At 44.0% G+C, this 546,917-nt stretch overlaps 9 protein-coding genes across 21 annotated transcripts; 4 read left to right on the forward strand and 5 right to left on the reverse strand.

Moving 5' to 3' along the window:
- Positions 1-51,812: 51,812 nt before the first annotated feature.
- On the forward strand, positions 51,813-310,187 carry SGCD (sarcoglycan delta). 2 transcript variants are annotated; one of them, XR_012675910.1, is made up of 10 exons: positions 51,813-52,243; positions 90,625-90,810; positions 169,678-169,863; positions 226,758-226,859; positions 249,674-249,761; positions 252,039-252,158; positions 267,214-267,286; positions 298,301-298,424; positions 300,100-304,200; positions 306,309-310,187. XR_012675910.1 is itself a non-coding variant. In XM_075164266.1 (9 exons), the coding sequence occupies exons 3-9, from the start codon at positions 169,678-169,680 to the stop codon at positions 300,271-300,273; spliced, it is 867 nt and encodes a 288-aa protein (XP_075020367.1). In that variant the 5' UTR covers positions 51,813-52,243; positions 90,625-90,810; the 3' UTR covers positions 300,274-310,187. The 2 variants fall into 2 exon arrangements, 1 of the variants encoding a protein (XP_075020367.1); XM_075164266.1 differs by having other exon boundaries at positions 300,100-310,187.
- A 44,268-nt stretch (positions 310,188-354,455) lies between these two features.
- LOC142088687 (uncharacterized) lies at positions 354,456-367,984 on the reverse strand. 3 transcript variants are annotated; one of them, XM_075164268.1, is made up of 10 exons: positions 367,754-367,984; positions 363,390-363,734; positions 361,853-362,263; positions 360,853-360,942; positions 359,326-359,385; positions 357,626-357,681; positions 356,902-356,986; positions 356,657-356,751; positions 356,395-356,425; positions 354,456-354,911 (listed from the first exon to the last, which is right to left on the reverse strand). In XM_075164268.1, the coding sequence occupies exons 1-9, from the start codon at positions 367,800-367,802 to the stop codon at positions 356,402-356,404; spliced, it is 1,215 nt and encodes a 404-aa protein (XP_075020369.1). In that variant the 5' UTR covers positions 367,803-367,984; the 3' UTR covers positions 354,456-354,911; positions 356,395-356,401. The 3 variants fall into 3 exon arrangements, with proteins under 3 accessions (XP_075020369.1, XP_075020370.1, XP_075020368.1); XM_075164267.1 differs by lacking the exon at positions 354,456-354,911 and adding an exon at positions 355,260-355,317; XM_075164269.1 differs by lacking the exon at positions 356,657-356,751 and having other exon boundaries at positions 354,456-355,317.
- Positions 367,985-373,068: 5,084 nt separating this feature from the next.
- On the reverse strand, positions 373,069-384,694 carry LOC142088688 (hepatitis A virus cellular receptor 1 homolog). Of its 8 annotated transcripts, XR_012675911.1 has the most exons (11): positions 383,844-384,694; positions 382,207-382,287; positions 382,067-382,132; positions 378,167-378,441; positions 377,511-377,561; positions 375,549-375,628; positions 375,233-375,289; positions 374,967-375,100; positions 374,358-374,472; positions 373,699-373,738; positions 373,231-373,301 (listed from the first exon to the last, which is right to left on the reverse strand). XR_012675911.1 is itself a non-coding variant. In XM_075164270.1 (10 exons), exons 1-10 carry the CDS (start codon positions 383,849-383,851, stop codon positions 373,208-373,210), a joined length of 867 nt encoding a protein of 288 aa, XP_075020371.1. In that variant the 5' UTR covers positions 383,852-384,694; the 3' UTR covers positions 373,069-373,207. The 8 variants fall into 8 exon arrangements, 7 of the variants coding, with proteins under 7 accessions (XP_075020371.1, XP_075020376.1, XP_075020375.1 ...); XM_075164270.1 differs by lacking the exon at positions 374,967-375,100 and having other exon boundaries at positions 373,069-373,301; XM_075164275.1 differs by lacking the exons at positions 374,967-375,100; positions 383,844-384,694 and adding an exon at positions 380,517-380,853 and having other exon boundaries at positions 373,069-373,301; positions 378,167-378,511; positions 381,717-382,132; positions 382,207-382,239.
- Positions 384,695-384,896: 202 nt separating this feature from the next.
- Positions 384,897-386,613, reverse strand: MED7 (mediator complex subunit 7). 2 transcript variants are annotated; one of them, XM_075164279.1, is made up of 2 exons: positions 386,509-386,613; positions 384,897-385,864 (listed from the first exon to the last, which is right to left on the reverse strand). In XM_075164279.1, exon 2 carries the CDS (start codon positions 385,843-385,845, stop codon positions 385,153-385,155), a length of 693 nt encoding a protein of 230 aa, XP_075020380.1. In that variant the 5' UTR covers positions 385,846-385,864; positions 386,509-386,613; the 3' UTR covers positions 384,897-385,152. The 2 variants fall into 2 exon arrangements, with proteins under 2 accessions (XP_075020380.1, XP_075020381.1); XM_075164280.1 differs by having other exon boundaries at positions 386,450-386,610.
- Positions 386,614-396,688: 10,075 nt separating this feature from the next.
- On the forward strand, positions 396,689-430,651 carry ITK (IL2 inducible T cell kinase). Its single transcript, XM_075164281.1, has 17 exons — positions 396,689-397,163; positions 411,846-411,950; positions 414,884-414,965; positions 416,380-416,508; positions 417,176-417,216; positions 418,027-418,178; positions 418,625-418,690; positions 418,862-418,916; positions 421,203-421,282; positions 421,933-422,069; positions 422,847-422,921; positions 423,626-423,797; positions 424,527-424,743; positions 425,484-425,548; positions 425,638-425,756; positions 428,440-428,597; positions 429,145-430,651. The coding sequence occupies exons 1-17, from the start codon at positions 396,993-396,995 to the stop codon at positions 429,214-429,216; spliced, it is 1,896 nt and encodes a 631-aa protein (XP_075020382.1). The 5' UTR covers positions 396,689-396,992; the 3' UTR covers positions 429,217-430,651.
- A 10,799-nt stretch (positions 430,652-441,450) lies between these two features.
- On the forward strand, positions 441,451-491,509 carry CYFIP2 (cytoplasmic FMR1 interacting protein 2). The gene is made up of 30 exons (XM_075164282.1): positions 441,451-441,787; positions 443,829-443,918; positions 443,998-444,075; positions 446,896-446,997; positions 448,021-448,202; positions 448,525-448,621; positions 449,297-449,425; positions 450,806-450,910; positions 454,085-454,176; positions 457,013-457,130; positions 457,997-458,116; positions 459,292-459,417; positions 460,406-460,572; positions 460,861-461,008; positions 461,323-461,476; positions 462,023-462,179; positions 462,917-463,013; positions 463,582-463,658; positions 464,645-464,753; positions 465,098-465,217; positions 465,902-466,101; positions 466,620-466,707; positions 475,487-475,630; positions 477,202-477,292; positions 477,981-478,111; positions 481,221-481,293; positions 481,805-481,899; positions 485,862-486,100; positions 486,619-486,766; positions 487,331-491,509. Exons 1-30 carry the CDS (start codon positions 441,671-441,673, stop codon positions 487,496-487,498), a joined length of 3,762 nt encoding a protein of 1,253 aa, XP_075020383.1. The 5' UTR covers positions 441,451-441,670; the 3' UTR covers positions 487,499-491,509.
- Positions 466,730-469,312, reverse strand: FNDC9 (fibronectin type III domain containing 9). Its single transcript, XM_075164284.1, has 2 exons — positions 469,213-469,312; positions 466,730-468,213 (listed from the first exon to the last, which is right to left on the reverse strand). The coding sequence occupies exon 2, from the start codon at positions 468,204-468,206 to the stop codon at positions 467,544-467,546; it is 663 nt and encodes a 220-aa protein (XP_075020385.1). The 5' UTR covers positions 468,207-468,213; positions 469,213-469,312; the 3' UTR covers positions 466,730-467,543.
- A 5,537-nt stretch (positions 491,510-497,046) lies between the features above and the next one.
- On the forward strand, positions 497,047-507,140 carry NIPAL4 (NIPA like domain containing 4). 2 transcript variants are annotated; one of them, XM_075164287.1, is made up of 8 exons: positions 497,047-497,083; positions 498,822-499,070; positions 501,822-501,878; positions 502,958-503,048; positions 504,168-504,328; positions 504,432-505,015; positions 505,457-505,501; positions 506,939-507,140. In XM_075164287.1, the coding sequence occupies exons 1-7, from the start codon at positions 497,047-497,049 to the stop codon at positions 505,466-505,468; spliced, it is 1,191 nt and encodes a 396-aa protein (XP_075020388.1). In that variant the 3' UTR covers positions 505,469-505,501; positions 506,939-507,140. The 2 variants fall into 2 exon arrangements, with proteins under 2 accessions (XP_075020388.1, XP_075020387.1); XM_075164286.1 differs by lacking the exons at positions 505,457-505,501; positions 506,939-507,140 and having other exon boundaries at positions 504,432-505,231.
- ADAM19 (ADAM metallopeptidase domain 19) lies at positions 506,340-542,413 on the reverse strand. Its single transcript, XM_075164285.1, has 23 exons — positions 542,164-542,413; positions 541,838-541,923; positions 539,004-539,074; positions 529,288-529,366; positions 528,178-528,254; positions 526,350-526,542; positions 525,820-525,885; positions 524,360-524,431; positions 523,370-523,536; positions 522,141-522,225; positions 521,760-521,899; positions 519,968-520,145; positions 519,191-519,280; positions 517,785-517,980; positions 517,404-517,512; positions 516,678-516,882; positions 516,046-516,126; positions 514,827-514,935; positions 514,589-514,724; positions 514,293-514,359; positions 513,519-513,734; positions 510,351-510,497; positions 506,340-509,587 (listed from the first exon to the last, which is right to left on the reverse strand). The coding sequence occupies exons 1-23, from the start codon at positions 542,222-542,224 to the stop codon at positions 509,516-509,518; spliced, it is 2,703 nt and encodes a 900-aa protein (XP_075020386.1). The 5' UTR covers positions 542,225-542,413; the 3' UTR covers positions 506,340-509,515.
- Positions 542,414-546,917: the final 4,504 nt, after the last annotated feature.

A 546,917-nucleotide genomic window follows, 5' to 3' on the forward strand; every position in this document is an offset into this window, starting at 1 on the left:
TAAAGTAGCAGAGAAGTTAGAGTGGAATTGGAAAGCCAAGCCACGTATTTGCATCAGATAGGAGGAGGAGGATGCTGGGAGTAAGTTCTTTCCATCTTCAGGCAGAGAAAATGCATCCAAAATCTACTTTTCAGGAGGTGGATTTACCACAGCTGCCTTCTCAGAAGAAGAATTAATGACTGTTCTCCTTCATTTTTACTGATAAATCCGTGTGCCAGTGGAGAAACCAGTCACACAGATGATACCATTAAACTCCCCATACTAATTGGCTTAATTTGACAAAATAGTTTCTGATGTCCCTGCTTCACTTTCAAGGCAGTCTAGAAGTTCACAGCGCTGAAAGTTATTTATTTTTGTGCCTTCTATTTGCCTGTCATTTCTTGCTCAGGAAAGAAGAGAAAATGAGGACAGGTTTGAGGAGGATGAGCACGAGGAGGTAAGAGTAAAAGCGAGGGAAGCCATAAGTTGGAGTGACTAGTTTAAGGACTTTGAGATTTGGCATAATTTAGAAGAAAAAGTGCTCTGACCCGAGCAAGTGGCATTGATTTCTTTGAAAGAAAGTGTCGTGGTCCTGGGCTGGAAGGAGGGAAGGCAGGGAAGCGGCCAGCAGAGAGTCCTGCTGATGGGCAAGAGCGATTCCTCCTGCAGGACTTAATGAGCAGAAAAATTGTTGTTTAGCCTAGTAGTGGGCAGCACTGGAGAGGAAAAGCTCTTGAAATAAGACTTAGAGCAAACTGTTTGCGAAGATGCCATTAAAGTCTGTCTGGTCTTCAATCCCAAATTTGAGGAAAGAAGAGGAAGGGGATAGTTTGAAGCAGTGGTCTGATGCCTTTAAGGATTTAAATTCAAGGGGGGGGCAAAGAGAGGGAGGTTCACAAATTCTATTCATGACATTTCATCTCAAAATGTCAAGTGCTAAAGCTCTGGAAATACTGCTTACATGGTGGATGCAGTACTGCATAATTGAAGCCACTGGAGAATTAAGGAGATCTGTACTTTCTGGCCTTTATTTATTTAAAAATAAAAACTTCGGCAATACTGTATGTACTGCTGAGTACATATGGCACTAAATCTCAGTGCAAAGTGCTGAGATTTCAGGGACTGAGCAGAAACACTCCCTATGGCACCATTCCTTCTGATCTCAGAGGTTAACCTTTGGCGGCCTTTGCTCTTACTTTTCATCCATTCTGTCCTTAGCTGAATTCCTGGGGATAAAGACTGTTGCAATTTTGTTCTGAAACCAGGGAATAATATGTGTTTAGATGGTACATGTAAAAAATGGTGAAAATGCTTATCTCTATTTCTACCACTGAGGAAATGTGCATTGCTGTAAATGTTGAAATGTTTAAACTAAGAAGTCTGGAAGGGTCCTAGCTCAGCAAACTTTGAGCTCTTACATTCATCCTTGGGTTGTTTTGGGGTAAGTTTTGGGCTAGGACAATTAGTCGACCCCAGGCTGGCTTTGTTCTTCATGCTGTACATCTCCACACGAGAGCAGCAGTGTCAACGAGTTAGGCTGGGCACTGCCGACATTGCCTTGCTTTCCCTGCACCGCTAACAGATGTAGCAGGAGCAAACGTGTTCCTGCACGACAGTCACAGCCGTGATGGTAGCACAGACAAACCCCTCTGAGAACCATTCCTATGGATGAAGGAGTTTCCTATGGGAACCAGAGTTTCCATACTAATTATTTTCTCACCTTTACGGCTGTGGCGTCACAACGCAGTGCCATCATCAATATAATTTTTGTAGATGAAGATGCCCAAAAGTTCCTCCACTAAGGTAATCTGATTTTTATGAGTGATCCCTTTGTCCATGGTTATGGCCAGTATTTCTCTCTTCTGATTTTAAACTCTGACCCAGAGACAAATGAGTCTTTTGCTTCCTCAGCTCTTTGGGACCCCATAGAAATGCGCCCACGTTTCTATAGGATCGCATCTGAGAGTCTGGTCTGGAAGTTGGTGCTGGAGGCTCCCCACCCACCCATCTTTCCCCAAGACGTAACTGACCCCTGCACCGCTATTAGAGAGAAACTCCCCTCCAGAAATGTCGCTGCGTTGTCTGCAGGAATATTATTCAAAAGAAACAAACATGTGGGACATGCTTTCCTAGTGTTGGAGGAAAGCCTATTTGCGTCTCCTACATTAGAAAGATTGTTCAAGAACAGTTCATCCGTGTGTGAAGTTGCCCCCTTTAATTCTGCCAAGGCTGAGGCGCTCAGGGAGGTCGGCTGGCAAGGGTACCAGGGGCTCTTCCATGCACCCAATTCTTCGAGATGCTGGAGGTCAGAGGGGAGCGGATACGTAATCTGCTCGTCTGAACCAGTTCTTCTGCCTTGTTTTGTATAACTAGTGAGTTTTCACACCGCATACCAAACTTTGAGACAAAATACCGATACTGCGTAATTTAAATGGGAGAACTGAGCCTCCCCGCTCTGCAATTTGCATTACGTGAAAGTCGGAGGTAAGGAGGGTGAGAGCACATGTTGCAGGCTCTCGCCTTTGGAAGCTCCTCAGCGTGACAAACCACCCGGCGTACCGTACAGTTTACAATGAGCCTTCCTAGTTGTTTACCTTTATATAGTTATACAGAGTGGGCTTTTTTTTTTTCTTTTAAGGAAAGTATTGTGTGAGACAGTTTTGTTTCTTTGAATTCTAACTTTACCAGCATTTTTTTTCAGTGCATATGCTGGAGGGAAAAAATGCACATTTTCTCTCGGTCAAAGTAAAGTAGGTGTATTCGTTATCACAACTCAGAGGATTGTGCACAATTCAGTTTAATTTTTTCTTAAGGTAAATATTTAATTGCTTTGATTTTGTTTTGTTCATATCCCAGGAAAAAAACGATGACAGTACAAGCAAGTTCCTTTAACCATTCTTTTCCATATAGCATATGCTCCTATATACTATATACCTTGCGCAACTTGCCTTACGCTAACCTTGTCCTTACAGGCCAGCGCTCTCCTTAGAGATTTCACTTCCTAAAGTTTTAAGGGGTGGGTGTGTGTGTATATATATGTGTGTGTGTGTATATATGTATATACACACACACACACACATATAAAAAAAAAGATACTGGCTTTCACTTCAACTTTGATGAAAGCGCTTTGTTTCCTTTCAGCTCCAGCAAACTGGATTGAATTGTAACTGTGTTGAATGCACTTCTGTAGCACCTTCCCTCAGAGATCTAAAACAATTTTCTCACCACTGCTAAATGCTGAACTTTCCCTATATACTCGCAAAGTAAGTAGGATGCTGCTATCTGTGCTTAGGGTAGAAAAATTAAGAAAAATGTTGAATGCAACATATCGTTTGGAAGAGAAATGGGTAAGATTTTTAGCTCTTGGTTTTGAATATTGTTGTGTATTCACACAACCATACTTTTCTGGGAGAAAGGAATCTTTTCTCGTTACAGCATGTAACTGCAGTGTGCCAAAATGAAGTGCAATATTGACACGTATAGCAGCATAACTGCACTTTCGGTCAGTATTGAGCATGGCTTTTTGATAGTGCAGGAACAAATGGGTAAAATAAGGAATAGTAATAGGTATTTTTGAGCAAACATGGAGCGTGTTCCCTACTTGACCTGTGATCTGTTGTAGCTTAACCAGTCACAGTGTGGACTCCAGCTTCTGAAAAAAATGTGTTTAAAAGTCAATCCAGCAAGGAAAGGGGGAGAAAATCGCTCCAGCTGGCAGGTGCTTGCCCCCTGTTCGGAGGCAGAACCTCCGGCCGAGGCAAACGGAGGTGCTGCCGTGCAGAAAATGAGTGAAGTCGTCTCACCCCTCATCTCTAGTGCGAAGGTTGGAATATATGATGGCAAGGACAGAAGATTTGCTCCCCAGAATTTGTTTTTGTTCAATTTCTAGTATGAACTTTCTGTGTGTTTAACAAACAAAGGGAGGGTGCTATGATGTTAACCGTTGTTTGGCAATTCCATGGTGGTTGTGTTCCTAATAATCTGTAAAAAGAAAGCCGACTACAGGAAGGTTGATGGCTAGGTTAATATACACTGTAGTGGAGTCATTTTAAAATAATCCAAGCAAAGAAAGGAGATTTATATAAAAGTACATTTCCATTACTTGTGCCTCTGGCAGACTGATGCTTCATCCAACATAGCAAAAACCCAGCAACGTTATTCTTGTTTCTTTTTTTGTAACATCCGTAGTCTTTAGTATTGCTTTCCTTTGTTAATTTTCGAAAGATTACTTGTTAATTAAGAGACAGAATTGTCTCAAATGCGAGTCTTGACTGAAAAGAGCTTGAACAACATAGCAGGAGTCTTGTGATTTTTTAAAAAAACGTCTAATTTTTGTGCGTGTCAATATTCAGTTAAAATTTTGATACTCAAGTAGAGTGGAATGCAAGCTTCTATAGATGTCTTCATGGCAACTGCATCTTCTTTCTGTTTTTCTTAGCTGGAAACAGTGGAAGACTGGGGCAAGTCTAATTTTTGGATCAGTGAAAGAAATCCACTTTGAAGCAAGGAAATCAGACTACAAGTTCAGTTAGGCTTTTTTTTTTCCTTTTTTTTTTTTTCCCCCAAAACACTGAAGATCAGTCTTTATACACCACAGGTATGGCTGCACATTTTAAACCCACTTTTTGTTACACTTTTTGTAAGAGCTTAGCACCTGGTGAGCTTGTAAGTGGAGTTGCTACTTAGAAAGTCTGGCTACTTGCTTTGGTACTGAAATAGAAGCAGCTTTCTTCTAAAAATCTATCCCAAAGGGCCAAGACTTAAGTATTTTGTATTCCCATTACTTTGAATGGGAATTTTTCCTTATTGAGGAGTTTGGCCTTTGGCTTGCTTATAGAGCCAGGCACTTCTTTTATGTAGGTCCATTAATTTCGATCTTGCTAAATGTGTATTCCTAATTGCACTAAGTCAATGTATGTAAAGAGATCGGAGGAGGGAACTGATCCAGAAGGAGGGATACTCGGCATTGTGTGCTTTGAAGCTGTGGGATTGAATGACTGTATCCTCTTGCGTGTGACCTTCAGGTTGGTGAAGTGAATGTATAGCTTTTAAGAGATATGTGGTATAATTAATGATTAATCGGGGTGCTTTATTTTGCCTATTTTTGTTCTGCCGTCAAGACTTGTGTGTATAATGGATGTTTTTTATTTTCTTTCTTCTGCGACTCATCTTTGCTGACTGCATCCGTTTGCTCCCTGATGTCTGTAGGCTCTAATAAATCGAGGAGTTTAGGCAGACAGCTCCTTAGGCAAGAGCTCTCCCTCGGCTAGCAATGCTGTAGAGATCTGCCTAGACTATAAAAGGCTCAGAAAAGGGGACAAGCTTTTGGCTGTGAGGCATAAGAGAAGCGTAACAATGTTGATGTCCCCCCTTCTTCCCTTTTCTTGGGTGTTTAATTGGCAGTAGGAAACAGAGCAGGTCATTGATTCATAAGCAAAAAAAGGACTGTTTGAGTCAGAAATACTCCTAGGAAGCCTCCTGTTGGTAGTGTTTGCACTGGAGTCATGAATTCCAAGATATTTAGCGGTTTTCATAAATACCTTGGCTGTCAGAGTGATGTGATAAAGCAAAAATCAAATCACTTATTTCTTATCATAGAAAAGATGTTTGTCCATGCACTTGGGGAGAACAGCTTGAAGATGTGACAGCTTTGGATTTGAATGCACAAAAAATCCCCACCGAACAAATAAAAAGACCCCCACAGCTTTCATTCGCATGATGTTGCTGTCTTGTATAAATATCCAGAGGGAACTGGTTTATAATTTCATGTTTATTAAGAGAATATATATCGTTCAGCAGCTCCTGCTTCCTTGCTCTCAGAAGCCTGCTTGACCCACTCTTAATGCCATAACATTACAGGTCAAAGAAGAGATCCTATATAATAAAATCCATAATAATTTGCCTAGCAGTATCTGCATCAAGCTAACGTCTTTCAGTTGACTGGAGTACTTGGCTTGTTTCCTGTCGTTACCTAGAGACTTGTCACTTGAAATCGTGGTGGACAGCTGCTTTTTTTTTTTTCTCCCTCCCATGTTTGAATATTGTCTGCTGGCAAGAGCCCGTGGCTTGAAAGGGGAAGGTTCAGAGAGATGAGAATTGCTGGACACAATAGCCCTACTATCCTCACAGAAATACAAGCACTGTGGTCGTGGGAGGAAGAATTGTGATTCTCCCTTCATCTTTAGGGAGAAGAGAGGATCTTCTTCAAGATGAACCATTTGTAGACAGGACAGATCCGTTAAAATTTGTTCTGATGCTACCTTCAGTATCCCTTCCAAAAAAACAGTATTACAAACTAAATAGCGTAATGGGAGCAGCAGTGGCAAGAATTAAAACACTGCCGAGGTTGGGTCACTCGGGACGCTGCTGCGTTTTTCTCCTGCGCAGGGAAGGGGAACAACCTTCTCCTTGTCCATGGGGGATGAGATGAGAAATAATGGGCTTCAGTTGCAGCAAGTGAGATTTACTTTCGTGACAAAAACTTTCTAGGATGAAATACTGCATTAGATTGCTTATGGGGGTTGTGGCTCTTCCATCATTGTGGGTCTTTAAGAATAGGTTAGAAAAACATCTGTCAGGAATGATATCTGTAGAGCTGCTCCTGCCTTGGGGCATGGAGATGGACTAGATGACCTCGTGAAGTCCCTTCCAGCCCTGTTTTCTATGATCCCTAGTTCAGGACTTTTCATTACTCATTCCTCGAAGCCCCAGAGGTGACAGGACTATCACACTTCATTTTTACCCTTACACAGTCGTTTTTGCTGGATGGTTTTTACTCATTCTGAGAGACTGGCTTCAATTACATTTATCATATGATTCTCCTTTCTTATAGCCTCTATTTTTTTTTAATTTATTTTTTCAGTCCGTCCCCTCTAGGCCTTTTCTCTCTTGTTTTTAAATGGATCCTACTCACTTCCAAACTTTCTGAAAGCAAAACACGCTCAAAACTTAAATCTATTTTGTGGATTTGAAATTTCGAATTAGACAAAATGAGTTGGAGCAGTACCAATGTCATGTACAGTGCTGCAACAGACACAGGAATAGGAACTGCTTTTGCCTTGTTGAAGTAAGATAAATGTGGATAGAAGCAGATGATGAGATGGGGAGTTGCCCAGGACAGAGGCTATTTTGCTTGTTTATACAGGACTTGGTACAGTGTGGCCCTGAACCTTGGCTGCTCTACTAACCCCACTTAGGGTCAGAAGCACGGGAGATACCAGATGCATGTGTACATTCTGCAGGTGGGGTTGCTGAAAGGTATAAAAGAACTAAGGTTTGTGCTCTAAAGTGATAACGTGGTGATTTCAGGGCGATTAAAAAACACAGTAAATTAAAAGATAGCCAAAACAGTGCGATCCTGCGTTTTTATTCATGTATCATGGTGGCAATAAGTACCCTACACAGCTGCGCAGTTCTCTTCCTGACACAGCTGGATGTTTCACAAGCTGGTGTGAAACAGTAGGTTCCCGTTATATTTGCCCCTTTTCATCTCTTCCCGAAATGGAATTAAATTTGTTCTGTTAGTGGCATGTGACGGTTTTTAAGTGGTTTCCTTGCAGGTTCGCTTTAGGGCCTCCCCAGCTCTCAGTTTGGGTTAGTAAAGTGGAAGATGGCGCAATAAAAGCAAGGTGTCAGACTCGAGCTAAACAAATGTCCCGCTTTATTGCACAGTAGTTTTCCAGTTCAGCTCTGGGATGCCTTGGTCTGTGAAATAGCTGTGTTAATTCTCCACGTGTCTGAGCGTAATCGCTACAATCAAAGTCGGAGAGAGGAAGGTGCTTGGAGCAATCCCTGCCGCGGTGCCGGCCCCGCTCCTGCGCTCTGTGCTTGGAGAGGAGCACCACGCTCGGGACATCGTGCTCATTTCCACAAGTGTCCCAGGCTTTGCTGACCTTCTTCCTCTTGTTGGCCTTCTTCCTCTTCTTCCAGGTTTGAACTAGCAGTCAGAAGATGAAAAATCCCTGAAAGTGTTCTGCACAGGGCTGCACAATGTAGTGAGTCACTGAAATGTTTTATGTTCCCCTGAATATTTTACGTTCAGTGAATGAATGCACATTTGCAGCAGTGGAGCAGAGGTGGGGTGCCATGTGGGGGTCCGACGATGTGAAACCCGTACTGGTCACTGCTTGTCTGCTACACGGGACAATTATTTGCAGGGTTTTCAAGTTTAACTTGGGTAATAATATTTAAATCATGAAGTTATCAACCCTCCCTCCTCCTGACGTTTTTAAAAAAATTGACTAACCCCATTGTGTTATTTTTCTGAGGAGCTGACTTTTTTGTAACTGGTTATTGTACGTAAACACTCAGCTATACATTCCGAGTGCTGCTTGCTCCGTAGCTGAATTTGATGCGTTCTATTTAATTATGCAGTTTAAAAATAAAAAATAAAAAAGGAGGGAAAACTAATTTTGGTAGCTCCAGGCTGCAGCAGTTGCCATGTCTGCTTCAATCCATCTGCTCCTTCTAACGTGCCTGGTTGCTGGAACCCACGGACCCCTTCAGCAAAGTTATGAAGGCGGAATTGGAAAAGCATGTCTTTATGGAAACTTTGATTAATTTTTCAAGGGGTGACCAGAGCTGCTGCGTTACAGAGCTGTCAAATACCGTATGTCCAGAAGCCCTGTCATCTGGATTTCAAAGTCAGAGCCGTATTTTAAGAGACTTGCCCTTTTCATCCTATCTGGTCTGTGGGGGAGAGTCGCTGGGACTGAACCCTGTTTGGCCGCGTGAAAGAAGCGTGCCAGGCTTCCTTTGCCAGGGACTTTGAGTTTAAATCTATTTCAGGCCTCTAAAAAGGTCAGGCAAGGCTGCCAGCCAGAACCTGTGTCTAATTCAACACTATTAGAATGACAGAAAAATAAAATCCCCAATCTGAGGCTGGAGGGCAGGGAGCGAGGGAAGTATCAGACGCTTTATAAACTGCGGAATGTGCTCTCATAGCAAACCGCTTCTGCAGTCGGAAGCGAGCAGACGTGTCCCTGCGCAGGAGGAAGGTCGCTCGGGCTCTGCTGTAGTCTTTGGGCTCCAGCAGCGGGGATCTGGTTGCTGGTCTGGGCCCTGAAGAAGCTGCTCTCCTTTGTTTGCCAAGAGAGGTCAGGAAGGTGTTCCTTCATTTGTCTTAGCTGTTAGGTGGCGCATCTTTCCGCGGGGGGCTGTATCGGGCGGTTTAGGCTCCCCACATCCGTGGTACCTGGGCTGTTGCTCTGCTGTGAGGCAGCGGGGAAGCAGCCGTCGCGGGGGGTGGTTGGGTCTGGGTGGGGGTTTGTGGTGGTGGGCAGGGGAGAAGCTGCTCCTGATGCCGCGGTGGCTCGTTCCCGTCCTGGTCTGGGTCTTCTGAGATACTTAATTGCCCTAGTCAAAATATTTGTGTGGATTCCTGCTAGAGCGATAGAGCTTTATGTCTCCTTTACTTTATTCCCACTTTGCTGTAATCCTTCAGCTTGTGCTCTTATTTGTAATCTAACATGCGCTCTTTTAAAATTGGAAGGAGCTGACATCAGTGGTTTGAAGAGCCAAGGGAAAGATTTCTTGTAACGGTAATCAGCCTGGCTCATTTCCCAGAAGCATCCAGACCTGCCGAGATACAGAGGAGCCCGTGTACGGGACAGAGTCTCTTGTTCCGTAGTTGGGTCTAATTTAGTAATATTTTGTTGATTTGCAGTGCAAGTTTGATTCTGGGTTTTGACTGGTATCTTGGAATGCAGTTTTTTGTGATCTGGAAAATACTGTATTTGTTTCAAATTACCGTATCAGAAGGGTTTAAATTTTCTTGGCTTCTTTACTGAATAATCTGATGAATGTGAAAAGCAGCTTTAATGTGATTTCTCATTGATTATTTTCATATTAAAGCCCTGTGATCTGAGGAGTAATAAGTTTGTATTCACTTGCCATCTTATAAGTAGGTCTTAATTTTAATCTTGCAGGTTTTTAAAATTGAATCATCAGAAATTGCAGAAATTATGTTTATATTCACTTGCCATCTTACTAATGGATCTCAGTTTTAATCTTTCTGATTTTCCAAATTGATTCAGAAAAAATTATGTCACTAGGATTTAATTAAAACATGCAGTTTCAGCTTAATTCTTTCCTAATGTGTTAAATTTTCATATGCCAGTGTGAAAACTTTTAGCAACGTTAGCCTCTTATTTCAAAGTATTGTGAGAGTTTGGTGTTAAGTTTATATTTTTTTATTAATATCTTGACTGCTAGTAAAATGTACGTGTCAGTTTTGTAGTTAACTGCTGTATTAATTTTGAAGTTAAAAATAAAATTGGAAAGTAAATTTGGTATCTCGGTATTACACGGCAAAAAAAGGTTGTTGCAGTAGGGACCCTGTCTGCCAATACACTTATCTGCTGTTAGCTAATTGCTGCTTTTATTCATCTTGTGCTTTTTGGCTGGATGATACCCCGCTTGCTATGATAATGGCAGGAAAGAAGTAGGGATCTGAGTGCTGGTGGGTCTGTGAAAGGCACGGGAGGTTTGCGCAGCAGAACATCCGCCTGCGCTGCCGTCGTGGGCTGCCCTCCCCTGCGCGGGGCAGCGTGGCCTGGGGGTGCCGCACCCCGCTGCGCCCGTGCTGGAGGTCGGCGCGTAGGGATCGAAGTGAGGCGGTCAGCTTGCCGGCGCTGGTGTCCGCTCCTGCGCTTCTCCCAGCCTTTCACAGATACGAACGCCCTCCGTCGTCTTCCACCTCCTCCTTTTCCACAGCTCTGAGTACCTTCTGGAAATAGGTTACGCAGTGTAGCTGGCACGTGTGGTTGTTGTCTCAAGTTTTTTTCTTCCTCCCTAGAATAGCTTTGAGAGTTTTTTTTAAATTTAGTTTATCCTTATTGTTGTATGTGCTTGCTGCTGAGGGCAGGCCAAAAAAAAATGCACAAGACAGAAAATGAGGGGGGTGGGTTTTTTTTCCCAAGCAATTCTGAGGTGTGCCCAGCTAGCAAGGGTGCCAGATGAGCCACTGCGGTGTTTTACTCGTCAGCTCTGTTTATCACTGCCTACGTTCTTATTGCAAAGGGGTAATTTTGAGGGTAATTTTTAGCTCCTGTGCATTGTCAGGGAGCACAAGAAGTTCTTCCTTTTTTACAGGTCTGCAGGAGCAAGGAGACCCCTCCTGAGGTGCGGGAGGGCGAGGGCCATGCGGATGTGCGCGGTGGTTGGCGCTGGCCTCTGCAGATGCAGAGAAATGGAGGATCTCTTCCAGGCCCCTGGGGCGCGGGGGGAAATCACCTGCAAGCCGCTCCTCTGCGAGCCCTTCCCCGGTGTGGTGGTGCAGCATCCCCGTGCTGCGGAGGGGCCATCACGGACCTGCGCATCCCACCCCGGCCTCTGCAGCCACAGCCTGTCCCAACCTAAATCTTGCTCTGTGCTTTAGCCTTTGAAACTTGGGTACCTGCTGACAACAAGTCCTTTTCCCCTTTCTGAAGGCTGGTTTCTGCCGAACAGGTATTTGTCCTAAATAAGAGGCAGATGAGTAAATAAACCTTTAGGAAAAGGAGCTAGGACTATGAATTTCTTTCTCTTTGTTGTTTATCTCTGTAATAATGCAGGGAGCATTAATAAGAAAAAGTGGACTGGGATGTGATGTTTTCTCAATACTGTTACACAACCCCAGATTTAAAGCATGGTCTCAGAGGAGGTAGTGGGTCAGGATCAGTATAGCTGACCGCTATTTTGACTGAACACCAAGGAAAAAACATTATTACATCTCAAGCCAGAGTGAGCTACCACACCAGGGCAGCTGCGAGCCCCCTCTCCTGCTGTACATGTACAGGGCTCCCAAAACCACCTCCTTAAATCCTTCATCCTGAAATTGCACCTCTGCGGTGGCTCCTGCGCTGTCCGTGGGCTCTGAGCACCGGTGCCAGGGTCCCCCCACTTGGAGGGGATTATAGGGTCAAGGTTGGATAGTATTGCGGTATAACGTGATGTGGTATTGTATCCTATTTTAGGGACATCTCAGTTTTTCACAGAGGGAAAACCAGTGGTAGGTTGGCTGCCCGGATTTTGTATGCAGCTGAGGCTGAAAAAAAGTCTGAGAATTTCTGGAAGAAATACGAGTTGTGTCTTGCATGCAGGGAGCACAACTGTCCCTAACATTGTAAAGTTCTGAAGTCCAATGCTTACCACTGCCCAGATGTGCCTTCAGTTTGCTTTACTGTTATCAAAGTAGAAACTAATAAAACCGTGCCAAATCCCAAGAGAGACTTGAGGAGATTTCTAGGAGCACTTGCCACATTTCATGTCTCCCACACAGTCACTTTGGCTGAATGGTGCAGGCTAATAAGTGAGCATCGCTGCTGCTGCTGGGTTGATGCATGGCTGGCGACCGTGCTTCTTGGTCACCTTCTGCGCACCGACTTGTTTAGCCTTAACTTCAGCAGCCTCAGTGTTGCCCTGTAACTATGTTTTTGCTTTCTTCATCACCTTGTGTTGCCTATTAGCAAGTTGAATGAAGAGGATAGCAATATAATTGGACAAAATGTTTCTAAATTAGTATTGCAGTTCTTGTAACAGGCTTGTAAGGGAAGAGCGGGCACTGACACCCGCCGTAGCCTGTGGTACAGGAGCACAGTAAGGTCAGGTTATGCTGAAATGATTTAAGGGCATGCAATCAAAAGCAAATGATCATTTTATCGGTAAAATCTACCACTTAGGCTAAAGGTTTATGTCAGTTCTTGCAAGCTGTAACAATATCCTGCCCGTTATGAAGCCTGCCACCGCTTACCGAAGCGAGATGCTTAAACCATCCCGTGAGTGACTGCTAGCGAAGTCAGTGCAGTAAACACCAGCGAGGTCAGGCCGCTGACCTTCGAAAAGAGTTTGCCTTACTGGAGGAGTAACTCCTGAAAAGGCAGACTGCTAAATTGATTTTTGGTGTTTTATAGTGTGCAATGTCCATGGTTTTATAAATGGTGTCTCCCTGCTGCAGGCACAATATCAACTGTTTCCACCGAGTGTATGTGTAGGAGTGTTGGACCAGAACGTTTTAAAATATATTAGTTTGGAAATTAAGTATCAATGGTGTAAAAAGTCTATGAAAATATTAAAGAGGAATTATTTTGTGTCCAAAAAGCATATGTGACTTGCTAATACTGTGAACAGAGCGTGAGGCTGTACAGGTAATCAGTTTTGGGAAGGTTTTCTAAAATGGCACAACTCGCTACATGGCTGAGCTTAATTTAGTAATAGATCAGTGTCCTTTCTGTTAGGCAGCGACACTATTTAAGTAGAACATTCACTATATCATGATAACAGAGATCCTCCAAAAGCTAAATAATTGAAGACAGGCGCTGGAGAAACAGTGAATACACATTACAGTTTCAAAGACTGCTATTGCTGAAAGCCACCTAATTGTATTCTGCTGCAATTAATAATCATCTTAAAGGCTTTGCATATTCATGAATATATAAAAATAAATAAGACAATACGCAGGCTAGGATAAAATGTTGGTTCATAAACTTTTATTGCTGAACAGTAATTAAGCATGTCTCTAATCACAGCATCATTTTTCATTGTGGATAGGTTTGGGTGGGATGGGAAAGTTTGAAAGAAAATGTGACTATTTAGAAAATTACCTTGCATGAAAGATTTCAAATCACAGATATTTAAAATGAAGCATATGTTTGCTTCTCATTTGCCTGCCCATTACCTGTAGTGTGTTTTTTTGACTTGGTACACCCAAGCATGTGGAAGGGCATCGGTTCTTATCCCTCTCTCCCCTGCGAGATGGCTGGTGAGGGTTTTGGCTGCCGCCTTTTAGTCTATATTGAACAGGAGGTCATACTGAAAGATTAGAGACACCCCTCCTGGCCTTTAAACAAGTACTAATGATCTCTGAGGTTTTGAGATCAAAATTTGTCTCGCGAGTATGCAAATATAAATTCAGAATAAGGCCACAGAGAGTATTGCTTGAAGTTTTGGCCCAAGTGGAATTACTCTCCGCTTACATCCGTGCAACTGAGAGATGAACTTGACTGGCTGAGGTTTCTCTTCAGTCTGCACGGTAACTGCTTACTCTCATTAGGATTTTTTTTTCCCTTTACAGCCCCGTGCATTACAAAATGTTCCTGCTTTGTTTTGACTTGACCTTTCATAGTCACTAAAAATCAATAGACTTTAATGCATTTATTAAATAAGGAGGATTCTAGGGATTAACATGCAAGATTCGCTGCTCTAGCAAGAGGAGAAGGTAAAGAGCGGAATATTACTGCACAGCCAAGACAGGCTGCTGTGGTTGCAAGAGTCCTCTGCTCCTTTTCTGGTAGGAGCTGGTGACTGCCTGCTGATCAGGCAGACCAAGACACCGCTGCTATCTTCTCCTTCACTCTTAAACATCCTTCAAAGGAGGGAGCTTCCTTACATCTTTTTCCTTTTTCTTCTCTCTTTTCTCCTATGAAGGGAAATTACTTTTTCTCCTGCTTCGGTTGGACTATACTTGACACCCTACAGATAGGGAGTGATGGGACTTCAAACACAGCTGGATACCATTTAAGCCTCAAAGGAATTGAAGTATTTATTATGAAACATGCTTTATGGATGCCACACTGACCTTTACACTCTCCAGGTCCTGGCAGTTATGGAGAATAAGATGCAGCAGATAAGAGGATGCCGGATTTCTGATGCTTGTAGGGGTCTTACAAATGGAAGCTCTGATTTAAAAGCATTGCTTCAGTGACAGATTATAATAGGAGAAAGTTGTTCTCTTTTTAAAGTTGTCCTTTGAGGTAGGACTTATCATCCACAGTGCTGAGGAGGGAGATTATGCCTTGCACCCTAGATGAACGCTTATTAGATAAAACAAAAGCTTGAAAACTCTTTTCCGGTTGCAGGTCTTGAATCTTTTCAGCATTCATATCAGCAATTTCTGCATTCAGCTTTTCTTTAGCCTTAATGTCTAGTGCCACCTGTGATCTAAATTTGCATGCGCATCCCCTTTCAGATTCATGGTGTTGGCTCCTTACGGTTGTGTTGCGTTACACTGATGTCGCACTGACTGGCCTGGTGTGAGAAACATAATTTACTTGGGAGGAGCAGCAGCTTGGACATAGTACAGTACTTTTCTTCTCATTTTGCAGCTTTTCTTCTGACCTGCATGTAATGACCATTTTTCTTTGAGATGAGCAAATAAATGAGTTTAGTAAAAGCTCAAGGTGCCACGCTGAATAACTTCAGCAGGAGAAGAAAGATGACTTTGCCTGTGTTGTTGACACTTGGACAGAAGTTCCTAAATCCCTAAAGTGTTCAGCTGTGGGGACGTCGGTGGCTGTATTTACAGCTTCGTAAGGAGGGTGGAAGTAACTTGGATTCCTGAAGATTCATTGACTGTTGAAAAGTGTTTTGTTTGACCAAGCTAAGTCAAAAGATTTTAGCACAAGCAGAGCACTCTCTCCCATCTTGTGTAACCCTGAATTGCCTATCAGCTTATGCTGTAGTTTTTGTTTCCAAGAACACACTGACTTTTGTGACCTGATTTTTTTTTTTAAGTAATAAGATTTGTGCAACTTTTGTGCTCAATTTAGTGTCCATAGGATGTATGTACTTATACATCCTTTCTGTTTCAAAGTTTAGCTACCCATATTTGTGCAAATCTCTGGCTTGCATGTAAATAAAGGATTGGTGTTCTTTAGCATGCCATCAAAGGCGTGCGTGCATATGATTACAGAAAGCCAATCCTGTACATTTTTTAGGTCCTTTGGAGAAGGAGTAAGAAGCAGCTGAGCTTATTCTTACTATGTTTTAGTCTCTAGCTCCACATGTACACATATTAGCTAATATCCTTTCTGAGTGGCCAGTGTAAATGCTATTGATTTCAGCAGGAGGTTGGCTGACCTCAACGTACCTGATAAACCAACTTACCTAATGCATGCGTGCCCACCTATGCACCCATGTTAAGGATTTTGAATGCAAATTTAAGGTAGGCTTTTGTTTAGCATTTTATCAACCTATCCCTTATGAACTAATAGTAGAGAACATGGATGTCCTGGCACATCTCTTCTCTAAATGCCTGTAACAAGGCTTTTTATGCCTCTTGTTTATGTGTGTCAGTAAGGGAAACATTGTCCTTGCCTGTTTAAAGCTAGTAATTCTCTTTTGTAGCTGACACTTGGTAATGTGTCTTTGAAAAGATTACAGGTTGACCCCCACCGCTGACCAAACGAAAAGAAATACCCAAACCCAAAGTCTGGGAATGACAAGCTACTTATGGCATGATCTGCTACAACATATTAAAACCAGAGTACATATATGAACAGTTTTCTTCCAGTACGTGACAACTCTCACACAATGGTATCTTGATGTGTCAACATGCATTCAGATCTCAGCATATTAAGAATGATTTAGAAGGAAGCAGTGTCAAACCATATTGATCAAATTTTGGTGTTTCAAGATTAAATTATTTTTTTTTCCCCTCAGCTGCTTTATAGGGAACAATGCTTTGGGTAGATTTTAAAAGATAACATCTATCATCATAAGTAAGAACCTAAATAAATTCTTACACTAAACGTATCAGAAGCAGGATTTTATAGCATTTTTGCTTTCTTGGGACATAATCATGTCTAATCTGCGATAAGAGAAGAGTGATAGATATGCACGCAGAGGTGGTTAGATGATCAGTAATTGATTGTTTTCTTCTTAAAGAGCAAACTTCTTGTATTCCAAAATGTGAGAATGCTTTCCTTTTATGGGGTCAGCATTGATTGTACATGTAACATGTGATAGAGGGTGTCTGGGAATGGTAATTAAAATTGTAGAGTTTCAAAAGTGAGCATTGATTATATTTCAGGGCCATACCTCTCAGTTGAAAGTTAAAGAGTAAACAACAGTCATTCAGCTAGAATGCTCTGAGGCTTTTGCATCAGGACAAGGAGCGGGCTTGAAATGGCAGTTCGAGTCCTGCCTTTGTAATTGTTCTAGTGAAAAGTAGGATGTTACAGGTTAATTACATTTAAGAGAGGAACTTACCTGGTTTCCTCCTTTTCAACTTCCACTAGCAATTTTTAGTGATTAAAGCCCTTAATGAAGTACTGACTACTCCTGTGAAACATAGCTTAGGTGCCCAAAGGGAACCCTCACGTGCTAGACTTGTCTGGTCGGCAGGGAAAGGGGACCTTGAGCGGCCACGGCGCTTAAATGACAACAGTTGGCCTCAGCTGTTATACAAGTGGGGTATATCAATGCACTGAAGGTCAGAAGAAAAGCGTATCTTCTAGACTATTTTCTTAAAGAAGAAATTTTAGGGTTTTTTCAATGTCACTAAGCCAGTAAAAGGTAAGGCTTATAGAGGAGAAATGCATGAAGTCCTACTTGCAGCGTAGCTCCGCAGTCTCCATTGCAAGGTTGTTGGCTTCCTGTAATTTCATCCAGGTTGGGATGTCATCCTGACACCTCCCTCCTGACACGGGCGGTGCAGAGTCAACACATCTCACATAGCAGCCACGTCGGCTTGAAGCACGCGCAATTGCTCGGTGCAGGTTGAGAGACACATCTGGGCTGCACCTTTGGCTCGTCTCAATGTGCCATTATTGTGGCAGCTTGTGGTGGTAATGCCAATTAGCCTAACACGGCAATTCAAAGGAGGTTGAAAGCCACTATATTCAAGGCAGCCTGACTGTGTTGGAAATAACTCTCGGTTATGACGGTGCCCTGCTCTTTTAAAGGCAAAAGAGCAGTCCCTAGGGACCTGGTGTGGCACTTCTCTTTCTGCATGCAAAAGTTGTTCCTGAAGCACTTTTCTACGTCGTACGCCGTACGCACAAATGTGTCAAAATAACTTTCCCTGGAGCTGCTAGGGTACTGCTAGAAGTTTCCACAACAGTTGGCATAAAACTAAATGAATCCAAAGCCCTTCCAGCGTGATGTGCAGTGTGTGGAAGCAGGTTTCTTCTGCAAGCCTTCATCCTTCAAGACACGAACCAGACAGTAACTAACAGGGGTTAGAAAGAACTTTTACCGAAGGGTAGGTTGTTCCATGGTTTGCCATCATGGATTTTTTTTTTTAATGCTTCCTTAAAAAGCACTTTGTATTAGCTCTTCTTAGAAGCAGAGGATAAGGTATTTGATTTACGGCCTCAAGTTGCGCCAAGGGAGGTTTAGATTGAACATTAGGAAAAATTTCTTTACTGAAAGAGTGGTCAGGCCTTGGAACAGGCTGCCCAGGGAAGTGGTGGAGTCACCATCCCTGGAGGTATTTAAAAGAAGTGTAGATGAGGCCCTTAGGGACATGGTGTAGTGGGCATGGTGGTGTTGGGTTGACGGTTGGACACGATGATCTTAGAGGTCTTTTCCAACCTGTATGATTCTATGATTGGCTCATTGCTGAGCTTGCATGTCTCCTCTATACAAATTGAAGCCGCAGATCCTCTGTTCCAGTTATGGTGCGTTCTTCTAGCTTGCTCCCGTCGTTGGATGAAATGCTCTAGTCAGTTGAATAAAGCACAGTTTGGTTCACAGCAGAAGTACAGACCATGCTTTCTGTCTAGACTTTTTAACAGGAGTTTACATGGCCTGCCTGAGGCAGGAGAGCACAGAGACCAAGGTGCCACCAAAACCCTGTCACTTAGCAAAGGCAGGGAATTAATGGGGTGGAACGCGACCAGACGATTGCTGTAGGATTGTATGCCCTGCTAGCTGTTAAGATGTACGCACTTACTCTGTAACAAATATGAGAGCGTACAAGTAACAGCAATAAATTAAGTCAAATTATCCTCCCTCTACTCTAGGTGCGTGGGAGGTTAATGCAGTTCAACAAACTGGGAGCTGTGGCCTGGCCTTGGGCTCGTCTGTCTGCAAGGTACCAGCCCAGCCAGCTGACCCGCGCTGCCTGCACGGCTGGGGACGTGCTGCAGAGGTGGGATCAAACATCTGCTTAAGATGTTGTCCAGTCTGGTTTTAAAGAAGACCACATGAGGGAAAGCTTGTCATGTTCTCCAGTAATCCCTCCGAGTCTGTCATAACAATTAGGAAGTTTGCATCTTATTTGAAGGTTGAATTCATGTAACTTCACTTTCCGGACACTAGATCTTATTTCGTCAGCATGGCTGAAAAACCCCTTACTTCCAAAACCTCCATTTGTGAGTAGCTATGGATAGCGATTAAATCATCTTGTAGCCTTCAGATTGCTAATCTGAGCAACTCTGGGGACCTAAATGCTTTGGGTTTGGTCTTTGGACACCCTACTACTTGACATCCACCCTGAAGAAGCGTAGATGCAAAAACTGGAGTACAGTGTTATAGCAAATGTTATGTCAGCGCCAGGTGGAAAGCTCAAACCATGGTCTCTTTTCACTGAATGTTCCCCTTTTTGTATGTTCAGGGTTGCAGTATTTTTTGCCACCTCGTTGTGTAAAGAGCTCGTGTTGTGGACGTTAGCTGCAGGAAAGAAGGAATTGTCTGTCTTATGGCTGTACATACTGTTCAATGCAGGCAAAATATTTTTTGTGTCTCATTTTGAAAGCTTGAAATTAAATGGATCAGCCAGCCACAAAACCTGCTGGTGTAAATCAACAGGACTTCAGCAGAATTATGCCAATTTACACCATGTCAGAAAGTAGCGTGGGATGATGCAGTAATTCTTATTATTACAACTGCACACTGCTAGAAGCAACACAAATTGTTTTAAAGAGGTCTTATGTTTTGTTATTAGTAGATTATGTTTAATTATATAAAAGTGCATGTTAGCTTTGCTTATTATGCATTTGTATAGAAGGTAAAAAATAAATTGTCCTTGGGAGATGATCCAGTTCATTCATTGTGAGAATTAAAGGGAAGTGACAAGCCTGTAAGTAGGTGAAAATTGAGAGTTTAAGTGTTTTCTAGGAAACTGTACGCTTACATGATTTAACTGCTAGAGTGTTGTTGATTGCAGGGCACAGCACTTTTGCTGCCTAAATCACACATGCTGTCAAAAAGTCCCAAAGTGTTTTTTTGGCTTTTGACAGCATATAGGCAGAAATAATGTCCGATTGTTGATCTTGAATCACTGGATATCTGCCCTACAAAGGTCGCATCAGTAACTTAGAAGCACAAATGGGGTTGTATCTAATTTCTAGCCTACTACAGACAAGCTCGTTCTATTTTTACAGAACAGTGTACAAAGAAACTAAATTTTCACCACAAATGAAAATACTGACTGCCTTTGGAAATAAAGGTATTAATGGTTCTCATATTTATGTGTCGGCTGCTAGTAGTCCCTGCCTTGCCTAGCAAGACTTGCACGTTAGACTATCTCACATCCATAATAAAGGATCAGATTAGCATTGTGATCAGAATTAAATGATCGGATAGGAGTAACAGGCTCTGTAGGGCTTATTTCCCCTCCATATGGTTCTGCTTGTCCAACAGTGGCACTTGCATTGTTTGGAATGACCTTGGCTGTGAGGTATTTTCAAGTGCTGAGAGTTTGCTGCAGAAGAGCTGAATGAGCCCTGTTGGTATTACTGTAGCAACAAAGATGAGCGTGGGGAACATGTGGTACTTGAGGTATTTGACCTGATTGCTCACAAACTGTGTGTTTGATCACTGGACTAGAAGACATTGTCATCCATGGAAAGGGAACGTGAGGCCTTTAATGCAAGATGCCCTTCCTGTAACAGCAGCTGTGTGAGGAAAAAGTTTTTATCACCTCCATGTTTACATCAAGAGGGCAAAATCCTGTTCTCTAGGACTCAGTGACTGCGAGCAAGCTTCTCAAAACCTGTCTTGCTGCAGTCAGGGTTTTATTTATTACTAGAGGAACTCTAACATCTCAAATACAACTGCTATGTTTCATTATTAAACAGCAGAGTTTTCAGCTTGGGTTTTAAACCTGGTGTTTTTAAGTCTGCAACCTCTAGTCTGAAGGACGTGGCTTTCTGAATGAGTGTTTAATGAATGAGTGTGGAAAGTGTACATCCCAATTGAAGTTTGTCTTCAGAAGCTCCTAATTAGGACAGAGTGATTTGATTTTTCAGGAGGTGTCTTTGGGTTTTCTGAAATAACAAGACAACCACAAGGGTGATGCAGAGCAGGTATCGCAGGTTACTGTCATCTTTGCAACTGTCAGAAGTGTTTTGGTGGTAAGTGAACCTGTGTGTTTGAATAAATAAATGTTTTTTACTTAATTTATGGTTTTCATGCCGAAAAAATCTGTCAAGTTTGAGGTATAATGACTGATGTTTTTTTTTTTGTTTGCAGTGGCATGAAAATTTTCAGAAAACCTGAGTGATGTTTTAAGCAACTTCCCCGCAGGATGCGGAGCCACTTAGGTATTATTTTCCATGTAACTTTATACAACAAAGCAGGACAAGGAGGCAGGAGAGCAAAGTGTGAAGTGGCCTCTTGGGGTGTAATGATACAGTATGCATTGCAGAGAAAAGCAGGCAAGCCTTTGAAATCACTGCAGTCAGTCTAGGGGGTGTGAATAAAGGCAAGAATTGCCCTGAATCTGGTTTTCTGCCACAGCTGAAAGGCTGCTCGTGTTAGCTCAGAGAGCGCGTTTTATTTCATAACTAAGCTTTTGTGATCCTGAATTCTGGGTGCAGAGGCGAGACCTTACAATTGATGGTTAAATTTCAGAGGGAGCTCCTGAGCAGCGCTGTGGAGAAGGATAGGCTCTCCACTGGAGAGGTTGGTGCTTGGTTCTGTGAAGCAATGACCACGGCTGAAACACGTTTCTGCCACAAACTTCTGGACAGACTCACATAGGCAACGCTTTTGTCTTTTAATCTCCTTTCCAATGAGAAAAGCAGCATGTTTGTGGATTGGGGAAGCATCCATCTTCCTATTTGCCTGATTAATATTTGGAGGCACCTTGAATCCTCTTATCCCAGCAGATATGCACCAACAAAAGAGATTTCTGGAGACTCAGGTCTTGAATCAGCAACGTATCGTGTACTGGATGCAGCGCTTCAAAACCTAAAGCTCTTGACTGATGCAAGTCTCCAGGCTTGTGCTGTGTGACCACAGCGTGGTTAGTGGGTCCTATACATGGCACTGGGCTCTGGCTCCCTTTGGAGTTAGTCTATAAAAGTAAGGAAGGATTTTAAATCAAAGCAGCAGATGTGAGCCTTTGCTCTCGTGAATTCATTGTTCTTCCCTGGCGCCGAGATCCTCTGTGTCAGAAGAAGGGAATTATTAGTGCAAGATGTAGTAGGTAGAAACACAGAGACTTTTTGTTTCTGTCTGAAGTCACCTTGTCGAGCTTTCGGGCTGGTATGTTGGCAGCTGAGCAAAAGGCTGTTTATTCTACATGACTCTTGGAACAGTTTGGAATAGCTTCCAAATACAAATCAGTGGCTTGTTCTTCAAAAAGCTAGTCAGAAACCTTTATCGCTTCTGTCAGTCATTGCTTTTGCTTTTATGGGTCAGCTCTGACGAGCCAGTGTAATTAGAGCATCATGTGTAGTCTCCAGGCGAGCTTTACGGCTCAGCCAGTGGAATGCAGATTGCTTATGAAGTTTTAAATTATTATCTGTATACTTGTGAAGACCTTGTTTATTTTATTTGAGACCACTTGCCTGGTCTCAAAACTGGCAGAAGAGAATCCTCCTTCCTTCCCTTCTTGCTTTCCTCCAAAATGACATAAATCGCATCCTTTCTCCGCGCTCTCCCAAAAATGTAGGTTTCATTTCAATGAGAACTAAAACACTTCAGGTAGCCTCTTTTCCTCATCTTTCCTTTTCCAAAACAATTTCATGTAATTACAATAAAGTCTGTTTGTGGGATTTGTTGATCCTTGCAGGATGAAATGTGTGCAATTCCTTCTGCTTGTCCTCCCCTGGAAATCCCCTTGCACGTTGTCTTTGTGCGTAGCAGATGCTCTCTCCCTGTTGGTGTTGGTAGCTCTCTTCAGCAGTCTGTTACCATTGAAAGCTATAAAATTATAGAAGAGGAGGATGAGGAATAACAAACTGCTTTAACATTTCTTGCAGGGATGAAGTCATACACGTTAGGTGTGTTGTGGGGAACATGCTCTGGAAAGTGTAATGTGTTATTGCTGCTGTTTTAATGGAGCTGCAGGGAGCCTCATGCAGAACTGAGGAAGTTCCTTCTTAGTGCTGGCCCCTTCCGATAATCACGCTCCCCAAGATCTGCATTTTCCAAAGTCTCCAACTTCCATTGCCTTTAAAGAAGTAGTCCCCAGCTTTGGGGGGGAAGGGGATGACTGTGGTTGTAAGACGAAAGTACCGAAATTGTGGTGCTCATCCAAAACTTTTTTTCTCTTTGGCTTTTGTTTATGGAAATACTTCTTCCTTGTAGTCCGCTTTTTTTTCCGGAAGATAAAACTGCCGATTAAGTAACGTTACCCACGGGAGCTCTCGTGGTGGTTATCGTCTTCCTTTGAAATACTGAATTGTTCTCTGTTTCACAAACGGTAACACTGGCAAATAGGGATGTGGGGATATAAATTTTTGCAATAGTGTCTGTTCAACCACTGTTTGAGAGAGACTTTTTTTTTTAATTCCTTACTCTTGGGCCTTCCGAAAAATGGTGAAATCTTTTCAGTTTGAAAGGGACCGTGAACAAATAGATGGTATTGGAGAGCTGCAAAATGTGAAGTGACTCTTCTGCTATAGTTACTCCTGTGCAGTCTTCACAGCAGCTTTGTAACACAGGTCAGATCTGCTATTTCTTTTCAGCGATGAATATCCATCTGGGAGCAAAAGTAATGTGTAAGAATCTTCACATATGTAGCTTTAAGTCAGAATTTAAAATCACTTTTAGGTTAACTTATGAATATCTTTATTAGCTTAATAAGTGGGACCTGCAAGAGCAAAGCAGGTCATAAAAGAACTTGTTTTTTCTAACTTAGTTAAAAGGAATTTATGTGAAAATAACCTGCAAGAAAAAAAATAAATTACATGCATGATTTAGTAATTGACAGTGACTGTGAACTTGTCTACTAGCACAGGTTTCATCTTGGGGGAAAAGAAAATTGCAGCTAATTTGTGACAGAAATATGAATGTCAAGAAGGAATGAATAAAATGGACAAGCAGGAATTCTTCATTCCAGGAATGTGTTTTGCTCTTTTCAAAGACATTTTTGGTTTAGTTGTTTTTCTGCTGCTTTACCTTTTTCAAAATCCCTTTCAAAAAAGCATTTGGGCTTTAGCTCCTGGAAGAGATTAACAACTCTTCTGCATAACAAATGCATCTAACTGATGGGGGTTTCTCATGGTAAGGGTTCCTTCTACCAAACAGGCTCTTGACAAGTTTTTCTCCCATGGGATAAATCATTCATAAAGTCTGGACTATTGTTGACTTAAGGTTGAAAATTCTTTCATTGTTCTGGTCCATTTGCTTTTGTCTCAGTTATGGTCTTTCTGCTGTGCAGTTGTAAATTAGCACATTGCATCACGTTTGCAGATAAAATTTTAATGAAAATTCTTATGTCAGTGTGGCTGTCCAACAGGAAAAAAATGGATTGCTCTGAGATAGCTCAAGGGAGAGAAGAACACTTCATGGAACCTGGGATCCCAAGTTACTTTTAAGTATCTTGAATCAGGTACTTAAAAAAGCAGTTAGGAGAAAAAATTTTTCGAATTACCTGTTTCACAGAAATCTTTATTTTGAATTATGGATCACCTGCTCTAAGCTTCCATGGTCTAAATGTGTTTAACACACATGCGGTATTTTATCTCCCCCCCCCAAATTATGGGTGAGGGGGAGAATCAAAGAAGAAAATCTGCTTTACTCAAGCCTGGGTAAGAGAATGCTTGTACGATCCCCCCGCCTGCCTTCGGAAGGCTTTGTATTCGTGTGGGTTTGAAGGAGAGAGAAACCAATGACTTAACCTTGGGAAGAAAACACTTGCCCTGAAAGAAAACTCAGTAGATGTTATCGGCTGTATTCCACTTATAATCTCTCCAGATACTTGTGGAAACGTAAGTGGATTTAAGTATTCTTAAGAATCGTGTGGTTGATGAAATCAGCTAGATTCAGGGATGGACATGCATCTTTCTACAGCCTGTTTTAGAACTTGATTAATACATAGCTTTCTTGCCTCCTGCATTTGCGCTCATTAAAACGTCTGAAATTGTTGGCAAGAAAGTGGCAAGTTTTGTTTGAACTTTATTCCTTCGATGCCGCATATGAACAGTTTTAAATTTACTACATTTCAGCCGTACGGTGTCGTGTACAGGTTGGTCAACAAGGATTCTGAACTTGTCAGAAACAAATGTGAATTAAATCTATTTATTTTCCGTGAATCTTACAGTTTTGTTTCTGCTGATGGGGGCTCTGTCATATCAATTGCTGTGTAGTAAATTATTACTAAATCTTGGGTGGTAGTGGTGATTATTTCAAAGATAGGGTGATCTAGAAGAGACAGCTTGCACAGGAAAAGCAGTCAGTCATATTAACAAAACTGGCAATAAATGCCTCAAAACGTCATCATCATTTTATACCCCTTTTGGTTGTGCTGTTGAGCTAGGTGAACTATGTCCTTGTTTGTGTTTCAGAGAAGAAATCTGAAATATAGTCACTTCAGGGGAAATGCAAGTGCCTTGATTTATTGATGTTATTTTATCAATTTTGCACAGGTTTTGCGGGGAGGAGGGAAGGAAGGAAGATTAGCAATTTCAGATGAAGACAGGCAGAAATGTTCACAAATGCCTGTCACACCCCAAAAGCAGTAATCAAATTACTGCTGCGAAGCAAAATGATATAATTGATTATGAAACTTGAAATCAGTGCCTGGAGCGTTAGGAAAGCTGACAGTGCGAGCCAGTGTATTTAAAAAGAAGAGTGGGTGCAAATCTATTAAATGTTTTTAAGGAGAAGGAATCTTCTGCAGAAGGATACGGTATCAGTAATTCATGGGCACGAACAAAATGCTGCATCAGTGATTTACAGTGTCAGGCGGGGCTATTAAACATGATTAGAGTTCAGAGTTTAATTCACTTCCCTCTTTAAAAGAGGAGAATTATCTCCTGTAAAGGCTCATACGAGTTGTTTCAAATGGTGTGTGAGGACCCTTCTGGGTTAAGCTGGAGGAACCGTTTTAAAGTAGTCAGAGAGGCGGTGGGCATTGCATGTTCCTATTTATTAGACATGGTACCATGGTCAAGTCTTCCCCCCCCCCCCCCGGAAGAAACTATCTAACAGAAGTACTAAGTAACTAGGTGACTTCTATTTCCAATACTATCAATCTATTGCCGGCTCTCCTTTTACGTGCACCCCAATAGCAAAACCAGATTTGTGTGGGACAACAGCACTTTTCTATAAACCCTAAGCAGGTGGGAGAAACTGTGGTCGGAGTAGGGTTTCTAGTGTCATTGGTATGCTGGAGAGCATCCCTCTCATTTCAGTTGCTGTAGAAGAGACCGGTTTTAAGTTGAGTATCACTAGTTAAGGTACCAGTTTCTGTATCAGTAGGCTTTTGCTTTAGGCCTGTTTCCATGAATCTCTGAGTTCACATGCCCCTGCAGTCTCTGAAAGTAATTGATGTTACCGCAATATTTTATCAACATCTATCAGTAGAGAAACCAAGCTCAGCAAAACCTAGATGGGAACAATTCATAAAGTTCATGGAAGACAGGTAAGGTTGGGGTTAGCAACTGAGAAGACGATTCAGGTGCAAGCCACGATCCTGCCGCTGCAGTCCGTCACAGGAACAGGAGGACAAGGTCGCTGGTCGCACTGGGTGAAGCGGCGTTGACTTGCGGTCCCCGTAGGTCGCATCCCTCTGCGCAGAGCAAGCAGGAGCGGGTCTGGTTCTGTCTGGGCTGGACCCAGCGCATGCCTCCGGGGAGTGAGAGGAGGCAGAATGCGGCTGTGGCGAGAGGTGCAGGAGTTTCTGACTGAAAAACCACCCTGGGAGCTTCTCCCTGACTGCAGAGCCGGCTCTGGCTGCTGCACAGGAGGGTCCCTGCAGGGCTGCAGTTGGCTTGCTGGGACCCAGCTCGGTCGCCCACCTCCTGGTACGGGACCTGACACAGCTGATGTGTCTCATGACCTGTGCTGGAAAACAAGATACTTGAGAAGTAGGATGAAAATTTTGTCAGTTAAGGGTATTTAAGTATTTTCTTCCTAATCTATGAGAACTGTTCTGTTGGCACAGATTTGAAGCCATTTGACTTCCTTAGTCAGAAGAAAAAAGAAGTGCTCCCTTCTCACTATCAAATGACTTAATTTCTTCTGAAGATCCTAAAACCAGAACTGCCTCCTGGAAGTCTTGTTGTGACTGTCTTGGTATCCTCTGTGCTTATGCGAATGATATTTGCATAGTTTGTCACAACTTTTAAGGTACTTCTTGAATGAAGACCCCATGAGTTAAGCATGGCATCATTACCCTCATTTTATGGATGAGAAATGAAGCCCAGAGACACCAGGGGAAAGGAACTAATCTCCCCAGAAGCAAGATTAGTGTAGGTGAAAAATGAGAGTCTCATTGCCTCCTTCATTAGGGAAATCTGTTTGCAGTCCCAAGCCCCAGTGACTTTAGACGTTTGCCACCTAATTCTCTAAATCTGCTTTTTGAACACAGTTTGTCGTCCCTGTTTGCCCTGCAGAGCTGCTGCTTGCTACCTTGAGCATCCTCCTCTTTCTCAGTTTTCAGTTAATCCCTCCCCACTCATCTCGGTCTGTTCCTCTCTGGCTGGCGCGGAGCTCTCCCGACAGCTCTCATCTGTGGGAGGGAAATGTGATTTAATGGGGAGGAAAGAGCAGCTGAGTGCTCGTAGCTGTGAGTGATATTTGAGCTGTAGGTTTATTGACATATATATCTCATCTTGCTTAAAGCCTGCTCCAGTATCTCAGGAGATCTCTTCCATCTCTTGCAGCTTGCTTTAGACTTTTCTGGACTAACTTCTTGGCTTCATCTTCCATTGTTATGGGTAAAACATAGGCAGATGCAGTGCTCTTGCTCTGACCTTCAGTATTGCTCCCACAGCTAATATGAACTGCCATACAAACCTTGATGCAATTTTCCATGGCTGCTGTAGGCAAAGTGTCTTATTAACGGAGGAACCACAGGGGATTCTGATGGTGCTGTTGCTTCTGATTGTCACACTGGCTTAAAGATAAGTTATGCTTGGGGTAGTCTGGCCATCTCCCCATGCGTTTCACTTGGGTATAAAATAATCCGCACCTAGATGCTTATCTATTATCAAAGCGTTTTAGGTGAGTTTGGAATTAAAAGCTCTCTGTGTAAGATTGGTCTCCTAGGGGAGTGATTGGTGAGGCAGTTTGGGAGCTGGAGGGGGAATTGAGGCTGTAGAGGGGAGGGGCTTTCAGAAGGACATGGGGAGCTGGAGCGGGAACTGGGTGTTGAACAGGGAATTCTTGCTGAGAGTCTGGGAGGGAAGGTATTTCAAGAACAAAGTTTGGATGGAAGTCAAGGTATTGGTCTGGGTAAGAACTGTGTATACTGGGTGGGCTGGACATTTGCTGGCAAATGGAGAGGTGGAACCCTTGTATTTGTAGCAAGCAAATAGATGGGCTTTGTGTAAACGGGGCGGGGGGAAAAGAAACTAAAAATATTCTTCTGGTCTAAATGCTTGATTTCAACGCAGCTGGAGTGATTGCAACTTTCAAAGAGCATTTTCCCCAAGACGAAGTTTCAGCTGGCATAAAAGCTAGCATTTGACATCTTTTTCGTGTAATGACTATATTAACAAAAGAACGCCTCGCTGTTGGCTGCCTTTGTAAAACAACTCCAGTGCAGTTCTTCATTCTCTTAACTCATGTGTGTGACTTAAAGTCAGCTCAAAACTCCCACTGGAATGCAAGCAGGTCAGCTTGTGCGCACACACAGTTAGAGTGTTAGAAAGTTCTCCACGTGACTTGACAAAGGCTCTTTGCAATCGTTCATTTCTGTTACAGAGGGCAGTTATAATACACGGATGTTTGCTGCACCGCAGCATTTAACGTTCCTGTCCCATAAGCAGAGAGAAGTATCGCGTTCAGCTCCAACTGCTCAGGCATCCAACCTGAGGTGCTGCAGATGGTCTGTAAAGTCTACAGTTATTAGGAGTTCCTTCGTAATTAGCGATAAGTTTTAATAGTTGTTGCAAACACTGACTTCAGCTACTTGCTGAAGGCTAAATATTCTTACAGCACTGAAAATTAACCTCACTGGCTGGAAGGTGCTGGCCAGAGTCTGTGTGTTGAATTGTCCTAATGTTTCTGGTTTCCCTGACCTGTGGATGGCTTTCCTTAGATGGCTGTTTGATTTCAAAGTTGTAGTACAGTTCTAATTTTTTCTAAAGTGCCAAAACACAGACTTATCTGTGCTCTCCCTTTTCCCCGTGGGATGCACCCACAGTTAGTTAAACCTCCCACCTTTACGGGAAGTCTGTATCTCCTCTTAAAAGCTAAAGTTCACAGCTTTTCTCCAGTACTCAGAGCATCTGATGGGAAGGCTGGTTTAAAAAAAAAAATGTCTAGGGAGTGTTTTATGTGCTGGGTAATTTAAATAGCCATCCTGATTTCTTCTGTCTCTAAAAAAAGTGCAAGGGATAGGGCAGGACCGCATAGAGAAGGAGCCAACCTGGTGGGGTGTGTATGTGGGAGGAGATTTCTAAATAGGAAACTGTGATGTTAGGAATCCTAGGAGCCATGAGGATCTTGTAAATGTTTTCTCTTTAAAGCAGAAATAGTCTGCTTTCTGTACTGAGAAAACTCACTTTGCTTATGAGAGAGAACAGTTTATAAACTGTGATGACTGGAGATGAAGCAAAGGGATGGCACTGTCATTCTGTAGACTAAAGAAACCCCAAAAGAACGTTTCTGTACTGTTTTGATTTACTTTATAATAATTTTATCTTCATCTTGTTGCCATCATTCAGTTACAGCTGGCTACAGGTGTAGGGAAGCACAGAGATTTTGAACAGAACATGCATAGGAGAACTGGCATTTGTTTCATTACTGTGAACATAGTCTGGATAGGTGAGAAAAAGGAATGTGAGATAAGTGCTAGACATCGGCTTCATTATAATTTACATTTTATTAATAAATATTCTTGGAAATGACATTTTCCTTAGCACCTTATTGTAAACCGCTGCTGAGGCTATGTGGGTCATATTTCCTACTGGTATAAATTGGCGTAGCTGAATTAAAAGCATGATGATTTTCCACCAGCTTTGGAAGGTGCTCCAGTTGGACGAGGAAAAGTTATCTCTCTTTGTCAGACTGAATTGCAGAACTGGGCTTTGCTCTTCTCTGCATATCGCTGTGACAGATAACAGGTCTTTAATTTAGTGGAGAAAGGCATATGAATAACCAACAGCTCAAAATTAAGGCTAGGCAAATAAAACTTAAAAGTTTTTGACACTTTCCTGGATAGTGCAAGACGATGTAAGACCAAACTACCAGGTCAATGGTACGTTTCTTTCTTTTGATGTTTTCAGGTCATGACAGAATGCCTTTCTGGGAGACACTTAGTTGGACTGAAGCTATGGGCTTAATACAGAGTAGCTGTGGGAAACTGGCTTGTGTGACATGATCAGATTAAATAGCTAATGGTTTGTTCAGGTCTTAAAAACCTCTGCTGTCCAGTGCTAGTTACCTTGCTAATGATGGTGTAATATTCCAATCGCTTTGAAAAGCAGTGAGGTGAATGTCTTTCTGAGATGGTTTACGCAGTCCTTTAAAAATGTAATTCCACATTATAAGAGAAATCTTGGTTTTGTGAAAATGATGCCGTGTTGGTATTAAAGCTAAATTGAGGTTTATTCATTAAAACCTTTTTTTTTTTGGTATGATGGATGGAAAATACAAAAGCAAAGCATCCACTGGTTGCAAAATGGGGACTTTTCTGAGTGATTCCTCAGCAGATTTCAACAGATGAGATTTTGTAAACTCATCACAACACAGTACATGGGAAAAGTATGACTGAGAAACTATCTAGGTTAAAAAAGCAAGAAAGAGCTGGGTTAATATGAATGCGATGGTGAGTTGTGTCCCAGTGTCCTATTCCACCTCTGGATAAAGACTGCTGAAGACCTGGGAAAGTCATGTTGACATCTGCCTCCTCTGACGTGGATGAGTGAATGTTCTTTGCCATAGCTGATGGTTGTTTGAGATGGCCAGAAGCGCCCACGACAAATGCGTCTGCAGGAGACTGGAGGCATTGCAGGGTGTGTGCTCCACATATGGTTTGCTTGGAGACATCATCTTGGATAATTGCTCTTGGTTTGTTTCTGAAGAATTCTAAATTTTCCTCCAGAGAAGCTCGGTAACAGTGTGTCCCTGATCAGCTGCTGAGCACCAGGCTCCAGGAGGGTTAGTAGAAGCTTAAAGGGGCAAAATAGTGTTTATTGAAGATTAGTGCTGAAGACTGCTGTCTCTTTCCCGCACTTCAGTAGGAAACCAAATTTTGAAGGGAGCTGTGTTTCCTGGCTCCTAAGTCATTAGCTCTGTTGTTTTTTTTTTTTTTTTTTGTATTTTTGTGCTTTTCAGCTGTGCTGAATTGATCCTTTTCATATGGTGTAGAAAAGAGTATCTTGGTGGTTTTTTGTTTTTTATAAAGCTGTAGCAGCCCTGCTTGTGCACATGGACTGAAAATCTGGCTCTCCTGCAGTCCTGGGCAAAACTCACCAGAATGTCACACAGGGTCTACTATTACCTGTTCCTTCTACTCATTGTGCAGGCAGACCCCTCACCAGGAGGATATATGTCTGGAACGGGACCTCCTGGGTCATTGGGTCCATTTTCCTGCCATCATAAGCAATCACATCATACGAGCCCTTTCATTAACTGATCAAACTCTATTTTAGAAGTACAAACACTTCTTGCCCCCACTACTCCCACTGGAAAACTGATATAGAACCTCATCTTCTGATTTCTAGCATGTATTTATTCACAGCTGGTTTGCACCCCCGTGTTTTTATGCCAACACTGTCCTTGAGTGTACAAGGCTTTTGCCTCCCGAGTGTTTAGTTATCTGGTGTATCCATAAGCAGAAGTTTAAACCCCTTCCCAGCCTTCTTTCGCTTCCTTTGGTCAGGCCAGCAGTGATCATCCTCTTAGTCCTTTCCACCCACTCCAGAGATAAAACTGAAATTACCCACATGAGAAATTCTTCTCAGCGGTTGCTAATGCTTGGAAGAGAATAAGCTAGAGGAAACTTTAAAGGACGGCTAAACGGCCCATCTTTTTAAATTTAACTTCTGTTTCATGGTCTTTGTAAAGAATGTCGTCAGCTTTTTGTTTTGTGGAAGCCGTGGCTGCTGATAACTTTCAAGCTCAGCAGTATGAGGGCCATGAGGCTTTTTCATCGTAGAGGTTCTTTGAGGAAAAAGTCAGAGGAGAGAATTGGAAATGTATTTCTCATGTCGTAGAAGTAATTTGTGGGGGGTATTCCGGAAAATACTGATGGGTATGCTGATGGGTGAGATGTCATTGTAGTCCTTGTGGCAGAGTTGCTCCTTGTGAATTGGGTTTTTGGTATTTTGGTGTGATCTGGAAGAATCTGTGCTGTCTCTTTATCACCTCTGTTCAAGAATTTATCACTTTAAAGAAGCAAGCTGTCCTACAGATAGCTGTAGCTGCATATTTCTTTCTTCTGGTCAATGAGATGTCAGATTTCAGACCACTCTTTGGCAGGCAGGTGATAATAGCTTTAAGTTTAAAGAAAAGGATGAAATGACTGAACAATCTAGGACATGGAAAAACAGACGTAAAAGAGATGTCTGAGTGAGGGGATAATGGTCTGCTAATCGTGAGAAGGAAAAAACTAGTAGAGGATATTGTTTATTGTCTTTTATAATAGAAGAATCAGGAAACATCATATTAAAACTTAAGGTGACTTCAAAAATGTACAGAAGGAGATTATTCTTCACACAGAACCTGGTTGTGGAAGTCTCTGTGCGGGATAATCTGATCGCTGAAAGTTTCTGTGGGTTCAAGACGTGGATGTGGGAAAATGCATTGGTGGTTGTCACGTGCAAAGACAACCTCTGCTGGCTCACGAAGCCCTTGGGCCACAAGTTGGGATTATTTTGGGAAAGTGTCGTGGTATTTGTGTCCTGTTATATTTATCCCAGGTCAAACAGTATTTGTGACTGTCCGGAATGTTTAGTTCAATGAACCTTGGGGCTTGTCAGGTCCAGCTGTTCTTAATGTGGTTTTGTACGTATTGTATGTTCTTGTATGTCTTGTAAAGTTTCCATCTTTACAAGTGGTAAATATTAGGGTGATTATGATTAATATGTCCATTTAAATGCTGTTATATGTTGTCTAACATGCAAGTTGACCCTCCAGCTGAAATCTTTATTACTGAAGAAATCCAAACCTCTCTTGCTGAGAAGTCACAACAGGTTTTATGGGAAAAACTGCTGGAAGAATTAGATAAAGAGCCCTAAAAACATGGAGAGGGGAAGAAGTATTACATTTTGTATTTAAGCTCAAGCCTCTATGTTTGATTGCAGGAAGACATTTGGAAACAGCTATACCAGAGCTCTGAAGGATTCTTCAACCTACTGATACGAGCTCTGGGAACCGGGCTGTAAACTCCTTGAAACCCGAACAGATGTTTTGGTATATAGCTTCAAAGCTTTGAAAGACTGTTTTCCCCACATGCCTTTCTATGTGAGCAGACTTTTAAGAGCTGCTGAATAAATTTTATTATCTTTTCTACAAAAGCACTGTCCACATGGAAGAGGCAGGCTTTGAACAGTCACGGGCTCAGAAGTGAAACAATAACAACAAAATGCCGGCCCAATTGAACAAAAATGGAATAGAAATGGGAAAGACACGTATCAGCCTGTTTAGGACCCAGAGGGGTGAGAGTTTTGAGATGCTTCAATAGCTTCTTCATGAAGGTAGTAAACACAAGGGAGCTGTATTGGCTTCTGCTACATTAGATAGAAGAATCTTAATGTGGGGGAAGAATATAGATGAATAACAATCCAGATGTTAGTCATTTTGTTTTATGTGCATTTAGAAATGCATCTGACAGTGATGAGAGTAAGTTGAGAACCTACAGAGTTTTGAATGGGGAAAAAATGTCAGGAAAAGGGAATAGATTTAAGTTATCCTCTATCCTTTCATCCCCTTCCCACACACTAACGGGGTGTGTTTTGGTACTGGAGGCTCCGCTGCGCTGGTGCTGTACGAATGCCCAGGAAATTATAATCCCCGCGGTAGGAATTTATCAGACTTTAAAAAGAGAAGACAAAGGAAACTTCTATAAGTAAGAGACAGACGTAAGAAATGAGATCCAACTCAGTTGAATTACCACCTTTTCAACCTGGAAGTCTAGGGTGCTTTTCAACACCTATCGCCTTCTGTTACTAGAACGAGCAAAACGCCACTATTGCACTGTGATATTATCACAGGTTCATTAACAATTCTGCTTTGTTTTATAGTTTCTGGGGAGAAAAAACACAAACTTAAAATTCAGGTGGTTCTTTTATTAAAAATGTGATGGATGACATTTTTTAATTTTTTTTTAATGTTTTTAATTTTTTAAAAAATTTTTTAAAATTCTGATCTTCAGAATACACAAAAGACTTCAAATGCCTAATTTCTTCCCCACTGCATTTATTTATTTATACCTCCTCTCCAATTCAAAGCCTCGTTGAGCATAGCTTAAGTGGAAGAAACCAGCATCATGTCTGCATGTGCTTTTCTATTTCACTCAGCCATCCCATAAAGCTTCTTTTCCACCAGTCGCCAACGCCCAGCAGTGCACCGAGTGAACCTCAGAGACAGCGACGTGTCTTTGGTGAGAACTGTGGCCTTTTTTTCTGTAACCAGAAGGGGTAAGCCAAACCATTTTAGAAGGGCTCCATGCAAGAGCCTCCTTACACTTTCCATGTTGCAATTTGGAATGTTCTCCTCTATTTAGGCTTTTGTTTGCCTTGTCTCATTGCAGTGAGTTGAGAGCGCAAAAAAAGGGAAATATTTTTATCATAGAGATTTTTCAGTTTGAAGGTCTGAACCAGTTGTGGAATTGCTTTGATTTTTTTTTTTTTTTTTCCCCCCAAAGGGGAATGCACCCTTCAATCACAGGACTGCCAGAAACTCGGGCCCATATTTAAACTATCAAAGGCAGGATGGAGTTTATTTGTAAGGTCAAGATCTACTTGACCTTAATAATAGCAGTTATTAATAGTAATAAGCACTTCCCATAGGGAAGAACACTAACACATTTTGTGAAAGTTATTTGATGGTCAAATAAACTCTGTAGCACATCAAGAACAGGGTATCTGACACACGCAGCAGCATTTAGGCAGAAGGCTTTGTTTTTCTTACAAATGTATTGATGGATTTTCATGTGGATGTTTGACTTTTGAAATCATAGCTTCAGTATTCTAAAAGACAAGGAAATGAAATTGTAGGGTGAGAGAACAAACCCAAACCAGCTCCAAAAATATAGGAAACATGGCAGCGGGAGTGTCCGCTCAGGGAAGATTATAACCCTTCAGATTGCCAGAGCCTCTTTAGCAGCTACTTCTCATTGCGGGTTTATCTGGCAGAAGAGAGATGACAGGGTTGCCAGCCTGCCTAATGATCTTCGTCTAACATTTACCTTATTGAGAGGGGAATAATTCTGTTAAATTAACATCCTAGCATATTTGCTGTCCAGCTAGTTGATGAATTAAATAGCCTGAAGAAAATGTTTTATGACTCGTTTATCCATAAAAATTGCTGAATTTTTCATGCAAAAGGGAATGAGTTTTCAGTAGTTGTGTGCTGCAGTGCCCTACGCCCCTTGTCCGTAAAAATATATTTATGTATACATATTTCTGTATAAAAATAACAACTTTAATAAAAGCTGTGTGTCTTTGGGAAGTAGGAGAGCGCACGGGCAGATACTGCTCTTGGAGCGACCCGGCCCGTGCAAGCCCCGGTGCTTTGCCGCATGGCGTGTGCCTCCTGCTCGGAGGAAGCGCGGGCCGTTAATGACAGCCTACGAGTCTGTGACACTTGGATCACTCGATCCATCAAACGTGCCAGCCCAGCCAGCTGTCCTCTTCCATCAGCGTCCAAAAGTGCCTCGCCGAAGGCCACGGGTGCCAGCTGCCTCCTCAGGTAACCACTGGACCTGCCCTGGGATAACTGTATTTAGGGAACCTGTTTAGATTGAATTTTCTGTCTTGACAGGCCCTTTTCAGTTCCAGTTTAGAAAAGGAGAATAAACAAATTATAGGCTAATAAACAAAGCAGCGCGTCTGTAACAAGGAATCCAAGGCTGGGGCTTTGCGCTTGTCTGTGGAGGACCCGCTGTGGGCGTCACCGTGCGTGCCTGGGACGGCAGGAGATGGTGCTGAGGCTGCAGTCGACTTGTGCTTGGTTCGACTGAAACTTGTAACGTCACAGTGCCGGCTGTGGTTCACGGATCCACCAACCCCTCGAAATTTTACGTTGCTTCCATTACTGTGTTTTAGGTCAAGAAGAGGAAGAGTCAATTTTATGAAAAATATATTGTGAACATGCTCATTAGAATGATGTTCCATAAGAAAATTTGCTTTCTTTTGGTCATTTCCAGTGTGAAAGAGAAACATACACTATGCAGATGTGGAGAGCCTGTCTGTCAGTCCTAGCTGAGGTTCTGATGCTGCCGCACCACCTGAAAGCCTCCATGTTTGAGAAGCCCACTATATAGGGCTGCACCAGTGGTTTTCAGATCTGTGGGCAGGGACACTTCTGCATCCTTAAGGCCTGAGGGCTCCAAAGCTTCAGAGCTTGAGCACATCAGGCTGAGGAGCTTGAATGTACAAGAGGCTGAGGCAGGAGGAAGATACGGGCAGTCAGGCTTTTACAGTGGAAACCTGTGTTTCAAGGCAAAAAAAGTTTCTTCTGCTGCTGTAGCCCCCAAAATGACGTGTGGTAGGCGATACAAACTGTCTTCACAAAGAGGGTCTGCTGCTGTTCTGGGTTGCGGTGGTTCTGAGTGCAGCAGGTTGCCCTCGTACATCTATATCAAGTTTTTCTCTGCGATTATCATCACTAGATCCTTGTCCTCACTTGATGCTTTCTAGGCTGCTCATTCTTATTCTCCAGCATGTATGAGTTTGCTATTATTTGCTTGCTGAACGCAATTGCTTGCAATTTTCCAGGTTGAAAAAATGAAGCTCCTTTGAAAAAAATGTAATGGAACATCCCCAGGTTGAAACAGGCCCTGAGCACAGCTGATGGCATAAGGCCTTTAATTTACTGAACGTCAGTGGTTTGATGGCAATTCAACATGACTGGTGATTGCCTGCATCGTGTTACTGCTGTGGCTGAAAAGGCTGTTTACCTTTGGAAGGCAGAAAGCTCAGCTGAGCAACACACAGAGCAATCTCCTGTGACCTGCTAATAATTCTTTTCCAAAAGACTCCCCAACTGCTGAGAAGCATAAACCCCTGGAAAAAAACTTCTCTTTGTGCATATGCTAGTTTATATATCTGTTACAAATAGGTCAAACCAGAAAAACGGTGTTTGGGGCTAAATTTGCAAAAGAACACTTTATATCAGGAGTTTTCTTTGCTGTGCAGTGATTCTTACTTTGACCGGTGGAAGACATTTGTTTTTCGAGAGATTTCTCTCACGTTTATCGTCCCAGCTCATGCCAGCACGCAAATCTTTCTCTGTATTTCTGATGTTTGTTGTGGGACTACTTAGAAGTGTGAGTGGCCCTGGTCGAGTTGGAGAGCAATGGTTCAAAAAGGAAAAAAGCCATCTGGTTCTCATTAATTTGCTGAAATGATCAGAACATTTTCTAAGAGAAGCCATGCTGTGTGTAGGGAAAGTAGAGGCAGGGGCTCTTCCATTTATGCTAACAGCTCGGTGAGGTGGATGCAAACTCACCTGCCAAAGAACGATCGTGTTTCTAAAAATGAATTTGGGGTCCAAGGTCCTTAGATAACATCAGGCTTGATGGTCTTTTATCATTAGACTGCATTGCGGGCAGTGGCGGTGTTAGCTTCTTCCCACTGCCATGCGAGTGATTATGGAGGGAATAATTTTTTTGTGTTAAAAAGACAGCTAGGATCTTGCATACTCTTTGAAGAAAGAAGTTAAAAATTTAAAAAAACCCAACAACATTTTTCGAGGTGCACATCTACACGTAGTACAGCTTAAACTGAGACGCACATACACATCCAGTAAGTTTTGGTTGCTGCTGGAGCAGCAGCCCCTAAATGGCAGGCTTTGTAGCTTCTCACGAATGGCTGTATTTCTGATGTGCTGCCTTCCTTTTAACATTTGGCTTTTAGGCCTTGTCGTCTGGGCTTTTGTGGGTACAGAGCAAAATTTGTTGAAACACTCGCGTGTCGGCTCTCGTTCGCAGCCTGCGCGGTTTGCAGGCTCCTGCGGTCCTGCCGGCCCATCTGTGGCTGGTGCGAGCATTAATGCACATGACTTGCATTGCACTCGCTGCTGCTGGTGAATCTATCAAAGAGATTACTAGCTTGCTAAAGATGATTTTATAGACTTTGCAGCTGGTTTGTTTAAAACTAGATTACTGTCACATTTAGAAACATTTAGCACCGCTGGACCAATGAGGAATGATAATTTAAAGAGGCTGACTAGATTTAATCAGTTTTTAGGAGATGAGACTTAATCAAACGTAAGAGGTTGAGAAGGCTGATAGAGCTAATGAATTTGAATATGTAATACAGGGCCTGCCTGAACTGTAGCATGCTTTTTTGGGTCGCTGTTGGTTCATAATAATGAAGCGTTTGCAAAAGTTGTCAAGTCAATAGCTATAAAATCCTTTCAGCAAGGAACCTCGGCAGTGGGGGGAGGAAATTACTTGAACTGAAACTCAAAGATGATGTTGCATGAGATTTCTTTCAATATAAGAATTCAAAGAGTTAATTTTCCAGCCATTTTCATAATATGTAAGAGAAGAGAATTGGGAAGTTACCTTGAAGAAGAAAGATACCCCGGTGAGCTACTCTTGGTGTGGATCTCCAGCACATACTTACCCAATCGCCCTGGGCAGATGTTTTAACTTCGCTGGCTCTCGGTTCCCATCTGTAAAATGGTTGTGCTAAACCTTTCCTACTCTTTTTTGTCTATTTTGTGTGTTAATATTATAGCTGGAGAAGTGTTGACTTTATAAAGTCAGCTGAGGTAGATGCTGTGCAAATGCATGCTACAACAATGTCTGCCCTGATACTACCAGTCTAAATAAACTGCATTATATTGCTTCCACCTTTAACTCCCCTCAAGCCCAAAAAACACACACGCACTCCACACCCCCCATTTTTTAATCTTACTCAAGGACGGGGGTAGCACTAAGATCAGAGTTTGCGTGATGAGTAATCTCTTTTGTAATTTCTAAATTGGGGCAATGCTTTAAGTGAACAAAAAAAAACCCTGTATAAGCTCATCACTTGAAATCCATGCTTGTGTAGTAGGAGCCTGACCCTCTCTTAGTGTTTTCAGTGGGAGCAGAATTCTGCCTGAGTTTTCTTCAGCAAGGCAGCAGTTGTAAATATTTTTCTGTTTCTACTGAATTAATTGTGAGCGATGCTGCTTTTTGCCCACCTCCTTCTGGCAGTGCTGGCAGAGCTTTGCTGGGCTTTGGGGGGAGTTTTGTCTCACACCTCTCTCTAAAAGAGAAGCTGATGTGACAACTGAAGGACCAAACCCTGACAGGGGTTTTAAAAAATTCAAAATTTGGGGTGCCTGAGATGTTTTTGCCCCCTGTAAACACTCTTTCAGCTGAAGCAGCTGGTGTGGAAATAAAAGGTAGCTCCGTTCTCTTGCCTCATTCAGGTCAGGTCCTTCGCTCTGCTAGGAGAAGGGATAAACTCTATTAACTGTTGACACCAAGGTCTGCTATAAAAGACAAATATGCCATAGGAGCATGATGAGGGGATCTGAGTTGGGATAAGGATTTTTAATCAGCATCAGGCCTGACAGTGAACTAACACCGCAACCAGCTGAATGATTGAGAGTCCTGAAAAGGTGAAATATTCAGTAAGTGCCGTATTTTGTGTAATGCTGTATCAGTTGCTGAAGCTGGGGCTTCGCTCCTTTTTCTTAACCAAGATCAGAAATGCCTTGTTCTGTTCTGGCTTTTTGATATGCTTTTGTCATAGTGCTCAGTAATGATGGGGCTGCATGGTGACTTTCTTTAAATTATTGTGCTTACATGACAGGCTTGGTTGCCAAAAACAACATCGGGTGTTCTAGAGCGTTATTTTTCTTGTTATTGCATCAATAATGTGAAGCTCTACTTGAAATTAAATCTTTATTATGCCATACACTGTTGAAGACTGTCCCTTCTGCATATTTCAACCCAAGTTGATCATGGTCATTGTGAATCATGAAGGGAGATGTGGCATCCCTGCCTTCTACCTGCAGATTTGAGATGCAGAGAGATCCGTGGCCAGCTTAGGTTCACTGAGGTGTTTGCAGTAAAACCAAACTTAGCTTAGCTTTAGCCAACAAAAGCTGCCTAGTCTTTTTTTTTTTTTTTTGCATTCCCTCTGTAGATGTTGGAAATAAAGGCACCTCCAGCTGCAATTGAATCTCTTTATCTTAGACTTCTGTCTTAGGATATAATGAAATGCACACTAGACATGGTGGTCTTTCTCCACTGACTCCAGAAGGAGCCTCAATAATCACTTTGAATAGATGACTGTCCTGTGGGTCGGGAAGGGTGAGTGTGATGAGCCCCGTCTCAAGTAGAATGGAGCGACCCCAGTTTCCTTGTGGTGAACTTCTGTGCTCTGACAATATAACATGCACATTTTACTAGCAAAATTACTTAAACACCAGGGGTGTTGTTGGAACTCCCAAAGTCTTACCTCTTTGAAGTCATATTTTCCTCCCTAAAACGCCCAGTTTTAGCCCTAGTTAGTATTTTGCATCTGCAGCGTAGGAAGGTGCCAGTTGTGTCAGTCTCATTTTGTTAGAAGCAGTGCACAGTCCTGTTCATTTGTAGTTTTCTTCATGTTTCTAATAGTGGGTAGCATGCTGAGCTAATTAATGGGCTATGGGAAGAAGTCACTGATGAGTACAGACTGAATATCTTCACATGAAAAAGCTACGAGTTTCCTGTTGAGTTTAAAGAACAGCCCTACTGAAGCTTTGATGCGCAACCAGATGCAGCGTGTGGAAGCAACCAAAGCAAGGGTTAGAGGGGGATGAAATTAGTTCGGTTGACTCTTATTTTCTATGTATACACTTCTAGAAATTATTATTACCTTGTGGGTAGCTAATCTAAATACAGAGTGCTTAATTTTTGCTCCCTAATTATACAGGCTGGTACCACAACTTTCATTAGCTCATTCAAGGTTTTTTCCCAGCATACCAGCTTGCTTTGATGCCTAGCAATGTAGAAATAAAGCAGGGAGAATTGAAGAGCCATTCTCAAATAGGGTTCTTAATAGTAACACACTTAGACTTCAGACATTTTTAGCTGTTTTCCTTTCATATGGGGAATATCAATGTAGGTGGAATGGCTGTTGACGAAGAATCTCAGAATTGGATTGTTGATGCTCAAGGCGTTAGCTTTTCTGTTTAAAATGACATAAAATATAAGTATAAACAGATATGAAATGCAGGAAGGAGCTACTAACCCATTTCTGGTTATACTGGTTTTCTGCTTTGGGGGTAGAGTGAGTAGCATAGAATGGGACTTGAGGTCACTTGCTTGTCCTGCTGATTTGGGGTTCAAGCAGAGCTGGTTGAACAGGAGTGGTTTATGACCAGACACACATTTCATCAGTAGGAATATTTCTTCTTACCCTGGGTAGAGGGGCATTTCTCCAACCTACACTCATTGAGATACGACGTGTCCCTCTTGCACATCCATTTCATGAAAGTTAGAGGTGGGTGCCCTTGATCTTTTCCACCAGATCTAGCCCATGACAAGTGTCTGCCTTTTCTTCATAGGGAATCCCAGGCTGTTCTGCGTTGGCGACTTTCATTGTACAGGCATTTCAGCCTGGCACAGTTCCTCCATCCAGATCTCTGCCCAAATCCTTGCCCTGGTGCAGGGGAAGGAGGCCTATGAGGAACAGAAAGCTGAGGAGAAGAGATGGAAAGGTTTTCATCATCAGGGCTAGTCTATATCGTTGCAAAGACTTCCTGAAACTATTGCTTTGGTATTTATTCCAGTCATCAAACCTGGAAGGAGATCCCTAATTGAGTGTACAGTTTCTTCCTAATTTCAGTATGTAAAGTGGACATGGTAGCATGGTTCAGTACTGAACGAAGGAGAACGTCAATGTTACTCTTTACGAACCTCAATTTTGGTATCTGCATGAATTTGTACTCTAAAAAACTCTCCACCAAGATAGCAAGTGGCCTCATCATTTGCCATGTAGCATGAGAAAGATTCACTGTTGGATGCAGTTCAGCTGCGGCGTTTTGACCTAATACTAGATTTCTCCTTTTGCGAGAATGTTTTTGCTGGACTTCCTGCATTGAACTAGTCATTATTGATATCTCCATCTTCCCCCTACTCCCTCCTTGACTTTTTGGGAAGGTCATATGCCTGGGATTTACAGCTTTTTTTGTATGGGGTGACTGTTGTAGCAAAGATGGATGGGAAGGGAAGCTCTTGGATGTTCCTCTGCCTGGAAACTTACTCAAGGTTAGAGATCTCACGTGACTTTTATTGTTACCTTTTCTGACAACAGCCTCTCAGTATGAAATATAAACTAAAATATAAACCCTCGGAAGAGTGGTAACTAACTGGAGATAGAACCGAAAGGACTGGCATGGAGATACAAATTGCTTATTGTTTATAGTATTTGTCTACTTAAAGCCCAGTTCTTTCCTGAGAGCTTGGCTTACTTAAAGAAGAATTGCTACACTCTGAGAGAAGTTTCCTATATCATAACAGTGTTATAGAAACATGTTGTGAAACCAGCTGCCATGAAATTGAATTACAGGTGTTGTATTCTTCACTGCTTAAATTGCTCTATTATATCACAGGCCTCATCGTTTTGTTTTGAACAAATAACTGCAATTTAGTAGGAGCCTAAGAGATGATGCTCTAAGCAGTCAGGGGTTGTTTAAGGCTTCCCTAATGATGGAAAATTGTTCTTACCCATCTAGAGTGTGTTGTCTTTGTCAAAGTGCATGTGCAGTGAATGGAAAAGGAAAACTGTTTCCTCATGGCATCTTTTTCCTAAGTTTGTTTTTATATTTTTCAGTGTGTGAAACAATCCCCTGCAGGTTTTTTTAGACTAGTCAAAGCAATATGGTCATTCATATTTAACTTTGACACAGCTCCGATACATCAAATTATGGCACTGGATGTAGTCAGGTATTTCCCTTCCTTCACTTTCAATTTGCTGGAATTAAGTAGATCGTCACTCAACCTAAAATTTCGCAGGTTTTCATGGAATAAGGTTTTAAAAGATCCTTCAGGAAAGATTAAAAATAACTCTCACCGCAGAAAACTATTATTGTTTTAGGCCAGAATTTAAAACTATTTTGTCTAGGTTTAGACTCATAATTGCTGCTGTGTGTGTGCCCACCCTGTGCTCGGTTTTCCCCATCCCACTGCTGCCCACCTTGCGGAGAAGCGTTTTCTCTGATGTACTTAGCAGTTTACCCTGGAGCTTAATGTATGTGAGTTGCCGCAACTCTGTTGGCTTGGCAACAGCGTAATTCCCACAGAAAAGGGATGTTTGCAAGAATCTTAGACTTGAAAATTAACCTTGCTTCCCCTACTACCTATCCAGGTCTATATTTTGCTGCGAAAGACACTATATACTGAAATTCAGAAAGAGAACTACTGTGTCATAGGACTCAGAACAAGCTTTATTAGTAACCTATACTCCAACCTGTTACTAGTCTGAAGATGATACGGTGTTATATATGTGTATTCCTCCAATTTTCACAGAAAAAATGAGGCTAGGAAGGATAGCAAGAGGTCAGCTTGTCCATCCTCTTGCCTGAAGGCAGGACCTGTTCTTCCATGCCCTGCTTTATTCTTGACAGATGGCTATCTAACTTGTTCTTAAAATTCCTCAGTGATCGAGATTTGCTTACTTGCTTCAAAGTGTCATTTGTGGAAAGGCAATTAAATCTGCTTGAATGAGCTTACTTTGCCCGTGTTCCATTAGCAATTAGGATCAGTTTTCTTGCTTGTTTCAGGTTTTTTGTGTGCAGGCTTTTTGCTTGTGACTTTTTGGATTAGCAATAGGTGTTTGACTCCTCTTTTTTTTTCTCCCCCGCCCCCCCCCCCCCCGCTCCTCTCCTGATTTGAAACGTGATTTTTCAACATCTGCTTTTAGCCAGTGTATGTGTCTGGCCTCTGATGCTCTGCCCGCTTCATTGGAAGTAGTATGCAAGTCCCCTTATATTTAAGAAATTTCAATTTCATGGCAATGCTTAAAAAGGAAAAAAAATGGAGGGGGCAATTTTTGGAGTGAATTCTTTTGAATGCATATTTTTGCTGATAAACCTTACATAGGTACTTTTACAAAATCCTTTCTTCTTGTCACTTGAAGTGAGATGTGAGTAGATAAAACTGCTTCACAAAGTTCCGTGAAAAATTAATGTGTACTGTAATTTAGAAGATGTATTGCTGAAGGGCATTTAAATGTTACGTTTCTGTTTTCTGCAAATTCTATTTTAAGAGAAACCAAATATCTAGTAAGGACTATTTCAGAAATTCAATGAAGTGCTGCTGATACTAAAAGAAAGAAGAGAGGAGAAACGAGGGGCATAGACTGCACAGCCTAATGAGGGTACCTAAGCTTAACGATGCAAAATTACAAATTGCACAAATTACAAAGCAGTGTCCCTTGCATTCAGACCTGCTTTTAGCACTCTCAGGGCAGCTCCAGAGCTGCAATGTCAGATCGGGATTCAGATGTGCTGGCAATGTCGTGTGGCTGTTGCCAGTCACAGCGTCTGCAAAGCCTCTGCCTGACTCCAGCCAGCGCTGGCACACCATGAGTTGGTACCATGTGCTGATAGAAACCTTTTCAGACTCCAAACTGTGCTGCTGGATTAAGTTGCTGTGGGGCAAGCTAGGGAATAAACTTGTGGGATATTGGGTAAAGAACTAATGTTGCGGTGTAGTACCACAGACACAGGTTCCCTTCCCTAGCGCACCCGTGGCTGTCCACTGTTGGAGGCAAACTGGTCCCTAGGTGACGATACAGCTTCAGCTTCCCCAGTACGCCAGGGAGATGCTGTCTGGGCTCCTGCGTGCAGCCAGGGAAGGGCTTGGAGCAGCTGCTGCGCTGCAGGGTAAGTGTCCTAACCTGGGTAAAGGGGCGTTTGATGGGATCGAAAAATCAGACAGGGTTGGAGGTAATAGAAAGTTAAGAAGGCCGTTTTACAAAGGGGTGTTTACTTTCTCACTGCCTGCTCTTCCTGACCCATAGAAGCCGCCAACTGCGGTGTCATATCTATAAAGTGTTAATGCAGCTCTAGCCAGAGGAATGAACTATAACCAAAAATTTGAGGGATGTTTGGGTTTTTTCCTTGGCTTTTGCTAAGAATTCAAGCAGAAGTGTAAAAATGTATTTTTCTCACCGGTGTCACTTCTACTCCTAAAATCCATCCATATGAGCATGTCTGTCTTACCTTTGGGTTGTTGGTTGTTCCTCCTCCTTTAGCTTGTACAGGTCAAGGATGAGATGGCAGCTTTAGCCTTGGTTCTATCTGTTTTGCTAATAGTAAGACACCCGATAGTTCGGTGCAGCTTGCGTACCTTGGAGATGTGATAACCAGATATTTCTTCTGTTGATGGCTGACTATTCATCTTAGTAAACAGGGATAATTCAGGGGAAGTGTTAGGTTTCCTTTTCCTTTAGAAAAGAATAAAGCATTTTGCATTGAATGCAAAATCATTTGAGATAAGTGATGAGGTTACTCAGTCAAAGCAGAATAAAAACTGGGAGAGATGTGATTCATTGTTTTATTTTCTTCAAGCTGCTGACATGACGCAAGCGTTGCTAATGCAGTATGAAGTACAAATGATATGCAAAATTCCCTGATAACTACCTGGGAATTCTCATTCCATCAGCAACTTTTGTGTTATCATAAATGAGACAGCTTGCAAGGCACTTGTTGCGTTTTGTATTGCATGCATAAGTCATTTGCACTTCAAATGAACTGGCCTAGATTATTTTTGATGTTTTTTTCTGCATGGCTTTCCTAAGCAATGGAACAATGCTGAATTACTACTCTCTTTCACATTTAACAATTCAAGAATCGCAGAGTGAGGAGACATGACAAATGAGCACCTTGGTGCAAGCTGCCTAGCAAGTGGGATTGTAAAAACTAGGCTTCAGAGAGTCCGATCAGGATGTCGGATCCTTTGAACATTGTGGAATGTCTAGATTTTAATTGTAATATGTTTTTATGTTCCGATTACAGCTGGTACTTGAGAGCTCAGAGTGCGAACGTCTGTGAAATGTGTTTATTTGTCTCTGGGGACCCTCAGGCTGAACCCCAGTGGCCAGTTTCTATCTGTGGGGCTTGGGGGAGGATCAGGGGAGGCAGGAGGAGGACAGGGTTTCCTCCACGGGCTCCAGAGAGCACTGCAGTCGCTCACACACACGGGAGGTACAGATGCAATCCCATCCAGCGTCCCGCCGTCACGAGTGGTGGTAGGTTGCTGGATCCATGCTGTCCTTTCCCTGGCCCCGCTGTGCTGTGCAGGGGTGTCCCCTGCCCGTTCCCTGGCAGCGGGCAGGGGTGGCTGGCCGGTGCACCGGCCGGGGGCCTGGCCATGCCGATGTTGTCTGGTACGGGTTGCATAAACCTCACCTCCTGGGTCGTTGCATACAGCCTGGTTTTCTTCCGTATTTCTTGAGGCTAGCACTCTCTGTGGAAGCTTGGGCACATTCGTGGTGACCTTCACTCAGGTCTACTTTGGACCCCATATAATGGTCCTGAGATTATATGACTTAATATTCTCAGATCAGATTGCCTGAAGCAATGAGGGGGCTGTGTTGCAGTCCATCACGGTGGTACTTTCTGTAGCAGGAGCTGAAGGGCAAGTGTTGGATGGCATGAGGTGTGCAGGCCCTCCCCAGATCGCTGTGGTCTTTATCATAGTCTTCCTCCATAGTCTGCTGCAGGGTCTGTTTCAGACAAGCACTGTCACAGCAACATCCAGCCAGAGTTTTCTGGAAGTAAGTTGTTCCCCCCAGAACCTACTGGGAGGAAGCTACCGTGCATTCAGCATGAACGGTCAGAGGCCATGAGCTCGGGAGCGAAGCAGAGGGTGAATCGTATTGATGAGCGCAGAGTTTGGTCTTCATCCAGGAGGTGAAATAAAGCTAATGGAGTCTCTCCAAAGCTTTGGGGCTCAATTCTCAGTTGTTGTAAATCAGCACAGTTCAGTATAACTTAAGGTTGAGGATCTGACCATATGACTTTATCTTTGCAGTGTACAACAGATGATTAAGTGCAAATGCATGTTGAGGTGATGTGGGCAGTATGTAAGGATGAAGCAGGAATGTGCCTAAAAGCCTCCTAATCTACACTTTGTTCAATCCATGCCATTTATCTCTCCATCGCTGTTCCAGTATCTCTGTATTAATCTGGAAGGCTCTCCTTGCCGAATATGATGAATGTATAGAAGTCCAGAAAGGCTGGGAATGCTCAGGGTTGCTGTGTTAAAAATAATTATCCAGTGTTTCTAGCCCAGATGCAATCCTGGAAAGCAGGAAAACAGCCTGGGATCTATGCTCATGGCGCTAGGAGAGGTCAGCGGGAGGTAGATGCTCACGAACTAATTGGACTTCTGGGATTCTGTTTTAAGGAGTGCCTTCATATAAAACAACGTACATACCCAGGACACAGTTGCTGCTCAGTCAGTTGTTTCCTAAACTGACAGTTGTTTTAAGATAAGAGATGTTTTTATTTCACTTGAAGCCGTTTTTCTCCAAGTGCAAAAGAGCCTGAAAAATATTATCTCATGGAAAAATACCTTTGGGTATGCATGTGAAAAAGGTGAGTGTGTTCTGCAGCGCTAGCAGGGTTGCTATGCATGCCTCAGTCTCCTTTCTGAATGCTCTTTATGAAGGAGAAAAACTGGCTTGAAATGCAAAGGATGCAAGCGGCTGCGGGTTTTATCTGACATGGTACAAAGTGGCCCATCGTGAACTGAGTGAGGTGTTGCTACCTGGGGGGAGGCACTTCATCCTCCCTGTGTGGCTGGAATGATATAAATGTTATGTGTAGACTTTTAATGAGTATTCATCAGTTGTGTGTATGTGGAGGGCTTTATAGCCTGTCACTGCAGCCTTATCTTACACATTAGGGAGAGAAGGCGGCTCCCACATTGGGTGTCTGGTGTTAGGCAGGGCAAAATACCTTAGCCTGCGAGCCTGGAAGGGCTAAGACTTGCTGGGTGCTGAAAGAGAGCTCTGCCCTGCTCAGAGAATACCAAGCAGGGAGTGTCCAAGGTCAAGCAAACATAGGAAAATAAAAAAGAATACTGAGTAGGCAGTAAATATTGTACTTAGGAGGCTTCTCTTCTCATCCTGTAAATTTATGGCCTCAGTGCCTGCACTTTCTGTCTCACATCACTGTTGTTCTGGACCTGCCTAGGTGGTTCTGTCCTGACTTTTTAAAATTGTTTATAATACTTGTATGCCAGCATAGTACAAATATCATTGTGTGGCACCTTTTAAAGCCCCTCCCAGAGTTGCTTCTTTTTGTCTCTGGTGGGGTTACACAGTCCTGGTACTCTGGCCCTTGATGCTTCCCAGTGCCCTTCCACAAACACCTGGAGCTTCTGTCCTTGCGACTTCCAGAGACACTTGGGTCCTGCCGTCTTAGGCAATGCTCTCCTTTTTGGCAGCCAAGGGGTGAGCGATACAGCGTAGATCCTGCTGCTGACTCCTTTACTGGGATTCATTTTCTCTGGACTTAGCTGTGTAGGACTTAGAGGCCAGCTGAAACTGCCTGTCTAGGTGTCCTGTACCATGAGCGGGTGGAGATGGTTATGGATGCTGCGTATGTTGAACACGGTCTCTCTTCTCTCTTTTTTTTTGGGTAGGACTAATGTACTGGTTGCAGTACTGCAATAGAGTCAGAGTCTTTTTATCCCCCTGACTTGAATGGAAGTAAGCTGTTCTACTGCACTAAAAATCTGAATTTGCTTCAGAGCTATGGATAATGAAGACCTTTTCACTGTGGCAAATTTACAGGGTAGAGCACTTGTGAAAACCAAATATTGTCCTTTTCTGGGTATTGGGCTGAGATCTTCAGAGTCCTTTGTGGTGTGAGCCCATCAGTGCTCCTTTGGAAAGGAGGGGTTGGTTCCTCGGGCTTGCAGGGCTTCCACAGCGGAGTCTTGAGGCTGGTGCCCCGGTGCCAGACGGCTGCGGTGAGCTCCCGGCATGCCGGAATGAAACCTGGCTCCACCGCGGCTGGGCTGAGCCCATGGGGAAATGACTCCAACACCAAGGGGTCCCTACCCTGCCCTCCCAGGTGAAGCAGCATTTAATTGGCTTCACCTTCTCTAATGCAAAATACAGAGCAAAATTTAAACCAAAAAGTCCATCTTGAAACAAGATCGTTCCACAGAATATTCCCATAGCCTTGCTCAGTGCAGCATTACAGTGTTCTTGTTAGGGTGAGGGGAGGTGCTGTAGTGAAGAACGGAAGAATATAAAGCAAATTGCCTCCATAAAGCAGTTACTGAGGTGGATGAGCCAGATTTGTCTTGTCATGCTTGGCCTGTTTATTGCAATAGGTTTTGCCTGTGATATTGTTTGCAGGGTAACTTTACATCCCAGCTGATTACTCTCTTTCTTTTTCTAATACCTTGTGTTTGGATAAAAATGCTCTTTTTTCTTTTTTCTTCTTTTGATTAACAGCGAATCACTGTTTCTTTGTTGGGTGATAGAGAAGGTTTTAATTTTCCATGCTGAAAATCACCCAGCAGCTGTTTAAATGAAAAATCTGTTTTGTAAGAAAAACAGAACAAAACAAAAATTACCGATAGTTAAAAAGTACTCACAGCATCTGTTGTTTAACTGTATCCATGTTGCAATTAACAACAAACCGTAAAAACATATCAGCATTCAACTCCATTAATTTTATTTCTTTTTTCATGATACTACTTTATTATTCTTTCAAGTGGGTTTTGCAAAAGTACAAAATGACACTAATAATACTTAATAAATGAGTAGTCAAATTATAATCCTCTGCGAAGTCTATCAGAGATGTATAATTTTTCTTAAAGTAAACAAAGAAATGGATAAAAAATTATAGCACTTCCAGGAAAAATGTATATGAGCATTGATTAGACTCCCACCTGTTCAGCCATGTAAAGCTTAGTTGCTCATGGTTTTGTGTTCAAGAGTGCTTCATACCTCCCGTCATGCTGTTCAGTTTGGGATCTGTGTAGTATTGTTTTCATATTTCTTGCTCACATGTTGCTAGAGAGGTCCGGAGGTATTGCCCAATATGCAGACATATGCTCTTTGAGTTACTACGGTGCAGTATCATATCAGCCCCTGAGTTTGGTTTTAAACCTGTTTCAACTTAGTGTAAGCTGGCCTAAGGTTGGCTTCAACGGGTGCGCGAGGCAGCCCCTCGAGCGCGCTCCCAGCCTGCTTGCCCTGCCGTGTGCGAGCACGGCTGCAAGCACCCGGGTCTGCCTGGTCTCTGAAGTGCCCACACAGCCTCTGGCAGTCATGTAGCTAATTAGCTTAAATGTAACACCTGAACTCAGATGAACTCCTGAGTGCAGGTGAAGTCTGGGGCTCCCAGTTTCTTACACTGCCTGCCAACATCAGCGTCTGCAAGGTCTGTCTGATGGTAATTCTTCTAATTTGTAAAGCAAAGATGGGAAGATGACTCGTAACATATACACGTCTCTGGCTTCCACAGTATTAAGTGTAAGGTCTGTATATAAACGCAGCTAATGAAATTGGGGACCGTGTGGCCTCAAACCATTTAAAATAATGGCATGAGCAATCTCACTCCATTACATTTGAGTGGAAGCTAAAGTGCTGGTTCCCTGAGGAGCCAGGGAGCCCTGATTGAATCTTACTCGCAAAATGGACAGTGAAGATAAGTTTGTTGCAGGCAGATGACAGCTCTGACTCAACAGAAACCGCAGAGCTCGAGGAGGGTTGCCTTGAGCCTGTAAGTACATTTTCCTTTCTTTTTCTTTCACTGCTGTCTTGCGAGCTGTGCAGCAAAGGCATCTGCCCCGAGTTCGTGTTTCCCAAAGGCGCTGAGGTTCAGCACCCGTCTGTGGTGCCAGCAGGGTCGTGCTGGGTGATGCTGGTCTGCTCGGCTCTTTGGTGCAAAGTCTTTGGGTTTTCGTCCTTCCAGCTGTATGGTTCGGAGCAAACAGTTTCATCAGGAGGGTGGTTCTCCAGCACTAAAAGCCCTGTCCTGACTTCTGGCATACTTTTATCAGAAGACTAATTTAAATATGTGGGGATTTTCTTGACTACCGTGAAGCACCAAGAGGTCCTTCTAGCAAGGGGATGGCCAGGCCCTGGCCTGGGTGCTTTAAGCGAGTGAACCTCCTTTTTATCCTACTGTAATGTGTTTCAAAATACAGAAGTTGTGGGGAGACATTTGACAAATTAGTTTTGACACAGGTTGATGAGCTGATGTGTGTTTTGCTGCAATCTGTCCATCTGGAGCGGCGCCCATCACTGGCGGGTGTGTTATTTCTCGAGGAGGCCATCCCCTCGTGACTGCTTGGCAAGCAAGGCTTATTTTCTCACCACCACTGGTCAGTTAGTATCTGGATGAGAAGCCTGAAAATATGAGGTGCTCCTGTGCTCGGTTCAAGATACACTGCGGATTTTAAGCCTGCTTTCTGTTCCTGCAGAAAAAGCACTTGGGCAGTATTACTGCACTCCGTGTTGCTGAAACCAGCAACGTAATGTGTCCCAGTTCTTGCAGAGGAAAAAATAAAATTGCTCCCAACAAAGACCTGTAATATTTGAATATAAATACATCTGACAAAAGTGTAACTGCATGCATATCAGGACAGGACAGTACTTGGCTATAATCATGAAGACTGACTAGAAGAAACAAGACTCACAATTAAGTAGAACGCTACAGAAATTGGCTTGCAGGCTACCGGCCTGTATCGAGAGGAAACAGGACCTCTGCAAGACAAATAGCAGTTCCCATGTGCTTATCTAGCAAAAACACATTGAACAAAATAAACTTGACTCTTTCCAGTGAACGTTTCGTGCTGATGAGAAAACTCGGTGACGTCTTCAGTGATGGAAAATAACAGGAGAGAGAGAAATTTGGGAGGGAGAGAGGGGTAGAGCTGGAGATGCAAATCTGGAAGAGACACAAAGCACCGTGCAGCAGTGAGACTGCAGCTTCACTGTGAATCCCTTCACCCCTCATCCATCCCAGCGTTGACGTGGGATCGTGGACGAGGACTCGTGTGACGTGGGAAGCAGCCGAATGGAGCAGCAAGGTGCGTCCTGCTGGACCTCTGTCCCCCTGGACACAGTGGATCATCCTGCTCTGTCTCATCATCGTTGTTGCTAACTTTGTATTTTCTGTAGCGACATAGGAAAGGCAGGCTCAGCCTTCAGAGGAGCTGTGGCTGTTGTTATATATAGTCTCCAGAAAAAACCCTGTGCTCCTCCAAGCTCAGTCTGAGTGCCTTTTACGTGCAGCTTTTCCCAGCCTTCCCATGGCTTTACAGGCATATAATAATTTTACCAAAAGAAACACTGCACATCCAAGGAATTCAGATTTAAACTTAAGTACAACATAAACCTCAGTGAGAGGTTATTTTGCTGTACGGTTCTCTCATATTGGGGAATTAATTTATCAGAAGTGCAAGAGGAGGTAGGTGCTTCTCTCTCCCACGTAGCTTAGAAATGTATGGGTGAACTTCTATACAAATGTAGTGGTACTTCTGAATTTCCTGGAATTGGAGTGTGATGGCATTTTTGGGGAATACTGAAGGCCTCCCACTTCTCTGTGTTTTATTGGAAGTGGCATATGAACAGCGTCCCACAAACATGGGTTGCAGAGCCTCTTGTTTCGTTGCCAAGCTTGAAGCTTTCAGCGTTGAGATTCATTTTGCAAGTTTGGGGAGGGAGAAGGAAGGAGAAGGAACACTTGGAAAAACTTTGATATTCTGAATGTAGGTGATGTAGTTTATAGGTTCAGGGTTCAGTTAGCCTGGCACGCTCACTGGGGTAAACCCAAAAATCCTGGGATGGCACGTGTTGTGTGTCGGTGTATGGACACTGTTAAATTTGTATGCCGTTTGAAAGATGTGATGTTTTTAGTGCGTAATTGCAAATTATGCTTTTATAATCAGCTTTGCCAGGGTAAAATGCAGTTAAATCCAGTGAAGTACAATATTTGTCCTAGCGTTAGACGGTTCATTTAATCACAGCTGCAATGAAGAGCTCATTTCTCTTCTCAGTTTGTTTCCAGTTTAGTTTCTTTTGCCTTTGAAGATGTGATGGCTGCTGGTTTGAGGGATCACTTAGTATTCCCTTCTTGCGAGAGGCATGGCGAAATACTGGGTAATGCAAAGACACTTGAAGCTGTGGTTCACCCGCTCAGATCGTATTAGGATTTGGATTTCAGTTGCGTTAAGGACAAGAATTATGCGTAAAATACATTTCTGAACTGTTTGTAAGTTTGGTGTGGCTTGGATCTGAGCTCCTGGTTCAGAACTAATCAAACTGCAGGCTAACAACTTTTAAAGGATGGAGATATAATCCGTTATCCATATAAGCTGCTACTGTCAGTTTGAACATCTGTAATATTTAGCACACCGTGACGCCGAATGCACTTTGGCATTAAGACTGAAAAATTTAGTATTTCTGTGTTTGTGGGCAACTCCTTCTCTTGGCTGGGCAGGTAATCTTGATTTAAAAAACAACCAACCAACCAACCCCGCCCCCCCCCCCCCCCCCCCCCCCCAAAAAAAACCAAACCCCAAAACCCCCCAAAACCAAGGGGGGGTAAAAAAACCCAACCCCATGAATTTAAATATTAAGCCTAGATCAAATCCTGAGGCTTTCCCCTTTTCTATTCGTGTGTTAGGGTTTCATTTTGACCCGATGGAATTGGCATAAATCAGGGCAGCAGTTTCCCGTCGCGGTCTTTTCAGGCTGTCCATCTGGTTTCCTCCCGTTTTCCTCCCATTTCACACTGCTTGGTTTCCAGTATTCCCTCCGTCCTTCTACTGTGAGCATCTACTTTATTTTAATCTTCCTGACAGGACCCTCTTACCTGTTCTTAACAAGCTCCATTTAACCCGGTCTGCCTTGAGCAGATTTGTATTTCTGCCTTCTGATTTCTCCGCAGGGCACGCAGCGAGCAGGCCCCTCTCGCCCATCGACACGTAGTATTTTGATAATTTTACACTCTTGCATTTAGGGTTTCTGTTCTCCTTGAAATATGCAGCCTGGAGCTGGCCGCGGGTGGGAAGCTCTGTTGTTTCTCAATCCTCCGCTCTTCCTCCAAATCCAGTCCTGGCCTCCACAGCCTGAGACCTCCTCCTTTGCCCTTCTTCTAGTGGAAAAAAAAACCACCCTGTTTGTTTGTTTGTTTATTTTTAAGTCACAGGAAGAGGACCTGAATGATCTGTTGTTGCTGAAAGTTGCCGGGCAAGAAATTTCCCTGCGTAATAGAGCATCTGCCCCAGGGACTAAGGACTGTCCCTCTGATGGACAGTTTAATCCCGGAGGGATTAGACTCCTTGCTATGTGCAGCAGAGAACAAGATGTATCCTGCTAATCCTGAGTTTGGTCTCTCAGAGATTATGGTGCACGTGAAGGTGGGTGACGGCAGGTGGCTTCTGCGGGAGGAGGCATTTTCCAATGTGCCGTGGAGGTGTTCGGGAGACGGCCTGGCACCCCGGGGCAGCAGCAGCCCCCGGAGCGGAGCAGGGCTCGCTTGCAAATTCTCTCATCAGTTTAGAGGGTTTGTTTGTAAAATCGTTCGAGGACTGAAATATTTCCACTTAGTTGGAAGAGAAGAGCCTTTGTCGCACCTCAGGCATTTTCTTTTCCAAAGCCGCTTTTGTCAAAGCGTGACTTGGCTCTTATATTGGTGAGTCTTTTTTTTTTTTTAATATTTTATTTCATAGACTCCTACCCATGTTGGCCGGAGCTTGCAGAGGGGCGAGGGGCAGAGGGCAGCGCAGGAGCTGCCCTGTGCGTTTGGCAGCGCGGTTGGGACCTCCTGCCTCCCACTGCGTTTCCCCTCTCGTTTCGAAGACCAGGCTGGCCACCGGCTCCGTGCGAGCGCTTGGAGCAAGTGGTAGAAGATTATTTTATAGAAGTGAATTATTGCAGGGCTGGTGGCCAGCCGGCTCTGTCTGAAGCCTCTCCTTTGGAGCATGTGAAGATTTATGGATAGCTCTAGCAAGTGCTGAAACACGTTGCTGAGTGGGGGTCCGGCTGACTTCACCGCACGTGTAAGCGTCTGGGTTTAAGATCTTTTTTAGCAACGGAATTGTATTCCTGGGGGAGCCTGAAGTGGTCAAAATGTCAGTTGCTTTTTTTTAAGCTTCCTAAAGTACCATGAACTGGAAAGGATATATGAAATTAGAGCATTCAAATTTTCTTTCTCTCATTATTTTTTCAACATATATTTAGGTAAGGAGGAGACTAATGTTTAGTTTCCGTTTCTCTTCTCCCTTGTGACTGAATCCTTCACAACAAAGAATTGCACTTTCTTTTCTAATTCTCCTCATTTGACATATGCCTTTGAATGATAATTTCCATCCTTTCTTGGTAAATACAGAATTTTCTTTTCAGAAAACATTTGAATGCTGTTTTAAAATAAAATTGAATTTCCATCTTTATGTAATTAAATTGTGTGAAGTCGGAAGGAAATTGGATAGGAATAGTGAACCTGGCATGTTATTTCCTCTTTTCTTCTGTGTAGGTACCTAAAAAACTAAAACAAAACCCCAAACAAAATACCCCTGGAAAGGAAGCTGTAGCGTCTGGTGCAGTAAGGGATAAAGACTTTGATCTCTAATATAAATGAAGGAGACTTATTTTTTCCTTTATCAACACAAAAAAGTCACTCTGAGACCCAGGCACTGGGGTTGCCTCGTGTGGTATAGATTTTGAAATTGCAGTGTGATTCTTCACTTTTTAATAAGTAGAAAATTGCACGAGAACTTTGACAAATTGACATCACTATCCAGTGACCTACCTAGGGGCGAAAAAGGAGGAAAACCCCATGAGAGTAGGATGATTAATTGGTTAAAACATTATATCGTGAACAAAACAATGTGGAGTCCTGTTTAAAGCATGTCTCAACTGGTAGCATCCATTTTTTTATTGTGTTTAATACCACTGTAATCCATCAAAAGGTATATAATGGTCTGCTTTTCAGTTCTAGGTGTATCCTAGTAGCTATCTTCCTTCTTTGTTAACATAAATATTAGCTATGAGGAAGCAAGCGTGGTTGAAATTTCTCTTTGTTCCAGACAAAGTATATAATTAGCTTAAGTTTATCCTTTCCTAAGGGAGAAATACTGCAGTTGGTCTTTTGTTTCCCTTCCTCATTACCCGGCGTTTGGCCAGAACAGCATGCTGTGGCCCAACAGCAGTGGGATGTTTTGCACGTGTGATATTCTGCGTATTCAGAGTTGGCTAGAAATAATACCAAACTTTTGCCCGAATGTGACTAGAATAACAGGCACATGCACTGTTTTAAAACATCCACGTTCATATTATGAACGTGAGCTTTCCATTTCTCCACTATCTTCCCCCCCCAAAACCCCAGTCTTTCTTTGTTCTTTAACACAGCAAGCCGGCTGAGGTGTGCTGGGTCAGTACGCAAGCATGTTCCTTTCCGTGCAGCACAGTGACTGACTGTCCTGACTTCGGGTGACTTCTAAGATACCTGTGTGTTTTGGGTTTCATTGCATCTTTTGTTTCCTTACCTAGCCCTTTCCTTGTTTTTCTAGCCTGAAAAATTGAGATTATTAAATAGAGTTTCAGTGCTCTGTTGTGTTTGCCTGCATAAGGTGTAAATTATATCAGGACCGGGCTCTGAGTTACTGTTAGATCTTGTTAGGCATGTGATTTGAACACGTTTTATGCACGTGAAAACATACAAAAAACCCTTGAACTTGTAGAAAAAAATGAGCTTCCTGCAATTCAAATAATAGCGGGTAATTACTGTATCATATCTGTTCCCAATTTTCTTCAAAGAACTGTTTCTCATGGCTGGTTTTTGTTGTTTTGGTGTCATAATGGCATAGCTGGGAGCTGTAATTTGCAGCATTTTCCTTCAGAGCAAAATATACAAAGATGTTTTCGATGTTTAGCTGTACTGTTTCAAGGTAGCTTTGACGATGAGTCGATGATTCGGGTATCCAGTGCGATGCCGGCGGGAGACTGGGTAGGAGCCTGGGACAGAAACGGAGAGGAGAGAGAGGGGTGGCTCGGAAGTGCTGTGGAGTACTTTGCAGCCTACGCGTATTCTCCCAGGGGATGCGGAGCTCTACGTGTTGCTCTGCTTCACCGAAAAATAAGCTACACTGTAAAATGTGAAAATTAGTTTAAAAGTGATTTGACAAATTAGAAAATGGATTCAAAAAAAGGGGGAAATTTGGGAAAAAAAGTGTTGATTGTGTTCAGTTCCTCATCAAAAGCATGAAACAAAACAAGTCGTGGCACATCTCCAGGTCTATAATGGTTCTTTTCCTTTTCAGTCCTCTTTAGGACCAAATCAAACAAACACTCATTGACTTGTTCTCCAGCTTTAGACCAAGTTGGCTATGCCTTTCAGTAGCCTCAAGAGAAAGTTAAAACATATTCCTGGGCCTTTATTCAACAGTTTGTTTAATGTGCTTTTTCTTTAATTTAATTTTATTTTTCCCGTTTGGTCCAGGGACAGACTTTTCCAGGCTATTCTGTCGTTCTCCATCAGTTTTTTGTTTTCTTAATATCCCGAAGTATATAGTACTAGGGAAGTGCTGTATCCCAGGGGTATGTGGATTCACTTTCCCAAATACAGCAGTGCCCAGCACCGGGAGAAGCCGTGCGTGGGCATGGAAGAAAGCTGCATGCATCTACTCCTGTTCTCTTCATGGCAACTTAGCTTTCTAGCCAAAACATTTCTGTATGCAGCATCCCTGCCTGCCTTGACCGTTACCAGCATATAATCCTGGGAGCATATAGCCACCTGTGGTCCACCAGCCCCAAACAACTGTGGATTTCCTCCTTCCCCTTAGTTGCCACATATCTCTGTATCAAATCACTTATTTTAATCCTTAAATAAATGTATTTAATGATGAAATAAATTAGTATAACCCATTTTCCTTTTTTGAGCATCCTGAGGTGCACAAGTGGACTCCAGGTAACACTGGGTAAAGCCACACATGTGCAAATTAAATACTTGGCTTGTGCATTAAAAACATTATCTGATTCTGTAAACACAGGACATTGAGGTCTGGTGTTGTAACTGAAATGAACCAAAGCAAAGTGAAACTCCAGTTTCCACCAGAGAGTGGAGGCATGTACTTCTGCAGCTTTATGCACTTTGGAACATGTCTTTGGTTTTTTTAGCTGAATTCAGCCCTGAGGGTGAATGAGTGGCAGCCAAATTAACATGATGGTCTCTAAAGGCTCTGAATGGATTTTGCATGATCTGTGCAGCAGAATTTGTTTGGAGTACAATGGTCATGATGGTTTTGGCAAGAAGAAAAAGCAAACTTTCAGTAGAAGAATTTTTAAAAAATACGTATTCTGGACTTAAATTACTGAATTTAAATAGTATTTTCTATAAGAACAGTAGTTAATATCTGACAAAACTCTGTCAAATAACACAGTAGTTCTTTTACTGGGGAGCTGGAGACAAGTGGAACATACTGCTCATAGCATCGTACCTTGTAGCTGAATGGCATAGAAAGGGAATTAAAGATCATCCCTTCCCTGTGCACCCGTCCTGAGCAGGGCAGGGAGCAAAGGTGGTTCTTGGAAGCTCTCGCTCTGGGCTTGTCTTTGGCCGATGTGTTGGCTGAAGGTCTGCCGTTTAACTCTGCTGGTTTAATTCTGGTTTAATACTGGTTGCTTATCAGTATGAGGCCAACAGCAACGCTGACTTCAGTCTGCAGAGTTGAGTACGGGCTGCTCTGAATCTGCTGCTTTCAGAAGTTCACTGCAATTAAACTCCCAAACGTTTAATGAGGTGTAGGTAGATAATATTGGCTGGTATTTTAGATAATAGTCAAGATGATGAAATGCTGCAGGAGCAATTCAGGGAAAGGACAGGTTATTGTGGCTGAGGACAGAGTGGTTGGTGAGGGGACGCGGCAGCGTCTCAGCGGGGTGGGTACCAGTCCTCGTTTCTTCCCCTGGCACTGCCGGGCACTGGTGTGTGGCTTGGGTCAAATGCCTGGGAAAACGTGTCACACAAAAGCTGCCTGCAAACCGTGATTCTCTGCCTTCAGGGATTTGTGAGAATAAATCTGTTAAGATGATGACGTGGCTACGGATACGATATTAACGGGGCTGAATAAAGCTCTTTGGATAGTGAGGTGGTGACATGCCGGGAGCGGGGGTGGAAGGTGACTTTTTTAGGTAGCTGAAATCTGCGTGTAGGAAGTTTGTACCCCCAGAGCGAGGTTAAAATCGCTGCCCATCTCACCTGCCGAAATTGTTCCTACGTAAGGCAAGCGAAGCAGAAGAAAACAGCTTCTTCAGCTCTGCCCTGTTTCTCTGTCTCAGGGTAAAATAAAGCACTGAGGTATGCTCGTGCAGCCGCTCATTCCTCCACCAGCACCTCGCGAGTGCAGAGGAGCCAATCTTTCTCTGTGAGAAATCTGAGTGTTAATAATTTCTGGCAGGTGTTGTGCTGAAGCAGACAATTCTGTAACGCCGGCCAGGCGTGTTGAGGAGTTACACTGGACAGGGCAAGGAAAACACTTCATTCATGTTTGAATTCCTTGCCTCTTCGCAGCCTCCCGGGGCAGCGGTGCGAGCCGGGGCAGATCCATTTCACGTGGAAAAGCCTCCAGCGATGGTCTGGTACGCGGCGGCAGCTGCTTATTTCTGGGAGAACACCTCCTGGGTTGTAGGTTTTTTTCTTTTTTTCTTTTTTTTTCCCTCCTTTTTTTAAAGTGAATGAAAATCGTAAAGATACTCCATCATGAGGCACGATTAAGGCTGATGATCTGGTCCCCTAATGTCATTAGGTGGATGTGAAGTACAGTATTCAATTGAACATGTTAAATGTAAGCCTAGTTAGTTATTCTTTTATTAGTTATATTTGAAATGAGACCTTCCCCCCTCATTTGAAATAAGACCCCTAATATTTCTAACTATTGGTTTTCTCCACGACATTTTTAAGCTGTTTTGCAAATGGGTGTTAGAAATTGGGTTGACTGGGGAAAAAAGTGAGTTGTTATAAAGGAAAAATATTGTGTTTTCAGTATTGTTGTATTTAAAAGTCATTGGGGAAAGGAAAAGCAAGGTGGACTAAAGGTTCCAGCATTTCCTTGTGATATTTTTCAGTTTAGAAAAAAATGAGTGTTTTATAACTGAGACTCACTTGAAATTACTGATTCTTGCCTGATCCCTTGCTGGATTTCTCAAGTATGGTTGCCCGTGCCACATTAGGATCACAGACATGAGATGTGTGAGAAATTAGTATCTGTGCCATGAGAATGTTATCAAATATATTGCTTGAATCTAGGAAGACCTTTTCCTGTTCTTTAGGGATGACATCATAGAGGTCTACCCTATTGATTCTCCTCTTAAGTCTAAGCCACTCTGGGGTGAGCATGTGTGAGGTCTGGGGTAACAAGCTGCTGTATCCCAGTCAATCCACAGTATCTCCCCATGGGTAAATACAAGATAATTCAAGGCTGCTTAATTTAGGGTTATGAAAATATTTGTAATCATAAATATATTTTTAATATCAATATAATTTTTCTAGGCCAGCTAGCTCCAAGGGTTTATGGAACTGGTTTAGGTCTCCGTTGCATTGCATAAGTAGGATATAAACACCCAATGAAGTGTCTTTTAGTCTTTATGTTCCCAATGCAAGGGATATTTTTGTAATAGATACTACAAAAATGTTGAAAGTAGTAGAACAGTTCTGTTTTTAAAATAGAGGGTATTCCACGCAAGAAGAGATCAACATAGTGCTGTTCAGTACTGTGTAAATATTTGTATATGAATAGAATAGTCTTTTTAAACAAATAACTCTGAGGAGAGAAGATTTTCTTTGTGCAAAGATTGTACGTATAATAGTTTTCACCTACCAGTTTAGCAATGCATTCACATTGTAATTTTATTTGCACGGCACTGTATTCGTACAAGGCAACAATGGCAGAGGAAGCAGTCAGCATTTCTCACTACATGAAAACAACAATTTAAACACTCAAAGGTATTTTGCTAGTGACACTCTTCTTGTCTTCCCTTTCTCTTTCTAATGCATCAGTGATTGATATTATTGTCCACTTTGCAGAAGGACAGCGTCTGGCAATTCACGCTTCACTAAGAGGTTTCTGATAAAGTTAGAAAAGCTGTGAAGTGAGATCAAATTTCACTAAGAAAATTAATATTCTTTCACAGCTAAATTAAAGTTTTTAAAATAATTAGATGTCTAGATGCACTGTACTCTAAAATAGATGCCCTTCAGAAATCTAGAATGAAATAGTATTTGTGTTTAATATGATACTTAATATTTATTTCCCTCTTTTTATTTAGAACAAAAGTGAAAGTGACACATTGCTGTAATATTTCCAGATTACTGCATTATTCTTACAAAGTGGTAGGGTGCTTCATATTTCCCTGGCAGTTCTGAATAACCGTTGTTAATGACTTAAATTAGAAATAATTTTTCCTTAAAGGCTGTAGAAGTAAATCTGTGCATCAAAGGCACTTTTTGAGAGCAGTATCCAGCTTTCTGCACAAAGTTTCCCCATGCCCAAGCAGGTTAATACAAATGATTGATGCCTGGGCTGAGTTGTTCGGCTTTTTTAATTCTCCTCCTCCCTATGATTTCCTTTTGCTCTCACCCTATGTCATATAAGGTGGTAGCGAAACAGCTGTCCTAGGATCTAATACGAGATATTTTGTCAGCATATGGTGGTAGCCTTAACTGGGGTACGATCTGAATACCGATGGCTTTTCCTGCTGCCGCTGCGGGTACAGGTGGGGTATGACTGGGACGACCGGGGACGACTGCCAGGCAAATGCCGAGCGCTGCTTGAGAGGGGCACAGCGGCACGTATCCCAAATGCAAAATCCAGTTGCTGGGATGTTTCTCCTACTCTAAACCAAGCTGGGTTTTTTAAAATTTTTTTTTTATTGGTATTAAAGAACAACTGTTAATACTGAAAATCAGGTCTGTAATAGAGACTTTGAAACAATTCACATCCTGAAAATAAAGTGTGAGCCTAAGCTGGCTGGTAGATCAAAGCCCGGTGGTGTCTGGGCATGTGAGCCGCTGACTTCGGTGAGCGGCTGCGAAGCCGGCGGGCAGAGCCGGCGGGACACGCACGGAGGCACGCAGCTCTTGTCGGCTGGTTGCAAATGAAGTGGGTTATTGTTTAGTTAGCGAGTCCCAGGATACTGCTGTGGTATTTCTTCTCAAATCCTGGTGCCCGGCATAATAATGCATCTGTTTGAGGTATGGAAACAATTTACATGAATATCCAAATGGATCAACTATTTGGAGAACATGTAAATGCGCAAAATAAAGAAGAGTATCTGAATTGAGACATGACTGAAAGTTAGTAAGGAAGGGACAAAGGGTCATTGAGGAGCTTAAGGGTGGGACACATGAAGATTCCAATAAAGCCCTGAATTCATTTTTTTGTTTTGCTATTATTCAAAGACCCCACTTTTTGACCAGTTATGAGCTTGTTTTTAGTTAACTGGAGGCAGCTATCGTTTTGCACACTCAGGAAATCACCGGTCTCTGAGGGGCAGAAGCACGTACGTGCGGTTGATTCTTCTCACGCAGCTTGAGCAGAGCAAACAGCTCCAGTAGTGCTCTTCTGGGACTTTGAAATGAAAGTTGCTTCTTTTCCTTACGAGATTTAAATGTTGCCTTCAGATACACATGCATGACTTCTTGCTGAAGTTCCTGCTCCTGCAGTTCCTAGGTAGTAGCAATCCATACGGATTCGTTACCTTCAGTGGGGTGACATAATTAACATGAGCTCAGATCTAGCCCTTAAGGGATTCTTAAAATTTCAAGCTAATTTGAGTATAACTTTCAAGCCAATTAAATGCCTGCTTTAGGAAGTGCAGAGTGGCTATTTTTGTTCTTTTTATTCCCTTATTCCTGTAATCCAGTTGTGCATAAGTAAGCATATCAGAATGAATCCCACAACGTTGATCGTTTCTGGAAAGGGATGCTGTAAGTTGGCTAACGGAAAATGCTGAATTATTAAGTAGTTTTCTAAATACATTGCATCTCAGGATAAAATTAATAGGATGGCAGACACAATTGTTACATTGAGGCTAAGCCCTAAGATTTGCAGATGGAATAGAAATTATTTTTATGTAGAAGAACAGCATGAGTCTATGAAGAGCTTCTGTTCTATAAAACCCTTGCTGAAGTCACCAGAATTGGTTTTCCTTTGTATGGGAATGCTTTGTTATCTTGCACCAACTGTTTTCACCAGAAAGAAACTAAATTTTATCTCAAGAATGATGTTCATAAAAGCTTTCTAAATTGTAAAGGCAAGCCCATGAAAGACACTTATATTTTTGTGTATTGTTTTAAAGATGGGGGTAAATGTCTTCTACAAAAGGCATGTGTGATAGGCTATGGATGATACTGGGGATGGAGGATTTTGACCTGTCTGTGTAATAAGATAGCTGGCTCTAATTAACTAAATCAAGCTTGTAATTGGCCATTAAGACTCTGGATGTCTTTTAGTGCCTACTGGAATTGCCATTTTGTTGGTCATATATTCTGTGGTGCCTCGGGACCGTTGCTGGTTTGCTCCCATTAATGCACAATTTCCACTCTGCCTGTCCTTTAACCTTATTTAGAAAGATCAAATTTTTAACGAGACCACCTGGCAAGGTGATAGGGTGTTTGGAACCGCTCCTGGTTCTACTGGAAATCTCGGCTGCCTGGCAAAGGTGCTGTTGTAAAAGAGATTAGCCAGAATTAATTTACTTGCAAGGTTTAAGGTGAAGAAGAAATTTTTCTCCAGATCAGAGTCAAGAACTGTTTTCAGGTTTCTTTTTGTTTTCCTTTTCTGCAGAGGACCTGCTGCCCTTCTGGGATCATCTGGGCATTTTCATCCAACTTCTTCTTTCCTTCTGCTTATGCCTGTTGTTTTCTTCATGCAACCCTTTCTGGTTCAGGCCCGGGTTGTTGGTACTAATTTGCAGGTCTCCGTTGGGAGTGTCATGTGGTTGGGAAACGGGGGAGATGTGGTGGCTGTTCTGTGTGATGTGACGGTGTGACTGAACGTTGCTGCTTTGCAGGGGCCAGACTTGGCCCGCTGCAGCTTTGTGTTCCTGCGATTACCCCTAAATGTGGAAGTCACAGCTGACAGCTACGTTATTTTAAAAGCATGACTCTCTCCTATCCCCTTGCTGTGAAATGGTGCTATTCAGAGTACTTTCTGTGCTGGTGTAATTATATCAAAGAGTAGAAATTTGATGGTAGGAATAGCATCTGTAAATTTTTATTTCCCTGATGACGGAAATATTGGAAAGGCTTGACAGTACCATGGTAATCATCATATACATTTAATAGAAGCAGTTGTATGCTAAGCGTCAACTGAATATTAAGATTGTATTATTAAATATGGATCTACGCGTGGCTGCTAACTGTGCTTTTGATCAATTCATATAAACATGATACATCACTCAATTGTGTTAAATTTAAGTTAACAGTTAATCTTCACTTAATTAAAACTGCAATTTTGGCAACCTCCCGTTTAGTGATTGCTGTAGACTCTTTGAAGCAGTCAAGCGAAATGCTTGTGGTTTATTTATTTTTTTATTTTATTTTTACTGCTTTTTGAGACAATATGGTTAAGGGAAGCACCTTGTAAGATAAAAGCTGGAAAAATCATTTGAAGTGTGTGTAGCTGAAGTATTGCTCTGACCAGCTGATCTGGCTTTGAGAGCGTTGTGCTGTGTTACAAATACGTAGGTATCTTTAGTTTCACTGTTTGAAACTTACTGTTCGCGGAGACTGTATGGCAAACAAGCCCCTTCATACTGCTTAGAGAGTAGGTGTGGAGCTACAGAGGTGAAGAAAGCTTTATTAATCCCACCTCTGGTCCTTCAGCCTAATTGATTTTTGACACAGCTGTTGGAAAACCCCTGGCTTTTTCTCAATTGAATGTTCCTTTTTCTGAAGTGCTACAGAGAGCACTGAAAGTGCAAGCTGCTTTTTTTTGTGAGAAACTAAGGCTGAAACTCTGCGGGAGGAATTTAGTGAACACTAAAGAAACAGTCATTTAAATTATGGAGAAAAGGCAATAAATCACTGTGCTTGGTACTCATTCTGAACTTCATCTCATTTAGAGACTTTTTTCCGTGTTGACAGAATTAAAATATTAATTTGGTTTTCAATGAATCTCTTTCAGCTGCACTTTATGTTTCTGCCTGAAGTTTTTATAGATTTTGTCACTTTAAAAAATGTATTACTAAGGGCAGGGTTCAGAAATTAGTATCTACTGATACTCGTTTTGAGTTATCCCATTCGGATGCAGTACAGCTCAGGCAAGCAAATCTGCTTTGGATGCACCACACCACCTGATATATATGTTTCATATATATATGAAAGTGGTCATGGAGCTGGGCTGGGAAAGGAGAGCGGCTTGAGGCCCAGAGAGTTGCAAAATTAACTCCACTAAAGGTGAAAAAAATTAAATAGGGTAAAATATTTCCAGATCTTAAATCTCCAAAAGTAAAAGCACATGCCAAAGTCATACTGCATTGTGCTAACGACTGGATGGCCTTAGGAAAGGAAGCAGGATTATCCTTCTTAGAGACCTTGCCCAAGCAGTTCCTCAGGCGATACACGGGGTGTATATATTTCCTTGTAAACTGTACAATCACTACATTTCCAGCATAGTCAAAAAAAAGTAACGAAGGAGCCTCTTTGATATGGTTTTGCTGTGCAGAGCATGGGCAACCCTTTGGTCTTGTACAGCCACCAGTAATCTCTTGCTGTGTAGAAACTGCGCATCTCTTCAGCTGGTGCCACTTCTTCTAGTCTTCCCAATAATTAAATTATTCCTTAAACATTTACTGTGGTAGAAGTCAGGTTCATCTCCGTGGCAGACAAATGTAATGTCTCCACAAAGGAAATGCACCTGCAGCATGCTACAGAAACGATTGCCGAGTGATGGACGGTTAATTGTCTTCAAGTTCTAGGCTTGCTCATGCTATTTTAATGGCCTGTGAGGCTTTTTATTCCAGCATATATGGAAAATGAGATATTGCCAGTTGCATGTGACCTAACAGTTGTTGGTGATCTTGCACAGTCCATGAAAATGGGAAATGGGGAGGAAGAGATGAGATGTAGAACAACGAAACTATTTTTAGCTTAATAAGATACACTAGCTATAAAGATTTCAATGACCTCTGGGCTGCTCTGCTTTGGAGGATCACGTGTGGCCTGGGTGCGCACCCAGGGTCTGAAATACAGGCTTGGCTTCTCTGTCCCTGACAGTAATGCCATACGGAGTGAGACCTCATTAATTAGGCCTGTTCCACAGGAGCACTTACTCTCCACTTATGTAATGAATTTTCTGTAAGTAAAAGTGTAGTACAATAATTGTGATGCATGATGGGCGTGTTTAGATAACCCTCCTATTATTTTAGGAAGTGCAGTTCTTCAAAGAAAACTTATCCCAAGGTGTCCCTTAAACTTTTCTTTTGTATTACCCTCTGGATTACTCTCCTATCTCCTTCCTTTGATATGTTAATTCAGTCATTTTCCCTATCAGGGCTCATTGCTCCTGCTTTTTTCTTCTTTTTTTTGAATGTAATTTAATTTTGTGGAGAGTTAATGCTTATCAGTCTTGTTTTACTATTTGAGAATTTCTGTGACCATTTTTCTTCTTTGAAATGAAAGTCTGCATACTTTCCTGACCTGACTTCTTTTGTGTTTACTAGTACATTATGTTACAATTTTTTAACAGTTCTTCCTTACTATTCTTTATTCTTCTATAAACAGCAGCACTGATTATCATAGAATCATAGAATGGTTTGAGTTGGAAGGGACCCTAAAGATCATCTAGTTCCAACCCCTCTGCCGTGGGCATGGACACCTTCCCCTAGACCAGGTTGCTCAGAGCCCCGTCCAGCCTGGCCTTTGACACTTCTGGGGATGGGGCATCCACAACTTCTCTGGGCAACCTGTTCCAGTGCCTCACCGCCCTCACAGTGAAGAATTTCTTCCATGTATCTAATCCAAATCTACCCTCTTTCTGTTTAAAGCCATTGCCCCTTGTCCTATCACTACATGCCTGTGCAAAAAGTCCCTCTCCAGCTTTGTTGCAGGCCCCATTCAGGTACTGGAAGGCTGCTGTAAGGTCTCCCTGGAGCCTTCTCTTCTCCAGGCTGAACAACCCCAACTCTCTGAGGCTGTCTTCACAGGAGAGGTGCTCCAGCCCTCTGATCATCCTTGTGGCCCTTCTCTGGACTTGCTCCAACAGGTCCATGTCCTCCTTATGTTGGGGGCCCCAGAGCTGAACACAGTACTCCAGGTGGGGTCTCATGATAGCTAGGGCTGCTTGGGTCTTAGAATGCTTTAGCATAATTAAGAAACATAATTAAGAAACCTTCCTGACCAGAAGGTTTTGTCAGGCTCTCTTCTAGGCACATACTTGTTAACTCTGAAACTTTAACCAAGATTAATCAAATTTACCCCCAGTTCATGAAGACTTTACTCTTGAATTCCAGTGCTTGTTAGCATTGAAGGATGGTCACAAATTAAGCCTCTGGCATTAGATGCTTCTGTCTCTTGGCCAAAAGCATCACCTGTCAGATTTCACCAAAACTTGTACAACATATGAGATCTGACTTGTTTTTCATCAGCTATATGACAAATGATAATGAATTCATATCTATCTACCGTTGTATCAAAAATTAGGTGTCTAGCTGTGCCACCCGCGCACAGCCTGGATGATGCTGATTCTGCAGGGCTGGGGTTGCCTCATACTGAATTGTAAAAATCTAATTCTCTATCCATTTCTTACTCAGCATAAAGCTGATAAAACAGTTTTGTCGTTTATTCTTCAAATTTAGCAAAAGTCATATGGTTTAGCAGGAGCTTAATTATATTTACTGTAGAGTTCAGCCAGCTCTTTCAGTTTTCTGGTTTTTTTTCGCCTTGCGGTACTGCAGAAACATGCTGGCAGTACAGCCGAAAACATCACTGCTCGATTCCTTCCCAGCAGATGGTGGTGCCCTTATAAATCTCATGGTGCCGATGCACTAATACAGGAGAGCTTCAGCGACCAAAGAAGAGGGGAGGAAGGAAAGCCCAGATTTAGCAGTTCATTGACATGCGGCCCTTCATGTCACTGCAATGGTCTCGGTGAGATGCCGCTATTAGGAGACTCGGAGGGTTTGTGTAGTCAGAGCGGTGAGTGAAGTGGAACATAAAGGTAGCAGATTTCAAATCAGCCTTAGCGGGTACAGTACCAGTCTGTCCATCAGCACGGAGTCACCTCCCTTTGGTTCTCTGTGGGCCTGCTTTCACAGTGTTGGAGGGTTTGCCTTCCTCTCTATAATACTAATGTATTTAACAATATTTTTCAGCTCGTTAGAAGTGTACCGTGTCTTTGCCTCTGGGTACTTGAATAGCGATTAACAGTATCAGTATGTAATGAGGTACTCTATATAGGTTGAAAGAGAAAGTCCTTCTTTTCCTCTTACGTGTCTAGCGAACATCAAATGAAATTCAAACCTTGTGGGTTACTGGTTTTTGTCATATCCTTGTGCTTTGTGTTGGTGTGAGTGAATCTTGGTGTCCGGGGATTATCACTCACGCTGATGGAATAGGGTGCCTGTGGTCCGTCGGCGCTGAAATTCTCCGCTGAGTATTTCTTTGTACGGCTGGCTCCCCGTCAGAAGCCAAAGTTGGAGAAGTCCTGAACTTTGGGGATATCTCGACCTTGCTGAACCACATCTTTTTGATGGGCTGCAGCTAGATCCACGAGCCAGCTGTACTCAAAGGCATGGGAAGTTTTCATCTGGAGATGGATTTCAGGTCTTATCTCTGCTTGATTTTTCCCTGACTCCTCCGTGAACTACCCTGTGCTACTGTGCGGTTGCTCTGACAGGCAAGACAGAGATTTTGTGATTAGGAGCCTTCCATCATATGGAAGTCCCTGCTGCGTTTCATCGCCAGCTGTCTTCCTGGGGCTGAGGAAGCTTTGCTTTTACCATGCTTCACACAGCATTAAACTGTGTAGAAAAGGCTAAATATTGTAGGCCAGATGCTGCTTTCCCTTTGCCTTTTATCAGCCTAGAGAGTAATTTCACTCCTGGGATGGCACTTTGCTCATGTTAACTGGTGCATGACTGCAAGAGGCTCCTGTTCGTCCTCAGTCCTCCCGGTCCCCTGGCACAGAGAGGACTCTTTGCAAAGGATTATTTCCATAGTGGGGTGATTGCATGGGACCACCTTTTCTTTTCCATTTTGGGGGTGTTTTCGTGGTTTTCCTTCCAGCTGCAGCCACAAAGGCAGGGAGAACGTGGAGTGGTTTTATTTTTTTTTTCTTCTTCTTTTTTTTTTTTTAAGGAATCCTTAAAATGGGAATGACAATGAGATCTTTTATCACCAACATGTGCTTTGACTGGAGCTAACCTCTCTAGATATTTATCTAATAAAACTGAAGTTTTCTGCAGTATCCACAAGACCAAGAGGTGTTCTTTGAAGGTGAACTCCTCCTACCCACTTACCTTCTCCGTTTCTGTTTGGAGATGCTCCTTACCCCGCTTTTATCCTGTGAGGGAGGAATTTTCTGAGCCTGAAATGAAGAAGCAGCCCCTGAGGGGACTTTAATACAGAGAGTTTACAACTCAGACAATAATTTGGGTCAATTGAAATGGCATGTGGGTGTGGGTTTAAATAAATAGCTTTAACCTTTAGCTTACTGATGGAACTGAAAATAGATACAGGGTTGGGCACATTGGAAGAAATGTGTACCATTGCTGCCAGCATTACTTTGAATAAATAGATTGCTCTTCAGGGCTGTCAAGCCAGCACCTTCGCCAGTAAGAGCAAATAAGATTTTTTTTTTTTTCTTTTTCAACCAGCAGCCGAGTCGAAAAGAAGCTCTTATCTTTTTTTGATGGCTTCACGTTCACAAGCCTGTACTTTGCAATTTGCCTATATCAACTGGAATTTAATAATATTCATAGATCTTTATGCTTATGGACTTGCCCAGTTACACCTGTATGTAGGCTCTGCCTAACCAGTTATATCCTAAAGGAAGAATTAGAGCATGTGTTGATCATTATTGGATGTTAATACCTTGTTTCAGCCAGGAACTCTGTGAACTGTTTTTTTTCCATTATTTGTGGCTCAGGAACTGGAGGAGAGCTCATGAAATTATTGGCTTAGTTTACAGGCCAAAAAGTGATGGAAGTGCTCTAGTAATAGTGCTCTCTAGTCGGAGCTCTATCACTGCTGTTGCCCAGACCCTAGATGTGGAGTAGTACGAGCTCCCGTAGCTTGCATCTGCAGGAGGAGAGCAGAAGGTAACACAGTACCAGCAGAACTCTTATGCTAGCATACAGACATGTATCCAGAGAAGAAATATGAAGTTCATCATTATTTTAAGCTCCTAACAACATGAAATTGTCGTCCAGAGTATTGTGATGAGAAGCAGCTATGTGGCAGCTACTCAAAATTGTCCACAAAGAGTTGATCTGAAGTCAAAATTTGCAGTTAGCTGGTGTGAGGGGAAGAGAAAGCCATTCCTTTCCTCAGAGGAGTGAAAAATCTGTTTAAAAATCAAACAAAACAAAGCAAAAGAACGACAAAACAGACGTAACGGGAACGTTTTGTTAAGGTTTCAAAGCGTAGCTGAACCCAAGCTTGGGGACTCCTGGTTGAGCGGTGTTTTCCCCTGCCCTGCAGCTCCAGGCCCCAGTCACCCCGTTGATGGTCGGCCCAAGCAGAGATCGGAAGCCCTGGGAGTCCATGTCGTACCAGAGACGGCCTGGAAATCGCAGCTCTTCGGTCGCTGTACCAGGGCTGCTGGGCCCGGCCGCCGTGGCCCCGAGCAGGAGAGCTGTGAGGAGTGCCGCACAAGGTGGGTCTCCAGGCTCACTGCTTCCGAAGAGGGGAGTTGCGACCCGCATGCCTCAGAAAACCTCTAAATCCTGGGCTGCTTGTCTGCCTCGCCAGGCCGCTTGGTGAGCGCGCTCAGAGCTGCAGGGAGCAGCCTGATGAGTAGCTTGGTGCCAGTGAACTTCTTGAGGAAAGAAAAAGCCAGTGTTGGGTGTCAAAGGCTTGAGGAAACACGGTTTCTGATTTATCTTCTCCCTGTACCAAGTGCCGCTCAGAGGCTGAAGGTCTGCCCGTGAGGAAGGAAGCTGCAGGCTTGGCCTGGTTTATGCTGATGGGTTGATATTTTGGCACTAAATCAGTGTTGTAAATGTTCATTGCATCCTACAGCACTAAACCAGTCAAGCGGCCGAGTGTCCTCGCTCTTCAAAGCTGGAGCTGCATTTCCTTTGCAAAGGCCAGTAGTATTAAACGGCAGCGTAGGCCGCCCACCCTTAGTAATGATGAAGTTCAGCAGCACGGGAATTGCCTAGATAAATAAGATGCTGATAAAGAGCTACCAACTTAAGATCTTGTAAAGGCAGTGAAATTTCTTGGAGGAGTACAAAGCTATTTTCAGCCACTGATTTGCTCCTGTAGCGTAAATGTAGGCATGATAAAATATGCAGATAATCTTTCATAGTAACCATCTTCTGATAGATAATAATGGCAAAGAAAAATAGAGTGGGCTGCAGTTTTAGTGCCATTTCCTTCTGCAGGTTGTTACTACTGGCTATACCTGCTGAGCAGCAGCGTAGTTACAAAGCATGCCAGGGACAAATAAATGCATTTTCACCTTTTATACTTGCATAGATCGCTACCCCATTACAAACGGGTTGCAGCCTTGTGTTCTGTAAAATGTACCGCAGTCTTGACCCTACGTAACTGCGTCATACTATGGCAGTATGAAGCTCTGTGGGAAGATGTTTTGGCATACATTTCCATAATGAAATACCTTAAATTTGCTTATGCAAAACAGCTTGGAAGTGATTCACTTAATGTGTGAGCAAATTTTGCAAGGAACCTCTTACAAGAGCAGCAGATTGGTCATGAGCTTGTGATTTCATATTTTGCGGGTGTAGGAGGAGCTGTTGAGTTGTCGAGGCTGGGGGACAAATTGCGACAAGGTGCCACCAAGGGCAAAAGCTCAAGAGCTGAAGTCCAAAGGGTTGGACCTCATTTCACAGCAGTGAGACCACTCCACGTACAATGGTAAGGACTGAAAGGGACATGCTTGAGAGAGGTAGAGAAATTCTTCCTTTTCAGGTTATCTACCAACTCTCTGGTTAATCAAGATGAGGAAGAAAATAGTGCAGGTGGTTTAGTTGTTCTATAACTGTTTGCAAGGGTTTCTCAAACCCTTCCCTGAAGCATCTGCTTTTGATACTGTCTGATTCAGGTTCCTGGTCTAAACAGAGTGCTTGTCTGATCTGCTATGGCAGATTCCAAATTCTAAATATCACATAGCATAATCCGTAAGGACACAGTGATATCCGCTGCAAGGTGTTTATCTTCTGTGCCCTCGGCATTTTTGCAACTTTACGTTCATCCTTTGGAGGCTTCTGCAGTGCTTATCAGTGGAGGATTCAAGGATCTGTACAACTAACGAATGCTGGCCACAGCGAGCGCTGAAGGCCGGTCGGTGTGTTATCTTCATCTGCAATTCTGTATTAAAAGTGGTTATGGTCAGTCTTCTCTTTGCTTGGTAACAGCAATATTAAACGTATCCCTACATCTGTGTGCATGCATACCTGTGTATACGTGCAAGGAACAGTCTGCCGTATGTGTGTATATATATGAACTCGTATGTGTGCCTGTGTATGGACCGATGGAGGGCAGTTTGGTATATAACATGGGCAGGTGTGGATTTTCAGTTATCTGTGGAGAATATAAATGCCTGTGTCTGTCTGTGTAGCTGTAATGAGTTAGCACAAATACCAGAAAGATGAATATTGCAGCATGCACTTGGGAGGAGTGATGCACCCTGCAGCTTCCAGAAATCCGCAGCCGACTTGCCCTCCGACACTGAGCGCTCAGGTTCGAGTGGGAAGGGTGCGTCTGGGGGGCAGATGTTGGTTATTCATGTAACAATTTGTATTAAGTAGACACTTTCTTGTTCGTTCCTTTTGATCTTTTTAGACACCCTAATTATGGATACAGTCTTAACAAGGATGACAAAGGGCCTCAGGGTTTTATAAACTAGGAGAAGAGGTTAAGAAAATTATGTTTATATTCGTTAGAATAGAAGAGATTAAGAGAGGTCATGACCAAGGTGTACAAAATCCAAAAGGTACTGAAGAAAAAGATGCCACCAGAATATTCAAGAGAGAGACTATGAAGAGAGGGTAGGTGGAGGGCAGGTGGCATTTTGATTAGAATTGGTTGTGGGACATTTTTACAAGGGTATTGCTCTCAGTGAGGAAGATAACTCAATGCTGATCAGTGGGCTATAGGAAGACAGCTTAGGACATAGGTATGTTGATGGCCAGAAGTATAGGCTATGTCACTGAGCTTCTTTTTGAAGTGTCTGAGCAGGCTGGTTTGGGGCAGAGGGTAATGAATTAAAAAAGTGATTGAGCTTTTGAGCTTGTGTGGAACATAAGCTGGGATGCAAAATGTTGGGAGGGGGAAAACCCCACACTTTCATATTGAAGATGCCTTTCTGCAAACTTGTTAATTAAAGCAGTGCTATAGAGCTGAGGTATTTGGGGGCTCTGCTGCACAAAGACTAGATAATTTGGGGGGAGCAGCACAGCAGAGAAACGAGACCTCTGATTAGTTCTTTCCCGTGTGCCCCTGTTTCCCACTGCCAGGACAGTGCAGCCTCTCTGTGAGCTCTTCCAGGTGAGGGTCCCATCTCTCTGCATCTTTCATCTGTAGCCCTTCATAGGGATGAATTCAAGATTCTCGATGCCTGTTGGGTACTGTGTTTTGCACAATGTATATGGCTACCTCAAGTGTGGGGCAGGTGTAGATTGGCCACTGAAATCTAAGGATGCTCTAGAAGATATTTAGACCTGCCAGTTTGTGACCTTTTTCTAATACCTTGCTTGGAGAATAAAAAAAATGGGGCACATTCAAACCTTTTACCCAGTCCTACTGCACTACTGCCTGTATATATTTTTTTCATGTCTGCATACAGTCCACTTCTCAAATTTCTTTTATTAAATGTTCTCTATGTGTTTCCCCAGAATTTCATTCAAGATTTAAAGCCAAAGCTTTGCTAATCAATGCAACTTAAAGCATTTCAGTCAGTTTAGATGAACGTGAAATAAGTTGTTAGTTCTTGGCTCTGTTAAGTAACTACAGTCCAAGAAGAGGAAGCAGTTATTTTTAGACTATTTTTGTTGAATTTGAAAATTTTTTGTGAGGGAGATTGCAGTGATGATTTGAGAAAATGCATTTAACTAAGACTAAGGAAGCTGGCAAGCACCTATAAAACTAATAGTTGTTCTTCAGATTCAGCCTAGAGTTAGCTAAAGCTGGTGTAGCTGAAGAGTTTAGTCTTCAGCAATGTTTGGGGGTAGGTTGTTGGCTGTGTGTAGAGGATATGGGGGCTGTGGGTCTAGGAGACCTCCATCCTATCCTCTGATTATTCGCACAGTAATTGCCTGGAAATGTGGACATGCAAGGTCAGGTTGGACGGGGCTCTGAGCAACCTGATGTAGTTGAAGATGTCCCTGCCCATGGAAGGGGGGTTGGACTAGATGACTTTTAAAGGTCCCTTCCAATCCAAACGATTCTATGATATTTGCGTGTCCCTTCTAATCGCTGCATATGGTGAGGAGGGCTAAGGAGTGAGAACGGAGAGGCTTTTTGTTCAACCCTTCCTGCCTGTGCTATTCAATCCAGCTGTGCATCGCTTGGTGGGAAGACAGACGTTGGCATAGTAGGGTACATCTTCTGTGCTGGAGCAGCGCGTACGGGAGGCATATGACTTCTGAAGTCAGTACATCTAAACCTAGTATCAGTCTTACTAAAGAAAATGTCATAAGGAACTAGCATGGCTACACCAGGAGCTTTTCACTAATGTGGAATGGTACAAACCTGGCAAGTAAAAGGTGCGTGGCTAAGAACACCACCAGTTGTGCAACCACATAGGCTAAAATCAGAAGGACCAAGAGGCAAAGTCAGTTACAGCTATAAAGTGTTATGAAATGACTTACAAAGGCACTGGAAGTAAGAGGAAGGCAAAAGTCCATCAGTAAGAAAGGGAAGCAAATAAATGGACTAGACAGAGAAGACAGAAATACCAAATGCCATTATTTTGCACTGCTCTTCACAGAAAGGTTAATAATTGTGTCAGATCTGTAACAGTGTTCCCCGTAACAAGGGGTTATGAGCAAAGGCAAGAACAAGATAAGGAGTATTTAGATAAATGTGATGTATTTGGCTCAGCGTGGTCTTCTGAAACATACCCACCCAATTATTTACAACAACTCTCAGAAGCTTATGGAGGACAGGGCAATTGTCAGAAGTCCAGAGGAAGGCAAACATAGTACCTGTCATCACAGAGGACGGTACAAGGGAAAGAGAGATTTGTAAATACCCAGAAAGATACAGAGCAAATTATTGAACTTGGACGTACCTGTGAGCAGCAAATGACATCTAACATGCTTTATTAAGCTCAAACTAATCTAATTTCCTTCTCTGATTGGGTGACTAATCCAAAACAGAGGAAAGCAGAAGCACTTTGTCTTTCGACAGGATTCTGATACTCACTTAAGCACCATCTTCTCATATCTGAGAAAGCTGAGTTCAAACTTGTGGCTTTCAAACTTCTTGATTAGTGGATCGGTAGAAGCTTTTAGCAGAGGTGCACGTTCCCAGGTAGGAAGGAATTCACTGGCCAATAACTACTAATGGCTACACACCTGACTTTAACAAAATCTTTAAGAGCAGTTTATTAATATTTAACTCAAATGTCCTTGGACATTTTGGCCATGGGGTGTGAGAAGGATCTGCCTTAACAATTTTCATTAGTTGCTTGGATGACGGACCAGAAAGTACATTTCCCAGCTGTGGATGAGCCTCAATCATTAAAAAAGAAAAGCCAATTACACACATGCAAAATAAGGAATTGCTGTATAGGGACCATTGCTTCAGGAAAGCTCAGGGGGTGTCACTGTGGACCCTCAAACTGATGGGCAGCCAACAGAAGTTGCTGTGACACGGTGTTCAGGAAGGATGTAGGCAATCCTAGAGGGAAGCAACAACACCAGTAGCAACTTGTGCTAGTACTACTAGTGCTAGTCTGTGGTCTGCTACACTCAGAAAATGCTGCAGCTTTATTGAAGAAGGGAGGTAACCTGGGGAAGCTGGAGGGAACAGTATTGGCACATTTTGGGACTACTTCAGAGCAGGTGCTTAAAACAGAGTTATGACCTCTTGTTACCAGACTCAAAGGTGTCCAAACAGGTAGAGAGTTACCTTGATAACGGAACCAAAATCTAAAAATCTGTATGCACAAATGCATGACATGGAGGGATTTATGCACTCATAAATCCAGTTATGGTCCTGATTTAGGAAAACACTGAAGCATCTGCCTAACTTGTTCTGTGAAGGTTTTAAGCAGGTGCTAAAAGTTCTTCTCCGAACGAATTGCTTTTCTGAATCGAGACCCAATCAAACATATGCTTGTGTTAGAATTTATGCTACTGCATATATTTTTTCTCTGAAGGGGGAGGGGAATATGCATTAAGATATTTTTAAATGTCTATTTTTATAAATACTTTCTCTTAATGGAAGTTGCTGTGTACAGCAGCATACTCCTCCTCTTTGCTCTCTCTCCCCCATCCCTTTCCCCAGTGTATTTACTATGAAAGAGTTTTGCCTTGGGCAATAGCCTGTGCTGCAGTGGAGTATCACATCCAGAAAACTTATCTAACATCGTACAAAACTATAATAGGTGGGCAGAGGATGGGAATCTAGAGGAAAGCCTTTAAAAAGTTGTCTTAAAGATAATACTTTTTAAGCATTTCTTGGGCTTTTGCATAAAGATTGCAGAGTAGGCATTCTAGCGTCTTATACGAACACTGGATTTATGCTCTGTAATAAATGTATCCATAGGGTGCTGCGTTGTTGTAATGATAGTGAATGATAGTAAAATTAGGAGAATTAATAATGACCCAGCTGGAATAATTTAGCACTGTGATAACTAAACTCTAACCTAATAGTCAGTGTATTCACAGAACTATTTATAAAGCACATAGAATGCGAGAGTCTTAGGGGAATCTTCTATAGAAAACAAAGCGAAACCCTAATCATAAACAAATGCCATAGCATATCATTAAGAGGATTAAGTGGCTTGAAATTGATGTCTAAGGCATTTTGGTTGATTGTTGCTAAAAATACCACATGCTTGACAATTATCTTCTATTTGCCATCCTCTCTTCTGCTAGTTGTCTGTCATGCAGTATTATCCTTGTTTACCAGGACTGCCTCGTACCAGGTCCCTATCTGCGAGGTTTGCTGCTTCATGCCAGACCTGATCTGGATTTTGCAGTCTGATGTGTTGGCACCGGTCAGTGCCAAACCATTAATACCTTAATATTAGTGAGGGAGAGGCCAGGTTCAGCAAACACTGGGCTGAAACCAAAACAGCACAAGACTTATGGCGTTTGTTAAAATGAGTTTCTTCTGTAGTGCTGGTTTTGTTTTTCTTTTTTTTTTAAACAAAAAGCTTGGTTTCTAGTTTGAAATAGCTTTTTTCTAAGAAATATATCTTATGTTACAGTTAATAAAGTTTTCAAAAAATACAAATGTGTTTTGTATTGACTTTAACTCATAATAGCTTTCTGAATAATTAATATTTCTGAGACTTTGACTTTTGGTCTAATTATGCGTTTTGTTTTGGTTTTTTTTTAAGTAACAGATTTTTACAACTAGAAAAATTTCCTCCTCTGCTCTACTTAGTGATTTCTTGCTATTATCTCTTTGGGCTGTGCTTTGTTGGGAGGAAGAAGCTGCGGATGTAATGTAGACAAGTCAAACAATTCTGAGGCAAAGCTTTAGAAGCAGTGTCATTGTATCTCAGTGGATGTCGCCACATAGATCGCTTTCTGATCTGTTCAGGCTATCACTAAAAGCCCACAGAAAAGTGGGTTGCACCAAGCTCCTAGATATATGATAACGCAAGGCAAGACATATGGTTGCTTCCATGATGTTTAATGTGTGCAAGTTTGATGTAGCCATGAGCACAATAGGCAGTAGGACAAACTCTGCAATGCTGATTTAAATCCAAAAATTACTGGGGAGTCTTGCAGTGATGACAGCAGCCTTTTGCTCAGGTCTTACTAGAAAGGATGCAAAGTACATGCTCTTGCAAGAGGATAAGGAGAAACTCTGTGCAAGTGGCCACATGGAAATCTGCACATGGAGGCTGAGGGCAAGACAGCCTTCACCCGCATCGCGTCCGGCTTGTAGGCGCCGGGCTGCCTGCAGCAACCTGCCGCGCAGCCCCCGTGCTGGTTTGGGTGTGTATATGGAATAGCTCTAGTTTCAACCTGATTTAACACACTCACCTGAAATATCACCCCGTGTCATTTTTGGGGGCATTGGATTAAACTGTCAACAAATGTGTGTCTTCAACATCACAGGTTGGATTTGGGTGTTAACAAGTTCTTCTGGCTCTTGCCAGTTCTGTGTCTTGTACCCGTACAGTGCTGTGTTAACTGAACTGTGTTTCTTTCGTATTTAGAAGACATTGGCACTGAGGGATAAGAGCATGTCTGCTCTGTTGGCATAAGGATCATGTCCTGCATAATTTTAGAAAAGGCAAATGTTGGATGAACTTGTGATCCTGGTTCAGGATTTATTGTGATGGGAGCTAATGCATGGACAAAGAAACCCCAGATTTTCAGTTAGTAGTTTGGGTGTGGGTTGTTTTTTTTTTTTCCCCCTTTATCAGTTTTATCATCAAAATAGCAACTGTATGTCCTGTGAATCCAGCCTCTCAGGCGGTGTGAGATATTGATAGTTAGTTTAAGTTTATTGATAGATAGTTTAAGCCAGATGATTTTTCCTTGAGACAGAGGTTCACATGTTCCACGTCGCTGGCTCCGCTGCTCAGGTGCAGACAGCAGCAGAGGAGTTGCAGGAAAAAATTAAGGGCAGCAAAGTTTTAAACTGTGATTCTCACATAAGATGAGATGCCACATCCACTGACCTATTGCCTCTCTTTCTTGGACACTTCTGTCTTTCCTTTGCAATACAATTACAGCATGGTTGGAAGTTTAGACTGTAATTTAGACCTAATCGTCCCGTTTTGAGGACACCCATAAATAAATATTGAACATACTAACAACTCTCTCTGCGAGTGCTGTCTCAGGGTTGGCTCTTTTATTCAGTTTATGTTGTGCATTCTGCAGACCAATTATTAGTAGGCCTCAGTCAAAGAGGACTTTCACAGAAACACGAGCAAAAATGAAGATCACAGCAGTCCGTTCTGCATCACGCTGGTGGCCATGCCGCTGCAGCTTTTTAGTAATCCGCTCACCCTCTGGGAAAGTCACATATTTAAGGAACATGAGCAGGAAGAGAAGGTATCTGCTTTGTGCCGGAGTTGAAAGACATTGCCAAATGGAATTAGAATTTCCATCTAGACAGCAATCAAAATTAGCCTTTCATCATACATTAAGGTAACACTCAAATTGTTCGGTAAGCATTAACAACTTAATTGTATTATTTTGAGAATGCATGCATAAATAAATATTGACTATATTAGTTATCTTGCATATGGAAATGAAGCTAAAATATTAGCGGGGATGGAGACTCCTCACTACTAGGTGGTGTTTCTTAACAGCCCTGCTATTCTGGCTGTGAGCTGGATTATTTTGAGCTACTGCGTTTCCGTTTTTGGTTGATTTAACCCAGTGTAGTCCTACATTCAGTGAGCATTTAAATGACCAGGCGAGATGCAATCTTCATAAATTATTACAGACCAGTGAAAGTCCATCATACTGCATAAAGGCTTTTGGGTACAGAACAGTAAAGGAGCTTGCTCTGAGTCACAACTGGCATCTTTATCAAGGGAAAAAAAAATCTTTAGAAAATACTATATGTAACAGACTATAAATAAAAAAAAATGTATATCAGAGCAATCCATTAAATACACAAAACCTACTGAGAGATACGGCAGTATCAGTCCTATATAAATCAGTTCATAAACTCGTTCTTAATTTTTTGGCAGAATTATGAAGCCAATTAGCTTGGTAATAAATATTCAGCTTTAATGGGCAAGTAAATAATTAATGTTATTGCCTTTGTAAATTTAGCTTTTCAGTTATAAATTAACATAATTAAAAGAGTAATGTTTCAGTACGCATTTTACCAGCCAAATCTAAATCAAGCAATTAAACTGTAGGTTTTCCACATCAAATGAGTTGAGTTTATAATGATACAAACTTGTAGGCATAAATTTGTTTTTCATGGTCAGATTCATTACAAAAACATGAAGGAAAATATTCTGCAGTAGATGTAATCAAGTATATTATTTGAAGAACCATTAATGTATACTTTAACTACTTTTTGTTGTCCTTCCACAGTGAAATACAAAGGGGAAAGCATACTTCCCATTAATCTCTGGCACTGGGATAATTGCCTGTGTGTAATTGTAATGCCACTGTAAAATGGTTATCACTGGATAGTGGCTGTCATATCCCTCCGTTGGATTGACTGCAAAAACACAATGCGTGATATGGATCTGAAAAGATAAAAATTGCTCTGTAGTCATTAACTTAAAAACCTCCAGGCTGACTTACACCAGCTGAGAATTTGATCATACGTTTTTCCCCCTCTACTTATTGCTTCATATTTTTTGTGATGTGCATGTGCCATCTTCCTATGTCATCCTTCAAGCTTAGTGAGCCATCAAAGCAGTAATGCTTCTCTTGAGAAGAACTCTTGAGAGTTAGTAGGAATATGTAACTATTTCTAATCCGAGTGCAGGTCAGAGCTGGCGAAATTCAGCCCTTTCAGTAGCTGTTCCAGAAAAGCAGACCATGTGGCTGTAACTTCAGGTTGGCTCAAGAGTTCAGGAGGTTACATCAAGATTTCTGAATTTGCTTGTGAGAGACAGTTAAGGGGCGTCTGAAACCATATGGCTTCTGAAAAAGCTTCAGGGACATCAGATTGTATGAACTTGGGGCTTTGGTTTTTTTTATTGGGAATTTCGCAGAGCATTTTAGTTTCTTTGAATGGTGTCAGTTTGTGACTTTTAAAAATACTGCTTTTCATTTGAAACAGGAAGAACCCAGAAGTGACTCTAACATGCACATATAGACACGCACACGCTCTCACACACATGAAAACTTGAAGTCTGAAAATTTGTCTCTAGTCAGAGAAATCCTGAAAGCCCCCACTAAAATCCCAGAGCTATAGACATTTCTAGTTTTGCAGCCTTCACAGATTGTAATTTATCATGGGCTAAGCAGTCTATTTATAGCTCTTCAAAATGTTTCGAAGAGCAGCATTTTGCAAACTGCCAAAGGTTTGCAGATTTGTAATGAGAAGAGTTTTTTGATGCACAGGATTGCCCACATCCAAACTTGTTCATTGACATTTCTACAAGCTGTGATTTCATGGTCGTTTCATGTCCCAGAACCCAGTAGGCAAATTTATCACTGGCAAAAGCCCACTGGAGTCAGTGAAGTTACACCAGAGATAAATTCAGGTCAATGAACTTTATTTTAGTGGTGTTCAAAACGTTTGCAGTGCTATTCAGATAGATAGCTGTAGACTTTTTTTGCAGTATCCAATTGTTTAAAGGTGAGTGGACTGAAAAAAACTTACCCTTGAGATGAATTTGTGCTAATTGACTTAAATACCTGGAAAACTGCAGTATGGTTTTAACGATATTGTTTTTGGGGGTTTTAGAAGGACTTTAAGAAGAGGCAAAGCACACTAAATTGTCATGCATGATTTCTATGGGATCATATTTACAAAGAGCTTTTAATTGAACACGGTTACTTGCTGGCATGATGAACTGTGTGTGGGAGAGAGGGATCCAACACCTGATGGCACAGGCAGTTGTCCTGTGAGCACTGCTAACTCTGTATGTCAATGTGCGTCTGTAGAAGATGAAAATTTTTATCAGTGATAAGGCCGATTTCTGTCTCAAATGCCGCTCTGTTATGAATAGTTTTAATCTGTATTTCATTATTATACTTTGGCCATGTCTAGATTTAGGTGGCGTTCAGATGCGTTGTGTGGCTTCTTTGCCGACGGTGGCTAAACGAGTCTTTTCATCTCATGCCAAGCTCTACCTGGACTTAGTGACATTTCTGGCTGGGGTCTGCTAATCATGGACTTCAAACGGAGTCAGCAGTCTTGAGCTGTGTCTGAAGAATTCAGCATATTTCATAACAAGGTTATTATAACTCCCTTACATTTGATAGTCTACTTTTAGCTGCTTTGGTTTTCAGCACAAATCGAAAGATTGCTCTGAGACTACGGAGCACCTAATGAGATTGAAGGCACTTCAGATACTTGCTGTTCAGGCTGGCTCTGCCGTGCAGCCTGCCGGGCGCTGTATTTCTGCTCCGTTCGTCAGGATTTACAGCACGCCAAGGAAGGCAGCCTTTACCGACTGCAGCAGCGTGACACTGCCCTATTTTATGGGTGGATGAGAGTATTTCAGGTGGTTTGGTGACTTGTTGGAAAAGTCCATTGAACCTTCTCTCTGTCAGAGCAGACAGCAGGAGGTGTTTTACACGGGCGAACTCAAGATCTTTCTCACGTGAAGTCCGTGGCAGGGATGCCTTCTGCATCAATACTGGTTTGCTCATTGCTTTGCACTCGTTATGGATGGTTTTCTGTAGTTCAGCGTGTAAGACTAAATGGCCTGGTCCAGAAAGCATAGACTGGAGCAGTGTGTGTGCTTGGAAAGGGGAGAAGACATTAAGGGAGTCTTGATTTGCAATTGCAAATATGTTGATGGCTGTGTACCAAAAGGCCAGCTTCTGGGGCTTGCAAGCGCTCCCGTTTCCTTGTGGTCCTTTTTAACTTGCGTCAGCTTTCTCCAAACTCCTGACACTTCTAGAAAGCTCTGGCATCTTCCTGCAGCCCCAGGTCTGCTCTGGCTTCTTCCCGGCTCTCCAGTGCCCTCACCCAGCCTGAGGGTTCTCACCCATTCACCCTCACGTCCTCCCTGGTGCTCCGCCAGACCTCTGCGTGCCCTCTTCTGCACCCTGCCGGCTCTGTCCTTTTTGTACCAGTGGCTGAAATTAAAGCACTTAAAAGCTCTATGCCAGGCTTTTATGCTGGTTTCCAGCTCAAGTTGAGTTTATTTTTCTTTAAATATACGATCCACATAGGAAAAGCTACATTACAGGAGTTAGGTTGGTGTTTTTCAAGTGTCAATGAATTTGATGCACTTTTCAGGCTAAGGTATCAGATCTGTGCACCGAGTGAGGCTGCCTTTGTGTGTCCTTTATGGACTTGGTTGACTCTTACCTTTCCCCTGGTTGTAACAGCGTAAAACTACAGCAGTGGGTGGGACTTCAGAGTGACAGCACATTGCATACTACTAATTTATCTGACAAAACTTTTCGAAGTTTCTAAAGTGATAAGAAACAATTGTTTTTACTAATATAACTAAACTTGGCTTAAAGCATCAAAGGAGAATCACATTTTAAACTCCCAGGAAATGCATCAGAATTTGATGCTATGTGTGGCTTTTAAAATCAAAACATTGAGAATAATAATCTGAATTTATAATGGAAAACCCTGCTCAGATTCTGGGTTGACAACTGACAGCCGTGTGTCCTCCAGGTGCCACAGTATCCAATATACGTGTACTTTCTCTAACATTTGGTATACCAGCTTATCCCAATATGTTCCAGAGAGATAAACAATAAAATTACAGAGTTAAATAAATAACTTTAGAGATAAGCAACTTTAGCAAAGGACGAAAGGTTTGCTTAGCAATGACATTTAACAGTAGATGGAGATATGCATTTACTTATTCATTTTCTGACAGAAAACGGGTTAGAAATGGCAGTAACACAAAGCAGAGTATCTCCGAAGAGTGACAGATTAGGGCAGCAAAGACAGTTGTTTCTTATGACTAATCTTAATGCAAGCCAGTAATAAATCTCACCGATTCCAGTGAGAGCAGAGTGAGGCCAGTGCCAGAACTGTTGGGAAATTTCATGTGAAGTATTCAAAAGAGAGAGTCCCTGAACCAAAATAAAATAAATTTAAAAAATTAAGAAAAAAAGAAAAGAAAAAAAGCAAACGTGAAAGTGTGTCTGAAGGAGATACAAAGAAGTCAGTTTTGGGTGGCAAAATACAAATGCACTGAGTTCAAATGAGATTAAAGTTAATAGTGGTCAAGCTAATACTTTTGATACAGAGAAAGAGAAGTACAGTATATGTATAAAAAGCTTATGCTTTCATGTCCTGATCCTGTAGTATGATCCACTTACGTGCTATCAGCTGTGGTAAAGAGATCAAAAAATATTTGAACCTTCTAGTAATAAACAGCATTCTTCATCCTAGAATGTACCTGAATTACAGAATATAGAAAATATATTCCAGAACAGTCTCAGTGCACTAACCTTGTGCGTGTTGAAGTTTATCTTGGCATGGGTCAAAAAATAATGTTTTTCCCCGGTTAACATAATTTATTCTGCATTGTTGCATATATTGACAAATTTTAAGGCTCACAGTTTAACTGTGATACTAAGATGAGTGACATGATTGTTTTCTAGTTACGTTCCCATTTGAAGTTAGAGTAAGAGGAAATCCAGTTAGATACTGTCATATCAGCAAAGGTTGTATCACACAGCTGCCTCTGATATAAACCTGTCAGCTCTTGTTGGAAGAACTGGGTTTATTTCATTACTCAATTATTTTGAAGGTCTGACCAGTTAAGTGCAAGCTGTTTGATACTCATTCTCTCCTAAATCCAGGAAATCAGTTAAGCATTGCTTTTTTCCCCACGAATGTGCTTCCAACCCTTTGAAAGCATTATTTGACAAGGACATATGCATTGCTATAACTTTATCATTGCTTTCAGTAGAACTGACAGAAGAAACAATAATCTCATGAAAGAGCTTCAGTACAAGGGCAGATGTAAACGTCTGAATCTAAGGAGCCCAAGAGATCTTATTTTATAGTGTAACCAGACTGTAGTAGTAGTAGGAGTAATAATAATAAAAAAACTTAATAGTATAATGGGGTGTTAGCAGCTAGACAGTTAGTAGCCTGCAACTTAATGCTTTTGAACTTGAGAAGCAGCAGTCATTAATGTAAGTGCCTTTCTTCAGCATGCATGTTTTATTTCAAATTGGAAGTATTTCCACTGAATTTCTTGAATTCCACTTTCAGAAATTATTTACTTGCATGCAGCAGCAGCAAGACTTGTGCAGCATCTTAGCATTTTCTAACCCAGCAGGATATTAATCATACTTTTGAACCTCGTAATGTAACATTAATGCTGTTATGATGGGAATAGTTCATACAACAAGCATGGTTAACCACGGCTCTTACTTCCTTTTCCTGGATACCCTTAGTTTGCACTGGGATGACAAAAACCAAAGCCGATGTTCAGCAACATCACAGTATTCCATTACATTGATCTCAGTCAATGTATTCTTCATTTTATTATTGCCTGCATTCTTTAACTGAGTTAATTTCCCAAGGAACTCTATCATACCACCACCCTCCACCAAATTTCCTACTAGCGGATGTTATCACTTGAATTGCAGTTCTGCTGTTTCACTATTTGTTTTGTTGGCAAGGAAGGAAAGAAAAAGCCTTAAAACAGCTGAGTGCCAGTAGTGCTGGCGACTTCTGTTTTATTTATGTTTTGTACTGAGCCATCTGAATGACAAAGTATGTCTGGGACACTGTCCTGGGCAATGCTCTAAGTGTTATAGTTGGAAAAGTGTCAAAGTTGCATTGCTACCAATTTTTTACCATTAGCTTTCTGGAAGGAGGGATTCAAAGTCTCATTTTATTCTCTTCTTCACCAGTGTCACCTTTACACTAAATTAATGTGAGATCTTTACCAGAGATGGAGCTGACAGGATGAGTTGTTGATCCTACAGTTCCTTGACATGGCAGGAGCAGAGGAACAAATCCTGTAAAACGCAGAAGCCGGCTGTGAGGAGTCAGGAGCATCCTTTGAGATAACGGACTACCCTTGCTTTCGGCTGAAGCTAGTGTGGTGGGATTGCATTAAGCCATGCTGTCCTGAAGCTCACTAGAAAACAGTGAGCTCGATCCTGAGGATATGGCAAAATGCAGCAGCTGTTGCCTACTCAGCTGCATGGGGACTTGTCCAAGGCTGTAATTAGAAAATATACCTGCTAATGAATTGGTATAATCCCCTGCTGTGTTCAGAGTCTGCTGTGGGATCTTTTTTCCTGCATTTACAGAGGAGGTTGACCTTGTTAAATACTTAGCAATAAAAATGTGTTTTCCCTTGCCTGTTTCACAGCCTTTCTTCCGGCTCTACCGATAGAGCTCATCTGTATTAGGCAAACATATTACCCATATTAGTTGTAGGGAAGGAGGGAAGTTATGAAACTATATATGAGCATGTTACATATACCTGCGTGTGGTATACATGTCTGCATGGGTGCACACATGGAATTCTGATTTCTTAATGGTCACACTAGCAGTAAAAATAAAAGAAATTTAATATTTAAGGAAGGAGATATGGTTTCAATTATATTTAAGTCACCGCACTCTTTAAATATTTAAGCTTTTCTATGCCCAACTAATTTCTTCAATTGCAGTTAGGTAGGTTATAATTAATTTTTGATGAGACAAGCTAATACTAATTTGAATATCTACTATACTCTAATATTTGCTTGCAAATATGTCGTTCAGCTTCTAGGTACCTCTTTTTGCCCTATCTAAAGTTGCAAATGCTCACCAATACTGTCATACCCAGCCACAAGGCCCAAGCTGCACCTTAAGCTGTATGACACCCAAATACAAGGATGGCCGTGCTGGGTCAGATAAGGGTCCCATTGGCTCGTGTCCTTGCCCTGGCAGTGATCAATAGCTGGTGCCTAAAGAAGTCTATGAGAACAGGGCAAGGGTATAGCAAGGCTTCCTGCGAGAGACTCTCCCAGCCTTAGTTGATTTGTGGTCTGGGAACATCTCAAGATAGAAGCGGTGTCTTCAGATTTAATATTTGATCTGATTTGTTACATCTAAAGTGTATAGTTATTTTGTATAATTCATGCTTTCTGTCAGTAAAGGACTGAGACTCCTCCAAGGAAAATACTCTCTTTTTCTGGAAAAATGTCTTGTCTGCCTTTTCTGATTAGTGAGAACATCTATATGCCTGCTTTTGTGACTTGAAGACTGATCTGATACCACTTAACTATGTTAATTTAGGAATGCACCTGAATATTCAGTCCAGGGCTCCAGAAACTGAACGTAAAAATCTGAAGTGGTGGAATAATGAAAGTAATTCGTAGTTTGTCGGCAGTTACCTCCACACGTCTGATCAAAAATGAATGGGGGGAGCACAAAATTTTAGAACCAAAACTAATTGAAATTGTGCGAATTGAGGCATTTCTGTAAATTCAGACTTGGTTTTGTTTCCGATAGGAGCAGCGCCAGCTCCTACAGCAGCCGCAGGCTGAAATGAATGGGTTTTTATCAGGGATGCTGGTGTCTGTCTCACTCCGCAGCCGTGGGATGGTCCTGGGGCTCCGGGCTTGGGCAGTGGCTCCGGCGGACCACCGACAGCCCGGGCTTTTCCAGCCCTCGTGGCGGCTGCTCACTAGAGCTGTCCAAAGTCGAGGAGGTCCGAGGAGCATCTCAGGAGCTGTGTGATGGCTCTCCAGGTTCCTGGAGTGTGAGAGGGAAACAGTTGCCTGCTAGGACACTGACCACCAAGTCAGTAGGAGCTTCCTGAATGTGAAGGGGGTTTTCTGCAAAATCATGCAGGTTTGGGCAACAGTACTGGCATACATTCTTTTTTCTTTTTTTTTTTTTTCTTTTTTCCGTGGAAGGTTCTGAGCCAACACAAATTATATCTCATGAGGGTTTCCTTGCATTATTTTTTAGTAACCTCTTACCTTACTGTATTGCTGACTAGGAATGGTCCCTGGCCTGCCTCCCTCCCTCTGTGTTTGTGTGATGCACGTCATCAGAGCGTGGAGGAAGCACATTGCATTCAGGCTGGAGCATCTGCACATTGCTGCTCGCAGGAATCCTTTCGTTATGTTGCACCATCTCTCGTGTATCAGAGAAATGGGAATGGTGCACAATCATTGCATTTTGTCATGACCAAAGTTGTTTTCCTCTCCATGTCCGTGTCCACACCTCCCGTTACTTCCCATCCTCCCGCATTACTGCATGTTCATAGTACTCTGCGCTTCCAGCTTGCTGCTGCTGTGCTCTCATTCCGATAATGGTAGTGGTGGGAGTGAGGGGAGCTTTTTTTTTTTTGTCTTCCCCAAGAGCTGGAAGTGCATGTTTCTGCCTGTACTGTAATTTATGATCCACCCAGCAGTGCAGGAATTCAGACAGTACAGAAACTCTATGCGCATGCACAGCAGCGTATTAAGGCAATGTGCCAACTTCGTACCAAAGAGATTTGCTTCCGATGAGTATTGGCAAGCCGTACTAAATAGGAGCTTTCAAAACCACATCTTTTCCAACCTGAGTCCAGGCTCCTGCACTCAGCTTGCAATGATGATCTAGTCCTATTATTGTTACTTCTACTCCTCAACTCAGCTGATGCTATAGCTAATGCACAAAAATGTAGCACTGCTTTTCTTCGTGACTATTTTGCGTTACAATTTACGAGCAAAAATGAAAAAGTAATTGTAACTGTGGTCTCCAGAGATAGAAATCCCTTAAAAGCAGTAGTATTAGATCTTGCTGCTACCTGCAGATCAAACTACTGCAGCATCAGCCATTTCTATACCCGAAGTCATTCAGCAGCCGTTTCAGTTGGCAGTCTGATTTTTCATGGTTAGCCTGGAAGAGGAGAAGAACTGTGAAGGTCCACTTTTGTCCTTCATGTCTTGAGTTCAGGAGAGGCAGAAGGTCTGTAAATGTGTGTCAAGAAATGCAAGGCTAGGCTCTGCTGTCCTGACTCCTCTTGTGGGTATCTCACAAGCTGCTCCACTTGTAGAGCCTTTAGGTATGGTATATACCATAAACCACTTATATAAGGTCCAGTGAAGTCATTAGTGCTAAATAAAGTGAATATATTTGTTTGTTCTGATCTGTGTGACCATGCTTGCTATGTGGACTTTTTGGTAAAAATAATTAAAAAAAGAAAGCAGTATGATGCTAGCTTTCAGTATGGACAGTTTTACACGCTGATTACCGAAATCTTCCTTCTTGCAAGCGCAAAAGTTAATAGGTTTTCCAGATAGCTGAAACCTCTTTATGGGTGCAGGATTTTTTGTGAAGATGTAATGGGATTTTGTGGTATTTTGAGCTGCCATAGGCTTTCTCCTGCATAGGAGACCTCTAAGGAATAAATATGTCTGCGTGTCTTTTTTTTTTTTCTTTTTTCTTTGCTCTTTTTGCATTTCTAGGCAAAGTTAGAATACGTTCACAGCTGCTGTGTTGAGTTAATGTTAGACAAAGCGTCTCTAAACCTGGTTGAAAGACGCAAACCACCTAGTGCGTATGTATCTGACCTAGAGAGGTTGGATCCTGCTCTTTGCTCAGTCCTCACAGATTTTGTGCTGCTCTGCCTGGTCTCGCTTTGCAGGCTGTGTCGTCTGGGTGGGGGAAGGATGGTCTTTTGAGTATTTTCCTATGTGTCAGGGATTAGGGATGATTCATGCAATGACAGCAATGATCGTTTGAACTTCTCGGTGCTTCTCTAAGGTTTTTGGTTGCTGGCAGGGTGGCTGCCAGGCGGTTGTCTCCATCACTCTCTTCTCACCTGGGTGTCCGCAGTGAGGCTCCCACGTCCACGTTCAGTGCCAGGGTCTGACCTCTCGGAAACACCGAGCACATCTAGCAGTGATAGTGAGCTAGAAAACGCAGTGATGCTGAGCCCCCACCCTCCTAGAAAAGCTCAGGCCATTTACCTGTCTCTGACAAGTGGTTTGGAGACTGAACTTCGGGAACCCGTTGCTGCGTGTTGGGCTGACAGTCACCGCTTCCCGTCAGCTGTAAGGTCCTAATGTGATTGCCTCTTTAGGAGCTTTGAATTCCTTGAATGAGAGCGATTTTAACAGTGCAAAGTATTAAGACTGATGTGATGGCTCTGCTTTTAATATGAAAGTCCTGTTATTCTGCAGAAATGCATAATGAATTAAAATATTGCCTATGGAGAAGTGTATTATTTACTTTCTTATTACGATATCAGATTGGAATAAAAAGCAGCCAGGCTGGCATTCATTTCCTAGTGTAGGGACACTATTAAAGTACTGTAAAGCAAGAACAGTCTTGCACCACAATTCTTGGATACAAAGATTGCTCTCCGAAGGTGCCAGGCATGATGGATTGTCACAGACTCTTTTGTCCTGCCTTGACATTTCATTCCTATCCGATGCTGTCTTATGTTCTGCTCTGAATCTGCCAAACAACTGACCCTAGAATTTAATGCCACACCTTCTTCTCTTTCCTTTTTCTGAACAGCATCTTTTGCAGCTGAGGCTCTGAAATTCTGGAGGACACTGCATCTTCCTCAGGGACACGGACAAGGGGGAGCTGGAGCCTCTGGGGAGCTCAGAAGGGAATTGCGGTTGGTGGTCGCCTGAGGAACTTACCTTCACACCAATGTTGCTCTGAAACGAGTTGTGTCCAACATTCAGGTTTGGTAAGGTATGTCATTTTTCCCCTGCTCTTGTCTTTTTGCCCTTTTCTGAATATCTACATATGGGGAAAATAGAAAATTAGCAGCCTTCGTGTTTATTACTGTATACGTGCCATGCTCATATGGCCTCCGTAAATAAGCTTTGCTCTCCCTGAATTTGGAGAGTGTTCATCATGAGTGAAGGTTTTTAAAGTCTTGGGCTTGAGGGGGTGCGTGTTTATATCAAGTGCTTTATGGAGCAAAATGCTCGCTGATGGTTGTGTTTTGCTGTTGGTGATAGGCATCCGCATTTTGAAAGTCCCACTTGCTGTGTTTTGCTAATGTCTGCAGTTCACAGGGTCAGAGACGAAAAAAATAAATGACGCTGAATTTGCCCGTTTGTAATACAGCCCTGTGCTTTCCTTTGTGCTTTGTATATTCTCGTTGTTTGCCAAGGACGGAAATAATACCAATATCTTGCATAATCGTATGTGCCCCCTTTGTTGTGTAGCACTTAAGTTTTGCATGTGTGGAGGTTCTCATATCCAAAGCATTGCCTTGGTTATGCTTTAGCTGTAGCAAGGCAATATGCAACATACCTTTTAACAAGAAATTGAGGGCCAGGACTTGAGGAACGTATTGTGGACAAAGCTTGCACTATAGAAGCATTTAGGGTAATATAGCCTCTGATAATACAGCTGCTTTTATCTAGGCCAAGTTATTTCTTGGGAGGCAAAGTTTGCTGATTAAAAAAACACAAAATTTGAAGTATTGGTTCCCAGATCGTGGTAGAATGTTATCAGATGATGCTGTATCCTTTTTCATTTAACACATGGATATTGACTTCTCTTTCATGACTGAACTAGAAGTATAATCTTGTTGAGAAAAGTACAGCAGCAATATAACATCTGCACTTGGTGTTGGGGGGGGGAGACAAGAAAAAAAAGTCAAGGCCTTCTTAAAAGTCTCTAAGAAAACATGAGGCATCCAGGTGAGTGATCATTCATTCTTCTGCTTTTGATATGGTTGCACCAGTAGTGTTACCTCTGGAAACTGTAGGCTCAAACTCTCACGCTTCAGCAGAGCTCTGCTGGTCTGGAGACTGCCAGTCTCCAGCGACTGCAGAAAAGGTTGGTGGGAATAGCTTAAATTAGGTGCTTAACTTTTAAATGTTGAGGGCCAAGGAAGGTCTGTTCCAAGCACAGCATCTGCTGTTAATTTGTACAGGCATTTCAAGAAAACCACCCTGATGTCAGGGAGGAGAGGTTCCCATCATTAAAGCCGCTGCAGCGCTTGCTCCGTTGGTCTGTCTGCTCCAGTGGCACCTGGTTTCTGGAAGAGGAGGTGGTTAAAAATTGCTCATGCTTTTGTAATCATCTTCTCTTTTGTTTATTTCCAAGCTGCTGCTCTTGTGATTATAATACCTAAAGGGGAAAGCTGTAGGAGAGGTATTTCATAATCAAGGGCTTCTTGACTCTTGCTGAGAAATATTTTGCACTGTTACAATGTAGAAATCACGGCAATTTGTTTATTCACTGTTTCTGTGTGAGATTTGTAGGTGAAAGCGTGTAAATCTTGGTTGCAATGAATGTGTGTGTTTTGCCGGGTACGCAGAGTGCCCCAGGGCGTGCGAGGACCCGCACCAGAGCGGTTGGTTGCTGGTGTGACCGTGGTGCTGACCCTGCCTTGGGCAGGACGGTGGTGAGATGAGCTCCCCGTGTCCTTCCCACCCGAGTCGGTCCAACTCTGTCTAAGGTTCACAACTCAGGCTGCAGCATGAGTATTACTCCAGTGCAGAGGTTGTGCAGGACTTTGCAGAACCTCGCAGTTTCAGAGGACAAAGAGCATTTTCCATACAATTGATTTATGCAAAACTATTATTTAGGCATTAAACTCTAGGTTGGACTTCGGTTATATTTTTGCATTTTACTTTGTGACTGTCAGATCTAAAAACTTGCTTCTTATTTAAGAAAAGGTCACGTATTTATGGAAACTTTAAGAACAACATTGCAGATTGAGAAGCTTGTGCTAAAGTTTAAAGAGTGGGCAACGCTGCTGTTTTTCGTTCAACTACCTGAGGTCCTTTTTTATCCTTTCTCTTCATCTTGGGGGCTCATGCAAAACTACTGGAATAATTGACTACCATCAACTTTATCTGTTCTCATGATAGAAGTGCTACTCATTCCCATTTTACAGATGGTGACTAAGGAACAGAGTTACTTCTAGGTCACTTTTAAGCAGTAAACATCTGTTGCTGATTTGCATGCAATCCCAAGTGCAAAAGATGCATCTGATACGCACAGCTGGAGGCGTGAAGATAGCCTTGGCTGAGCACCTGAGTCTATAGGGCAAAGCACGAGGTTTGGGTGTGGATCCGTTTGATGTCACTGCTCTGATCTAAGCCAGTTTCTTCCATGTATCCTGCTCTCCCAACTAGAGGGGTTTTTAATTAAGTGATTACAGTAACACCAAATGACATCAGGACCCACGTTTGCTCTGTATCTCTGCTGGAAATGGCAACATATGTCCAAGTAATGTTAGCTGGACTCATTCATCTTTGCAGCAGAATGTTGTTTGCTCGTGTGAGACAAGCAGATTCCCTTTTAGCAGCATTTACGCAATCGTGGTGATGGTAATCTTATTTGTAAGGAATTATTTTAAACGGATCTGTAGATAACATGCGGAGTAATATTTTTTTCTTAAATTGCTCATTTTTTACATTAGTAGAATCCGGTTAGTAAAATGCTCTGTTCTGCTGAAAAAGCACATTTAATAAATATGTAAGAGAAAAATTTTAAGTAGCCATTAAACATAGTTAATAAATTTTATCTTGCAAGTAGAATTGGAAAAAACCCTGTTCATTTAATGTGTTTTATGGATCTCGTAGCAATTAATTGTCTTCATTACATGGACATAAAACCTCAATGTAATTCACCTTTTTCAGATGAATTGCTTTGGAACTTTTCCCTTTGCTTCGTTTAGGCTGTAATATTATTTCTCTTTTTTAAAAGTTGAAGCTCAACATCACATTTTCTGCCATTCCCAAATGTTCTGTAAATCAGTTCAAATTAACAAAATCTCTTTGCTTTACAGGACAGTGCAGAGGTAGTGTTGCAGCTGTGACGGTCTCATACAGGTGAAGCAGAGAGCTTGCATATTCAAGTCCTTCTTGACCTATAGCAGAGCAGTGGGCCGGTGTTCTTTTCTCACTCCCTATATTATGTGGTCTGATAAAAAGTTATTATTTCTCTCTTCAAATCTGTCTTGCTTCTTATGTGATTTCATTTATGAAATCAGAAACAAACACTGATTTTTAGGTGCCTCTAGGTTTGGATGTCAAAATAAGACCTTACTGCAGCTTTCCAACAGCTTGATGAGGGGTGCAGGTCTACTGGCTGTGGGTGAAAATGTGTCAGTAAAATTGTCCTCGTACATTATTGAAGGACAAGTTCAGTTGGAGCGCCACGGGATGTCTGCTTGAATTCCCAAAGTTAAATTCAAAGCTTTATTTTGAATAAAGTCTTTATTCTTCTTGACTGAATTTTGCACACCAAATAGGAAAACAGGACAGCATGTAGGATCGCTTTTTACATATGTTTTGTATCAGTGAGCATGCTGAGCTTGTTTGTATGAGTAATATTTATGCAAATATTTTCTAGTGTTTCTCTGAACTACTTTGCCAGGATGAGGAAATAAAATGGCTATTATGTTTGCATGTCTTGTTGCAAGATCAGCAGACTGGCTGTTAACGTATCAATTCCCTTGATGACACCACTTCTGCAACCCTATTCACTCAACTTCTCCTGACATGGCTTTTATTGAATCCATCAACCTGACACATATCAAAGCACAATTTCTGATAACAAATATCTCGGTGTAAAATGAATTAGAAAGCTGGTATCAGCAGCAGAACTGAGTTGAATCTCTGAAAGAAAGTAAGAAACTCCAAAACTAACATGAGATTCTTAAGATATCAATCACAGAGCAGTAATATGATAGTCATTTACCTGTACTCTTGAAGTACTGAGAAGTCAGTGGGTCTGCCCAAAGTCATACAAATGGGCTTGCTCCTGGGCTGTCAGCCTGTGGCTCTGCCTTCTGGACTCTGGATTCTGTGCCGTTGCTCAGAGAGCATGATGAAGTAGTTGTTTATTTTCTTCTGCAGACCTTTCTCCTGTGAGGACCAATGACCTCCTTGTAATTACTTTGCACTCTGGTCTTTGAGAAATTTGGAGACTGAGTGGTGGAAAATGCTAACCAAGATCTGAATGGAATAAGGCTTCTTTCTCTCAGAAGGCGAAGCAGTTTGGAGCCCCTTGTCCTCTGCAGAGCTGCTGCTTGTCAGCCCATGGGCCATGTCTTAGGCAGAGTCCAGCTGGGGTGGAAAAGGGCACGTGTGTCTTTGGGCTTGATGTTTTGAAATTACCTGGCTCAAAGCCTTCTTCTGAGAGCATGCTTCCATATCCGCTTGCAGCCTTCTCCTGTCTGTCTTGCTCTCCCCATCCTGCTTTTCTATCCCCTTCATTTTTGCATCTCTTGGATGATAAGCAGCTTCAGGCAGGGCTGCCTTTGCACTGGTACTGCTCTCACTGTGCCCAGGCTCGCTTACCTCTTATTTTTGGCTAGCGCACACTATAAAGTATTAGCTAATAATAATCATGCTTTTTGCTCTGTGGCATGTCTGCTCTTTGGATAAGTATCCACTGGCAGTTTGCAGCCTAGCAGAGAGGAAGAGGAGGGCGGCCAACAGTTGATGTGGAAAATTAATTATGAAGTACCATCCTCCTGCCGTGTTAAGGCACTTCTGCTTTACAAGCTTTACATCCAACCTCGCAGAAAGGAGGAGAATACTGCATTTCCTTCCTCGGATAGTGGGAATGTTGCCAGAACAAAGCTTACTGGAGAATGTCACGTGTGGGACTGATCATTCAGGACGCTCTAGAGCCCTTACTGCTCTGCCTGCAGCTGTGACATCACCCAGGTAGTCACTTTTACCTTTTGTTGGACAAATGTTAGCTTAATTGCGCATCCGAGTTGATAAAGGCCTGTGTGCGTGATGGGAAGTCACCCATGTCCCATATGCAGTCAGGGTGCAACATTTTGTGTTTCTTTATAGTGGTGATTTGGCAACGTTCAGATTCAGATAAGCTACAGCTTGTTATATTTTCATCCTTCAGGATGACATATTTATTTCATAATGATGCACAAGAACTGGCCTGTGATGTAGAGGGGGGAGAGTTTGATGGGCATCGTGTAGCCCTGGGAATGTAATTACCTAAAGGAGCGGTTCTGTCCCTGAACAACCTCTGTCTTAAGGATCACAGAAATAATTGCCGGAAGCCCGGCACCGTGTGTACTTCAGGAGCCGTTCTGGTCTCATAATTGCATGCTGGGTCCTGCTGGCTCAAGTTGAGCACCGCAGAACCAGCACAGCACAATTTAAGTGCCAAAGATGCCCTTCCTTAGACAGTTCTGTAGGATGCATGAAAGAGCCTGAACGAGTTAGGATTTTGGAAAGCCCTGACAACTTTTCTAAGTGACTATTTGGGGCTTAGCTAAAGAAATGAGCATTTGTTGTACCTTTCCTCAATGAAGCCTTTGCTTAGTCTAAAGGATATTGAAGTGTGCAATGGAAACAGCCTTGCAAAGCCACAACGGTAACTGGTGTGAAGTGTTACGGAGATATTTTGCTGTATTGAGTGTCTCTTTAGACCAGAAGGCTGTTCAAGTTTTCAGTTAAGGTACGAGAAGTCTCCACTTTGCACATTTTTATCATGAAAAATGCTCACAGCTCCTGACTACTTTGATGGTTAACTGAGGGGTAGTGCTCTAAGAAAATACATAGGGTTTTGTGAAGGACCAAATTGCTGCCCGGTGGAAGTCACTGACTCAAATCATGATGGGGTGGCTTCCAGTTTCCTCTTCCTGAGCTCTACCTCCCGATTGACACAAACCTCTTTCTAGTGCTGTTGTGCTGAGTTTTTGCAGCCAGGAGCCTGTATCTGGAAGCACAAACCTGTTGTACAAGTTCTTTAGATGTGCTGCAAATAATTATGAGTATGTTTAATGAAGGGAAGCTGAAACATACTGAAAACATTTGGAAATGAGAGAGAATGTGTGCAGCCAAGCGTTAGCTGTGAATGGAGAGTTCTTGTTGGCATCGTTTAATGGGAGCTTTCCAGCTTGTAGTTTCTAGAGTGAATACACAGAAAACAGCAAAAACTAGAAAGGCAGGGTAGCTGGAGGTGAATGGGAGGAGAAATGGCTGCCTTTCGCCTCTGGGAGAAAAGGGACAGTGGAGCGAGCAGCATTTCTGTTGATGGGCTAAAGCCCCCGGCAGTCTCTGCCTGCCGGTTACTGGGAGGGGGCCAGCAGAGACCCTGCTGGCACTGGCAGCCTCTGAGCAGGGTAGCACCTTGTTCCTTCGCCACAGCAAATGCTCTCTGTTGCTTTCTCCGGACTAGCCAGCTGGTAACGCAGGTGTGTGGTGTTTCCCCCCCTTGCCCGTACTAGGTGGGGTTAGTAGCTCCATTTATATCTTACCAGACAAGCTTGGTGCCTTTTGACATTAGTTGCTGTATGCCTTTGCCCCCACCTCAGGAACTGGCCCCTGATCTTTTTGGAGACGTGGCCATCCCTGGGTGGCCAGGGATGTGGGAGGACATTTAGTCATACATGCACTGCAGTTTGCTCAGACTAATGTCTCTCTCCTCCTTTTAGGACCACTGAAAGTTTCCCCTGCAATGCTCTTAAAAGAAAAGGTGGTGAAACAACAACAAAACAAGTCTTTCTCGTTAGGAAGGCTTGTGGGCACCTCTCCTTGGCTCAGGAGCAAGGGGAAGGGGGGTGGGCAGCCCGGCGCTCTGCTCGCTTTCCGTCTGGGAGGAATTTCTAGTTGTTAATGATTAATTCAAACGTTTCTTGTCATGAGTACAGTGTTCACAGAGTGATAAATCTGTGGTGGGTTAGAGGTTGAGGTTGCTCAGTGCTGACAATTAGTTTGAGCCACAGGCGTTGCTTTCATTGGCATTTTCACAGCATTAACCCAGACCTTGTCAATTAAAATCCAGACACATTTTGATGAGGGACATCTTCTTCTAATGATAATTGTAATAATATCACTTTTATTCATTTAAAACCTGTCAGGCAGGCCATGTTTCCTGGAAAATAACTGCCCAAATTTCACATTGCCTAAATAACTAGGAAGTATCTTTCAGTTTTTTGAGCTGACATTTCATCAAAAATAACTAAAAGCAAATGAGGCCCTAGCTGTTCATCTTTGAACACTTACCAACTTCAATCGAGGTAATTTGACTTGATCTGCTGAAAAAAGCAGGTTTATTAGCCTTCACTTTGGAGGCTAATAAACATTTGGTAATTGCCTAAAGTTGGTGATGGGGATTTATACTATTTATTATTGGCTTTTTCTAACTATTTGACAGCATAGCTTCAGAGCATGTCCTGGAGTGATCCATTTGTGCAGCTCACCTGTTCATTAGATGGAGGAGGAAGCCTGGGTATAAGGGGTGATTAAGGAACTTGTCTGAGATGCAGAAGTCTGCAGCAGAATAAAACCCAGAAATCCTGTGTCTGTTCTAGTACATTAACTGCAGTGGCTTTTTATGTGTTTATGTGTCTGTAAATATTACATTTAGAATCTCTGTCAGGCCATAAAAATGAGTATTTAATAGTTGGAATGGGAGTGATATATCAGATATCAATTGAAAATCCATTGTGGTTTTATTTTAGCATGGCATGAAAAATAACAGTGAAAACCATGTTTAGTTTTACATGGAAAAATACTTTTCATTTTTCTGAGAGGTGGTTCATAAGTGAAATCCTTTATGAAAAGCTAGGGTAGGAAAGCAAAAAGCTGTATCAAGTAAGTCTGTATCTAGATCTTGCAAAGTGTTCGGTCTGTGCTTGTCCATACGGGTGGAAAGTGCTGCACTTCTTTTTAGTTAGGCGTTCCCTTGTTTCTCTGCTAACAAGTTGATCACTGGCCTTTAGCCAGATCACATATATTTATTTCCTTTATTTGTCATCTCATTCCCTTAAAATCTAGGTTCTTCAAATAGTCAGCACTTGTGTATTTAAAAACCTCATCAGTATTATAAATGGGCTGCTTCTCTGGTCCTTCTCTGAAAGGTGTAGAAGAAGGAACTCTGATTAATTGAAAGCACCTCTAGGTGATGCCATAATATAAATAACAATAAGCCTGCCTTATTTCTATAGCAACTGGAATAATGCCACCAGTTGTTAGTAGTCCAAATTCAGGGCATAGCATGGACTCTGAGTAGGAAATCCAGGCACAAAATATTGCATTGAAAAAAGGTTGAGGAATAATAACTGAGAAGTAAATGGACTTGTGCTGCTGTGACTGTATTCTGGCAGTTAATAGTTGTCCTTTTAGTAAATACAAATACTAATCCACCTCTGCTCTTTTTTTCCCTTTCCAGTATGAACTGGCAAGCCTGTAATCTGCATTCTGGTGCGTATAGAGGTGGCACTGACAGCAGCATAGCTTGAAGGCTGTAAATATTTTCACATATTTTTCCAGTGAGCCTTTAGCAACTGAGCTGTGTGTTTATGTGTCTCATTACTCTCTTTTTTTTTTAAGAGTGCATTTATAAGCATTAGACGTGATCAATAAAACCTGACCTACCTTTGCAAGTTAAATAGGCCTGATTTGAAACTACCAGGCCTAAAGAGATTCAGATTTGCTAGTGATTTAAGAGCAAGCAAGGTCCATTTACATGCTATTTCTTTTCCACTTTTGAGGTTTGAATTGCATTGGAAAATCTGTCACATTGCACATTTGAGCATGGAAGTTGCAGCTAACACTTCATTGAGCATGCCTTTCTGTAGCAGCTGCCTTCTTACCTTGCAATTCACTATATCTTGCTGAAAAAGTAATATAATTAATAGAGATGGAACACCCCTGACTGTGCAGAGTGAAGTCTCCATGAACTTTCACTCTAAGCAGTATTTTCTATTGGTTGCTTTTGGTTTTTGGGAGATGTCCAAGGGGAAAAAAGAATATACAATTTAAAAAAAAAGACACAAAATAATCATAAAAAATCCCAAGACTTTGAGAAGAACTGAATCCTAGCTATAAAGATACATGTTCATGATGTTCCTGGCACAAAGATATGAAATGCTCAATGACAGATTTTTTTTTTTTTGTTGTGCAGGTGGAGTTATTTTGAAGATTTATTCTGTAGAGACCTCACTGAAAATATTGGTATGTTAAACGGTGTTCAGTATAGGCTTTTGAAAGGAGACAACTCTTCACAGCACGCAACTGTTTAGCTGGTTGGGTCCCTGCTGCCACTGAGAGCAGCTTTGGAGGGCGGCTCAGTGCTGCGATTTCTCCTGCTCGTCTGTCCCACCTGGCTGTACGCACCGCGCTGGGGTGCTGCAAAGGCACCCTTTTACCATTCACTGCTAATTTTCTAATGGCTAAATTTTTGTTGTTTAACCCTTTGAGGACAGTATGGAAGTGCAGACGGGGAGGGCAGCGTTCCCGCGCAGTGCAGGTCTGGCTGGGCAGGAGGAAGAGATGGATTGATGCTGTACAACAGTCTTTTAAAAATTTTCCTATCTCGTGACTTTTGAGCATTTAATTTAAGAACCTGAAAGCCATGTGGAATGGTCATGTGTCATGAAAGACAGGTTTGGTGATACAAATTAAATATTTTATTGGCTTAAAATTAGTCTGAAAGTTGTAGCAATAAGTAGGTCATTGATGCAAATGTGCTGAAATAAAACCTTGCAGCAAGAATGTTGTATTCTGCAGATGTTGTCTCTGTTAGGCAAAACAGTTTTAGGATGTTTTAAGTATTTTTATGGGGCTTGTTTGTCATAACCGTCCAGCTATCTGTTGGACTAGTTTTTATTACTGTTGTACGTCATGTGGTGCCTCTGGAGGTTGCAGCTGAGATTGGACACAATACATGCGTTTACTGCGAGCGTGTCTCAGCTTCACAAGATAATTACGTGCCAGCCACTCCTCCTCTCCTCTGCATGGTTCAGATTTAGAGCAAGAGGTGTGTGGACTAAGTAGAAGCCATCAGAAGGCACTATTGCTCAAATATTGATGGATGCCTCTGTTGTTTTACATGGGTTTTGCGTGTGTTAATTTTGACTTTAGACTTGTGTGCATGCATGCTCATACTCTGTTGGAGTAGTTATTAATAAACATTGTTCTTAATGAGCCATTTTGTTCATAAATGGTTTTATCTGCCTCTGACCAGTTTGAGCCCTACTATGCTCGGTGCTGGAGAGCGAGGTCGTACGTGACAGTCCTTGGCCCAAAGAGGTTTTTGTGTTAAAAAACAAAGTATAGTGGGGGAACGAGACACATTTGCCAGCAAGCGTGGAGGCGACAGATGGAGCACAGCAGCGATGAAGGATGTGCAGAGCTCCGTGTGTTGCGGGGCATCGATGATCAAAACTCTTCTTTTTTGTGGTGCCTGTACGAGGCTCACGGCAATCCGGGATTTGGTTTGCTGAGACTGACTCCTGCCTTGTTAACTACTACTTCTTGATTATTTCTGTCTCTATCCATCTGCTGCCTCTTTTCTGTTAGAGCTGCAAATTCCTTAGGGTTCAGACAGCTTTTTATTTTTGTGTGTGCAGTACCGAATTCAGTGGAGTCCTGGCCCACGGTTAGCGCTAGTAGCTGTTAGCAGTGGCATTGACACGTGAAAATAAGACATTGGGAGAACAATTATTTTCACGTTCTGATTATCTTTATTTGCATTCCAACATCCGCTGAATCTTTGAAACTGAAAAATTATTTAAATAAATGATACATGATTAAAATGATTATTATAATGTTCTCTGCCACAAATAGTTCCATGCAGGAAATGCAATTTTTTTTATGTGGTTGTTTATATATACATCTGTATTTGTCTGGCAAATAGATTTTATCCTACAGCCTGCTGGCTGTCGCTTTCCTAGGTGCTTATTCATATTTAATATAGCTCTCCCATGTATTTGCATACATAAATACACACTTGTTTTTAACACCTGTTGGCATCCTTTAATTATATATTATATATTGACCCTGAGGCTGTTGGCTTTGAGGTCTGTGCAGCTGCAGATAGCTGTATGTTATATATTGTTCGTCTTTCCCAAGACCTGAGCCTGCTTTGCACTGACCTGCCAGCTGAAGCTTACCCTTCTGGCGCAACGCCACAGCTAAGTGCCTTTCAGCGAGTTCTCGGCTATAATCCTGAGCTGATTTCTGGGATGCAATTCACTGCTACGGTTATCATATCAAAAGGCGAGTGATTTACATTTCCTGCACGTCTCGGTGTTGCCAGCCTCGGAGGATGCTGCAGAGAGAAAGTTAACACAATTTGATAAAATAACGAAAATGAGCCTATTTACAGTGTTGCATCTTACGCTGTGGAGGAATTTGATGCAGACACAAAGTTGGCACTAAGTACAAATTTAGGCTGTGCACAGAGATTAATTTTGGGACTTCTTTTTTTTTTTTGACTCCTGGGAAGAAATAGGAGGATTGTCCCTAAAGGCTGAATGTGTGGAGAGCTGTATGCTTGCCTATGTGCGCTTTTCGTCTTTATCTTGATTTCTTATTGTGTTGCTCCTTAAAGTCTCTCTCTTCTCTACATATTCATCCAGAGTAGTGTCTGCATAACACATGCTCTTTGTTTTTATTTGACCCCTTCAGCCCTCTGCACTTCCCTCTCTGAAGAGGCATTGAGCAGTCACGCCAGCATCATTTGTACAAAGTGAAACACTTTACGTTGAAATATTTTAAGCACGTCCATACTGGAAATGCCATAGGAATGGCAGGGCTGCAGCATTTGCTGCTGATTCGCATTCAGCTGCCCGTATTTGTATGCAGAAGCAGACGTGGCGGCGGCCTCGCATTCGTTTCCTGTGTATCAATTACTTATCAGTACCACACAAGCCCAATTAAGGAACTGGAGGGAGGTTGTAGTGCTGAGAGCGTGGCCGTGCCTCCCCTGTCCGAAGGGGCAAAGTGCTGGGACGTCAGTTGAAAAGGTCCCTTTTCCGAGTTCGCATGGGTGAGGCTGCACACGGTTGAGTTTGGAGAGGCAGAGGATTTATTTCGTGTAGGGGACTGAACTGGTGATGTTACTCATCTCTGAGCCAGATTCCTGCAGTCTGGTCTAACTTCGGCTTTATTTCCTATTTGGGATGTATTCACTGTGCTGCAATGAGGGGTTGTGTGAAAGGGGCACTCTGAAAACATAGTGGGCAAAGTGCTCGCAAAGCTGTTGCACCATATCTTTCTCATTGGAGGTTTTGATCTTGTGTACTTGCAGCTGCAAATGTAAAAATATGTACCAGTCTTGTAAGCCTGCCAGGACTGACGACAGCTCCTCTGCAGGGTTTGTAGTCCCAGGTCAGGGGTTTTTTAGGCATTAGTGGTCACCAAAATTCACCTTCAGGCTGTTCTGGACAGGATATTCTTTCCCTCCCATTCCACTTTGCTTTTCTTCCCTGCATCTCAGTAAAGAAATATCTTTGTTCATGTCTACATTTTACCCAGCTTTAAAAGATTTGAAGCTTTGCTTAGTTCTTCCTTAACTTTAGCAAATCCTTTAAAAGCAGACCATAGAGGTTGACCGCATCAGGAAAATACCACCATGCCACCTTGATTGGTTTGTGTGCCTGACCTCCTCTTCCTCTTAGCTTTGACTACTGCTTCTTGTCATCTTGTATTTTATCTTTTTCTTCTCTGTTTTTCCCCCCTTTTCCTTTACTGTCTATGAAGATTTGCACTGCCTGATACTATCACCTCGCGATGCTGTTTGAATCTTAATGCAAGTGCCCTGGAATGAGATTACACTCACCCTTCAAACTGATACGTCTCTTTTAATGTATGATGTCCAAAGAGAAGACTATTTCTAATTCTGTATCCTGGAAGATAAAACCAACATGTGCACATGTTACTTTATCCAGATGCAATGTAAACTTCAGTGGAAGTAAAACCGCAGCGTGGGTACTTGGCTGGCATACAGCTAATCAGGGCACTTTTCTGCATACCTCATCCCTGATAAAAAGGGATGATCTGCATCTTTCTGTCCCCCTCGCTTTTTTTTTCCCCCCGTTCTATTTTTTTAAGAACTGATTTCCTTAGGGAGTTGTTAATGTTCAGGGCTTTTCTCCCTGACATTTTGGACAATGATGTGACAACACAAGTGCATCTATTACTCTTCCGCTGGAAGCTGACTAAAGCAAAGGATTTGATGGATAATGGCCACATTTTCCAGCAGCACCTGATGTACATGTGAGAAGAACGACTGAGTGACCTGCATATAAAACCAAATATATCGGGCACGAAGTCTGGGCGTGGAACTAGGTAGCCTTTCATCATGAATTCCTTATTTTGCTCCCCTTCTCTCTGTTGCTGGAAATCTGGTGCTTTCTGTGTTGCGGCAGTGCAGGTTGTGGTGTGGGAATCTATAATCTCCTTCATGGGAAGGGAAGGCAAAGGGCAGCAGGCTCGTATGGCGTGGGGAGCTTTGAGAAAAGGAGGTTGTACAATTGAAAACACAGCATCACTTCACCTTTGGCTGCTAAAGAAAGCTGATTCTCCTTTGCCTTGAGTAGTGAATTTACACCTGTGCAAATTGAATGTATACCAGCACTGGCTGGAGCTTGCATTTGGTGCTGCTGTGGGTGCCTAAAGCCTTCAGGGAGGAGAGAGCTGGAAGCTATTGGGGCTGGCCAGGGCTCTGGACCTGGGTGGCCGTTTGAGCAGCACGTCCCGCCAGGCTCCTTGCCTCTCTCCTGGCAGGTGAGACATGCTGGCTGGATGCCATGTGTGTGGTGCTTTGCTGGGTGCTGAACACCTTTTGCTGAAGCTGATACTGCTCTACTTTATATGTCGTGGTGTTGATTTTGAACTCACGTGGCTGGGAGGGTGTGCGGAGGAAGGGGGGTTACAGTGAGGAAGGGATGGCGTGCTTTCCCCTCCCTGTCCCCCAGCACATCGCTTAGGCACGATCCCCCTGACCGTTGACTCGCATCTCCTTCCACTTTCTCTCTCTGCAAGACCGCTGTAAGAAATGATCAAGGATTCAAATAGCTTTCATGGAACTAGAAGAGGAAAAGTGTAAGAATGCTTTTGCCAGAAGCGTAAGAAGGAGGGTGAGACCAGCTGCATCTTGCACCTGGAGCACCAGGGCACAGGGAGAGGATGGATGGCAGTTCTGCCCTCACTGTATCATCCTCACGAGCAGCATGCCAGGAGTCTGTGGCAGGGTGGGAATCCCCAAACCTTTGCTTTGCTGAACTGCTCTGAAATATAATGAAAAGACATATTTTTTTAATGACTGATTATTAGATGGGCTTTTAGCCTCAGGGAGTAACTTGCAGGTGAGATTTCTGTGATGTAGTGAAGTCCATTTCATTCTTGATGTTGTAGCAGCCCAAGCTACAATCTTTGCATCAGGAGAAGAAGGTGCTCCAAGCAGACCCTGAATGTTCAGTTTCCACAGAGGACACACTCATAAATGTTTGTGAACAAACGGGAAATTGCAGTATGCCAACAGAAGAAAATAACAGAATGCAAAAACAGAGCCCAGGTTGAGTACCCGTTTCTGGAACAAATTTTCTGTGAATAATTCAGCTAGCTTCGCTGTGCTTCAGATTTTCCATCTTGCCGGGGATGCTCCCTCACCCTTACCTGGGATTTTGGGAAAATGGGTAATTTGCCAGATGTGAGGTAGTCAGGGGCCACACCAGAGACACTGAAGAACATCCCTACATCAGGCATGGATGTACCAGAGAAATCAAAGTGCCCTCTGTAGCACTGCCTGCTGTCGTACTTGTTCTTCAGTTTGTATAAGGCAGCAATGTCTGCAAAACTTCCTTTCCTCTACCTAATGTAGATTGTAACTGTAATAATGCTTACTTCAAGCGAAATAGGGTGCTGTAGCTGTGATTGGCATCTGCAAATCTGCAAGCAATTCCTTGCACGGTTTCAACCAAAAAAAAAAAAAGTCATGAAAATATTCTGCAAAGAAATGATGATATCCCGTGTGCCTTATTATAGAACATTTTGCCGAGAAGCTTGTGGCTGTAACGAGGAGGTTGATATACTTCCCCACTGTCACAGCATTAAAACCTAATTGCCCCCGGGTTTCTTGATTATCTCCAACACAGCTGTCACGTTATCCCTTTGAAAAAAATGAACTGACATCCCATGCACAAACTTCAAAAGGTCTTTTTTCTGGAAACAGGCAAAATTATTATCAAGCAGTCTCTGGTGTGTTTACCGAACTTGTTGGAATATCGTGCTGAATTGGGCCCCTGTTGCTTCTATATCACAAGATAAGCGATTATTCAGGTTTCCCGTCACACTTGTGCATTACCACGCTCTGGCTCCTGCTAGTATTTTGTACTTGCTGCCTACATAAGTAAGAGTATTATTTAACAGTTGCGGCTGGAATAGGGGTTGTGTGTTCCCAGGATGTATTCCTCTCTCTCCCGGCAGGAAAGGTGTCCTCAGAGCCCTCGCTGCCTCCTGTTGTGTGGCCTGTAAAATGGGAGCGGTAATCCTGTCCTTTTCATCTTGCATGTGCTGAGTGCTTCATCCTGGAACAATGTGTTACTGCTTCAAAATGGGCCTGTTTTCCAAGAAAAAGAAAAAAGTAGTATAAGAATAGTGAAAATAGCTCATTTTCCAAGCTTCTAACAAGTGCGAACTCTCTTCCCAATAACTGAATATAGTTTTCCCTTTAATTGGAGATATTTCCAGTCTATCTTGTTCCTTAGAATAGCCCTTGATTGATAAGGAGGATTTTCAAAACAGTAATCACCCAGCTCCCTGTGGCTTTTGGTAGGAGTTTAGCAGCTGATTTCCCTTTGCTATTAATCTCTATGCTATTAATCCAAGCAGACACATGTGCTACACGTGCAGACCCCCCTGGTTCCAGCGCGGTGGCCATGTGAGCTCCTGTGTAGCCCTAACCATGGCACCACCACGGTTTTATGACTCGATGAACCATGCTGGGCTGAGCAGGAGCATTATGCTTGAGTTTTTTGAGTGGCTCGGGTGGAAAATGGCTCAACTTTAGGTTCCAGCTGTTATTCTGTGCTCCTGCGAGGGTTAAAAAGAGATTTTACAGTGGTCAAAATGGATGTGAAAGAGAAAGAACACTTTGGAACTTTGGAAAAGCTTCAAAAAGCCATGTATTTGGCCAAATGCTTTCTGGAGTATCTTGGTCCTTAGCATATAGGAGGTATGGCTGTCAGGAGTGAGGGCAGGGGTAGGGTTAGCGTTGTTGCAGGACTTCAGCCTGGGTCTGGTCCAGGGCTGGTGGAGACGAGGGGATGGACAGAGAGACCGAGGGTGCTTTCTCACCAGGACCTGTTCTTGCCCAGTTTCTGGAGCCTGCTGGACACAGCCCGAGCGCTGCTCTCTTACCCTGGTGCAGTGGGAGATCGCAGATGGCAAAGATTTGGAGAGTTTGGTTCAGTTTGAAAGCAAGTCCCTCCCTCTCCCCCAAATACTTTATTTTTGAAGGGGGAAAAGCAATCAGCCAGCTCAAAACAGCATAGCGATGACAAGTTAGTGATGCCTAGCCTGTTCCAGAAGGCTTCGTTGTGCATAGCACTACGTGTTTTTGTTTGTACAAATGGATTACTAAAAAAGAAAAAGAAAAAAGCTCATAGCCTTGTAGAAGCCATGCTGAGACTGAAACAGCCAAGGAAGGAAGGAGGAAAATACCCCAAAACCCATGAGCATGGAAATAGCAGTGAGGTAAAAAGTGAGAGAATAGTTTTGCAGGGCAGTAACTGTGAATTAGGGAGACTCGAGTGACTGGGTCGCTGGAACTGGCGACCTGAGTTGTGTAGGAAACGCGTTGTTCCTTGCCTTGCCTTAGGCCTGAGGTTTACAGCTGTGCAGTTTTGAGGGGAGCGGTTGCCATCTCCCTTCTCAAAAGCCCCGCGGGAATCCTCGTTGCTGGAAAATTTGCAAAGGGCCTGATTAGAGCTAGACATGCAACGTTCCGCACGAGATTCATTTTCCCTCTTTCTGTGGCAAGATTGCCGCGGGCTGAAACGGCGCGTGATATCACCGGGAGGGAATGAATCGCCTGCGTGGTCAGCGAGGAGCTGCAAGCTCCGTGCAGGAGAGGAGTTTGCTTGGGGGTCAGAGCTGGGATGAGGGCATGCGGTCGTCAACCATGCAGCATGCAGCTCGAAGGTGGACAGAGGTTTTTTTATCTTTTCTGAAGGTGGAGAGGGAATTGGTCACTGCTGGAATGAACTAGCACCCCCCTGCATGCGTCATGCAGGTGCATGTGCAGGGGGAGAGGGAGGCACCGCTGCGAGCGTAAAATGCAGCAGGGCGACAGCAGGCAGACGTGCATTAGCATGATGATAATCCTGTAAATGGAAATGCTTGCAAGTGAGAAAAGATGAAAGTGTGTATGCGCTTGAAGGATCCTTGTTACCATGTTATTTTGGATCTTGAGGGACAAAATAGCCACTCATGCATGGAGAGTAAACAGACACACAGTATGTATAAATAATGTGTGGAGGAGGAGCTTCTGAATGCAATTTCCATCTTTATTTAAAAACCTGCTACTTAGGCAAATTATTATCATTCCAGTGACACTAACTAATCCGTCAGTAATTAGGATGGGAAATGGGAATATATTCCATGGAAATGATCTTGATATTTCACCAGTCCAATTGTAGAGCAGTCTTGAAGAATAAGCTGTCATTTGCCCAGATTTTTTTGGAAGGCTATAATTTAGCTGATTAAAAAAAAAAAATTAGGAAAATTCCCCTGGAGAACTCCATGTTGGGCTGAGAACACTAAGTTTAGAGTAATATAATTAGAAGTGCTTTCACTGCTTTTACTGTATCTTGTCTTGCGTTGCTGATTATGTAAATAGTTATAATAATGCGATCTTTTCTCAGCATCAGTGGCGTCCTGTGAGTTCAGCCCTTCTCCAAGCTCAATGAAGCCACGTGGCCGCTGATTTACCGTAGATGCTTTTGCTGCTCCCTTTGGAGAGCTCTCCTCTAGCAAGGTGTAGGCACGCTCTTCCTGGATTTGAGAGAGAGACTATTTATCAGATGGTTTTCAAGAGTCTAAACTGCGGATGAACTTCTGTGGGCTTGTGGTTATAGCTTTGGTAGATGAAATGTTGGAGAAATGTACTGTTTTGAGAGGAAAAAAAAAATTGAATACGTTTCTACCTTGTCTAATAAGTGCTGGCAACACACCGTTGCTTAGGTAATTAAAAATGATACTTAAGTGGTAACCCCACTTACTTCTCATCAAAATAACCCTTTTGGCCTTACGCTCTTGAGCACGTTAGAACAACTTCGAGGAAATGCTTTAAATTGCACTTGTGAAAACATTGAGGAGCTGCAGCTTTGGTGTCAAGTCTGCTCTGGCATCCAGCACTGGATAGCCAGAAGCCTGGAATACCTGCCTTTAAGTATATACAATTTGCCAGAGTAACAGTGAAGGAGTGCTAGGAGAAACAGTTGAGAGAAGAACAGCACAACCACAAGAGATGAGGAGTTCCCGATGCTGGGAGCATTAAACCTTGCCCCTTCTGATCTGCCAGCCCTGTAGCTGTGACTGCTAATTTTTTATCTACTCCTAAACATATTGTAGGGATCAGCTCCTCTGTCCACGAAAACGTGCTTCGTAATGCCAGGTTCAGTATTTTGCACAGAACATGGTAATCAAGTGAGTTTGTTCCTTGGCTTTGCTCTCTATGGGGAGTAGATTAAGATCACCAGACATATTTCACTCGCAGCCCAAAACAGGTTTAAATATCTGTGTTGGAGGAGTAAGGCAAATACAATTCCTGCCTTACATCATGTGCCCCTATTGAAGCAGGTCATTGTCAATGAAAAATTCTCACACTAACCTTTAAAAATGGGTTTTTCTGTAGTTCTAGTTCTGCTGAAGGGTAAAGCTGTATACAGTAATTGAATCAGTGGTGCATGCAGACTGAAATTTTGCAGGATGAAATTATGGGACTATAATGGATTGTCTCTGTTTTCCTATCTCTGTTTCTTCTCTTGTATCTTCTTTCTCTTTGCTTTTCCTTCTTCTCTTATTTCTTGGTGTTGGAATTGGTATCTGAAAAGGTTGAGTGGTTTAGTGAGGAAATTGTGATTAAGGAAAACCCGGATTTTTAATCTGTTTTGAGCTCTTCGCCTCCTAGTGTCCTGGTCATCTCTGCTGGCTAAATTAGGATGAAGCAAGCATCTTGCTAAAAAAAAACCCAACAAAATTAAAAACAAATTTAAATCCTCAGTAGAGTAGGGCACTTTGTACAGGCGCTGCCAGGGAGCCCCTTAAACACATGGGGTGATCCTCGGATCCCGCTGTCACAGGAGGAGAAGGGAGCGCTGGGATGCCGGGGGCCGTTCAAATCCCTGGGACGACGGTGCTGAGCCGAAAGGGCTTCTTTTTCAGCAGGCGAGAAATACAGCGCGTTCAAACGGCAACACACCGTCACTGGGGTGTAAAGAGAAATCGTAAGTCTGTCCGCACATAAATCAGACGCCAGCGTGTGGCTGCGCTTGCGGTGCGCGCTGCAGCTCGGCGAACCCTCACGCGGGCCAGGGAGTCGTGAGCGGCCGTGTCTGCAGCAAGGACAAATTCCCCTGTTTGGAAATCGGGAGTGAGAATGTGCACAGCTGCTTCTTCCTCCTCGGATTTCAAAACCATGTTGTTTTTTCCTGCTGTAAAGTAGAGGTTGTTCAGTCTCTCGTTTCAGGAGATGATAAGATGCCTGATTACAACACATCTCTCAGGAGCCAAAATTGCTTGACAGTTTTAGCTTTAATTCGGGGAAGTTTGCTGGAGCATCCAAGTTGGGCCGGTAGCAGATGTTGTCTCAGTCAGGTTTCCCTTACCCCAGACTACAGGAATGTCTCCTACATCTTTTCAGCTTTAACATGAATTATTTCAAATGAGCTATTCCCCTTGCTAGGATATCGGGGAAATGCACCACTGAACAAAGCTGTTCTTTTCTTTTTATTTTGGTTGTTATCTTTCTAAAGTCACAAGCCAAAAGCAGTGCCATACTAGACCGAGGCTGACTAGTTTCCAGGCAGCCCAGAATTAAATCCCCATTTATTTAGCAACTGCTAAAACAACAGGAACCGCTTTCCAAATGCCACATCAATTGTGGATGTTGGAACAAGAAATTGAGTTTCATCAGGGTTTGTCTGGGTGAAATAGGAACCATGTCTCAGACAACGTGGTACCTCAAACAGAGCACAGCCCTGTGAGAAAGCCCCCAGGAGACTATTTTTGGCAGAGCTGTGGCCAGAGAGCACGGCTTAGGATTGCAAGGAGAACAGCAAGTTTCTGATGATTTTTTTTTTTTCCCTTATTTTTAGGAAAAAAATATGCTATGCTTCGGATTTGGGGCGAGGGAGCTGCACCAGAAAATAAAATGCTGTGATCAAATTCTCTTAGTACAGCAAATAGCCCAGAAAAGCTCTGAATACTGACTAGTCATGTGAAAGAAGAGGGAAAACAATCGCGATGGTTTGTTCCCTACTGATACTCGCTGAACTCGCTGAACATCTCCCCTGACACTTCGGCTTCTCAAAACCTTCTCTTTGCACCTCTCTGAAATCTCTCATCTCCGCACTCTGAGGGACGTCCTACATCAGTCCTTTCTGCCATCGGTCCGCTTGCCATTGCACTATGTTGAACCAACCTTTCCAGGGTTGTCCTTTGCTGCCGCTAGTAATAAAACCCAGAGTATTGACCAGAAAGGCTTACACAGGGCCTAAATTCAATTCTGTAACGAAAAGCAAATTCAACCATGAGATCTTTTTTCTCTCCAGTGCTAGGAGACTGCATTAGGATTTAGAAGTAGGGCTGAAAGTTTTAGATCCAGACGAGTGGCTCTCCTTTCATTAGCAAATGCCTTTTATTTAAAAATAAATAAATAAATAACAAATCCCTCCTTTTGGTGTTTCTGCCTCATATGCCTGTGTCACAGCCTTTTTTCCTTATAATTAATCAACCCATATCTCTCATGCAGCTCTGCTTGTCAGCAGGGATTAAAGCCTGACAGTATTTAATCATCTTGTATTTCATAGAAGGCTAGCAATCTCTCTCTGCTTTCTCTGCCCTCCTTTCATTTCCTTGTCTTTTCTGGGTATGTAGCAGAGTGTCTGCTCTGACTGTCTGAAGTTTTTATACAGGGAGTGACAGGTATAAAATTCTTTTCTTGGCTCTTTTCGTCTGCGACCCATGTAATTCCCTCATGAGATCATTTGCTGTGACGTTTTGGGTGTACCATGACCTACCCTGTTAGCACACAGGTCCACCAGACGCTGAGGATTTAGGAGCATGTATTGAATCACATTTTACCATGACTTTTTCCCCCCCAGCAAATACACTAAAGCTGGGAGCCAAGTGGGTTGAATAACTAGACGAATTATATGTGACCAACTTGGACACCGACTTGGATTCATTTTATTAATTTAGGTATCTCATGAAATTATGGATCTCAACACTTGACCTACTTGCAGAAATCCCCTCGTAATCAAGGGATGGAAACAGATCCTTCCTTTAGGCACAATGCTTCTATTTCAAGATACACATCTCAGTGGATCAGATGACTCATATCCTAGAGGGACTTCTTTGTCTCCATTGACTGTAAAGGCTATTTAAATAACTTTTCTATTTGGACAAGTTTTCATTGTACATGTAGAGTGAGATGAACCGCATGATGGGTCTTAAGTCATTGCCACCTCCGCGGGATGGCTGTCCGTTTCTGCCCTGCCGTGGTGTGGTGTGAGGGACCGAGGGATGAGCTGTGCATGGTCCCACGCTCCTGGGGTCGGAGGAGCTGCAGGGGAGCCCAGCTGAGTGCTGTGAAACAGGCAGGTATGAACCTGAGGGGTGGGCTCGCTGCGGGGGAAATGCTTCGTCTTCTTTCATTGCCATTCTCCCAGAGTATGGATTGCTAATTCTTCAGACTTCAGTCAAAACAATCACTATCTTAATTTAATTAGACACCCTTTTTAGCATGGGTGATGTCAGATACTATAAGGTCTGTAGATTGAGTGGATTGAATGTATTCCGTTTCATTTGAATTTGTAGGTTAAGTAGTGTTGACCCCGGCTAGCTTTTAAATGGGAGATTGCCAGGAACCATCCCAGGTACCATCGATGCAAACGGCGTTTTGCTCGCCCCCTACCAAATACCATGCCACTGAAATGTGTTTGCTTTCTCCTGCTTTGCTGCCATTGCTGTATTGATGGATGAAAATTGGAGGAGGAAAGGGAAAGGAGAGGGGAAGAGGCTTAAAACAACAAAAAAGCAAAATGTTTTCTTCCTGCAGAAGGTTTGCAGTGCTGCGAGAGGTCGTAGGAGGTAGCAGTGTAAAAACTTTGGTGGATGCTGTTGAACCCCAGATTATTGTTTTTCCCCGTTCAATTAAGATTTAACCTTCACTAACTTTTGCTGTGGGAGACAGCTTATTGCTTTTGGCCTCTTTTAAAATTAGATGGTGGATGACACGTTTGGTTACATTTTGGTAACAAAAGTAAAAAAAAAAATCACAATCATTGCTGAAAACTAGGTTTTTCTTGGTTGACTCTGAGAAGTAATATGGTAGTGCAGTGGTAACGAAAAGAACAAACAGATCAAAAGACAGTGAAGAACGTAATATTTGCTGGTTTCTTTTAATTCTAAATGGACAACTTCAGGTCAGCAGACTGAAAATCCATACCTGAAATCAACCAAGTAGCTCTTAAATGGAATTAGCACGTGCAGGAATCCCAGGGATAAATGTTCTGTGTTGTATGGGCTGTCAAACTAATGAATCAGAATAGCACTTTTTGGCCTCAAACCTTTTTGATCAGAACAGTATGCTTCATTTTCCTTCCAGAGCTGAACTGAATGTGTTTTTATATTTGATGGGAAATAACAAAACCATCAGGTTAAGGTAAAAGCTAACCACGGTATGAGAAGTTGGTGCTTTTTTAAGGGGAGGATTTATGATGTTTAAACCTCGGTTTATAAAATAAAGAGCACAAGCAGTGGTTTTTAAGCATATTTGCCAAGAAAAAAGAGCTAGAAAGATGTAAAATAAAAATTAGGAAATGATAAATGCAGACATCACTTAATTAAGAAAATGAATTCTACAAGCAGAGAGATACAGAAAGGAAGCATCCGTTACCGAGGAAGGGGCATTGAGGCAAAGGACATTTGTCATCTCAAGTGACAATTAGATGAGTTTCCAAACAGAACACAGCAAAGAAGGTAAAAATATGCGAGAGAAGAAAATGAGGCAAGAAGAATGGCAGGAATACAGAGCAGGCTTTTGCAGGTCTGTTGGCCTGATTTATGCTTTCATGCCCTTCTTAGCATACAAACATCCCTGAAATGAAGAGCCTGTTTTGCTCTCATTATTGTACAGTCCTGGGAGCACCATGTCGGGTAAATCTGCTCAGCAGCAGAACCTGAAACCAGCTGTGGGACTGGGCAGAAGGTGGTTCAGCGGCTGAAAGGTGAGCCGCATCGGATACGCTTGTTCCCTGCCCGCTTTCCAAAGAGCTGTGGAGAAGGCAGCAGCAGCCGAGCGAGCAGTTTGCTCTGCTCTGAGCTCAGGGTCACGCTCAAGTCCATGGTCTGCGGAGTGAAACTGTTTGCAAAGGCTCAAGAACGCAGCGGTCTCTCCCATAGCTCCCCCCGATCCATTTGCCGTGACTTGCCCTCAAAAGTCAGCCTCCATTTCCTTAGGTAGAGACCTGAACGCAGATAAGAAAACATTGCTTCTGCTAGGGGCCATTCCTCTTCCCAAGTTATTTTCTCTCTACGCTGAGTAATGTGTTTGGGTAACATGAGACCTGCCCCACACCCCACGGGTGTCATTTCCACAGGAGTCTCCCCACAGGGCATTGGGTGCCATAGTTTAGCTTCTGGCCAAATATTCATGTTTAGAGAAAAAGAGCTTTTTTTTGCTCTAATAGTCTACAGTGGGACTGTAAGGAATCGGCAGAGTGGTTTGAAATAGGAAGTTCTGACAAAATGTGTGAGTTCTCTGTTGTTCATGCAATTTGGATGGTCTTGCTGGCTGCTGTCATCGAAGGGCTCTTACGAGCCCCCGCTTCCCACGTGCCTCAGATAAGTGTCTCCTGTGTATAACTGCCAGGTCATTTCCATTTCCAGAGCCCTTTTGGACCCATTTCCCTATGGCTAGAGATAAGGAGTAGCCCACAGCAGAAACTTCCAGCAGTCCCTTTGCACAGAGCTCCTGTCCCGGGGATCTTCTCAGTTTTGTTCAGGAACGGTAATCCAAACCCAAGTTCGGTAGGAGGACGGGAGGTGTCAGCCAGGCTCATGTTTGAGCTCGGCTCAGCTCCCTTGAAAGAGCATCTGACCGGTCATCAAGCCTGAAACAGGTACTGGGACGTCGCGGTTAAGCTGTGTGTGTCACAAACGGGGACGGGGGACGTCAGTGCTCCCCAGGTGTGCACTCGCGCCTCGGGTCACCCCCACTCCTCAATAGGTACTTGAAAGTAAGTCTTCAGATACTCTGCAGAAAATCAGGCAGGGGCATCACCCCCTCAGGCTGTTTCAGCTTCTAGAAATTTAGTCTGTTTTGAAAATTTTACTGAGATCTGTAAGCAGAAGCAAATTCATTCAAGATTGATGTCAGCTGTTTGAGCATATTTGTTAGAGCTTGCTTCTTGTTCTTGGTGGTTCTGGGGTGGTTTTTTAAGTGTTGTATGAGTAAGCTGTTAATGGTGCATTTGTTTGTAACACGCTTTCAACTGGCAAAGTTTGGCAGAAATTGAATGCTCTGCAGGACAAGTGGCTGTTCAGTCACAGGTCAAGTAGGGTTTTAAGCTCCAAAAGCTGAGTGGTCTTGTATCAAGTACTGTGGCTGTGGTTTTGATCCAGCTTCTGGCAGCTCTGCACCTGTGATTAGTGCTATAAAAGAGATGGGAGAGTCAAAACTTTTGTAGATTTACAAAAAGTCAGATTTGGCCCAACTCAACACAGTTCAGTTACAGCCCTTGGGGCTGGACAACCTTACAAACTTTTCAGGACTGCAAGCCATGGACTTTCCCCTTCTTTTGAGATTAATATACTTAGATTTTTTGCTTGTGAAATGCTAGAAAACTTAAGTTATTTAATATTTAGTTCTTCATCCTTTTCTTTTATTCTCTCTATCTTATTAAAAAATAACAAAACAAAAAAAAACCCCACAAAAGTCCCACCAAAAATAGTTGCTTCAGGCATATGAAACAGTAGGATATGTTCATTCTTGAAGTCAGCAACTGCAAACTATGATCGCATTGTATAGAAGGGTTATAGGGAAGACCTGTCTGGTGATGTTAGGCAGGACAGCTTCCATTTTTCTGGCAAGTGACAACTTCAGGGTCTCTTCTGCTGTCTAACAAGTCTAATTAAAAAAAAAAAATCTTTTTGAGCTATTAGACTGGAGTTGGTCTCATCTCTGTGATACACACCATAGGTAAAGATTTTACGGTCTGCGGTTCTGCTGTTTCAATCATGTTTATACATCATTTATTTCAAATTAGTGAGACTTAGCAGGAGTCCAGAAATTCGCATCTGCTCCAGCATCAGGGCCAACACCGGCGAAAATGGAGCAAAAGCACAAGGACTACTAAGAATCCGGATAGTATTGGTTAAATGACATTACTGCGTTCAGGGAACACGTTTAACTCCTCTTTTCTGTTAACCATACCAACTAGATGGCAAGACATACAGTAAGAGTGTGTTGGCGTGGAAGCTACGTTAATTTGGGGCAGCAGGGAGAGTGTTTTCAGCTGCTGTGGGTTACTGCAGCTGCCTGGAGCTGTGCTGGGTTACACCGCCTATGCTCACTGGCATTCTGTGTCCTGCCAGGAGCTGCCCGAACAATACGTTAATTATACATTCCTGTGCATTTCTGATTCAGACCGACACGCTAACTTAATCTTTCAGTTTGGTTATGAAATTTGCTAGGTGAAATATCGCTTGCATTCTTTCTGTTAATGAAAACCTACACATAATCCCCGTGTCAGAAGTACCTGTCCTGATTATCCACTGCATTCATGAGCGCTACTTGCAGAATTATTTTGCCTAGTTAAAGTTTTATTTTGTATTTGTTCTAATTGCCAGTGTTGCTATTTTAAAAGTTGCTAACCCACTGGTGGATATTCTCTTCTAATCCTTTTTGCCATTCCCCAGCAAGTGCCGGGTTGCCTGTTTTACAAACCCATTACGAGTTTCTGTAGAGACACAACTGTTCGCTGGGGCTGGCCCGTGCTTCCATATGGTGCACATTAATCACAATTTAGCTATGTAAACAAGAACGTGTATTTTACGCTGCAGACGGTTGCCCAGCTTAGGTTGAATGAAAGATTTCATTTCACTAAGTCGTATAAACACACCTGAGACTCTGAAAACAATGTAACGTGACTCTCCGTTCTATAGGATACATTAGTTTGCTAATTAAAAGTCTGCTCTCATGGTTGATGATCATTACTTTTCATAAAGCCCTGGAATGCTATTAAGCAGCTCTGGAATGGCGGTGTGTGGTTTATTGTTTTTTTAAATTGTTTCCTGCCTATTTTGTCTGTGATTTCATTGTGCTGAAGAGTCACTCTTTGCTTTTCAGTTATGGTTTTCATAGAGTAAATCTGCAAGTATTGTTTACAGTTGAAATGTTCTCCATTGTATTTTTTTTTTGAACAGCTGGATTTAATAGCTGTTTTATGTTTGGAATAAACAAATAAAAAAAATAAGTAAAGGGCCATGAATCAACAAAAGGAAAATAAAAACAAAGTCCTTACAGAAATAAGTAACAAAACTGTATACCTTCTAACGCAGAAAATTCGTCACTCCTTTTGTCCATGGGTATGCTCCCGTTATTATTTTGCTTTGATTCACGTGTACTTCAAGGACTCTGTCATGCTTATCCTAGGTAGGAGCTATCAATAGAGCTATTACAACAAGACGGAAGAAACATAGCCTGTCTCAAGTATTCAACTCTCTTTTTTTTCTATGATATTGCAAATAGATAAGCTGTAGCATGTTACTTGGGCATAAAATCCAGGTTTAAGAAAAGCTGGGTATTAATATAGATTAAAAGAACATCTAGGGTTGCAAAAGCAAAGACTTAATACTTGTATAGCAACCAAGAAAATTGAAAAGGATAGAAATATTCTGTTTCTAGAGAATTACATAGTCTTTAACACTGGAAATTAGGAAGGGGCTTTCCCAGGGAATTGGTTACCTGATGCCTTCAGCATTTCCTTCTGCATCTTCTGCACCATGTGGCTTACATTGTTAGCCGAGATGGTAATGCCCTTGCTTGGTCAAGCACAACTGCAACCTTCAGTGTACAATCTGCTTTTGTTGAAACACATGTATTGGCCAAGCTCTTGGCTCTAAAGTCAGAGAAAAAATAGATTAAAGTCAGTGCTGTCCTTCTGGATTAATAAAGTTATGAGAGTGCAAGGCACCCTCAATTATTACTGATGCTGATGGTGCAGTGGTTGCACCTAGAGGTCCATCCTGTGACATGAGGCAGCAAGAAGAGTCCAAACACACCATGGGTAAAGGAACGTGTGGTTGCAAGGAAGGTAGAGTACCATGTGTCATTATATCTCTTACAGATAATGATGAATGAAGAACAGCTTAAGAATTCTACGTATATGAATACACAACAGCTGACGTGCTTTTCTATACTAGTATCTTTTATACAATTTGCTGTGGTGAAGGGACACTCCTTTCTACTGTATTCTCAACATTTCTTCCTCCCCTCCGCCCCAGTCACTTTTAGAAATTCTTAAGTCCAAGCACATGAAAAACATTGTTTTGATCAATAGTTTTTATGACAAAATCCATAAAACAAACCAGTCCCTTTATACAACTCAGAACAAATAATTTAGACTACAAGCACAACTGACACAACTTCTCTTTAAGCTTGGCTAGAGGATGGTGCTCTAACATGCAAAGTGGAGTCGTCTCACACTGACATTTAAATATAATCATAGGAGTAGATGGTTGAGAGCCCAAAATGAGACGAGAGCCACAAGCGACCGCGTAAGTTGCTGGCAGAAGAGCTGATGGGAAGGACTGCAGTGATTGCAAATGAGGCCTGTCCAGGAGGTAATGTGATTAGTATTTTATAAGAGCAAAGTACGTTGCAGAAATCAAATGAAGCCTGGAGTGAGGTGGAGGTGGGGGGGGAATCCCATAATTCCTCCAGTTTTATCTAATAAGAGCTTTATCATTTTCAGTTGTGGGGTTTTTTTCCAGTCTTGTGCTGGGGGTGTTTGAGAGTTATTATGAGATTTGAAAGAATGCCGAGTTTTTGATCTTGTCACGACTGAAAGTACTTTATAAATGTCAGAGTTGGTGTGTGAAAATCTGGGACACTGCTCGGCTGCTTTGCTTGCGAGAGCTGGGCTAATGAGGCCACGAGAGAGCAGGCTGCCGAGCAGCCCGGCGCGGTGGCCCTGCCTCGGCGAGCCCCTTCCAGAAAGGGAGGCGGCGCCTAATGTGCAATGGCGAACAAATTGCCAACCTTAAATAATCATAGTTTTTTGCAATCCTGTCATACTTGGGAATGTTTACGCAGGTGGAGGTTTTTGTGGTGTGCAGTGGAGTTGTGGTCACCCCTCTCTGTCCTGATTCTCGGGACGTGGGGCAGACGTGTTGAGGGCTTGTTGGACTAAGGCCCATGTGTTGGTGGTATGACCTATCTGCTGCATCCAGACTTCATCAGAGCAGGGCAAGATAACCGGAGCAAGGCATCTGGAAGGGCCATGTGGGGATTGCAGCTGTGGCAAAAGGTTTGTTAGCTTTGTGAAGGTTTTTAATCCAAGATAAGCCAAGTAAGCAATGTTACGTGGGGAACATCTCACATCAGCAGACACCGAAAAGGTCAAGTGTCTGGAGTTAGATGAGATGTGCTAAGTTTTTCTGGACAACTTCTTTGAAGTTTCATAAACGTGCAACTTTTTAAATGCTCACTAAGGAACGTGGTTTTTTAAGAACAGTGATTAAAAATTTCCACAGTCTGTTTAAGAGGAACAGGAGGCTTGTTACAGGAGATCCCACCAGCTACCATTCACGTGCCTGAATAACTGATTTGTACTGGAATCTGGCAAAACTATTCTGTTGAAGGTATTGAGCAAGGATAGTAACTTTTTCCTGGTATACCATAGGCATATATTGATGACTAGTTTCTTCCTTCCAACCTACAACTTTGGAAGTGATAAGCAGTGTCCTGGTTCAGCAGCATACAGAAGCCCAAGTCTTAACTTGGCAGACAAATAATTTCCCTGAGTTCAAGAAAACTTCACATGTGCTTTAATTCATCTGCCTGAAAGGTTTTGGACTGAGTTTTGATCAATGATGATGCCAATGTCATGCAGACAGGGTGCTACCCAAACTGCTGTGTTGCATTCCTCTGCCAGCATCTGTCTCTACTGATCTTGAGAAACTCAGAAGGAAAAGCCTGTGCTAGAAGGGAGAATAAAGGGACCTACAATAATGCAATTCAGATGTACCGATTAGGGTACAATTTTTCTAACGCACCCAGAATGCCACTTTTTCCTGCCTAGAAATTGGATGCTCAAGTTCCTGAGGGTTTTTGGAAATGGCAGGTGTCAAACAGAAACTGTACTGATGGTATAGTAGAAAACTCGGTTACTAAACTGCATTTTCCCCGAGAGAAAACAGGACTTTCCTAAGTGCTTGCAGCGCAAGGTGTAGGTGTGTTTTGGGCAGGAGGTTCACTCTAGGAAACAGCAACACAGGTGGTTTTGTGTCTCTCAAGCATGAGCTTGTGAACATGACAGTGGCCATGTAACTTTTTGGTAGATCCATTAAAATGTTTGCAAATCACACTGCAAGACAAGAATGTGTAAATACCAATGAACTGCATGTAAAATAGCAAGAATATTTTTAATAACTAAATAATCAGGCATTTGCCTCGCTTTGCCCTGGCTCAATCTGTACTCTCTTACTTCAGGAAAGTTAGCTTGATCTGAAATACATAAGAAGGACTCCTAGATTCTGTTTTATCTTCTAAAACTGAGTTTCTGGCTGGTTGATTAATTAAATGGTGGTGCATGGCTTTATTGAGGTCATCATTTCATGACAGTTGATTTGGAGCACTTCAACACAACATCCATTTTAGGTTTAATTTAACATAGTTTCTGCTGAGAGGTAATTCAGATGTCACCCGGGATCTTGTCTGCTGGTCTTTGTTGGGCAAATTTGTTGAGTTTGGTTTTTGATGACTGGAAATGAAAGCCATGGTAGTTAGACAACAGCAGCCCTATTAAACCATTGCAATCTGACATTGCTGCTCTGGAATCCCTAGAGGACCAGCAGTTTCGGGAGATGAATGGGATTCAATCACTCTGGCTCTGGCTCTTGTGTCCCTCATGGTAAAGGAGCATGCAAACAATGATTTGGAATTTATTTTCACTGCAAAACGCATCTTTGATCCCAAGGCAATAAACAGTAAAAGAGCAAGCAGTAAAGAATCGAACATTACAGGAGCTCATGTTAAAACAAAACCTGAGATTTCTGTTGGGAATTTTGTATGGCTTTTCAGAAGCAGAATCTCAGATGCATCAAACACTTGCAGTGTGATATTTTTAACAATTAGAAGTCCAAATATGTGCAATTACCGACAGTAGGACTTTGGTCAGGAATGACTGCACCAAGTTTAATTTAATGTACTCAGCCTTGTAATTGTTTTTTTTTCTAATCTTGCTGTGCCAATGACAGCATTTTTTTCTTCATAGGTTTTATGTTTTATATCCTCCACAAATCACACATTTAAGACAGTTTTGTTTTGCAACATCTCTGAAATGCTGGCTTATTAGCAAGCCAGTCCACGCCAGATTATTTTAATATTGATAGACTGTATCAACAGTTGAGATAAAGATGCGTTCCTCCTGCTGTTTTGTTAAGGTTTAGTGGGACTAAATCACAAAACATTGCTTTGCTTGGAAATTGAATCGAAAAGATCCATCTACGGTAAGATTACTTGTTTAGAGAAAGCTGCTCTTGCATTCTGAAGATTTTGCTGGTTTTCACTCGCGGTTTGGGTGCCTGAACAATACCAGGCAAACTTGAAGTGCCTCAGTGCTCCACTACTCTGCTGAACTGGGATCTTACTTTGAAATGATATTTTCATCTTTGCTTCCCACAGCTGTGTCTTTGTCCTAAATAGGAGATAGGAAAGCAAACTTGAATTTAGAGTTATATGTAACATTAATTTTCTGTGCAACATAACCAAGAGCTACTAGACCTGCTGGTGACAAATGATGCTGGTGCCTACTTGTTCTTACTCATTCTTTTCAGGCTGCACGTGATTGTAAGGGCTAGTCCCGCAGACAGGGTTTTTTGTTTCTTTTTCTTTTTTTTTACTTGCTTTGCACTGAAACACTTGCATGTGCATTCAGGATATTACTTATTTCATTCTGGCACTTTTAATATGAAATTTGCCAGATTTTTATCCTGGGCTTGATAAATGGTTACCTACGGGGTGTGAACAGAGAGTGTGCTATGTTGCTGTGTTTGCTGTTGAAAGTGCCTTTCAGCCTCTTGCACCTGGACCTCCAGCAGCTTATGCTCGCTTATAGGGGATTACAGAAAGTAAGCAGTAAACACAAGGCTTCTGTCAGGCTTTTTAAATACAATCCTGTGGTCTGCACTTTCTTTGGAAATTTTGTAGGGTTCTTCAGGCAAATCAGGTTGATCACTGCTGACTATGACTTCTTTTGTAGAACAGATTACTGGGTATTTCAGCGTGTAGCATGTTACGGTGCTTGAGGTTAGCTGACTAATGATCTGCATAATCTTATATATACGCCTTTAGCAGAGATACAACTATAGACCTTTAGCTTGAATTACTCAATATATAACTCTCTCTGTATTCTCAGTCTCTTAAAAACAAAAAGTTAAATTCACTGTGATAAAAAATTCAATAACTCCTTCTGGAATCTGGAATAAGAAGAAATATTGTTGGACATACCTTGCAGGCTGTGTTTCAGAATTTAGGAAAAGTTTGGCTCATTGTCTTTCATGCTATATGTCAGGCCTCTGACATTATTTCTTTATGGCTCCTGGCAAGTATTTCACATTCAAGAAGGCTTATATGCCTAGGGAAAAAAAAAGAATGAACAAGAAAAAAAGACAGTTGCAGTGACACAGATTAAACGAATAGCGGCTGTGGTTTAGAGAAGGTGTGGAAGTGTACTTACGCTTCCCGTGTGCTAGTGATTGTTGCCTGGACCACGGCCAGTTGGATCAATATTGCTGTTTTTCAGCGGGTTTCCCGGGTGCCCCCCTGGATGCGTGCCTGCGGTGAGCACGCCCAAGCGCTGGATTCCTGTGCACGCCACTTGTGACTGGGACAGGTCAAGAACTTTATGCTTCTGGATGGAAATAGAAAACCCAGTATACCTGCTGCTGCAAAACGATGGGCAAAAACATGCCTGTCCTTGTCTGCGAAGAACTTGAGCCTTGCCCCTCTGGTCTTCTTGCAGGTTCCTTTTTAAACACTCGGGGTTTTTATACTGTAACCCACTGGAGTAATTTTCTGTGCTCCTGATTTTTCCTTTACAGCAGACGGGGAAACGTGCTTCCTTGGAGCACAGACACTGAAGTTACCCACTCTCCTTGATCTAGTAACTGCTCACTGTGGGTCTTGCTTGTGGATGGACAGAGACGTCTGCACAGAGAAATACAAATTAATGTGTTTGATCCATGGCTGGAGATGTATTTGGAAGACTAATCTTGAACACCAGAACCTGTTACGTTTGGGTATGCCGACATGACAGTGGGAGAAGCTTTGCTGAATCTTTAGGAGATGGTTTGCCCACCTGGGCCTTTAAAAATGGTTTTCTTGTATTTTTGGCAAAAGAAAAATGCTTTTGTCAGAGAAAAATGAGTCTCATGGTCTCATTTTGAGTCCTAAACCACACATATTGGTTTCATAAATATAGGCAGTGTCCAACTTAAGTAATTTCTTCAATATATGTTGACTTTATTCCTCAGTTGTTAAAGGACAGAATTTTTTAAAGCAAAGTGACATTGTATGTTTTGACTGATTATATCCAGTAGTGGTATTTGTTTTCAGGAGGTAGGAAGAAATTCCCAAACCATTTGATATTCTGGTACCGGTTAGTATTGAGCTGGTACCAGTTAGTTACTGAGTGTCATTGGCAGAAGAGTGCAAGACTCTCAGTCTTTAACACCTGGATATAAAAGTCTCTAAGAAACACACTGCACTTTTTCTAAGCTGTAGGTCCATCCTCCCAGTGTGTATTTCTGTGTGAATTATAATCCAAGTCTAGGAGCTGCCCAGTGCTTTGCTACCTTCTGTTGACAGCTTTCGGCTTTTTTGGAAATAATTTAGCTTCATGCATACCGTAGCTGTCGGCGTGATTCAGAGCCTTCGGAAGGAGAGCTTCCTCTTGTATTTGTTATTTGCTTAGCAAAGCTTTGACTTTATGGCTATGTATTTCAGAATCTTTTATGCCAGGGAATCACTTATATTTCAGAGATATGAGAAGGCACCTTGAAGCTTGCTACATGTCTTGATTGTTTTTTAACCTTAGCCCAGTGTGATATTCTTGCTAAAGGATATTCTCACGTAATCCTGCAGGGAAGACTAAAGGTAACACAGTTGCCTGGCATTAAATACTGTAAATCAGAAGTACATAATGACAAGTCTGAGAAATGTACTAAAAATAATAACAAAACAGGCTTGTTTCTGAACAGTAAATGCTATTAAGCTTTGCTTTGAATTCTGACATCCATCTGAAATCTGTACCCACTACCCACAGTTATGTGTCGGGGGGCTGTTGCTTGCTTCGTACCTCAGAGAAACCAACTTAACTGTATGTACTAGTCCAGATGCAGTTCTCCCTGGAGGAATTCCTTGGCCAGGCTGTAGGAAGATGTTTCTGAGAACCCAGAGAGAAATAATGTGAAAAACCTGGCCAGCTCTGTCCCAGGGGCATTCCTCTCCCTGGGAGCAAAGCAAGGACAGGGAGGGAAGATGGCATTTTGTACAACTGCCAGCAGGAGGGTGACACGTTCACAAGCAGGAAAGCTTGAAGGAGCCTGAGCGCCTTCTCAAGCCCAGCTTATATGGGACAAGTGTGGTTGCGAAGTGATTACGGTGAGGATTTCTGGAGGAAAGCTTAGCAGTGGTGCTTTCTCAAGGATTTTGGAAGCCCTGTGTACAAGTTCCTCCTGCTGGTTTCCTCCTGGAGGTCTTTCTCAGTCTGTATCACCTTGGCAGGTACAAAGATATTTCAGGGGTACAGTCTGCCCTTCCCCATCCAGGTCAGGCTGCTCATCTGAGCCTACGCAGGGCAATTATGGTGGGAACTGGGTGTAGCCTTCTCCCCTGGGTGCTGGAGAGTGGGGCAGGGAGACTTCCCTGGGGACGAGGGCGACGCGGATGCCAGGTGTAGGGATTTGGACTGCACATTCTATTATATCTTAAGGTAGTGCCATTTGCCTAGTGGGAGGGGGCATAAATGCCTAATTTATGACTGCATTCGTGGTGCTTGATTCACATTTCCATTCACAGGCTCTGAGGAGAAAATGTTTGCATTTAAATCTTTTAAAAAAATTGGAATTGGAGATATGTGAAATTGCCTAAGAATCCCTTAAGATGTAAGGGGAAATCATACATTAAAATAGAGGTCCTGCAGTTGCTGAAATGGTGACTAGACGTTCGATTCAAGGCACTGTGGCTTTCTTCTCCTGACCCTGCTGTGCAATGCGAAAGCAATATATTCACTGGCAGCTCTGATCAAGACTACGCATGGTCCTGCTGTTTGCAGTGCCCCAAGAAAACATGAGGCACAAACAGATTCAGAACTTGGTTTGGGCAGTGGCTGGTGGTTGCCTCGGGGCTTCTGGCAGTCAGAAAGGTAGAGACGTGGGGACAACATCTGCTTCAAAACCCTGTAATAAATATGTCTACTTTGGATGAAGCTGTGTGGGCAGATCGAACATGATGAGGGATTTCAGTCTGAATAGATGTGGTTTGTATCTAGAAGGCTGCCTGGGAGTGATCACGTGAAGCATCTCAGTGTCAGATGGAAGTTACACCTATATAAATATTATATATAAATCATCTTGCTTTTTTCCTCTTTGACGTAAGTGTTGAAGTGTTGTAAGTCCATGGCCATTCTGAGACAAGAAAGCAAGAAAAGGATCAAAGCAGATGCTGGGAATGATAATAACATAATATGGTCCTGACAAATCAATGCTAAATAAAGTGATAAGCTTCAGACTGCTCTGGGAGGAGAGCTGCCCCAGCAAGCCTCAAAGGCAGGCTGGCCAATTTAACCATGAGCCTAACCAACTGGCTCTTTCTAATTACCATGCAAGGAGTGACTGTCTAAAAACTGCTTCTTAAGTACGTATCTATCTCTTTTGGCACTGGTCTCTGGGGCCTGGTGGACTAAAACCTGGAGGCAAGGTTGGCTCATTGGGACAGCCCAGGCAAACCTCTGACCTATATATGCTTAATTTCCACGCGAGCGTAATTAGGAGGTGGACGCGAACAATGGATTGCATGAATTCCACTAGGAAATTGGGTAGAAAATGCCAAGTGTTGAGCAGCTTCCACCCATGCTGCAGGAGAGGGGCTTGCGGACAGAGCAGCTCATGGCGTGGAGGTTTTAATTGCCATCCAGAGCTGATGATTTCTCTCTTTCCATTCCCTTTTCCTTGGCAGATCCTGGATGTCCTGTGACAGCTGAAGCCCAACAGCTCAAACCTCAAACTCTTTATCTGTCCTTCAAAATTCTTCCAGTCTCCTCCTCTTCCCGTTAATGTTGGCAGCCCCACCGCCGCCCCGTGTCCCACGGACTCACAACACTGGTGTCGCTTCTCACTCCTCCCCCATCTCCGAGGTTTTGTGAAACGCTTCTGCTTTTCTGCGCAGCATCTCTTGAATGTATCTTCTCTCCTTCGCTTCTGCCACTGACACGAACTACAGCATCCATCTCTGTGGCTTTTCTGACTTTTTGCATTGTCTCTCCGTATGTAAACTCGGGAGGATCTGCTACAGCCTGTGTTTCCCTCCCCTTTCCACGGTCTTGCCCACACCAGCATTCACCATGGACTGGTGCTGGGTGGGGGGAGAAAACCAGTAAGGAAATAGGGAACTGATTTTAATTTCAGAGGATCACCATACTCTTGTTCTTATGCCCAGAGGAACACAGGCTTTAGTATTAAGCCAAACATGAGATCTGGGTTCTTCAAGCTTTTGCTTCACTTCAGTGATAGATGCTGCTAAGTTGGTTTTTTTGTTTGGTTGGTTGGGTTTTTTTAGCAGAATTTTTAGTAGGAAATAGTGAAATGTGAGTTGCTCTTAGTTTGTCTGAACTTCACAAATGGACATTGCTGCCTGCTGGGGGGGCCTTGAAAGATTTGTGTAAATGAATCAATTAATCTTTGAGATATTTAAGTAAAAAAAAAAAAATCAACTGGGAGCATTTCTACTCTCAATTACACACATAAGGCATATTCAAATAGCCGTAGCATATTCAAATCCCACCTTATTCCTTCAGCCTTAGGCTACCATATTTATGTCAAGAATTTTCCGGAGAGAAATGGAGAGTTGTGCTCAGTGTAATGCATGCAGAGGAAATGCAGAGCTTCTGGGGTGCATTCACTTGCAACTCTTGGTCAACCATAATTTGCATAATGACAACCGTATTACACTCTTGCATGGGTTTTCATTATATAGCAGGTGTTGTTTATTTAGAAGTATCTAAATACTTTTTTTTTTCATATAAAAGAGAGGCACAGAACTAAGCTCTCTATGTTTCATAGGGTTGCCAGGGTAGCAGTAGCAAAATATAGCAAATCAACAGTGAGATCTGCAAGAATGAATACAGACTATGCCCAGAGGCTATGGAAGGCACCAAGACATATTTCAGGCTTTATCAGGAGTGAGGCAAACATTTGCACGGCCCTGAAAGAGCTTCTGGCTTTGCAATGAACTGCCATAAAATGGCATAATTAAAAGTTACATTCTGTTTGAGCCTTTTCTAACACTCAGTAATCAAACACCATAATCAGAACGAATTATTGCACTTGTATTCTGCCATCCACTGAAAAAGATGCATTGCTTGGCTTGGCATTATCTTGATTTATTAGGTCTAATTTCAGAGACTGGCACAAAAAGCGAGTCAGATTCCCGAGGGACCTGTGGCATGTACCATACCTTTAAGATGCATGTGCTTTTTTTTGTATGCTTCCCGTTGTTTAGAACAAACTTCCAGGCTGTTTTTTAAATCCGATTGGAGTGTGCAGACAAGATGAAGGTTAATCCGAGGAAGGGTTGATCGGGACATAGATATGCACACTTCACTGAGGTTGGCAGCTTCACCTCTGATGTGACCTCCGGGCGCTGTGAATGAAACCACAGGATTAGTAACAAGGCACACGCTGAGCTGCCAAGTCTCTTGTAACAGGACAGAGAAGCGAAAACAGCATTTCTATTCAGGGTATCAAAATCAACCCTGGAAGGATAGCATTGCTAGTTGATTGCAAATAATGGAGCTGCAAAATTATTTCTGCACAGGAACATACTGTTTGGCTGTGTTGCAAACTACTTTCCGTACCTGTTTCAACATACAGCTGGGATGTGATGACCATGAATTATTTAGTTTGGTATAGGTAGAAGTTTTCTGCCAAATAGGAAAACAGAAATAGAAATCCAAAGCCAATGTTTTGTTGTAAAAATTATGCTTATAAGAAAAAGTAAGTTATGCCTAGTCCAGTGGACTTCTAGGGTATCTGGTAAAGGGTATCAGTCCAACTCTGTCCTTTCTGAAGGACAGACCGTCGCATGCACTGGCATTCATCGGTATCCAGAAATTACCAGGAAGATGTAGACAGTAGTCTGTTTCCACATGCTTTTCAATAATCGTGTGACATTCAAATTAAAATAAACTGTTCAAAAAAGTGGAAAATGTGCTGCAACTCTTGGAAATGTATGGGAGTAATAGTCCACAGCAGGCAATACAAACAGTTGGCAAAATAAACTTAGCGTTGGGCTTTGGCTGATGATTTCGTGATTGACAGTTGCCGGTTGTTTGAACAAAGGTCACTTTTCCACCAAAGTCTGCCAGACCTGTGGGGAGGGTTTTCTTACTTGGTTCTGAATTTTCTATTCAGCCTGATTGCTATTCAAAGCAGTCTGGAAAGCTGAATTCATACGTCAAAACCTAAAACTGTAGGTCAGCTCCAAAGAGCTGGGACTCCAGGAGAGAAGAGGGAGTTTCTGAAGAGGATTGAGAGCTTTCTCTGGGTTGTCCTTCTCCATGATCCTCCCTCACACCAAACCACGACCTTCGTTTTCAGCTCCGTGCTGTGGCTTGAGCTCCACGAGTAGAGGTGTGCGTCTGCGGCTCCCTCTCCGATCAGATGAGCACAGGTTAATGATCTCCAGCATCTCAAAACAGGCAAGTGCCTGACTTTTGGTGATGCCAGCTGTTTAGCGGGTGCCACTCTTTTCTTTTCTTCTTTGTCACCTTACCCTGCCTGGTTTGGCAAGTTGAAGCCACGTGAGCCGTTCTGAGTAAACTTGTTGGATGCTCTGCCCCAGGGGCTGTGATTTATTTGCCCCCAAGTGTTTATTAAATGGAAGATAGCCTAGCTCTTCCCACAGTGTGCAATGCCCCTGTACTTAATCTCCTGCCAACAGTTCAAACGCTGGGACTTGGCAAGCACACCCGGCTTCTTAAAATGTGGGCCTTAGAGGCAAAAGTTTTTTGAAAGTTAACAGGTGCCTCTGAACTTTGATTTGAACTCGTAACTGTCACCTGGGCTTTGACAGATGGGTAATGAAAGATCAAGACAAATGCTGGTAGGAGTCTTTTGAGATGTGCTGCTATTAGCATTTGCTCTGAGCACATTTTAAAGAGAACATAAGACTAACAATTTAATGTCTGTTAGTCATCTCACACTGGAGAACTCCTGCCAGAGGAGGTGAAATGTCTAACTCAAAATTCATGAGACAGGGGATTGGTAATAAGGAAGAAGCAAAGGGAGGCACCAAGAAATGAGCTATAGCCCCGAATCAGGAAAAGAATAGAAATGAAGAGACAGATCAAGTCAGGGTTCTCAGGTACGGGGCTGTGTCAGTCAAAGCTGCGTTTCCCGGGGTATGGGCTAGGATAAAACACCCGTAATGAAGTCTCTGCTGGGTGTGGTATTAACTACAGATGCATGGGACGCGGTGGAGGAAATAAGATGCTTCTTAGAGTGACTGTTAAAGTTGTCAGTGGAGAGTGGTACAGAATAATGCAGATAAGCTGCTTAAATCACCCCCGGATGGTGGCTTAGTTGCACCTCTGCTTACCCTGGATCTGGCTTTTCCATATTCTTTAATATAATACTGTTACAAGGGCTCAGAGTGTGATATTTTAACATGCTTCAGTAGCCCCATACTCTGTAAGTAATGAAGTGCCAGTGAAGTTGGAGGGATTGTCTTTTGAGGAGGGAGTTGCTTCACAAAACCATCTCTTTTGTTGAATTTCATTGCGTTTACCATCCGTAGCACTGAGATGTCTCGCAAGCTGCTAAACTCTGGCCCTAAAGAAGCCAAGTAATTTTTCTTTTTCTGCCAATCTGTGTGTATCACCGATAACATAAATCTGCATGCACCACAGTGATCTGTGCCCAGGTGTGTGAGAGGGAAAGAGCTGAGAGATTTATACCGTTTTGTACTCTCCTTTTTCCCCTTGAAAAACCTGCACTGCCCCATTTCCGCAGAGAACGGAAAGGAAGAGGCTGCCTTGGACAGAGGGACTGTGCTAAATTGTGTGCTCCTCCTCTCCAAAACCTGCCAGAGACCTGTCGGAAAACCCTTAGGAAGAGAAGGCTGCTCAAAGCGACGCCGGCCACTGCTGCCGGCTGCGTGGGCGTCCTTCCCAGGCGGCTCCGCCGGCGGTGCCCGTCCTGCAGCGCCTGGAGCCCCCGTGCCTGCACCCGGGCTCCAGCGCAACGCAACTGGGAGTGGCTGGGGTCGGGAAGTACAGAAATCATGGGGTTTTTCTAGTTCCAGCTCTGATCCTGGGTGAGCGGCTGGGTCCTCAGTCCCCAGGAGAGCACACGTGCTCCTCCACTGAATCTCCTTTTTCCCTTCAACGAGCTTTTGTGCCTTTAAGAGGATCCAAAGCAAGAACAAGTTTAGCTACAATAATTTTGCGAAAGACATAGGCTTTTCAGTTCACTTCTCCCTCAGTGTTTCCTGACAGCTATCAGTGTATTTTCTAACAGTGTGTCTGTCATAAAATAATAGATCAGAGTGTGAAAACCTTCAGGCCCTGGGAGAAGTGTTGGAGGTCACAGGGTCACCTCTTTGGGGCTATCAGCATAACTCAGAGCCAGTGACGTCCACAGATTAATTGCCCTTTTATTGATTCTGAATTGACTTCCTTAATTAAGGAGAGTGCCACTTGGTTGCATGATTGGTTTTGCCATTTTCAAATTATTAAAACAAAAGCTTGGAATTGATATCCTTTGCCGTGTATAGACCCTTCCTTGGAAAATGTTCTGATGCATTTAACAGACTTTCCTGCCTACAGTTTAAATTTCCCTACACAGTTTAGATTAATTGGTATGATTATTTTGGTATAAAATGCAGTGAGGACCGAGGACCTGTTGCATCTGGGGCTATAGAGGCAGTGAGGGGCCCCGTCTGTATGTGATATTGTGATAGAGATGCTTTCCTTGGAGGAACCAAAATAACTGGCAATTTGGAAAAAAATGTTCCCTTTTCACGTGGCTTGTCAATATGTTAAGTGCTCTGGAGACAGTGCTTTTGTGCTTTTGCAGACAGTAAATCCTCTATGTTTCATGGGCTGTGACAGTCCTGTTTTCAAATGTTTTAAGCATTGATTGTACTCGGGATGCCGTTACACGGTGGTGGAAACGCTGCTGAAGGGATACTGCTGGTGCTAGAAAGAAGGGGGTGAAGCATTTTCCTGGAGTACCAGCCTTCAGTCCTTCCCTCAGGCTGTTCTTTGCACGGATGCTTAGACCACAGAGGGAACACAGAGATTTGGGAAGGGAAGATAAAATCCGTAGCTAAAAATTTAAAAATCCCCAGATAATTTCTCCCAATTCTTCCCACATTAAATTTGAGGTGGTGGCAGTTTGGGGTGATTCTCATAAGGGATTTTCCTCTCCTTTCCCACTTGACCAAGCGCACAAGGAGAGAGGTGATGTTGAAGTGAATGCTGTTAGTCCTCAGGCTGCAAGGCTGATGGGGATTTTGTTCCTTTGAAAGATTTTGACCAAACTAGAGGGGGAAAAGATGGCAATATTCTCCAGACGGCTCTCATTTACTGACTTTCCCCATGCGACAATAGCGATGTCAACAAAATTGCTGTTCTGGCAGGGTGAAGGGGCAGTTTCTTGGAGCGAAGTTGAGGTCTGGAGCAAATGTGGCGCTCTGCGAAGCTGTTCTTCAGGGAAGCAACAGTCTGATGGGAAACCAAGAAAAAAGGCTGTCGTTGCATATCCCCTCCTGGCATTTCTGAGCACGCAGTTCCTCCAGGACCTCCAACTCACGTGGAATAAGACTTTCTTTTGCTTCCCTTCCTTCTTCACTCTCCTGCTGTTGGGCATCCACCTGCCTCTTGTGTTGGATCTTGCATGTGCTCCAACTGCTCAGTAAAAATAATTGGTATTGGAAAAGCACCGTGCAGGATAAAGCTGTCCAGGGTCACCTTCCAATATACTGTAGTTGCCTTAGAGACTGTAACTAAGGCGAGTGAGTTGTGGTTTTGCGCTCGTCCTGAGGCGCTGCCTACGCTGAATGTAGGACAACATAGGGCAAGTCAGACATACTAGTTAACTGGAAAGTTTTAGGAGAGCCATCACAGCAGGTGATGTGAAATTGGGTGGTTTTTTGCTCTTTCCATCTGCATGGATTTGACATCAGAACAGTGATTTACTCTCTGGAGACAGATCAGGTACAATCCCTGCTGCTTACTCTTAGTCAGAAGCAAAGCACACCATTCCCACCACTGACCCTGCTTTTAAAATAAAAAGTATCCTGCAAATGTGTTAATCATTTTTAAGAGATAAATGTTGGAGCTAAAGAAACAATCATCCAGAGAGTTTCAAAAAAGTCCAAAGAATTTCAAATATATTTCCATACATAATAGCTTTCTGAGTGTGTGTGTGTATATATATTCCACAGTAAATACGTATTCCATTTAAAATTATTTTGTGTAGTTATAATGAGGCTACTGTGATAAAAGGTGGTTTGCTTCTTTAATGGTTTGAATTCTAGAAGGGTAAGAAAACCATGGGTTTGATCTCACTGGGTACAAATCAGTGTAGCCCTATTGAACCCCAACCTGAGGATCCAGTTCAGCTGGTTATTCTTTTTCTGTCTTGTATTATGTAGTTGAATGCAATTGTCTAGCCTTCTCTACCTAAAAACAGAACTTAAAACTACAAAGACGACAGTGGTCTGATGTCAACAGCTTAACTGTAGCTGTTGAGGTTGCCTTTTTTCCAGCTTCCTCCAGAAAATTTCATTTTATCAGCAGATATCCCAAAAATCCTCGCTGAAATGTTTTGTTCTCTGAAGATATCTTGGAGCAAACACAGTACAATCCACATGTGCTACAAAAATTCCTTGAGGTTGTAACTGCAGTGATGGCACGGTCCACCCCAGTGCAGCATCTTCCAGAGGAAACCCAGCAAGCCCAGCCTGAGATAGGTTTATGCAGAGAAAACCACAGGGAAATGCAACTGGACCAAGAATCCTCAAGAGGGAAACAAATCCCAGCTGAAGGCAGACAGCATAGCTGGCTGTGAAAAAGACTGTCTTCTCCATATTTATAACTTTTCACGAACTTATCTGTATCAAACACAGGTGAAGGTCATTACTTGGTTGAAGCTGTAAGGAAAGAAATTGTATGCACCTATCAGGTATAACACAATGAGAATGTGTCTTTTCCCTTCCCTGCTGGCTGAGCTATAAAAGACAATAAGCCTTGTACAGCTGCTAGCCAAAGATGACGCCTTTAGTTAAACAAGAGAAACTCTCGCTTTTAGGCTTCAGTTCCATAAATTATTGAGTTGCTTCGATAGATTCATGCGAATTCAGTAAGGCACTTAAGTACAACTTTGCCATTAGGCATGTTAATGAGCCTTAAGCATGCATCTCATAAAGCAGATGTGGATTTACGGGTCCAGGTTAAAGGGTCTTCTGCCTCTTCTCCTATTAGGACGGCGCCAAATGTCTCACAGGCAGATACCTCTTCTCAGACACTCGATGTAGATATGCTGGGTTGGCCATGCAGCGCTGTCCCCTGTCCCAGCTGCTGTTTGGCTCTGCAGAGCACCCACTAACTTGCTCTGCTCATGGAGGGGTTATTCCTGGAGGTCCTGGGTTATGAAATGTATAAGAACCATCGCGCCAGTCTGGATAAAGTACAAAACGTTTCTTCTTCATCTGTCACTGGTAGTGGATGCTGAAATAGGAGCGGTAAGCGGGATGGATGAGGTGACCATCCCAGGCCATATGCTCCTAGTTTCTGACAGTTTGTAGTTTGCCAGGACTTTCTTGAGCCAGCAATTGTATTTAGACCACCATGCACCTGCCCTCTAAGAATGTGTTTAACTCCCTTTGTAAACCATTTAAACTTTTCAATAGTTCATGAGCGTGGAAAATATCCACTGGGATGATGGTTTTGCGAATTACAATAGTTGCTGGTTATATATTTTAAACCGACGCAGGTTGCTTTTGTAGTCAGCCAGAGATTTGAGCCTGAAAGCAGGTAGGAAAAATGCAGGATTTTGCCATCTGCTCGCAATGACATCCATTGTTTTCAGTAAGTGGCAGTCCATTGCGTTAATTGTCTCTTCTTGTATGCACAATACCTAGCGGTATTGGCATACATTTTTTGCTAATAGAAAATGTCATAGTGTAAGTACCGTGTTCTAATTGCATTGGCCGATTTCCATCACAAGCATTAATTTATCGTAATACTGTTTGGAAATCTCAATGAATTGCTGACGTGAGATTTGCCAGCTGCTGGCGGAACTGCAATTTGCCTCGTGTCATGTACCGGTGTTACTTTGTTGTTCAAGTAGGAGCAGTACAAGGGCTGAATCGAAGCAGCGTGTCTAAGCATTTAAAAATAGCAAACAGATTATTTTTATAAGTGGAGCCAGGGCAGGAAGAAGCATTGCCAATTTGTATTGGGAGAGAGAGCGGAACAGGGTTTTTCGAACTTTCTTCTGAAGCTGCAACAGTTTTAGTGTAAGCTAACACTAGTTTTAGTGTAAGCCGTGCAAACTCCAGCAGCTCTGGTACGTTCCAGTCTATCATCAAATGTGGCAGAGCTGCATGAAAGGAGAGGATGATTTACATTCAAACAACAACAATTAAGCTAGGGGTACAAATAATTCTATAATGAGACTGAGCCAAGGCCGCATGTCAGTGCATTAGACTTCTAGTTCACGTGTAATCATAAATCTTAAGTATGAAGGTTATAAAACTCTTTTCACCAATATTTGTCTGCCTGAAAAATCTATGAAGCATTTCCAGCAGCTTGAAGCTATGAAGAGGAACCACTCAGCTTAATTTACATGTAAAATATATACACTACAAGCCGCAAAAAAGATCTTTTGATGTTTTCCCATCATATAAATATTTGATGTTGTTTAGATTTCTTTCCTGTTCTTTTATAGAGGGTTTTCTACTCAGAGTTGGGTGGAAACATATTTTCTGCCCAGTTTTGTACCAGAATCATGGAGACTGATCAAAATGAACAGATTTTGAAGTTAAATTTATTACTGAAAATGAGATTTATAGATAATTTCTCTTTGGGGAATGTGTTGCTTTATTGATTTTTTCAAAATAAAAAATACTGATATGGACTATTAGAAGCTGTAAGGTGGTGAATGCAATTCCTGGCAATTTTATTATTCCAACACTCTGAAAAGAATTTGTTCAGCTAATTCTTGTTCTTGCTGATGGGAAGTAAACATGAAAGCCTTTGTACACTGATGGGGAGAATTGACCTCTTTGTTCCTTATATCATAACAGTACAGACTGTACAAAATACTCTCTAGAGAAAATTTTTTACATGGAGAAGCAATCTTGGTCTCGCCCGATTCTTAGACACTGAAGAGCAGCCTTGCTGGGTCCAACAGTCTGGCTGTCCTTAAACTGCTGCAGAACCATAGTGGATGCAATGTTTCAGGGCCCAGTCCTGAGCTGTGCAGACGTATCTCCAATAAGACTATACCTGATTTTACTTCATCAGTCAAGAGAAATTTGCTGAGGGTAGATGTATGAAATTCATGTGAACTTGATCACGGTGTAGCTTACCATGACATTTGGTTGAAAAAGAACCAGAGAAATAGGGTTGCAGGGTGAAATCCTCCTCACGTGGCTCGTGAGGGAAATACAGAAGTATTTATATAACTTAAGTGAGTAAATTTGGCCTGCTTATTCCAATACGAAGTACTACCATTGAGCTGGAGTACTTGTAATTTGTATTTTTTAAGGGAGGTAGAATGACATAGTTACTGCCTGATGGATATCCTGCTTTCCCTGCTCATGGTCGTAACACAATGAATATTTTTCTATATAACATATTTATGCAATGCACAGAAGAGAGAAATTCCTGGGTGTGTGGTACAGTCAAAATCAGCTGTGCAACAATGCAATTCAAATTCATAAGTTTCTGCACGTTCTTGTAATATTCCAATAGACTCCAGAAAAAATCCCATTGCAATGAAACGCAAATAAAAACAAAAAGGCGTGGAAATTGCTGATATCTACCACTTACATCTAAATAATGATGATTCTAGTAACAAACATATAACTAAATTTCTGCCACCAGCATTTTCATTACAGCAAAGCAACATTTTAACAGCATTCCTAATCAGCATGTGCAACAAAACAGAAACTCAGCTCAGTGCTACTTAACTTGATGCTTTTTTTTGTCATACAGTGTTTCATAAATAACTTTAGGAAGTGAATCTGATGATAATAATTATACTAGTGCTGTATGCAGCTAAAGACTTCTTCCAGAATAACAAATAACCTGCTAGAAAATCTCTAAGAGCTCCCCATGCCTGCCTACACTAATAATACAGTAGTGCTTTGTGTGTACATAGCCTTTTTAAAGGCACTTTCATGTTAATTATCTAATTAAGCCTTACAATTCTCTTTGAAAGTAAGTAAGTATTATTATACCTATTTTATGGAGGTGGAAACTGAAAAATAAAGGCTTGATGTCATTTCATCTTATGTTATACATCTTTGCTGGAGGGTTTAGGTGGGAGCACAGGCACCCAAAATTCCCCCTTAGGTAGCAGAGAGAACCAGGACTCTCCGGAGGCTGATTTAACTCACCTGAGCTCTGCCTGACTTCTGCCGAGAGCTGCCCTGGGATCGGCTGGTGGGAGCACTGGTAAGTTAGGTCTGAGCTCACTGTCACTAGTGCTTTACCGCCTAAATTTTGGGGGGGTGTTGCAGTTTAACCCAGCAGGCAGCCGAACACCACACAGCCGCTCGCTCACTCGCCCCCTCGCACAGTGGGATGGGGGAGAGAATCAGAAAAAAAAAGTAAAATTTGTGGCTTGAGATAAAGACAGTTTAATTGAACAGAAAAAGGAAGGGAAAATGATAATAATAATAATAATAACAATAATGATAGAATATACAAAGTGAGTGATGCACAGTGCACTTGCTCAACACCCGCTGAGCAATGCCCAAAACAGCGATCACTACTTCCTGGACCACGCCTCCCATTCATGTACTAAGCATGACGTCACATGGTATGGAATACCCTGTTGGCCAGCTGGGTCAGCTGCCCCGGTTATGCTCCCTCACAGCCTCTTGTGCACCTGGCAGAGCATGGGAGGCTGAAAAGTCCTCAACTACTAGACTACTTAGCAACAACTGAAACATCAGTCTCTTATCAACGTTCTTCTCATACTAAATCTAAAACACAGCACTAGGAAGAAATTTAACTCTATCCCAGCCGAAACCAGGACAGGGGGAGAAAAAAACCCCAAAGCCAAATCAATAAAGCTCCCAAACTTGTTTATAGCAGCGGTCCACTGTCCAAGTTGTCTTTAGAATCTTTCTCAGTTGGAAAAGGTCCCAACACTTATAGAAGTCCACTCGCATTGCAGGTGGCCTACAGGGTCTTAGAAATGAAGCCATTAACACCCAAAGCTTTTTCAAAGCCCTGTGGCAGAGGTCTATATTTACCTACCATGTTATGCACTTTGAACCCTTATGTGTAGAGAGAATGAGGAGATGGGAAGAGAGGATTCTCTTGCTCTTTGCGAGAGGAGTGCCTAAATTTCCACGCCTGTCAGCAGGGATCTGGCTGTGAGCAGCAAAGGATCTCTATGGGAGCCACAGGGCTTGTCCATACTGCAGTCCCTAGGCTAGTTTCGGCACACGTGGAGCTAATTTTCAGCTAGCTATCTCAGGCAATGCTATGGTATGTATTTGGTGGCTCAAAATTTGGCAGGGAGAAGTATCTCTAACCTTCCTCCTCCTGCCCGGCAAGCAGCATCCGCCCTAGCTAGCTTGCTGCACTGTTTGCAGTGTTTTGAAACAACTTGTGTAATCATCTGTGAAAGTGTTACATGTATAGTCACTGATGAAGTTTCCAAATGAGTGAAAAAAACCCTAGGAACAGAGGTGCTTAACATAAGAAAGGAAATACGTTTCGTAGATGATAGTTTATAGTCATATGAACGGTCTGCAACCTCTCATGGACCACAGTTGCAGTACTGAAGGAGCAAGACACTATAGGCAGCGCCAGTCTTTGCCCTTCTTCTGTTTTGGTGGAAACGCTTGATTTCCCATGGCTGCGGGTAGCACTGGAAGATCCGACAGGCAAAGTAAAGCTCTTTAAGCCACAGGTTGTGGGCTACTGCCTTAATAGCTACATTTCCGCTGACTTTCCTGTGCAAATCCAATAAATAATTCATTCAGTGATTGTGGCTGATAGAGCTTTCTTCTGTGCTTGCAATGATTCAGACATCACTTTTATCTTTTCTAAGTCCTAATACGTAGTTAGTGAGTGACTTCACTTGTTCGTTCGAAGCCATAGCGCTGGAAATTTAAGGCTTGGATGCTTAAGCAAAAATTATAACCAACTTAATCAGGCTGTGGCTGGCCCAAGAACATGCAGTGATGGAGGAGATCCAGAGTGTCATGTCCATGCGTGACCGGGGAGAACCACTGTAACTGGGAGCAGTTTCCTTGGCATGGAGGGGTCAGGCTGTGAGCAGTGGAGACCACATCAGCAGAGATGCCCCGGACGGGGCGTCCGTCCCCTCTGGCAGGTGGGTTTGAGGCAGTAGTGATTTCAGCTGCAGCTGCTAACGTGGCGGTGAATCGGTGCCCTTCGTTACAGCCGCCGCCATCACGGCAGTGCCGCCAGGAGAAGCGTGCCGTTGTCGGCCGTGAGGAAAGTCGCCCATTAAAACTGCGCATTACATCAGGAAATGGGCCATTTAATGGCACCGCTTGAACCTGCCAAGAATCTTTTTTTTTAATCCACATTGAACTGTTTCCAATAAAGAATCAGAGAATATTGTAATGCTCTTATTTTTCAGAAAAGCAGGCGAGTCTTAGAGGAGGGGCCTCTTGCAGGGGTTATTAGTATTTGCCGCTCCCCTGAAGACTTCAAGGGAAGTGTGTGCAAAGCTGAAAAGGTAGCAGAGCTTTTTCTGTTTCCTTTCAAGTGCTTGCTGCAGGGGAAACCACAAGGACTTTCTTCTTGTGTTGACTGCTGTAATGATGTGCTGTACTATTGAGCTTCCAGGTCTAACTGACATGGATCAATTATTTGAGTTTGATGGGCCACCTGCTCGGGAAACTTCTCTTGTATTTATAAAAGACCTGGCAGTGCTCTCCTGGCAGGAGATACTTTTATATTCCCTCCTGTGGAAGAGCTGTCCAGGTTGAATTATAAAATGAATCATTGCCATGCTGGCAATGGGATGTTATTTGGGTTTTCAAGTACCGCAGTATGACTTCCTCAGTGTGTAGTACTGGATAGTTAATTAACCTAAAGTACGTGCCGAAACTTGAGACCAAAATTACACTTTGCAGAGAAAGGCTCCTTTGCATTAGGAACACTCATGTATGTATCAATACAGGATAACGTGTATAGATTATTGCAGGGTATCATCTAGAGTTTATAGGTGGTAGTGTCAGTTGTAACAGTTGTATTCTTGCAGCAACTCAGCCAGCTTTTATCAACGTGCTTCCCACGTGAAGTATCATCCCGGCTTCTCAGCAGCAGACCACTCCGCCGTTCACGTGCAACGGGGGAAGCCCCCTGCTCCTGCAGACACCTGGCTGCACGTGCTGCGCCTTTGCAGGTATTTCCTTACCAGCTGGGTGCGGAAAGGGAACGTGCAGCACCCTTCTTTCTTAGAAGAGGAGATGGTTTTGTTTCTGTTTAGTTACACTTTCTGTGTGGTCAGTGCGATCAGCAAGAGGATCAAGTGTGGAATTACGAATGGCAAATTGTTCTTAGCCGTGTTCTTGCAAGATTTTGTTTAATTGCTGGGGCAGTGTTTGTTACAGTTCCCCAACATATTAGACATCTACAGTTTCTCCCAGCACTGGAATTCTTCACCACTCTTCTTGCTATGACAAGGGTTTGATTGCCATCCCCTTCCCACAGAGTTTTACTGGCAGCAGTATGCGGATATTTTAAATATTTTGTTTGGAAAAATCTGGTTACTTTAACCAAAAGAGACATCCCTTTGGGATTCTTTTGATTAATTTAAATAACCTATATTAATTTTTTTTTCCTGGCTAAGAAAATAGTCTTAAAATATACAGCCATCTTTTCTGAATGTGCCTGCTCTGTGCTTTCTATCCTTTCAACATTCAATCATGTAAAAGATTATGTTTTGATTCCTCTGAGCAACCTTATGTCTGGAAGACTCCCTTTGCAGGGTATCTTCCTGTGCAAGGCATAGCGGCAGGTGTGGAAAAAAATCCCTGAGTACTTCAGTTGTCTCATTAAATGGGATATTTGTACTCCTGAAGTCGCAGCATGTGGAGATCAGACTCCTTTAAAACACAGAAGTGGAAATATTTATGGATTTAGGTGGTGGTTTAGCTTGTTTGGCTTCACTTCAAAGAAAGTGAGGAAGTGTATGTAATGTATATATTGCTGGTTACTTGTTATTTTCTTGGGGAAAACAACAGTGTGACCAGATTCCATTTTGGCTGCGCAACGTTAAATCAGTGCAAACCTGAAACCACGTCAGTATTCCTGACATTTCATCAAAGCACTGATTTGGCAGCTCTTGACATTTGGATCAGTGACTGAACTTGTTTTCCTGTTGATAGCAAGTCATCCGCAGTTAGAGCAAAACATGGCTCCTAGACCTGACAGATCTTCCTTTGCGTTGAAAATAAATCCTAACATTACAAGGTCATTTGAGAGCTGTCACTGGGAAAAAGATTTTGCTCTTAACCCTTATCTGGGTCAGTACTTCTTTACGTTTCTATGGTCTTTACTTGAGGATCTGAAAGTGCTTTATAAATATTAGCTAGCATTAGATGATCTCTCTGCTGAGTTTGGTAAAACAGTATTTCCTTCATTCTATACCTTAGACTCAGAGAAGTTGAGTAACTTGCCCAAAGCAGTCTATGGTAGAGCTCCGGATAAAATTTATGCCACTACTGGTTGGCCTTCTGTACTCTGGTATTTATTAAAAGGCTGTATTAACTGGTTCTACTGATTCCAAGGTGAAATAAGATATAATTATGCCTTATAAACAAGCTCAGGAACTGACAGGAGGGAGAGAGAATTATTATTTAAGTTAGAGGACAGTACGTAATTTTTTCCAGGATAAAGCAGAAAGGGTGAGACCGTCCAGCTGCTGCCCGTGCCACCCTAACGCTGGGGGCTGACTGCGGGTGTGAGCAGGGTCCAATTTAGTTCCGGCCATTAAGGGGTGTTATAATCCCTGTTTGCAACACCAAGTGGCCGTAGTCCTAACCGAGGGACCTCTCGGGCATTTTTGGAGAGGCTGAAGAATGACATTTCATGGTTACACTGCTAAACTCCTTTTTTCGTACAGCGGCAGGAGAAGATCCTGAAAAGGCTGACTTTATTAATCGTGTGATTCTAATCTCATGTACAATTGTCTGCATAATAGTTGTATTATATGTACTTTGTTCTTCTGGCTTCACCTTAATCAGCCTCCTTATTGATGCTTGATTGGCAATTTTGAGACGTGGGATGGAATTCAGCTCAGCACTGGATCGTGGACCTGGAGTGAATGGTTCCTCTCAGCATGAACGTATTTTTTCTGTAATATATCACTTCTGCATCAGCGATTCTCTACATGACCTCCTTGCTTTTGATTTCCTATTTGCAATATCAGCTTTTTCAGACAAAATCAATGATGAGCGGTATAATTAATTTTTACATGTTTTAGTTAAGTTTTCAGCTGCTCCAATACTTCTCATTATCTTAGCGTGATCTCTTGCTGCAACCGAACATTACAATGAAAAAACTGTTGCTTAAATAAAATATTATTTTAAAAGTCCCCTGCAAATTGTTAAACTAATTAAAGTTCAGTGATGCAAAGTGAAGATACCAGGTACTGCACAAAGAAATGTCAGGTAGCGCGAGGTATTTAGAAGGTCTCGGGAGCCTACAACAGCTTGGGGCAGATTCTGTCATTCCTACGTTCGTGTGTCATCTCATCATCCTTCTGATACCTGATGCCATTTTCAAATAGCTGTCAGGCAGCGCAGTGCATGCCTTGGTGAGATCTGCAGTCCCCAAGGTGCTTCTGCAGGGCTAAGGTGCCCTCCGAGCGTGTGCCGGAGGGACGGGAGGGCAGCCAGAGAGGAGGAGGAAGCTGAAGCTGATGGAATCTTTCTGGGACATTTCCTTGGGGCAATTCTGTTTCTGGGCTCCGGGAGCCGATGCTGGGCAGTGGGACGCGGCGCTGTTCCGTGTCCAGCATGACCAGTGCTGGTGGGTTCCCAGTGCAGGGCAGCAAATGTCATTTTCATGGGACACCAAACTGGAACTTGCCTGGTAGAAGATACTGTTATCCCGGTCATGAGGCTGAATGACACGTTAGTGTCTTCATGAGCTGAATTTGCAGGTTGAACTGAGATCACCAGTAATAATATGGGATAATACAGAAAGCTTTGAGTTCTTGGCAACTTTTGAAACTCTGCGTTGCAGAAAAATACAATATTTAACCTGCTGCTAGATAGGAAAAAAATTGATGGTGCCTTGATTCTGCCAGGATTTTTTTTTTTAGAGGAACTCATCTTACTCTATTTCACTGGTAAATTAATCTGTTCATTGGGTTCTTGGGTAGAAGACAGACATTGCTTAGCTGTTGCCTGCTTAATTATACACTGTGATTTTGATTGGCAGTGGAACGTGCATTGAAAAGCAGCTGGAAATGTCTGTCAACTAGTTTAAAAACTGGTGAGGAATCTCTGTCTCCTGCAGCAGCTGCTTGCTGTGCTGAACCTAGCCCAAGTGAGAGGTTGGTGGATGGGTGGAGGGGGAAAGCAAGCAGCCTTCACCCTCTTCTGAACGGTCAGAAGTGAAATGTCTGAAGCTACTTTCAGCAAACACTGGCTTCCCACTCCAAATCTGAGGGTTGAGCATGAAGAGCTTGTGTTTCTGCGGAAGGCATTAATTGGGATTCCTGTCTGCCGGAGTGCGTGTGAGGATGCGTTTATTGTGTTAACTCAAGATTCTTACAGTGCATTTGGCTTTTATGTGTGTTTTTTATAACTGATGCTCAGTACTTCAGTAAATTGTGCGAGACTCCAAATCATGAAGGTAAAGGCACTTCCAGTGACTTCTGCAGGGGAAAAAAAAATGTAACAATGAACACATTCAGTTGAAAGCTGTGAGCTATAAAAAGAAAAATATTGGACATTAATGACACTCTGTGAAGTTAGAAACCATTAAAAATGGCCAGAAGACAGTTTGTGCAGGGACAAGCTGGTGCTTTCAAGGCCACCAGCAGCACCATGGTATTTGCCTTTTCTTCATCCCCCATCATCTTTGTCCACGATGCTCTGCTGTTGCGTTGCTGTTCTTGCTCTGTCTCCGCTTGATCACACTGGTGTTGTGGGGGAGAAAGAGAACGAAAAGACCAGGTTCTGTCAAAACTACAATCTTTTTGCCAGCAGTTGCTTTTTCCTTGCTCTGGGATTTTCACCCCAGAAGAATCTTCCCAGTGGTGAAAACAGGACATTTTAAGAGTTTTCCATGTTTCCCAAGGAGTTGTGAGCCAGTGACTGGCGAGTGAATACCAGAGGCTGATGGGCATGAAAACTCGGGGAGAGGGTTAGTGGACATCACCAGCTCAGCAGACTTGCCCAGGCCAAGGTAATGCAAGTAATCATCCCTTCTCTGGACAGCATTACTCCAAGGTTTGTTGCCAAAAGGGAACAGAAGAGGGGGTGTATGTCCATTTGCTGGGATGCTGCCGTCAGGTCTGGTGCAGGAGGGAAAGGGGAATGTGAGCTACGGGGACAACACTGAGGCCAGTCCCATGATGTGCTGTTTGCAGCCAAATTACAGCTCTAGCTTTGACTGCAGCTCTTCTTTTCAAAACTTTTAAATGGGCATAAAGTGCCATACAAAATAAGCAGGATTCACCATTCAAAACAAGAGGTGTAGCTTACAAAGTGATTTAAATAACTGTGCTTTCAGAAATGCCTGTGCAACATGACTTTGGTGATTTACCTTATAATGGCTCAAAGCCAAGAGCGTAATGAAATTGTGAGCAGAAAAAATTACTCTACTGCTTTTTCCCTTTTGCTATCTGCTGATTTATTGGAAATGTCTTTCCTTCAAATAGTTGTCTCGTTAACCCACGTGCTGCCAGCATCCCGGGAAAGGAAAGATAGGCAAAAGGGTCAGTGAATGTTGTTCTGTACAAGCGAGGAGTTTTGCAATGGCATGTCTCCGCTCTTCTGACATGGGCTGTTTAAACCCTAGACTTATATTGCAATAATAATGAGATATTCATCCCCAATATTGATTCTCTTCCCAGTTTGGGACTGCATGTGCATCCTCTCTTTGCAGTTCAGGAACATGGATTTGGATCTTCATGACTAAATTTCACGAGTGGCTACATCCTTTTTAGTATGGCCTGCAGACTTTAGCAGGGCCTGTTGCGACAGGACAAGGGGTAATGGTTTTAAATTAAAAGAGGGTAGATTCAGATCAGATGTAAGGAAGAAATTTTTTACGATAAGGGTGGTGAAACACTGGCACAGGTTGCCCAGAGAGGTGGTAGATGCTCCATCCATGGGAACATTCAAGGCCAGGTTGGACGGGGCTCTGAGCAACCTGATCCAGCTGAAGATGTCCCTGCTCACTGCAGGGGGGGTGGACTAGATGGCCTTTAAAGGTCCCTTCCAACCCAAACTACTCTATGATTCTGCTAGTGCACTTGCAGTAGTAGAGATGAGACAAAATACAGGGAACTAGTACCGTATTAATATGGCCCTCGTGGTGCCGTATGGCTATTACCTCACAGACACCAAGGACAGAAGGAGGGAACTCAGACCTGGCAGGGAGGCTTTGCTGTAACACACTTGCTTCCAGCTCCCGATACAAAAGCCTGGCTGCCTGCAATCCTTTTTGTAAGAGACGGAAAATAAATTGCTGCTGTTGAACATTTTATTTGCACTTGCAGAATATTCATCCAAGGAGCAAAGAAAGCACCAGAGGAGTGTGATGAGGGCTCGTTTTTTTTTTAACAAGCCAGTAGGAAATAACGCCAGAATCAGACACAGCAGAGGATTTTTGACAACATGGAAATTCCTCTTTGTGCATTGCCAACTAACTCCAGCTCAGTGTGATTCCTCTCACCTTGAATCAACAGCAGCTCCTAGCACTGCTGCAATTTCTTAATCAGTGACTATTCAGTACAGCTTCATCATTTGAACCTTTCCATTGTAGAGACAGACTAAGTGTGGCGGCTAAATAGCTCTTGTTTCTGTCCTTCTGGAAGATCGGAAAGAGACAAATACTGGCAGAATTTCTGGATAGTGTCTTTGTTAGTTGGTGTGTGTAAATTCTTCAGGAATGCTTCCTTAAAGCAATTTTTTTCTTTTTTTTTTTGAGGGGGGGAAAAAAAAGGTAAAGTGGATGCAAAGAGGTGTCGATCTGAATAAATTTATACAGAAAATCAGATTCTTTCTAGCTGCCAGAGTTTCTGGAGTATTTTCCTAAAGAGATATTAGGGACTAAAAGTCTAACATATTTTGTTAGTTTTGGGTAAGTTTATGTACTGGAAGAAATGAGGTTGTGTCTGAAATAACAGGCACATAAATAGATGATGTTCCTTTTGAAATGGAAGTGTTCTCTGGTCTTTCAAAATGGTTCAGGTCCACGTCGTGCTCTGCTGGTTTCAGATATTGCTTTGTCCGTCTCCCACTTTCTGTGCATACACGTGTCTGCGTTAGCAGATGGAGACCGTGTCCATGGCACAGCAGTGGCAGATTTTGTAGCTGCATCTATTTCTCACTGTCTTGAGACTAAACAGGCATCTGCTATTTATTTCTGGTGGACATTGAAAGGAAAGTTGAAGGATACAAAAAACAATCTAGCTTCAGGTTTTGAAAAGTACATAGGCTAAAGGCAGGGTCATGGCCACTGTTTCTTGTCTCAGTTACACAAGTTTTAGGGTCCTGTGCTGCTTATAGACTTCTGTTGTAAAATTATATCTTCATTTTTTGTGTGTTTTGGCCTTTGTAATGCACAGGCTACAGCACAAATAGAATTTCATGCATGTGAAGTCCCACTGATTTCATATCTTTCTGCTCCCCTTTGAAGGGTGCGTGTTTGAGAATCAGTAAAAATCTACACAAAGCCAGTCCCAAAACATGAGCTGAAGCCTTCAAAAGTAAACTTAAAACAGTTTTCCAAGAGGGTGTAAACTTTGCAAAAGGAAATGAACCCTGAGACAAGAGCTGGTGATTGCAGGAAAGAATTCAGACCATGTCTAGAATTTTCCTGGTAGGAGTTAAGGAATGATCTGTAGGTAGATGAAAGATGAGAGTTGGATCGCAGTTGTAGAAGGTTTAGCCAAAGAAATGGTCCAGCTGCAACAGTCTTTGTAACTGCAAGACTAAGGCAGAGCGTGACGCGCAGCCTGGCTGCCTTGGGCTTGCTAACAAAGGTGAACTGCCAGGGGAAGGGCACAGAGAAAGAAGTCAAAGCCTCACTGGCCACGGAAGTCGGCTGTCTTGGTGTGACAGGATTCAGTAAAAGTTTTCTATCCCATCTACAGTCCCTAAAGATGAGAATGCACAGATGTTCCTGGTTCTCTAAAATAACACAGAAACACTCTTGAAAGTGATGCTGCCTTTGGGGCTCATTTGTTTAAGCTTTCTGTCTTGGCACAAAAGGCATGGCTGAGAAGGCAGAAGGGAGGAGGAGCTCTAGGAGGCAACTCAAGGAGCTCATCTTTAATGGTGGTGGAAGTCTTTCTCCTGGAAAAGCGATTGCATTGTTAAGGTATGGCACAAGTCCTTGAGGTGTGTTTTGAGGCTGACTATAAATCCGGGGCCGCTTGGGACAAGAAGAAAAGTAGCAAACTCTGTACAGTTACCAGACAATCCTTGGAAGCTGGTCTCCACATGCAGGTAAGGGCGGTGATTGAGTTGACAGTGTAGCTCCCTGAGCTTGGACTCACTGATCACGATAGTCAAGGCTGGTCGAAGAGGCCCTGAGACACATGGAATTTGACACTAACAGTTTTTTTTTTCCCCCGCATAAGAGAGTGGCAGCTTGTGGGAGAAGAATAATGATAGTTCAAAGTCTTGTAAATATATGTTATGCCTCAAAGTTGTGTTGGAAGGGGAATTTTTCCGCAACCTTGCCAATTAGAAGTGATAAATATTTGCATTCACAGGTGCCCTGAAATCCTTGCTCTGAGAAAAAAGGAAAGACAGAACAAGATTCTGAATTCGGTACTTGCTAAAAAAGAGACTTGGGGCTGTGTGCAAACTCTTACTTAATCTTTGTTGCATTTGCTGTTTCACTGGACTTTTTTCCTGCTACTTCCACTGATGTCTGGTAGATGGCATTAGCGTATAACAAATTTCTCAAGTCCTTTTCTTATAGGAGGGGTTTTATTTTTTATCCATTTTACAGATAATAATGCTGTCTTATTCAGGGTAAGCAGTTTTAAAGCATTTTTTTTTCTCAGGGTTTCAGTTATGTTTTGACTAAATGCTTATATCACTCAACATGCCTTTTTTCCTCCTCCTTGTGCCGTACAATTATTGTTTCTTCTAGAAGGTATCAATCATTGAGAAAGAAAACAAACTTGATATCTTCATCTGACTCTGAATTTAGAAGCTCTGTTACATTATGCATTGTTTATATGCAATACCATAATTATTTCACATTCTTCAGTCTTAGAAGTGGGGACAGCGCTCTGAAGGAAGAAGAAAAATTTCTCACACAGAGAGGAAAGAAGATCAGATACTCAGAGTAGACGTGCTTATGTATGGGGTGGAAGACATACCGGACTGCTTTGGAGAGACAGCGGAAAGGAGCTCCATAAATATATTTTATCTTTTTTAGTACACATACATTTGTAGATAATTTTGTACACTCCCAGGAAAATTAATAGGACTTTCATGAAACAAAGGCCATTTTGCATAGGAAAATGGGCAATTGTTTATCACCTCCTAGGGATTTTCTTTGTCTGGACCAGGTTTCATCCACAGGTGAACTATGGCAATAGGGTTTACGAGTCTATCCGTAGCTTTAGCTTCATCAATAGGTAAGACATCTTTTGTGCTGAGATGTACACATTCATCCTTGCTTTTAGCTTGAAGAAGCAGCTAACATTTTGAGCAAACATTTCAGTTAAATGCTGGTTGAAAGACATTTGGAGCAATGGGCCACAAGAGTACTGCTTTTTTTTCCACATTCTTCCCGCTATGGAAAAATGACTTCTTATTTTCTTCATAAATAACCAGGCTTCCAACAAAAATCACCAGTTTCATAATCAGTTTCTTCTCAGAACAAGCCAAAGCCTTTAATTCTCCAAGCTTTGCATAACAGTAGCAGAAGGGAAAACTGGAGTGCTAGGGAACTGTTCTGTGGGCAAAGTAATGATTTTAAATAATCCTCAAGAGATACCTGCTTATGAAGACCATCCTTGCCAGATCAGATGTGCTTGATAGCAAAGGACTAAAAAATGATAGAGATATCTTTGAGATTAATTTTGTATAAAGAGTATACAGATGCAAAATATGCTAAGCACCAGGTTTTATTGAATCTATCTAATTATGAGCAAATGATCTGCATAATTTTCTTGCATTTTCAACCACATTTTCTTGAGAGTGAAATATTTAAGATAATTATAAAGAAATGCCAGCACATAATTGTGACAAATTATATATTTAAGGAATCCTTGGGTTTGTCTTTACATAGAAATGCAAATAATTTAGGATAGGCAGGGCTAAACTCTTTCTGGGTGCTGGTGTAAGAGGCATTATTGTGGTGCAGACCTGCCAGCCCTTGCTCTCCAGGCGTGGTCCCAGCCTTCGTGCCCGGACTGACTGTTTGCACCTCTGCTCCCCTTTGCAGAGGGTGCTGTGTCCTCCAGCCAGAGAGTTTGGTCCTTACTGTCACAGGTGTAAGGTTGGAAGGGTTCAAATGGGCAACCTGGCTTGGTTTTCAAAGTAGATGAAAGACATGGAGAAAGCGCAAGGCGGATGGACTTCTGGTGCGCATTAAAAGAAGTCACTGGAGCAGGTGTTTTGTGAAGTATTTTATTCATGGGTTAATCCAGTTGTCTGTGGATAGAATGGCATGTAATTTGAGTTATGTCAAATGCTCATGTAAACATCTATTGCCGGAAGTACTTAAACCCCGACGTGGGCGGGGGCTGCAGCCTGCTGGGTGCATCCACCGGCCCAGGAGCCTGCGGCTACACCTTCTGCAGCGCAGGGCAGCCGTGGATCCCAGCCGGAGCCGCGCTGACCTTGCACGGGCTGATGTGGTCATCTGCTCCTTGGCAAGAGTCAAGTCTTACTCAACCTGTGCAAGACTGGTGTGGCAAATGCCTTTTCCCCAGCGCTGAAGCGAGTTCAGGGTTCGCTGCACCACCAGAGAATCGATGGGGCCCCATTTTGGCCGAGTGACAGTCTCCCATCATAAGGTGCTTAGAAATCCTTTACTGTGAGGCTTAAGCATCACTTAAAGATTTGCTGCCCACTGCATTGCAGTGGATGAAGAGATGCAACACGTGTATTCTGGTAGCCAGCTTTTTTTTTTTTTTTAAAATAGCTTCTAAAACATGTTGTGTGTCTGAGAGATGTCTCAGTGCCTGCAAGCATTCCTTGTTGCAGAATACATGGGCAGCTTGAGTGTACAGCAGCTGAGGAAAGCGTGTGGGTGTATTTCTGTCCTTTTGTCTGCGACAACCTGTAACTTTCAGCCTGAAGGTGTCATTCCTCTTCGGAAGACAGCAGCGGGGCCTTCTGAAACCTATCAAAGACAGATTGACTAGTTTCACGTGGGGATCACCATCTGTCTGGAATGTGTGCCGACCTGCCGTAGCACCACAACCTTTACTTGGTTTCTAAGGGTAGCAGAGGGAGGTGCCCTTGCTGGAGTCTCTCTGAACCTCCCCGGCTTGTTATTTCCCCTCCCTCTCCCCTTCCATCTTTATGGTGGCCTTCTATTATTATTTGCAGGTGGGTTGCCTTACAACTGTTATTGCACCTTTCCTTGGCCTCTGTCATATCTTACACAGTTACTGAAATAGTGCCGATTGTGGACTGCTATCCGGTGTAAAAATAGAATGTTGTTCTAATGTAGAGCATTAAAATTCATAGACTGTAGCCGGGCTGTTTCTTGCGCTTTCTGGGCAGGACTGTTAACCTTTGAGAGATTTGCTGTGGAGTTCCAGCTGTAGAATAATACAAACAGGTAAGTGGAAAGGAGCCCTACTGGGAGAAGGTTTATGTGTTGGGATGATAAACCCATAAAACTCTGGGACTGTTCCAGCCCATGCTCCCAGCAGCATCCCCTGCAAGCACACACATTCCCCCACCGGCTTGCCTTTAAAGCCTAACTACCTGGTGATGTAGGTTAAAAGAAATGCTCTGGCTTTGCTGTTGCGTTGCAGGGAGATTGCTTTAACCTCTGTGTGGCAGTAGGGATGGAGACTTCTGTAACGCCGCGCTAAGTTGCTCCCGATTTTCTTTGACGATGATAAATAGCTGAAGGGGGAAAGGAGGAGGCTTTGCTCAGCAGCACTAACGCGAATGCGGGGCAGCGCTGCTCCGTACAAGGGGCAGAGGCTCACTTGCTAGAGCAGCGTGTTGAGAAACACTTCACCTCTGGCCTTCTCAGGTAGGAGCTGTTGCTGCAGAATTCACACCTAACCCCACCGTAACAATACATTACTTGTTACTTAAATACCACTCTACTTAAATACACGTATATGTTTTCACACGCAATTGAGAGTAAATGCTCTCCGTTGATTTCTCACGCGGATCTTCTGTAAGGCAGGGGGTCACAAAAACACTAAGCCTTTTATTAGGTCATCTTTGCATTTGGAAACAGGTTTTGTGGGAAAGGGATTTTATTTTTCACTTTGCATATTTCCTGCCGCAGTGGAGGGAGAGTTCGCTCCAGCTGGAGTATGGCCCTAACCCACAGAAACTGAGGAGGCAGGACACTTCTGAACGATGAGAATAAGCCAGGTGGGCACTTGGAAAAAAGACAAAATCAAATAAGCTTTTTTTTTAATTACCAGTTAGTGATTTCATAAAGTTAAATTGTAATTGTAAATACATCTCTGAGTGAGGGATAGCTTGAAAACTGTGCTACTCTTTGAGAAGCATCCACATAAACTTTTGTCTGTCATTTTGGGCAGGTAAAGTCCCTCACAGTTTAGAAGGGATCAGCTCTCTTACCTTACTGACAGCTACTTTGCCCAAAAAGTAAGTCTGGGTGCAAGACACAAAGCCTCTCTCTCTCTTTTTCTCTCCTTGCCCTCACTCCCTTTGTGATTCTCATTGGACAATATCAGGATATCGAGGAGGGTATTTTTAGCCTGAAAGAATGGAGAATTTAGGGCAGAAATGATGTTAACATTAATCACAGCAGTGATGAAATTTCATTCCAAAATATACAAATGACACAAGATTTCCCCCGTGTCCTACTAATGCAAAAAAGATCCTGTTGCTGCCAAACTGTAGGGTGACTGCTCACAGGTAATCCAAGACCGTAATTATATGGTTTTAGGAGTAAAAGATGGGGCCAAGAACCGAGTTGTACGTTGGCTCTCAACTCCGCAGAGGAAGGGACAGAACATTTGTTTCTCTTCCATACTCTTATGGGACCAAACATTTTTACACTCATCCTTAGTATGAGTCTTTTAGCTCACACAGAGATTTGGAAGCAGCAGCCCTCTCTGACACTGGAGTGGGGGCTAAGTCTTACCAGCTGCTGAATTCGATAAATATTTGGAAGAGGACAGCAGACCAAGTGCAAATGGTCTCATCAATTTTCTTGAGTGCCGCAGCCCTTACGACTGCTGTTGAACACACAGGAAAAACCTCTAGCCCAGGCTCCAAGAAACTGGTTAGGTAAGGGAAAGCACAAGGAATCCTCTCAGAAATTGAGAGGCAACAGCTACAGCGATAAAGGGATTTCCCAATTAAATGGCTTTTTACCCTTTGCGACATCCTGCCAATAACTGAAGCAGAGATGCTGAGCTTGAGAGGCCATCGGGTAGATCGCTGTAGATAAATCTGAGTCTGGAATTTTTGCACAATGGCCTTTTCATGGTCCTTGGAGTAAATATCCTCACAGATATGCCTCTACCCTATTGAGTTCTCTGGCAAAGGTCAGATGTGATTACTGACATACAAACATGCATTTATTTCTCAGGCCATTACATCTTTTTTTCTTTCCCTCTGGCTCACACATTCTACACAATCTCAGTGTAGCTTAATGTTCCTATCAATTTGCTTTTTAAACCTTCCCCCTCATTCTCTGTTGAAACTCAAAATATGTGAGTATATGTGCATGCGTGCATTTGTTTATATATAAGCATAATCATTCTTTACTCTGCTACATCTCCAAGTGTCTGCATACTGTCATGAGCTGCTTTATGAACAGTATGTATCTTATCACCTCTTGCAGAATATAAGTGGAGAGAAAGAATTTGCAAAATTTGGCCGAAGACTGCTCATCATTTTGATTACCAGAACTGCTGTCTCCTTGCTTCTTATTCTAGAGTGGATGTTTTATATCAGGTTTTAGCCTGGTGGTGAGTGGCTAATGTTGTCATGGGAAGAGGAGGGCAAGAGTTCTCCTTTGGATCAGATATTATGTATGAAGGTCGCTGCTGCTCATCTCGGGAGGCTCACATGATCATGGCGAAGTCTTGGTGTCCAGAATGACACACCCCAGCTCATTAAAACAGATGGCAATGTCCAGGACTGCTCCTGGTCTGACAGTCTGCCTTGTTAGTGTTCTGCGAGAGTGCTGCTAATTGCTTTGTAAAAATACAGATACGCTGCCTACGAAAATTGTTCTGTAGAGCCAAATTTGGGTGCATTGGGTGGTGTTAAACTTTGTGATATAATAGGATATCTAAGTGTAAGAAGAAGCAGAGCTGCTTTCTTGACAGAATAAAAATAGACGGGAGTGCAAAGGGAAAGACTGTGATATGCAGAGACTGCTGAACAGCTCTGCTTGACCAGCAACGCGCTCTGCATTAAATGTAAGCAGCATGGCATGGCCATACTCCAAAAATCCCCACCAGAGTAGAGCTGGCAGAGAAGCTGAAGCTTTTCCCCCAGAAGACGATTATTGCAGGCTGAGGTGAAGATTTGCCTGCGTTGGGGCATATATCTAACCGAAGCTTAGAGAGCAGCTGTGTGCCTTGAACCTGATTTCTGAAAGAACGAAGGGTGAGACTGCTCAGGTAAGAGTCATGAATTTGGATACCATTAAGATTTTAATAGAAGAACAATTATTGGCCTGACCAACTGAATATTTGCTCTTATATCTGTATGAAATTAATCTTCACAGTTATTTTTTCTTTCTTGCTTTCTTATGCCAGGGGGGTAGAAGCTGTGGAAGTGGCACACCTTTGTGTGGTCTACCCATCCCGCTTCCTTGTCGTGCTGCAAATGAAGAGGCTCTGTTGTTTGTAAATGAAGACCTTTCCGATTATTGATAAATAACTTTGGATGGGGAGTATGACACATGCTGGCTGGAAGAACAGGGCTCTGTAATAGTAACATTACCTTGAACTTACTGCCCACGTAGTTTGAGAATGATTCAGGATAATTACATTAATGTTGCCGGAGAAATTAAAAGGAAAACTTTCTATTTTACCTATTAACAAGCTCTACTGGCCTTAAATTATTTCTGAGAAGAGCCTGCAAATGGCTGAAATCATCAGAATAATTACAAAGCAGTGGTTGGGCTGCGGGGGAGGGCTGGATGAGGTCCTGGCTGTGGCTCTTTGGTTGACGGGAAAACACTGCTTCTGCTTTTGCGGAAGAAGGAGCATGGCACAGAGCTTTCTGATTAGGCACGCTGCAGTCTGCAGATGAGCTCAGGGAGTCTGCAGGTCATGGACCCTAACAAGAAAATAGCCATTAGGAGTAGGTTGCTCTCAATGCAGGTGTTACACATCAACCTGTGCAGCGTTAAGCATGAGCCTGCTGCTGTTCTGGCACGCTGGATACTTGAATTTCCGTCCTCCGCCCTCCCTTTTCTACAGCTCTCCTGAGCCTGTGCAGTGGAAGATCTCTGCCTTTGGTGATGACTTTTTGCCACTTCAATCCTTGTCTCGTAGCAGCGACAGAGATGTTGATGTTTCCGAACTCCAGACCCTGAGCAGCAGCTGTCTGGGTCTGGCCTCTCATAAAAGCTCTGTCCTTCGCCTCCTTGGGCCCTTCACCTGAACTCATGTTGTGTTTTCAGCCTTGTGCAAGCAACGCCAACTGCTGCCCTGACCTCCTGTTCCCCAGCTCACCTGTAAAATTACTATGAAACCAGGACTTTTTGTTGAGTTTCCCTTGGTTGGTTTACGCTATCGTACTGTTTGCTAGCTCCAGATGAATAGAAGGGGCAAAATTTAGTAGTTAGATGTAAATAACTCGGTGTCGTGTGAAGCAAGGTCTCAACTTCAGGGTCACCTCTGCCGTTACTGGAGTTTCTCATCTGCATGAAGTTCTGAGCATCCTTGAATGCCTTCTGCAAGAGCAGGGCCACAGTGGCGTTAGCTCTGCCCCTCTTTGTCTTTAGTTTCCGAGAATTAGAAGATCTTGCATCTCATAACCAGTCCTGTATTTATAGCTTCTTACTAAAAGGTAGCCGTATTTATCTGCTCTGAAGAAACTAGAGCAGTGGGTGAGGATGTAGGCACTGCAAGTCTGGCTGCTTCCAGCGCACGGTTGCATGCACAGACAGTCGGTTGCTCTCCAGGCACAGTCGCAACAGGCTCCTTACAGCTGAACACACACACACAAGTGCTTTTTCATTTTCTCCCATTTCCTTTTCACTTGTCCAACAAGCCCATCTCAGCCCTGCGTGTGATTACCTGATGACCTGTGTGCCTTCATTCATTCGCAGCTGCAGCACTTAAATAGGATTTTGCTCCCTACCATCAAATCAGATCTTCGCTCCCTGCACACACACACACATTTTCTTCCTCCAGTGAAGCATTTCTCTCCAACAATTACTGCCATTAGCTAAACAAATTTGGGGAACCCCCTCCTCCCCTCCCTTGCTCATTACATTGCCCTCCATCCTCTCTGGATGCTCAGGGCTGGGCGAATCCGTCAGGAATGCCAATAGCTGCCTTTCTTGCTGTTCCTGACCCAAAATAGTTAACTTTCTAATCCATCTGCTACCTTAATTCTGCATTTAAGGAGATGGAGCTCAACTGAGTCTTGGCTTCTCCCTTTACACACACACGCACACGAGAGATCTGTTACAAGAGTCCAAGGCTGAGGGTGATTTAAAATAATAATAATTAGACAGATGATTTCTTTCAATTGAGAGTTTTAAAATATTTGAACATTTATATTTATTCTGTTGTGATATTTCAAGAGATTTAATGGATTAAAAAAAAGTAATTTGGAGGGAAAGCTCGAACAAGGGATTGCTTAATTATCTCATCCAGATATCAAAATGTCATTTTGACGTCTTCCTCCACTCCAGGTGCACACACACCTGCATTTACGTGCTGATTCTGCATATTTGTTTTCCCCTGATTTTCATAGGAAGGTTTTGGGAATGTTTCAGCGAATCCCTGGAAATCTGCACCATATGAAAAACCTGTGAGTTTTATTTTGTATGCAAATAGATATTATCAGTTAAACAGAATTAGCTATGATTATTGCTAAGTCAACAGTGAATACTAAATCATTTTCAGCTGCTTCTAGAAAATGCTGGATGCCAGAATGCAGGACAGGTATAAATGGTAGAGAAGGAACTTTCCTTCCTACCTTTTGTAGGTCTCATGTATTTCCTGGTGTAGAAATTCATGGATCCAGGTGGAGTGGATCTTCTGCACAAAATGGAAGTCCCCATGTGTTGCAATCTCCAGCTGCAAAGATATTGGAGCTTTGGGGGGGATTATTTGTTTTTATCTTCCCAAAGAGCTCTAGTAGGTTTTTTTAATCCTCATAACCCTGCCAGTACTGAGAAATAATAGCAGTTACGCAGATAGTTATGTCGCCATCAACTTAAGTTTTACGCTTGCAAGGTTCATATATTTTTGGTAGCACTGGCAGTAATACAAATGATAGCTCAATAACAGAAAAATAGAACAGTCCCTGAGCCACAGTTCCGATGCTTGAAGCATCTTTAAACCCCATACCCAAATGAGAAAGAGATAAAAACAACCTAGTCAAAGTGGCTTAGCTTGAAGGAGCATTTTATATGTTACTTGATGACAAAATAGTTAGGCATTAATGCAGTTTACAGCAAGATACCCTTAAGTGAGGTTGGTGTGATGCCTGACAGATTTAATGTAAATATTTATAGACTTGGCCTACTAATTATGCCAATGGAAGAAATGCGGTATTAATGCTGTCACCTCCCCATGTCTCTACCTGCCAGCACCCTGCCAGCTTGCATAAATATTCTGAAGATAGAAAGTATGGCACGTAAACAGAAGAGATCATTTACATTTTTAATAAGGGATTAAGTTATCTCCAGCAGTAGTTTCCAGCCTGTGGTCCACAGACGCATGGGAGGCCTGTGGACTATTCCCAAGGGAACTGTGAAAAATGACAGAAAAAGAGAGTTTTGTATAGGGTACATAATAATTTCACAGAGAGAGATTTCTAAAGGGGTATGCACCTCCTTTGGCAAATATTTAGGGGTCTACACACCAAGAAAAATTTGAGAACCACTGATTTAACATATTTGTGTAAAGAACTCAATAATTTCAAAGTACCATACTGCCATGTGGTAAATGATGTGACCGTTGGTCCTGCCGGAGCCAGGCTGCCATAAGAAGTCGTGGACCACAAAGCACTGAAGCATGTGCTTAACGCAAAACACACGTCGATCCATTGAAGTTACTGCCTGTCACCATACGTAACTGGTTTGCTGAATAAAGACCATGGGGAAATCTAAGACAGAAGGCAAGGACTGCTATCATCTTGCAAACAGCTCTGCAGATGCCTGATTGTCTCGTACAACTGAAAATCTAATTATGTGAATCTGCGGTTCATATTTTTTCCGTTTCAGTTTATTTATACTAAGAGACTCCAAAGGTTTTAGGCGCCGTTGGTTTCAGCTGTTACTGGTTGCCAACCCAAAGAGTATTATCATTGCCGTTGCGGCCAGTTTAGGAGATGGTCTTTTAGCTGCATCGATAGCTCTCCTGATTTGCGATCCAAAAGTCTGTGGTTTCTGTTCTGGCACAAACTGACTCCTCACAAGCTGTGCAAATAAATCTGAAATGCTATCACCAGTGGTTGTATGTGTGCGGCTTGTGTGCGTGCCTTTCGCTTGGCTTATAGTCTTGAAAACCGAGGCAGCATGACCGGGGGGTTTCATATTGTCTTCTGCAAAATAGCATCTCATTCTGCATACGTCCCCACTGAAGTCAGTGCGGTTGGGTGCTGGTCCAGGTTGCCCCAATCTGGCCTGTGCACGTTGCCAGGGCACGTGGGCAATATTGCTGACCGACGGGTGGGTCTCTGCAGATGAGAAAAGGGCATTTTTGGTAGCAGGGCAGGCTGCAGCTGAAAGCCACAGCAGCTCTCAAACCAGGTTGGCTGGATGAAGTACTGCAGGCTTTCCCTACAAGCAACGATGTGGGTTTTGTAAGATCTCATTGCCGGTGCGTGAAAGGTAGATCTCGCCTTCCTGTGGATAAATGAGTCCTTGCTGTGGACCTAATCCACAGGCCGTGGAAGGCAATGGGCTTCCTACTGCCTTCAATGAGCTCTGGATCAGACCATACGTAAGGCTGTAAGTTATTTCCAATCCCCAGCTGCATTTGTCTCTTGTAAACACTTCATCTGGCCGCTGCACCTCTGTAAATCACAGAACAGAATAACCCGATAGAAGTGGAGTGCACGGTTTTGAAAAGGAACATTAAGAGGGAAAAATATAACTCTCTCTCTTTAAACTGTCTCTTTTCTATATTGTTACCTTGACAACTCTGCTGCTGTGTTCCATCTTTGGTGGGACTTAGCCGTGGTGGAATAAGGGGGACATCCATGTGCGTTTCCACATCTACTCCGGCTCCGCTTCGCGGGCACGTGCCAGGCGCAGGGCATCTTGAGCTGCAGAGCCCACCTTCGCTGCCTTGACCCATGGTGCTGTCTGGAAATGATTACAGATATTAAGAACTGGGACCCGTTCTGATAAAAGGTATAACATTATATCTTCTATTTCTTTTCCTTAAGCCAACACCGGAGCAATGTTAACGCTCTTTAGAAGGAGATGCAAGGTGCTTAAAATATTTTTAGGGGTTAAGACAGCTGGGAAGCAGAGAGGGATGAAAGTACTCAAAAATAGTTGTTTTATTTTTAGTATAAGCAGATACGGGAGTATGTGTCAAGATTAGGATACGGTTCTGATGTGCTGAGCTGAGTCTGGAGATGCTAAAAATATGCTTTCTTTTCTCACAATTTTTAAAAGAGACAAAGGTAAGAGGAGAGTGGTGGTGAACTGAAATTTTAATTCCTGTGCTTCCTTGCTGGTTGGGATTAGCAAAGCTGTCTGTTAACCTGGGCACCCGTGACCCACTGATGCTAGCAAAACACAGAAGGCAGGGTGAGGTGTTATCTGTGGGAATGGGATCCCTCCTACCCCTTTTTCCTCTTCCCAAAGAAAATCCCCACCAACGTAATCCTTTTGTTCTTTTTAACCGAAATGGCTAGCTTTGTAGCTGCAAAGGCAAGACGTGCAGGCTCCAGGGCTGAGTGCAGACAGGGGTGTCTGTGTCTGAACGTGTGTGCGGAGAAGGGGGCTTTTAATGCAAACCACATGTGTTTTCAATTGCTATCTGGAGCCAGCCCAGTAGCTGTAACTTGGCCTGACAAAGCCTTATTGAAGTACAGACAGTGTGGTTTCAAAGCAGTTAGAAAGAGAACGGGAATGCTGTTCAGGAAATTCTTCAGGCATGGGCAGGGACTTGGCTGCAATTCTGCTGTTGGAAAATCTGACAGGGGCAGCTCATGAGCACAGGCCAGGCCTCATGCGGCTCTGAAAGCCGCGCTGCATCTTCCCCCCAGCCGCCAGCACCCCTCGGGGTGTTCATCTGCCCGCCGAGGGATAGGTAAGAGCTGCGTTGCTCCTTCCCGCTGCAGCCGGGGTGATTTGCCGTCTTTTGTGCTCGTGCAAAGAGGCTTCTTGCTTTCAGGCTGTTGCTTGGAGAAAAAAAGTCGCGAATGAGAAGTTGTGGCATATTTGCGAAGGGATGGGAGTAGTTTGAGGCTGGGTGGTGGTTTCTAACTTTGCTTTGGTGGTAATTCTGCAGGCAAAGCAGCTCCTGCGCTGCGTCTCTGCCTGCATGAACGCTGTAACCAAACAATGCCCAACTTTGGGGAATAAGTATGTATATAACCTGAAGCTACTGTAAGGTTGGCTCTGTACCGTGTGTCACTTACAGATTTTGACGAAAAATGTCATCCAGTCACGATAAATACATTTGTAAGTACATTGTATTATAGATTTTTAATGAGTTGAAAGCATGTTTGTCTGGGGGTTGTTTGGCAATTCCTGGTACAGCTAGCTTGTGAAGAGAGGCAGTAATTCAGTAATAATCATTGCCTTGTGATTTCTCTGCTTATTTTTTTCTGTATTTTATAAAGCATGAGCAAACTGCAACAGACAGCACAGTCAGAAATCACGTAGAGCACGTTAGAAGGAAAAACATTAATTTAGGGGCTGTTCTATCCGCAACTTCTCTTTGTGTTTCTTTCCCCAAATAACTTAAGAAACACTTATGACAAAAAGCTCGCTCTCTCTTTAGGAGCCTACCAGATTTAGGCAGTGCTCTCTCATCGTTTCAGTTGCAGCGTTAAATCTTGCCTTGCCTTTGCAGAGATACCAGCACCTTATATGGCAGCCTTGTGTGTGGGAGTGGGGGTACGGCGCCTTCGTCAAGGCGGGTGGAGGTGTCAGGAGGCGTCCGCCTCGCGTGGCTTCAGAAGCTCCCCTGCCTCTGCCAGTGCCTCTTCCTCGGATTTTCACAGCAATGTTATTCGATGTGTTGAAAATGCTTTTTAGCCGTGTTTTATGGCAGTGTTGGTTTTTTTTTTTCTTTCAACAAGGAATGAATTAAGGATATTAAATTATACAGTGGGACAGCGCTAAGCGTTTCTGGCTGGTTCATGGGAGTAGACCCACAGTTTGCTTTGCCTGCATCCAGCAGGACTGCACGTACAGCGCTCAAGCAGTCATTCATCTTGGCAATCCAAAAAATTCAGTGACAAGGTGAGGTTCACCACCACAGTGCATCAGATCCAGGGTGTGACAGGGCCAGAGCTTTCTCCCAGTAATGCTGGTGAAGCGTCTACGTAGGCAACTCCAAAGGATAACGGCAGGCTCAGGCAGACAGCAAACCCTACCTGGAAAGAGTGAGATTCGGTGGATTTGGATCCTTAACGGGAATATTATCTGGTCCAATGCAAACAGATTCTATGTGATGGAAGGGAAAAAAGGAAGGTGTTTGGGAGATCTCCCTGCCACCGTATCTGTTTTCTCCTGTGAAAGTGATGGTCAGCTGAAATGGATTGATTTGGGCCAGGTGAGGACGTTGCTGGTTTGGGGTGCAGGAAGGGCATCCTCCAAGAGACACGGATGTACTGTGGCTTCCTGGAGCTGATGGGGGTGAAGGGAAGGAGAGGAAGGGCAGAGATGAGCTGTGGAAGAGGAGGCGGATGATGAAAACGACGAGGCTCGATAAGCTCAGTTTGCTTTGCAGAAAAAACATCTGCGGTGAAAATGCTGTGTTAAATGAAGGTCTCGTATGATCTGGACTGCTTGAGCCTTTGCAGGCTGCCATCTTACCCTGCAGACTTGGAGGTCTATTGCTTTTCTCAGCAGCTGTTAATTTAGGCACCCAGTCAGCCTATTATCTTCTTCACTGCTAGTTACAAGCTTATTTAAAAAAAAAAACCAACAACAACAAATCAAGTTCCTGCCTCTGATCATCCCAAATCTGGTCATCAGCGTTGAAGAGCCAGAGGGACAAAAAGACTGGAATCGTCTGCCTTAGCAAGGGCTGTGCTGCCGTAGCTGGCTTTAGGGGTGCTCCTGCCCCACGTCTGGGTGAGACGAGCAGTGCAGGTTTTTCATCAGGTATGGGATCAGTCTGGATCACGGGATGTCCCGAGTGCCCAGCTGGGCTGTTTGCCTTGACAGGACCTCAGTGGAGACACTGGTGCATGGGTGTGAGTGCACGCAGGATGGGGGAGGCTCTTTGCAACGCCCTGGGCTGGATTTGATGGAGGGAGGTAGTGGTTTCCTCCCTAACTCTGGCAGCTGCTCCTGAGCCTCCCCCTGCCAGAGGTGACCTCTCTGCAGCTCCACCCGGGTCAAGCATTCAAGCTTTGCTCTGTATCCAAAAGGACTGAGGAGTGTGTGCGTGTGTGGACAGAATGTTACGCATCTAAAGTGAAATTGGAGGGTCTCTTGATCTTGGAAGCATAGAGATAAGAGAGCCGTTAGCACACCCTAATACGTGTATTCCTTCCCCTGGTCCTTCCCACGAGCAAACTAGAAAACACATGTTGCTGTGCAAACGAGCAAATGGATAAGCACAGTAAGCGCATCATGTGGAGGGAAGATGCCGCAGAAGAAGTTCTAACTTGTGAGAGCAGGATCACTGCAGAGACTGTACTCCGGATCCTGGCACATGCTCAAGCCTACGGTTCTCAATTTGTGCCATGCAGGTTGGATTCCAGCTGTATAAATCCATATTACGATCCTGCTTTGCACATTCCTACAAGCCATATCTCTTTCCTTGGTACTGCGGGGTGAGAGTGTGTTGGGGCAGAAGTCTGCAAAGTCTCACCTCCTGTGGCTTGCCTTCTGATTCGAGCTCAGTTGATTATATCCCTCTTGCTGTTCCCACAGCCTCCTGCGGTCACACCTGCTGCTGGCTATTTTAGTGTAATTCTCATATTTGTTCATCCTTTTTTGAGACACTCCAGTGGGAAAGAGCGTTTATAAAACTTGGCACAGATGGACATAGGCTTATGATTGCTTCACATAATCTGAGTGGTGCAAAGGAACCAGTGTGCGAAAGCCGGTATGATGTTTGAAAGCCGGTATGATGTTTGCATGCAGCGTGAATGTATCACTACAAATTGTGGGGCATTTTGTGAAAGACACTCTGTGTTGTCTAGCTTGGTACATAAGAGAACTCACTGCAGAAACTTTTTCTTCCTTGTTAACTTTCCTTTCCATTTTCTACTTAATTCTGAAAAAGAAAAATATCGAGACAAAGTAACTATCAAGAAAAAAGTCTAAAAGTTAGAAGAAACACTCATAAATAAGAAAACAGACATGTTTCTCTTCTTCTCAGAGAAGAGAAGCAGTAATAACATCACATTGCTCACAGACTCTTGCAGCATCATAATAAAATACCACTTTTGGCTTAGGAGGTGCTGTTCAGAGATGGAGCTGCCTGTTACTTTGTTTTGTTCTGGCAAACTCTACTATGTTTAGAGTTTTGCTGTAAGTGCTCCTTGAATGCAGAGGAGTGACGGAGCAGAGCAGAAGTCCCATGTTCAGCTTTTTGTTCAGTCCGTCTGCTCGAAGATACTGGTTTATAAACTGAAGGTTTTGCAGTGCCTTTATCCTCCAGCACATTTATTGTTGAAATGCTGTCAGCCCTAGCAACAGGGGAAATTACATTAACTCTCAAGATATTAGAGGTAGGGGGTAGCCTGGAGTGTTGAGGGATCTGGATTAGAGATGCTTTACCAGGAGATGAATCCCTAAGGTCTCCCCAGCTGCTTGTGCTGAATGAGTCCAAGATATCCTCAAGATACAAGACGGAATGGGAAAAGAGGTATTTCCTAGTGGGCCAGGCAGAGCATGCACCGATGGGCTGTGCAGACCAAGAAAAGCTTGTTGATGTGCTTCTGTTTGCCGGAATCAGGCTAGATATTTGATGTACCCCACATGTACTACATGTGATGTACCCCACTGATAGAAACTAATCAGAAAAGAAGAAAACATTCCTTAGGATGTTTCCTTCCATTTTTTGTCTCTCTGGCCATGTATCACATTGCAGTGATACCCAAGAAGTGGGCACTGAGTGGTGATGGTCTTCCCAGCTCGCGGGAGAGCTGCTCCCCGTGTGGAGGGAGGGGAACTGCTGACAGAAGCAGAGGGACAAGCAAAGAGGGAAGATTTCAGCTTTAGGGACACCCACGGCAGTGGCAGGGGACGTGTTGGCACAGCCATCGGGATAGAAGGGCCTGAGTTCACGGCTTAGATAGCGCTGGAGAAAAGTGCTGTGAGATTTAACTACCCCAGCAAGTATTTCATCCTTCGGGCTGTTCCCCAGTGCTCAGCCCTTGCTGGCCGAGCTGCAAGTGAGAAGTCATTTTCCAGAGCCGGATCCTTTTATGGAGACCCGGGCTGTGGTCTGACCCGTGTGCGGGGCCATAAATCACTTTTGGGTCATGACGCTGGTGGATTAACAGGCCTGGGGCTGTCAAGCTTGAGAGAGTTTTATGGGGAGTGGAGAGGCAAAAAGTCTTGTTGATAGATGGCTCAAAACACTCTTCCTCATGCCAAATTTTGCTCTCAGTCACGCTCCAGAAATGTCTGTTCTTTTGAACCTGGTGGATAGTGTGCACTTAAAAGACAGAGAAATTAAAGAGGATGAATCTGCAGAGCATTTACAGCTAGTGAATACAAGAACGTCGCCTTCCAGTGTTATGGCAGAGAGCACCTCTAAGGTTTTGTAGGTTATTGTTTTTTCTCATTTCAGCCCGAAAGGAAAGGTTTCTGTTTCAAAAAAACAAAGTGAAAGAGGATGTCGGTGATATGGACACAAAGAGAAAGCAGATGTGGGAAATGTAGGTCCAAGGCCCGAGGGAATTTGAACCCCTCTCTCATCTCGAGAAACGTGTTCCCATCACCGTGCTGCAGGTTAGCCTGGGGTCAGATGCTCTACGTTTTTCTGATGAAGTTGTTGCACCTCGGTTATACGCAAGCAGGCAGGGAGGAGAGATGCCGTGTCGGCTGCGCAGGGCTTAGGGGCTTTTGGCCTCTGCTGTAGCGAGCAGTATCGATGAGCTCTAGGGCTTTTTCGGCAGCAAATTTCAAGTGGGCTCCTAAGAGAGAAGCTGTTTTCCCAGATTGTGTCTCCTTTCAGCTTAAAATTGTTCTATTACTAAACATACATCATTTAAGCACTGATCAAAGAAACCCCCGTGGCACAGAAACATTATTGATTCCTCTTGTTACGCCTCACCCTGTTCATAGCCCTCATTGAGCCTACAAAGCCGGCATGGCCAGGGGACGTTACAGCGCCGGTGTTTGCAAGGGAAAGGTGTTTATCCATTCTTGTGCATATAAAACACTTCTTCTGCCTGACGGATCGTTAATCTGGGTTGTGTGCCCTGAGTGAGAAGCCTTCCGCCGGGGCAGGGGGGATGTAGTGGAAGGGAGAGAGGCATGCAATAAAGATTTGCCTTAACTGGCGGGGTCTGATGCGATTTTTGGATGCTCGATGCCAGATTTGTGATGCTTTTCAGCTGAGCCTGGTTTCAGCTTTACTGAAGGAAAGTGCTGAAGCTTCTTTGCCAGAAATACTCGTCGAGAAGCCTTTGTGGACCAGAGGACGTGGTGACATGACTCTTTCAGTGGTCTTAAAAAAACAAATAAATCTTTCTTGTCATTGACCATATCTCTAAGGTATGCTAAAGTGAGAGGATGAATAGCTTTTCTAAACAGACTGGATTTTGTATCAGGCCCTGTTTGCAGTGTTCATATAGAAGGACTCGGTGTACAGCTCTTGTGCAAAAACTTATTACCCATTTTTTTTGCAGCAGCAAGAATTCCTTGGAGAATTACCCGGGTTGCAGGCTATACTTTTGTAGTCATGGTAATGTTGTCTGTGGCTGAACTGTGAAGATTTGGCATACTGCATTTTTTGTATTGTAAATGGAATTGTACATGCACTGATGGTGGTCCAAGGCTGTGCACGTGTGTCTTTAATCCGTCTCATGTCACGCAGACACCTTCAGATTTGACTTTTGGAAGGAGTGCTTCTCTTTCCAATTTCTCTGTTTGTTTCAGTATTATCTTTTCACCACTGTTATGAAATTAGGTGGTTGTTCTTAATATTTTCCTGAAGGAGAAGGAAAAAAAAAGTCCCATTAAGCAACTTGCAGCCTTTCCCCTTAGCTCAGTTAATTGGAAGGGGGGGTACCTTGCAAATGCAACCACTGGATGTCCTTTTACAGCAATACTGTTTTTTCTGGTGCCTTAGTTCTTTTTAATGTTTGAGTCAGGAGAAGTTGCCAAAATGTAAATTATGACTAGCATACTTTTCCCTCCCACACAGAGCAGATTATTGATAGTGGATATAGCTCGTTCCTGGTGTAGTTGCCTTGCAGGCCTTCTTATTCTACTCGTTTGTTTAACAGACCTCAGCACTCTCTGTCCATCATTCTGTCTTCTCTTCCTGGAGAACTACAGACACGAGCATTTTCTTTCAGTATTCGCAGTTCAGGGGGGAAGCGCTAGCTAGAAATCATATATACCTTTAAATGTAGCTGTGTGAGAGTTTGTATAGAAAGAGCATGCTATCTACAATTCCCATGTTATTTTCTTGTTATAAATTTATGCTGTATTACTAAGTCATGCTCATCATGCGTGTTGTAGTACTTAAGTTGCTCTATCTCTGTTAGGGCAGCTGTGAGCTAAATATTTTATCGGAACCAGAGAAATTCTCAAAATCAGGCGGCTGTCTGGATGCAAGTTGCTTTGTGTGGTTATGTTCTGTTCCTACAAATTCTTTTGATGTCTGCAAAGTTTTGCCCCAGCTGGATATGCCATTTTCTCCATCCTAGAGATTGCAAGTGAAGAAACAAGAAAAAAGGAGAGAGAGGGAGCAGGGAAGAAATGAAGAGAATAAACAAGTTTTGCAATAAAGAGCTATTTTGAGCTGGGTATTTCATATTGTTTCTTAGGTCAAACCTCTTCCATGATTTGAGAGGGTTAGAGATGCAGTTTATTCATTTTCTCCAAGGGAGGGGCTACATTTAATATGTGCTCTCCAGGATCCCCTGTTAAAATATTAGGCAATAAAATCCTTGACTGTACAATAGTTGTGGTTATAATTTCCCTCAGGTAGTGGAGACTGTAATTTATTGTTGTTTAAGTTCTCCCTTTGCACAGATCGGAGTGGTTGTAGCGGTGTAAAAAGGACTGTTTTTCTCCAAGTGCGTGTATTTGCTGGTGACCCAGCTCCTCTCTCTGATGAGCTCTGTGCTGCAAAGCCCTCCACAGTTGCTGACCTGGCATCTGTGAGCAAAAAATACTGGTGAAGACTGAGTTGCATCTGTTGTAAGCAACTTGCTTTGCTCCTCCTTGGTAAAAGCTATGGTTCTGCCTGGGCTTCGCGTGGTTTTGTGGTATAGAGACAGATACCCCAGCTGGTCTGAACAGCAGAAGTGATTTATGGTGAGCCTGCTAACGCTATTGAAAACTGCTCTTTAATGCAGACACACCTTTCTTCAGTGATGTACTTTTAATGCATGTTGGCTAAACTGGCTGAGCCAACCCGTATTAAGAAGAGGCTTATTTGCCGTGAGCTGTTGGCTCCTCCCGATGCGATAGGACCATCTGCAATCTGCACTAATTGACACTGCAGATCTTCACGGCATTAGCTGGGGCTGGGGTGGTCTGAGGTTGTAAATGAGGCATGGTTTGTGGGGGGATGTGAGATCCTTTTTTTAGACCAGCTGAGAAAGCTGGAAAAAGCAGGCGGGCTTGGAGGCGTGGACAGGCTGGCTGAAGCTCGCCTTGTTCTAGTTTTAGTTTAGTGAGTGCAGGCAGCACCGTCGTTTGAAAGGAGGGAGCTCAGCCTGGCAACTGCCTGCAAATGGGCAGCGGTGGTGCCTGGGGTCTCCTTCTGCGGGTGTCCTTTGCAGCACCTCACTGTTGCACGTCTGACCTGTTTTTTCTCCTGGGTGGACTGTAGCCCTCAAGCGTATAAGGGGAAAAAATGCTTAAAAATGCGATGGTTCAGAAACCTGAGAGGAAAATGATAGGAGTACCTCATTTGTTACTATTTTTTAAAATTTTCCGGTTTTCAGCCACTGTTGTGAATTTTGAGTGTGGGAGGGTAACAGGCTGTGACATTAGAGGAGGTGGAGACAGGCACCTCCACCCTCCGCAGGAGCACCGCCGTTGGGGTGAGGGCAGGGGTGCGAGCACAGCAGCCTCCCCGGGCTAAACACAGCCTTCCTGAATACGTCACTAAGTCGGCTTTGCTTTATCGGTCCAGATCAGGAGTCAATGCCTCTGGTCTGGAAAGAATTTAGGGCCTGAATGGATTTATTTGACACCTGAGACTGTGTTTCAGCTTGGGTGAGGGGTGAAGGCTCGTGGAGGAAGGGAGAGGTGGGTGATCCCCTACGCTGCAGGTGACAACACGAGGCAGAGATAGAAAACACAGGTCTTAGTGACTTCTGGAGCAGTGAAAGGTAGAAAAAAGGTAACTGGTTCTTCAGGCAGCCCTTGCCTCAAGTGTATGGGCTTCAGCATTGGAGCAGCAAAGATAAAGTGTCAGCTTCATCCCTGGTGCAATGCTACTGGAATAAAAGTTATGCCATGAAGAAACTCGTCTTGCATCAGCCTGCCATGGGCTCTGCACCACCGCCAACTGCACGCTGTATTTTATTAGATGCTGGATTATGAAGCTATTAGCAAAAAAGTAAGGAAAAAACCAGGAAACTAATGGTAAACAAATATAAGCTGCTATCAACGAGCATCTAATTTCTACCATTGTCTCATTCTGCCCTCGCGGATCACACTCCCACAGAGAGGAACTCGCATTGTTTCCTCCTGTTATGTGAATTTTGTAATTCACTGAATACGAACGTCAATGCCAGATACCCCGAGGAAGAAGCCCGTGGTGTTGAATCAGTAGTGCAAGAACGCATTTGGTGATGGTTTATTTGTCTAGAGTCTAAAATGCAAAACATTCCACAAACTATGTGTTATTAGAGATGATATGTTATCGTCAGTCTGTGCATCAAAAAAGTCTGAAAACATAAGAAATTGGTCCCTGGGGGAAGCCCATGAAAGGGGCTTTCTGCACCCCGAATGCGAAGGGCGAGAACGTGAATACTTTCATTTGTGCGGCACAAAATACCTCCACCATCACCACCCCACGATCAGGGTTCGCACACAGCCGCTGTGCAGTGGCTGTGTTCCGGACCCCCGTCGCAGCTGCAATGCCATTTAAAAGCACCCACGGCGGGGGCAGCCAGCCCCCGACTGCCCGGAGCCAGCCGGGTGCCGGGGTGTAGAGGGGGGGACGGTGCTCGCCACGGGGGCCTGTAAAGCAGTTCTTCCTGGGGATGCTGCCGCACTGCTTGCCTCAGCACCAGCTTTCCTTCCTTCCCTCTTTCCTTGGTTTTGGCCCCCGGTGTTGTCCCAGCGTGCCATGCCCACCCGGGGTGTCAGAGTCCTTGTTAAACCTGCATAGATATTTGGGGATAATTTGTTAGGGATGTGGCAGCTGGAGAACTTTGTTCTTCAGGTTTACTCGGTTAAGAAGGATTGGAGTGCGGGAAGGGAGAAAGGCAAACATTCCCCTTTGCCTTTTCTCTTTGGCTGGAAGGAATGATTTTATTTGAGGTTGTTTTTTTTTTTAAATTAAAGCCTCTGAGAAGTAATATCGCATCTTCAAAACAAACTGCTGAACTCAACCGCTTTTACCAAACGCATGCAAAATTTTCCCCTCAGAATCCTTAGAGGCCCTGGAGTGCCTGCCTTGCAAAACCTGGGGCGGTGAAGAGAGTAACTCGAGAGAGATCTCTGTAGGATACCTTTAGACAGTGTGCTTATGTGTATTTATGAATATATATATACATGTAACAGACAAAATTCTCTTCTGGTATGTTAGTATGTTACGGCATACAGTAAGCAGAAAGAAAAATAATGCAGAACCAAGATATCAAAAGAGACGCTGCCCAGCTGGTAAACTCTGAAAAAGAAAAACAAAGCCCGCTAAGAGGCACAGACACAAGCAGTTTTTATCATCGGCTTTTTCTTGCCGCTTAATACACGTGGTTATGTCTTTGTGATCATTTCAGATGCCTCAGGAACAGTACGCGCACCGGAGCACCATGCAGACCTCAGAAGGACCCCAGGTATACAAAGTGGGGATTTATGGCTGGAGGAAGAGGTGCCTCTATTTCTTTGTGCTGCTCCTAATGATTTTAATCCTGGTGAACCTTGCTATGACCATCTGGATTCTGAAGGTTATGAACTTCACAATTGTAAGTAGGGGTTACCCTGAAAGGTCTGGGGAAGATGAGGGAGGGTGATGGTCTTTCCTCTGAGCATGAATTCAGATACAGCTTCGATAAGAGGGTGTTTTAGTTGCCATGGATAGCTGTTACTACAGAGAGGAACAAATTTACCCAATGATCCTCTTTTTCTGCTGGAGATGTCTGCAGTATTGCCAAGCTGAGGAATCAGCTCAGCGTTGCAAATCATGTTCCTCCTACCTGCTATATATATACATGTATATATGTAAACAATATACGCCACTCTCCCCCAGTTTTGAATTATGAAGTGTTTTAAAATTAATGAAATAGGTTATTCTGAATTGGGGTGTGGGAATGGGTTTGAGCCTTCCTCTTACACTTTTTCTGCTTTTCTCCATGACTGGGAAGTCGAGAAACTTGATTTGTCTTTTTCTTAGGGAAAATTCATGTTGTTCCATAACGATGTGGATCCAGAAGCTTCATGAAGAAAAGAAAAAATTTCCAGAGTGGCTCTCTGGATGTATTTAGGTGGAGCATATCTTTATCCGCATTGTGCTGTGGTTGGTGCACATCAGTCCTGCCAGCAGCACTCCCTTGCTGCACAGACCCCCTGGCCGGGCTTAGCTTTCCAGAAGTCCCCTAGAAAAATTCTGGGCAGCTGTACTGGGAGGTAGATTGCACTGGGGCAGATGGTGCCTTCTGGGCATGGAGCGCTCTGTGCATCACTTGAACTCTGTTCAAACTCTTTTTGAGATCGTAAGGGGTGCCTTGACCTTGAATTGCTTTCAACAGGGTGAGCTTCACCTCTCCTGCTCAAGCACACTGAAAGTCAGGACATGACAAGCCAGGCACACCCCACTTCCAGGGCTAGTGAGCCTTTATATGTGGCAGGTCCTAGTTTTTCAGTAGATAATTTGGCCAAGCAGAGTGAAAATGAAATGATTGGTCCCCTCTTCTTCAAAGCAGTCATTGCCACCTTGGTCAGATGGAGTTATTTTAAGATCATGTGAGTCTTCAGGAGAAACTAAGTTTGAGGCTTTAATCCTGGATTTACTTCATGAGAGAGCTGTAAGGCTACTTTCAAGGACTTTCCCAGCCAGGCTCTGATGTGAGCAGCGTGTTTGAAGTCTCCTGGCATTTCTTTCTCTGCTTCGGTCTTGTGAAGCCCTGAACAGCTGTGTCCAACATTATGTCATTAATGGGCCATGAGAAGTTGAGTAAACAATCTCTGACTTAGTGTATCCAGCAGACAAAATGCTGCGTCAGGGGAACATGTAGCATTCATTTTCTCTAACCAGGATGCTGTCAAGGTGTGCAGGAGATTGCAATGCATGTGTGCTTAGGGAGCAAGCAATTATAAAGCAGTAATCCACAAAAAGCTCCTGTGAGTGGGTGAAGAGTGAGCCAAACTGGAGTAATTAATGCTTAACCAGACCAGTTATTTAATCTTGGGAAATTGATGCCATCTCGATACATATTTTGTGCTGAACTGTGGTCTTTAGACGAATGTAGTTGAAAAGCAGATATTTCTGAGGTGGTGGAAGACTTGATCATATGCTGATCACACAGGCGGTAGTATGGGTATCAGCCCAAGCACAAAATAATAGGATATCAGATTCCCACTTTTCAGGAATGCAACTTTATTTCTTTAGAGTAACATAATCTTGGTATATCAGTCCCATGCTTTCTGCTATTTGGTGGTGGTCACTCTACTCTCTACAAGCTGCTTGGGAAGCTGGGTGAACTTCTCTGCTCCTTTCCCTCACAGCCTGCTCCTGATGCATTGCATTTTGCAGGCCATCTGCAGAAGGGTCATCTCCTAGGGATACTTACAGAAGCCTCCCCCTTCCAGCAGCTCTCTCCGCCCCACTAGGATATACACTGGCTTTTTTGGGGATGCACTGATCTTCAAGCTCTTGTCTGATTCAGTTTCCTTAAATAGTCACTTATCCTCTGTGACTTTCTGGGGATTAGTCCAGGGTAAAGTATATTTGTATATGGTTTTAGTTAATTCTTATCTTGTAATGTTAGTAGACGATGAACAGCTTTTGGTGATAAAAACACAGATGGTAGCACTGAATCCTGCAGCGGGAACTGCTTTATGGTTATAGGCATGGCCACACTAGTCAGGGTGTGTGTCTCTGACACAGCCAATTGGAAATAAATATAAGAACAGAGCACGTAAAATGTGATCCTTGCCCCGCTATGCACCCATTCGTCTCCTGATCTCCTGCTGCTCCTGTAGCCTCGCCAGCTGCTTTGGATCCTGCTCTGCAATCCCTCCTGCACCATTCCCTGAGGCTGAGAAAACCACTTTGCTAAGTGAATTTTTAGAGGCAGACTTTTATCTCTAAATAACAAATGTAGGGAAATTCTCAAATGAGGAGATGCAAATACAGAAAATCTTTCATTTGTTCCTGTTCTGGTAAGAGGAGCTGAGAGTTCTTCTGGGGTGGGGGAATGATTCGAGTACTCAGTAAGCAATAGCTGCTGCTTAGCAGGTCTGAGTTACCCCAGCGCTTGCAGAACAAAAAAGGAGGGGAAAGATTGTAGTTCTGTTCTTGTGGAAAATGTAGTATTTCCAGCATCTTCCCACCCCTGAGCTCTCCTCCCAGAACCTGAGTCTGTTCAACTCCACAGGACTGTCCTGGCACTTACTAGAATTTAATGAGTGCTCATTATAGCCAATAAGTGCTCACAGTATTTTAATGAGCGCAGCAAACCTGCTCAAGAAAACTCAGGGGTGTTTTAAATGCTGATAATGGGGAGTGGAGAAGGGAGGAGGAGATGAAGCAAGACTATCTCAGGGAAGAATAACCCACCTTCTCATGCACGTTGTAGCAGTACCCATCCACTGCACTTCCACGTCAAGCCCTGAACTCCCTTTTTCTCCCCTCTGCATGCCCCACCAGCTTCTGCTCCGGGAGACAACTCCTGTAAAATCAAACCGTAAGCTTCCGATCCATGGCTTTTAATAAGCAAGGCATCACTAACTTATTCTAGGTTTTGTTTTTATCTGAACGTTCAAGGCTTAAACAAATTTATGTGTGGCTATTGCTTTTTATATGGGGCTGTCAAAGCAGCGCCACGTTCACGTGGGACCAGTTGGTCACTGTCTGGTCTATCCTCTGGCGCAGTCATTCAGGTCTCATGTAGTATTTGATCCTCAATTTGTTTTAAATGCCTTTATCAGGCACAGGCTGTATGAAAAACAGGCCTGGAGGGGACCTCGGGTATCATCTGCCTGTCCCACGGCTGGTTCCCATAGCCAGGTCCATTTATCCAGTTCATTTACATCAGCGCTGCCCTGCTCTGGGACTGTGGGAAGCTCTGTGAAGGTTGCTACCTCTAAACCTTACTTTGAGTTTTAAGCCAAACCACGGAATTAATCTGGACCAAAGCCACCAATTTGGGTTGAAGCCCAAATGCACCCTGAAGGTGGCCTAAACTAATTGAGGTAGAAACCACCATCCAGCACTCAACTTTCCGATGATGTGTAGGTAAAGGGAACTCCGCTTCATTCAGATCTTGGACAAGCCTGGTAGAAATACGTGGTTTGCACATATCGGGTTTGGGGAGGAAAAAACCTAATGCCTGCGGGCTGTGTACGTGACTCAGCCGCTCAGTCTGCTGGCCCGGTGCAGGCTTGGGCTGTATCCTGCTGTCACGCCTGCGTGGTGGAGGGCTCAACCTCGAGCTGTGCAGAGCTCAGCTGGGGCTGGCACAGCCCCCGCAAGGGTTCGTAGGTGCCAATCTAATTACAAGGCTGGAACTAGAGCTCTTAACAACCTTCCTCTTTATGGTCCACCTGCATTAGCATCCAGTGATGTAGCTCTTTAGCAGTAGGATTGCCCATGACTGTGTATATAAGCACATGCATCTTTTATGCTGTATGCCTGTGATGTGCTGGGGATCTCTATTGCAGCTATTACTAGTGAACTTAAACCATTTTTTAAAAGCTTCCTGTTGTATTAGTTTCTGAATATTACAACAAAAGATGTGCTTACATAAACACAGCAAACCAATATCATCATTTTAAACAGCACAAGGCTCAGAAGGCTCGGGTAATGGGCAATGACAGTGCATTGACCTCTTTCCACAAGGTTAACATACAATGCCCTGTATTTTAAACAGTGTTAGGAGTCTAAAGCATTATCCATTAGTACCCCTTTATTGCCTCTTAGGCAGCAGGAGAACCTCTAAACAGGAGAGATGAGAACTGTGTCCTGTTGCGGCTGCATTTCAATGGCAAACGTCCGCCTGCTTGTCTGCCCATCAAACCACTGAGGATCCTTTGCTTCTCCTTTGCCCTTCCCTGGTGTTTCTATCCATAGCTGCCTGTTTGTGTGTTGTGGATTGTATGCTCTTTGGGATGGAAGCTGTTTGCATATGGCATCCTATAGTAGTAGTCCTATATATTGGCAGATACTACCAGACTGTAAGAAGTAATAAATAATATTTTTCCCCTAGTCAGTCAGCTTGCAAGACTTGAAATTCCTGGAGAACTATCTTCTAAGAATCATCCAAAATGAAGGCTCCAGGATAGTCTTTGTAAGGAAAATATTCTGCAACTTTGGTATTCAGGAGGCCTTTCATGGGCCAAAGTTAACGTCTTCCTCCAAGCCAGGAGAGCATGTGTTTCTTCCAGATCTGTGCAAATCCATGCAGACTGTTTGTGCCTTCTATGTGTGCACCTTTGAGGAAATGCAATGTGGAAATGGGCAGGCAATGACCCACCTCATTCCATCTTCCTTAGGATGCAGAGAAGGGGGATCTTCCCTTCCTGGCCTGGTCAGGCTGAGGTTGGGGTGCTCCCTAACCACAGCACATGCAAACTCTGTTCTCCTTCCAGACCACGCAAGGTTTTTTGAAGGTTTGGGTCCTTTAGCATGCATTTCAACCATATTTTATTATTTCAGTTGAAGGGGAACAAATGACTGTGATTGTTCAGATTTTTCCTTTTTTTGCTGCAGGCTGCATTCATAGCTGAAGGGGTATGTTTTAGCAACGTTGAATGAAATGTTAGCAATTTAGAGAGACAAAATGCTGCTGTAGGTGGCACAAATGCTAAATATCATTATTTTCTTGCTTGCTTTATTAAAAGTTGATAAGAAAAATGAGCTTTTAAAATTTGGTTATGAACACTTATTTCCAATACAATTACTCCCTCTTGTGTGTAAACTACCTGCCACATTTTAATTACAGGAAAACAGTTGGGTAATAACACAGCAGTAAACATGGATTAGAGTTAGGAAAACTCATTGCCTTAACAGGCAGGATTCTTTTATTAATGATTTAAAGGAATAGACTTTGTTCTAAATTTTTTTTAAATTAAAAATTATCTCAGAATAAAATGACTATGCAGTTTATATTCCTTTTTCATGATTTCTCTGGGGTCTCTTTAGGTGCAATGGTAAGGCCAACATGGGAAAGAAGTCTGATCTGTTTTTCAGCTTCTGCTTTGTAGTGCAACTGTAATCAGTCAGCTAAAATTGTTTAGAGTTAGAATTAATATTACTATATCCTTATTGAGGAAAGAGTGAAGTTCTTTTTTTTCTGTATCTCTCTCTCGCACACACATACAAAATTGTGCACTCTTCCATCTTAATTCATGTTGCTCTATTTATAAAAGAAGTAATTGTTTTGAGACTGCTTGCATGACCCGAGAGCTTTGTGTGTTTCCCTCCTTTCCTCATTCACATGGACTGCATCTTCTGATACAAAGATGTTAATCTTGCAGAGGTCTGACAAGACCAGCAATACTGTGAGTGACTGTACTATTAAGTGAAGAAGTTTCCACGGGTGAAATCCTTACCCCCTGCAATTTAGTAGGAATCTTGGCATTGACATCAGTGGATCAACCCCTTCACCGTAACGCTTTTTATTTGCAGATTTTTTACAGTAAGTTCTAATTTCTTTCCGCCTGGATTGAGCAAAAAAATGTGTTATGCTTTTCTTTTACTCTTTTTAGAGATCTGAATTTCATTCCTAGAGAGTTTCTGTTTCTGTATGAAAAGCAATTGGGATTACTTATCTTTTTTAAAAATACCTATAGTACTTTTTTGCCTTCACTCCTTTGGAGTTTCGAATAATATAGTCAGTTTTAATAGGGTATTGCATGACGTTATTACAAGTTTGACCCCTTCATTGTTGCATCCTCCAGTGTCAAGCATTTGGTACTGATGACTTGCTGAGTTACAATGCATCAGTTTCTTCTAGAGCTACACCATTGAAAACTCAGTCTCTGATAATATTTCATTTTTATTATCGTAATACCACATTTTCTCAGCCAGCATAAGCTCATAAGGCTTTCATCGTCCTTGTTACCAAAAAGTGATGAAAGGACCCCATGTTTTTACCTCATTGTCTCTACTCTCTGCTGAACCATTGAGTTTTTCAGGGGCCTGCCATGGTATTGGATGTGCCTACAGATACGTCATGGGAGCAAAGGAAGTATTGAAATAATAAGTCTTCCAGTAGTACCCCTAAACCAAGCTGGATATGCTGCACTGCAATAATTTGCACCTCGAATACTGTGTTCAGTTTTGGGCCCCTCACTACAAGAAGGACATGGAGGTGCTGGAGCAGGTCCAGAGAAGGGCAACGAAGCTGGTGAAGAGCCTGGAGCACAAGTCTGATGAGGAGCAGCTGAGGGAACTGGGGTTGTTTAGTCTGGAGAAGAGAAGGCTGAGGGGAGACCTCATCCTGCTCTACAGCTACCTGAAAGGAGGTTGTAGCGAGGTGGGGTTGGTCTCTTCTCCCAAGTAACAAGCGATAGGACAAGAGGAAATGGCCTCAGGAAGTTTAGATTGGACATTAGGAAAAATTTCTGTACTGAAAGAGTGATCAGGCCTTGGAACAGGCTGCCCAGGGAAGTGGTGGAGTCACCATCCCTGGAAGTATTTAAAAGACGCGTAGATGAGGCCCTTAGGGACATGGTTTAGTGGGCATGGTGGTGTTGGGTTGATGGTTGGACTCGATCTTAGAGGTCTTCTCCAACCTTAATGATTCTATGACTCTATGAATTTGGGTTTTTCTTTGACTATTGCACAAGGCAGTCTGTGGCGTACAGAGTTTTACGACGGCATATGGCCCTTTTCCCTCAAATATTTTGGGTTGGGTTTCGTGAAGAACTGAGGCTTACATGATTGTGCTTCCATCTCGATGGAAAGGCTTCCAGCTCTCACTTCTCAATTCTTTCTAAGCCATTGTTCATATTCAAGCCATCTGGACAAAAGTACGTGTCCAGGAGACAGGAATATCTCAAACGTACTTAGTTTCTGTATTTTTCAGAGGCAGAAGAAAGCGATCTTATTTATTAGTATCCCTACTGTGGAAGAAGCTGCTGCGTAAGCTCTGTACTTACTACTCACCGGGAGTGAGAGATATTATAAATGTCCCCATAGCAGAAAAAGCTTTTATTGGTGCTGTTTTCCTACTGGACAGCCAAGAATTTAGCCCTGGAATCAGGTACCCAGCATCTCTTGGTTAGTACTACTACTGATTTGAAGGCAGCTCTCGGAAACTCAGCAACACCCCTCTCCTCATACTTGCAGTTCAGTGCATGCATACAGGCAAAACATCGTCTGGCAGATTTGCTGTATGGGCCATGCTGTCGAGGCTCAGTAGCCAGTCTGCTGCATACCTCCACAGCAGGAAAATATATCGCTGTATTAAAAATACATTACGGTTTGTTTGGACCCTCCAAGAACAGAGGGAGCAAAATAGATGGAGAAGGGAGGAGAGTAGCAGAGATTTGGGTGGTTTGTCATGTGAGGTTGAGCATTTGGTCTCTGGCAAAATGCTTCATTTCCAGGAGTTTCTGCCTGTGAACGGTGTCCCATCTGGTGGTGCCCCAAATGCCCGCTGTGCTGCGGGGAGTGCGATGGGAAGCGTTAGCAGACCGGGAGGAGCTGCTCCACAGTGTGATAGCAGCAGGACCCGGCAAACAGGGAGGAGGGCACGGGTGGGCTGTGCGGGGGGTGAGTCATAAACTCTTAATCCCAGATCCCGCCTTCTGCCACCTCCCTCCAGAGGGGATTGTTCTCAGCTTCTCTTTCATCTGAAGAAATAAGATATTTCACATTAGCATTCGTCTCAGTGCCAACAAAAGATCTTCAGACTAGCAGTTCTGAAGCAGAGAGAGATTTGTCTCTTAGAGAACATGTAAAAGGTATTATTATAAATATGCGAAAGAACAAAAACAAGCTCGCTGCTAAAATGCCAATAATCAGTTAGTCCTCTGAATAGCTTACAGGCTGATCCCTCCCCATATTCTCACGGTACAGTAGGAGAAATGATTTAATTTGGGAATCCACACAGAAATGACATGCCAAGCTGAGCCATAGAGTAGGTTTTCCACTGCTGCTTCTCTTGTTCCTTGCGCTTTTTTTCCTTCTGAGTTTCCTGACATCCCTCCTGAACTCTCTGCATGGCAGAGAGCAATGACCTTCTCAGTTTTGAAAACCTAGCAGCCATTGCTATAACAAAAATCTAATTCTTCTGAAGCACCTCTTCTGCGTGGTTGCCTGAAGGCTGAGGTGCTGCTTGGAGTAGTCACCATGCCTCTTTCAACTTGTCCTGGAACTGCAAAGCCATCAGCTTTTCAGAAAGCTGCTCCTTAAAACGTTTCTTGGCGTTTGGTCCTGAACCCCTGCTGTTTTGCATCTTGGGTTGTAGCATCATCTGTGGAAAGGGGACGGAGGCGGCTCTCTCTTACACTGTAAATGCCTGTGCAAAGCGCAAAGGACTGAGCAGGAGAAACCTTCACCTCCTTTGGGTGCAGCCCCAGCTTGCGGGCTAACTGCTGCCCATTAGCTGTGATAAGCTTGTGTTTGGCTAAACAAAAGGAGTAAGAAAAAAGTGGCGTATTCTCTCTGCAGCTTTTACTTTATGCATTCTCTCTGCATGCGTTTACTTTATTTACCTTCTGTAATTGTCGGAACCTGCTCTAAAGACTGACGGTTTTGAGGACAGAATAACAGACCTGTGGTTGTGTGGAGTCTGTCCTTCCCCTCCCCTCCTGCAGACGCTATATTATCTCTTCTCTACTTATACGCTACCATACCTGATTTGATAGATGTGTTTAAAATACTTGCTGCCATTTCCTGTGCCTGTTCTTCCAGAGCTCTGCTGTGGAGATGAGCTTGAATATACCATTTGAATTCATCATAGCTTGCATTTTAGTTCTGGTCATTTCCACTTCAATTACATCTTCCCCATTACCCATCCTGCCTTCGCTGCCGTGGTCAACAGTAAGATGGACTGAGGTAATTATTTGTATTGAGGCCCGAGTTTCTATGGGACTACACTCCAGTGCACTTGCATGAAGGACAACCTGTTAACACTGAAATGATGTGGTTGCAGACAGATTTATAGAAGAGGAATAGATTTACGCAGGTAATTCAGCCTTGACCTCTTGAGTTCTCATTACTTCGCATCCGCCCAGCACTACTGCCCACCTCTTTCCTTTTTAAATGAGATCCAGTAACTAATAGTGAAATTATGGCAATCTGCTATATGAAATTCGTGATTATTTGCATTTAATTAAAGGCTTCTCTTGAGACAATGAAGGGCGGCTTAACCTCAGAGAAGCCTCTACATCTCTAGTAATTGCTTCTAATTGAAGTCTTTAGAGTTTCCACCCCACCACAGGAAAAGGAGGAAAAAAAACCCAAACCTGAAAAGTTTACTCCCACACACGGGGTCCCCGAAAATTATTTTATCCTTATGCAATTAAGGTGACTGAGGGTCTTCATCAATGATTCTTCAGTGTGGGTTAACCAGCTAAAATTAAAGTTTAATTACTCAAAAGCCTGGCTTGTGGTGTGTTTAAGAGAAGTCCAAGGGCACAGTCCCGAGCTGGCCGTGCTGCGTGACGGTGTCCCCCGCCGACGGGCGCAGGGGGGGCAGGTGCACGTGTCTTGCCTAAGTCCTCCCGGTGGTCTTATTTCCATCACGGGTTTCTGGTTTTGTACAGTTCTTGCTGACTTCCAGTGGTATTTTGGTTATTCTAGACAAAAAATGACAAGCCTTTTGACTTAGCATGTCCTGCGAAGCACAGGAGAGGGGCTCTGCCAGCTCGAGGTGTGCGGGGCTGAGCACAGGCACTGCCTTGGGGTTGGGAACATCTCGGACATCTCCCTGCTCCTGCACCCGTACAGGGCTCCACGGCCACAGGCATAGTCTTTGTTGCTGCAAGAAGTGGATCCTTCTCACGACAAACTGTTTATAGAGTTTGGCAGTTGGTGTCGACATGGGAGTATGGGCTTGGGCAACCTTTTCTAGGATGCTTGCCAGCACCTTGCCCCTGGTGCATGGAGTGTGCCCCTAAAGCAGGCACGACATTTTATAAACCACCCATCTGTGGCACGGGTGTTAGGAAGCGGTCCTGCCCCTCTCGCCAAGGTGCCGCGGTGCCCGTTCGGTGCAGAGAGGTGAGCTGTGGCCGGAGGTCTGATGGGAGCCTGCGGGAGCCGTGTCTGGGGAGGAGCGCAGCACTGCGCGTTAGAGCCACCACCTCAGACTCAAGCGTGCGGCACTTCAATTACACGTTCTGCCTAATTATGACTATCAGCATTTCCGTGCTGCTTCTGGCAGCAGTCGCTCTGATTGCACCCTTTGGCTCTATTAAAATCCTTTCTTGTATTACAGATCTGAAAAAACAGGCATGACAAAAATAAAAGCGTATGTTGTAGCAGCAGACAGGGCCATTTTCTACTGTTTATTCTCTCCGCTGAAGATACCGATGTGGAAAAACATGAGCGTTCTGCTTTCCTGTGTTCTTGCATTGTTCATTAATGCCTTGTATCACACAAGTCAGCAGGAATATGCGTCTGATTTCTGCTTTTTATTATCTGGAAGGTTCTCTTTAATGTACACTGAAACACATAAAATGTCTAGATGGACTGAAATCTTTCAGAGTGACCTCTCAGAGGACTACGGGTGAGTCTGAAATGGGAATGTCATTGTTTGTCAGCAGTAGATTTGTCATATTTTTTGAAGTTGCAGCTACAGTTAAATACATGAAAACATGTGTGACCTGCCTCTTATTTCTTAGCAAGCAAACATGCTTGGCAAAGTGCACCTCTTCATTTTAGGGGGGGGAAAAAAAAAGTGCTTTAGTTCTGTATGCAGAGCCCTGAAATACTTGTATTTTGTGTAGGTGCAAGTCATATAGACGTGTGTAGGTGCTGATTTTGATTCACATTATTTAGTAGGGTGGTATTGTTTCTGACAACAAATACTTAATCTTTTAAAACAAGACATTAAAGAATTTTGTTCTGGGAAACTAGGAAATCAAATACCTTTTACAGTCTTTACTTCCCCTGCACACTGGAAAGGGAATTCCTGCTAATTATGTATTTGTGCACACAAACCACTTCTGAATCAAGCACTTATTTACGGAGAGAGGTCATCAACAGAGACTGATAGAAAGTTTGCAGCAAAGCCTTGGATCTTGTGAAGGGAAGGAACCTTAGCCTGAGCAGCTGATGGCTGGGTTCTAGGAAGACTGGGTGGATCTTAGCAATTCTGCTGTGGTTTTACAGAAAACTGCATTGTCTAGAAGGGAGAATGATTCAGTTCATCAGCAGGTATAGAGTTGAAGGCAAATTTCATCTTTATTTGAAGTTACTTGTCAAGATCTATTGACCAAAGATATTTGTCTTTGTTAGTATTATAAATTATTCAGTCTCATATGTTGCCCAAGAAGACTCCTGTATGTTAGAAGGCAGATGTGTTTAATTCCTTTCTTCTTCCCAGTGGAGCTGCGTTTATTGCCATTGCACCTTTCTTCTGATAGGAAGCTTTTGTGCAGAACAGTTTGCCTTGTCAGTCCCCTTTTCTTTGAGCTGAGAATGAGGAGCTTTTACGTATTCAGGCCTAAAATAACAATTCTCTGTATGGGGAGACTGAGGCCAGTAATAGACCCCAGTGCCACCGCTGTGCTTGCGGTGTGGGGAGCCCTGCGAGGCAGCGGAGCCGGGGCATCCTGTGCGCCATCGCCCACGGGAGCAGCGCCGTGGTCGCGTTTCCCATCGTGTTTCCCATCATCCCAGGTACCAGCCGGAGCAACTCACTGTAACTCATAAGAAATTTCCACTCACCAAAATGGAAGGCATTAAAATACTCCTATACAGGAGCAGTCTGCACGAGGGAAGGACTTCACGCTTGGGGGGAAATCTGTTCTGCAGGTGAGGTCAGAGCCTGGGACTGGGAAGACAGTTAATTCCCTTTTCCCTGGAGAATATGCTAAATAAACATGGAGTAGCCAGTCGTTTGATGGATGACTCGGTTCTCCTCTTACAGAGGTGTAAATCCATTGCATCGCTTCTGGGTTGCACAGGTATAAATGAAAGAAGAACAGGCTGGCGGCGTACAGCTCCAGAAGGCAGGCTGCAAAGGAAAGGGTTTTAGAGTTTGAAATACAGACAGTATCTGGGGACTTGGAAAGAAGAGTGTGTCCTGGTTGGGGGGGGGGGGGGGGTGTTGTTTTTTGGTTTTTTTTTTTTCCCCCCATAGGGAACGAAAGAGACTGGTGCTTTGGATTGGTAATAATCTAGAGGGTGACACCTTAAATGGATTTCACTCACCTATTAAGTTTGTCAGTTTAAAACAAATACATAGATATTGTGAGAATTTATGCAGTACAAAACACAGACAAGAACCCAAGAGAGCTGTGTGGATAGAAATAGCTGCCAACAACTACAAATCTGTGCTCCGAAGTCTTACAGAAGCAGGCTCCCAGCTTTGGAAATATAGCACAGGAGCCTGAAATGGTGGACAATTATACATGAACCCCAGTAAATGAGAGTAAATTAATCTCTTGTATTCATTTCTTTCTTTTCTTTTCCTCATTTCCTGGTTTCCTGTTCTTAAAATTAATCCATTCAATAAGAAATGTGAAGTTAAATGGCTAAATTCACTGCTCGGTCACAATTATCACTGATGTTCGTGTTGGATGAGCTGGCTGAAATGCTTACTGAAAACAAGTGTAGAGAGATGATGAGATTCATGGTGGGGAAATGACCACCGTTCATCCAAAATGTTTTCAGAAACAGTACCAGGAAGGGAATACACTGGTGCAATCTGTAGTTCTTGGTTTTGTTTTAAAGGTCTCTAATGAGCCATGTGTACAATGCATTTCACCCTGGGAAATCCCACTGAAATCTGGCACTTGGATTTCATTTCTTCTGCTGCTATATTTAGAGCAGAAAGCAGATCTCCCAGCGTGACTCCTTCTGGCTTATAGAAGCCCTGTGAATTGTTTTAGTAATATACACTAATCGGTTACCAAAGCTGCCAGCCCCCCGTGAAAATCCTTTAAAACGATAAAAAGTAGAAGCAGGGCAGTTGCCCGTACTTTCAGGCTGCAGTCACGCGGCAGTAGCCGGTCGTCGTGTCTGTGCCGTGGGGATGAGGGACGGAGGACCTCGATGGATGTGGTGTGGTCTTCGTTACTGTGGCCTGTTGCTCGATCACTGTTTTTCTGCGCCTCCTTTTTTATCTTATGGATAAGGAGTCTGATCAGAGGTGTCTCCATTGAGTTTTAATGAGTAAATTAGAGTTTTTAAAAATTTGCAGTCGATGATAGTCTCAGAGTGTACATGTTCCTTCCTCACTGTTCATCCACGTTCGCTAGTAAAAGTAACAGGAGGTCTGATGTATTTATTTTAATAAATTCCCATCTTTCTTGACCTTAGTTCCATTAAAAATCATTCACAGCCATGCCAAGCCAGGCACCGAGCATCATCGTGTTACAATGAAAGGAATGAACCTTCCTTTCCAATACGGTATTTTTCCTGTGCTGATGCCTGCCAGCCCAGCTGTACCCAGATTTCTGCAGTCGAAGCGCCGGGATGGTCCATGCCTTGTGTTAAAGGGATGTTGTGGCATGGATGTTTAAATTATGGGGAGGGGAGAGAGGTAATGCACATCACTGTTTGCAGTGTAATGCGAGAATATGGCACTTTTATATTCAGGTATTTTGAGATATATTTCAGGTATTTCATTCCCCTTTGTCCTGGTTTCGGCTGGGATGGAGTTGGTTTTCTTCCTAGTGGTTGCTGTAGTGCTGTGTTTTGGATTTGGTATGAGAATAATGTTGATAATACACTGATGTTTTAGTTATTCATAAGTGGTGTTTACACTGGTCAAGGACTTTTCAGCTTCCCGTGCTCTGCCAGGGGCACAAGAAGCCGTGAGGGGACACGGCTGGGAGAGCTCACCCCAACTGACCGAAGGGATATTCCATACCATATGACGTCATGCTCAGCATATAAAGCTGGGGGAAGGGGGGGACGTTTGGCGTGATGGCGTTTGTCTTCCCAAGTCACCGTTACGCGTGACGGAGCCCTGCTTTCCTGGAGATGGCTGAACACCTGCCTGCCCATGGGAAGTGGTGAATGAATTCCCTGTTTTGCTTTGCTGGCATGCACGGCTTTTGCTTTACCTCTTAAACTGTCTTTATCTCAACCCACGAGTTTTCTCACTTTTACCCTTCTGATTCTCTCCCCCATCCCATTGTGGGGGCAGTGAGTGAGTGGCTGGGTGGGGCTGAGTTGCCAGCTGGGGTTAAACCACGACACCTTTCTGTGCTTGTCTGTATAGGAAAAAAAATCCCTAAAACTTAAGAGCAATGAAATCGCTATGGCTCGGTAGAAATGACGTTCAAAATCTACTAAATTAAACGGAGAACGTGTCCATCCTAGCAGCTTTTTGTTATCTTTCACAGTTCTTTGATAGGGATGTAATTTTCTGTAATCACTCAGAAAGATGGCTGGATATTTTTTCTATTACATTCTGAAGGACTTAAACCTTTTCTGGCTTACCTTTGCTATTTTTCATGTTTATATACAACAGTATAATGCATCAGCATTTTTATATGTTTCCCATATAAAAATGAGCCATGCTTATAAAGCCTGTCAGACTTCCTATTCCACAGAATAACTGGAGCATCACTGTAAGTTGACACCAGCCTAAAAATCATATATAGATGCTGAAATGTCTTATTTTATGGCCCTGTTGCTATTTAATGGCTAAGCTGTGCCCTTTTCTTAATTTACCGTCGCTATCCAGAAGTACATTAGTGTTGGGGGATGCTGCAGCAGAGGTCCCAGGGTAGCTCTGCTGCTTTCGTGGGTGCCCTGAAGTCAGTGAAGCTGCATGTTGGCTAAGGAACTGGACAAACTGCGATAATTAACTGGTGAGTTAGAAATGGTAAGGAGACCAGTCTACAGTGCTTTAACCTTCTTTCAGCAGGTTTCTCCTACCAGGGATTGGAATATAAAATTACTGCTTTTTGCGCTCTCCTCTGTATTTAGTCTCAGGAGGTTTCTGATAGGTTTTGGCTGTTAAAAACAGCAGTAAATGCCTAGCTGGAAGCTATCGGCATTCATAACCTTAAGCTATTTAGGAAATCAGAAAAACTGAATAGATTTTTTTTTCCCTTTTTTTTTCTTTTTTTTTTTTTTTTTAAGAGAAGGCTGCCTGCCTTTCAGGTGAATTCCACTCAGGATGATAAATGATGTCTGAACTGAACCAAAATGTTCCTAATGGCCCTAGTCAAAAGGCCTATTACAGGATGTCTAACTCACTTAAATTCCTTTCTGCTTTAAATTGTTAATGATTAAGTATTTTAGGGCTAAAGCAATATGCACTTAAAGGGCACTTTGCTTTAAGGTTAGCCAAACTTAAAAATGAACACCTGAACTGAGGTGTACAGACTCGCTCGAGTGACCTTCTGGTGGTGGAATTAGGATATTGTCTCTACAGGTGGGTAATTTTGTCGGGATATTTGCAGGACGCCAGGAAGGTTTATGGAAAAGGAAGTGGAGGAACATTGGAGGAACATGGAGCAGAGAGAAACAGCAGCTTTGGCTTGCCCTTATGGTTTTTAAAGCACACTTCTGATATTGCAGAGAGAAAGTTTATTTGTCTTCCGTTATGACATGTGGTGACATGAAGGACATTTTCTCCAAGGAAGGGCTGGTAAGTTGTGAGTCACCAGTCCTATACTGACTTACGCAGTTACTTGCTTTTAAGCATGGAGTTGCAGCAATGAAGCAATGAAATCTCTCTGGTAATCACAAAGATCTGGACCCCTGTCCAGTTCTGTGCTGCCGCCTGCCCTGCTGCTGACCCGGGAGCGATGCCACATGCTTATCTGTAGGGGTGTGGAAATATGTAGTGGATAGCTGTTCAGTATTGTCAGCTATAGGAACTTCTCAATTTCTTAGATTTTTAATCATAGAATCATTTAGGTTGGAAAAGACCTTTAAGATCATTGAGTCCAACCACAAACCTAATGTCTCCTGACAGAGAATCACAGAAAATTCCAAGTCGCTTCACATAGTATTGGCACTTACAGAATGTGTGTACCCACAGCATGTGGATATTAATGCCTGCAGGTCCAGTTTTACTTTCATTAGGCTCATGGATGAGTTTATTGGACTTGAGGGTTTGCCTTCTAATCCTTTTCCATGAGTGTCATCAGTGTGCTGATTCAGCGATTACGCACACTGTCTACTGCTCGAGCAAAATCAGGTGTGACCTTAAGATCCAGTGTCCGTGATCGCACACACATCTTCCTTCAGTCAGGGCATTGATTCGGGGCAGCAAGCAGCACACACACGAGCAGACACTGAGCAGAAATATCAGGATTGGCCCCATAATAAAACATGTGTGCGTGCCTGATGTATGCACATAGAAGTGCGTAAGCTTGCAGAGAAAGCTGAAAGAGCATGTTTTGCAAAATATCTAAATTGCTCCTTGTGGTGTACAGACAGGTTGCAGGCATCTAGGACCGTAACACTGCCATCTTCCGTCATTTTTATTGCAGAATAAAGGATGTATTCTTTATACATTTTGAAATACCCATTTTCCTTTGTTTTTTCCCCTCTTGATGGTGCAGCTCCCCACTGGGGATTTTAAGCAAACATTGTTCCCAGCTTGTTTGGGATGCTGTTAATGTGAATTCCTGGCCCAGTGCACTGCAAACGTCTGGCTTCTTCAGAATATTTCTATTCCCCACTGTGTCGCTTCCCCTTTGATATCTGATGAGTCAGCAGGTCTTTAATTGCTGTTTCTCTTAGCTGGGAGTGCTCTCGTTCAATATGTTAAATATTTGATTGCCCCAGCTTTCCAGATAGAGCAGGGCACACATGGGGATGAACAAACTCCCGATGCAAAACCTGCTGCCCTCCAGATGGGAAGCTTGGGAGCTCAGCTCGAGGCCGTGTCTGGAAAGTGTCGCCTGGAGCCCGAGGGGGCTGTGGGGAGCCGGGCGGGCCAGGTGGCTCTGGCTGCTGGGAGGCAATTGGGGACGGCAGCAGCCGTGCTCAGGAAGACTTGCTGCGGGAGGGTCTGCAAGTCGCCTGGGAGGCCCCTGCGTGGCCAGGAGGTGAACGTGGCAGCGTGCTGTGCTCTCGGCTGCTCCCAGGACTCCTTTTTGCTCTTTTTTAAGGAAGCAATGTAGACATACCCCGTGGGATACTCCTGTGCTTGGCGGATTGTGGAGTGTGCCTTCAGGGACTCAGTAGGATGGGATATTATAGTCAATAAAATTATCTTCTTGTAACTTTCCTGAATATTATGCATGCATTTCATACTCACTGAGATGAAATAAGGGCACTTTTTGTAGCACTTTCCAAGTATTTTAAATGAATGTGTTTTGTAGGGACAATCTCTTCTGTCTCGCGTAAGAAAGCCTGGCTTCCAGGTAAGGCTGTAATTGGCACTGCCACCGGGCAGAGTTGGGTCTTCAGCCTTATGAGTGGCTCCCTGAGAGGAGAAATCCAGTTCAGCATTCACAAACGTGCAGTACTTGCCCACAGAAGGCTGGGACTTGCTGGCTGGAAATGCCTCTGGGCTTTGGGGAGATATCTCTCCACATGATGCTGTGTAGGAGCGTGCAGACTCTCACATCATGGCAAAGCATGAACATCCTGAGGATCGTCAGCAACGTAGGTTTGAGGAGTAGCTGCAATGCAGTGTGGAGGAGAATATCCCAAATGTACCTCTCTGCCTGTGGGCTTCACATTCCTCTGAAGTCTCACTGCCTCTGCGTTTCTAGTGGAGCATGAAGTCATACCAGGAGTAGCGTATAGAGGAACACAGAGGGCAGTGCGCACTTAGCACATACACTCAGACACTTCACTTGTGGGTGGCCCTGGCGAGAAGAAAGAGCTTGATCAGAATAATGGGGAAAGGAGGAGCCCTACAAGCCTCACTTTGTTAATCTTATTAGTCTGGTCCTAATGTAAGAGAAGCTGCTGCAATGCACATGCTGAAGCAATGGCATGAAAAAAATTGCAGAAATTTCCCTCCCAGTGAGTCAAAGAGAAGCAATCTCACTCCTACCGAAAGGATGAAATAAATGTAGCTGCTATTAGAGCAGAGCAGTGAACACCAGACCTATCATTTTGTACAACACATCTCTTAAACGGACCTTTAGATTAAGAAAAATAGGTGCAGAATAAAATTCTGTCCTGAAGCGAACTTGGCAGTGCTGCGGCAGTGAGATGGAGGAACCCTATGAATAGATAAGTGGTGTTTTCCCACATTATTCAAAGTGCCCACTTGCTGAACAAGTGGAGCAGAAAGTTCTCGGTGGATGAGGAATGGGGAGAGAACAGTCCATCCGTGTGGAGCCTTGACTTCTGCCAGGCCATTAATATACAGGGATGTTTATGACCTTCCAGTCAAGCAAGGGAGAATAATTCATCAGCAGTCGGGTTCAATCCAGCTAATGTTTCCAAGACTAAATGCATACTTGCAGACCGGATCTGATTGCCAATTTTATGGTGAACCCTTTCTGTCATTATAATTTTCAGTGTTTGGGCCGCTGCAGGTTTCGAGCTCCCTAGCGTAAGTTATGGTGCTATATGCAAAGAGAAAGCTGGCAAGGAACGTGGGAGAGCTTGAAAGTCTTTCTTTGCTCTGAACAATGCAGAAAATTCATGCTACAATGCCTTGTGAAAGCCATCCTTCATTCCAGTATCTGGATTCAGCAGATGCCCTCAACGTGAGACAATCGCCCTTGTGTCCCCTCAGCCACATACAGCTCTCCAGGAGCTCAAAGCCGGTGGACCGGTCTGGATGACGTTACATGACTGGTGGGGCAGCTGATTAGTGAAGAAGACACTGTGGCCTTCAGGGACAAGGTTGGCCATTGTTGCCCTGTGGCACTGCAAGGCTTTATTTTTTGAAGTATGATACTCAGAGATTTGGCCAGTATCTTCATGAATGGAAACCAGTTGATGGTCCAGTCCTGTCCAAGGTAACTGAGCACACAGGAAAGCTTACTGACTGCCAGCCTTCAGCACAGGCCAAAGCTACAGGCTTTTACAGCAGTAATACATATTGTGTTCTAGATTGGAAAATCAGGGAAAGCCACTGTACACAAACATCTCAGCTCTCAAGAGTGGATTTGTAATGGAGGTGGGCTTCCAGTCACCTGCTCAGTGCCCATGTCAGGGAAGATTTCCATAGAGCCAGTTTACCTGTCTCCTGTTGATAAAAATAATTGGAATTATTGGACCTTTAAAGCCATGGAGAAAGTAATGGATGACCAGCTGCACTTCAAATGAAAAAGTAATCTGTGGAATAATTACTGCCAGTCAACCTGAGCCCAGCTGTGAAACATTAATGGGTTGCTTGATCAGTCCATACAGAGCTCTCAATCATCCTCCTAGAGAGCAGCACAAACCCAGCAAACGGCTCGGGATTTGTAGTCAGCCAAATTATTGACAGGGGCAGAATAAGGTGTTTTAATGTGGTATTTGCTATAAGCAAGTAACAGTTATTGGGTCCTAATGGAAAACTTTTTCTTAATATTTACAAGTGCGGAGATGATCTGTCTTATGCCTCTCGGAGCACCTGCCAGCTCGCGGTGGACGAGCCATGGCAGCCTTGTGCTCTGCAGATCCGTGCACAGCGCTGCTGTAAAACTCAGCAGCGTGTGACAGTCTCGGAGAAAAAAAAATTGAACAGAGGGCTTTCTATATTTAACACTAACCCGTGTGCCTTAGAAAACATTTGAACAGAATATATAGATCTTGGAAAGACTGACAAGAAGTGAGCTGCCACCCTGATCCAGCAAAGGACTGCACTTCAGGCGTGTGAACAGTCCCGTTTGCTTCAGAGAGACTTTGCATAAGCTTAAACACTTCGCAAGATTGAAGTCTACTGAGTAGGAGTTCATAAATAAAAAGAGAAAGCTCTGCACCAGATTTCTTTTCCTGAGCCCTTGAACTTAAGGGAAGTTCAGCTTCAAAAGGGGGAGCCAACCAGGGAATGAACACAGGCTGCTTTGATTAGAAATGCTGCAAAGTTTTGATCGTGCCATAAGATATGGGCCTCATGCTGCATTTGTTCATGGGAATGATCTGTCTACCTTCTCCTGGTCCCGGCAGGTCCGTGCATCTCAGTCTCCATCCTCCCACGTTGCCTGGATGTGGGAGTGCCAAACCTCGGAGAAAAGTCTGGTTCGTCTCTGAAGGGGATTTCAGGTTTGTGACTCGGGTCTGCCTTCACTACATGTTGCAGAAAAGCAGACAAATCTGAGCAAGAAACACGATCTGCAGGTAGACTAGTGGGTGTGAGGGAAAGCTCTTCCCGGTTTTGTGCGAAGGTCAAGTAGCAAATGGAGGAAGTGGACCAAAACTATAACTTGTCCTCGTTTGTTCTGTCTGCCCTACGGAGTCAGGGAGAAAACACTCCCTATGTAACGTGAAGGACTGTGACCGATTAGCCTTCGTGGGCAGAGATGGTTCTTTCTTTGGACTGTGCCAGACTAGGATGTAGATCCATAATGAATGAACACTGAGCAGAGAGAGACAAGAAGGCATCAAAACCTGTCTGTGTCCCCAAGGTGGGTGCGGGGAACTGTTTCTGTTATCAATCCATTTTGATGTCTAATTGCAAGGAGGAGGGGAGTTTCTTAGAGTCTTCTGAATAGCCAAGAGAGAGAGTTAGGATCCTTCAGAAAATAATACGGCACCTAAGTTATGCTTCTGCACAGAATGGCACTTGGAGGAATGTGTCTAGCCACCTAATTTAAGCACATAAGTCAGATCCTAAATTTAGTTAGTGTGAATATTCCCAGTGCATCAACTTCAGAAACTTCTTTTTAAAACAAGAAAATTCTGAGCTCAAAACTGACTCTTTTCACTGCAAGAGTTGAAGGACGTGGATCTCTGTAGTCACCCTGTACAGCTTTGGATTTGGATGATTTTTGACTCCCTGAGAAGCAAGCGGCCCAGCCATCACGCAGGATAGCGCTGGGGTTCTCCTACTCCCCGCAGCTCTACAGCTGGCCTCCTGTGTAACCTCACGTCATTTCTCTGGCCCTTTTTTCTCTTTCCTACTCCCTTGCAGATTGCCACTATGAGATTTTTTGGAAGGGACGGCTTTTGTATAATAATGTGCATTATTATTATTATTAGGTTTGTAATTCTTATTTTTATATATATAAATGGTTTATATATACCATAGCAAACCTAGGCTCAGATTTCAGTATTAACCACTAGTCTCCAGCCTCACTAGTCCATTTGCAATACAGACAGCTTTGCTGGTCTGGGCAACGTGGGCTAGAGAAGCAGTCTTCCAGTGTCTGCAGGCGATGTCAGAAAGCCTGTTGAGCCACATGTTTGAGATGACTGCTCTAGATATTATTGCATTATAAATAGCAGCTAATAATAGTAGCATAACAGCAAGGTTCTCAGCTGATGTAAATTGGAAACTGTAATTCCGTAGAAGTTAATGGAGCTCAACTGATTTACACTAGTTGGCTGTCTGGCCCCTAGCAAATGATTCTAAATCTGATAAAATTAAATGAGATTCAAAGCTCCCTCATATAAGAGAATATTAAACCCTATCTTTGCTGTCAGAGTTTTGCACAGCTGTCAGGCTTTGTAGCTGGGACTTTTAAGATCCTGTTTTAAGTTCTTGATTTTATTATTTGATATTTTTTCACTTCTCTCTCTTTTATTTTGTTTAGTTAGTTAAATCTTTAGTTCCCAAAAAGAAGAATTAGAAAAGTCACCCGTTTTGATGGATCACTAGGTGCCATTTGTTGGTATTCACAAGTTGTTGGCAGATCTTAAAGCCATTGAGATTTGTGCCCTTTAATTTCAGTTCAAAATGCAAATAGACATTGAAAACATCTGTTCAGCATCCATGTTGGAGAGGTCTGCAGTCTCAGTGTTTTTCCCTTGTTCTCAGTAAAGTACTGTAAATTTTATTTAATATGACTGCCTCCAGCCTACAAATTAAAAAAAAGCGGGTCTGCAAACCTGGTGAAGGTAAAAACTGCATGTTGAATTAGTTTATAAGCTCTCTTTACCGTTGCGCAGCTTGGATGTGTTACAGGCTGTCGGCTGATGTGTAGCGTGGATCAACAAGGTCCTAGGGAGGGTTACGCCGCGGTCAGAGGTGCCGAGCTGGTTTAGGAGAGGTTCATCCATTGAAGACTTCTTGCTTGTCTCAGGTCTACTGGCATAAAGGCACAAATCGTTGTTCCTTCTCTCGGTTCTGTCGCAAAGATCCAAACTGGCTTAAACGCTTTTAACAGCAGGTTTTAGAAACCCGGACTGGTTTGGCAGAGGTTGAGGGATGGTTGGGTGTGCTGTGCCCTGCCTGGGGGTGGACCGAGGAGCGGCTGAGCGCGGGTGTGAGGTGGTGGTCGCTCGGCTTTGTGCAGAACAGCACACCTGACCGCCGTGTCTGCTCGGAGGAATATATTTACATTTGCTGGTTTTGAAACAGAAACCTAATCTAGCGATTGCCCTGTGAGTTACTGTTGCACCCTTACCTGTGTGACTGAATCAGAGCAAAGTCACTTGAAATGGAAAAGCTTCAATGCAAAACTTCCCTGAGAATTAGGACGACTGGAAACAGCCGCAGGCAGGATCTCTAAACAGGTCCCAGGTCTGAGACTACTCAGGTGGGTGGAAAGTGCCTCTCACTTGAGGCCGTGCTGCTGTGGGTAGTTTGGGGCAGCTTCCACAGATGTTGATGTGAGATAAAACGCTAGAAGTTTGTTTGAGAACAAGTGTGAAGCTCAAACCGTAGATTTGTTTTCTTTACTATGTCGCTGCGTGCTAAAGTCTCCACTAAAGCAGAAGGTAAATGAAATCATCAAGATCTCTGCTGAATTTGATTAAAAATGTCACGTGTTTAAAAATTCATGGCACAGGCCCGCAATTGCTCATGGGCACATGCAGGGTGCGATCATACAGCCTATGTATGTTGTAGGGAACCAGCATTAAAAGTTCCATCTGTCCTTGTTTGAGATAGAAGATCTTGATGCAATTCTTTTTATCCAAAAACTTCCTCCCTGAATTCATTTCTCCGGTCAGTCCATTGTACAAACTGCTTCCCGTTGCGTCATTTCTATTTGATTCATTCATAAAGCTGAAATCTCAGGGTAGACTTGAAAGAGTAAAAAAAAAAAAAAGTGGTGTGATTCACGTATATTTTTCCTAATTCTGGCAGTGAGCTCAGAAAATCTGGATTCTTTGAAAATACAGAACATTGGATTTCCTGAGGCATAAAAACATCCCTAGTGTATCTTGCCATAAATCAGAAATGGCATCCCTGTGCTGGCGCGGCTCCTTCGTGGGAGGGAGCAGCCTCCACGCTCTTGGGCGCAAGCCGCAGTTGCAGGAAGGACCGTGTTTCTCTTGAGACCCTCCTAATGCTGTAGTTTGGTGGTGAGCAAAGTTTGTAACTGCTACAAGTAAATGAAAAGTAAACAGCAATAAAATATGTATATATAAAATAAAACGTCATGTGCAGATCTAATGGAAAATGAACCCTGCACAGGTCCCTAGAAATTACACATTACTAGTTTTTGTAAGACTAAGCAAAAATGCAGCGGCACTTTGTGCTAAGATCGTTGAATTACTTTGTGCGAATAAGGGTAACAAGATTTGGACAACACTAGGATGGAGGCAGGGAAATTAATTTTCTTGGTGTGCTACCTGTAACTTTCAAACAATTCTGGGAGACTCCCGATAAGGGCCGATGAGACTTGTTCTGGGAACAAAATGATGTTAACCGATCTATGAGTAAACTCCGGCTCGGCACTCCACTTGTCATTATTCAGTCTGTCCTGACGAATAACACAGATAAAAGGATACTCTAGTCCCATGATGCGGAGGACTGATACGCACCGTGAATCGTAATCAAGCCAGGCACTCATTTTTTCCTTTTTTTTATTTTTCAGGGAACAGAAGCAGTTACCAGTTTTTAAATGGCATCATAAATTACTTGTTTTCTTTTGGCAAAAATGCTTACTTGCATCTCATAACGGAAATCATCTGGTCTTTTGAGAAATTATTTGACTCATTTTAGCACGCGTTGTTATTTTTTGTTTAGCCAAGCTCTGGGCCAAGTGTAATTTACTTGATATTAATTAGTCCAGAGCTGTGAAATGGGCATAGAGAGCCAAACTGCTTTTGTGCTGTATTACCCCGTTTTTAAAAATGAATCTGCAAATCCCCAAATCTCTCTCTCATTCTGTACTTTAGATCAGTGCAAGTCCAAAGATTTGCTTTTGTCATGGTTTAACCCCAGCTGGCAACTCAGCCCCACCCAGCCGCTCGCTCACTCCCCCCACAATGGGATGGGGAGAGAATCGGAAGGGTAAAAGTGAGAAAACTCGTGGGTTGAGATAAAGACAGTTTAATAGGGAAAGCAAAAGCCGTGCATGCCAGCAAAGCAAAACAGGGAATTCATTCACCACTTCCCATCGGCAGGCAGGTGTTCAGCCATCTCCAGGACAGTAGGGCTCCATCACGCGTAACGGTGACTTGGGAAGACAAACGCCATCACTCCAAACGTCCCCCCCTTCCTCCTTCTTCCCCCAGCTTTATATACTGAGCATGACGTCATATGGTATGGAATATCCCTTCGGCCAGTTGGGGTGAGCTGTCCCAGCTGTGTCCCCTCCCAGCTGCTTGTGCACCCCCAGCCTCCTCGCTGGTGGCGTGGGGTGAGGAGCAGAAGAGGCCTTGACTCTGTGTAAGCACTGCTCAGAGAAACGAAAACATCCCTGTGTTATCAACCCTGTTTTCAGCACAAATCCAAAACATAGCCCCATACTGGCTACAGTGAAGAAAATTAACTCTATCGTGTATCTCTCATATATAAATAATTTCTTTATTGCTAAATGTACTAAATATATTCCGAAGTTAGACATTGCCTCTAATTCTTGCATACGTTTTAAGAAATGTTTTTTTAGACTTGTGTATAATAACGTTGTTACAAAGAATGCTTTTAGGACTTGTAATGCATCTCCAAAGACAGGAGGAACACATTTCCTCTTATTCCAACCGCAGCACAAGGACTCCTGTACCATCTTCCTAGGGTAGGAAGGGAAACAGTAAGAAGTCAAAGCAAAGTGCCTAGAAATCTGAGTAAATTTTCTTCAATTTATTTCTGAGTAAGTTTTCGTGGAGCATCAGTTAGCTGTGCACTCTCCATGAACAGGCAACGCTTGGCATCCTTATGTGCTGGTGGTGGTCACCGAGCTGGCTGCGGTCATCAGCTCTTGCTGATAGAAGATTGCCTGGAACCCTATCATGCGGCGCTCAGCTCTCCAGAGCTGACCCGAGAGAAATAGGATACCCCATTAAGGCACACATTAAGGAAGACATTGCCTTCTTTTTCCTGTGATAGAGAAATTGTATGTTAATTCGTCTAGACCAAAGACATAAATATTTGATTTTCATGGAGTCACCGTATTAACAAAAAGTATGCAGAGTTCACTTTTGTTTCATTAGTTGAAATAAGCTAAGGCAATTTTAGTTCATAAACACAGTTTTTGATTCTATTGGCACAGCTTTAAGATATATTAAAAATCTTGTTACTTGAGGTCTGTAAACAAAACGTAGTTCTTTTATCTAATTTATGTTGTCAAGAGCAAAGTAATTTACATAAGAGGTTTGATAGACTATCAGGAACAGCTATGCTTCCAGAGAGGAAAGCCTATTAGATCTTAATCCATCTGATAAGCATATTACTTCCACCAAAGCCAAACTGCTTTCGTATTCTGTATAAATAATTCCATTTAGTGTAATTGATGATTTTACAGCAGGAACCAAGATAGATATAGTTGGAGAAGAATCAGCCTATTAGTCATGTTTTGGAGGTTGTTCTGGAGAAGACGGATTTCGATCAGCTCAAGCTAGTCTGAGCGATTTGCAGAGCAGATCACTAGCCAAGTTGTCATTGTGCAGCTTCTCTTCGCTCTCAAATACCAGCTGAGCTATTGTAGTTCGCTACAAGATAATAGCAGTAGCTGCACGCAGAAACCAACTTCAAAGTGATGTAGCGAGCTATCATCGTGCTTTGGTCTGGAACTGTATTATACCTTCGGAAATTGTGCGGCAATCAGTGCAGAGAAGCTGCAAAAGGCAAGGTTCGTTTTGTTTCTGCGTGATTTATAGGTACTGCAGAGTCCAGAATATGTCAGGAATATTTGGCGACTTGGTCTGTGGATACTTGGTGGGTACTCCAGCAGCCGGCTGCTCCCCTGTGGTCAGGCAGGATGCCTCAAGGGTGTTTTGAGAAGAGTTGTCCAGGGCAGATGTGAGTTAAAATGGCCTTGCTGCAGTGCAGCAAAACTTATTTTATGTAATTTTTTTTAGTGTAATGAAAAGGTTAGCGTGAAACTACTTTGTCTATCTGGTTTGTCTTGCTCTTTCCTTCTTGTCCCGGCTTTTTTTTTTTTTCCCTGCCTGTGTATTACTTTTTTTCCTAGCTGCATGATTACATGTTCGCCTTTTGTTTATTGCATTCCCGCAGCAAATGGAATCACACGCTTCTCGGTGAAATGTGTTACTGCCAAAGAGCACGAAGCCGTGTTTGTGTGTGAGGACTTCTAAAGGTTCTGTTTAAAAGAGCAGGCTGTATTTAAGCATAAGTATAATCCATGTGTGGTGACATTTCAAGGTTATGGAAATCCAGAACTGGTTTTCACACTCAATATTTAAACTTCAGCAATGGGAACAAGTGTTATCTTTATTGTGGTGGGCTGCCACAGCAGGTTAATGCACCTTTAACAGAAAATAATTGGAAAGGGTGGTTCCTTGAGGGAACGCTAAACATGTTTTTAATTGTAGTATAAATATGTCATTGCCTTTCTAATTCAAGTTACATATGCATGGAAGGTTACAGGTGCCAAAGGGCCCACCCAATATCATAACATATTGCCCCTCAAAGCAGCCCTGAAATATAGATATAGCCCTGCCGAAGTTGTAAAAGCTCTTTACTAACTCTCTTTAAGCAGATGAAGAATTAGAATTTGATACATAATACTTCTTTATGAAAGTAGATTTTTTGTTTGCATAAACTCCAAATAGCTTCCAGAGCAGAATGAAAGTAAATGTAATAGTTCAAGATGACATACAGAAAGAAAAATAATATAATGTGGTTGAAGGGATTGAAATAGGGGTTTTTTTCTTTTTCATGGTAGTGCTGGGGGTTGTGCTGCCCACAGGCTAAGCGATGCTTGGGACTGAAGTTTATATTTCAACTAGGCTCAGTTACTGGAGACATTGAATGAGCTTCCCCTGCAACTGTGGCAGTAGCTCAGACCCTTCTAATGAGCAGAAAGTGGTTCTGGAGAAATACTCCCACATGACATCCGAAAATATTCATTTGAATGCTAACCAGGGGTTGTCTCATGAGCAGCCCATGGGCTGTTTGCGGAACATCTTGTGAAACCATTAGCAATGCCAAATGAAAAAGAAAGAGCAAATTGTTCTCATATTTGTAGGAGTGAGTTTGTCCCATCTCCCCCCGTACCCGGCATGCTGCAGAACGTGTTTTGCCATGTGAAATCACGGCGCACACTGAATTGTGACGAGCAGGGCTTTGGTTAGGGCTGTGGGTTGTTCACCAGAGCACAGCCGAATTGCGGGGCTGGCTTCCCAGGGACCCTGGTTCGCGCTCAAACCTGAACTGTAAAGGTGAATCTCATTGCTGAATTCATTCTACTCACCCCTCTGCTGGCTCTGAAATGCATTTCTTTCTTTATTTGTGTATTTTGTAAATGGAGCGAGTAAAACATCAGGTATGAAAAAGATGTATGAGTTCTGATCTTCAGCTAGTGAAATGGAAGCGAAGTTCGATGAAGTGAGTTTTTGGAGGGACTTTTTTTTATATTCCAGCCAAAACATGAAAATTTACCTTACAGAAACTGCTAAGGAAGAAGGTAAAACTAACGTGTGCAGCGTGTTGTACATGGTCTGTCCATTGCGTAGTCCCATTTAAGGCCAACCCTGGGTTTATTTGTTCCTTAGGTTTTGTACTGGGACTTTCAGGGAGGGTGGGTAAGTTTCCCTCATCTACAGCCGAGCGTGCAAATATAACAGCTCCAGTTACAGATGCAGCTGCGTACAGATATGCGCATTTTTGTCGTGAAATCCTTAAAACAAACTTCATGCAAAAATAGAGGGAAACCTGATGTTGTGTAGGTCGGTGTAATACCTGGCTGGTGGCATCCCATAGAGTTACAGTGACTTTTCCTTGACAGGCTTTTGTGCTCCATCCTGCTGGGAAGGGAAAACGTGATAAAGTGAATCTGATAAGCAATCATTGCTTTTTATGAGAACACATGGATGAATTTGATTGGGATGAATAGGGAATCAGAAATCAATTAATGACTGATTATTGTTTCTTCTGCAAATTGATTTCAGATTTTGGCAGCCTTTAGGAAATGTTCTGCCAGGTTCAATGAGCTTACAATGTTAAAAATCAGGCAAGAATATGTATCACCTAATTAGTCCTCATCTTTCGGTATAGTCTTAAATACCTAAAGTAGAAACACGAGAACAAATCACACCTTTGCCATCTTGTGCCCATTTTCACTTTTTTTTTAATTTTATTTTCAATCTTAATCAACTTTTCTTTCTAATTGTTTGTTAAAATGTGTGATATGGGTTTGGCTGTGGATCTTTGTCCTTTTATACATGTGGTCGCTATGTTTAAGTGCTCATCTCTGTGCGAATTAGAAAAGGGTTCATAATCAGATTCCAGAAACATGTGCGACTTTATTATACAACCCATCATCACGTTGAGGAATTGTTAGTTAGTCCCACGAATTGCCTGATCTCTCTGACTATTGTGGGAAGGACAAAAGCGAGACACTTGAATTGCAGCTGGGAGGAAGAGGCGAGCCGCGAGGGTCGGGTGTGCGTAGGTGCTGAATGCCTTCCTGCAATTCAGGGTAAATTGAAAATAGTCTGTACAGCTGAAGATGAGATCTTTTATACCCAGAGAAATGAATACACTAAATTCTAAAGGGATTAATGACTCCAATGTGCTTATAAAGAAAGAAAGTAAAAATATTTACTTTTAAAAGTATAGGAACTTGGGAGTAGTGTTAGCAGGGAGAGAGACTTCACCAGAGGAGCTCAATGAGAGCTGAGAACATGTAAATATTATCCAGCAGCTCTATAAACAAGGGAAGTTAAACATGCCTTTGGAGATGTGTAATTGTTAAATACTCTAAACTGCTTTATGAAAACTATGAAAGGTTTTTCTTTCAGGAAGGAAGGTAGGGAGACAACTTCGTAAAGTTGCCTAAAAGCAAGAACTGCAGTCTAATGTGCAACACTGTGCCCTTTACGTGGCCTAGGAAATCTTCTTTCGTATGACATGAGCCAAAATCTAACCCAAAAACCTTATTCTAAGTAAGTATGTTTATGGCTGAACTGAGTAAGGTCTCAAGATTTTGAACTGTAAACGGTGTTGGGCGCATAAGCAGAAACATGGATTCATTTTTATAATACGTACAAATTTCACCATATATAAAAAGCCAAAGCATTTGCTTGTGCTTACACATTCGGTGAGTTTTGAAATTTTATTTTTTTGGGCCATTTGCGGCCCTCAGCAAGGCAGCAGTGCCCATGTGCCCCCGGCCCCCCGCTCTGCTTGCAGGTCCTGCATCGCGCCCCGGGGCATGCAGAGTTGCAGAGGCTGCATTAAGAGTGCCCAGGCATATTCAGGACTACCTAGTCATAAATAGTGCTTGCTTCTGAAATTTCTACCAGGAGCAAAACTAGATCCTCAATCTAAATATCTTTAAAAGTTTGGTGTTGCAATCCTTACTGTGGGTTTTGTGATGCCGTGTTGGTTATTGCTGCTGCCGTATGCTGAAGCAAAACTTAACTATTACTGTTGCTCATCAAGACCAACTGTAAATATGGAAACATTTATGTACTGTACAGCATAAAAGCAATAAAATTCTAAAGTGAAATGGTTTTGCTTAGTTGTGAAAACAGAGGAGAAATGGGCATATTTACAAAGGGCACAAAACGTCCTTGTCAGGGGCAGGACGTGGGTGAATGAGTCTGTCCCCAGCCTCGGTGAATCACGGTGAGCTAGTGATGGGGTGAAGGTGCTTCTTTCTTTAGGTGCCCCGCTGCTGGTCAAGCCCACCCGAGACACCATCTCCAGGCCTGGATGTGCCTCAGCAAAGCATTCAGACGTATTTTCAAGAATTACCATGTGCTAGCAAAGCCCAAAGAATAGGCTGTGCAGCTGAATACCACTTGTCCACCGCAAATGCAAGATAATTCATGTTAGCTTAACCCTGTTTAACTGCAGAATACTCTTTATAGTTACCCAGCTTCTACCACAAATTACAAATATGAACAGGCACGATAAAATGGCTCGGTAGACTCCCACCAGTGCGTTTGGCTGTGCCGACTATACCCGTGTGCCTAAGTCTTCATTGCACTGATTTAGACGTGGGTTTATCTGGCTGCAAACCCCCAGCACTTAGGCATCCAGTCTGATTTTCTCTCAAAAATTTTAGACTGCAACCTTTGAAAGGGGACAGTCAGAACTATCAATTGCTTGATAAAGATAATAGCCTTTTTGGGACAGGGATAATAATGAAAGTAATTACTAATGGGGTTTTGGCAGATTAAATGGACTCTCCGGACGACATGAGATACAGTTCTTCCCTGTGTCAGTATGGGTAGTGAAATATTTGGATGTGTTTTTCAACAATATCTGTCAGGCTTTCCTTTTTATTTTCTGTGTAGCCATTCACTTCAAGCAGTCCATGAATAAGAAAGAAAGAAAAAAAAATTAGTATCTAATTTAAAAGGCTGGACTATATTCTTGCAGTGTCCTCAGGGTTTTGATAGCACCTTTAAGGCTGAACTCCTCTTACTTAATAAATTCTGGATGTAAAACTTCACTTACTTACATCATATTAAAAAAAGTTTGGAACATTAACTTTAAGGAGAGTCACTTCTACAAGCTCATTTTTCACTAACTTTCCTTGCTGTAGAAACATGCATTACATAAGTGTGGAAATGAAAGTTTTTGCCCGGTGGCAACGGGATATTACTTTTACTACTCTAACTTCAGAAGTGAGGCTATAATGCTGGGAAAAATGAGTATCAATGTCACAGAACAGCCAAAATAATACTGAAGTGCTTTTTTAGCACTACGTTTCTGATACAGGCTTTGATACAAGGAAGCCAGCCCCTCACCCCGTGCCCTCTTGATCTGGAGCGCAGTTGCTTGTCAGCTACGAGCACGTAGAATAAGGTTGCTGTTCGGTGGGGTGACACCGCCAGAAATGGGGTGTGCTGCAGTGCTCGCCTCTGTTAGGCACGTAAGGGATATTCTGCTAAAGGCCACTGGAGAAAGGAGAGTAATGATTTTTGCGTGCTCAGGAGGAGCATGCATGCGAGGGAAAGCTGTGTTAAATGCAATGACGTTATTGTATTTGCAGTAATGCGTGTAATATTTAAGCTATGAGTTCACTTTTCATGTTAAGTATGTTCATGTGACCTTTTTTGCCTTCTGTTCTTCATGAATATATTTGAATGAAGATAACACTGAGCCACATCAAGAGCATGGAGAAATCCTGCACCCCTTGCAGCGTTCACGGCTGCGCTGGGCCGCCCAGGGCCCCTTCGTGTTGCTGCTCCCTTCTTTTCTCTGCTTTGCATTTTGCAGTAAATACCCTTTGGCCAGGCTGGACCGGAGCAGCGGGGACATCGGTTTGAGCTGTGTTCAGCTGGCCATGGGCAGCTCCAGAGTTGCCCCAGGCCACGATTTGGCTGTGCTGGCACAGGCGTGTCCCACCGACGGCTTAAATCCCTCTGGGCTGCCAGAGCAGGGCCAAGAGGGTACAGCACCCAGTGAGTCCTGACCCACGTGTTTAATGATGCTTCCCTTCATTATACATCGCATTTCTTCTTGACATATGCTCCATGATATATGTTATATTGATCTCTTTTCTTGACTTCTCTGACCATATAGTGATTCGTCTTCTCTTGCTTTCCTGACCACTCGCAGAGCATGTCATTATTAGCTCCTTGTCTCCCCTTTTTTTCTTTTCATGTCGCTGCCCTTCCTTTTTTCCCTTACTGTTGTCTCATTCAATAACTCACTCTCTTCCCGGTGGCCTGACTTGCCAAATACAACATGATAGAACAACCCTTTCGCAATATGTAGTGATGTAATTAATTTATTCTGTTTCACAGAAGCTTGAGTAAGCTACTTTTTATACAAAATTGATTTTTCTCTTTATGGTGACTGATGCTAGAGTCTCATCTTTTCCCAGTTTTAACATTTACATGTACATCAGGGAGTATTTAATAAAAAAGGTTTTTCCCCATTTTCAATGAATATTTTAAGAGACGCAGCATCCATATTTCCTCTTGGGAGATTTGCATAATATCTCACTGAAGCTACCGTATACTTTCATCAAATTTTGGAGAACACTTCATTGCCCAACAAAATATATATGGTGCATTTTACAGTAGTTCTAGGATATTACCACCTGAAAATGCAGCCTGTAACACATAAACTGTATCTCCAGTCAACCTTACCCAGCCACCTCCTTGTCTGTCAGCTCATCTGTCCAGAAAATGTTCAGCCAAGTTCCCACTGAGATCAGCAACAAAGTTCTAGACTACCTCAGATCACTTTGAATTAACGGCATAATGAATTTAATTAAGATCTATTAATGTCGCACTGGGCTTTTAGCCATGATTTTAAGAAATCATGGGGGAATCAAACTCCCAAAATTTCTCAAAGTATGTCTCAGTCTAAGTTTGAAAATGTAATGAAAAGTAATTAGAAGTGCAAACAGAAAATGCAGTGGTGTTAACGCTGCTGAGATAGACCATTGGCTTAAGGAATCGAGAACATTACACATCTGATGTGAAATTTCCTTTGCCAAGTTTCAGGTATCGAAAGAGAGAGTTGTTTTAGCACATCCCACAGTAGGCATCTGACTTGGGCAGGATGAATCACTCGCCGGTGACTGCTTTCTGTTTTCGTTGGCTACGGAGTTAACCTGAGCACCTCGCTGAGATCGTGCACCTAATGCTTAGGTGACTCACGTTTGATGAAGGTAATCTGGTTCTGATTTTGAAAGGGCAAGAGCACCGGGAACAAAATGTAACTTCCAGACTAAGGGCAAAATGCCATCTGAGTTATTTGGACTGTGAGTATCTTATTTCTCACCCAGGTAAAGAGAGAAGTATAGGAAAGTATTGAACAGCCTGACCTGATGCTGATTTCTAAGCTGAAATTTCACAGTTGTCATTAAAATGCCGGTGTCCTCTCTACTCTGTACATTCAGGTTGATTTTATGGTGCTAAGGTTTTTGTTTCAAATGGTCCTAAATTTTCAGATCGTTATCTTCGCCAAATTTTTGCAAACTTCAGTGCTATTTGAGTGTTTGGTTTTACCTCGTTATGGACATGCAGAAAAGCCAAATCCCAATCCGGGCTGCTTTGAAGTTTCAGAGTGGTTTTGCCTGTGACTTTACTTTGATCACACAGATTCTGTGATTTCAAAGATTAAGAGATTTAGATTTACAAGGCGCAAGTTATCAGCTTGCATTCGATGGGTTCTTTTGAAAATCGCAGAGGTGGCTACTGTTGGCCATTTACACTGCTTGGGAATATCCTATATGAGCTTCCTCGGATATGAATTCCAGACTAAATAGTTCACATCTGATACTTGAAGAAAACTACAGCTTGTAACAAACCAGTCCCTTCACTGTGAACCATCAATGGTTCTGAGAAATGCGATGTGGTATTGCCAGTTGTCATCTGAGAGCTCGGGGGAAGCAAACTGAGAGCGGTTATATGAATATTATCATCCAGGAACTCTGTTATCTGCTAGGTGCATCCATATCGATAAGTGGTTATTATTCTGTTCTAGCTGGCTGACATTTATGGTTTTCAGGATTTAGACTGAGGTTTTCAGTTCAGTTAAATCAGATGTCGGCAAATAAGCATCTGTTATGTTTAAGTTTCCCAGAGCCTTTCTTTCAAACCTGTTATTTTCTCTGAATCAAATGCTTAGTTCAGCAGAGCCTGAAAATGAAAACAAACTCCAAATGGTCTCCACAGGATATTTTGGGAAAAAAATCTCTTTGAAAAGATAAGAACAAATTATGACTGGGATAAAATGCATGTACCAATATTTATTATTTATCCAGAGCTTTCTAAAAAATCATTAATAGAAGAAAGTACATACGATCTGCTAAATTATACTGCAGAGGTCTTGAATATTAGTTTAGGTTCTTTGGTAATCAGGAGGATAAATGCTGTGAGGGAAGACAACGCTGTCATGCTTTCCCATCTCCACATTTCTTGCACATTGGGCTGGGGCTCCCGTCTGCTGCAGGTGGGGGGTGTCTGGGTGGGGGGGTGTCCGTGAGGCTGCCTCTGCCTCACCTCGCTGGCCCCAGGTGCCATGGGCTCTCGGCCGTGCCAGGGGGACCGTCCCTGCTTGCTGGAGCATCCCGTCTTGGTATATTCAAGGATGATCTTGAAAAAAGATGCTCTAACCTTTCTGCCTCAGTTCTCTTGTATTGATTCAACTACTGGGAACTGGGAAAAAAATAGCGTGTGGTGATGCTGAAAAAAATCAAATGGACCTTTAATAAAAATCGTCGGAGGCATTCTCTTGGCCCATGTAGATGTTGGATTTCCTGTAATGCCATACATAAAATAACATGAAAGTTTCTTGATATTTTGAAGGGTTTCTAGAAGAGGATAGAGGAAGAGATATTTTCATTGAAGAATGACATTTAATGATGCAAGACTTTAGGGTCTCTGATAGTGACAGAACAAAGCAGGTGAAAGCAAAAACCTAAAACAGCTGGAGAGTTTGTGATAAATATTGTTCTATAGCAGCATCACTGGCACAGGATTTCCAGGGCCTCACATACCAAATTTACAGTGCAGACTTCAATAATTATCACCACAGATTTGAGCTGTATCTCTCCCCTGAGCTTATTCAGTTAAAAATTTTATTGTAGTCACATTTTTACCTCCGCATTAGATGGAATCTGAATTGATGGCTGATGAGAGAAATCCGGGCAGGTTCACTGAGTTGTGGACACTCTGTCACTGCTTTAGATAGTTTTTAATATAATGTATTTAAAATTTATTTAGTTTTCTTTTGAAATTTATTTGAGTTTTTTTATTTAGTATTTTAAAGGTGGATGGGGGTTGTTTGTCTGAGAAGCCGATCGGGAAAGAAGCAACGTGATATCACCATGTAAATAATCGATAGTAGTCTCCACATTAGCAGGGTCTATTGAGTTGTCTTCAAGGTCTTCTCTAACTGTCTCTGCAAACTGAATTAGCAAGATGGTTTCACTAACTTTTTTTTTTAGTGGCAGCTGCCTACCCAATTATATATATTCATTAGCTGTGGTATGATTTCATTAACTGATGTACATTAAGTGCCTAATAACCAACTTGTGCTTATGTTCCTAGACAAGCAATGATGCATCTTCTGGTGCCTGTACTTATTAGCTCATTGGTCTGGGTAAACTGGTTTTTATTTATATTTTCAATTTGTCACTATTCGTGAACTGTACCAGCTGAAGGATGAATGTAAAAAGATAATTAAGCTGGTTAGGTTTAATAATTTTTTGTTTCAACTGTCTCTCAGAACCACAAGCCTGGCCAACCAGGCAAATGAGCACTGACGAATGAAGCCACGTGATTAAAACATCTGTCACTGTCCTACCGGGTCGACTGAAAGCTTGGATTGGCTGCGCGCTCCGAGCGCGATGATTGCTATGGAAAGCCAAATAAGCCAGAGTTAATGTTCTCCTAATCCTTCGCCTGTTGAGGTGACAGTGATGGGTAGCAAACATGCACCAATGAGCAGTAATGAAGTCACTTTTAGATTGGTTCAGCACAGGTTTTTCAAGCTAATTAGGTAGACAAAAATGTTAATTTAATCAAAGGAACGTGTATTCATTAAAGAAGGTGTGTAAGATAACTGAAGTAGAGAATTAGCTCAGTCAAGAGGTAGACTATAGCTCCTGACTAAATTGTCCAGATTATAAAAAGAATGATGTATATATGTACAATTTCTTTTTTTTTTTTTTTTTTTTTTAAAGGTACAAATCCATGCTTTTGTCTCTGGGAGTCAGTGGATTTACATCAGGAATCAAAACCGTCTCTCTGTAGTCGTGTCTGTTAGCTGGGGGGGGTTAGGACTCAGAGAGAGAAAGCAGAGAGCGAACGAGATGTTCGTTCTGCATTCCAGATGGCATGAGCCATGTTACCACATTACTGAGCTCATTAGCTTCTTACTTCACGGGACTTTATTTAGCAGCCGTGTAGCATGGCTGTGTTTGTCTGGTTTTGCTTGATCTTCCTTGGAACATGACTAATGTGCAAGTCACAAATGGAACAATTTTGTTCGTACTATAACCCCGATGAAGATGTGTTGAGTGTTCTTTGGGGGCAGATCAGGAAAAAGCAAAAAGTAAAGATTTTCAACCGTTAAGAAGCAAAATACAGTGCAGAGTGTCTTACCTTATCTGATGTATCTCATCCAAACCCAATAAAAAGGAAAGATGACTCTCTAAGATTGCTTGGCTACTGCAGTACAGAAAATAATTAAAACATTGTATTAGGGTTTTCTAATAATTCTAACCTTCCGCCACCCCACGCAGAGTGTAGATTTGGGATTTATACAAGAAGTGTGAATGACAGTTTATGTTACGAGATTTAGACCTCATTGGTGCATTCTGAGTATGGCCCTTATCCTGAAACCCACTGCTACTTTCAGCTCTCGCCATCCCACCCCGCAGAGAAGCCGATGCTGATTGATGCAGCATTTCCCAGAACATGATAGTGTCTGTATTTGTACAAAGACACATGGTGACCCATGAGAAAAACATCTGGGAACGACAGACATAGATGCAGTCTCAGTGTTTCACACAGCCAGTTCTGAGAGATGGGCCAGAGCAAAAATTATTTATATATTTAAAACATAAATATTTTAAATAATTATATCTAATTAACTGTGTAGTGCTTTAGATGAAAGAATAATTATCACCTATTGCTATGGTAGGGTCTATCTGTGGTATTTCTTTTAATGGCTGGGAGTTTTTTGTCTTATTCCTTCTGGGAGGATGGAGAGCGTTCAGTGGGTGTTATGGGTCAATTATATATTCCTATATAGATATCTGGTTGGTTGTTTGATAAGAGGGCTGGAGAGAAGGAATATTGGCATGTGCTGGCATACATGGATTAGTTTGCTTTATAACATAATTTTCAGTGTAATGGTTAATGGGACTATTTTAATTCTTTTAATGTTTGTTGCGTTGTGAAGCAAAGTTAACAATTATCCTTTTTATTGTTTGTTTGTTTGTTTAGTCCATGGTTTCTGGGATGGGTCTTGTAGGGCAGCAGATGGCAGAAAGGAGATTGAGGTAGAAATTAAGGTTTCTTGTTATAACTAACAGTTTTTATGGTTTGTAATAGAGGCTTCATTTCTGTGGTTAAACAGTGTAAACAGCTTTCATTAGCATCTGAATTTAACATAATTTTCAGGAACATGCGAGTTCTGGTAACTGAAGACGATGATTGATATTGACCTAACAATGAAGGAAGAAACAATTAAAATGCTGAAAGTTAAATTTGGGAGAGAGAGATGAAGATGAAGCTCTTTAATTTGGGATAAATGAATCAGCAGCATGTGTGACTTTGTTTGGAAATGTAAATTTTTTTTTTAAATGCTTATGAATAAATTATCATGCAGTTGTACCATGAGGTGTTAACAGAGCCCATGTAATTGGGACAAACCAGTCCTGGAGAGATGTCTGAAGGAATCCAAACTGGGTTCTTGCTTCATATAGTGAAATATATAAATGTTTTGAACCGATCATGTTATGTGGTCCTTTTACTTTTGCCTGATTAAGCTCAGCCGTTTTATGAGGGCCTGATTTTCAGACAGTGGGTATTAGTCTGTTCTAAAAAATCCAGATCCTCTGGATTTTTTTGTGTTTGCAGCCTCCACATTTGAAGTGCCAAGTCCTAGTCACCTTTGAAAATCTTTTCAGACTAATAAGAAACCTATTGTTTTGAGAAAGGAAATATTAACTAGTTGCTTGAGTTTTAGCTAAAGGCACCTGAATAATTTGGTAAATCTGGCTCTAGCTCCTGGTGCTTTGCAGGTTGATCTACATGCCGTATGTCGCATCTGGGAGCTGAATCTGTGGTGTTGGGACAAGCCCCAGGTCTCCCCTGGGGGAGTTAATGGAAATTTTTTCCCTTAGGAACTGCACAGAGAGGTCTTCTACGCTGGGGGAAAGATGTGTCCTGCATGGCTTTTGGGCTCTGACAGAGGGGATTGTTCTTCCTTTCTTTTTTAGGGGATCGGAGACATTGAAAAGATGTTCAGAAGACAGGTGTCATTTGGCCCCTGCTTCCCAAGGTGCTGTCATGTACAGCTTGGAAATTTTTCCCTTCTATTATGCTGATATTAGAGATTGGCAAGAGCTGATCCTGATAGGAGTCTTGTGTGAAATTCACTGCGAGTTGCTGTTGCTTTTTGGCTGCGTTAATAGTGCTAACCATATGCTGTGCAGCTCAGCACAGCCCTGTTGCGGCCTCTCCTTGGCTTGGCTTTTCCGCTTGGCATCGGAGGTGCCATAATTCATTACTGTACCGGGGAGGAGGAGGGGGGGAGGAAAATATGTTGGCTTAAAGGGAGTCCTCGGATCAAACGGCGTCGGGAAGTCGGCGAGCGTAAGGGATAAAACGTGAGCCTGACGACTGATGCTCATCCCAGCTCTCCCAGTCGGGACTCCTCCAGTCCCTGGAGCTCGGTGCAGTGGCTCTGTGCGCTCGCTGCGCGGCGATGCCCTGCAAGGGAGGCTGGAGACCATCCTGCAGCGTGCAGGATCCTATCTCCAGCCTGAGTGTCTTCATCCCGTTGCTGTGCCTCTGCCCACTTCTCTACAGCTTGCTGCAGCGTGGCCCAGGGAGGGGAAGGGCCGTGTATTGCTTGGGATTTCTGTCGCCCCAGGGAGCTAAGCAGCTAGTTAATTTTTGTGTGGTTTAATGAGTGTTAACAGAGCAACTGCTTTTCAGAAACGAAGAAATCTGCCACTGCTATTATATATGTTTTATTTAAAGTATATTCCTAGCAAAACTGCCTATTCTAGTGCTTCCTTTATCCTTCGCTTGTTTTCCTTCTGTTTCTTCCATTCCCGTTGCCCATCAGGCAACCATTGCCACGCGGAGGTGCAGGCAGAGCCGATAGTGCCACCGCTGCCTATTTCCCAGTAACACCAGGGTGCTTTTCTTTCTTGGACTGACAAGTACCATAACTAGGAGCCCTTCAAGCTGCTCTGTCAGAAGTCAGGTAGGCTTCCACATATAAACATCCAAAACCCAGTTTCATTTTTTTAGAAGTTTAGAACTTTAACAGGTTTGCAAAATTTGCAGAGCTTTCCTCTTGTCGTGGGCTAAAGAATATTAGGAGCAATGGGTGCTTACAGTGTCTTTGCTTTGTTGATGGTACGATAAAATTCTTCTCTGGAGCAAAGAGCTTTTCATGGGGTGATTGTTTGACGGGGAGCTGCCGGGCTGGGATTCCATCCTCACATTCCCAGCCCACATCAGGAGAAGCTTTAGAGTGCCAGTTGGATATAACAACTTTAAAAGTTCCCAATTATTCTTTGCTCATCTGATATAAGTGCCTAGGAGGGGCTCCAGTCGTTTCAGGAGAACGTATCAAGTAGAAATGTATTCAAACGGCATTCACCAGTTTTAAAAACATTTATTGCTACAGCTTTGTCTTCGGTATTAGCTCTGACTAATTCTTTTTTCCTTACATTTAGTGTGGGGATTACGTTAAATTAAAAAAAAAAAATTTGCATTTGTTCTTTTTTTAAGAAGTTGCACCCTAAGGTCATTGCCTTAACTTCTGTCCTCTCTTTAAATACTGTGAAGGTATTGATCACTTTAATGCTTTTAAATACATTTCAATGTTGCAGAGGGATGCCAGCATATTACTCGTTCACTGGTGTGCTTTACTATTGAAAAACTTTAGTTTCTTGCTGTGATGACTGTCTGAGATCTTTGTCAGTTGTTCCTACCTATTGTTTATCAGAATTGCTATAGGTTGTGAAAAGAAGGGCTTTGGCCATGCTGTCTTTCTGTTAGCAGGAGCCAAAGAATCAAAACATATGCAATGGTAAGGTAGCTTTTTGACATTTCTACAAAAAGACTGTGGAAAAATCTTAAAAACATTTGAAAATTAAGAGAAAGAACCCTAAAATTTACAAAACATCTGCCATTGTGTGAGTGTCATTCTGAGATAATCAGGTCAAATATATGCTGTTCTTCCCGTCTAAACAAATGGGTTATATAAAAAAAATGATGGCAGGAAACATCTTTGGCCAAGTGCAGTAATAATAATATTAATGCAAGTGTGCTTTATTGCAAGGAAGAAATGTTATCACTCCAATTACCTATAGAGGAGATTTGAAAAAATCCTAATAGGAAACAATTTAGGCGTAACTGTGAAGTTATTATTTCAAAACTAGATGTAATCAGTTACCAACAATACACGGTATGGCTTAATTAACAGTTGAAGTACATGAAATCTCTAGGGGGTCTGTCTGCACTAGTGTTTAGGGACATACTATAACTCAAGGTAATTGAATAGCAATTAACTTGAGTTAATGAACGTGCATTCTTGGGAAGACACACAACGGTTAATGGATCAGCCCAGAATGAACCATTAAGCACACACCCGTTTGTTTTGCTGAACAAGCATCTACTGAATGTCCATACTAGAATATATAAGGCCGTTAATTAACTTGAATTAATAGGCATTTATCTCTACTCCCATTCCAACTGAAAGACACTCTCTAGATAATCCTAGGACAGCTGTTGATGTTTCATGGCTAAGGCAATTAAAGATATTACCACTATTAAGCATGGCGCAAGCTTTTGTTAACTACAGGCCTTTAAAACAATATGAGCAATAAACAGGAGTTTGAAGTCTATGAAGTGGAATTCATGTTACATTAGTGAACTAATTGAACTAATGTGGAGACTGGCTTTCATCAAAATTTGAGACAATACAGAAGAGAAAGCCCATTTCAGCAACACCACGCACGCGCTCCCCGTTTGCACGGTGTCAGCGTGTTGTAGAGGTGAAAACTTGAACACGCGCGGCCATTAACCAGTGAGTCAGGGTCTGCATTTATCAGCTGAAAGAGAACCTGATTTTCAAATGTTTTCTGTTTGTTCAGAAAATAAAAGGCAGTTTTATGCTAGAATTCCTTGAGTGATTGTAGGGATAGATAAGATGTTTCTTGGAACTTGAAGAACACAAATATTTGAACATAGTCCCAAATACAGTTAGGAGCCAAAACATGGAGAGCTTACAAATTTAAGTGACTCCTTTTGAAAGATTTATAGTGAGCTTAACAAGACACTAATAATGTACAAAGTCAATAGCCAGAGGAGAATTTAAAAAGCCAATCTATAAATAAGTTGTTTGCATTATCTACAAGTTAAGTAAACAAAACTGTGTTTTTCAGTGATTTAGGAATCTCTGCCTTACTCTTAACAAATAAGAAATTATGTAGGAAAAAAGCAGAAAAAGGAATCATTAAAAATTAGTTGCTATGCAGGCAAAGCAATTACTTTTAACAATACAGCAAAGTGGAGTTCAGTTCATTCAGTGTAAATGCTGCAAGGTTCCTCTAAAAGTTCGGTACACCCACAGACCTGACTTGTTTGTTCAACTACGGCTGCATTTATTCTGCATAGCACTTTTTGAAGTAAAACGTAGTTTCACTGGAAAAGGACGGTGTGTAATGAAACGGTGACAAGAGACCTGCAGGAAATGAAATAGCTGAAGGGTCGTACGGGTAAATTTGTACGGCACGATGCAGTTTTGTGTAGGAACCACGAGGTCAGTTATTTAGAGCTCAGTGAAGTGTTGCACTAACAGAGTTATGGTGCTGCTGCTGCCAGCTCCTCCACCTCCAGTATCTCTGCGGTGCTGGGCAGTGCCGTGCAGATGTACCCATGTTGGATTTGGAGGAGCACGCTCCCTTGGCAAGGGTTGGAGTGGTCTGCAGGTGAGATCTAGAGAAAAATGGAGGGTTTGGAGATGCTGAGCACTGTTGAGCTCAGTGCACACATTGGAGCAGCTGTGTCACCCCTCCCACCCATCGCCCAGCCCCAGCCCTCCCTCCAGCGCCCTTTGCCCAGGCCCTTGGGATGTGTCTTCTAAAATCATCCTGGAGAGCCCGAGAGCCCTGTGCGGCCGTGGGGCAGGTGTGCCTGTGGTCCGTGAGAGGACCAGCTTGCACATACACCATTCAATGCCTCTGCAAGAGCTTCTGTGGCCAATTCCAGCCAAAAGAGGTTTGGACTCTGATCATCTTGAGCCATGAATTACGGTGAGAAAAAAAAAAATATTAGCAGAGGGTCCTCTTTCATGTCACAGTAAACAAAGCCGTTCATAGGTGACAAAGAGTTTTGCTGAAGGTGACTTGGGTCCTCTTTGGCACACCCTTGGTACTTCAGGCTGTTCAAAATGGGCAAAGGTGGAGGCTCTGAACTAAAATCTGCGAATGCAATTAATGTGTTTCATTTCAGTTATCTGCACATCATTCACGGAGCTGTCTTGAAAGAGACAAATTAATGACTATTAAGAATTTTATACCCTGCTATTTTCTCTATTTACTGATGTTACTTTCCATCGCTTCTCCAGAAATACTTAGTCTGATGTTTAACAATCGAAGCTATTATTATCTTAACTTACATAAGATTTTCTTCCCCCATGATAGCTATTGAGAAAGGGGGGGGGGGAACCAAACCGCAAACCTTTAGCAGGACTTTAACAAACTCACTGCAGAGTTTCATATTAGATGTGATACACCTGTATTGTAGAAGCAGTGCAGAGCTGCCGAGGAATAGAAAGAGGTGACCAATCTGAGCCAAAATGAAAATGTTTCAGAGAAATGCTGAATGAGGGATGGGTTTGAGTCAGGGAGATTTTATTTTTGGCTTTCCATAGCTTTACTGTAAATTTCATTTCATTTTCATTTCTGTTGAAATACTGGCCCTAGACACATCAGTAAGCTTTGAAAATACAGGTTGTTAATGACTTTGCAGCTGAATCCCAATTTTCTTTCTGTGTATTTTTTTGCGTAGCAGAAATACTCCGTGTGTCTATATAATTAGTGTTTTAATGTTTGTTTTCCTTCAGTTGAGTCTGCCTTTTGAGATATTCCTTTAGTTCTTTCATCATTTCATCATTTCACAGAAATTAAAATTCTGCCTGAAATAACTCCAACTATCCTTAAGTTACATAGAAAGGATTTTCAGCTCCCAAACAGATCTTTTCAAGTTTACTCTTAAATAAGGTCTTTAACGTTACAAAGACTTGCACTGCCACTTCTTAAGCACTGTGGGTTTTTTACTTTTTTTATTTTGGAAAGGATATTGTTGACCACTAGCAAATACTTACATAGTTTTTCGTTTAGTAGAAATATCCTGTACTTGGGCAATGGCTTGTATTTTAGCAAATTCTAGGACTTCTGACAAAGTCTTGCAACATTTTGATCTGCAGCATTTGCTGCTTGCATTTGGTAATAAACATTGGAAATAAACATTATGACATAACCTTTAAGCATTTGAGGAATAAACATGGCTTTCTAAGGAATGTCTCCTACAGCCTACTGAAGCTTGGAACACTAATTAAAAGTAAGAGATTTTTGTCAGACATCTCATAATTTAGAAATTGTTTTATTAAGCAGCAAACGTCCCATACGAGTGTCTTCTTGTGAGCTGGTCCCATTCGCCATGTTAGGAATTTTAGTTATTTTTCAAGGATTTCCTAGAAATATGCAGTGTATTGCATTGATTGCCAAGACTGCTAAAGTCTTTAAGGCTCTACTAATAACTGAAAGGAAAAAAAAAGATTTTTTTTAATAAACCTTGAGTGAGAAAACAGCTGTGATATGTAGCCATAGCTGTATCTATAAACTATATGTTTCTTACAGCATCAACAAAGACAGACTTGAAATAACCAATTAGAATAATAAACTATAACACTTGGATTAATACCTCTCCCTCAACAACAAGATCACTGACCGCACTTACCGTAGTTACTCTCATTAATAGTCCCATTCAAGAAAGATATTTGTAGGTGCAGTATTTTACCCAGGACTTCACAAGGTATCCGACAGCTGGCATTGAATAAGACATTCAAAAGCGTATCACCAGTAATCCGTCTCAATTCCTTGTTTATTACCTTTGCAACTTTCTAGCAGTTTTGTCAATAAGATATTGCTTCTAGCAGTGTGACTTTATTCTTACATTAATATCCCAAATTTATCATAAGGTTCTAAATTTCCTCCGGTCACCAAAATGTCCCATTGAGCCATTTAAGCTCCCTGAAACGACATTCTTTATCTGTAGCCTGGGAAAAATATTTTTTGCCCTATATCCCTGAGTGTTTTGAGATTAAATTCACTAAAGTTGTCAAGTAGGTCAGCAATGAAAGCCAAAACAAGAGAGAGAAATCTTGTTTGGGATTTAGGAGGATGGGAAGGGGAGGAGGTAAACAGCGGTGCAGAGCTCCTACCCCGTTGTCACAGCCGCGTCCCAGGCAAAGCTGCCGGCGTGCGTCCCTCGGAGAGGGGAAGAAATCTCGTGGCTTCAGGCAGTCTGAAGACAGGCTGTGGATGCTCAGCCAAAGGGAAATACAAATGTTTGCCTCGGCATTTTTTGCTCTATGCTTTGTGTTCTTTTAAGGGATAAAAATTCCTTCTCGAGCATTTTTGGTCCCTAACCAAGTGCAGCGGTTAGCCATTATGTGTCATTATCCCCCGGTGGTTCTTCTTTTGGAAAGAAAAGTCTTATCCAGGCAGTAACAAGCACAGGCTGCCAAAATGGCCAAAAAGCTGTAAGAAAAGTCTCGGTTGCCCTCGGAGCCCTGTCTGGACCGTGATGGAGAGCTGGGTCCCTCTTGCTGCCTCTGAGCCAGCCCGACTCTGCCTGCGAAAGGCTGCGTGGAGGAGCTTACCGGGGCACTTCCAGCCAGCAACGCTTGCTGATCGAAAACATTTCACGGAGTTCATTATTTTAACATTATTTTAATGTAGCCTGATCCTGTCTACCATCTCGCTGCGTGCTACGATCTGCATGCAAGCGTGCCGAGCGCCGGTCAGGGCTGCCCCGTGGGACTAGGCAGCTGCTCCCGGCGAGGGCTGCATCCTCCTCCTGCGACTTGTTGGTTTATTTTCTTGGAAAAGTTCCTAGGGAGCATAACCAGGGGCTTCTGCCAAACCTTGCAGACACTGGCTAGAGAGTATAACGTGTTTAAATTGACGGCATCGCGCGCTCTGCTCGCCCTTGCTCGTTCTGCCAGGCTGGAGAGGGTGGGCATCGCTTCTCACTCTCGCTGGTGTTGCTGCAAAACTGCAGCCAGGAGCAGCTCGCCTCTGGAATGCACATGGCCTGGCAGAAGGTTCAGACGTGGTTCACAATAAAGGAAATCCAGATCTGAGACACTTAGTATTTATTTTAAAAGATTTAATTATTTAGATGATCTTGGTGCTGGTTTTTAAAAAAAAAAAAAAAAAGCTGAGGTGATACACACAGCAGATAAATAAATAAATAAGTATGCAGATTATGAGTCACTTGCTTAATTTGTTCCTGCTGGTGTCGTTTTAGAAAGGAGCAGAAGAAATGCTAATATCCCCAAATAAGGCATATTTCTGTAATGAAGTGACACACAGAGCTATGTTCTCTAAAGGCCAAAGCGCGGTAGGAGCAATCACTTTCTTGTGACTTTAAGACTCTCTGTTTAAAAAAGTATTAAAAAAAAAGGCGCTGTGTCTTGCTCTGCTGTAGTTTGCCGATGCCAGTTATGTATTTTTGCATGTGATTCTTGGCTATTTCACATAACTGCCTGATTTTCACGCACATAATATTGTACTCCTGAGTTCCAAGAGAATCTCTTGGCATCTGGCAAAAGTCCCCGATGACTCAGTAAGCACCCACTCAATAAATAATTTGAAATTAAAAACACCCCACACATGGGTTCTGGGTAGGAAAAAGGGCCATTTTGCCTTTATTTTCCTCAAAAAGTAAACAGTAGGAAAATTATCTCAATGTTTTCCAGTTACTTTTCAGCTCAAGGAGTACAAACTACTATGATGATAATTTTGGAAATTATATCGGAAAGCACCGTCTTGCAGGATGCTTCTGGACTCGGGTTGATGACTAGCAAGCTCCTAGTTCCCTTGCTGTGTAATGATCATTATTTTTATTCTGGTGAACACTTTTAAATGTGCACTAAAAAGCTGTGAAGACGACAGGGGGCATTAAGCATAATGCATCGTCTGGCAAGGAGGCAGAGGAATGCAAACCACAGCGAGGAGAGAGAGTATCTGAAGTCTGAATTATTGGCATTTGAAAGTTGCTAAAATTAACCTGTTGTTTCTTAGGAGCAGGATATATATATAGTTTCTTAGCTACAGTGCTGTGACACAACAAGGTGCTGGAGAGAAACCTTGGGAGCTCTTCCTTTAACTCAGCTTTCTCGTATGACTGTCGGTGGATGCCTGACTTTGTGCCTCAGTTTCCCCTTACAGGTGTTCACGTGTGTAAGCATGCACACAGTATAGCGTGTGCCATGCACAGATGCGAGAGCACGTATAAGGTGTGTTAGATGGCTGTAAGTTAGTTCTGACGCTGAATACTTCGGGGAGGAGTAAATGATGATAAGTAATTAAACTGCTGCTTATCCTCCGGTCCTCCCTAGCTGCTCCTGGGCGGTCGCAGCCCATCACGGAGCATTAGGGCAAGCCGTGGGGGCGTGGTTGCTTTTGGCTGTGCGTCCGTCCCCCCCAGCAAAGTGCAGCGGGGGGTTTCCTCCGCGTGCCACGACCTGCAGCGGCTGCGGCACCCTGCCTCGAGGAGTGCCACCGCGGCCTCGCAGCCACGGGTGTTTTGCAGAAGCCCTTCATTTCCCACCTCTTTGCTCCGGGGCCAGGTACCAGGTGGGTGTAAATTGGTGGAGCTATTTGAAATCAGTAGATGCGCTCCACAGATCTGATCTCATTCTTTGCCCACCATTTGCAGTGGCGAGGGACCCTAAACATACCCATATATTTTCCTCTATGAATAATTATTTGCTGGCAATTGTTCAAAAAGCAATAGAAGCAATATACTTTTTCAGCTTCTCTGGGAGCAGCGCTTTCAGTTCTCTCATTTCTTTGCTGTCCCCAGAGCCTCCCTTGCTAACAACAATGTCATATACACACTGTAGATAAGTCTGGAAGACAGTTTAAATTATTTTTCAGTATATTCTGATAGTGGAAGAGCAAAATCATATATTTTTGTGACAAATACAGCTATAAAAATTCTGTGGTGGTTCCTTAGCCATGAGGGCAGCTTCTTAACAAGGGGACTATGGATTCATCTTAACACAGAGAATTTGATTTTAAAGCAAATTTCTTTTTACCTACCTGTGCAAATAAATTGAATGTGCCCAATCTCCTATTTCTTATTGAAAGTATGAGTCTTGATTAAAAAAAAAAAAAAAAAGAAATCATTAAAATAATCCCTGAAGCCACTCTACATCAGTATAGATGGAATCACATTTTTGAAGTATATTTTATTTCATGATATGTGTTTATTGTTTTGCCTGGCAACCCATTTATTTTCTGTTTGAATCCTGTTGCACACTCCTGAGTCCTAGGTTTATCCCAGTTACCCATAGGCATCCAGAAAGGATGCCTAGGTCACCTCGGAGGAGCTCCACAGCGCTGGGAAGAAGCACTTCCAGGGAGTGACTTGGGTGCTAGGTGGACTCCGTCGCCATTTTCTCTCCCCCGACTGCAGAGGTAGCACGGGGTGGTTGTCTTCCAAATGCAGGCCCATCAGTTAAATGCCTAATATTAGCTGAATCCAGGCTCAGAAGTGATTCATTGAAGTGCATGGAAAACATTCCTCCCCATCCATGTTTTCTCCTGGCTTTTGGAAATAGAGATAATAGTAGAGGAGAGGAAATGAAGCAACTGAAAATAGGAGTTCGCGTCGTGATTATCCTACTTCGGAGGCCGATGTTGCTGTAGCAGCGAGTGTAAATGCAGGCGCGGTGGGTCCTGAGAAGGTCAGTGCCACAGGTGCCTCCTCAGCATTCCTGTAACCTGGAAATCAGCCTGCTGAGAGGGAATCTCAAACGTGCCTTTCGGACGGGGCTTGCGAGGGCGGCCACGGCCCTGCTCGGTCTCCCTCCACCTCTGCTTGTGTTTCTGGTATCTTGAGCGTTGGCGTGGATCTTGAACAGGGGTTTGAAACCAGAGCGTCGTTGCGCGAGCCTCATTTCTTTGAACAAAGCCGGTATGAGGCTCTAGCTAGCACCCCCGAGTTGTTCTGGCATGTTCACATCGGACAAAAATGACCCAGTAATGGGCCCCACGTCCAAGAGCTCACCTTCAGAAACGCCGCGTGGGACTGGTGCTTTCCTTTTCACGCTGTCAGGCCTTAATCTGCCAGCTTCATTGCTGGTCGGGGGGAATTGCTAAATACTGGATTAGTCAGAAAAATCTTACTTCAGAGTGTAAGTACAGAACACAAAAGGGATCCACTAAGATAGTGAAAGGAAAAAAAAAACCCTCCTTCTCCCTGGAAACGTCTTCCAGCAATATAAAGGTGAGTGAGGTCAGTTCGGCCTTGGTGTAACTTGGAGGAGTGATGCCACAGAGGATGTTTTGTCCGAGATCTTTATAGTTTAAAAAGAAGAAGTGTTTATTCTATCCTTCATTCGGTGATTGACAGACTATCATAATTCAGGAGTATTAGGCCATAATTTATAAAACCTGTTTCTGCAGCCCATTGAACTGTACAGTGAATTTATGTGCTGATTTTATCATTGAATTGCTGCATTATAAGAGTACTTGGTCCTATGAGTATAAGAATCTTTTTTTTCCACTTCTGAGTGCGCACAAATTTCTGCAGGATGGGACTTTTCCCTTCTAGTTAGCATAATTATGGTAATGAGCTAGACTAAAAAAGATGGAGAGTTCAAGGGACACATTTGGAATATATGTTGATGGTAAGATGTGAAACCTTACTATTTGCATTGGAGCAAAAAAGCAGAAAAACGCTCAAAAAAACATGGCTCATTTTATAATGCTTCAGTGCCAAAGTGCTCCATAGCAGGGAGTTGGGAGGCATGAAAGGCAAATTTTGATTTCTTCTCTGCCATACCAAAGGAAGGGGAAATTATTACCCTAGAGAGGAATTCTGCATCTGATCGTTGTGTTGTAGTAACAATGTTGGGATTCACAATCATTTCCCCAAAAGGTCTGCTAATCTTTTTCCCTGCAAAAATGTACTCTCAGATGGGGTGGCTTATTTCATAAAGTCCTGGTTTTGTTGTGCCACCCATGATCATACTTTGAGTTAACTCACTAGCAGTTTGCTTTGAAAAGAAATACCTCCTGCCCAGAGTAGTTCCAGCAATATGCAGTAAATCCTGAGCTGAGCTTTCTTCAAGCTCTGGCTGAACGATTTGTTTAGAAATTATTCCAGCACTAGTTTGGAACTGTTTCAAGGGATGGGATTTAGTTTCTTTGGTCAGTTGTAACTTACTTGAAACAGTAATTGGAAAACCACATTTGATCCTGTTCTTCTTGCTTCTTAAGACTTTTCTCTTTAACTTCCACTAAAGCCAATGCACAAGTTTCTTTTGCCTTCAATGACAGCTTCATAGGGCTCTTCGAGTAATCTTCATAATAAATGGCATTGGCTCCGGCGAGCACTCGGTCAGTGTGGAAGGAACAGATAGAGGGGAAAGGCGCTGTGGGAACGTGCACGTGGAAGACGTCCCTAATGCCATCATGGCATGAGTCTGATGGGAATGAAGTCGAGATTTTCTGCATCGCAGCTCATTGCCGTAACTGTGAGATGTCCTCTCAGTTTTGTGCTCTCCTCATTGTATCCCCTCTTCTACTGCCTCTTTTTCTGCAGTCATGCAGAGGAACTCACAAAAACAGGAGTTCCCACTGAAAAGAAGGGCTCTGAGCTTTGCATAGGCTTGGTTTGGGCTGAATTTTACATTAACCATAATCGTCTGCAGGCAATTTCCTCCACTTGTACATAATTCCTTGGTAAGTTAGCAGCCACCTGACTTTCCTGCAGCTATCACAAATTATTTCACACCTGTGGAAGGAACTGAAAGTGCCTACATAGCTCATACAACTTTAACAGCAGCTTCTAAAGGTCATTTTCCAGTGGGTGACTCCCACAGCTGGTCTTTGCTCATTCAACTCCATGTCTCCCTGTGACAGATTACTGCAGTGCCAGAGATTATATAGAGGTGCCTTCTCACAGACTGTCACGAGCTTCTGGAGGGAGCCTTCTGCGAGTTAGCTGCTTGCTAGTCTTGCAATTTATAACGTTGTTTTAGTGCACCAATTTGCTGCAAAGATTTTGTGCTTCATCTGTGTCCCCGTCCTTCCCTGGAGAGGGCATATATGCTGTCTCGCAGTGATGCAGGGCACTTGGGGTCACCTTCCGTCACCCACCGGTGTCTCAGCACAGCTGTCCTACGCTGTGCCTATCACCTTTACATGAAAACACTACCGGTAAGACATCTGACAGGGGTGTCCGAGGTCAACAAGCAGGCAGAAGAAGAGGGAGAAGGATGCCAGTTGTGGACACGAAACCTTGCAGTGCGATTCAAAACATAAGCATGTATCTGTGCATACAGGGATACGATCGTATATGCTGTGTAACACTACATTGGCTTGGTTTTCTCTACTGTCCACACAAACCTGAATCTGTAGGTGAGGTCTTGAACCAAGGTCTTATGTCAGAGGTAGAAGCTGTCACACATTGTCTCCTTACCGTGGAGTGTACGTCGCCCTGGACTGTGCTGTGTAACCAGCTTTATAGGACTGGTGCTGCTGGTGGGTGTTTAGGCTCTCCAGGCTTCCGTAGGAAAATATTGCTGCTGATCCACAGCTGGAATCTTTAATGGGATCTTTACGGGGATCTTTATTGAAATGACAAATTAACTGAAGAAAATGAGGAGAAGGAGGGAGGCAGATCCTATTAGAGCAAGTAGGTGTTTGAGGCTGTGAAGAACTGACAGTGATGTTTATCTGTACAGACCTTCCTTGAATCTGTGGAATCTGGAAACATTTAATGTCAGGTCAGAGGTAGAAGAACAGCACAGAAATCTTGCCAGTAGGGGAAGAAAAAAACAGGTCACTTGCATTTGCTTTCCCCCCCCCCCCCAACTTTGGATGTATTGAGCTGTGTAATAACTTGCACATATCTGGAAGCAATGCAGAGCACAGCAATCAATAATACAAGCAACGATAATCAGGTGTTTCAGCCATCTGACATGAGCAGTCTCCAAAGCTAATTCTCTCCCACAGGACATTTTGCCAAACATAACTTCAGTTTATTCCTAGTAAAAAAGTAAATGCTTACCTGCCGTGCAGAGACAAACCTTGCCAACAGTTTTTCTCCTGAAAACTGAAATGGGGTGGAGGTGCAGGAAAAAGCATGGGGAAACACTCACCAGTGCCGGTGGTGGCCAGCAGATAGCGGGGGCACTCCGTGTTCCCCATCACTGGTGTTCCTAAAATCCTTAGAAAGACCTCGATAAACGGCAAATTTGCCTTCTATGCTCAGAAATGCCAGGAGAACAGAGGAAGTGTCTCCGGTTAGGTTGGCTGTTTTTTCTTATTTTTTTCTTATTCTGTTAACTGAATCTCCCCACTACCAGCCATACAATTTAAAAAAAAATTAAAGTAACCCACAGCTTTTAAAAAGGAAAACAAAAAAAAAGCTGGGCTTCACCCACATGTGTAGCCACAGTGCTAACCACAAGGCAGAGAGCAATGCTGGGCTCTTCCCCTAACACTAACACCATCATTTGTAATTGGTTGTTAAACTGAGTTGCTTCTCAAGCTAATAAAAAAAAAAAAAAAAATCCTTTCTCATTCAGCATCACCAAAATGAGATTTATGTTATTCAGGATTTTACCATTGCTCTCCCCTTTCAATACAGAGCAGTCAGCAGCAGCACATAAATTGTTATGCCGGCACATTACAAGGCATTGTATAAAAAGAGAGGTGGCATAGATGGTAAAATTGATGTGAAAGGTTTCACCATGCCCTACCAAAAAGCTGAATAATTCAAAGCAGGTGGTAATGGAAAGTTCCTGACTCTGTGCCTCCTGTTTGGAGCTTGCCTCCTGGAATCTCCCACAAATCTGGTTTGTGCCTGCACAACAAAGTAATTCACACTCTGCTGAGGAGTCTGCTAATAAAAAGGGGAGAAGCAAAGATTGTCAGGTGTCAGTGTATCAAATAATCAATACTTCTTTTTTTTCCCCCCCCCTTATTCACAAGCAATAGAGTGGCAGATAAGGATATATACCAATGACAGACACAATGTTTAATAAAATCTCATGGTCTCTGTCACTCTGGCCAGCTTTCTGCTACATTTTAAAGGTCATGGTCCATGAAATTTCATAGGAACTTTCATATATATTTGCTGTAGCAGAGTATGACATTAATTTGTTATTAAACCATATAATTTAGAGAGGAGGAAGATGCTTTATCAAAAACAACAAGCGAGGTAGTCTTTCATACAGTGATTTATCTCTAATGTATCTATATTTTGGGATCTCTATATAATTCTGCAAGCTGCTTATTTTTTTCCTAATGGGAAATAATGAATATGATTTAATAATGATTGTACTATAAGAGGCCAGGATACTCGTTAACTTTAAACTCAGATTACAACCTTTGCTTGTTTTTTGACCTGCTGACCCAGACTGTCACTGCAAAAAGCTGTCATCTTTAATCATGAGAAACATGAACAGCAGAGAGTTAATGGTGGTGAGAGTCAGTGCTGAGCATTGCATCCCAATCCCGAACACCAGGGAAGTCAAGAGAGAGTGTCTGGTGGGTGCAGCTTTTACTAGTTTTTGCAGCCGCCGGAGAAGAGAAAGGTGGGTGGAGGTCGGAGGTTGAGAAGGATCAAAGGTTGAGAAGAATAACATGGGGAAGTGTCTCTTTTTCTCCAACCCAGCGGTTTTGTAAGAGAGTACGTCTGCTTATATGATACAAATCAAATGTGTTCTTGATGTTTTGGTTGTAGGACATTGTCCCGTAGGCCTGATACCTCTTTTGGGATGTATAGGACCTGCTAGCTGTGAGCTAAATGTCCCATATGTATGTTTTTCATATATAAAAATCCTGTGGGGGACACTTGGGAGACAGAGGGTGAAGGACAGAAAGGAAGAGAAACATGTAAGAGAAGAGCGGAGTGGAATGCTGGATCTGTATTGCGAATCGGGATAGAATACAGTTGTGAGCCATCGAAATTGCTGGTTTGCCACAGCTTCAGTGGTGACTTGACAAGTCCCTTTATCCTTCGGTCCATGTTACTGGTAAAGTATTGTCCCACTCCAGCTCAGGAGCAAGCCCTGGAAGTGGTCAGGATTGCGTATCCACAGAGGTGGTCATTCTTGCAGCTATATGAAGCATATACCAGCTCACGTGACCTGCAATTTTTCTTAATGAAACCAGAGAAGAGCCTGCAGTGTGAAAGCCCTCAGGGTTTCTAACCTTACTGAACTATCTATTTTGGGAAAAAAATTGTAGAGTTTTATTAGGAGCACAAAATGTGTGAGGGTCTGCAGATAGCTGTAATAATTCCTGCTCACTCAAATCGCAAAGCATACCGCTATCAAAATTTAATCTGGGCTCTTTGGAGCATAATCATATTTCACTCATTTTCCGTCATCCTTTTGCTTGAGATAAATGAGCCCCTTCTGTGCCACCACCAACCCAGAATTCATAAGCCAGTATTTTACACCCGGGACAAGGCATGTAGCAAGTGGCACTTTATGACCCATCTCTCATTCCCCTCCCTTCAACAATCAATAGCATTTTCAGCATATGTCTCTATTTAAAGTTTACTTACAGCTTTCATTTCAAAATGAGGTGACAGCAGTCATTTTATTGCCCAGCACTCCTAAGCCTGCCTTTGTTCATAAGACACCACACTCCAGCAAAAACGATCTTTCCTTGGCAGGGTACACCCTGGGAGCGATACTTCTTGGAACGGGAGAACCTCTGGCAAGTGACCAGTGTAACTGCTGAGCCATGCTATGTCTTTGATTTTTATCCCTCCAAATTCGTGCCTTCTGGCAATAGTTCATTCAAATCTGTTTTGGTTAGCCATTCCCTTTACTGACTGATTTCCTCTTGCGGTGCTGGAGGTGCACACGCAATGGGAGGAAGAGAAAGTAGACAGAGGTGTTTTATTTTTTGCAGCTGGATTAGAAAACATGCACGATGTATATCCAAATACACGTGGTTTTCCTGGATTTTCCTGGTCTTCTCTTGATCTTCTTAGGGCTTCTACCCAAGTACATACCCCTTTCCTCTAAAATCCCTGAAACACCTGTGAGTTAGGCGCTGAGGTGGCTCTTTTGATTTGGACTTCAGTGTTTAAGGACAGGCCTAGCAGCACTTGAGAAGAAGGCAGCCCAGTCCCTCCCAATGAGTCCCTAAATTGCATGAGATGCCATGGAGTCCGTATGGCATGTCCATATTTATAGATTAGTAATTCCTCCAAATTACTACTCCTGCCATCCTGTGGCCTGCATGACCCTTGGTTTCAACATCTCTCTCACTGTAACACGAATCCTGTTGCCGTAAGTGCTGATGTGCGTGTCCCTCGCTGCAACGTCCTCCCCACGCTGAGGTCCAGATAGTGTAGGTTTTGTGATTATTGTATCCTGCCTGATCTTGGAAGCCCGAGGCATCACATAGCATCATCCTCCTGCTTCTCTAGCCTGGAGAAATGGAAAAAAAAAACAGGTGGGAAGATTCCTTAAGGGGCATGTTTGAGGATTGTTGTGCCTGTTCTTGACTACCCAAGTCTTGGTCATGCCCCAATCTTAAATTATACATGTGGAGACATAGCTTTTGCTAGCGCCAGTCTCAAATACTAGTGATGTCAGTCAAATTTATGCTAAAAAGTATTTTTCAGACCATCTTTTTCTCAGAAAAAAAACCCAACTCACCTCAATCCTTGCAGACTTTGACAGTCACCCTGAATCTTAGAAATAATACCTTGCATTTGTTGTGGTTTTGATTATACATTTACCTTTGCAATTCCCTCCCCGCACCTTGTTCCTTACACACACACCCCCCTTTCTAAGCAATTATAGCCTAAATGAACCTAAATCCCTCATCTTAGTAAAAGTTACAACTTTCACAAGTTAAAGGTGAAGTATAGTTTGGTCCAATTCTGCTCTGTGCCAATGTATCCGTATACCTGTCTTACTGCATAAAAACCATAAGAAAAACTCATGTAAAATTTTGACATATATTTTGCTTGCTATTATGGTTTGTCAGATGTTTCATTACGTCTTGGACACACATAACTAAACAATTTCTAAAGCAAATGGACTATTTGCAGTCACCTGCTGGAGGCCTGCAGCCAACCCTTCACGCCATTTGTCAAGAAGATTTCTGCCATAGAAGCGCGGGGAGCGGTGGGGACTGGGGGAGCCTGGTGCAGGGCTGGGGAGGGGGTGAGGACTGATAGCTGCAACTAGGAAATCCAGATGAGGAGAGGACAGAAATGCATGCTACAGTTACTTAATGCCTGGCCAGTGGACTTTGCAATGGTTGTTTGAAGGGCAGGAGAATGACTCAGGAGACCCAAACATTAGGATATAGAGGTTCAGATTGCTGGGATGTGCTTGGGCTGTGCAAGGAGCAGAGCGAGGGCTCTGATCCTGAGCTGATCATTGTCGGAGAGAAAAGCCAGGAGTTAGCCCAAGGCAGGAGAGCAGTCTGTTGGAAAGATATTCCTGTTGTGTAGTTGCTTCTCGCAGAACAAATACTTGCATAAATGTATATTCCAGTAAAGCTGTGTACCATCTTAACAATATCGAAAGCGCAGGAAAAACTGTGAGACTTGAAACTAATCAACAGGTTTCCACATCTTTTTGCTGTAAAGGCCGACAGCCCTAAAGAAACCCCATCAAAGAATCCATGTTTTGCAGAGATTTCCCCAAATAATAGGGGTCAAGTTCCCTACCACATCTTATTGCAATATTCCTACATAGCCAAACCTTATTCTGTCAGTTCGGTGAAATTAATCACATATTCTCTATATGGAGTTCAGTAGAATTAATCACATAGTCTTTATATTGATTTGCTATGAATGAGAAGGTATATTAATGTACAGGCAGCCGGTGAATATTACAGTGAATAGTTTCCTGTTAACACAGAGCATCGCTGCGTCTCTTTGAGTAGAGATGACTAGCTTAAAAGAACATCTTTCATCTCTGTAAATGGTTTACTGGGGGGCATTGCAGATTGCTCTGAATAGAATTTTTTTTCACAGAAACAGAGCTAAAATGATAACAGAAGTAATTGCATTCTCTAGTGCCTCCCAGTGCTTTACATGTTCTCCTCTATGGGGAAAAAAAAATCAGCTATTGGCAGCCTGGTGAATTTAGTAATTGTAACTAATGGCGTTGTTTCTTTTTGTCTGTTTTAGGATGGAATGGGGAACCTGAGAATCACGGAAAAGGGTCTAAAGCTCGAAGGAGATTCAGAATTCTTGAAACCTCTCTACGCCAAAGAAATCCGGTCAAGACCAGTAAGTTGTTGGGAAAGGAATAAGCACGTTTCTGTAGCCCTAACTGTAAAAAACTGTGAAGTGGCAGGGTGGCGTGGTTATCGGATAAATTACTTTGACCACTCTATACAAATGTAATTTGGGGAGTGAGACAGTGGGTGTCTTCGGGTACCTCGTCCAGATACTATGTCTTCTGGGCAGTTGAAGGTTGGTTCAACTGCCCAGAGGGTATAGTTTGTAGTTAAAATGCTTCCAGGACCTATGAAATTTCACATTGTCTTTTTGTCTCCTTTTGAGATAAATCATAAACAACCCTCAACTGAGAGCCATAATGTTTCTGAGGTGGAGGGATGGCAGGCAGTGAAATCCAGCTCGTGTTTAACTAGTTACTCCTTTTCTGCAGAGAGGTGACGCCTTGGCACAAGGGCCTGATCTGTTGTTAGCTGGCACAATAAACCTGTATTATGTGCTCAGTCCTATTTCATGTTGTGTTTTAAAATTATGTGCAGTTAAAATTCAATGCTGCTAGGAGAGACTGCTTGGCAAAAGTGGCAAGGATGTTAACAACTGAAAATGAGAAAGAACCCAAGTGTGATTGAAATAGCATTTTCATAGCAGCACTTCATTGACTGTTGGTGACTTTTGCTCTTTCTAATGCAATCCTGTTTGTCCTGAGCAGCTTTAAAATAACTGAAATGATGATAGAGAGTTTCCAGGATCCTTCTCAGAAGATGTCATCTATCTTGTTTCCTGATTCGAAGTGTTAATTTGAGTCAGATACCAACCTTCCATTTTGATAACAATGGCAGATAGCTAATTACATAAAGTTAACATCCCTTTATCACAGCATTTCAGTGGTCTTGTAGAAATTGAAACTTGTAGCATAATCAACACAACATCCAATACAATATCCGATTTAATTATTGAAGGTTGTAACCTCTGTAAGATGGCTAGGAATTGATTTGAACACGCATAATCATTTAGGAAGAAAAGTTAATGAGAAAACGTTTGTATCTATAAATGTTTTCACCCCTGAATTAAAACAGAACTGCGGAACCTTACACGTCGTACACTTTGTAACGTAAAATGTGTGGAAAAGGTGCAGCACTCGGTTTGATAAAGAGACTGACAAATTGCTACTTACATTTCTTTTTCTCTAGTTAGATTGCTGGAAATAATATTTGATTGCTGAGAGAACTGAGAACCACTTCTTGCTAGTGGTTTACGTATTATCATATTGATCTACATTTTAATATGGCAGGGGGGCCAAAAGGTGTCCCCTTCCTGAGGTTATGAAACTAGTTTCCATACCGTTGACAGTGTAATGAATGCAAGGAACAAGAAATAAAAAATAAGGCCTTTGTGTGTGTTCCTTGCATTATCCCGCCCCCAGGGTTATTTTTGCCAGAGAAGGATCTAGTTGCAAGCCAGAAGGTCTGGTCTACAGTGAGTTGGAGCATCCCTGCTGGCTTCAGTAGATGAGTCCTGGAAACTGTATTAACTATGTAGTTACATAAACCATGTGCATCGTTTCTCTGACTTCTCAGTGGAGTTAAACTGGAATAGCCTGTGCTGGCTTTCAGGTTGCTCACGATAATGCTGGAATTACTGTTGGGCTGGGGGCAACAGGGGCAATCCTGTTGAATTCAGTCAACTTCTGCTTTCTTGTGCTATGTGTGAATTTGGCCTCTTGTAAGCAAATGAAAGAGTTGCAGTCAATCAAAGGATGATAGTTACAGAATATTTAGAAATATTAATTAAATAATCAACGCTATATTTTTTTAAAGAACAGTAGTATGACCCAGTATGCTCTTGGAGGGAAGCGTACTAGCAATTCCTGAACTTGATGAATATTGCTAAAATAAAGTGCCAGACTCAGCACTCAGTAGTACAGATGGACATCCGTACTAATTCCATAGTAATCTTCTCTGGGTTTTCAAAGGTGCATAATGCAGCTTTAAATATGCAAAGTGTAACAGAAACAATATGACAAATAACAGCAAAATAAAGAGCATCCCAGAAATAAGCTGACATACAATATTTTTCATATGTTTAATTAAACAACCTAAGAGTTGTGTACAGTAATAGATAATGGTTTTATGTAAAGCTCAAAAGACTTTCAGATGCTGGTTATATATAGAAGACTTTCATTTAAAAAAAAAAATTAATTTCACTATCGTTCTGTGTAGCGGATGAAGGGGCATTGGTGCTGCATGGAAATGGCAGGGGAAGATTTGCTTTTTGTGTAAGTCGCTGCAGTCCTGTGACCTCCGTGGAGTGGGTTTTCCCACTTGCGTGTCTCTGCAGTGCCGCTCCCCACGCTGCCCTGCTGTGGGCAGAGCTGGGCAATTCCTGCCAAAATATCTCCAAAACATGAATTGTGATAAACCTGGAAAGCCTGAGTTTGTCACTGGTGCCTCTTCTCTGCTGCATCTCTTAAGACCCAGGAAGATGGTAATTAAAAGTACACACAGACTTGCTTTCCTAGGAGCTGTGCCTTCTGGTTTAAAGATAGTTTTGGACTTCCACTTACAAGTGGATTTCTTTTTCAAATTAATTTGGCAGGAAGGGAAGACCAAGGTTGAGAGCGGAGGAAAATCCCTCAAATGTCATCCCAAGAGACTGGCTGCCTGGGAACCTGTGAGGTTCTGTAATATGTGCCTTAAAGAGCCCTAGTAGGTAGTGCCCCCTTCATCCCTTCTGGACAGAGTAGTTGCATTTAGCTGTGCTCCTTTTGGAAGGGAACTTGTTGCAACTGGAATTACAACCAAGAAGAACTCCATCCTGTGGCATGCAATTGATGACAACCCACCAAAGGCATCTTTCTGGGAGTCCCTTTAAAAACATTAGCAGAAGGATTAGACCCAAGTGGTTCAATCCCATGCCGGAGAAGTGGCCGTTAAAATCACTGTCATGAACTGCCTTCTTAAAGCTTTCCAGACACCTTCTTTCTGCATCACCGCTGCCTCCTGTCTCACGAACGACACCCTCCAGGCTCGCTTTCCTTTTCCCTCACCCATTCAACAGTGACCCCCCCAAATCCCTCTCCATATAACGAGGGTCTCTGTTCCTGTTGTTTCCCCATCCTAGTCCTGCCTGAATAATACTCGGTTTGTAGTGCCTCCTGGATTAGGAGCCTATTTCTAAGCATGAGAGCGTGCAAATAAACATAACCTTGTTACTGAATGAGCCTAAAGTTTATCTGGAGATTAATGAATAGTAACTGGTGGTAGCAGTATTTGCACCCTCGTAGTCTTGTTTTAAAGAAATGAGATAGATGCGTTCCCTTTTCCAGGAATGATCAGAACATCTTAAACTCCCAGCTGAACATATTGCACACTAAACAGTATTTTCCATGCCACTTGCATGGAACATGAGCATCTTGCTGCCTTTAATTAAGAAGTTAACTGGACCATGAAGTATTGCCTGTGTAAATGAAAGTGATTTGTACTTAGTCAAGAAGGTGCATTAGGAATCCTCGCATTTCTTTACTTGCACATAAATTATGGAGATTATTAAAAATTGGAAGGGTCATCTATAAACCCATCTGTAGCTCAGCTGCACTGTCACTCTCAAAATGTAGCTGTCTTTCTAACTCTTGTAATTTATTGTGGACTATCATGTGAACCATCTGCTTGCTTATAAATCAGACAAACTTTGACTGAAAGTTGCACGCAGCAGCACAAATTGTTAATTTTATGTGCTGGAAGGCAATGGCAACAGTTTTGTGGTCTTCAGTCGTCATTGCCTTAATTTGAATAGAAATTTAAAACTGGAGATTTTCCTGCCTTTGTTGAGAAGAGCTGCTAACGAGCAGGTTGCTTGAAACTTACAGTGAGCACAGATTTAGCTTTCTTGGTGCAGTTGGGGTGTTTTGAAGCTTGCCCCATCCAGGTCTGTAAGTAACTTAAAAGGGGCGAGACAGAGAACAGTCTATGTGCATTTTCCGTTCCAATAACAACAGAAGTAAAATCCTGAGCCGTAATTATACAGGAAAATCAAGTGAATTACATCTCTCAGGAGCTGTGTGACAACCAATGTGATGATAATCTCAGCTTTCGGAAGCAGAGAAAGACATTGCCATGATAGGATTAGGATGGTTTTGCCCTTTCAGTGTTCGTTTCAAGTGCAGCGATAGAAAAAATAAATCTCAGTTTGCAAATGTTTACACCTGGGCTTATATTTTCTTACCCTGAATCCTTTTAAAGACGAGTATGGATTTGTCTGACCAAGATTTTTTGCAGTACGAAGTTCTTGCCTGGGGTCCTGCCCGTTCAGCTCCTGCAAACTCTCCCACTGATGGGTCGGTCTGGGAACACGATCTGAACACGGGCACCAGCCCTTCTTGTCTGCCCTCTGCTACCGGGGGCAGGTCCAAGCTGTTCTGTTGTTATACAGGTGTAAGTGGTGGCAAAATTCACTGAACAGATTTTGAGGAGATTTTAAATTCTTTTAAAAGAGATCTCTTAGTGTATTTAGCCGGTTTCATGTTGAAGGTCTCTTTCCCATTATTTTTAATCAACTGAAAAAAGAATTTAAAAGAAGAATCCTATACATCAAAGAAAAAAGCCTGAGGCAAAGTACAGTGTCTTTTTTTATTTTCCTTCCTTTGGGCAATGTTGGAGGTCCCTGTCCTGCTCCCTCCAGCAAGGAGTGTCTCGCCGAGAGCAGCGTGCTCGCTCAGAGCGTTGGAGCAAACCTGGTCTCATTTGAAGCCGTACGAAATAACTAGTGGAATAAAATAACTACAGCGGAAGAAGGACCAGGCCTGTCATTAACACTTGGCTGTGATTCTGCAAGGGCATCTGTTTGGTCTAAAAAATTCACAGTTGTGAATTAGGGCTGATAACTGCTATTCCCTTTACTGGTGTTTAGTAAGTTCTCATCAGCATAAAAGCTAGACTAGCAAGTGCATAAAATATGCTTGTCTGTACTTTACATTTTCCCCAGCCAGTATTTGAATTTTAAAGGAAGCTTTTAAGAGTGATAAATAATTATTTTGCCAATGTACTTGTCTCACTATGTTCAGATCTGGAAGAAGAGTGGTATAATTTTAAAGCACAGAAGCAGTTCTGTAATGGACGTATTCTTTTGTATTATTTGCTCTGCAGGTCTACCTGCCTGAAAGCTAAAAATACGCACTGATAAACAATAAACCATGTATTCGGATTAAACAATGACATGTGCCCACAATGGGGCATGCCTGCCTCATAGCCATGAATACATATTTATAAACAATATAACATACTAATTGGGATTAAAAGTCAACGTTCACCCATGAGGAAAAGCAATGCAGATGGCAAGATAATTGCAACTTTGTATGATGCTGAAACTGTGTAGTAGAAATCTAGCTTTCAGTAAAGGCTCAGATAGATAGCATAAAAGAAGGCTGCTATTTTTTGAGGAAGGAGACAGAATAATTCCTTTTCTTCCTTTGTCAGAGTTTACAGAGCAATAAAAGGATATTGAATTAGTTCCCGATGATTTGGTCTAGCAGAGTGCTTACGGATTTCAGCACGCTCACTGAAACCATCACAGGGTGGAAGCGGAGTTTGTCTCACCGTGCTGCCATCACTTCGCAGTCCCTGCGCACTCCCACCGCCTCTTTGGCCATTGCTCCTCCCAGCGTTTAGCTGTTCTGTTAGTGACCGGTTCTCTTCAAAGAAGAGAAGAATCTTCTTTTTTGCACATTAGGATACGAATGAGCCTGTAAGAGCTCCTGGCAGCTCGTGGAGATGTTGGTCTCCTGCCTCTGGAGCAGTTCAGCTGCCGCTGTGGCTTCAGGTATTGGAAACTCAACTATCCAAGGTTGACTTCTGAAGCCCGAAGTTTCTTCTAACTGCATCTTCATACTTACTGCTCCTTGGTTGATTTTTGGCAGCAGATGTTAAAATACTGTTTAAAATTATTAATAATTTAAATAATTTTTAAAAAGAACAAAGTTGCTCATGATGGCACAGCCAACAAAAGAAAGCTTCCTGCAGCCGTGCCTGGCCATCTCACATTCTCCCTATAGGGTTTCTTAAGCATTGGCTGTGGCACCACTCCAGATACCTTGTCAGAGGTTCTGTGCCAGTGTGCTTTTGCTATAAATGTCTCTCTGTTTGGTCAGTTTGAGTCCTGCTTGCCCAACAGCTATCAACAGAGGGGAGAGCTGGCAGTCAGCAGGACAAACAGTAAGAAGCAGCCGAGGCATCGTTTCGACAGAAGTGCCCTCACCTGATGCACAGATATTGTTGCCATCGCCATCCAAAGCAAGTTTGAGTCCACATATGGTAGTAGGCTGTGAGCATCCAGAGGGATTTATGAAACTGATATGCTCTCCACTTAATAAATTTCATTCTTAAGCAATAAAATCCAGAGAGCCTACTTCAGACTGAACCTTGGTTGCCCCAGCGCTTTGGGGGCAGTTAGTGGCTCTGTGATATTTCCAGTGTGCTGAAAAGGTGGAAGTTTAAGTAAATTTTACAGCAACTATGAAAACATTTCCCTCTAGCTTCATAGTAAAATTGGCCAGAAGTCTCTCCGCTTTGAATTTTGAAGGAAATTTTGTAGGTTGGCTGAAGGGGTACTTCAAATAACACCAGAATTGAATCTTTGCTTTGTCTGTTCCCCGTTGTTTGTCTAACAAGCTGGTGTTATGTGCCGCACACGTAACACACAACGGGGAACTGAAGTATCCTGCCAGCTGCAAAATCAGAGCATCCCAAAAAAGAGCAAGAGAGGAAGCTCTGAAGTAAACAAACTTTTTGAAATAACTCCACAAGTTGCATTTCAAAGCAAAATCTCGTGGAGGCTGCCTGTGGCATTTTGAAAAGGATTTCATTAAATGTTGCTAACTTGTCATAAGCTCTCTTAAATGGAAGGGTAATGGCTCATAACATTTGTAAGCTTTTTAATTTCATGCAATATGAGCAGTGTAATCAACACCTATTAAAGTCAATCAGCTGTGCCAAGTGGGCTACCTACCTCAGCTTTTGTCTATATTTTCATCATGGGTACACCTCTGAACTAACTCTGGGAACAACGTGTTTGTACTTTCTTATCCTAACATCAGTGGAGATTTTGTGTCCAGAAAACCCGGTATGGTCATTGCAGAAGTGTCTGAACCCATGAGCTGAATAAGCACTTTATAGTCAGTGGTTTTCACCTTCTAGGAGGGGAGTTTGGGCCATGGAGTTGATGCTGACTAGTGCACAGCTCTGGAGGGAAACATGGAGATGGAGAATTTCCCAAATGATCTCCCAATGTGTTTGATTTTTTCCCTTTGACAGGCGAAATTTCTCTGCTTGAGCTGGTTGTGTAAGGAGAGGGGAACTATTCAGATCATGTGTTTGTTTTGCCGTTCTGATCCGATTCCCATCTCCTCTTCATTTTAAACATTTGCAGATGGACTCTGCGGTCATAAAAACAAGTGGCGTGCATCACAGCTCAAAGTGAGCCGCTGGGTTAAGGCTGGATGCTCTGTGGTCTCTAAGCTTTTGCTTTGCATTTTTGGCATGATCCCAGAAATTGCTTGCATTCCAGAAGAGGAGGACAGTGGGGCTGAGTTTTGTGGTGGGGCTGTATGTCCATGGAAATGCTGTAAATCAGCTAACATCATGTTTTCAACTGAGTCGCGAGCCTTGAGACAGGACTGCAGGCACTAGAAGCTGAAAGAATAGAATAAACATTTGATTTTGTCTATTCCCCCAAAAGGAAAAAGACAAGCCGTGGAATCATTGATTTTAAAGTTGAAAGAAAAAATGGCTGAGCTGAATGAATTTCTCGGGCAGTTTCCTGCCTTCCTTGGACATGCACCACTCTTCTAGTGTCTGTTATTTCAGCTTCGGTTTGGCATCTTGAATTTGCATGCTACCTCTATGAATTAACCGAGAAGCTGCTGTGAAGCTCATTTTTCCTAATTAGCCATTTATTATGGCCTCCCAGTATTCCTACAGCCTTCAGGAGCTGTATATTGTCCTTATTCTTCTATGTTTAATCTTATATTTAAAAAAAAAAAAAAGCACAGAGTTTACTGGGGGATTCATGAGTGCGGGACACATCGGTCACACCTACTGATGATGGGATTTCTGTTGCTGACTTGTATGGCCAGACAGGTATTACTGTTAAAAGAGAAGCTCTGCTGGTAGTTGACTACAGCTGACCTGAAGCAGCCCGTGGGATTGAACGCATTCCTAGTAGCCTTGAATTCTCAGTCCAAAACTTGATCCAAATTTCATCTTAACAAGCTGTAGCCTCAGAAAGAAGTAAGCCTTACAAAGCACCTGAAACTGCTCACGGAAAAACATGTGCGATCGTGTACCGCTGCATTTCTCTCTCAAGGGCAAAGGCCTTGAGTTTAAGGATTTACTATGTCTAGACATTGCTGCTGACAGTCAGGATTCTGGCTGCTTTAGAAAGGCTGAAATACAAAAAACAACTTCTTAATACTAAAAATAAACTTTATATGGTATGGACAGAGAGAAGATAGAGACAAATAGACAAAGGAAACAATAAAAGACAAATAGCAAGATCCAATTATAAAGGAAAAGAATGTTTTTTTCTGATATTTCCAAGAAGCCTCAAGAGCAGAGCTTTGTGTCTTCTTACCACAGGACAGCAAACACTTCTGCAACTCTTCTGCTGATCAAAACTATTTCAGCAGCAAAGTTGTGCATTTTGTAAGGCAAGCGTTACTTGACAAGACAAGCTGTGCTGTCATTGGGAGGTGCAGGCACACACAACTGGTTTTACAGACAGTTCAGTTTGTGTGTTCTTTGATTTGCAACAGGAAAGGAAAGCCAGACCTTCCAGGTTTCATTTACCAGTTGCTGTGCCAGTAGTAAGAGTTTCTCCGATTGTTCTGTTTCTAAATGGCAAGTGTTGGATTTGGAGAAAGAAGAACGCAGGGTAAAACAAGAACAACTCTAAATTTGCTCCTGTTCTTTTAGGGCAAATTGATTGAGGCTCTGGGGAAAACTGAGTTGCTTCTTTTGAAAGAAGAAGTAAGATTTCTTTGGCTGTTAACATTTCCCTGACCGGAACATCTCTATTTTTGATCTCTGTTTGTCGGAGGCTGTGCCTGGCTGTCTACTCCCATGTACGCCAGCATCTTCTGGGAAGGGACAGTCCCATGCCAGCGTTAGTGGCACAGTGTTGGAGTGCAGGACACTACTGTACATCTGTGATAAAAATGGCTATAAATCTACTCACAGAGACAGGCTTTCTGATTTGTCAGTGAATCATTGATCTAGGCTTCAGTCCAACCAGATATTTAATTATGTGCATAATTTACAGACATAAGTAATTTCATTGACATCAGGAAGGCTATTCGCATGCATAAAGTCAGGCGTACGTTGTGTTCTTTGCTGGATTATGCCCTGTCATTTCTACATATACTGCATGTGTGTGGCAGAGCAAAGCCACCGGCAGAAGTCTGTCCTGCTGGTCTCTGTACAAACGTGGAGACAGACACAGCCCTTTCCTCCAAAAGGTTTTACGTTGTCGATAGGTATGCAAAGAGTGGCACAGGAGAGAGGGATGAGAGCGAGCAAGGCGGCTTGCTCATTCGCTCCTACAGCCCTCTGTACTTGTGCCTGCTCATTTTAGTAGGTCACATGCCCCAAGTATAAAGCAATGTGGTGATAGAGCTGGCAGATATTTTCAAATAAAAGCTGATACGGTAAAAAATTGTCCTTCTTGGGGGGGTGAAGGAAAGCAGTTTCCATGATGCCCATTTTTTTGGTTTTTTTTTCTTTTTTCATTTTTTACTTCAGTGTAAAATGTCACATGTCCATTGATTCCTTTTGATTTGCTGTGATTCTGAGTCCAATGAACTTTTTAGGTTTGCTTCCAGTCTGGCTTTAAAAGGTGGGATAATTTTCTGAGGCAGGTTGTACAAAGTACTAGCAGGGAGTCTGCTCCTCATTTCTCTCTGAAAGGGAATAATCTGTGGAACAGAAAGAAAATTCTGTTTCAGCTCACAGTATTTCTTCCTTGTGCATCCATCAGGTCACAATCCTTGTTTGCCACCCTTCCATGGAATAGCAGGAGATTCTTCACTTTCAAACTTTAAATTTTCCCTGACCAGGAGCGGAGCAAAAGCGTCCGTGGCTTTTTTCTTCTCACCGATGAGGTTCCCCAGATAGCATCAACTGCACAGTGCTACTGTTATCCAACTTCCCCCAGAAACAACCCTTCTAAGGACAGAGAGACGTCTTCCTTTGGAAAGTCCTTTGTTATGGTCTACAAGGGAAGGTTTTATTTAAAATTTATTTCAAATGCAGCAGTGCTAAAATTTGATTTGTAAATCACTGTCTGTTTATGAAAATGGTGAGTAAATGCATGCCAAGATTTGCACGGTCTCTTAGTCAATGCAGGATACTTTGTTGGATTCTTAACTTGTAGTCTAAAACTATGCAATGAAATTGCTTTTATGATTTAGGGTTTTTCCTTTCTCTTTCTTCCCAGCTACAGCTTGATATTCTGCTTCTAGTTCTTTTTCTCCTTGAGCAAAACAATATACCGTTCCATTGTCTCTCTCTTGATTTAGACAAGGGATGGATTTGTCATGGGGCATTTAATAAACAGAAGTGGTTAACATCTGAGTTCTGCTTCTCTGCTAAGAAGCCAGCAGCAGCTGCAAAAGATTGCCCGTGGCACCACGAATGGGTGGCTACTGATTTGGAGAGAAGCGTACTGTTCACTGAATCATCCATATCACTCTTCACAGTGCCTGGAAAGTCGTCTTTTTCAAGTACTAATGCAAGCTGAGCCTTCCTCTTGGATGTGATCTGACAGGACTGCAGCCTAAGGCAGCACAGCTGAAGAATAAGATGTGTTTTTTCCAATGAGAAGCTTTGTAAGACATCAATATTTAAAAGCAGAGAAATAAACAAAATTACAGACAATTGGGTTGATTGAGGGGAGAAGAAAGGTCATTTGTCTGACAGAACAAGCATGTCTCTCCAGCAAGGCTTTCAGTTCTTTAGCCAAAAGCTGTTGTCTTTCTTTTGATTAGGTTGATCTGGAAGAGTGCGAACAACTCATTGTTTTTCTTAAAATCATTACTTTTGAGGTATATTTTGCAGGTTAGAAGTACTAAGTGGGCATAACCGTTCATCACCTTAGAGCAGTTGATATTTCCCTTTAAGCAGATTCACTGTTGTGTCGTACACACAGGTGAAGCCAGACAGTGGATGGCCAAATAATCCATAATCCAAATGCACACTAATTGCTGTAAAAGGTCAAGAGTAAGTGATCAACCTGAACGGATTTAGTGCCTTGGTTTCCAAAGAGCCGTGGCTGGAAGACAGTGGGCTGATGGGATGAACCTCTGGCGCGTCCTGTGGTTGAGTGTTCAGAGCCTGTGTCCTCCAGGTTTTTGCAGAACATCCTTCACTGTTTGAAGGAAGGCAGACAGGGCAATGGCACCTATGTTGTCAATGCTGGCTTGAGAAGCACCTTTTATTGTATGGTTACTGTTGCTTCAAGCCAAAATATTTTATCTGTATTCTGCTACGTCTTGAAATCCCCAGCTCCTACTGCAAGCTGACTTTTGCTATATATGTTTCCTTAACATCCCAACTGTTATTTATAAATTATGAACCTTGATGTTGGTACACAGTTGGGAGAGCAGCAGGCTTTTTGTTTCTCTCTGCAACATTATCTATTATACAGCATTCTGGCAAGCAGAGTTAGCTGAAGTAGAAGAAACGGGAACAGGCAGGCTGGACCCTTCCTGCACCTTTTCCTGGTAGGAGCCACTGGTCGGGTGTCTTCACTGATCAGTTTTGTTCTTCCAGAGTTTTGAAAGAACTTCAGGAATAAAAACATCGGGAGGCAAATGCCTTCTGTTTAAAAGTGGAGACAACCAGACAGGCTAAGCCACCCTACTGATTGCCCAAAGAGTAATTCGGGGTCCTTGGCTTTTATATGCCTCCCTGTGCTCTATTTTACCTTCACACATCCTAATCTCTGGCTGCTTTTGCCATTACTCACCATTTCCCCAAACAACATTCCTGTCTTCTTTCAGGCATGGAAAAAGCATCTGCTGCTCTTTCTGCAAGCCTGACATCTCTTGAAATACCACTCCCCAGCTCCCCAGTGGTGTTGGTTAGGGATGTATTTTTGCTCATCAGCCCTGTACCATGGCAGTACCCTGTGTTCCTCTCCTCTCTTCACCCTGAAGCAGATACTCAACAGTTGTCTGTTGAATGTCAGCCACAAGATACAGTCAAATCCCAACCCAGAGCACGCTACTCCTGCTCATGCAGTAGTCCCACTGATCAGACCTTTGCTGTCATGCTATCTCCGTAGGTACATGTGTTCGCTCTAGCAACGTCCAGCATGATTTAGCATCTTTCCTCCAGATCAATCCAATTTCGTGTCACATGCTTAGCTGCATCTGTCATTTTACCTTTTCAAGTGTACTGCTGCCTTGGCTGTTAGACGTTCAGCCTCTCCGAGAGGGATGGAGGTTTGCAGTTCTTCCTCTCTGAGAGGAATGGAGGTTTGCAGTTCTTCCTCTCCAAGAGGGATGGAGGTTTGCAGTTCTTCCTCTCCGAGAGGGATGGAGGTTTGCAGTTCTTCCTCTCCGAGAGGGATGGAGGTTTGCAGTTCTTCCTCTCCAAGAGGGATGGAGGTTTGCAGTTCTTCCTCTCCAAGACAGTTCCTGTCTGACACTAACTCACACATGGACCATTGTGGCACTGCAGGTCAGAGTTTAGCCCCTGTGTTTATTCCTGTGGGAAGCCTCTGTCTAGTCATGCAGACTGACAGAGCATCCTTCTTAAAGCTGAGTATTGATCATTTCAGCAGAAGAAACAAAGTGGTTAGATAAAAGCAATTCAAAAACAGTCTGTGCAAATGTTTCTGTGACCTCATAACCCTGTATCATAATTAAAGCAGATGAAATTACTTTGGTATCAGAGGCTACAGTTGTGGGCCCAGCCTTTCTTTTCTGTCCTTCCCATTTTCCCAGATATGCCCATACAGACTTAACTGAGTATATTTCTACAATAAATATTCCCACAACAAGACCAAAATACGGTTTTCATCAGTCGTTTTATAGCTGCTTCAAACCTGTCACACCAGTGTATGTGCTTACAGCAGCTCGGGGGAAACAAAATGCAAACCACAAACAAAAGCAAGAATTTGAACAGAAGACCTGAATTTTCTATCACTGGGAATGGTCAGATGATCTTTCTTTGTATCTTGTACGGTGGCAAGTGCACAGTCTCCAATGAATAAATAATTGCAGATCTAGGAAATGAGATTATTACTCCCATGAAGCTGTTGAACAGGAGAGCACACCGAGCCCTTCAAACCTGCTTCCTGATGCACAGACCCGCATTTGCCTATGGAGCACAGCAAAGCTGAAGATGGGGTCTCATAAAGAAGAGCCTTATAATTGCAATAGAAGCCCAGAAACAGAAACGCTTTGATTGCAGGAACATGTCCGGGCTGAACCTTGTCATTTCACAGGCCAGATGCATTGGAGAGAACTCCACTAGGTAATCACAGAAGTGAGGATGGCCTTCTGCGTCCTGCCTTCCAGCCGTAACCGTGCTGTAATATAGTTGCTTTTGCAGTGTAATTGCTTTCTCTGCAGGGCTTCTTCCTATTGATTCTGCTTGTGTGGGTTTAAATTGTTTGCAGGTTGGAACTGGACTCAAGTTGGTCTGCATCTCCGCTTTTCTGTGCTAGGCAGCTCATGTGACAGTTCTAAGGGACTTTAATGATGTCTAGATAGCATCACTCCCTGGCCTGCGCGTATGTATTTGATTTGAGGAGAGAGGCTGGATCAGATAAGTTCAGAACATCAATAAATACGTGTATTTTGTTTGGTGACACTTGTTCAATTTGAATCTTTTCCCCAGGAAGCAGCTTGTGTTGTGTCATTTTTGCAGCGTGCTGTGTAAATGCTCTGCATCTGCAACTGTCAAGCATGGTGCCATCCCATAGCAATGCCATCTGCTCGTTCACAAAGTGCTTTTTGCGTAGATAAAAAATGTGAGGTGTTACTCATAATTAGGCAAATCACATGCTGTGATCTGTGATTGATTTGATTTCTGTTGCTGGCTACCTCGCATATGTCTATGTGTCCATAAGTATTGTCTACATATCAGCATATGGATGCAGATGAATCAGAGACTCATGAATTCTTTTTCCCAATCCAGACAGATGGAAATGTTTTCCCTTCTTATTAGCAGCAGCTGAATTTCAGTAACACCAGGGGCCTCTGCTAGGATCTTGCCTGTGTTTCATGCTGTACATGCATACGTAAGTTGGCATGACCATTTATAATCTGATACAAGAAGTAAGCGATCCATGACGTGCAGCAAAGGAAAGTCATAATTTCAAAGCAATGTTCAGGGATAGCCACGTTGTTAGCCTTCTTAGAGAAAAATATCTGGATATATAACTTGGCATTATGCTGTGCAGTAACAAAATGCCTAAAAGGTGCTGTGAGCGTTGCAGAACCCAAGTGTCTCTGCTGAATCAGACTTTTGGAAAATATTACTGTGCCTTTCTTAGTATTAACTGTATGTACTCTTTAATGTGTATTCACCTCCCTAATTGAGCGAGATCCTAATTATTTCTGGTTGTACTATGGTCCAAGTAACGCTGATAGGAAGAGAAAGTAACTTAGAAATTACTAGTTCTGTATAAATTTAATATTGTCTTCAAATGCCTTTTATAGATAGTGAGGTATGATTTACCAGCAGTTTTAAAAGATGTTTAAGGCAGGCAGTAGGCATACCAGAAAGGCCATAAAAATGAAAACACATGAACAGAGGTCTGCACACTTGTCTGGAGTAAAAGTTACGAGCAGTAGAGTATCTATATAGTTGGATGATTTAGAATATTTTAAACCTCAGCAGAGCTCTCTTCCTTTCTCTCCCTCTCTGCTATGGTCCTGTGCCTATTTACAGTGTGTTCATTTCTCAGGAGATCTGTCACCACTGGAGTCTGACCATAACAAGGATAGCCCCAGGCAGAAAATAGGCTATAACTTAGCACAAATCCATAGTCCCGCTGCTACAACACCTCCTATAGACAAGGATCAGATCGGTGCGAGCTGCCACTGCGCAGCTACTGCGGTTAGGTATTTCTGCAGAAGAATTCAAGTAAATTGAAATGGTTAGTGAATACTTGGTTGTTTTTTACTGGAAGTGGTGATCAATGTCCTGGGAACCTAGGAACAGGACCACTGTTCTCCTCTCTAAGAACCTTACAGTTTCTTGAGTCCTGCTCAGTTTGTACAAGGGAGAGCCATTCCCCAGTGATGCAATTAATCATCAGCGCACATTTGATCAACTCTGGTATAACACCTTTGGGTGAACTCTGCAGTGAAGTGCTTGAAGCATTTTCAGAATTATTTGGTCATTTTACAAGTCGTGCTGTTCTCTTCATTTCACACGTTGTCTAAGGGTGTCTTGCCAGAGGACTCCTGGTGCTGAGCACACTTGATGCATCGGATTTTTTCCGATGCTCAGTTCAGTCTTACCGATACAGAAAGTTTTGTGAATGTGCAGGAGCCTTCAGACGTTACAAATCCAGATTTCCCACCCCATGGATACTGAATAGAACTCCAGCATGCACGGTTGCATTTTATTTTTATGTGTATGTCTATAGGTTTCATCACGTCATCTGTGGTTTTCCTCATGTTATAAGTCAATGGAGTAAAAAAGAAAAAGGAATGGCAAAGAAGTCGAGGCAGATGTAATGTCGTGGAGATTTTTTCGGTGGTGTTTCTAATGTCAGCAGACATGGTGTAATTTAATTTTCAGAAGAATTTCAGCTGCAAAGCAGCTGATTAGGCATCTTGAAGAAGCAGCCACTCTCTTGAAGCACTGTGTTCATGAGATTATTACAGCTATTCTTCTAAAGAAAGAAACCCTGAGATTGCCAGAAATAAGTCACTTTGAAGGATACCCGTTGGGTAGCCATCCAAAAGCAGAACCCAGTCATTTAGATCTCACATCACAGACCTGCCTTCTTTGCACTTTAAAAAGAAGAGTCAGAGATGTAATTGCTTTAAAGTAGCTGTAGGAAATTTATCTTTTGTTTCTATTGTTATTAAAATGAATTTTAAGAAATGCCATAGAAGAGGGGAGTTTGTGGTATTGGACATGAAACTCCAATATGTGCACTGTTTATGCTATTAAAATGTGTCAAGTTGGGTGGGACCACAGTATTTTCTGAGCTTCATGGTACTGTATCTTTCTGCAAACGTGACTGTACCTTATTTGCATAGAAAGGACTTGAATTTTTTTTGTTTTAAGCATTTGAATACTTAATAAAATGTCACAAGTTGGAACACAGCACATTGAGTAAGCTCATGATACTACATTCATGTCTTTGAGTGCCATTGCAGGGCAGGGATGTATCAGCTCCGTTACTGATCCAGGTTATGTGACCTGGACACATTCCACTTGTGAAAAGTTTGTTTCCTGGAAGAAGAGGATGCAGACTACATTTTGTTATCTCTGCACTGGATCTGTTGCCTCTTTCTTCAAAGCAATCATCTTTAGACACAAATATAACACATACTGGGGCATTTTGTAATATTTGTTTTAATCTGTTTATTAGCAATTCCATTCACGGTTTGCTTTCATTCTGCTCTGAAAAGCTTACACTGTCAAATCAGAAGTTTTACTAAAAAAGGGATTTAGTTACATGAACATTATATTCAGCTGTTTGAAGGACAAAGTCAAGATCAAAAGAGACTCAGTGATTAAACAACAACAAGTATGTTCAAATCATATTAAGGGATGTTTTCAATCTAACACCTAGGGATTTAGCCACATGACTTAAATTTTTGTGCCAGAAGGCTTCTGGGCAAAATCCTGTTCTTGCTGTGGGGAGCTAGATCAGAAACAGGAGGAAGAGCTATTGGGTTTACTTTTGAAATAGAAACAGTAATGGTTGGCTTGCAAGTCTGGCCTGAAGTCTGGATTTTCTGTTGATGTAGATGAAGGCCAGGCTGCTGTTCCAAGCCGGATCTTAGGGACAAAGTTCACTAGATACTCCCAAGTTTGTCCTCTTCACAGCCAAAGATAGATGCTGTCCAGTGTTTTGTCTGTTTGTTTTTCAGGAGGTGCACGACAGCTGTACAATGTTCTGGTGAGGTTTGCTGTGATTCACGGCGATGCCAGTTGCTTGATCTTTGCACCGTCTGTTACCAATTCTGAAGTTTTTTTACCCAATTGTTTTCTCCCAACTCTCTGTTTTGTGGGGGCAGCTCTGAGCTTTTCCAACGTCAGACGCTCCCGAAAGGAGTTTCTGTTCTCAAGGCGGGAGTGGGGGAAAGAAATGCACACTCGGGGTCAGGTCTCACAGCATGTTCTGGAGATCTTTGTGGTTAGGAAACTCTGCGTTTAGTGTCATGCACTGAGGGTATTACTGGTGCTTCCCTTTGAAGGATGAACGGGAACATGCAAAACTGGGTCAGGGATACTAATTTTAGCACGTCTGTGTCAACTGACCAAAAATGACAGAGTAAGGGTTAAAAAGTCAGCTTTCCCAGTAGGACTCAGGACATGCCCGACAATGCAAAAATGAGCTCTCAGGCAGTGCTGTGTCCTGTCCTGCTGGGTCTGGTTACAGCAGAGGTGATGTTTTTGTGAATTTTCATTAGCAAAGTTTGCCATTCTTGGTGAAGGACGTCTTGTGCCCTGGAATGATGGCTTTGTGTCCCAGTTAACAGGCAATGAAAGCTTGCCACTCCAAAACAGACAAAACTGTGAAACGTTGCTTCGTGCAGCAATGAGTTGTCCCTACCCATGGAAAACGCAATGCAGGAGAGTAAGAACCATTGCTGTTATTACTGTTATGACACTTAGCTGCAGTATAGTAGGACTGATTGGACTTCAGGAAAGGAATATATTTGTGAACCCACGTGAGTACTTCCCCTCCATCAGCAGCTCCTTAAACCAGCACTCAGGGGTGCAGGCAAGTGAATGTGCTGCCTGTGGCTGCAGGGCAGGTGAGGAGAGCTTTTGCTCGCGTGGTGGGCCGGCTGCTTGCTTCACAGAAAATGAGCTTTTGCCCTCTGACAGTCCAGCTGTGTATAGAGCAGTGTTTGCTTTCTGTAATGCCAGTGAGAGGGACAGTTGAGCAGGAAAATGGTGCTCCGAGTGGCTTCTCCATAGACTGCTCCTTGCCAACCTCGATTATGTTTTAGTATTTTAATTTTTCCCATTACTTTGTCAAGCCTGCAAGAAATTCACCATTTCCATTATTTCCACAGGCTTCACTTGCAGTTACTGTTGTGAAGTCTTTGAATCCACAGGATCAAATCAAAGCTACTCCTTTTGACTATCCAAATTACAAACACACGGACTGTGATGCATTATTTTAAAATTGCTTGTTAAAATTTAAAAGGATTTCCAAATATGTTTAGTAATTCCCTAAAACAGTCTAAGGACATCTGTTAAAGTATTGAATTTTCTTAAAGACAGCACTAGTTGGGATTGCTTCAGCTGCAAATTAGGGTTGTCAGTCAAAGTGCTTTTTCTGTTTTAGTCTCTGGTTTAGGAGTTTTTAGCATCTCTTCCAAAGTGAGCCAAAGACAGACAGCTAGTGAGCTGTTAGGGCTTGTTTTGCCATGTGTTTAACCGAGCAAACAATCAGTTGATACCTTTCGCAAAGTCTTCTATGTTTTACTGGATACCTCACTGCTTAGTGAGGAAACAAGCTATGCTGTTTTGGCGTATTTTTGTACTTTTCACATTCTTTATTCTGCAGCACATGTCCAACATTTTAATATATTGAGTAGCTGTGGCAACTTCTTTTGTGCATTACTGTTAAGCCATTGGGTCTGCTAATGAGGGGCTGGAGTAAGAGGCAGAATGATGTATTTACTGTGTAGGATTTCCTGCAGAGGTGAACAGTAGATTCATGGTGAGCTGGAAGCAGATAACCAGCCCAAAGAGTCCTTAAAAGATCCCAGCCTTGCCTGCCCCGAGAAATGGAGCTGCAGCCCAGAGCAGGGTGGGATCCTCCATCGGTGTCCTGCAAGGAAAGTGCTTGAAATAAATCAGAAACAGGAAAACATGCAGAAGGGAAGAAAATGCATCCTACTCCCATCGATGTCTCTACCTCAGTTTCTCCAGCCAAATGATCAAAGGAACCATCAAAGAAACAGTGACATAAAATAGTGTTGGAAAGGAGGTGACCACTGATTTAATTTGCAAAGTTGCATAGGAAGTTAAATCAAAGGCTGTAGTTCAGTGCAGTGCAATGGGATGGCTAAGATGGACCTGAACTGTGACTCTGCTAACACAACACATTTAATAGAGGGTTGTTGTAAAGAGGTTGAAGTTGTAACAACCGAGTCTGGGCATAAAGAGCAAGTCAGTGGCAGCATGTGGGCTGGGAGCAGAGTCTGCTCTTGCGAGGAGAGGTGCGGGGAAACCTTCTTGTGTTCGTGATGAGAGGAAGAAGAACAAAAGACAGAGAAGGAGATTTCTCAGTACGTTAGATATAGCATGCAGGCAGTGCAATATGTTGGGTTATTGTGTGATCGGCAATATCAGATGTATCTTATCTCAAATGTGCCTTTCTGAAGGAACCTTTTGGAGAGAATCAGGTAGACAAAGAGAAAAAGATTATTTTTGCTACTTTTCTGAACCCAGAATACTTAATCTAGTTTTCCGTTCACTTCAGTTTTCTTTGCATCAAGTCCAAGAGTTAAAATATATTTATTTCTTTAATATTATTTATCTGGAAAGATTCAGAACTGGATTGTTGCATATTATACTTCAGAAATGTGGTGTGTCTCATACTTACAGTGTTATAATTAGTCAGTTGTGTCCTTGTTTATTGCAGGCTGATAGTCTAACTCTAGGTCTATCAAGTGTTATGACAGTTTGTGAGAATATTACTTCACTACATAATTATTTTTATTGTGGTGATGATGCCATATTGATCTAGATTTCCATTTGCTCCTGTGCATTAGAATACTTAATTTGGTATCATGTTAACATGAAAGTGTAAGAGAAGTGAAGGGTTTCGCCTTTTCAGTTACAATTTCTAACTGTTTTAAGAATTTTTTAATGCTTTAATTATTTTTGTTCTGTGTGATTGAAGAAAGCTGGCATCGTCACCAAGCTTGCAACAGAGGAAACATTTTTTAAATGTTTGGTGTGTAAAAGATGTTGGTGTTGTTACCTTTGTAAACAGAAGATGATGGTCAGGAAATCTGCAGAATTTTCAGCAAAAAGGAGAAATTTTTTCAGCTCCTTTTCATTTCTTAATGGAAGAAGAATTATGGAAATGAGAGCGGGCATTGCAGTAAGTGCTTGAAATGCTCCTTCCCTGCAGACCAATAAAAACTCTTCCATTAGGGAAATTTAGATTTTTGAAGGCTGCACGAATCTGAGCTCTGAATCAGTGAATGAGATTACTATCCTGGGGTAAGCGTTTCAAGGTCTGATTATGTATTTTAAGTCTTTCGTAGGTGGATAGCAGCTCTTAGCTTGTCTTGGAAGACTTCTTTGGAGCAACTTTTTCTGTGACACTTTTTATATTAACCACTTGGCTTATCTTGTAGTATTTCTGTAGTGCAATCTCCTGTTACGCAGATCAGTAACAGAGTTTCAAAGCCGTGGGGATTGAATGGTATTTCCTACCTGGATTTGGACTAGAAGATTTCCTGGCCTTTTCAAAACACTCTAGCTACTTGCATAACTCCATAAACAAAAGTCAAATAGTGAAAGTCAGAAATGTGACCTTTCTGTGCTTGATATGGCATGTTTATAGTGGTTATAGTCTCACCTACGACTATAGATTACGCAGATTGTAGCTATCTGCCTTTAAAAATATCCTTCATCCCTAAGTGTGAAATGAAAATGTAGCAGTAAACTGCTATCGCTGGGGGTGTTCAAATTAGGTCCCTGATCAGGACTGCGGAGAATTAATACCAGAGCAAGTAGGTATTCAAGTGAAGCCATCCTTTTTTCTGTGCTATTAATCAACATTAATTTCTAGGTTCTAGAAGAACACAAATAAAAATGAATAAAAAAGAGCAAAATCATTACCAGTCATTACCATTGCTCCTCACTTCTTTATTACTCTATTTTGGTTTCAGATACTATATTACTTAAGCTTTCAAACACATCACAGAGGTATATAAAGATGATTTGTCCCCATTTAGTGTACGAGGAGCCAGAGACACCAGGAGTTTCTGAAGCTTGTCAGAGGTCTGGAAATGATTGAGTGGAATTCTTTCTTTTTATTATTTTTATTTAGTTGTAAATAGTCTGAATGTATCCATAATGGTCTAGTTATAACTGATCAAACAAATCTCACTTCCTCCTTTTTTGCTGAAGGGCTGATCCCATGGGTGCATGCAGCACAAATAGTTAAGGCACCAAATGTAATTATTGTGAATATTTCAATATGGGGCTGGTTTTGTTTTAGTTTCTTGAGGTTTGTTTTCTGCAAACACTGCTGGGAATCATTTACCCATCACTAGAAGTGTTCCTTGAAGCTCCAGTCCATCACAGGGTTCCCATGAGTGCATTCCTGTGCTCATATTATGTTTTATATGCAGACAACCTAGTCCTTCTGCCATGATCCAGAAAAATGGCATCAATGCAAATATTAGTTATGTTCCTTATAAATTCAAGAGGCGAGGAGAACATGCCTGACCTACGTGATCCTCCATCCCCATCCTGATTATTCATTCCTCATGGAAAGATTTTGAAACACTGGAAAGAGACTTCGGTGTAGGAAGCACACGGACATAAAATTTTCAACTCCTTGCTGATTTTCTTGCTGGTTTATCCCCTCTACCCATCCTGTGGCTTCAGGATTCATTCTGTCAGTTGATGAATTTAATCAGCTGCCTGCTTAGACATTATGAAGAGATACTGGCAGTGAATTTCCACCTCGCACATTAGATTTTTGGCTGATTTAAGTTGGGGTCACCCTGTGCTAGTGCCTTAGGTGGCTAATAGCCCCTGACAAACCGACTGCGTGGACTGGGGCTGCCTGTAGAAAACACGAGTTCCCGGGTGTCTTGGATGCATTTGCACACAGAAGGAGCCAGATGGTTTTCTCTGTGGGTTTTCTTTGGCTTCACTCTGCGGGAGAAATACCTGAGATGGACGCTGCCAGGTAGCTGTGTGGCTCCTGTGTGTTAGCAGCTGCTCTAACTCTGCTCTCAGAGGTATATTTAAAGCATAAAAATGAAAAATGGGCAGAAATCCGTGTGGTCATGTGGCGCGTGGGGAAGACTTCATGCCTTGTGTATCTCCAGACCCGATGGGGTGGGTCTGGACCCAAGCTGGCATCCCAGACTGGAATGTGATGGTGGTGCATGCCGGATGGTTCATAAGTGCTTTGAGATCAAAGGCACTTTTTACATGTTAATAAGGTTTTCTCGTTCGCAGCCCTTGGGCATGGCTCACTCACGTGGCCCTGTGGTACGCAGACACAGTCACCCGTTGGAGTCGTCTGATGCTGTGTGCAGTATTGCAGTTTGACTCTGAAACGCACTGCTGCATCAGCCACCCTCCCAAAACACCGTGACCTCCGGGAAGGTTAGGTCAGGTCCTGTATCACCTGCACATTTTAAAATAACAGGTTGGTTGGCCATAAAGCTAACCATCCCTAAAACAAGGCTAGTCTCCGGGACATTAGCTGTGCCAGAGGTGTGGACTGTGGTTTTATCCTGGGCAATAAAAATGAATGGAGGGTAGCCTGCACCTCAACCACACACCCAACCTTGGGGCCATTAACAGCAGGCCAGCAGCGCTGGGCAAAGCTCCAGGTGCCTCAAGCAGGCTGGTCTTGGGCAGCCGTCCCCGTCTCACGTGCTTGCTCTCGTGGTCTCGTTCCAGGGCAACCCACTGTACTTCCAGTCTGCCAGAAATGTGACAGTGAACATCCTCAATGAGAAGACTAAAGTCCTTACTCGCCTTGTAACAGGTAAGGAGGGGGAAAGGCTGCGTGGAAGAATTAGGGAGGGATGAAAGCGGGTGTGTTGTGGGATGCTGCGTTGGCTTTAGCACTCAGGAGGGAGCCCAGGTGTCTTGTGAAGTACAAATGGAAACTTCGCTCCACTTTGTAGAAACAAAGCTAGGGACATGAAAGCCGTGCTGGAGAGGCAGCTGGCTGGTGCTTTCTGATAATGAAGCAGACCATCGTTTTCATTTGAAAGCCAATCCAGAGACAGAAAGGTTAGTTGTACGACTTCAGGGTCAAGAAGAACATGTGCAGGGTGGCATTTCTGTTGTAACAGGCACAGGCTTTTCCTGAGGCACTTTTAACTTGCCTGAGATCTTGGGAACTCTGCTGATTAACTGTGGCTGGGTTGGGATGCTTTGCGACTTGGAGCTCTCTGTGCCCTTCTCTGCTGTTGAAGAATGCTCTCGTGCTCCCAAGCATGAGTGTGTTTGATGGGGAAACGGGTGTTTCATAAATCCCCAGTGCACAGGAGCCTTTGAATGAATGCATGTGTAATTTGGGTTGAAAGAGCCTAATGCATTATATATTCTAATATATAATATATATGATATAGGATAGATATTTATTTATTGAGATTTATCTAGGGACTTGGAGAAGAATTGCTGTGTGGCAGAGCCAGTAATCCATAAACATGTTGTTTCTACGTGAGACTGGGTTGTTTGGTCTGCTTATATAACATCTTGGCCTCTAGTCACAGTATTAAATAATTAAATATGCAGCTTCAGTAAGCAATGATTTAAGCAGCACGCATGAAAATTGCCTGGAGGAAGGAAATAAATTCAACCCCAAGCTCCCTGATTCTCACATTCAGAATGAACGTGTTTGGTTTGTTGGTTCTCCAAGTATTTTCAAGAGAGTATTTGGTTCACTTAAGCACCTCCATTTCATGAGAGCTTGGAAGGACAGAGTCAGCGATGTCTCCCGGTGTGATCTGGTTATTGAGCTCGTTTCTGCGTGCGGCAGCAGCTTTGGTTTCAGAGCGGAGCAAAGACGTGGTCCCATGTAGCGTGTGCTGCAGTGATGAGTAGGGAGGCAGTTAATTAGCAAGATACAAGTCAAACTTAAAGCTTGAAAGTACTGGATTTTCTCAGAATGGCTGCAAGATTTTTAAGTGTTTCCGGGGATCTCGACATAGCCTCACTTTTCTGTAGTGCGAACCACGCACGCGATTCTTGTGTCCCCTGATGCCAGTACAGATGACCTGTGCCGGGAAATGCTGGGTATAGACGAAGTTTGAACCTGCCTATAAGAAAATCCTGGCTTTCAGGTCTTATTTCTTTTGTCTTCTGAGAAATGGAACTAGTCAGGAAGATGGCCAGAAGTAATTTCGAAGTCCGATCACCTGCCTGGTGCAGTAGCATGTTCCAGGGAGGCTGTGGCTTGGAATGGGTTGTACAGGCTGTTAGATGCTGATTTGTCCGAAGTTTAGCCTAGGTCGGGTAATAGAGGGGTCTGCTCTTCGTAGCCTTTTTGCCACAGACCTGCACAGAATTGCTATTCAGGCAGCTGATGTTTATCAGGCTCCACAACAAAACGCATTGCCAGAGGCTTTCCAGCGCTGCGGTGCACAGCAGCCTGCAGGAGAAGCAGCAGAATTGAAACAAGAGCTACGAAGGGAAGTTTTACTCGTCTAAAAACTTTCCGAAACGTGGGAGACTCTGCCGTTCGTCTTGGCCTGCACATGGTTGAAATGGTCTAAAAGACGACATTTGCTCCTGTGGTGGTGATTGTCTGGTTTTTTTTCAAATTGGACTGTGCATGACACTGATACTATTTTAATCCAGGTATATTTAACAGGCAGAAAACCAGAAATCTTTTACACTGCAGCATCAGCCCAAGCAAAATGTACTCGGGAACTCCTGATGCCTCTCACAGCTGCACCAATACTCCCAAAGCATGGCTGGGTATATTCATTGCGATTTCACATGTGGGTCTGTCTTTTTGTAAAAATTTCCCAGCTGTGCCAAGTTTAGTGGTGATTTTATGACATACATAGGCATTAACAAAAACATAAGTAGAAATAGTTGAGGGGTTGTTATTTGGGTAGAAGACCGTGCCCTTTTCTAACGAGAGGTCACCCTCTGAAAAGCAGAGACCTCCCTGTTAGACGTGTCTGATGCAGGTTGTATCTGCAGAGCTATTAGGAGGATCTCAGCAGATGGGCTTATTAAATGTATGAAGCTACTATGTGATTTTCTTACACTTTTCACTAAAAGGTTGTGCTCTTCTTCCCTCTAGGTCCCCAAGCGGTGGAAGCACACAGCCAAAAATTTGAGGTGAAAACCCTCTCTGGAAAATTGCTGTTTTCTGCAGATGACAACGAAGTGGTGGTTGGAGCAGAGAGATTGAGAGTTTTAGGTAAAAGATTATTCACTAAATCACTGTTTTAATAAGCGCCTCTTCAAATTTTAAAATAGTTTTACCTAACTTCCCTTCGGGCTTGGGGAAAGCTTCTTTTGGAGATAAAGCCTTTTGCTGTCTTTATTGCTTTGAATCTTCCCCAAGCAGATAATGGCCAGGAGATTTTATCTGAGGGGTTTCTTAACTTGCGCAATGTCCTACTTCCCCTGCAGAAAAAAAACTCCCCTGGAAGTGGTTTGTCTGGCTCAGTGAAGCAGCTTTAAAACTAGCTTTGGAAACCGAACAACTTTATCTCTTGGGTCTGAGATGAAGGACAGTGAGGGATCGCTGTAAGGGTGCTTCCATGGCTGCAGTCACTGTGCATAGGGAAACCTCAGGCTTCATATTTTTGATCACACCACTTTCACTGGCTCCTCCTTCCTTCTAAAGCGAACACCGAGGAGACCTGCAGGGAAAAAGTCAGCGTGAATTAGGATCTCATACTAATTCTCTGAATAGCTTGGTGTCCGTTCTGTTAGTTATCTTTCCTCAGCCACATGTGAGAGCACATTGTGCATCTCTGCGCCATTTCAGCTGTGCTGCGGGTGGGTTAAGCGCCCCGTCCACGGGAGGAGAGGCCGACCTCACCAATGCCACCGCTCCCCCCTGCCTCGCGGGACGGAGCAGCTTGAGCTCTCCTTTTCCCGTGCAGGATCTGCCTCCCCAGCTGTCCTGCCTGCTGGGCTTTACCGTTCCTAATGAAAACTGGGGATACACTTTAGAGTTTGGGGGGTGGGGGTTGTTTATTGTTTGGTTTGTTGATTTTTTTTAATTAGAGAAAAGGAACAGTTATGGTAATTGTAAAATTTTAATGTTTATTTGATAGTTATATGAAATTACCTCTTAGGAACTTGAATTCTCTAGCTCTCCAGTTCAATCTGTGCTCTTTGGTTAGTCTAAGATTTGCTCGTGAGTATTTTCATGTAGGACCAGGCTGGGTAGCTCAATATTGCTAGCGGTTGGTCACATAGCAGTGCCACTGGTCTCTGCGGATGCACTGATACCTGTTTTCTAATGGCTTGGTTTGGATGCATCTGTTCGCTCCAAATTGTTCCTTACTTCTCTAGTAAGCTCCTAAAACCAGAGAGATCAGCGAAGGAGCTTAGAATGATATATACTACTTTTAATTATTACTATTTCTACATATTATATAGCATATTATTATATTATGTATAATCTAAAGGAGCTTAAAATGGGTGCCTCAGAGTCTAGCCATCATGAATGGGACTTTATATCCAACCCTTAACATTTTTTGTTACCTGATGTCATGGTTTTCTAGATGGTTCCTGTTTGTAGACAGGCCAGGCGTGGCTCTTTGCAGGTCATTGTTGTTACATCCTGGACTAGTTCAGTCACCAGCTATACAAAGTTAGGTGAGTTTTATAGGATAAATGTTGAACTTCACAAAATTAACAGTATCTTTTTTAGCTTAAAACTTCAAAAAGGACTATTCAAAATTCTTGCAGTGTTACAGAGCTGGGGAGCATTTGTCACAATCCATGTTCTACCACAAATCTCCCTTCCCACTGCCCCCTTCAGAGCTAATTAGTTGTACTGTATTTGTGCAGGGTAGATGAAGTCAGGAAGCAACTGGTTTTAAGTGTTTTCATGGAGACCTTAAAATGAGAGAGATTTATATCATTGGTTCTTCAGGAAAAATACGGAAACTTTTCCTTACAAGTTGCAAGTACTCCTTTTCAGATTACATACTTAAAAAAATATGGCTTTTTATTTATATGGTTCTTTGGAGAAAACAGCAATTATTTTTGATAGTTATTTTGAGTTTCTGCCTTGTTTTAGTCTCCAGAATAAACAGCATCAAAAATATTGCTAACCACTGTAGTGCACTTTCATTTTTATCTGCAACTGAGTGTTTCTTGGGGTTTATTTGGCTTATGCAGATCTATCAGAAAAGAAAAGGTAGAATGATACCACTGGTGATGTTACATGGCAAGTATTTCAATGACCTTGAGCTGAAATGCTTTCAGAGTTCATGTTTGGCTTTGTTTTTCTCCAGCTTCGCTTCCCCAATCTAATTTTATCTCCAAAAGTGTTTGCCATGGCTGTTTGCCGTGCTGGGAAGTGTTATACCATATGTTCGTATTTCTTCCAGTGTTTTTGTCTGCACTTGAGGCTAGTCCAACTTGTAGTACGGAGACAAATTCCTTTGATCATTTTTCTGGTGTTTGGGATCTCAGGTGCTGTCGGTATGTGTCTGCTGACACCTATCTACCCTATGTAAATAATCCCAACTTGTTCTTGTTATTGCTGAATATGTACTTGTTATAGGAGGAAGTGTATGTCTGCAATCTGGCATGAAAGTCATCTCACAGAGGTTAGAGCAGCAGTTATTGGGCTTGTGGCTAGCTTTTAATCTTGTTAATGTTAATTACTTTTTTTTCTTTGTACACTCTTCAAAGTTGATTCTGAAAGTTTGTTCTACAAAGTAATGCTGAAGCCTTGTCATGAGAAAAGAGGTGCTTTCCTTTTTTGAAATGGACTCTGCTGTGGATAGCTAAAGGATTTTACAACATTAGCAAGGCATTAAAAAGGGAGGAATACACAGAATTATGGATTAAAAAAATACAAGTAGGACATGTGCTGCATTTAATGGTGCTTCAAAAAAGTGCACAGCATGGGTAGTGCAGATTACCACATGAAAGTGCTTTTTATTTTAATTGTATTTTGAGGGGTTATTTCTGATTTTTAACCGTTAAAGGACACAGAAAGACAGAGTTGATCCCCTCTGCTTTTCATGCATGATATGGTTTAGAGTATTTCAATGATTTTATTTGATTTAGTGAATCCAGTCAAACGTGTCATCATAGGAGAGGTTGGAGGATAATGGGAACTTCTGTTTGAGGACAAGGGCAGCCCTCTGAGCCCCTTGGCCATGGTCAGCTCTGATAAGATCTACACAACCTTTTCCAGACACAAGCATGAATTCCCTCCGCCTTGCTCAAAGCCAGCCGGGAGCTCAGCAGCTTCATTGGTCCAGATGACTCAGAAGGAGCTCATGTTTGCTTACAAAAAGTCATGTAGAAACTGAGCCTTATGCCAAATCTGGTCTGCCCTTTTTCTTCCAGGCTCATCTGCCAGTGCCTGCAATTGCCCAGCCATCTCCTCTGCTCTTGTGGTGGGGTTGGATGGCAGCACATCCTCACTGTTAGCACCACTTCCTTTTACAAGCTTCTCTCCTGTAGTATTTGAGCACCTCATGGTCTCTTAAAAGATACTACAGCAAACCTCGGAGCCGTTCTCATTCCTCAGAACCGCGACTCTGGCTTTGCAAGGCTTAGATTTTGAAGGCAGAATCTGCCACTTCTCTGCCTGCTAAACGGCACCATGGTGCTGCTCCGGGGGTTGTGCGGGGCATAAGGTGCAAACCTTCCCTGCGCTGGCCGTTGCCAGGGTCAGCAGTGCACTTTGGCAAACACCACGCAGATGCAAACTGATGCCTCGTTGGATGTCCCCCGTGGGCTCGTAAACACATACGGTCTGTGTTACGGGAGATGAATGAGCTGGTCCTAATTGGATTCATATGTGTACGTCATACAGCGGTTCTCCTTCCCCCCGCCTCCCTCCCTTCAGAAATGAAATGTCTGAAAAATAGTGCATAAGAAATACTCTTTAGTTAAAAGAGCATTAAAAAATAACTTTGGTGTATATTAATTACCAATTTCATTTAATAGCATATTGAACATTATAGCATTTATAAACAAAAGACAATCATAAAGCATTATTCTGACTGTTAATTAGCTCTATTTATTCTCCAGATTAGTTTTTAAATATGCCCTCTAGATGCCACTTGATACTAATTAACAGAGTTACATTATTATCTCTATAGAAAAGCATTTTTAATTAAATCTAAAGCAATTTAAATTAGCATGAGTTTTTACAGAAATTAAACTCTGGTCAGATGCTTAATTTAGCCTTATAAGACACCATCTGATGACATACCAGTGTCAGTTCTCCCAAGGGCCTTGACATCTTTTTTGGAGATTATTTTTTGAAGTTTGTTTTCAGGGAAACTTGCCAGTATGCTCTGATGTTTAATATTTATGATGAATTTAACCAATTTTTTTTAAAACTAAATATTGATGGGAATCCACATGCATTGCAGTGAGCCGAGATAAAAACGCAACAGACGCATTCCTGCAGCTTACAGGCTTTTTTCCCTGGTTTTGAGTGGTGGAGGAAGGTTTGCATGGGAGGTAGGATTGCATGGGCTGGATGCTGTCCCATTACAAATCAACCACGCTTTTTAACTACTCTTAAGATTACCATTTTGCTTTGCAATAAGGATAGGATTAATCATAAAACCGCAAGATCCCTTTTCTGTAATAGAAGAATACAGGGATTGCTCACAAATTGTTCCCACTCTGGGTCCCTGGAAAATGTGCCTCTCACTTGGATATTTATACTACCATAGCATAAGCTTTTCTTCTAATATAGCCTAATGACAAAAATTTGGCTAAAACCTTTCCCTCTGGCAAACCCTAACTAAAATAGCTGTATTTAGAGTGAGGTGGGATGCCTTTCATCTCCCAGTATAAAGACTGCGGGAGATTCTCTGCAGGAGATGTGTGACCGCCCACCACACACTGCAGTCCTCCCCAGCACCAGGGCTGGCTAAAACGTGCCTTTGATCTCGCCATCCCCTTGCATGCCTTCCCTTCAAATAATTAGCCAGTAGGTCCATTTCTGCCTCGTAGCTTTTTTCCACTGGGCGATGAACCGTGTGGAGCATGCAAATGCTGACCACAGGTTAGACTTCCAGGAATGTTAGTTTGGGAGCATTTTCTTGTTCTAGTTTCTCGCCGGGTGCCTGGGAATGCACCTGAAAAGAGGAATCAGCTGTTGAAATGTTATTGCAAATTTATTAATAAGTTTGGAGTACTGAATTCCAAGGCACATTTCCAGCATTTTATTTATGAGCTGTATATTAAGGACTTCAGAGGTTTTAGTGGAGGAACACCAACGATAAAAGCAACATAGTCCAAGCTTATAGTCAATGAGATCACTGCATGACTGTCTTGTAGAAAGCTCTCTTAAATGGGAGGGTTTGGGTTGGGTTTTTCTGTTGCTGGGGGCAGAGGGAGTAACCTGCTCTGTATTTGCAGAATACAAAGTGCTGGGTTTCATTACCCATGGATGGGTTAAAAAAGCATTTGCAGTGTCCTTCACTTTGAACAAGAGGAGAACATGATTTAATATGAATGTGGTGAACTAATATGTCTGTGTAAGCTGGCTCAGCTGTCTCTAAAGCTTCACGACTACACACATTTTCAGGGAGCCTTGTATTAGCTTGATCTGGGCGGAAGCCTGCAGAACTGTGGCTGCAATGCCAGCCTGGTTAAAGGACTCTGCTCACATTTCCTCCGTATTACAATTTTAGTAGCTTCTTGGCATGTCCTTTCTAGCTTATGTTTTCTGCAATATTTACAGCAAAGTAACTTTAATGAGTGCAAGAGTAGTTATATTTCATTAAAATGATCCACAAAGCTGTTTGACTGGTACCAGTCATTTCAGAGGGGGGGTCTAAGCTAAAATGTAACAACTTCCAAGAATTACCACCCATTTTTGCTGCATGCATCTTTCTTGAGAAGCGATTATTTGGGTCAGGATATGCACGGTTGCCCTTTACAGCAGCCATTATAATTTCAAAATGGCATTTTGCTGATTTGTTTGTGGCGGAGGGAACAAGTTTTGTAGCCAAGTGTTGAAATCAGGCCTGATCCAGAGAGGAAACGGAGCTTTCTGGCCTCACCATTGAGTCTGCTGCAACTTTACACCTGAGGATAAATGCCAAGCTTGAATCTTTGTGTTGTGGATTTTGTATGTTTTCCTGACAAACGTGTCCCTACTACAGGTCTGTAAGTAGCTTTTTCAAAGGAGAAATGGTGCTACAAGACTCATTTCTTAGCAAATTGAAACTTTTTCCTACTATGATCCTTTTCCTTTACAAAGGCAGCGGAGAGAAAGTTGCCTGTACCTCAAAGATGGCTCGGTGCTGCCCAAGTGCGGCCGTGCTGCCTTGCTGGGGAACCTCGCTGTGCTTCTGGAAGCAAACGCTGTACCGTCAGCCTGGGGTCAGGGGCCTTTCCCAGTTCATCCAGTTGCAAACGAGCTCCTGCTTGCTCAGGCTGCTTCAAAGGCACCTGGAGGTAGCAGTTTTCTCGGCCAGAGAACAGAGCATGCCACGACCGCGCTGCTCATGGGGCTTGGACAGGCATTTGACCTTTTGCTGAAGATGTATGAACTTCTTTAGGAAGCAGCTACGAACATTCACTACGCACTCCCTATAGGTAATTAAGCAGTAATACTAATGCAGTCCCGGAGCAATTGCCAAGCTGTCGTGTAGTCATTGGACCTGCGGAGAAGGGACAGAGGATAAAATGAGGAAAGTAGGGAGATACGCTGACAAATGAAGATACCAGGTTTTAGACTGGCACTAGCAAGACTGGAAACAGCCTGCACTGTCTGTAGCATTCAGTCATGGCAACGGAGTTTCATCAAATTTCTTTGCACTCACTGCAGAGCTGTGGTGCTGGAAAAAAGTACATTTAGCAAAATTAAGGAGCAGTGAGGGGGGGGAAATATGTTTCCTATCAGTGATTAAAGCCACAAGAAAATTCTTTTTTATTCTTAGTTAGGAATTGCGCTATTGCCGTATCAACATAAAAGTCAGGTGTGAAAAAGTGATTTAATTTGTAATCAGCAGTGACAAAGAATTTAAAAAGTATATAGAAAAAAAGTGATTCGGTTGAATTGAGTGGAGTTTTTTTCCCCAGAGGCTGGGGTGGGATTTCTGGATGCTTTCTTCCAAATAAAGTTTTTTTCCCCATTGTATAAGGGAAGAAATTAAAATGACCAGATCTTGAGCAAACATACAATTCTTGAATGAATACTTCTGATTGCTTTGCTGCCTTGAGGGCAATAGGTGTAGACATGGTTGTCCATTCCTTTTAATGCCGAATTCAAATAACATTGCCCTCCTTTTTCAAAATCCACTCAGCCAGATTGTAAACATGTCTTTTGTTGGAGGGAACAATGCGTGTCAGGAGGGAGATATACTGAGAAGTTTTCCTTGTGTTTGCTTTTGCTTCAAAGTACATTCCAGGCAAAAAGGATAGCATTTATGTAAAGTGTATAGGCTTCTAGTCCAGGCTGAAATGTGTTCAGATTGCGTTACGTTAATCCTGTTTAAGGAAAAAGAAGAATCATCCACCATCAGATTAATATTGATTAAATGTCACAAGGATTATGAAAGAAACATACTGTACATTCACCAAACACTGAAATGAAGTTTGAAAGTGTGGCAGATTTATATTTTATTTCCTGAGTGTCTTCCACAGCCTTCACAACCTGATCTGTTTGAAGCTCACATAACATTCTCCTTGATAAATTTCCACTGTGTATTCCTACTTCAGGTGCTCTCCTCAGTTTCTTTGCAACTTTGCACAAGAATGCCAAGAAGAGATTGAAAGGAATTCAGTGATGACGTTGCTATTGTTGAGCTGCAGAAAAAGTGTTGAAGGACCCCAAAAGTAGTCAAGAAGGAAATATCTAGAGGTCAGCATAAGCTGTAGCAACTTTTCTTCGTATGTCTTTTCTCAATTTGGATGCAAGCCCTTCTGTTCTTTTCTGTTATTCCCTTTATATTTCTCAGACATTCAACCACTGAAGCTAGGCTATTGAAGATCAACCTGTGTCTCCAGACACATACATCACTAATGACCCACATGCTCATCTTAGAGCTTGCGGCTCATCTTATTGTTTGCAAGTTTTTCTAGCTTAAAATCAGGCTCCATTTATTTCTTGGGACTATGAGTCAGATAACTGCTTCTCCTCCACCCAGCAGAGCTGGTGGTGCTGGAGTCACAAGGAGTTCCCGTCTGGTCTAACTCGACCACAGCCCAGTGCCTAAGGGTTGACTCACTCCCCATGTGCATACAGTGCCAAGACCAACATCTAAAAGATTCTAAATAAATTATATTACATTTTTATTATAAACACCTTTGTTGATGCTGCACATGATTTCATTACGTATATTGCCCTTAAAAGAACAACTCCCCAACACTTTGATAACGAAGGTGGGCAGACAGACGGACCTTTGCAATGAACTGTTTTTATAGTATCCTAGAAAGAAACATGAATGAAGCTTTATGGCTTTTGTTCAGTGCAGTGGCTTAGCCTAGCCAGGCTATTATTGTTGGGCCCTGAAATGGAGCTCTTATTGATTTCAGATTTGATGGGATTCAGGGGGAAAAACAGCAATTATTATGTTCATCCATTTAAAAACATAAATTAAGGTTGAATAAGGCTTTTAAAGCTAGGAATTAAAAGAAGCGGGCACAAATCATTTCTACCTATATCGTATTGGATTTACTTCCTGGACATCTGTTTGCACAGGCACCTTTCTGAGACTGTCACATATTACCCTGATGAGACCTACAGGGGAGAGAACCTCGTCAGATGGGTGTTTTCATGAACAAATTGCTGAATGCATCCTGATCAATAATAGCAGGAATAGAGGTAGTTTATGGAGATCACCAGCACGCTATACGTTGCCTGTCGACTTTAGCTAGAAAAAAATCATAGCGAATCCTTCTCCTTCTCCCCTCATTTGCACAGTACTACATTAAGGCAGAGCGCTAAAGAGAAGATACACTTAAGCCAACTTAATGACCAAGTTCATCACAGGCTTCTGAGACCCCAATTTCATTATAAAGCAGTGATATACAACACTAAAGGTGTACCTTGAGTCTGGAATTATTACTAAAAGAATACACAGAGTGGGAAAGAAATGTGTTGTCTAGAAAGAAAAGAAAAAGGAAAGTGGGGAATATCTAACCAGGTGCCTCTGCACCTGAGCAGAAACCTGATTTCTCTCCTTTGCGTTCTGTTCACCCCCAAGTGCTGTTCAGCTGATTGCCACCTACCCTTGACAGCAGGAGCATCAATCATCAGTCTAAAAATACCTCTCGACGCATTGCATTTGAGCTCTTCTTCTCTCCCTTCCAGCTGATAGCAGTAGAAGCCTAGAGCAAGTTTTGTGCAGAGGGAGCGGTATGTGATCAGTATCTTGCCATGATGGATGGAGCCCAGTTCTGGCCAGAGGGAGCAGGGACGGCCCTTGCCTTTGCACCAGGGAAGGTGCCAGGACAGTGTCATGCAGCTCAGGTACTTTTGCAGCACACAGGGAAAGCAAGAGGCAACTTGGAAAGCTGAACTGCTGATGCCCACTTTCCTCTGGTTGGATTTGTTGCTGGTTAAGAAGATGCACATTGCAGCTGAAATTTGCTCCCTTCTTGGATTATTTGTAACTCCTCTCTCCCCAACGGAGTTGCTGGCATCCAGCCAGTGTTGAGCTCACACCAGAGCCTTTGCCTTGGTGGGGTGTGAGTAATCTCCCGGTCTTTTCTCACAAAGCTCATGAGATTGATCAACCAATTCCAGATTTGCATGAAAAGGGCTAATGCTTCAAAAGGCACTCTTCAACAGGAGACTGGCAGACCAACATGCACATACAGAACGTGGTGCTTCTGCTTTGTTTCAATGTGAAACTGGGATAAAAAAACACCTTGTTTTATGCTATGTCTTGGATTCATGTCATAGAGCAAGATGATTGCCAAAAACCCAGTCCACTGTCTCTTTTTGTTGCTTCCATGTTGGAAGCAGTGGGGCAGATTGCTGGGCCAGGCAGGTGCTCTGCAGCAAGAAAGGACGGTGTTTTCCTGTGCAGGAGCTGGAGCTCTTCAGAAGATGCCACAGACCAGTGGCACTGGAGGCACCTATGGCGGGTGCAGGATGGGAAGAGGGAGGTGAGAGGAGGTCCAGAAGCTGGATGTCACTCCAGCAACTCACTTGCAGTGGTCCAAACCACAACCAGGCTTGTTTCCTGGATGTGGCAGTAGGCTTCTAAGAAACCACTAGTGCCAGAGAAAAATGCAAACTCTAATTTGGCAGACCTGTTCTCAAGCAGTCTGTCTTCTGAGCCTCCAGTGAAAGAAGAGAAAGAAACAAAAAAAAAAAAATCCCCAAACCCTGAAATTGAGCTGTAAATGTTCCCTCACCATAGGACTCTTGATTTTTGTTCTTGCATGAAGTAACACATATAGGGGTCTTTGACATTTGTGCCCCCCCACCTTATGCACTAGAAGGGAAAATAAAAAAACACTCTTTGGGTGAATCTTTATGGTGATTCAAAACACTTTAGGTAGATCCTGTCATATGCTTTATAAGTTCCTGACTGATTGTGTGGAATTAAGTTATTGGGCAGAGAACCAGCTAATGGAAACACATTGATGAAATCATTTTTGAGGGACGTTAAATGGAACTTAAAATAAAGCTGAAATGGCTTTATGGATTTTTCAGTCAAACTGTTTATGAACATTTATCGGTGGTAAATTACACAGTGTCAGAAGAGGGAATCAGTAGGTATGGCTTTTAACAGAAGTCGCTCTGATATAATACTTGAGAAAGAATAATTTATTGCCTAGGGATGTACAGTACAGTATGTTTAAATACAAATTATATGATTGTTTTCTTCTAACTATCTTTGGCTGTTTGCAGGTAAGTTACCCTTAGCAGCAGCAGAGACTCTCATAAGATGAAAAAAAATATTTTCAGTACTTTGCAATGGAATAGAAATTTTGTGTTATGCATTTTTCATGGTAGATAGTAAATGTTTTAATAACACATAATTCGGGAAGCAGAAGCTGTATTGTACAATAATAAATTTGATTTACATTTGCTTTATACTCAGTAAAGGAAGGGGAGGGATGTAGCAGCTTTGATTGAGAAAGGAGATTGTAGCAGCAAATTCTTGAACTGTTGGAGCTGTGCATTAATACCATTTGCCAAAACCCATCATTCCTCTGGTAGAGGACAGTGAAAATAAGACTAGGGGCGTGCAAGACTAGAAGGCACTTTCTGGTCCTGCAAATCTTGTCCCCTGGTTTTGAGACGCCACGTCTTACAGTCATGAATTTGTCAAATCTGTTAGATTGTCTGTCCCATCTAACTGAAAAGCTGCTCCCATTTTTGCTCCTCTTTTGGCTAGAAAACACTTACTTTTCTTGCCAAATATATTTGGGACCAGTTTATTGCCACTTGCTCTCATGCCAACATTGGCCTAGAGCCAGTAGTTCTTTTTTCTTCAAGTTATTTATCTTCCTAATGTATTTATATACAGCATTTGTATCCTTCCTGCTGCTAGGCTAAAAAGCCAAGTCCTTCCAGTCTTCTTTTGTAGGACAGACTTTTTCTGTTCGTGCAGGCATGACAGTATTTCCTCTCTGTACGCTTTCCTCACTGGGGGCTACATGATAGTTCAAGGATTCATTGATGATTCTTAAAATAATGTGATTTTTTTTATGTTCCTGTTAGACTTGCCTCTTGCCTTTCAGTTTGATGTCACGTTTGCCTTCCCTTTGGCCCTGTCCCACTGCCATGAATCATGAGTAGCACTCAGCCTTTATCCAGGGATGTTCCCATCCTGGAAGCATCCAACATGGAGAAGAAATTTTTACTACTTTCTAAGCACATGACCTTGGATTTCATATTTTTAAATTTCACCCTCTCTCTTCTTCCACTCCCTGAAGTCAAACATTTGTTTCTCCATGACATCCCAGTTCTCCTCTGCAGAGCCAGAATAGTCCAATTCAGTGTCAACAGCACATTTTCCTCAAACTCTCTTTCTTTTTTTGCCAAAGCCTTTAGCAAAACCACTAAATGAGGTCACTTCCTCCAGCCTAATGCCTTCACTTTCAACGCCATCCAACACTGATGCTATCACAGCCTGGCTAGGGACTTCCATAGTGGCCAAGAGCCAGGCTTTGACACAAATGTCCATTGTAGTTGAATCTGTCCAAGGCGGTTGTTTCCATCGGGAGGCACTGCGGGAGCTGCCGATCCCCCAGGCAGAGACCGAGACTCTTCAGTGCAGGAGAGAGGGCTGGTGGGAGTGGAAATAAAATTTCCAGTAGCACAAAAAAAGAGGATGGTTATTTACTGTCTTTCACAGTCCAAGGCAGAACAAGCATCCAGTGAAATCATCAGGCAGCAGGTTGAAACCAAAGGAAGAACTTCTCCAGAGTATTTAATTCATCTGTGAGCCCCCTGCTACAGAAATGGGGACGTTTAAAATGATAATTAGGTGAGGTGAGAAAAACTTATCAGCGTCTCTCCAATGGCTGGATGACACGGCCAGCTCAAGGAGTCCCTCAGCTGCTGACAGCCACAGTCAACGGAGGGATGTCTCAATCCTGGTCCCTAGGCATCCCCTCGTGGCTGATGTCCTACCTGGTGGCAGGGACAGATGGCCCTTTGGGAGATCTTGTGTTCTTAAAACAGAATAATAAGGAATTATATTGTCAAGGCAGGAAGCCTCACCAAGGCAGGTGGCATTCATTTCTCATTCGTATCAAAGGAGAGAAACAGAAGGGTTTGGAAATCTCATTCCTGTTCCTGGTGCGTAAGGACTCTTCCATGGATCTGGGAATTAAGAAGACAGGAAAAGAGGGTTTAACAACTGTGTGTAGGGAAAGGAAAACACGGAGATGGAGGAAAGGAATAGCAGGCTTTTTTATTTTCAGCCTTCCTGAAATTACTGCATTGGAGTCTTCACTGGCTTTGTTTCCAAAGTTGCTTCCTGCATTTAAATAAAATATTGAAAGCCTAGAAAACCCCAAGTTATTAGAAATATGCTAAAGTTTCTCCTTATTCTGCAGGCATTTTTGGTTATGTGCAGATCATTATTTTGGGCTTTGCATAACTTAAGTAGCTGACTTAAAGTGTGTAAAAATGAATTAAAATTACCGGCGTAGTCACCATTTAAGCAATACAGGTGGAAAGGGTAGAAGAATATCTATGTGCACCTCTCCAGCTGCACTTCCTCATCTTCCTCCCCTCAAAAATCATTGTGTTATTATGCAGATATGTGCAGGCTGCGTCTTTTGCTAAGTTTCACTGCAAAGCTAATAGCCAAGGCAATTGTGTGGATAAGCAGAGACTTAAATCATTTGGAAACTGTTGAGAGAGGACAGATCTGATAATAATAACCGTCATGGCTGGCAAGTTACAGCTGCTTTTGACAACTTGTAACGATGAAGGCTTACAGTAAAGTTAAGAGCTAAATATCTGTATTGTGCCATAGGATCAATTTCAATTTCCAAGTATAAAGCTTCGAACTTTAGACTGCTTTTATCATCTTTGAGATTACTTTGTTTTTCTCTATGTTAAAAAGGAGTTGGGTTTTTTTTATAAATGTTAGAGTACTTATTTTCATTCTGATTTTTTTTCTTTAACACGGTGGGACAGCTTAGTTAATTTATTTCAGTGCAAAGAAAGTGTAGTCTTATTGAAGCCATAGGTGTTTCTCACTTACAGCAGAAGTTACAGAAGGATGTTGTATTAACATGTTTTGCATCATCTCAGAACATTTTTTATTCTGTAGTGGTGACTATAATAGCACATGTCAAGAGAGATCTCAAACAGTATACATAAGAGGTCTCATCAGGATCTGTAGTTTGCACCAATAGCTTTATCAAAGAAAAAATTAAGGAAATAAAAAAATGCCACTGGTGCCACTTGCGTGCTGACACTGAAATTGCTGTGATGAATACAGATAACGAATAACTAATTGTTCACAGTGCATCTGAACACAAGACCACAGGTCTAGATTTAGGAATATAGGTCATCCTTGCTCACTGGGTAGGTAGCTATATCTTGGAGAACACGAACGTTAATTTCTAGTGCACTGCTGTGTGTAAGGCAGTTAATACCGTTCTTAGCTGTGTTTTAATTGGATGTTTCAACGGGAGCGAGAAAGTGACGTTCTGCAGCACTGAGCATCAGTGACAGCACCTGGGGACTCCTGTGCCCCAACAGAGTATTTTAAAAGTGGAGTGGGTTCAGAAAAGAGCAATGAGAAATCCAGAAAATCTGCTTCACAGTGATTTTCATTCAGAAAGCTGTAACTTTTCAGAGAATAAAAGAGAAGGTTGGGTCACCGTCAGTAACTACTTACAGAAGGTGGTAGGAGGGTCTGCTCATGCAGGGCCGATTGGCTGGCACGCGAGGAGGCGAGAAGATTTAGTGGCTGAAAGCTGAAGTGAGACCAATTCAGATTAGATGCGCATTTTTAAATTAGAACAATTAGCAGAAAGGCTTGCCAAAGGATGGCATGGGCTGCCTTTGGCTTAAAACAGTGAGACTGGGAGAGCACATCTTTCTAGAGAGACGCAGCATGGCTCGGTCACAAATACGGACCCGGTGCAGGGATGGCTGGGTGAAACGGCCCAACCTGGGCTATGCAGGTGGTCACATAAGAGGATTGAAGTGGCCTGAAACTTAGGAAAGCTGTTCGTATTCCCTAGCAGTTTACAGCTCACGATCTAAAACCACTCCCCCATCTCTAAGAGAAGGAGGCAATGAGCAGAAGTTAAATGACTTCTGGGTCACACATCAACCCGGTGGCTGGGCTGGGACTAGAGCAGAGCCTGCTTGCGCTGCACGTCGTCGGGCGGACACCTCCCTCCTTTTCCCCAGGCAGGAGCACAGCCTGACCTGAGAGACGTTTGCAGTGGTAGACCCAAAATTGGGTTTTCTCTTTTGCGTATCAATCAGAGCCCAGCCAAAGAAATAATTTCATGCATCCAGGTTCATTAGTGAGGGATGTAGCTGAATTGGATGCCGGTTACCAAGAGGGTATCTTTTCCAAGCTTCCTGCATCAGTTGGGTCCGCAAACAGCTCTCACAGTCAGGGCACAAGCAGCTGCTTTTACAGCCAGAAGTGCAGTTTACAGGCAAATCCCAGTTGTAATCAAGGCAACCAATTTCAGATGATCAAGGTCTGGCTTTTCCTGGGGACAGAAGGGATGTGTGCAAGAGAGAAATGGGGTCAGGCGACGGGTTAAATTGCACCTAGGTATGATTTGACAATCACTCCCCTGATAACAGCTTATAATGTTTACAATTTGTCTTCTGTTTTGTTTTGTGATTTCAGGAGCAGAAGGCACAGTGTTCCCTAAATCTATAGAAACTCCCAATGTCAGGGCAGACCCCTTCAAGGAACTAAGGTAAACTTTGGAATATGGTTTAACGGTAACTCAGTGGTGCCTTGTTGGAGTTGTGCGTACTGCTGGGCATCATTTCTGCTTTTCCATAAGAGCTTGGGGGTTCGCTTTGGAAGGCATCACCGAGGGGATGCCATGGAGGAGAAGGGACCTGCTGTGTTTACGTGTAATATGACCAGCTAAAGGCAATCACGGGTCATGAGAGCATAGTTCCTCCTCTGTAACACGCTCTGCTTACCCTGGGCTCAGCCTTTGAAAAGAAGGAGTGAAATCTTTTCCTGGGTGTGCAGGAAGGTATTGGAGTCTGTGCTGAATCACAGGGAGTAGCAGCAGGCAAAAGGATAAAACTCTCCAGCATTATGTGTCTTGCAGAAATGCAAACCCTCCCTGACCTACACAGGGACTGGCTGTGCATGCATGTAACTGCTGACACTTGCAGAGATGCCGCTTGCTGACAGCAATGTATCGGGAGGGAATAAACAGCACAGCTCCTGAGAACCAGCTTTGCCTGCAAGCTAATGCTGGGCATTATATTTATTTTATATTTTTTAAAAAAGTGTGGCACTACAGGTTAGTTTGGATTACTAGTCTCTGAAAAGAGACTAATCATATGACCTAATAAATTATTGACTGAATCTCCTGATACCTTCTGACCAAGAGGGCTGTTGGGGTTTGCCACCAATGCTCTAATTATTCTTCCTTAGAAAAAGAGAGAGAGAGAAAAGGTGAAAAAATCTCCAGAAGGACATCTTGTCCTTAGGTCTTGGGTTGCAGACTCTCCTTTCCTGGAAACTGCTGGGGATGAAGCAAACTTCAGACAGCTGGAGTTGTGCAGGAGCGCTGCAGATTTACTGCAGATGCACCGAGATGGGAGAGGACCTCTCATTAACTCTCTCTGCTCTGATACCGGAGATAGTTATGGCCCAGCTAGATCACTGTGGAAGATGAAGAATATCCTGGCTGCCTTCCCTTGGGTCTATTGCTCTCTCTCAGCTTCTCTCTGGAAACACTCTAATTGTTCCCATTTTGCCCTCTGGGGATCATACGTCAGACAAGATATGCAGCGGTGGTGCGATTCCGTTTGTTATGAAAGTTTGTTCTCTTTCTCTATGCAGTGACTTTAACCCTGCCTTGTGGTTTTCCCAATCTTAGTATACTTCCTTTACAAAAAGAGGAAACAGGGTCTTTGCTCAGCCTGACATGCAGCAGCCAGGGCAGCTCCAGGGTCTGCTGTGGAGGAAGGAGCCCAGGAGGGCAGGCTGCGGTGGTGCAGAGCACACGTGCCCTCTGTTTCTCCGGGCAGAGCAAGCAAACGAAGCAGTCGGCGGGTGGGTGGATTTGTAGGTGAGGTTCAGGTGACAAAGGTTTTCTGGCACAGCCCATCTTTGCTGACATTTTCAGCAAAAAATTAAAAATCAAGATCATGGTTAAAATATCCAATAGCATCTAAATAACTTACAAAACCAAGTCTCATTTTCAGCAGTGCAAAAGAGATGCAAGATTAAGGTCCGAGTTTGTGGTTACTTAGGACTTTTCTAAACATGGGAGGGGAATTTAATCCAAGTAAGTGTAGGGTGTCATATTAAAGGGGACAAATGTGAATTAAAATGCCCTTAATCTGATCGAGTATGCTTCTGTTCCAAAGAGAATTAAGCTAAATGAAATTGAAATTAATTAAATGGCAGTATCCATGCTAGGAGTTCATTCAGTATATTTGATCTGCTTTAAATTCATGTTGTTATTTCACTTGTTTTATGTAGAGAGCTGTTAGATAACTGACTTTCTTTGAAATTAGTGGACTGAAAAAATCCTTTAAAAATCTGGTGGTTTTTTTTTTCTTTTTCCTTTTTTTCTTTTTAAGGGAAAATCATTGAATAGGATTTACTTTGAAAAGAAAATCCCACAGGGTCCTAAAACATTTAGTGTGCTTCTGAAAATTTTATCTTGGCAAAAATAAATGTTTTTTCCACCACCCTGAGAAGAAAAGAGCCAGTGGTGGCACTGGGTAGAGAAATCAAGGTTTCCCAAGAGCAAATGCTCTATTCCTCCCCAAACCAAGAACCATCCATATGTCTCTCTACACATATACATGTTGGAGCACTGGCTGCTTCTTAGGTAAAATGGTGCCTTTTGGGTGCAGTACAGAGTTAGTAGAGAAAATAATCTTACTCTAGGGGGGACGTTTTTGGGCACCTTCCTATTTTGACAGCAGTGTGTGTGCATAAGGTGTCTTTTTGGCCTATTTAAGAAGACGCTGCAGTGAAATGGGACTGAATGAGATGGCAGCCTATGGGTCCCGAGCTGTCATACACTGCTAGGAAAGCAGCATTGTAAACATGCACTCAGTAGCTTCTTTGACTCTAAAAGACCTTTTTCTGTAATAAATAGTGCAAACTTTCTTTCCTCCTTAGCCTGAAGTTCTCGGGGTGGGAAAGTGCACATGCAGCTATTGCAGGCTGTCACCAGATGCCACCAACCTCCATCACTCTTCCTAGCCCAAATGGTTACGACTAGTTACGTGATTTATCCATTTGCTCTTTTCAGTACCGTACTGACTCCCACTTCTTCTTTAGGAGGCTTCATAATAAGGTGACGAGATTGTCACTATCAGAAAGAGAGGAGACCAACTGCTTCTGTCACCACTGGGAGTCAGACCATCTCTGTGTCTTCCTTTCCTTCCTCCTCTCCTTAACAGACAGACTGATTTCCCCTGCAAGATAGGCAGTATGCCATCGTGCCATCATCTCTATTTCTTTCCTTCTTTTCCTCCCATCTCCCAAAGGCCTCCAGTCATGCCCATGTGTCACAAAGACTGACACGCTTCGAGTGATGGCGCACACGTTCTCAACAGACTTTCTGTCCCTGTTTAGCTGACAAATGGTCTTCGGTTCATAGAGCCATAATTCATTTATTAGTAGCCGGCTGCTCTACAAGGTGGTCACCATCCTGGAGAACACACAAGGTGTGGTCTCTTTTCTGAGTGCCCTTTTTAAAACACTTTCGTCTGCAATGGCTTAGATGGAGAAAATTCAGGTGGCGACATGTGCGGAGCTTTTTCCTCACGTGCTGAGCCCATCAGAGAGCCACAAAAGGCTACAAAAATCGGTTTGGTGCTTGTTTGAGCCAGGTCTGGACTTTGCTGCTGCGTCTTCTCAGGAGGTGCTCTCCCATGTTGCGGAGAAACTCATGTGTCCTAAAACAAGAATCCTGTTCAGCCCAGTGTCAGTTGTAATAGAAATGCCAGAGCTCCTAAATGTCTTGTTTCGTGCAGGGTGTTACTAATGGTTCATGTTTTCTATCTGGGATCTAGAATATTCTTTAATAATGACCTAAGACTAGAAATGGTTGAAAAACCATTAGTTGTTCATTGGGTTCTAAACTGGTCAAAAACAGTAAAAAGGAAAGCAAACAAATTCAATTTATTTTCAAATTCTTGGAATTTTTACCTTGCAAATTAGTATCATCCCAAAATAGTTTAGGGGGAGGGCTTGGGCGATTTGTTAGAACATTGAAATATTTGTACTCATCGACTCTTTTTAATGCAGGTCTTTGACATATGGTAATGTGATTGCTTATGTATAAAGGTTGAATTAAAGATGACCTTTTCTCACTGGATTATTTTAGTAGCGCCCAGGTAACTTGGCAAGAGCCTGTCTTGAGAGTCTCTCCTTGACACTGGCAGGAATCACCTGCCTTCCTCTATTTATCTTCTTCCACAAGGCAAATATATGCCAAGGAGGCTAACAGAAGTTGTCCGAGAAGCACAGGATCAGCACTCTTCTGAGGCAAGGGGTAAAGGCTAGACTAGCCGATGAGTAAGGAAGAAGGAAAATAATGTGAGGGGAGGGAATTAAAAAGTGGGTGATCTGATATAAGAAACAATGTCGGGAGGATGTTGTCAAACTGCTGAGTGCTGGAAGCTGGGAGGGTGTACGCCACATGGGCACTGGGCTCAGGGCTGGCTTAGGTACCTCCCCAGCGGCCGCGTCGTGCCGGGCAGGGGCACCCGGAGCATGGAAATCTGGTTTAGGGCATTTCAGTTCCCAGAGTTAAGTAAAAAGAAATCAGACAGCATGAAATTCACTCCATGAGGGACAAGCACACACCTGGAATTCATCCACAATTACTGTAGGTTAAAAATGCAGTAAACTGCTCATCCAAGGCCAGGAAACCAAGGGATGACTGTTTTTCCTGTAATGCTCAAATATAGTTAAGGGAGAATTAATCCCTTGGGCTTGAAGGGGTAATTTTTGACCAAAGTTAATTATGAAGCACTGAAAGTACCAAATGGCAGATGAAATGTACTTGCAGCTTGATTTTATTAGTGCAATTCTACCTTACCATGCACTGTATTGAACTATCCAAATAGTCCAAGTGAGACCCATTGTAACAAAAGCAATTTAAATACAGTGCTCAGCTAATGTAACAATACTCGTTTTGCAAAACAGTAATTCTTATCGAATTAAGGTTTCTCTCAGCTGTGTTTCACAAGGCAGCAGAGACATTTTCAGTAAGTATGAACACAAATAATGTTTCTGTTTAAAACCCATTACATTAATAAAGATTAAGGGAACAAAAATTAGAGGAAAAGCAAAAAATGAATGCTATGAAAGAGGAAGTTATGGTTGGAAAGGAGTCGTTTATAAAGACTAGTGTGTGATACTGAAACACTGTTTAGTTTACAGCAAACACTTGGGGTTTCCTGGGAGGTTTCAGCAAGGCAAAAATGGTCAATGTAGCCTTCTATCTAGCTGGTGTTATTTTCCGATTGATTTACCAGAAAGGATGCAATTCTTTTCTCTGTTACACCAGTGTAATCCCAAGAATTTTGGTCGTCCTACCAGCTTAAAAGACAACAGGCTTTTGCCTTGGGATGAGCTTTACTTTCCACATTGTAACAAATACAACTATTTTCATATGACACAGATGGGTTGTATTTATATGACTACCTCCACTAAAGTCAACACACACCTATTAGCGTACGACTAAAATGAGAGAACAGGTTCCTGGTTTCTAAACGTCAAGCTAACTTAAGTGGACTCTGATGAGTTTCTTTTGAATGGCAGAGGTCCTCATCACTCTCCATTTTCTAATCTAGGAGACAAATCTGATCTAACAATTTTCCCATGACAGCTAAGGCTTCCTGAAATGCTTGCTGTTGGATGAGACTTTCTCAGAGCAGAATTCACACTGATTTCACAGCCGTGGCCAATTTGCTTTAGCCTTTCCTCCTGTTGCTGCCTGTTCATCTATTATAGAAGACAAGCCACAGCCACCCAAATCAAAGATGGTCTTTCCATAGGCTTCTTGTGGGCAGTGTATGACGATCTCTTTACACCATTGGATATAAGGCTTGGAGTTAAGGAGGCAGATGATTGCCGCGGCTTTCCATCTGTTAAAGTATTTATATTGCAAAGAAGAGGAGCGGGGGGTTGCTGTTCCTTTTCCTTACCCCAGGAAATCTTCTCTTAATGGCCTTCACCTCTTTCACACCCAGCACCAGAAAGAGGGGATTTAGCTCTTGGTGTCCTTTCCTTCCCTGTTTTTAGCAGATGAAGCCTAGATATGATCAGATGCTCAGGAGGCACGCGCCTGGGAAATGGCAGAGGTGCTAATAGAGCTTTCCTGACTTATCCCAGCTGGATAAATCATGGCCCTGCCCTGCTCACGGTGCTGCTAATAGGATCTGTCCATAGACAGGCAGATCCTCCTCAAAGAGGGCCGATGGATGGTGAAAGCAGGCTTGGCAGGCAGGGGAGCTTGGCGTGAAGGTGTTTTGAACACAGTATATCGCTGAAGTAAAAAATGAGATAAGCTGAAGCTAGGGAAAAAAGAAAAAGCAGCTGGAGTCTGTGGTTGAGCAGCCTGCCGTGGGGTGCGTGGCTCTTCCCGTAGGCACGCGTGTCCCCTGTGCTGCAGGAGTGCGTGGGTGCGAGAGCGTGCGTATTCCACCAGAGCTACGTGGCACTTCAAGTGAAAACAGAGGAGTGGGAACAGGGAGGTAAGGAGGCAGATTTCTAAATGAAATTGCTGCCAAATGGCATAGCCTATGGGATAGAGCAGTGGAAATATCCCTCTCATGTGGTGGTTGGTGGGAGGATACACAAGATTCCTCTTCTGCATATTATTAAGCAGCATAATCGCAACTGGAGCAGTGGCTCCAGACAGAGACCAGTTTAACTTTTTCTGGGCCCTGAATAAAATACAGCAGCCTGGTTCATTATTCTCTCTCTGCATGTATTCTGTAGGGATTTCCTAATGCAAACAAAGCCTTTTTCTGGGAGATATTAATCATCAATCTTGACTGTTACCTCAGATTGAATATCTTTCTTGTATACAAGATCTGTATCCTGCCTAGGTGTGTTGCGCCCAGGATTGTCATTAGCTTTCAACAGCAGAATGTCGCTTGCTCCATAATCAGAGCATTCATCTAACCTTCGAGTGCTGTTCACAAAGGTGTATGAGCCAGACGTCCTCTGGGACTTGAGAGAATCCCTATCGGTGTGACCAATCTGTACAGTCAGACATGCAAGTATATTCATTTGAATAACAAAAATGTGAGCTTTTTTTGCTTTTTTTAACTCTCTGTGCAGCACACTGCTAACCTTGAGTAGAAAATAGATGCTAATAAATGCGAGGTCTTAAAAATGTGAATTATAGCCATTTCACACTCCATGGCAGACTCACACTGGTGAAATGGCTTAATACTTAATTACAATGCTTGTCCTTCTCTCAAGTGCAGATGACATTCCTCAGATAGATTTTGCAATGACATCTATGGAAATAAGTTGCAAAACTAATTAGTTATTCATATAATACAGAATATTGACTATGCACTGATTAAAAGGATGTGGTGACACATTTAACATGATGTATCTGTCTAGTAGGTTAGTCTGCTCCCTGAGGTGGTATTTTTTGGAAGGTCTTACAGAAAATGATGAAAATACCCTTTAGCCTCTAGAATGCAGATGTTTATAGAAAATGTTGCCTTTCATTTACATTTTGATAATGATTAAGGAGGGCTACCATGTTCCAGAGTGGCATACCTTACTGCCTGTGCCCTGGGAGGAGTACCTGGTCTGCAGGCTCTAAGGACCATTTTTGGGATGTCAGCTGTAATAGGATCTGCAGGTTATTGACTAACTGCAGCTGTAAGTGTCCTAAAAGCAATCATTAGACAACTGCCCAGAGAGAGGGGCAGGCAAACCAGCATTTGTTTCAGCGCAAGTCAGGCAACATATTCGCCTTGCGGCAGAGTCTGGCTAATGCTGCCGTTATGCGGGGTAGCTGGGAGATGCTGCACCGTGAATCAGTTTGTGGTCTGGGATGCGGCATTTGTAATGCTGTGTGAGCAGCTCAATAACTATTGTTTTATCATAACATTTGTACTTGAGATAGAGCTATTTGTGCCAAGGATATTGAGCATGAAATACAGAAGTAAATAGAAAGGTGGCAAGGAAAGCACCTTACCCACCTATCACTGTGATCCCAATCCTTTGCAAATACTGTGATATTTAGGATGTAATCGTGTTAAAAATGACTGAATAGCTCAGAAGGGAAGGAGATTTTCCTTTGAACACTGTTCTTATCTTAAAGAAATGAGAGAAATGTAATCCACTGAGCACCATGTTTGCTTTTCGGTAGAAAAATACATGGTTTTCTTTAATATTTCTCTCTCTCCCTTTATACTTCTCTCCAGCTGTGTATCTCGCATTTCTAAAACCTGAAGTGAAGAGCAAAGCAGGCAAAATAAAAATCTTTGCCTTACTCAGCAGTCAGTATCTGCTTTTAAGGAAGGACTATCTCCCCGCTGAGACCTCGCGCGCGAGCCTGGGAGCCCTCTGGCAAACGGAGCTCCCCGCGCCCGCAGCCCTGCAGAGCCCAGCACGGGACCCACAGCTGGGGTTTCGCCTGCTGAAGAGCAGCAGTTAACGAACCAGCTTCCTTAAAACCTTAACACGGGCTTCTCGTTAACCTGGTACAAAATAGGGAAGGACAGTTGAGACCCTTTTCTGCCCAAATGAGGAGTTCCTCAGGGTTTTGTTTCCTACTGCTGTCTGCTGACGCCGGAGGGTTTGGCTGTGTCAAGGCCACAATCCTACTTATTCAGTGGGAGTGAGGTACTTTGAGCTATACAAGTCCACTGTGATTAGAAAGGACACTTTTACAAATACACTAATTGTACTTCAGACTGTATCAGGAATCAATAGCTGTTGCATAACCCTATTAAAGAGGAGAAAAATGTGTCCATAACTATAATGGGATCCTTCCTTTTGAAAGCAGTATTTTGTATATGAGAAATCATAAATATTCACTGTGCCTACAGAATCTTTACTCTGAATTTATGTTTCATGTGGAATACAGTTGTTTTCTCTAGACCAAACAGGAGTAGCTATGTCGTTTCCTCGTGACTTGAATTGATTCTGTCTTTTAATGTGGGGTGGCTGCTGCTGCTCTACTCCTCAGGTGTATTTTGTAGTATGGATTTATCCTATGGGTTATTGTGGCATCTCTGGCTGTTTTGAATAGTAATAATTTCCAACCAAATAGCGTTGCTGGGTTCATACGAAAGGAATGTCACTCCCTGCTCTCAAATGGTGTCTGGACTCAGCGCTGCCTCTCAGCGTGGAGGCGGCACGTGTTTAAGGAGAGCTCCTTTCTAAATATGACTCGGCAGACGAACCTGTGTCCCTCTTTGCGGACCCCTGCACAACCCACAGTTGCTCCCCTGGTCTCTACTTCATCTAGAAGGATGATAATATATTATTAGTGTGTGAGCATTAGCTGCGTGTGGCCATGCTCTTTCTGGGCTCAGCAGTGAGTTGGCTCAGCAGCGTTGGGCTGGAGATGGTCGATGACCCATCTTGCACCTTTTGCACGCTCATGTCCCATGAAGGGAGGAAATGGAAATGCAGAAGCTACTTGTGCCGGCAGCGCAGGCAGAAACTGGCAGGTGGTTCCCCTTTCTCGTCTCCATCTTAGTAAAGTTGAGAGCCTGTGGACTTTGCCGCCTCATCTCTAGATTCTGCTGACACCTCTGAAGCTGGCAGTCCCCTGCTGTGGTTCCCAGCTGAGTTGGAGTTGGAGTGGCTCACTGAAAAAAGCAGCATGTTTTTGAGGCCAAACATGTGAGAACGCTGTATTAAAGGTGGAGCATCGCTGGTTTGAAAGGCAAAGTGGCAGCCGCCATTTCATCCATCAGCAGAGGTGGCTGCTATAAATGCATACCTCAGTACATACGCACGTCTTTGCTGGCCGTGTTTCACTGCAGCTGCACAAGGACGTTGTGTCCTTGGGTGGAAGAAGCCAAACTTCTAAGTGTGTGTCGCATGGCTTCAGGGCCATGCAGGAGATGAGAAAGCAGAAATGTGATTTCAACCCAGTCATAGCCAAAAAGCAGGTGAGTGGCCCCAAGAAAGCCTGAAAAAACACGTTCAGAAATACAGCTCGGTTCTCTAGAGAGGAGGAGCAAATCTCCCGGGGGTGGGCAGTAGCTGCCGACAGAGAGGAGCTTTCCCCCAGGTCAGGGTAACACGAATGGGTGTCGGGCTCTTGGGACCCTCCTGGCAGCTGTTTCACCAGCTGAAACTCGGCTGCAATTCTCTGTTTCTCATGTTGAGTTGACCTCAGTTCATGAGTTCTCTCTTGCTTTTCACCATACGAAAAGAAAAACACGTTCTTTCCCTCTTTGCCTGGTTTCATGTCGTTAAGGACGGTTGTGGGAAGGCTGGCTGAGGTCATGTTATAACGCGACACGGGGGAATCAAGTAAGAAAGTAAACCAAAAAACCCCCAAACTTAGGCCATCAAGGATCATAAAAGAGGTTGTAAAGCAGAGGGGAAATGGCCTCCTGGTGAGTTTGAGAACAGCTGAGAGGGCTGGATAATGAGGGGATGTGCTGCTGTAAGGAGATGTTCCCTGCCAGTGAACTCAGTGAAAATCTGCTTATATTTGATATAATAAGGGCAAAAAGCGAGACACAAAGGGTTTATGCTGCTAGTGCTGAACTGTGTGGCGATGATAAAAATATGTCATGTCCTGTCGACTTCCTTAAGTATTAACATTTTAAAAGACAGAGAAAGAAGTAAAGTAAAATGTCAATTTAATTTTTTTTATTAAGGATTTGGTGTCTTAACTTTAATGAAGGAGTAATAAATATAAATGGATATTAATGGAAGGTTATTAGAGCTGTTCATTTTGATAGAAAATATGCAGTATCTTCTCGTGCAATGCCAGAGGTTAAAGATTATTATTGCTTCCTAAGGTTTCCGAAATTAAATTCTCTCTCTTACGACCCACAAGGTATGATTGAAAATGTGTGCGTGTGAAATGGTTTGTAATAAATTCATATTGCAATGAAAGTCTCTTTAGAAAAACAGGATATCTTACAAGAATCAGCTGAGGAGCTCTGTCTAAACATGGAAGCTTTTGAAAAATTTCATTTTGGAAACTCAAGTGCTGCCAGAAGTATCACCTGGAAAGTACAGAGAAACTTGTGAAAAGGTTCTGAGCTTTCAGCCAGCAGTTGAAACCCAGAGTTCCCTGGGTTAAAAACTACTTGACTTTAACAGCCTTTTATCTGGTTTATACACTTCTAATTAATTACAAATGACATTTCTGACAGAGCCTCTTAGGGTACAAAAATTGAGTCCTTCATAATTGCTGTTCATCTCTATCTAAAGCCTCCAAATCTCTCAGTACCAGATAACCAATTCTTGTTCCCGCGGGGCAGAAGGAGCTGTGCTGGGAGCACAGTGGAAGAAGCCGGTCCCAACCATACGGTGCCAGGAAATTTGGGCAATGCATTTCTGCTCCTCGCCAAATCCAAACCTTTAGGTGTGTGTCATACTGCAGGCATTGGCTAATTCACTAATACTTTCTGAAGAACAGAAACTTTGGTAATGTGGGATTAGCGATGTGGTTTTGATGTTAGTATTAATAAGCTAAATCCTGTAGGCGATGCCTTGCCTTTATTCAAAAAAAAGTTCCCATGAAGTCATGAGGTAATGATGCCCTTACACAGCACGTTATGTCTCTTACTTCTGTATAATTCACTTCAAATTAATGAGGTCGTCTTGTAAACGCACTGTATGTGTTTCTGCATGAGCTGCACATCTGGAAACAACCTGGGTCCTGAATTCAGCCCTGGGATCTGGTAGCTGCCTTAGCGTGGGACTTGGCCCATCTGTGCCCTGCATACTTCCATAAGTGCTCAGGTTTTGCTATATGGGATCAAATTCTATGTATCAAGAAGAGAGTGATTTGTGATTTGCTTAGGCTCAGTTCCTCAACCCCACCATCAGTTCATGCCTAATTCTTTGCAATAAAAAATCTTTCTGAAAACATGAAGGGCAATACAGCTAAAGAGAGTGGAAAATGGAACACTAAATCTCTCCTAGTCCTCTCTTGCTTTCCTGCTTAGCATGTGACAAATTTTCTAAAACACCCGCTAAATATGTTGATTTTATGAGTTCTCAGTTGAGCAGTAGGGTATCATTTAATCTCTCCATCCATTGGCATTGTTCTGAACAGTGAGAGAGGACCAAGCAATGACTTTGTCAGAACACTTTGTCGAGCTCTGAGGTGCATGGCATTCAAGCAACGTCACACCAGGAGTCTAAATCTATGAGTCTAGAGGTTAGTTACAGATAGATAGAATAAATCAAGCAATAAAGGATGCCTATAAAAAAGGATGCTGCCTCTTAAATGAAGACAGTTTAGAGTTCATCATAAACCCGTGACATATATTCAGTCACTCTGCCTGCTGTCAGTCTGAAATATATTTCAAGGTGCCTGCATATTTTATGCTGTAATCTCTAATAAATACGTGCACATTTTCAATGATGTTGCATCATACCTTGTGAACTACTGTGACTTGAAAGGGGAAGCGGTGTCAATGCAATGGGAGTTTTGCAGGCAAAGGTGCTCAGATACACATTAAAAGTGTTTCTCTGACTCAGTATGTCAAAATGTCGGTGCGATACCAAAGTGAGGGCTGGTTTCATAATCATCTCTTTGAGGAACCTCTCCTCTAGCTGGATGCCAGTTCTCTGTTTCTGAGTGAAGCAAAGTGCATCCTATTTCCTTAATGTCTGGCTTTCCTAGTCCAGGCTGTGGTAGGTTACAGCACTGGTAATCTGCCAGTGTGACCGAACTATTCCACAACAAATTAAATGCTTTTTTACATTTGAATTTACAGGGGAGAAAAAAAATGATATAAACAAAAGAGACATCTTTGGCTGCGCTTTTACTTACTAGCTTCCAAGAGCTAGACTGAAATTTCGACAGAGCCACCAAATACTTGCATATAATGGTTCTCTTGCTCCCAAGTGGAGATTATGGCTCTTTTGAAAGAATGATTACAAGAATTTTGTAGGACCAGTCCTTAAAATTGACTATCCCTTAATCTGTAGTAGCTGTCAGGAATTAACAGTGTGGCATTGATTTATGGAGCTATCCAGGCCACTTCTGCAGAGCTTCCTTCTTTTCAGAGGTGAGTATTCTGGGAAGCTGCTAGTATATGTGTTATCCATCAGGACCTGTCAGCCACTCTCCATATGGTTTGCTGCAGTCAGAAAAATGCAAAATTCTTCTTAAAAGTGTCATTTTCTACAGTTCAAGAAGTGCACTTTCTGAAAGAGAGATTAACAGTGAAGCAGAGCAGGCAATAGTTATTATTAGTCAATATTTCCGAAGGTAACTTAAGACATTTGAGCACCTAATTTGAGAGATTCATTTTTTATCATGCTTGATTTTTCAGAGTATGATGGTCCATACTGCATAAATATCAGGGGGTCACAAGATGGTTATTTTAAAAAAGAATGTTGGACAATTCTGGCATTTTCTACTTGGTTAAAAAAAAAAAAGAAGAGGAACCAGACTTAGAAAAAAAATAGCTGATGCTTTAAGTGCTTGTGGCCACTATAAGAATGTGCAGACTTCGCAAATCTGACTCAACTACTTGAAAAAATGATGGGATCTACTTTCAGTAGATCTACTTTCAGGATGATAAGTTATGTCATGAGGATAGTACAGTGTGGGGTGCCACTAAACTTCTCATAAAAGACCATGTAATCTTGACTTCAGAACGTCAGAATTACCATGGTTTTTTAACGTATATGCTATATGTCTCCTGGTTTCAGCTGGGATAGAGTTAATTTTCTTCCTAATAGCTGGCATATGCTGTGTTTTGGATTTAGTATGAGAACAGTGTTGATAACAGACTGATGTTTTAGTTGTTGCTAAGTAGCGCTTAGTCAAGGACTTTTCAGCTTCCCGTGCTCTGCCAGGTGCACAAGAAGCTGGGAGGGGGCACAGCCAGGACAGCTGATCCAAACTGGCCAAAGGGATATTCCATACCATATGATGACATGTGCAGTATATAAACTGGGGGGAGTTGGGCAGGGAGCAGCGATCACTACTTGGGGACTGGCTGGGCATCGGTCGGCAGTTGGTGAGCGGTTGCATCACTTGTTTTTCCTGTATTTTGTTCTCTCTCTCTCGTTGTTTTCCTTTTTATTACATTATGATTATTATTATTATTATCATCATCATCATCATCATCATCATTTTATTTAAAGTATTAAACTGTTCTTATCTCAACCAACGACTTTTCTTACTTTTGCTCTTCCGATTCTCTCCCTCGTCCCACCAGGGTGGGGAGGGCGAGCGGGCGGCTGGGTGGGGCTTGGTTGCTGACTGGGGTTAAACCACGACAAAGTGCTATATGTAGTAAGGGAGAAGTGATGCCTTGTACTTCTTCTTTTATTGGCTTATCTGTTTTCTTTTGGCATTAAAGTTGCCACAATACTAAAGTCTGAAGAGCGTAATATATGTGAATTGGAGACTTTGGGTTATGTACAAAGTGTATAGACAGGTAGATTCAGTGTTACTTTCCATCTGAATAATTACTGATTTATCCTGGATGGTAGAACAGCTATTTTCCATTCTCATGGAGACGGTCAGGGTGTCGTGTTTTTCAGGGTTATAACTTTCAGTGATCTGTGGGCGATGCTAGATCTGAATTTACCATGTGTAAATTCCGTTCTTCTGTGATGTGTAAGGCCCTGATCGCTGGGGAGTTAATGAAGCTGCGTGTGGATGGGCAGCCAGCGAGCACACCACGCCGTGCTATTGAGCAAGTCACTCAGAAATACTCTGGCAGCTTTGCCATTAGCACAGCTCAGCTTTTCCAGCTGTGCACTCTGCTAATATAAATATTCCTGAGCTGCTTTTCTATATACTCAGGTCACCAGCATGTGAGGTTTTTTTCCCTGAACCCCCACCATTTCTTATATTGAAACAGGAGAGTTTAGAGCTATTTGAGTTCTGTTTCTGTATTCACAGCACAGAGCACAGTAAGAGCGAGAGCTGGATGTCACAGTCGCAGGACAAGCTGCATTCGTATCCCCAGGTGCATCCACTGGGTCCTTACCCTTTTGGAGTGGGATGGTCTCCCATTCCACACCAAACGCTGTGACAGCCCTCGGTGCGCAATGCAGAGCACTAGAGGAGTAACCACGCTGGCTTTGGTGCTGGAAGAGGGACAGCCCAGGTGCCGGGGGTGATTTGGCCTCCCACGTTGTGTGTTGCTCCAGGTAGAAATGTTCTCTGTGCATCAGCCGTGCCTGCTCTGCGGGTCTGACTGAGCTCAGGGCTGATGTTCCTGTTCCTCAACAGTAAGTGTGCACAGCACAAACGTGACAGGCCCCGCTAGCAGCTTTGACATCTCCAGCAGCAGAAAGGACTGGTAAATTTGCCTCAGAAGAGCTCACGGTCTCATTGGCCAAGCCCAGTGCCTACAGTGTAGCTTAGTTCACTCTCTCAGTGGAAAGCAAATAGAAAAATCATTTTCACAGTGCCCAGCAATGTTTATCTTCCAGGTTGGCTGGCCTGCAGTGACATTAGTGTCCCCAGAGCTTCTGAACTTAATCATTTCCAGTTGCTGCTTGCCTGCTTGAAGCGGTCCTAGTCCACCCTCCAGTGTGTTCTTCCTGCCAGTCACTATGGGAACAGCAATCAAAGCTCGTATTTATGGCTCTGTAGATGTCCAAGGTCACAGAGCACAGGTCTAGTGGGAACAATTAAAACAGGCCTGTCCAGTTACATCTCTTTAAGCTCTCCCCACATTATGCCTCTAACTAGAGCAGTAAAGTTAAAGCAGCATGACTGTCAGGATGTGACTGCTTTGTAAAGGATATCCTTTGGAGGAGATAAAGATGCTCTGTATGCTGTCGTCTGTAGCAGCGCACTAGGAGCGTAGTCAGCATCGCTGGAGGAAACCTGCCCCCAGCTTTGACTCCGCATCCCCGCTGCCAGACCTGGCCGTGCCCACAGCCCCGGGCAGGCGTTCCCGCTGGAGCAGCTCGGCTCGCTGCGGGCTGCAGGAAAGCAGGTCCTACCTCGTCTACTACGAATGCTGCTGGGATGGAGTTTGAACTCTTTTGAAGTGGCAGAGTATACTGGTTTGGTGTGGTTTCAGTGGTTGTGCCCTGGGTACTCCATTACTGCCATCACCTATAAACTAAAAATCGCAAATGTTCGTTTTTAGGGTAACAGCAAATGTTGTTTATACCTGGTGACTTGCTCTATAGCAGTACACAGGAAAAAAGAGGACTGTGGGAATCACTGGAGTAAGATGGAGGGAAGAACTGCAGTGAACCTAATAATATCTGAGGGACAGAAAAGTAATTCTTTGGCAATTTCCAAGGTTTGTAAGAGGCAGCTGTCTCCCTCTCCCCTCCTGTTTACGCCAGAGACAGGTTCTATTGAGAGACCTGTGTGATGGGACTCATGATCCCATTGTCCGTGTTTTATTGAGTCCGGGGATGAAATAGGTTCCTTTTCTTGAGCGTTAATGTGGTATGTTATGTAAGAATGAAAATCGTTTAGGCCAGAAGATCCAGCGGCAGATACTGTGTGAGGATAAGATACAGTTACCTCCTTCACATGCAATGGGCACAGGAAGATGCAACACCAGAATTTTACAGGCTAGCAGGCATGTAAACATCTTTACAAATGTCCAGACTTTTCTAATGGTTCTGTTATTTTAAATATTTTCCCTTCCAATTCACAGTCAGTTTGGGTAACCAGAGCATGTTTGGCTGATATTTTCTTATAGAATTAGTTCCTAAATGCTGTAGATGAAACGAGTTCTTACTGTGCATAATGCTGTGTCACACACATCTACCATGTCTTGAGCAAACAAGAAAAGACAAAAGGAGACCAGGCACGGCACGGTGAAATTACCTTTCTGGTGGTCTGCCTCTGGAGGCAGGAGAAGACCCAGGTTGACCCCTATGGCCTCTCATCCACTTCTAATTTGCTTTGAAAAACAAAGATCCATTGCCACAATAAACTGGGATGCTGGGATGTTGCATGGACATGAGAATGTGTTTTAGAACAGCAGCTCAAAAATCACCAAAGTTTCCATTTTGAAGCTTTGGACTCGCAGTATTGAACACTTCCCTGGCATGTTGATGTACTGCCATGGGTTTGGGGTTGTTGGTTCTTCACCGTCCTAAATCGCAGCCAAGTCTTGGTCAATGTTTGGATCCAGCTTAAAAAGTTGTATTTTGATAGCTGGGGCAACCTTGAAGTCTGATTGTGAAAAATGAAAAGAAATACTGGGAAAATCTTTTAGCCATAAATGTTGAGAATATTATTTACACGTCTTGGAAAGGAGGGACAGGAGGTAACCAGCTACGAGTGCCTCCTCCCCACTGCGGAAATTTCTCTGAAGGAAATTTTCTACTGTATTTCTGTGATACAAATATGTCGATTTCTCTGAGCTCTGTATGGCAGGCTTGATATTCAGTGTCAAAACAAGTGATCTGTTAGGTTGACTCATTCCAGTGTTTCATCCCAACAGTGACGCTGGGTAACATTAGCAAGTGGCCTCTGGTACTGGTTTGGACTGGAAGGTCCAGCGTTGAACATGGCTCCTCAGCGTGGTGCGTGGACATTTCACATGTCCTCATGTCCTTGGGGCCACAAAGTGAGGACTGGATTCGCTATTCTGGAACTGGAATTAACCACTCCTGGCTGCTGGGACATGGAGGTGTTACAAGGAATGCTGAATTTCAATGTTCCCAGTGCTGGGGGTGTGACGGGCCAGCCTTAGCACGTAGCACTTCTCTGTCTACGGGAAGCAGGTGACATTTGGGAACAGCTTCGAATGGTAGAAACCAAGACATCTCATGTACCTTTTGCTTGAAAGAACAGAAACACACCAGCATCTTAAAGAGAAGGGAAAAACCATACCCTAACTTCTGCCCTGCCTGGCTCGGTGGTGGCTTTGGTTACTGACACAGATGAAGACCGTGTTAGTAATTTTCACCGGGAAGGTTTTAGCAGTGGTGGCCACCCACAGAAAATTGTCCATATTCCACGGGCACTGGAGGAACTCAAAGAGAGTTTAAGTTCTTGCCTGTTTTATTTTCCCTCCTGCTGCCTACCAAGCAGACAATCAATATATAGTGTTAATATGACTGCTGAGAGATACCGTGAGGGTGCCGGCAATTCAGAAGAAGCAAGGAGTTCCATGAAAAAAATTACACCTTACAGCTTTGATTGTTGTTGGTTTCGAAGGCAGTAAAATAACCACAATTGTTATTTTGCTCTTGCAGTGTTTCTTCATTATTATTATTTTGTTTGGCCATGCAAAGGAAGAATTAAGGTTGATTTTAAGGTCCAATTTCCTTTCCCATGTTATGTTTCCAAGGTAACTCCATTGACTTCTTTCAAGGGCAGTTCTTGGGAAGTCAGTGGGGTTACCTCTGCGTACCTGGGGGCATACCCACCGCATGAAACCGCCTGGTGAAGTTCCTTGTGGAGGTGATGGCTGAGGGCCGTGCTCTGCAGTGGAGGTGGCAGTCTGCTATGAGAAGGTTTTCAGATGAGTTGGCTTGGGTACGAGGAGAAACCAGCGGCAAAGAGTTGCCTGTAGCACTTTGCTGTGTTGGGGAGAATTACTCCTCCTGGGCTGTGCTGAGCCATTCCCGCCACCGCTGTGCTGCAGTAAACCCAGGGAGCACTGAATGCACTTGCACATGGTCACAAAGGCAGTTCATCACAGGGCTGGAAATTGAATTCCAGTGCTTCAACCACAAAGTCCTCCTACCTGTCTGCCTCTCTTTTTAAAATCAAAATAAAATACAGTAAAATGAAATGGAATTCCTGGTAAAAATCTGTTCTAGGAAGTGGTTATGCCACTGAGTGGTATGGAGGCTTTTCTGACATCAGTTCATTTTTTTTTTAATCCATTTCATTTCACTTCCATTTGACCTCTTCCATTAGCAGCTGTAATTGTCTCTTCTCTTTCTTATCTGCTAAAAAGTCCTGTAAGGGAGGTTATTGCAGTCAAAACGCAGACTTGCCCAAGGAAAGATGGAAGGAACCTCACGGAAGCCAAGAAATGCTGAACAACTTCTCATTTTGCTGTGGTTGACCCAAGGAGCTGGAGAACAGATTTCTATACCTTAAAACAAACAAGGTGAACAACCTACAACATGGATGCCAGCATGTGGCACATATGAAATAGCATAAGCAGAGCCAAGAGAAGGGATCACAGCTTCTGGAGACAAGCACCACAGCTTCATAGCTCCCAGTTCCCACCAGTTCCAGGTGGAGCAGGACAGGGATGTTGCTGCCCTATATAGAGGTGGGTTCATGCCAATACGGTCATCTCCCAAGCACATGGTGAATTGCCACCACCAGGCTCAGCCTCTTTTTTAGTTAAGGAAAATATCATCTAGCAGATCTCTCTTGAAAGATTGCCAAACCTTACCTTAAAATGTATGTTTTACTCAGGAGTGATTATCTGCAAAAGATAAACAGAAAACGGTTTCATTTTTAGTTGAAGATAAATTGATGCTAAGAATTTGCAAAACATCCTATTCCCAGAATTAAAGTAGTCCCTTTGGAGACATCTCTATACTCTCCTTTTCAGCAAGTCGGGGTTTTTTTTTGTTTCCCGATCTCTTTCTCTCTCTGCTCCATTCCTCCCTCCACCCACCCACACAATCCCTTTATTTTCTTCTCTGCACGGTTTCCCAACGTATTTTCCTTTGCATATTTGAAAGCAAGAAATTAGTTGGAAATCTCAAATAGCTTTAAGATTTTCAGTTCTAGACTATCAAAGAGCTTTGAGACTAACTTCTTCAAATACTCCCCATCCCTCCCGTTGCCCTGCCAAACTCCTCAGGGCCGAAATGGCAGCCGGTCACACAGAGGAGCACTGGGCCCCACTCTCAGCGGTGCTCAGCGGTCTTGCCTGTTCCTTGGCTTTGTCTTGGCGTTCCTCCAGAGATGATGTTCATTTTTCACTTATTTGGATTCACTATTGCACATTGTAAGTTGTACGCAGGAGAATTTTCCAAATTGTCAAAACAGGTTATGAAGCAGTGGTGTAACGGAGGGATGTAGAGGAATCTTACATCAGTGGATACTTATTAAAAATTGTCTGTCTTTTTAAAAGGCAGGTTTCAGTTCAGCTAGGTTTGATACAGGAATGAGCAACTGACTCCCAGGCTGGTTTATGGCAGAAATCAGACTAGACACTGGTTATCGCCCTGTTCGGTAGTAGCATCCTACCTAGACAGCATCTTTTGTCATCCCTCTTTGCTATCCCAGCTTTAGCAAGTAGTAATAAGTGTGGGAAAAGTTAGGTCAAATTCAGTGATTGCCAGTGGTTTTGACCCTGTAAAAGGTATTTCTTCTCACTGGAGCCGAGTCCTACATCTCTATGCATGGCCATAGTTGCTTGTACAAAGAAGTGTGTGCGCTTGTGATGAAGTGAGGCTGCTTTGTGCCTGCCAGGCAGCAGAGCAGGGAATTGCATCTGGAAGTGGGAATTGTGCCTCTAATCGGGGAGCAAGGCTGTGAACGAGTGGTCTGGAGGGTGAAACACCTCCCTAACTCTGAGCAGGAGCCCAGCACATTTGAAAAGAGGATGGTGCGCTGTTGTTGCATAATAATGGGCTGGATTTGAGGAGTTTGGATCATGTCTGTGGCCTTCAGCATGCAGACATACAACTGTATTGCTAGTGTAAATTGTGACTGTGAAAGAGGCCACAACTTTGGCATATGTATCCCTTTAGATTTACAATTTATGCATATTTACTGTTTTGTGAAGTATAGTGGGGACAGCAAATGGTACATCTTCTGCATAAAAATGAAAAGTAACTGAAAACCTGTTATATGCTCTATATAGCTCTGATCAGAGGGGGGAAAACGACTACAGATTTGTGGTTGACAAGCTTCAGAAAAGGTTCAACAGAGTGTGAAAATTGACATTTAGCAAATAGCAATTCAGCCTTCATTTTTTGTGAAGCCGCTTGAAATAAACTGCAGGTATTAAACAAAATGTTTGGTCAGTTGTTATATTAGATGTTGCTTGTCTCATTACTGCAGTTAATTAAAAGGGGGGACAAAAAGTCAAAGCCAGAGTCAATAAGTTTGTTAATAAAGATTTAATTTGGTGGAATCATTATAAATTGACTGTACAATGAATGGATATGCCACAGGAGTATGAGTGTCTGAAGGTCCATAAATGGGTTTTCAGAAATAGCCATCAGGTTGTAGCCAATTTGTCATGCTAAATAAGCTCTTCAAATCCACCTAGGCAAGTGTGTACATGTTTCCAAAGGGTATCACCACCAAGTATACGATGCATACAGACACACCTTTTTTTCCAGCAGGTTTTTTATTCTACCATTTCAAATCCTTTTTAGTTTTGTTATCTCTATATTTCTCATTGTAAGTGATTTACTATTAAGTCCAATGTTTTTAGAAGGAATAGAATAAATCATCAGAGAAAGAGAAAAAGTAAGTCATCATTGCAGAAAGCACTGTAGGCTGAACCTGTGCGCTATCCACGTGAGATTTTAATCTACCTGACCCTTTTCCTTTATGTCTGACCAAACGGCAGGTAAAAATCCCATAACAGATAGACCTCAAAAAGAATTTTAAAATGACAATCTAGATCAACATTTCTTCTCTTCGTAAAGCAGTTCTGATGTAGAAGACTGCATGCAAAGTACTGATGCTAATGACTGCAATATTTGCATAGCACTGCACCCCTGCCAGTAATCCTCTCATTTGGGTACGTTGGGTTATCACAAGAAAGCGATTTCTCTGTCAGTGATGACATGCTGGTCTGCTCAGCAGGATTATTTAACACCCTGAAAAACAGAAGAATAAGATAAAAAATTTGCATTGTGCCGCCGCCTTCTGAAGTAGAGCAGAAGAGCAAACCATGAAAGTAGTGGAGAGTTGGCCCAAATTGACCCAGTGGTCAACCACTGACTGCACGTGAAAGTCACCCCAAAGTAGAGCACTGTATAATGTCTATGTTAACAAGTATTTTATGGGTTAATCTAGCAAGTTTTAGCTGACTCAAGTACCATCTTTCCGTCGGGTTTTATAATTTTAGGCCAACTCAGGTGGCTTTTGCCCTCCTGCCACCATCCAGAAGCCAGCATAAAGTTCAGGAAAAAGCCCATTTAAGCCTCAGCTGTTACCTCCAGGCGACAATATAGCTGTCGCTCTCCCCGCTCCGATGGCTCAGGGTTGCGATGAAATTCGGTGGCCCCACAGACCTACTTTGTGATGTGTTCATCTCCTCCGTGTTCCTGATGGCAGCACTTTGTTAGACATTGGTGGCAGGCGGTGGCAGTGGCCCTGATGAACACTTCGTTTCTGTTTCTTTTTCTCCTCCCTGCCTTGGTGACAGTACGTCAAGATAATACCCAATCTTAGCAGGCTCTTCTGTAATTCTGGTTGAAAGGGTTTCTTCCAATTTATGCCTTTTAATTAGAAGCTTTCAACCTATAATTAGAAACTTACACCAGCCCAACCTTTGTTTCTGAAAAATGCATTTGTGGTTTAGGCAATTATGGTAACATAAAAAGTAATTATTTTTCTCCATGTGTGAAATGAGTGTGCTCATTAATACACGCAACAGGCAGAGGATTATTTTGTTTCGATTTGTTTTATTTTATTGCAATAAGTTACGTAACAAGGTATATCAGAGAAGCAAAAAGCAGGTGGTTTAAGTAGTAGATCAGGCACGTCTAACTACCGAGTCTGTTACTTTGCCATGCTGGGAGTGCAGAGGAGCTGTGGTCAGCAGGAGCAGAGGCTCGGCCATGCTGCAGCTCCAAGCCCTCTGATTACCACACGCAGCCACAAAGGCATTTCCAGACCATTACTTGACTAGTTTTGACCCAGACTACGTGACGAGAGGCATTTAATGGTGAGGTTTTTTGTAATAAAAATAATTACAGGCTCTTAAGTTCCAGCCAGTGGCATCAGTAGCAGCGCTATGGCTTAGAGCTGTGTGTCATTTACTGTCCCACTTCTGCTCATGCCGGGAGAGGGGACATCTGTCCTTTGATTGTCCTCCGGCCAGAGCTGACGCTCTGCCCCTGTATTTCATAGTGTCTCGTATGGCTGTTCCTGGCAGAGATTATGTTAGCGTACAGGGCTATACTCTACGGGCTGAATCTTCTCAGTCCCACCTACAATTGCTGTGGTTTTATTAATCACGCCTGTGCTCTCAGCTGATAACACCTCTGCCGAGCGGTGCACGGTGGCACTGTGCCTGCTCGGGATGCGGCCCCTGGCCCCTCAGCATCTTCTTCTGGCCGCAGCCAGGCCCTGTTACGTGGAGGTTTCCCACCACGTGGCACACTAATGACTCTCCATGTTCCAGCTTATCAATTTAGGCTGAAAGATTGAGCACGGCAGGACGGAGGTAATCCTGCAGACAGCTCTCCGCTCAGGTCTGTCAGGCGCGGTAGGGATTCGGAGCAAGATCAATCTGCTCACAACCCACCGGGTGAGGAGAGTGAAGTTGCAGTCATCTCTGCACTTAAAATAGGAATAATTCATTTTGCATCCCCGAATCCCTTCCCTGGCCACTTAAGCACATCATCTTCTTAAAACCACATCTGTATTTACCACACATCATTTTTTACTATCTCCCAATTTCTATGGTAATTTCCTTCCTTGATTTATAAGCAACAGAATTTCTTAATTATCCAGATGATATTAATTTTTCAGCCATACCTCCACTTTGTTAAATATTAATCTCATATTTTTTCTTTGACAATCTCTACCCTTCACCACTTCTCCAGTTCATAATGAAACTAGATCTCAATAGTATTACACAGTACATTTTTCTCCCTAGATTAATTTGATATCTTCTGTTTGAACTCAGCTTTTGTCTTCTAAATACTATATTTGGCTTCTTGTAAACCATTCCAGAGATTACTTTAAAAGTCCAAAAAAAACCCCAAACCCTAAAACATTTAGGACAACTTTACATTATTACATCTCCTTCAGCAATTCCCATGTTGTAGCATGGTAGGCAATCACAATTAATTTACAATTGTATTTTGATTCGTCCATGTTCTTCTAGTTTTACTGCTTTTTAGCGCTCTGAATAAGCCTCAGCTAGTGCAAAGTGTGCTGGAAGACTACAACAGGAGATTTGCAGTGTGCTGGGAGGAACTGCATGCTCAAACTTTTCCTCTTGCTGAGGAATGACATTTTTTTCAGAGGAAAATGAAAGCTGGTTCTCACCTGCTTAGTGCTGCGAGCCGGTACCATACCTACAAACTCCTCTGGTTCCTCATTTCTCTAGGACCACTCAAATTGTCTTTGAATATTAGCTGAGCATCTTCCTAATGCTGGCTTTGACCTGCTTCGTAATGGTTTCAAACAGTTCCTGTTACTCAACTAGCCCTCCTCCTGGAGTTGTAGTCTCTGAAGAGATATTAAGATATTTTTGTTATATGGTCAGGAGAGTATTGTTTTAGCATGGACTGTGTTTAGGAAAAGTTCACTGAGCACAGTACCTGCAGCTCAGACTAGGTGAAAAATATATAAACTGGTTCGTTTGGCGCTAAGCTGAAGTTAGCAAAACCAGCAGCAGATTTATTACACTTCTTGTGATTAAGCACTTCTTTCTGTATTGCAGCTATAAGAGTTCTATTTAAAAAAAAAAAAGAGAAAAGGAAAGTTGTAAAATTAGATTTAAGGCATTGGCTTGAGATTGAATTAGCAGAGCTGAAGCAGGGAGAAATGGTCAGGACTTGATAGATGCAGCTCACCAGGAGGGGAGGATGGAGCAAGCACCCAGGTACCCACACACGCTCTCTCGCTCGTTCCTTCATCCATCAGGGACTGCAGCACTTGCAGAGTCCAAGCAGGACTATTCATGCAACATGTTCACTAGGTTCCCTATCCAAGAAAGTATTAAACTTTATGAATAGTTTCAAGCACAAGGGTAGTTCGTAGTATTTTCTCAATTCCTTTTTCTTTCTCTTGACTCAGCTTTGTACAAAATCTGTGTTGCCCAAATAGAGAGAAGCAAAGTTGTTGCACCCCTTGCCATTTGAATCAGACTTATCTCTGGCTCAATTAGAAAACTGTAATTTCCAATAAAGCATCATTAGACCTCTGCTCCTGTCAGGTCTCTGACAGATTTAACTGCATTTTCCTTAGGACTTAACCATGGTTTGTGGATGATAGCTGAAAGAATTTTCATTCATTGTCCGCTAGATCATATTAGGAATTACATGAGGCTTTGGACCACCAGCCGTAAAAATCTGTTTGAGAGTATGGCTGCACTGGAATTGTCACTTACTAGATTTGCAGCGTAAACACTGGAAACTGTATGGTGATACATGCTCTCAAACTAAACAGTATTTACAGCGATAGGTAGGATTTACAATTGGATGACATGATAATATATCCTTGTTTACTTCTGTAATTAACGCTCCTAAAGAAAATACCCTGGAAACCTTCCATAAGCAAGATTTATTTCTGTTGATTGAGACTGTAATCAGATGTCCCCATTCAAACGGTAATTGGTGTGCTTCATTAAAATGTAATTGAAAACAAGATTTATGTCAATGCTAGGCAATAAATAACAGGGATACATATTTTCTTATTAGTGATGATCTCTTCTATAGGCTCTCAGGGTACTTGCTGCTTTTGTACTGTGCCACATACGTCATATTTTGTCAAAATCATGGTATCTTGGAAAAAGACATTGTACATTTTCCCCTTTTGATTTTAACCTCTCACTCTGATGTATCGAGGCCAGCTCCCTTTTGTGCTCTTTCCTGTTTTATATTAGGCTCGCTGTTGTTGCCATATTTTAGCTTATTTTGTTCTCATGTTTCCTTCCAGTAGGAAGGAAATCTAGTGACAAAGGGTAGAGCTCAGGGCAGAGCTTTTTACTCTTTGGGAGATGACAGGACTTTGCTTGAACTTACGATCAGTTGAGGTTTTCACCAGGTGAGTCCAGACCCAACCCGTTGTTCCTCCTCCCAAATGTTTTCTGTTCCAATACAAGCAAAGGTAAGACAAATTTTAAAACAACTTTAAAAGCATTCTAGACATAGAAACTAAGCATGGGTTCTTTGCAGTTCAGTAAAAGCTAATTAACTTCTAGTTAATAGGGAGAAAAGTATTGTGTTTTCTTCTATGAATAGATATATATATAAGATAACACACAAATAATGGAATCAGAAGTATAAGTCACTGCGAATGGGTGATCCCATTGATTTCATTGAAAGAAGGGAGTTAAAACTGAAAACAAATTTCAGTCTGAGATACTGGTTCATTACTGGCAAATTGATGAAGCTCTACGTTTACTTGCCAGCATAATTTACCAATTGTATGAGACGTAAGCAGGCACAGTGGTAACATTGGCTAATTTTATGCTCAATGTGAAATCTTATAGCTGGTCAGATGGATACCATAAGAAATAATTAGAGTCATTAGAAATAATGGGCTACAGCTGCAGTAATACATGCTCTGTTCTCAGTCCAGAGGTTTCTAAGCAAAATTAAATTAGCTCATGTTACCACACTGCTGCATCATATGCTCCTCACCTCCTGAGAGTAAACTTCTCTTTCCATTTCCATACTGCAAGCAAATTCCATTCCATACTGCAAGTTTGTGCCCCACACAGAAAAGTCCTCTGTTGGGGACAAGAAATTCTGAAGCTTGGGGCCACTCCTTGTTTAAAAAAAAAAAAAAAAAAAAGTGGCAGCAATAGGTCCCTAGCTTAAATTAACTCCTTTCACATGTTGAGGATCATCCCTCTCCTGTGCTGCAGCCTTTGGTTCCAGCCCTTCCCCGTGGAGGTGCAGATAATGTCACTTCTCCGGTCCTTCTCCGCAGGCTGATGCGCTCCAAGGAATCAGTCTGTATTTGCCCAGTTTGCATCAGTGCTGGACCCAGGCGAGTATTTTTCAGCCTGAACTATTCACATTAAACTTTATTTTTTTAAGGAAGTTATATAGTCCACTTTATTGGAAGCACATCAGCAGCCCCTAGCTGCTGGTGGTACTGCCTTTGCATCTTTAATATCCTCTCTTCTCCCCAGATTCAAAAGGCTGTTCATAGTAGTAAGGAAAACGGTGCATTATCCTGGGGGGGGGTGAGGAGAGGAGAGGGACAAGAAGGAAATATAATCTATGCTGCTGGAGTGATTAATATGACTGTTTATGATGAAGGAAGTGAAAACTAGAAATCTGGGTAAGTAATGATCTTTCCAAGAGAATGACTTTCACTGGAACCACAATACAAACTCATGTGCTGACCTCCTTTAAATTATTGCTGAAGTTTTCAAAGCAAAGCAGGGATGGCACTGAAAATTCTACTCTCTTGTTGATTCCTAGGAGCACAGAATTTCCAGCGATAGCAGGAGAGGGGTTCACTCTGAGATGCACGCATGCCATCACCTCTCTTTAAAATGTGAGATGCTTTGGTGATAGGTTTGAGTAAAAGAGCTTAAGAGGCACATTGAACACTGCCCATTAAGCATGGTAAGCTGGAGAAAGGCTTCCCCTGCATACATCATCTCGCGCATTGATATGCAGGCTGAGTGTGCTCAGTGGGAGGAACAAGACTAACAGTATTTTTGATGAAGGTAAGAGCCTAATACTGTAGCTTTGGAAAGATCAGTTATCCATCTGCCAGCCATCTATCTTTGGCAGTGGTACTTACCTGGCCTCAGTTATTACAGTATGTAACTGCTTCACAACCACTAATATATTTATCTTTTCATCCTCCCTGTGGAGTTGGGAAGTGCTATTACCTTTGTTGCAGAACTAAGAACTGAGATTAAGGGTCAGATTTGTTATGGCATTTAGGTGCTTAATGGGATTTTCAGAAGTACCTAACACCCGTTGTAATAAGTGGAACCTGCGTACTTTGATAGTTCTGAAAATCCTGTTACTTGTGTCTTTTCTTTTAAAATTTCGGGCTTACACGAAATCCATAGGAGAGATTCCCATGTTTGTGGGTAGTCACCCAGACAGGAGACTGTCTCTTCATCCGCCTGCTAGGTGCAGTGGAGCAATTTTATGGCAGTGGGAGGAAGTAGCTTATCTCAGTCCTGAATTCAGCAAGCTGTAACTCTGTGGATAGCGGTGAATTTACCTTCCTTGCACAGCTCTGTGAGAGAGGTCAGAATCCAGTGCTGGAAATACTGCAGCAAAAAGAAGCAGCACCCATGGTCAATAAAAAGGGCTTATGTGCCAATTGCTGGCATGGAAAATTCAAGAGCAGGAGCAAATAATGAAACAATCTATATTCATGCAGCCGCCTTTCCAGCCTACTGTTGTAAGTACGGGCTTACACCTAACCGGGAGATGTGAATCCTACTGAAAGCTCCGGAGTATCACACTGGAAAACAAATGTTGATTTTGAACAAATTATCTGTTCATTGCTAAATCATTTTCTTTCATTATTAGTCTCCAAATTGGTTCTGCTCTGGAAGACAGAATTAGGTTTAAAAGCAGAGTGTCTCTTAAACACTTGCTTCAAATGAAAGTATTCGGTAAACATTACTCAAACCCCCTAGAGCATAAACTCCTCAACTGCTTCCTCTGGCTTTGCATAGATTTTTCAGCTCCTGGTTTAAAGACAGGTGTCTCAGGGATTCATTCAGGATATCAGAAAATAATCAAATTAAATCCCTTACAATCATATGCCCCTCAAACGCCAAGGCAATTATTAAGACCTTTCTGTCCTCATTTACAGTAGCATAAATTGGGACAAAAGTCCCATGCAAACAGATGGAGTTACACCAATATCGAATGTGTAAGAGAGGGAAGAGTCAGACTCCAAACCCACGGCACAGGTACAAAACCATGTGGGCTGCAAGCCCCAGCTTCTCATCTTTGGAAGAGCTACACATTGCTGTTATAGTACTTGCACTCATTTTTGTAGTTTTAAGGTTCTAAAAAAAGCCTCCTGGGATTCAAAATGATATTTTTAACATTAAAGGGATAGGTTTTGGTTAATTCAGCATGTCAACAAGTTTGCAGCTGTCTGAGCTAGTGATTTAGGATGACAGAGTGGGGGTCAGCTCAACTGAGCTAACCTTAAAAGACCCGTGCTGCAGGGAGCGGGGTGGGTTACGGAGCAGCAGCAAAGCCCCAGTGTTGTGTGCTTGTCCCACGTTACACCATGGACTATCGGGAGGTGCTCGAAAGGGTCATTTGTCAGGCAAGAAGCTCTGTAGGGATTAGGATGTGTCTAATTGCTTGGGTTTTCATCGGTATTTGTAAGATGCTGTTTATCCTGCCTGTAGGTTTTCATTGGGTGGAGGAGGTAGAACAACTCAATCACTTTGTTAGATATGAAAAGAGAATAAAACTTTGGGACAATGTTATCTAATAGATTCCAGGTACTTGGTAGCTTGTTCAAAGCATGGATTTAACTCAGTTTGATGTTATGGGGACCTGTGTGCACAGGGGAAGATATGCAGGGAGAAGGTCCCTCTTGATCCGCCCCACCATGGGAAGACATTCACCAATTTTCCAGCTCTCCGCACTCTCCAGTAAAGCACTGGTGTGGGACTGGGAGGCTGCTCCGGTACAGGGCAGGGATTGAGAGCTGCTGCTGCTGCAAATGAGTGCATTTGCACTGTGGTGTCTGAACACTGTTTTGCACTTACAAGATTTATTTCTCAGTGGGCAGAAGAGCTACAAGATTAACAGATGAACAAATATATTGAGACAGCCAGGACGTCAAAGAAATTGAAGAGTCACTAAGATGTCGGAGAGCTGAAGAGTAACCTGGCCGTGGTTCTTAGGAATTATTTTATCCTCAGATTAGCTCAGCTGTCTTGGGGTTTGGACACATCCTCTGGTGAATTTACCTACAGTGACATTACTGGCCTCAGCTCTCTGCTTCTCCTCCGGGGGATCCTGCCTCTGGAGCAGAGGTGGCAGGAGGGAATATGTGCCTGTGCCCCAGCCACTGCAGCTCAGATCCTAGGGGCTTAGTGCAAGCAGAGCGTCCTTCATTTTTGGGGGCAGATAGCAGCTTGTGAGCCGCACCACCAAGGATGAGAGCGTACTGTATGCCTGGGCAGAAATCTCCAGGGAAAATGTGGGGCAGACAGCGTGTTAAGCCACTGTAATGAAAGCCACCAGAGTGCATGTGCCAGAGCCCTAAGGCTGTGTGCTGTGGCTATTTTTACCATAAAGAAATTCTAACAGATATTGGAAAGGCAGTTATTGCAGGTGGAAGGTCAGAGGGAATCATATCCCAGGTAGCACTATTTAATGTCAATCATTCTTTGCAAGGTTTTTCTCCTCCATGCAATCTGCAATTCAATCAGGGAAAAAAAAAAGTGCGTAGCAGCAGTCTTAACCTTAGGTTCCTCGTCCAGGAACCAGCCAAGGGGTGATACCAGTGGAGGGATCAGAAGAAGGTTTATGTAAGATGTAGCTTCCCTGCAGAGAACAAACAAAAAGCAGCTCAGAAAGATTGTGCAGAGGCTGCTAACCATGCGACCATGCTCATTCCTTGGGCTGCGTATGCCTCAGTTCTTCCCTGAAATTTAGATTTCGTTGAGTCAGCCAGGAAATTACGGATGAGTTTGGGGTCTTGAGGGAAAGGTGTTTGAAAAGCAGCAATATGAAGACACCAACAAGAGGGAAAGTCATAACACCAACAAGAGGGAACTGTGCCTTTGCTTTATTGAACTGTTGGCTGCAATAAATACAGCCAAATTCCCTCAGTTTCCCATAACGTTGTCTCAGTCCCAGTAGGAATTCCTTTAAGAATACACTTACTTGCACAAATGATTATATATGAAGAGTAGAGAAACAGCTGAAGTGCCACTGGAGTAAGGCAAGCAAATCCTAAAAGCTGCCCAAGTGAGCTCGGGGGTTGTGTGCTGCCCTTGTGCTGCGGTTCTGCCGGCGCTGCCTGCCCAAGGCAGTCGAAGCAGAGGAGTTTCTGTTCCAGTCCGCCTGCCTGCTTCACCTGGGGAGATCATAGTCTAGATTTTGTGATGGTACAGTGAATAAATGGTGATAAAATCAAGTAAGAGGATATTCCTAAAGAGGGAGAATTGTTTTTTATTATCGTTTTCAATACTGAAAGTAATAAGACTGTATTATAAAGAAAAGCCAAGTATAATACAAGACCTGTGAATGGATATCAGCAAGGAAGACTGGACCTTGCGCTTATACATCTTACAGCATTAACCCCAGTTGTCTGAACTAAAAGGTTCTGTTGTGTTAGCCAGTGCTATAACAGGGTTGTTAGATCCCTGGGTGGTGGATCCATGGTTAGGAGGGGTCAAAGCACTGCACAGGGGGCCTGGCTGGGAGCAGTGGGATGTGAGCGTATGAGTGGAGACCAGGAATTTTGGGGTCTTCAGCCTTCTCTTTTTTCATTGATTTCCTTATGCCCTTAAACCTTTCCAAACCTCACATCTTGCATATGAGCAAGTTGATCATGGGGGAAGCTCTTGCACCTTGCATCTTATCCCAGCATTTACAGCATCCAAGGTTGATGTGAAATGTTAGCAGATTGGGTTTGTGATGTGTTTTACCACACTGTGCATGAATTCTTTCCACTGACTAAACTAGGCGTGGATCTGAACATCAGCAGGTCCTAAGGTGCCGTGCCATGGGCAGTCAGGCTGTGCGAGATTCAAGCCACAGAGCTCTGCAACTCCCCTTTCTGTTACAGACTGGAGTCACCTACGCGCGCGCTGGTGATGGAGGCCCCGAAAGGCATCGAGATCAACGCCGAGGCCGGCAGCTTGAAAGCCACATGCAGGACAGAGCTCAGGCTGGAATCCAAAGATGGAGAGGTAAGCGAAGGACGTCAAGCCCTGCAGCAAAACCAGACCAAGCCACGCATCTCCTGCAGATTTGTAGCCTTCTGAGTCACTGAGCCGCTCCATCTGAAACCCTGGTGTGAAGGCACTGGTGAAGCAGGCCTTCCTAGCTTAGTTTCTGCTAGCAGTGATTGAACATATCGTATGCAAACGAGCCTCACTCTGTGGCAAAGGCTGATTCATTATTTTTAAAGTGCTCGGATAATAGCATCAGTTGTTCAAGCAGATTTATGCAGCTGTAAAATACACAGTGCTCCTAAATTCTTTGTTTCTTTGTCACTTTAAAACAAGATTTACTTGGCCAACATAATTAAATCTTTTATCATACATTTTTCTATAAGACGAGCTTAATTCACCGTTATTGATCTGAAAAGCATTTGTAGCTGATGTTTTCATTTTGGAAAGAAAGGGAACATTAGGAGGACAAGTTGTCACACTGGGGAAACTTCCAAAGCAGAACAACTAAAACTGATAACACAGAACAAAAGTAAAATAGGTGTTGAGTTAAGCCCCTTCTGGTATCTCAAAAATACACGAGCCCACGGTTCTTATCCCCTGCCACAATGATGGAAGACACCGAAGGATGTGGCTGAGGAGCTCCCGCTGGGGAACCCACCGAGAGCCTCGGCAGGAGGAGCTTCCCACGGAAGGCAAACCTCCCGGCAATAGGGCTCCAACATAAGCTAACATTTTCCTACCTTAGTGTCAGGCGTAATGAATAGGATGGGATTTTTATTGCAATTGCTGTTATTTCTAAACATTCGCATTTTAAGACATTCCAAACCCAGACCAGGAGTCTTAACAAAAAAAAAAAAAACACCAAAAAAAACAATCCTCCCCTACCTAATATACTACAATTGAAATCCAAGGCATTTCACTACTGCAAGCAGTTGCCTTAATGTTTTAAACACTAATTTGCTTTTAAAATGCGCATATTGACCTATCTCTTTCAGGAGATTAGATGATTGGATACTAAAACTGAAGTGGAGACTCTTACTGTAATTGCAAGATAAGAGCAAATACCGTCAGTCGCCCTGTAATATTCTGGTGTGCAGGTTATCTTACTGTGCTCTTCTTGGTGATGTTAGAGCACGCCCCTGTAGCTGCCATGTATCTAAGAGCTGCCACATGTTTGCTTTTATGTTCTGTTTTATGAGAAATTCAGGTCTGTTGCGGCATTTAAGTTATTTTTAATATACATAAAAGTATTATACATATACATAAAATATACATAAAAGTCAGTGCTGTGAGGCTGTAAGCGTAACTGGCAATGGGATCACAGTGCCAGCAGTCCCGGTGGAGGAGCAGAGTCGTTGCGTAGATGTGAACCATACACGCTCCCCACCCAGCAGTGGGGTACCTCTGGGTGGGTTGACCCAGACACGGAGGTGCCCCAGGAAGCTACGAGCCAAGAAAACACGGTGGGTAGGTTAGCAGAAACAAACTGGAGGTCTTAGGTGGCTCGTGGTGAAGGCAGATCATATGTTCACCCTGATTTGAGTCAGACTTTCCCATCTTCATACACTTGCCTACCCAGTTTTTGTAGCAACCGAGTTGTCCGAAGGAAGCTTCTTTAAACACAAGATCAAAAATAACATCTCTCCACTAATTCTCTCTCTCTTTCTCTCTCTCCCCCCTCCGACTTCAGATAATGTTGAATTCTGCAAAAATCAAACTACCTAACTTGCCTCAAGGATCTTCCTCTTCTGCAGGGTCCAGGCAAAAAATCTACGAGCTCTGTGTGTGTCCCAATGGGAGGTTATTTCTGTCTCAGGCAGGCACTAGCTCGACCTGCCAAATAAATACAAGCGTCTGCCTTTGAGAGACAATTTGCAGTGGGGCATCGCAGGCAGCACAAAAGCCAGTTCTGGTCTCACAGATTGCCGCTGCCAACTATTTTTACTAGAACACAGAAAGCCTATCAAAGACTTTTTTTGTGTGTGCGCGCGCGTGTGTGTGAATATATATAAAAAAATATATATAAAATATATATATCCTCTGTATAAAATGATGTTTCAGTACAAGGAATCCCAGGGTGACCCTGTTACATTTGTGTAGCATTTCTCTTTCCCACACCAAAATTTACTGGTACAATCTGCTGAATTGGACTTGATGCTCCCCTGAACCTTTCCGTATTAATATAGTCTAATGATCACTCCTCGTTTTTGATCATGTTCTCAGAGCAATGGGATTGCTGGCTGGGCAAGATGCTGGAACCGATGTAGACCCACCAACATACAACGGGAAGAGAAGCATCTCTGATTATTTTTGCACCATTAAATCAGTGGCATGGGGAAAAAAAAAAAAAAAAAGCCAGATGTGCTGTACTGATCACCTAGAGTGATCCAAGATACCTAAGATTAAATTACACTCTTTAATTTTCAACTGAAGCATGGCTCCCTGTTGGGAGACATGGGTTGCACTTGGCCAGTGGAAAAGTCCAGATCTTGCTGGAATAATCATGTATTTTTCTGAAGGGTTTTGAGACTTGCCTGTGCATGGCCAAGGATGCTTTGTGCTATTCAGATGTGATGCATCAGCTCTAACCCTAACCTAAAGTCATCTCTGTGCTATCAAAACTGGCTTTGCATTTAGGTCTTGGAAGGAAAAAAAAATTGTGAAAGTTGGACTAAATAGAAAAATCCTGAACCACCTCAGTTAACAGGTGTCCTGGATCACCCTTTCCATTAGCACCTTTAATTTTGAAAAGATTTGAGATACCATGTGAAGGGTGAAGATTTAAGATTTGGACGTCACCTATCAATACCTATAAAAAGGGAAAAAATTACCTTTTCTACCCATAGATAGAGAGAAATTAATACAAATTAAATGTGTATTGCCAATGCTATGCCAGAATTTTTGTCATCTTTCTTTTCGGGATATACAGTCTAAGGTCACTTAGATTTGGTGAAGCTTGCAAATATCAGAGATGCTGACAATAAAACAGACTTTTTTTAAGGATTTATAAAGATTGTGACAAAGCCAGATTACTGGAAAGCAAGGGCTTTGGGTGCTGGTTCCTCTAGAATTTGAGCCCCGGAAACTCTGTGGTTGCATCTCTTCATGGGTGCATTTTTCTTTATTTAAGTCCAGGAGTCACTTACAGACAGGATTAAACGTGAAATCTGACCTGGTAACATTACTTCCACAGTTCAAGTTTTGAAAAATAAGGAGAAGAGCCCTGATCATTGAATTCTGACCCATAATTGCATCCACGTGCATGTAAAAATCCTTGAAAAACAAATGTACTAATTACTGCAAAAATATCCAAGTCGCAGTAACTCTCACAAGGACAGCAAGGTTTCTAAGCCACTGAGATGCTTTTGAAAATATTACCTCATGTGCAAATACGACAGATCTGTGCCCATTCCTAGTGATATCTAAGCAGAACTGGTATTCTTCAAGCGATCTTCAAGAAAAAATGTAGCTGACAGAAGAGTTTAGAGATAATTTAGCCCATTCCTTTTTTACAGATTTCCATGTATTTTTTTGTGGTCTGGAGAGTACCAGGGTTTGATTTTTTTTTTTTTAAACGAACAATTCTGGCTTAATCCAAAACTGACTGGACTCAAAGGAAAGATTTCTATGAAGTTTAGATTAGATGTGTTGCTGCCTAACAAAGCCACACTCCCATAAAATTTATTCCTGAAAGAGGATTGAATTATCTACTTTTATTTCAGTAATGTTTTCTGATTAATTAACAAATTCAAACTATTTGTTAATGAATTATTCCTGTAATTATTATGTCTTGAGTCAATGTTTGAATGCAAAGGGTCACCCAGGATAACAATTGTATTGGGACACAGGACTATACCATCTCTGTTCAAAGAGGGGAATTGTGCCTATGCCTTAAGTCAATGCACTCAGCAAGGAGAAGCACATCATATTTATCTTGTTATTAAAACTAGTTTATTTGGGGGGAGGGACAGGAGGGTGTCTTGGGAACTGGTTGTGCAACTTAAAACAGATATTAATGAAACGCATTAAGACTGTAGGAGCACCTAGAGCGATACAGACTTTTTTTTTACCATGTTTAATATTGCAAAATACTGCGTACGTTACCTCTGGGACTGCAACTGAAGTCCCATTCATAGTCCTACATTTACTGTAGAGTTTTTTTCCCTGTTTCATTTAATACTGATCACAAACCGTATAGGAAGCGTGGCCCAATTCATAAACAAATCCCGTGTGAGCAGTTGTGAAGACGTGCTGCAGGAAGAGTACCCTGTACAGAAAAGGAGTTGCGTCGACCTCCCCATCCCTGAGAGCATTAATGCTGCTGAGAAAGGCAGGGCTGGACGCAGGGACTGACCCAGCAGGGACGCTGCATCCTGATTCCCGTGCTCCGCTCCCGAGAGGCTGGTGGCCCAGTCCTCCTCCCCACCCTCTGAGGCTGCTCTGCTGAGGATTTCCATCCCAACAGATTAATTCTGAGTGGCTGGTCTTCTCAGCTGGGCTCTTGGATGAGGTTGTCACCTTCTCGTATCACGAAGGCCACGACACTGCTTAAGGACATTCAACCATTTATTTTGGTATGAATTTCTGTGGGGGAGCTGTTAGGGAACGACCTTACACATCCGTGCCATCGGTGCAGACGCTCCTCTGAGGTGAACAAAGGGTACCTTAATTATGTCTACGTAAAGGAATTCTAGTTGCTTCAATGCATTTTACAATCATGTTTCCATCTTAAAAAGCATAAAATGATACGCTGTGTTGAAAGATGAGGAACTGTTGCTAGAGAGATTGACCCCGTATAGAGACTTGTAAATCCTTGGAGCCCCACTTGAGTTTTAAGACAGCGGTTTAGACGATGCTGCCTGCGCTTGCGTTGGCCACGCGATGATTCCCTGGTGAGTGGCAAACCAGAGCAAACAGGACTGTGTGTCTGAGATCCCAGGGAAAAAACCAGGCATTTTGTTTAAAAAGCAGCATGCAAACCCATCCAGCTCTCTCCCGCTTCATAGTTTGTTGGGGCTGTTGTGGCGTGACCGACTCAGCTGGTGGATGAGGCAAACGCGCGAGAGCCCCTTTTCCTCCTGCCTTGCCCCGAAATCCCTCGCAGTTGCTGTACCTGTATGGGTTGGTTTTCCCTCAGCCCATTTAAGGGAGAGCCTCCCTGGCTGGAATTTCGTCCGTATGCTCTACCTGCCGTCGATAAAATGCCAAAAACAAACCAGGGTGTGTGTATTTCTTTATGAATCGGGCCTGCAAGTCAGTTCGTTTGAGCATTTGCTGTTTGGGGAGGTGATGTTTATCTCAAACCGGAGTTTAGTTTTACCTCCCGACGCCAAGGCAAGGCTGCGGTGGGTGGTGAATTGTTTCTGCCGAGCTCGATGGAAGGGATGCCGACGACTTCGCAGCCTGAGCTATGACAGGAGCTGGATAGGTGAAAATTCGGGGTGCTGACGGCAGTGGAAGCACTGCCAGCCCGTGGGGTGGCTGTGGGACCCAACCCTGATTCGTCCCTGGGTGCAAGGCTGCATTGCAGCTGTGAGCATTAAAACCCCATTGAAATGCTGATCAGGGGACTGTGCTACTAATGTCAATATACCATAGGCAACCATGAATACTGCAGTTGAAGATAAATGCGTTTATGTATTGTAACTCTTAATTTTATAGGGCTTGGGGACCTTGTTAAATTTGCTTTAAATGTGACACTTCAGTAAGCAGTCCGGAAGGTGACTGTCAGTGCTCTCCTGTACACCAGTACCTTATCCATCGGTAGTGTATGGCCCTTCTGCTGTCACAGGTGAGTTAGGATGGTTTTTCTAAGGCAAAAAGACTTTGTCATACTGACTATACAACTGTATCCATCCTCCAGGTTTCTTTGTGGGGTTTTTTTGGTCTGGTTTTTTTTTTTTTTTACAGTTTTTGAAGTATACTGCCCAGTAGTCAGTGAAATAGGTAGCTTAAGAGTACAAAGAAATGTTAACACTAAAGGAAGTCATGAAAATGGGAAGACAGTAACTACTAAATATGTATAAGGCCTCTCCTAGGTATACTTTTTTTTAAAAACAAGCATGCATGAGAATGACTTATATTTGGTTCTCTCAGTCATGTGCTGTCAAACAGCTGTATTTTGAGAGGGTTTTTTTTTTCTCCTTTAATCAGAAATATCACATACATGCACAAACAAAAAAGTTTAAGGCATAAACCTAAAAATACCATCTGCAATATATAGTATAGCAAAATTATGTCTAAATAAAAAAAAAACCTCCCTAGAAATTTCTCCAAGCTTAAAGAGAGATTCCTGTAGAACTTGTGAAGACGTCAGGTTAGTTCACAACATACCTAGTCTGCAAATACAGATGTTCTTAAAGGAAATTAGCTTTTGTTGTCGTAAGATGCGCACACACATACACAAATATATATATACACACACACACACACACTCACATACACTTGTTTACAACAAAAGCCAGTTTTCTTTATATTTGTTGTTATGGCTTTAAGTTTCACGTTGCAAAAGAGAGTGAGACAAAGACCAAAGACTTACAGAAATTCATCCCTTCTCTGGTTGCTCTCACACCTGAAATGCATTAACTTTAATGGTGCTTTTTCGAACCGGGCAAGAAAAACACAGGTTTATTGCCAAGCTGCGCTTGAGAGAGTAAAGTGGCAGGAAAACTCTAACTTCGTTAATGGGGAGAAAAGAAAATAATGTGAAAAATCTTTAAATGTGTACAGAGGGCAAGGTTACCTGAAATTTGAAATGTGAAGAAATAACCCAGAACACTAAAAGACATCATCCTGGGCTGAAAGTATAAATAAACTGAGTAAAGGCTACTGGCTGTTCACTTACCTGCACTCGAGCATTAGCAGATCAGGAACTGCAGTACCAGCTTCGTGAAGAGGAGTAACTGTGCCGTAATGATTTCATTTTAAAAGTGCATACAGTAAAAACAAAAAAAGTTAGAGGCTGTGTTCTTTTTTCTTTTTTTTTTTATGGCTGACATTTTAAATTTTGAAATGTCATCCAGAATTCACCCCAGCAAACGCAGGGCATGTTCCTGCAAAGCTTTGCCAAGCACTGGATTGGTGCTTTGCGAATGCGAAAATACCAGCCTTTTTATTGCCACTGCTGTTAAGGAACACAACCCCGGCAACATTTCCGTTTTTCCCCATTTTAACCTTTTTCCTCAGTTCTGAAATTGCTGTGTAATATTTGGGTAGCCAGTGTCCTGCCACGCATGGGGCTGCGTGCAGCAGCCCCCGAACCCCCATCATGTCGCTTCTCGATCTCGCATACCCCCAAAAACCAAAACCTGCGTGTAGCAGTGGCACTAAGCTGAAATTTGGGACTTTTAGCTAAATCCTGCAGTGCGATTGCAGTGTTTTCACAGCTGATGTAGCTGAGTTTACGGCTGAGTGGGGCAGGGTTAAACACTGACGTGGTGCTGATGAGATTATTCCAGAGTGGAGTGAATTAAACAAGGCAGGTAGGAGGGAGAGGGAAGAAATGCTGAGAGACGTCACCCTAATCACGGTAATGCAGCAAACTTCTCTGTTTACACTATTATACTTTAGATTAATAACATCCATTTTACTAAATATGGTAGCAATTACGCCTGATCTTTCATGGTGCACAGTGGAATTACTGTCACTGAAACCACTTACAGCTTGGGCTGTTCAAGATTGCTAGGGTGTTGTTTCCGTCCACAATAACCACAGTGGCTTGGGGCTTAGACGGAAATTACAGTGAATAGCTTGTATTTAGAAAGCTTTTAAGTCTGCTGTGGTTGAGGAGCCTATGGTTATGTACATACAGCCCTGAGGCTTTATCATTTCAGACTCTCTTGTCCTGCCATTTGAATTGTATTGTGCCCTTGTGAAAAGCAACACACTTTCTTTATACAGGAAAAGATGGATATTTAAAGCTGCAGGATTTTTATCCGAAGCGAAGAAGAAAATATAATCGTAGCGCACCACCGAGGTTTCCCATCCAAGCCACTTTAAATTAGAGGGTGAGTCCCTTAAAAATTAATTTGCTACAAGTGTAATTCCTGCGGGAATGTTAGCACTGGTGTCACTCCCGGGAAATGTCTCACCTTATACATTCAGTTCAAAGCCGCGCGGTGGCTGGGATTCTCTGCCACCAGTCGGTACCGATGGGCTGCCTATTCAGAGGAAGCCAGATTTCCTTTGAGGCAACTCATCTCCGTGGATTGAGTTTTTGTTAGTTTTTGACCAGAATTAAAAAATAGGAAGGATATACCCACTGTGAAGTGATACATAACTGTATGTTTGTCTCGCATTTAGTTGGTTTATTCTTTCTGCCAGCAAGAGAAAATATCAGAAGGAGAAATTTGTGCAGAAGTGTTACATTTACATGGTGCCCTGCTACCAAATGCTTTAGATAAAAACATGCAGCCTTAGTTAAACAGTCTTTTCTTCTAAGATTAAAAAGGACTCTTTGGAGCCTTTCAACAGGTCCTACCCAAATGGAAAGTCTCACCATTTCTAACATATTTGCCATTATAGGAATAGGCCCATTGCAAAGTATAGGTCATGTGCATCTTTGCATGTAACAGGAATTTTAAATGGCATTGTACTCTCACATTTTTGCCCCATTCAAAAGGCTTAACCACCAATAGGAGATAAAGCGTTCCAAAGCCTGCTACTGCTAAATGCATTATCCCTTTCTAAAGCGATGCAGTTTCTTTGGTCTTTTAAAAATTTCCTCATAACGGAGTCCTTGAAACATCTTGAGGCAGGCTTACGCTGGAGAGCAAAAGAATAATTATTTGTGGGCGGTTCTATTTTTATCGAAGGCTGGATGAAAAAAATGTTGCTGTTAGAGCTTCTCCCACACTTACTTAGCTGCAAACACCACCACCCCTTAACACTACGGCTAGATTTCTCTAGGGTAGCTGCCTGTAGAGCAGGGAGTTAGTTCCTTCGCTAAGTCAGAGCCTGATAATTTTGTCTTCATCTGGGTTCTCCTCTGGGCTTGTGCACTCGGTGTCAGTGCTATTATTCATGTAGCAGGTAATGAAACACTTTGGCAGTATTAATGATTTTACAGATGATACGTATCTGCAGTTTAAGTGGTATAAATAATGCTGGTGGTTGCTGGTTGCTGTTCTAACAAGCCTTGGACCACCTTGAAGGCATCGGCAGTAATTCCAGAAGGTGCAGCTGAGCAGCTCTTAAAGCCACCGCTGCTTTGTCCTGGTAATCCTGTACAGCATCCGAGGGGATGCCGTGGGGATGGTACCCTGGTACGCTGCCTCCGCTCGGGAAGCCTGCGAGGTGGGGGAGGCTGGTGGGTGGCTTTGCCCTTTCTCGTTATCTCCATCCCATTGCCCGGTCCTCTGCATCAGAAGTGGCAGCAAGGCCTGGTGCCTGCCTGGGGAGGCTGGGCTGGAGCCGTGCAGCAGGGCCACTCACAGCACAGGGATTTGACTCTGTAGCTGGTGTAAATCAGGATTTGGCTCCATTTAACTCACTGGTAGCCTACACCGCCTGGGGGTTTGGCCCTAAAGGTTTAGCACTTTTTGTGAACTCAAAAGGAAGAGTTTGGCTGCCCTGTCTAAACCCCAGCCTGGGTGCTCCTGGGGACAGCAGGGACCCCTCATGCCTCTGGGGTCTCCCTGTCACGTAGGTGCAGATAAAGAGCTCAAGCCGCTGCCTGAAACCGGAGGCATGTTCATCCAGCTCGGCTCCTCGTCGCCACCACGAACCATCTGGAGTTGAGCTGGGGGTTGGGTGGGCAGCGCGAGAAGCAGCGGGCGGGCGCGGGGCTCTCGGGTGCGCCGGAGCTCGGGCAGGGCGCGCTGCCGCAGGGTGGCTTTGGCAGGGCCGGCGCTGCTGGAGGGGTTCGCTTTCCTGTCCCCTTTCGTGGGTTACCGGAGAGAGCACAGAAGTTAAGATGAACAGGACCTGCCCTTGCTCAGCAGAGTAAGAGCGTGCCAGAAACCTCATGAAGAGCAGATCTGAGCAATTATGTCCTATGTTTGTACAGCATTCACACCTGGATTTCTCCCTAGATCAGAGCTTTTCCTGAGCTGTGACCCAGATCTCGGTCTGGATCTGCGCCATGCAGTAGTTTGGGAGCAGGGAAGGGATTGACCTGCTGGATCTGACTCAGATCCCTTTGGGTTTGGGGTTGGTTTGTTTTGGTTTTTTGCCCACCCCTTATTTGAATTAGTTTCCTTGTGCACGATGCCAATAGAGTTGTCGATATTAACACAACAAACGCTCCGCGTAGGTAGACCCAGCAGTAAAACAACATTCAGTGCGAGTCAAAGCAAAACCCCGTTCATCTACAGCAGTAGCATAAAAGGCATGACCCGTATGCTATAGCAGTTTTCATCTGTGATGGTAAAATACCTTGTCTGACCTCTACTCTGATAACCACCAATGACCTTGATCGTGTAAACAGGACAAAATGAATTTAAAGTCTTATCACAGTTCTCATTAAGAAATTCAGATTCGTTTGGCTTTTTTCTTTTTAATTTATGTATGTGTGTGATTGTGTGGGAAAATATAAAGCTTTTTTGTATCAAATAACATCAATCCTTGCACACTCTATGCAAAATTTTGTAAGCATTGCAATAATGCTATGAATTACACAAGGAACTATTTTAACTTTATTACACTTTCTGTATAAAAAAATTTGTATTTAAATGATTTCAATTGCAATCTTGTAAAATATATTAATAAAATAATGATTGTTAAGAAGGAAAGAGATGTTGAGGGTTTTTTTGTTTGTTTGTTTGAGCATGGCAAACATGAATTAGACCTCAAACTTTCATATGTCTGTACGATATGTCTGTATATCTGTATATCCGTAGGATATGCCAGACTGGATCACACTAGTGATCCATTTCACAGCATCAAGTCCCTGAATATATTCATACCAAAAATGCTGTAGAGGACAGAATGAGAATCTCTGCGGATGGCTGTCAGAAGAAAACCTGTCGTCAGCAAAACAAAAAATCTTCCCTTTGGGGAAAGTTGAGTTACCGTCTTGCTTACAGTTTTGTTGAACTTCTCACCCTTGTCCTAGCTTTAGAGTCTCACAGCCAAGAAGTGTTGCAGGCATTGAGGTCCTGCCTGAGCGTCATAAACCGCTCCGAGAGGATCACTACCTCTCTCGGTAGAGGGGATCTGGTGCTGCTTGTGCTCCAAACCAGCAGGAACTCGAGGTTTTCCAAGGGGGACCAGAGGTGGGTGCATGCGTCTGGGAATGAGCCCCTCCCTGTGCACAGTGTGGGGAGCACGACCTCAAGTCTGCCTGCAAAAAAAATAATAATTAAAAAAAAAAAAACCCAGCAGCCTGGACCAACTCACAGAAAGCCCCTTGAAAACCTCTGGCTGCTTTAACGATCCATCAGTTTTATTTTAATTGGCTAACTAATCAGATGCTCATGGGTGACCCTGCACGTGCCAGGCAATCACTTGTGAGGGCTTTTTGCGGGAGCTGGGTTTTGAATATGAATTTGTTCGCCCTGGATTTTGTCAGTAAATGAGAGCATTGATTGAGGCTCATTATCTGAACGAATAGCAAGAATTCAATCCGGCTGAAAAGATGTGCGTGCCTTCCCAGTGCACAGAGAGTACGAGCCCAGTCCTCGCAGCTGAGACACTGCCAAAATCCAGGCTGTAGGGGTACTTGTTTACCAGTTTGTAGGGGCTACTGTTTACCGGGCTTCAAATAAGTTCACTCAGTACTGTGCGGTGGGCACGCACAGTCTTTCTCTCACTCGCTGGGTTTTGGACTCCTTGCACTTTTTTTTTAAAAAAAAAAAAAAAAAAAGACATCTTTCAGCTGAACTTCAGCTGCAGTTCTTGGCCTGAATTTGGAATTTCTAGCAAACTGACAATGAAATAATTCAGGAATTAACCCCGATTAAGAAGCATGTTGGCAGGAACTTCACAGCACCCGCAGGAGATGCAGCTCTACGTAGCTGCATGGGCAGCACCCAGCACTGCCACGGCAGGCAGCGGCCGGCTCCTTCCCCAGTCCCAGCAAATTCCTCATCAGCTGCCTGTAAATGTGTTGTGATTTAAGCAGTGAGTAGTTATGAAATTCAGCCTTAACAGCAGCATATTTGCAGTGCCCCATGCTAGAAATGCAAAGTGCGGTACTCTGTAGCAACAATGTTAACCATTTTTTAAAGCCTGGGAAGCTGTAGTTAAAAACAGGATTTGTCTTTCAAAATTGACACCTGGGAAAATTATCAAAATGTGATTTCTTCCCAGGTATCTTGCCTTTCACTTTTTAAGAAATACTTCCCAATTTTTGCTTTCTTTCCTTTCTACCCCTGTAAGTAATTAATTGTTCCTTTTTTTGTTCCCTAAATAGCAAACAGAAAAGATGAACCAAACAAAAAAAAGAACTACAAAAGCAGAAAAAAAATCATTGAGATGAAATGAGTCCATTTCATACTCTGTAAAACGATAACAACTTCAACATTTTAAAATTTTATGTGCAGCCAGGTTTTTGTATTCTTCATCTACGTCTAGTACAGGCAAGTTACTGCTGTTGCAGTTCAGTTGTTAAATCAGGGTGATTATTTTTATTTTTATGAACAGTGTCCGGAAATCAGTGATCAGAAGTATCTGTTTTTAACAGTTTTTCTCCAGTGCTGTGACCTTGATTTTTCTCTCCTTAAACTGAACAGAAAAATCCTCCTGAATTCAGTGATGAAGGTTCAGACCTAAATAGCTCCACTGCCAAATGTATCCCAGAGGAAAATTATATGGCCTCATTTAATAGGGAAAAGGCAAGAAGTCTGGCCAGCAGCTAGCACTTGGCTCTTTGCTGCAGTCATTTCAGAATAAAAAAGCAGAGTGTAGGTAGTCTTGAAATATTTGATTCACACTATTGGGCTATTGTAATATACATTACTGATATGATCTGCACTTTTTAAAATTGAGGTTTGTGAATAGCCCTTCACATAACAGCTCTGCTTCAGGCCATCATACAACTAAGCTTGTACCATCAGCTGTGGTATTTTCCCTTTCACACCTACAGGGACATTTTTCTACCCTACTTCTAGGCTTTGCTTTCAGTCTCATAAGCAGCACGGCCATGCAGGCAGAGAAAACCCACTGCCTCCTCGCCGGGGAATGCATGTGACCATCTGCTTTGCTCCATTCAGTGGGTGCATGTAGGGAGGGGAAAAAACACAAAACACCTTTTAAATCTCTGAAATAACCTCATTTGGCTTGCTTTTCTGCTCCCCCCCTCTACAGCGTGCAGCTGCCGAGGCAGAGTTGGGGGCAGCCCGGGCTCCTGCCGGGGCTGGATCCCTCCTGGGGCTCCTGGTCCCACCTCTCCTTCTGTGACAGCCCTGTTCCCGTGCCGCTGCTCAGGCTAGGCAACAAATACTGTAACCCACAAGGAGACAATAAGACCTCAGTGCTGCTCAGCGTTTCAGCACCTTGTCAAACAGAAGACCACATCCGCATTACCTGGCCTAAACTCTACCTACAACTTCAGTAGCTGAGAGCCCAAGCCAGCCAAAGGACGCTGAACATGACTGGGGTGGGATTTTACTAGTTGAATATGGGTCTTACATCTGCTTTGCCAGACTGGGGAGATCTAAAAACCAAACCAACAAACAAACCACACAAAAAAACCCCCAGTACCTGCACATGCCAAAAAGTGCTGCTGTATCTCCGAATGGCTGCCACTCTGAGCCTCCCTCCTTCGTCCAGCCAACGTGCCACGTCTCCCGCCCCGGGGGATGGGGCTCTGGTGGAAGTTGGCTGCACCATGCCCCGACGGCTGCCAACGGCTGCATCCCCAGTGCGTTCAAGACCAGGGCAGGGTGATGGGGAAACGGCCCGCTCCACCCAGCGCGGCAGGACGCAGCCCTGCAAGGACGTGGGATGCTCCGTCGCAAGACATTCCCTCCCACCACGGCAAGAAGTCTGTCAGGAGGAGCGAGGCATGGTTTTCACCCCAGTGCGTCCCACATCACGTATTTATATGGGTTTCAATGCTCTTACGGGAACAAACCGAGGAGGTGAAAATAAGCAGTGTTAGAGCTGATGTTTGTCTTAATGCCCCTGCAAACACAACCTGCCTTTGCAAACCATCTCTGCAAAGCAGCTGACTGCCAAATCCAGATGAAGAACTTCTCATTGCTTTCCAGTATCAGCAGCTTAGGAATAATAACGGACTAATTGGGAAATGTGAGAGAGAGAGAGAGAGAGAGAGAGAGCACGCACGCATGCGTGGGGATGGGGGAGCCACATTTCTGAATAATGTGTTATTTTCGTGTCAGTTGTAGCAACTCCCAAAGGCATTTGGGTATTTCCATAAACCCCAATCTCAAAAGAGAGTTTTTGCAACACAATCGTCTTAAGCCATAATAAACAAATTTGAAAATAACTATCATCTGCTATAAAGACATTGAAACATCTATAGCGGAACCATCAGGCTGTGAATGTTATGGGAGCTCTGTACGCGCGCACACACACACACGATTAACAAAGAAAGAAAGAAAGAAAAGCATTGTCACTTCCAAGAAAACCCACAACCCACCACCTACACAATGAACTTTTAAGCACAGAATGCAACATCCAATGAATTATTTATGAATTAATTTGCAATGAACAGTTTAGCAGTCAAAGGAAACATAAACTGGCAGCGCAGCCCTGCCTGGGGTGACGGCAGGGGACACGAGTGCGCTGTTCCTGTGGCAAGAAGACATTCAGCAGTATACATGATGAGGTGCACACTAAGGAAGTTTAAGACAAAAATCCAATTCCTAGCAAACACCAGCCTGATGTACTAATATGCCAACATACCCTGTGACCCCACTTGCGCGCTGCACTGGCACGTGCCATCGCTCGTCCAGTGCCAGTGACAGACAGGAGCACTTTTTGGCCTACAGAGATCTGCTGTGCCTGGAACCGCTGCGGCAGGAGTCGTCACCCGCTGCCTCGCACCTTTCCCCCGCTGCTCTGTTTTTATGCAAAGCTAAAACACAAGTACAGCGAGCTGCTGCTTAAAGGCTAATGACGGGAACAAGAAATCGGGAGGTATAAAGACCACATCCTGCTTTTAAATTAATTCTTAATAGCCAGGCTATAAAAGGGGTTGTCCCTGCCCAGTGCTGGAATGGGCTCTGCTCTGAGGGCTCCACACCAGCAGTGGCCTTTAGCATGACATTAAATTAATGCTTTTGTGGGTCCTTTTTCTCCTCCTCAGCTGGGATCCCTGGTTTGACTGTGCGGCTGCAGCCGAGCCACAGTCCTGATGCTGGCTGCGCAGCTGCGTGGAATCTCTCGGGCTAACCGGCTGCTGTGCCCCTTATTTCTCTAATGCAAACATGGATCATGGGCATAAACAAACCTGGCTGGATTCCTGGCAGAGTTGAGAATTGCATTCAATAGCTCCTGGGGCAGAGGTGATGTGGGAGCTAGCAGGAGAAGGTAGGCAGGAGAAGCTTGGGAGAAACCAAAAGCAGAGCAGGCAGGTTGCCCCAGACTGGGCTGTTCTGGGCTTGCTGCAGCTCCTGCAGCATCACCAGGCACAAGCCGTGCTGGGTCACATTCACTTGTGCAAATAGAGCAGCAGGACACTTCCCAACGTAGCTCCTGGCTTCTGTAGTTTGATCCTAGCAAATATAGCAAATAGTTTATAAATGCTTTTGGATCTTTTTTTGTTGTTTATTTCTGGAGCAACACCGGAGTCCTGCCTGGTTCCAGGGGGCTGAGATTGCTGCCCTCTTAAAGCACAGTACCGCTGAGCATGGTTTAGCTCCTCTCCTACGGTGACTTTTATAATGGTCACTTTTTTCAGACATATGCATCTCAGCTACCCTTAACGCTGGCTGTGCCTCTGTCCCCAAGCCCAGTGGTGTGGTGCAGAGTCCTGCCAGCCACATGGGGCATGGGGTTTTTTTGGCAGTGCCGCAATGTGTCACAAACCCTGGACACAAACCCCGTGTCCAGACAGCCCGCGTTTCTCTGTGGGAAGAGCAGCAGCATCGTACCCCCCGGTAGGTCTGACCCACACCTGTGTAGGCTCTGAATGATGAGGTGAAGCCATGATATTTCCCAAAAGCAAGTGAGAAGCTGCCCTTTGTGTTGTTTTCCACCAGAAAGACTGAAGGTAATAGCAGAAAGATGCTGTGATAGTTTAAAGAAAGAAGTTCACGTCATCTGACCTTGGGAACCAGGTAAAACATTTAAGACTCCTTCGCCCTTCAAACTCTGCTCAGACTGTGGCTGTTGGGAGGATGGTCGATGTTTTCCTCCTGAAGAGAGTAGACCAGGCAGAGCAGTTGAGAACAGCAGAGTCAGGAGGTGGTTTCCCAGTTCTTCTTCTTTTTCTTCCTTTCTGCTTTCTCCATTGACTTCTGGACATGAAGCCTCTTCCACGTGGGCTTGCTGTCCATCAAATCAAATACTTGGGTGGGACAAAACTGGTGAGCACAATGTGCCGAGGAGAGACCTGTTTTCTGGCAGATTTGCAGGACAAGGACATAGCACATACAACTTGTATCACAGAGAGAGGTCAGAGCACGGTGAGGCAGATGGAAGCTGCTGGGGCCCATGTGTCCCAGGGGTGAGAAAGGCAGGTAGACACAGCCACCAGCTTCCAGCAGTGACTGGTGGATCGATCTTGTCACTTTTTTCCCCTCGGACATGGTGGGGTGGGGGGGATATCAACCAAACTTAGGCCTCATTCATTTCCTTCTTAGTTTTCTCTTTCTGATTTGATTTTTGGATCTCTGTGAATGACCACTCTTAGGGAGCTCAGTAGAGACTCTTCCCCCACTGCCAGTTTAAGACATACCCACTGCTTTGCTCTTTCCTTCTTCAAGAAGATGATGGGAGACAGCAAAAAATGACAGCAGAAATATTGAAAGCTCTGCAACCCTAGAGCAAGTTCAAGCAGTTCCCACTGAAACCTGTCTACATATAGAGTGTCACTCCCATTTTTAAGAGAGCGAACAGCCAGCTTAAAATGAAAGGGCCAAAGTCTGGCATGACGTGAATGACAGTTTGGATCCAGATTCATCCAAACCGTAGGCTGATTTGGCTTAGGAGAGTTGATGTGGGCTACTCACTTCCTGAGAAATACAAGACTAAAACAGCCACCAGGGCCAAACCAGGAAGGCTAAAAATAAAGAAATAATGAAATAATAATCATCTGAGGGCTACTGCCCTCAGAAGACTATTTTCATCTCTGCTTTGCATGAGAACTGCAAGGAGGACTTTAAGATAAGCCTTAGAAGGTGCAGGAATGAAGATGGCAGGCAATTCAGGGTAAACAATCCATTCAATAAATTACAATGAATTATTTGCAATTAAAAAACATTTATAAGCTGCTAAATGCCATTAACATTGCATGGCCTATATAAAGTGACCCCTAATTGCATATTAAAGAAGGACCTGTCTTTTTATGTTTTCATCTCACCACATAAAAAATAATTAGGTGAGGAGCACATTGCCCAAACCGGCCCTCCGTGCAGCAGGCCGCAGGCTGAAAGCTATAATGCACATGTTGTAGCACTTTGGGCTGCAGCAGAAATCTGGATGCAACAGGAGTAAATGCAGCGTGCTTGGGACCACTGAGAAACTGGGTTCCTCCATCAGATGCAGAGCTGACCTAGCACTGGAATGGCTTCGGTGTCGTGTACCAGAAGTCACTGCCAGGCGGTTCTAAAGTTACATGGACTGTAGAAAATAACTGCATCTGACCTGACCGCAATTACTCACTCAATTTATGAGAGCAGTTAGGACTTGGGGATATTGTTATTTTACTGTCAACAGAATGGAAAGAACAAGCTTCATCGCACATGCCTGGTCCTTGACTTAGGAGGACCTAAAGAGAGACCAGAAATGTTAACTCCACCTCCTACCATCCCAAAGAAATGGAGAATTACCGGTCACCGAGTCTGCATCAACCAAACACCCATCAGCCAGCTACCAGCCAGCCACGTTGTGCGGTGCGGGAGCCCAAGGTATGTGCGCAGCTGCACCTGAATGAAATAGTTAAAAGCCATCATGAGAATGCCTAGGCTGCAAATCCAGAAACACTCTGGCAAATCTAGAAGCAATTGCTCTTTGGTCAAATCTAGAAAAGAATACGCTCCTCGGAGGATATCGCGACAGAGTGACACTGGAACTGTCCCGGCTCATTTGGCTCTATGCTGAGATTAAGTCATATATAATGTTCTTGTAAAATACTCAGTTGGTTGCAGTTGGATAAATGGCCAATTCTAAATGATCCTTGCTGGACTGCAAAATCCATTAGGCAGTGATTTCCCACCTTGGATTTTTTCTGTGCCCCTCAAGATTTCTCACTCTTGGAATTTGTCACGTCCACAAGAAATTAAACATAGTGCATTGTTCTAGTAGCAATTTCTCTGGCTTCCCTCAGTCCCAGAAGCCAAGTGGAGCCTCCTGGGGTAGTTTGCTTGCAGTGGAAAAGACTTAAAACCTGACAGTTTTCACTGAAAAAAAAAAAAACCTTGGATGAAGTTAAAGAGGGGATTCAGCTTACACTAAACGCACAGAAACCCAGCACAGCACAGGAAAGGCAGTCGTCCTCCACCAAACAGCAGCAGACAAACTTCTTGCTCGGCACGAAGCAGGCTGTGATGTCGGGCGCGTCCATCCCCCAGCATCGCCCTGCAGCAGGCGGCAGCACCCGCACTCAGCACCTCGGGGCTGGGGCAGACATCCCCGCCCTCGCTGTCATTAATGAGAACTCGGAGCCGGAGTGGGGAACTACAGGTCTTTAATGTAACAACAGGTCACCTAGCAGGCGTTAGAAGCTTGTTGGGACAAGAAAAAGGCCTGTCTGCATTAGACTGCTAACAACTAGCTTTAACTTGCATTTTCCAGGTAATATTGTTTCAGCTTAAGCCTTTTAGGAAGCTGTTGACCTTAGCAAAAATCCCTTTGAACAGGAAGGCGCAAGCGAAAAGATAGCTGAAAGAATTAGTGATGAAATGGTATTTCCTGATCCAGGAGTGCCAAGGCTAGGTCTGATTTCAGTGGGAGCGTTCACGTCCCTCGAGAGAGGCAATGCTTCTGAAGCGGCCACTGCAAGCTGCAAAGCAGCTCCCTCTCGGGGGCGGCCGCAGCCGAGCCAGCGCGAGCAGGGTGGGTTTTCTGTTCATCAGCAGGAGACAGATTTGGAGGGGGATTTTTTACATGCTGCACGGAGAGGAATTTCCAGAGAAATTAAAGCTTTTTCTCTTCTGGCTCTGGAGGTGGTGTTCAGGACTTCACCCAGCATTCAGCTAGGAGATGGTTCTGCCTGGAGTGAGAGTTTAAAAGCTTCAGAAGAACAAGAAGTGCCGTTCAGCCATTTCAGTTATTTAAAAGCCCAGAGACAAGGTGTGCTGAAGGAGTGGGGGAGCATATGAAAGTCAGAGGTGAGACTGGAAAAGCCCTTTATTCCACTTAGGGTCAAGACCACACCAAGGCACTTCAGTTGCTGGTTGGGGAAAGGCTGCACAAATCATAGAGGAGGTGCTGGCAGTTCCCTCGTTGGAGTAAAAGCGTTGCCAATGGCATCCTTTGCATCTTTAAAGCCCTTGGCTCTAATTGTAGCATGGCCATGCTTGAATAAACAGTGCTAGGATTACAGTCATTGTGGAAAATGGGATGGATTACGTCCGAGTCTGCCGGAGAGGGGAAGCTAGTTCTGGCTCGGCTGGGCGGGGGGAGCTGGCACAGAAAGCCTCTGACGTCCTGACACCTCTCCGCAATGATTTCCCTCAAGATGAGAGGGCTGATTAGGTGCAAAGAGAGAGGCTAAAGCAGATTGAAACATCCCTTATGCAAATGCTCCGTTTAAAGTCAATGCATGCAGCCTAAGCTGATGGGCTTGCAGCCTCTTCAGCAGTCAGTTCTGCAGAGGGTGGGAAGTCAAGGGCGTCTGCTGTCCCCCCAGAAGGGAGCAAGACTCCTGGGGACCAGGAATAGTTCCCACTCGTGCAAAGAAATCCAACCTTCAGGCAAATCCCAGGCTGGGAGTCTGGCTAGAGCAAGATTCTGCTGCCAAGACACTCAACGCTCACACAGCTTATCGCTTACCTTGTGGTGTTCATTGTCTTTGATAACGTGTTTAGTGAACCCCAGGTAGATGGCTGAATATATGAGCTCCGTCCCATAACAGTAACAGCCACAGGCAGTGCTGGGAGGCCCAGCCCTCCAGGTCTTTATCTTTATAGCTAAGCAAGTTCTGAGTCTTTGGAAGAAATGCTCTGACTACTCTTAATTATTGATCACTGAAGCCAAGCTTCTATGCCCTGGACATCTGCTGCTGCGTGGCAGATGTGAAGACAGTGTCAAAATGGGACAACAGGGTTAGAAGACAAGCAAATATCACCATTGTAATGAGAACTGGTATTTTGCATGGCTAGTCCGTCTTCCTTCATGCACAGAAAGATAAATTGTATGGAATGGCGCCCTGGAAGGACAGTTCCTTCACTACCTTATTAATCCTGAGAGTCAAAAGTTAAACACAGCAGACAAAACACATATAGGACTAGTGCAATGTTGGAACAACATCAAACCAAAAGGGCCTCCATCTCTGGCTCTCATTCCTCTTCCCTTTCTGGCCAGACGGAGCATTCCCTATGCGCATGCGTTGGGGAGAAGTGAGGAAGCAAGGAGCCTTCAAACCCAGTACTATCCCAGAAATAACAATTACTTCTCAAGAAACAGAACTGGAGGCCTCCAGCATTCAGACTTGGCTCATTCCAAAGGAAGGAAAATAACAGCACAACTGAGCAGTAGTAGGAAAAGCCAGCTATTTTTAGTATGGTTCTTGGGGGCAACTGAACACAAGTTTGAGTTTAGCTCCTGTCTCCAAGAAACTTGGGACTTGCCCCAGAATAAAGATAAGCTGGGGCGATGAGTCCAAAATCGTGGGGGTGGACGATGCTCCATCCAAGACTGCTTTATTCTGCCTTTCTTTTTGAAATGCTACTGTACTACCTCTGGTTTCTCCCTGGTGCACCTCCTAAGATGGTCCTCTCAGCCTGACGCTGAGCAACACACACAGTTGTGAATTGTACACTAGGTAACGAGATGCCAGGCGCATGGAAAACCTGACAGGCAATGTTCTCAAGTTGTCTGTTAATTACCAATGTTTGCTTAGCAAATAGCTGTTAAAATGCCTCAGTGCACTGACTTTTCTGGGACCACTTTGCTTTTCCCAGATGTTCAGCTGGCAAAAGACTGACAGATGCCGTCCTCTGATTATTTTCCCTCTAACTGGAAGGAGTTTGGAAATGTTGATTTGACATTCCCTACAGTAGATTCTGCAGACATCGTCAGACACCTCTGAGATGCAAAAAGTTGCTTTCCAAAATGATAAAGGCAAGCAGGTAACATGAATTTAATGTGGAAACAGCATTCTTCCACCCCCTGGCTAGACATGAAACCATCATGAGGAGTAGCAGAGAGAGATAATGTCTGGTTGTACAGAGACTAACCCTGAGGCTGGTCTGAGTGAGTTCACCTAGATCTAGCCCAAGAATTTAGAGATCTGAGTTACCTCCAAGGCAGAATTAACATTTGACATATAGTTAGGTAGGACAAAAGAGCTGAACTTCTCCATTCAGGGCCCTGAAACTTCTTGTTTATGCCAATACCTCTCACTCGATCAGAGCAGCCAAGCTGGCACAGACTTGGAAACATCAGTATTCAGCGAAGTGCTATTACTTCTGGCTTCTAGCTGCAAACTGAAACTCGGGCCAAATTTATGAATTTTCAGTCTTATGATAAAATTAGACAGAGCAAACTATTTGAGGAAGATTGACTTTGGGACCAATGCATCAGGCTGGAGTCCAGGAAACCTCGTGCTTAGAACAATTCCATATAAGCCATTTAGTATCTCTGTCTGCAGCTCTATTCTGGGATTAATACATTTCTTGGGAGATTCTTCTCTAACGCATAGAGAAATAATTAGCACGAAGAAGCTTCAGATAACCTGAATACAGAACCCTTTCCTAGTGTTACCCCAGCATCTATCATATTAGGAGAAATGCACACTTACAGCCCTCTTGCAGGGGTTAACACTGAACCCTTCCATTTGCAACATACCTGAGCATTACATAATGCCGAAGCTGTTTGCCTAAAAGATTTAGACAAAATCTGGGAAAAGCAGGAGTTGAGGAGGAGAAGAAATGAAACAGAGCCCACGTGACATCACTAGAAGATACCTGTAGCAGTTACCTTTTGCTGAAGTCTTGAATCGAATGAGCTTTGAGACACTTCTGAAGAGACAATCTGCTTCCCACTGTGTCTGATCTACAGGCTGAAATTTATAAAAGAAACCTGTATTTACCCAGAACAATTATAAAAGGAATGATTCCTGATACCATGGAAGTTGACCTTCTACTTTAAGCAGGAAGGCTGTCAGACCACATAATTTTCATTGTCAGCTACAACCCATCAAGCAGTGACTTTAACTTCTATACACTGCTAAAACTTTGATTTCTAAAAATTCATGCGTGTTGCTTTTATGTGTAGGTCAACGCTTCCATTTTCTGGATGAACGTCAGTACTTCTGCACTGAACAAAGCTTTGATATACTATGCAGCTATATGAAGCCAAAGCATTTCATTATTTCCTCTGGGGCTTCCCAAACAAAAGTGGTTGAAGACCATCACAACTAGCACACTTGTGTTTCAGTGCAGGTGGGACGTTAATGGCTGGGCGGCTCAACTGGCACTCACAAGCAATTGTAAGCAAATGCTCTCACAAGCAAGTTTTGTAGGCTCTACTCCATAAAGTAACCTGTTAGTGAAAGATGTAAAACTTTGCCAAGGGATACATCAGCCAGTGTACATCTTGCTGAGTAAATACTAGATGGAAGATACCAGTTCTGAGGGTAGGAAGGAAGGGAGGAGGTGGAGAAGCTGTTGTCCTGGATGGCTGAGCTACATTTTTTCAGAGGACACCAGTGCAGAAAATCTTGAAGTCTGAGGTGCAAAGCAGCTCCCTTTGAACTGCCTAGAGACATTCCCACAGTCTGTTTAGGAATAGTGTCTAAGTCCCGCTCTGAGTGGATTATCCAGATTTTGGTAGGCATACAGTGACTGCCTTTACTGCATATAAACCACTTTGATTTCTTCTCTGGGCACGTCAGCCCAGTTCCCTCCCAGACACAGTAATTTACCTGAGATACAGTTCAGAGAATAAAGTTCATATCAACTTTGGTCTGTCATAGAATAATAAGTTGTTTAAAAATTTAAACTCCCTAACAGCTCTAACAGCTGGTTCCAGAAGTTTTGAGAAAATAAAAGAAAAATCATAGTCAAGAACAGTTTTGTTAATCTTATTTGAGTGTTAGCTGGGAAAAATATAGAAGGGAATTTTACAAATCAATTTCTGTCCTCTGTAGTTAGTGTCTGAGGAACAGATCTTCAGCAAATATTCATAGCAATGAAACATTTGTAGACATTCGGGTTAGGTTTACCTGCAGATTTTCTAGCCATGTTTCAGAACTAGCATCCAGGTGTCATGAACCTACTCTGAAAACTCATGACCTGCACATCTTTAAAAGTATAACATAGAAAATCCTTTCTAATCATGTAGCAGATGTGGTAGCAATGTATATTGTCTAAATTTCCAGTAATAAATAAGATTTCATAACTAGGATCACAATTTATAACTGTAAAATTTCTGTTGACTTCAAAGAAAACAGAATTTGGATCTCTGAAGCATTAGCACAGCAAACTTAAAATTCCTGCAAATGAACACCTCTCTAGGAAGAAGACTTCTGAAGCTATCTGTTCTAGTGTCTGGTTCAAAAGAAAGCCACAGGTGAAAACCTTTCTGACTTTTAAAATACATTTAACGGAACCAATCTGTCATCTATGCATCCTGCTTTATCTAACCAGTCTCTCTATTAGCACTCATCACCATGGTATCTGAACTACTTCTGCTGGAGGTGTTATTCCAATTACTTTAGTGTAGTTGCTGACATGTAACTGAGAGCAAAATGTGAGCTTCTGTTAGGAAAATAATGCTCCAATTAGTTGCTCCCTCTTTGTCTAACCACGCAGAAAGTCACACTGTGAAGGATTATTTCCAGAGCTTGCTCTCTGTGGTAGTCTCTCCTCCTTTCTTTTTTATTGTTGCCACTGCGATGTTGACACAGAAGTTTGGCAGTCTCCCATCTGAATCACATATTGGAGCTCAAGCTATTTATGATAGTCAATACAAATCAAATACCTCCTATGTACATTAGCCACTGCTCAGCTGAATTTCTTGCTTCTCCTGTGCTGACCCAAATCTGTGTAGGAGACAGAGAAAGGATTTTTCTTATGCATCCTGACTCCTAATTGAAATAGGAAAACTCCCGAGGAGGAAAGCTGTAAATGTATAGCAAGTCTGAAGAAACTGCTGTTTTGTGATCACGTACAAACTGCTTCTTTCTCAGCAATTCTCTGGGATTTAGAGTAGATTTCATGACTGACAAAATATTTCATCCAGTCATAGCGTAAGAAAGAATTATAAACAAGTTTGGAGACTGTTCTCAAGCTAAATCTCGGTGTATTGACCTTCTAGCTTAAAAATTAGATATCTTGCTTAAGGGTGGGATAATCAGCACTTCAAGATTTTCACTGTGGACCCTCCTATCCCACCAGCAGTTGCAGCTATTTGTCAAGCTTGAAAGTAGCAGCTGGAAACCACCTTGTTCCACTTCAGCTCTTGCCTTCCACAAGTGAAACAACAAGCAGGTAGCAGGACTAAAGAGCAGTGCCTCACCCAGCTGCAGCCAGACTTTCTCCTTGACTGATGTCCCATCTGCTGGTGGACACACACTGCTGTCTTCCTCTTGCTCAAACAGCACCCAAATGCGCCACGTGAGGAGTGGATCTCATCTGGGGAATGCAATTTGAGGCATCTTAAAAGAACCTGACTATGAAGACAAGACTTAAAGGTGCTAAAGCTCTGTGTCAAGCAATCACCATCACTTACCAATCTTGGCTATACACAAAAAAAAAAAAAAGTTGTTGTTAAATTACTTGAAGGAACGTGATACTGCAGAGCTCCTTAAACCATAGACTTCAACCCCAGTTCAGCCCACAGGAACACCTTACCTGGATATTGCTAAGGTGAGACACATGATTCCTGCAGGAGATCCAGTAATTCTCACTTTTTTTTCCTACCTTAGGAGGCTTCCAGTTGCAGGGCCTGGGAGGGGGAAGTGTGCTGCACTCGTTAGACCTGGGAGCAGTGCCCTTTTGCTTGCTAAATGAGTTTTCATAAGCTTCTCCAGCAGGCATCAGTTCATTTTTTATGGGGTCCTATGGTGAAATTAGCTTTTCTCTAAAAATGAACGCTCCCTCTGGGAGTTGGGGAAGCGAGGGAGTGTTGGGGTTTTGGGTGGAATTTTTTTTAATAAAAGATTTTTCCTTCTCTCAGCAGGTTAAAATGCCCTGCCATGGCAAACCAGCACTTGGTGCATGTGCGTGCACATACACACAGACATTGGTAAATACCTCTAGGACTGAGACCCACCCATGAGAAACCACCTGCACCGTTTTCCAGAGTCTCAGCAGAACAGCAAACAAAAATGTGTTTACGCGTAGGAGGTAGGACTCAGCCTGGGAGTTGTCTGGCCAGTATCAGGGAAGAGGACAATCACGCATCCTGCCGTGACAGGGCTAATTTGTGATCCATCTCTGACCATCCCACATCCAGGCTCCCAGTGGCCTCTTTGGGGCAGCACCTGTCAGTAGTCCCATGTCATAAACCTTCATATAACATATAAGATGATAAAGAGGATCTTAGGACAAAAAAGAGTTAATTCTGCTAACAGCATGAGCTTGCAAAGCCTCGAGCCTTCACTGCAACCACGGGAACGCCTGCTCTGAGACCATCGCTCGTGAGGGGAGACAGCAAACACCACTTGTGTTCCATGGCTGTTACAGTTACATCTCACTTAAACATGCCTGCTTCTGCTGAGCGGTACAGTATTCACAGCAGAACCAATTCTGTTTAATGTACTATCTGAAAAAGAAACTGCTTTGAAGCTTTGTAGATCATCACAACCAGTAGAAAGGATTAGCGGATGATTTTGTGAATGAGATGGATTAGGAGATGTGCTGGAATACAACTTTACTAGCTTACAACAGGCTGGTGCTTCAGAATCACCAGTTTTTGCCTTCTCTTTTTTTTCAAAAAAAACCCAACAAACTCCGAGCACGGGAGGGCTAAATCCTGATTCTGTCACAGGTAGCAGCAGACGTCCCTTCACCTTAACTCTCTCCCGGTATGGCAGAACCTGGCCTGACCAGTGCAACGCTGTGCTGACACTTACTTTGCTGACGATAACAGTATTAGTAATTAAAACTCATTGTGTGTTTAAGGAAATAGCAACCCCTTTCTACAGTGGGATCCAGCCCAGAACCTCACAGCATAAAAGCTCTTGAGATATTTTGAGGTTAACTGAGACATTTTGATTCACTAATAACACCTCTCTCCATGGCTGTCAGAAAAGCAGAAAGGTGAATAAATTGCCAAGGTTTTTATACCACTGACCTCATGGAGGAATTTCATCTCTACATGCCGCTGTCTCAAACCATCTCCTGGAGTGTAAGCAGAGATATTGGGTATTGACTTCCAGAACCATGTTAATATTGATGAAAAGTCATTTACTTCTCAAGCCTGATGAATAAATACCATCTCTCCCAGGACTGTGGGGTTTTGCTGTCCAGACTGTGATGGTTGTATACATATGTCAATCAAAGCTCAGTTTACTGAAGGGAGGTGCTTGTTCTATTAAAAGATTTGCTACCTGAACAACTTTTAACCTACAAAGGTCAAATATCTCTCTGAGCGTAGGCATGAAGCTTCTTAGATAAATAATGAGCAGGAAAAAGCGACAAAGTCTTCTAAAAAGAATCTAAGTGAAGCCAAAGTGAAGGATCAAAGGTTTTGCTGATCAGAATCTTTTTCAAGAGCCTTCTTTTTTGTTAAAATAAGTGCAACTGACCTTAAGAAAGTCTCTCCTTTAAGAAGTCACCTTCAAATTGGCAAGTGCTGAAGCTTTCTGTAGTGTTCTGTAGTAACACCCAACCACCACCTCCACTGCCCAAATGTAATTAAATTCAGATTAAAACTTTAAACAGCTGAAAGTAAAATCATATATTTTGGGTTATTTCTACAGTTCCTTTGGCAGCTCTGAACGCGTGGGATGATTTAGTGTTTAAACTATTAAGATTTAACTTTTTCCCCAAAAGGGGAAAAGTATGAATCCAATGGCGTTACCTGCAAAGGTTTCAGTGTCACCATGGATATGCGAATACAAGTGGAACAGGTACTGCCACTTCTAAACATGCTTATCCTTTCAATTAGTTCAGCCTGAGAGAGTCTGCCAGAGTGAAACATGCTGGTATATCTCCACAGACTGGTACCTGCCTTGTCCTGTGTCAAGTCCTACCGTTGAGACAAGAAGTTCAAGCTGGCAAGCAGAAAAGGTTAATCAATGGCCACCATAATGTTACATGTGCCTTACCTTACTCTGAGGTCTTGCGAGCAACTTCAGACAGGTGAGTTGTCCTCTGGCACTGCAGGAAAGGGTGATAACTACCTGAAAATGGCTAAAAAAACCCCAAACCCCAAAATTCCTCTTTAGCAAGAGGTATGAAGAAAGGGACTGTTAGCTGTACCTGAATTCTCCTTATACCATTTATCATCTGGGTCATACTTTATTTTTCCATTTCCTTGTGCAGACTTCAGGGTTACCTTCACGTCTTATTTCACAGGGAGAAGCGGTGAGCTCCTGTTTTCCCTGGCCCGCACAGTTCCCACTGCAACCGAAGGAGCAGTGCTCCCAGCACAGCAGGCCAGCTCTTCCCATCAACAAGCAGGAGACCTCAGACCTTGAATTCTGCTTTATTTTATGTCTAATGATGCACTACAGAAAGCAGACTTGGATGGAACCTGTCACTATACTTTTTTTCTTTTTTTTGGCTGGGAACCAAGGAGATAAGAAACTTTTGTTTTGGGTAAGTTGTGGGTGTTTTTCTGACAGCCTCTGTGTCTTGTACACTTGTACCATACTTAGTGTAGATAAAAGTACAAATATTTTGCATAATTACATGGATGTTAACATTCCTAGTGCCTGTGGCATCAGTTCTAATTTAGTAAAGTGAATCAGTTCCTTTTCCTAACAATTCATCAGTGCTGTGCCAAACAGAAAGGCTGCATCGTGCTTGGCTGTTACCGCACTTGAACATTAGCAATTCTAATTGCAAAACTCCTTTAAGTGTTACTCTACTGGAAAAAATCAACTTTTAAAAAAAGTTTTCTCCTCAAATCTCAGCTTTGACATAATACAGGCAGAAATTGCAATAGAGGAATCAAGTTATGATCATGGGTGAAGGCGTAAGGGTTGCCATATTTTTTTCTCCATGCCATTGCCCTGTCTCATTGGTCTGTTTTACCTGGTCACAGATGGTGTGTGCTGTTAATCTGGACACCATTAGCACAGCAAGGTCATGCTAGCAGAGCAGAAAGTGCCTTACAGTGTTTTCTCCTCGAAAATTAATTGAGGCAGCAGAGCAAATTTCTAGAAAATAGTGGCAAAATGCTTAGAAAGCAGTGGAGGAAATCCTTGAAAGTAGTAGGAAAATGCCTAGGAAGGAGCAGGAAAATTCCTAGAAAGTACAGGGCAATTCCCCCAAAGCACCACCCAAATTTCTGCAGAGCAACGGATGAAGTCCTTCAACACAGCAAAAAATTCCTAGAAAGCAGTGGGGAAATTGTTAGGGGGTTTGGTGTGAATTCCTAGAAATCTAAAGGTAAATGCCTGGAAAGCATCATGTAAATTCTTAGAAAGTGGTAAGGAAATTTCAAGAAAGCACTAGTAAAATTCCTAGAAAGCAAAAGATTAATTTTAATTAAATTAATTAGCTAATTTAATTTTCTAGAAAACAACCAAGTTGAAAAGCACCAATTGAATTCCTAGAAAGCTGAATGAAAATTCCTAAAAAGCAACAGGAAAATTCCTAGAAAAGAGCAGGAAAATTCCAAGAAAGCATGGGGAGAAGTCACAAAAAGCAACGAAAATTTCCTAGAAAGCATATGTTGAAAGGCTGTGATAAAATTGCCTACAAAATCACAAAAAAAAAATTCTGAAAAGCAGCGGGAAGAATTCATAAGAAGTAGCAGGAAATTGCCTAGAAAGCACCAGGAAACTTCCTAGACAGATTCTAGCCCAAGAAATTGTTGGAAAGCACTATGTGAATTCCTAGGACGACTCCAGGTTGAGGAATTCCTGGAAAACCAGGGAAATTGCCCCAAACCTTCTAACACAAGGATTCCTGGAAAGCAACTGTTATATTTTTAGAAAGCCATGGGGATTTCCTAGAAAAGTTTTGCATTCCTGGAAAGCTGTAGGAAATTCCTAGAAAAGATCTAGATTAAGGCATTGCTGGAAGCCCATGAGAGGGTCTAGAGAGACGGTCTAGACTGGGACGTTCCTCAGAAGCCATGGGAAACCCCTAGCCCATTTTCCTTGGAGCTGTTTTCCTTTAGGCATAGCACAACCTTATTCTCCCAGTATGTTGCAGCCACCCAACCACTCCGGCGAGGAAGCAGCCACAGCAGAGTGTGGGTTCCCTGTGGCACAACAACAACTCTGCTGCGTAAGCACAGTCGTGCTGGAGGAGTGAAGAGCAGCTGCAGCAGACCTTGGTGGTATCTGCTAAATATTTGCAAATTTTGTGCTGAAAAACATTGGGTAGGAGAGTCGAATCCTTGTAAACAGCCATTTGGGGAAGGAGAGTGCAGAGCTGTCTGAGAGGCTTTTATTGCTGCTTATATTAAATTAATTCAAGAAGCCCTTACAGTAGCTCAAGCAGAAGAGAAAAGACCCACTCATCAGAACTTATCCTTGATGGAGAGCAGGTCTTATTCCTAATGAGGTTTCACTGTGTCGTGCAGCTAAACAAATTCCAAAAAAGCCTTGGCAGAGGAGAAACAGCGTGAGCATGAGCTCCCACACCAGGGTGCCGATTAGCCGCACGACCTGATTATGCCAATAATTAAAAAGGCAGCATTGGGCACAGCCGGCCATCCTGGGAGTCGGACAGGTTACTGCTGTGGGTGCAGAAAATTTTAATCTCTTCCCTCTCTTATTCTGCTCCTCTGTGTTTTTGTCTCTGTTCTCCTTTTTCTTTTTTTTTTTTTTTCTCCTTCCCTTTCATTCCTTTTTTTTTTTTTAAGCAAGCCAAAAATTTGAGGTGAAGTGCATGCATCACAGAGCGGTAAGGCAGTAGGGTGGTAAGGGTGGCTTTATGGCACCATGTGTCTGAAGTCACACAGGATCTGACTTGAGCCTGGTGCAATTTAGAACAATCTTGAAGTAGCCTCTACGGGTTGTCTGGGAGCTGTTAAGAAACAGCTATGGTCTGGTCACACCAGCTTTGCCTTCAAATTGCCTTCTGTCACATCTGGCCGTTACAATCAACTCCTTAACCTTGATGATTTCTCTGATTCTAGCAGAACATCCAAGCTGCTGATGAAGAAAGTACTAGACACTGCCCAAAAAGACCAAAGATTTGTGCCTGTCAGGTCCTGAGCAAGCCTGATGCCTGCTGCAGAGATGGGCGTAGGAGGAGGGAGGGGATGATCGCATCAAGCCAGCGGGCAGTACCTGCCCTCTGCCACCACTCTACCACCCTTTCTCTAGCTCAGGTGCCAGACATTGCTTTGATTTTATGCTTCCCGTGTTATAGCCTGTGGCTAGGCGTTTGGTTTATACAGGGGGGAATCGTGTCTATATTCACATATAAATTGAAAATGTATTAAACCTGTCAGTTATCCTGGTTTATGTACATATTTTATTTCTGCTTCAAATTCAGCTCTTTCACAGCCACAATATTTTGTGTTCTTTATATGAAAATTAATAAAAAAATTGGATCATCATGAAACACTTCATTTCCTTAAGCTAGCAGTGGTGAGAAAAAATTCCATCTGCTTTATGTCACCTCAGTTTCAATCAGTTGAAAGTAAATTTCCATCAACTCGATCCATATACTTTTCCTCTCTGTTTACTCTTCCTGTACTGCATGGAATCAAGCTAAACTGCGGGAAGATTTTAATGGGCTTTTTAGATTAGTGCCCATGGTGTTGCACACAGGCAAGAAATACATCTCGCTTGTACCCTCCTGTTACCTGCCCAGGGTAGCCACTGAATGGCGTTTCACATGCCTTATTTCCCATTTGGATTTATGTAGCTTCTATTTACAGTCTTTGAAATTTACTTATACTCTTTCCCTTCGGTTAAAAAAACTATTCTGCCTGCTGTTGTTATTTACAGGCTGTGACTGGGTCACCTCTTAGCTTTCCTTTGGATAAAAACCCTAATATCTTAGCTTCTTCAGCCCCGCACATTTATGTCTTTAAGTTTTGTTGTTCTTTTTTAACCCGCTATGGTTTGATGGACTGTTTTGGGCAGGTGGAACTGGCCCAAACACTATGTTCCCTTGCTGACTTATTTGGGATGGTGGGAAGAGGTCCCACCACCTCCCTCCTCCTACCTGAACGCTACCTGATAATTGCATTTGCTCCACTAACTGCTACTGGCTTCCTCCCTCCCACTGCCCCAACACAGTTCACAAAGGAAAACAAAGCTTCATCTGGATTTTAAGAAATGGAAGAAATCTGGCTGCCCAGATCCTGTCAAGGAAACCTGACCTTGACCATCCTATAGACATCACCCATGTGATGGGTCCTGGGGATCTTCTGCGTCACACACCCAGCACATCAGGCTGGAGGAGAGGAAGCATCGCCATACTGCTAAGACGGATAATTCTCATATGTCCTTAGGGAAGTTAGGACAAGCCTGCTGGCAGATATTCTGGGGGACTGGAGCTGTGGAGAACTGCTCCACCAAGCCAGGGTGCGAAGGTGAACATTAAATGTGAAGGGGTCCCAGCACGGAGCCCTGAGTGCCAGTCTGCTGCTGCTCAGTGTCAGCTGCAAGGCCAGTTGTGAAGTCCCAAGCCAGCCGAGCACACACCGTGTTTGTACAAACACTGTGGAATTCATCTTCTTTTTCTGCCAGAAGTTCACTGTTTTGGCCAAAAAGACTTTTCTGATTCCTCTCCATGCCTCTCCCCTATAGCCATTACATGCAAGTTATTTGCTCTCAGTAATTGAGAAGGGATGGGCAGGGCAAGCAAGTCACTCACATTTTGTTCAAAATCCTTTTTGTGCCCTTCTGGTTTAGTTAAATTTGGTCAGGCTTTTCTGCTGCCCTGTAGACCATAGCAAATAACTCATCACTTCAAATCTGGGACGGTTAAAAGAAAAGGAACAGTAGTGCCACCTGCAGCAGAAAGACTAAAACGTAGGACTCCTCCAGCCTCAGGGACCCGGCTCTGCAGGTTGAGTATCAAGCAGGAATTTTCATTTGGTCCATATATAGATCTGACTTTCAGGAAAACCATCCTATGCAAAGATAGCAAGCTCAGTGCTTTTTTAGATGCGGGGATCTCTGCACTGCTATTTTCCTAAAACACTGGCTGAATGAAGGCAGACTATGATGCTTGCAGCAATTTCAAAGCTAGCTCCAGCCAACCGTGTGCAAGCAGATTTTGGACCGTGCCTGCCCAGAGCAGCTTTGCCAGTGCCCAGCCGTGCTCAGACAGGCAGCACGGGGCGGCCAGCTCGGCCCCGGCAGCCCGCGAGTGAGCAGAGTCACAGGGGCTTCCATCCCTGCAGCTGGACAGAATCGTAGAATCATTAAGGTTGGAAAAGACCTCTAAGATCATCAAGTCCAACCATCAACCCAACACACCATGCCCACTACACCATGTCCCTAAGCACCATATCTACACATCTTTTAAATACCTCCAGGGATGGTGACTCCACCACTTCCCTGGGCAGCCTGTTCCAAGGCCTGACCACTCTTTCAGTAAAGAAATTTTTCCTAATGTCCAATCAAAGCCTCCCTTGGCACAACTTGAGGCCATTTCCTCTCGTCCTAAGGATCATCCCGTCTTCTAGCAGCTGTGGGGAAACGGTGGGCTCTCAGTGATACTGTGAACACCATCACTTCTGAATAATTTCACAGAGGAGTGAAAATGAGTGTGATGCTGAGCAAACCTTCCCATAATACTTTCCACTGGCAGCCCCCTGCTCGCTGGGGACCTCCACTGATCACATCTTTTTTCCACATTCTCCCCTTAGGTCTTGGGTGGCTTTTTTCCATCAAGCTCTTCTCTTTGCCCAACCAGAGAAAGGCTAAGATTAAGACCCAACACTGCTCCTCCCATACTGGCCTGTTGGACTGTAACTTCTGCTCAGGGCTTTCAGAAGAATAAGCAGTGATTGCACTTGGAACTGCTACTGCCTTGAATCTCTGTTTAATATCAATTTGCTAATGTTAATCTTTCTAATTTAGTGAAAATAGACTTACACAGTAACACCTTAGTTATGTTTTCAATCAATCAGCAGGCAATTAATGGACAATCACCATTACACTCCATAGTCATAAGTAGCACAGAAGAACAAGCACAACACAGCCACACTGAGAAAAGATACCAGCCTGACCAGATTTTACATACACACAAATACAGCCTTTTTTCCCCTTTTTTCTGAAGTGTAACAGTGCAGAGCACTTCCAAGTTGCCCAACATGTCCCAGCCAGCCCGTTTCTAACCCCAAGCTTTGTAACAAGACATGGTCACAGAGAGAATCCACATGTGCTATTACACAAGATTTCCACAAGCAGCCACTATGAAATAGTCCATGGGATTCACCCCAGCTCCAGCATCTGATCACAAACCTCCTGCACTGGTCCTCAGGGACAGCTTTCCACTAGCGCTGAGGCTACAGCCAACTTATCTCTAAAGACACAACTCACTTTTATTTACAGGCCAGCACAAATCCTGTTGCCCCATTTGGGAAAGATTTGCTCTCACAGAGCATCTCCATAGAGCAAGAAGCCCTGGGGATGCGGCATAGAGCGGTATGCAGAGCGATGTCTTCTGGGAGGAAGATGCTCTGATCAAATCGTGCAGGCAGGATTAAGGGCATATGCATAGAAAGGGTATGCCAATTAACTGCCAAAAAAAGCAACAGTAAATTTCCATAAAACATCTTCTATGAGAAAAATCCCATTTCATTGAAGTTCAGACCTTCTGTGGAGATTTGCTCGCTAATGATTTTTCATTAAAGAAAAACACAGGCCATCCCATAAACATCTTGGTAACATCTGTCTTCTATTTTGAAAATGTCAGGATGGAGCACTTCAACCGCTTCAGCAGCAGTGTGGTGTAGCTCTTCATTCCAGTATTTAATTCGCGTTATGGAAAAGACCAAATGTTTCAACTGACCAGACAAAAAACCATAATCCAAAAATATACTTTTGGGGGCCATGAACCTTGCTCCTTAAAGCTCATTTTGCAGCAGGAATAAGTATTCCAAAAACATACCATTTCCCAGGTTTGACAATCCCACCTTAGCCCATGCTACTAACAAGGGGAGCAAAACATCTTACTGAAAGACAGGATCACTGCAAGAGGGAGGACACAAACCTTGTCTAACCACCAGTCTAGTTCAGTTCATAGAAGAAAAGCCAAACAGACATAATTCTTTACAAACTCACTGAGATCAATAATGCAATACTCTCTTACCTTTAACTGAGAGATCAGGTCAGAAACAGGGAATCCAAGAGGGCATCAAGTCCATTTTTTCTTTTATTGCAGGATCTAATACACCAGCATTTATGGGTGATGGCATAACCTGCTGTCAAAAGCCTCCTTCCGCTTGTTTCAATGTAGTTAGAAAGCTTTCCATAATAGCCAACCAAAAAACTACTGCAAATTAAGCTATTTTTTTCTTTTCTTTCCTGAAGGGGTCAGAACCACCCATCCAGATTATGGCCCTTTTTTACATACTGGAGGACTCAGCTGGGTCCCTAAGATGACCCTTTAAGTCTTTAACCTGCCTTTCAAGCATGTGTATGGCTTTAAATGTTCCTTCCCCAGAAGCAATTCAAACAGAAAATTGCCTTACCTACTTCACACAGATGCAGAAAGGAAGACAGAAAAAAAATACCTAAAGTGTCGCAAAAAAGTAAATACAAGTATGCCAAAGGAATGAAAAAACAACACCAAAGTCATTGCAGATTAATGGAGCATATCTGCAAAGCTGATTTTTCTCTGAAAACTTGTAAGCAAGCTTATGAATACCAGCTAGGCTGGAGTGGGCATGTGAATCCTGTTCCGTGCCGGCTCCTCCCAGAGGGAAGGTGCTCGGCAGCAGGAGGATGAAGGCTGGTGGCTACTACAGCAAGCATGCTCACGGATCTTTTCATATTTCTTGTTCTTGAGTCGTAGCATACAGATACTGCCGTGGGAGCCTGTGGGGGACCCAATTCCCTCTGCCACACAACCAGAAATCTGGTATGAAAGAAATCTGGTGTGCTCTTGTGTTTATGAACAGCATCGTGAGTGGGAAGCTCTTGGCAGATAAGGAAGTAGACATATTCCTAATGCTGTAAAGACAGAATATAACCATCTGCACACTGGCTCCTCCAAGTCCAGTTTGATCACCCTGACTTCCCATTGAGCAGTATTTTACTCCAGCATCAATGACTCAGTTAAACCTGCAAAACAGACAGGATCTGGCCCTAGACAGGTCGAAAAGGAACAGAAGCATCAGAGTGCCCTCCCAGCAGAAATTAAATCTCTGTCCCTCACTTATCAAGTTTAATTATCTTGAAGGGTTGAAGAAGAAGAAACACTGGGATGGCTCTGGCAGCCTCCTGTTGGAGCCTATTCCCTACCCTGTCCTCACCGAGTGTAAATTGCTGGAAGACCAGTATTGTTTAGGTACGCACTGGAGCCCTGGGTTGGCGTACGGCACCCCATGCTCTGCACTTCAGCAGTCTGGAGCTGATTGCAGCACTGAACTGCCTGCTTCCCGAACTCATTAAAGAGGGTTCCTGGGCCCAAGTGTGCTCGTGAATTATTCAAGAAGTTAGGTGGGTTCCAGAGCAAACAAATAGAGGCATAAATAAGTGACCTCGAGCAGAGGCACTCTGTCACCTGGGGAGAGGTCACTGCAGGCTCTGTGTCCCTTATACATGGATATTAAAAAGATGAAAAAGGAATATATAATGCCTTCCCCACCAGTCTCCTTCACTTCTTATTGTTGACAATTTTTCTCCCAGCAAGGTACACTGCAGAAAACAGGAGCTTTCCATTTGCTGACTGCAGAAACAACAAACAAAATCTTAGTCAGGCGCAAAAACCAGGGAGTTTTATATCTGCAATCGGTAAGTGACTGTATTTTTAAATCTAAAATATAGTCTTTAATTAGTACTAATCTAATTACTTCCCTAGAACTAAGACGTAAGTTTGCTATAAATCTTTCAAATGCTCCTGAAAAAAATTAGTGCTACTGCTTTTTCCATGTAAGTCATCACTCTCAACTGAGTCATTATGCTGTGGATGTAATCTGAGAAGTCAATGCTGCTCTTCCGAGGGATGGCCAAGCATGCATTTATCTTTTGTCATAGTTGTAGAAGACAGTGGAAAAGTAGGTGGAACAGATCCGCTTATACAGACTTTGCTGCCAGAAAATGGCAAACTCACCTTTTCGGGGTTATTCTGTGCTGCTTTCAGAGTCTTTGTTTTGACCAAAGTCATTAGCTCAGCGGCACAGCGAGAAATATCAGCAAAATAACTCCCTGATTGTCCCTCTCTTTCTTCCTGTTACTCAAATATCTTTCTTGCACTCCTTTACCTTCCACGGTGCTGAAATGCAAGGGAGCTGGTTCCTGAATTTTCAATCACATTAAAGTGGAGAAACAAATTAATCAGAAATTGGATGAAGTGGAAGGTTCTTGATCAGAAGATTTTTCGTCAAGTTCCCACATGAATTAAACCTGTAGACTGAGGAAACAGCTACACTTGGCTTACCCAAAATAAAAAGTTTGTGTCTGCTTAGTGTTGTCCACCTGCAGCGCTGGCTGTTGGAAATGTAGCAAAAGAGTGTCACCTAATGGCCAAACAAACCCTACATTTTCAAGGAGCTGCTCTGCTCCTCCTTTTCTACCTTATCATAGTGTTACCCCCTATCCTGTTCTGCACGATACAAACCAAAAGACGCTGCCTTTCCTTTCACAGATTCTTTTTTTTCTTCCCTGGCAGAGACAGCACCTATATATCTAAAATCAGAACAGCCATTATCTTTTCTCCTCCTCCTGTGTGTCACATAGTCTAAATGTATGTATAACACACCTCTCAGCTTTCCTCTGACCCAACCTGCACGGCACTGCTAGCGCGGGCTGGGACATGCCACCTCTGGGAGATCTGAGACAAAGACTAAATCCTCCAAGGAGGATGGTATCCAGCCCGTTTCTGGCTGTTACGGTTTAGTGCTTATGGTACGAGCAAGACACTCCTGGGATCACCCAGTGGATTTTTCTCCCCTCCTCATAAGCGCTCTCCTCTAACATATTTGTGGCTGTTGTTGCATTAAAGTCTGCTGAATTGTATGAGCCAACACAGCCTGGCAAGCAAGGGTGTGACAACAGCCAGATACTTCAAAGAAAGGTACAACACTTCCTCAGTAGTCAATCCCTGTATAATCCGGTTCCGGGCAGGTTTCCTCCTAACCTCCCGTAACTGAAAGCAATTTCTGCCCAGAAAGGCAAGACTTCATCCCTCCAGCACAGAAGAAAAGGAAAGGCAGAGCCAAAGCTACCTTTACTATCCCAGCAACGTGCACTGAATTGCCAGCTCTGCAACTGCAAAGTGAGATCTGAGGGGGTTCCATTGCCTAATGTTCTTTAACCTGAATTGAAAGGGCAATGAAGGTATACTGCGACAAAACCCTAATAACATGTTCCCATTTTCTTGGTGCAGTTTTTGCTGCAGGTAGTTTTCGCAGCAATCTAAATATTAAATGCTTCAGCAGCCCGTTCCCAGGAGAAGGTCAGTTCCAGAGGGGAATGGAAACACTGAATTCATCCTATCAATATTTTATAACAAATGAAAAATTTGCAAATGTAAGTCCCATACATAGCTTCTGAAACTACAATGCCTTCATTCTTCTGTGTCCAGAAACTATATCTTATTTTTGCAGAAAATGGCTTTAGACAGAAAGCAGTATTTTTTGTCCTTGCTTGGAGGTCACTAAAACCATGAAATTCACCCAGCTATACTAGCATAATTCAAGACTCTCCCAAATCTCCTATGATTTAAGGGCTAAATTATGCTATCTTTATTCAACAGGACTCTGCTCCTGTGGCCAACTCCTTATTAACCTAGCCTAGTACTCTTGTTTTGGACAAGCAAATGCACATAGGTTGGAAGAATTGCTGGGCAGAGATTGTCTTTTCGTTCTTATTCATTTGCAAACCTACAGAGCAACAGCATGATCAGGGCGTGTTAGCAACACAGTTAGCAACATCAGGAGGAGCAGGAAGAAAGAGGGAAGGGCAGGAAGCCAAAGAGCCACGAAGGGACTACGAGACACCTCTTTAGGTGCCTACCTGCCTGTCTGCTGGGTCCCAGCACAGCCCTTCCTATCAGATGCTCCCAGTAACCCACTTCCTTCCCATTTCCACCCTTGCCAAGTGCTACACCTCAAGAACTTCCTCTTTTAATCACTTAGTCCTGTTTTCCAGCACCTTTATCATCTCATTCACAGTAAATGCCTTTATTAAGTTAAACACGAAATGCAGCACTAAGCTGTTCAAATGGGTTTTTAAGGGCATAGACAGGTTTCCCTCTTCCCTCCTCCAATCTTGTAGCACCCGTATTCAAATCACTCTTGTATATATTCACATAATTGGTGGGTCTCAATCTTTAATTAACTGTATTTGTATGGAATCTCAATTTGCTCATAAGAAAGTAATATTTAATATAGTTTAATGTTCACCTGCCTTTTCATGAAGGAGATGGATGAAACAGCACCTGATTAATTTTATCCATTAGTTCTCTGTTAATTTGAATGATGAAGAGGGGAGAGAGGAAATGTATTTAAGTGCCCAATCCCTTCTCACAGTTCATCTATTTTGGGTTTCCAGAAAGTGGGCCAAGAACATAAATATTTTCTTTTTTTGTGATCTCTCACCTGGACCCTGCTGGCCTGCCCTGACCCTCGCCAGGAAAGCTTGCCTTGCAGTAAGAGACCAAAGAGCTTCCATTTATTTGATTTCACCAAGAGAAGGTTAAGAGGTTACTAAAGTATCCACATGATTTTCTATTAAGAAAGAGCTCTTTAATCTAGCAGAGAGGGGCAGGATAAGACCCAATGGCTGGAAGCTGAAACTGGATCAATCCAAGCTAAGTATGGGGAGTCATTTTCTAATTTTTTTTTTGCAAACCAAAGAGAGTAATTAACCATGGGAACATCTTCCATTAGCACCTGATAGATTTTCTGTCACAGGAAGTATTTGAATTAAAGACTGGGGATGTATCCAGCTCAACCACGCAGGAGCAAGCAGAAGGAAGAAGGTGAGATTTACTCCCAACTGTGCCACTGGCGAGACAAACCCAGGATGTTGGTTCAACCCTGGTGCCAATGGCTTTTTTAAAAGCATATTAAAAAATTTAACTAACTGAAAAAGAGAAACACAAAACAATTTAAGATTTAGAAAAGAGGCTCTGGGACATTTTAAAGGTCAAATTTGTTTGTCAAAAATGTCAAAGCCAGTCAGTATTGGAAATGAGTGCTTTCATAGGGAAGAAATACTGGTGCAGGGTGGCGAAAGGCACGGTAAGAAACTACGGCTGTGATTTGGATGCAATCAAACCAGAAACGAAACAAGGAGAGGTCTCAGACTAATCCTGGTGGAGCTCCCACGCCCCTGTCCGTATCTCCAAACTGGCTGCATCGCTGGAAGATGGTTTAGTCAAGAGCCCACTCTTCTCACGGGAGAACGGAGTCAAAGCTCATCTCACCGCAGCAGAGACAGGCATAGACCAGATGCCACCCACAACCCAGGAAATAAGAACTCCATTTGCTGGGGGGTCCCTGCTGCTCCAACACCTGCATCGCTCTCGGGGGGTGCAGCCCTTCTCGGATGAATGGGAGCCAAAGTCTGAACAGGGGTGGCAGAAATTGTCACTCTGGACAACGGGACCTGATTTCCATTCTGGTTAGGGATACTATACAGCTGTGGCACATGTGCTTGATAAGGTGGAAAATAAAAAAGGAATTAAAAATTTGAGGGCTTTTAGTCCTCCTAAAAATACTTGAGTGGATTTTCCGCAAGACCTCTGTGTTCACATTATCAGTCATAGGGAGCCCATAGAGGTGTTTCTGAGCAACACTTACTTCCAGCAGCCCAGCCTCTCCTAAACCCCGCTGTGATGTCTCTCCAACAGCAGACTCTTTTCTATCCAGCGGTGGGATGGGGCAGTTGTTGGCATAGTCAGGTTACGGAAGTCCTGGAGTTAAGGTATTGCCATGCCCTCAAAACTTGCGTTGCGAAACAGGCCGTGCTGGCCAGGCAAGGAAGGAGTTACACAGCACAGTCCAGCTGCCTTTTGTTAGTGTGAATCCAGAGGAAGTGAGAGGAATAGCTGCAATTTAGGGAACTCATTGCATTTTCTAATTGTTGGAGAGAGATGCTAGAGGTATTGCCGCTGTTGCTTAGGCAGTCCAGCAAAGGAAAGTGATGAGGAATCCCAAGAGGAGACTGTTACTCTGCATCTGCTATGCGTTTCAGGAAGGGCCAGTCGGATGAGAGACACCCTGAAGGGATGCAGCTGAGACCGAGAAAGCAGCCTGCTGAGAAGGGTTGCCATGCTGCGCTGCTTTGGGCACAGGGGATGATAAAGCCCAGCTGTTACACGTAGATTTGAAACTAAACAGAAGTGCTCTGCAGTCCCTTGCAACACCACTTCTACAAGCCTGGGAATGTCGAAGAAAGGTTTCATCACTGCTGGGGCTGATATACGTTCTCTGACATTTTAAAATATTGAAAGCCCATCACAACCCATGAAAGACAGCAAGTGGGTCATGCCCGGAGAGACGTGGAGCAGTCTCTCTTCAGAAGGACCGGTCGTTGAGAAAGACAAGGGCTGTGCAAGCAGGCAGCTGGAGGCCAGGTCACTCCACTGCACCCACGCCTGTGCCAGCAATGCCAGCCCACGTCGACACTCAGCCCGAGCAGGAGCACAGCACTCACCTTGCCGTCTGCTGCAGCGACTTGCTCATCACTAGAAAGCAAGAACCACTTGCTGGTTTCCTCCCATATTCTTAGAGACAGGTATCTGGGATGCAGCGGGCTTTGGGAAGAGAAAAGGATTTCTATTTGTACTAAAATAATGCCTAGGAACCCCAACCAGGAAATCAAGTCCCATCCTTCCTTCCTTAGAGGGACACTTGAAATATTTAGTCAAAAATATGTAGATGAAGAGAGAAAATAGGCAGAAGTCTGGTCCTACTACATTGGGTCTGCGTGGCTCTCAGTCTGGGTAGATATTCTCTTGTAAAGCTCCCTAAATATTCTGGGTACTTTACTCCAGTGGTTGAATGGCAGCACAGAGGTATGTGATAGCAGAGGAGAGCTCTCTGCTCTCCATTTTTCTATGTGAATTCCCATGGGATGACACCAGAAAAGGGGTCTGTATCTCTTGAAAAGTCAGGAGACAAAAACAATTCCTGATAACATTTTGCAGGTAGTAAAACGGAAAGAAAAGAGAAGGCACAAAAGTGTTAACTTTGGATTCAGGCAGAATATGACGCTAATGGACCAGTAGGATGTTGGTGTTATTAAGAAAAAAAAATAAGGTACTATTAATAAATAAATAGACAAGAGGAGTCAACCATGCTAACAGATGCCACCAAATACCAAAGAGAGTCAGGAGACAGCTAAATAACGTATTGCAATATCAGACACACACTGGTGACCCAATGCTGCAACATGAAATGGAAATGAATCAATACAAAGTAATGAGAGAGAATAATATGTGGATTAGTGAGGACAGAGATGGATTTCTGATCCAGGATTTCCCCCAAAAGACAAGCTATGTGCTCTAAGAACTATAAATCTTTAATCAGTTCATCAAGTAGCTCACTTATTCCTGTGTGCATACACTCGGGGCTGGGTGAATGTACCTTCTGCATCTGAAATTTAGGCATGGCAGTTTCTGGGGTTGAGTAAAGGTGCTTGGCTACTGGAGTGGATCCAGATCCTGGAGCGAAGGGCCTGGAAGAGGGGCATTGCACAGGGATTAGTAGCTGCCTTGGAAATGATCCAGCCAAAGCTGAACTATCCAGAGGGATGATCCACCTGCAATCTTCTTAGGCAAAAGGGGCACAGGATCTACGTGGGTATAAGCTGCTTGCTAAGACATTCACAGAGAGGGAAAAGGACTTTGTTCCTGGTCCAAAAGCTTATATACTTGGTTGAATGGGTATTGAATGGAAAATGCAAAGCAATGGTGGGGTAGGGCCCAGAGCCCAGGTCTCCCTTTCACTGGATCCTGCTCCTTTCTGACAGTACTTTCTCTCTCTCTGCCACCAGTAGGACCCAAATGTTTGTCTGGGTTTTTTTTCAGTATCCAAGCTCCAGACGATGGAGGAAAGCATCCCTACTCCAGAGTCACCACTGGCTCGGCCACTCTCTTGGGAGAAGTGGGTTTAGACTCCCTCAGAAGGGTGGAAGTGAATTCCTGATTTCCAATGCACGAGCACACACTGTAACTCACAGGTTACTTTATAAAGAAGAGATTTTGCCCTCAGCACCTCTCCTTCCTCTGGTCGTGACTTAAAAGAAAGCAGCAGCAATTACATTTCATAGGAAACTCGGTACTGAGGCACAGTATCACCCTGGGAGCAAGTTGCAGGCTGAGCCCCTTGGAGGTGACGGCCAGCTGCGTGCCTCATTTCTGGGTCTCAGAGGGGTTCAAAGATGGTGCAGCAGGGGGAAAGCAGCTGTTAAGACTGTGAATTTTGTTAACCCACAAGTAGAAGTGTTGAGAAGTAAAACTTTCTGATGGTTGGGGGGATTTAACATGAGAAAACGACACTGGAAGATTTTGGTATCTTGTGACAGCTTGGGTGAGGAGGAGGTACAGAGAACTTTGGATCTCAGCTTCTAGCTTGCTTTGACCCCACTTGTGCCCCAGATGAGGGATTTTTAGAAAAGCTTTCTGAAGTCAGGAGATTTATATCTTATTTCCAAATGGAACAGACTTCGCTGAAAATGGCATGGATTTTACCAAGTCAATACAATTTATGAGTAAATAGATGTTTAAATCTGTTCTACATAAATAGCCCCAGCAGGAAAGTAGTGGAGCCTGCTAAAAAAAAAGTAATCAATTTTTAATGCATCTCCATCAGAAAATGTAACATCACCCAAGGAGATCTCAAATCCTTCCTGCAGAGGGTAGAAAAGGGAACCCACTGCACACACCAGCATACCTATGGGCAGACTCGCGGGCTATGCTTTTTCTAAAAAGATTCATACCAGCCTTTCCTGAAGTGCGGTTCACATTCAATGCCAATGTTATACACAGTTAAGAGACCGCAGTTTGGAAAGTGATCTTCCAAATTATGAAGCAGCTGGGTGAATCTGTCAAGTGCGAATGCAGCAACCACTGCCTGCGAGGTAGCAGAAGGCATGGGGCCAGGGCATCAACCTGCTCTGCTGTGACCATGTCACAGTGTGCTGGACCCAAAATCCAGACTGCTAGAGGAGAGAGACCAGATGCAATAGCAATTGGGGAAGTTTGTACACATACGTTTATGGAAATAGAGGAAATCAGTTACTCTAACAAGCATTCTGTCAAAGCCCCATTGGGCTTTCGCAGCCAGTGCCTTGCACTTGCTCTGTTCTCCAGCAGGAGATGTTCCATCATTACCAAGCAGCTTTATGACCATCTAAACCCCCTCAGATCTCTATCCCTTGAACTTGCACCTCTTTCTTCCCTATTTCTTTCTTGAAACTAGCTTGAAAACTGGGCTTTACTACCTTGAGCCAAGATTCACGATACTCACCTTTTAACACCCTTTCCTTCTCTGGTTTTCAATTAACTGTTCTACACTGAAGATTGCAGTCTGTCAACTAATGCAAAGAGCAAATCCTTCCCTAGACCTTTTAAAACTATTCTCTCAGGCTCCCTGACTGCAGAGGCCTTTGAACAAACTGCTTCCAGAGAGGAAAAGGAAAATCAAGTGAAATGGTTGTTGCAGTCAGCAGTATTTCTCCCAGGCTACCGACACTGCTGCTCTGCTCTGGGGAGGAGGAGCTGTCACATTACAGTGGACTACTTCCAGACAGAGTCATCAGTTTTGACTTCATGGTTTTTTGTGGGTAGATGGAAATTTCTTGAGACTAAAAGTGAGAGGTAAGGTGCCTTTCTATCATGCACAATCTGAGAGAGGTGAGACTTTACAAGAAAATACTACAGATTTTCTCCAATTTGTTTCAGGGCAAAAAGATTCTAAAAGAGTGATGGGGAACTGAAATGCTTTTGTAAAATCTGATGCTCCTCATTTTTCAAGTGATGACCAAATGGAGGTGAGATTTGAAAATGATGGCTGCTTTTCCAGTAATTTTTTTAAAAACTAGATGTTGCCGTACTCCAGTAATTGAGATCTCCAAACAGTTGGTGAGAAATACAAGGTTTAAAGAGAATCCACAACTCTGGGAACATGAAATGAGCTAAAGAAAGTTAGAAGTCTTTTAAAAATTGTAAAATTGGGGAAACTATTAAAAGCACATTCAGGTTGACTGAATTATGTTAGCAATTTGCAAGAGGGACCTGAAAGATAGTAGCTGGATATTGGGAAAAGTTTTTTTGTTTTGGGTTTGTTTTTTTGGTTTGGGGTTTTTTTTAACTTTAGAAACTATATAGGTTATATATATACACACACACATATATACACATACATATATATACATAGTACATGACCTTCCAGACGTGACATTCCGGATTAATTTTTAATTCTCTCAGAAAGAGGCAAATAAGAATAGATAAATAATGGCTGAGGAAGCAAAACAAAGCACACCCAGAATCCCTGTTGCCTCTGCAAAAAAGCCCTGTATACCAGACTAAAAAAGCCAGGTTCACCATGGATCATAAGGCCTCGTGTCCCGCACTCCAGCTTTCCGTGCTGAATATCCCTTTAAGAACTCAAACTAATAGAGCTCTCCTCTTGAATTTTGCAGTAGCACCATACGCAGAGCGCCAGAGGTTAGAAATACTGTCTCGGGGGCAAAATGCCATGAAACAAGATCACACTGCCAGACACGGCTTATAAACAAGAAAATCTGAATTCTCAGCAAAGCCTGGGGTTTTTCAAAGCACCCATGGACACACGGGGAAGCCTACACATTTGATGCTCTGCTCCTAGAAACTCTTTTGCTAGAAAAGAAAATGCTGCAGCCACAGCACTATTCCCTGCATCCTTGCGGAGACACAACTCTGAAGACTGCTCAAAGGAAAATTGCAATGTTAAAATCAGGTATTTTTTCCGTTTCTATTATTATTTGCTTCCAGATAAGGAAAGGTACTACAAAGTCACTTTGGAAGTAGCCTTCAATGTACCTCAAAGACTTCTTGGAGTTTAACTGGTCGTTTCCACTCTAAGAGATCCTGCTCACAGCACCGCATTGGGGCAAGGCAGTCTGAGCACCCCTCCCATTGCAAATCAGCATTGGTTATTAATTTCCCTGTTAAAGGAGACGTTAGAAATTTGTCTGAAAAAGAGGAAACAGATTAAGCAAGAGGAACTCATTGTCCCATCAGCACCAGCAGATGCCGAAGAGCAGAGACAGATATAGCTATGTGTATATATATACCTATATATATGTCCCCTCCTGAGGGGGGATAAATTGCAGTAAAACAATGAGATATATATATGGTTTACTGCAATTTGTCCCCTCCTCAGGACGTTTCCCCTTCCAACAGGAGGGACAGAGCCCTCCCATCTCCCTCACTCCTCCGGCACCATGGCTCTAACCTGCCAAAAACTGTTCACTGCATTTTACATAACTTCATTGGTCTCACTTTCCAACTGGTTAACAGCCCTTATCAGCAAATAAAAGCCTCTAGCAGCAGATGAGCAAAGTGATTGAGAAAGCCATAAAAACTGAAAGGAGAAAGCTGTCTGTAGTTAAAACAAGCCTCAGCTCCTGCTCCCCAGCAAACTCCCCCAGTAAATACAGAGAACTAGCAGGTTTATTACCCTCCCTTTGATTGTATGTCGTTATTACAGCATTGTTTTACCACATACCAATTCCTTCTTAGCTCCCACTTGCAATAAAAAACAGATTTGGGTTCTTTTTAAAGATTAATAGACACAGCTGCCCTCATACTCTAAACTTGTGAAGTGGCTGAATATCACTCTTGAAATTCCAAATTCAAGGCCCTGACAGTTATCTGCTGGGGCTGGAAGTCACCGAAGTCGTGGATTACAGTAGGGTTTCATGGAGGGGAAGGGTTGGCGGTGGACTAGTAGCACTGTGGAGAAATGAGACCTGTTGAAGGACAATTCTTCATAAAGAAACTCCAAAACTAACAACCGCTTTTGATGAAAACAAACAACAAAAGTAAAAACAGTTTCCTTATGTTTTCGAAGAAAAAATGAAATTTGGCACAGAATGCCTTGAGACTAAATTTGTCTGGGCTCTATTTTGAAGACAAGTAGGAAGCGCTACCCAAACCAAAGCATGAAATCGTTGCTCAAACACCACAGTTCATTCACGTGGGAGCAAACCTTCCCTTGGGGTTTGGTTGGGAGGTGCACGGGCTGCAGCTGGGACATGCAGGGTGGGGGTGGGAAGCCATGTGCCCAGTGCTGTGCACAGGTTGCATGGATCAGCACAGGAGGTGCAGGGATGGACCTGTTCCCAGCTAGAGGAGCAAGGAGGGGGAAAAAAAAAAAGGGCCTTTTGATTGGAAAAAACAGAAGGTTGGTTACTTTCTTTTGCTGGTGGAAGACAGTTTGCAAGCAAACCCTTACAAGCAAGGGTTGGCTTTTGTTTGGCTCTCCCAACCCCAGGGGGATTGGTGATTGCCCTTGTCCCTCAGTGAAGCCATCATCCCTGCACAACATCCACGCAGAGGCTTGCTGTGGAGCTGCAAGGTCCACAGAGCTGCTCCCTGGTCCACAGAGCCATCCCATGGCACTCCCTTGGCTGTCAGGCTAGACAGAGGCTGACGATTTAAAGAAAAACGACTCGCTATAGCAAGCCTTGCTGTTCACAAGGTTTGAGGGACAAGTGGGTCACCCTTTCAGCCCCAGAGTAACACAAAGGGGCTGATAGGAAGCTCTGCCAGGGCAGCACAGGGCACCCTTGTGTCCTCAGAGCTGGTGTCCAGTTCCAGTGCTGGCTGTGTGCCTGGCCAATTCCCAGGACAAGGCAAGCTGGGACTCCTTGCCAGCACCATTTGGGAAGAAGGGACAAGTGAAAGTAAGTCTAACGTGACTTTTACTGCAAACTAGCGCGAGCTGTCAGGACACAAAAGAAGGAAAACGCATCCATGGAGCAGCAGCAAGTACACAGGCTCTAGGAGCGCTCTTGCCAACATAGAAATGCTTCGTTTTAGCTCTAGTTATGATGTCTGCATTTAGTATTCATTGCCGTGTCACTGATCCTCATGAATTCCTCCCATGTGCTTGTGCCTCTCTCATCCATTTCTATCCACATCCCACTGTAATTTATTATTAGTTAAGAATTAATAGACATTTGGAAGTATAATGTTACATTTTTCTCTTATCTTCTGGTGCTGAGAAGCATTTCATGCAGCAGATCAAGCATTAAATCTGTCATGTAAACACATTATTTTGTCATGTAATGCATTATGATCGCACACTACCAGGAAAATGAAAAGCACTTAATGGTTTGTGTTTGATGTGTACTGTCAACAAAACTCAGGAAGAATTTATAAGGTGGTGTAGTTTAATGAGTACCTGTTTAATAGGGTTTGCCGTATCATTCAAAAATGTGGCTTTACAGGAGACATGTGATACAATGAATTTTGATGTGAATTATAAAGCCCAATCTAGATCTCCAGGCTTCTACACAGCAAAGATAATAAGATCCAGGGAGCTGTTTATAAGCAATAAATCATGACCTTTTCTCGTTTTCTCTTAGAATATTCCTCTCTCCTTCATCAAGTTTTATGAAGCTGCAGGCATCATGTCTGAAAGTGCCATCTAGTATCTTTTTATTATAAAATTAATTTCTTTTGTAGAATAACTCAGCTATAGACAGGAAATGAATGAACTAAAGAGGGAAGAACACAATGATAAATATGAACCTTACCAAACACCCAGCCACTGACAAGCCTGGCAAAGTTTAAAGGAAAAGAAACCAAGAGTTTGTTAACAGCTTCGGAAAGCTTCAGTGAGTGGATATCTAGGGGGAATCTCCACCCGGCAGACTCCTAACAAAAGACCCCCACACCTGGCCAGAGGTATCACAAGAGCAGCACAAAAAAAGGCAAAACTCTGAACACAGCTGGAATTTCTTCTCCCTTTCCTCCCCAGGATGCTGCTGGGAGCACCTCCTGCAAACCCAAACAAGATCTGATGTGATATGACAAACCCCAGAGAGGAGCCTGAAGACAAATCCCAGCCCCATCATTAGCCCACAGAAGAACTGGCCAAGCAGTGTTTGTGCTGCAGAAAGGGAGGCCCTAGAGCTTCCCAGCATCTTGCTTCCAGTATTAAAATTGGTTTAAACATTCCAGTGACCGTGCTGCCACAGGACCTCCCCGGGCTTTGTAATCCATACATCCACATTGGACATCTCTCAACAAGCTTAATAAGCCAGCTCCATTTCTCTTTTGCACTGGAGCGGTTTCATTCCCCGTGAAGGCTGTCCAAAGGAGGCAACCACAGCAGAGCAGGCTCCCAGGGAAAGCAGATGCACTTAGTCATCACCTATCTATATCCCCAGCTCGCTCAGCTGTGGCCTTTGTGTTCCCCATACCCCTGCTTAAGATGCAGTTACGGTACCAGTAAACCACTCAGGAAGGATGAACACCTTCCCCAGCTTTGTAAACTAAGCAACCTAGAGAAAGAAGAAGGGATCACGTTGCTCAGACACAGCATTGAAACTCACAGTCAATGGCCTCTCATTCCAGTTTTATGACCGATTCATTTAATGGCCTTTTGCGAGTTTCAAACCCTCCGCAGGGTAGTTCTCTACCATCTCCTCTGTGCTGTGATACAGCCACCACAGAGCCTCTGGAGATGCTCAGATCAATGATGCTGATGGTGTCCAGAGCATGACCACTAACACTGGAGCCCCGCTGTGGAACAAGCTTGTCAGAAGTGCTGGTGGGCTGAGAAAACTGGCATAACTCAGCAGGTTGATGACATCCTTGCCCACAGCTGATAAGCTAGCTTTCTGCAGAGACAATGTGATGCACTTTGCTAAAGCTCTTTACTTGGTAGCCTACTACATACTCTTAACTGTTAATGATGCAACTGGGGAAAAAATTACTTTTAAAAAGCTAGAATGACACAGATATCCTGTCCTAGAGAAGAAGATGGAGACCTGATCCCACCTCAGGGACAATCCATTTGTATTAACCAGAGACAGCCACACTCCCCAGCTAAGAAGACAATGAGGTTTTATACACCCAGGATATTTTCCCCAGCAGTGCTATTTAACCTGACTGCACTGTCAAAGCCACACAGCAGACACAAAGCCTCATTCTGTGAGTCCCTATGGTATGGGTCCAGGGTCTTGCGCATGGTTAGCAATGCCCGAGTTCTGAAGTTCTCCCACAAAAGAGCATCCCCCACCTTCCCTTGGGTGGGCTGGGTCACCTTCTGGACCAGACCCATCCTCCCTCCCTCAACTATGGAGGGAGCCAAAGGTAACCACACACCAACTGGATCCAAGTTAGAGCTCCCCTTGACCTCATGGTACACAGTTCACAGGATAGAGTCTTAAAAACTTCGCTTCAGAGGGCTTTGGTTAGAATTCATCCAGACCTGATGCAATTAAATGTTCTAAGTTATTAATATTAACAAGATTTACTGCTCCCCATTTACAAATGATTTGCATTTTTATGCATTCTTTTAGCATGGATCATCACGAATTTCTTTGGTATTCATGAGGTTGCAATTTGTGTATTTCCATAATTACCTCATCATATTCTCCATTAGATAATGGACCAAGGGCATAAAACACCAAGCAGAATTCAAAAGCAGCATTGACTCACCGCTCCGTTGGGAGACTTATTTCCCCTTGTCCTTGAAGCAGAGCTCACAGGAAAGCCCTGGGAAAGCTCTGCCCCGGCATGGGCTGAGGCTTGCAGGTTGAAATTAAAAAAAAAAATCAGTGCTTGATCATTGCAGTCCATGGGAGTTTCCCTACTCCCCATACTAAGGTCCATTGATAAGTTGTCTGCACAGCTCCCTTGGGCTTAAGAGGACTACACCATGCGCATTACAAACTAAGAAATCACAGTCGTTTCTGTTCCACAGTTTTTAAAGTAGGACACAACCGAGAGCTGAAGGGCTCACACAAACACTTTCTGCACACCAGGTCCAAAAATGGCTTGGACAAACAGTCCCTCATGCCAGGACGCCGTCACTGCATCCCCTAAGGGAAAGTTTGCATCCAAAACTAACTCAACCCAAACTTCATGGATAATTCACTAGTGTACTGGAGGGAGAGGGAGGAAGAAGGAGAGATTAATTTCATGTACATAAAATCCTTTTTGTGTACTTAGGAATGGATATGAACAGATTTAAAATTAACTGGCTTAGTTCACTGCTGGGCAAGTGATCTAAAACGTCCAATAAATAATTCATCCCAGCAACATACATCACTGTGCAGTTTGGTCTGTGATGCAGACCATGTTGGGAGAGGTCTCACTTTGTGAAAGAGAGACAACTTAATTCAGTGCAAAGTGAATAATCCAAAATCCCATAAATTATTCATCTCTGGATTAAAAGCTATAGATTTCTCCATGAAATTCTCTGCTCTGCATCAAATATGCAGATGATTGTGGGATGTTTATTAACTACTGGATGGCTGAGTTAAGAGTGACACCAGCTCTAGTGCTTGAGAGCAACTTTGAAGCCATGAATCTTCATTAGATGTACATCTAAGCATGAAAAGGGGTCACCTTCGAGGATTCAAGGTTCACTAACACCAATAGAACTACAGAGCATACACCAGTACATGAGAGAGGAGAGCCAGGCCTTAGTATTTTTTGTTTGAGAAAACATAACTATAGACAGGACTTATTCCCTGGTTTGGATTACCTACCCTATGCCCTTTTTCCTAGGTATTAAAAAAAAAACCAAACCAAAACCCACACCCACAACCCTTTTGTTTTTTCTAGATATTAAAAAAAAAAAATCTGCATTTTTGAAATAGCAAAACATACAGCTTCTTTCCTTCTTAGAAAAAAAAAAAAAAACACACCCACAAACATTTTAGGAAGTGGTGGATTTCCCTTCCCCTTCGAGAAGGCTCAGTGCTTGAAAGACTAAAGGAAGTCAATGAACTTATACCAAAGATCATTTCCCAAACACCCTCCTCCCCAATCCTTCCAAAGGTTTCTGCACACTCCAGTTTGCATCCATCTTCGCAGTGTCCTTTCGGCCTCCTACCTCAGCTTCAAACCACTGGGAGCTCTTAAGCCGAGGTTACCACAGGGTAAGGAGATGAGCCTTCCTACCAAAGGGTTCTCTGTAGGAAGCCCCATCCTAATATCAGTGTTTCTCTTGGTTCTGAACACTCCCCAAAGTGATCATTTGGAGGGCCCCTTGCCAAAACCACCACCCTTTCTCATGAGCTTGATAGCAGGAGGGAGTGGATGCTGAGATGAGCTATGGGACGGTTAAAGGTTGATGTTTCTTTTGCCAGGTCACTACTACCACAGTGTGATTGCAGGAGGTGCTGAGTCTTGGGTTTTATGTTTTAAATTAGCAAGAGAAACCAAAGCCACACTGCTCCCAGCTGGGGTTAGACATCAGTGGGAAGAGGAAACCAAGAAGTGCATGGCCACCATGGCCTCAGGAGCACAAGAAAACCAGGGTGTTACTGAGACCTGCAGGAAATTGTGTTGCTAGAGGACACAAAAGCGGAGCCCAGGCCAAGCGTGCCTTGGAGCCAGCCGTCAGCTGAGCTCCCAGCCGGGACCTCCATCGCGGCTGGAGGAGGCTGCATTTATTTTGCTTGGTGGCAGCAAATCTGCATCACCTTTACGGCCTCTTCTGAGCGCTCCAGCTGTTTCTCTGCTCTGTCTCTGTAGCTCAATTTTGCCATCTGCTGTCACGTCTGCGGCAACACGTCTCATTTCCTCTTTTTACCAAGCTAAAATTTTCCACTTTTTCATGCATTCATCTCACACTGTGCGGTTATCTCTGTTCTTTCCCCAAGTCCCATGATGCTATTTATTCTTATTTCTAATTTCCTATGTACTCAGCCACATTCTTCCCTTCTGCTTGCTCTTTCTTAAGCTCCAATTAGATTCCACCTTTGGAACTCAGAGATTTATTTATATTAACCTTAAAAAATGCCTAGAAAAGCACATTAAGGCTAAGAAACAAACCTGGAAACACAATGAAATGTGCTGCTGAGATGGAAAGGGACCATCAGAACAGTCAGCTCCAATAAAGTCTATTAAGAGAGGTCTCTTATTAATCTCAAAATGATATTTAATTCATTCCTCTCGTTTCTCTTTAAAGGATTTGTATTCCTAACTCAGCGCTTGCCTTTTTTTTCCCTCCAGTATTTCCTCCTGTTTTCTCATTAGACAATCCCATCTCCCAGAATATTCAGATTTCCCTTTTTAATTCCTTTTCCATACCACCTCCATACTAATCGGGTAGCTCAGTCATTCTCTCTTCACATCAGACCTCCTTTACCCAGTTTAACTGGTCATTTTGATACAGACAATTGTCCATGAAGTACTGGGGTGCAGTGAAAATTATTACTTGGACCAAAAGCTAAATCCTTCATTAATTAACCACCTTGCTCCATGGAGCAGACCCAGACTCCCCAGATATAACACCATTTAGGCTTAATGCAGACTCTGAACAAATTAAAACCCGCTTTGCTCTAGCCACAGGCTCCCAGTGCAAGTCCATAAATGCTGCAGTAACTTCAGCAGCTCAGAGCACTGGGGAGAGGCATTAAACCTGGATGATTTCAGGTCTTAGTGCTTGGCAGTTTGAGAGGTGGTGGGAGGCAAGGTCTGGGGGGACTGGAGTTTTGGGGAAATGGACGGCGGTTTTAAAGCAAACGGCTTTGCTCGTTGGCAGCTCTCTGGGAGGTATGGGAGGCCAGCAAGGGCAGGGTAAAGGTGCACATGGGCAGACTTCACAGGGAGATCTGCTTCAGCGAGTTCAATGCACAGCAACAAGTTCTAGCAAAGCAACTCTTGAGGAAACCTGCACCCCACAACACAACAGCATGAGCCTCGCAGCGCTGCCAGGGGCCAGGCTGCCTTGTGTCAAGGTTTTCCCGGTCTGAAGCACTGGCCCCTGTAGGGCTTTGCAGCTTATACCCTGGGTATTGTTTTAAGCTGCTTACCGGAGGGTTTTCTTGGCTGCAGTGCTTTATGTTTACTCAAGTGCACTTATTCTTTGCCTTCCAAGGTGAAAGTCTTAAAAATAAAGACTAACTTTTCCAGATGCCAATGACATACTCTCTGACAGTCTTTTCTTGCTAAAACCTGCTATTTTCGTATAGTTTTTCTTCACTAGACACAGAAACTGCATTCTGGGGCTTCTGTTGCTTTTGGAAAATAGCATCTCTTTTTCCTCCAGCTACATTTTAAAAGGCTCCCTTTAACCTTTCACTGAACATACTGACAGCCAGGGTCAGTACCTCAGAAATTACTTCAATGTATTTCCATTTAAATATAACCCTCCCAGATTCCTTGCTTCCAATTGCCACTCTAAACCCAAACCTCAACTTCAGTAATTGGGGTGGACAAAAAGATAAATAAAAATACTCAGCGACATAAGTTACACTTACAGCTTCCCTACAGCATTTCTGGGCTGCATTTCCACATGGCTGATCAGATCAAACTCACTTTGTTGGCTCCTATTTCTTCTGCCCTTGTGCAGCTCCCCAAAGCCTTCAAGTGCAGCCAACACCACAGCAAATATGCTAGAACCTTCCCCAGCAAAAGCCTGCCCTGCTCTAAAGAAGTCATTAGTAGAGAGCTAATTAATAAGAGCAAAAGGAGTGGCCCAGCCCTGCCAATTGGAAGTTGCAATGAAGATATTGCTGGCTTAATTAGCAGGTTTACATGCAGGGGGAGGGGGGAAGCTCTTTTTTTTTTTTTTAAAGGAGTACATCAAAACTGTTTGGAGTTTTTTTCCCCTTTTATTCCTTACAGATTTCTGTGGGGTTCATGCCTAGAAGCAGTGTTGGGCGCCAGGCCCCCGGGCTCAGCACGTGCTGTGCGTTGGGGTAGCGGCAGCCGCATTAACCAGCGTGGGACAGACACAGGTCTCAGCTGAGCAAACCCAACCCGGGAGCTGCAGGCCACATCCTCTGTTCGGGGACTCTCTTCTGCCTCCCACAGCGCGGCTAAACCAGGGCGCGCAGTGGGGTGCTGAACCCGGGCGAAAGGGAGAGGGACCCCAAAGAGGAACCTCCCCTACCTCCCCCCAACTCATGGCCCATGAGAAGATGCTACAGAGTCAAAAAGTCTCACCACAGCCCTAAGCATGACTAGCGGGGAAGTCCAGACCTGCCACACAATGTTTTCTTCTGATTAAATGCTATTCCCACAATGTGCTCTTACTTCAAGTTGGCATTGCCTGGAGTTGCCATAGCGGGGACTGGTGAACTCCAGGCAGCGGAGCTAACAAACGGTGTCACGGATTTGAACCTTCTCCCATTCCCGTAGTCACTGCAGCAGAGTTGGTGAGGACCCCAACGACGTACACAAAAGGTCTGCAGCATATCCCATAGACGATCCCCCTCATGGCCCTCATGGCCAGTCCCACCGCACTGGTGCCCCCAGGCTGGTTACCAACTCAGTCTGTGCTTTAAAGCCTAAATCTTAGCCCAGCTGAAACACAAGCAAGAGCACCCTCAGAAAGGGTGTGATTAGCATGGTGAAATGATGGGCTTTGCTCTGCCATACACCGCCCACCTGCCCCGCAGCCACCCGAAGGCTCCAGTTTTCCTAGCTGAGTAGAGGTAAGATTAGTGCTGCAGAACTATCATTATGGTCAAATGAGAAGCAGGATTTACAGGGCTTGAGGATAACGGGGATGATTTCGGACTTCCCTGGACTGCTCTGTGCTGCTGGCAGCCCTGCCTCCTGCTCAGGCACCCCAGGGCCAAGCCAAGACCCACAGCCCAGAGCCGGGCTGCCCCTCTCTGCCAACCACACAGGTGCCCACGCAGCCCACAGTGTCCAAACCCTCCCCATCCTCAGGGTCAGCTCTAAGCACAACACAGGGATACGTCTGAGCAGCTGAACAGCCACAGCCTGCTTGCCAGCTCTGAGACACCGAAGTCCTGGGAACAGGGATGGCAGGTCCTGCCAGTGTCCCTGAGGACGGGGTAGGAGTGTGGGGCAGCTTGTTGTTGCAGAGAAGGACGGGGGACAATTTCTGTCCCTAGCAGCAGCAATGTTCTCCCCCTCAGCCCTTCTGTCCCACTAGAAGCAGCAGAAGGTGAATGCCACCCTTCATGTCTCCTTCTTCACTGTTTTTAGTGTCCCCAGAGCCTTTCCCTGGATATCACAGGATTTTTGCCTGCTGCTCAGAAACACTGAGGTGGCTTCACCCACCTCCCATGGGGACCTGAAGGGACAGCCAAGTTTCCAAGATGTAACCGTGCTCTGCGTTGTGCTTCTCACCTGCAACTTCTCTAAAAGACAAGCAGGCAGCACTGGTGGGACTGGGCACCCCAGCCTCATCCGTACAAAACCCAGGCAGATGGAACTATGCCACCCTGTGACTGGGTGCTGGGGCCCTAAGTTAAGCACCCTGGGGGTGCATGGTGCAGGTCTGCATTGCCAAGCAGACTCCACCATGAGAGCTGCTGGTTTTTGCAGCCCGTTGTCGTGAGGACCAAAAGGCAACTCCAAAAAAACAACTGGGGATCCCCTATGCACATTGATGGGGGAGACATGGATTTAGAAATGAGTGGTATGGGGGTTTGTGAGGGCAGGATAGAAAAATTTCCCTGCAGGTTGGTCTTCTTGGCATTTTCCCACCGCTGGAAATGCTGCAGTACATCTTGGGAGAGCTGAGACAGCACACCAGTCATTTCAACACCTGGGGAATAACTAACTCCTGTTCAAATGCCTTAGGATGTAGCATAAAAAATACAATTGCTAGCGGTAAATTACAGATTTTATTAACACAGTCTCCAAGGGTCATTCAAACATGCTGAATCACAGGCAGTGTTGGTACCCTTTAAGTCATCTGCATTTTTGATTTATACTCACAGCATTCCTGTGGCTTAATTTTTCTCTTGATTATATAAAAGCAATAAGAACTGTATTTGCTGATTTTTTTCTTTTTTGTTTTTTTTGCAATTTGAAGTTAGGCAGCATTGCATGTTATTTCTTCTCTCTTCTGTTCCTCACAGTATAAGTTGTATTCAAGGAAGAGCATTAGTAAAAATAGAGAAAAACAAATGCAATTCTGTAACATGGTATTAGTAAGAAGGCAGATACCAGAAACACCTATGAATAATGCATAAAGCACCTTCTAAAAAAGCTTCTTTATGCAATGAGTTTTAAAGGCGACATGGCAAAATTTGCACACAGATTTTAAATTTTCACAGTTGAAGCTTTGGCCTTTGGTTTACACCCATTGATATTTTGAGGGCTCATATGCATCTCTCAATGCAGCATGAAACAGGCCCTTTCTATTTTCAATGGCATCTACAGATGATGTAGGAGCTCTTCACAGGGAAAAAATGCTGTTTTCTCCTTCAGCACCACTGAAAACCTTTCCAAGGTCTTCTGTTGGTCCAAGGCTGTAGTGAGAAGCATAGATCACTATAGATGGGGCAAAAGCACATTGCTGCTTCAGAGCATCCTTTCTTATTTGTAATGCCAGCAAATTCCCATTGAAACGGAGACCAGAAGCTACTGAGTCCACTGACTTCAATGGTGCAATGCCTACTTTTTACACCAGAGAAGTATTTACCTTGCTAGGATAGGAAAGTGCTGTTCAGATCTTATAATGACAGCTCTAGGGTAATCACCATGGGATTCAGAAGAGTCCCCCCTTGGCCCCCAATCCTTATCTCCTAGGTGGGGTATGCAGTGGGGGACCATCTACCATTGAAAAATTATTGGTCTTTGGCAAAGGGATCATAACTTCACTGGACTACTAATTCACTGGTTTGTCTAAAGAAAACCCTTTTTTCAAGATAAGCCAGAAGACATGAACTTATCAGTTGCACCTGCACAGGGTGATTCATCATATATATTTCGTATCTGCCTCAAAATGATCACCTCAGTTATCACCTCGGATACTTCAGTGTGACCCAAGGAGTGTGTGAGAGGGTGCAGTGGCCCCATGAGAGCTGCAAGAGTTATCTAATGGTGGAAAGCTTGGTTTGCCACACTGCTGCAGTGTGCCCTTCACCGGGCCCATTCTTTGTGTATTGGCGTGAATTACCCCTCCATGGAGGACTGTCCGTAAATCCCTGATCCTTTTCTGAGCAATCATTTTGTCGGTTGAACATCATAACCATTTATCTCTTCATTTCTTTAAAATAACCACACCAGGGTCATGCCCTGGTATTTGATCAAAGAATAAAGCAGATTAGGTCTTTCCTTAAGCTGGGGTCACTACATAACAGTAAGTACCAGTTGCTGAAGTTCTCCAGTGCTCTGGATGTCTGTTCATTGCTACATAGAAGCAGTATCCAGGAACCACTGTTTGATTTTCTGGGGTGAAGTTATCTGAAGCTAGCTCATAATAAAACTTTGGTAGTCAGCACCACAAGCCAATACTACACCCATTACAATCAGTGGCCAATACCTTCCTGCCTCTAAGAAAAATTACATTGGAACTTTTAATAGGAAATTACAAAATGAATTACCTTTTTATTACAAACTTCTTTGTGTGTTTACCTAGAAGCAAAATAATATTAATGTCACAATGGCAAAAAGAAACCTATAATTCTAATGAATCTGTCAAATGAGTTCAGAAGCAAAGATAGCAACTTGCAAAATTTCTGTGGGCTAAGCAGGAAAGAAAGGATCTCATTCTGATTTAAGTTACACCAATGTCTGTCAGGAGCAATTCCAGGAAACTACGGGACCACTTTACTATAAAGCAAGAGCCAATAAGATGAGCCAGACCTGCAACAAGTGAGTGACCAGGTTCTTTGCACAGGCTTCCTCCTGCTGCATCCCCACCAACTCATGGTCCCTGGTCTCCTCGTGGTGACACAGCCCTAGAGTAAGGACAGCAACCCCCATAAAATGAACAAAGGGCTGTCACAGGGGCCATGGCAGATTTACCAGAAGATTAACCAGAAATGCAGGACATCTGCACTAGGCCAGCATTAGACACATTAATCAATTATGTGCTTAGGGATACTTACGTTTCCAAAACAACAACGAGAGCATCAATATGAAAAGAGCGGACACCACTATGAGACAGGCAATGAGAATGGCATAGCTGGGAAACTGGAAGGGAGAAGAGAAAAACTGAAAAGACTTTAGAAGCATTTTTACTTCAGACCTATTCACGCAGGAGTGGGTTGCCCTAGGGCCTAAGAGCTCCGAAATATCTGCGTTGGGCTGGAGTTTGCAATGCTTTTCTGAGCTTGCTGTACAAAGTGTGGAGAAGACACATCAGGCTGATCATGATAAACAACCTGAATTACCTTTTAAGTATTTAATAAATCTTCTTCTGAAGCATTTGAGCCTAGATTCATCCCACTTAACATGAACTTCTTAATAAGGTGTCTAAAGTAGGAGCTTAGTCACCCTCATCCTTCTCTTAATGAGAGACAGGGAAGCGTAACAACCCTCCTAAGTTGCCTTTTGCCTGGTCACACCTCCAGGATGCTACCTCTGCCTCTCTTACAGGGGTGTTAGGGGGATGAGGTTTTTCTGAAGTGTCCAAGCCAGATGGGATGGTCACAGGCTTTGGCTTTATCCACTGGGAAGACAAATAGGTGGTTCTTGAGCTTCTAAACAAAAGTTCAAGCTATTTCTTGCAAACACTGTCCCTTTAGTACGAATACACTGAAAATCACTAACATCTCCTGCTGTCCTTCTGGCTTCTAGTTAAACACTCTTGAAACTTAGAGGAAGTTTTACCTTATCTCCGTTATCATCATGTTTCTCAGCCTTGCTGTCTGAACTTGCTGAAATCCCTGAAAATAGATTTAAATTATTACTGGCACAGTCACCTGAAGGAGTGAGGGCCACTGTGGTTGTCACTGCTTTAGCCAAGGAGCAATGAACTCTCAGGGAATGAGGAGGGCAAAGTCTGGCCCTGAGTAGGAGAAATAAGACCTTGCAACCGAAAGGGAACAATCTGTTTCTGCCACAAATGGTATATCAGGCAGTCATTGGGAAATGTCAGTCTTCATCAAGGAAAGAGGAGGCTTCCCAGGGATAGCCCATGAAGCAAGACAGTAGAAACCTGTCTGCTGTGAAGAAGTTTTCACTTCTATAGGCATGACAAGATGTCGTAGAGAGCAGAGGTAGTAAACAAGGTACAAGTCTAAGTGGAGGAACTACCTCAGTTTAATTGTGGTCAGACTTGTGTGTGACTGTAGTTTTTGAAAGCTGCATTAGGACTGAAAACCACAGGAAACATCTTTATGTTCAGGTAACTTACCACAGATTTAAGAAAGCTCTATGAAGATGATGCATTTTTTTTTTTCTATCCAGAGATATTAAGAATAATTCCTTTCTAGTTTTCTAAGCTTTGGAAATAGGGATGAACTGAATGAATGCTCAAGAACTCTTGCAGCAAACTTTTCTGCTGTTATGCTATGATCCTACTCTCTTACTTTTGCTAGTGAATTTTAAGTCATAAAAAGTTTATATCGGCTTGGCTGATCATGACCTCATGCTACAAAATACTGAAGTATTTAAGTATTTGCACCACTTGATCCGTCACAGGAACCACCCAATGTTTAGCAGCATCTTAAAACCAGGGGAGTCAACTCAGCTCAGTGAACCAAAACCTCAGCTTACATGCTATGACAGGAAAGCTCCTATGCCTTAGGTTATGCCCTAATGTATAGAAAGACTGTGATGAGTAGTGCTTTCAAAGGTTTGACAAGAGAACTACCATGGAGCCTCCATCTGAGCAAAATGTACCGGGGACCAGATGAGTCATTTGTCGAGACATGTATACGTAACGCGCTTGCGGTGCCCAAGACCACAGCCAAAGGAAACTTTATATGCATGAGACACCCAGAATGTCACATGGTGATGGGGGTGATCAGATGGTCACAAATAATCCCATTAGAAAAAAAATTGCTTTTTTCCTTCTTTTTTTTTTTTATTAACTTTTCAGAGTATGTTATTCAGTGAATAACCTAATCTCCCCCAAATTCCTAAGTTCTGATCAGCTCTCTCTGAGAGCTGAGTTGATTTGTCTCCATGACCAAATAATATGCTTGGATTTTATCAAAGACATGGACAGGGCACAGATAGCTCATATGCATGCAACTGTAGCTAGAAATTTGCACTGGAGTAGAAAAGACATTATGGCTAATAAGCACTACAGCTAAACAAATATAGACAATAAAACCCTAGCAAGTGCTAAAAATCCCAGGGATACGTGAACATTGCATTTTGCCATATGCCTGTTTTATGATACCCCTCTTTCCTTCTCTCAGAAGAGAAAAGAAGAGAACTGTAGTTCAGCAGAACTACGCCCAAATACACAAGAAGTGCATATCTCACTCTGACATGCACGTCCCACAAGTCAAAATTAAACTTTCTGGCAGCATGCTGCAGCCTGGCTGATGGGAGCAACCATTGCTACTTACTTTCCATACCTGAAGAAGCAGGAGTTCTCTCTTTGGTCTGAAGCATGGTTGGCGCTGGAGGGGTTATTGCTGGGGAAAAGCAGGCGAAGACAGAAGAGAAACTAAATCAGAGCCTGGTCAGCAGGAACCAACCGCCCCAGCTAACCCAACCTATCTGGCAAGAATTGCGCTTGGAGATGGAGGGCTCTCTCAGCCATGGGTTTCTCTCCCAGCCACTGTGTTAACATCAATACAGAGTTCAGCAACAAATTAGCCTTCCCTTACATTACAATAAGGCTGAAGTTGGTCCGTTTAGTACATTATTTCACAGAGTAAAAGGAGACTGAGTCAAGAACTTAACTTGGCTTATGGCTCTTACTAGACAGGACTCAATCATGCTGCAGCATTTTCACACATTATGACAGTTTGGCTCTCAGAAATAGCATGACACAAATTTTTGCACGGGTGGGAGTGTACATGACTCACCTAAGCACGGTACATTTTCTGCTGTTATTGCTTTTGTGGTGGTTCTTTCTAGCCCACAGTGGCACCTTAAGTTGCCCTCAGAATCGCAGAGGTAAGACCCTTTGCAAAACTTCCTATTTAAATGGTAGAATATAGGCATTATCCAGAACTATATCAGAAAGATGACAAGCGAGACAGGGGTGAGATACCCTCAGAAATGCTCAAGAGACCAGTTTAGTCTCTTCTGTAAGCCCTCTCCAAGGGCATTAAGGAACAGTTTCTTAAACTCTATTACTGCTGCAAGTCTCTAGGTCTAGCAAAAGAAGACCTGCAAAAATCTAAATACTGTGTTTTTAAGAATGAAGGGATCCTTGGCACTAGTTGAAACTAAAAGGACTCTCTTAACAGCCAAATATGACATGTCATCCTTGAATTTTAGCTTTCCATTTTTTTAAGTCCTCATTTGAGGGCATCTGGTGGGCAGACTGTCACACCTGAATAACTTGAGCCACTTGACCGAGAGACATAAAGTGCAAACTTCACGTAAGTTTTTTCATTTCTCAGATATGGTATGATTTTGTATACCAGTTCCTTTTCTCTTGAAGGAATGATAGTTGTGGTAATTGCCTGCTGCTTTCCATCATGACCAAGGACACAAGTTGAGCACTGGAGAGCTGAGCCTGCAGCCACACCTGGCTGAATGTATTCAGTGAGGTTCAAAGCTCCCAACACTCAGGGAGGATTTAAAACGGAAAGCTCAATGAACTCACAGTGATGACAAATCGGATATCTGAGAATTCAGCTTGGATGGTGACAAAGACCAGTTCTTAACTTCTCTCAGACCTGAGATACCCGACAGTAGTGAGTGACTCAAAATCTCCTTTGGAGGCTTAAAAACATGTTTTTCTCAGCTGTTGTTACATCCTGATTTCAAACAATTTCTGTGTGGACCCCAGATACCTCCTACTTCCAAATGCAATGAATAGCTATCAGTATGTGTTTGGCACACTTTAAGAACAGTCAATACTTTTGTTTATGACAACTTCTTCATTTCTCTGAACATGCAACTTCTTGCAACATTATCCTACTCACCTGCAGTTGGCATGTTTTCCACCACGAGAGAAGTGTGAGCACCTTTAGTTCCCTCTGCAGTCAGAAATGTACTTGGGAATTCAGTAGTCACTGAAACAAAGTAAAAAGTAATGCTTATAAAGAGCACTGATTAGGAGGGTCTTCATGTGGCATTCAAAATTGCTTGCACAGTTCTGCATCTGCAACTAAGAGGTGAAAATCTGCACCTCGGTTTTCATGTCTGCAGCTCATCCTACCCAGATAACTGATGTGCTTTACTAGCATGTAATTAGTTGTTATGGCTGGAAAACAAGAGATGATACAGAAAAGCTGTCTTCAGAGGTTCAGGTCAGAAAGAACTTCAAGTGATAGAAGACGCAAAAAATGTACAAAAAACAGCCTTATGTGCAGACATCAATCTGCGGAAAAGAAGTCACTGATATGCATAAAGTAGCAACTTGAGAATGGTTAGGATGATAATAGGTCACTCTGATCAACTAAATATTAATAATAACAGCAGCCTTCATATGGGATGACAATGTAAGTACTCAATTTTAAGCATGTTTTGAATTCTCACTGACTTTATTGCTCAAGCAGAACATGCTCTAAACTAACCTTTTTAGCAGACCATTTCAATTGTCTTTCCCAAATCAAGAAAAAAAATTAGTGCATAGTTGAGTGAATCTCTCTTACTCCATCCCAGGTGCAGGACTTTGCATTTATTTCTGTTGTACTTCATGAGGTTTCTGTCACATTATTTCTCCAGCTTGTTAAAACTCCTCTGAATGCAAGCCTGACCCTCTGCTGTCTTGGCCATTCACCCCGGTTTGGCATCATCCACAACATTTGACCTGTGTTTCCTTAAACCTGCTGAGACATACCTATAGGCATCTCGGAAAAAACTTCCCAGATACAAATAAAAAGTCTCTGGAAAGTCTCTATGATGCGAGAGTCAGGCTAACACAGACCATATCTGCTACACAGAAAAAAAGAAAGGACTGGTGCTCATTACCCTTTTTACCTTGGACGGACTCTGCTGAGCAGAACACGTCGTCATCTTCAGTCCTCATGTCAGCTGCTTGGGAACCAGTTGGAAAATCTGGGAGAGCACTGGTTGTCGCCATAGTTGCTGGAGAATTATTATCTGCTGTCACAGCAAATGTTGGGGGAGCAATGGTCTCCAGTGTAATTACTGCTGGAGACTCAGTGGTTGCAGTTGTTGCTGGGGAGGTGGTGGTTGTCAGGAGGACAGCAGTCTCTGCTGTTGCTTGATCGGTGGTTGGAGCTGTTGCTTCGGGGAGGGTGGTTGTCAGGACAGCAGTCTCTGCTGTTGCTTGATGATCGGTGGTTGCTTGGGGAGCAAAAGTTGTTTTTCTAAAACGTTTGGGGGAAACGGGAGCCTTTCTTGTGGTGGTTGTCATCACTGGAGGGGCTGCATGGAAAAAACATAGCCAAGAGAAAAGCTAGATCAGACAATTCACAACAACCCTGAGGAAAGCCAACTCAGAAATGAATGAAAATTATCTAGCTGCTAAAATACTGAGAATGAAAGTGGGAGAGTCACTATTTAAAAAGGTTGTTTAATTAGCAGAAAACATACCCCAGCCAGAGCAATTCCCAGATTTACAGATTGGCTTTTTTTTTTTTGGTAGGTCTCAAACACCCCCTCCTTGACCCTCTTACAGAAATGGAAGGGTCAGAACCTTGCGTGGTGGAACCCAAAAACTTGCAAACTTTGTGACAAAAAATAAAATTAATAAAATAGCTCGATTTTCAGCTACAAACTTCTTACTAATCTTTTCAACCAGTCCTTTTCTATGAACTCCATTGCCCTCAAACTCAGGGATAGACATGGGATTGCAGCATTTTCCCTCCCCTCTCCTGTTACATTGCTTACAACAGGCATACAAGAGTGCTGTGTACATCAGCACCAACTGCACTCCTGAACACCCTGTAAAATTAAAAAAAAAAATTTCTCTTTCTGCAGTGTGGAGGGTGGGTACCATCTTTTTTTTTTCTGTGCTTTGCAATGCTTTTCAGCCTCCTCTCGACTTTGTAAGACCTTTACTTTATCCTGCAGCTCAGCAAAATAATAGGAAGGGGAAAAAGTTCTTCAAGACTCTGAGACAAAATTTGTAAACACGTGGGTCTCCTTATAACATGAACCAAACGAAAGCCTTTTTGATGTTGGGGTGAACCCCAAGTGAAAAAACTGAATTTCATTCCAAGGGCTCTTCAAATGGTAAATCCCTTCTTTAATTCCATCGTCTTTTAAAACATCAAATATAGCTACACAATGAGAAATTAAATATTTAATTTGAAAGGCAAAAAAAGGGTAAAAGTTACTATTTTCCCACCAAAACTGCTCATTGAATGTGATTCAACTTGGCAACTGGTTGCAGACCTCCCTTGAAAACTACGTAATTTAGGAAAAACACTTTTTGCCAAAACAAACAAACAAAGAAACAAAAAAAAGCACACATAAACTCCAATTTTAAACTCCCACCCAGTGAGAGGTTTCTCCCTGCTGGCTATACCACAAAGGACCCCAAACTCACCTCTGGCCACCTCCAGCTGTATGTTCCGTTTGATGTCGTTGAACAAACCCGGGATCTCTATGCGGCAGCAGTATATACCTGCATCTTCTGCCTTCACTTTCGCAATGGTGAGAGACACATCCCCATAGGAAATATAGCCCTGGAGACTGTATCTCTGAGATTCTCTGAATGTCACCCTGTTCCTCGTGGTGTGCAAAATTTTGTTATTGCACTTTGAATTTGGGCACGGGCCTCTGCCCCAGCACATATCAGAGATGTCCTTATATCGTGCCACCTGGTAGATGCAAGGCAACAGAACAGGTTGCCCTATTACTCCTCTAACAACAGGTTCGGATGCGGTGTGCGCTGTCAAGGCAGAACAAGGAAAGATGAGTGTGGGCAGTCTCTGATGCATGACTCTACTTATGCAACACAATGAGGCAGGAAAAGAAGCACTCCTGCCTGCAGCTACTGATCCCCAAGCCGTCCCCTGGAGCCCGTGGCAGCTAATGGCCTGGAGCACCAGAGGCAACAGCCAGGAGCTCGCAGGCATGGCTTGCTGCTGCAGGGCTCCATGCTCCGGCCCCGGCCAGCTGCTGGAGGGCTGCTCACAAAATACATCGCTCACATCAAACATGCGGTGAGCAAAGCTGAGGTCTGTCGCTGGCAGCCCGAGCGCAGACTAGAGCTGTGCAAATGGAATTTGGGAACTCTGCTCCCATCCCGTCTCCTCTCCTAAGGGACTGTTTGAAAGTGGTTCAGAAACCTGGTGTGAAATACATCTGGTTTTCTCAGTCCCCCATCATCTCCTTCAAAAAGGAAACGTTGTAATAGTTGCCTTTCGCTGACGGTCTCAATAGCAGGGTCCAAAATACCTATTCATGTGTGAAATTAGGGCCTAATTAAGCTGGCATAGCAGTGGGATCTGTCTATGGGAACCTGTTCTCAGAAAGTGCACTGCTTTTTCTGTTTCTGAGCAAGCCCTGCCAACTATCCCACTTACCTTGCAGAGCACTGTATACATAGAAGCTTTAATTGCTAGCTTTATACTGATGTTAAAAAGAACATATGCGTGCTTTCCTTGTGCTCTTACTCTTAACGACCAGCTTTACTTGGTGTTTACAGCCAATACCCACCCTAGCATCTTTGAGTCTTTGCTACATGTTGTTCCCTCCTGACTATGCAGTTCCCAGATTGCCTTAAAAGGGATTTCTTCTTCATGAAAGGCATTATACAAAAAAGGTTCCCATACAGGAACAAATCTTTTCTGGTTTACATTCATCTAGCCTGTGTCGGTCCTCCTGCCTTGTTGCCTTTTTCCCCCATGGTATCATTTACATATGGTGGAGCCGGAACTGAGGGACCTGGGGAGCATCCAGATCTGGTCCTCTGCTGCAGCAAGAGGATCATCCCACAGATTTGATGTCTCATGGCCAGCTTGCTTACCCCAAAGAGAACTTACAGCAGTTGCTGCTATTATCACCAGCTTTGGCCCTGGTTTGCCAAACATTTCTATTTTGCCAGCTGTTTGAATGCCTTTTCTTTTTGGCATGACTCCCAGGTAGCAAACAGATGCTTCCAACTGTGTCCATGTCTCTTTTGTTTTGTCTTTAATGGACTATTCCCCAGGTGAGGTTTTAGTCTGTGGCAGTTTGCCTCATGACTTGTTATTGGGATGACATTTCAGCTTCACTATTGCTTATCCCATTGGCAAGATAAGCCAACTCGTTCAGGTTTCCACAGCTCCAAATGCTGAAAGAGTAGAGGCAGACAAAACAACATGCAATATGGTGTGAAGGGCAGAAGCTTTTGCAGTGAAATGAAGGTAGGATGTGCCAAAAAAATGAATTCCTGAATACAGGATAAGGCTTTGCAAGATGGCTGCTTGTTTTAGTCCTTGGAAAGGGTAGGTTCATTTGCGTTGTTACAGCAAAACAAACAGGGAAAACAGCCTCCTTATCTGATGACAGAACAAAGCAATTCATGCAGTTGACCTTGAAAGTATCCCTAGGGGAGCAGGGGGTTAGTCACTGAGCGAGCTAACACATATTTTCAAGTCACCCCAACAAAGATGTGTGCAAAACCAAGACCAGCTTGAACTATTCCTGGAGTTAAGGTCACTGCTGCTTGAGGAGAAATGGGCTCATCTTCCATTCTTATTTCATCCCAGTCCTGCACAGCACAAAAGCAGCCTCATTAAGCAACCCTTTAACAAATGAAAATTTGCCTGCTCTTCTCTTTGAAAGAAGCAGAGCCTTGAACTTATTGAATAAATAAATAAATAAATAAATGAATAAAAGAAGAGGGAAGACACAAGGCACCAGAGTGTCTCCAGTGCGGTTTCCCACCAGTATTGGTGCTAGAAAGTTACAAGTTCTGCAGTTTCAAATCCTCTTTTAATTTATGTGAAGCTAATGTTGCTAACATCTGCCTGCACTGCAGGTTGGTATGGAAATCTTCAATACTGCAACAGCCTTGATTCAACAGTATGAACCTCTGCAAGGACTAAAAAACTTCCTTCTCAGTTGAGCCTCTTCCACAGACACATTTTCCAAAAGAAATAGCAAATAGGACTGAATGAATATGTCTTTGAAATTAAGAGGTTCCTGAGACTGTTATATTGTGACACCCTAGTCTTACTGTGAGAGGAATCTACCCTTGTCCATGGCATTCAGATTTGACCCAAGGCACCCTGGGCATCAGCTATGCCTGGGTAGTCCCACTGAAGTCACTGAGGTTTGCCACTCTAAGTCCTTAACCCAAGTGAGAGAGAAATGGACTCCAGATGTTTAATATATCTTCCAAAATAGAAAGGGGTATTCATAATTGTTCAGATCATACAGATACACACATATTTATATACAGTGTATCTTGAACAAATACCAACAAACAAGTTGGTATTAAGCAGTAACTCCAACAGTTGCTGTTGTAGTGGTCTTCTCTCCCGTAGACTGGTCATTGGATGGACAAAGACATACATCCTCCAGCCAAGACAGCTGGTTGAAAAAGAATTTTTTCCTTGATCTATTTCTGGAATATTTTTCCTTCTTTGTGGAAGATACTTGGCATCTTTTCCCCATCAACTCTATTTTTTTTTATTTCTTCTTGAAGCTTCTGTACTGATGAAATTGCAGAGAAAATGACTGATAAACAGAAAAGAAGCATTTAACTGCCCACTCTGCTGGTTTCCTGAGTCTCAAGACTATTCATTCTCAGCACTGAGCCAAGTTAAAGAGAAGGTGACAAAAAGCCATTCTCACCCTTCAGTAGCTCTGCATATAAGAAAGTTTTTGAAAATAAGACCAAATGGAGGCGTGTACCTCCAATTTATTTTGAGGCTGAAGATATGGCAAGGAAAGAGCCCTCCTGTTTCTTCTGCTGAGACTGGCAAAAGACAAGAAATATTATGGAATTCCCTGGGCTACAGCAAAGTGTCAGCGAAGCTCCACTTGCACAGCAGACACCGTGGAGGTTGTGTTACCTTGCCTCAAAGGGGCATGGGTCACCTCTTGCTGCTCAGTGTATCCCGCTGCTGACCAAACTTTTCCACTACTTTTCACATCAATTTAAGAACATCACAGTTGCTGTAGATGTTATACGTAATATTTTATCCTGGCAGAGGTTAGCCAATTAATATTTACTCATCTAAGACAGAATTTCCTGAAATGCCTAAGTGATTTAAAAGCACAACTCCCATTAGGAGCTCATGCCCCACTGAAAGGGGGGTGAACTGGGTGAACTCACATTCCTGAGCCACCTCAGGCAATTTGGAAACTGCATTGCTGATGCCTAAATGTGCGTGCAGAAACGTAGCTGATACCAACCACGCTTGCAAGACCCAGCCTCCCAAGTTACTCTTCTTTGACTTCTATCTTTTTTAGGATTCAGATTTTAGATGGGTGACCTGAACACTTGGGAGTAAAAGGAGAGGAATCTCCAGCCGTGCTTTCTCATACTCAGTTCATAGCAGCAGACAGCCCTCAGAGTTTCAGAAAATCATTTCTTTATCATGTATATACATTCATTACTCTGTCAATATTTCAATTCCCTAGGTTGGGCTTGTCAGCACTGTAGCGTGGTGGAGAGACAGATGAAGAAGCAAAGCCACCAGTACATAGTTAACAGTAGTAAAGAAATTAGATAATTTGGGGGGACAGGGGAACTAACCAAGCCTATACACAGAGGAGACCACAAATATTTTTAAAAAGGAAAAAAAAAAAATTCTCGATCAGTATTAACTCAGTAAGTAAAGAAAACTTTTGAAGTTCTGTATACAATTACAACCTTTTTCACTGTTTTGTTTTCACAAAACAAGTGTCATTGTTTTTAATTTTACAAAATTTTTGTTTTCTGAGCAAGCACACAAAAAGAAGGTGAAGACTCACCTATAAAGATCTGTATCATAATCCAGTGAAACAGCACAAAATGGGACATTTTAGCTGACGGAGACTCCAGGGCAGCAAGTGGAAGGAGAGAAAACTAGATCTTGTACTTTCCAGAGATGCTGAATGAGCTCCACTGAAGTCTCGTTTCTCCATTTCCAGATCTTATGTACTGCAACTGCTTCTTTCCTATGCTTCCGGATAGAAGCCGGTCAAAAGAGGTGATTCTCCTGCTGTATTAGCAATGGTGCAGCCTCACTTTGAGTATTGAGTGCAGTTCTGGGCCCCACAATTTAAGAAGGATGTGAAGGTCCTTGAATGCGGCCAGAGGAGGCCAACAAAGCTGGTGAAAGGGCTGGAAGGCAGGTCCAATGAGGAGCGGTTGAGGATTCTGGGTTTGTCTAGTTTGGAGAAAAGGAGGCTGAGGAGCAATCTCATGGCTCTCTACAGCTTCCTGAGGAGGGGACATGGAGAGGGAGGTGCTGGTCTCTTCTCCCTGGGATCCTGTGATAGGATGCGTGGGAATGATTCAAAGCTGCGCCAGGGAGGTTTAGACTGGACATTGGGAAGCATTTCTTTACCGAGAGGGTGGTCAAACACTGGAACAGGCTTTCTAGAGAGGTGGTTGATGCCCCAAGCCTGTCAGTGTTTAAGAGGCATTTGGGCAATGCCCTTAATAACATGCTTTAACTTTTGGTCAGCCCAGTGGTCAGGCAGTTGGACTAGATGGTCGTTGTAGGTCCCTTCCAACTGAACTATTCTATTCTACCCCGTTCTATCCTATCACATTCTGTCCTATTTTCCCTTCCTCTTCCAAGACTCTCAGCATGGTACTACCATCAGAGATTTCAATATACTATTTGTTTTGCCTTTCCATGGAACTCCATTACCGTTCTGCGGTGCTGAGCAGCAAGAACAAGCTCTGTGCTCTTACACTCCTAAACATTTGGCTTAGTCTCCACCTCTGACTTTGTCTTTGCTTACATTTTCTTAATCCCTTCATTTCCCCTGATTCTACCTTCTGCTTGAAGACCCCTCTCTTTCTTTCCCCAGCTTCATATTTTCTATTTGCAAAGACAGCCTTGGAGGAACTCTCACAAAGGTTTTGTTGCCAAAACCACATCCTTCCCAAAGATCTGCAACACCATCTCCAAGAAATATTTTTTACTCTTTCTGACTTTTTTTTACTTTCTGACCAATTGATAAAGAAGTTCTCTGGAAGTTCTTCTCTAGAAAAGATGAGTAATAAAGCAAAAGTAATTCAGGACATTAAGGTCAGGAATGCAGAATTGCAGATAGAGAAAATTCTGTGCAAATAAATGTAGCATGGTGCAAACAGGAGAGCAATTCTGAGTTTAAATGATAAAATGATGGGCTTTAACCAGACATTACCCCTTCAGGAATGAGATTTTGGGCTTATCATGAGTAGTCAAGCCCATGAAAATATCAGTCCTCTGCTTGGTAGCATTGAAAAAAGCAAATCAAATTTTAGCAGTTATTAGTAAAGCCATAGAAAACAAAGCAGAAGACAGCATTACACCACCGTACAAACCTACCTTGGATTCTATGTAAAGTTCTAGTCCCCTCAAAAGCATATCTTAGATCCAGAAAGGATCCCATGAAGGGCAAAAAGAATGGTGGAAAGTATGGCAGAGCTTCCACAGGAAGATTAGATGGGTAGTCCAAGATAAGTCAGTCTGGAAAAGAGATAACCTAAGGGACACCATGAACAGATCTGCAAAATCTTGAGTAGCACAGGAAGGTTGGAGAGGGATTCGATATCCCCCCAACAAAGCATCAGAGAAGGACTCTTGTGCTTGCAGACCTGTTGGACTCGATAGTACCTTGGAGTAGGAGGCTACCTCTCATTAGCATCCTCATCCATCAGACCACCACTACGTTACAGTGGCAAGAAGTAGATCTCCAATAGACTAGGCTCCAGCAAAGCCAGGATGCCTCGTTTCTTCCACCAGCATGTAGCCAACTGATGCTGCTGTAGCCAACTTAGTGGCAGATTCAAGCCGTGTGAAGCTCAGAGAACTATTCTGAGTTTATTCTGAATCAAAGTGATGCCGGAACGCTGCTCTGTACCTTCACATGCTTCAGTGCAGCATAAACAGCAACCAGTGGGGATAGACACAACAACAGAGCAGTGTCTTATTGTCACCATTATAAGGCAGGTTAACCAGCAATCGGTAAAATAGCTAATTTGCTATATTCTACCAGGTACAGTTCATACAATGCCAAGTACACACAGCCCCAGCTGTTCTGTGAACAGAACTAAGGAACCTGATGTGTCCAATATCCTGGAGACTTTTTCCCTGCAATGATCCCAGTGTCTCCTTTGTCTCCCATCGCTCACCATTAAGAAGTGGCTGCAAGCCCATGCCCAGCTGATGCCAATACAGGGAGCAGCTGAATCCCACCTGGGGCACAAATTTGGAGCAGTATTCAGCTACCAATTTCCATGAAGCTTGTCAAAACAGAATTGGAGAGTATGTTGCAGGTGACCAGGGAAGGAAGAAGATTAACACAGCATAATGTCAGCTTTGTTTCTTTAGCAAGATCAGGCTAAATGCAGCAGAGTGAATAGAAAAAGGCCACCCAAAAAACAAGTGTGCTGGGAAGAACCAGAATAATGTGCCTTGCTTCTGCTTCTGTACTGTTATCTAGTGGCTTCTTGCAGGCAGAAAAGGAAAGGCAGAGAGCTGTCTCAAAAAAATCAGTTTGCAGCTCCTTAGCCTTATCACGCTCAATGTGCTGCCAGTTCGTGTGCAGCTGGATAATCTCTTAGTGGGTGAACAGGTCCAAGTGCCACGTGCTCATCTGTGGGTCTCATTTTGAAATGCCTGTTCCAAGATCCACTGACACGAGTGGAAGTAATGAAAAAGCACAGGGAGCTTCTGCCTGCATATATTTGTATTATTATACTGCATATCCAAGGCAAAGTTCTTGCTCCACATAACCTTTGCAAAGTCTGTTTACCAGGTAACTGCACAACGGAAAAGAAACTTTAATCAAGATTTTGGTTATCAGATATTCTAGAACTTTATTTTACATGGAAAACTCGCTGATATAAGAATTAGTCTGAATTGGTCTGTAATATTAAGAAAAAAATCCTTACGGGCAAGCAGTTTTCATAATTAGCAGTCTTAAGGATGGTCCTCAGACTCCTTAAGAGCATGAGTGGTTGAAATCAGATATTTTTGGAAACCCCACACTTGTCTAACTCTGATCCCAGTAGAGATTGATTTGATAAAATTGCAGAAAGCAGAAATTGCTGAAGATGTTTTTTGAGATCTTGTTCAGAGGCCAGATCAGACTTCCTCCAGCTCCAGTCATGGGCTAGAGCCCACAGCAGCAACATGCTCAGCCAGGCAGAAGGGAAGCAATGTCTGCGGTAGGGTCAGTAATTTTAGTTTAGTAGTTGTTACTGCCAGTCAAATTCAAAAATACAGTCTAACACCAGCAAGTCCCTTCCAGTTTCGGTATGCTCTTACACAAAGCAACACGTGACATGAACACAGAAAATGGCAGAGCTGGTTTCCTCCATCGCTTTTCCTGGCCCAGGGATCAGTGATCACCTAATATCTGTGCTCCCACAATGAGCTCTTCAACCATGAATTCACCTCCGCATTCTCAACCTTTTAGGCCTGCTCCAACAGACAGCCCCAAGGCAACGCACAAGCACACGTGAAAATAAAAAGCACACCAGGGTCACATATCCCAACTTGCTTTCCATTTCTTCCTTCCTCAACAGGATGAGGAGACTCTCCCTCCTTTGTGAGTCTTTGCGAGCACACTCACCTGCTATATCCCACCTTAGCCAGGCTGCCCAGCGCTCCTGGGGGAAAACGCTCCCCTCCCCAGCCAGCTCAAGCCCTCCCATCTCTACCAGCTGGGGGAAGGAGGGGTAACTGCTCCACTGACCCCAGTTCCCCTTAAAGCACAACCAGACCGTGGCCTCAAGTGTCTCAGCTGTTAACATAAATCCCTGCTGATTTTGTTATTGCTCCTTTATGCCTCATTGTCTAACATAGCTTTGTTCTTTGCATGACTCCCTCGAAAATGACGAACTCAACGATAGAAAGTCTGTGAGTCTTCCCCGTGGCAGCAATGTCTGCTTTAGGTATTCCACGTTGCTGCTTGGGATGAGCTTCAAGGCAAAATTTGTACTGACCGATACTCGGTGAGAGTTGGTCTCTCTCCGGCCTGTACTACTCTTCTGCTCTTTCAGGAAGTCCCCAGCCTCTGTTTAAAAATGTGTTCTTAGAAACCATTGGGGAAAACTATTCTTCCACTTAAAGCTGATTGGGGTGTGTTGTGTCTATTCCTCAACAATGCATAAAATGTTGATTCATACTCATAGGGCTGCCTCCATTTATTTATTTTAAGTAACCCAAAGTTTAGTGTTGCAGAGAATAAAAGCCGAGAGCCATTTCTAACTGAGGCGCTAGGCCCCAGAGACTCCCCATTTATGAGCTAAAAGCCATCAAACAAATCCAGCATAAGCCATTAGAGTTGTTTGGTATCTGGAGGGGTGTAAAGGCAGGGCAAACTTTCAGCCAGTATTTTGTGCCATGTCCATGACTTCTCCACAAGCTAAGAAAAGTAAGAATTTAATTAATTTTACAAAGTAGTTATTTTTTATTCAGTTGTTTTAGAGGCCTGGAAGTGAGGCTTTCCACCCTGAGGACTTCTCAGGGCACAGGCAGGCCCGAGAAGAAAGCCACAGAAAAAGTGACATATTTTGCAGAAGAAAACACATTTAGTCATAGTTCTCTGAAAACAAGCTGTGAATATTCTGTACATTGACGTACTGACTCTGTAGGCTCCGAGGACATCCCATGAGGGGGTGAGCATCAACAGCTCCTCCAGATTTAACTGTGGGTGGACAGGAATTAGTACATTGCATTACTGAGCTGTTACCATGACTGGGTATACCAACCTCACTGAAAATTAAACTAAATGTACATTGAAATACTAATACTACCAAGTTTTTCCATGTGTCATCTTTGTCATGGCAGCTATGAGATTGCTTCTGCCCTCTGACGGCATGAACTTTTTTGTAGATGGCAGATACAATACACAGTAAAGACAAACATTTAAAAAACATGTGTGGTTTTCCTTTTGTGATGGAGTAGCCTTTTTGGCACTTCCCCTTTTTTCCAAAAAGGAAGAGAGAAGTTGAAGCAGATAATAAATATAATGGTAACTTTCTTTAGGGTTTGATAAGCGGATTCTGGAAATTTCCATTCAAGCCAGTAGGGTTTTTGTTTCTGGAACAGGCTGATAAAGTTTTTAATTAGAAGTGTAGCTTTTATTTGTTTTATTAGAATGATGTGAATAATGCTTCAGTAGTCCAGTCACGTTTAGCTGCTGAGCAGAGGGAGCAGCTAACATTTTGCAAACTATTTAATGTCCCAGCAACGACAAAGGCAAGCATGTATATAGTCCTTAGTGTATTATATAAATGTTTTCCTCTGCATGGATCTCATCTTCCAGGGCACTATGGTTCCCTGCACGTTCTGGTCTCCAATATGCAACAAAGCTGCACAAAAGAGTAAAAACCATGCTGTTAAACAAAAAACCAGAAAACAAACACAGAAGAGCAGATAGCTAAATCAATCAGCTCACTGGAAAAATGTAAAATATGCAAAACCACTTATTTAAACATAACTGATAATAAATAACTTTTCCACTTATGGGAAAATCCACACTTGAAGTTTGCATGCTTCCTAATGCAATGAACTGACAGTTATACTCATTTTTGCTTACTAACTAATCATAACTAGCGGGATTTATTAACTTCTTTTTGCAATGTTTCCTATTAACTTGAGATGAAAAAAGAAAGTCAAAGTATGTGGTGGAGCGGTCAGTATACTGACAACATTTTCTTTCTGCAACCTAGTTTGTCCTATTAGCTAAAGCAGAAACAGAATACTTACTTTGCAAAGTCACCCAGCTTCTTAGTATTGTAGAAATATTCTAAGGACCATCCAGAATGAAAATAAAGAAAAAAGAAAACAAATAATTTTCTTTAAACCATCAGAAGCAAGTGAAGTAGCAGGTTAAAAAAAAAAAAATTCAAGTGTAAGAAACTAAATAGGAGAACTTTAAGCAGATGTTTTCAGTATAGGGAATCCCAGTTATTTCCATGAGATCTAATTCATATGGCTTGGTTTGACCAAGAGCCTCTATGGAGAAAGTCTGGCACATTGAAAAGTATTGGATATAGTTATATGAAACCAGTGCCCCACCCACTGGGAAAGAGTGGGACAACATGGCAACTGAGGAATGGGTAGGAAGGAGCGAGTCGGGCAGGGGAGGTGGACTTGTATCACGCATCTCTTCACCAGACCATGGGTTGGCTGGTTGCTAAGGAGTCTGAGACACAAAATGACAAGACCACATTGGCACCTTGCTGTTCTGTGCCCCAGAGGCTAAGGGGGAGAGCTGAACAAGCAACCACAGCGCAGGGCACAGAGTGAGGCCATCCAGAGACCTCAGCTCACTTCCCTGAAGCAGAAGACACGTGGCATCTGCCACAGCTGTGATTAGACGTACCTGACCAATCCTTGAATAACCACCTGTGAAAAGTACTTACGTCTAGTGAGGAACAGAGCCAAAATAAGGATGGCTAGAAGTACCGCACATAAACCAATCCCAATGTATAGCCCATTTTCTGAATACTGCTGACTGGGAAGTGATACAGACATGTTCTGTCAAACACAAAACAGGTGAGCATTAGTGGCACTGAGAGCAAGAAGCCCATACAGTACCCAAAGGCCATTTTGTGTTTTGCAACCCTGCAGTTAAAGTACGCTTGAGAGCAAGAGCCTAATTTGAGATACAGGACTAGTTTCAAGCAGAACCACTGCAACAGTTCTGTGAACCATGTTGTTAAACACATTATTTTTTGAGATTGTGTCAAAGGACCTGAAGTTATGACAAATCCCATTTGTTCAGGTTTAATACTATTTGGTGAATATTTTATTTTTTATGATTAAAATATCTCCTAGTGTCACACCCTCCCGCTTTTTTGTCAGCTTATTCAGTAGTTATTCAAGGCTTTATACCGATAAGTAAATATGCCTTCCCCTTGCAGTGCTCTTTATTCAGAACTTCTTTCTGAAGCCAGCCCTTAGATATCTAATCTCTCATTAGGAACTCGGGCCTGGAAAGACGCTGAAGCGCAGTACGGTCCCTGACTTACATTCCGCACATGCAGCGGTATGCATGCCCACAGCACACACTGTCTTGTAGTGCATCACAGCAGGCCTTCCCAAAGGCTAGCTTGGCTGTCTTTGTCTTCCTGATAAAATTGGGGTGATGTTGCTGCTTGTCACCCTGCGATATGTGCTGGAGGACTCAGCAGGACAGACACAGAGCTGCCTGTTTGAACCCCATTGCGCGGGGAGTGCAGGGCATCCTGTGCTGTCCAGTGGTTCGATTTCAACTCTTCCCCAAATCCTGCCATACCTGCAGGTTTGAGGTTACATCCGAGCAGTCCAAGGTGCTTGAGCAGGGACCAGAGGCCTGAAAGGCAATATAGATGTTGCTAAAGCTCTTCCTGCATTAGTGGGAAGTACTTTATGCGTGCAAAGCAGGGTTTTTTTTCCCTCTTTATTAATGAACACATAAGCATTCTCTCATAAGCACTAAACATGCCAACTACAAAAAAAAATACTCTTTTGCAATCAAACTAAAGCAGTACAAGTGAACGGTAGGGATGACCAATAACCTCTCATGTCTATCACTCTGTCTAGGTATGCTACAGCACAACAGAGATGCTTACAGTCCGAGGAGCTTCTGAAGCAGAAACTGATGGCCACGTTCTTGTGATGGTAAAGGATGATTCACTGGCACTCCCATGAGCTGAGCAAAGGCAAAAAAAAGACATCACTTGCACAGAGAACCATTCTGCCTTGACAGAGAGGAATTTGTACTGCTGATTTGGGACCACCGAACTTAAGTATCTCTCTATCAGGAGTCTCGGCTCTGCGTATCATGAAGAGGCTGGTGCCTTCAGAGGGCAGCACAAAACTCTGAATATTGGAGCCTCTGCTGTCCTTTTCAGAGCTTTGAATTCCTTCAAGGGAACACGTAGCTCTTGCTGTTATCTGCCTAGAAGGAAGGAGTTATCAAGGTAGTCATCTGGTTTTGGAGCCAAGAAGAGGCAGTGGATGCCTAAAGCAAACTTAGGTTATCTGATGAAAACTGATTAAGGTTAACTCAGGGCCTTGAAAGAGCAAGTGGTTCAGAGTTAGAGAAAGTAATACTTTTTAAATTCCAGACAGCTATACAGTGAACAGACTGACCAAAGTGTGATATGTTTGCATAAGGACCTGCAGCATATTTTGAAGTAATTTCCCAGAGCAAAGCTATTTGCAATATTTAAAATTCAGAGCTACAAACTTGTCTTCCATATCATCAGTCTCAGTTTCTCTATGTGTTGTCAGATGATATACCACTCTCCTAAAAACAAGATCTCCTATTCACATTATGACAACCCCAGCTGGTTTCTTTGATATTTTAAATTGTTACCCTTATCCCAGAAGCTTTATTTTGAAAAGGACAGGATCATCTGCTTCACTGTTCTCTTCCACTGGAGATGCTGGAGTATTCCTACATCAGAGGCACATGGCCACCTGCCTTTTCCAGTCTCCCTCTGGGTGAACAGGCACATACTAACTTGTATTCTGAAAACATAAAAAATAGTTCCACCAGCAGCTAAGGAAGATGTCACAGGGTTAAGAAAACCCGTGAGTTCTAAGATTGGAAGCCATGTTATTTGCAGCTAGAACAGAAACAGTCTGAGAAAGTTTTCACTTCTTCTTCAAAAAGGAAATGCAACTGTTTTAACATTTTAGAGTTGCTTAGCTGGAAACATCCGAGATGGAGGGAGAAATACAAATGGCATCCCTGATTTTTCTTTCAAAATCCAGAGAATAAGCTATTGTTATACTATGAGCTCTCTTGTGTAATGGAAATTAAAGTTGTCTTTTTCAGACTGAAAAAGATGCAGCTAGGTGGGTATACAATAGAAGTCTATAAACTTATGAGTGGAATGGAGAAATCGAGCGAGGAATAGTTGTTCACTGTCTCTTCCACTACAGTGAGGGGCCTCATTTTATTAAATATGCATAGGCTACAGAGGACATGGGCAGCCTCTGAGACACACATTATACCAGGATAGAAGAATATTTGATGCTGTATCATAAAATTACTGCCCTGTTTCTATGACCCTCCTTAACAGCAGTCATCTGCTGTTGACTGCTACTGAGATAGGATCCTGAATTAGATGCACTTTTGAGCTAGCCCAATAAAACGGTTCTATGTTATAGAGCAACAAATAAATTGATTAAATAGTGGGCACACCCAAATCCTAAAAATTTGTCTTTTACTGTTCATGGGGTGCATTTCCAGAAGATGAGGTGAGATTTTATACCACAAAGAAAACAACATACCAAAACAACAGCCACAAGAAAAACAATGCTTGCAGCACCAATAAAACATCTACTTAAGCATAACACCTGGAAGCAAACTTCCTCCCACATATACATGTTTCTTCTGTTGGACACTCTATATAACGTCAGGCAGAATTTAAATCCAAGTTCTGATCTCTGGTTCTATAGTAATGCTTAGTAAATTTTAGCCAAGACATTTCTATCATCTATCATTCTGTTTCCTTCCTAAGATCCCCATTTGCAATATAGCTTATATATGCTATTGAGATTAATACTTGGATAAAAGTTACCTGAGGTCTGTTCAGAGGTGTAAGTGTGAGGACTTGCAGTAGAGATCCTAGCTGATGTTAAAAAATAAAACAAAACCAACATACGTTATAATTAACCTCAGTGTGCATTTATGTAGCGAAAAAGAGAAAGTGTTTCTATAATAAAAATTTGCTAGCACCCAGCTACACAAGTACATCTGTCAGCCACTTGTTCCATATATTATTATGCTTTTTACAAACAAGAAAAATCAAAGGAAGACACGATAAAAAAAAATTGTCTATACTAATTTTGTGTCCCTGGGCTTTACTCTGGAACCAAGCAGGGAAAATGAAGCACTGTTTTCTATGAAAAGGGTACAAGTATAGCGCTTCAGATGAATTAAGTACCCTGTGCTGCCCTTTCCCTTAAATTCTTCAATTAGTGCTTCTAAGAAAGCTCAGTAGTGCTGTGCACCATGAAACAAAGCACCATGTCCTTTTTTTAATTGCAGTGACTGCGCTGGGATTACAACAACCCCAAAGAAAACTTAATTTAAAAAAACAGCAGACCTGCAAAGTCCTAAAGATCAGTCCTATGGGTGATTATAGAAATCATTTCCACCACAAGCTTTGAAATCCAGACTCAACAGCAGATTTACCACAATAGTACCGACACAAGAGAGCGCCTCTGCACTCACCTTTCTCTATCACAACCTTGTGGTTACTTGTCTGATCATTGAACCACCCCGAGATCTCCACGCGGCAGCAGTATATCCCACTGTCTGCTTCCTCGGCGTTCACGATTGTGAGGGACACGTCACCCATCAGCAGGTTCCCTTTCAACATATACCTGCTGTTGTACTGCTCTGTCACCTTCCACCCGTCTGTCCAGATAATGGTCCGATAACATTTTGAAACAGGGCAGCTGTCACGACCCCAGCACATTGATGTGATGTCTCGTGTCCCCTTAACACTGTAAAAACAGGGCACAGTGATATTCTGACCAACCTTTCCTTTCACAAGTGATCCCAATACCGTGGGGCCTGTGGACAAAAAGACAAACGTAGCTGTTGAGCGCAGTGCACACAAGTGGAAGCTTCTCGCGCATCTTGCATGACCCAATACCTCCCATCTCGCAAACACCACTAGGCATTGCTGGATCAGGTTTTCCACAAATAGATGTGAATCCAGCAGGACTGATGCAGTGAGGGATAACGATTGGGCCAGTGATTTGTTCAGAATGTGTCTCTAGCCAGAGAAAGAAAAAACACACTTTCTGCAGGCCCTGCAGGTAGGCAGAGAGGTAAAGTGAGAACAGAGTTTGGATCTGCACAACTCTGCCTCTCTTTAGCCATATCTGCTTTGCTAGCTCTATTTTTTTCCTTAGTTCAGATTTAATCCAAGCCACACATGGGGGAAGCAGTAAGACATTGACTTTCATTAAAACCATCGTGGGGAACTCTTCCTTCCTTTCAATGAAAAGCCACTAAACGGCAGGTTTCATCAGAATGATCACTGCTGAACACGTTTCCTTTTTTCTTGCCTAATGATAGACTTTGCCTATTCCTATCAGAAGAGATTTTGCAGAGCTTTTCTGAGAAATTTTATATCCTCTTTTTTCACTACCTTATTTTTTTCCCTCATTCTTATGCAGTTTCTAACTTGTTTGGTTCCCATTAAAAGTAATTTTTCACATTTCCAGAAGACCATGTCACACTATTCAAGTGAGACCTAGCAGGCAATAGCCCATTCATCACAGTGAGATGGCTTCTTTTGCTGTATTTAGATCACTCCAGTCAATATTCCCTTTAGGAGGGTTTTAATAAAAGCTGTATTAAGTGCCAGCCAAAATAATTTGTGCTCTGGTGATCCAGTCATAGCCATCCTGTAATCACCTTCCTTTAACAGGTTACGCAGTGGGGCTCCTGAGGTGCACGTTCTGTCTGCTTGTACTTCAAAGAAAACTGTTTGCCATATACTACACGTTTCTTATCAAATTCAGTAACATGGGATCACGTGTAAATATTTTAATCTATCCATATTAACATTTCAGGGATAGAATTCTCTGCAGCAAGTACAGGCAACAAATTACCTCTATTAAAAGTCTAGCCCAGTCTATAATTAGGAAGGGAGCTCCCGGAGGCAGGTCCGCCAACACGTGCCAGTGGATCTCAAGCACTGTATGGCTTGATTGCGATTGTCCCTTGTGAAAAAGCTGTTCTCCCCAGCTCAGCTCAGTCATTTTCCTAACCTAAGCTATTATACTTAAAAATAAGTCTGCATTCAGAGACTTTGCCACAATAGCACACTAGAAACTAATGTCTGAAAATAATGTATTTTATTTAATATAAAAAAAGCAAGATCTAAATGAATCTCATCATAAAAGGCTTTATAAAGAACTAGAGGAAATAATATCTGTGATATCCCTTTTCTTTCTACTGAACATATTCTACCACCAAATTTTTAATGTCCATCTGCCTATACTAGTACCACTCTGCAACCTGTTGTTTTCAGTGCTATTGCCTTTAACAATATTTTCCTAGGAAGACTGCTTTCTCAGAACAAAAAAAAGGAGAAATTATCAATTTGTCCCAATAAAATTTCATACTGGCTAAAAAACACCAGAAGCCACAGTTGACCTTTTCCCTGCCTTCCTAAGTATTCACCTTCGCAAAGCCTCTTAAAAGCAAAATATCCTTGTTTTACAACTTTTCTAAAATGATTTAAAGTTTTCTGCTCATCTCAGATCATCATTAGCTAAAAAACCCAAAAGATCATTCACTAATAAGACTAGCAGAGAGCCCAAGAAGCAGTCTTTTTAAAACCATCATACCCTCAACATGATTTTGTTTTAAAAAGGAGATAAGGCCATCAGAAGACTATTGAGCCACTATGGTAAAGTTCTATTCATAACACAAGCCTGCAGTCTCTGTGCCATGTGGCCACTCTTCCCGTTGTAACATAAAATCTCTCTTTGCGGTCCTCAGAAACATTGATGCATGTTACCTCCATCCATCTCCACCTATTCGTTTAGGCCCACTTAGTTACCTGTAAACAGGATCAGAAGAATCCAGTTCATGCAGAGATGAGACGACATCGTGGCTGAAGATGAGCAATAACACTCCTGTTCACTTTTCGGGCACCTACATTCAAGAAAACTTATCTTCTTTGTAAACTTCTGGTTTTACTTCTTAGTATCTTCACATACATCAGTCACAGTTGAGAATGCCCTTTGGTCTAATCCGAATTGCCTTTCCTGTGGTTAGTCTGTTAGTCTCCAGCAGCACCGCCAAGCACTGCTGCCGACAGCGTACGCAGCTGCACTCTTGCTGACTGTGGTTTGACTCGCAGCACTTCAGAAATCTACTTCTCATTTTTTCCAGATCTGGTTGATTACAATAGATGAAACTGTTGTCAGCACCACCGAGCTGACACGACTGTCAGTAATCCATTGCCCCATACCGCTTCCCACACCTTTTTTCGCCATAGTAGATAGAATTTGGATAAGAGATTACATAGGATATCTAACAGACTGTGATAAACAAAGGACTTGGCAAAAGAACAGATTTCTAGGAAGAATTACTCTAGCATTTAATCATTAATTTCTGGTTCTAATACTTAGAAGCAGCTCAGAGCATCTTTATGCAAATGCCATTTTCTTTGTAGGCTATAATCTGGTAGTATTGGAAAGCTGCCCTGCTTTACACAGTGGTAGCCTAACAGAGTTGCAGTCTTTCATCATCTGACTCTTAAAAATTCTGTATGCATCTGGGCTGTTGCAATATAAAGTAACACACACAGACTACAGAGGTCACTTTCAAAGTAGTGTGGAAACCATGTTGTCACAGGCTCAAGGCTCGCTTTGATAAAATGTTGCTGAAATACAGCTTTTGAGAAATAGTGTTCCCCGGCCACTCTCCCTGTCCCTGGAATACCTAACTCTTCTTGATCAAGTGTATTTGATCTAGGGCCAACAAATGATCTTTGCTGAAGTAACTAATCTACTTTACACTGTTTTATACAGACAAAATTAAGTTGTAAGGAGTTACTTTTTATCAATACCTGAAACAGCAGAAATGCTTCCAAAAACACACCCAAAACCATACATTAGGCTAGAATCAGAACCAGTAGAGCTGTCTGGCACTGACTATCTTACCTGAGAGCAGTCTCAAAGTGACAGTTTCTTTGAGTGAAAAGGAGGAAAAACAAGGGATTCAAGTAGCCAAGAGACAAACACTAGCAACATACCTATAGGAAAGAGCTGAGAGAAGGAGGGAAAAAGGGAGATTTTTGTATGCAGTGGCTGGAAGCAGGACCCTTAACAAAATGCTTCCTCTTCGCTCCTTTTGTTTCTGGGGAAACAGGAAACTGCAGATAGCTGCTACAGGAACAATTCTGATCATTAATGGCAGGATCCTGAAACTGCTCTGCACAGATGGAAAAGGCAGGGTAACTTGGCTCTGGCAGAAGGCAGGTGACCGCATTCACCACAGCCGTGCCACGATAGTGCACGGCAGCAGCTGACGAACTCCTCTTGGTGGTTCAGTGTGCAACAAACATCCACCTGCAGACCAGGATACATCCCTTCTGCCAGTTACCTGCAGTAACGTGCAGTGTGCATGGGTCCACGTGGATTCCTCCTCTGTGGGGGCCACGTCTGAGCTCTGGAATAAATAAATAGGATAAGAAAATAAGGAAACTGTTATCCCAGAGCTCTGCCTGAGCCCATTCTACTCACTTCACCCAGGTTGTTTCGTTCATACAATAGTCCACAGTAGTGCGGGTGCTGTCTGCTGGTTGTATCCCCAGGAAAGCCATTCTGGTGACATAGTAAGAGAATGTGAGAGCTACAGGGCAACAGTGAACCCACTTGCTTTAGATTCCGTCTCAAACACAGACCATATGGAATGCCTTGATATAATTTCTGAGTTCCTGTTTTTTGTTTGTGCAAGATATGAGCACCATTGCTGTAGACAAGATGCCAACGTCATCTTTTTCATGCAGCCCTTAAAGTAGCCACACATTTTTTCTTGACTCAGAGCATATAGTCAGATCATACCTTCTGAAAATAAAACTAAAACATTAAATATTGAAGTAAGTTTAAAGCATTGTTGGAAACACCTCTTCATTGCACTATTTTAAAGCCGTATCATTAAATAGCTTTTCTTCTTTTCCCCCTAGATGATCAGAGCTACACTGGTGACAAACTTGGCTTCTCTGGATCAAGAAACTTTTGGAACTTTTCCAGTAACTGTACTTCTGTTATCCCTGTGCTTGTTCAGATAGTGTAATAGAAGGGCTGGGCTTTTTTCTTTTCCTTCCCCCTTTTTTTTTTTTAATTAAGAAAACATCCAAAATGCTGCTTAACACTTGATGTTAACTTTATCTCAAGTTTCATAAAGCATATATAATCCAACACATATTGTATACATTAACATTTCATGGATAGAATACTTCAAACGTTATCACATCCAAAAATAGAATCAGGATTTCCTGAGGTAAGGAAAGATCTCATCATCAGGAGCAGGTTAACGAACGCACTAGAGAAGACAACATTTATAATCAAATTTGCTTGTCAGTGAGTCACATCATCCTACGAAGTGCAAAATGCCCATTTCCCTAGACTAACAGGCATATGATACCCACTGCTTTCACCACAGCTACAGTCCGTTGTTTTCCCAAAAGCAAAGTTGTAACAGAAAAAGGGAAAACTATCATTGCTTTGACCTGACAACTGAGGAAAAAGGCAGTGTTTTGGCTGAAAAAAGCCCAGGAAGCCTCCCACAGCTTTCTAAAGGTTTGCCTTAAACATAGAAAAAAAATCTAGAATAAACAAATTATTCGTGACACTTTTTAGAAAGTGAAAGCAGCCTTAAGTATTTTTTTAAATGACATGATCCCCGTTTACCTCAATGGTTTCACAAAAAAATCCGTTGCAATTGTTAGTTGCTGCTAGGACCCAGTTTGTGCAGCATTTTGAAACTATGGTACCCAGGCCTATGACTTTATTAAAAGCACAAAAATTAGACAAAAATCAACAGAAAATGATTGAGCACCTATGACAGTTCTTTTTGAATGACAAGTTAAAACGTCCGTGACAAACTGTAGTTCCACAGTGCGCGACCTCTCTTATCCAGGAGGCACTAAATGTTTCTTCATAACTTCCACATGCAATCTACATTTGCAAAGTAGATACCAAATTAATTCTGCTCACTTGCAACTGTTTTAGTTACCTACAAGCAAAATAATTTAGATCTAGTCCGGGGAGAAGGAAGGAAACAGTGGTAGTTGAAAGAGGGACAAAAGTGTTAGCTTTGTAAAATTATTTATACATTTCTAAAAAAACCACGTTTCTACTTCTTTATTGTTACTTACGATGTCATGTGCACTTAAAATAGCAGATGATGTCGTCCAATGAGTCATAGACTTGCTTCAGTTCATCTTTATCTGCACCGAGCTCAATGCCCACGACCCAACAGCTAAGTACTTTTGCCTGCCCATTTAAGTAACATTTCTGAAAGTGACAGAATTATCAAGCGAAACAGAGACATAGCTTGTTAAATCATAGTTAAAAACAGAGTTTGTGTGAGTTCCCTCACCCATAAAGTTTACCTGTTTTTTAGCTGCTGTACATACTTTGGAAAACATACATACTACAGTGTTACGTGGCAAAAAGACGGAAGTAGGATTTCCCTGACAGGAGGGGCAGGGTAAAGCAGCCACTTCTTCACTATCAAATCACTCTATTCCTACAGGGGATTGATCCAACTCAAATGTTCTTCAAACATGGTTGATATGGCTTCCACTTGATGGAATACTCGCACATTCTTTCAAACTTAGTTGTTCTCAATTAGTATAAAGACTAATTGACCAATCAGACTTTTCTTCCTGAGAAAAACACTCAGCTGGGCACAGAGCCCGCCTAAGAGGCAAATACAAAGCATTTGCACTGCAAAATGATTCACTTTATGCATGTACATTAACTATGCAGGAAATATAAGATAGTCTAAGCATTTATGTGGAAAAAAAAAGGCATTTTTGTAAGCTCAAGGCTGGTTATGATGTACATCTAAGAAAATCAACATCCAATTAATTTTAATTCATTTAGTGGTTGAGATTCCTGACAGCGTGTCTCTATAAAGCAAATTACACGTTACATCTGGATTAAAGGAATGCTTAGCTTGTCTTTAGTACAGTTATATTATTACAAAGCTAGAAAGGAATGGATTTTGCAGATTTGACACAAATTTTGTTTTTAATATTGATTTATGCATACCCACTGAAATTGTAAACAAGTAGCACTTATTTGAAATGGAGGAACTGACAACTGCAATTCCTCTCAGTCAGATCCCTTACTTGGTTCCACACTACAAAGCAATTAAAAAAAAAAAAAAGCATACCCAAAAAGCAGAAAGTGACAAATGAAAGTACAACAGAAAAAGCTAATTTTAATCTGTGGCTTCCACCTCACATGATACATTTAACAAAAAGTTTTTTGTTTCTACCAATAAACAAACAGCTCGCAAAATATGAAACCTTTTCATCTGCCTAGTCACTCACAACCTCCAGGTGTACAATAAATGCTTTGTCTGCTTGTACAATAGCAAAACAAAATACAACATATACGCTCAGAATGCATTCTGCCTCTCACTATGGCGAGCTAACAAAATGAAAAGTGTTTTCTTCATGTCATTTCATCAATAATGCTACACATAGCTGCATCTTTGTCTAAAACCTGATCTCTCTTGCCACCAGAACGCTCTCTCTGTTTTTCGCTCTGTCCAATACAGTTGCTGCCATCATCAGTATCCATTTTTTCTGCTTTCACTCCCAGTCCTCCCTCTGAATGAGGCAGATCATCAGGCAAGGAAGCCAGGCAGTTCTGAATCATCTCTACAACTCGCTCTAGATGCTTCTGAAATCGCTCTGCTGTTTCCAAACGCTGACGTTTCTGTACCTCCATCATGACTCTCAGTGTCTCCCTAGCTTGGTGAGGGCGATACTCATTTATAAGATGATGGACATGAACAAAAAGCAGTTTCAAGTCTTCCAGTTTCTCTTCTCGCTTTATACTTCCTGGACTCCTTATCAAGATATCCAAGAGGTCCAAAAAGTTGACCAGGATAGACATATTAAGTTTTCTTAATTCCTTCTTATGATCAAACTGCATAGGATGTAACCGTTCAATACCCTGGCTCTCCAAGGGTCGAATAATCAGATCATCACATTGAAACTGATTACCAAACATCATATAACTGTCTTTCACAGGTGGAGGTGGCTTTGGAGCCAGGCCTTTACGGATATTTTCATCAGTATATTCTTTTATATATTGCATTGGAGGCGGAGGAAGGGCACTCACTTGCTGAGGTTCACCCATTTTTGCCAGATGAAAATACCTAGGGAATGTCCCAAGAAATATATGTTAAACAATTTGTGTGATAAGGTTATCACATAAATAGAAACAAAGGCAACATAAGAGAGCTGGCTGTGAGAAAATGAACCAGAAGAAAGTCATCTCAATATGTAGAATACAGGAAACTCCTAAATAACTCCATTAGCTTTTCACTAAGGTATACTTGCAGCAGGATTAGCTTCACTAGAAGCACACTAAGCGTTCATTTCTCGAACAATGAAAGACCAGCCTGTAAACAGAGCAGCTACAGGAAGAGAGGGGAGACCCCTTCCCTAGCTGAGGCCTGGCCCGGTAACACCACGCCTCGCGAGAGGGGAAACCGCGCAGCCCGGAGGCGGCCAAGCACCGCCCTCAGGGGAGGATGCGGCCTCGCGCCCCGGGTCCACAGTCCACAGCCCACCGCCAACCTGCTCTGCTACGGGCCGGGCCGGGTCGGGCCGGGCCAGGCCGGGCCGAGCCAGGCTCTCGGAAGGCCCAAGCCCCGCCACAGGGTTCGTCAGGCCCCTAGTTAAGAGAGAATAGCTGGGGGCGCGCTACGACAAGACCCCTTCGGCGACTGATCACGCACCCGGCGGAGGGGACAGCCCTGCTCAGAGCCCGCGACCGCGGGCAGCCGCCAGTCCTCACCTGGCCGCCGAGCTCCCCTCGGCCCAACCACCGACGCCCTGCTTCCGGCTAGCAGCCCGCTTCCCTTCCCCTTCATTGGCTCGCCGAGCTCGGGACGGCCGCTCTGATTGGCCCTCACGAACACCGGTCAGAAGCTTGCTCCACTCCCCGCGGGGTCTCCCTCGGGAGGCGGTGCCAAGCACCGCGGGGCGCGGCAGGCCGTTACTGCCTGTGGAGGGCAGAGTGCGCCTTATAGCGGGGCGGCCGGGCTGTGCCCCGACACGGGCGCCTCAGGGGCCTGCCCTGCTGTGGGACGGGGCAGCATGCAGCCCGGCCGGGGAGGGCCGCAGCCCGACCGCTGCTGTGGGTCTCCTGGGGATATGAGGCTCCCTCACCAGAAGCTGCTCCTGAGGCGGCAAGGCCAGAGGCCTGTGGGGGCCGGAGCGACCGGCCTGGCGGTTGCAGGCCTGGGGCCCCCCCCGGAGACTTCCCCGCTGCGCTGACATAGTGTTTGGAGGCAGGCGTTTAGTTCCCTGCTGCTGGGAAACACGGGCTGCTTTGAAGGAACATGCTTGATCGGGGTCTGCCAACATGATTCTTACACATTAGCCACTGAATTACACAGTGATCATCCAGTATATGATCATGGGGTACATAGTGATCTTATGGTATGTAGCGATCGTATGGTATGTAGTGCTTCCACGGATCAGAAATGCAGGCGTTACCCCGGTCACGAAATGAAAGCATTACCCTGGAAAGCGTTTGCATCGTTCCTTCAGCTGAATACACTAAACCTGAGTACATAAAGGCTGTAACAAACAGCTGGGCTCCATTGTTTCAGTTTTGTGTTAGGAGGAGTTGAAGAAAAAATTGCGGATTTAAGTTTTTCACCTTGTAGATCACTGGGAGCTGGGCTTGCTGGCATCACGTCTGCAGGGATTTCTCCCTGAAACGGCCAGCAGGAAAGGATTTTTGACAGTTGGCCGTTTATGTCTGCTTTCTCTTTTCCTCAGCAGATGGCAGCAATGGCCTTTGTCTGACAGGGACCCGTTGTGTGTACATGCAGTATCATTTACAGATTCACTTTTCAAGATTGATCATTTCACCAAAAAGAAGTTTTGATTGAATGACAATTCAATCCTTTGGATCCTCTTAATTATTTCTAAAACAATGCAGAGAAACTCCAGAATAGTTAGGTTTATTTGACTAGAAAACCTGAAAAAAATTTACAGCTCACATTTTACTGAATATATATTTAAATATTCCAAACCAAACAACGCTCTACAATTGACAATGAGTGCAAGCCTGGCTGCAAAATAGGCTGATCTATTTTCATTTGTAAGCAAAGTATATTTTGGGGAGGAAATGACCCCTTTGAGACATTTGTTCTCAGATGATGTGGCGAGTATCTGTCACATAGGAAGGAACTTCAGTGAACTTGCTGAAGAAGTCTCTCCCATGATGAAGTTCAATGCCCTTGTTCTCTGGCAGTGCTGTAGAGGATTTACACATTGCTGATTAATTATTACATTGTTTCTTAGTCTCATATCTCTTCATTACTTAGTCTGAGTTAAAGGTTTGTCCTTTTCTCTGTATTCACACAGATTGATGTCATCAGTGTGATTATAGTTTAGTATTTATCCATGTATATGTATTTATGGATATGGCCTATATTATATTTTCAAATATAGGCTCAAGGATTATTATTTTTAAGTAACTAGGCCTCAATTTATGTATATTGTCCAAAGGAGGGTATTCTTGTCATTTGGTAATGACTTACAACTTTGATTTAGGGAAAACTGACAGTAAATTGATCTGGGCATAATCTGTATTTGTCAATAGTCTCTGGACTGACAGATCTGATGCCATCTGATATCTGAAATGGTATTTTCTGCCCTTGATGCCATTACTTCTACTTAAAAAGTGAGACAAAGGTCCTTACATTAAGGATTTTGTGGTGCCCCAAGATGTGAATTAATCTAGTGTTCTTTTCAGAAAGACATCCATACGGATTGAAATGTCACGAGTGTGAATGGCTTGCTCAGACTCAGGAGCCTGTGTACAGAAAGCTCTTATTCTTTGTGCAGAAATATCCTAATGGGCAGCCACGGTGGGCAGCACAATGCAGAAGAAACTTAACAGGATAAGGTGTTTTGCCCATGTTGTGTTCGGTTTCCAGCGTTCAGCACTGGACCTGGGCTAACTATGCCTTTGAAACATAGGAGTTGTGCTAGTACACAATCTGTTAGTAAGAACGACCTTTAAGAAACCCAGAAAGCACAAAAGGTCATTGATTCCAAAATAAATATTGCATGCTTTAATTTTTTTTTACAGTCAAGACTTAAAAAACCAAACAAGTTAAAGAATAAGAAGTCTAAAAAGTTGCCACCAGTCGCCACTTTCCTACCATGGCTATGGAACTTATGGTCTCTGCAGAGTGAAGGAGTGCTTTGGTGTAGACATTGAACTGGGACTCCGGTAGCCTCCCATGCCACAGGCTTGCTGTTTGACACAAACCAGTCACTCAAACTCTGCTTATTAAGCCACAAGAACCTTTGGGATCAGCAGGAAGATTTAACAGACCTTTAATCTTCATTCATAAAATCAAAATACTTTACCACATTGCTTCTTTCATCAGCTGGTGATCCTGTCAGTTGAGAATCTAAACAGTTTGGAGCAGAAAATCACGTACTATCAGCCAGGGCGATCTGAGATGGCTTATCTTTTTTTTTTTTCTTTTTTTTTTAAACATGGTTGTTGTTTCTAAGTACTACTTCAATGCATACAAATAATTATTTTGAAGAAGCGAAAGTACTCCACGATGGAGATGAAGATCTTATCAAGGCACATAAATATGTAACTGAGAGCATGGTTTTCAAATACAGGCAAGGGTGCAGTTCCATGCTGCAACTAAAAAGTTTTCTGCTTTGGAAAGGGAGGTCTCATTCCTTCACCCTACTCTTTCTTCCTGGTCCTGCTCTCCCTTCTTCCTTCACTGCTTCTCCAGCCCCCCACTTCTGGCTGTGCAGTCCTTTCTTTGCACTACTTTGTGCTATCACCGTCAGGCATTGGATTGCAAAGTAAACTGATGCAACTCCAAACCCCACAGAAAACATGACTCTGATTTTTCTGGATTACGTTTTCTGCTCTTCTAGTGAGTTAAGTCACCTCACTGTGCTACCTATCCTATGAGCATCAAGGCGAGCTTTTAAGAGAGGAGAGCGCATAGGCAGAAGGAAGGGAGGAGGTCGGGGAGCTGGTGAGGGGAATGGTTCTCCTTGTTTCTGTGGCAGCAAGCTCTAAGCTTGTCTCAAATCATCTTGTTACATCATACCCTGACAGACAGGCAAGGAATAAAAAGCACCGCCTCCAGAGATGCATGAGAAAACCCATGTAGTAGGAGGTACTATCAGATCTTTGGTTTTATTGGAGTTTCCAGACTTTGATTTCACATTCTTTTAACAAGAGCTGAGCTTGATTCTCTAGTGCCTTGCACTCAGCGAACTGTGCCGCAAGGATGTAAAATGCTGTGACTTCAAAAAGTAGAAGACAGTGGAGGGCCAAGCACTTGTTTTTTACATGATCTCTGTGATCTTCTGGAGTCATTTTCCCAGTCTGTGTGTAGTGGCCAAGACAGAGGGGATATAACATCAACTAATGAAAGAAGAAAAAAGGGTTTCAGTCTCGTTCTCGGTAGCATGGTTGATTCTCAGAAGACCCATGGATGACCCTTTCCAGCCTATGAGCAGCTGCTAGCATTTCTCTTTACAGTGGTTCCAAATGAGAAATTAAGAACGATGGTGAGTGTCATGTGTAGCACTCTACAGTTTGCTTTCTGCTACATTTCAGCTCTTGTCTGAAATAAGAACACTATCCAGTACAAGCCTACCACTGATAATACAGGACAATTCCTACAGCATTTCCAAACTGTGGGAATGAACCTGGACACCCCTTCAGCAGATGGTGAATCAGTACAATGATATTGTCCGCCTCAAAGACACATCATCTTAATTTATTGCTTTAGTTAAGTTTATTTTGTTTTTCTTCATAACTAATTTTAGGCAAATTGGCATGTTTCATTATCAGGCATTCCAGTTTTGTTAATTCAGCAGCAGTGTGTACAATGTGTGCCATTGCAGTATGCTAAGTTATTTTAGCAGAATTTTAATCCAAGCATTGTACAAGCACAGTAAATACAAACCCCATTTCACGCATGGTCTTAGAACAGCACTGCTCTCTTCTGTGCTAGAACATATTTCTTCCATTTTTGATTGCTATTGCACTCTAAATAGTAAAAAAAAAGTGTTTTTTTCCCCCATGCTGCCTGAAAAATAACCCCAAAATGAAACTCAGTTCCAGTCTTTTGTTGGGTTTAGGTTGAGTGTTACATCTTACAGCCTAGTTAAGCAATGAGCTCAGGAATTTCCTTTTTTGGTGATTGTTATAGGCTTTGTTGCAGGATATACCAGGGAGGAGGGGAAGAGAAAAGGAGCCTGTTGGGGGTGAAGGGAACTTAAGCAAGCTTTATGTCTCCATCTGCTGTGGTTAATTCCCATCTCCCTGTCTCCTGCTGTGGCTTTGGGAATTAACGAATTGCAGTGCACTGCTGTGCTGCCTTTTCTTTCTGACTCCTTAGACTAAAATACCAGCTGCAGCCTACTGGTGCACCTACTAATGTAGGAAAGAAGTTTAATGTTCCCGTCATGTAGAAATTGCGGCACACCAATCTTCAATGCACATGACAGTTGCGCTGCTTTTTGCTATACAGCCTATTACCACAGGCATCTGAACAGATTCAAATCTCAGCACAGAGCCTGGATGGTATATCTCACTACTCATTTATAAATTGACATGGCTCAAAATCCAGGCACATTTTGGTAGAATCAGCCATCACTCTTTCCTATGCTCATAGTCTTAATGTTGTTTCTGGAAGCAACCCCCCTACCTGATTATTAAACCAGACATTAATGCTGGATCTTTACTCAGCCACATCTGTGGTGACTGCCTATTCTAACTTGTAAATGAACATGTCTCAAAAAACATGTCTGCATGGTATAAAGAAGTAATCCCTATCCAGCCATCAGCAACCTGGGTAGCTGCAAACATGTCATATTGCCAGAATAAACTGTGGGATCTGAAGCACTGCAGTTTTGCCAGCAGTGTAAGTCATGCCTTTGTCTTCAGAAGGAAATAATAACGGACAGGAACCATGATAGGCAGGCACTAATAAAAGGAGCGGGAACAAATTCCCAGTTTGGGTATGACGTGATGAAACTGGGTTTTCCTTTCTGCATTTTTGCCTTATAGAGAACAGCTGAGCAAAGGATTATTTGTACCTTCATCACGGAAGAGCCTGTCTTAACCCTGTGCAAGTTCACCAGTATAAAACATGTTCTCTATGTTACTGCCAACATCAGTAAGCCTGGGAGTGATTCGCTTCAGGCATTCACATCATGGATAATTCACTACATCCTCCTAGCAGATGCTCAGAACAAGGCATCTACTTTCCCAGGGCTCCCGAACAGTTCACAGGAGAATCTTGTTCTGGTTCTACAAGAGCAACTACCTTGGTCATTGGGAGCAGTGCGAGCGCATTCAAAGGTGAATTTTAAGTCCTAGAGGAAAGCTGGATGCATCTGGCTCATAAAGACCGGGCTAATTCTTCCCTTTTTCTGCAGCTTTCTGTCTTGTTCTTTGGGTCTACTGGAGACACGTTTATTGGGGTGATAATGAACTGCCAAAAAAGCAAGATAGCTGAGTAACCTAAATAGAGTTTCTCACACTCTAAAAAAGAAGCAAAATGGGTTGAATTCTGGAAGCTTGGAAGTTGAATGATAATCATCATATTGAACAGCTGGTGAAAAGCAAGAGCTGGCACCCAGGCAGTAAACCTGGCCCAAATATTACACATGATAGAAGTATACAGGTTGTTTTATGAGAGTGAAGATATCGTTGCAGCCTTCTGGTCTGTTTTTTTACAAAACCAAAAACTATCTATATTTAACTTTATAAATTTCTCTGCCGCCTTCAGGACATAGGCATTGGTATCAGAGCAGGATGTGCGGGTGGGGAGATTTCCACAGTCTGCAGTAATAAAAGTGTGAACTGCATAATCTGGGTAAATCCCCTAAGAAAAAATCCAATCCTTAAAATAACATTTTTCAGAGCAGAAATAGAGCAGTTTGCTGGAGGTAGCAAGGGAAGAACAAAGGTGATTAAAAGAAAAAAAAGGAGCCCACTGATAAGAATAACTTTATCTGTAACCTCGACTTGCCCAGCATAGAGGAGTATTTAGTGCACACAGCAGCTCAAATCTGAAACATTTAAAGTATTTCAGATTTTCCTGCATATGGATGGAAAAGTGTCAAAGGATACATGGTAGCAGGCTTTATAAAAGCATTTAAGCAGTGAAGATGTAGGATACCTAAAAAATTCATCAGGCACTGTCTCCTCATTTTAAGGGACTGACTTACAGTGGTTTTAAGATACTTAGGACAATTATATTTAATTCCTTTCTATTAAGGATACAGAATCTCTGTACCATGCAATATAGAGTGGTTCCAAAAGCCTTGAACAAAAGCTCATACATTCAGTGTGTCACTGCACCGTCATACAAGGTCAGGTTCTAGAACTGAGATACCTGTGTTAGCGGGATATTCCAGCTCACACAAGGAGCCCTTTCAGGAAGGCTATGTAGTTTGTGTGTAGAGCTCCACAGACTTGTCCTCACGTCTTCCAGCTCTGCAGCCAACTTGGTCCTAGACAAGTGGTGTATTTCTTCCTAACTATATATATATATCTCCTGCTCCACTGTAGTAGGGTCCTGAAACCCTTAAATGACTGAGGCTTTGTTTAAAAGAGTTATAACCTGTTAGTCACCCAGGTGGATGATGACATATGATTTTTATGTCTACAGTTCATGTCTTGAAAGCAACAAAGAATTTTATTTAAAAATTGGCAAGAAATCACAATCTTTGAAATTAAATAAAATTCAAATACACATAAGCAGGTTACTCTTTCATAACTGTATAGTTAAATAAAATACAATTCTTAGACCATATGTTTTTGTATATATATGTCAACCTGGCTATATGTTCATTAGACTTAGAAAGCATTCATATTCTGGTTTTGGTTTGCTACACTCAAATATTTGCGTGTTTGCTACACATGGGGTTTGGGATTAAAGTGAAAAAGGAACATGAAAGGGTAGATCTGTGGCAAGAGTGGATACAAAAATACATCAGTCTCTACCTCCTCCCCAGTTCAATAGTGAAGAGTTATCAGTTGATAAAGATATTGCAAAACAGAAATAGTTAGCAGCTCTCACTGAAATCAACCCCTGTGTTTATATCAATGACACCCAAATCTGGCTGTGTGGACTTGTTTCCTTCCATACGGTCATTCTTACTTTTTTCCCTGTCTAAAATCTTACCTGGCCCTTCATCAGTTTGAGCTCACCATGGAAAACTCGGAATGGCTGATCTCACCTGCTAAATCCTGCTAGTTCTAACATAACTACCAGATTCTCTTACCACTCCAGGCCAAAATCTGATTATTTTCTTACAACTGTGTGTGTCTTCCTACATGTGTTATATCAAATCTGTACCTTTTCTTCCACAGCAGCTCAGCCTGTCCAGTTCTCCCACGTGCAGAGCCAAATCTCGTTTGCTCTTTGTTTCTCTCTTGCCTTGACCCTCGCAGCGTCTTCCCGTCAGACCTCCTACAACGCATCACATCATACCATGTTTACACCAAAGTGCAATTGCCAAGCCCCCATCTGAACATTTGATCAAATCGCTCCCCTCTTCATGTCCCTCCGCTAACTCATCTCTTATCTCATGAAGAAATCAAGCTGCCAGTTGCTACATTCAAAGAATTTCTTAGCTCTCCCCCCACTACTTACCACCCTTGCTGAATCTCTTCTCCCCCCACATCCTCTCATCTCCAGCAGCATTGCTCCCCTCAGAGGTCTACGTGTTGGCGTCTCATCTCTTTGCTGTCCTGTGTGCCTTGCTTTTTCTGCAGAGCTGTAATGTCACACCCTTGCATTTCTATTTATGTTCAATTTTCTGAGAAGACAACATGTACATCTCTGCCAACAGACTGCAGTTCCCCTTGGCCCACGCTACAAAGACTTTTCAGAAAGTCCTTAACACACTACGGTTAGTGCAAAGAAGAGACTAGAGAGAATAACGTAGTCCTAAACAAGTGTTCACAGCTAAAAATGCAATGACATTACAAACTGTGGTTATAAATTCATCTGTACTGACAGAACTCAAGCGAAATGCTATTAAGATCAACAGGCATTTTGGGGGGGTTCACTGTTGCTAGCAGAGTGAAATCCATACAGTTTGTCAGGGGACTTTACTGTCCATGTTTTGGGTTATTAATTACAAGAAAGGATCTCTGAGCATAATTTAAACCAGCAAATTCTCAAGCTTGAGGACAGTTACGTGCACGCAAAAGTGGTCTTATATTTTAGATGTGCAAGCACCTAAACAAGGTCTGGAAGTATCCGAATAGCTGCTGTTACACAGAGCACAATTTTAGAAAACTCACAGCACTCCGCATTTTTTATATATGTGCATTGCATGAGGCAAACCGTTTTGTAGAAGAATTGGGAAATTTGGCCTGAGTATTGATCCTAGTCTACAAATAGATATGAAATCCCCCTTGGCAGCAGTGATGATTTTTCAGGCGATCACAGAGTTGTGTCATCTTTCTTGTTCAACCACAAGAGTTCCTTGGAACTCAGTCACTCTGCCAAGAAACGAAACATAGCTTCGCAAGACTGCGCATGATGAATGTTTCAATATATGCTGCATCTCGTCTTCAGCAAGACCACTACATAGAGATAGAGAGATAGATATATAGGGATCAACTGTACAACAGCTTCTGATTGTCCTTGTTTCCGTTCCATGATACTGCATCGCCTTTAGCAAATCCTCTTACAGGTCTGTACATCAAATGCTATCTTTAAATTGTATTTTTATGGCAAATGCAGGTTCTCAATTAGCATTGAACAAAATTGGTAAGGAGCGTTTGATGATCCCCGGAACATGCTGCCTAAACAATATAATATAAACCAGCAAGGAAGGAATATGTCACCTCTTTTTTTGGGAGGGATAACCAATACATTCTGTTGAGAAATACGGTTCCCAAGTCTGTCTACAAACTGCCCTATAAAATCCAAGTCTTCATTTAAACAGAGTTTGCAATTCTGATATTTGTTCAGATTTTTTTTTCTCATGAACTGAATTTAAAATAACAAAGTATCTTCTTTGGAGCTTGAAAACAACTCTAAAAATATATCAGCAACAGGGAGCTATCTCCTTATACCCTAATGCTACGTTGAACTACAGCCAAAAGTCAGCTGGTAAATGATTTAGATTGAAATAATTTTTGGAAATACCTAATTAATGAAAATACTTATCTTTCAGTTTCCCCACATTCCACCAGATTCCATCTCTCCAATCCTCAATAGTATCAGCAAAACACTTATACATCACTAATAAAAAATAAACAAAATATTAAAAATGCAAGAGCAAAGAAAAATAAATTGCATTTGTTTTAAAATATAACAGTAATGTTGTACTGAGTGCATTAGGTACATATTAATTTTTTTATATTTCTATATTTAGCCTGGTGCAGACTGCCCTGAATGGTGCCCTGAAGTCCTGAGGAAAGCAGTTGCGCTTGGTTTGATGTTTGTGCTCCCTTCACTGCTAATTACACTGGTCTTGATTGCATCCGCAGAGGGCATGTTGTGCCTCTGCCTCCTGGAACATCCAGCCTCATTAGAGTGCACCTGAAGCAGTCAGTAATCAGTAAATAGTAACCAATGATAATTAATTAGTTATCAGTTATTGTAACCATTTGTTTTCAGTTTAAATATCTAACGACTACAAATATTTATCATTCCTTATACAAGTATATCCTGGATATAATTTTCTTTGCTTACATAATAGGAACTTTCACGTTATATGGGAAACTTACTCAAAATAAGATGTATGAAATCTCTGAGACACACAGTCAACTGTTAAATACTCTAAATGGGAAGGCACCATTCCTTCAAAAAAGAAATATGGATGCATGACCTGATTCTAAAAGGACAGGAGAGACACTCATCCTACACATCCATGTTCAGTGTGTGCATTTATAACTGTATTTACGAAATGGGCGAGTAGGAGACAGATGCTTAATCATGCCACACCTCTTTTTAATTAATCCTTAATCATTGACTCACATCTACTGAATGTCCCTCAAGTGTTATTTTTTCCACAACATTTACCTTAGCATATACGAACAGCGTAGTGCTGTTCGTTTTATGACTTCAGAGAGGATGTGGTTATGGGTTGACAGAAAGGAAGCTTTGCTGTAGATGGGAAGATAAAGCCCAAAGCACCTACGCTGCCTTTTGAACGCCTTTTTTTCTTTTTTTTTAAATTAACTGTCTTCCTTATGTGTCTCTTGGACGGGCACTCAGCACGTAGGGCAGACATCCCATGTCCTGGGAGAGGACCATTTTTGGCTCAGCCATGAATAACTGTGTGCTCCTGGAGGAACTGCTGATCAAAAAATCCCAGCAGAAGAGGAGGACTTCACCCTCCAACTTTAAAGTGCGCTTCTTTGTCTTAACCAAATCCAAGTTGGCTTACTATGAACATCGCCATGGGGTACGTCAGCCATTTTCTTTCTCATAATAGAGTAATGGAGGGAAGGATGAAATCTGTCAAAGGAAGGGAAGGATGCTAATGGAGGGAAGGATGACCTTTGTTAAATTTTATTAACATTTCTGGTCCTTACTACAGCACCATTCACTGAAAATTGTGGAATGGTCAAACGGGTCATTTAGAGCTTCTGGTCAGTGGGCATTTGGTGTGCATGGAGGAATAAGACTACCTTGCTATCTTATAGAAAGGATCTAGTTTTGCTGTAGGAGTTTAGCAAGGCTGTTATAACCGGTGTGTGTAACAGCTGCGTGAGCCTGTGCCTGGCAGTTCACACGAGTGCAGGGGTGACTGGAGCGGCGTATTGCAAAGATCACAAGTGTACCCTGATTACATCTGCGAAAAAAGTCATCCGCAGATCTTCACTCTCTCATTCTTTTCTTCAGGGCAGCAGATTGATGCCTGGTAGGAGATCAGTCTTGCATTTTAAAATAAATTCAGTTGCCATGTGTAACATGTCTAGTCTTCGGAGTTAGCTTCAGAAGGGATGCGATGAGAAGATCCGTGCTCAGACTAGGCGTTGTTTCCCCAAGCTTGCATTTCCCTGATTTGCTAAATATGAAGAAAATTAGAAGTCAATCTACGCACCCCATTGTGCTAAGTGTTCTAGTGAAGTGAGAATGATTTCCTTTTTCTATTTAGCTGGATGTTTGCTGAGCCTCATTACAGTTGTAAATAATATTGCTTGTTTTCCAACAGTCACTGAACATGCTGTTAATCCATTATGTTTAGGCACTGTTACTGTACACAGAGCAGAATTGGGGATCGTGCTGCCTTGCTATCCAGTACTGGCAACTTCAGACCATCTGATCTTGCTCAGTTTCAGAAAATTAAGTTAAAACTGAACCCAAGAAGAAAAACAAAGTATGATGTGCCCTTCTATTTTATCGTAACCTAGTTGAGGTTGGATACCAGCTTTAAGGGTTAACAGTCATTTTTACTTGCAAGTTATTTCTCTCAAATATGCCCAACAAAATGTTTTTCTTGCTTTTATTTTGTAGTCCGTGTTTTTCTTATCTCCATATTTAAATAGGATAATATTTATTGCTGCATACTGTATACTTGATTTGAGACTCTCTTTGTCTGGTCTCCAAACTATCTTTCAAATGCCATTATTTTAAGATTTTAAATTCCATTATAGCTATTCCACTTAATTTTTCTGGGTTAATTTTTCAAAAGCATCTAAGTGATTCTGCAGTAGGTATTTAAAGAAATCTTCACAACTAGTTTTCTTTGGTGCTTTCTGAGTCTTGGTGGACTTGAGACGAATTCAACATACGCTTTGCCTAGATACTTTTGCAGAATCACAGTAGGTGTCTGTTGGCATCTTTAGACACTGAAATAGTTTGGAAAATCTGACTCGGTGACTTTCAGTGGGGCATAGATTTCGTATGCTGTGTGAGTGTCTCTGTAAATTTTCTCCCCTAGTCTTCCTAAAGGTCAATTAGGCAAGATGGGGGTCTGGTATATTATCTACTTTATGTTATATATTATGTATTTTAAACATGCACGTATTATATATTTGTAGACATGTATATGTAAACACACATGTAACTTTAGGCCCTTATACACATTTGAGGGACGGTGGGTATATCTGTAATTACAGGGCTGATTTTCCATGAAACGCTGATTTTTTTCTGACACAAACTGTCAAAATCAGGTTGTTACATGAATAGAAGAACTTTGTACGAAATTGGGAGAAAAGAATTTGTCCTGTGAAATACTCCCAGAACCAATCCTCAGCCTCTTCAGTAATCTTCCCCAAAATTAGTCCATGCTGGTGAGACCTCCACATGGTCAGGTCATTGCTGTTCTGGAGAGGAAAGCTTAGGGCAGCCCATGCAAGCACCATCTTGTTTTGTGCTGAGAACAGAGTGAACTCCTAGCAATTGAGTTCACAGCTAGTGAAGGGAAAATTACGATACCTGCCCGACACATGGGCTATGCCCATCCCCGTGAGTGAACCGGGACTGGGGAGCGTGCACAGGCGTTGAAATCAGTGGTCTGTAGTGCACATTCTCTAGTGCAGGCCCTGGCAAAGGTTTGGCTCTGCTCCATGGGGACTCTCTCAGATAATTTGTGGGGCTGGCAGGGCTTAGCATGGGCTGTCACCATTACCAGCAGGCAGTTTGCATATGGTCCCCTTGCTCTGGAGGTTTAGGGCAGAGCAGTAGGGACATTGCTGTTCTCTGCCAGCTGGCTGCAGTGATGGGGAGTATCCTCAGGCATGTGTACTGCACCGTATAGATGGGGGCAGCAACTGTCTGGGCTTTTAAAGTATGTATTTTTCAAGGGAAATCTCTGTGGATGTTTGCTATAAGAGTTTTCAATGAGTTTCTTTAAGAACCCCTTACCAACCTGTCCAGTGGCTTACTGTACTCAGAGTTCAATACTGTACAGTACCCACCTCTCCGGTCCCCGGTCAGTCAGTAACAACAGCCTGTGCATAAAGTCAGATAAAACAACTAGCAAACTGCTCAACAGTTTGAGAAGTGCCACTGATTTCAATTGGGCGGCTTAAAGTAAAGCATACGCGTATGCATTAAGCCCAGGTTTACATGACTTGGCTGTATTTAACAGGGTTTAGCACCCAGTCCCTTTCTCTGCATTTTGACATCATGGATATAAAAAGATGCTTAAGAGTTTATTGTAGCAGTCCAAAACAAGAAAATAAACAGGTCAAAAGAATACAGGGATAATTCTGTGAATGATACCAAAAGCTGTCAAGACAACCGACATCATAAAGGCAAATTTTTGCAATAACTGTAATGGCATTTTCGTCGTTCTGGCCATAGCTAGAGAGAAAGCATTGTTCTCCTCAGGGTCCAAGCACACAATCACCGTTAATGTTAATGAAAGATATTTACATATCTCATTAGGAGAATGAGCCCCCAATAACTGACAACAATAAGAAGCTGTGTTTTCTGGAATTCATTATGCAGTGCACAATGCAGGGCTGTCTTAACATAAAGCCCTGATAACAGGCACATGTATTCAGCCTCCATCTCTACTAAAATACATCAGAAATGCCTTTATTATAACATGCAAATCAATTCCACAGGCAAAAATTCTTTGTTTCCTGATTTTATAGCTACTGTATATGTGAGTAAACGAGCACATCGGAGTAATGATTTTAACTATTTCAATTACTTTGATCCTCACCAGAATAACGAATAATGCAGACATTATGGGATACTCTCAGGATCCCAGTGCACTTGCAGTTCTGCAAAAGAAGAAGACAAGTGAATCCCTTTGGAGAGGTGTCTAGGACAGAGTTTCAAATGTCCTTACTTAGACTTAGCAAAACCACTTAAACTGGTGAGTTACCTATATCCCATTCACCTAACGGCTTACGGTGCTTGTGGTAATCCTTCAGGCTAGCAGACAGAGAGTGAAGAGAGGTAGTTTAGTATTTCAGACACCAAGTAGAGGTTCTTGCATAGTCTTCGGCATGTCACATTCCTACCTGGATGAGGACAGCCAGAAATGAGCTTCTCTCCCTGTATTTCGAGCTGGCTGTAGTCTAAAAGGGGCACAGATGTCTGAGGTTGATGCCACACTTAGTGAATAGACCACTGTCTTCTGGCTGGTACCACACTAATGGTCTCTGTTTTACATGATCTCTGCATCAGAGCTGCTCATCTTGGCATGTCTCAGACCTGTGGAGAGTGCTTGGGTCTGTCTTCTTCTACAGAGAAGTCCTCCGTGTCCCTACGCCACAGTTTTCCCTCTTCAAAAATAGGCATCTAGCACTATAAGGCATTCTGAGAAGTATTTCAGGGCTGGGAAAGTTGTACCTAACACCTGGGAAGTTCAGGCACATAAATATTTTTAAATTTTATATCTTCATGCACTCATGGGCTATTACTAGTCCAGCTTTTAAAGGCAGCAATGAAAGGCACACACAGAAAAGGACCGAGTTCCCTTTTCATTTACATCAGCACTATTCTTCCTACACTGGTCAGATGCTCAGGAGGTCACATAGCATGAGTCAGCCTTGTCCTGGGGTCTTTCATTCAGATCTTTGATATTCAGATATGAAGATGGCACTTCAGTGTGTCTTGAAATTTGCTTTCAGTCTCTTGTTCCAGGAGAACAAAGGAATAAACTTGGCTGAAAAGCCTTTTATCAGTATCCTAAAAATGCTTCAGCTGCTTCTGTTGCATTATCTACACGTTGGATTACTTGCAACAGTCCAGCTTCCCATGGTAACAAAAGCAGCGCTTTGTTCCTTGGTCCAGCAGTCCATTTTGCCTTGATTATTCTACACTGAATCCAATTTGTCCATCCTGGAAAGACTTGTTTTTTTCCCCAAGACTCTAATGTAAACAGACTAATACTTTTCTTCTGAAGATCTCTGTTTTGGTGTTCCTGTTAGAGTGACTGTTCATACCATTTCTCATTGCTTTGTGTATTCTGAATAGCTTAACATGAAGCTATAATCCTCATCTAAAGTGAATTTAATTATGGTTTTAAAGACTACCTTCCAAATAAATACATATCTGACTAGATACGCCATTCTTCATAACTTGTCATGTATTTATTAACAAGTTCTGTTTGCTTGCCAGAATTTGCAATACCATCTGTCTTCTGATGCATATCTCCAACTAATTTATTAATAATACACATATCACCCACAAAGAAGTCAGGCTTGGCATCTGTCTACATCACACCGGTTTCAATGAATTTTTATGTAACAAAACCTGTGCCTAATGTTAAACGAATCCTTTAGTACAACTCTGTAAATTTAAAATGGATTTTTTAATAATCTGAATTGTATTATTGCAGTTGAGGGAGGATTAAGTTCATATTGTTTGCCACAATGGGCCTCATTTCTACTGTGAAATCACAGAATCATGGAGGGCACTTCTTAAATTCATTTGATCGGACTTCATGCTCGGGGACCAGCATTAGGTCAACACTTGGAGAAGGACTGTCGCCAACACTAGAACGAGTCAGCTGTAGCGTTGACTGGCCACTGCTGGAAAGCCAAGGACAGAGATTTCATGTCTTTGGGCAACCTGTTCCGATGCGTCTTATCAAATGTTTTTCTGGATATTTACAAAATTCCCGCCTATTGCAGTTCTCGTTCACGTTCAGGGTGGTGATATTGTCTAGACAAGATTGCTTTAAGCAAAATGCAGGTTGTTCTGTGGCTGGTGTCTATGGCCTTTCTAACTCTACAAATGTGTGGCAGAGTCTGATAATAAAAATAGCTCTTTTTTGCTGGAATAACTCATTTTATCTCCCCGAATTTGATAATAATATTTTTCTTTTTGCACTTTCTGTGCATACTTGGTTCTGCTCCCACTAGATCTTTGCCTAGGTATTTATTGACCTTTGATCTTTCAAGAATTTTTAAAAATTACTTCTGAGCAGTGTCTTCCCAGCAAATGTCAGATACTTCCATTTTCTTTAAATTATAAAGCTCAAATCTTTCTTCTGTCAGAGAACATTATGGATGTGGCAAAATCTTCAACCCATGTTTTCTTTTGTATCTTTAAGGAGGGAATACCTCTTAAATATTAATATACTACAATAAATATGGGATTTCCTAATGGTTACCTTTTATTAGACTTTTCTACTGTGGCCATTTTTGCTTCCGGTGCCTGCCTTTGCTTTATATTGCAGTCAAGATTGTAACTGATACTGTTGCAATGCCTGCTTGTTGCTTTATACTCTTTCATCCTTTCTGACCAATTTGTTTTTTTGTCCTTAAAGCTTATACTTTTTTTAATGAAAAAGTGATGGCATTTAGTCAATTTAATTTAGCTTCCCTTCTTTCATTGAATCTTCCATTTACTGCAATTCACTCCTTCTCCCTGTCTTTGCTACAGTCAGGAATAGCTTTGAAGAAACTAATATAGTATTCAGTAGTTGTTCCATGTGCTTTTCTGTAACATAAAAGACTTATTTCCATCATACTAGAAAGCTCATTTGAAAGCCAAGAATCTTCCTTTTTTTTTCATCTGTTTCTTGATGGTGACACTGATTTTCTTGTCAAACCACTTGCGCTGATAGTAGGTATGCGCACCTTGATAATCATCTCAGATGGGACCTGAGACAATGTGAACATTGGCTTTGTCTGACCTTAAAATAGGAGTTCAGTGAAAATACTGGGCTATTGCAGATGTATGCCCCTGTGATGGGCCAAGAGGAAAATGCTCTTAGGGCCAAGTGTGCTTTTCCACCAGATCTCTTTAGTTGAACGTTAAATACACACAGCCCATGAAAATGTACACTTTGTACCGTAGAAACCTTGCAGAAAGGTTAAGGTTTCAATTTTTCCCTGCACGTCTTCTGTTTTCAGCTCATATAATTCTGAAAATTGGGCACCCTAGCAAGCCCGGAGGAGTGAACGGTGAACCGGCCAACTCTTGGCTAAGTGTGCAGTGTCTGAGGTCCGGGTCTTCAGTGTAGCTCTATTGACTTCTCTGGCCTTTTAAAAAAAAGTTAGTTTTCTCTGGTTTTAAATTATTTTGTCGAAATGCAACACTGGATCTGGCCTATAGGACTCTATAAGGATAGTAGGAGTAATACACATGCAAACGGTGTGTGCGGACAGCAGGCAGCACAGTTATTAAGCAGCACTGTAACATCTCGCAGGCAGATGAAATATTTACTTTCTGATGTAGGAACATGCTGTGATTCAGCATCTAGTCCCATGTCCTGTGCTCCAGGTGAGGGTGCGATCAAGGAGATCTTTGCAGGTCCCTGGAAACATGGCAAAAAGAAGTTAGTGGCTGCAAGTGCTCTAGTCGGGTATGGCAGCGACTGAGGGCTGCAGTGGAGGGCCCATGGATGAGCTACAGTCGTGAAGCAGACCCAGCCCTCCAGCTGCCTGCCCGGACTCCTGGGTGTGCTTCTCCATCTCTACTGCTTAGATGAATGGAAGAATCTTAGGCACGGATTGCAGTTGATTTTGTCATTCAACACAATTCAATGCACTCTGCATCCAGGGTATGCCCACCTCTAAAACACCTTCATGTTCTTTAGATGTGAAAACAGCTGTAAAACATTTTCTTTTTTTTTTAATTCAAGTAGGAGGACAAAATAGTCATGATAGACGTGAACCGAGAAGCTACATTTAGGGATTTAAATATCAAATATAAGGGGGTATATTGGAGGTATTAAAGCATAACACAACAGTCAGAGCTCTACTGAAAATCCCAGTGTTACAAATTATCACCTCTTTCCGATTTTCCTTTGGAGCACTTAGTATTGGCAGGAAATGCAAAATCCCTTACAACTTTCTTTTAAAATTCCAATTGGTCAATTTAGTTTTCAAATTTCATTTTAAAATTGTTTAAATTGTTTTATTTCCCATAAACCCTCAAACTATCGGTGTTCCTAATAAGAGAGAGAACTCCCAAAATACTGAACGATGCTAGGGTTCAGGCAAAATTTCTATCAATCCAGCAATCAACAGTTCTTAATATCCTAACTATTAATGACAAAAAGAGCACATACCACAATGTATAGATAAGGGATATGATACGGGATAGAAAATAACTGTATCAACACAGTGTTCAAGGAGGTTCAAGTTCATGCTCGAGTCTTTTGGCCGGTGGAAAAATACTGTAGCACGAGAATTACCATTAAAAATAAGTCCATCTTGTTCCAGTGATATCTCATAAGCTCCCAGTTGCTATTTGCTATGTTCTTCTTAATTGCTGTCTCAGCACCAACGCATGACTATGAAAGACCCATAGTCTAAGTAGCGAATAAACTGGAGACTCTTCAACACCATAGGCATAAGCAGAATTTGGGCAGCCTAGCAAACCAAGAAATGCCTTTCCAACCTACTGCAGAAGCTCAGCAAGGCCTGAAGAAAGTCATATCTGAAAGGCAGTAATATGTCACTAGTTTAAAAAGATGATGTTCACCAAACCACATCAAGTTGAGCTCTCTGCCATTGGAAGGTGTTACACCTTGCACAACGGTTCTGCTTCACGTTGATATTAATCTGTCTGCAAAGAGGCAGACAGGTCCGTTGGAGTGGTCTGTTCGTTGACCCGTTTATTTCCTACCAATGGTTAGGCCTGTAATGGTGCCTCTTGCCTTGAAGCCATGTACTCATATCTTCCATAAAATGACATTTTAAGAGCTTAAGTAGAGCTTTAACACTGTATGGCTATGGTAAATTTGGAGTTATGTGGAGAGAAATCAGAGCAAGCAATGGATATATCTTCCTATATTATTCCTAGAGCTTAATTTAAGCACATGAGAGTATAAAAGTGTGATCATAGATCACACCAGAGTTCCATGAGCAAAGTGGCCTGCCTCCAGGAGTGGTCAGTATCTGCCGTTTAGAGCAGAACTACAAAAATAGCCTCAAAGGTTTTCCTGGGAGCTGATAGGGAATATCTTGAAGGATCTGACTATACAAACGTAGACCTTATTTTGCCTTTTTGAGCTCAGAGACAGCTGTATGAGAGAAAGACCCTTCAACTTTAAATATTTTTTTTCAATCATTTTGAAATCAGCCTGAATTATTCTGAAGACAGGCATTTTTATGGTGCGATTTGTGGAGGGGTTTCCATTTCATGTCAGCCTGAGCTCATTGGTCTCAGGTGCTACCCGAGAACGCTGAGCCAGGAGCAGCCCACGCCGCTCCCCAGCTGTGACCGTGTCCCTTTGCTCTTCATAGCTGGGGGAGTATTTAAAATTGGTTACTGTGCTCTTAATAGCATCATCGTAAAATCGTCGCTTTGTTACTTAGACATCCACCCCTGTGGGCATTCAGCCACAGCTGTGGGCTCTGGGAACACAGGAGCCCTCTTTGTTTTTACTTCTGTTCGCTTTTAGCCCTAATCAGCTGAGTGGAAAGGATTTCTGCTTTTTTTTTCCCGTCCTGTTGCTGCCTGTGTATCAACAGTGCAGGTGTTTCTGTTCTTAAAAGCAGTTGGGTCGCAGAGGCACGGCTAATGGTACAACGTAGCCTGCACAGTCTTCATGACAGCCATAAAATACATGAAGGTGAAAAAAGCGTGAAGATCCCAGGTTGAATTACAGCACTTAAGTTCAGTAAATCCACTTTTCTATACGGAAGTGCAGCCAAAGGACAGCAACACACATGGAAGCCGAGCACTGTATTTCCAAATTTTAGAAAGGAATTGATTTTCATGAAAAAAACCCTATTATAAAGGCGCAGTGAAGTTCTGCCTGCATTCAAGCACTGCCCCAGGGCAGCTGCAGTGCTTCTGGTCCCTGAAACTAGCTCGTGCCCTCCTGAGCCCATTTTGACCTCTCCATCACACCATGGTGCACATGTACCACAGTTTAGAAACCAGCAGGATAAAGCTACAGGTGAGGGTAGTATGATATGGTTAAGTTGTATTATTGTTATTGCTAATTTGTTGCTACTGTCTGCAGTTACCATGTCGGTAGTAAGAGTTGTGGATGGGGGCCTAGAGAGCTTTCACTGTGCAATTACAAGCCCTCTGCAGAGCTATGTTAGTCTTCTTAAGGGCAGTGTCTGCAGCAGATGTTGAAGGCACTGCTCTCGCCAGCACAGCCGTCTCTCATTGCTACTCTAAAAATACTTCCATGTGGACGCAAGCCTCTGTTCACACTTACATACACTTTATTCTAGTGGCGTGCAGAAGTCAAAGCTTTTGCTTCCCCCCCTCCACGCCAGCCTGTTCCTGAGGGACTGTCTATAGCAATGAAAAAAAATAACCTGCTTTGGTTTCACCACCTGAAACCCACAGAGTAAGAAACCCCGAAATCAGCTTCTGCCTCTGCCCAGGCTGCACACTGAGCCCAGCCGGAGCAGAGGGACAGGGAGCAGGTGACACAGGACAAGCGGGTCATGCCAACGGCCAAGGCAACGACCCCTCATCTACTTAAATACCAATTAAGAATGGTTCCTTCTAGTCAAGACAGTAAGTGAGAACAGGGAATGAAGTTTGGCTCGGATTCTTACAAAAAAACCATGACACTACAGAGGTCATTAAATGCTTTTATCGATGGAAATGTTTTTGCTGTTGATCTTACAGAGGACTGGAATTTCCTACCTCACTCACTGCAGCTATAAATTAGCCTTCTCCTGCCCTCCTACCAAGGGAAAATGTCCAGCTGCAACTGGGCCTTTGCTGAGGAGCAGTGGGCAAACACGGGCTCATGGACGGACCTCGTGGCAGGAGGAAGGGCTCGTGTATCCAAGGGGGGACACAGCGGGGCTGCAGAGGGGACCTACTCCCTTCTGCTGTGAGGTGCCTGGCGGGGCTGGGAGGAGCAGCCGGCATTGCAAAGGAAGGGACACACAGGCGATGGGGATGAGGTACAGGGAGAGAGAGAGGTGAACGCAAACACCCAGTGACACGGGGCAAGGAAAGCCCAGCTGCAGCCTGGAGAGCCCTTGGTAGTGACCGCTGCTGAGGAGTTTGGGGCCGCATGAATCTTAATTGCTTGGTTTTCACCTCACCAGCACAAAAGAAACAAGATACAAGTTCTTGTACAGCTTCTGAACTAAGCCGTCTTTATGAAACATGGCATGCTGCCTTTCTGCCTGCCAGAAAATGCTGCCTGCTTTCTCCTCCCATGCTCCTTGAGATAAGGCTCTGCACACCCCTGCCTTACCTCTCCCTAGCATTTGGCCTCCCTCCCTTCCCTCTGCTTTCAGCACTCCTGGCTACTTTTTTTGCCAGGGCCCTTTGGTAAATACAGTGGAGTTCAGCAAAACCTTTAAGCATCCACCCAGGGACCTTCAGCCTCAATGCTTGGTGCAGCACATTTGATGAATGGGCTTCACAAATAGCAACGGTAAAGTGTTAGCCAGAAAGTAGCAAATTCCTCAAACTGCACAGCCCTGTATCTTACAAGATCTTAGACATTCACGAAGCCTGAGGGTGCAGAGCCCCGGTCAGGAAGTGTTGCTCACAGTGCAGATCTGTGTCACCTGCAGCGGTCGCTGACGGCGCTCGCTGAACCTCCCGCCATGGGCTCCACATCCCTGCTCCTTCCCCTGCCCCAGACCATGAGCTGGTGAAAAGTGATTCATTTTGTTGGGTGGCCAAGCTGCTGTGGCGTGGGTGAGTAGCAGTGTTGGTGGTTGTGTAGTCTTAGCACGTGATAAATGCCGGGTGGCTCATTCCCCAGCCAAGCATGGTGAGATGCCTTCTTGTGTTGCAGGGCAGGGCTATGTCAATTGTACCATAATCAATTGTCCTCATATCTAAGGCCAATAGGGACCATTGTGGTCGTCTGCTTTATGCAGTAGACACAAACTAAAGGACTGATCAGTGAAAGAGCTGCTGGAACTGTGTGGCCAGAGGAGGTGAAATACCAAAGATGATGACCACAATGCATTGGACTTGTGATGCACCTGGCTCCGTTCAGAGCTGTTAGCTCTCCTTCCTGGAATTGCCATATTGCAAATAACCGACCAAAAGAAATCAGGGTGGACTGATCTGCGGCACACTGTACTTCTCCTCGTGGGACAGCAGCATGCCTTGGTTATCTTTCCACACACATTACATAGTAAGACCACTGATGTTTTTTCTGACCAACTAGCTAAAACATCTACTTAATTATACTCCGGGCAGACTGAAAACAACAAATGGACATCTGTCAGCATGTTTTGTCTATCCCTTTTAGGAACAAGTCTCTGAGGTTTTTGGAGACCATTTTCAAGAGGCTTTTCCTCTCCACTCCCTTCCAAATGGCCCAGTTGCTTTTGTTGGATTAAAGTGCAGTCAGGCATTACAAAAGCAGGGATATGTTTAGCTTCCAGCCCAGTTTCTGGGTAATGCCTGGTTTGTGAGTGGTAATTCCAGTTGTTTGTGCTGCTACAGGACTGTAATTGCTTTCTATCAGCAAAGTCCCATCTGCTGAGGATCTGCCGGGCAATGCACGGGCTGTGAGACGCACCCTGACATTGCACGGCAATGTGAGATTATGGGGAGCTTCCATTGCTGAAATTAAGTGATTAAAAGGAGCACGGGAGGTGGTGTAGGATGACGGCACAAAGCTCCTTGAGAAGGCTGGACCCTGTCTTTCAGCAGAGTCTGGAAAGGTATCACCAGAAACCAGTCTGCAGTGAAAAAGCAGAGCGTGTGACTGGCACAGCATCGCTTCCTAAAGCCTCAGAAAGGAGTGCATGTGGTTAAGCCCTTGGGACTTCAAAGGAATAAGATGAAGGAGGGTTCAATGCTAGTAAAATTGAAGGTTTTTATAGGAAATAAATGGTTTTGTGTCTCATGGAAGGGGTAGAAATCCCAGGGGCAGAACAAATAATAGAGGAGGTTGTGGAGACAGAGGAAGCCAAGTCTGGAAGAAAGAAGTGAATAGACAAGAATGAAAGAAAATACATGGTGGAAATGGGGTGCAGTAAGGCCTTCTAAGGCTTGGCAATACTCTTGATAGTTAATTGTTTGTTATTTACATTTAGGGGTGCTTTACGGCCTTGGGTTTATTGATATAAAAAAATCCCACTCCACCCCATGGAGCTACGTAGGCAGATGCTGTCTACAGGAGATGGTGCTGCCAGTAACTCCAGAGGCGCTAGTTGAACTGCAAGCAAATACAAATACAAAAACCAAATACACGACCAAAGTTCTGCAAGAGCAATGTGAGACCACACTGTGATAATTTCCCTCTCTTTCCTCAAGTCCAAGTATACAAAAGCAAAGTTCTGCAAGACAAGGTTTGAGGAGCCTTAGGGCCTCTCTGTTTGACAGGGCACTGTGGCAAACCTCACCCCATCCCCAGTGGCATCAGCTGCTTCCCCATTTTGGGCTAAATTTACTGATGGAAGGTAGCAACGGAGCAGCAGTGAGGGTTGGCACGGGGGTGCCGTGCAGAGGAGCAGGCACCCTGCCCTGGTGATGGCTGCTGCCAGCGGGGCAGAGCTGCAGGGTCATGGTGAAGTGGGGAGCATGGGGCAAGAGGGAGCTGGAGGGTGAAGGACACAAAGGCTTGGGCTGGGGGTCCGAGGGAGGGCAAGGAAGTTGCCGAAATCTTGCTGTGTCTCTGAATGATAACCTGGGACAAGTACAATGCGGTCGCTGAAGTTCATGCTCTGTCCCGTTGACAGTCACCTATGTTTGAAAAACAGAAGATTTTGCAGTGTTTTTGGGGTTCTTAAATCTCACCGATTTCCGTCATGTTGTCGCAAAGCTGAGCTGGGAGACAGCTAGTGTTTAATCCCTACTGAAAACGAATCAAAACAGGAAATCAGTTTGCCTCCGAAGAGCGAACGCATCTGTAGTGAATCCTTCAGAAGCGTGCACCGGATAGCAAGCCTAGCTCAGTCCCGCCTGCCGCGTGCCGGCGCCCGCCTCACCCCTCTCTTGCAAAAGCTGAGCGCCACTCACCGAGGGGCGAGGATTCAGTAGGAAATAGGGTGCTCCGAGGTAGTCGGGATACTTGGATATCTGTTCTTTTCTTACCCTTTTCTAACTGCCCATACTGTTATCTAGGTATCTGGTATATGATGAATAATAACGCAGCAGAGGCTGCCAGAAAAATAGTTTTGTCGGCAAGTTTTTGAGGATATTCTTTATTTCAAAATTTCCTGTTATTTTTTCTTAGCTAAAACCCAGACAGAACAAAAACAGAAATGTGTTTTGTTTCTTGGAAAATAGAATCATAGAATCATAGAATAGTTTGGGTTGGAAGGGACCTTTAAAGGTCACTAGTCCACCCTCCCTGCCGTGAGCAAGGACATCTTCAACTAGATCAGGTTGCTCAGAGCCCCATCCAACCTGACCTTGAATGTTGCCAGGGATGGGGCATCTACCACCTCTCCGGGCAACCTGTGCCAGTGTTTCACCACCGTCATCGTAAAAAATTTCTTCCTTAAATCTACTCTAAGTCTACCCTCTTTTAGTTTAAAACCATTCCCCCTTGTCTTGTTGCAACAGGCCCTGCTAAAAAGTTTGCTGCCATCTTTCTTATAAGCCCCCTTTAAGTACTGAAAGGTCACAATAGGGTCTCTCCGGAGCCTTCTCTTCTCCAGGCTGAACAACCCCAGCTCTCTCAGCCTTTCTTCATAGGAGAGGCGTTCCATCCCGCTGGTCATTTTCGTGGCCTCCTCTGGACCCGCTCCAACAGGTCCATGTCTGTCCTGTGCCCAGGGCTCCAGAGCTGGACGCAGCACTGCAGGGGGGGTCTCACCAGAGCAGAGCAGAGAGCCTGAGTCACCTCAGAAAATAGATGCAGTAAAAATGTTACATTTTAGATAAAATGCTTAGTTTTGAAATTCTCAGTACGCAGTATTTTTTTAAATTAAATATGTATTTGTTTATAGCTTTTCAGCATGAAACAGGAGTGTTAGTAAAGTGAACGTTTCATGAAAATAGTTCTTTTTGATTAAAAAGGTGTTTCATTTTGTTGGAAGAAAAAATAAAACCTGAATTTCAACCAAAGGTTTTGACTGGTTCTCTAAGAATCCATGTGCTGAGTTGAAATATATGTATATGCATATATGTATGTATATGTGCAATCCATATAGAGGTGCCATATATAAGAATGATTCTTTATACTTTTAAGTGTCTTACATAATCAGTTAATTTCCTTCTGCTCCATTAAAATTAAATCTCCTGTGGACATGACAGTCTTGTCTAATTATTCACTTAATCCACAATCATTAGCATTAACGAAGTGCTTTTCTCTGTATTTTAGAAAAAACGGACTTTGAAGGGTTCTGTGGAACTTTCCAGGATTAAATGTGTGGAAATTGTGAAAAGTGACATCATCATTCCCTGTCAGTATAAATATCCTTTCCAGGTGAGTCTGTCCATTGACCATGCTGATAAGAGATATCACTTCATTTTGTATTTCCGTAAAATTCCCCCTCACAGTGCAGTCGTTAACGAACCCAACACCAGGGTGAATAACAACGAAGAACGAAAAAGCAGATCAGGTTTGAAATGAACTGGGGAATCAGAGACCGAGTGTTATTACAAGATCCATAAACTCTTACACGCATTGGTTTTAAATTGGAAAGGATCATTAGATCTTCTAATCCTATCCCATGTTGAACACAATATTCAGCTATCCCACTAACTCATGTTCAGAGAAAGCCCATCTTTCACAGGAGGAATCCACCCAGGGTTTTGACCAATTTAGCTGTGGTGCTGAAACTAAATCCATTCAGTGGCCTTTGCATCAGAAACGGTGAATGTCATGTGTCAGGGAGGCTATACTAGCCAAGAACAGAGAGGGCTTTTAGTGATGAGATGGCTTAACGACCAAGAGGTGGACAGTGCTAGCTCTAGGATGAGGAACACATTGTCTAGTGTTAATTATTAATACATATGGGATACATTTACATTGCCATGTAAACAGAAATGCCACAGAATATTTGCTCAGTTATTGCAACACAAATTCCCAGTTTATTATGTTATTCCCTGTGCTGCCATTTATCAGAATTTTATCATATTGGTGACAGTATTTTTCTTAATGATTATGGTGTATGGATTTCAGCAAATACAGGGCCATCTCTGTTCACAGATGCTTTAAAAGAGTGAATTATCTGGACTCAGTTCTGCAGACAAAACCTAATGATTGTGACCCATGTACACAATAAATGTTAAAAAAGATAACTTTATAAAGAGAAAAGAGACAACCATAAAGCAAGATTTGTTGGGGGTTTTTTTGTTGTTCTTGTTCTTGTTATCTCAAAACCAGCATCAATTTGGAGGCTTGGCTTGGTACTGTCATTCTGACAAATCATGAAGCAGCTTGAAGAGTTTTCTTTAAATCTTTGTTTGAACAGTAGAAGTGCATATCCACCATGCTCTAGTCTGAGCCCTGGAAGATGTTACCTTGGAGAGATATGAGAAGGGAGAGGAAATAATTTCCCAAACTAGGCTGGGTCAGGAAACCCTCCTGGGAGGTCCCCAGCCAGGATCATAAAAAATGTCCTGGAATATTACAAAATGTTGCTAAGTTGGTGCATAATGAGCACTCAAGAAACCAGATGATCAGAGTGTTACAGCCTTGTTTATGGGCATTTGGGAGCAGCAGAAGATGCTGTCGTACGCTGCAAATGGCTCTCAATGAGCAGCCCGACAGGGAAGCTCTTGACTGGGGCTGGGAAGGAGCTGCCTGGCTGGGGGAAGGCTTGACGGGGGAGCCTCAACTGCTCTTAACTTGAGTGAACATGGACTAGAGAAGGAACAAATGCTCAGATCTGTTTGTTTTCAGTCTGAATTTTCAAGTCTATATCTCCATATCTCCAATACCTGTAGGAACAGCAAAGTACAGTGAAGGTAGTGGCCAGTACTGGTGGGATGGTAACAGTGGACCAGTCATGATGGACAGTGCTCCGCTGGGGTCATGGTAATCGCTCGTGCTTGTAGCACATCTGAATTTTGTCCCAGTCAATTTTGTGGTATTTTGTAAAATGATATTGTCTGGGGTTTTTAAAAAATATCTCGGCTGCACCCAGCTGTAAATCTTCTGTGGAACCACCAGTGGCTTTTTGGTTTTGTGTGGCTCATCTGGCAAGATGAGAGGCATGAAACGAGTGATTTTGTGCAGTTGTGCATGCTCATGGCTACGACTTTTGGAGATCTGCTTACTGCATATTTCAAAATCTGCCTTAGATTGTCAAAACATTATACAGACATAACAATAATATCAACAGGAGTGGCTTTAAATGAGTGGGAATTATTCCTCCCCTATTTCTATTTTTTGTGAAAGAAGCATGCAAAGCAACTGAGTCACACGGCTGTCTGTGTGTGCCTGCAAGGGCTTCAGGCCAAGAGATAGCAAATGTTTCCTGTTCTTTAAACAATAATCAACATTGCCTCATCTACACCCCGGCAGAAACTTTAAAAAACAGCTGCTCTCTTGTAGAAACCTCTGTTTAAAGACAGTGGTCAAAGTTTTTCAAAGCGTCTGTGCATCAAAGAGACCAGGTCCCATTTGGAATTAAATTGTTGAGATAAATATTGGAAGACAAATATAGATTATGTGTTACATCAAATTTTAGGCCCAAATGTAGTCATCTGATTCAGTTTCTGAGTCATTTTGGTTTTTGTGATGATTTTACTCCCTGGTCTGAAACTTCACAAATGCTCTGTATTTCTCTTCCTTTGTTTGTTCGTCATTAAGGCCCAGTTGATGAAAACAGCATTTTGATTGCTCATTGTTCATCTGCTCCAGCTTCTTATTTCCCCTCTGTGATCCCAGTGAAAGCTATTAAAAACTTTGAAGGATAATAGTAATTCAAATAATCCCCAAGGAGTTGTTTGAGATTTATACTGACCCAAGAAAAGCTAAATTTGGCTCTTAGATCTTAAGTGAAGGTATCTTACAAGAAACTGCCAAGAAACAGATGCCATTTCCCCAGACATGCTTTAGAAGAATAAACTGCAGTCAGCGAGTAACAGGCTGAATCCTCTGCAGATTGAAATTGCTATGTCTCCATGGATTTCATGGGCATTTCTTACCAGCATAAAATTGATCTAAAAGATTGCTTGTCTAGAATTCTTTCTTAATCAGGGCTTCTACTCTGTTTTAAATAATCAAAAGTCAATGAGGTTAAGAGATGCTTCTGAACAGGCCCTGTTACTCTACTTCCCCATCTCATCATTTTGTGTGTAATTTGTTGGTGTGGGGGCTGCGATCTGTTTCCTTCAGTGATTCCTTCATGCCCAGCATATCTGGGATTGTCTCTAATGGCTGGCTCCCTTCTTTACTCCCCTCTCCAGATCATCCATGATAACTACATACTCTACGTGTTTGCACCCAATCGTGAGAGCCGGCAGAGATGGGTCTTTACGCTGAAGGAAGGTAATAAAACCCCTCTGCCCACCTACTTGTTGAAGTTACTTATCCCAGACAGTTTTCTTACAAGCTATAATGCACAGAAAATGTGCAAGAGGAGTCGATGTCTTACATCTAGGGATGCAAAGTGGTAATGGGGAATGAGGTTATAAAATCAAATTGCTTGTACATTTGGTGGGTGTGTTTTCAGCAGCAGTGGAAAATTTGGACATGGAATGCTTTATTTGCCTCTTTCTAGGATAAACTGTTAATGTTACTGTAATTTGAGGTTTCTTATTCAGGAAGAGATGAGGATTTTTATATAGCTAATTTTTTTTTAGAAATTAATCTTTTCTGGGTAGAAGATTTTTCAGCTCTTATTAATAGATTTTTTGTTTAGATGACAACCTTCTTCGAGAATCATGATTATTAAGAAACATTTTTGTGGGTAGCTTTCATTTCCTGTTCACCTCCTGAATTGTGCTGTGGTTGGCTGCAATGATTCTGAAGTGAAGGCACGATAACTAACCACTGCAGGCAGAAACGAAGCATAATACTTCACATAAGGAAAGTGTTCTTTAGTTACATGAATATTGCACCAGGCTTCCATCATAGCTTTTTCCTGCTTTATAACACAAGCTGCTGTATTGTTCACTCTGAAAACATTGTGCCTGATTGATAGAGATATTATTAAATTCATGCACTTACTCTTGCAAGCAGTTATTCCCCTTCTGGAGTGTACTTGCTCCAAGCTTCTACTTTATCACCTCTTCTCGTTCAACATTTTGAGACTGTCCCCTCCTTGGACAATTTGAATAGTTTCTTGAAACAGGCCAGCAGAAATTTTTTGTTCTTCTTAGGAAAATTATTGTTACAGGTAGAGAGCCTGAGCTTCACAAAGAAGGACCTTTAATCACTCATGCAGGCATTCAAGACTGTTATTTAGATGTGCAAAAAATGTTTAGTGCTGGTGAATGCCAGCTTGTACAGCTTCTTCTGAACACCAAGCCAAAGCAGCAAGTGTCTGTGTCCTACGTATATACATACTATAGAGCTGTAGTCTTTCATGGGAATCATCGGTATATGGCCTACCAGGTTTTCTTTCTCTTTATGAGACCTTCCTTCTGTGGTTTGGTGTTTATCAGTGTAAAGAGAGAGTCCCTTTGGTAGGATTCTGTTCTCCCGCAGTAGAGAGGTATGGGCTCCATCGCCAGCAGGAAGGCTATTCCTCCACATCAGTGGTGGCATTCACTCCTTTCGGGAGAAAGGAAAACATTAACAGAGGAGGCTGATAATATTCACCAAAGCTTGGTTTGACAAGAATAAGAAGCTTCTTTAAAGTGCAGATTATTTCCATTCAGTTCTAGATGTCTTTCAGAGCTGATGTGAATGCAAATAAATTCATTTTCTCCCTCCTTTTTCTTCCCCTAACATTTTCCAGAGACCAGAAACAACAACAGTCTGGTTTCAAAGTGTCATCCAGATTTTTGGATAGATGGCAAGTGGAGATGTTGTGCTCAGACAGAGAAGATGGCAGCTGGCTGTGTGGAGTACGACCCCACCAAAAATGGTATGAGATTTGTTAAGACCATCCTGACCTTGAAAATATTTATTCCTAGCAAAAGTAAAGGATCAAATCTGTCTCATACAGAACATCAAAGAATATCATGTTACATTTCCGTCAAGAGACATGTTGCTGGCTTCTTAGGATATTCCTTATTCTGGCTTGTCTGTTACTGTATATGGCATTCGTTGTTTTGCATTAACATTTTCCTCTGTGTGATGCTTGGTGCTGTCTTTGGAATGAGATGGAGAACTAATCAGAACTAAGAACTTGATCAGCTGTGGTCAGTCAATAAGCCATAATCACAACTTTCTTGAGATATATGCATTCAACCCTGTGTGTCCTATTTTGTCCTAACCATATTTCCTCTGTGGTTTCAATGGCCAAGCGTAATCTTTACTTTGTCTCCTGAAAAAGCATATTTAATCATTCTTCACCCAAGACACTTTTACCTTGTATATGGGTGATTCCTTAAGTAATCTGTACACCAGTTTCAAACCCAGGCTGTGACTGAGAGTCACTGAGTAGGTGCAGGCTGTTGGCATATCTTACTCTAAAAGACCAAGGCTTGCTATTCACTGGTTTTGTATCACCTTTAATTCAATACCTTGATGGTTTCTCCCCTGGGTTTGTCCAGATCTACTTCAAATTAGCCTTCTTGATTTCATTTCAGCCTCAAAGAAGCCTCTTCCTCCGACTCCTGAAGATAACTGGGTGAGTGCAGTGGGGCACGCTAAGCTGTCCTTAGTGTCCTGTGTGTTTAACTAGCAGTGGTGAATATATCCTCATTAAGGTTCACCATGGTGCAGTGACCTAGAATATCACCTGTGATAACATTCCCTGGGCTTTTCTATTACCTTTTCCATATTTTTTCATAAGCTACAAATCAGCAGCATCCCACTACAGTTAGGCTCAGTCCTGCAAAGACAGCTTGGTTTCACAAATAGCTTTCCAATGGTGAGTGAAGCTTCAGCTGTATTTTTTGTCAATCTACAGAAAGGGAAACTGGGGAAGTAGGAGGGATATGAGAAAAGCTGCTGTGAAGAGGAACAGAGGAGTGATTTTCCAAACCCACTTGTGGATGGGACAAAAAGTCATCGGCTTATTTAATAAGAAGGGAGAAGCAGGGTGGTTGTTAGGGCTGGGTGCCTTACTGGAGGGCAGCAGGGCACTGGGACAGTCCCTCTAGGGAGGCCATGGAGATTTTATCACGGAGGCTTTTAAGAGGAGTTTAGGAAAGATCTGTGAAGAATAGATCAGACAGGTAATCCTGCCCTAAGAAGGAGTAGATAACTATTTTCTGTGCAACTAAAATTTTTATATGAAATTCATTGTTTGAAAGTGCTGAAAATGCTCATGTTGCCACCATACCCCGCTAGATGCCCTGGGGTGCTTTCCTAGCTTTGAGGCTTTTGAACTCAAAGGACACCATAGCTGCCAGGGAAATACCATTTTAGAGAGCATGCCATTGTTTTTTATGAATATGAATATGAATATGATGAGCCTTTTTCCTAATTTGTGCAGAAATTGTTGCTAGACCCAAAGGAAGCCTTAGTCATGGCCATATATGACTATGAAGCCCAGAATCCGCAGGAGCTGACGTTACAATACAACGAGGAATATTATGTGATTGACAGCTCTGAGGAACATTGGTGGCTGATTCAAGATAAGAATGGGTAAGTCCCTTTTTAACAGCCAATTTACAAATCCTTTCTAAATCCAGTTTGTTCTTCCATTAACATATATGCTGGCTTCTAGTGTAGTTTTGTGAAGCATCCTCTGATATACAGGAAAACAGTGATGGAAGGTTATTTACGGTAACTTTCTTCCCTTTGGTGTTGCTTGTATTCAGGCAGCTGAAGAAAAAGGATCTGAAAGTTAATTTTAAAAAAATAAACAGTCCTTAGCTCAGGCTGATATTCACTGTCATACACATGGGGGAAAAATTTGTGAAAGTTTAGAGGTGCAATCAGTTGTTTCCTTCTCCAGTAACCCTACTAAATACGTATCAACTAGCATTTCTATCATGCAAAGAGCAGGCACATCTTTCAGGGCTGACTCCCACAGATGCAGAGAAAATCCTGTCTGTCTAGTGCACTCACGCCATGTCGCATTTTAACAGGCATGAAGGCTACGTGCCAAGTAGCTACCTGGTGGAAAAATCACCCGAGAATCTGCAAATATATGAGTAAGTTGTGCCTATGTTTTTCTTGTACCTCTAAGTGCCCTGGATTTGTTTGAGAAGCTACAAGCCTCAAATGTCCCTACCCCACGTAACGTGTTGTCGCTAGCGCTGGGGACGCTCAATTCAGAGACTTTTCAGCAGAAATGCTGACTCGGAGTCTTTTGATATTTTCAGATGGTACAATAAGAACATCAGCAGAAGCAAAGCAGAAACACTCCTCAAGGATGAGGTAAACCAGTGTTACGTGGGGGGTGGATGGGCAATAATAGTTAATTAATGACAAATGAGGAGAAGCCCGCGAGGGCTGCTTTGTGTAAGAGAGAGCTGAACCTTGGGTTCGTGCTGTGTTGCTGTCCTTGGCTATTCTTAGTATGCGATGCAAGATAAAGGACCACTAGCAACTCCCCCTTACCTCCACGGCAGCTGAGCGTGGGCAGAGAGCTGTGCCATCCTTCTTGGTCAAACACACCCAACAACGGGGGGTGATGGAAAACACTGTTTCAGAACACTGTGTCGACTGAAAACTGTGATTTTAGCTCATCTTTTCTGTCTCTGCAGGAGGCCTGCGGATGCCAGTAGTTCTCTGAAAATCTAACCAATCTCATGCTGAAATATTTTGGGTGAAAGCCAAGAGTATGGGTTTGGGTGGTTTTTTTTAGTTGTGTGTGTGTCTGTGTGTATGTGCATGTGAGCACGCATCTTTAATTTTTCAGTGGAGCCAGACTTTTCCAGTGAAGACTGTGATGAAAATAAAAAGAAAACGCTTCTTGTTCAAATTTTCCACACAAACACAACCTTAGTTTTTAAATCAGTTCTTACACTAACAGGAGACCCAAATAAAGTGTTGTTTCTTGGAATTATAGTATTTTATGGAAATAAAAGCATTTTTGTGCGCTTTTAAAAATTCTTTGAGTTCCTATAAACTCCTACAGGTGTGTCCACGCATGGTTTAGTGATCTTATTTTTCCTTTTGGTCCTTACAGCGCAGCTTTTCTGTGGCAACTACCCCCATGTGGCTGCAGAACCTTCTGGTTCAAAACCTTGCAGCCCTCACAGCTCCCCAAAAAATGTGGCCAAGCTCACGAGTGATCTTTGGGCAGGTTTGCTGTCAAGTGAGACGGAAGGGCAAGAACAGAGCTTAAAGTAACTCAGGCAGCGTGCTGTCTCCAATACTTCCCTACCTGTGCAAGCAACCCCACACTGCCAGGGAGATGAGTCCTAAAGCCCTCACTGTGCATGGTATAGATGCTTCTACAGCAGCATCTGGAGACCCTTTTTAGAGCTTCCCTGTGCTAGATATGGTATGGTGGATGTTGTGCAGACACGCATTGAAGCGACAGCCCTGGAGGGTTTATAGCTCAGTGGCCCAGTCCCACCTGGGCAGAGCTGCACCCCCAGCAGTCAGCAGTTCATAGGCGGGGGATGCGGCAGCAGCCCCAGCCTCTGCCTTCACCTGGAGCTGAATCAGCCCGCTGGGGAGGTGGGAAGGAGGCCGAGGCAGGGGGCACTTGGTGGATTAGGTTTGCACCGAGTGTTGTGGGTGGATAGAGGACATACAAAATGGAGGAAATCTACCACGTGAAGCAAAGGAGGGAACGAAATAATCAGGCACTTGGGATGCCAGATGAAAAGTATCTTTATTGGCAAATAAGAAAAATGTGGGTTTTATTATCAATATATAGGTCAGCAAAGCACATTACATGCAAACTGTGATGTTAAATCTTCTCCTCTGCCATCTGATCCATTAGTGCCTGGCCCTGCAGGATCATGGCCTGTGATTCATTTTAGCATTCACATGAGTAGAAAACAATTACAGTGAAAAATTAAAAAGGAAAATTGTTCTGTGAGTGCCAGAGTGGAGGAAGCCTGCTTTCCTACACATTTATGTTTAGATACTGGATGACTGCGTTACCTGTGAAAGGGCAGGATCTTGACCAAGCTTTTCCCATTTGTGGTGCATTGGTAAATTATCTTTCATACACTCCCCTATGGAGTCTCTGCTGTTGAATAAATTGTACTCTTGTTCTGTAGCTGCTCTCCCGATGGAGGGCACTCAAAGGGGTTTGCCTTTCCAACCAGCTGCCCATTTCATTGAACTTGTTGGAAATTGGTATCACCAGTATTCTGTCAGATAGGGTTGAAAGCCATCAATGGGTTCAAAGTTTCTAAAGGAGAGGCTTGGAGGGACAGAGAGACACGCGCTTATGTATGCACACCCACACGTACTCAGTACGAGCACCTAAGTCTCATTTCCTCAGGAAATTGAGCTAAAAATACATAGCACCCAAGAGAGACCAGCTGGGTCTACCTGCAGGCCCTGGGCAGCCATCAGAGCTCTGCATGGAACAGACCAAGCTCTGTCAGTTGGCTGATGGCTCTTTTTTTTCCTATGTGTTTAGCACATCTTCGTGACTGCGCGTAGACAGGGCTGAAACAAGCAGAGCTTTGCCCCCAGCCCACTTCTTTTTTTCCATTATGTCTCTAACCAGTTTTCTCTCCTCTGCTCCTGTTACAGGGTAGGGAAGGTGCCTTCATGGTGAGAGATTCGAGGCAGCCTGGCATGTACACAGTCTCTGTTTTCACCAAAGCATTAAGGTACAGCTGAGCTCAGCAGCTTTTCGCATCAATTACATCAATGAAATGGCTTCTATGAGAGTGTAATCTCTGTAGTTGTTTTGGCATTATGAAGAGAGAAGAGAAGGCTCATGAAAATGATAGAGGAAAACACTTCCAAAAAAGGCAGAAGAGTTAGCTGCCATTCGCAAAGTGTATTAAAGGCTCCACTTCTCCCTGCATCTAAATATATGCCTATAAATAGTCCCTTAGACATCACTAGGGTTGTAATTTTGATGAAATTGTGCCCCCAGCTGAAGTGTCGGTAGGATCAACATGGACTCTATGCTGGACTCGTCAGAGGTGGCTAATACAGGACTAGTGAAAGGGTTTCAGTGACAGGGCAGAAAGTTTTGTTTCAGAAAGAAGAGGCAGAGAAACTTGGCACTCAACCTGCTCTTATCGGGAAACCTCAGCCTTTCTAGAGATGAGACCATCTATGAGTGAGAGAGAGAACATACAAGTACACAGCTTTCGTTAGCAATTGCAGCTCACTCCTTGCTCCTCTCCCATTCATTCTGCATAAGGAAGTTTTTCCCCTTTGCTTGCTTGCTCCTCTTCCACTTATTCCTCAAATTCCTGTCTTTTTGCTGCAATCTAGTTTTCCTCAAAGAAAACCTCATCTTTTTCAGCATGGATAACAATCCCGTTATAAAGCATTATCACATCAATGAGACAACTGACTTTCCCAAGCGATATTACTTGGCAGAAAAGCATGTGTTTGACTGCATCCCTGAACTCATCAACTATCACCAGCACAATGCAGGAGGTGAGTGAAGGATGATGCTGACCAGGAAAGCTGCTGATTTACCATGCAGCCAGGTGACTGTTTTGAATGAAGGAAGGCTCCCAAGCCCTCTGTCCTTACAATGAAATGTTAAATGGTATCACCTTTTCTTCCACTTATCCTGGCACTTGGATGGCAGGAAAATGAGCATCTCCGGCCAGCTTCCAGCATTACATCTTCTTCATGGTCCTTCTAAGGCTGATATGACCAACACAGATGCCTAATGACATACTATAGAGAGCCCTTTCGTTCCTGGGAGTCCATGGGGATGTGTCACCACTGCCAGACCAAGCTATCTGTTTGAATTACACTGCAGGGCCTTCTTGCCCAGGAGGTGATATATCCCTGGGCCTTGATTTGACACAAAATTAGGGACATGGCCAGGATCCATAACCAGACATGGGAGTCACCAAAGACTCCCATTCCTACAGTCCGGGAGTACCAAGGGAAACCCCGGGCTTCAAAAATACCCTACAAATAAAAGGTGTAATTTGGAATTTTATCAGACTTAATAGAGACTCACAGCTCACATTTGCTGATGAATGAAAGTGGGAAATAAGCTGAAACTGTAAGAATTGGCTTCCTTTTAGCAGGCAGGAAATCACAGTCTGAATAGAGGTTCAGCTGCCCTCAAGTGGAGCTGAGAACTCAGTACAATAAATCTGCTTCCAGTATCCAGATTCCCTTCTGGGGTAGTGACAGCCATACTTCCCATGACTGTGACAATAACTAGAACCCATCTTTTCCTCTGTTATTCAGGTCTTGTCACTCGTCTGCGGTATGCAGTCTCTTCTTGGAGAAAAAAGGCCCCGATCACTGCAGGGTTGAGCTACGGTATGGAGTTACTCTCTTGACCATATGGGAATCACACTCCTTGCTGGTTAGCTGGGTGATCCTGAATATCCCCATGGATATTGATGAATATTCGTGTGACTATAGCCACAATAAATAGTTTTCTTCAGATCTTTACACTGCACCATTCACTGGATTATCATCTTTGGCATTACCATTGATAACTGAATGAACTGATCGTGCAGTGCCTTGAGGGAGGTGATGAGAACCCCAGGGTCTCAAAGAAGTCAACATTAAATACTGAAATGAATGCTGAACAAAGGTGATGGGAGTGGGAGCACAGCATAACTTGATGAAAGATGAGTCCCTCCTGAAAGATGCCTCTATTTGCAAATAGTTGTCTACAGAATTTTGCTGGTATCATCTGTATTGTAATCCTTGGAGACATCAAAGAAACTCAAAACCATGTTGTGCTCGGTAGGGCACATATGCATGATAGAAACAATCCTCCCTGAAGAACTGGATAGACAAGACAAATGGGGAAAGAAAGGGGGTGGTGGTGTTCCTATTCTTGAACATGATCTGCAGCATGGACTAGTCAAATGAGCTAGCAAAGGTCAGACAGACAATTTGAGGGAGAGCCAGAAAGTCTCACTCTGAGTCCTGTCTCAATGTTTAATCCACAAAAGCTTTTTGTTTGACATTTCACTGTTAGATCCTCACTCTTTCTCCCTTACAATCAACAGGAAAATTGGTCATTAACCCCTCTGAGCTCACCCGTGTACAGGAAATTGGCAGTGGTCAGTTTGGGGTGGTCTACCTTGGCTACTTGCTGGAGAAGACGAAAGTAGCCATAAAGACCATTCGTGAAGGAGCTATGTCTGAAGAGGATTTCATCGAGGAAGCTAAAGTCTTGATGTAAGTAGTAGATTCACCAAGAAAATCAGACCGTGTAGGATTCACAAGACTGAACCAAAGTGTTGTGATAGTGTTCAGGATCATGAATGGGGAATTTAAACTTGGATTATCTACTATGTATCTAAATAGTATAGAGAGAGACCGGTGAGCTCCAGTGGTTACAAAGGAAGGCAATTCAAAGTGTAGGTGAATTACTGTGCTCGTAAGTCTATCAATATCCAGAATGGTCTTCCAGATCTCTGCTGTTCTGGAAGGCAGGGTTAATTGATGGTGTATTGTGGAAAGCGAAGTGGTTTTTGTCAGAAATAATTACAGGAAGAAATCTCATAAATTTTGAGGGAAATTTTATTGAAAAGCCTTCCCTGCGCAACTTTTTTGCTTTGCACAACTGAAAATATTTCTCCTTGGTTTTATTGACTTTTCTATTTTTTACATTTCCCTCCCTTCAAAGTAGGCAGAAATGGATTTTTTTTTTTGTCTGATAGGATGATTTTCCATGCAGAAAAGTCTTTTGGTGACTATTACCATTAAAATGGGATGATACTTAGTGCTACCTGACGTTAGACTTGGTCTGCACGTTTTCTTCTTTCTGCTTTCATAGCTGGCCTTTGCAGAGAGAGGGGTGCAGCAGGGTGACGTAGGCGGCTGTGTATAACACGCTTGCTGTAAGGCTAGAAGGCACTGAGCCTATTTCAGCCCTGTTTTCCACCTTCCCTCCCCATCCCACAGGAAGCTGTCCCACCCCAAGCTAGTCCAGCTTTACGGCGTGTGCTTTGAGAACACTCCCATTTGCCTGGTGTTTGAGTTCATGGAGAACGGCTGCTTGTCCGACTACCTCAGGAGCCAGCGGGGCAGTTTTTCAAAGGAAACCCTGCTGGGGATGTGCCAAGATGTGTGCGAAGGGATGGCTTATCTGGAACAGAACTCTGTCATCCACAGAGATCTGGTATGTTGGTCCCAGACAGACTTTTCCTCTGCTCCAACTGGGCTTTTCCCTGTGCTTTCTCCCTTCCTTAATTTCAGCTTTCACACTCCTCCTGCCTATCTGTTGACAGGGGATTCAGTATCGTCCCTTACTGCAGAAGCAACATCAATACTTTAGGAAAAAAAAGCATCCCCTGGAGCACTGATTAATCTATTTCCCTTAATTGTGTTTGAGAGACAAGGACATAAAGTTTGTCTCTTTTTCTGAGTGGACTCTTTTGCTCCCCGAGAGCCCCAGCTCCCACTGTTCCCAGGGACTGACCACTCTCCATGTCTAAAATCAGTGAAGATGCCAAAAAGAACTGGTTTAACATATGCATAAACGTGCATTGCTGATAAAATACTTCTAAATACGTGGTGTTCAATCGATCTGCATGAGTCACTGCTGCTGTTTTGTTAGGGGAGCAAGGACTGTGGGTAGCTGTGGATATTTTAGGGTCTTCCTCTACCCTTTCTGGGCAACAAGGGCCTGCAAGTCAGGCTGATGGTTGAACAGCTTTCTTGGCAACAGGAACATGCTGGCCGTAAAATGTACAGAAAGCATGAGAATCTCAAGTTTTCGCCCTCTTTGTATGCTATGATGTCACTTTGATTCTCCTTTTTTTAAGCACTGTCATCTGCTCTGCCAGGATAAAAGCAACTGAGTGGCTGTGATAGTCTTTCAGCTCTGACCTTCTGCCTTTGCACCTTCTTTTCTTGCAGGCCGCTAGGAACTGCCTGGTGGGGGAATCCCACGTAGTGAAAGTGTCCGACTTCGGGATGTCAAGGTAATGCCACCGAGGCTGCGCACGCTCCCTGCGGGGCTGTCATGGGATGGGGGGGTTACTCAGCACACTCCCTTTTTTTCTTTTTCCAGGATTGTCCTTGACGATCAGTATACCAGCTCCACGGGTACCAAGTTTCCAGTCAAGTGGTCTGCTCCAGAGGTTTTCTCCTACAGCAACTATAGCACCAAATCTGACGTTTGGTCATTTGGTAAGAATCAGTTGTCAGAATGGAAAAAAATTCAACAAACACCAGCTCAGAAAAACCTAGGGGCTCAGTCCTCAAGTAAACTCTCCTAAATACGACACCCTCTGGGCTCCAAGGGTGTTTTGCCTGAATAATGGTTTAGGAAAGCAAGCCTAAGTCATTTAAGTGAAGGAAAGGAAAGAATAGCAAATTACCTAGACACCTGGGAACACTGCAAATACTGCCAACTTAATATATTATACCTATGCAATGTTGTGTAATACCAAATAATGAACTCTGTTTCACGGCGATACAGCAGCAGTATCCAAGGCTGGAGAGTCACTGACAAGATTATATAAGGAAAGGAAAGGAAAGGAAAGGGAAGGAAAGACGTTTAGGCACTCCACCTCTCTGCATGACAGTACCGGGCACTGATCCTTCACTCAAACCCTCTGCCTTTCCAAGTTTGCTCTGCTGAGTCCATTTGCTTTATGCCAATCTGAAAATATTATTTCACTGCTCACATTTTCTCACCTCATTTCCTGCTCCCGAATACATTGTTTTATGATTTGTGTCTGTTCTTTGGTCTCCCTCCTGGACCCTCATAGATAAGAAAGCCGTTGTGTATTTTTTTCCCCAGTGTCACCAGCACTGGAGATAACAAAGGCTACCCCCTGGCCTGTTGATCTGGCACACTGATGTATCTGGCCCATCTCCAGCTAACATGCAAATCGCGGTACTGCAGAATGAATCGGTGCAGTGTGCTGTGCACAGCACACAGTCAATGGGGTGCCACTCAGCTCCGGGCCTAGCAGTAAATAATGCAGGATTATAACCTTTGCTAGTCTGTGCTTGTGAATTCTGTGCTTCCCTCTCCCTTTACTGTGCTCTGCTGTGGAGCTCTCGCTGGTTGAAGTTGTGCTTTCCTGTGGTGGGTTACGAGCAGCGCCGTGGGAGCTCAGACCCACGCAACAGCCTTCGAGAACCCAAGCCGGAGATGCTTCAGAGAGCACCATTCCTCTTTCCGTGTCCCCTGGCACGTGGAGGAGGCTGTCAGCACTCACCACGTAATACCAAGGGACAACATTTGCCAGTGGAGCTATCTCTGACACCTCACAGCAAAGTGGCAGTGACATGGGGAGAGATGGTAAGAATGTTCTTCTGCTTCACAAATCGGGAACTGGCCTGTACACTGAGAGCCAGATTCTTCCAAAAAGGGTGCTCAGTTTGATTTACAGTCAAACCAAGCCTGGTGAAGTTGGCTGACTTCAGTTTCATGGCTGAATGAAATACCGGTGAGCTTTGTTTGCGTTGGTCAGTCCTTCTCTGTGAAGCGTGCAGACAGCAGTGTTGTACATCTGTCAGACTTGTTATCTCCCCATCCAGTGGGGTTCGCATAAGAGGATTCCTCTGTCATGTCATCGTCTCATGACTGTAAGAAGCTTTCTGCTCCGCTACTCTGCAGCCCATTCATCTCTTCTGCCAGGCCTGAAATCCTGCTGTGCCCCAGAGAACAAAATGGGTGTGAGAAATTCCCAGTGCAGGAATCTGCACACTGGGGGAGTACAACTGCTTTGCTTATTCTTCAGTAGAGCCAATATCATTGGGGAGGAGCTGCAATGTCTATGCATCTTCCTATTTGAAGAATTCAAAACTTCAGCAGCCATTATTTAGCGAAGTTGACTGTGGAGTTACACAACTTTATTTCAGATCAGTCTATCTATCTGTCTGTCTCCCTTTTCTAACACAATGTGAACACAGTTTACCAAGTCAGTCATATTAGGTGACCGAAGAAATTAAACCTAATAATAACACAGATGCCTTGCATTCACTCCATTTGCAGAGCCCCTCTGATCTGGTGGCCAACCACAACGTATCCCACAGTCTTTTTGTCTTTGCCTGTCTCTCTTCCACCACACTAGCGAAGCACAAGTTTCTGTACTGCTCTCAACAGTAATCATAGGAAAACATTTGACTGTTTAGGAAAAACGTGCTGCGGTCCTTTGAAATTCCACTGTCATTGCACGTGAATTCATCCCACTGAATCACACCACTTGGGACGTTTTGCAGGCAAGGAGTTCCCAGTACTGAGGCTAAGCTGACTAACAGGAATGGAGCAGTTCATATTGCTTTCTTGCCCCTGAGTCTCACCAAAATACAAGCAGATTCTGTGTAGGACACACTGCAGGCAGGAACATCAGTGACGTGTCTCTTGTATGGGATTAACTGGAAGCAAAAATAGATAAACAGAATCAGGACAAAAAGTGGGTTCTCTTTCCCAGATTACACGTCTGGATGTAGTACCTGCACAAGCATTCCCTCTTCTTCACCGTTTGGGAGAAGACATACGACACTGCTCTGCTTTCTGACACGTAACACACTTAGACTTCATCTGACTCATGGGGAAAGACATCCCTGTCGTGCTAGACTATCATGAAGTAGGATGCAGAGAAGTCAAACTTGCAGTGACCAAACTGGTACTTCCACACAGTCCAGTGCCCAGCAGAGAGCCTAGTTGGCATCCTCAAACTGTACAGCTGTGTTAGGGCCTGATTTTTCAGATGTGTACTGAGAATCCAAGTGAAAATGCTTTTCCAAGTAACAGACACCAATGTTGAGCTGCAGAGAAGAGCAGGTGGAAGGTGGCTGTGGGCCTGCTGAGGATTTTATTTGCTTCTGCATCATTTTTCTCATTTGTTTGCTTTAGGAGTGCTGATGTGGGAGGTCTTCAGTGAAGGTAAAATCCCCTATGAGAATCGCACCAATGGAGAAGTGGTGGAAGAAATCAATGCAGGATTTCGGCTCTACAAACCCAAGCTGGCCTCCAAGGCGATTTACGAGGTCATGAGCCACTGCTGGAGGATGGTTAGTATTGTAATGGGAGAGCCCTAGTTCCCAGAGACAAGAGTTCTCTTCTCCTTGGCTTTTGGGAGGAGAGAGAAGTATACACTTCACATGCTAACACAAGATAAAATCCTGGAGGTGAAGCACTCAGTAGCTTTCATCTGCGCTAGCAAGCAAACTCTAGGCTCTTAGCCTTTTATTTAAGCTGCTGTTTCTATAGAGCGTGTTGACTTCACTGAGAAGTCAATGTAGTGCACCTAACTCAAGTTAATTCAACAGTTTGCTTCCTAAGAAAGCTGTGGATCTGTGAGGTTGAGTTTTAATAGTGATGGTAAAAATGACAGCCAACCCATTTCAAGGTACTTAGTGTCCACTAGGCAAAATTCACTGCTAGTAGAAAAGAAACGTTGCACAGAAGGAAGCTCATTCTTCCGTTGGCATTTTCTCTATAAGAATAGATTGTATTTTTGTTAATACTCAGTTTCTTCACAAGGTTTTCCTTTCTAACCTTGCCATTCCTCTCAAGCTGACATTAATGTTCTCCCTCTCTCTTCTCTCCCCTGCTCAGAGGAAAGACGACCGGCCGTCCTTTTCTGTTCTGCTGTATCAGCTGAGTGAAATCTCTGAGTTTGATCTGTAATCATGGCACCGGCCTGCTAAGCGAAGCTAAGAGAGTCCTGAGAGTGCAGATGGCTGCATTTTCCCCACACAAAGCATTAACAGGAATCCTCTCACCATAGACACTTGCCATATGCCTGGGGAGAAGGAGAGGGCAGAGGCTGGTACTTCCAGACAGACAAGATATCCCCAGGTCTTCCAGAGCCTAGACAGACACAGGCTTTGGTTTGGCCAAGAATGTGGTTTGCAGCTTGCACGCAGAACCAGCAATTGAGCACAGTCCTGAACCACACAATCCAGCAAGTGTATTTCTCCTGAAGATACAGCCTTAAAACTAAGAGATCTGACATTGCTATTCCAGTTTTGTGAACTCCCAAATTAAGGTCTTCCCTGGGAAAAAAAAAAAACATGTCTTTGACTGAGGAGGAACGTTCAGACATTTCCATGGCTCTCTAATTCAGAGTGGGCTGGACCTGAAAGCTCTGAACAGGAATAAGCCTGGGACATGGGGGAACAGGCTGGATTTAGCGACTGCATTTCTGATGGTGGTATTTCAAGGTGGTTTTGTTCTCCCTTTGCATGATTTTCTCTGAAACTGTGGCATACCAGGAACAGGATTCTGGTACCCGGTAAGCTGATGAGCTGTCTGCATCTGCATGAGAGCTTGTAAGGAAGGAAGAGAAAAGGCAACGTGATGAAGAGTCTTCAAATTCTCTCAAACTGCATTGTGTAGTGAGTGGGAAAATGGGACACTGATGCAAATGGAGACATTCTTGGAGGGGGGGCTCAAAGCTGAAAGTTTGTATTAGTTTTTTCTTCAGTCTTTCTACATCAGAAGATAAATACATGATCTCCATCCAATTTCTTTGAACTGAGTACGGAGGACAGAGCAGTGCAGAGTGCTATGTGTCTCCAGTGCAGGACAAGACAGGATTCCAGGACCTGATCATCTGTGAAAGGCACAGGAACCTACTCCCGAACTTGTGTGTTTGGAAGGAAGGGGCTGGAGGGCTTGGAAGGATAGCCATGAGGAGAAAACATGCAGAGTATGTACTCGGTGCACCAGTGATAATGAGAAGAGTTTTTTCCTACTTCAAAGAGTAACTGAGTCATCACAAGTAATGACTTTTCCATCTCTTCTGTGGACAAACTGGTGAATCCTCTAGGGACTGATCAAAGAAAAAGTCCTATGCGAATGGACTGCCGGGGTACTTACTCCACGAGGAGTTCCACATTATGTGGTGACAGCAAAAGAAGATATAAACAATATCCATCTCCTGGTACATCAGTGAACATGTACTTTTTCACTGCAAGACAGAGAGACCATTTTGACATAACTGACCTCAAAACCAGAAGTGTAGGTGTTAGTGTCCTGCGGAATTTGTAAATAAGATCAGGACTGTTTGCTTAGCATTAACAATAACTAGAGAAGTCAAGAGGACTCACAGATGATATGTTCATATTTTTTATGCTTTCATATATCATATTTTTTAATGCTTCTCTATTTGGGCGGGCGAGAACACAAGCAAACCGCATGTGAGAGCAATTTACAAAAACTCTGAGGTGCAAACTTCCAGCAGCAATCTCTCCCGTCATTACAGAAGTCAGGTTCAAATATGTTTGCCAACAAAAATGGAACAAGGAAATAATGTAATCCCATGATCTTACATATCCTGTGTCAAACTATTTCTTCATAGAAGGAGGCTTGATTTTTGGTATTTTTCAGACCCGTGATTCTAGGGTAGCTTTTAGGAGCCAGAATATCTTTTCAGGTATGTGGATACGGGCAAGGCATTAGTTCCTGCCTTATACATCTTCCCACTTTGCTTTGATTTCACATTATTTTCTTTGGTTTACTCCTACAAATATCATGCAGAACGACTCTCCCAGGCAAGGAGAATCCTAACATTCAGACAGGTTGTCAGTTCTAAATGCGCAGGGTCAGAGTGCTACCTTCAAATCAGCATTGCTGCCAAAATCTCTTGGTAGTCTGAACCAATATGTGGAATATGAGCATCTATAAACAGATTTTGAATTTTTGCCTACAGTGAATTTAAGCTAAGTTTCTCTTTGTCCCTCTCATCCTTTAGTCTGAGTCAGCCTGTTGTCACGTTCTGTCGATGATAAATTTGGCATTTAGCCAGTGAAGTTTTCAGTAGCCCTAACCGTGTTAAACTGCACATCTACAGCTGAATTGGAGGACAGCTGGCCATCACCCTATTTTCTCCCCTTCTCGATTGCACTTAGACAAGCTGTACAACCACAGGATACTCTGAAACGATTCCTCCCTGGGCCCAGACACTCTGTGGCAGGGGTATCTCCAGGCTCACAAAGTTAAGCTTCTGGCTTGCTGCCCCCTCCATCCTGGGAGGAACCAGGGGTCTGCCAAGCTGGAGGAGGTTGCTATTAAGTAGCAGCAATATTGCTCCGCTAGGTAATGATTCTGAGATTATATTTATATTTGGATAAGTGCAATATTTACTAGCTAGAGAGTGTTGCACAAAATAATATTGTGATGTTTTATGTTCAGTTTTCTTTTGCAGTATTTCTATTTACACGATACGTATTTTTACAAACAATAAAATTGCTGAGTCCCAACTGTGGCTTTCACTATATGTTAGCAAAAATGCAAAAACCATCCTCATGCTCTTATAATCATACAGCTTGCTCTTCCTCCAAATCCTCCCCACCAACAGCTTCTGGCTTTCTGAAATATCCCTGTTCCCCAGAACTAAGGCTATGTTCTGGGGTTAGATTATGTGCTGGGTTTATTGGGAGTAGGAAGTATTCAGAATCTCTGCAAATTGGGTAATTTATTATATGGACGCATAAATTTCTACATCTAAACTTGCATTGTGGTGGCTTTAAATTCTCTGAATCTTCGTGAAATGGGGGTAATAATATTTGAGTGCTCCCAAAGGGTGTTTTCCCACCATTATTTACAGGGGACTTCACGAATCTCAAAAGGGCAGTGCCATACTGCGGTAATGTCATGATATTAACACACTGTGACACAGTCTTCTCCCACCATAGCAGTTTTTATGGCAAATTTTGGCTTGTGCCCTTCATGTGGTTTAACTGTAGATGTTCTCCACAAAGTAGAGGTAAGACTATCAGCTGTCTCCTGCCACAAAGTGAATAACCCTTCTCTGAATACCACTTCTCTGAATACCCCTTCTCTGTCTCCTTGGAAAGTACTTGCAATGTGCTGAATGTTTAAACCATTCCCCCTTTGCCAGTTTGACCTCTTTGCTGGCTGTTCTGCAGAAAGGTGGGAGTTTGTGCTTGTCCCTACTTTTGCCTGCTGGTTATCAGAGGCGGTGGATGCACGGCTCTGCCTATGTTGCACATTTGGCCGGAGCCAAGGCCCAGCGCACTGTCTCAGCACATGTCCGACCTGCTGCTGCAATGGCCAAACGCTGGCACAGCCAGGCTGGCGTCCAGCTAGGAAAGGCAGTCAAGCAGTAACCTCATCTAGAAAGAGCAGCTGATGCTTCTCAGTGGAGACCAGGGGCTGGAGCGCAGCAACGTTAGCCACAAAAAACTCTTTCCCGGGCATGTGTTGGTCACCCTGGGGAAGTGGCGGTTGTGAGTGCTTGTTCCAGTGGATAATTACCTTAAAATCAGGCCTGAAAAAAATCTAGAATTTCCCGAAACATTTTTTAGTGAACACGTTTCTATGTGATGTTTGGCTTTGTCCTCGCTGAACGCTGCGCTTGTCAGCACGGCGGGACTCAGGTGAATGGCTTTGCTAAATCTCACTTGGCAGCCACTTTACATGTGTGTGTATTCTTCTGTTCAGCTCACCCCACATCATGTTCTCTCTCCCCTCCACACCTAACCAGCTGATGCACACACTCCTGCATCTGTGGCTGTATGGGGCCTGCCCCTCGCTGCCATTTTTCCCAGCCTGCAGCAAGATCTGCAAGACAAATGCAGAGAAGCTCATTCTACTATGCTACGATCTAAGAAAACACAGAGCAGAAAATTAAAATAATATCATAACATTCATGGAATTCCCATCACCCCCAGCCTGGCTGATAATGGGAGCAGATTAAACTGCGCAAAACAAAGTCCACAGCAGTTTTTATTGCCACAGTTTTCTTGAGCTGACCTTGTTTCACCCACGGCCTCAGAGCAATATTAGCTATTAAATCTTTTGGATCTGCTGTAACAATGCTCACTTACTGATTTTTTCTGACAAGCAATAAATAGTAGAAAGAGGAACAATGGCTACAAAATGTTCCAGTTAAAGATGAGATAGAGGAGTTGCTATGCAGGGGAAGGAGAAGAGTTTACTCCTAGAGATGCTATCAATAGATGTTTTTCAGGTGTGGTCCTGTTTATTAAAACAAAGATAGTTTCTAGGGCTGTCTTGCTGCTTTTGTAGTTTGTAGACCCCAGTGCCTTCACCCCATGGCATCCATTTAGCCTCTAGTAGCAGCGCTACGGAGTAAACCTGGTGTCCAAGCTTCCCTGTGGAGCCAACATATACGCATGGGGAGCAAGCTCAGCCCCACACTAGCATGGACAACAGAGCAGCAGTCTCTAAGGAGTCAGGGGTGGTCACTCCTGTACAGGAAGGGCCAGATGGCAGTGCATTTTTAGCACAGGCTGATGCTCAGGAAAGGGACATTGCCGGGGCCACCAAGGAAATATATCTAGACCTATAGGTAGACTTTCAACAGTGCTTGGGTATCCACCAATGTCTTTCAAAAAACAGCCGGCCAGCCACATCAGAAAGTGAGGGCTGTAGAAAAACGAATGAAGGCCCCATACAGGGTTTCTATCACCTCACCATGAGGTTATGTTCCTCTGCAAGCTGTAAGAGGTCCAGTTTGGATTTCACACTAGATCTGAAGAGCTGTATTGGAGCTTTAAAAAGAAGCATGAGCAGAAGGACTGGAAACTTGTCCCTGAAGAAATGCCAGATGCCAAAAGGGAGATCTTTTGGATACGGTGCTGACTCAGAAGAGGCTTGGCGCTCTGAGCAAAGGCATTGCCTTCTGGTTTTGGTCCCTTACATGCTCAGTGATCCAAGGCTTCATGTGTATTCTATAAACAAGGCTTTCGTTAAAATGGTAGGTAAAACCTAACGATGGTACAGGTCCTCTGAGGGGAAGAGAGGCTGAACACCCGACACCCAGCAGGCTCAGCAGCAGGGAGATGGGGAAGCCCAGCCGGGTCCTGCCTTCGCAGGGACCCAAACGCCCTCACCCAGCGTCAGGCCTCCGGGGGGCTGCGGCAGCCGTCCCCGGCCCTGTCCCCTCCGTGCACCGGGGGGGCCGGTGGCCTTCCCCGCCCGCCGCCGGCGCCGCACTGCCGCCGCCCCGACCTTCCCCCAGCGCAGCGGCCGCGGCAGGAGGCCCCCGCCGCGGGGGGATGCGGCCCCCGGCCCCGCCGCGCATCCCCCGCGCTGCCCGGGGGAGGAGCCGCCCGCGCGGCTCCAGCCCCTTCCCGCGGCGGGGGCCGGGGCTCCCCCCGCCGCCGTGCGGAGGGGCCGGCGGAGAGCCGCGGAAGTGCACTTGCTGCAGCCATTTCCTGCTCTTTGTGCGGGCGGCGCGGAGCATCCCGCGGCGCGGAGCATCGCACCCCGCGGAGCAGCAGGTGAGCGGGGCGGGGGTGGGCGCGGGGGCTGCGCGGGGGCCGCGCGGCCTCGCCCCCTCCCTCCCTCTCACCCTCCCCCGGGCTGCGCGGGGCTGCGCCCGCCGCCGCCGAGCCCGCTGCCCCCCGGCCGCCCCGGGCGGGCTCGGCGGGGGCGGCGGGGGGCAGCGGCGGGGCAGGTGCTGCCGCCCCGGGGCGGGGGGCGGCGGGAGGCCCGGCCGGGCCGGGATGCGCGGGGATGTATCCCACAATGCTTAGAGCTACCTGCAGCATTCCGCCCGCCCGCCGCCGCTGCAAGGCGCCGGGGGAAAGGAACGGCGCAAATCCCGCTCTCCCCGCCTCGCATCCCGGCCCCGCGCCCCCAGGACGGGGGGAAGGGGCCGAGCCCCGGGCCCGGCGGGCGCTGCAGGCCCCACCGCGGGCAGCAGCGGCAGCGCGGACCCGAGCCGGGGTCGCGGCGATGCTTGGCGCAGGGAGAAAGGGGGATGGAAGAGATGGAGGAGCGGTGGCGCGCAGCGCCGGGCTGGAGGCTGGAGGCGGCCCCGGCGGGGGCTCCCCACCAGCGCCCGGATCACCCGTGGCGTGAAAATATGGTGTCCCTGGGGGAGGAGGGGGATAGAGGAAGCGACGGGTTCTGAGCCAGGGCTGGGAGCGGTGGGCTGGAGCTGCGCCCGCAGGTTCGTGCTTTGGCGTCGGTTGGAGTTGGCAAAACCTTTCCCTTCCAAAACCGCCGGGTTTCCCGTGCGTGAGACCTTTCAGGAGCAAGGTGCGCCCCGGGTAGCGTTTCTTTGTATTGAACTTTCCACCCGAGGATGCTGGAAATGCGTGGTGCCAGCTGCATCCCACTTGGGGAGGAATGGATGGGTTCTGCAGGAAATTTCCGTAGGTTGGAAGGACCGGGAAGGAATAAGGAGAAGAGAAAGAGGCACATACTAAAGCCTGTCTGCCTCCTCAGGGTTGGTTTGGAGAAGGGGGAAGGGTGACCGTTGTGTGGCTGTCAGAGGACGCAGCCAGCAGCAGAGCTTGTCCCCCTTCGCCATCTGCCACTTTCCACGGGGGGTTCCTGACAGGGGGTTTGGATCACAAAGATCTCGTAGAATTAGGCTGTGTCGGTAAACCCTCGGCGCCCCTCCTGCCCTGCACAGATACCGAAAGAAAAAGCACCCTCATGTTTTGCATGATGACAGTTGTCTGGGGTTAGTCACTGAGATGGGTGACTAGCCCGGTATTTTGGTGTCTGTCACAGTTGTATAATTCTAGGATAATTCCCTGCAAAGGATAATTCTTTTCTGCTTGTCTCTGTACAGTTAATTGTTATTAATAAAGCCCGAGGAATATGGAAAAATCTTCCATTTTATGACCAAGGTCTCTTCAGCAAAGCAGACTATGCTGATTTCATGATAATAATTTTATTAACAAACAATTACCATCTTTGCATGAAAAATAGGAAGATCGGTTTTGGAAGATCAATGATTGGCCAACTATTGACAATACTGTCCTGTATGATTTAATTCCCAAGAAGCACTTTAACTGTCAGCAATGGGGTTGCTTGAAAACTTGCTGTAAATTTCTCAACTATATTGGAAATGTAGCTTCCTATACCTGCCTCCTTCCTTGACCCTCTTTGGCACCAGAAGAAAAAAAATGAACTTATTCTAAAAGAAATAAATTCCAAAATAATTGTGTTGCTGAGAAACAGAGATGGTGTAAATGTCTGGAACTCAGCCCTAATGGAATGGCAGAAAACGTAGAGTGGAGATACAGGAAAACAGCTTCAGGAGTCGTGCAGTTTGGCTTCCCTTTTTTAATGGGAAGGGTAATTTCATGGTTATTAACATCTGTGTCTGTGTAGGGCAGGAGCCCAGCTCTGCCAGCTTCACTTATCCTGGCTGTGTTTATTTGCTCCTGCAAGGAACCTCCTGACTGTGGTGGTGGTTGCAATTACAAGTAATTCTTACAGCATGTGAGAAGGGGTTGATGACATGCATGCTAAAACACAGGGGACTTTAATCCCGTGCATTTTAGGCAAGGGTCAAACTAAGCTTTTGCATCCTGAAGTTATTCTTCTTGACTAAACATACATTGATGGCCAGGAGCATTTAGCCTCCTCTTGTGTGAGGCAGTGGGTACCAGAAATGCTCTGCTTTTGCGCACCCAAGACATCAGTCTGCAGGGGTACTTGTTGGGCCAGGATGGTTCCTGACCACAGGTTAGATGCTTTTTTGGACTAAGAGGGAGAAGCATTATCACAGGCGCAAAAATAAATTAAGTGACTTTCCCAGGTTACGCAGGGACTGGGCATCAGAGCTGGGGAAGAATCACAGATCATCAGGAGGTGACCAGAAGAAGTTTGTCCTCCTTCTCCACATTGCCATTTCCCCAGCAAAAGTCATTTTGCTGCTCGTCTCACCCCAAGCTTGCAGGGCTTGGACCCTGTCTTACTGCCAATCTCCTGGGCAATTCCCATTTTTTCTTGCCTCCTTTCCTGCTACTGCAGCTCCAGCGTGAATGTCTGCTGTAGGAGCAGGAGAGCTGAAAAACCAAAACAGCCCGCGCCACTTCCCCAGAGCTCTCAGCTGTGCAGCTTCGAAGCCGAGCGCACATGCATGCAACATATTCATTATGGCTCTGCTTTTAAAAGTCTTCCTTTGTTCCCCCAAGCTGCTCTAACAATAAAGACGTCTTTGTTCCTTTCGCTGCAAAGAGGATGATGTTGCACCAATACTTCTGGGCAAGCATTCCGGTAGGGAAGGTAGGACCTGCCCTGCAAGTTCAGACATCTGGGATGTCCATCCTCGCTCCTTCTCAAAGCCTTCCTACGCTGTCTGTTAAATCTGGCCCCCAGGATGCTGCCACAACGGAGTGACCGTGTCGGGATCTCTTAATATCTGCTTTGGGGTGGTGGGGCCGTGCCCCGTGCATGGACCCCGCGTGGCCGGCTCCCTGCGGTGTCCAGCAGCCCCAGTGCCTCAGTGTGGTCATTGGCTTTAGAAGGTGTAAGAGATGGCCAGAGGGATTGCGACTGAGATGTGGGACGGGGAGAGGAAGTTTCTATAGCAGATGGGCAGAAAGCGTGGGCAGCATTGCACTCGTTAGCACCAACGCTCATTAGCAGAAGAGGTAATCAGCCCAGTGGCTGCATCCCTCTCCGGAGTTTCACTGGGGTGGGGTTGGCTCCTGCCAGGCTCACATTCAGTTTTGCCAAAACATGTAGGACCGGAGGGACTTTGGTCTCTCTGACCAGCAGCAGGATATGGAGAAGAAAGTAGTTTTGCGAGACGGCTCCCAGCAGCCTGCGTGGCTGTGTTTGGGTCCAGGCAGGCAGGATATGCTTCCTGTGTGCGAGGAGAAGCCTCGCCCCGCCGTGCACATCTTACAGCAGCAAAAAAGCCCCGTTCCCGGGCAGGCTGCTGCGCTGCTCCCCAGGTGGTGCGGCCCCCAGCCCCACGGCCACGTGCGCCGAAGCGCCGTCGGCAAACCACCAACATGGGCTGACTGTCCTCTTCCTGGCGCGGCCGGCCCTGCCCTGAGGCCCAGGTGGTGGATGGTGGTTAAGGCTTAATGAGGACTTTTTGATGAGTGTCCCCAGGGATCCCTGTCTTCCCTGGGCTGGAGCTGCTTGGTCGCTGCCACGTTACCCGACGGCCGCCCCCCTCGTCGCTGGACCGAGGGGATGAAGCTGGATTTGCCGGGGCAGCCCCAGCACATTTGTGTTAGAAATCTTTTTGCAGGAAGGTGAGGGAGGGCGGCGTGGGTCTGTGGTAGTGGCACTTCCCCTTTTGGCTCTCCTGGGCAGCCCCTGTGGTGGGGAGACACCACGCTGATGCCTTCAGAGCCTTCCCCAGCTTTTGTACCTGTGTACAACCCCTCTAACTGGTAGATGCTTACAACTGGCAGTGGACCCCAACCAAGAGCAGGGCCCCCGCCAGCCCTGCAGCCACCCCAAGGAGCAGGCGAGGGGCCACGGCACAGGCAGATGGGGGATCGCTGGAGGCTGCTCCTCTGTGGATGATCTGGGGGGATGATCCAGGTCTGCTGGCCCTAGACCAGCAGCCCCTCCATCACACGCTCCAGCTGCGAGGTTGCTGTCTGTCGCAGTGTGCTACAGGCATGAGACCCAGGGGAAGTCCTAGCAGACCACGCTTTTCCCCGTAGCCTCTGTTGGTTTTGCTGTTGGGCTTAAGAAAGGCATAGAGTGGAAATTGGGAGTCCCCGTAAAGACTCATCTGTTAAACCCTCAAAGTCTGTGTAGTTTTTCCATCTGCATCCGGATTCTTGCGCTCTGCTCAGCCATGGCAAAGCACGAGGTGGCCCGATGGCCGATTGCACCACTCGCTCGCTATGGCTTGATGCTTCCTTTTCTGTTCAGGTATTTCTACACGCTGCCTCTCTTCCTCTGAGTGCAAGATCTTTAGGGCAGAGACTGGCTTAGTCTCGCAGGTTTGTGTGCTGCCCGGCACAGCAGGATCCTGATGCCGTATTTGGGACCGTATCTCCTGGTATGGCCCAAAGAGCAGCAATTATGTCATCTCTTGAGTTGCTGAGCTCTTTGGGTTTCACAGGATTATTGGGGAAGCGTCTTTGACTACAGCAAACTGCCAACACCTTGCACAAATGGCCTTAGAATTGGACTTACAGAAAAATGAGAAATGAGCCCAAATAAACAGCCACAGCCCTCAAAGCTATAAAATGGAAGGTTTTGGTCTTCCCAAGCCTGAAGTATGTGCTGAAGCACGTGTGAGTACCAGGGGTGTTGTTCTGGGAACCCAGAGGAGGGTCCTGAGGCACTGGAGGATGGTGGTGGAGAGCGGTGGGCAGCCAAGGAGGTCTGTGGGCTGGGCGAGTGGAGCCGCCTGCCTGGCGCGGAGCAGCGCGGGGTGCTTGCAGGCAGGGAGGAAGCTGCTTCTGCCTGCGGCGTGCCGGGACGTAACGTCTGGTTTTGACAGTTGCTACAATTTGTAACAGGAAACCATTTTAGCAAAGAAGGGTGAAGAAGGAAACAGAAATTTGAGCATGTAGGGAAAGGGCTGCTTGAGATTTTTTTTTCTCCAGGCACTTATTTCTTGGTGCTTCAGCTGTAGGTATAACCGAGCTTGTTTCTCAGCTGCCTGGTACCTTGGGGAGGCATCTGTGGAGGTGGAATGGGTTTTACCAGGCTCATACATATTCTTGCAGCCCATGCATGCAGGCAGCAGTGATGATAAAAGGCACAGCAGCAGACTCATCCCTCTCGTCAGCCAACATGAAGCCGCCCCAGGACTGCACACAGCGTGCATCCCCCTTGGCCGTGGTCCTTGCCGGCTGCATGTGTGTCTATCTATGGACATCCCGAAGCCATTGTCCTTCCATGCTCCCAGTGCTGGAAATGAAAAGCAAGCTTATATTCTTGGAAACAGTGACTCAATTAAAAAAAAAAAAAAAAGACCGAAGGGATTTGTAGCAGATAATCGGCTGAATATGAGCGCCTATGGAGCTGCTGTTGCAACCAAAGGAACTGGTGTGATTATATGCAAGGAGGGAGCCTATGTTGCTGTTGTATCTGGTGCTTGTGCAGACACTGCTGGAGCCCCGTGTCCTGCTACGGTGTCCGCACTTCAGCAAAAAACTTGCAAAATTGGATCAAGCTTAGAGAAAAGCCAAAGACATGATTAAAGGATTGGAAAATATGCTGTGTAACAAGGCAGGCAAAGAGCTCAGTCCGCTTGCCTGAGCCTAAGCGAAGGTTGCAGGGTGTTTTATTGAAATGTGTGAGTATCTTGATGGGAACTTCGATAATAGAGAGCTTTACTGTCTTGCAGATTAGAGCGATAAAACTCGATGGCTCACATTTGAAACTAGACAGGCTCTGAGTGGGGAAAAAAGCACTGGGGGGTGTGATTTGCTAATCGAATGACATGTCAATATTTAAAGCGAGTTCTCTTTCTGCAAATGTTTAAATGCAGCGGGGTGTTTTTCTAGGAGACACAAGCTCTAGGTCGGCCACAGCTATTGCACATGGATTAGGTATTAACCGGGGAAGCCCTGTGGCTGTGATTATACAAGTGCTCAGCCTGGGTGACAGCAGCCGTCCCTCCATGCTTGTGCTCTTACAGCAAAGGTGAATGGCAGAGGAGATAAGGGACATAGAGGCTTGTCCTGAGGTTCCCATTAGGTAGCCTGAGTGGGGGTAAGTGCCAGGGAGCTTTCAGAAACGTTTCCCTTTGCTTTTTATTTCGTGTGCAACTGGCACCGTTGGCAGCTCCACAGCAGGCTGGGACCGGGCAGGGAACACTGTGTGTGGTGAAAACAGGGAATTTTTTTTCGAAAGCAACTTCTTTTTTCACTGCTTGCAGTGCCACAGCCTGCCTGCGCAGCACTCGATCCTTTCCGGTTCACCTTTGAGAATGCAATTTGTTGTTTACAGCTTCCAGCGCCGTTCATGTGTGTGAGAAGGAGAGCATGTGAGTGTCAGCGTCGGTCATACTTCTGTAATTGTGCTGCTTCGAGAGATATTTTTGATAGCGCCGCTTTGCATTTCGGAGCACATGCTTTCGCTTGGGGCTGCTAAAGCTGCACTGCAGCACCCAGCTGTGCTCTGTCTTAAGCAGTTTTGCATAGAGTTAAGCAGAGAAGGGCCTGGGTGGGTAGTTGTGTTCCTCTTATTCTGCTTTCCTACTCTGCTGCTGGATCACGGGAGGAGAGATGACATAGAGATGTAGGTTAAATACACAAGAAAAGGAAAATGAGATAAACCGGGATCATGTCTCCTGCAGTGCCAGCGGTTCCAGTTTTGTCCTTTAGCGCTTTCCCACTCAGTCTTCTGGCTGCTGTCTGTCTGTCTATCACCCTCTCTTTTACTTTGGATTTAGCACGGAAACTGAACATTCAGAACCATGACCACTCACGTCACGCTAGAAGATGCCTTGTCCAACGTGGACTTGCTGGAGGAGCTGCCTCTGCCAGACCAGCAGCCATGCATCGAACCGCCTCCGTCCTCCATCATGTACCAGGTACCTTCAGCTCCCGGAGGTGGTGGGGCAGGGAGGGTTGTTCTGGTAGCTCATGCAAAACACAGGGGCACATGGTGCTGTGAGAACTAGCTGAAAACATCCTGGGTTCACCATGTTTAAGGAAATGTTCAGAACAGACCTAGCCACAAATCTGTTCCCGAAGGCTTTAAAAGGAAAGCGCTAGAGATTGGTGAAAGGGATCTTTAAGGCTGAGCAAGGCATAGGGAAGTTAAAAATGAGGACCAGAGTGCATGAATGGGTAAGAAGCAGGAGATAAGATTTGTGATAACAGCAGAAAGTTCTCAGCGATGTTTTGTTACGCACATAATTCTGTGCTTCCTTTTTATGGTAGTGCATGCATCTAAGTAGGTCAAAATCAAAGTTCTGCCTGACTTTGGCCGGCCTGTGCTGCTCACACAGCTGGAGCTCCCGGTCTGGGGAGCTGATGGCATGCAAGGGAGGGCAGTCGCTACAATTGCTTCTCTTCCTTGAACAACCACAGATTTAGCTGCAGCTGCACTGACCAAGCAAAGCTTGGCATGAGCCCACGGCAAGGCTCAACCCGCCTGGTTTTGGATCCACAGCAGGATGCCTCAGCTGCTTGGCCACCACACCACACCCTGCCCTATAGCACACACCCAGGGTTAAATATAATATGGGGTTACTTTCTCCATCCTGCCACTCCTGAATTCATGGCTTACCCATGGCAGTGTATAAATACACCCGCACAGTGATTGCCGTGCCGTGTACGCAGGGGTCTGAAATTACAGTATCTCTTTCACCAGGTCAGACTGTGGGCTCGTTCTGTAGCATTAGTATCTCTACGGGTTATCAGACTCAAAGGCAGTTCTGGGCTGTTCAAATTTCAACTCTCTCTGGAAAATCTTCATATCATTTTTGCTTATCTCTTCTTTAAATAATTTTTACTCTTTGTTGGCTTGTGTCCTGTGAGGGTCTCAGGGTCCAGCCTTACGGCACAGCCTCCTTTCAGGGCCACGAGTGTGTGCGCACCGCTGGGCCTAAAAAACCTCATCTAAACTGGATCTAGAGATTTTGGCCAAGCCTGTTTCCTCATCATACTTGGTTTGTATGCAGCCCTCTCCCCTGCTAGCCAGAAATGCATATGCAGCCTCAGCTTTTCTTGCCACATGCGATGTCCTGGAGGCACTAAGAAGAGTAGCCCTGTGGCCATGAGTCTGTGCTCCCGGCTTTCCTACTCAGGAAATGAGTTACGGAGGTGAACGCGGTTGCTGCAATGCTAATGTCATTGAAGGAGCAGCTCTGGGCGCCGGGGACTTCTGTACGCTCTGCCCTCCGGCAGATACCATCAGCCAGCCTTCGCAGAGGAAAACACCCAAGCGCAGAGCGTGTGAACAGGCACTCGGCGCAGGGAGGCTGAGGAGCTGCTTTTTCATCCCCTGCCCTGCTCTGCACTTTCTTGCTCCCCTGTCCCAACCCAGAGCAGTAGCTCAACTTCCAAAACAACAGTTCATCCCAAAGCATCTGCTTGCAAGAGCAACACTAGCACTGATAATAGCGTCTGGATGAGTGCTGACTTTCATATTTATGTTTTCCAGACATCTCATTCCCTGCCCTTTCTGTGTGTTTATTCTTTGCAATTCCTGCTGACAGGATGTGGTCTTCCCCTAGCAGCCAGGGCACAAATAGAAATTAATGAGGCTGCATCTGTCTTTGAGTTACCAAGCTAAAATGCTTAGAATAATTGCTGTAGGTTTGCTCTCTGGTGTGGCTGCAATTCCCTGTAACTGATCCCCACCTGGTTTGGCCTGATTTTACAAGGGTTTGTCAGTGTTGATTGCCATATTTTCACACATATAATCTGCAGGATTTCCTCTAATGAACATGTGTGATTCAGAAGCATCTCAGCTGCATGTATGAATCTGCTGCTGTTCATAAGCTGCTCCTATGCCCCAGGAGCCCTACTGATTCTGCTTTTTGCCAACACGTCCCATGCCAGACAGTATCAGGTGCGCAAACAACTAGCTATATTTTAATCACCATCTCTCCTTTTTGCCCATAGGCTAATTTTGACACAAACTTTGAAGACAGAAATGCCTTTGTGACAGGCATTGCCAGGTACATCGAGCAGGCGACGGTGCACTCCAGCATGGTGAGTCCCCCGGGCACTGCCCCAGCGATGCCGAGCCTGCGGTGCGTGCCCTGCCCAGCAACGCCTCTCTGTCTTTCAGAATGAAATGCTGGAAGAAGGCCACGAGTACGCTGTGATGCTTTACACATGGAGGAGCTGCTCACGAGCCATCCCCCAGGTACTCAAGCCCTTCCCAGTCAGGAGTGTTCCCAGAACACCTAGTTGGTTTTGTCTTCAGTGTGCGTTAGTTTGGACTGGAGACAGAAGAACAAAAAAGCAGAGAAGACTGAAGCAGATAGAAAGATTGAAAAGAGAGACCGCTGACTCTTCAAGTTGTCCCCTCCCCACCAAAGTCTCAACCACTGATCTCAGCAGCTGGTAGCCATTTCAGAAGCAGATCTGTACTGCTGCCCTAGCAAAGGGCATCTGCTCTGCACCCTCGTGTACATGAAAGCTCCATCCCTGACACCTCCTAGCAGCACCTCTCGGCTCAGTCACCCTCACCGCAAGCCAACTGCCTTATATACATTTCCTGGTTTCATGAGCCCCTCCCCTGCTCCCCAAAGCAGTCGCACCTAAAGTTATTTCATCTCCCCAGGACCAGCTTGTTTGTCCTACAGCTGCTAACAGGACTCAGCTGAGCACAGCTCTGGTCCAGCACAGTACTTGGGACAGTGCTGTGTTTTGTCACTTGAGTCTTTGTCCACTTCTCTGTCTGCAGGATGGGTAGCGTTTGCTTAATTCAAGCAGTGTGGTTATTTCCTTCCCAGTGCACTGCTTGAATATTTTTCTCTCTTATGTTGTGGGGAGATGGAGTTTGCTTCAGGGAAAGGCAGTTAGTTTTTGGAAGTTGAGAGTAAAATCATCAGATCTGGTTTATATCACACTTTTCTGATACCATTGTATGGTATCAAACCATTATATGGTATCTGGAACTTCAGCTTCAGTTAAAAATTGCCCCAGTGCCGAGTGGGACTCTTGCGTTGTGTGAAGAAGGGAGCCCAGGCAGCCTGGGATGAAAACAGGGGTCCTCTCGAGATGTGGCAGACCCAGGCTCTCCCTGACTTGCACAGAGCAGATTAGGCAGCTGGGGCAGGTTTCAGCATCCCAAACTGCTGCCCAGACTCTGGGGTGCTCTCTCTGCTCCTGCAGGAACCCCAGAATTGTAGGTGTTGTGCGAGAATACGTGAAGAACACGTCGATATGCCAGAAACATTTCCCCAAATGCCCTTTTTTGCTGCTGATATACCTGAAGGTCCTGATATACCCCCACATTTAATCATTCTGCTCCTCTACTGTTAGTTCTGCTTCACCTGTTTTCTAGTCCTTCTCTCTCCAACCTGAATTTCATGGCTTCATCCTGCAAACACCTCCAGACATGAACAAGGTTGCCCGTGTGGCCACTGATCATGATTCAGACTCCAGCTCAGAGCTGGAGCTCAGCGAACGCGTGCTGGATCACTGCAAAAACGCCGACTGACAGCGCGGTGGGGCGGATGCAGTGCACTTCCATTAACCCTACAGATAAAAGGGTTTGCAGCACTTCCGTGGAGCCAGGAAAAAATATTTCCACATGGCTGGCAATGCCCATGTTTGTGATTCCCCCGGAAAGGTCAAACCTCAGTTCCCCTCGGGTTATACTCTGCTGATGGTCTCATGAGACCCAGCCATGGGGAGATTTCTGCCGCTGATTGGATATTTGCTTATCTCCCGTTTATATTTGATGCTGTGCTGCTATTGCCTCTCCTGGCTACGCTAACAGAAGGCAGGTCGTGGCTGAGCTGATGGCAAGACAGTGCTACAGGTCATCTGTTTTGGCGTTTTAGCGTCCTCCCATCCTGGTCGCCCTCACGACGTTTGTGCCTCTCCGAGCCCAGCTTGTGGGGTCCTTGCTCTCTGCCCCGTCCTCCCCGCGGGGGCTGCAGGCAGTGCCATGTGTGACGGAGGTGCAGACAACACCGCAGCAGAGGGTTCATTTACAGATTTGATCTTGCAGTGACCCCTGCACTTTGCCATGGGGCACATGGCTGCGGCGGGGGGGTCTTGTTCTCAGCCCCCCAGCCTGGCTGCTTGGTCATGTCCACCTCCCTGTGCTCCATCAGAGATCGTGGTTTTACAGGTGGAGAACAGAGCCTACACCTAAATGTGCACCACTCCTCCCTACCGCGAGCTGCATCCTCATGGCCATCCATGCTGCCTGACTGCAGTATGAAACGGCAGGGCAGGGACATTAGATCCCCCCTACAGAGAGGGCAAAGCTACTTTTGCATCTTCCCACATGTAAAGCCTGCTGATACGTCCCTCGTGCCCTGTGGATCAGCTGCTGGGCTACTAACTTTGTACCAGAGCTGTCAGCTCCATCACAGCCTTGTGTCAGCAACAACTGGAAACAAAACCAGAGGAGGACAGCAGGATGCCTTGCCTTGGGCAGCTGGGGTTTTCCCTAAAAGTTTGGTGATGACTCCAAGCAACTGTTTGGAAAGGAGATGGATGACAACTGAATAAGTCCTTAAATTTAGCTTCCTAGGATTCCAATGAAGGTGACTCACTTCATTGCTGCTAGCCACATACAAGCCCAGTGATTTTTAACAGGTAAAATTATCCCAGCGAGGCTATAGCAGAGCTGTAGCCTCGTGCCTTGTGTGTCCGTGGGACTTTGCAACACAAAGTCTCAGATGACTTTATGATATAACATTCCCACGTTGTGTAGCAAGTCCAGACTCCACAGTGCATGTGTTTTACCCCAGACAAATGCATTAGAAGACTTTATTTCTCAAAGTCAGGATTGTGCCTGTTTATAATGCACAGAGAGAATTTCACATCTGAGAAACAGCCCCTTGTGCTGTTACCTATTGCCTTGAGAACAAGCTCCCTCTCGGGTCCATCCATCCTCAGATGGGAACAGGATTCACTGCGAAACAACGGTGGTGGTCGTTGCAGTCCACAGCTGTGTTAGAAACTCTGATGCTGACAAGGATGATTTGTCTTTGCAATGCAGGTGAAATGTAACGAACAGCCAAACCGAGTGGAGATTTATGAGAAGACGGTGGAAGTCCTGGAGCCAGAAGTCACCAAGCTTATGAAGTTCATGTATTTTCAGGTGAGTGGTCAAGGAGGGAGGCAAAAATAATTTATTACTTTGTTGTTAACTTATCCTAAGCAGGGCTGCGCTATCCTTGCCTGCCAGGTCAGCTTGGAAAGCCCCCGAGCCCCCTGGTAGGTCTCTTCCTTGCAGCGACCAGCAGGTACCTGAGACCTGTCTGAAGGAAAATCTGTGTGTCCCTTGCTCAGCCCTGAAGTCTTGCATACAAGTTTGGAATGAGCCCACCCAAGCTCTTGAAGTTCATGGAGGACCAGAGCCCCCACTATGTGGAGCTAATGGGTGGCACAGGCTCCTGTTCTTCAGGGGTGTTGGCTGGTGGATGTGAAGAGCTGTTCCTCCACCGGCGCCAGCACAGCTCGCTCTTCTGCTCTTTCCTCTGAAGCAAAGCCAGGAAGACCTGAGGGCTGGTGGTGCAGCTGGTGCCTGGGATGCAGCCATGCAGCTGGACACCGTCCTGCTGTGCCAGCAGGAACAGGGAGGTGCTCACAGCCCCCTAAACTCAGAGGTCAGCTGGCAAAGAGCACCAAAGCTGAAATTTAGCAGTTGCTACACTTGAGGCACTTGAGAAAATAATGTGCTTAGATCCCAACAGAGCAATGAGTGCCAACGTGGCAAACACAGAGCTGCTGTAGGCTCCAGGGACCTCTCCCCATCACCACCTGCATTTATAACTGGCTGCAGCTGGGTTTCACCATTATTTTTAGGTTTTATGTCCTATGAGGTCTTTATGCGCCACCTAAAAAAACGAAGCCTGATTTTGCAGAACATGCCGCACTCGGGGCAGGCACAAATAGAGGGTTTGAGCTCCCCTCCAGCACTGAGGACGTTTGACTGCAGTGGTTTGTAATGCTGCTTTGTTTCATGGCGACAGTGGAGAGGGACCCTGGAGCCTCGATCCCCAGCAGAAAAATGCTTTTGTTAAAGGAAGGAGATGGTGGGTGGGTGGAGGAGGGTCCCATCGGTGGCATGGTGACTGCGCACGAGCTGCTGCTGAGATGACCCTGTCCCACTGCCTTCCAGCGCAAGGCGATCGAGCGGTTCTGCAGCGAGGTGAAGCGCCTGTGCCACGCTGAGCGGAGGAAGGACTTTGTCTCTGAGGCCTATCTCCTCACGCTGGGCAAGTTCATTAACATGTTTGCCGTCCTGGATGAGCTGAAGAACATGAAGTGCAGCGTCAAAAATGATCACTCCGCCTACAAAAGGTGAGGGGGGCGAAGCAGCGGGAGGAGGGACAGGGCTGTGCCTGGTCTGCAAGGGAGCGCCTGGTCTGCCCAGCAGTGAGGTCGGGTGGACATCAGGAGGCTTGAGGGTGGCTTTCTGCACTGTTGTAGGCTCTCTTTGTGAGTTTAGGCAAATCTCTGAGCCCCACTGTGTTTTGGTTCCCAACAAGAAAAAAGCAGAGCTGTGCTGCAGGGGCACTCTGAGGCTGCAGCGTTGCAGCTGCAGGTGAAACAGGAAAGATGGGTGGTGGGAGTCTCACGTTGGGCGAGTGATCCTTGGTGATGTTGGATTTCTCCCTTCCAGAGCTGCCCAGTTTCTGCGGAAGATGGCAGACCCCCAGTCCATCCAGGAGTCCCAGAACCTCTCCATGTTCCTGGCAAACCACAACCGCATCACACAGGCAGGTCCCTTTCTTCTGAACCAGTTAACCTTTCTGTGGGTAGAGAGAGGCAATGATCTCACTAGCACTGGGAGTGCTTCAGACTGGACAGTGGCAATAGCTGCCTTGATTTTTGGGTCATTGCCACTGACTCTGACGATTTTTGGGTCAGGCTGTATAATTCTAGCAATATCTCCTTCTCGTGGGTCATTCTGGGTGACTTTGAAGGTCTCTTTATGTCAAGACAATGATGAAGGTCTAAAAGATGCAAGAAGAGCTCTCAGGAAGAGTTTCTGCCAGAAATTCTTCCCCTGTTTTCCACAGTAAATCCGTCCAGTCCCTCTCTGTGACTGCATGGGGACGGCAGATCAGACCCAGGGCCCTCCACACTCCACAGGCTCTGTAGTTTCTGCTTATTAGGTGAAATATTGCATAGAGACAGGAGGGAGTCAGAAAGTCTGCTTCTGAGGCATCTATCGTTACATCTCACCGTCTGATGTTTGGCTGTTGTGATCAGTCTGAAGGGGAGAGCTGTCCTGCACCATGAGGTCAATCTTCTGCCTGGAACTTAAGCACACAGACGAGGTTTGAAGAAACCTCTTACCATTCTACTCTTAATCCTTCAAATATGTTTCTACCCTGGTTCCTGCTGTTCCTCTGTCCATGTGGATAATGTGGTCCCTGTTGATGTTTCAGTGTCTGCACCAACAACTAGAGGTTATCCCTGGCTATGAGGAATTGCTGGCTGATATTGTCAACATCTGTGTGGATTACTATGAAAACAAGATGTATCTCACTCCCAGTGAGAAACACATGCTCTTAAAGGTGAGATTTGGCCATGCTTATGGGGCTGGGTCCTTGCGTAGTTTCGCTTTTGTTTTAGTAAAACGAAATTCCCTCCCAGGACAATGTTTCTCTTCATTTTCTTTATTTTTTGCTCCTTTGGGTTCACATGCATCCCCTCTCTGCAGGGCCAGCGTCCTCCGGACACACGGGTGGCTATGAGATGGGAAGGCTCTCTGCATGCAGCACCAAAGCTGCCTTCCTCCTGCTCCTGATTCCCTTCTGATCTCTGCTACTTTGTGTCTTCTGCTGCGATACCTCAATCCTCCCATTTTCACCTCTTCTTTGTAGCTGAACAGACTGGATGTTGCCGTGGGTTGGAGATGTCCCACCCCAATGCTCCGAAGTGTCACCTCTGTCAGGCAGTGCCATGAGCTGCCTCTGTTCCTGCTGTAACTTGGACCTTCTCCCATCATTTCTCTCCTGTCCTTTCTGGCCTTTTCCCATATTCCCATATAAAAATCTTCTTTCCTCTCTCCCTTTCCTCTGCTCTTCCCCATCTCCATCTCTGTCTTTTCCCCCAGTCCTTCCCAAGGTTGCCAGCAGCTCTGCCTGCCTGGGACTAAGCATGTGTGTGGTGGTGGTCTCCAGCCGGTGGACGAGAGCACCGGTGGGTGCCCTGTGTTCTGCAGAGTTAGAAGGGATTTTTCTGTTGTGCAGGGATGTGCGGGATCGTGGGCTTGACCTGGGTAACTGCATAGGACATGCCAAAATCACCACCAACTTTGCAACCCTGAATTTTCTGCTTGATGCCCATTCCCAGCAATAATTCCCTGCAGAAGGCAGATCCTTCCATGTTTGGTTTCCCAACTCTGAAGGGCCCTCAAGATGAACATGCCAAAGCATCTGCTTGTTTTGTATATTTGTCCTTACTATAAGTCAGTTATTACAGTGATTGCAGTCACTATTACCATAAGAATTTCATTACCACGGTATGAGTCAACTAAGGTTCTTTGAAGGATAATGTGGGTAGTTTGAATATCTGTAATGATTTGTACTGAATTAAAGGGAAAAAATCAATCCAGGAGAATATTTTAAATGTTTTCAATTCTTCTCTGGGAGTAAATGTTCGCCTTTGGGTCGAGACGACTTTTGGGTTGTTGTTATGTGAGAGAGAGGAGGAACAAATTACCAGAGTGAGCATCGTGTTTTTGCACAGAAAATAGAAACAATCCATCGTGTGTCCTCTGTCTACCATCTACATCTTTGCAGATGTATGCATGTTTTATACAGTCTTCTCATGAGAGTCAGGAGGTACAGGAGCCTGAAATGGTCTTTCCTTATGCTAAGTGATGGAGAACTGTCTTTGACTTGTGCTGCTGACTTCACGCTAATGAAACTTAGCCTTTCCGTCTTCTCCAGGTGATGGGGTTTGGCCTGTATCTCATGGATGGGAATGTCAGCAACATTTACAAGTTGGACGCCAAGAAGAGAATCAACCTTAGCAAAATAGACAAATTCTTCAAGGTCAGTGACCTGTCTGGGTGAGGCTGGAGTTTATTGCAGACCAATGAATTAGCGACCCGAACCATTGCACGTGCTGCCAGCAAAACCCAAACCACAGGAATCATTTACAGATCCAAAAAACCCAAAGGTTCGAGAAATTATTTCGGCGAAAGGATGAGGAATGGGATTGCTGTGAACGTGCACGGGCACAGAGCTGCAGCATGGGTGAGACGAGCGGTGCTGGCCCTCGGTGCCAGCAAGGCTGTGGATGTGTGAGCAGTGCCCGGGGCTGGCTCTGCCCCCGCGGCGTGGTGCTGGGGCCGGGGGAGCCGGTGGGAGCCGAGGGCCCTGCACGCCCTTGCTGGGCGGCCGGCTGCTGCTGTGGCTCTGTGCTTCCCGCCCAGGGGTAAAGGCCGAGGAGGGCACACGAGAGGTCTGTTTGGTGGATGAGGGAAGGGTGCGCCAGGCTGACATCACTCCTCTCTCTTTGCACACTTCTGAGGCGGGTTTGCAGTCTCCGGAGGAGCACCGTCATTTCAGGCCACCGGCAAACCTGGTTTGCTGAGGTCTGTGTGGGTGATGGTGGCACTCCGCTTTCCCTCAGCGAGCTGCTCAGCCGAGGGACAGGGGACACAGCTGGTCAGCCAACGTGTGATCTGGCAGTCTTATTTCGGGTATAAACTGTGCTCTCTGTAGGACAGAAAAAGCTTCTTGGGGAGCTTGTGTTGGCTGGAACTTGGAGGTGCTCAGCGAGTTCCTCAAAGGGCTCACCTGGTGGTTTGATGAACCATTTTTGTCTTATCTGAGATCCGGGTTTTGGGGAAAGGCCTGCGAGAACTGGATGCTCCCAGTGACAGGGTGGGAAGCAGCCATGCAGCCTCCCTCTGCCCATGCACATGTGCAGCTGAGTCCAGCCCTGGGCTGGTCCACAGCTGGAGACCAGGCTGCATTGCCCCGGGGCCACTCAGCACGAAGGTTTGGGATAACCCTGTTGCTTCCCCCCAAAATCTGGTGTGTGTGCAAGCTGCCAGCCACCAGTGGCAGATGGAGAGGGGGGCTGAGACCCCGCACAGCACTGCCTGTGGCATTCGCAGGGGGAAATGACACCTCCTTTCCATGGCTTCTGTGCACAGGCTGGGTCTAGGAGGCATCTCAGGTTTGGGGCAGGTCAGCTCTAGGAGGCATGGTGGGATCTGGCACGGGACAAATGTAGTGGCAGCAAAGAATAACAGTGTAGCAGGAGGACAGCAGAATAACTTCCCAGATAGAGCAATTAGTTTTCTTTTAGACCTACTGAGCTTGAGCAGTCTTCCTGAGATGGAAAGATTAGTTTTTGTTTCCAACATTTGCTCCACATCAGTGAAAATGAGAGGATGATGATTTCTGGGGAGCCACAGAGCGCTTCTTCCCCATCATTCTTTCAGCAGAGTGGCTTCTCCCTGCTGCTTTACGCAGAGAGCTGCTGAGGAGCCTGACAGACAAGGTCGGTGGTGGAGACAGGGTGCAGGATGTCTCCCCACTGACTGTCCCAACTTGCAGTTTATAGATGATGCGCTGTGTCTGTGCAAGGGGAGGGGATGGGCGAGCCCAGATAGCTGGTTTCATGAAAGGTTGATGTACCAGCTGCTGCATCCTCACCCCGACCGAGTGGGAGCTATTTACCCCAGTTTGCATCATCTCCTGGAGACCGCTCTGAGAGCAGGGATCAAACTCCCTCGTAGGGAACTACGGACAGACACCATAACCTCATGGACGGGGCCATAATGAGGTGGTTGAATGCCCTCCTCACTGGGGAGACTGCTGAGGACTGCAGCTCTGCAAAGGTGATTTATCACACCATCCCTCAGACCATTCTGAGTTTTCCCTGGTTCAGCTTTGCTAATTCAACTGAATCTCCGTTTAAATTAAGCCCTCAGTGTAATCTGTAGAGTTTGGTCATCCTGGTGCATTCAAACAGATTTGCTGTTCATTGCAAAGTGCTGTGGGCTGTCAGAGAATCAGATAAAATATCTTCCATTGCATGGAATAACTTTCCCTTTCTAGCTTTTTTTCCATTTGCATTTCTCCAACATCTGCTGTGGTCTCACCTAATCAGTTAAGTACCACTCCAGACTATAAGATCTCAATAAGTAAAGGCAATACTCCTCTTACTACATCTGCTTATTGCCTTCTGATTAAATTTCTAGTGGATTGACCAGGAATTTGAGTAGTGAAAATGAACTACCCCTTCATTTAAACCTTTTATGAATGCATCACTGAGAATCCCTGATGACAGCATTGCACATCCTCCATACAAGCCAGCCTGAGAAGAGAAGCATCTCATAATAGGACAGGGAATTTGCCACCATCTTCCCTGAATTTTGTGGCAAGGCTTTTGTAGCTGGGTGAACGTGAAGCTTCGTATTTTATTGAAGAGCTGTTGGTAGCTCCTGATTGAAGTTTGTTTGCAGGCAAAAGCTTAGTGAAGCAGGGACCTGTCTGAGCTTGAGGTACGTTCAGTGCACTTTGAATTTATTTCCCATCCAAATCCTCCTGAGATGTAAAGGGCAAGCAAAGCCATGTTATATTGCAGGCAGCCATTGCCTGTGTCTTTCTCTTCGTGGAGAAGTTTTAAGACACGTCACTAGCAGCCACCGTGCCAAAGTACAGTCTGAGTCCCTGGGGAAGGATGCCACATCCCTGGCAGTCCAGGCAGCAAAGCAGCCTACAGCTCCCCTCTGAAGGGAGCCACAGCAGCTTGCTGCCAAAAAACCAACGTGCTGGCTTTTCATCCCTCTGTTCTCTTGGAGGATTATGGAAGGAGGAAATAAGCCCTGCTCAGGAATACACTTCTCTCTTTTTGGTGTAAAAAGAGCCTTTCCTCTGGCTGGTTACAGTACTGAACCGTTCTAGCAATAACCAGCCTGGTATTGCTGGTATAACCAGCAGTAACTTGCCTGGTATAACCAGCAAGTCCAGGGCTCCAAAGCACTCGCAGGGGGAGATTTTCCTTGCACAAAAAGCCTTTGTGATCATTTTCGGTCGGTTCCTAGGTGTGAAATGACCCTGGGTCCAGGTTTGCACCTTGCTTTAAACAGCCTGACACTTTCCATAGCTTCAGAGACGCGGGACGCCGTTTCGTAGTCCCTTGTGTTGCACTGGGGCCACAGGCTCTCTCTCCGCCATGTATCAACCATCTTTTGTTTTCTTTTCCAGCAGCTGCAGGTGGTTCCTTTATTCGGCGATATGCAGATAGAACTGGCCAGATACATTAAGACCAGTGCTCACTATGAGGAGAACAAATCCAAGTGAGTGCCTGCCATAATGTCTCTTGGCTTCTGTGTGTGTCCCGAAAGCCGTGGGAGCTGCAACTCTCCAGCGTGCGTGAGGTCTGTGCACGGGTACCCGTGTGTGTCCCTGTGAGGTGTGAGTCCCGGCGTGCCAGCTCTGTGTGCACGTGTCTACCTCCCTGTCCCTGCATGGGAAGATGTCCTCGCCGGCCCCCGAGTGCGTGCCTGTGCAGCCAGCTCTGAACCTTCGTGTAACCGTACCCCGCTGCGCAGCAGGGAGCGGGCATGCCTGTACGTCTGCTCCGCTGGCAAGGGCGGGGAGGGTGCTCGGTGGCCGGCAGCGAGGCAGGAGGAAGGAAAGGCGGCTGGCACGCGGTTCGGGGCAGCCGCTGAGTGCTTGGGAGGTGTGCGTGCCCGGAGGTGTGTGAGTGCGAGCAGCGTGTCCCTGCTCTGGAGAGATTTTAATCCACATTTTTCATCCCAGGGACAAAATCCTCCAGAGCGTGAACACAGCAGTGGATCTCTCTTTGCAGTAGCCAGGGCGTCTCCTCTAGTTCAGGCAGGTTTCAGTACTTAAGGGCAGGAATAGGGTTGAACCGGGGGGTCAGAGGCACTGGAAATGAATGAATATTGTGGGAGAAGGGCAGAAACGGAGTCTTTACGGCAGTGCTCAGGAGGGTAAAGCACTGCTTCCCAGCCTGGGTTCACAGGCAGTTTGCTGCTCCCGTCAGATGAATTTGCAGACTTTGTTTCAGATGACACCAGCTGTGTGTGAGGCCCCACTTGTCCTTGTAGTTTGCATCGTGCTCAGTTATTGCTAGAGGAATCGGTGTTAGGTTTGGATATCCTCGGAACGGCGTTTGCAACCACATATAAGCAAAGCCCATCTGAGCCATGTCTGGCTGTAATCCTGGTGGCAGCCCGCTTTCACCAGCCAGTGGCCATTCACCCGCGGGACCATATCGCATGGAAGTCAGATTTCTCCAGCGTCTGCGAGAAGCAGCCTAGCTGAGCTGTCTCTTCAGCAGGACAGGAACTAACCTGCAGTCTCATCTCTCCGCTTCTGTTTGCTCGTCCCCTTCCACCCCGGAGGGTCTGGCTTTTCTGCCTGCCACATGGCTCACCCAGGAACGGCCCTCCCCTGCCCTCCCAAAGGCTGGTTGAAAAGTGCCGGTTCATTGTTCACGAGAAATTTGAAAACAATGTGGCGAAAGGTTTTCAATTGAAATTGAAGAAAAAAAGAAAAAAATGAAAATTCTACAAAATGTAAATTTAAAAAATATTTTCAAAAACTCAATTTCAATTTTAAATTTTAAATTTTATCCCAAATCATTCAGAAGGCACGTTTCCACGAAACATGTGTCAGCTGCATTCATTTTCTCATCTCAAAACCAAGGTAGCTCGCGGGCTGTTTACCTGTGCACAATTTTAATGTCTGTCTTGAAATCTGTCTACCAGGTCTGTGTGCCGTACCTTACTAACCAATGTTTCTTCCTCACTCACTTGCTTTCCCAGCAAATTGCATGGGACTCCCAACGCTAACTCTGCAAGGCGGTTCCATATAACCCCCATTTCTTACTAATACTGTTTTTGTCACTTTCTTTCCCTCCCTGTCTCCATGAAAGTGGAATTAATTGGTGTTTTTCCCGCATGGCGCTTTGTTTCTGCACTGTGGACTAGGTTGTGTGTGGCAGGGAGGGCTGGTGCAGCCCTGGCCGTTCCTGCTAACCTGCCGATTGTCCGGTGGGGAGCACAGGACATTGAAATGGGTAAGAGTCGAGCGATGGGACTGTGGGAGGATGGATTTCACAAGGGATGACACGGCCCAGCACTTCCAGGACCTTGTACCACCACAGCTATTTGCAACAAGTGCCTCACAGTTAACTGTAGGAATAAGTCTTCATGTCTATGTCCATATCAGAGGCAGGTTTCTCACCTTCCTTTTGTACAGCCAGTCTAGATTGGAGAAGATGACTATCTATCTTAAGATGGACAATTATTTAGGGGGGAAAAAAGCAAGATCTGAACATTTACATTGTGATGACAGAGTAAGACATAAGAGTCTCACTGACAGACATTTGCTTGCACAAAGCATTTTGGTGGAGCCGTTCTGGTTCTACGTCTGTGGCTAACACGGAATGGGGAAAAAGGAGATGTTAAACTAAATAGACCTGATTCGCACCATTTCTTCATATGACCGTGCCTTTGGAAGGGGAGCGCTGCCTTTTTTTAGGGCCCCATTACACTGTTACGCAGTACACGTGGCTCAATGCAAATGAAAATCTAGTTCATTCAATCATATTCTGCTCGTCATTTATACTCAGGGTTGTTTGCTGAGCTGGTAGTGTGAGCCAGAACCAAAAACAGAGTGCGAGGCCCCTTGCAGGGTCTTTCCTTGCAGGAGAAAGCAGCATGACCCAGCCCTTTTAGACCTGAAGGGATGACCCCTAAGGGGATGGTTATCCTTAAGTTTAGCAGAAAGGATGCAAAAAACCAGGGCTTTGCAGTTCATCCTTCCCTGAAAGCTTGCCCAACAGTGGCCTGGGAAATAACCACCTCTGACCATGGGGGTAGGTGAGCCCCACATGGAAAGCAGCCTTCAGGGTGGATGGAGCAGAGACGTTCAGGCTGAAAGGTGGGGCAAGCAACCCCATCATGTTGTGTGAGATCACCTTTGGAAGACCTCACACACCAGGGGACGTGAGAGAGGAGACACAGGCTGACATTTGCCCTGAAGGTGGCATGCCTTGAGCATGCTGAAGTGAAGAGAGCAGCTGAGCGCAAAGCTTTGTCCCTGGGGGTGTCTGAGTGGAGGCCTGTGTCCTGTCCTTGAAACCCTTGCTTTTTTGCCCAGGTGGACGTGCACTCAGAGCAGCATAAGTCCCCAGTACAATATCTGTGAGCAGATGGTCCAGATCCGAGACGACCACATCCGCTTCATCTCAGAGCTTGCTCGCTACAGCAACAGCGAGGTAAGCTCAGCGGGTAGTCGCCATAATCAGGCTCGTTAGACAGACGAGGCTGGGAGAGGACAAGTGTGGCAGGAGTATGGTCTGCCAAGAACATACAGTGAGGAAGGAAGGAGGACACAAGTGGAACAAACCACTTCTCGATCTGGCAATAAAAAAGCAAATTATGAAAGGCCCCTGCAGGTGCAAAATCATGTGCACTGCATATCTACTGCAAAAGCTTCTGCTCTTTGGCCACAGCTCGGTTAAAATAAGAAGCAGAAAATTTTTTGCAACTAAATGTTTATTATCAGCCAGGTGGCAGAACACCCATGACTTGTAAATGGGTCTTTTCTATTACACAGAGCTATTGGTCAGGGCTTCGAGGAAAGTTCACGAGGACATCTCTGTTCTTTTCATTACTGAATGTTGGAGCCCTCTCTGATATGATTGACTGTTTTTTGCAAATGTGTGATCCTCATTCATCTCTGGTAGTTTAATGAACTGTTAGCATTCTCAGCCCTTTTCTTTTTGGCATTTGTAAGTGCTTATTTGAACTTTAAATCAATAAAGGACTCTCGAAGATTTCAGTAGTATTAGACTGTCACAAAGGAATGAGAAAGCGGAATGAAAACAGTCAGTTTTTTGCTCTGAGGTGACAGGTTAGACTCATTTTTCTGTAGGAAACAAATTGACTGCCTGGGTAGAAAGAGCCTTGCCAAGTTATACCGCTTTTCCTGAGGGACAGTATATGCACTGCTCAATTTTAGCTTGATCGTAAGGTCATGGGGAATTCAGTTCAGCTGGGATTTGAGAGAGAGATCTGTGGCTGCTGTTTGGCTCAGTCCAGCCTCTGCAGCAAGTTGCTGACGTGATGTGATGTTCTCCAGGTGGTCACTGGCTCAGGACTGGACAGCCAGAAATCAGATGAAGAGTACAGGGAGCTCTTTGATCTCGCTTTACGGGGACTGCAGCTGCTGTCCAAGTGGAGTGCCCACGTCATGGAAGTGGTGAGTGCATCCGTGGAAGTGGTGAGTGTGTAACATCCTCCTCTCCCCAGGTGAGCATGAACGTTTTAACATGGCATGTAACAAAGACTGTGGAAAGTTGAGCTTGCTTTCATGCCACCTAACTTTAAGCCATTAACGAACATGCTAAGATCTGGCAGCTAATGACCCTGAACACCCTCTGTACCAAATGGGGAAAGAGAGCTCAATCATCTCAGCCTGGACCTGAACCACCCTTTGCAGGTGCTGGGGTGTCCCCACTGTTGTTAGAGGGGGACTGGGTGACTTTTCTAAACTGAACGCCTCGGTTAAGTACTGAAAGCTGATCGGGATGAGTCTGGGTCTTGAGCAACTAAAGCTGTAATTCAAATGATGATGGAAATTCTTAATTTGGAAAATTTTGACCACATCTGTCGTGGTTTAACCTGGCAGGCAGCCAAATACCACGCAGCCGCTCACTCACTCCCCCCGCCCCCCCAATGGGACGGGGAGAGAATCGGAAGGGTAAGAGTGAGAAAAACTCGTGGGTTGAGATAAAGACAGTTTAATAGAACAGAAAAGGGAGAATAATGATAATAAATAATGATAGAATATACAAAATGAGTGATGCACAATGCAATTGCTCACCACCCGCGCTGACCGATAACCAAGTAGCGATCGGTACTTCCTGGATCACGCCTACCCTTCATATACTGAGCATGACGTCACATGGTATGGAATACCCCATTGGCCAGCTGGGCTGGCTGTCCTGATTATGTTCCCTCCCATCTTGTGTACCTAGCTCAGTCAGTAGGCACGGGAGCTGTCCTTGGATTAGGAGGGCACTTAGCAACAACTGAAAACATCAGTGTGTTATCAACATTTCTTCTCATACTAAATCCAAAACACAGCACTAGGAAGAAAATTAACCCTATCCCAGCCGAAACCAGGACAACATCTCAACACAAGTCCATGGCTGTCAAAAGCCCAATATCACTGGCAATCTCCCAAATAAACAAAACCAGTATTCAGTACAGTGATAATAAAGCCAGGAAGAAGCACAAATTCTGCTCCCAAAGGAATGTCAAACAACTGTAGTAATGTCTAGGGAGTGTTTTCCCGGTATAGGGCCCTCTTCAGTCTTTCCAGCCTGGCTTCTTACTCATTGCAAGGTTGACAGTGCCCTTTCCATCTTCTAGTACTCTTGGAAGCTGGTTCATCCCACAGATAAGTTCTGTAACAAGGATTGCCCAGGAACAGCAGAAGAGTATGAGAGAGCCACCCGGTACAACTACACCAGTGAAGAGAAGTTTGCCTTTGTGGAGGTAGGTGCCAACTGCACAAGAGTAAGAACCATCCAGGGCTGCTTTCCTGGCCGTGTTCCTCAGGCCAGAGGAAGAGGAGGGAAGGGCATCTCACTTGCTCAGGTTCCTCAGCAGGTTCCTCATCCCTGTGGCCCACAGGTGACCAGAATTAAGGGGCAAATTAAGTTCTTAGGCGCTCCTACTGGGGTAGAAACACTGCACCAGTGCATGACTAGAGCAATTCTCCTCTTTTCCCGATCCTGCTCTTCTTATGCTGTGTTTGTGTGTTGGAGAAAGACAGAGGTGAATCCTTATGTTTTCTTAATATTGCTGTATTAAGCCCTTCCTGACCTGACAAAGGGATACAGGGCTCCTGAAAAAAAAAAAAGTTTGTGGGCTTGCAGAGCAGTGTGATCTGGAGCAAGATCAGGAGCTATGTTCAGGCACTGTGCAAACACGAGACCCTCAGTCAGTCCCCAGGACCCGTCAACTCTTGATCTGGCTGTCCGTGGACAGTGGGAATAGTCCTCCGAGCCTGGCTGTGGAAGGCCCTCACACCTTCATCTTGCCTTACACAGTCCAAGGTAGTTTGAATATTGCCTTAATTTTTGTGGCTCACTCCCTCCTGGGAATTGTCACTGTACCCTTGTACAAGACTGTGCTCTGGTGCAGATGCAGGTCTGTGGAAACCACGCAGCTGCACCCACGTGTGGAGCATGTGCAGTTTCCTGGGATTGTGTATTATTAAAGATATCAAGAGATCAGGAGTGGAAACAGAGCCTGCCAAGGGACAGGGGCCATGTGCAAGAAACTGGTAGTGTAAATGCTCTCCTCAGTTTGTTGTGATCCATAAAGCACCTGACATCAAAAAAAATTAGCCACCTAATTACTGGACCTAAGTTACTTGAGTAGAATTAATTTAGTCCCAAATTCTTTTAATGTTGGATTTATGGACCTCTCCATACAATGGAAAAATAGCAAATACATCTGGTTTTAATTTTTGCTTCAGGTAATTGCCATGATCAAAGGTCTGCAAGTGCTGATGGGCCGGATGGAGAGTGTCTTTAACCAAGCCATCCGCAACACTATCTATGCAGCCCTGCAGGACTTTGCCCAGGTGACCCTGCGAGAGCCGCTCAGGCAGGCAGTCAGGAAGAAGAAGAACGTCTTGATCAGGTCGGTCCGTCCTTCTTGAATGTAATGCAAAGCCCATGTATTTATTTGTGTAACACATTTGTACTATATAAGCACGTGGCCCTGCATACACCTCATGGTATACAACCAGAAAACATACCTTGGCCAGCAACTCTTTCCAAGGTAACTTTTGGGCGTGACTCCTCCAATAACGACAGTATATGTCCCCGCCTCAGATGCTTTTCCTCCTATATGTGCACAGCAGTGAATATTTTCATCTTGAAGTAGAATCAAGCTTAAGCACTACTTTCCCTCTCCCACCCACTCCAGTGTGCTTCAGGCAATTCGGAAGACAATCTGTGACTGGGAGGGAGGTCGAGAGCCTCCAAATGATCCTTGCCTGAGAGGTGAGAAGGATCCTAAAGGTGGATTTGACATTAAAGTCCCACGACGAGCAGTAGGACCATCAAGTACACAGGTATGTAAATGTCCATCTCCTGTGTAGGGGATTAAAGGTCTTACAGCCATGTAGGAGTTTCCCATCCAGTGGATTAGCAACTGTTTCCGTGGTCTCTTCCATAAAGTCTTCACACTGTTGTGTGTTAAATGTTGCTTTGGTACCTACTTTGTTGTATAGTTCCCAAAGCCTCCTTTTTTAGGGATGTAGGGCTTATGGGTGCAGAGAGTAGTAGCCACCTGGGAGAAGTGTTATTTTTTGTTGCAGAGCACCGTGGCTGTGTGTGGTGGTGTCTCAATGGAGAGTTATAACTGCATGACAACTTTCTTCCAAAGCTTTACATGGTGCGGACCATGCTGGAGTCCCTCATAGCAGACAAGAGTGGCTCAAAGAAGACTTTGAGGAGCAGCTTGGATGGGCCGATAGTCTTGGCCATTGAGGAGTTCCACAAGCAGTCCTTCTTCTTCACCCACCTTCTCAACATCAGTGGTGAGGTTATGGGGGAGGCTTGAATCCAACTCTTGCATGCTCAGAAAGCCAAAGGTAGATCAGCTTTGCTCCTCATTGACCTATGCAGAAGATCTTCCTTGATTTTTCCTAAATGTCCTACTTCTGCCTGATTCAGGCCTGTTTCTAGGTAGTAATCATTATATGAACAGGAATGAGTCAGCAATAGCAAATAGCCACAAGTGGTAGTTTAGTTTCTAGGACTGGAGTTTTCTTTCTGTTCTAGACAAACTTCTGAGCCATTGGGCACAGAAGAAATCTTCCAGAGTAAATCTGAGCCATTGAAATGTTTTCCCTGGAGCCTAGAGCAAAAGGAACGATCCCTTCTTTCTTCTTCCATTACAAAGTGCTTGGACAGCGTGGACATAGTCTGGTTTTAAAAACAAGACATCCCAGAAAAATGTTCAACACCCAAAACCAGTCCAATATGAGGCTGCAGCAGCTGCCTCTTATGCGCTTCCCTCACTGCCATCCCCATGGTGGTAACGTGGTGCCCTCCCGCTGGGGGGGATCTCCTCTGTGTTTCAGAAGCGCTGCAGCAGTGTTGTGACCTGTCCCAGCTCTGGTTTCGGGAGTTCTTCCTGGAGCTGACCATGGGCCGCCGCATCCAGTTCCCCATTGAAATGTCCATGCCCTGGATCCTCACGGACCATATTCTGGAAACCAAAGAACCCTCCATGATGGAGTAAGAGCCAATGGGCTGTGGCGGGACTGTGCATGTGCTGGGGCTTGGGATTTTGTTGTGGAGAAGGGTAGGCTGGTGATGAACAGTCTTTTTGACGTGGGAGGGAAAATAGATGTTTCTTGACTTGCTGTCACATGAATGTGTACTGTATGAATACCTCGTTAGCAGACGCACACGGGCGTCTTCCTGGCACTGGCACTTACTTACGCATCATAAACCAGCAGTTGGCAACTGCTCTATTCGGATGTGGGCACAACTTGGTGGTACCGTCATCTGCACGCAGCAGTGAGACAGCATGTGCAACCAAAGGGATGTGGGCCCTGGCTAAGGCACCTAAACACTTTTTTATTATATACGTGATAAATGATGGGAGGAATTGCTGTTAAACAAGTGTAATTATGTTCATAATATCTTCCTCGTTAGGGAAACTTTTCCATTTTACAGCCATTGTCAGGGCGCTCTGTGGAGTGAGGACAGCGTGAAAGCTTTTTTAAGGGCAGAGAAGGAGCAAGTGTTGATTGAACAAGTCACAGCTCAAATCCAGATGTGTTCTAGCTGCTTCCAGCAACTCTGACATAGGGAGCAAGAGGGAGGATTTGAGGGACTGGAGTGAGTGGACATGATAGGAGTGAAGTCAGAGAAAAGCCATTTCTTGCACCGAGCCAGGCACATGCACTGGCTGCCATTTATGCTGCTCCAAGGTTAATTTAAGACATGATCTGTCTTCTTGCCCTCAGGTATGTACTGTACCCCTTGGACCTCTATAATGACAGCGCATACTATGCCTTGACCAAGTTCAAAAAGCAGTTCCTATACGATGAAATTGAAGCTGAAGTAAGTTCTCTTCATCTTGGTTGTAGGGAAAGAGCTCACTGGGGTCACATTGCCCTGTTTGACAGCCCTGCCCAGCAGTTCAGTGAATTCATTATGGGCATCTCCTGACAAAAATACCCCATCAGACTGAGAAGTTTTCAAAAGATCAAAATTTCCAGAGAGCTCACAGACTCTGCTGATTAAGAGCTTCAGCTCAGCTGTTCCATGGGGAACAGTGGAAGCCAAAGGCTGTCAAACACTGGGGGCACAGAAGAGGCTGTCTGATGGGCAGAGGGTTATGAGACATCAGAGGAAAATGAGAAACCGGAGATCCCTGAGACAAAAGGATGACTGGGGATGGGGGACCGGGACCTGTGAGAACATGCAGAAACTATATGAGAGAAATGTATCTGCAATTTTCTGCTTACCTTTAGCGTGTGAGAACGGCAATGTGGTTTTTAGATAGTGTGACATACATGTACGTATTAAATTAGAGCTCTGTATTGAGTTGTATTGATCTTGCATGCGTAGGAAGGAGCTGCCCTGTGTTGGTGACACCCTCACGACGTCTTGTTTTTTTCTCCCCCAGGTGAATTTGTGCTTTGACCAATTTGTGTACAAGCTGGCAGATCAGATCTTTGCCTATTATAAAGCAATGGCTGGCAGGTAGGAGAACCTGTCTGCTGCTGATGAGTGATGATATTGCTGCATCCAAATTGCTGTTAACCAAAAGGTTCCCCTCAGGGAGTAGCCACCGTGGGTAGACATAACAAAATAGATCATCCCTGTCCCACAGAGCTAGCTGTCCATGTCAGACCAGTGTAGATGGGGAAAATGAATTAATGGTGGCAAGGAGACATGGTTAAAAGTGAAAAAATAATAATAATCGGCATCCTAAGTAGCTGTCTGAGTACAATTTGTGAGAGCAGCAGAAAAGCACACTGAGCCTACTGAAGACATGTCCTTGCTTGACTTCTGTTTGTGAACCAGGCAGATGAGGAGCGGAAGCCTCCCCTCTCTAAGAAACAGGAACATGCACTTGTCCTCACCCTAGTAAAGTAGCAGGACTTGTAGAGGCCAGAAGGGGACTCAGTATCTGAGGTCACACGTCAGACCAGCTGACGTAGGACTTCTGCAGTGTCGCTTGCTCCCTTGTGGGGAGATAGGCTGGTTGTGACATTTCCTTCTAACCATTTAAAGAACATGGATGAGAGTCCTACTGAGAGTCCTCCTCTCGTGTCCCCAAAGGTGAACTAAGTCTTCGGTATAACTCTGCAAGGAGTTTTGTCTCTAGATCACATTTGGCCTTAAAGAAGGAGAGCAATCACCATCACCAACCAAATGTTCCCACAGCAGATCTTCAAGGACAGAGCACACCAGTACCTGGCACTAGTGATATCTTTCAGCACAATCTTTTATCTTTTTGAATGTTTTAGCCATAAAAGCCAAGAATGACAGACAACAGCATGGCAGTCCCCAGATAACAACCGCTGCTCTGTCATTTAAGTGGTGTAAGCAGAGTTATTAGTGTGTGGAAATCTCTTGGCATTCAGAGCAAGATGAAAAGAAAGATGAAAACAACTCTGGAAAAGATCCAGAGAGAAGCTGATAGCATATGTTTCTTTTTTCCTGACGCTGCTTCCTTTTTTCAGTGTTTTATTGGACAAACGTTTCCGGGCTGAATGTAAGAATTACGGGGTGATTATTCCGTACCCACCATCCAACCGCTACGAAACACTGCTCAAGCAGAGGCATGTCCAGGTACAGCGTAAGCAGTAGATACCAGTACTCATAGCTCTTGGTCTATTATCCTTTAGTTGGTGGGTGGCATCCTAGTACTGGGCTCAATTGAGCTGAAATGAGAAGGGTTGAACCTGTTTCTGACACGCCGCACTCATGCTGGGGCCCAAGGGGAAAATGAGTTACGCTCCACATTTCCCTCCTTCCTTCTTAAGTAACAGTAAACTCAACCAAAGCATTTGCATCACCACTTTCACGTTTAAGCAGATTTGGATGTTTGGTTTTAATTTGTGTCTGTTAAAAAAAAAAAAGTACCTTTTCCCCATCTGTATATAACATGCAAATATCTTCTCTTCTTTTCCCAGTTGCTGGGTAGATCGATTGACCTGAACAGGCTCATTACCCAACGTATCTCAGCAGCGATGTACAAATCGTTAGACCAGGCCATTAGCCGCTTTGAGAGTGAGGACCTGACATCCATAGTGGTAAGAACTGTTATTAACTGAGAGTATGAATAGAGAGAATAATACACTGCTATGGATACACAGTCAACTGTCTTCTGCTTCAAGTCCCACCTACAGTAGGTTTCAGCCAGCCATGTATTCTCCTTTATGCTGCTGAGTCTCTACTATTTCTATTTATGCAGCTTTAATTGCATTATTATTGAACCATTAAGTATCTGTGTAAATCATAAGGTGACAGTCAGCAGTTAGATTTTGCAGAGCTCGTATAAGAGAGTCCTGTAACCTGTGTGAAGGAAATCTTGACTTTAATTCCCCCTGTTGGATGAAGGTGGCTGAGACATCGTTTGTGTGTGTACAGGATTTGCTGTCTTTGATACATTACAGAGGCATCAAAGTCAAGTAGTGTAAAATTACCAGTTTCCACCTTTGGAGGATTCTGATGTGAAAGCCAGCCAGTGCTCAGTGGGGAACAAATTAATTTTGCTTCCTGCAGGTTTACGAGATACTGGACCAGGACCCCCTTGAGTGGAAGTGCAATTAGCCTCGGCCACCGAGTTAAATTGATGTCTTTAGCATTTGCTATATCCTCACCTGAAAAGTTCTGTGTGGGTGTGGATATAAAATCATTCCCTTGGCAAATAAATCAGCTGTTTCTATTGTCATCTTGGTAACATGTTGCATCTGCTGCTGCTTTATGTGCTGCAGGAGCTGGAGTGGCTCTTGGAAATAAATCGCCTGACTCACAGGTTGCTGTGCAAGCACATGACTCTGGACAGCTTTGATGCCATGTTCCGGGAGGCCAACCACAACGTCTCCGCACCCTACGGGCGCATCACCCTCCACGTCTTCTGGGAGCTCAACTTTGACTTTCTACCCAACTACTGCTACAATGGATCCACCAACAGGTGAGGAGGAAAAGCAAGGCAGGAGGCACCTGGAGACCCTGCTTTTCTTTCTGAAATGTCAAACCTGCCACATAAAATTCACATGCATTGCACTGAGGTTTGCGTTCCCTATGGGATGCAACAGTTACACTTTAAATGAAGTTAAAGCCCACCAGCTCCCCTTGGCCTTGAAAATGTTAGTGACAAATTCAAGCAACAAAGTTGGACAGTGATTGCAAGCAACTGAGCTAGTTTGGTATAGAGGCTTGGTTTACTGAGCAGCAGAGCTGTGGTAGCTGCTCATATATGGGCTTCTTGCCTGCCCCAAAGGAGAATAAACCCCACCTTTGGTAGGTTAAACTGACGTTTTACACCATCAATAGATTGGGGCCGGAGTTTGCATTCCAGTTCATGTAGCTCAGGGGATGAATTGCTAATTAGTCTGCAACTGCAGTTCATCCCAGACCACGCCATACCTGTACTCAACACAGTTAACCTGGCTCTGACCGCTTTCCTCCCCATTTCCCATGCCCTCACAGGTTTGTGAGGACAGCAATCCCGTTCACACAGGAACCCCAGCGGGACAAGCCAGCCAATGTTCAGCCGTATTACCTCTACGGATCCAAGGTCAGTAAATGAGCCACAACAGCCAGAAGGGGTGGATGTTGGAAGTATTTATTTAGGAAGAAAGAAATGCAAGAACTAGTTCATTAACAGAATGGCGGGTGCAAATGTGCAGGGTCACGTTGCCATGTGAAACCAAAAAGCCATGCAAGAAGCGGATTCGGTGTGCTTTTGCTATTGCTTTCCCGTATTCTTCTCCATAACATGCCTATGTTAGGGGATGCTGACATTGCTCCGTGCTTGGTGTTGGCACTGAGATCAAGTCACATCCATCTAAATGCGCAGAGAGGAGAGCGAGTTGGAGCTCCGAAGCAGTGCTCCTCCCCGAGGAAGGTACCACTTCAGGAATCCCATTTGTAGTTCAAAATGGAAATTGCTAAAATACTTGTGTGTGCAAATATAGACTACTTAATGCTGACAAAAAGCTCTTTTGTCAGGCTGCGATGACTGTTTACAAAGGCGTTCTGAGGGCTTGGGGTGTGGTGCTAATGGAAGATCACTCAAGTGTGAAACTGCTTGAGTGGAGTTTATTTCTTGTGCACGTTGATTAATGACTCTGAAGTGAACCTACAGCACTGATGCAGATTAGCTGATGACACTACAGTCAGCTGAGCCTGGCTGTTCCCAGAGAGCTGACTTGGTTTCTTTTTAAAAAACCCTCAGCAAATGAGAATATTTTTGTCACTTGACAAAAATCTTTCTCCCTGCGACCAATGTCCCCGCCTCATGTTCTACCCTCAAACAAACAGCCCCCATGGACGCACTGATAGTCCAGTTGGCAAGAGCTGGGAAAGAGCAGCACGAACCAAACCTCTAAGCAGGGTCTCCCTCTATTTTGCTCATTGAAGGCCATGCTGCGGCAAGATGGCCCTTTTATCGTCGCTGGTTTTATAGGAAAAAAAGCAGTGGGGGGAGCTGTACGGACTCTCCCTCATGAAACTGGAGCTTCTCATTAGCACAGTGGTCATGGGGACTTCCAGAAGCTCCTCTCTCAGTCCGTCGTTCAGTGGACCCTCCGGCGAGCTGCTGCCTTCACCCACTTCTTCGGGGCTGGCGTCGGGATGCTTCAGCCTCGCAGCCTGGTGGCACCGTGCAGACCAGAACTGCAGGCAGCCGTAGGCCAGGAGAGCAATGAAGCAGAGGAGCAGCAGGCTGCTCACCATCCACATGGAGGTGGTAGGTTCGTGCTTAGAGCCGCCAAAAACCAGGGGGGTTTTGTCCAGAGTATGGAACGTGGTGCAGTGGTTGCTGGAGGGGTAAGAGTTCTTGCAGGTGATGCAGAGGACGTAGATGGTGGATGGCGTGAGTCGGTGGAGGACAAGGGAGCTGAGGGGATGAGGAACTCGCTCCTCGCGATGGAAGTTTTGGCGTAAATAGCCGGCGAAGACGCTGTTCCAGTTGGGGCGGTACATGACATGGTAGTAGTTCTCTGGACAGGGGCTGTGCATGGCCCAGGAGACGGTGGCACTGGTGTAAGTGATGTTGTGCACTTCGATGTTCATCGTGCCCCTGTAACCAGATGCAGGGAGAGGCTGAGTTTCCCGATTCGTGTACAGGCTGAAAGGCCACTCACATCAGTGAAGTTTTTCCACTGGCTTTACTGGCCCTTAGATTGGACTCAGGACTATGCCTGGCTAGCTTAGATTAGATGCTACGTCTTAGATGGCTAAAATTATGGTAGATGAATCCTGCTGGTGCCCAGACTACTGTATCACCCTGCTTCATGACCAGAAAAAACAACTGGGACATAGGGTGCACTTTATGCTCTAGTTAGATTTTTAAAAAATCTCTTCTTTTTGACTGGTTGTCTATTATAGGAAGCTTTTTTAGCTTTTTGTTTCCCATGGAATAGAAAGGATAGTGCAAATGTGATTAACATAAACTGATCATTAAGTTAGCTCCAGCTGCCTTGCAGAGCTTCCAATAGATATTTTGATTTTACACAGCTTTTCAAATGCTATTTAAAAAGCTGTATAATGATTAATTTACTGGTTTAAGCTGTTGCTGCATTTTCTATATCTAACTTGTTGCTTACCAGTGTATAAACTCTTTCTGTTCCTACAGCATCTCACACCGTAATATCAGGATCTTAAATGTGAAACCTGAAGGCTGGTGAAATATAAAATCAATGCCTTTAGGGAAGTACAAATACATGAATAATAAGTACAAAGCTCTCCCCCAGATACAAGACACTGACCACTAACAAACTACTGTTTAATAACAGCCACAAATCACTTCAGTACATCACTCCTTTAGATCCCCAAAGTGCTCTCTGAGCCTTGCTGAGGGTTATCTCCCCCAACCGGCCGAGTCCTCTGAGCAGGAGCTGCATGCAATAGACCCAGTTTCTTTTTTTCCTTCTTCCTCTCTCTCAATATAACTAACCTTCCTTTAATTCACTCAAGCAGCAGCTCGTCTTAACGACTGTTTTAACCATTCTTACATGAAGAGCAGAACAGCACACGCGCCCATTGCTGAGCCCTCCCAGAGCCACGGGCAGCCGCTTACCTCCCCGGCGGTCCGCGGCGGCCCGTCGGTGCTGGCGAGCAGCGTGGCCACGGGCGGGCAGCGCCTTCCCCTCTTCCCACCGCTCGCCTCCCTTCCTGCCGCTGCTAAATCCCTTCCCTGCGCGCTGCCTCCTGTTATACCCGTCTGGGGCTCCGTCATCTCTCACCATAGCAACCAATAGGAAAGGATGGGCAGGCATCTCCGAGTGATTTGGGAATGTTATCCCTAAAAGCTTTTGCCTGGGAGAAGTATGTTTCTCTGAGGCGGAATAAACAAGCCAGGTAGTTTTGGTTGCTGGGTTGGTTGGGTTTTTTTTTTTTCCCCCCCCTGTCCACAGCCCCCCAGCAAGACCATCACTGCACCCCCGCAGGGTCTGGGGTTAGAGACACATTGGCAGACGGAGTGAAATCCGGGATCCTGGCCTGCGGTACACATTGATAGTTTAGCACTCAGGAAATTCGTCTTTAATTCGATGATTTCTTGCACATTTAAACTACTGATTTAAGCCAAAGCCAGTGAGCAGTGGATTTTCATCCCTGATGCCGCAGCGATGTCCGTTAACTTTTTAATATTTTCTAAGCTGTGTGATGGGTGTAGGAAGTGGGTTTTCAAAGACCTCGACCTCCTGCTGAACTCCCGTGGGATTAAGACAGGCTCTTCTTTGAATGACTCGGGGATGTCCCCTGTCAGTCTGGTGAGGGGGCAGGGGGGAGAGGCAAAGCCAGTGCCAGCGGTGTTTGGGGGAGCAGCCCCAGTCTGTGGCCAGGAGGGGACAGACGTGGCACTGGGGACAGACATGGCACTGGGTCTGGTAAGGAGAGGCTCTGAACAAGTGCCTCGCTGCTCTCTGATGCCAAAATGTGTTTGAGAAAGGAACTTTCCCAGAAGAAATGTTGGTTCTGGATCTGGAGTTACTCATTCCATGTCGTTCCTGGAAAGGAACGTTTCGAAGATCTTCAGAATATCAACAGTGACGAGATGATGCAAACTGCATCAGGAGGGGCTATTACAAGCCTGGGGAGTATGTGTGACCCTTGCTTTTGATTTACGTTTTGCAGTTCTGGATGTTTTGGTTTTGGCTTCCAAGATCTGTATTCACTTCTGTCTCTGTGAGTGAGCTGCGGCTGCCAGAGAGCTGAAAACTGGGAGCAGAGATGAAAATAATTATGGGCGGGGATGGAAATGAAAGTGCTCCCAGGTGGCTTCCTGCCATTTCCATGGCTCTGTCCTGCTTACAAGAACAGGAGAATAGAGAGCTCTTAGCTGGTCCCATGCTGTGAGTAAAGTACATCCTTGCCTGCAGGGAGAGAGCTGAGGACACAAATCCGTGCTTCAGAAAGGTGGATTACACAAGGTGATAACGTTTTTGTGAGAGAACTGCTTACGGCGTTTGGGTTGTTGAGTTTACCAGTGTTCACAGTTGCTTCAAAATTAAATTTCAGTTGTTGACAAATAAGATGTGTTAGCAGGAGGAGAGGAAACCGAGAAAAACAGGAATAGCTGGATTAGGCCAGCAAAGGGTCCTGCTGACCTTTCTCCATGCAGTGATCAATCCCACTAGCTCAAAGGAAACTGCAGCAAAGCTTTCAGTGGTGTTGGTATTACCTGCTCCCAAAATCAAGCTTGCACCAGTTTATGCTGGTGATGAGCTTGAAATTCTCATTTCCCAGGATGAGGTGATGCCAAAACCATGCCGGTGCCAGAGCTGCTCCAGCCCTGGTGTTCCCCATACCTGCAGGTGGACCCAGCCTTTGGCCCTGCCTGGGACTCCCTGCTCCTCGCCATAGGATGCAAACTGCGGGCACGCTCCAATGGCCAGCAGAAACTGAGCCATTTTCTGCCATTCAGCCACTTATAAAACACAGCAGGTTGCCAAGTCTCCTACAAAGAAGCTGCAAAATTACCAGCAACGCACTACTTACTGCTCATTAACCACTTCTTAGCTCTGTAAATGCTTTAGATTGGGCTTCATTTATGTATTTTCATGAGTACTTCTGTTTTTCTTGGCACTGCCAGACCCAGGGTCATGCCAGACTTGCTGGAAATCCCTGGTTCCCTCCCCTGGTTGAATTTGCCCCCCCTTTTTAACGAGCATGCAGGCAGATGTAACCTGAAGGACAGTGCATGCTGCAGGCACTCGCAAAAATAGTTACAGCGTGCAAATGGGATAGAGCCACTCTATTTTCTGCTGCCGTGTCTGCAGCAGCAGCACAAAGGCGTTAAGGAGCTGTGGTTGCTGCAGGTGGTGTTGGCAGCGGGGGCTGCTGATCCCCTCTAACAGACTGCGTGGGCTGTCTACCTGGCCTGCCACGGCCATCGGCTTGTTGTAAGTAATAGCAGTCTATACAGTCACTGAAAATCAGTAGTCGGTATAGCAAGGCATTATGCTGAGACACAGCATATACACTGACACGGCCTCTATACACAGAATATACACAGACACAGTCTCAATACAGTATATAAACAAGCCTGCTACTTTGTACATGACCCGTCCATCCCAGCTAGGGAATATGGAGGTTTTTTGCATGAAAGTCTTAGCAACCGGCTAATACAGCTGAATATGGTAAAAGCTTTATAGGGAGAGTGAAGGTTGCTTGCGGCAGGGGAAGGAACCACGCCATATTCAGGCTGATTAACTTACAGACCTTCCTCTGACTTTTTGAGAGACCCGTCTCTGACAATTCTGGTCAGAACTGTTTTTCACTTTCTTAGACACCATCTCAGCTGTCACACTGAAGTTAGTTTGGCTGGGAGCCTGGACTAGTCTTGGGCTGTGTGCAAGTCCTTTTTTGTCTCTAAGTATTTTCCTCTTTCATTAGCTCTTCAGTTTTCCAAGGAGGTTCTGGCACAGGCAGTATTATCTGTCTATTATCTCTCTCTGATCTCTTTTATCAGATAAAACCCTCCCTGCCTTCCCTCAGGTGAGCTCAGACACATCTGGGTGATGGCCAACAAGAAGCTCAAATGTGGAAATGATAACTGGGTTTTGTTTTGCTTCATTTGCTGCTGAATCTGCTCCAGAGCATCCCTAGTAACCTCACGAGCTCAGTGGGGGCTTCCCCACACGCTCCCAAGTATAGATGGCTGTCCCAGAGACCTGGGCGCGGGGTGGGACACCTGGGCTCTGTGGGACACCAGGAACTCTGCCCCACGCTGCAAATCCCAGCCTGCCTGCACTCCCAGCCTCCCGGCCCCAAAACCTGCCCGTTTGGCCCCAAACCAAAGGTGGGGCAAACCTCTGCTGTGTCTTCGGCAGCTACTGCTCCTGAGAACAGCAAAACCTCTCGAGAGGCGGCAAGATCGGGGGCTTTGCTCCGGCTCTCCGAGGGGGTAGAAGCGGCTGCCCTGCGCGGGGGAGTGAGCCGTGCCATGCAACCAGCTTGTACCTTCAGCTGTTTTGTCTTAAAATACCTGCTGGTGTCATTTTTCACATCCTACAGTCTTTACCCCAAGCTGTGTATCTCACCCTTAAATGGAGTTATATTTTTAATTGCTGGCAGAGTATTATTATTAGACGCAAGCCTGCTGCTAATGCGCTGTGTGGCTCTGCAGAGCTTGATGAACCTACCTCATCTTGCAGACAGGCAGGGATGAATCATCCCGCTCATCTGCAGCCAATGCAAGTGCTAAAATGTGTCTTCTCCCAATCCGGCTTATCGCTGGGACCCCCACTTGAGGGAAAAGCCTGCTTGAAAGCTGCTCTGCAGACCCATTATCCCGCTGAGAGGCAAGGGAGTGCTGCGAGGTGAGCGGCTGCACGGCAGCACCGTCCGCTCACTGCCTGTACAGCGAAATGTCAGCCCCGTTACGGGGAAAATCTGACCAATTGCTCCACAACTGGGTACTGATGGTGGCCCATCTCAGGGGATCACGGCACGTGCACAGACTGAAGACCTGGCTCCTAGCTGTGGAGCAGCAAAGGTGCTTCCACAAATGAGTATGGATTCCTGAGCCCACTGAAATGGGGATATTTAGTTCCTCCCCTAGTCTGGATGAGCCACTGGTTTGCTAACGGTGGGGAAATAACAGGGTAAAGGAGCCTATGGGGAGGCCACCCTGGGGTGCGAGGAGCCGACTCGGGGCCGCCTGGCTCACCCCTGCAGCAAGGCGCTTTCTGGAGGTGCCGGGGCTGGAATAACGCATTGCAAAAGCCACAGCAACAAAACGCCACGGGAGCGTGGCTGGGCTGGGGCCCTGGCAGGTTACTGGCTTCCCTCCGGGATGATCATGTTGGACATTTGGCAAATGTTACAGCTGGGCGTCACCTGGTGTTTAAACAGACACTTTTTAGAAAACAAACTATTGCTGTTTTTCGTGTGTATCAGTGTATCTAGTGGCTTTGGATCAGCCTCTACCAGACAGATTTTTAAAGACTTGGTGACCTAAGGATGGAGATGCAAACCTAAGCAGGATACTCAAAAGCAGTTCTCATAACGAGTTGGCACCCAAGGAGCTTTGAAAGTAGGCTTCTGTCTGCCCAAAGAATTGCTTGTACTTATTCAGGGCCCTTTTGTTTAGTTTTGATGGGAGAGAAAGTTCACACATGTTGTGAATGACTGCACTAGAGAGCTTCCAAGGTAGCCTTTCTGTACATAATAGTATTAAAGGGGGGGATTTCAGCTACCAGGACCAGGAGGTGAAATTATATTTCACAGAAAGTAGGGGACTTTCTAACTGTATCGTCTTTCTGCTAGCTCTTTCAAAGAGCACCTAGGAATTATAGTAGGCAATAAGCTGCTGGACCAGAGCAGTGGGCTGTAATAAAATGAGGGACAATTAATTAATTGATTAAAGCAACTGACAAGTCTATGAAAGCGCGATCAGTACATCAGTCTGCTGAAATTCAAATTCTGAGAGCAAAAGAAAATGCTTTTCCAATTCCTAGCAAGTGACTTCACCCTGTAACTCTCGAGGCAGTGAGTCAGAACTGGAGGACAACTGAAGCCTTCAGCTGGCTGTATTGCAATTGCTGGGAGCAGCAGTGTTGGAGGACAGACAACATTTTGTCCTATTCTGCTACTTCAGGACTTGCTCCCTTTCACCCTAAGGTTTTCACCCTCCGCTCTCTTGGCTCCATTACTGGCAGGGAAGGAAATCCCTGGAGAGCAGGGTCTGTAATACCCTCAGGGAAGCAAGCTCCCTGCTGCATGAGGATGCACTGTGCCTCTAATACACAGCGCTCACACAAGAAGCAAAGTCAGCCTGGCGCGGTGCGTTTGGGATACAGTTTAATTTGTTTTCTTGTCCTTGTTTAAGAAATAACTTTTAGCAAGCATGAGCCAGGGGGTTTATCTGTGTTTTGCTGGAAGGGGCACTACATGCCAGAATCATTTGCTGTTTACTGAGGTTGCAGTTGGTATAGATACTGTGGGGGGAGACTGCAGCCCTTCTCTGCTGGGCAGAGTCATGATGCCAACACTTCGGTTGCAGAGCCCAAGCTGAGCATGCGGTGTCTCAGCTAAATCTGATTTTCAGTATTTTTTTTGCAGATCACGCAAGTGAATTAATTCCCCCTACTTCTGTTTCCCTCACGCCAAATGGATCCTATAAATGTTCCAGTGACAAAACATTGCAGCAATTTCCACATTTCCAAGATTACACTGATAGAGTACATTCCTGGAAATCACCCTCTGTTTTCTGCTGCTAAAAATTTTCTGGGGGCCAGAGCCCCGGGTACTATTCTCCCTAGACCAGGGTCAGATTCTTGCCCTTTTCACAGTCCCATGGGATGTCTGTTAAGTACAGAGGCTGATGTAGAGCTTTGCAGGATGCAAAAGGATCGTTTCCATGCCTCTTCCAAGTGCCCTTAGGTTCACATGCTGCAGTTCCTACTTTTCTTAATAAGTCTCATTTAAAGCAAGTGCCCATAGAAAAAAATCTGTCCCGTTTCCTGTATATAAAGCTTTTTGTTTTAGTAGAGAAGAATTTGGGTTTGAAGATGCAAAGGGCTAGTGAACTGAAATCCTTGATCGGGAATGTATGGGAGAGTAAATTACCTTGGAAATGAAAGTGGTGTTGCTACATAGCAGGATAATAAACCTTGTGACATGACAGTGTGTTGAGATTAGATTATGTCTGACTACGTAGGAAGAAAAGCAATCTCCTCTTTGCCGCAAGCAGTAGAAGAAATGGGAGTTGTCATGGATATTATTATTTCTCCTTCTCTATCTTAAAAATTATTTGAAGTGATGGAACATAATCCTGTGAGAAGAGAATTACTTACAGGTCTGGTAAATGCTCCTGTCTAACTGTCATTGTGCTTCTAATTTCTCAGCCTCTCAACATTGCCTACAGTCACATCTATAGCTCCTACCGCAATTTTGTGGGCCCACCTCATTTCAAGACGATCTGCAGGCTTCTTGGCTATCAAGGGATCGCAGTGGTCATGGAAGAGCTGTTGAAGATCGTCAAGAGCCTGGTAATTCTGAGCCTAACCCTGGAGATGGAGAAACCTCCATGCTTTGCGAGGCGCAGGTTGGACAGTCAGCCTGAGCTCTATGTTCAGGGTGTTCACATCTGGGCACCTTCGTGTCCCTTGATCCACACTGAAACACTTGTATTAACGGTGTGATTTTCAGTGTTGCTGAGGAATCCCACTGATTCCCAGGGGATGATGGAGTGTTTCCACTATCTTGAAGTGTGAACTGTGATCAGCCACCTACATCTGGGGGTGGCAGAGTTGCTATGCTGCTTTGCTAAAAGCCATCGGGAAGCGATCGGTGGGACGTGGCACTCATGGTCCCTCAGCACTGCCTATGCTGCAGTCTGGGAGACCTTCAAGACATGTGCTCGTGCTCAGCAATAGCACAAGAGCACTCGGTCTCACTGCTTTTGATACCCCTGGAGAGCTGCAGGAAGGTAGAGAGCACGCAGCAAAACTGATGAAACCAACTTTTGTATTCTTTATAAGAAAATTCTTGCTATAGGCGAGTCCTTATTCAAGCCATACTGTCCATTTCCATCAGATATTCAGAAGCCAGGCTGCCAACAGCTCTATCTGCTTTCTAGTTCTCTCTTCTTTTTCAGAAGAGAAATGTCCGCAGGGGAATGATCCCATGTGCTCCCTAAGGGCGCTAACAATACTGAGCATTAAGAAGGGAGGAGGGACTATGCAAAAATGTATAATTTTTCATGTCATGCTTTTCTACTAAAACTCTTGCTTTACTGGAAAGACAATTTTAATTCATTATAAATATTTAAATTCTGTTTTGACTGCAATGATGTCATTTTGAACTTGTCTAACAAAGCAATGTAAAACTGAAAATCTCAAGCATATATCCAGTTTCCTTACTGTAAAGCACTATAGTTACTGAAGATTTAATTTGTGTCTCTTAGTTGAAAATGTGTAGCTGGTGTGCAAGATCAGACAGCATTCAGCAAAAGATTTTATGTTTAGCTAAATAGTGTTTAGTGCATAATCCTGTATAATGTATCTACAGGATGCAGGTGTATAACTCCAAATGACAGCAGGTGCTTTTAACTAAGGAATGATACTTTGCTCTTGTCCATATTAGTTCAAAAAATCAGATCTGCAGAAACTTGTTCGACATGCATGTAAATTCTTTTTTAAACTCTGAGTATCTATTCCTCAGGTGGAAGGAGCATTTCCTGTGCTGGGGAATGACTCCTTTAGCAGCTCTGGTGAAATGCTTTTTGGGTTAGGAGCGCAAGTCCAGCTGGATCTAAGGCTGAGCCTTGTTTGGATTTCAGCTGCAAACAATGCAAACACAGCAAGCTGTATTTTGAAGTTGAAAATCCGTGCAGCTGTGATTTACTATTTGGGAGGAAGCTGGAAAAGCACTCTTAACTCCATGTACTCGGGCTGAATTTTATATTTGGGTGAAATCCAAACTAAGCAAGTTCTTCTTGGACTCCAGCTGAAGTTTCATCCTGTGCTGTCAGATGTGGACCTGTCCACAACCAGCCCTCTTTCAAAACCAACGCCAGGAGAAGTCGTCATTCCAGTTTAACCTCCTTTGTCTCTGACAGCTACAAGGCACCATCCTGCAGTATGTGAAGACTCTGATCGAAGTAATGCCCAAGATATGCCGCTTGCCAAGACACGAATATGGCTCTCCAGGTGGGTGCTACGGAAAGATGCACAATGGTTTGAGCAAGAGCTCGCCCACATGTTCGAACATTTACTCAGACACACACTAGTAATTAAGCAAGGTTTGGCACCTGACATGCCAGTGCAGCACGCAGCCCAGGCTCGTTGAGACTTTCAGCTTCTTTGGTGTTGACAGTGGAACACGTATAGGAAACTTTTCCAGGAAATCTCCTGTTGGAAATTTCCCTTTGAACACACAGATGACTGATAAGGGAACATCTTCTGGTAGCTGATGTTTTGTTTTCAGGATTTTGTAACCTTTTGTTATTGTGGGTTCACTGATATTTTTCAAAAGCTCTACTTAGTTGATGCAAAGATTTTTTGCAGCATGACTGCAGTCTGCCATGGATGGGGAAGCTCTGGCTGGTATACGTGAGCCAGCACCAGGACATCCATTGCAGTCTTGAATCTCTTTTTTCCTCTGATTAGGAAATCCAAGGACTTCATATGAGTTACTCCCTATTTCCCCAGGGTTACTAAAAGCAGGATAAGACACTGGTGCTAATTCTCTCCAGTGCCAGTCTCCGTCTATCCATTTAGCAGTTACAGCTTGCAATTTGTGATTAAGGAAATATCGGGCACTGATTATCTTTTTATTCAAGTTATCGGAGAGTGATTCTGCTCTCGCTTTTCTGACTGTTCTTCCTTGTCTTTTAAGGAATCCTGGAGTTTTTCCACCATCAGCTGAAGGACATCATTGAGTATGCAGAGCTGAAGACTGATGTGTTCCAGAGCCTCAGAGAAGTGGGCAATGCCATTCTCTTCTGCCTCCTTATCGAGCAGGCTTTGGTAAGGCAAAACCCCCTGCACCAACAGATCGTACTTGAAATTGTCAGCTCGAGAGTATAACCCCTTATCCTGGGTTCTCCAGCAGAAGAGTTTGGGAAATGTTACCTTCCAGCTTCTTGTGTGCTCAGGGTCTCTCTGGGGCTGTGTTATTGGGGTCTGTGGGCATGTCCGTGGGGATGGTGTGCATTGGCGCTTGGTCACTGACATCTGGGATTGCTGAAGGAGAATCTGAATACTGGAAGATCTAGATTTAATTCTTGGACCTAAAGCTACCCCTTGTTCATCCTTCTCAGAAATAAAACCAACTGGAGCTTATTTCTAGATTGTAAGCTCTCTGGGGCAGGCATCAATACTTTTTTATATACATGCTTGTACAGTGAGAAGTAGATTTGAGCCCTTTGCTTTTCTGGGGTGCCAGTGCAGTGAAAAAAACCTGATTGATTCTAATGGTGATAAGGATAAAGTAATCCAACAGGAAGGAAATCTCAGAAGAGCTGATGATATATTTCCTATGACTTATCTTCACTGAAAACTTAGCTGGAGTGACGACTTGGTATTGCCCCCTGCACAAGTGTTTTGCACGCGCACAAGTCTGTCAGCCTCTCAGCTCATGTGATGCCCGTTCTGGTATGGGGCAAAGGCTGTGGCTGAGTGCCACACATCTTCTTAGCTTCTAGTTTTTCATACAATAAATTTACTTCGTAATGAATTTATCTCACTGTTTGGCCTAGAGCCAACTGAGGAGTGTTCAACAACACAATTTTACTTTAAAAATGCATATTTCATGTCATAATGGTTTTGGCAGGGTTGTTTCAGTTTTTCCAGAAATATTTCAGAAAGACTTCCCTAGCATAAGATGAGATTTCCAAGCAAAGCCAGAAAGTTTTGTTCAGAGCAAAACCAGAAGGAAGTTCAAAGATTCCAAGTTTTATCGAACTGTAGAGCACAGGGAAAACTGAAAATCTCTGTATGTCCTCAAAATGGAAATTTCTGCCCTTGCCTTTGCATTTTAACCCCAGATATAGAGACTTGGGGTTCCTGATATGGTGTATCAAACACATTCAGTGAGCAGTAGTTGCGTAAGATTAAGAAAACTAGAGAGATGTATATCACCTAGCAGCTTGGCTTTATTTTAAAGAATGACCAGAGTTGCCAACTATATCCTGGCAGTTTCTGTTCCTTTTGTGGCTTTGTCACTGCTTTCTGCTGTTTTCAGTGTTGGGTTTTATGCTCGATGTACTGCATTTGCCTTTTCCGTCCCATCTTTAAATGGACACTTAAAGGACACATGGTGGTTTCTTTTAGAAATCCTTCATTTCAATGCAAAAATGTTCCTCCAGTCCCAGGAGCTGTATATCAGCAGTATACTGGCATTTTAGAATAGCAGAAAATAAAGAAAGAAGACAGTGAGAATTTGGCGGTCCCTTTAGGAAGGCTGCCCATCAAAGTCCATGTCTGCTCACTTTCTATGCCAGCCAAAGTCTCTCCCTCTCTGATCCCCTGTTTTTCCCCACAGAAATAGATTCAAAATATAAAGCCATTTTGCACGAAGCGGGCACTGGTTCTCGCTCGCTGGAAGATGTCAGATGCGTAGAGCCATCACGTAACAAGATTTTCCCTCTAATGGAGCTCTTATGCAGCAGGAGCAATTGCTTTTACGGTGCAGTTATCTTCATAGCTGTCAGAATGATCTAAGGCTGGTGGTATTTGCTGGCAGAGGCTGCTCTGTTCTACCCTCTTTTTATTGTTTAAATTTGAGGAATGAGGGGTTGCTTGGGACTAAATTTCTAAGCAGAATTCTTACTCTCAGGTGATGGGCCTTGGGGAGGAGATCTATTAATAACATGACTAATTTTGGGACAGATATCAGGTGAATGCAGGCTGCAAATGGTGAAAATACTCTCTTTATCAGAGGGAAACAGCAGTGAAAGAGCATTCATCTAGGAACAAATAGTGTTTTGCAAACAAAATAACCAAGGTGACAGGCACACTCCGTTAGCATCAGCGTCTCTCTGCCCGTGGAGGGACCCCGGACTGTTCCTGTCCCTCCAGCACTGTGTCACAAACTGCACTCCCACAAACTCGCTCTCATCCCAGCATCCATGCGCCAGTACAGCCTCCTGCAGCTCCATGCTACACTGTTCTCTCCCTCTCGGCTGGAAGGTGGGGTATCCACCTGTGCATCCCAAACAGACCCAGCCGAGCCATTCCATCTGGCCCCTAATGATCTTTTGCTGCGCTGTCATGACCTGCTTTCGAGTGTGTCTAAATCTCTACAATAAGCTCAGAACAGAAAGCATGTCCTCGAACTAGACTTTTGTAGGAGCAAAGTAATGCCTTGTTGTGACGCAATGCCTCTGTGTTAAACAGCTTTGGTTTCCTTGCTGCTGTTTCCCATTGCAGACTCGTATACAATGTATTGTCAGCCATCGCTCCTCAGTCTCCACCTGCCTATTTCTAGGTTTCTCCTCCTTGTGCATCTGTGTTTGGGATTATTTTTTCTCAAGTGCATCGGCATGCATTCTCTCAGGTGGCATCTCATGATGTTATTCCTCTCTGGACTTCTGTATTATTCTCCCTGGTGCCTACACCACTGGGATTCTGGTCTGATAGCCCTGGCTGAGAACACGATATGAACAACCAAATAATTTCAGACCAATGTATTATGTACCTATTTGCAATACAGCCATGCATCAGTATATTTTACATGTACACATCCTAAAATAACTAAGCCAAAGGATAATTTCTCTGTAAAAATAAACAGCACGAAGTCATCGGGGCAAGATGAAACTGAAACCTCCATGTTCTTTATCCCCTCTTACTTGCAGTGCTAGTAAGTGGGACAGAAAATAAATATAAAGCTTTGGCCTTGTACAGGCAGGAAGTAACTTATTTGAGTTAAGGAAACTTCCTGGCTTAAGTTGAGAGGTATTTCTTCCAGTTTTAGTTCATTTAGGTTCAAACCATTGGAGGTACTACTGAGCTGGGTTGGATTTGAATAGGTGCCATGGATGTGAATTGTTGTAGTGTTGCCCAGGCCCCTGAGCCAGACACTCAATCCCTATAGGTATTTTTTAACTTACTTTATCTTTCTTTCTTCCTGCCTCAGTCCCAGGAAGAAGTTTGTGATTTGCTGCATGCTGCTCCCTTCCAAAATATTTTGCCCAGGGTCTACATCAAAGGTAAGAAGCTGAGAGGGAAGCAGTGGACAGACTCAGAGGTCTCTGCCCAGAAGCTGTTTCTCTCCCATTTCTGCTGAGGATTAGTTCTGGCCCTGCTTCCCCCTTGAAATAGATAAGTGGATACAGCCGAAAGTCAGGTGGAAACAAATGCCAAGGGTGCATTTTCTGTAGCCTAGTTACAGACTGAAACCTTAGTCAGTTTGGGGGTTCCTTAAGGTTTGAAAGCCATTTCACAGCCTCTTTGGAGAATGACAGCATGAAATGTCCACTCAACAGGAGTGATCAGTAACAGGGACATGCTTTTGGACGTGTGTGATTAAGCTGCTGCTGAGACTGCAATCGCACATCCCTCCCTTCTCTGCATCACTGGTTCCCTCATTTGCTGTCGGTTTGGCTCACTGATCCAAAGTCTCGTTGGATGGTTGCTGGGGGGCAGCTCTGAGCAAACTCGGCGGAAATTGCGGGTCTCCACTTCCTCCTCTCATTTCACTGTTTGCTGCTCGCTTGACAGAAGGAGAACGCTTGGAGGTGCGCATGAAGCGTCTCGAAGCCAAGTATGCCCCACTTCACCTGGTTCCCTTAATAGAGAGGCTGGGCACTCCGCAGGTAAGGATTTCATTGAAAGGGATGGCTGTTGAAAATTCATAGCAGTCCCCAGATGGCCTGTTTGGCCTTGGGAAAGTGATCCTTTTTTTTTTTTTTTTTCCTTTTTCCCCCGAAACGTCAATTGGACAAGAAAATCAGAATCCTTGCCCTAGCAGACACTTTGAAGGGCAATTTGTGAGCGGGTCCAGAGATGGTGTGTTGCTGCCTCCGATCTGGAGAGCTGGCGGGGAGCTGTAAGGCAAGCGTGCTAGAAGCCAGCTCTGAATAAGAACAACTCTGAAAAACTACTCTTCTCCATCCATTTTAAAAAGATGGAGAATTGCTGGGGTGGTTTGAGGGGAAACTTTGCAGGGCTGTCCCTGACTTAATCAATTGCCATCACTTTTGGGGATCCCATTTTAGGGCTGCAGTGTGGTCCATTTTTAAGCTCATCCCTGTCAAGGAATACATCTGAGAATGGTTTCCCTCCTAGCACATGCTTAGAGCTTCAGCACATGCTTAAAATTACGGCTCCATTTAAGTGTCTTCTTGAGGTGGGTCTCAGCTTGGAAAAGATCTCTTGTGCAGAAATTGAGTACTGTTAAAAATATCTCCGTAGATTGATCAATGGAATGGGCAAAATTCAAGCTCCGTTGCTATCAATAGCCAAACTTCCACTGCCTACTTAGTGGGGTTGATGGGATAAAAATCATTCAAAGTATTAAATGAATCAACACCCTTTTTCTGTAATGTACTGCTGAGGGAATGGAACGAACACTCAGTTATAAGAGGTGACAGATCTATTGCAGGCAGAAAGTTGTTGATTTTTTTTCTTGTTTTTCTGATGGATCAAGATTGGAAATCATATGAAACAAAGAAATTGGCTGCATAACTGAGGGCTTTGTCTTACTTTGTAGACACTTCTCGCTCTTCCCATTGACTTCCTTTTAAAGGAGACACTCGAGAAAAAGAATTCACCTCTGTGTTTTTGTGTCTTTGTGTTGGTCTTTCTCTCTCTCCTTCTTTCCATGCAAAATCATCATTGAAATCTGCTATTAGAGTCCACTCGTTGCTTTCCCTGCCGTAGTTATGATGGTGATGAAAACAAAAGGTATTTCATGCCTCGCTAAAAATTAATTTTACCATAAACTGTTCCCACATTCATCACACAGGTACAGTTGAGTACCAGATCTTTTTTGAGCTCAGACGTAAATGAACACAAGAGTCACTTTCTATAGGTACCTCCATAGCTTCTAAGCTTGCTCCTTATGCAGTTTTGGACATGCATTTTGGAAATGCAGTTTTGGACACAGGCGATACGGGATTTTTTCCCGCAGAACGCGTAAGTGCCTTTTAGCAATTGTCCAGAAACTGAGCAGAAGTTGCCTGCTAGATGCCTCTCCCAAAGGTGGCCCTGTGCATTTCATATAATTACATGCTGTGAAGGGGCTGAGCCAGAGGCTGCTGTAGTTAGTGGGGATCTATCAGTCTTTGCAGGCTTTGGGTACGGTTCTTGCAAGCTTGCCATTTAACAAGCTGTAAAAGAGGTATGGCACAACCGGATTTGTGCAATGGCAGGAAAACTGTCGGTGATCGTTGTAAAGAATTGTTTTGCATAGGGAATCCAGAAGTAGCTGTTTGATAGGTGATTCATAAAGAACCAGGGGGGTCAAAGTGGTTCATTAAAGGAATCCTCTCCCTTTTAATGCTGATCATAGGGGTATTTAATAAGTGATTTTGAAAAGTGCTTGGTCAGTCTGATTTTTTCGCTGGAAGTAATGGGAGCCTTTCCTTTTGAAGACAGAGGGAATAATTGAGCCAGCACAGCAGCATCCTTTGACAATTTATCTCGAGAGCACCCTTCCTCTCCTGATCTTAGAAATCGGTGGGACCCCAGACTGTGAGGCAGATCTGGCCACAAGACTAATAGCTCTCCAGCTGCCTTCACCATGTTAGATATCTACCCAACGGTAGTAGTCCTAGGTCTTATGGTGATGAATTTTAGAACCAAATTCTGTCTGAGAATGTGTATAACTGAGTGGCACTACATACATTGAAAGCCAGATACATCCCTTTCTGGATTAAGATTTCTTCAGAAACAGTATACTGATCCAAGATCATTGGATTAGTTTGTTCTCAAAAGTACCTGTTCTATCACTGTATCTTAGCAAACAGTAACGCTAACACCTAATTTATATTTGAAATGGCTTTACTTCTACTGTGTCCCCATTTTGCCATCACAGAGTAGTGTGTGCATGTGCTAATCTGTACCTATAAGAGCTTGGAGCAGGTGAGGAAAGTGTACAGCCTTTAGCTATAAAAACAAGCTGGATAAAATAAATATTTACTTGCTAAGCAAACATATGCAAGTGCGTGCCATGAAACCGGTGATATCATTCCTGTGTTTAACAGATCTAGGGATCCCAGACCTAATCTGGCCTCTGCACAGCAATACAGCTTTCCCTTGATATTTGCTATTAGTTGAACATTAATTGATCGGAGGTTCCCAGAATGTCCTTGAAATTGTGGCACAAGCAGGAACTGTAACGCTTCTAATTTCAATAGCCACCAAACTAAAAATGCCTTAGGTACTGCCAGCATAAACTAATAGTCAGAAAAGGGGATGTGCAGGCACATTCATGTCTTTTTAGAGTGGAATAGAGACGACCCAAGTAAACCGAGCATAATTCATGTTCTTAATGTCTGGCCAGGACACGTGCCTGCCTGTTGTACCCGATGCTCTGAGCCCCCATCGTGATTCTGATCGGGATGATGTTTTTATAGGCATTACAGGGACAGCTGGAAATGGAGCAAATGCTTAAAAACTACTTAAAGCTCCAGGAAATCCTCTGGGATAGGCAGGGGGTCGGTAAATGTCACGCTTGCTCTGCATGCCTCTGCCAAAGTGGTGAGAGGGGTAAAAGGCTCTGGGGCCAGGGTGCCGTGGCAGCCGCTCCTCTACCGGGGTGAGCACGGCAGAGCCGGAGCCTCCCACGGCCACGGGCACGACTCTAACTGCACTCGGCTCCCATTTCCCGTGTTATTTTTGGCAGCACTGCAAAGAGAAGTCAGTAACGCTGCTGGAAATGGCAAGAAATGGGGCAGCTAAGAGGATATCAGGGCAGCGAGCAAACTCCACGCGTGCACCCCAGCCCCACTCAGTGAGCTCAGTGCTCCCGTGCCGGGCGGAGGCCCTGCTTGCTTATGCTTATTTAAAATCCCCCCTTTTTTTTTTCTCTGGGGGAGCAATGGGGCTGAAATGAAATCAATTCTCTTTTAATTTGCCTCTAGTGTAAAAGCCAAATGAACTCCATCCAGTGGAGCCATTCCAGATTTGTACATGTAAATCTGAGTGGGGATGTCACAGAAATTCTCCACACATGTAAAGCTTCCACATCTGGAAAAAAATATTATTTTACTTTCTTATAAACCACAGGTTTTCCAGTATTAAGGTTCTGGTGGCTTCTCATCTTCCTCAGAGCTTTTTAACCCTAGCTACAAAAGAAATCAAGAAAGCCATAGGCTATCCACATTTTAAAGAGATGATGGCAATGTCCTGGGAAGCAAAATGTCCCTGTTCTCTCCTGTTCTATTTTCATAATCTGCAGAACTCATGAAATGAAAGCCAGCAACGCTGAGTAGCACTAATATAACAGAACAGCGTGCTAGCAGAATTAAAGATCAGTATTTCTGATCAGAGCTTTGCCTTCAACTTTGGTTTTCTGACGTATGTAGTTATTTCAAAAGATACTTAGGTTGGTGAAATACAATTAAGCACAATATTAAGTCTTCTTCCGTTTGAGGGATGAGTATTCTCTGGTGGGGAGTGCCATGGGAGCAGCCATCAGAGGTAAGGTTGGACCTTGCATGGGATGCGTGTTAACTTCGAAAGAGCCAGGGAGACCGGGAGGTGTTAAGTCCAGCGAGAGGGTCCGTCTGTATTACATTGTCACTTCTGTTTCTTTGATTGTCCTCCTCCTCAGCAAATAGCCATCGCCCGGGAGGGTGACTTGCTGACCAAGGAGCGGTTATGCTGCGGGCTGTCCATGTTCGAGGTGATCCTGACGCGAATTAGGAGCTACCTGCAGGACCCGATCTGGCGTGGGCCACCCCCAACGAACGGGGTCATGCACGTGGATGAGTGCGTGGAGTTTCACCGGCTCTGGAGTGCCATGCAGTTTGTGTACTGCATCCCCGTGGGCACCAACGAGTTCACTGCAGAGTGAGTGTCCGTCAGCTGGCTCTGCCGTTAGTGCCGCTCATGAGCTAGCGGGGCCGACAAGCCCCCGAGGTGCCCTCAGCTGCAGTGATAGCCTCAGCCAGTGTAGAGGTAGAAGGGGAACGTGGGTCCTTGATGAAAGGACTTTGTTGTGCATGGAAATAAAGAGATGCCCAGAGAGCTTTCTATCTGAACAGCTGGGGAAAAGAGCAATATAAAGGGACATGCCCAAGGTGACATGCAGAAGGAGATGGGTAGATGGGCCAACAACCCAAGTCAGAGGCTAGGTCCTCATCCGTCTTATCCTGTGGTGCACCCTGCACAGCCTGGCCCTGGTGTAATTCTGCGTATCTCCTTCTGAGTTCATTTTCTCTAGGCGTATACCCACTTTCTAGGAGTAGGACTGAATCTGATTTCCCTAGGAATTCACCAAAGAAAGTTCCTGGTGCCGTGGTAGGACTTCTTTTACCTAATTCTATCCTGTCATCTCTTCCCACCCCGTCACCCTGTCCTCCTTCCAGGCAGTGCTTTGGAGATGGTCTGAACTGGGCAGGTTGCTCTATCATTGTTCTCCTTGGACAGCAACGGCGCTTTGACCTCTTTGACTTCTGCTACCACCTGCTGAAGGTGCAGAGGCAGGATGGGAAGGATGAAATCATAAAAAACGTGGTAAGTTGAAGGGTGAGGTCCCAAAGGACCTGAACCAGCAACTTCTCTCTCTGTTTTCTATCTTGCTTTGTCCAAACTCATAAATTACAACCATGCCCGGTGTTAACCTTATTCAAACTGGACACACTTGCTGTGAGATTTCCATCTGCAGTCTCAGCAGAGAGGCCAAGGTTTTAATTGGCTTGACAATCAAATCTTTTTTCTCCCAAAGCTTTTCCCTTCTTCCTGGGGTTGGGAAGCTGGAGCTGAGAAGCTGGTATTTCCAGCAACCATCCTGTGATCTCAGTGGCTTTATCAATAAGCAGCTGGGAGTCTAGACTTTAGAACGGTCAACTTAGGACCACTCACTGACCTTGTTAATGCTCTGTCTCGAGTCATCAAACCCTATAATGAGGTGAGTCACTGGTCCCTGGGAGGTGCTAAGTGGAACTGTAACACGTGTTATAGTTGCTTTGCTTTAGCAGAGGTTTCCAGCAGCAGGGCAGAGGTACTGGTACTTTCTAGCTGGTCAGATGACATAAGACTCTGTTCATCTACTGTTTTTCTCCCTCACCATCCCTCCAGCCCTTGAAGAAGATGGCCGACAGGATCAGGAAGTATCAGATCCTGAACAACGAGATTTTTGCCATCCTGAACAAGTACATGAAGTCGGTGGAAACAGACAGTTCCACGGTGGAGCACGTGCGCTGCTTCCAGCCCCCAATCCACCAGTCGCTGGCCACCACCTGCTAGTGTGGACACTGACCCTGCGCGGGTTGGGAAGGGAGAAGGGACTGAACCCAGAACAGCTAGGAGGGGTAAACTCGATGGCGTGAGACCTGGCAACAAAGTAAGACTGGGTATGCCTGCTACACACGAGGATGCATCTTCCCATCCGGCCCCGTTTGAGTGCATGTTCTTCTGTACCATCCCTGTGATTGGTTTTACTTGTAGCTTTCAGACTTGGGGGTGGGTGGGGCGGGCGGGCGAAATGTGCTTTTCTTCTATGAAGTGGTCCGGTTTTTCCCTGTGATTCATCCAATCGAACACATCACTCTGAAGCCATATTGCAGCCCCAGACGTGGGGATCCTGGTGGAAGAGCTCCATGCTTCCGCAGCGCTGGAAGCCCACTCCCACCGCAGAAGCAATGGGGGCAAATCAACACCCCCAATGACATATGCCACCAGCCATGGAGCAGGAGGGTCTGAAGACAAGCCCCTGATTCACTCTTTGGGGGGAAGAAGGGATGAAGGCAGGACGACACCTGTGGCAGCACCCTGAGGATCAAGTGATGGGCGCAGAGGAGCCGTGCCGGGCTGGTCTTGGATGGCTGCATGCCCCAGGCTGGGGATAGCTTCGTGCTCTCTGCCACGTTGTTGGCCTTTCTAGCATCTGTTAAAGGGAGCTTTGGCACATGGGTTTCAGAATAGCAATGATGTCGTCGCCAAATAACTCCTCAGCACTTCAGAGAGCTGGGAAAAGAGAAAATGGCCTGGCTTTTTCCCTGTTACGCGACATCCACGTATTTTAATGCAAAGGGTTCTCCCCCGAAGACACATCTTCCATGGACTAAACAAGATTTCTTACAGACTATGGAGGAGGCTGCATTCATGTGAATGTGCTCTTGAACATACTAATTTGGGTGGAAATAATCACTGGTCCTGACAGGAGGCAGGTGTAGTTATCTCAAACATACGTGATCTTTGATCTTCGGCCAAGGATGAGAGCTGGGGTGTGTAATCTGTGTGTGTTCTGGGATGTTATTTTCCCTTGTTTTAGACAAATTCCTAGTGGCACAGCAACCAAATATATTTCTTCAGAGAATGGTCACTATCAGCAGGGCTTAGGAAACTTCCCATCACTCAGAAATGATACGATTTTTCAGAAGAGGTAAAATACAGGATACCCAGAATTCTCCAGGTTTAAAGGCATTCAGAGGGAACACTGGAGTCTGTTTCCGTTTCCCACTCAGCTAATCTAAGATCCCTGGATATTGAGAACAAACTCAGTAGGAACTTCAAGGAGGATTTCATAACTCATGATCTTCCCTGCTTCCCCTCAGTAGTGTCATTGAAGTGATACAAAAGCTTGTGCTTGAAGTTAAAGGAGATCAAACCGCATGCTCCAAGAGAAAATGACGCTAGCCTCACCACTGGCAATATTTTAATTTCTCAGCTTTAGCCACGTCACAGCAGATAATTGCTGTTACAGTATACAGATGTGATAATATATATTCCTTTCATGCATTTCATCATGCCTTGTAAACTGCATGCTATTACAGATGTTAAAAAGCTAGAGCCTGGGCATTTATTCTCTCAGAGGGAACATATAATTAATTAGTAGAAATGTCCCAGCTGGAGTATTTTGTCTTAGGAAACAATAGCCAGCAAACTACTATTAGCAAGAGGAGATCTTGCTGGGTGGGGTGAATTTGTTCTCCCAGATGCTCACCACCTACTCCCTCGATAATCAATAAATACCCCACACGTGAAAAGTGCTGGACATTTTCACACCTTAGGTTTCCTTTAATTACCGAGACAGGCATTTAAACTGCAGGGAGGAAATTGTGTGGCACAGTAATCTGAAAGTAAAATGAAATCTCAGGAAGTCTGGCTGAAATCTTTGAGTGGCAGGGAAGGACCCAGCCCGGCCAGGCGAGTTGTTTCATCCGTGTCGTGAGGAAGAGCAGCAGAAGAGCATCTGGGACTCGATGACACTGCAGGGCTCTTGCTTTCTATTTACTCTTCCACTAAGGCTGTCGGTTCTGGTTTTCCATCATATTCCAACACTTCTACACTACTGGAGTGAGGGTATCTACAGATATATATTTTTAAAAGGAAGAGGAGAATCAAGCACTTTATTTTTTGTGCAAAACAAGATACGAGGAAGATAGATCCAACCAAGATCCTATTTTTCCTGACCTAAATAGTAAGTGCTTGTTATTTTGGTATGAAAGTGTTGCTGAAAAGGTGGCACAAGTCCCTGTCTGGCTCTCAGAGCCACCTCTGGGCACAGCACAAATTAAATGTCCTACTGCGTCTGACATGTTATGGGATGTTGGAGTCTTCTCAGAAACCAGCATGAGCAAGAAGTTACTACAAAAGAATGAACTGTACCACACGGCCCAGTCTCAGCTACCTAGACAAAACAGGATATAGTAAGGTGAATTTAAATGCCTGTTTTCGTCTGTTTAGGTTTGGAGTGAGTCATGAGATATTTTACCTAAACATGAATATCACTTTGCATTCTTTTGCTTTAGTTTTGCCATAGTAATTCTCTGAAACCCTGCAAAACACAGTTGCATGTACTTGAAAGAAAAGGTAGATGAAATCTATTTGTTGCCCTCAGATATGCTGGCAAAAACGTAAAATCCCTTCAGATTCCGAGGGATTAAATTTTGAGCGAAATGTCCAAAGTGCATGAACAAATGTAAAAGTGTTTTTGGCTGTAGAGTGTATACAGATGTTTTGCCTTGTTGCTCAAGTAGTATGAGATATCAGCTAGGAATAATCTTATGGTCTTCATTTCTGAGATTTGATGTTACTGTCCTTTTATTATCTAAAGGGTGCAAATAGTCTTTAGCTTCAGTTCTCTAACCCTCCTTGACTGTGTATGAGAAAGAGGTCCAGGCTTAGGTCTTTAAAGAACTCCATGAAAATGGAATTTTTTTCCTCCTATCCTTTTTTTAGTGTCATAATTGTTAACAGAAATAGGGAGCAAATTTGTAACAGTAGGGCTAAATAGTAACAGATTACCGCGGGGTCGGGCATATTCTCCACACTTGCAGACTTTCTGCCACGTTTGGGTATCTTCCTTGCAGATATGCTCTAATCCTATAGTTTTCAGCCTTTTACAATCTGCAGACCCCGAATTTTTTTTCCAAGGGAAATGTGGACCGCTGTCTGGATACTTTAAGTTCACTGACTGCGGGCTTGCTTTTTTACCTACATTTTCCTGCTTACTCTGAAGTAGTCTGCAAACTCCCCGGGATTTACCAGCCACCACTTGGAATGTCTACTTCAAAGACAACTTATTGTCTCGATACAGGAGTTACAGGGGGGAGAAGGGATGGCCTGAGTCATGAATGAAGTCAGACTAGGTTATTTTAACGTTCCCTCCGGCTTTGGCATTATAAAATGTGACTATTGGCAGTGCACATGCCTGTCTTGGATGATGCTACACTTGACTTTCAATGATACAATAGAAAGGGGAAGCAAACTAGTTCAAGCTCTGCACTTCAGTGGTTTTCCTTTTGAACTCTGACAGTACTTATTAGCATTGAACAACATATTAGTCCTTTTTCTCCTGCATTACTCCAGTCCAGTAGGTTCATGTGTGTTTGAGAACAAAAGAAAAAAGAATTGAAGGTGAAAAAAAAACCAAGAAAATATTCTCAAAAACTCTTGTCAAATGTACCATATTTGTATGAAAAGCTGCTTGAGTTATTTTGTACAATTAATTTTATTTATGGTGAGGTATATTTACGCTCGTGATCTGATACGGTGTTAAATTTTTGATCCATATTTGCTATGCAGCTGAAGATGATATTTTGGTTTTGTATTATTATTTTTTGCTGTTGTTCTAAAATTCAGCTAACAGAAGCTCCCATCTCCATTAGAAATGCTTCTGCAAGAGTAAAGCATCTGGCACATGGTGATATGTCCCGTAACACAGCAACCAACAGTGTGTACAACAAATGTGGGATGACTTTTGTGACAAAGAGAAATAAAAATTGGGCTCATTCATGAAATGGGCAGACTTTACCTTGTGGTGTCATCATCGTTGCAGTAACTATTATTTGGGGAGATCCTCCGACTGCATCTGGCACAGAGGAATAATGGCAGCATTTTGTTGATAAAAATGTCGAGCTTGTGTCAAAACCAAAGAAAAGGAAGGAAGCTTTGTGGCCAACACCAAAACAAACAAACAAATTTTCCTATCAAAAAGTTAATGGGTTTTGAGAAAAACACCCTTCCATGACAAATTTTCATTTGAAAACTTGTTTTAGTATATGAGGGCTGGGGGACGGAAAATTATATAATTATTTTTAATAGAATTTGACAGGCCCTACTCAAAATAAAGCTAAATTGAGGAGCTAATTTCCTCTCATTACCACAGCCTTGTCAATTCAACAGGGGCCTTTTTATTCGAGGAGACTCTCCTTGCTATTTTTTTCCAAATTTCTATTTGAAACCATCCTTAGGTTTGTGTTAAAAGCATCCGAGGAGCAGCCGTGGTTGTTGACTGCAGAAGGAGCAGTGGGAACCTAAGGGGAAAGACCTACTGGGAGCTTAGGAATTGGAGTGAAACAACGGACATGGATCTATGGGAGTGGGAGCACCTAGCTTCATCAGCTCTAGACAAAATACTGTAACTGATGTTCCCTTTTATAGCATCTTCCCAAGGTTTCCTCACAGGAACAGCTTCTTAGCTTAAGAGGAATAATGCAATGATTCTTCACATAAAATTGGAAGTGAACTTTACACCATGACCAGGCAACTCTGTTAATCTTTCTGATGTGCTTTAAGTCACAGGACACATGGTGTGCCTGCAGCGTTGTGTGTGTAACATACTGCTGCGGAGAACTATTTACCTGACGGTTGAAAGTTGCCCAATGTTTACTGATTTCAACATGGTTCTGCAACAGGGAATGGCAGAGAGGAGAGCAGGACTTTCTTCCTGACTCAGCCGCTGATACTAGGCAAGCTGCTTGGTTTTCATCCTTTGCTCCATCAAGACAACTTTTTTTTTCCTTCTTTTTTTTTTTTTAACTAATTTTAGCTGCTGTCTCGTGGATGCCCCAGTACTAACACCAGCCCTAAGAAGTGCCGAGAGCTCACAGGCTGCGTGGTCTCACCTGCAGCCAGAAGCAATACTTGCTTTGAGTATCAGGGTCCAAGACTCTGAATTTTGGACAACCAACCCTAAGCGACCAGCATTGAAGATACAGGCCCACATCTTTCTTCTTCCTAATGTTTCTAAATACGTTTACATCCTCAGATTGAAGGCACTTCACCACTGCAAAGAACAGTTCATTAATGATTGTTTCATTCTTTCAAAAGCATAACAAAATGACCCTTTCTGTGACCCCTTCTGCAAGCCTTTCACATCTAGTTTTGCTTGATTTAGAGTTCTGATGCAAACATCTGGCAGATAAGAGGTCTGCAAACAAATGATCTGCTGATAACACATCACTTCACCTTGTGGCACTCACTGCTGCTCAGATGCCTTCAGGCCTCCAATGCCTGCTGAACATCCACCTCCTATCCATCACCAACCCACCACTCCTGTTCTGCCAACATACATGGTTTATGGGGCCACAGTGACCTGGATCACTGAACTGATCGGGATAAAAAATTTAACAGCCCTGGGAGAAACAAGTTGGGGGGTGTTTTATGGGCTAATGACCCTGGAGCAGCTGAGTGATCCAGCACAGACCCACAGGTACGTGCACTGGCACAAGGAGGGCAGTACAAGGGTGGGAACCCACCATGGGTGTGATGGGCTTGGGAACTCTCCGCATTGGTGGTGTTGTCTAAACTCTTGTAGCACAGGAACTCATGTAGAAATGACAGCCTCAGCCACTGCAGACATGGTTACTTTGAGATAGGCTGAATTAAAAGCTGTCTGCTCAACAAAGTCCAGTCTTTCAAGCTTCGAGCATCCTTTCATGTAGTGCTGCAGTCATCTGAACACCAGGCAATTCCCTTAACCCCTACGCAATCAGGTCATTGTCAGAAAGAGAAGGATTTACCCTCTCTTTGAAGCAGCAGACGGCTCCTTGGAGCCCTCAAACTATACAAAGCCATAGCAGAATATTGCAACCCTGTTCTGAAAGTTTCCACAGGAACCATGCCTAGCAGACATCCAAGGGCAAAAGTTTCCATCACCGGTTAGCAGGATACTTCCACCATTATTTGTAACATGGGATAGTTGATACCCAGTATTTTTCCATCATTTTTCCAGACCAGAAGAGATGAGCAGAGAAGAGCAGGGGAAAGAAAAGCCTTTTGATGTTGCTAAAGAGGTTATTTGCATGCAAAGCTGTCTTGCTCTACCCCCTGGATTCCAGTCAAGTTTTTTGGCCTGGAAACCAGTATTTCAGGAAGAACTGCATTGTTAGAAGATGAGCTGCTAAGGAAGACTCCCTGATTTCTGATGAGTTATTTTCAAGGAAACATCTGATGCGAGTATCAACCAGTGAGGTCATAGCTTGGAGCTGAATTCCCTTAATTACAGCCTTCCCATTAAAATGAGGATATGAAGCAATAAAAGAGGCATTGGTTGCATCCCTGCTTTATTGTTATCAGTCTCAACTTGCCCTTGACTAAGTGTAGTAGGCAATTCCATGCCAATTCTACCTGGCTCTTAACTCCCCTATTGCCATACTCAGCCTTGCTAAATCCATCAAATGCAACTCCTGTGACTTAGTGATTTCATATACCACACCCCCGCAGCCCCTGCACCAGAGAGAAAGAAATATGTGACACACTTGTGTCCCATGGTTGACTGCAAGATCTGACTGAAGCTTCTCCCACGGTGGTGACAACTTGGCACGCTCCTTCCCTGATGCCTGATAGAGTCAGCTCGCGCTGCGGCGTCCCCTCCTTTTGGGACCCCTTCCCTGTCGTGTCTCCTCTCCTCCCAGACTGAGAACAGCTTCTCTTGGAGATCTCACCCCTTGTCAAATCTGGCAAGAGTGGCCCATGGGGTCAAATATCTTTGGGGATGAAGTGGGGTACATAAACACACGTGTATGTTGTCACATTAGCCCTTTCCTTTAGGAAATCAAGCTGACAGGGGAAGGTAATACTGTGGCCCAGAGTGCCTTTTGCTTTTGACTGCACCACCCCCTCTGCTGTGGCAGTCATTTATGAGGTTGCACCATGACCAAAAAGATTATTTTAACCCTAGATCCCTTCCATAAAAATTTGCTCCCTCCCTAACACCTCTCTGTGCGCAGTGGGGAAGTGTGCTCAGCACAGATGTCAACAACGCTCACCCACAGAGGCTTGGAAATTATTTTGGATGCAGTTTAACTGCCAATAACCACATCACCATCAGGACTCCCCAGCTACAAGCAAGACCTCGGGGTGTTGGAGAAGGTCCAGCAAAGGGGAGAGCCCCACAGTGCCCCCGAGCACCGGAGCGGAGCAGCCTGCGAGGGGACGGGGACACAAATTCCCCCAGGCAGCCGCAGGCAGCCAGCACTGCAAACACAGCAACACTTGTCCCACTAGCTCTTAACCAGCATTGGCGAGTAAATTTACTAAATAAAGGCCAAATCCTGACATCATTGTCTTGCCCAGGGTGCTTTTTGCCTGCATAATATGTAACAGCAGCAGAAGTTGCTCCCAGACCACTGATAAATCAGCGCACATTTCCTTTCCTACCTCAAAACCCCCTGCCACACAATTTGGGTTGATTATCAAGTGCTCCTGTGATAAAGGGGAGGACGTGGGATTTGGCTGGCACAGCCTCTCCCAGCCAGTGACCCAGAAGTCTGTGACTGATGAACAGACCTAATTAAAATCAAATGACTCACAAAACACTTGAACATTACATTTGCTGGAGAAAACAGTTGTACAGAGATAGGATCAGGTGCTGAGCAAAGGAGCCATGCGGTGCTAGCAATGCTGCAGCTTCACAGTTTAAGGGCAATTTCTGTAGTAACAGGCAATATATTTTATGGGGGGGAAAAAGGCAAATTTTCAGACATGTTCAGATCCTACCTACCATTTCTACCTATGAATGTGGGCTTGCTGAAGAAAAGCTATTGGTTTTACCCTACAGCGATATCTGGCTAATGGCTCCTGCTGCAATAAAAGGGCTTTTGTATCGGCAGTAGGTTTCTGTGTACACATGGCCACCGCACACAAATGCAGGAATGAAGGACGTCGGCAGAGGAGGGTGGGGATGAAGGCAAAACACACTGGTGTGCAACATGCTCTGAAACGTTCACGGGCTAATATTAGCAAGAGAGGTTTTGGCTGCAGTAGGACGGGGAGTTGGTGGGGGAGCTACAGCCCCCGATCTATAGCACGGACTGAACCACATGGCCATGACGAGGCCTGCCAACTAAACGGTCACAAAATAAAAGGGTGTAAAATGAGTTTAAGTGATGGAGGAGCCCATGGGCTGGAGCTGACTTTCTCAGGGCTGGGATTCAGCGCGGAGGCAGCTAAGTCTTAAATCACAGCTGCTGCTGCTGCTGCTGGTGAACTTGTGTCCTGGATCTCTGATCTCCTTTTGCACAACGCTTCACAGCACAAGAGTGCCCTTGTCATTACACACTCGTCTTTTGTTGATATTTCTTTTTCAATTTCTGATTTTCTTTTTCTTATTTGCCTGGAGCCTGGCCTTTCCCACTACAACTCCAAAGTCAGGAAGGTCCATTAGGGAAATTTGGCCTGACCTTCAGCAGAGAACATGCCTTTGCCCAGCGAGTACATGATGCAGGGAACCCCACACCCACCACAAAACTTCCATTAGGATATATCCGTCTTCCCTAGACCTCTACGTGTTTCTCAGCCCCCCCCAACCTTCAGTCCTACACCTACTGCACACAGCCATAGTACTAAGTGGAGAATAATAAACAGCAATGCCTGAAGCAACAGGACACTTTCTGAAATGTTTCCTTGCTGTATTAACTGCAGTTACAGTCTCTTTTAGCAAGAGGAGATATCTTCAGGAGTACAAACACTGTTCAGGATTTAATTTCTCTCGTTTACTTTTAATTTCTGTTCCACCGCTCTCCGCGCACGTATAAAGTCCACAGCTTTGCAGCATGCACAACCCACTCAGCGTACACCCAGTGTCCCCCAGCTCAGCCCCTGCAACTGGGCTCACACACCACCTAACCAGAAGCGCAGCCTCCTGCTTTCACAGCACCTTCTCCCAACCACTGCAGTAAGAAAAACCCACTCCAGAGGAGAAATCCCCGTCTGGGCTGAGCCAGGATCTGTGCAAGGGCGGTTGAACCCACCCGCTGTGCCACCATACCCTCCTCCTCTCCCCCGCCAGCCCCGAGCAGGCAGGGGAGGCAGGGGACACAGCAGTGGGGCTGTGCAGCCGGGGCGCAGGGGTTCCCCGGGGCGGTGGCTCGCCCAGGGGAGCGTGCAGGGCTTGCGTGGGCATCTGCCGCCGGTGCACCGAGCCCGGCGACGCGCCAGCCCCGTCCCGGAGGAGGAGCCGGCCGGGCAGGTGTGCTGGCAGCCCGGCCCAGCCCTGCCCAGTCCCGCCAGCAGCGGCTTCTGCCCTCTGCGCCGGGATGCTCTGAGCCGTCCGGAGGACGAAGGAGATGGGGCCGCTGGAGGCGAACAGCAGCTGCAGCAACGGTGGGTGCACCCCGGCCCGGCAGCGCGGGGGGGAGCGGGACAAGCCCCGGGGCTCAGCCCTGCCCGCCCCGCTCCAGCGGCCCCGCGGGGAGCGGCGGGAGGGTCCCCGGGCAGGCGGGCAGCAGCCCTGGCTTCCCGCCGCACCCCCCCGGCCGTATCCCCCCACCCGGCTTTGGGGCTGTTCTCTGTCGCTGCTGTTTTTCTGGGTTTGGGTTTCTTTTCCTTTTTTTGAGGTCTGTATAGGAATGGGAAAACTCCCTTTATCCGCAAGCCACCCACAGCCTGCTCCGCCAGCAGCAAGCGCTGCGCTGTGTCAGCCTTACAGCGCTTACAGAGAAGCTAGGCATTTTTTTTTGCCTTTAAAGATTACCTAATCCAGTCGGTAATCACCCCATCCCACTGCCTTATGCTTGTGCCCAGTAGCACATGGTGGAGACTTTTACCCAGCCGAGGAGGCTAGATGCCCCCCTATTCCCCAGGAAATATTTCCACAATCAAGGATGTTTTTCCATTAGAAAAGAAACCTATTAGGGCATCTTTGGAAACTCATCTAGAAAGCCACTGGAATTTTTTCCATTAGAAAAAGTTTGGATCCAGTTCAGATCCAAGTCCTCAGCTACAAATGCCAGGGACGGGGGGTGCAGCTGCAGAAGATCTAAGCCGGTCTTTTGGTTCAGGAAAAAGGTGGGACCCGTGCCCCCGCTGCCGGCAGTGCTGTGAGTAGTTCAGCCATTGCATACCCCTGCCTGCAGAGACACAAATACTTGCTCCGTAATTCCTACGTCAGAGGAATTTTTCCTGGCAGAAAATTAAAGTCTCTTACTACAAAAGGACTTTTGTGACACTCTACCTGGCTGTTCTGTTCCCCACAGTCAGTCACGCTGTCTTTACTACGCTCAGAGTGAAGATTGCAGTAGAAAGATGTGCTGGGTGTGGTAAAAGCGTGAGGGTAGGAAGAAACTCAGCGATTTTCCCACCCACACACAGCAATACACCTTGGCTAGAGACACGGGGGTTTAAGTGTTTTTGTGTTAACAGCAGAAAACCATGCCTGCTTTTAGTCCTTCCACACTGGCAGGACTTGGTGTGCTTTACGAGCACTCAGGCACTCTGCAAATACGTAGAATAAAACCATTAGACAGAAGAGGCAACATAGAGATGAAACTTTGGTCCGGGACGAGCCTGTTGTTGTCTTACGAGCGATCCCATGGCACTGCTCAGTACACAGAGCTGGAAGAGATGCAGAGTTACAAAGTACTGGCATCACTCCACATTAAATGCAAAGCTGTAAGCTGCAGACAAGCTGGCAGATGCGAGGATTCATTGGCTGAAAGCACCAAAGCCTTTGAATCAACAAGGTTGAGTGTTGATAAGGCATAGTTCAAACTCGTAACGTTGGAGTTTGGTGGAGAGACTTTGGCATAGATATTTGGAAATTCAAATTACATTATTATAGTAAGGTCCTTGTGGCCTTCCAGTTCAGTGTGTAGACTGGCAGACGTTCAGTATCAACGAGCTGCTTGAACTGCACGCCATAAATCTGTCACTCAATACCTTGCCATTTCCACATGAGTAAAGAGGTGTCCTGAGTTAGTTGAGAGCTGGTGGGTATGTGCTGTTAGGGTGACAGCATGGGTGGCTGTTCAGAGGGACATCTGAATGAGTCCAAAGGCCAACAGAGGCACTGTTGATAGTCATATCAGTAATTTGCTGTTTTATCTCCACGGTGGTCTCACAGGGTCTCTGGTCACCCTTTCGTGCCTTTCCCACCGGGTTGTGTGCCGAGTGATCAGTGATGCTGACCCAGCTGACTCTGTCCAGGACAATGGGACTTTGGATAACTTCTGGGTAACTCAGCTGGAAAGCAATTATGGATTCTATATTGGCCTGGGCTTGGCTGTCTTCTCCAGCTTCCTCATCGGAAGCAGCGTCATCCTCAAGAAGAAGGGGCTGCTACGGCTGGTGGAGAAGGGAGGCACCAGGGCAGGTAAGGCTTCTGTGGGGGGCAGGAGGGAGGAGGTCTACCTGTTCCCAGAATGACACGCATCATCCAAAGTCCAGCACTCATAAGGCAAGGGAACCCCTCTGGGTACAGGTCAGCCTTCCATCAGCAATGTAAATAAGATCTTTTGTGGATGCATTTTTGTGTGCGAGACCCAGAGAGCAGTGCTGTGCTGTAGCTGAGGAGCTAATTTACAGAGCCCTGCGTTGGAAGGGCTCAGCTAAAAGCAGCATCCCCTGCCTTGCACTGCAAATAGGAAGTCACATGCACTGTGTGATCAGATGTGCACCCACCAGAAGAACAATACATGCCCATCACAGCTCTTATATGGGAAAGTGTGAGGCCAGGAGGAAGCAGAGCATTGAAAGCTCTTTGAAATGATCCCTTTGCACAAAGGTGCAAGTCATCACTGTGCCAGAGACTGGAGCAGAACAGCACAGCTCCACGACCCACCTCTTGCTCTTATTGATGCACTAGGCAGCTTTGCCACCAAGTCACTGAGACAAGGATGCGACCCCACGCGCTTTAATTGCATTAGCAAGAGCCATTTATTAATGCAGGACTGCACACCTGCGCTCTGTGTGAACTCTGCTTGTGGTTTTCAGAAAGGATAATTCTGAGGTATGTTGCTCAACAGCATGTAGATAACTCTCCTCTAGCACCAAACTCTTAGGGCGAGGCCTGTGTTTATGTGCACGTATATATGGATGGGAAATGGTGGAGGAGCACTGCCTACAGCGGAATTGCAAACACACGCTCTAGCAGCAGCGTAAGTCCTACCTGGCAGCTGACCTACTTGCATAACTACAAAACAAAATAATGATAATTAAAATACTACTGCTTCCCAGTTCTGGCCTAGGAACAATTCTTAAATCATTTTACAAAGGAAGTAAATATCACAGTCCCCATTTTACTGTGTCGCCATATGGGGACACAGAGGCATAGAACGATGAAGTGACTGTCCAGAGTCAACCAGCAAAGCTACCAACAGCACCCGAGCCACAGGCCAGTCTCAAGTCCGTCTCCATCCTCTGCCATTATGCTGGCCACATGCAACTGCTGAACTCAGATGGGTTTACTTTTTGGCGTTATATTTGCACAATGAAATATCAGTATTGTTTCAACTGTAGGAGATGTCTCTCTTCTCCTTCCCTCCATGAACTGCCCCCACAACAGAGCCAAGCAAGTAAAATGAGAGCAAACCCCTCCCTATTTCTCAGGATGTTTAACCAGGAATTAGAGATTAATGACAGAAAACTGCAGCTGACAGAAAGAGTTCTTGAGAAAAAACTCAACCAAGCAAAAAAAAAAAAAACCCACCACAAATAAACAAAAAAAACCCCACCACAAAACAAATAAACCAGTAATTTCTAAGGAATACCAAAGCATAACATTTGAACTTCAGCATTTGTTGAGGAACCAGAAGAGGCTGAATTCTAGCAAAAGATTTTTCCACATGTCCTGAACTCTTCCTGTCCGCCTCTTCGTTCCCCCTTTCCCTGTCTCGCCCTTTGATCTCTCAGTCCCAGGGTTTCACCCCTGCTATCTGAGCACATCACTGTTCTCCGGGGCAGGTCAAACACTGCTGTTACTGACAGCTCCCGCCAGGTCAGACTTATCAAAAACACGGGCTCTCTCTGATCCAGCAAAACCAGCGTTCACAATGTCAGCAGGCTCAAGCTCCTTACGTCTAACAACTTGTGAGTTAAGACCAGAGCTGGATTAGTTCCCAACACAGTATGTCCATTCTTCCTCATTTATATGCACATTTTCTTTCATTTAATTGTTCCAATGCCAGGAATAGTTTTTCATCAGAAATGCTTAGTCACATAGTGACTGTTCCACAGAAAGTTAACATCAGGATTTGTGGCAGTTCAGGCTGAGGCCCTACAATACAAAGCAGCGTACAAAAGGCGCAGATGGCTTTTGGGACAGGACGCAGGGAGCCTTCACCACGACCGTACAGCAACACGAACTATGGCACCACATGCCCGCACCGAGCAACCGACCAGTTTTTCCCCTCTTCATCCTTCATAGCTATAACCCCCACTCAGCTGGGTTTGGAAAAACTCATTGCCTTACCTTAGAGCCCATGGGCGAGACTCCACGGCGAGCTGGTGCGATGCGAGGTGAAGCGCAGGCTCCCGGCGGGCAGGATGCAAGCTCCAGCGTCCCAGGGAACAGCCTTTGGGTGGGGGGCACCCAGCGCAGAGCAGCCCCTTCCATCCTTCATCCCTCTGCTCTGGGAGCACCCCACAGAGAACAGGCAAGTGGAACATGCAAGATGAGACATGACCAGTTCGTGGGAGCTCAGCTGGGGTGTTTATTGCTGGGTTTAGGGGCCGATGCACCTGATGAACCAGCGAGGATGACCACAGCTCCCAGGGCTGAAGAGCAGCCCCAAGCTCCATGCTGCAGCAGGGCAGGCTGCACCCCAGGCCGATAACCTCTATGGCTTTGGGGCAATGGGTGCCATTCCCATTGCCACCCAGGATTAAACCACTGCTTTTATCGTATTTGCATTGTCCAGCCCTAAGTGCCACCTTCCGCTAATCCCTCGACTCAACATAATTTCCACGTAGGATGGCATATCTGCATATTTTGTCTTTCCAGGCTGTTTTCTTTGTCACACTCTTCCCCTGGCAATTTATCCCTCTCCAAGGGGACATTTCTCATCTCTTGCTCCGAAGAACACGGTTGTTAACTCCTGCATTCCTGTGTGCTTTGTTTCCCCAGGAGACGGAGGCCACGGCTACCTAAAGGACTGGCTCTGGTGGGCTGGCCTGTTAACCAGTAAGTAGAAGCTGTTTCCCTGGGTTTGCAGCTTTTCCAGGGTCTGTCCCTGTGAATCAGGTGTGGAACGAGCCCAGCATCTGGTGGCTTAAAGCCTTTTTTCTGGCGAGTTCCCCCATCCTCAGCAGAGGTACCTCAAGGAGAGCAGAGGCAGTGAGCCATGCAGGATCTCCCTCACCATCCTCCTGCAGGGCTGGTAGGACTTGCTAGCTCAGTTTTACCCGATCAAAAGCATGAAAAGCCAAGTTGTAATAAGGCAGCTGGCTGGTCTGCCTGTGTACCAGGCACAGGGCAAACAGCCTCCCGTGCGTGCCTGGGGGCTCCAGGAAAGGTTGCTGCTGCAGCACAAGGGAGATAACAAGGAGGCGTTGGTAGCAGCTCCTTCCTTGAGCAAAACTTGTTTTCCCTTAGAGCAAGCCTTAAAACCTTTTTTTCATGCTGTAACATTACAGTATCTTCTCAAATTGCGCTCATAGCTGCGCAGAGAGCAGCAGATTTCACAGGAGGGTTTTTCAGAGCAGTCTTTTCTGGCTCTCGCTGCTGCAGCAGCAGCTCAGGGTGCTCCCACCTTGCTCTGCCCTGGCCGCTCCTGCTGCACAACCACGGTAGCACAGCCCATAAGCAAGCAGACAATACTCACTGCTCAGGGGACAAGGACGGCTCAGCTGGAGGGGGACACCACAGCCCCAAGGAGACGCTCTGTGGGTGAGGAGCAGCCTCCCAGCACTGGGGCTCCCACAACTGCCCACCGCCTCCTTAATTCCCCAGACACACTGCAGCTGCCTGGCTGGGCTATAGGGGTTTAATGAGTTAATATGGGTCAGCTGGGACATGGCCAAGCCCTGGCACTCCCAGCCCTTCTCCGTGTGGGTACAGGGCTCCGGGGATGCCTCTGTGCTTGCATTAATTTGTAATAGAGAGATTTTCACCCACTATCTGGCCCTGTTTAGAAGCAGCATGAAACCCCCATAATAAAACCCACTCTCTAACTGACATCTTACTAGTCTGCAAGCCCACAAGAGAAAACACAAAAAGTATACTGTAACTCACCGGTATTTATTTTTCTTGTGTTTGTTTAGTGGGTGGAGGGGAAGCTGCCAACTTTGCTGCCTATGCCTTTGCTCCTGCAACTATTGTCACGCCTCTGGGGGCTCTGAGCGTGCTCATAAGGTGATTTATGTGTCTATAGTTTGCAATTTGCCTTTTTTTATTTGCCTGTTTGTCTTGTAAGATAGAAAGACTTGAAGTGATGCTAATATGATTTATTCTGCTGAAAGGAAAAAATGTCTCGGTGTTTTCTAAAAAACGCTCTAACAGTTGTTGTCCTTTTGGAGGATCATTTGGAAACCACTGAATTAAGTGGCATGCCCTTCTGGAAATGCTGCGTGTGGGTAGCAGCTGCATACACTTCAGGTTAAATTATTGCAAATATCAGTGTTACTGCCTTCCTTATTCCAGCTCTTTAGCCAATGCAAGGTTGGGTTTTTTGTTTTGGTTTGGTTTTGTAGTGAACAGTACTAAAAATCTAAAAGGGTCAAAAATATCAGGCTTGTTTTTAAACTGTCTTTCATTTGCCTTTTATTTTCTAGGCTTTTAGGGTGCTCTGATGTTGTGGTTTTATACTTTTTTCTGTTGCCAAAAGGGCTGAAACCTCATTTTATTTTTTTTATTTTTAAAAAGGAGATTCATATCAAAATACATGACTCCGGGTACTGAAGGTTTTATAGAAGGGCTGTTACTGCGAAATGCGTAAGCAAACTGGGAGTTGGGACTGCTCTGTGTCTTGCCCCAAATTTTTATGGACAACAACTAGGTATTTTTGCAGATATATCTATAGCCCCTGTACCGTCAGAGTTTCTCTGGGGCTTAATAGTTCTGATGATTTAGTTAAAATTAATGTAACACTTTTGTTGTTACGTTGGAGTTTTTTCTGTGTTACACTGGTCCTGGAAGTCATTTCCTTGGGCACTAAAGGAACAGTTTAGCCCAACAGTTCATGAGTGAATCTGGAGACCTTGAAAATATTTCTGAAGATGTGCTAACACATTCAGCATTTTTTCACCTTGCTGATACCTGCGCTGTGATCTGCAGACCACACCTGCATCTCTGCAGGTTCAGCTGTCAGGAGATGCAATGTGATTGTGTATTAACACACTGGAATCCAACAAATTTACTCCAAATTTGTGTCCTTGTATCACATGAGGGCGTTCTTTACCTTATTTTAGCTGCTATTCCTTCTTTAAAGGACTTTAAAGCACCTTAAGGCTGACATTTTTCTGTCCTGTGCAGTGCCATCCTGTCTTCGTATTTGCTTGGAGAACGGCTTAACCTGCTGGGAAAGCTGGGCTGCATGCTGAGCCTCGTGGGCAGCACCGTGATGGTGATACATGCCCCAGAGGACGAGGAGGTCACCACTCTGGACGAAATGTCTTCTAAGCTGAAAGAGCCAGGTACACAGGAGGTCGTGTCTTCTCTCTTAGGGCTGGGCAGCGTGTACTGCTCTGTCCTCCATCCCTGCCACTCAGTTTTGAGTTATTTTTCTCCTTCTTCCAGGTTTCCTTGCCTATGCTGCAATCCTCTTGGCTGTCTGCTTCCTCCTGATCTTCTACCTCGCGCCCCGCTATGGCCAGAGCAACATCCTCATCTACCTCACTATTTGCTCCGTTATCGGTGCCTTCTCCGTGTCCTCAGTCAAGGGCTTGGGTATTGCCATCAAGGGCTTCTTTGCTGGCCGGCCTGTGCTGCAGCATCCTTTGACGTGGATCCTACTCATCACGCTGGTGGCATCCATCACTACACAAATTAACTACCTCAATAAGTCTCTAGACATTTTCAACACCTCTTTGGTGTTTCCCATCTACTATGTGCTGTTCACCACCATCGTCATCACAACTTCCATCATCCTCTTTAAGGAGTGGGTCACCATGACTGTAGTGGACATCATTGGGACAGTTTGTGGCTTCCTCACCATCATTTTGGGGGTGTTTTTACTCCACGCCTTCAAAGACATGGATGTCAGTTTAGGGAATCTACCACAAGTCCTCCAGACTGGACAGCAAGCGCCAGTCACTCGAGACGACAAGAACGTCCTGATAGAGGTGGACAACTCCAGCATCGCCCCAGAGGATAAACCCAAAGTATTCATGATCTACACCTAGTGCTTTGTATGCGAGGGTCTGGAGGTTGGGTGAATGGGTTGATGTCAATATTTCAGATGCTAGTGAGCAATTTAAAAAAGGAAAAGCAGAAAATAAAACCAACAGTGTCTTATCCAAAGCTTGGTAGAGTCAAGCCAAGTCTTTCTCTGGGCTTTTGGGTTGGATCTTTCTCACAGTGTGGCAGCAAGGGGTATGTTTAATCCTCACTGGGCTTTAATACAGCCACTGAAAATGAAAATCCTCTTGAAATATGATACTCCTGGGACAGAGCTCCTCTCTGAGGCCCCTTCCCGTCTCTTATTCTTGGCAGGGCTAATGTTTACTCTTGCACTCTTTCCCCTGGGTGGCCATTGATGTGTTTATTTCCAGGCTCTGATTGAGTCATTGATTAGTGTTCTTGTCTCTTTTTTTCCTTTCTAGACGCTTGCATGAACGCTAAAATACACACCGGTATCTCAAACGGAGGTGAGAGACAAGGACTGAATGGTGTACGCCTGCTATTCAGACTCCGCTCATCCATGTTAAATTACTTGCTCAACAAATATGGGACAAGAATATTGGTGAATATGGGCAAAACGTGGCGAATTTTGGAATAGGTGCTCACTTAGGCTCAGTGGCAGGACCCAAGCCATAAAGTGGTTTTACAGGACCGTGGCAGAGAAATCTTTTTCAGCTTTTGTTTTTTGTGAGGTGCAGGAGTTTCCCTGCAGCACAGTGTTAATTAGTTTTATGTGGGTTTTTGTTTGGTTGGGTTTTTTCCCTTAGCAGCTGTGGGTGCCTGGTGCCCAGGCCATGTTGATGTGGTTGTTGAAGCTGCTGGGCCTGACCCAGACCTCACCCAAGCAAGGGGCAGCCCCCGCTCAGGCTGGGAAGCTCTGGCAGGGTAAACCCTGTGTCAGGAGAAACACCGCCACCGTCTTCAAGACTTTTTGTGATCTGTGAAAATCTTTTCAGCGTGAAAGAGCAAGCGGCTGTAAATTTTAAGGTTTTTTCCTTAGCAAATGTCTTGGAGAGCCCCCCAACTCTTTGAGCCCCATGACCTGTCCTGCTAGCATTTAAGCCCAAAAGCTTTGTGGTTGTTGTTGTTTAGAGGGAGGTATGAGCTGCGTGTTAAAACCCGAACAGGCATAAGTGGGTGATGCTCTGCAGAGCTGTAGGGACGCAGTTTATCCCAGAGCACCCCTCTCCATCTCTCCCAATATAATATGGATGTTACCTGGACTCCTGCTCGCAGCTCACATTTTCAAAACCCCCTTGGATTTGTATCAGTGGTGAGGACAAAGGGATGAGAGAAATACTATTTTGAGCTGGAAGGTGAAAAAGGAAGGCATTACCGCAGTTGAAAGTTTCTCCCATCTTGCTGCCGGGTCTTACAGCACAGGGAGACTGGAGCCCATTTGCTCCCAGCAAATCCAAACAGGGAGCGGCAAAGCCTGAGCCAGCTTTTCCAATCTGGCTCGGTCCGGAGGCAGCTCTGGCTGGGTTAGCCCTGGACCAGGCACACACTGATGCTGTCTGAGATGCTGACCCTGTTATACCTGGGTCTGAGTGTCGCTGAGCAAATGCAACTTGGGGTTGGGCGGGAGAGGAATATGCAATCTCTTATTTTAATAACATTTCAGTACTTTTTTTTGGAATGTGGAAAGGGAAATAAAGGCTTTTTCTAAAAAAAAAAAAATCTTGCAGGTTGATCTCAAAGTTTTTAATGATTTCTCTGATCTTATTGATATAGCCCTAAAGGATAAACAGGCTGAAGGATAGCCGAGTACAGCAGAAATAGCATCTGGGGCAGAGAGTAAACAGCAGCGACCTCCTTTGGTAGCAGAAAATAATCCCAGTCATTCACTCTAGCTTTGTTTTTGGCGTTCTAATTGGTGTAATGCTTTATGCATTTTATTTTAGAGATAGATTGTAAACGGAACTCATCCTTCTCACTGCCTAGAACTGCATTTCATAAAAGCCATTCCTCCAGCTATCCTGCCATCTCTGGACAAATGCCACATATAAAATGAAGATTTGAACCAAGGTAACGAAACAGCACACAGTGACAGAGTATTTGTTAATGACAACTGACAAATTTATTAAAACTAGGCAAAAGGCACAATGAATTGCATTCTTCAAGTATTTGCATAGATGCACAGAGAGCATTATTGTAAACCATTAATATGTGGACACAGGAGAAAGTGAGATGTTTTTTGGTATGTGTTGTCCCAAGTAACATTATCTTTCAAAAAAAATAAGGTTTTACCATCTTTTACCCCTCCTGCAGTTCCCCTGTTCTCATTCACTCAACTTGCACACATATGAAAATTTAAAAAGGACTTACTTAAAACTACCTTTTGCAGACTTTATGATATCCCAGCAATAAAATTTTCCATTAGGGTTTGGGCACGTCCAGTTGTTCTCTGAGCTTTGTGTGTCTGGGGGGCATTTTTTAAAAGCTTGATCCCATGCTCACATGAAATGCAGTGAAAATATTCTCAGTGCTTTTTGATGGCCATTTGATAAAGATCAGGGGTTGTAGCAGAATTACGCTGCTGCCTTCAGGGAGGGCTCAGATATAAGATCAAGTTCTTGTGGTTGAATCTGTATTATTACAGGGGATGTACAGCATGTGCCCAGCTCACTGCTCCACCTGTGAGCAGTAAAACATGCCATTACATAGGCACATTAGCTGCACCCCAAGAAAGAACAGATTTGGGGATTGTTTGAATACAAGTTGTTTATACGTAATATAATCCAACTATAGAAAAAGACATATAAAGATTAGAAAGCTGATGTCTTTCACTGGCCATCCCTTATTTCAGAGAGAAGTATTTTAGGTTGGTTTGTTTTCCAGCCATATAGAAGGTAAGAAAAGGTCCAAAATGATCAAGATAAGGAATGATCAACCAGAAATTCAAGACACACCCTGTGTACTGTTTCCTTGTGGAGAAAGAGGTAGTAAAGTTGCATGAACGAGTGTGGTTTAAGTCATCCTACAGATATACTGCTACATATAACTACAAATTTAATGAGTGCTCAGGGTTTATCTGTTTTTTTTCAATCAGTAGAGCTTAGGGAAAGAGAACCGTCAGACCAGACTTTTTTTCGTTATGCCAATAATAGTTTCTCACATGTGCAGCAGCAATCACACTGTTTGAGGATTTGTCCATAATAAATCAGGCACAACAGAACTGTTGTAACCATAGCTCCAGAATTCCCCGTGTTCTCCTAGGAAATCATTTCAGGGAAAAAAAAAGAAAAAACTTTGGCATAACAAAAGGTCTTGATTTAAAATCCTGAGAAAAAATGTACAAAAGGCCAAACTATTAGGAGAAAAAAAAAAAAACAAATTCATAAGGGAGGGTCCTCAGGGTCAGAACCATCAGCTGCATAAAGTGCACACAGACAGCTCTCCCCATCCACATCCTGGAGAAAAAACATGGAGTAAACGAGCTGCCCTACAAAAGCACCATATGTCATAATTAATATTACATTTTACCACCTGGGCAATTTTAAGGTAGGTTTCTCACTGGTATGGGGAGCAGACAGCCCATGCTGAATTACTGCTCAGCACAGACCGAAGCCTGAGGAGACACGTGCAAAAGCATCTGCTGATTATCCACGGTACCGTATGCTGGAGAGGAGGTTTCAGCACTGGCTTTTGCTGAGCTTCCTTCTGGCCATTTGCTCTGTTATCTTGGCCAGAAGAGTTTCCCTGTCGTACCTTGACTGTGCCCCAGTGACACGGATGAGAGGGCGCGGGCCACGCTGGGGGTGCTGTCGGGTCTTACAGACCGAGGCAAGACAAGCGAGTGCTGGAGGACAGGCAGGTTGCAACGCTCTTGCTGAAGATGGTTATATGGGGAAAATAATGAATCTGCTCTATTAAAACTAATCAAAATCCACAGTGACCCACAAATTATTTTAACCAGGAATATTTCCATGGTTTGCTCCCTGTTGTGGCCCACTTGCCACCCACTGTAAACTGAGAATAAGCTGAAGAAAGTTATCAACGGCTGCCTTCTGCTCTCCCAAGAGAGAGCGATTTCGGTATAGCACCAACGTATGCTCCTGCAGCTGCGTGGATGGGCTGAGGAAGCCAACAGGGCTGGGTCTTACATGAAAGCCCATCAGGGCCAGCACCTGCGCTGACAGCTTGTTCTCCCTGGTAACACTTAAATAACTGATTAAAAACACGTGAAGCCCCCATCACCCCATCCCTGCATTGGATATTGCACAATAATTAAATACCGTATAAACAAGTCATCCCTATATGGAAAAGGCTATCAGCAGAGAGGGTTGAGTTCAGATTGGCATGTACCGGCACAGTTCCTGAGGGAAACTCCTGCCAAGCCTGATGGCAGCTTGTTGAGTCACATAGGTGAGGCTAGAGGAGAGGAACCGAGACACTGTCCGTGACTGTGAATGTTTTTTTTGGGTGATGAAGGCCATCCAGTCCCTGTGAAGGTCAGAGCCAGCCAGGAACAGACTGCTTCATGAGTGCCCACGGGAGCCGAGCTGTCCCACTTTGAAGACGTTCGCTGCTCCAGCCGTCCCGACACCATTCTGGGTGAGATGGAAAATGGAGAAAAGAGGGGTGAGCACTGATGAAAGAGCAAACTCTGCCCTCTCCCTCTCCTGGAGCTGCTGTTACAGCGGGCCAGGGGAAGCCTGTCTCCGTTCACATGCATTCACACCCTAATGCATCACGTAGGAAACTCTCCCACCAGGATCACAGTGAAGTTCATGCAGTTCTTCCCATTTTTCACAGCTGGCCTCAAGTATGTTGTCGGCTGGAGCTGTGTGGAGTGGAGGTGTTTTGTGTTAAGGGATGCAGCTTGCAGGGAGCTGAACTCAGTGACTCGAAGTCCCTTACTAATTGTCCTTCTTAATGACAATTTTGGGAAACAATCCCTGCAGAGAAAGCACCTCCTTAGCCATGAGTAGAGAGGGTTTCTGTTCCTTACTGGGGTCCTCAGGGTTTGTGTGGACCTTCCTGTTTTGCTGCTCTTCACTAACCATTCTGGGTCACACACCCTCAGGGCGCAGCCCCACTCACACAAATGTTTTATCTGAGGAACTGCTCAGGGATGTGGAGGACTGAATTAATTGTTTTGCTTAATCCAGTAAATGCTTAACAAGGAACAGGTAAGAACAGAGGCCCCTCCAAGAAAGGCAACCAACCCAACAGCCTTTTCATTTCCACCCACCCAGGCTGTGCGTGAAGGTGTTCGCAGTACGACAGCAAGGTTACTCTCTTCAGAGAAGTTTTATTCCCCAGTAATGAGGGGACGCTGCTGTGCTTCCCGTCACCACGCTCAGTGCCTACCTCTGCCGCAGGCTGGAGTCGTCCTGGGATTCTGGTGTGGGCAGGAGGCAGCGAGATGGTAGGGCTGCTCCCTGGCCAGGCTCTGGGTCTGGCTGGGACGGGATTAGCCGGCAAAGCTCTTTGGGGTGGCCGGGGCCTAGAAATATCCTACACAAGAAAGAAACAGTGTTGAATTCCCAGCCTGGAGAGATGCCCAGCCTGAAAACAGAGATTTTAATTTTTTGTAAGTCTGAGACAGCAGATTGGGTATGTGGCTGCACACCTCGAGGACTCTGGTTTGGAGTTAGCCCCAGGGATATTACAATCTAATGACTGCATGATGAAAAACAGGAGAAACCTTACAGACCGGGCAGGAGTCCCCATCACAACTCAGCCTGTAGCATCCCCGCCTGAGACAAAGGACTGAGGGGACACAGGTAAAACCACGCTTGCAAAGACCTCTCCCTCTCTGAAGCAAGGAGGAAGCGCAGGTGGCTGCTGCTATGGCTTATCGCATTGTGCAGGTGATCAGTGGTTTTCAACACGTAGAGGTTTTCACTTATCAAGTTTCACAAGGACCAGATGGCCTTAGGCTGCTGGGCAGCTGGCTTCAAACCGAGGACAACCTGGCTTCAGACCGAGGACAACCAAACAGGGCAACAGGGTTACCTTGCTCTGCCCCCTACATGGAGCTGCAGGCTGAAAGCACTAGAGGATCCAGAAATTTTAAGCCGTGAATTTTGCAAGTAATAGAGAAGCTATGTTCCAGAGTCTCTTAATTAGCCACATTATTGATGCACTTAAGGTTGGAAGCAAGTGTGGCCAGCAGGAGTAGGGAGGTGATCGTGCCCCTGTACTCAGCACTGGTGAAGCCGCACCTCGAATACTGTGTTCAGTTTTGGGCCCCTCACTACAAGAAGGACATGGAGGTGCTGGAGCGTGTCCAGAGAAGGGCAACGAAGCTGGTGAAGGGCCTGGAGCACAAGTCTGATGAGGAGCGGCTGAGGGAACTGGGGCTGTTTAGCCTGGAGAAGAGGAGGCTGAGGGGAGACCTCATCGCGCTCTACAACTGCCTGAAAGGAGGTTGTAGTGAGGTGGGTGTTGGTCTCTTCTGCCAAGCAACAAGTGATAGGACGAGAGGAAACGGCCTCAAGTTGTGCCAAGGGAGGTTTAGACTGGACATTAGGAGAAATTTCTGTACTGAAAGAGTGGTCAGGCCTTGGAACAGGCTGCCCAGGGAAGTGGTTGAGTCCCCATCCCTGGAAGTATTTAAAAGACGTGTAGATGAGGTGCTTAGGGACATGGTTTAGTAGACATGGTGGTGTTGAGCTGGTGGTTGGACTCAATGATCTTAGAGGTCTTTTCCAACCTTAATGATTCTATGATTCTAAGTTTCACACACATACACTCACTGTATGATTGCCCAATACAATGCCTGTAAACCCTATACACGTGTATATACGTGTGCCCATACAAACACATGCAGCCCTGCACCCACCTACAATCAGTTATTACTTTATTTGCGTGCACAGCTGTCCCTAATAGGATACTCAGAGCACTGTATTTTCCATTCGTCTAATGAATTTCAGTGTAAAGCATGCCCCTGGGGAGAAGTTACCCACACAAGAACTAACTGCCTGTTGTTGCTGTCTCTGCGCTAAGGCGCTGGCTTACAGGTGTTGATATAATAAACACAGCTGCACTCACAACTTGGAGGGCACCCAAAAACCTTGCAGTCCCCTTAGACTATGCATAAATGCGATGCTCGACAGCTGCATCAGCCGATGCTTGGGGATCTATTGCTCTCCAAGGACCTTGCCCTGTGACTGCAGGAAGGACAAGGCAGACTAAATCCCACCGACCACTGGGTCCAAAGAGCTCCTATAGGAATAGCAAGAGAGCAAATCTGGCAGATACTGCAAACGTCTAGGAAGGACAGTGACACTAGCAAACAGTGAAATTTATTATTTCCCCTGTACCTTCTACATCTTGTGGCTCTCCTCCAACCCAGAAATGGCAAGGTTTCTTTTGGAAATCCTAGGAAAAGTGTTCCATCTAGTAGTTCTGACTGAGAGAAAGATACTGGATGCGTTGCGGGGGAACACAATGGAGATTGTGGCGAACTTGTCAACAACCAGCTGGGAAGGATACCTATTCCTTATTGACTACAGTCAGCTTCCTGCTTTTGTTTTAGTTTTCTTTCCTGCTGAAGCGCCGGCTGTTCACAGGAACAATGGAGCTAGAAACAAATCCCATTCACTAAAATATTTTGGGTTTGTTTTCCTCTATATCCTTCAGAGAGAGACTGCCTGGGAGCCAGCCTCCTGCTATCCCCTGTAACTGAGCCCTTTGCTTCTTTGCTGGCCCTACCCTAATAAAGCTAGTAGGGAAATATTTTGGTAAAATGGGTTTAAGTCAGTCGGAGTGATTTGCCATCTTTTCCATAAGGATGTGGGGTCTCTACTGAGCTTAGAACAAAACTGCTAGCAAAGGAAGTAAATCAGTACCCTTTCCTTATAATCCTCAAAATAACCTCCTGGCTAGGATGCTCACAGAAGATAGGGTCAGTCTGGGTTAAGTCTGATGTTTCCTATGCAACACGCTAAAGGTCCCATTTCCGCTGCACATCCAAATTTGTCTGAGGCTCCCGAGGCTTTAGTCCAGAAATGACCAAATGCAAGACACCTGGGGGATCGTCCCAAGGAATGGAGATCCTGTAGTCAGCACTGAACCTCAGACTTATCACTGACTGGTAATTTCAGAAGGGCTTGTTTCCAGGAGATAAAATACATACAAATGGTAAGAGGAGCTATGCTAGGCTTGCTTAGGGAAAAATCTGTACAGTCCTTTCGTTCCTGGCAAATCATCTATTTGATTTACAGCTAAAAAAATGTTCAGATGACCTTGGTAAAGTGAATGCGGCTTTGTAATCCACGCTACCTGACTTCAGGTCCAGGACAGAGGTATCAGGGGACCTGAATTGAGAGTAATTGTGCATGCTGGTGTCCAGCACAGTCACTGTCAGCTACAAGAAGGATCACCAGTAATTGTCCTGCGGTGAGATGGAGCACGCACCAGTGAGCACGGTAACTCCTACACCCCCACCAGCGTCAAAGAGTCTCCACCAGCCTCACTCAGAACAAACCTCCCATCAAACCGCATCTGCAGGACAGCGGCGTGACTCCGTACCTGAGAGACGGGGGGTTTGGGAGCAGGAGGCGCTGGCCTGCTCGGGGGTGTCCGCCGGGCAACGTCCTTTGCAGGTGCCGGCTGCGCTGGCCCGGCGGGCTGCCCCACGCCGCAGCTGTGGCCAGTGGAGAAGGCAGATGGCTGCTGCGTGTTTACCCGGAGCCCTGGAGCTTGCTGGGGAGGAGGTTTCGATGGGATTTCGGGGAAGCCAATCACCTGTGCAGAAGAACCACAAATCCCAGGAGTTAGGTACTGCCACTTCAAACCACCTTTTTACTCTCTGCTACACTTTTGAGGATCTGCATGAGGTCTTTGAGCCATGCAGTAGAAAATGTTGCCTGCAACACCGGTATGTGTTGTATATGTCTGGTAGGCGTTGATTAGATAGACTGGGACAATTTGGGATCATGAGGCAGAAATGGGAATCAAGAGAACAGAGTAACTCAGGCATTATTGTTGTAAGTGACGCTTGCAAATAAATCCGGTGTTTGTGATTTCTACAGTTTTGAGAGGGATGTGACAGAAGAGGATCTATCAGGACAGAGAAGCGACCACACAGGCCTGGTCAAATCTCAGCTCCTACCTTTAAGGAAAAAGCTAGAAATAGATTCAGCATTCAGCTCCCACTGACTTTCAGCCACGGGGAATATCTGTCTGTTTTTCCCATCCCTTGATAAATCCACTCCCTAGTTGCAGCGTGAGAGGGAACCACATCCCACATCCCAGGGCGGCTGCATCGCTCCCGGGGGAGGTGGAAGGTGACCTTGCCCCTACCTTCCTCTGCTCCTGCGGGGTTTTCAACTTGAAGGCAGGGTTTGCGTGCCCATTTCCAGAGGTGTCACTGACAATGAGAGAAAGAAGAGAGTGTTATTTCCTTTATACATTTTTCTCCTTTTTCTTTGCTGTATTTTCCATTATATTTTAACTGAAGTCAAAAAATGAGAAGCAAATACTGACTATGCCAACAAACTGATTTAGTTATATTCCTCACAGCCTTTGCAATTTCTCTTCTTTCCTGACACTGAAAGGGGGTAGATGCCAGCAGACAAGGCACAGCGCTGACAATTTACCTGAACTGTGGGGTCTTCTTTAGAGAACAGATGGTGAATTTATTCCAGCATTTCAGATAATAGAATAAAAACATGATTCCAATGAGGAGGAGAATGGGAGCCAGGATTGCGAGAGTTATCACGACCGCTGAAGGGCCTGAGGGCAAGAAAGTAGAGTTAGTTAAATGGAAAACTCTCTGCTCCAAATCTAACTCAAGTCCTTCTGAAGTGCCACCATAGTAGAGTTGGTCCCACTCACCTTCGGGCATGGGGGGACCACTGTCCAAGCTTCCTCCCCTCCCCTGCTTGTTGCAAAACGGGGGGGCCCACCCCTGGTTGCAGTGGCAGTTCTTGTTGTTATTGCAGACCTGGAGTGGAAAACTCAGAGATTTTAGTGCCAGCTCCTAAAGAACTGGCTAAGCTAAAAGAAATTAAGCCCTAGCTGGATAAAACACTACAGAAGAAACTCTTATTGGCATAAATAGGAAGTTAAGTGCCTGGAAACATTTTCTTTTCAGGGAGTGAAAGTGCCTTTCATTTCCTCAGAAATTCTCCCTTTCTCCAAAACACAAAGGTTCTTCAGCTGAAGGGCCACTAACCTGGATTCAGGAGAAAAGCAGCATTTAGAAATGCCTTTCTCTTGTTCTTATCTCTAAACTGAAGGACACTAGTCTTCCCTTCCATCCAGTGAAGATTTGTTATTGTTTAGGTTTATTGCTTGGGCCACTGCTATTTGTTTTATCGTCTAGGCAGCCCCTGGAGGGGGGGCTGATCCCTCTGATTGGGGATGTCCTGCGCCAATTGTAGCGTTTAATTTGATTCTGTGGAATAGCTGACAGCCACTTCCTACAGTTCCATGGATCATAAGGAATGAAGCAGACTGGGAATGAAAGAGCGGGTGAGTCCCTCCCCTTGTCGGGTACATCATGGGCCTCCCAAGCTGCTCAGGGAGGCACACACTGCTGCACGCTGCTGTATTTATCACTCCTCTCCATTGCCCAACTGGACCATGGGAATGGAGAGACGCTGATGTTTTGTGCCAGAAATATCAGCAAAAGGTATAAAAAATTCTGACCAGCCTTTTCTTTCCATCCCCTGGGGGCACAGCAGAGTACAGTTTTGGATAAACTGTTCTAAACATTACTTTTTTCTATGTTTTTCCCTCAGTAAGTCTGACTTTTTTTTTATTCAATCTAAACTGGGCCCAGAAGATTTTTCTGTAAGATTACCCCTTCTTGGTTTTCATTCATTGCAATTCATACCCCTCCTGTAGACCTCCTTAAATCCTATGTCAAAGGGACACTCACGGACCAGAAAATGCATCAAACATGAAAGGAATGGGCAAATTAATAATCCAGAAGCAGAAGTCCGGAGCAAATCTAAGCGTGGTATCAGAACTGAGCTGAACCACCATCCACAGATGAATGGCAGCCCATCCCACTTCAGTCTGAAATGGAGATGAAAAGGAAGACACCTACTCCATGCCCGTGGCACTTCTTGCTACAGCTTTCAGAATCAAAGATGATGGATGTGTTCTGGCAGCGTCCCTCAAAGCAGACCTGCAGAGAAAGGATCCGAAACCTCGGCATTAGCTCTTTGGGTTATGTACCGTGTTACTGCCTTGTGTTATTTTGTGACTTGCAGGGTCCCAGACACCTTGGCAATACAAGTAATACCCTGGGCAGAACAACAGGCCACGAAGCTAACCTGGTTACCCTAAATCCCAGCTAACGCGCGTCAGAGAGGAGTGGGAGCTCAGAAGTTGTAGTTTGGCCATGCCCATGTGGCAAGTCTCTGAAGGAGCTCTCAGGTGTCTTGATTTCTAATTGTGTGTTTCACCTCTAAGCAAGACAACCTCAATCAGCTAGTGAATCCCAAATTTAGCACTGGCCCTGGACTTCATCTGGCAAAGACTTAAGGTATGGCCTTTGGTGTGTATTCTTCCATTGCTTCTCAGAAGCCTCTAAGAAATTATTTTTCTAACACAAAAATCCCCTAGAAAGGCATTAGACATAAGAAACGAATGGCTTGACAACCACAAAGCACTTTCCAGATGGAAAAGTGATATCCTGAACCTCCCCCAAGCCATTACAGGCAAGACTGTACCTACATGATGGCTCCCACATTTTGTTCCTGTCAACACCAAGCCAGGATCCAGCATCTCCTTTTCTTCACTCTCAGATCTGTACACGTGGGTCCCTCGGCACCTCAGCTGCGTCCTCTGCGTGCGGATAGTTGTGTCTATGGCTACTGCATTGGACTGCAGGGGTTTGGAAGCAGAGCTCTGGCACTGGATCTTCCCACATTTAGCATCTCTGATTTCAAAGGAAAGGCTAAAGTGATTATTCCTGGCTTGCTGAAGGTTTTGTAGACATTAGCCCTACATGTAAATTAAAGCAGCAGTGTTGAGTCATTGTTCAGTGGCAAAGAGCAAGCACCTCCCAAGAGCTAGCCCAAGCAACAGTGTCTGGTGGGTACTGATGGTACCATTTCACTGTCCCCATGCGTCCAGCCTCAACAAAATCACAGATAAGATTAAGAAGTTTTTGTCTCAGTTAAAAAGCTACATTTAACTTACAGATTTGAAAATTCCCTCTTCTGTTGCTTTGAAAAAATATCAACTAGATGTTTTAAAATGTAAAAAGCAGGGAAAATGGTAAACTTAAAGCTTTAGTTGTAAGGGGTCTAAGTCCGACAAGGATGCAGCTGGTTTCCCAGGAGGCAGAGGGAGGGAGTGAAACCAATACATGGATCAGTTTTATCTACTGGACCGTGATTTTGTAATATATAAAAACATCTCCAATGAGCAATTCTTGGCTGCCACTCTGCTTTCTACCTCATCTCACACTTCCTGTAGTTGCCGTAGATGTCCTTCCCACAGTTCCCGTAGATGTCTCCAGCAGCATTGACCTTCTCGAAGCAGGCATCTGGTGCTGGCCTTGCTCCTGGATGGAAGAGACTCACATGGCTGATTCCTGTGGAGCCTGGCAGCCCATCTCACCCCATGCCAACCACTCAGTTGTTCTTTTTCTGGGATGGTTTGAGCATGGGAAATTTTTGCTGCCTCCTCCAAAGGAGCAAAGAAGGAGAAAAGGGTCCTCAGACTTTACCTAGTATGGAAGGTACTAGTGCCTTACACAGGGTGAATAATAGCAGGATGCCACATAATATTGCCTGTTCAAAGGACAATGTATTTTGCTGCAAGTAGCGTCCTTACCAGGCCCCCACAGCTGCAAGCACTGGTCTTTATATGTGAGACACATGCCACTGTAGCAATAGGCGTTTCCTCCGTCGCAGGAAGCCCCATCAATTTGGTAAGAGTTGGGGGGGCAAAACGGTGACTCGCCAGTGCAGTATTCTGGGAGGTCACAGAGTCCTGATCTTTCTCTGCAGAGAGTTCCTGGAGACACCAGCTAAAAAGATACAAAGGGAAAAAAATTGAATTATTGCTTGGCTCCTTTGTGGTTTCATGTCTGCACAATGTCTCCCTGTAGGTAAGAAAAAATTTTGCATGTGTCTCTTCGTGCACCTTGTCTTAGGTTTTTTGAGGTCAGCAGTGATCCAAATGACGCTGTAACTTCATTAACTGAGTGAGCTGTGTAGAATCAAATCAATGACTGGGTAGCGATGAGATGATGCACAGAAAGTAAGGCTGCCAGATCTCAAGGGGACACCAATCCACCTCCCTCTACCCTAGGGTAGGATCTGATTTACTTAAACCATTCCTGACAGATGTTTGTGTAATCTGTTCTCAAAACCCGCCCTGTTTAGGACGTTTGTTTCAGTGTTTGCCTGTCATTTCTGCTGGAGACATTTTCCTAATGTGCCACTTATGTCTCCCTTGCTTACAAGTTTCCACCATGGACATGGAGAACGGAAGGGCATACACAGTTACGTCTAGGAGGTTTTTCCAAGTCTCTTGTGAAAGGAGTGAGTCCGGGTGGATTCCGGGAAAATTATTTTCCGCATGCTCAGGATAGGTCAGTAAGAGCACGCAGTCAGTGTGCAAACACAAAAATGAGCTTAAGAGAAATGTTTGCCTATGCTCATTTTTGAGTTAATTTGTTGTCAAAGCTTGAGACCTTTGGGTCCAAAATCAGAAACACTTTTTAACCAGCCTCTATAAGGAAAGCTGAGATTTAAAATGATAGTGGTCACACGCATACAATCCTCTTTGCTAGCATTTCTTCAGTTTCTTCTTGGGCTAAAGGAATTCAATTGCATCCCAGAAAAGAGGGTTTGGAGCAAAGATACCATCCAGCCTAATCCCTGGAGGAAGTCTTTGCTCTAAGAGCTCTGTCTAGATTTCTTCTAGAGCCAAAGGAGACAAAGATTTATCCCATCCCTAAGTGTGTAAGAGAGGCAGCGTGACTTCATTCCAGCAGCATTCATAGATCATCTAAAGTTATCACAGCAGTCAACTAAATTAGTCAGCTGGAAGAAAGGACACCACTAGTTTGATTGCACTCATAGCTGTTGTACCTAAAAATCAGACCATGTTGCTTGATGAGGAGCTGAACTCATGTTTGGCTGTGTTTGCTCCCCTTTCTCCTCCATTTTTCAGCCTCACACTTCCACCACCGTTATTCCCTCTCCCTTCTCAGGAAAACCCAGAGATCCCACCTTGCACTGGTGACAGCAGCTGCCGTGGGCGCATTCGGCATCCCGCTTCAGGGAGCAGGTGCTGGCGTCGCAGCAGGGATTATTGCATTCCTGGAAGACAGCGAGATGCAGCAGAGTTTACAAGGCAGATGTTCAAGACAAGAACGTGCCAGAGCATCGAAGTGTGAGGCTGGCAATAATCTGTTCTCGTACATGATGAATCACATGCGAACAAAGTAACAGCCTGCCTTCCACGATATGGTCATGATACCCAGCATGTGCTGAATTACAGTACTGCATAATTGTATCCTATGTCGGACTGACTGGATACTATAGGTTGTGCTCATTACATCTAGTGAGTCTGGGCTGCTGGTTCCAGCTCCCTTTTGTCTTATTAGTCAAAGTATGGCTTTGGAGAAGTGAGATGCAGTGCTAAGAGAAGCCCCGTCCTTGTCGAGAATGGAGCCGTAGGTAAAGTGAACTTATATATGGAACCGCAACATCTAAGATGACTTTTTCTTTTCTTTTTTAAATGAAGTTTTCATCATCTCTGTTCAACCATGGATTACACCACCCCTGTGTTCTGGGATGCACTGTACTACATACTGTGAATTTAGTTAGACATGATACTTTACAACCTTGATTTACATTGTGTATACATTTACATACAGGGAAGGTATGCATATCTCCAGCACAAACAAAAGCTGTTTAGATATCATATAACTGTATTTGCAAAATACGTAATAAAGTCAATGTGTCCCACTAAATCCCAAATGGTTGGATCTGAACAATTGTTACCTCCACCTCTCCACAGTCACACTCCTCCCCCTCTTCCAAGTAGCCATTTCCACATTTCTTCCCACCATACATTTTTTTGGTATCCGGCATATTGGAGAGACACATCCCTCCACCAGACTGCAGATACTTCTCCAGCTCTCTTCTATTGCACTGGTTGAACACCTTGGGGAATGGGTGCCTGAATATGGACAGTGTAGAAAAACATCATGACAGATCTGGGCAATGGGTTAGAGAACCAAAAATGAGCACATGCAAATCCTGACAAGTGCCAAAGGACACAGGTCCTTCTCTGAAGTCCATGAAATTGTGCAAAAGCGGATCGTGATTTTGTGTGCCTGTTCAAAATCAGATCCATCTGGATTACATTTGAAGATAAGGTGAGATTGCACTGCAAGACTGTCTAGTAATATAATGGCCTTAAAAAATAAACTTTATTGAAAAAAAATATGTTGAGTTGAGTCGACTTTGATAGCTGACAAGTACGGCAGTCCTTACCTGCTCTATACTGAAGCTGTGACTTATTCCTAACTCCGCTTGAACAAGCCTGAGTCCAGCACTTGGACTGTGAATAACTGCTTGTGAGTTTAACTGATAAAAATAATATTTTCTTTTTCCTATCTACTGCCTCATTGCAAAGGATGTGAATATTTTCTGTTACATGAATTATTAATTTCTGTTGCTACAATGCCAGAACCTATGCACTCTATATATGACCGTGCATGTGTGCATTCATGTTGCGTGTTCTACTTGCACACCACTATGTTTTCACTTCTCACCTAAATGTCTTTCCTTATTTGGAGGAAATCATGCACATAAAAGAAGATATCTATGGAGAAAATTTTTTTAAACCCTGCTAAACCCCAAGGAGGAAGGCTTGAGGAAGCAGGGAATGTGGCTTTGAGTGAATGGGTTCGGCTGACGTTTTTACGTGACTGCAATATGGAAGCTGTTCTGGTTCCTCATCCAAAATGAGCTCTGGAATCCCTGTGAGTTTCCAGAGTCACTCTCTCTTCTGCTTTCTCTGAAAGCCAGCTATTTCTTCCCTTTTAAACACAGGCTTTCTGTGGCTTACTGAAACCAAGCAGTATTCTTAAGACAACATGCAGTCAATCTGTTTTCATGTCTTCAGACTTAGAAACATAGCCCTATCGCTGTGCCTTTTAATAAAAATCAGTTCTTTCCTGAAGCAATCTTTTTTCCTCTCGTTACCACATTATAATGCACATTATCTTTAGCACAAGATGCTTTAGAAACCCTATCAACTGCGCATCTACACATCTTGTGTGCAACGTGGAAATGAAACCCACATAAACCTCTACATGCCAAGGTCACACATGTTCTGGTCACCCCCTGTTCCTCTGTACTTGCTGGCAATAGGCAGTCCAGGTTTTGCAGAAGGATGTGTGCATATATGCATTGAACTTGCTTTGGGGCGATGGATCATTTGGCAGGACCCAGTGAGAAGCACAAACTCAGAGATGAGGGGTTAGAGGGGTCCTGAGACAGACAGACTTTTACCAGACAGTTTAGAGCTCCACTTCTAAATGCTGCCAGGTCCCTACATTACCTAAGGCCAACCTCAGGCAGAAGTAAGTTCCTTGGGAATTTAGCAAATTCGTATCGATACATGAGCCAGGGTTTGCCCAGCAGTATTTTCTCTATAAACACACTGGCTCCAACAGGTAGCAACAGACCTACTTTCAGCCTGCATTTCTAGCTCTTACTGCTCCACCAAGGCTCTCTTAATGAAGCCCTCTGCATTGCCCCTTGAGACCTTGTAAGATGGACTCACCCAGTTGCAGAAGCCATGATGCAGCCTCCATCTTCTGCAGGGGTAGTACAGCAGCCAGCTGAATCATGATTCATGCCAAAATTGTGTCCCATCTCATGGGCAATGGTAGCAGCAACACCAATAGCATTATCAGAGTGATCCTGTGCAAGGTCAAAGAAGCACATCAGCGTTTTACCTGTGCCTGTCCTGTGCACCTCTGAGTCAATGGGGTAACCGGCACAGCTCATTGCTACATGTAGAAAACATCTACCGAAGGTATTCCTGAGCAGGTGAGCAAGAAGCCTTCATGGGAAATATTTTCTTTGTGAGCTTTAGGAGGCATCTACCCTATGTATTCACTGCTGGCAAGAAACATCCTATTAGGCATTAGCAATTACTTACCATGTTTACTCCTCCTGACTGGAAATCAGAGCACATGGCCATCACGGGAGCCAAGCCTACTGTGGTACCTTGGAAGGGCACACCCCTAGAATTAACCCAGAAAGACCATGAAACGGCACCGAGGCACTTGAGAAGGCAAGGCAGAGAAATGCATCCTGCAGTCCACAGCTTTGTACAGGTGAATACATTTTCCTCGGTAATATCTTCAAGTACAGGACATTATAGCAGAGCTACAAAGCCTTAAGACCTATTTTTCTTGGACTAGTACTTTGTTTATGGACCAACCAGACAATCTTATTTTCTATAATGCTCTGGTGCCAAAAAGTGCTCCCCCTGAGCTTTGCAACTCGCACAGAAAAGACTATTTCTGGATCCTTAATTGGGTACTGTTCGTGAATACTGACTTTACCTTAAGCCTGCTATTTGCCAGGTTGGGATTCAGGGACTTGACAGAGTACTAGAAAACACCTTTGTGGTGCAGCCACTCTCAGCTCCTGCCTGGCGAGCTGGAATTCTGCACTGTCCCTGCCGCCATGTCTAGAATGGGAGCTCTAGAAATTGTGTTCAGGACATGACCAGGTGAGGATGAAATACAGTAATGTTAAAGGGGAGAAAAAAAACCCAAACAAACAAAACAAGGGAAAAGGCATTGCATCTTTGCATTTCAGTCCTACAGGTTTTTCCTCTGACTCACCACTATTTACTGGTGGATGAATTACCATGGGAGAGGTAACGAAGTCTAAGAGTTGCTGCAAATTTTTCTTCCAACGACATCTGCATTGCTGGCCATAGCTACCGGCCCTAATGAGATCAGTAGGGTGAGTCACAGATCATCAGCTAGCTCCCAGCACCGTGTCCCCTGTGTCTCAGCGGGATGAGTTAGGAATTAATGCTTTCTGCAAGGGGCTTAGCTCCCCTTTACAGGTCTTGCTTATGGTTCAGATTTTCTTGAAATTGTACACGTAGCTGTGACAGATCAGGTGCAGCTGCTTGTGATACACACACAATAAAGCTGATGCACTTTGATGCTTGTGTATTGAGACTGCTGCATAGCCTGGGACCTCCACTTTTCCTGACGTGATTTTCCAACGTGAATCTTAATGCTGGCTGAGTGGCCTCCACAGAAATCTGCCACTTTGAATCTTAGAACGATATCATCTTACATATTTATTTCCCACCCACCCAACCCACTTGTCAGAAACAGTTTATTTCAGGAGAAATAAACTCACGTGATTAGTTGGGCGTTATCGTGTTTTCTGTGCACCCGCTCCTTGCTACTCCAGGCCAGAAAGGACTTCAGAGTGGAGTAGGGATTCTCAGTTACATCGCATTTATTCCAATTACTCCAGATCTCCAGCCCCACCAAGGCAATCCGGATATTCAGGGATCTGTAAAACTAAGATATAGGAAGGAAAAGAGATGCCAAAATGAGCACCACTAATTTATTTTACTGTGTTTTAAATCTTGAATATAAACCTTGCTAAATGCTACTACAGATAGAGATGCCCAGAGAAGATGCTCCCTCTGGAAATGCATTGCAACTTAGCGCTGCAGCTCTGCAGAGAGAAATGTGCACCACCCACAAACCTAAACTCGATTGAACCAGGGACGCTGAACTTTCATTTTTAAATGAATGACAAAGAGATAATCTTGAGAAACAGAGACTGAGATCATGTTTATCTTTAGATATGTCAAAATTCCTGAAAAGAGGAAGGAAATAATCTGCTGCCCACGTCAAGTACAAACAGGACACGTCTTCATGGGCGGCAGGGTGAGGGGAGTGGTGGAAGGAGTCTAAGGGGAGAAGGGGAGTACGAAGGGAGTAGATCTGAAAAGCAGTGAAGTTTACTTCAGTAACACTGGGTGCCACTGCAAGGATGACCTCTGAAGGCTCCTTCCAGCTCTACTTGCCAAGATTTCTACTATTTGAAGTCCCTTGTCAAAAAGCATTATTTAGGTAACGCAGTTGATACAAAGATGTATTAAAACACAGAGATGTTCATGCTGGCTCCAAGGTAAGGAATGGAGATTCCCCCAGCCGCCCCTGATGTCCAACAACCGAATTGTTTGTTGGATGCTCTCCACTCCCCAAGTCACTGGGGAGAACTGCCAAAACATTATTCTCTCTCCCAAGAAGACAGTCTTCCTCTGTCACAATTAATTCTCATAATTCCTGATTTGGGCTTTGCTTTCCTCATTTCACGCACACCTGATCTCACCTTATCTACGTAATTAGCAGCCTCCACTAATTTAAGCCTTGTTGCTTCAATGTTGAAGTGATGCTTCTGAAACTGAACAAAATGAACATGTCAGCCAGCACAAAGGCAACTAGGAAGAGCTGAAATGTGTTAAAACAAGTCACATTACTCTGGGAACAAGAAGGTAACTATGAAGTGAAGCCCAAAAGCCTGCCTTCACTGTATATCTGACTATAAGCCCACCCGCACATGTATATTTAGAATTCATCCCCGGCATCCCACTGCGGCGATGTTACTCAAGCGGTGGTAGTAACATAGTGAAGCAACCCAAACTTATCAGAGCCCCCAGAGCCAGGAGCTGACAAAGAACTGACAAATGTGCCAGGTAAAATATACGGTAACAGGACTTCATGTCTGAGGTCAGGGTTGCCAACGAATGGGGGATGCACCTCACTCATCCAATGAATTTGCCTATTTAAACCACCTGGCAATTAACAAGTTAATTTTAGCAAACTGCTTGATTCGAGGAATTAAAGTTGAAAAATATTCAGATTTTTGTTTAACAGACGACAAAACCTGGGACTTTTCTTTTAGCGAGGGAGACAGGAAACGCAGTAAGGGCAGTTAACGACGACACTGCAAGGGTGTCTACCCCAGCTTGTCTAATGAAATGGTGAACAACATATGGCAGTTCCTGGGTATAATGTGTTTTCTCATAGTTTCCCTGGTATCCCGCTGCTTAATAGAGAAGGCTGAAATAGGTTCTGCCTCTTTAGTTTTGTTCAGAATAAATTATAGCCCGGAGCACTACGTGGCTTTCACTATTGGAGTTTCAAGTTGTAAATAATGAATAGGACCAGCCTGACTCCCGTCTGTGCTGGAGATTAGATGATCAGCAAAACACTGCACAGTTTGCACTGTCAGTAAGTACGACTGGCGTGCTGTCCAGGCTGGGGATGGGGGAGGGATTGCTGACTTCACTGGGTCTCTTCCAGCCCTATTCTATGATCTAGAGCCTTGAAAATGTCTATTTATATATCTGCTACTGGCTCAGAGCAGAGGATAATCACAGTTATCTTCTCTAGAGATTAAGTGTTCTGCAGAGTTACAAGCACGTCGTTCCTGGAAACCCCCAAGTCACCCTAGGCTGAAGGCAGTCTCTCCCATCAATAACCAGGGCTGACCACTGGTACCTTGGGAGGCAAGAACTGACCCCCAACCCTAGTCCTTCAACCAAATCGCAACCTGCATCTCTCCCCTGGCCAACAGTGACTGACGGTGACAGCAGAGGAGTCATGGCTGCTAGGACAAAAGTGACCAAGACACAGCTCTCCCTGTCTGCTGGTGGGGGTAGGACCATCGGGATGGCAAGAGGAAACCTTTGAGCTCCAGCTGCCCTCCCCGCCCCAGGAGATGCTGCAGGTGGGATGCTCGCTCTGGGCCCGGTGCTCAGTTGGTATAAACATGATCCCTTTTCTTACCTCTGCATAATCAGCCACGAGCAGAAGCTCCACGTACTTCGTAGCCTGCAGAGTCTCCCGTTTCACCTGCGGCAGCAGCAACACAGGTTATTTCCCCAATATCCCCCAAGAAACTCTTTGCAAAACATACAAACAGGACATTTTTCCCAGTTTGTTTTTCACTGGCCATTCACACCACCCCATCACACAGGGACATCCAGATGTGACTGACATATAGCAAGTATGAGCAAGTATCACAAGTCAGTTTAGCTACAGCAAGTGCCCACATGCCTGTCCTCAGCCCACCCATTTGTTCATGTATCAGCTGCGCAAATCTGCCCAGATTCCTCACACTACACAATGGTCCCCAACACTCATTTATTTCCCTGCTGGAGCCACTATTTGGCAACCAGCTTGCTACAAACCCTCTTAAATATTGTCCTTCCTTTCACTTTCTGAGCTATGCTCCCAGAGAACAGCAGGCTCCTCGGGCTTGGAACAGGCAGAAAATTTGGAGCATCATGCACGGACCTGGTTTGAGCCCTGCTCACCCTTTGACGAGGTGGTTTCATCCCAGTTGTGAAGTCCCTGAGCCAGTCTTTGGCTGCGTCCCCGGTGCTCTGGTAGCCACAGGCTCCTCTCTGCAACCTCAGGTCATCCAACCTGTAGATCAAGTGCTGGTTTGGGCTGTCGGGAACTGGCTCTAAGATATAGCTGGAATTGCTGCTCAATAAGATAAGTCCTCTGTTGAAATGGGAAGCAATAAGAGGGAAAGTTAATTACTATCACAGCAACCGGAGGCAAATTCTTGCTGCTGCTGCTGAGTTCCCGTCTGACCCTGGCAAGGCACTTATCCCGACCAGGCCATTCAGTTCATTAATAAAAAGGATGGGAATATCTTGAGTTCAGAGAGGGATTCTGAGCTTGCATATATTAAAATCTATTCAGTGGGCCTCAGATATTCAATTAAGGGGCTATTGGAGCATCTGCTGCAACAACGCTAACCCGAGAAGTACTGATTTTCATGAAGTACAGCTTTTTCTTCAGGGGCAATGGAAGCTTTTCAACCAATTGAAGAAATTTGTCTTTAACAGAACTGACCTAAAAAATGTGAAGACTTTGTTTGTTAACAGGAAAACCCACAGTTCTCTCTGGACTTGCACATAGCCATACGGTTCTGGTTTTCTCAATGAGCACGCTACAGCCAGAAGAGCTGGAGATCTCCTGTGTTTGATGCCCACTGAAGATGTGCGGCTCGGCGGGCAGCACGCCTCCCTCTGAAGGCTCAAAGTGAAAACAGCCGCGTGCGCTCAGCTCCCGTGCCTTCCTGGCAATTAGAATACGATGTCGAGGAGTTGCCAGCACACCGCTGACAGCTCAGGGGTGCAGGAACGCTACCGCATGTGCACACCAAGGAGGCATCTCTATCTCCTCTGCAGCTAGGAAGGCAGAGCCTAGGAAAACGGCTGACAGAAGCAAGGCACACTTGGGACTACTTTTGCTTTTGGATTATTTATTGCAAACCACAGGTGGCTGCACTGTCCTGTTTATCTCACTGGGCTCTTTGGCCCATTCACTTAAGACGTCTCAGGTTTGCTTTGGCACGGGCTGTTTCCTGGCTGGAGCCGGTCCCATCGGCACAGCTTCCAATCAGCCCTCGAGAGCAGATGACCACTAATATCAATAAAGCCCATGTGGTGTTTTGGAGACAAACTCTGAGCTGGTGTAAATGAATGCAGCTCCCTGATCACAACAAACCATTTCATTTACTCCTGCTGAGGATACAGACCATCTTTTCCTGCCAAAGACTCCATTACTACCAAAGCAAAGGTTTTAAATGCATAACACACACAACCCCGGCACCACCCAGGGAGAAAGCAGAGAGCCGGGCTGACAACACAGGAGGAAGTTCAGACTTGAAGACTTTGACCCAAAACGCACACAAAAACTTGCCAGTTTTGAGATACTGGGAGAAGGAGCTGGTTTCTGCATTAGTTTATTGGGCTGGGAAGTGGTGAGTCCTGTCCCTGTCTCTGTAAGGGATGCAGCCCTGAGTCACTAACAAGAGAGTCTTTTGCTCCAGTGGACTCTTGAGTTAAACTCCCTCACTGCACCAGTCCACGTTGCCAGCACAAAGGGGGAAGGAGTCTAGGAGCGGGCTAGGAGGCCATGGTTACTAACGATACCCAAATTTCTGCATTTCCCCCGACATCTTCCCTTTAACGCCCGGGACCCTTGGTTGGGTGGCATTTGAGAACAGGTCTACCTGCCCAGAAAGAAATAAGGCAACCAGGCTGCTGGGGAGCCAAACTAGAGTGGCAACAAGCTGGGGAGCCGAGCAGAGGCATTCCCGCAGCTCCGGCATTGCCAGGCACTTACCGCAGCCCTCTGCATGTGCTGAGCGTGACGCTGGAGCGCTCCCGGCCCCTCACGACCCCGTGGTAAAAGCAGTGGTCCTGGAAAGCAGAGGCAGCAGGGTTGGCAATGCATTTTCGCGATGGACGTGCTATATTTAGGCATCACTGAGTTCCATGTGAGTGCTGCCAATACTCCGGTAATTGTTCTCTTTCCACTAGCTATCGTAACTAAATCTCTGTGAGCCTGCATCGAAATTTGGCCTTTCAGCTGCCATGCGTGGCCCGTCCGAATGCATCAAACGGCTCCTTGTTGCCAGTAAAAATTAGGAGCTTTGAATCCCCAAGGAAGCAACTCAGATGGCTGCAGCATTAAGGCCGATCCAAAGCTTTCTGCCTGTAATGGGAGCTGCCTATCGATGGCAGCTGGCCCTGGGTCAGGCCCCAAGGGACGTGCCTTCAGCCCCAGAGAGGGTGATGCCACGGGCAGTGGGGAAGTCCCCGTCTGGGGGCTCCTGGCAAGACAAAGGCAGCCTCTGGCAGGGACAAGGAGGCTTTGGGGCAGAAACGCCAACGTATTCATCACATCCCTTCCCCTCGCCCCGGGGCAGTATCAGTAAAGATGATCTCATGGGGTTTTTATCTCTTATTTTTGCATCGCAACCAATGCACATCTTTGTGCCACTGCAGCAGAGAGTCAGCCAAGGCCTGCCTGAGATCAGTAATTCATGGGATTTTTACTGAACAGGAGCCAGCTTACACGGGCTGGTTTTCCCGAAGGCTGGGAACGTCCCCAGCATGGAGTACCCAGCAGCAAAACTAAAAGCAAGAGGATGAGCAGCAGGAGGAATAAACGATTCCCCAGCACCCAGAGAGAGGGGAGCGATGCTGGAGGCTGACCTGGGCTCTCCTATCAGAGAGGGCAAAACAGTGAGATGTTTTTACCATTGCTGGGGGATGGAGACGCTTTCCTGCTGGAACCCCCCAGGTCAGAAAGTCGGACTGCCCTCCCCTTCAGCTTAAAGCAGACCCACGGCCTCGAAGAAAGGCTCTGGAGAAAGAAGGTCACCCGCTTCTCTGGGCCCCCCGCCTGGTCTCCCCTGCAGAGGGGAGGGAAAGTGCTCTCTGCACTCACCGTGTGGGTCAGAGAGGTGGTCTGGGGTTGTCCAGTCTGGCTGTAATGAGTCTCAGTGTAGCTTGGTGCAAAGAGGTTTCTGCAGATACAGGGAGGGGGAAAGAAAAGAAAAAAAGAAGAAAAAAAAAAGAAGACAGTAAGACCTTTCTTTAGACCTGGATTTCTGTTTCCTAGGTGTGTTAGAAAATCGGCTAGATGCAGCTCTTTCTGAACTCAGTGTAAATATTCCTGTTGCGGTGAATCATTGTTGTGGACTTGGGGCAGTCGCTGTTTGCTACCTGCAGTGCGAAACCAATGGCAATGCGCAGAGGGGGCAGGCAGGAGACAGGTATTTGGGGGACGCCAGCCGAGAGCTACGCTCTATCTCTGCACTCTGCTCTGGATCAGCACTTTCCGCCTGCGAGGCGCTTGTTAACGTGCTGTCCCCAGGGAGGCAGCGGCTAACGGCTTCCTAGCGGCACAGGAGCCATGGAAGCTGCTGCGGGACCGGTGCCGCAGGCTGTGCTTCCCTGCGCAGAGCACGCTGTGATGGCAGAGGGTCAGAAGGTGGAAGTATAGCTGACCTTGCCACATCCATCCATCTGCTGCCCTGGCAGGAGCTGAGCGCTTCCTCTCGTGGAGAACACCCACTTCTGAAAGGGCGCAGCAAGCCATCTTCCTAAGTGCTCTTTCAAGCCATTTATTAAATTAAAATAATAAAGGAGAGCCTGTCCCTGACTTCGATCAGGCGCCAAGATCCACTTCCAACAGCTGCAAGTGAACAATTCAATTTTTACGTAAGGACTTAAAAAAAAACCCTGGAAACTCAACATCATCCTCCTCCTTTAATGGGTGCAAGTCTCTGAGCAGAGTTTCCTTTACTACTGCAAAGTCATGCCCCAGATATACTGGGATTAGATTCAGCCCACCAAGTCCAGTGTACCAAGCACACCACAGGCCAGTTCAAGACACATCTGGGCACAGGAGTGAGTTCTCAGCTCAAATCCAGACTCTCTCCAGTGCCCTAATCTGAGCACAATTATAAACCAATCTGCATCTGCATTTCAATTTCTGCCCAGAAGCCGATTCACATCTTTGTCCTAGGAAAATGCCGATTCCCCAATTTGAATTTGTTTGTGTCATCCTCATATAGACAATATTCTCCCTGTCTTCGGCCCAGGATCAGACCAAAAGTCTATAAAAGGCGCTCCTGTGCACTGAATAGTAAGCGTTTTGATTTGGTTCCAGAGGAAACAGCCTTCCCCTTCTTTTTAAACATCTGCATTTGCTAAACAGTGATGTAAAAAAAGTACAGCAAGTCAAAATCTGGGCCAAATCAAGAAGGTCATACCCTCTGTCCATCTCAGCAGCAGTAAAATATAAGTTTAAAACACTTTTTTAAAACAATGGCCTCAGTTCCAAAACTTTGGAGAAGGATCACAGAACATGTCCCATCTGTGAAACACACTTCTGCAGCCACCCCGCGGTGCTGCCAGGCCACCGAAGCGCGACACTTGCCACGCCACGAGGATGCCACGTGCATCCCGGGCAGCGTGATGCCAGCAACGCTGCAGCTGCAGTTCAGTCCTGCATCCTTGTTTAATGCATTTCATGCACCAGATTTTTTAACGATGACCTCCAAGAAAGCAAGAAAGGAAAAGTTTTCTTCTTTTCTTTGCTTGATTTCTTTAGGCTGGATGAAGAAAGCTGTATCAGAAACAAAACCAAAGATTTTTCCAACTGCCTTGGGTTTTGGTATGTGGCAGTCAGGTCTAATCCACCTTGAAAGCCTCTGTTTGAATAAGGAATTGGGTGCTTGTGATATCTAATTAAATAAGGCCAGGGCAACAGGAAACGCAACCTTTTATCAGAGCGTTTGAAAGTGCTTCCCCCATCTGGCATCCAAAGGCTCAGACACCTGAACAAGTACCGCTGGCTTAGTGTCAGACAAAACGGTGTGCCACTGTTGTATCTGACAGCATTTGATGTCAGGAATACAACAGCTTTTATCTCCACTTTCAAAGTTCACCGTAGCCCAGGAAAGCTCATTTTGCTTCTTTCTGATGTGTTAATTCTCATCACTAGATCCTGTCAGTGCTCAGAAGGCGAGATTGCTGCGTTCAGCTATCTCGGGTCTGTAAACTGAAGATAAGCCCAGAAGCACCATCCCACAGAAAATAACTCCCTTCATCTCCCTGACTGCAGTAGCTTGCTCAGCACAAGGCTGCAAGAAACAAATGTTTAATCAACAGATTGCATTAACTCGAAGGAAATTGCCTTGAGCAATGTGCTCTGGCAGGTATCTGGTCTGTGTTAGAGGCTGTCATCTGCCCAGTGCTACTAAAGCCAGAATTAGACAACAGCCTATAGATTTCCAGTAGCTGAGGCTTGCACAGCTTACTTGTTTCATTCCCAAACAAGCACAGTTATGTTTTCTTCCTGCTCCTTTATTCTTGGAAAGCATTCACTATGAATAGCTATTTTATCTCTCCTCCAGCATCTACCATAAAACTCCTCAGTGCTTTGACTCCTGCCCAGCCTGAATTTTTAGGGGTACTTATGCAGCCGCTGAGCTCACAGCACGCATCATCTGGCTGAGCGGTGCCACGTTACTCCTTTCAAGCCTCTCTCCACCAGTTGACTCCGATGCTACGTTGCAGGCTCCCTATGAAAAGTCCAGCTTCTTATTCTGAGCTTGAAACAGTCCTGTTTTGAAGGCCCTTCCCTGCCTTAATGCAGGGGAGCCTTGGGGCTCTTGCAGCACTGCTGAGAAGGGCTATCGCAGTGCATTACACGGTGTGCGGTGGGGAGAGCAGTGAGGAAAGAGGAAAAACAACAGGACATCTTGCAACACCCTTGGGGTTCTATCTCACTTTGAGCCTGTGAAAGTTCACCCCCAACCCAGCTCACTTCCTCAGCTAGCATCAAGCTTTCCACCAAATTGTAAATAAATAGAGAAGAAGCCTTCTTTCCATCTCAGAGGGCACCAGAGTTATCAACCAGTCTTGTCCCTCTTCTCCATGTGTACCAGTTGTTGGATAAACAGGAGAGATTAGTGAGATATGAGTACCCCAAAACCTTAGCGGTGGCCTTTATCTGCCATCAGTTCAGGACAGCATCACTGCCAGGCTGAACGGCTGATTCCAGGGGAGCTCAGCTCTGCAAAGCGCTGATGGACCTGATGCACCATTTCCAGAGGAGCACAGAGATCACCACCTTGCTGGAGAAGGAAAGCCTGGAAAAAACAGCATGATTTGGTCCTTCTTCTCTCTGACATTATATGTCTTAGTGACTACCTCTCCAGCAGCTCGAGATGAAGCTGCAAAATAACATCATTTAAAGGCTTCTGAGATACAGTCAGGCAGCTGGCAGATTGCTAGCACACATCATCTTCCTAAAAGGCAGCATGGAGTCCATCATTAGAGGAGTTATCAGCATGAGGAACTGATGAAGTCAGAGGAAAAGCTGGTTTTGGATGGCAGCGCTCTCCTTTGCTAAACCTTGATCACAGCTGCAGCCATGCGGGGCTGTCTGAGGCCAGGGTAAGCTACACAAGAGCACTCAAGATGTTCTAGAGAAGCCCTCACACCTTTCCAACAGCGACCAGCTTTCGGCAAGATCAGTCGTTCCCCAAGACCCGGCTCAGTGTCCAGCTCAGGGTGGAATAGCCTGCTCTTGGCAGGATTTGTTCCCCAGAAAGCCTTGGGAGCCGGGTTAAATACAAGCGAGGAAACCAAACGAAGGAAGAGTGGCTCGGTGCCATAATGTACAGATGGCTCGAGACTGTTTCTGCTGATGACCGACGTGGAGTGATCTTGGTCCTGCTCCAGCCTGTCAATGATATCATTGTTTGAAACAAATCTTCCCCATGCCGCTGTGCTGCTCCCTGGAAGGGCCCTGCCGTGCAGAGCTGACGTTACAGGGCAGCGTGGTGGCTGTTTTGCCCATCGAGATGCCATGCCAGGGAGTCACACGCTTTGCACAAGAGCCGATGGTGTTCAACGGGAGAGGCAGGCTGAGGGTGCGGGGCAAAACCCAGCTTTCTCGGCAGGCAGCTGCCCCTGTGGCACTTGGGGACAGTGCAAGAGCGTGACCTCCAGCTCCTCCAGCCACCGCAGAGGAGCAGAGAAGCAGCTGGGGAGAGGGGGGCTGCACGGCACACCCAAATGCTTCCAAAAACAGCAGAAGGAAAGCTGGGGCCTTTCCTGCATGACCACGTTCGTTTGAGGGAGTGCACGTTTCCCAGCTGCTCTGGAGAACCTCACCCCTACTTTCCTGATAAATGGGAGCAGTTTGCTTTCGCCTGTGAAACACCAATTGTTAGCACAAGACTTGGAGGAGCTCAGAGCCCTCCATCCCAGGGACCGCTGTGAACGTGCTCAGCTCCAACAGCCAGATATCACCCATGGGCACTGGGAGGGCCCCAGCAGCACACTGGTGCTCTTGCTAATTAGAGCAAGAAGGATTTTTTTTATAATTTGGTCCCATAAACAACTTTGTTTGGGTTCATTTTACAGAGGGGCTAGTCTGCATGAAGAGCTTCCAATTTAAAAACACCCCTGAGTATCCAGGAGACAGACATTTTTTATTTCCTCCCAAAAACCAAAAGCTAAATGATCCATGAAGCTCTCATGAGAAACATTGACTCTTAATTTCTCAGTTGTGGGACCAAGAAAAGTGAAGTCTGCAATCTCTTACATCTCTTCCCCTGTCCCTTTCTTCAAATCACAATAAATCTGTCCAGTCAGGCTGCCAGCATCTGGGGGTGGAGGGAATTGACTCTCCCAAGAAGGTTTAGATGTCAGATTTCCATCTACAATTTGTGGTCCCACTCCATTGCCTCTAACAGGATCCAAGTAGGGTAAGAAGTGACCTCCTAGTCACTTAAACATTCCCTAAGGTCAGAATTTATTATCAAAGCCTGAGGTGACCCCATCTTGAACACCACAACACATGACCCATGACAACACGAGCAGGCAGGCCTGCTTTCCATATCCACCACTAGTGGGAAATCGGAGATTTCACCTCTCTGGAATCCTCCAGCCAAAACCTGGCACTTCATGAAATCAAGGAAATCCAAATTTTTTTTTTCTTGGTGAGTTTCATCCAGATGAAGCTCCCTTCCTCAAGAGCCTTTGCCAATATATCTGAGAACATGTTTATTGTGTGAACAGCAGCAGTTTGGAAGGAAAAAGTAGCTTCCAGCTATTGAGGTGGAACTAAACAGCTATTTGTAATGCCTGGGAGAATATCACAGGCTAAAGACTCTCCATCCCCTTTTGCCATCCACATCATCTGTGACGTTCACTGTGTAAATCATGTTGAAGGACCCATTTGTTGAAGCAAAATTTGTCACACAGCCCCTTGGTTTACCAATGGGAACCATAAAAGTTGCCTGGAGAGGAAAAAGGAAATAAAATAAATGGGAAACCAGCTGATAATGAGTCAGGGAGCAAAAGATTTAAGGGCTCCATTTCCTCATCTCTTCCTCCCTGCCCCACGCAGAGGAATCACTGCATATCCCAAGGGAATCAGGAGGCTGAAAAGCAGCTACGGCTTTCCAGGTCCCAACCCTGTTTTTCTGATGACTCCAAGAGACAGTAGAGCAGGATAAACTCAATTTCCCTCCTTTACGTAACCCTTACCCCCTCCCCACGCAGGAAGCCCATTAGACACCGATGATGTGTAGCCCATCGGTGGAATAATCTCATATATCCTTCCTGCTCAGAGGTGGGCAGCAACCTCCCCTCTTCCTCACACAGTTGGTAGAAGAGGCCCTGGAAATGAGCAAAAGCAGGAAACGGTGAAATACAAGTGACATACAGATCTCTTATCGCACTGCTGAGAGCATCGAGCAGGGCTGGAGTGCTCATCGCCTACCCAGGTGGGGCCAGAAGAGACTGGAAACGATACTGGTCCTTATCAGATCCAGTTGCCTAAAAACAACTATCTGGATTGCTCCCGAGGTCAGACCAGAGGAGCTTTGGACTTTCTTTGCAGCGTCCTCTCCACTGCGGCTCTGCCACAAAGTGCCCCACGCCATCACGGCTGCTGCGGGCAGGCAGCAGCCAAAATACGCAGCTAAAACACACAGCTGTGCCCCACGCTGCCCACGGGATTCACCCCTGGAGAAGCCCCCGCTACCCCTTGCCACCGAGAGGACCCTTCCCAAGTCTGCCCTCCCCATGAGAGACTCAAAAGAGAAAGAGAAGAGGGAGGAAAGTCTTGTTGATACTCTTCCTGCATTCAGGTGAGAAGACAAATTCCATGCAGGTTTCTGCTGTGCAAATATGAGCTCTCCTCTTCACTAGAAAGAAAAGGCTCACGCCAGGCAGCGCTGCCACACACATTCAGAGCATCTCAGCTTGGCTCAAAGCTGCTTTTTATTAACAAATGCAAATGCCTTTTAAAAAAGTCACTTTTCATCCAAGGTTTGCAACTCAGATTCTTCCGTTCCTAAGCCCCAGCCAAATTTAAAGCTGCTTTATAGGCTTCTCTCCATATATTTGTTGTTTGTGCAGCTTTGAGCTTTCCAATCCTGCAGCTGCAGGACATGGTTTTGAGTCATTTAAAACAAGCCCGAGTCGTTTGGGGGATATACTTTTGTTGTTATTCGGAAATGTTAACTAGTGTTGTGAGTTCTGCTTGCAACTACAGTGTGGTTCCGCCTTCTTATCAAACTCCTGAGCAGGAAATAATGCAATATTATGTTAACTGCTAATGCAATAATTGTATTTGTAGATATATGAAGCCCAAACTCAGATGTGTGCTGAGCTTATTACAAAATACAGAGTTGTACATGGTTCTTAAGAAAGATACGCAATAATTTCTGCGTTTTACCTCTGTGGATTAACACAATCTCCTTTTCATATGGAATGTGAAATCAGAGGCTGGGCGCGAACATTTCTTCCACATATTGAAAACAGCACATTTCTTTCAAAGCTAGTGCATCCCTACCAAAGCGGTACAGATTACGACTTCCCCCCCTCCCCTTTCAAAGCAAGCTCATATTCTCATCAGCTTTCTCTCTCCATAAGGAGAGTGGTGAATGCGGAACGAGGCTGCCTAATCCACGTTTCACTAGCTTGGTCTATCTCCTCTCTGGGTTTGGGAACCATTGGGTAAATCATATCCCAACCAGACCCTGCTGATGCCAATCATTTCATGCTTTCTTTGAGGCTGGGACATGGTTACGAGGAGACAACAGGAGCCAGGCGGGCGCGTTCACAGCCCTGTGCTGAGGCTGGAGACAGAGGGGGAGCAGACCACCAACCTCAGCAGCAAAGCTGTTTTCCAGAAGCTCCTCTAAGCTGGGTCAGTTACATGACCCAGAACTCTGGGGCCCATTTTAATTTAAAAATCCCAAAGTACCTTCCTTAAAGCTGCAGTTCTGTTATACCCACTTTCACGTGAACATGAAACCAGGAGCAGCCAGGTTTCAGACAGCTTTGAAGGGACGCTTCCCACTTGGGGGATTTCAACTTCTCTCCCGCTGTCTGGGTGCCCGACAAACCCTTCAGAGAAGAAGTCCCTCATGCTGCAACTACTCAGTACCCCAAATCTCAGCTAGAACCTCAGGCTCCCCTACAAGATAAGCAACAACAGTGGTGAGGTCCTGGGTGCTGGGGAGCAACCCCAGGCTGGGAAGCAGGAACCCGAGGAGCCGGGCTGGACTCTACCTCACTGCACCTTTGACAAGGAGAAGTGGTTTTCATTGACTTAGAAGTGCTCTATGGATGCTGATAATTACAGCATCCACAGGGCTCCCAGGGACTTCATGTTTTTGTTTGCTTCATCATTTCTCTCTTAATTTGAGTGTCTCTAAATTACTTCCGCACCTCCACAAGTCTCTGAAAGGTGGTGGCTCTCCAGAGCCTCTCATCTAATCAAGTTCAGACTTGCATGTTTGGGATCGTGCCATCACCTTTCTTGAACAAGGACTTGAGGCCTGGCAAGACTCCCACGTGAAGCACTGCTATCTATGAATCACTTGCATTTTCCACAGAAAATAAAAATAAAAAACTCCAAACCACTTGCTGTATTTCATCAGTCCTAGTAAGGCAATTCATCCCGCAGTGGAAGTGTGTGTGCACGCTTAAGTCTGTGTGTATACATCTCAATGAATGAAAATGCATTTCAGGAAATAAACACAATAGAAATCTTCTATTATTATAATTCTGTTTACTAACACCAGCAATGAGTTTGTCTGCATTGGAAATAGCACAGCACCGCTCCCGCAAGGCACCTGGAGGTTACGTCACCACGCTCGGAGCACAAATGGATTAATGGATCCTTGCTCTTGCCAGCTTCTGCTGTGCCAGAAATAAATTCACCTTTGCACAGCGATTGCAGAATATGCAAGACCTGACAGTCCTTCCAGCAGGAAGGAGACCCCCAGCAGCATTAGCAGTTACGCTGCTTCCAGGTTCAGTTCAGAGACTGGCATTGCTGACCACTGTCGTCAGCAACGGCTGCTTCTCCTGCATTAGACAGGACCGAGTTAGCAACGCTTATGCTGCCTGGTCTCTTCTACCACTTCTCTATTTTCCCAGCTGAGAGATGCCAAAACACACAGAATTTATAGCTGTTGCTGTTTAATTCTACACAGGTGCATGACTGGGAAAAATGTCTGGCTTTTGCAGCACTGCAACTCCCAGTAGCTTATGTGGCCTATTACAGAAAACACCTCGTAGGCTGTACTCGCCTTTCATCAGCCATCAGATTTCAGTCTTTACTGCAGACAGCGCCAAGAAAAATCTGGTTTTCCTCCAAAATGCCCTGAATATCATTTAGGTTTATGCACTGCCATCCGAACTAATAAGATTTTCTGACACTTCACTCTTTCAGGAGGAAAGCTGAGCCCCCAAGCTCTGTGGTTGGGATGTCCATACAATACATTTAAGATACAACCAGGGTCATTATTCCAAGACTATTATTCCTACTGATTCTAGCAGACAAACATTTGGTTGTGTTTCCATAGATAAATCTTTAGATCCATTTAAAAATAAATAAAACAAACACCAACAGTGCAAGTGGACTGCTTAGCAAAGACAAGCTTCTTGCAGCTAAATTTCCAGCTGCTGTTCCACCACTGAAAACTAATGTACTCACAGGGCAGAGAGCCTCTGGAGCAGCCTCCAGACCAGAATCCTTCTATCTACCTTAACCTCCTGCAGCTTCAGCTGAATTCAATACACATCACGCCCTATGATATCACACAGCATTGCTGTATCATGCCTGAGAGGAGGTTGCATTTCAGTTAATGCAAAAGCATTTTTCAGTCTGCTTTAGCATGAAGGGCACTAATGGAATTGAATTTGTCAGATCGTTTCTCCTAGGAAACGGAGCAGGACCTCTTCAGCTCACAGCAAATGAAATCCTCATTAGAGTCACACTGATGCTAAAGCATTGAGCTATTTGGTAAATAGTGCACTTCGTATCAGCAACGTTTTCTAGTTAATGTAGTAAGAATTATGATGCAAAAATAAGTTTATACACTGAGGGCCAGGTCACCGTCTGCTTTTTGCTGACAAAACTCTGTTACTGTCAGTGCTGCTTGGCTGATTAACATCAGTGGGGACTCAGACCTGGAATAACCTTGAAATCCAGAAAAGGACTTCCTCATCCTGTCTTTATCAAAACCTTGCTGAAGTCAGTGGAGGTTTTCCTGTTGACTTCACTGTAATCCTTATTCATTATTTTAGTGAGACCACAATGCAAGGCACAAGCACACTTACCCATTCTTCTCCAATTCCAAGATGAGCTCCTGGCCTTCTGCCTTTACCTTAACTTCAGCCCTGAGTGGATGCTGCGTGCAAAAGAGAGGGTGCCTGTTACTCATACATCATCGTAATTATGAACACATCCAGAAACACAAATTGTTCCCCTGGAAATTGCAGCTGACCTTAAACCACTCCTCGCCTTCCTCCTACCTTCAGACCTGGAGTGCTGGGGAAGGGAAGGGACGGGTCATGGTGGCTCCCAGCTCCAGGCACGCTGCTGCATCCCCACGGCACAGCCATGAGGGGCCAGGAAGCAGTACAGGCACGCTGGTGGGATGGGATGCCATATCTGAGCTAGTGACCCTGGTGTCTCAGGAGGAATAATGGGCTCAGATGAGGCAACAAGTCCTGGTGCTGGAGCTCCTGAAGGTGCAGCTGGGTGGGAGGGATGCGCTGCACCCCCCTTCTCCTGTACACTATGCTCAGGACCACATCACAGGACAACCCAGAGATTTACAAGTCAAATATATGATCTAGTTAACCAAAGCTTCCTCTGTTGTCACAGCAGAAAAAGACATTTTTAGGAGCCTATTTCAGGACAGGAGGAATCACACCTCTTCCAGAGATTTTCACATAGTTCCTTTACTCACAGAAAATGCCAATAAAAGGCATGCTACAGGGTCCCTTAGACATCTTTAGGCTCTAGCCGTTGTTCAGACAGTATTTCACAGCTGCTCTTGTATTAGTCCCAGGCTGCCAAGGGACTGGAAACCATGACAGCAACTTTCTAGAGTGTTCAAGCACACAGGCACAGCCCTGGTTTGCAATTTGCCTACAGCTCCAAATGAGGACACAGGACAGCCGGCTCCCCAAGGCCTACTGGTGTTAACAGAAAGGACCCTAATTTCTTAGTGCAATGGCAAATGCATGCACTAAAACCAGCATTTGGGGAAAAAAAAAAAAATCATTCAAAAGACTGAAAGTACAGAATATGTTTTCTAGAGGACCAACTAGAAGGGCCTCTGGAGGTCTCCAGTTTTACCTCCCTCAAAGCAGAATCACTAGCTAAGGTCAGCTGAGGATTTCTGAGTCTGAGTGCTTTCTCATAAAGGAAATGGATGAATAAAGTCCCCAGAAGAGAAATAACCCATTTGAAAAGAACAGGCTTCTCTATTCAGCTGGAAGGGGAAAAAAAAAAAATCATAAAAACTGGCGAGATGATTAACCCGTAGTATTTCCTAATACAGTGTTGGAGGGGATTTTGCAGAACAGATCAACTGAAGGCAAAATAAAGCAAGGCTGACTGAATGGGATGTTCTGATGAAAGATCTGTCAGCCCAGAGATACTCTCACTTGCCACTTCATCAATTCCAAGCTCAGTTACAAACTTCTCCTTTCATCAGCTCCCTGCTCGTATTCTGGGTTTTGTTCATCTTTCCTTCAGTTTCCAGGACATTGCACCAGGCCCACACAGATGATGCAAAACAAGTTAATACATTTAGGATATACAACAAGGGCTAATTCCAAAGGGCTGAGTTTAGTTTACTGAATCACAGGTGCTCAGTACATCTCAGGGTAGGTCTGTTGTTTTGCTAACTAACATGCAAGCAATGGAGGTTGCCTTGCCCATAACTGGGGGGGTCTGAGGGTCTCCATCATCATAAAAGTCTCTTCAAAGGTCATGCAAACATCATTATTACTAATAACGCTTTCTCTTCTCCTTCAGTAATCCCACTACTTCAGAGTCCATCAATTGCTGTGTAACTGAAAAACCCCAGCTGTACATAAGCTTTGCTAACACTGGTTTTAGAGCCAACAGGAACTTGCCTGAAACAAACCAAGTACGACCCCTGAGACCCAGCAAATTTGTATAAGGGGAAATGCTGTCCAGATGTATTTGTATCACTATCGATAATAGAGAGGACCAAAACTTCAGGCAGCACTGCAAGGACATTTAAAGAGAATTAAGATCATGAGAGAGTCATTGTAGCTTTTTTTTTTTTTGAATATGACACAATAAAAAGTTTTAGAAAGTCTTATCATATGGAGAGGACATAAATCCCAAAATAACACCACTTATGGGGAGATGTCATGATTTTTCTTTAGTATAATGCTGCAGCTTCCCTTTTTCTTGTTCACAACGTAAATAACACCATCTGGATTTTCCTCTTTCATTTCATTATGCAACTGATAACTTCTTGATTGTGGCAATGCAAATGCTGGGAAGTTGAACTGCGGTTTGTGGTTGGTTGGTGTTTAAGTCTGGCACCCCAGCAGTTCTCAGAATGGCTGCAGACCACTGACACACCACTTCATCCATCCACGTAAGAGAAATGGGGGTGAGGTTTATATGGATACATACAGTGCCTGAGACACAGTCAGACACACCTGAGCTGCTGGTTGGCTTTTCTTAGTGAAGCACCCTCACAGCTGGGATTCATCTCCTCCTAAAGCAGATGCCTCTATTCGGCTGTTCCCTAAATGCCAGGGATTGTATTGCCTCACTCCCCTATTAACAGATACACAGATCAGGTAGACTTGATCTAGGCTTTAAGGCATGCCAGAGGGCAAACGATTACAAGCCTTTGCACGCCAGGAGCAGTCTCACGCTCGGTGCCCGAGGTGCGCCCGCCAGCTCACCCAGCCTTTCCCGGGATTTGGAGGAGCTGCAGCAGCTCCCCGTGCTGCAGATGGGCTTTCTGGCTCATCCCTGCGGCTTGTCACAGAGCTCAGCTTAAAACAAAACGCGCATCGCCAGGTCCTGTCCTAACCGCGACATCGTTCCTCCCCCTGGAAACGATACGGAGGTTTGAAAACAAAATGTAAATCAAGCGCTGGGCGCGACCTACCTTCTCGCTGCTGGGGCTCCCCAGGGCTGCCCAGCGCGGCTCCACCACCTCGGGCTGCAGCTCCACGCCGGCGGCGTCCCCTCCAGCTGGGGAGACACAAGGGGAGCCGCTCACAACCCCGACCCCATCCGCACCCCCGGGAGTTAAGGAACCCGAACCCGGGGCGGGAGAGGAGAGCTCTCGCTCTGTAGAAGCAGGAGGATCCCCCCCCAAACCACCCACCCATCCTCCCTCCCCGGGGGCTCATGCAGCCAGAGGCACTCGTGCAGGGTGGGAAGTGGGGGACGGCCGGCGCAGCCCCCCCGGGCCGGGCACCCCACACTCACGGGGCGGCGGCCGCAGCAGCAGCGAGAGGGCGATGCCGCAGAGCAGCCCCCGGCCCCGCATGGCTCCGGGCAGGAGACGGCGCTCCGCCGCCGCCGCCCCGCCGTATAAAACCTCCCGGCGCGGCTTTCTCCTCCCACCACCGGCCCGAAATCCGGCCCTGCAGCCCCCTGCCTGGGGGGGTGGGTGTGTCTCCTCCTCTTCTTCCTACACCCCACCCCGGGCAGCACCCCGGGTGCAATAGCGGCTCTGCCCTGCGGCACGGGGGTGTGGGGCTGGGCTGGGCTGTCCCGGGCTGTCCCGGCACCCCGGGGCGGGGGGAAGCCTGAGCGCCTCTCTGGGGCTCCCCATGCAAAACCTCGGCCCTCTCCCCCAGCTCTTTTGGCAGCACGGAATCAAAAGCTAGCAAAGAGGAGAGACCTGGTGGAGGGAAGCAGCCGAACCATTGTCAAGAGGCTCCTGTAGGAGCGGTGCTATGGCTTTAGATGTTTATTTATTTATTTGTTATATTTATGTGTAATCCTATCAAACCCTTCATGGCTGAACCCATGTTTCCAGAGGCATCCTAAATCCCTCCGCTCCTGGGAAGTGCATGGTCCCTGGACAGCTGAAAGCGTATAGGGTTTATTGTGCCCATATAAATGGACAGAAGTGAAAACGCGTTCACTGCATCTCTCCCCCTAAGGCAGATGGAGGGCTGGGGCTGGGGAAGGGCTTGGGAGCATCCACAGCTCATATTCCCTGTGCTGCCCTTCAGGGATGTCCACTCACTCCCATGAGGCTCCCAAAGGACCATCCCTGTCTTCTCCTGCATCCTTCAGGGCTAACCCATGGGTTGCGGTCCATGCATCATCTCTTTGCTAGTCCTCTGCCCTTCAGGGGGATGAGCACCCAGAGGACCACCAGATGCAGTGCCTCACTGCTGGGTTAGCCCGTGTGGCTCAGGGTCGCACCAGGAGAGGAGAACACAAGTCAGTGGGGCCATGCTGAGGTGGCCATGCTCACCACCTGAGCTCCGTGGTGCTGTAGATGCTACTTGCACATGCTGAGCCTATGAAAAGCAACTGCCATCCCTTATGTCAGATTATTTCTTCCGTGACTCCCAGCCAGCTCAACTGCAGCCACGCTAGCAAGGCTGCGAGGCTGGACTGACATGCATTTTTATGGGGTCGGCTCAGAGTGGCAGGAAAAGGCATTACCTCTTAGTCATACTCTTCAGACAGCCATCGATCCACATTACCCGTCCAACCCTTTCCATTCATCTCTATACTTAAAGTGCCTGTGTAGGTGAACCATCAGGAAACCAACTTAAGAAATTTGCACCTGGCTACGTTTCAGAGTGTATTGGTAAATCAGGCCAATAGGAAATTAATACTCCATTTAGAATAAAGGATTGCTAGATAATAGTAGTGATTTTGTCTCTTGACCAGAGGTTTATTGAAACCACGGAGCTCTCTTTTACTGAAGGTCTTCGCTGATTCCTGCCACTGTGCCCAAAGGAAATGTGACTGTTTCCATTTGCAGATGCCATTTTTGCTTATGACTTTTGTATATGTCGCCTTTCTCCCCCAGCACTTCACAGGCTAAACCTTTTTGTTCTTCTGAAGGTCAATTTATTCCTGATATCACTGTGGCAGAAGAAAGCTAGGACGTCTTGGGGACACCTAGAGGGAATCATCAGGGTGAGCAGGCTGTAAATGACATTTTAGCTGACCCACAGACAGGTCACAAATTTTCGTCACACAACTAAGTCATATTTCCCAGAGCAAAAATCCAGGGACCAGATTTCAGCTCTTTTCTAATCATGTGGAGTATCTTGAAGGGAAACCTTGAATTTTTTGTGAGCTCTCCCATTTATTTATAGCTGCCTGTAATATAGAAGAAAACAATGGCACTATTGTTGATGCTTTTATTATAGAAAAGTAAAAATGCAAGCCAAATTTAGACACAAATTTAGCTATTCTGCTTTCATCCCTGCATAAAATTTCTGTCTACCCAAAGGCAAAAAAAATACTTTGATGAGGAACATGTATATTTGCACTGAAAGATTGTCACAAATCTTCCCAGTACAACAAATCTTTCTAGGGACTGCTCCACATATTTCTCTAAAAGAAGATCAGCTCAAAAAAAGCATAAAATGGAATAAAAAGAACCTAATTTTAAGATTGTTAAAATACTTAGGCCAACAACTATCTGCTTGTGATTGTTGTCAGCATTCAAGTATCATAAAAATAAAATACATGCAATATTTGCATTTGTTATACAGTGATATTTTTATCTTTGGATCTTGGTAATATGAGAATTGATATCTTAATTTATAATCACCAGAAACTCCCTCTCTATAAATATAACCACAGACCGTGCAGTTGTTACATATAGTTTAATCTATATATATATGATATATCACTTACATTACTGAGACATTTTTGCATGGAAAGATTCAGGATATTCTAGCCGTATTAACGGTGCTCAGATGCTGTAACGCTACCTGCCTCTGGCACAGGATGAGTCAGATCCTGCCTGTACCCATCTCTTCAAAAAGCTCTTACCGAAGTCGGTGGGACATTTGCCTGATTCACAGAGCAAGGTCAGGCTTTCGGTTATCTAGGAATTACTCAGACTCAGACCCATTTCCTCCAGGATCCCAACTGCCTGATTAAAAGTATCAGCTGGGAATTTGGAAGTCTGTGCTCTGTTGCCTTATCTATTGCATCCCCTGTGATCAAGGGATGGACATACCTATTAGCTGCAGCCTCCCTGCAGCACCCAGAGCAAGTGTCGGTGCATGTGGTCGTTCACTAGGTTTGAAAAGTAGGTGTTCCAGTTTCCCCAGGGCAAAGCTGATGCAAATGCTTTTGCAGTGGGGTTTCTGCACTTACTCGACTGTTTGCAAGATGGTTTAACACTACTGTTGTTAGCTGGAAAGCAAAAGATGATGATTCTCCCATTACGTTCATAGTAAATGAGGAGTTAGCCACCTAGAAGGAAATAGATAGACCTACAGAGGAGAACACCTGCGAAAGAAACAGACTTATGCAGAGAATGACTCGGACTAAATGTATCAGACTAAAAGCTCAGTAATATTTCATTGGAACTCTCTCTTCAGAAATGGGAAAGGTTGAATGAACTGCTTTGAAAAGACTCCTGCTGACACTGGAGAAAATGTTACCAAGAATCAAAGTCTTAGAAGGAGAAGGTAGAAGACTTTTTCTCCTGCCTAACCTCTGCATTTCAGACACTCGCACTGATGAAAGAAATTTTGTGTCTTTGCCTGACTTGAGTGGAATGTGAAATCTTTCGTTTTTCAGAACATTTTTCTCCTTCAGATCACTGGAAATGATCAAAGGAGGAAGGCTGTGAATCCGTGAAGGGAACTGGCAATTTAACAGCGAACTTCATTATTTTGAGTCTTAACGGTTGAGAAGAGCTTTGTCTGACCCAGAATCTTCCGTTTAGCTTTGGTTTTCCACCACCGATGTAGGACAGTGGGAATACTTGGAAGAGCCCTCGAGCAGCTGTCCTGCCAAAGAGGGAGAAGTGCTGTAAGATGATCAAGTACTAGACAAGGGCTTGTCCCAATGCGCTGTTAATGAAATAATATCAAAGCACTCTCTATGCTTTTTTTAAAGGGTGGGTCACTGCTGCTACTTTTGCTTCATCCTGACAGGCAAGTGAACTTAGTGGTAGAAGACTGTATATGCAGACATGTTGCATCTTTTTAACTGTATTTGTACATGTAAAGCACTGTAGTCCTCTTCACGCTGCCTGCAAACTTCTCCAGCACAACAGTGATTATACTGAAGTAGCTTATTCTTGTAAGAGAGGGGGAACAGGTATAACGACAAGGGCTTTTAATAACATCCAATCCATAAAACTGTCCAGTAACTTTGGAGATGAAACTCATCTCTGCAAATGGATAGCCACAAGCAGTGACGCACCGGGAAGCACTACTAAATGTCTTTAGACTTTTACAGCAGCAGGAGAAAACAAACTTTGTTTGGAAAATGGGCATCTGATTTGTTTTTCAAGTTGAGAAGCATGCAAAGTGATTTTTAGTTTAGATTAAGGTAAAAAGCAGAGACAGAATAAAAAAAATTATCTCATAAGAGAGTAGAATATCTCTTTCACGTCTCAGATACCCTCTGCCCTGCCATGAGGAGTGCCATGGGACTGGCCCTGCCTATGACCCATTTCACACGTTTCAAGGAGAGAAATAACAGCACAGATACTTGGCACTTCAGGAATCTGCATTTAGGAGGTAAGTTAGAAGGGGTGAAAATGACCTAGGAATTGGAGCTAAAAACCTCTTCTATCACAAGAGAATTCCCCCATGCAGGGCTGCCAGAGCATGCTAAGGAATGAATCAGAGGAAGCCAGGTTTGGATGGGGTGTTCATATAATTTTCGCTCCTACTGTAGACAAGACACAATAGTCTTCAAGAGAGCTCAGCTGAGGGCTGGGTCCGATGCCAGAGACCTGCAAGCACAGACCCCGTACGACTGACTCAGGACTTCAGCTCTAGCTGGAAGGGAAGGAGGGATCAGCCCTATGTTTTGTTTCCCATTAATATATCCAGGATGTGTTAAACCTCAGTCTTCTTTTCTTCTGGCCTTAATGGTATTGAACAGAACAGATATCTGCTAAGGGTATAATACTGTGTTTTCCTGCATGAACAGCAAAAGTCCCATTAGCAGACAGATGCTGCGCAGCAAATGCCAAATCCCTCAACCCACTGAAGCTCGCTCTGAGCTATCAG

The sequence above is a fragment of the Calonectris borealis genome, chromosome 15 (assembly GCF_964195595.1).
Source record: "Calonectris borealis chromosome 15, bCalBor7.hap1.2, whole genome shotgun sequence".
Lineage (NCBI taxonomy): Eukaryota > Metazoa > Chordata > Aves > Procellariiformes > Procellariidae > Calonectris > Calonectris borealis.

Excerpts from the sequence above, each read along its gene's own strand:
- SGCD (XM_075164266.1), top strand. The coding sequence starts at position 169,678 with ATGCCTCAGGAACAGTACGCGCACCGGAGCACCATGCAGACCTCAGAA. Across the intron at positions 169,864-226,757 it reads AGGTTATGAACTTCACAATT|GATGGAATGGGGAACCTGAG; the intron begins GTAAGTAGGGGT and ends TGTCTGTTTTAG. Across the intron at positions 298,425-300,099 it reads TGGAATCCAAAGATGGAGAG|ATAATGTTGAATTCTGCAAA; the intron begins GTAAGCGAAGGA and ends CTCCGACTTCAG.
- LOC142088687 (XM_075164268.1), bottom strand. The coding sequence starts at position 367,802 with ATGTCCCATTTTGTGCTGTTTCACTGGATTATGATACAGATCTTTATA. Across the intron at positions 356,987-357,625 it reads ATGATGATAACGGAGATAAG|TTTCCCAGCTATGCCATTCT; the intron begins GTAAAACTTCCT and ends TCTCCCTTCCAG. Across the intron at positions 356,426-356,656 it reads TGGTCACTCACTTGTTGCAG|GTAAACACACAAAGAAGTTT; the intron begins GTCTGGCTCATC and ends TTTTGCTTCTAG.
- LOC142088688 (XM_075164270.1), bottom strand. Across the intron at positions 382,133-382,206 it reads AACGAAACAACCTGGGTGAA|AGCTCAGACGTGGCCCCCAC; the intron begins GTGAGTAGAATG and ends TATTTATTCCAG. Across the intron at positions 375,629-377,510 it reads CACCTCTGAACAGACCTCAG|CTCATGGGAGTGCCAGTGAA; the intron begins GTAACTTTTATC and ends GCCTTTGCTCAG.
- MED7 (XM_075164279.1), bottom strand. The coding sequence starts at position 385,845 with ATGGGTGAACCTCAGCAAGTGAGTGCCCTTCCTCCGCCTCCAATGCAA.
- ITK (XM_075164281.1), top strand. The coding sequence starts at position 396,993 with ATGTCCTGGGAGAGGACCATTTTTGGCTCAGCCATGAATAACTGTGTG. Across the intron at positions 418,691-418,861 it reads GAGAATCTGCAAATATATGA|ATGGTACAATAAGAACATCA; the intron begins GTAAGTTGTGCC and ends TGATATTTTCAG. Across the intron at positions 424,744-425,483 it reads CTGTCATCCACAGAGATCTG|GCCGCTAGGAACTGCCTGGT; the intron begins GTATGTTGGTCC and ends CTTTTCTTGCAG.
- CYFIP2 (XM_075164282.1), top strand. The coding sequence starts at position 441,671 with ATGACCACTCACGTCACGCTAGAAGATGCCTTGTCCAACGTGGACTTG. Across the intron at positions 462,180-462,916 it reads AAAGAACCCTCCATGATGGA|GTATGTACTGTACCCCTTGG; the intron begins GTAAGAGCCAAT and ends TCTTGCCCTCAG. Across the intron at positions 481,900-485,861 it reads AGAGGCTGGGCACTCCGCAG|CAAATAGCCATCGCCCGGGA; the intron begins GTAAGGATTTCA and ends CCTCCTCCTCAG.
- FNDC9 (XM_075164284.1), bottom strand. The coding sequence starts at position 468,206 with ATGAACATCGAAGTGCACAACATCACTTACACCAGTGCCACCGTCTCC.
- NIPAL4 (XM_075164286.1), top strand. The coding sequence starts at position 497,047 with ATGGGGCCGCTGGAGGCGAACAGCAGCTGCAGCAACG. Across the intron at positions 501,879-502,957 it reads GTGGGCTGGCCTGTTAACCA|TGGGTGGAGGGGAAGCTGCC; the intron begins GTAAGTAGAAGC and ends GTGTTTGTTTAG. Across the intron at positions 504,329-504,431 it reads TTCTAAGCTGAAAGAGCCAG|GTTTCCTTGCCTATGCTGCA; the intron begins GTACACAGGAGG and ends TCCTTCTTCCAG.
- ADAM19 (XM_075164285.1), bottom strand. The coding sequence starts at position 542,224 with ATGCGGGGCCGGGGGCTGCTCTGCGGCATCGCCCTCTCGCTGCTGCTG. Across the intron at positions 529,367-539,003 it reads TTGGAATTGGAGAAGAATGG|AAACCTCTTTGCACCAAGCT; the intron begins GTAAGTGTGCTT and ends CTGTATCTGCAG. Across the intron at positions 528,255-529,287 it reads CCACCTCTCTGACCCACACG|GACCACTGCTTTTACCACGG; the intron begins GTGAGTGCAGAG and ends TCTGCTTTCCAG.